Here is a 576716-nt window from a genome sequence, read left to right on the forward strand (position 1 = left end):
TCCTTCTGCCTATGAGCCTGTAAAATCAAAAGCAAGTTACTTCCTTCCTAGATACAATGGAGGTACAGGAATTAGGTAAATACATCCATTCCAAGTGGGAGAAATTGGCCAAAACCAAGGGGCTACAGGCCCCCATGCAAGTCTGAAATCCAATAGGGCAGTCATTAAACCTTAAAGTTAGAAAATGATCTCTTTTGACTCCATGTCTTATATCCAGGTCATGCTGATGCAAGAGGTGGGCTCCCATGGCCTTCGGCAGCTCCCAGCCTCTCTGGGAGAGCCACTCATGTGGCTTTTCAGGATACAACCCCCATTCTTGCTGCTTTCACAGGCTGGCATTGAGTATCTGCAGCTTTTCCAGGTGCACAGTGCGAGCTATTGGTGGATCTACCACTCTGGGGTCTGGAGGGTGGTGGCCCTCTTCTTACAGCTCCAGTAGGCAGTGCTCCAGTGGGGACTCTGTGTGAGGGCTCCAACCCCACATTTCCCTTCTGCACTGCCATAGCAGAAGTTTGCCGTGGGGGTTCTGCTCCTGTAGCACACCTCTGCCTGGACATCCAGGCATTTACATACATCCTCTGAAATCTAGGCGGAGGTTCTCCAACCTTAATTCTTGCCTTCTGTGCACCCACAGGCTCAACACCACATGGAAGCTGCCAAGGCTTGGGGCTTGCACCTTCTGAAGCCATGGGCCAGAGAGGCTGGGATGCAGGGCACCAAGTCCTAAGGCTGCACACAGCAGCCCCTTCCCCACCCCTGGACTCGGCCAGGAAACCATTTTTCCTTCCTAGGACTCTGGGCTTGTGATGGAAGGGGCTGCTGTGAAGGTCTCTGACATGTCCTGGAGGCATTTTCCCCATCATCTTGGGGATTATCATTTGGCTCCTCGTTACTTATGCAAATTTCTGCAGCTGGCTTGAATTTCTCCCCAGACAATGGGTTTTTCTATTGTATTGCATTGTCAGGCTACAAATTTTTCAAACTTTCATTCTTTGCTTCCTTTTGAAACTTTGCCCCTTAGAAATTTCTTCCACCATACACCCTAAATCAAATCATCTCTCTCAAGTTCAAAGTTCCATAGATCTCTAGGGCAGGGGCAAAATTCCACCAGTCTCTTTGCATAGAAAGAGTGATCTTCACTCCAGTTCCCAAAAAGTTCCTCATCTCCATCTGAGACCACCTCAGCCTGGACATTATTGTCCATATCACTATCAGCATTTTGGTCAAAGCCATTCAACAAGTTTCTAGGAAGTTCCAAAGTTTCCCACATTTTTCTATCTTCTTCTGAGCCCCGCAAACCATTCCAACCTTTGCCTGTTACTGAATTATAAAGTTGCTTCCACATTTTTGGGTATCTTTACAGCAGCACCCCACTCTACTAGTGCCAATAGTAGATTGGTATTGGTATTGGTATTAGTCCATTTTCATATTGCTATGAAAAAATACCTAAGACTGAGTAATTTATTAAAAAAAGAGGGTTAACGGATTCACAGTTCCACGTGGCTGGGGAGGCTTCACAATCGTGGAAGGTGAAGGAGGCGCAAAGGCACGAAGGAGGAGCAGGCAAGAGAGCATGTGCAAGGGAACTGCTGTTTATGAAACCATCAAATCTCATGAGACTTATTTACTGTCATGAGAACAGCATGGAAAAAGCCCACCCCCATGATTCAATTACCTCCCACTGGGTCCCTCCCACAACATGTGGGGATTATGGGAACTACAGTTGAAGATGAGATTTGGGTGGGGCGCTGCCAAGCCATATCAATACCCTTTTCTAAATTTTCTTACCTACTTTTGAAAAAATCGTGTGTTTTTAAAAAGTATTTCAATATTCCCTTCTGTTAGCTGGTAAGTTTCTTTTTTGTTATCATTTTTGTTATTACTCTGGAGATTACAACATTAATCTTTGCCTTATCAGAGGCTAATAAAAAATCAGCACTTTTATTACTTTTCAGATAATGCTGAATCCTTATAATATTTTAATTTAATTTACTTCCTCCTTCCTTTTGTGTTATCACTGTCATGAATTTTATTTCTATGCATATTTTAACCCTTGAAAATATTATTTGTGTTTTGATTTTCTCTGAATTTCTTTACTTTTCTTTATTATCTTTCTTCTGCCTGAAGAAATTTATTGAGTATTTCTTCAACGTGGGTCTACCGATAATAGATTCTGTCCTTTTGTGTTTTTATGAACTTTCCATTTTAAGAGACATGTTTCCTGAATCCAGAATTCTACTTTTGCTGATATATTTTCTCAGTATGTTAAAAAAATGCCATTCCATAGTTTTCTGGCTTTCATTATTTCTGTAATAATCATTAATACTGTTGCTACTTTGAAATTAATCTGTCTTTTCTTGTCTTGCTTTTGAGATTTTCTCTTTGGTTTTGGTGTGTAGCAGTTTTACTATAATATACCCTTACTCTAGTATGGTCTTTTTATTTTCCTACTTAAGATTTGTGGCACTTCTTGAGTAAGTGGCTTGATAAACTTTTTCAGTTTTGAAATATTCTTAGCTGTTGTTTCTTCAAACTTGGCTTTTGTCCACTTCTTTCTCTTCCTTCCTTCACTGCATCTCATGTGTCTTCTTCACTCTTTTATGTATTTTCCACCAGTTTTTTTCTCTGCTTCAGTTTGTATAATTTTTGATTATCTTTAATTTCATTAATCTTCTATAATCTGTGCTGAATTTGCTGTTACACTCCTCTTGAGTTCTTTCTCTGTTTGTTTGTTGGTTTGTTTTTTGAGATGGAATCTCATTCCATCGCCCAGGCTGGAGTGCAGTGGCCCTATTTCGACTCACCGCAAACTCCGCCTCATAGGTTCAAGCAATTCTCCTGCCTCAGCCTCCCGAGTAGCTGGGATTACAGGTGCGTACCATCATGCCCAGCTAATTTTTGTATTTTTAGTAGAGACAAAGTTTCACCACATTGTCCAAGCTGGTCTTGATCTCCCGACCTCAAATGATCTACCTGCCTCAGCCTCTCAAAGTGCTGGGATGATAGGCATGAGTCACCATACTTAGTTCTTCTTGAGTTCATAATTCTAGTTATTGAAGTTTCTACATCCAAAATTTGCAACTACTTCAGCCTCCAATTTTCTGTGAAATTCTTCATCTTATGATATATGTTTTTGACTATTAATCATAGTTATTTTAAAGTCTGTGTCTGACAACTTGAAAATTTGGATCACCTGAATCTGTTTCTGTTGATCAAGAGATCATTTTTCCCTTGATCTTATTTGTTGGAATATCAGCTAACTTTTGGTTGAATCTTTCACACTACATATAATTGAATAAAGAAGCCCTGGGTGGTGTTATGTACGTCAAGAAAGGGTTCACCACATCTCTTGACAGGCATGAAGGGTAGAGCAGATCACCTCATTCTAATTACAGCCTGAGAAGACCTTGATCAGGACTGCAGTTGAAGTTATAGTTTATATTCAGCTTATTCTTTCCTTTGGGTCATTTTCACTCTTGGTGTATAGTCCTCCAAGTGTCCAGACTGTGAGCCTGAGGAATTTCTTGGGGCCCTTTTTGTTGGTGGCACTGAACTCCAGTTTTTACTTCTATGCACCATTAGGCTTTGTCTTATTTACCATGAGACTACTAAGCTTTTACTCTGTTTTTTGGCTATTTGTTATTGGCCTTTTAGCCTCTTGCCCTGCACAGCTTAGGTATTTAGCAAATGCACTATGGGAAACACTATTGCTTGTTGGTCTTACTTCTTTGAACCTTTATTCTTTAGGGATCTTGGCTTCTTAAGTTCTGCCTGAATCAGCACCCTAAACTGCAATTTTTGTCCCTTCAACTTTAAAAGACTTCTGAAGTCTCTGATGATTTCATAGTAGCCACTCTCTTCTTGGATTCTCAGTCTCTTCTCATAACAAAGAAAATACATATGTCACAAGGAGAGAAGCTGAACTCAGAACATTGGGTTTATCTTATTGAATTTCTTCTCTCCTGAATTCTGACTTATCAAATTTTCATTTTCTCAGCAGCAATCCAATTCCTTCAAACAATTTACTTTTATATTTCAGCTGAATTTTCATATTGTTCTTAAAAGGAGTGTTGGTCTGCTACATCCAGCATAATCAAAACTGAAAATCAGGCCAGGTCCAGTGGCTCATGCTTGTAATCCCAGCAATTTGGGAGGCTTAGGTGGGCAGATCACTTGAGGTCAAGAGTTCAAGACCAGCCTGGCTAATATGGCGAATCCTCATCTCCAGTAAAAATACAAAAATTAGCCAGGCATGGTGGTAGGCGCCTGTAATCCCAGGTACATGGGAGGCTGAGGCATGAGAATCACTTGAACCTGGGAGGTGGAGATTGCAGTGAGCCAAGATCTCACCACTGCAGTGAGTGATGAAGTGAGATGTCATCTCAAAAAGAGAGAAAAGAAAAAAAAGAAAAGAAAAGAGAAAACGAAAGGAAATAAAAGAAATCAGTGCTCACTTTTTTCCTTTACAATCTATCTAGTTTAATTGATTTTAATTGATATATAATTTACATTCAATTGAATACATAATCTTAAGTGTACAGATCCACAGATTGACAGATCAACTTTTTACTGTGTAACAGAGCACTGTTATTTTATTTTACTGGTGGAATGCCTCAGTTTAGCTCCTGCAAACTCAATTTTTTACAGAAGCATATTTTTTGCTTCATCACATTTATGTAACTGTAAAATATTGTTTTACCTAGAAGCACATGAACCGATTGGTCCTTGTTTTAAGGAGTTTACAACCTGAATGGAGGATTAAGGTTTATAGACATATGTAAATCTTTTGGAACTCATTTTATCTTACTGATTACATTACCCAGGTATTAACTTTCTTTCTTGGACAGGCAGGATAGTGTAATGAAAAAAGCAAAGGCTGAGAAGATTAAACTGACATGGGATTTTGTCTTGTGTCTAACATTTTAAACTGTTCCTAGGGCAAGACAAGTAATGTCAGTTACCCTCAGTTTTTCTACTATACAATTTGAATAATACCTAGACTGCAAGTTCATTGTGAAATTGAGATAATGTGTATAAGGGCCTATTGCAGTGTCTGCCGCATGCTAAGTGATGCATTAATATTAGCCGTTACTCATTTTATTCTCTACGTGGCATTTTTCTCATCAGTTAATATCTGTTGCTTTGCTGCTTCTTCCAACCGCCCTGCCTCCCTCTTTTTTCTTTTCCATGATTAAGTTTTCACAGGTGGTTTTCATTCCCTCACTATCTCACCCATGCCCACATGCATGGAAGACAGTAGCATATTATTGACTACTACTATTAGCCATCATTCTCCTCCTATCAATTTCTGTGAGTTGCTTGGACACAATTTGTGTTGCACATATATAAAAGTGGACTGTGGAGGAGTGTGTTGAGGGCAGATAGGCGCCCTTTGATTGGAGAAATTGTCTCCAGTCATCAAGAACAGTATCTTTTATACAGAGTGTTAATTCTCCATTTTCCTCCATCCCGAACCTCTGAGGTTTTAAACTAGGTCATCTAGCATCTTGTCTTTTTCTTTCTAGTGGAGGCTCTGGTCAAACTTTCTCTGTCTGAGTTCACTCCTGAAGGGTTTGGGGGTTGTTGTAAGACACGCGTTTTTAATTTGGTAAAATTAAGTCTCTTCGGTTAAATCTACTGTGAAATTAAAATCTTGACTCAAACCTGACATTCAATAGATTCCCTTGGAAAGTGTCCTGATTTTATGTGAACTCAAATGGCCACAGTAAGCCTAAGGTCCATTTCAAATTTTTCAGGTTCAGCTGCCTGATGGGAGATGGAAGATTGTTGCAGAGACACAAATACCTTTCCAGGTGTGGACAGAGCAGGCTGAGGGAGATACTCAGAGTAATGTGGGGATAGTCTCTCTTTGTACCTTATTTTAGGGTCCTTTTTTATATAGCTATTGTGTTAGTGACTGGTTACTGAGCTATGTGTGCAATGATTCTTTTACCACTATACCTTTTTTTGCTTAATGGTATTACAGTATTAATGACAGTATTAATAGAAGTGGCATTGAGTCCTTTTAATTTTTCATTTTGGATGCAAGATCATCCATCTAGTGTGAACCACTAGTTAATTACATTTGGTCTGATGTTCTTGGCTGTCTCTAGGTACAGAAGTTTAGTATGCTTAAGGAGATGCTTAATTGGTATTACTTGATTAAGACTGCATTTTCCAGGTAATTTGTTTAAATAAACAGAAGGTTATTTGATTTCCTGCCTTTATAAAATTAAGGCTAAATTTTAAATTCTTGAAAACTTTAAGAAAATGTGTTGTGTGTGTGTGTTTTAAGGCACAGTTCTCTTAATTTCTTAATCAGTAGATTTATTGCAATGTGAAATAAAGAGTATATCTCCATGGTATCAAGACCTGTACCAATATTTTGTTTATAAGGGTCCTTATTCCTTAGCCCTCTTGAGGGTGGAGTTGGAAGCCTTGCATTTATCCTCTTAGGATTTTCCTTGGGACAAAATTACCATAAAAATATGTGGTTAGACTATTGACTTCTTTTAGAAACATTTAATTTTAGAATACTTTTAGGTTCAAAAAAGTTATGATACAGAGAATTCTCATTTTCCTTGTATTTGATTTACTCTAGTATTAATATCTTACATTAACATGGTACATTTGTCACAGTTAATGAATGCTATTAATATATTATTATTAAATGCAGTCCATACTTCATTAAGAATTCTTTAGTTTTCCCTTAATGTCTTTTTTTTTTAAATTCTGGATTCCATCAAGGATAACATGTTACATTTAGTTGTCATTTTCCTTAGGTTCCTCTTGGCTGTGACAATTTCAGACCATTGGCTTTGAGAGTTATGAATGTCTTTTTCCACTTGTGAGATGATACCCAACATTTTCTCTGGCTCTTTCTCTTTACTTGGTCCTTAGATTTCAGCTTTCAGTTTACCACACACACACACACACACACACACACCACACACACACCACCTCTCTCTCTCTCTCTCTGTCCATTCTCCTCTCTTCTTCATTTTCCCTTCTCTCTGTATCAAGTTCTGGCCATATAGAATGAAGATTGCCCTTTATTCTTTCACTGAGGTTTTGTTTGTTCTTCTTACCTGCTTATTTGAGATCTTACCTCCTGTGGTTTTTAGATTTTTTTTCTTTTGAGCTCTGACTTGCATTAGTGTTTCCCTGCATGAACATTTTCTAAGCTAAAGCTTAAGAAACCTCTACTGATATATGTATTTTTCACAGTAGACAGCTTCTTCATGTGTTCTCCTGATTTAATCATTAGTCGGGATCCAGAACAGACACGTATTTGCTTTGTGAATTTAAATAATTAAACTCTCTAAATGGACATCTTCTTATAACAACTACCTCTTGGGATCTCTGTGAGGAGTAAAAAGATTTTGCTTCAAACTATGATGGCACGGTGCTTGTATGGGGTTCCTTTTGTCCTCCATTCCTCCCTTCTGCTCTATAAGGTTGACTAATGGAACTAACAAATAAAAAGATGTTTGGGCTTAACACATGCTTCTGACTATTGACTTTTGATTTTCACTGATGATGGAGTTTTTGTTAGAAGTGGACTAATTTAATTACTTTATGGAAAACAAAACACATGAAAATACCAACACTATGGTTTTAAAAGTATAAAATTCCAAATGAGAATAGCCTATTGTTTACTCAGAGATCCTTCTAAAATTACTGCCTTAAAATGGTTTAGTGGGTTAGTCTGGAACAAAAACTCAGACTCAGAAGAAATCAGACTACAAAAAATCAGATTTTAATTAAAATAGAGAAAACAATTATATGTTATTGCAATGATAGAGCAAGAGATAGAAAGATTTAACCTGTTCTAATGTATTGTGATCCTTCCATACAGTAGTACAAGGTCTGTTTTAAAAGAATTATAGCAAATGGAACCAAAAACGTGATTTTAATTCTATCAAATCTCTCTGAGTCATAGCTCCACTTCCAACTGAAGCAGATTTGGACTTTAGGAAATTAATAATTCATTTCACCATCACTTTCATTTTTCGTCCTCTGCCTTCATCCAGTTGTGTTAACTCTGCTCAAAACCACACAAGGTTGCCTAATCTCCTATCCTATCTCTTCTCCCCACTGAGAATAGTGAAGAAATTTAAAATTTTTTTTAAATTTTGACACTATTTGGCCTCTAATTGATTAAGAATTAGAGCCCAGCCACTCTCTGAGGAGCAGTGTTTATTGCTATCCTTCAGTCACTTCACTTAATACATTTTTTCCCTGTGCAAGTGGCTGACACTCATGCTTTGATTTGATACAGCTTATGGATGATCACTCTTTCAATGAGAGCTGCTTAGTAAAATATGCACACTTACCAAACTTAAAAATTCATGCCTTACAATTATCTAAACGAGATGGGGATATACTGCTACGTAGTTAAAATCTATGGAGGGGAAAAGAAAGGGGGATGAATTTGTTATTTTGCCCTCTTGGGGATTTCTTCCACATTTTGCCATCAATATGCCCTCAACAAAATTCTGTCCAATACCTATAATACAAGTCACAGTATGATTTCGTCTCTGAAAGTCCTTGCTCTCCTTTTCCTTTCTTGGAAGAGACATTAACTTTCTAAATACATCCACAAAACTTTTTGCTTTTCAAATATCCCAGCATCCCTCTAAGAGGGTGAGATGCTTCCCTTTTGCTGTTCATTTGGAATCTAAGTGAAGCCCCATTAATTCCTATTTCCTTGGAAGTTGAGCTGAATCCTATCTTTAATCAGAAATAGAGATAAAAAGAAATTTAAAAAAAAATGGTTTTTAGATTTATATTCATGGCATTTAGAAGTTTATTTTGACATTTATTTCCTTTTAGTTTGTCTAAACATGACTGACTCTGCTAATAGTTTTAATTATAATTTCCACTAATTGAAAACGTACTATAGGTTGTATGTGCACTATCTAATTTAACTCTCACAAAAATCTTATAAAGTAGATACTATTATTATCTTGATATTAATGAAAAACCTGAGGATCAAATAGGTTAAATACGCTTCGCAGGCTCCCGCAACAGTGAGCTTGAAAATTTGAATTGAGATTTCTCTGAGTCATAGCTTCTTATCTTCTACTTTTCTGTTTCTATCATCTCTGTCTCTATCTCCATCTCTATGAAGATTAGACTTTAGAGTTCCTGGGCATTATCTACCCAGAGAAAAAAGACATTCCCTGATTTAATCCAATGGAGGGGAATGAATTCAAATGGCATCTTTATCAGTGCCTTATTGGCTCAAAGAGGAAGTGAGAAAAAACAAAAAAGCCAATATTTAAAAGCACAGCAAACATTGGTAACTTTAGGAAACAAAAGAATTAGACAGGATGAATTAAAAGGAGCTGGTTGAGGTTCTGAGCAAACAGCATGGACCTGCTGATGTGGCATTTTTTTTTTTTTTTTTTTTTTTGAGGTGGCTCAAGTTCAGGAGACACGGAGTGTACTCCACTAAGAAAAAAAGAAAAAGTTTAGAAACAAAACTTAATCACAGTTTTAAATGACTGTGTTGTTTGAACTTGTTAGATATATTTTGTTACATATTCCATTAGATTTGCTTGGTTTATCACATGGACACAAGAAGGGGGGTGGGGGGAGGGGGGAGGGATAGCATTAGGAGATATACCTAATGTTAAATGACGAGTTAATGGGTGCAGCACACCAACATGGCACATGTATACATATGTAACAAACCTGCACGTTGTGCACATGTACCCTAAAACTTAAAGTATAAAAAAAAAGATTTGCTTGGTTATATTTTTTTGAAAGTAAATCTATGTCATCTTTGGCATTTTTTTATCCTTAGGAATTAATGGTAAGTGTGTAGGGTAGAACGTTGCTTGTTTGTTTGGTTTATTTTGTCTGCTGGGCTTTTGACTCTTAGGAGATTCTAATTTCTGTGCTAGCATAGTAAGTGCTAAGTCTGGACTGGTTCGAATGTCATCTTTCCATTCTCCCGCTGAAGGAAATCATGGTCTCTGGCACCTCTGACAAAGATTTTTCAGGCCCCTGTTTTTTTTTTTTTTTTTGGAGCTGGAGTCTCACTCTGTTGCCCAGGCTGGAGTGCAGTGGCCCGATCTCGGCTCACTGCAACCTCAGCCTTGAGGGTTCAAGCGATTCTCCTGCCTCAGCCTCCTGAGTAGCTGGGACTACAGGCATGCACCACCACGCCTGGCTAATTTTTGTATTTTTAGTAGAGATGGGGTTTGACCATATTGGCCAGGCTGGTCTCGAACTCCTGACCTCGTGATCCGCCTGCCTCAGCCTCCCAAAGTGCTGGGATACAGACATGAGCCACCGTGCCCAACCTATCAGGTCTCTGTTTTTGCATCTCTATAGGTGAGAAATTATAGGCAGTCTAGACTCAAACATATCTGGGCTCCAAACTCAGTTCCCCTGTATGTACAACTTATGATTGGGAAATTCGACTTCCCATATGCAACATGTGGATTAAAATCATAAGAATAAAAAATAATAGGCCAGGCACGGTGGCTCACGTCTGTAATCCCAGCACTTTGGGAGGCTGAGCCAGGTGGATCACGAGGTCAACAGATCGAGACCATCCATGCCAACATGGTGAAACCCTGTCTCTATTAAAAATACAAAAATTAGCTGGGCGTGGTGGCGCATGCCTATAATCCCAGCTATGCAGGGGGCTGAGGCAGGAGAATTGTTTGAACCCTGGAGGCAGAGGTTGCAGTGAGCCAAGATCACACCACTGCACTCCAACCTGGCGACACAGCAAGACTCCATCTCAAAATAATAATAATAATAATAATAATAATAATAATAATAATATCTACTGCATAGGGATGTGTGTGCTTATGTGTGTGAAACTGGATAATGTATGTAAGGCAACTTTCAATAACCTGAATATTGCCCTATTCAGGGTATGTGAGCTCTGTTGCCTTTTAGGTGTTATCATGTCATTTTTATGCTGAGTTATAATCTTTATATTTTATCCACTGGTAAACGTTTCATCTGAGTTTATTTTAAAACGAGATTCCTACAAATTAAGAAAAAAAAACGTTTCTTACTATATTGTGCTTCCCTGTGGATGTGCTTCTGCCCAGGGTTTTGGCTTATAAACATCCTAATGTTGTCATACTCTGTTGATTGGCTTTACCTACCCTGGATGTTTGAGCAGTAGATTTGGTAAGTGAACATCCTATATCTGCTTTGTTCAACTGTTTTGCCAGTGATAAAATTTTGCAGCAATCCCCTTGCAATTTCCTCCAAGAGGACACAGGGTTATACACACTTAATTCCTAGCCCTGAGCTCCCATTTCTCTAACTGATCAACTGGATTCTATTAAACAGAAATTGGAGCATCTCCTATGTATTGCTACTGTGCTAGTGTTATGGAAGTTATATGAACAGGAAAGATAGGAGACCTATCCTTTTAAGCTACAATATGGTAGAGATATAAAATAAGAAACCTCAATTCAGCATAAAGTATAAAATGAAAAGTTCCACAAAAGGGCAAAAATTGTGTTACAAAGGTTTCAGAGGAAAAGGAAGATATCTAGGATGAAAGAAAAAGGAAAGAAATTCATAAGGTATATGTAATGCTAAACTTCCAAGATAACATTTTTCAAATAACTGCATGATGAAAGTGAAAAAAATTAAATGCATTATCATTAGAAAAGGTGTGGAAAAATACTTACCTTCATATGCTCTTGTTGTTAAGAGTACATTATTACTTTGGGGACATAATCTGTCTGTATTTTATTAGATTTTAAATGCGCATGTTATTTGAACCAGAATTCACTTCTGGGAATTGATTTAAAAAAAAAACTCAATAAGTTATAAAAATTTACATTCAAAGATGTTTATTTCAGCATTGTTTCTAATTGTTTTAAAAGGGGGTAAACTGAATGCTCATCTAGGGGAATGGTAGAATAAGCTAAGGATCATCTATATTACAGTATATGAGATAATTGTTAATATGTGTGAAGTGGATCTCTATAAATTGCAGTGAAAACATGTGCATGTAAATTACATAAGAAAACCTAGTTGCAGAATATGTATTTATATATTATGTAACATGTGTATCACATGATCTGTTTAAAAGCCAAACTATTTACCAAATATTTATCTTTATGTAACTATTTTTTATATAAGATAAAAAGCAATTATAGAAAGAAGTATACTAAATTATTCCCTTAGGTTGAAAGAACTAGAGAATGAAAAGAAAATCTGTTATAGAAATAATATAATATCTTAGTGATTCAAATAATTGGCAATGAAATATGTAGATATGTTTATATTATGCATATTTTATTATGCATATTATAAACATATCTACATATTTCATTGCCAATTATTTGATGGCAATAGATATATGTCATTTAGTGAGGAGGAAAAAGAATAAGTAGGTTGTTAGTGATCGAAGATGGTTTGGGCATCAGGAATGAGGAACTGGCTACAGGTATGATTCCTGGGTAGAGACTCAGAGACCAGCAGTGGTGCAGAGGTGCAGGCCTGAGTAATGCATGGGTGGGACAAAGTCTGTGAAGGTAGAAGGGACAGATTGCAGGTAGCATGAACAGCTTGTATTTCCTTTGTTAGTTAAGTATTTCCTTTGGGTAGAAAGGGAAACTATTTGAACAGGGGAACTCTAGCTGCGCTTTTAGGGGCTTTTTCCAGCCCTAGGTTTAGGGCGGATTGTACAGGGCAGTGCCTGTAAAGTGGGAGGGCTATCAAGAAGCTATTTGCAGTGGTCTAGGCAAGAGATGATGACCTGTACGAGAGGGCTGGCAGTGGTTTGGAAAGAGAAAAATGAGAGGGATATGTTGGAGGAAGATTGCACAGAGTTGTCAACTTACTGATGTGGATGGTTAGGGAGGAGGAGGAGGAGGAGTAGTCAATGGTGATTGAGAGAATCATGATATCCTTGGCAGAGAGAGAGAGGGATCTGAAGGTGGTTTGGAGATTAAAGGTGATGTGCATGATTTATAGCAGAGTGAGGGACTAGTTGGCAACCAAAAATTGCTACTCGGATTGAGGCTGGAGTTACGGTTTTGTGAAATGTTTGCATGGAGCTGATGGCAGTTTGGAAGGAATGAATGTAATTTACCAAAAAGAGAAGGCAGAGAGAGAAAAGAAAAGGGACAAGATAAGACATTGATGGTTATACTTTGAGTCAGAAGAATTAGGGGAGCCATTGAGAAGGTGTACACAGAGCTGCTGGAGGGAAACCAGAACAGCTTGACAGATGGAGTCCAAGCTGGCGATGCTGGAGTGAGGCCTTTGGAATTGATTTCCATGAAGAAATTATGTGAGGCTGTATCACATTTTGCTAAAATCTGTGTACTTTTATTCTATTTTACTGAAGTAGCTTTTAGTGGATTGAGGCAACCACCATTGGTGGATGCTAAAACCATTAAGCAAAAGGTATAAGAGGAACTTTATAAGGAATGGGACGCTTAAGCCCCCAGATCAATTCCAGCATCACTGAAAGTGCTGCCTCTGACATGTTGTTTCTTCTGATGGGATGTAGCAAGAAGTGTATGGGGCAACCTATGAAATATTCTAGCCAAAAGAAAAAAAATAGTTTGAACCAGAATCAATCGAGTCTTCAGATCTACCATATTTTCCAGGAAACCCAGCAGGTAGAGGAATAAGTTAAAATAATAACACAGAAAGTAATCAGTCAAATGCAGAATCTGAGATACTTTACAGGCTAAATGACCCAGTTTTACCAACATATAATTGGCAGAAAGAAAAGAGGAAAGGTTATTATGGAGTAAAAAATACTAAAATAATAAGAACTTGTTACCCATTACCTCCTACCCACGCTCTGCAAAAAGCCATGAGTGAGAGTGTAAGTTGACTCAGAGCATAATTGACCATACCTGTTCCCCACACCCCCCCCTTTCAAATCCATCACTCAGCCACTAAACTGTGGTGTTTCTGTTGCTTAAATGTCTCTCAATCAGTCCATTCTGCTCCAATAACATTGCATCCCTCACGGTCTGAGCTGCCATTCTCTCTTGCCTGGAGTGTTATCATATTATAATTGGTTTTCTTCTGTCTGCCTTGTTTCCCTCTCTGGTTCCCATGTTGTAGTCTGAATAAGCTTTAGAAATGCAAATCTGGTCATGTGATGTTCCTGCTTAAATCGCCTCATTGGAGAAAGACCCAGATCTATCCCATGACCTGTGAGGTCTTGCTGACCCAGCCCCTGCCTGACTCCCACTGCCCTGCATTTCCTGCCAAAGCTGGCACTTAAGGTTCTTGGATCGGCTGTAGACTTCTCCCCTTCAGAGCCTTTCAACAGAAGTTGGCCTACAAAAAATCTATATAATTCTAAATTTTGATAAAGGCTGTGAAGAAAAAACACAAGAAGCTGAGAAAAAAGGAGACCATGACCTAGACTGGGAACAGTCTGGCCATGTCTGGGGGACAATTTTCTAAACACACACACAAACACACACACACACACACACACACGCACACACACATGCACACACACTGGCTAACTCTGCTTCAGGAAAATTCTCCCTTGAGGGCCCATCATCTAGGTCATGGTCTCCTTTTTTCTCAGCCTCTTGTGTTTTTTCTTCACAGCATTTATCAAAATTTATAATTATATAGTTTTTTTGTAGGCCAACTTCTGTTGATTGGCTTCAGGCTGAGAAAAAGGAGGTCATGACCTAGAGAAGGATATAAGCTCCCTGAGAGCAAATGATGTGTGAGTTTTGTCGAGCACTGTTAACTCCAGTGTCTAGCACAACATCTGCCACGTTATGGTCTATAAGAAATAGTTATTAAATGAATGGCTGATCATTGTGGAATCTTATGGACACTATGTGTATTAGTCAGGTTCTCTAGAGGGACAGAACTAATAGTATAGATGTATATATAAAGGGGAGTTTATTAAGGAGTGTTGACTCACAGGATTACAAGGTGAGGTCCCAAATTAGGCCATCTATAAGCTGAAGAGCTAGGAAGCCAGTTCGAATCCCAAAACCTCAAAAGTAGGGAAGCCAACAGTGTAGCCTTCAGTCTGTGGTTGAAGGTCCAAGAGTCCCAAAGCTGAAGAACTTGGAGTCCGATGTTTGAAGGCAGGAAGCATCCAGCACGGGAGAAAGATGGAGGCCAGAAGACTCAGCCAGTCTAGCCATTCCTCGTTCTTCTGCCTGCTTTTTATTCTGGCCGTGCTGGCAGCTGATTAGATTGTGCCCACCCAGATTGAGGGTAGGTCTGCCTTTCCCAGTTAACTGACTCAAATGTCAATCTCCTTTGGCAACACCCTTCCAGAACCACCAAGGAACAATACTTTGCATCCTTCAATCCAACCAAGTTGACACTCAATATTAACCATCACACTATGGCACTGTCAGTGCAGATTCACACAACTGTCTTCTATTCACATTGGCTTCATGTTCCTTCTCCCAGTATTCCTACCCCTTTTTGTTAGTTTAATGTGTGCTCAGAAAGAGCTCTCAAAATGTCAGTTCTTGGGGTACCTTTTATGTGGCATTGAGATTGTTTAATGCATATAGTCAGATTTTATTTCCAATCTTTCTTCAGGAGTTATTCAATTCTCTTTATGAATCCTTGACTGAAGATGTCCTAATTCTTCTTATTCATGTTTTTAAATCTGCTTTCCTAAAGTCTTCAGCTTATACCTGACTCTGCCTGGTATTTTCTTCCTGTCTGTCACAGATTCCAGGATAATATAGTCAGTTTGGCTCAGGTGTCTTGGGGTTTCCACATGTCCAAGTAGTTCTTTCTTTGTAGTCAGGAATAAGGCTAGAATAGCTCCTTCATTAGTGCTTTCTCTGCCTATGAGTTAAAGTGTCTGCAAGGAAGGGAAAGTATGAAAAATTGGACTTTCTTTCAGGATACACAGACCTAGATGTGATTTGTGGGAATTTACTCAACTTCTCTAATCTTCAGGGGTGTTTTTTAACTGTAAAATGAGACCATATTTATAATGTGCAATTGTTTTGAATAATTAACAAAATAACGTGGAATATCACATTAGAAACTCAATAATTTGTTGTTGATTTAAAAGCTATTGTTAGCCTTTCCCATTTGACGATATTCAAGAACAACTGATTAATTCTAAATAATTTAAATAAGGTAAGACTTTTTCAAAAGATGAATGCTTGTGTTTTGCCCATAAGGCACAGGTGAAATTCTTGATGATGCCACTTTAATTCCAAACCAGTATTGGCATAGGAAACAGTAAGAGCCATGCTTAAAATGGGTTCATGAATTGTATTACTAAAGCCTTTTGGCTTTGTCTAGATACTTACAAATAACCCTTCAACAATGCAGGGGTTGGGGCACTGACTGCCTGTGAAGTTGAAAATCCACAGATAACTTTTTTTCTTTTTCTTTTTCTTTTTTTGAGATGGAGTCTCACTCTGTAGCCCTGGCTGGAGTGTAGTGGCACCATCTTGGCTCACTGCAACCTCTGCCTTCTGGGTTCAAGTGATTCTTGTGTCTCAGCCTTCCAAGTAGCTGGGATTACAAGCACCTGCCACCACACCCAGCTAATTTTTGTATTTTTAGTAGAGACAGGGTTTCACCATGTTGGCCAGGCTGGTCTCAAACTCCTGACCTCAAGTAATCCACACACCTTGGCCTCCCAAAGTGCTGGGATTAGAGACTTGAGCCACTGTGCTGGCTGAAAATCCACAGATAACTCTTGACTCCCCCAAGACTTAATTACTAATACCCTACTGCTGACTAGAAGCCTTCCTGATAATATAAACAGTTGATTAACATATATTTGTATATGTGTTAAATACTGAATTCTTACAATAAAGTAAGCTGGAGAAAAGAAAATGTTATTAAGAAAATCATAAGGAAGAGAAATATATTTACTATTCATTAAGTGGAGGTTGATTATTACGAAGTCATCTTCACTCTGAGTACTGCCTGAGGAGGAGGAAGAGGAGTAGTTGGTCTTGCTGTCTGAGGAATGGCAGAAGAGGAAGAAAATCTGCATATAAATGGATCCATGCAGTTCAAACCCGTGTTGTTAAAGGGCCAAGTCTCATTTTAAAAACTTTGAGAAATGAAACCAGGAGCTGGAATATAATTTTCCTTGTTTGCCCCAAAGCAAACACCACCATATTGAAATTTGGGGAAGGGTCCTTCAAGCTGTAGGAAGTATAAAAAGCTACTTGTGTCTCTGAATGTTCCACAGAAACTGAACCCTGAGGATATTATTTTCCCCTAGGGTTACAATAAAGATGCACACTCCTTCCTTTCTTACTCTGATGTATATCTGTATCTGTTGGAGTCTGGAGAAACTGCCTGACAACTCAACAGCTTTTCTGTGCAGAATAATACTTGAGCCCTTGACTTTTCTGATAAAGAAAAAAGTGAAATTTGATTGTTTAACATACCTCATGAAATGTGCCCCAAAGACATATCATTATTGAATTTGTGTAAGTAATAAACACATTTATAGAACTAACTAATGCCAAACAGACGAAGAATAAAGAGAAGAGATAGACTAGGATACTTTCACTGAAAATGAGGGCAAAAATAAAGAGAATGTGAAAAGACAAGCCAAGTGAAAGAACTATTTGGTTCCAATAGGGATGGTTCTTTGACAAGTAGCGGAAAGGTTTTCAGAAGGAGGACTGGCAGATGATGCATACTGAAGAAGCAAAATCACTAGAAGAAGCAGGCACACTCAAGGTTTAGGGAGTAGAGTAAATTTATGAGGTGTATTAAAATTAGGAAGTGCCATGTGAAGCTTCTGCCTACGATGAGTGGATTATCAAATGCAATCTGTTATCCCACCCAGAGACAGCCTATAAAGTTCCTTAGCCAGGGAATATATAGTTTTAATCAGTCACACAAAACAATTTTCCTCGTGTATCTAGTAATAAAAAGCTTTGTCATTGTGATGGATGAGAAGAGTACAGTGTATGTAACACTTTAGAATATTGGAAAACTTTTACATGCCATTTACTAACGACTCATTTTCTTATGGGTTCCCCATAGAAATGGACATAGTTCTGCTAAATTTCTAGATGAGAAGGATGCTATCTTTTCCCAAGAGAGAATTTTAATATGGGCTACATGTAGCTTAGTCATGGCATTGTGTCTTAACTTTGTGGAGGTATATCTAGGAAGTTTTTGTGGGTGTGTGTGTGTGTGTGTGCGCAAATTCCAAAGGTCTTCAAGTCTCCAACACTTAGGTTTGATATTGAGGGTGAGCCCTGTGGTCTCCTTCTCCCTGCTTCCTAATGTGGAAAGGAACAGCAGAGGAGGAATCTGAGAACAGAACTTCCACAGAAAATATCAACTAAAATCAGTACTGTCTTACTGTCTTATATTTTCCAGTCTTCTACCTACCCCTCTCCTTCTATTCTGATACAAATATTAAAGGTAAAACCATATTAATGGAACGTTTGCCTTATCTGAACAAGGTTTCTACTTCATTGGCTAGTGTTTGAGAAATTTTCTTCCACTGGGAAATTTTGTATGCACAGCTGCTTTGTGGTTTTTAGGTGAAATAATCCTTGACAGACAAATATCAACTATTTTGAGAGAAACTTGAAAATTAGACTCTTTTTCTGGGCCAATGCCAACCTTAGTTGAGACTATAGTCCGCTGAAGCTGAATTTTAATAACATGCATTGTGTTTAGGTGCTGTTATAGATTGAGAATTTGACTCCCCCCAAAATTTATATGTTGAAAACGAATCCCTGATGTGATGGTATTTGAAGGCGGAGCCATTTAGAGGTGATTAGGTCATGAAAATGAAGCCCTTATGGATGGGAATAGTTCCCTCATAAAATAAGTCCCAGGGAGCTCCTTCGCCTCTTCTGCTATATGAGGACACAGCAAGAAGACGGCCATTTGTGAATCAGAGACCAGGACCTCACCAGATGCTAAATCTGCTGGCCCCTTTGTGTTGGACTTTCAAACCTCCAGAACTGTGAGAAATAGATTTCTTTTGTTATAAGCCCCCTAGTCTATGGTACTCTGTTATAACAGCCTGAATGGACTGAGACAGGTGCCAAACTACACTGGCAGCTATTTGGATTCTTTGATGTGACAGGGAAGACTATTTTCCAGTCTTCCTTGAAAATCCACAGATAACCTACAGTTTGGTTTTTATTTATGGAGTTAAATATGCTGCTTTCTCTACTATTTAATTTTTTTAAAGTCATTTCCAATAATCAGTTCAAAATTCCTAATAAGAGCCTTCCTTAGTGGAGCAGAACAGCAATGAGCTTGAGTCTGGGAGTCAAGCACACCAAGATTTGAGACTACTTCCTTTCCATACCACGGCTAGCTGTGTGGACTTGTACAAATTATTTCACTTCTCTGAGCCCAGGTTTCCCCATGTGTAAAATGGGTATGATGATAAGGATGTCTACTTGTTAGGATTGTTATAAGAATTAAATTAGATACAAAGACATTAACCATAGTACCTTGTCTATAGTGATCACCATATATATTAGCTATGTATTACTATTGTTATTATCATTGTTATCATCGTTGTTGTTACTGCTTGGCTATCAAGTGCCTATTCAGTATCTTTAGTGCTGCATTTTTTTCAGTATTTTTGCATCTTGCAAAAATGTGCTATTATAACATTTTTGTTTATAGAGGGGGCCATTCTGTCAATCGAAGTAAAATAAATCATTTGGCTCTGATCATGAACTTTTCTCCTTCTAAATTAAGATAAGACAAACGAGTATGACAGGTTGAGGAATTGACCTCATTTAGATTTTATCATTCCTGGTAAGAATGATTCAGTGTGCTTCATTGCTCATCAGGCCACCCAAGGAGATTGCACCATGACTAGTCGCAATGACAGGTGCCTATCACAGTTGAAACACTGTACTGAAGGCACTGTAAAAGAAGCACACAGTGAAGCCACTGAAGGTGTGGGCTTTGGTGTCAGAGAGACTCAGTCCTGATTTGCCCCTCACAGGTGGTGTGGTCTTGGGCAAGTTGCTAAACTTCTTTGACTTCAGTTTTAATATCTTAAGAGTGGGGATGATAACAGAAGATACTGCACAAGACTTTTTTGAGGAGTTAGAGAGATAGTTTGTATGAAGTGCTTAGTAGAATGATGGACATATGGTAAGTGCTCAGTGCATGGTACCAATCAAATCAGTAACAATAACAACAGTAGCAACAATGACGGTGGATCAGAGGAAAGAGAGGTGATGTCAGAGGAGCTGAAATTTGGATTAGACATTCAGGTAGGATTGGAAAGAAAGGGTGCCACAGACATGATGGAGACTGAAGCTAGAATTTGTAAAGTAGAAGAAAGGCAGTAGTAGAAGTTTCCAGTAGAAGGTAACATTCTTATATTTATGATGACTTCATATGCTAGACTTAGGAGATAAACTTTAATGTTTAAGTTCAGTTTAAACTTTAACCATAAAGATAATCATTCCTGAACCCCATCTCTTGGTTTTCTGAATCCATACATTTGAGGTAGGCTATACGGATCTGCATTTTTTTTTTTTTTTCTGGAGACAGAGTTTCACTTCTGTCACCCAGGCTGGAGTGCAGTGGCATGATCTCAGTTCACTACAACCTCCGCCTCTCAGGTTCAAGTGATTCTCCCACCTCAGCCTCCCGAGCAGTTGGCACTACTGGCCATGGCTAATTTTTGTAATTTTTGTGAAGACAGTGTTTCACCATGTTGCCTGGGCTGGTCTTGAACTCCTGAGCCCAAGTGATCCACCCTCCTTGGCTTCTCAAAGTGCTAAAATTACAGGTGTGAGCTACCATAACTGGCCTGGGATCTGCATTTTTAAAAGGCCCTGGAATGTTCTATTGAAGATGGGTGCAGATAGCTTATAGTTCACAATTTAAGGAACACTGCATTAAGAAATGGTAGATTGTTGTGCCAAACAAGGGGAGAAATTGGCTTCATAATTATGAGCTCTGCCTCACAGATCCTCTTAAATCTGTATCCTTGGTCTGAAGGACATTTTAAGGAATAGGTATGGTACCAAATTACAGGAAATCCAAATGAGGACTATCCTATACAAACACATTTGCAGCTGTAAGTGCTAACAAAAAGGGTAAACCCTTTTACCTGAGGGAGAAATTTGGATGTCAGGATTAAAATCTCTACTTAATGTTGTTACCAAGGTACAATCACAACTAATATATGATTTTTAATACCTCAAATAATTTGAAGTCTAGTGAGTTGATTACATATGATTATGAGTAAGGAGCACTATGCTAGACCTTGGATTAGAATTTTTGGGTTTGAATTCTGGTTCAACAACCGCTGAGCTCTAAGCTGAGGCAGCTGATCTAACTGTCATCAGCCTCAGCTTCCTCAAGTGTCAGAGGAAAGCAAGAATCCCTGCTGTGTGCAAGGGTCTCACGGAGGAGTTGTGAAGAATAGTACTAAAGTATGATTATAAAGCTCTGCATGCATTTAAAATAATGAAATTCCTTTAGTGCCATGAAAAAGGAACAAAATATAGTGAGGGCCCAAAGTGAAGAGGAAACCAAACCTGGAACTGGGGACAGGAAATAAGAACATCTTTATGGAGACAGCAGCATCTGAGTGGATCTTAGAGAGTGGATCCCATGTGATAGGACTTGATGGGATGGTATGAAGGGGAGCATTCAAGGTGGTGGGGGGAACAGCATGAGCAAACAGTTGAAACCCCAAATATGTAGGGACCTTGGAGGTTATTGGGGGTATTTAGCTCTAATAGAATATTAGGTAAAAGTTTGGGGGAAATAGGAAAGGTCCTAAGATTCGGATTTCAATGAATAATGAATGAGGTACATACTGCTCGTACCACTCACGCTCTGTGTACATTTCCTCCTCTCTCACTCTCTCACTGTGTGTGTTGGCATATGAGATTCCTTCTTTCAACCACAAACGCCATTAAAGATAAGACCATTAATTTATTTGAGCATAGCTTTTTCCTTGATAGTGTGAAACAGAAGTACACTACAGCAGTGGGTGCTGTCATATGTAGGGTGACCACTGTCCTAGTTTGCTAGGGTCTGAGGGGTTTCTTGGGACATGGTACTTACAGTGTTTAAACTGAGACAGTCAGTTGCAGGCAAACTTGCATCGTTGGTCAGCCAAATACCCACACAAAACACATGTCCAAAAACCCTTTATTGAGTCCAGTAGGATAATTGCTATTGAAAATTTGGTTCTGATTATACAGCGTAGCATTTGATTTTGGAAGATTTTGAATATCAGGTCAAGGAGATTCTATTTAATTCTGTAGGAACCATGGTGCATGATGCCTCTAAATGTTTTTAAACTTGGGAGTGATGTCATTACAGTGATGTGCTAAAATATTGATTTGGCAGCAATGTGTATGGTCGAATTATAGTAAGAGAGAGAAAAGCCTCTTAGATTTTGTGTAAGTCTCCTGGAAAATCCCAGATGACATAATTACTGAGGCAGGCAGAGTGATCTTTTTGGAGATGCCAAGAAAATTGCTTTAATATGCTATTGTCCAATTGTCAAATTTGGGTATTTTGTATAGGAAGAGTTACAACACTGAAGAAGTAAGATGATTAATTTGGATAGAGCATTTTGGAGAAGAAAATAGAGGAAGAAATATATTTTACTTTTATGCTAGTAATGGAAATCAATCTTGCCTCTTATTTGATGTCTCTGCTGCAAAATGGTTGTTATTTTGCAAAAATCCTGATAACAAGTTAAAATGATTTTCCACTCTTCAGGTTGATTTTTCCCCAGCTGTAGACCGTAAGACGAGGATGTGAATGCAAGTACTTTATTTGGCAGGTGATTCCAGCAGGGGAAGTGAGCAAAAGAAAAGAGTGAAGCCCAGACAGATAACATCAAACAGGTTACTGCTGTGGGTATATAGAGCTCAGTCCTTCTGGGGACACTGAACGTCAATACAGCACATGCCTTGGAGTTATCCTACGTGAATGGCAAGGAAGCTAATGTGTTTAACCTCCAATTCCCCTTGGTTATTGGCTGATAAATGTTCCCCAAAGTATTAACTCCATTCAGTGCCCAAGGTGCCTCACCAATTTGGTGCACATTGTCATGAAATTCAACTGCAACCACTAGCATCTCTTTAGCTGAGGTGTCTCCTCAAGTGGTTTGCAGGAAGTTTCAGGGAATTAAAGCCTTTGCCCCTCCCGGAAGCAGCCCAGCTCCTGGACCCCTATGTGAGATAGCTCCAGGGCATGCGTGCTACTTCATTTCCCAGTACTCTCCTGGAGAATTAAGTTCAAGTTCCCTGAAGTGGCAACTTGCTTGAATAACACGCTTTCATAGACTCCATTCCTGTTCTCTTGTCTCTCACTCCCTGTCTTTTACCTTTGCTTGGTAGGGTCACTTCCAACATTAACCATCTGTAGCAGAATCCTTGCTCAGAACCTACTCCTAGGGACCCCAAGCTAAGATAGATAAAACGTTACTTTTCATTTTTTAATCTAAATAAAAAGTTTTTGAAACTGGTTATAAGAAGATAATATTTCATCCATTTTTTTAGAGGCAATTGTTAAGCACAGAACCAAAAATCATTTGCTGGGGATTGATTCAGGTAGAGTCTGCCTGGGGGAAGCTGGAATGTGCTGATGGTTTCACACGGCATTGCTAAGCCTGGCCTCTACTATTTCATTGTAATGACGGCCACCTCCCAAGTGGGGGCAGTGAAAGAAAGAAACATATACGTTCAAATATAAAAATGATTTCATGGTTTATAACAGGCAGTTAATAGTAAGGCATCCCAATTTATTCTTATTTTATACAAAAAATAATTCAGATCTTGACATCTGAAGATGAATAATTTGTGCTTTAAAGAGAAATATGAAGCTCTGGAGGTTGTATAACTACCTCATCACTCACCTGCTTAATGACTGTAGTTATGATTTCCAAAAGAAAATATATATCCAATTATTTCACTGACTGTTAAAGAACATAGTAGACTACAAAAGAGCTTGTTTGGGGTGGGAAAATGTCAATGTACAATGGCAAAGAACAAATTATAGTTACCAGGTCCTCACTCTATGTTTTAATATTAATATGTTGCTATGTTTTTGGGACACATTGTTTCAGAAAATTAGTCTCAGGTTTCCATATTTTATGAGATGATTTCATTAGCTATGGAATGTCTATTTTTGTTACTGCTAAGGGGAGCTCAAGAACTTCAAATCATAATTGAAATATTCCATTGATGTGGTTGCTTAGCAACAAACTTTTATATAAGTAGACTAATCATTTTACTTACAATTTTGTTACTTTAAACTTTTTGACTTATTTTCAGCAGATCACCTCACTGTGAAATGTGTTTTTTCCTTCACAGCTTTAAATGCATATTTGTATATGAGATGAATGTTTCACAGACCATAGCCAAAATTTGACTTCCTTTGAATTATCTCTATGAACAAGGTTGACTTGGAATCATTGGAATTAAGGAAAATTTTGTGACTAGCAGGACTTTTTTTTTTTTTTAACTCCAAAAACAAACTAAATAATGCTAGGGTTGTTAAGAGCAGTAATTAACTTCGTTGTCTTCGTTGTCAATTCAAAATGACAGGCCATGGATCCCACATGTGCTTTCTTGCCACCTCCTCCTCATTGTCTGAGCCTTTCCACTCCCAATCACTCTCTGTCAGGAAAAAACAACTCTCAAATACTCACCATAATAACAATTATTTTCTTGGCAAGTTTCTAACAGTATAATTGCAAAGTTTTTATACTTTTTTTTAAATCAGTGTGTAATTATTTTCATGTAGGTTTACAAGGAGCTGTTGGGGGGGGTGGTTAGTGGACAGTGTATGAGCTCTGGAGTCATATGGGCTTGCTGTAATGTTTACTCATTGGGTAACCTTAACTAAGTTAGTTAATGCCTCTGAGTCTTAGCTTCATCATTTACACAGGGCCATAGAAATACATCTTATAGGCAGGGCACAGTGGCTCACGCCTGTAATCCCAGCACTTTGGGAAGCCAAGACAGGCGGATCACTTGAAGTCAGGAGTTTGAGACCAGCCCGGCCAAGATGACAAAACCCCATCTCTACTAAAAATACAAAAATTAGTTGGGTGTGGTGGCATGTGCCTGTGATTCCAGCTACTCGGGAGGCTGAGGCAGGAGATTCACTTGAACCCGGGAGGCGGAGGTTGTAGTGAGCCGAGATGGTGCCACTGCACTCTGGTCTGGGTGATAGAGTGAGATTCTGTCTCAAAAAAAACAAAAACAAAAACAAAAAACACGAAAAAGACAAAATACATCTTATAGAGCTATTGTGAGAATTAAGGATGATATACAAGGAATGCCATTTCTAGACGTAGGTGCTCAAGAAAGGGTAGGAATGAAAACATGGCTAAAGTGTTGCTGAGATTATCTAGTTCAAGCTCCTGATAGACTGTTGTCCTGTGGACCAAACATGGCCTATGGATAAATCCATTGCCGTTATACTTCATTTATTGGTCAGTGTATCTTTCCCTACAAATACTTCCTAAACTGTTACTCACCGTTGGTCACCATGGTGTGTTTGGTAGGATACAATTTTGTGTAAGATAACATTCCCTGCTCTAGTGTAGGTGCCTAGTTTTGGAGTAGAAAGGGATATTAAAGAATAAATGTAGTCACAAAAAAATGGACAAAAATATAATTTGTCAATAAAGGGGAGATGAGGAATATTCCTGGAAATAAATATTCACTCTCTTTGATAGAGGAGACAGCATAAATTTTTATTCATTTAATTTATAGCTGCTTGGATGTATATGGTTGTACCATATAGGAAGTTTGTATTTGCACCAAATTCTTAAAGATTCTAGTCACTTCACTCAATCCACATCATTCCTTTGTCTCCTAAACTGTTCTATTCAGTTCCATGGAAGTAAAATAACTCAGCTATTGTTTAATCACATTGAAGGCTCTCTGTAAACATGCCTATTGTCCACTGCTGTGGTGGAAAAAGCTTTGTAGCAAATGATCTTGGTTTGATACACCTTCTATTACTATTTATGAGGGCTCTGACAAGCCACTAACAATCCAATTGGGCCTGATTTTTTTCTTTGACCAAAGGGGTATAATAATACTCTCAATGTTGAAGGGAAAAGTAAAGGAGATAATGTGACAAAAATGCTGAGCACAGTGCTAGGTAAAGAGCAGATGATTACTTATGTCCTCCATCATATATTCATCACATTACAGACTTATATTGAGAAGTTAGTATATGCTAGGTGTCATTTTGGTTGTAGAAATAAGGAAAGCTTATATTCTGTCCTTGACAAACCTATACTTTAATAATGGAAGAACAGCATGTAAAAAAACAAATAATAGTAACAGTACACACTAGTTTTTAAAGCAGAATCTTATGGAGAAAGCAAGAAGAGGACCACATACTTCATGGCAGTCTGGAAAGGGCTCAAGAAAGAGAGAACATTGGGACTGCATATTAGAGGAGAAGCAGGAGTTTGCCATCTAAATAAAGGGATAAATGGGAAGGATTTGAATGATTGAAATTCAGAAGAGAAATACTAGGATTTCATACTCCATATTTCAATTTTTGAATGAAAACCCGTGCATTATTTTTTAACAGATTGTCCTTGTGAAAGGACAAATGAGAGATTTAGTATCCACTTATTAGCCCTGAAATCACACACTTTTAGGCATGGAACTCTATTCCAAGCATTGCTGGGAATGAGGTATTTGATAATATTATGTCAAGAGCATCACATTTATTACCTCCAGGAAATTACAGTGTTAGAGCTGTAGACTTAATGCAGCTAATGTCTATAGAAAGTAAAAAATAATCATCAAATCCATGAATTAGGCACTTTTTATATTTCAATAATAATTTGTTTCAAGTCAGATACTCTGCCGTGTTTAAAGGCATTAATGGCCATTGCAAATTAAACTAGATTTAATTTTCTCTAACAGATATTAATTTCAGACATCTTTATCTTGTGGAGAAATTCAGACTCCATCCTTACTCTTAAGTGCTGACGCAGACTTAAAAATCTTATTTAATAGACAGTTATTACCTACAGTTTTCTATGACTCTACCCCTGACTCATGAATTGCTAAGGCACTGTTTTCTAATATTTACAACTGACTGCTGATTTTGGTGCTTCTCCTGTATGTGGGAGTAGCTGATCAGGAGAAACTATGGTAGTTTGATCATTGCTTTTGTGTTTAAGATGTTAATTGATCTTCTTGGTTAATGTTATCCCAATTCCTGTGCCTGAACTCACACATTTATTATTTTTAGCACCCTTATATTTACATCAAATTACTACCCACATGATGGTTTTTCATTGGGAAGCTTTAGCTTAAGATATAAATTTATCTTTTTCTAGTAGAGTTATCATATAATGCAAATGTTTAAGAAGGGTTGAAGTCTCATGAACGGATGACCTTAGTGTCAAAGATGTTGCTATTATGATCTGGTTTGCTGCAGAACTGAGATTGGGAGGTAGTAACATATTTCACCTTGTTTGGGGACTTACCCAGCTCTGGTGACAATGAGCTATGCAGGGAAGCCCCTTGATTTTCCATTTGCCAATGCTCCTAAGACAATATTTCAGAAAGAGCCTTCTTGAAAATTATCAACACATGTCATGTCACGCAATTTTATGGTGCATAACTTCCCACAATGAATATCCCAGTAGATCACTTTGGTTCTATACTCTGATATGTGTAGTACTTCCAGAAATCTGCTGGTGTAAGACCATTTTGCCAATTGATCCTTTGGTGTTATTTTTTAGTTGATTCTGTTCCTGTTACCTGGAGAACCTAAATTTCTGTCTGAAATCATCCTTAGTGTTTGCAAAGAAAACCCCTTTGGAGTTCTATCACTGTCTGCTCTTCTTTTTTTAATTGACAAACAAAATTGTATAAATTTATTGTGTAGAACATGATGTTTTTATATATGTATATGTTGTGGAATGGTTAAATCAAGCTAAGTAGAATATGCATTACCTCATCTACTTATGTTTTTTTGTGGTAAGAACACTTAAAATCTACTCTGTTAGCAATTTTTAAGTATATAATACTTTGTTATTAACTACAGTCATCATGATATGTTAAAGATCTCTTGAATTTATTCCTCCTATCTAACTGACATTTTGTATCCTTTGATCAACATCTCCCCAGTCTCCCGGACTCTGATAACTACCATTCTAAGCTCTGCTTCTAAGAGCTTGACTTTACTCTTCTGCACATACTCACAATTCCAAAAAGGTAGGGGAAATGATGTCCATTTCTCTTTAACTGTTCCTTTTTCTCAATCTTAGATTATGGTCACCACCACTGTCCCTATTTGCATTCCCATCCCAAGTGAAGTTACTGTTTTCTGTAGCTCTTCCTGGGGGTTCTATCCTGATATAAGACCAAAAACAAGATAAACAAAGGTGATAACTGATGTCAGGATGGTAAATTATAGGTAATCTTTCCTAAGTTCTTTAACATTGTTATTACTTCTATAAAAAAAACAGAAACAAAAACATAAAACCACACACACACACACACACACACACACACAACTCGACACGTCTTGAATTTTTTGCAATACAGTAGGGTGATTAAAGGCAGAGGATTTGAAGTCTGGTTCAAGGTGGAGTCCTAAATATGCTTACTTATTAGTCCCGTGATCTTGGGAATCTCTGTGGTCCTCAGTTTTATCATTTTTCCAGAGCAGATGGAAGAATCAAATAAGATTAACACACTGACTGGTTAAAGCCTAGGTATTGATTAATGGTAGATATTAACCTAATAATATTTCTCTGGTTGACTTGATATGCTTGGCATGTACACAGATTACATTTCAAAAATCCAAAAGGTTTTGAATTCTAAAATACACATGATCTGAAGGATTTCTTAAGAAACCCTAAAATATGGCATCCATGCTGTTATTTCTTTTATTTTACTCAGAAGTTGCTCATTATTCATAATATGGCCCAGGATGCAAACAGAACAAAACAAACAAACAAAAAAACCCCCCAAAAAACCCTTCTGTGGTTTACCCATGGTCTGTTCTTGTATGAGATATTTCTTCTCTGGCACAGTTTTCCCTCACAGAGACCCTGAGGGCATTTGAAGTAAGAATGATCCCCCACTATACTTTTGCTGGCATTCATGTCGTAGGATTTTCACACAAGTCCCTTAACAGAACAAAATAGAATTGCCATGAGTACGAAAAGTGACTTGTTCATGCTGCCAAAATTCTGATTTTTCAGTGTCCTTTGCTTCACTTGTGGTAATTGAATAGACAGAGTGTTTCCTGGTTTCCTTTCTATACGGGCTTCTGCTGGGGGATCTTGTGAATCAGGATTCTTGAACATTCCATTGCTTTCAGCAGTCACAGACAACTGGTGTAATTTCAGCTGCCTTAAAACACGCCATGAAAACCAAATTTCTTTTCTCTAGTTGCTGTTTTTCTCTCCTTCACTGCCTTCTCTGGGTCTTTCTCTTATATGTGTTGTTTCTGGTCTCCTTGGAAATACTTTATTCCGCTCATATGGAGACTTCCTTCTCCCTGGTTCCTTCTGTGTCACATGCTGTCCACCCTTTTTTTTATTTTTATTTCTTTCTTTCTTACTTTTTTTTTTTTTTTTTAAAGACAGGGTCTTGCTCTGTCACCCAGGCTGGAGTGCACTGGGTGGTATGATCACAGCACACTGAAGCCTCAAACTCCTGGGATCAAGCGATCCTCCTGCCTCAGTGTCCTTAATAGCTGAAACTGCAGGGGCATGCTACTGTGCACAGCTAATTTTTTAAAATTTTTGCAGAGACGGGGTCTCACTATGTTGCCCAGGCTGGTCTTGAACTCCTGGGCTCAAGAAATCCTGTCTTGGCCTCCCAAAGTGCTGGGATTACAGGCCTGAGCCACTACATCTGGGCTACCTTTGTTGTTAATGCTATCACTGAGTAGTTACCTTGCCATGTTTTTCTTTTCCCCACCTTTATTGAGGTATGATTGACAAATAAAAATTGCATATATTTAAGATGTCCAATATGATGTTTTGATATACATATACATTGTGAGATGATAACCAGAATCAAGCTAATTAACATATTCATCACTTCACATAGTTACTATTTTGGAGAGTGTTGAGAACACTTCAGGTCCACTCTGTTGGCTAATTTCAAGTAGACAATACATCATTACTAACTATATTTATCATCCTGTACATTAGGTCCCCAGAATTTATGGTATCTTGTAACTAAAAGTTTGTACTTTACCATGTTTTAATATATGTCACGTGTATGGTTAAAAAGTCATTGTCTCCAGTCATATAACCCTAATGGGAAGATGCATTAGTTATCTATTGCTGCATAAAAAATTACTCCAATATTTAGTGACTTAAAATAATAAACCTTGTTGAGTGGTGCTGATTCAGGCTCTCTCATGAGGTTGCAGTCAAGATGTCAAGTGAGTCTGCTGTCATTCGAAGGCTTGACTGAGGCTAGAGTGTCTGCTCCAAGCTCACTCATGTGGCTGTTGGTCAGAGGCCCCAGTTCCTCCCCTTATGGGCCTCTCTGTGTGAGCTCCTTTGGCTTCCCCGCAGCATGGCAACTGGGTTGAAAGGCCAAGCATTCTGAGTGACAGCACCAAACACAAGCCATGTTGTATTTTGCAAGCTATCCTTGCAAGCTGCACTATATCACGTCTATCACATTCTTTTGGTTCAAGGGGATGGAAAGCAGTCTGAATTTTAATGAGGAGTGGCAAGGTTCTGGAAGAGAATGTGGAAATACAAAAATATTGCTGTTGCAAAACTTTTAGAAACTATTATCTGCTACACTGAATTTTCTAAATCATAGAGTACTCAGACCAGATAAGATCTCTAGAGATTCATCTAGGCCAGGACTGGAGCTAGAGAAAAGGGACAGAGTGGAGTAAGGACCAGTATGTAGCTTTTGATCAGCCTCTATGACATAAAGGTAAACAGTTTGGGCTTTCTTTCCAGTTGCATTTTAGCTACCATCTTTCCTAAATTCATTCCCATTTGATTAGGCTGGATGAAGACATAGTAATTCAAAGTCAAGAATTGTATCTTCCTACTTGGTTTTCTTACTTCCCTGACCTCGTTTCTCATCAATTAGAAGTTTGATGTTGAGCTCATCATTCTTTATTACTCAGCTGGACTGGCCCAAAATTTACCTTCAAAAGTGATTTTTGCTGGATAAAGTGATGATTGGAAATGAATGATATGAGATCACACCATATTATTTTTTCCAAATTCTGATTTCTAAGTATTTGCAGAATAGAAGTTCATTACAGAAATAATGTTTATATATAATATATTACATATAAATAATGTATAATTATATTACATATAAATAATGTATAATTATATTACATATAAATCTATCACAAATGTGATACTTAAAAAAAATTATTGAGAGAAATAGCCCCTCTCTAATCTTACTCTTTTCCCCTCAACTTAGAGCTAGATGCAAAGTGTCTTTTAATCAATTCTGTCATGAAATGAAAAGCTCTCTCTTGGGATCATTGGGGTTCTGTGCTTTCAGTGTGCCTGATTAAGTGGAATTCTGGAAGAAGAGGTTTGATTTTTATGTAGAGGACAAGGCAAGTGAAGGACTAGAAAGACTCTATATCCCTGTCCTATTAATCAACCTGTCTCATTAGGCTGTCTATATTGCCAATAATTAATCCTGTCCTTGATTGACAAAAGCTGCACTATCACTTCTTTCTACATTTTTTGCTACCCATCAGATACTTCATTCAAAACTCACAGTAATTTATGCTGTGCATGAGTAATTCACTTTTATATAAAGCATCCCATAACAAGTTACCAATAACCACTTGGGTTTTAAGCTATACAGGGAATGTGTGTAACAAGTTAATGTATACATTATTATATATATTAATATTATATGTAATATATTATATATATAAACATTATTTCTGTAATCAACTTCTGAAAATACTTAGAAATCAGAATTTGGAAAAAATAATATGATGTGATCTCATATCATTCATTTCCAATCATCACTTTATCCAGCAAAAATCACTTTTGAAGGTAAATTTTGGGCCAATCCAGCTGAGTAATAAAGAATGATGAGCTCAACATTGAACTTCTAATTATCTCCCTGAGAAATGAGGTCAGGGAAGTAAGAAAACCAAGTAGGAAGATACAATTCTTGACTTTGAATTACCATGTCTTCATCCAGCCTGGTATATATATTATAGTATATATTTATATGTAATATAATATAATATAATATAATATAATATAACCAGGAAGAAAAACAAATGGGAGGATGAAAGGGAAGATCCCCTCATACAGGAATATTGAAAACTTAGCCATTTAGAAACTTGCTTTTTTTTTTTTTTTTTTTTTTTTTTTTTTTGAGACGGAGTCTGGCTCTGTCACCAGGCTGGAGTGCAGTGGTGCAATCTTGGCTCACTCTGCCTCCAGGGTTCAAGCGATTCTCTTGCCTCAGTCTCCCGAGTAGCTGGGACTATAGGCACAGGCCACCATGCCCAGTTAATTTTTATATTTTTAGTAGAGATGGGGTTTCACCATGTTGGCCAGGATGGTCTTGATCTCTTGACCTCGTGATCTGCCTGCCTTGGCCTCCCAAAGTGCTGGGATTACAGGCATGAGCCACTGTGCCTGGCTGCTAATTTTTTACTAAAGAATACCTAAAAATGTGGTTAAAAAGTCACTCTCCTGAGAGGTTCATTACTTTGGAACATCACTTTCTGTGGCTTGTGTATAATTGCTATTGCTTGATATTGAACCATTCCTCTGCTGCAGCCTGCTCTACAAAGGCTGTCTTCATATTCCTGTCTTTCAAGGGCCCTATGGACATGAAACCACCCTCAACTTTGTGAAACCTAATCTTCACTCAATTCCTGGATCCACCTTCCTTTTGTCCCTTTCAGGATAGTTTCTTCTTTCCATTTCATAGGCTATGTTCTATGCTTTAGCCCACCTTATCTTTTTCTTTATTCTTTGGAGCAATGCAACATTTATTGAGTATATGGCTATGCACCATGACTGACAGAGATGAAAGAAACTGTCTCTGCATTCAAGAAACTAACGTGGTTGAGATAATAAGCTTTCTTTTGAAGAGGCAAGTATCTATGTTTGGGTTACAGAAGAATCAGTTTTTCAAATATTATACATGGTCTTAATCCCATTACTTTCTATATTATCATCATCATGATCATGATCGTCATCATACCCACACCTTACAATTCTATACTACTTTCAGAATTCTGAGAGAAGACTTTTTCCTATTATCTCATTTGATTCTATGCCAGTTGTTTGTTTATATTTTCCTTTCTATATTATAGATTAATAAACTAAAACTTATAAAATATATCACAAAATTGTAACCTGGGAAGTGTATTCTGGAGCTGAGATTAGAATCCATATTCCCTGATGCTTATCTATGTCCTCTTTCCACTAAACCACACTTTTTCACTTAACGATTAGCTAAGATCAGTGCACTAAAATGGAGGAAATTGGTACTGGATAAAGGAGGAAATAATTTTGGATCTTGGCACAACATTAGAGATTGCAACAGTTCTGAGTGGAGGATTCTGTGTTGTTTATGACTGTGTAAGGACAATGGTATCTGGTGGCACAGAGTTAAGGTAATGGGGTCAACTTTATCTATTAAAAATGTTTCTTAGGATCAAGCCTGGGGCTCAAAGGCAAGAAGGAAAGCTTTCTCATTTCTACCTCTTTTTATTTTTTAACTTAACTGTAATGTTTTCTGCTCCTAGATCCTCAATCTTAAGGCCACCACTCTCTGTAGTTCTAATTTTCTTTTATATATAGGTTAAATAAACCCTTGTAGATCAATACAAGAACACAAACGCCATGTGTAATCTTGCTCCTAAGAAAAAAATTCATTTTGAGTTTTCAATGATCCATTCTCAAGGGGAATTTTCTCTCTTTCCTTGGTAAACACATCTTGTTCTTAATTTATGACTCAACTTACACATTCAAGGCAGCCTTTTGAAAAAATTCTTTGTTTGCTGATTGGATTCTTAACTTCTGATATTCTGTCTTTTATTGTGATTCTCCCCCGTAACAGAAAGTTTTAGGCATAAGAAGTAATTATGGTGAGGCTACCAGTGCTCTCCACCAAGTATTTCAGGTTTTCTCCTTGCCCACATTTCAACACTGCACTTCCAAGCTCCTTTGAAGTTTGCTGTGATCACATGATTTATTTAGAACAATGAAACAGGAACTTAAAATACCCAACAAAAAACCCCACAAATAATCCCATTAAAAAGTGGACAAAATAGACTTTACCACTACATAACATATGCATGTAAGAAACCTGCACTTATACCCCCTGAATATATAAAAATTAAAAAAATAAATTAAATAAAACATTATGCTAAGTGAAAGAAGCCAGTCACAAAGGACCATATTGTATAATTCTTTATATGAAATGTTTGGAATAGGCAGATCTATAGAGACAAAAAAAAGATTACTGATTGCCTAAGGATAGGAGGATGGGAGAATTGGGGGGGACAACAATTAAGAATTGGAAGGGAGGTTAATAAAAATGGTCTGAAATTGCCTGTGGCGATGGATACACAATTCTTAATATTTTTAAAGCCATTAAATTGTATACTTTAAATGGGTGAATTGTATGTTATGTGAATTATATCTCAATAAAGTTATTTTTTAAAAAGTGGGTGAAGGACATGAATAGACATTTTTTTTTCAAAAGAAGACATACAAATGGCCAATAAGCACATGAAAATAAGCTCATCATTAATCATCAGAGAAATGCAAATTAAAACCACAGTGAAATATCATTTTATACCAGTCAGAATGGCTATTATTAAAAAGACAAAAAATAACAGATGTTGGTAAGGATGTAGAGGAAAGGGAACCCTTATACACTGTTGGTGGGAATGTAGATTAGTACAATCTCTACGGAAAATGGTATGGAGAATTAAAAATAGAATTACTATTTTTATTTGATCCAGCAATCCCACTAATGGGTATGTGTCTAAAGGAAAAGAAATCATTATACCGAAAAACATAACAGCAGCTTTATGCTTATAACAGCCCTATTCACAATAGCAAAGATATGGAATCAACCTGTGTCCATCAATGAATGATTGGATAAAGAAAAATGTATATTATTATTTGTGACACAATAGAAGACTATTCATAAATAAGAATGAAATCATGTCTTTTTCAGCAGCATGGGTGGAACTGGAGGCCATTGTTCTAAGTGAAACAAGTCAGGCACAAAGACAAATACCATGTGTTCTCATTCATAAGTGGGAATTAAATAAGGTGTACACATGAACGTAGCATGTGGAATGATAGACAATGGAGGGTGTGGAAGGGTGAGAGGGTAGGAGGGGAGTGGATGATGAGAAATTACTGAATGGGTACAATATATGTTACTTGGGTGATGGATACACTAAAAGCCCTAACTTCACCATCATGCAATCTATGGATGCAACAAAATTCCACTTGTATCTTATGAATATAAATAAACAAATAAGTAAATAAGAAAAAAAAAGAAGTCGTGAGTTCTGGGTAGAAGTCTCGAGAGCTCATCTCTGATTCTTCATGCTGTGTTGCTCTGTCAGTCTGACCAACAAAGCTCTGGCTTGATGGCTGCTCCATCAGCCCCCACTGCCAATGTGCAATGGACATGCGACATGAAGAACAGCTCTTGCTGCGTTAAGCCACTGACATGTTTAACTTATTTCTTACTACAACATAAGACAGCTTCTATGTCTTACCTAAATTCTAAAATCAACTAAAGAAGCAATGCTGTATGGTCAGTTAAAAATAGGCAGGAGAGGCTGGGCGTGGTGGCTCACACCTGTAATCCCAGCACTTTGGGAGGCCGAGGCAGGCGGATCACCTGAGGTCAGGAGTTCGAGACCAGCCTGGCCAACATGGTGAAACCCTGTCTCTGCTAAAAATACAGAAATTGGGCCGGGCGCGGTGGCTCACGCCTGTAGTCCCAGCACTTTGGGAGGCCGAGGCAGGTGGATCACGAGGTCAGGAGATCGAGACCATCCTGGCTAACACGGTGAAACCCCATCTCTGCTAAAAACACAAAAAATTAGCCGGGTGTGGTGGTGGGCGCCTGTAATCCCAGCTCCTCGGGAGGCTGAGGCAGGAAAATGGCATGAACCCGGGAGGCGGAGCTTGCAGTGAGCCGAGACTGCGAGATTGCACCACTGCAGTCCGGCCTGGGCAAAAGAGCGAGACTCCTTCTCAAAAAAAAAAAATAAAAAAATATAAAAATTAGCTGGGTGTGGTGGCACACACCTGTAATCTCAGCTACTCTGGAGGCCGAGGTAGGGGAATCGCTTGAACCTGGGAGGCAGAGGTTGCAGTGAGCTGAGATTGTGCCACTACACTCCAGCCTAGGTCTCAAAAAAAAAAAAAAAAAAAAAAGGCAGGAGAAAGGACGACTGCCTTGCTATTTTGTTGTGTATCAATCAACATGAGCACAGATGTGAATGTTTCCCTTTAAAATAATAGTGTAAGAGTGCTTCATTTTGTTTGCAATTTGAAGATATTTTGTCAATTCACCAAACTGCCCTTTCTAGAGACTTTAAAAATTGACTTCCTACAGGGCTCTAATCTCTGTACTGTTAAATACTGGTGTGCTGAATTGGAGTATAGGTAACACTGTGTAATCATACAGAGTTATACTAAGGGATTCCTATCACCCTTCACTTTCCCTCCTTTATTTTTGCTCCCATTTTCTGACCATGCAAACATAAAGGCAGTAATTAGATCAAAGAAAGGAAATCTTGATTAATCACCACAGTTACAGATTCATGACTTCTACATGAATATTAGCCACATCCAATTCCAGTGATTTAAAAGGAGAAAACTCTGTCATTGTCAATCATCAAATGTCAAATGTCTAAAATTACTTTATGTTATGAGTTTTTGAGTTTAATGGGAATCTTTCACCTTTCCTTTAACCTCTATTTTGGGAAGAAGCAATAAAAAAAAATTTAAAAATGAGGACTATATTTACATTGTGGCTTTGCCATTTTCTAGATTTTTTTACTTGGGACAAATTATTTAAACTCTTTGAACCTCAGTGTTCTCATCTGTGCAGATAACACTCACTTCAGAGAAGATGAGGCACATACAACACATTAAACCTAGTGCCGCCACATAGCAGACATGAAAATCACTGTTTCCTCTTTCTTTTCTTCAGCTCAATATTTATTTTGTTATTATTTAGATTACATTTTAGAGTAAAAATATCAAAAAAGTCAAACTATAATGACTATTGATTTTATATTGTTAATATATTTTATACTAATATAGATTTAAAATTTCTTTTACATTTCCAGATTTCAGACTGTGCCGATCTTTTGAGCACAAGGAAAATAGCAAACACCACCAAAGCACATTAAATGTTAGAGGATAAATTGTTTTCCATGCAAAAGTATAATATCAGATAAATGCAAAGTTTTTTTTCCTGTAAGACCCCTTTGTTTTATAACAATTATTCATAAGGCTCTGTGCAATACTGGCAGAGTAATGAGTCCATTTCTGTGGAAATATACTCATTTCTATTCAGCATGCTGTTCCCAAAGGAATTATGAATTGCTTTCCTAGTTTGAAAATACAGTTCATGAATCTCAAGGAAAACACATATAAGGAGTCAATAACTAACAGTTTACCTTTAGATATCTAGACAACTGATAAAATGGTTTGAAAAAAACTTAAAAATGAAATAGAAATGAAAATGGAAATTATTGTTTTTTGTGGCTATCACTGAAATTCCCGCAGTCTCTTAGTAAGAAACCCTTCCTGGGATGGAGATAAAAGTGAAGCTTGGGAGGTTGCTGTGGGAATCTGGAGAACCATTATGAAGCTGCTATTGACCATTCAGGTGTATAGTCTTCATCTTCTGACCAGTCTCATGTTTTCATGGGAAATTAATGACAGGAGTAATTCAGGGGGACCAAAAAGGGAATGCCACTGATTCTGGAGTATTATGTGCAGCCCCAGGGTTTGCAATCTGTTGGCCTGTAGACAGGTTGCACTTCTCAGACTTGTATACATTTTCTCTCTAACTTCTCATTGACTCAATCACTCCTTGTCTTGCACACCATTGCTATTACACTCGCTTAGATTATTTGGCTCAAGGATGGGGTATTTGAGTTGAAAACCCATCTTCTCCTCTTTTCTTCTGTTACAGTGGAGGAGATGTCTCTCTTCTTATGGATGGCCAGCCTCTGCCCTTGTCTTCTGGACCCCACCTCCTCTCTACCACACAAGGCAAGTACTTTGTTCCTGCAGTTATGCCCTCTTTCTCCTGCTTCATCAGTCTCTCATCCTCTATTGGATATTTTCCATCATAAAGACATGTTTTCTGTCATCCCATCTCCATTAAAACAATGCCCATTTGTCCCTTGGCCCCAAATCCTGCTCCTGTATGTGTTTCATTTGGGTGCTTAGTGGCTCCTGCTGGATACTGGGCAGCCCCTGCCAGGAAATTATACAGAGGTTGGCATGTATGACACATAGGCATTAATAGGAGATGAAAGAAAGTCTATTGTTTATACAGTAAACAGAAAAAGGATTCTCCACAGAGAAGGGCTCTTGCCCAGTCTGAAGTGAAGCAAGGTAAAGCAAGGTGAGTGGCTTGGCTGGTATTGGTCAGATGGAGGCTGGAGTGGTGTGTGATGGGGACCTGCCGGTTGCCTGAGGTTTGTGTGCTTTGAACTTTCCCACCAGCACCACGAGAGTGAGCCCATGGCTTTTTTCTCCCCTTGCCCAGAGGCGGGTGGGGTGTGAAAGTGGTTGGGGCTGAAAGCATCGAAAGTGGAGTTTGTCTCTTTGTTCCATAGCCTTTTGCTCTTCCCTTCAATATCAAACTTCTCTACAAAGCCTCCATTTTTTTTTTACCACCACTTACTTTTTAACTCATTTCCATTTAGCATTTTCTTTCCAATATTACACCAAATGCATTCTTGTCCAAGTCACATAGGCCTCCATGTCACCAAATCTAATATCCAGATTTCTGTTCTCATCTTACTAGACCACCCAGCAGTCTTTGACATATCAGACGACCTTATTCTTCTTGATACATTCTCTTCTGTTTTGGTGACACCACACTCTCCAGTTTTCCTCCTATTTCCCTGGTTGCTCTTCTCAGTCACCTTCACTTGATACACTTCTCTCTCTGATATGAAAATTTTGGAGTCATTTAGGACTCTGCCCTCTTTTCTCTTTTATGTTGACCCCAGTGCCACAGCAGATATCGCTGCTATCTGTGGCTTTAAAGATCTATACGCTTGTGAAAGTTTATGTCTCCATATAGATATTTCATATGATTTCCAGGTTTAAAATCTAGGCTAATTCAAATTTCTGTTTGGACATCTCATAGATATCTGAAGCTTAAAATTCCTCAAGGAAAGTTTGATTTCCCTTCCAAAATATGTTCCTCCTATAATCTTCTCTATTTCAGTAAATGAGATCATTAAGCTTCCACAACCAAAGCTAGAAACCTAAAATCATCATGGATTTCTTCCATTCCCTCACCTCCCACATGCAGTCCATCAGCACATTTCATTTTCAACCCCAAAATATAGCTCATCCTGCTCACTCTGTCTAGGACAAGCCATCACCTGCCCTAAGCCATCATCACTCCTTTCCACGTCTACTGTGGTGGCTTCCTAACTCCTCTCCTCATTGCCACTTATTCCCCTCCAATACAGCTCCTCAGAGCAGTCCGAGTGATATTTAAGAAATAAATCAGGTCACACCATTCTCTTGCTTAAACTTCTGTATTGGCTTATAGATACACTCAGAGGAAATTCCAACTCCTCATCCTGTCACACACGGTGTCCTCAGTGTAGCTGACAATTGATTAGGTAATTAGGCTGCACTATACACTATTCCAAATGCTTTCCAGGCATTAATGTATTTAACATTCACACCAACTTTGTGATCTAAATACTATTATTACTCTACTTTGTTGTAGAGGAAATGAACCCCAGATATGTTAAGTAACCTGCCTAAGTGGACACAACCTAAAAACAGTGGAGCCAGTTTTCAAATCGAGGCCACCTGGCTCCAGAGCTCACCTTCTAACCACTACATTTTACTGTTTCTCATGAGAAAAGGCATGGATGAAGAAATGGGAATGATTATTCAGAGAGGCATGAAATAAATGACCATTCAACTATTCCCAAATTAACCTGGAGAAGCAAAGTCCCAGCATCACAGGCCAAGACTAAGAACTTTGGCTGCTCTCCTGGTTGTGGACCTGGGTTTAGCTTGAATGGTAATTGCCTTCTTTCCTTTCAACCCAAGCACACTGTCAGCATGGCAACCATGGATTTCAGCCTGAGAGTGTCGTGCTGCTTGCAGATGGCAGGAGAGGGCAGCAATGCCAAAATGAGACAGAGTGCATTGTAATATGCTACATCATTGCCATGGGCACTTAACAGAATTGAATTCACCTTCCTTGTCAAGGTATAAGGTATTGCCACTGTCCCCCAGCAACAACGTTGTGGCACACCTGCCAATTTCTGTCCTCTGTGACTAATCAATTTCACAGGTCATTCTGATTGGTCCTAAAATAGCAGATCACCAAATCTATCTGCACAACATTGATATTGAGACCTGCTGTGTGCAAGACAACATATAGGATGTAGATTGAATGAGGCCCGGTTCATGCCCTTAAGGCATGAGAAAGAGACACAGGCTTTCACTAAATATAGTAAAAGTCAGTATGTTAGAATGTTATAAAAAGTGTGCAAAATGCTGTCAGAGCACAGAGGAGGAATGGATTAATTCCGAAAGAATAAATGGGAAGGCTTAATGAAGTAGGTGATGGGCATTTATTAATTTAACAAATATATATTGAGTGCCTACTATATTTTGGGCTCTAAATGGGAGCCTCATCAATATTTCACTACATTAATTAACTTAATTCATATAGAAAATAAGAGATAATTCCTTGACTGCTCAAGTGCTTCCCAAGATTTGAAAAATTTTGACCAGTTTAGTAATTTGTCTTCTTTACAATGCCCACCTGTCTTGGTGGGGGAGAAGAGAAATAAGAGAGGAAGATCCAATTATTTCTGCTTTGTTTTGAAGCGAGATGTCCAGGAACATGCTGTTTTCAATCATCAGGTACTAAGACTGCCAGTGTACATGTAGTATTCTGGAAATCATGCTGGACCATGAAATAGTGATTGTTATAGGAAAATCATCCTGTACACCTGCTGAAAAACATTTTGAAAATAGTCTCTTTTGATTATTCTGTTTTAAATTTTTTCTTATTAGATGGCTAACTTGCTTTTCCTCCAAGGTCCTTTCAGTACATTCCATAATTACGTAGTACTTTTGTGTAGTTGAGATGAAAATATCTGCTATGACATGCTCTTGAACTAGACATAATAGCTATTCTGGGAAGAAGTCAGGAGACACAAAAGGAAATAACTGCAAAGACAGTAGGTTGCATGAACAAAGCAACCTGAAGCTGATGTGTGACACAGTTAGAACACCATTCAAATTAAGTTCCTGACCTTCAGTACATATCTAGTTTTTTTGTAGGCTTTTGGATTTTGCTTTGGAGGAGAGGAGATACAGGGAGGAAGTTTGAGGAAAAGAGTCTTATAAATGCCGTTTTTTGAAGGTGATGCCATGGTCGGCACTGTTGCCTCCGTTCATCATTTCTAGGTCCACTATTTCATGAGAGTTCCAGATAGTGATGTTGATTCAGTTCATCTGGCTGGCAAGGAGTTCCCTCCCTCCCTCATTGGCCTCAAAGGTGTATGCTTGGGCACGTGGTTTGCTATCGTTTAGTAACTTTTCAGAAATCTAAACTCTCTAGACTTTGCACTCCTCCTTCTGTATGTAAGTACATTTTGCTCCCACCTCTTACACCTGAATATCTGTGGAATGGTCAGGAATCAAAACACAACACCACCACCAACAACAAAATGTAATTTTGAATGCTATGCATTGGTACAGAACACTTGTGATTCAGAAAGATCTGACTTTCAATCTCTATTAGTGCCCTAATGGGTAGTATGAACTTGGGAAAGTTGCTTAGTATCTCTAAGCCTCAGTTTCTTCACATGCACATCGAGAGACAAGTAAGACCTTATGGTGTTAAGAAGATCAAATGAGATAATTTATGTAGAAGAGTGCTTGGCACATGGTCAACACTTTGCTCAGCAGAGGGTGAAATGTAATGACTCTGAGCCCTAGGGTCACAATTAATCCTGATCATTTCTGCTGATGGTGCTGATTAGCCAGCTGAGTGTGGTAGTGATACCATGTAATGCCACTCAGATCCAACTTAAAGAACCAGGTATTTATTCCTAAGAGATTGGCAGTGTTGGCCGCTGACAGCTCAAGACTACATTCCTTTCTGGGAATTGCCCTCTACTGATGGGTGCTCCCTTCCCAGGGACAGCCCACATTCAATGACTGGTTGCTGTTGGGCGGTACAAAGATCTGGCCCCTTTACTTCAATGACAGACAGCCCTGAAGGGCTTCCCAGCTTTAGAGCTTCCTGAGTGATTGGCAAAGGCCACAGTTGCAACTGTGTCCCAGTTTGGCTTCTGCCTCTGTTTGGTCTTGATTTCCTTGCTCCCTCATAGTAGTTCCTGGGAACATATCCCATTAAACCTCCTTTAGGCACATCTCAGGATCCTAGAGTCTCTTTCCTCAGGAGCCCAAGGAAGATAGCGGGGGATCTCTGTTCGCCCATACCACTCATGGTGCATCTTTTTTGAAGGAAGGGGAACAAGGTACCACAGGTGAAGCTTCCCAGACTCCTGAAAGTCTACGGTGCTAACAACAGTTCATAGACCGAAAACCAGATGACTATTTTGGTGGTGTCATCAAGAGGGTTCTTTCCTTTGCTCTCTAAAATTTCCAGGCTTCTCCAAGCTTTTCTGTATTTTTTGTTCACATAGTCTGATTCAACCCAGACTAATTAAATTCTTTACTTCGTCTACCCTGGTGAGCAGGGTTAAGAGTTGAAGAGAAGACAACTGCTCCTGACGTGAAGTCCACACACTTCTCTCTCTCACTGCTTTTTAAGAGGAAGTGACAGACACTTTACCAGGGCAGCATGAGGAATAGAATGTGAGTTTCAGAAAAGACTGCCTGTCAATCGGACTGTGATTTTGAAGTGACTTAGGTATTACCTAGCAAGGCCATGATAGATTTTTGAAAAAGTCACAGAAGCAAGCTCACATTTTGTTAGAGCTATAACTAGCTTGAAACGATGCCAGATTGCCCAAAGTTAGCTAACTTCTAGGCTGCACCCAAGACTTCTAGCTTAGGAAGATCTCCTTGTTAAGTGAACAGGTTTAGATCAATCATATAAACAAGCCTTGTCCAATACTTACTCACCACATGGAAGACACTTTTTGTCATTTGGGGTCTGTAAAGGATGATCCCTGCCTCTGACAAGGTTAGGGTTTGGCTGGGATCATAAAAGATATTGCATAAAAACTTCAATCAATGACATTAAGTGTTCTGAAGGCAATTCTAAAATCATGATGGTTTTCAAATCATATGCTAGGAAGGCCACCATGACCATTTACTGCCTGTGGCACGCACCTATGTAAGGTGAGCAGATTTCTTGGTATGCCAGCCAGCTCAACTGAGTATTCTTACCCCCAAAAGCAGAAAGCTAGGTTTTTTGTTTGCTTATATTCTTGAATATCCAAATATGTATCTGAGACAATTAAGGGCAAAGTGACTGTAGCGTTCTAGTCAGTGTCTGGTTTGATTTAAAAAATGTCCAGCAACTAAGAACCTCAAATGTCAGGGAAAAACGTTTGTTTTCACATAGCAGTATTTCCTTTGGTAATCTGCCATGCAAGTAGTCAGCAACTATTGGACTCTTAAATCTTTCCAAGTGTTATGTGTTACAGAAAATAAAAAAGTTATTAAATGTATGCCTATAGGGAAATGTGAATCACAAAATTGAATCAACTAGAATGAAAAGCTTCATATTTAATATGATTTATATTTAGATTAGCATCTTAAAAAAATAAATTTATTAAAAGAATAAAACAGTGAGTAAAGTCATCTTCAGGCATTAGAAGGTCTCCTTAGCTTTCAAAATATAGTCTGCCTCCAGAAGCATTGCTAATCGTGCAGGAATGGATTATAAATCTTGTATGGAATTGGGGCCATGTTGATTAACACAAATAGAAACATTTTTTAAAGAAAAATATTTTAGACCGGGCATGGTGGCTCACACCTGTAATCCCAGCACTTTGGGAGGCTGAGGCTGGTGGATCACCTGAGGTCAGCAGTTCAAGACCAGCCTGGCCAACATGGTGAAACCCCGTCTCTACTAAAAATACAAAAAATAGCTGGGTATGGTGGTGGATTCCTGCAATTCCAGCTACTCAGGAGGCTGAGGTGGGAAAATTGCTTGAACTCGGGAGGTGGAGGCTGCAGTGAGCTGAGATTGTGCCACTGCACTCCTGACCAACAGAGCGAGACTCTGTATATAAAAAAAAAGAAAAATATTTTATATTACAGTGTTTTAACAGCTCATTGCTGTTCATTTTGAAGCAGGATTTCTTCTTGTAAAGTAAAACTTTATCTCAAATCCCAATTTACAAAACAAGAAAAAAAATCATGCTTTGGTAAAATACATTTTCTAAAATTTACTTCATAAAATGCATTTGAATATCCTAATTGTAGCTTCTTTGATAACCACAAACATTTAATTCAGTACCTAAATTTTTATTTATTTGTGTTAGCTTCATAATATGGAAAAAATTGACATTCATACAGATTAGCTGAATATAACCTTTTTAAAACAGCATGCAATCACAGTGTACTTTTCAAGTAGGTATGAGAAGAGATGTTATATTTAGAGGTTTCTCACAAAACCTTTTAACCGTGGAATAAGCATTAACATATTAGTTTTCTCTAATGTACTATAATTTGGGATTGATGTGTGTATGTTGTTGCAATAGTTTTTTTTTCTTAAATAGATATGCTTTTTAGAACAGTTTTAGGTTCACAGCCAAGTTGAGAGGAAGGGACAGAAATCCCATATATCCCTTGATCCCACACATGCGTAGCCTCCACCATTATCAACATTCCCCACCAGAGTTGTACATTTATTGCAATTGTTGAATCTACATTGACACTTCATAATCACCTAAAGCCCACAGTTTACATTAGGGTTTACTGCTAGTATTGTACATTTTATGGGTTTGAATTAATGCATAATGGCATGTATTCACCATTATACTATCATACGGAGTATTTTCACTACCTTCAAAATCCTCTGCGCTCTGCCTATTCACTCCTTCCTTGCCTCTAATCCTTGTCAATCACTAATCTTTGTACTGTTTGTGTAGCTTTACTGGAATGTCATATAGTTGGTATTATAGATTATTTAGGCTTTTCAGATTGCCTTCTTTCTCTCAGTAATATGCATTTATGTTTCCTTCATGTTTTTGCATGGCTTGATAACTCATTTTTTTTTTTTAATTTATTTTTTGAGACCGAGTCTCCCTCTGTCGGCCAGGCTAGAGTGCAGTGGTGTGATCTCAGCTCACTGCAACCTCTGCCTCCCAGGTTCAAGTGATTCTCCTGCCTCAGCCTCCCAAGTAGCTGGGATTACAGGCATGTGCCACCACACCTGGCTAATTTTTGTATTTTTAGTAGAGACAGGTTTTCACCATGTTGGCCAGGCTGGTCTCGAACTCCTGACCTCAGGTGATCTGCCCACCTTGGCTTCCCAAAGTGCTCAGATTACAGGCGTAATCAATTACAGCCACTATGCCCAGCCAACTCATTTATTTTTAATGCTGAATAATACTGTCTGGATATACTCCAGTTTATTTGTCTATTCATCTTCTAAAGGACATCGTTGTTGCTTCCAAGTTTTAACAACTAGGATTAAAGCTGCTGTAAACATCTGTGTGCAGATTTTGTGTGGATATGTTTTCAGCTCCTTGGGGAAAATATGAAAAAAATGAGATTGCTGGATTGTATGATAAGAGTATATTTAGTTTTGTAAGAAACTGCCAAACTATTTTGTAATGGTTTTTAAAATTAGTTTAAAAACAAAAATATAAGATTTCAATGACATATTTATAGATTTCTGAAGCACTTCTTTCAAGGATAGGCAAATCTCTGCTATAGTGCATAATAAAAATCAAAGCAGTAAGAATGTGGAGCAACAGAAACTCTCATTTATTCCTGGTGGGAATGCAAAATAGTAGTCACCTTGCAAGACAGTTTGTCAAAAAATAAAAATTAAAAAAAATCAAAACACTGCTACCTACCCCAAGAGACTGAATTAAGATACATATAAAAATATGATGGTTAGATGTAAATTAGATCTTTTGTCAATGATAGTTCTTATTTTATTTATTTAAAAAATCTGACTCTACAAGTTACTTTCAGTGTCATCTAGGACCATTTATTTAACCTAAATAAAATGTATTTTTCCCATTCATAAATTGAAAGTAACAGATGCATAATGAGTTGTCATGAAAAGAGTAAATTAATATATGATATATACTCTCTCCTTTCTTCCTTTCAATTGTAGACTATTATTAATATTAATATTATTATTAACAGAATTATAAACTCTATTAATTATCTGTATCATCCTTCCCCTGCTCCACACAGTGAGCAAGAAAAAAATTTCTTTGTAATGAAAGTCTTTACAGAAGCATCTCGAAGGGGAGCACAGTATATTCTATTGTGTTTCTTACATTTTATCCTGAACATTTATATCTAAATCATTAAAATTTAATTAAATTAATAAAAAATTTTTTTAAATGAAAATTGGATCACCTTTAAGAGAAAGACATGAAACTCAAAAGGCTGTGTTTACAGCTCCCTGCAGCTCTTCTCAGTGTAGATGGCATACAATAGTCTCTGAAAACAAACCCCTTAACCTGGGACGCCCCAGAAGTTCTTTACCCATTACATACAAGGTAAAAGTCTGGCAGTTATATTTGACTTCTCTTTTTTTTACTCTCATATCAATCAATTGCCAAGTCCTGGCAATGTTCATGCTTAATCCCAACGTCTACTACCTAGTTAGGCTTTTATTATGTCCTTCCTGGATTAAACTAATAACCTCCAATTCCATGCTTGCCACCTTCCACTAATCTGAATGAGTACCACCCTCTTTCTGAACACACATCGATGCCTCAGGTGTTGCCTATGGAGTGAAGTCCAAGCTTCCAGAATTTGGCCCTTGCATCTTCTCAGGCTTATTTTTCACTGTTCTTCACATCAAATTTATTCCTGTTCGACACTGAACTGCTTGTAGTTCTGGTACACATCACAGGGTTTCATTTTTATGTCCTTGAATTTCTTCCTTCCTTCATCTGGATAACCCAGCTCAGGCGTAAGTTATTTCCAGAGCTTCTTTTCTGAGTGCGATCCCCTCTCCCTATTCAACCTCTTTCAAAATTAATTTAGGTGCACCTGCTCTAGGTCCTATACATCCCTATTCATTTCTTATCATCTTGCCTAGGATAGGACATTGGGATACTCTCTGTTTAGGTGTCGGTATCCGTCTATCAAGTCCTTGAAGAAAAAGCGAGTGTCTGATTGACTCAGTGTCCAGCATTCTTTTTGGTCCCTAGGGGACAGAGAAAAATGTGTGTTTCACTCATAAGATAAATGAAAGCATGGGTTGCCAATAGTCCCACTCTTTCTCAGTGTAATCAGGAGTTAGTCAATAATGTATTACATCTACCGACACTTGAGGTTTGCTGATTGCTGATTTTTAAGCACAAACTATTCACCTTTTCTTTTGCCCTGAGGTTTGTCTTTATAGGACTCACACAAAAAACAAATTTGGGTAATCACACTCATCCTTTATAGTAGTGGAAGTTTCTGTTTATTGGAACTAAACGATTATGGATGTCTGCATGTGTCCCTGTGCCCCAGTAGGTGGCCTAGTTAATGGGGAAAGCATAAAGTTTAATTGATGGGAATAGTCCATTGTATAATTTGACTTCTTCAGCTAGAATTTTATTGGCAAGCTCAGTAGGACACCCAAGGCCGACCATATCTTTACATTCCTGAACATATACTGAGGACTTCTTGAGACTATGGAAATGTACCAGTATAATTGTGGGAGATGAGTGCATAGGAGATTTACACGAAAGAGGGATTTAAAAGCTTCCTGTTATTCTCCTACCAAACTTTGGTGAATCTGGATACTGTAAGCCTCTGATTATACTGTAATAGGAGTATATATGAACTGGAAAAGGTCAAAAAATGACAACTCAGATTCCTCTAGAAATGAAAAGGTTTACAATAGGTTTGCTTTCCAAGCCAAACAAAACCCATGACTAAGAAATGCTGTCTATGGTTCAAGGAAATGTTTGAAAATAGACATATTTTCTTTTCCTCTTTTTTTTTTTTTTTTTGAGACGGATTCTCATTCTGTTGCCCAGGTTAGAGTGCAGTGGCGCGATCTTGGCACTGCAACCTCCACCTCCCGGGTTCAAGCAATTCTCTGCCTCAGCCCCCCAAGTAGCTGGGATTACAGGTGCATGCCACCATGCCCAGCTAAGTTTTGTATTTTTCATAGAGATGGGGTTTCACCACCTTGGCCAGAATGGTTTTAACCTCCTGACCTCGTGATCCACCCACCTTGGCCTCCCAAAGTGCTGGGATTACAGGCGTGAGCCACCGCACCCGGCCACGTATTTTCTTTTTCGTACCTATTACCATGTAACGTACTATATAATTTACTTTTTATCTTGTTTATATCTGTTTCCTCCTCTGCAATGGAAGCTCCATGAAGCTAAGCGTTTTGTTCTGCCTCATATGCTCTAGTATCCCCAATGCTTAGAATAGTGTGGGTAAAATGATAATTCCTCAATAAATATGTTCTGAATGAATTATTTAATAGGTTAGTAAGATACATTAAAGTGATAGCAAATACTATTGAGAATTGCATAATGGAGAATAGTTAATTCCACATTCTGTGATGCCTGTGGTAGTATAACTATTCACTTTCAAAGTAATTAATTCATTTTACATCTGGAACTTAAGATAATTATCAAATTTGGAAATATTTGAAATAAATTCAAGTATTTGCTGAGCAAAAATACTAAACCAGGCACTGTACCACTGTACTTTTAGAGTCTTCTTATTTCAGTATCACCCTCAGCCTGGACTTGTTCTATTATATATTATCATATCTCCATAAAAATAAGCATTTCCATTTTAAATATTGTAGGCAAGATTTGCTTAAACTATGAATTGAAAATATAATGGAAACTATTTACTAAATCTGAAATCGATTCATATTTCCTTCTTTTCTCAAGCCTCAAATAAAATAAGCAGCTATTGCACTTACATTTATAAAAAACAAAAACACCTAGCAAATTAGTTTAACTAGCAATATCACAATATTCTCAATAGAGTTGTTTAATTTATTGAAAGATTTTATTGGAAAAGGAACTTCTCTAGTTAGGTAATTAATGTAGACCAACATCCTTTTAAGTATTAATTTCCTTAAAGTATATTTCTTTCTTTTTCTATATGATCCTTTTCTATTTTTGAAAGGCTCAAAGTACTATTGTTTCATGTTATACAGATACATGAAACCTTAGTCTGTAAAAATGATTAATCAAGGGAAAAAAGATATTACAATATATTATTGTGCATTAAAGAATTTTAAGGTGCCAGCTCCTCAGGAAGCTGAGGCAGGAGAATTGCTTGAACCCGGGAGGTGGAGGTTGCAGTGAGCCGAGATCATGCCACTGCACTCTAGTCTGGGTGACAGAGCAAGACTCCATCTCGGAAAAAAAAAAAAAAAGAAGAATTTTAGGGCTAACTGAACATAATTACTTTATTCTCTGTGCTTATTTTCTAAATTGCCCAAATAATTACAAAACTTTTCATAGAGTTTCAGTGAAAGAAGAAACTATGAAGGCCATTTAACAGATATGAAATCTGAGGCCCAGAAAGCACTTTGCTTAAAAATATAGAATTAATCACTGCCAAAGCTCAGATCGTAAGAAAGATGTCAGATTTGAAAGATTGTATATTAACAAATAGAACATCATTAGAAATAAACATTCAGGAAAAAAAATCTAACCTATTTAAATAGATGGCTTGAATGTAACAGTGTACTGGCATCATTTTTGGCAAAACCAAATTACATGGCTAAAATATCTCTTTAGCTTCATTAAATTCTAAAAAGCACAAGTAGTTAATATGTGTTAATTGCTGTTCAGTAAGTAAATATTGTTAAGTATTACTAGAAATATATTTTAAGGAAATTAATACTTAAAAGGATGTTGGTCTATACTGATACCTTACTAGGTAAGTTTCTTCTCCAATAAAATCTTTCATTAAATTAAACAGAGATTCTATTGAGAATATTGTGATATTGCTGGTTAAACTGATTTGCTAGGTGTTTTTGTTTTTTACGTATCTGAATGTGATAGCTGATTAATTATTCAGGGCTTGAAAGAAAAAAAGGGCATTTTCCCTTCAATTTTCATTTAGGAAGAAATACCTTTAAAGGAAGAAAGGAAAAGTGTAATGTAATAATATCGTTGTTCTGGGTCAAATGGGCTCAATACGTGGGCTACAATATATTTCTAACTATACATGCAGAATGCTTCAATTGTCTTGTTGCGCAGAGAAGAAAACAAATTTTGCATTATAAATTATGTTTACCGTTTTTGCCCACTTTCTTTTTTAATGCATATATTCATTTTGTGATAGAATCAAATAGTCGACACTATTTGCAGATGGAACAATCATTTTTTTCTTTTCAAAACCAAAAGTAAAAATCCATTTAGCTTTGCTCCCATTAAGCTTATGGAGGCAAACTAATTTTCCTTTTTTTTCTAAAATTGTACTGAGCAAACATGCTGTAGTATATACAAGAGTTATTATTAACATATGTAAAACAACATCAACAATCCAAATGGACTATAGTAAGTATGGTGACTGTGAATAATGGCAATTATGAGAATCCATATGCAATTATTTGTTATATTCCTTCAAAAATTATATAACATGAGTATATTTGATACATTATTTTAAAATCTTGGATTAAGAGTCGGGGGGCTCATGTCTATAATTCCAGCACTTTGGGAGGCCAAGGCAAGCTGATCATTTGAGCCCAGGAGGTTGAGATTAGCCTGGGCAATGTGGTGTAACCTCATCTCTACAAAATGTACAAAAATTAGCCAGGCATGGAGGCACGCCACCAGTCCCATCTACTCGGGAGGCTGACGTGGGAGGATTGCTTGAGCCTGGGAGGTCAAGGCTTCAGTGAGCCATGAATGTACCACTGCACTCCAGCCTGGGCAACAGAGTGAGACCCTGTCTGAAAATAAATAAATAAATAAATAAATAAATAAAACAGGTTTATGTAAAGTAAAAACTAAAAGCTCCCCCATTATATTTGTCCACACAAGTTTACTCCTCAGCCAGAATATGCTAATAACCTTTGGCTATAAGGTTTTGATAAAGGTATTTTCAGACCACTTTTTATTCATTTATATGCCTGTATTTATATATTTGGAGCTTTGGACAATGCTGAATATAAATACTATGCATATTAATGAGCACAAATATTTTCTTTTTGTATTGTTCTTACTCTTGGTTCTTTACTTGAAAATGTCTTGGAGATATTTTTATACATCATTACGTATAGGTTCTCTAGGTTCTTTTACTGGCTCATGCTTGTTCATTGAATGCAATTTATATAGTTTCTAAATATATTTTAAGGATTTCCTTTTTTCTTTCTTCTTGATTTTATGAAACAATGGATGAATTTTCATGACTTCTATTTCCTTTCTATGAATCCAGTTTATGATGTCTGTAACAAGATTATTGAACTTAAAGAAGACTGTATAGGAGATACCGTGCATAAGCTATTATATTTCATGAATTGTGATTTTAGAAAAGTCTCATTTTTCAGTACAGATGAATAACACTTTGTAGAGTTCATATTATTAGGAGTTGTTGAGTAGAGCCCTGGCTGATTTGATTGCCTACCAAATCAGGTTTAAAAGCTTATTAAGTGATGACTGGATTTGAAAGCCTATCAAATAATTATCATACTTTCTGATTATTATTAATATATATTTATTCTGAAAATTTTGGAAAATATAGGAAACATGGTGATTTCACCACTCAGACAGAACTTATGTTATCCTTTTGGTGCATTTTCCCAAAATTGTTCTGTAGGTATATATCACTGTAGACATATAAGCTGAGCTTCTAAAACTAGGCCTCCTGTTCACATCCTAGCTCTGCTACTTGTTAGTTATGTGTTTTTGAGTAACTTCCATAACTGTTCTTAACCTCACTTTCTTCACCGGTAGGATGGGGAGAATAATATAACCTATGTCATACAGTTGTGAGAATCTAATGAAATAAATACATTCAAATAACTAATAATGAATAAATACATTCAAATACTAGCATCTAGCATGTGTTCCATAAATAAATTATTGTGTAAACAATTTGGAACATACTGCATATAATTTGGTACCTTTTCTTCTCATTTAATATGTCCTGAACATTTCTCCAGGTGATTGGTAGTCTTCTTGATTGTTAATTATTTTTAATGACAAAATGGTATACTAGCACGTGAATGTATATTTCATATAACATTGTTTCCAATTTCAATCCATTGTTATTGGACAGTTCAATAAGTTAAAAGTTTTTTATTTTTATTTTTTATTTTTTTATTTTTTATTATTATACTTTAGGTTTTAGGGTACATGTGCACAATGTGCAGGTTTGTTACATATGTATCCATGTGCCATGTTGTTTTGCTGCACCCATTAACTCGTCATTTAGCATTAGGTATATCTCCTAATGCTGTCCCTCCCCCCTCACCCCACCCCACAACAGTCCCCGGAGTGTGATGTTCCGCTTCCTGTGTCCATGAGTTCTCATTGTTCAATTCCCACCTATGAGTGAGAACATGCGGTTTTTGGTTTTTTGTCCTTGCGATAGTTTACTGAGAATGATGTTTTCCAGTTTCATCCATGTCCCTACAAAGGACACGAACTCATCATTTTTTATGGCTGCATAGTATTCCATGGTGTATATGTGCCACATTTTCTTAATCCAGTCTATCGTTGGACATTTGGGTTGGTTCCAAGTCTTTGCTATTGTGAATAGTGCCGCAATAAACATACGTGTGCATGTGTCTTTATAGCAGCATGATTTATATAGTCCTTTGGGTATATACCCAGTAATGGGATGGCTGGGTCAAATGGTATTTCTAGTTCTAGATCCCTGAGGAATCGCCACACTGACTTCCACAATGGTTGAACTAGTTTACAGTCCCACCAACAGTGTCAAAGTGTTCCTATTTCTCCACATCCTCTCCAGCACCTGTTGTTTCCTGACTTTTTAATCATGGCCATTCTAACTGGTGTGAGATGGTATCTCATTGTGGTTTTGATTTGCATTTCTCTGATGGCCAGTGATGATGAGCATTTTTTCATGTGTTTTTTGGCTGCATAAATGTCTTCTTTTGAGAAGTGTCTGTTCATGTCCTTTGCCCACTTTTTGATGGGGTTGTTTGTTTTTTTCTTGTAAATTTGTTTGAGTTCATTGTAGATTCTGGATATTAGCCCTTTGTCAGATGAGTAGGTTCCAAAAATTTTCTCCCATTCTGTAGGTTGCCTGTTCACTCTGATGGTAGTTTCTTTTGCTGTGCAGAAGCTCTTTAGTTTAATTAGATCCCATTTGTCAATTTTGGCTTTTGTTGCCATTGCTTTTGGTGTTTTAGACATGAAGTCCTTGCCCACGCCTATGTCCTGAATGGTATTGCCTAGGTTTTCTTGTAGGATTTTAATGGTTTTAGGTCTAACATGTAAGTCTTTAATCCATCTTGAATTAATTTTTGTATAAGGTGTAAGGAAGGGATCCAGTTTCAGCTTTCTACATATGGCTGGCCAGTTTTCCCAGCACCGTTTATTAAATAGGGAATCCTTTCCCCATTTCTTGTTTTTGTCAGGTTTGTCAAAGATCAGATAGTTGTAGATATGCGGCATCATTTCTGAGGGCTCTGTTCTGTTCCATTGATCTATGTCTCTGTTGTGGTACCAGTACCATGCTGTTTTAGTTACTGTAGCCTTGTAGTATAGTTTGAAGTCAGGTAGCGTGATGCCTCCAGCTTTGTTCTTTTGGCTTAGGATTGACTTGGCGATGCGGGCTCCTTTTTGGTTCCATATGAACTTTAAAGTAGTTTTTTCCAATTCTGTGAAGAAAGTCATTGGTAGCTTGATGGGGATGGCATTGAATCTATAAATTACCTTGGGCAGTATGGCCATTTTCACGATATTGATTCTTCCAACCCATGAGCATGGAATGTTCTTCCATTTGTTTGTATCCTCTTTTATTTCATTGAGCAGTGGTTTGTAGTTCTACTTGAAGAGGTCCTTCACATCCCTTGTAAGTTGGATTCCTAGGTATTTTATTCTCTTTGAAGCAATTGTGAATGGGAGTCCACTCATGATTTGACTCTCTGTCTATGATTGGTGTACAAGAATGCTTTTGATTTTTGTACATTGATTTTGTATCCTGAGACTTTGCTGAAGTTGCTAATCAGCTTAAGGAGATTTTGGGCTGAGACAATGGGGTTTTCTAGATATACGATCATGTCATCTGCAAACAGGGACAATTTGACTTCCTCTTTTCCTAATTGAATACCCTTTATTTCCTTCTCCTGCCTGATTGCTCTGGCCAGAACTTCCAGCACTGTGTTGAATAGGAGTGGTGAGAGAGGGCATCCCTGTTCTTTGCCAGTTTTCAAAGGGAATGCTTCCAGTTTTTGCCCATTCAGTATGATATTGGCTGTGGGTTTGTCATAGATAGCTCTTATTATTTTGAGATATGTCCCATCAATACCTAATTTATTGAGAGTTTTTAGCATGAAGGGTTGTTGAATTTTGTCAAAGGCCTTTTCTGCATCTATTGAGATAATCATGTGGTTTTTGTCTTTGGTTCTGTTTATATGCTGGATTACATTTATTGATTTGCGTATGTTGAACCAGCCTTACATACCAGGGATGAAGCCCACTTGATCATGGTGGATAAGCTTTTTGATGTGCTGCTGGATTCGGTTTGCCAGTATTTTATTGAGGATTTTTGCATCAATGTTCATCAAGGATATTGGTCTGCAATTCTCTTTTTTGGTTATGTCTCTGCCAGGCTTTGGTATCAGGACAATGCTGGCTTCATAAAATGTGTTAGGGAGGATTCCCTCTTTTTCTATCGATTGGAATAGTTTCAGAAGGAATGGTACCAGTTTCTCCTTGTACCTCTGGTAGAATTCGGCTGTGAATCCATCTGGTCCTGGACTCTTTTTGGTTGGTAAGCTATTGATTATTGCCACAATTTCAGAACCTGTTATTGGTCTATTCAGAGATTCAACTTCTTCCTGGTTTAGTCTTGGGAGGGTATATTTGTTGAGGAATTTATCCATTTCTTCTAGATTTTCTAGTTTATTTGCATAGAGGTGTTTGTAGTATTCTCTGATGGTAGATTGTATTTCTGTGGGATCGGTGGTGATATCCCCTTTTTCATTTTTTATTGCATCTATTTGATTCTTCTCTCTTTTCTTCTTTATTAGTCTTGCTAGTGGTCTATCAATTTTGTTGATCTTTTCAAAAAACCAGCTCCTGGATTCATTAATTTTTTGAAGGGTTTTTTGTGTCTCTATTTCCTTCAGTTCTGCTCTGATTTTAGTTATTTCTAGCCTTCTGCTAGCTTTTGAATGTGTTTGCTCTTGCTTTTCTAGTTCTTTTAATTGTGATGTTAGGGTGTCAATTTTGGATCTTTCCTGCTTTCTCTTGTGGGCATTCAGTGCTATAAATTTCCCTCTACACACTGCTTTGAATGTGTCCCAGAGATTCTGGTATGTTGTGTCTTTGTTCTCATTGGTTTCAAAGAACATCTTTATTTCTGCCTTCATTTCATTATGTACCCAGTAGTCATTCAGGAGCAGGTTGTTCAGTTTCCATGTAGTTGAGTGGTTTTGAGTTAGTTTCTTAATCCTGAGCTCTAGTTTGATTGCACTGTGGTCTGAGAGACAGTTTGTTATAATTTCTGTTCTTTTACATTTGCTGAGGAGAGCTTTACTTCCAACTATGTGGTGAATTTTGGAATAGGTGTGGTGTGGTGCTGAAAAAAAATGTATATTCTGTTGATTTGGGGTAGAGAGTTCTGTAGATGTCTATTAGGTCCACTTTGTGCAGAGCTGAGTTCAATTCCTGGATATCCTTGTTAACTTTCTGTCTCATTGATCTGTCTAATGTTGACAGTGGGGTGTTAAAATCTCCCATTATTATTGTGTGGGAGTTTAAGTCCCTTTGTAGGTCACTCAGGACTTGCTATATGAATGTGGGTGCTTCTGTGTTGGGTGCATATATATTTAGGATAGTTAGCTCTTCTTGTTGAATTGATCCCTTTACCATTATGTAATGGCCTTCTTTGTCTCTTTTGATCTTTGTTGGTTTAAAGTCTATTTTATCAGAGACTAGGATTGCAACCCCTGCCTTTTTTTGTTTTCCATTTGCTTGATAGATCTTCCTCCATCCCTTTATTTTGAGTCTATGTGTGTCTCTGCACGTGAGGTGGGTTTCCTGAATACAGCACACTGATGGGTCCTGACTCCTTATCCAGTTTGCCAGTCTGTGTCTTTTAATTGGAGCATTTAGCCCATTTACATTTAAGGTTAATATTGTTATGTGTGAATCTGATCCTGTCATTATGATGTTAGTTGGTTATTTTGCTCGTTAGCTGATGCAGTTTCTTCCTAGCCTCGGTGGTCTTTACAATTTGGCATGTTTTTGCAGGGGCTGGTACCGGTTGTTCCCTTCCATGTTTAGTGCTTCCTTCAGGAGCTCTTTTAGGGCAGGCCTGGTGGTGACAAAATCACTCAGCATTTGCTTGTCTGTAAAGTATTTTATTTCTCCTTCACTTATGAAGCTTAGTTTGGCTGGATGTGAAATTCTGGTGTGAAAATTCTTTTCTTTAAGAATGTTGAATATCGGCCCCTACTCTCTTCTGGCTTGTAGAGTTTCTGCTGAGAGATCAGCTGTAGTCTGATGGGCTTCCCTTTGTGGGTAACCCGACCTTTCTCTCTGGCTGCCCTTAACATTTTTTCCTTCATTTCAACTTTGGTGAATCTGACAATTATGTGTCTTGGAGTTGCTCTTCTCGACGAGTATCTTTGTGGCATTCTCTGTATTTCCTGAATCTGAATGTTGGCCTGCCTTGCCAGATTGGGGAAGTTCTCCTGGATAATATCTTGCAGAGTGTTTTCCAACTTGGTTCCATTCTCCTGGTGATTTTCAGGTACACCAATCAGACGTAGGTTTGGTCTTTTCACATAGTCTCAAATTTCTTGGAGGCTTTGTTCATTTCTTTTTATTCTTTTTTCTCTAAACTTCCCTTCTTGCTTCATTTCATTCATTTCATCTTCCATCACTGATACCCTTTCTTCCAGTTGATCGCATCTGCTACCAAGGCTTCTGCAATCTTCGCATAGTTCTCGAAACTTGGCTTTCAGCTCCATCAGCTCCTTTAAGCCCTTCTCTCCATTGGTTATTCTAGTTATCCATTCTTCTAATTTTTTTTCAAAGTTTTTAACTTCTTTGCTATTGTTTTGAATTTCCTCCCATAGCTCAGAGTAGTTTGATTGTCTGAAGCCTTCTTCTCTCAACTCGTCAAAGTCATCCTCCGTCCAGCTTTGTTCCGTTGCTGGTGAGGAACTGCGTTCCTTTGGAGGAGGAGAGGTGCTCTGCTTTTTAGAGTTTCCAGTTTTTCTGCTCTGTTTTTTCCCCATCTTTCTGGTTTTATCTACTTTTGGTCTTTGATGATGGTGATGTACAGATGGGTTTTTGGTGTGGATGTCCTTTCTGTTTGTTAGTTTTCCTTCTACCAGACAGGACCCTCAGCTGCAGGTCTGTTGGAGTTTACTAGAGGTCCACTCCAGACCCTGTTTGGCTGGGTGTCAGCAGCGGTGGCTGCAGAACAGCGGAGTTTTGTGAGACCACAAATTCAGCTGTCTGATAGTTCCTCTGGAAGTTTTGTCTCAGAGGAGTACCTGGCTGAGTGAGGTGTCAGTCTGTCCCTACTGGGGGGTGCCTCCCAGTTAGGCTGCTCGGGGGTGAGGAACCCACTTTAGGAGGCAGTCTGTCCGCTGTCAGATCTCCAGCTGCGTGCTGGGAGAACCACTACTCTCTTCAAAGCTGTCAGTCAGACAGGGACATTTAAGTCTGCAGAAGTTCCTGCTGAATTTTTGTTTGTCTGTGCCCTGCCCCCAGAGGTGGAGCCTACAGAGGCAGGCAGGCCTCCTTGAGCTGTGGTGGGCTTCACCCAGTTCGAGCTTCCTGGCTGCTTTGTTTACCTAAGCAAGCCTGGGCAATGGCGGGCGCCCCTCCCCCAGCCTCGCTGCCGCCTTGCAGTTTGATCTCAGACTGCTGTGCTAGCAATCAGCGAGACTCCGTGGGCATAGGACCCTCCGAGCCAGGTGGGGGACACAATCTCCTTGTGTGCCGTTTTCCAGGCCCATTGGAAAAGCGCAGTATTAGGGTGGGACTGACCCAATTTTCCAGGTGCCGTCTGTTACCCCTTCCTTTGACTAGGAAAGGGAGCTCCCTGACCCCTTGCGCTTCCGGAGTGAGGCAGTGCCTCGCCCTGCTTAGTCTGATGCACAGTGCGCTTCACCAACTGTCCTGCACCCACTGTTTGGCACTCCCTAGTGAGATGAAACCGGTACCTCAAACAGAAATGCAGAAATCACCCGTCTTCTGTGTCGCTCAGGCTGGGAGCTGTAGACTGGAACTGTTCCTATTCGGCCATCTTGGCTCCACAAGTTAAAAGTTTTATGCTGTTGAAATAACAAACAACATTTGTAGATAGTTTTGTATTATATTCAATATATACAATTCTCTAAAATGAATGGCCAAGGCCAATAATGTGTGCCACATCTTAAGGCTTTTATACCTGTTGTCAAATTGAACAATGGTTTGATGGATTTTAAAATTCTTTCAGTGACTTTAAATAAAAGAATTATATTTGCTCCTGATTTATTTCCTATTAGATAAACATCTTGGCTTAACAGTGTAAGACAATAATAGTCTTCGATTAAATCTGTGGAATAGATGATGTAACATAAGAACTTATGCATCTAAATAAATGTTACTTTTCAAAATAATTATCTTAAAAGAGAGAATATGCATTTGTTAGATCCATGAGTTTATCAAAAATTTTTTGAAATTATTCTTTGGAAATTGCATAAATATATGGACTTTTTATATTATGGTGTATTATGATTTTCTATAACAAAGTATAATTGAACTTTATCTCTTTTTTCATTAAAGTTGACTTAAAATAATTATTTGCAATGTTTCTTATTCAATATCCATCTTCTTATCAACCAGAATCTTTTTTTTTTTTATTCAGTTGGCATGATGACAATGTATTTGGCCTTAGCAATAGATTATGGCTGGCCCAAACCAATTCTCGGGATATCTTACAACTAGAGGTGGCCTTAAGACCTTGTTTTGTCAAGAATACCTACTTGGCAGTCTAGTCAAAAGGTATTTATTAAGGCTTTTGCTTTCCTGATTAAAGGAGATAGTTGTAGCTACCCATCCTTTCTTGTTCTTCACCCTTCTTTCTGCCTTGAATGAAGTCAGGGTAGTTGGGACTGCAAAAGTCGTTTTGTGACTAGAGAGATCACCTCAACCTCACTGAGCTTCTGAGTCAAGTCAATAACTGCGTATCTCCAGACTTTTTATTGTATGAAGGGAAAAAGAGTTCTATTTATTTATGCGACTAATGACTTTTACTTGACTTGAAGGCATTCCTAAACATAAACACTGCTACTTTTACAACTGCTTTTGAGACATACTTTAGAGAGTTCATCAAAATTAATTGTTCTAGAAGTATTTATGAGTTCATTAAAAAAATAGGTTAGTTTTTAAAGGCATCAGTCAAAGAAATTACAGAATTGTTGGAAAGAACTTTAGAAATTGTTGAATTCAGATGTTCTCAGTGGTGGATTTTCATGACAATTATTGTTGGAATTTTAGAGAAATGCACATGTCTGGGCCTCATGCCCAGGCATTGTGGTTCAGTGGATCTCAGGTGGACTCCAGGTATCTTTATTTTTTAAAACTACAGGGTGATTCTAAGTTACTGATCTATATTAGTAATCTTTCTTAAACAATGAACTGTGGACTCACCTGAAATATGTATATCTAGCAACAGATTAGAATTCTTCAGCCTAGATAGATGAAGTAACTTTGTGCAACTGTATTATTAGACAAACTTAAGATGCTGGTAAGCATGGGAAGGAAACAGTCATTGTAAATCAAAGTTAACTATGGATGATTTTTCTTTCTAGAAAATAAAAATATGAGGCTTCATGTTATTATTTTAACTGTCTCATATTCCATGAGAATTTCACCTTTCGTTCCACTGCTCGAAATTGTTTAGATTTCCAGAGCTGACTGAGATTTAGTCCAATGGTGTGGATCTACCTTGTTTGAAAGATTAGGCTAGGTTAATGAATGAAGGCAGCTTGGAGGGGGCTGTTGGCAGAATGTGGTGCTAGTCTTCATTGTGCCCTTTCCATTCCCAACTTCTCTACTACGAGAAAGTGAATTTGCTATGGAAACTGGTAAAAGCACAGTCTGATTGCTTTTATTTCAGTTATATGTGCAATTACTTTATAAATTCTTCCAGACCTCAGTTGACAAGTCAATCAGGTTTCTTTTATTATGTAGTCTCAAATGATTTGGATAATTTATTATTTAATAAATACCCATTCTCCACAATGAGCTCTAGTAATTTTTAGAGATAGAAGGCAAATGTTCAGAAATAGTTATTATTTCCAGGCCTAAACGAATAACTTTCTTTAAATCTCAAATTGTGACTTATTAAAGATAAGTTACACCACTCTCTCAAGCTCTTTCAACTCCAATTTAGCCATTTTCCATTTAAACTAGGATAGTCTTATTTTGTTAATTGTTAGCTCATTCTAGAAAATGTATTTTATATGCACAAATGTTCAAATATACAAATATATACATGTACATTACATATGTCTATATAAATATGCATAATGTATATGTGTGCATATAGTGAAGAGTTATGTTTATTCATGCATATATAATTGTATATACACAGTATATAAGTATGTATGTATATACAGACACACACATTTATTCTAAAGTATATTACATGGTCTCCTAGAAGTATATAGAGAAAATATTTTTGAAGATTTTTTCTATCTTCTCCTATCCTTTCTGCATAAACAAGATCCTGGGCTGCCTGTAGAATTTAAGATATGCTTTAGGGAGTGCTAAATATAAAAAATGCTTCCTATGTAAATGGGTCTCAGTAGCTGTGGTTATCTAGGGCCTTGGATATGTTGTCCTTTTGATTTTATTCTAGGCAGAAATTGGCAGAGAAGACCTAGGGTTCAAGGGGTCTAGACTTCTCTTGGCTATATTATTGTTTGAACCATTTCCAGGCCAGTAACCTGGGGCTTTAGGGGCTTAGGCAGAGTTTGATGAGGTATAAGGCAGCAGGTGCTGTTAGCTGCCTGAACAGAGAAGCAGTGTTGTGTTTTGTTGAAGAGCATAGTCTTCAGAGTTTAATTGCAGCTTTCCCATTTGCAAGCTGCGAGCCTGGCCAAGCTATGTGAGATCTCTAAACTTCACACTTGCTATCTCCAAATTTTTTTTTAAAAAAGGATAAGGATTAAATGTGATAACTCTTAGAACAGCACACAGTGTTAGCTATCGCTGGACCTAGAATGCAGTAAGTGCCCAGCCAATGTTAATTGCCAAATTAATCAAAACTTTTTCATGTACATGGGACAAAAAAAGTAAGTCTTAAACTAACTTGCATAGCATTGGAAATTAACTAGCTCACGTAACACAAAAGTCATATTTTCAAGTTTTCAGGTAGCTTAGTCTTGGCTAGATGTAGGTTTTCAGGAAACAGAGTAAGCTCAGTGTCTTTCATCTCTCAATTATACTTCTACTTTTGCTTCATTTTCAGATAGGTTTTCTCTGTTATTTACAAAGATGACCCCTAGTAGCTTCTACTTACATGGTCCTAAGAGCAGAGATCTCAGAAGGAGAGAGTGTATCTTTCCCAATAGTTCCAAAAAAGTCTCAAAGAAGGTTCTCATTGGCTCAGCTTGGATCATGTGCCAATTATTTATCCAATCAATCTAATCACTTGGGCCAAGGTTTGTATTGCTCTGATTAGATATGCAAGATTACATATCCACCCCAGAGGTGGAGATGAGAACTTGTAATTGTCTCTGTGTGTGTTGGGGGTGCAGTAAACATTATCTGAAACTCATAGACTGAGGGTAGAAATGAACTTGTTTTCCCAAAGACAAATGGGAGTTCTGTTCTGCTGCAAGGGACAAAGAATGTTGGATATAGTAAAAGAAAATCAATAATGACCAGAATATAATCCTCCCAAACTACACATCTACTCCATATGTAATTCTAGCCACATTTGCTTGCTTATTTTTTTATAGCATGAACTCATATTTATGATTAATTTTTCTTTATGAATTGATTCTCCTCCCACTGTTCAGAATGTTTCATGACTTCAGGGATTGAATTTATGTTGTTCACTGCTATCACACCACCTGAGTCTGTAATAGTGTTCTTTTATTCTTAGTTTAATAAATGTTGAATAAATTTTAAAAATAGATATAGTTGATGCACTCTGTTTTTGTTACTCAGTGTGACATGCTAGCAAGGAGATCATCTTCAAATTCCCTCCTTTCTTAAAAGAAAACACATTTTTTCCTACCTTTACTAAGAAATTCTTGTCACCATTGTTATGTTTTCTATGGCTATAATTAAGCCAAGATTTTTATCCATAATTCCTTTAGCCATAATTTCACAGCCTCAGATATGTCAAATTCCACTGCAAACACATGGACACAGTTTTCTAACTGGTCATTTGCAAACAGTTATTATGAGCTTAGACTAGATTGCTGAATAATCTGAGTCTTTGTCATCAAAGATAATGTCTTAGTCTGTTTGTGCTGCTACAACAAAATACCCAAGACTGCGTAATTCAAACAGAATAGAAATTTATTTTCTCACAGTTCTGGAAACTGAGAAGTCAATGATCAAAGTGCTTGCAGATTTGGTTGTCTGGTGAGGGCTGATCTCTTGTTTCCTCACACAGCAGAAGGGCAGGGAACAAGCAAGCAAGCTAGCTGGATGCTGCATGAAGCCTCTTTCATAAAAGCCTTAACCCCCTTAATGATGGAGGAGACTTCATGGCCTAATTAGTTTTCTTTTCTTTTCTCTTTTTTCTTTTCTTTCTTTCTTTTTTTCTTTCTCTTTCTTTCTTTCTTTCTTTCTCTCTCTCTTCTTTTTTTTTAAGAAAGCAATAGATTATTCAGTAAATACATGGAGAACATCAGAATTCAAAAACCATATTTAATCTAAGAATCTGTGGACAAAATTAAAGCACATTACCTGCTGAAGTTCCAGGTAACAAGAATTCACATATTTATTAGCCATCTGCGGAAATCTCCCCAGAAAGTTACACCTTGAAAGAATATACAGTTAATGTAGCTGAGTCCAGGTTACCTACTCAAGTTCATCTAAAACAGCAGTGAATTCCAAAAGTAAGATAAGCACGATCTAATTAATTGTGACATGTTCTACATGAAATGATGATGTAATGACAAACACTTTTTGTGTCTGATAAGTCTATTAATAAAGAAGAGGGAGATGGTTATTCAACTCTTTTATCTATGGAAGAGAAAAACCAATCATAGATATGCTGGTTATAACACAGAATACTTTGGTGGGAATGGTGCACTGGTCTATTAATCCCTTCTTACACTGCTGATAAGAAATATCTGATGTTGGGTGATTTATAAAGGAAAGAGATTCAATGGACTCACTGTTCCACATGGCTGGGGAGGCCTCACAATCATGGCAGAAAGTGAAGGAGGAGCAAAGTCACGTCTTACATGGTGGCAGGCAAGATGGCATGTGCAGGGGAACTGGTCTTAATAAAACCATCAGTTCTCATGAGACTTATTCACTAGCATGAGAACAGCACAGGAAAAACTGGCCCCCATGATTGAATTACCTCACACCAGGTCCCTCCCATGACACATGGGGATTATGGAAGCTACAATTCAAAATGAGTTTTGGGTGGGGACACAGCCAAACTATATCAACTGGGTACCCCAGTTTGACTCTACAGCTCCTTTGTTGTGTTTGTGTACCTGTGATTACTATTACCTCTGATCGTGACAACAATGAAAATCGTTCTGATAATGACATCTCATTTTCTTGAGCACTAAAGGACTCTGCTAATCATTTGAAATTCGTGGTCTCATTTAATACTTGAAACAGAGTATAAATTGGCACAATTATTTTTTTCCTGTTGTTCTTATGAAGGAGAGAGGTTTTGAGAAGTTAGGTCAGTTGCCCAAGATTGTGCAGCCAATGAGTGGTATAGTTGAGACTCCAGTCCAGGTCTGTTTCACTATGGAGTTAAGAGGCTCATAACCACTATAAGCCCTTCTGATGGTTATTTTGATGTCTTTGAAATGATCAATCTACAGTTAAATCTATAAAAGTATCATGTAAGAACTAAACCCAGGACCCATTATCAGCCGACCAAAGCACAGACAGTTCACAAGGCCCACTGTGGAATAGCACAGCTTTAACCACACTTCTCTGCCGTTCACTAACTCTAGTTTGTCTAAGGTAAGCACCGGAGATTGCCTTAATACTGCTTATGTGAATCTTTAAAATCCTATTATTGGTTTCTGAAGGCTTTCATCCATCACCCCCTTGTGATGAATCTCTAACAAGGTGTTTGCGCCTCCTTTCACTTTCAGATTCCCTCATCCTCAATAAATTTCTCTGTGAAGCCACAATTAATCTTGAGTAGCACATTAACCTTGTTCATATCAAAGTAACCCTGCAGGTTTTGCAGTTTTACATGCGATTAGAGGCAGGTACCTCACACGCTGCGAGTCTCCTTTCACCACGGGCAGCAGGGTAAGGATGAACTTTCTGATCTCTTCTCTCATTTATCCCTGTTCCCGTCAGCTTGGCTATCTACAAGGCCCTGCTAGCCTCCCAGCTTTTACACAACTCTGGCTGATCTGTCTGCATTTTTCTCTCTTATCCACTTATCATCTGATGAAACTCCCTTTGCATCTTTCCACATCTTTCCATTTTCTTAAATGCCATTGCTCAATAAATTAGTTTGAATTAAACATTCAAACTTTTCAGGCTATATAGAAAATTTAAACCTTTTATTTAACTGATTTTTAATTTTTTAATTTTTTTGTTTTTTTTTGAGACGGAGTCTTGCTCTGTCCCCCAGGCTGGAGTGCAATGGTGGGATCTCCGCTCATTGCAAGCTCCACCCCCTGGGTTCAGCCATTCTCCTGCCTCAGCCTCCCAAGTAGCTGGGAATACAGGCGCCCGCCACAACGCCCTACTAATTTTTTGTATATTTAGTAGAGACGGGGTTTCACCGTGTTAGCCAGGATGGTCTCGATCTCCTGACCTCGTGATCCACCCGCCTCGGCCTCCCAAAGTGCTAGGATTACAGGCTTGAGCCACCGTGCCCGGCCTTAACTGATTTTTTAAAAAATGCCTGCTTAATGTCTGAGTGACTGGATTCCCCTTCAGAGAGCATTGACTTTTTGCATTCAGAAACTCAGCTAATAACTCATACTCACTATGTCTCCAAAGGTAAGAAGGTTGCTTAGTTCATCAAGATTCCACTAGAGACAGCCCCTTGTGCAGCCTAGTTATCTGGTGACAGTCAGTGATAAGCAGAGACAGCCATGCTTAGGCTCAGAGCAAAAAGCTTTTTACACAGTGTGATCAGAAGATGACATGACCCCCCTTATCACCCATCTATATTTCACTTGCTCATCTGCTTTGAAACTTAACATTCCAACCATTTTAATAATATTTCAAATTTAGACATTAAAGGCCTCTTTAAAGTATAATTAAGTCACATGAGAAGGGTCACCTTTCTAGACGTTAATGGCTATTAACATAAAATTAAGGATTAGTTTTGAGTCACTTTAATGACTCAAGAAGGACAAGAAGAGAATAATAGAATGATATCATAAACTTAGATGTGATGAGGTGTTGGGAATGTTTTACGTCAGGTGGCTGCACATCAGGAGGGCAGGTTTGGATGGGGCATTGCAGTGAAAGGTTCAGGAGAGTCAGAGTGAAGGATGAAGTTTGTCAACATAAATGAGTTGGGGGCGGAGGAATACCTACAAGGGTTGAAGTGGACAGAGAGTCTGGGAAAATGCTAAAGTATATATGTCTATTTTTAAATTTTGTCAGTGGCTCACAGTTGTTTTAAAATGGATAATTTTAACTTAATACTTGTTTCTTCGTTTCTTATAACAGAAATCATAGCAAAGAGCAAAGCAAAGGCATTGCCATATCTGATGAAATTGGTCTGCCAATATGTGTTTCTCATAGTTTCCTAACTGAAGCTCCAGATTTAAAGAAACCGGAAAGATGTACGTGCCTCAAATGGAAAATTTTCAAGTTCCTTTATGGAGAGTGGCATTAAGCAGATCCTTTAGATTCAGTTAACTAGCATATTTCACTAGTTTAAAGCCTCATATTTCACTAGTTTAAAGCCTCATAAAATATAGGTGAGATGAAAAGAGTATGATGTATGGAATTTACAATGCAAAGAAGTACTTTTTAAACACAACATTGAACACTTAAAGGTAAAATCATCAAATAGAGTGTAATCATGGAGGAAAAGGAAGGATAGCCAATCTGCCTATGAGTTCAACACCAGTAGATTCAGTACCTTAAACTGATTATTAGTCCCTAAGTGGGAAACAGTTAAAAAGACCAAATGGCCAAGCATGGGAACATAAAACTCCTATTGCAAAAAGATGAGTTTTGAAAATTAGACAAAAAGGTGGAAGCTATTATTATGGAAAAGAAAAATTTGTAGAACAAAGATCACCAAGGATGACAGCGTCTGGGAAACCAATAGCAACAACTCTGTTTTCTGAGGGTGGCAGACTCAAAGGGCTCCAGAAATAATTAAAGAGAAGAATGAGACAGAACCTGGTGGCCAAGAAACAAACAAACAAACAAAAAAAGGGCTGAGCAACCAGAGATAACCTGAGGGAAATCTCCATCAACAGAGAATCTTAAAAAAAAAAAAAAAAGAAAGTATGGGGGTTTGGAATTACTGTTTTTGGGGAAATCAATTAGAATCCCACTACGAAATAATTGTTTGAGAAAGAACAAATTTCTTTAAAGAACAAATATAGGGACAGGGGCTTATTCTCACAAGATACTAGAACCATAGTCTTTATGAATCTCTTGGACTCTCCTGGGACTTTGTTCTAGTTCTGGAGTCATAGGGGATGTTTCCAAATAGGCAGTCATGGGAGAGTAAGATAAACCTGTTTTATTTTTTAAACTACCTTTAAAATGAAGCCATTTAGTGGATTATCCTTGACAGAGGTAAAGAAAAATTGCAAAACAATGAAAAAAGCCAGGAAAAAAGTGGTTAGGGAAAGAGGTGGTCATATGCAAAGAAAAAAAAAAAAAAGGAGAAGGAACATAATATAAGAGGAAACAAACCTAAGTGTTTGTTTGTTTTTTTGTTTTGTTTTTGTTTTTGGAGACTTTATGAGGTGCCTGGTACTGTAATAGCTCTTTACAGTCTTTAACTCTTTTTGTCATTTCAAAAAGTATTCCCATTTTACAGATAAAATGGAGGCACAGATCTAGGTATTAACACAGCACACATAGCTGCTTGTATCCATAATCAAGTTTGATCTCTGTGACTGTAAATACCATACTTTTCTATGACAGGTTTCATACATTTGGATTTAGAAGACCTAGATTCAGTCTTACAGTCTTGCCCTGTCACATATCAGCTATGATGCTACTTTTTTTTTTTTTTTTTTTTTTTTTTTTGAGATGGAGTCTTGCTCTGTCACCCAGGCTGGAGTGCAGTGGCATGATCTCGGCTCACTGCCTCAGCCTCCGAGTAGCTCCGACTAGCTCTGAGTAGCTGGAATTACAGTCATGCGTCACCACCCCTGGCTAATTTTTGTATTTTTAATGAAGACAGGGTTTCACCATGTTGGCCAGGGTGTTCTTCAACTCCTGAACTCAAGTGATCCACCTGTCTTGGCCTCCCAAAACGCTGGGATTACAGATGTGAGCCACCACGTCCAGCCTGATGTTAAATTAATGCAACTATTTATTTATTAAGTGCTTACTATGTGCCAGTGGTGCTTCTAGATGCCTAGGAATCAGCAATGGATCAAACAGAGAAAAATTCCCACTTTTATACAGCACATATTCTAGTGGGTGTGGGGGCTTGTGGGGGAACCTCAGACGAGTCAATATACTTCTCTCAGTTTGTCTCATTACCTCTAAAATGAGACATTTATAATGCATCATTCACAAGATCTGTTTCCATGACTGAACTTCACAGCTATAAACTGTGATATGCTTTACAAATACTATTCTCTGATCATCTAGAACATGCCTGGCATGCAGTGGTGCTCGGTAACTGCTGCATGAGAGGACAGCAAACAGGAGAGCAAGAGAGGCAAGGGAGGGGCACAGACAGTAGGTGGGAGTGATGCCTGTAGGTGTCCTTCAGGGCTTCTGGTTACAGATGAACTAGTCATATTTCAAGGCAGAAGCAGAGTAGAATATTGGCAGGGATGGATCGTTTCAGTTCAATCCCAGGGAATGTATTACTTGAAAAAATAAAATTACAGTCTATGCAGCTTACAAAGCAAATAGTTTATATTTGGAGTTAGAATGGCAGGATTGATGTAGGGATCAGTAAAGCAATATCTAGGGAGGAATCTCATGGATAGGACTGAGACGTTGACACTCATGGAGCCATGTGTTAATAGTACAATGGATGTTAGAGTTCGTTCTAATTCCCCTGGACTTCTGCCCTTCCCACCTTTTAAGAAAATAAAACGTAATTCTGGCATGGTCGTTCATAAAATATCAATTATGCTTAAGATGGCATCAAATCTCAGGCCTAGACTTGGCATCTCCCACTCTGTCCGTGACAGGACATTACCTTTACTGTCCTTCAGATATTTCTGGCTCATTCAGGTCCCAAGAGTGGTGGGGCTGGTGTTTAACTGGTGTCTGTCATCTTGCAAACATGCGTGAGTCAATGCTTATTCCCCTCTATGTAGTGAGACTCATGTAGGGACAACAGTCATTTGAACTGATTGAAGTATTCAGATGTGCCAGATTTCCTAAAGTCAGAGATGAGATCTCAGAGAACCACACATACAGACACACACATACCCACAACCTAAGGCAAGGTATGTCCACACAACAGATATGAGAGACACTGCAATGTTAGAATTTGTTTTGGAATCCCAGGTACCAAACAGAAATGGAATTAAACTTTGTGCAGGGATTAAAACTTTATTTTCACATAGTAGCACTTATACTAGGTACTTTTTACTCCTTCTGAGCCACGCTGCTTACTTAAAGGGTGCTGTGAGTAGTGGTTGCTCTACAGTCTCCTGACTAACTGTCTTTCCTGCCAGTTTACTTAGCGGCAAACATCACAATGTCACCATGTCCATTTACAGAGAATATGGAACAAAGGAGGAGTTCATGTGATAGTGATCTTTTTGTGATTCCAAATGCCACGTTCTTACTCTACTTCATCTTTCCATCATGTCTTTATTTGGACCAGGCAGTAGCATTTATGGCAAACCAGCTGGCTTCAGGGCAGATAAGAACATTCTGACATTCCCTGAAGGGGCTTGACTTATAAAGGCAGTACGTTCAGCTGTTTCTGTTTGAAGAACTTTTGAACAATTTGAAAATCATAAACTATTTTAAATGTAGCAAAAACCACTTCATCCAAAGTACAGTAACAATTTGGTGACAGCAAGATACTCTCTCATGACTCTGCTCCCACGTCTACTAGAAGTAAATGGAAGGCTCTATCTTCTGACTTGAGAAAACCTGCTATTTATAGAGCATTTATTTATGTCTGAAGCAATTTGAATATAAATTACAATACTTAATGCCTAGTTTTATAACATGTCATTTACAATCCATTAATATTGCACGAATTGTGTAAGAAACAGATTTATAGACCTCAATTATGGTATTAATAAGGGATGATGGAATCTCACTGAAGATGTATTTCCCTTCAGTTTTTACAGAACTTTATTGTTACAGCATGAAGTGAACTAGATTCTTAATGTTTTATTGTAAAAGGACTGGAAACAAGTGTTCTGATAGGCAGAAGGCATAAGAAAAGCATTCATATTCTCTCACTAAAGATTATTGCTTTAAAATCAATGAGGAAAAAATAGGCATATATTGGGTTTTGACAATAGAATATTTTAAATCAAGTTGGAAACTAAGTTTGATTTGATCTCATGATGTATAGTAGTAACCTATTTCTAAAGCGTTTATTTTTTTTTAGATAAGAGCCCCAACTACTCACTGAATGTGGCAGTTCACTTATTTGGGGTCACAGGCTTAAGTGTATTTTGATTATATAAATTTAGAAGAAATTTCAAGGTAACATCTTCAACTTTTATTTACAAAGGGTATGAGGACGGGTCAATGAGTATGAAATAGGCTATATACTTGGATTACCAAGCACACTGCATTCCAATGTCACAACAGTTAGTTAGAGAATTAATAATTAGAAATAAAATGATGCAAAAGACAGAGGACCCAGCCATAAGAGGGTTGAGGTTTCAGAAATAATTCAGGGCTGAATAAAGTGGCACCTGACATAGAACATATAAACTGTGTACCTAGGGGCTTAGGGCCCAGGGAGTGGAGCACAAAGTTGGGCAAACGTCCAGGAGGCAGGGAAACTACTGTCAACTTGCTCTGGATAGGTGAAAAAGAAGGGACTCAGGTGACTGACATTTGAAATAGAAATGTGGAAACACCATAAGTTTTCTGAGTCAAAAAAGAATGCTCTTCCAGTAACAAACATGAACAATGTTAAATATAATGCTATATTTAGCAGTAAGATTACTTAATCTAGATTTTCTGCTAATGTAGTGTCAAGAACCTTAGCTGGCAGAATGGGAGACAATAACTTGTCTGGGATATGATCTAGTTGGCATCCATGTTTCCCAGGTGGAAATTACAAGTAGGTCTCAAAGCTTTGAGGACTCAATGAGCATTAGGAGCGATCTGGTGCCGACTTTTTCCCTGGAAGCATCCAGGGAAACACAACAGCTCTACAATCACTGTTTCTGCACAGACAGTAGCACGTAGAGGTCATAAAACCATCTGGCTCTTTTGCCTGTGTAGGAGCTACGCGTGGGAGAACTCAAAGGACTGATTTCACTGCTGACATATGAGAATTTCAGTCCATTTAAAATAATTGGCTATAATTTCTAAATTGTGATTTGCAACTAGTGGTTAAAGAATCGTCTCCTTTCCCTATATTTGCAAATGGTGTGCATTAATTACAGTCTTATTTCTTTGCTTAAGAGAATCAGTCAGACTGGCTTATAGCAACAGAGTCATTTATATTTGCTTCATACCATTTATTAACACAAGGAATGTCTCTATTGCTATTTTCAGTTATCATTTCCTTTTGCTAAGAGCATTATCAGTTTTATCAGTCATTATTTTTGTTTCTAACGTATTTCCAAGATGCTGATGATAGTATGTCATTATCAACTAAGAAGTTTGTAGCATTTAACTCTTTATATGCAACGCACAGTATAACTGATCCATATAGTAAATTAAAATTATGTAGATAATAATGAAATTTACCCTTGTAAGGAACTTTAAAATTATTTGTTTAAAATTGAAATCCTTATTTTAAATAGAAGATGAAAGCCTGCAAAAACGAAATGACTTGGCGAACATCATACAGTGAATTAATGGCAGTTCTAGGATTAAAATTCAATAGTATGTGTATTCGGTACATATTATGAAATAAACATTATTCTAAGGCTTTACCTATACTAACATAATTCCCATAATTATTGCATGTAGTAGGGCTACTATTATCCTCATCCTAAAGATGAGGTAACCAAAAGTAATCTTCTCAAAATAATCCAGCTGGTGACTAGTAGAGCAAGGAGTAGGAACCAAGGATTCTGTCCCCAGGGTTGCCATATCTTAATCTCAAAGATTCTGATTTCAAGTCCAATGTCTTATATACCTAGAAGCTCATTATTTAAAATATGTTTATGGTCTTGTTTATTTATAAAAACACAGGAAAATGTTTTTGTAACAACCTGAAGGAGATAGAGACTAAGTAGTATCCAATTTTATAGATGAACAAATTAGAGACAGAAATAACACATGTCCAGTTTAGCTTATGAACTGGTGGCAAAACAGAGCGAAACTCTTTTATTGTTACTTATTGCTTAAGTGTTCAGAGCAAATGACTAGTTGGCTTTAATCCTAATGTCAACCCCACCAAATTTCTGGCATCTGTTCTCTTTCTTCCTCAGTTTCCTCAAACCAGGGCTCACCTTCCTGCACAGAGATAGTGTTTCTTCAGTTAAGTCACCCAGCTCCCTGTACACTGCCCACAGTAACATAGGGTTTAGCATTAAATCAGTCAGGGTCATTCTTCTGCTCATCAGGATCCTAATTTGCAGCCTGAGCAACTTTGCTGTTCATTGGACTTAGAGTCAAGCTAGTGTTTCTACTGCATTCTCACAGATTCCAAGATCTATACCTTATCATCCTGTGTTGGGCATTGAATATTCACATTCTAAACTCAAGCAGTCATCTACGCCATAGTCCACATGAGAGGATCTGTCAGGGTCCCTGGTTCTGACGGCCTCTTTGTAATCTGCATAGAATCTTACATACAAGGCAAGGCCTACGTTGTTCTCTTCTATTGTAACATTCAAAGATAAGAAGAGCATGAGATCATGTATGCTACATAAAGACTGTAGCACTGTAAGTATGAGCCAGCAATGTAATCATAATTGTTATTTTAGTTACTTTTAGGGACTGAAAATGACTTTAGAGGACCAGAGCTGGCCCTAGAGTAACCTTCTACCTTTTGCCTTAAATTACAGTGGTACCTCAAGCACTTTCCATTGTCTTTGGGACAATTTTGTTTTCAAATTGAAAATGATATAAAGCTACTTTATATTAAGGTAAAGATACCCTTTAAAGTATATTAATATTTTAACAAAATATAATATTTTAATGTAAATAAATGACTTTTTGGAGGGTAACAATATCAGCAGTTTGTATTTGAGCGTGGGAGACATTTTGTGGAGGGTAAGATGTTTTCAGATCCCCTAATGCTACATTTAATCAGAAATAACCACTTATTAATAAATAATTCCATTCTTGAAGAATAGCCTCTGCATTGTTTGCCTTTTTCCTCTTTCTGTTCCTTTTTATAAAGACAAAAGATATTACCTGAAAAAAAGGACCTTTACTATGCCTATTTACTCTCTGCCCTAGTTATCCTATCTAGAAGAAGTGTGATCTACAAATCCAAGGCTGAGTGAGCCTATATTAAGCTCCACTGGTTTTTTCAACCTCATGACTAGAGGACATAAAAGCAAAAGAGATGCCAACATTTTCACAAAAGTGACAGCACAACAGAGAACTGTCATGTGTGGCAGAGGAAACAGATGAGCAAATCATGAAAAACCCACAGTTCACTTATGGTCCAAATGGGAGCAGAAGATACCCAGGTGGAAGTAGGGAAGTATGAGAATGTACTGGAGCAGTGTTAGAGACAAATGGCATTGGAAATCATTTGAAAGCCTGCAAATGGCCACATGACAGTAGTCATTTGTCCATTGGTGTGGATTTCCAAGCACTACACATCATGATATCTCTATGTTCTATCCAAAATCTTGTTAGAAATACAAGGACACTACTATTAGCTGCTTCTGGTAACCAGGTCTCCGTTACTGTATATATATGTATGTATATTCCTGAGAACATAATTTTGTCAATAAATATATATATCAAATTTCTGATCAAGATAGAACATCACCATTTTAATTAGAGAATAATCGAGAATAAAAAATTTCCTTCCTACTGCACACTGTTAAGCCTTTGTTGAATGCCTGTCTTAGTAACACTGAGTGTTTAGGTTGGAGAAAATCCTGGGACCATGTGCCATATGTCACAGTGACCTCCCTCCCAATATCATGAGTTGATGTTGCAACATTCTAGAGAAGAACACAATTTTGTTTCTCTCTCTCTCTCTGTCTCTATATATAAGATTATATATATAAACTATTTATATATTTAAATATTTATATATAAATATATAAACAGCCATGGTGGTCAAGCCAGGGCTTTTAGGGTATCCATTACCCAAATGATGTACATTGTACCCATTAAGTAATTTCTCATCTTACTAGCTTGAGTAAATTTTTATACTCTCAAAAACTCATATTTCTACCTGAGTAAAATGGGGTTACTAACAGGAGTACTTACCCCAAAGAGTAATATATGAGGTAATGTCATAATACATGTAAAATAGCACATTTTCTGGCACATAATTTGTGTTTCATAAATGTTATTTACTTTGCTATGACTACATTGATCAATGGAGATACCAAAAAGTGAAATAATTTCCCTCCAGTTATCTCTAGTTAACAGTGGAATTGAGACTAAAATCTAATCTTTATGCCTCACCAAGTCCTCTTTCTCCTCCTCCTGGGAATTGTGTTTTGAGAATAAAATATTTCCTTCCTACTACAGTGGCAGCTCACCCTCCTGTTTCAACTCAGAAGACCTTCTCCATTACCATGCCTGTCAAGTGAGGAGCTGCTGTTTCTCCTACTAATGAGCAGAGCAGGTCAGTGGTATTGATAGTATCTACTTCCTCAGGGAATCAGTGGGCCATCCATCACCATTAGTGCTTCCCCAGGGGCCCCCAAGATGTTACAAGGTGGTGTTACAGGTAAAAGAGATTCAGTGCTGCTGGACAAGCAGGGAGCCTGACAGAGCATGTGAAGGTCAAATGGGAGCAGAATTGGGACGTGGGTTTTTACTGCTGCCGATAGGCAGGCTTCTGCTAATGGAAAAAGGACCCTAAACAACAGTAGGATTAGTCCTTCACACTTGTTTGGCTATAGCTGCCTTCCTTCTTAAACACCCTTCAAACAGCTGACTTTTGATTGGTCAAATCATATATATATATATATATATATATATATGCAGAAATCCTATCAAATCAATGAACCAAGATACCCAGAGAAAATCACTCTGTTAAGCCTTTGCTGAATACCTATCTTAGTAACACTGAGTGTTTGGGTTGGAGCAAATCCTGGGGCCATGTGCCATATGTCACAATGATCTCCCAATATCATGATTTGATGTTGCAACATTCAAGAGAAGAACATAATTTTGTCAATAAATATGTATTGAATTTCTGATCAAGATAGAACATCATCATTTTAATTGGAGAATAATCATTATCCATTTAGATTGTGAGTTTAAAATTCAACATAAAAAATTAGGTCTTGGGCTGGTATGTTATTAGGATTGTTCCTAATTATTTTAAGGAGGTAAAGACTTAAAGCCTGAACTCAAAGGTTCGTTTTGAGTCAAAGTTAACTCTTTTGGGGGCAGTTAGCTCCTAAAATATTCATGATGAAATATGAGTATAATAAGTACTTAAGCAAAAAAAAATAATTTCATGGTTGAAAAGCTATTTGTAGTAGTCAAATATGCATTTGCCTCAAACCCAAGTAAACTCATACTATAGTAATTATGAAGCATTGGAATGGTACTCAGAATATATTCAGACTCAGGTAAGCTTCAGAAGAGTGATCTCTACCCCAGAAGTGATTATGTAATGAGAATTTTCTAAAAATAATTTGAAGTTGAATTAATCTAAACCTTAATTTTCTGTATATTTAGAGGAAAGATACATACCCTGAAGTATAATGGCAGAGGGGCTGTGTGCAGTAAATCTTATGAGTTTACTCTTCACTTCATTGACTGAGGGAGATATCTTGAATGGGAATATTGGAATGCATTTGTAAAATTAAAGCCTGTGACCCCACTGGTCTATTCTTACCTTTTGTCTTTCCAAACTGAATCTCCTCTTTCTTAAACCTAACAGGCCTTAGGTCGTCCACTATTGTATTTCTTTGGACATTAGGTTTAGCAAACCTGATTTTAAAAATTGTTTTATGTTTCATACTGACTTTTCAAACACGCAGGCTAAAAGTAAAAATTCTGTCAGCAATACAAACATATCCAAATATCTAGGGATTTTATATTGGGAAGGCATGATAGCTAAGAGCTGACAGCATTTTATAGTTTCCATGGGTTTAAAAATATAACCCTGTTGTGTTTCCCAGTCCTTGAAAATCATTGAAATGAATTAAAAATTTATTTTACTTAATTTTATTTAAGAATTTTTTGGCTGTATGTATTTTACCATGAAAATTATGAAACTGATCAGGTGAATAGTGTGAGTCTGACACTAATTTAATTTAATTACACCAGAATTGTTGCCAGCCAAAATCATGGGCATTAATATTATGAGATGCACCAGGCAATTCATCAGAAAAAAAAATTTGGGAAACTGGGTCTTTGTAACTGCTAGAATCCAGGGAGATCCAAGACTGGGGTCACAGAAGGTGAATAGAGATGATTTGTTAGGACAGATATAAACAGAATGTTCCCCCTGTACCCCGCCCCTGTAGGGCCATGAGAATCAGGGTCCTGCTTCCAAGTTGAAGAGCCCTTTAATCACTTCAGGCAGGTGATTATCTCCTTAAAAGTTCTCATGGAAAAAGATATCCCAATTTCCCTTTAGAGACTGAATGTTGCTATAAAGGAATGTCAATGCTGGGAATTAAGATTTTTGCAAACTGAAAGTGTGGATTTCTCTTCTTTGATCATCTGGTTTGCTTTAATTCTACTAAATGTCAGGCACTGTTTTGAATATTTGGGATAAAGTGGAACAAAGGGGATAAAATACTTGCATATAAACTTCTATTCTAATGGAATAAAAGAGATAGTAAATACCATAAACAACATAATTCTAAATGCTATTAAGTAAAATGGTGGATTGGTGGGGACAGAGATGCTTTAGAGAATTTGATTAGGTATGGCTCTGTTTGGGGGCTGATACATACCTGAATGGAGAGAAGATGAAATGGACAAAATGATATAGTGTATTGGAAAGAATTCCAGACATGTGACATTGGATTAGCTTCTGTGGATGCCGTTTTCTGATTCTATTAGTCAGCATATGTTTTTGGTAATAGATTATCTGCAAATCAAATTTCATGTCTGCCCAAGGTGAGTGCTTCTGAACTGAATTGCCTGACATTTCTGGAGGGATATGGGAATCCTGGTAAACCCTCTGTAGTAAAGATCTCAGAGAACAGCTTGATAGAGAAGGCAGGCCTAGCTTCTCACCCATGATCAATGTTCTACCTACAGCAAATAATACTTTCAAAATCAGGCAGCCTAATGCTTGAAGGCCATATGAAGTTACCGGTATAGACTAAGCAACTTGGATTTCCAAGGATGTGCTTATTTAACCCAACTAGGCTGTGGTTGACAATCTGATCATAGGCTACCTCCCTTTGGACCTATATAGTGTTCGACTGTTATACTCCTTTTTTTCTAAACCACCCACAGTCAGAAAGGGACAGATGGCAATCTCATTTCTTTGCTGAAGCTGGTAACATGGTAAAGATGATAGATATTCACTAGAGGTATAATACAGGCTTGAGTCCTGGCACACAGGGCATCGGAGCCCTAAGATCAGGCTTCTCCATCTAGAGTGAGTGAGAAGTTGGTCACCAGGTTGACTTGGCTTGTGGAATAAAGCGCCTTCAAGGAGTATATTTCTGTACCACATGTACATTCCACTAACTGAGGCTCACTAATCCCACCTGACAGTCTCCTTCTTATTATGGCCTTTTAAAGATGCTTTTTCTATGTTCCGTGGGAATTAAGTCTGAAAGATAAAAATAATGGTTTGAAGAAAAACAAAAGAAGGAGGGGCTCAACTGATGCTAAATGCTGCCTCTTCTTCATTGAGAGGGTAAATGCCCAAGAGAAATCCTGTAATTAAGAAATCTATTTTAGTTTGTTTTACCAGCCAGCCCCAAGCTTAGTTGCCTATGTAAACTTTTTTTCCCTCTCACAGAACATCTATTAGTATCTGGTTGAAAACAGTTTAGAATTTGTTTCAGAGAGAACATTTAAAGGGAAGCATAGTGGAAACCTGACAGTGATGAGAATAGGCTTTTGTTTAGAAGAAGGCAGAGCAAACGTACTGATATTGAAATGGTTTTATCAATGCTTTAATAAGACATTTTCTTACATAGGAGTAGAACTGAGATTAGGAAAGAAACTCTTTTCTATGCAAACCCCTGGTAAGGCCATTTTAGAACGTTTGCCCAGAGTCTCAGAATGACCATGGAATCTTATTAGAACAAAGTGTGCAATTAGAAGCTTATAATTACTAAATCTTTCTCAAGTTTCTTAATTTTAGTGCCAGAATTTGATGACAGGATGGGGTCTCAAAGGAACAGAAACTGCTTCTAGCTTGCTGCTGCTGTATTGGAAAATCAATTCATCCTTAATGGCTTGCAAGTGATTTTGACTTCTAGAATGCTTCAAATTTAGACTTCTAATTTGGAAACTTTATACTGATTTGGAAATCTTTCTACTAGGTGGCAACACAGGAAACTACTCTCCTTTAATTGCAAGGCTAACTGATTCCTATTCTTTTTGGTTTGACTTCCTAAATGAAAATGTGCAATTGGGGAGTAGATACTCAGACTATGATTCAGACTTCTGCAGCCTCCAGCCTCTGCCCTTTTATCTTGTCTTTGTCATTGCTGTCTTGATGCACTTTAAAGCGTGGCTCTGAAATTGGTCCCTGTCATTGCTGTTATCTGTGTGTTCTGAACAGTTACTCTGATAGTCGCCTAGATGCCATTGATCAAAGCCTGTCTGGCTTTCAATATGATTACATTAAGATTGATATTCATCTTAATGAAGAGTAGATCTTAGGGCCATGGGTAGGACTATTTCTTTTTCAGTCTCTTGGTCTTAAGATATGACTTATGAATTTTTTTTTGCCATTGGGTAAAAGCAGTTAGTGGCTGAAGAAATTGGTAAAACTAGGGTGACAGCAGAAAGACTAGGAAGTTAAAATGAATTGCTCCCCATTCACTCAGATTTCAAAACCTGAAGTAGCAGTGTAAAAATATTTAGATCCTCTTGAGCCCCATTTTATCTTTAGCTCAAGTTTCTGCATTTAGCACCTAGGATTAGAGAAGAATAAAACAATATGCAATTACCACATGGAAGTCTTTATGAAGATCTGGTAATACTCTGGAAGGCAGATATGAAAAAGCAAATGGCAGTAATTTTTCCACACTGTTATTTGATATTTGATATTTACTAATATAAAATTTCTCACTTAATATTGATGATCTGTCATTATCCAGTTGTAAAGATTTTTGTAAACAGGAAACTGATTTCTGTCAGCACTTCTGCTATCATCTCTTTCTCTTGTTTATTGCTCTGTCATTCAAAATTACCTTCAGACTCAAAAGAGTCTATTCTGTTTTCTTGCTTTTATTTTCCTGGTCACTTGAAATCTCTACTTCCATACTTCTGGTTTAAGGATAACAGATTCTTTGATTTTCGTTAAATGACTCTGAGGCTCAAACTTGGAATTTTTCAAAGAAGAGTGGCCCTCCCTTCTGCGTTAAAGATTGTGGATCCTGAATGCCTCAGGGGGCTCCTTATGACAGCTCCAAACTTTTTTCATATCTTATGAAAATCAGAAAGATATCCAAGGATAGCTGGGCCCAAAGAAATGAGAAATTGGATTGAGTCATTAGTTCACCATCCAGCCAATAAGTTCTCTTCTCTGAGTTCCTTTAACATCTCTCTTCTTACTGTTTCTAAAGCACTGGTGCCCAGTGAAGGTCCGTGGGTTATTTCTGAAAGGCCATAAAGAACTCTCTGGAGACCTGAAAACATTGGGGCCTCATATAGCACCATGTTGTCTTTACTAAGAATTTCTAAACACTTGAGAACTATTTGCTTTATTTTATTAGTACCTTCTGTAAAGTATGTGTTTTTTTTTTTGTTTGTTTGTTTGTTTTTTTTTTTTTTTACTACAGTGTGCTTTCGTTAGTTGCTCCACAGTGGCTGAAGGACAATATAAGAAACATTTTTGTGACTCTCACTCTTTCCTTTACTGTAAGGATTCTGTTCGGTATGTGGGCCATTACATTGCACAATTACCTACACAGGGAATCTGAGGAGATATTTTTGTCTGACTTCATCTTCCACAATTATGATGGGTCTTGTGAGCAACTGGACAGTTTCCATCTTATAGATAATGGGAATTGTGTAACTGACATGGCATTTCCATTTTAGAGTTGTCTACAGAAAAGCCCAGAGTCAAACTTACGGCTTTTCATAGCACTTGCGTTGGTTTTGCAGTATGAGTTTTTAAAATTAAACTTATTTCGAACTAATTTTTGCACCTTTATTCCTGTTTTGTGTTCTTTTAAAATTTCCATTATGTCGTCTTGTCTCACTCATGTAAGGAGTCTTAAATTCTTTCTGGAACAATATGAGAGTAAACTACTCTACATTCCTGTTCTCCTCTAGTTCAGCATTCATTGTAGTGAAGATTCATTATATTCAGCTATTTTTTTTTCCTTTCATCTTCCACCACTTAGCTGGGTCCCTTAGTACCCAGTCTTTAATCTTTCCCTGCATTGCTCATCATTTTTGAAGCTATAACATTATTAGTATTATTATCATCACTCTAGTTTTCAAAGTCTAATACTAGCAAGAACATAGGATATATTTCCACTAAAAACTGTTCCTGTTCAAAAGAACATGGATAAATATAACTCTTAAGTAAACAAATGGAATCGCTTTATAACTTTTAGAGAGTAAAAAAGCATCATGAATACCATGCCTTCTCAGGGATACAAGGACAAATAACAACATAAAACAGACAGTGTTTTGCAACTATAAATGGCAATGGTCCTCTTACTGATTATTAGATATCAGCAAAACCAGTTGACTTTATTAAGCCCATCTGAATGCATACTTTAAAGTGCTGGAGTTAGGTTTATCAAATTGCATTCTGAGTACTAATATGCCAAGCAATTTATTACAGTGTGTCATGGTGTACATCTTTACCTGACGTTTAAACAAAAAAACCAAACAAACCTCTCAGCTTCACACTGGGATTGATTTTTATGCCAAGGATATTATTCCCAGGTTCTTTAGCTGACAATGGCCAAACAGGCAACAAGACGATAGGGGTGATGTTGGGAGTGCATTTAGACACTGGAGTCAGGGTGGCCCTGACCGTTAAGTAAACCTGTGGGTGAAATGAGCTTTCAGTATCCTTTTCTCTTTATGACAATTGTTAGAGTTATCTTGTTCTTTCAAAGTAGATGTGTCATTCAAAGAGTGAGTGAGCCGCAGAAAATGCAGTAGCAATGAACTCCAAGATGTAATGAGAATTTGGTAAATAGAAATAGCTGATTTCTTGATTACATTAGGTGCCTAATTTTCCAAGCTAGAAGTCTTCAATTATTCTTTATTTTTCCACCTCATTCTCAACCTACAATCACTTTTAAACACTGTCCATTTTGCCTCTTTACATCTCTTAGCTTCTCTGACCTAACAGTCACTCCCTTCAGGAAATAGATTCAAATTGTAGCTCTGTGCTTTGCTTCCACTCCCCACTGTAATCCAGGTGCCTTTCTGGCAAAGCGACTGCTGGGGCTAACAGTAATTGAGTCTTGGCCTCAGGGAATCCAGCCAGGGATAGCCGGAACTGTTTTTTCCTTCATGGGGCAAAGTCAGACAGCTCCAAGAACAGGATCTGAACGTAACAGATCTTAGACCCTTGATAGAAAGTTAATATCGGCTTCATGTGAACTTGTCTGGCTTCTATAGTCCTCAAGAAATCTAGGGGATAGAAGAAAATAGGGGAAATGCTCCTTGATCTTGGTAATGCATTTTTGGATAGGACATCAAAAGCAGAGGCAACCTAAGCAACAATAAACAAGAAAGACACAGCAAAGGAAACAATCAACAAAATGAAACGGCAACTTATGGATTGGGTAAAAATACTTGCAATCCATATATCTGAGGAGGTTTATATCCAAAATATATAAGAAACACACATAACTCATTAGCAAAACAAACAGAACTAATTTTAAAATGGATGAAAAACTGAATAGACATTTTTCCAAAGAAAGCATACAAATTGCCGCAAGATGTGAGAAAGGTACTCAGCATCACTAATGATCAGGGAAATGCAAATAAAAACACAGTGAGATATCACCTCACACCTGCTAGAATGGCTACTATCAAAAAGACAAGAGACAACAAGTGAGGGTGTGAAGAAAAGAAAATCCTTGTACACTGTGGGTAGGAATGTAAATTGATGCAGCTATTATAAAAAACAGTATAAATATTCCTCAAAAAAATTACAAATAGAACTATCACATGACCCAGCAATTTGTCTTCTACGTAGGTACCCAAAGGAAATGTAATCAGCACCTCATAGAGATATCTCCACCTTCATGTTCATTGCATCACTATTCACAATAGCCAAGATATGGAAACAACCTAGATGTCCATTCATCAACAGATGAATGATCAAGGAAATTGTGAGACACACACACACACACACACACACACACACACACACACACACTATAATAGAATATTGGTCAGCCTTAACAAAGAAGGAGATTCTACCATTTGCAACACCATGGATGAACCTGGAGGACACTATGTTAAGTGAAACAAGCCAGACACAGAAAAGAAAATACAACATTGTATTTCTTGTATGTAGAATCTAAAACAAATAGACTACATAGAAAAATAAAATAGAATTGTGATCACTAGAAATGGGGGTAGGGGCAGGTGGGTGAGTAAATGGGGAGATGTAGGTCAAAGGTACAAAATTGGAATTATGTAGGATGAATAAGTCTGGAGCTCAAATGTGTGGTACGAGGACTATAATTAACAAAATTGTATTACATTTTGGAAATTTGCTAAGAGAATAGATTTTATGGGCTCCTAGTATTGAAAAAAGGTACTATATGAGACACGGATATGTTAATTGGCTTGATTGTAATAATCATTTCACGATGCCCTCATGATGAATAGATACTTGGGTTGCACATTAAGAGAATGCAGTAAGTTCTGGGCAAATTGATGAGAAAATATACATACCCGGGCATTAGGTTGGTAAAATTCTGAATTCTAGGAATACAGAGAAACTTCTTAAGCATACATACAGTAAATATCTATGGTGATGTAAGCATTTTTATTTTTCTGCACAGTTAGGTCCTTTTGAAACAAATTTTATTGAAATTTAGGACCTAGGCTGAAAGACCAGCCTGGAAGTTAATTTTTGACTTACTAGATAGAAGTTTAGAGATATTTACTTCTGTTGAAGTAAATGGTATGTATTTACATTTCAAGGGAGATCAGATCCGGAACAAGGGAGAAATCCATAGGTTGTAAAGCTGGTGAGTCTAGTTTTATCTTTCCCTTGGAGAGATTTACTTATATTCCAGAGGGGTAGAGTAAGAACTCAGGTCCTTCCCATTGCTTTCCCAAGGAAACAGTCTCCAAAGGGAAGGATAGACAGCTGCCTCTTTCTCTTAGGTAAATGTAAAAATTTTCAACATTCTTCATGTATAATACAGACACTGTATGTATAAAAGTGACATTTAATTCTGATTGCATTCCTTCAAAAGGGATAAATTGGGGCATGGGGAACTGGCACGTTATTTGATGAGTAAATAATCTGCTCAGGTCTAGAAACCTCTTGTCTGCATTCAGGAAACTATCAGTAGCAGTAGACATTAAAATTTAATAGTATCAACAAAGAAAAATACAGCTGGCCCTTGAACAATGCAGGGACTAGGTGAGCAGTTCCCCCACACAGTCAAAAATCCATTTATAATTTTTAACTCCCCCAAATCTTAACTACTGATAGCCTACTGTTGACCAGAAGCCTTACTCATAACCATCAACATAACCAGTCGATTAACACATATTTTGTATATGTATTTATATAACTGTATTCTTACAATAAAGTAAGCTAGAGAAAATGTTAGTAAGAAAATCATAAGGAAGAGAAAACATATTTCCTACTCATAAAGTGAAAGTGGATCGTCATGGAAATCTTCATCCTCATCTTGTTCAGAGGATGAGGAAGAGGACAAGATGTTCTTGCTATCTCAAGAGTGGCATCAGCAGAAGAAGTGGAAGAGGTGGAAAGGAGGTAGGAGAGACAGGCATACTTGGTATAACTTTTATTCAAAAACAAAATCTGCGTATATGTGGACCTGCGCAATCAAAATCTGTGTTGTTCAAGGGTCAACTTAATTCCACTGGCTTCAGATTATTTATCAGAAACACTGGAAGCCAGAAGATGATAGAATAACTTTTTTTTAAAATCTTAAGAACCTATTATCCAGGAATATATGATTCACTTTTCAGAGTGTAGAAAACTATTTATGAATATATATGATTTGAGAAAACATAATTAATTTGCCCTATCAGAGGAAAATATTTTTATTTTTTATAAAATTAATTTTTATAAATTTTTATAATTTTTAATTTTTATAAAATGTTTATATTTTATAAAATATAAATTTTTATTTTTATAAAATATTTTTATAAAAATGCACAAATTAAATTTTATAAAATTTATATAAAAATGCACAAGTTAAAACAGCAAATTCAAGATAGGGGAAGATGAAGTGTGCAGAAAGTAAGTGATAAGCAATGATATGTTCAATAAACATGCACACACATATAATAAATAATATCTAACTTGATAAAGCTGTACAATTTGTGATATAAATGTTAAATAAGAATTCTTGACATAGAAAAGACCCACTGCAAGGGCAATTCTAGAACTATATTAAAAGTATAAGTGACTTCAGAAAAATCCAGGAGTTGAGCAAAAAGGGAAATGAGGGATGTAAAACTGTTAAAAATTCCTCAGGCACAGATGGGGTAAGAGGTTCAGAGATGGAGAGAATGTAGGTATTCTAAACGTCTCATCTTAAAGTGGTAGGTTAAGCTGAGAAATCTAGAGCTTCTTAGTAGAGGACATGGCCAGTGTCCTGTTTTCAGAGAATGGTTAACAACAACAAAAAAAGGTATTTGGTGCATGGAGCAAGGTAAGAAACCATAAATAAGACGTAACACTATGCTAGAATTACAACCTGACAGAGAAAAAAGCTGGACTGAATAGTTCCTTGAATGAATAACACCCTGATCAAACAAAAAGCAAAAATGAAGAACAAAATAGTAAAACAATATGTTAACAAATGATAAAAATAATCAAATATACAAGTAATTATACTAGAACTTAATGTGCTAAATTCAGATATTAAAAAGCATTTTGGGAAGTTAAATTAAAAAATAAGATAAATATGTAGCAACTGAAGCAAAAAAAGTTGATCAAATCAAAAATAAAAAGATAAAACAAGCAAGATGTAGTTTTAATGTAAAAATGCAAAAAATGGAATCTACTATGTCTACCATTACACTAAATGTGAATGTTCTAAATTATTTTATACAAGAACATTCTATCAGATTGGCTTGAAAGGTAAAACTAGAATAGAAATTAATTGGAGTGAATAGCAACTTAATTAAGTCAAATTAAAAAGATAAGATTGAAGTAGATAATAAACATAAAGATATATAGAAAATAGTCAAACATGTCATAAGTACACTAAATGAGATGAACTGAATTTTTTCATTAAAATATATACTCTGACTTTTTAAGAAAAACAGTTATATACTATTTACAAAAAGTTAAAGCAAAATTATAGAAAAAATAAAAGTAAAGAATAAACAAAGATAAAGATAAATGGATAGAGAAAATGTGGTGTATATATACACAATGGAATATTATCCAGCTATGAAAAAGGACATTCTGTCATTTGAGACAACATGGATGAACCTGTGGGACATTATGTTAAATGAAACAATCCAGGCACGGAAAGAAAAACATTGCATGATCTTATTTATTTGTGGAATCTAAAAGAGTTGAGCTCCTAGAAGCAGAAAAGTAAAATGGCGGTTACTATGAGCTATGGATAAAAAGTGGAGTTGAAGAGATCTTATTTAAAAGGTACAAAGTTTTATTAGATAGAAGAAATAAGTTCAAAAGATCTATTGTACAACATGGTGACTATAGCTGATGACAATGTATTTGTTCTGGGAAATTGTAATGAGAGTAGATTTTAAGTATTTTCATCACAAAAGGTGATAAGTATGTGAGTTAATACATGTATTAGTTAGCTTAATTAAGCCATTGTACAATGTGTATATATTTCAAAACATCATGTTGTATATGATAAATATATACAATTTTTGTCAATTAAAAATTATTTTTAAAAAGAAAGAATAGACAAAGAGATAAAAGAGACTGCAAAGAAGGGGCAACATAACTAAAACATAAGGCTGAAACTTCAAAACATGTTAGAGAGAGACACTTTATAATGATAAAAGGTGCAAATTATAAAAAAGTTAAACTCATGGTAGATCTGCATGCATTAAGCAACATAAAAGCTAAATCAAAAAAAAAGAAAACATTAAAGATACAGGGAGAGCTTGTTAAAAATATTGCTGTAGTGAAACACTTCAATATATCACTTTCAGAATCGGGAAGATTCTGTAGAAATAGAAGTGTAAAGCCTATGGGACATGAAAACCTCAGTCAATAAACTAACTTTAATAGGTATATGTATAGAATCATATTGCCTCTTAAAAAGACCTCAACAAATTTTAAAAAGTAGGAATTTTATAGACCATAATCTCTTTTCATAATCCCATAAAATTGAAAATAAGTAACGTAAAGGCGAACATAAAAACCATAACTACTTGGAAATTAAGGAGAACATTTCAATATGACCTTCGGTTCAAGGAGAAAGTTAAAACTTAACTTACAAACTACTTAGAAAGTAATAAGTCAAATTCTTCATGGTAAAACCTATAAGCACGAAAACAACTATTCTCTGTTGAATACGTGTCATCTTAAGTGTCTCATTTTTAAAGAAGAAAGAAATAACAAAGGAACTTAGTTCTAATCTAATAAAATTACATAAAATGGTTAACAAAAGGAAACAAGACAATAAGAAAGACATTTTTAAAGATAAAATCTCAAGGTAAAAAATATAAAATAATCTTTTCAAATAGTTGAAAAGATGAATTCTACTGCTTTTTTAATTTGTATTTTTTAGAAAAGCAATAAAAAACAAAACCTTTTGGAGCTTGGCTAAGAAAAAGAGAAGGGAGTAAAAATATGCATATGAAGATAGAAATAAGGAATGAGATGTGATCATTGTTATTGAGAAATATTAAAAGAATAGAAAGAAAATGTTATTACAACTCTGACAACAAATTTAAAAATCTAAAGGAAATGTTTCTAGAAAAATTGGTTATCAGGTCTAGGGAAAAATAGGCTGTTAACCTATACCATACGCAAAATCAATTAGCCTTGTGCACACATCTCAACTTTAAAATAGTTAGAAAAAAATGACAATATTTTTATCACTTAAGGAGTGGGCAAAGATGTCTTAAATGATGAAAAAATAGCAAACTTTAAAGGAAAAGATTGTGGAAAAAGCTGACCTATTAAAAATTTAAATTTTGCTTAATTTAAAGACATTGTGGGCCGGGTGGGATGGCTCATGCCTGTAATCCCAGCGCTTTGGGAGGCTGAGGTAGGTGGATCACTTGAGGTCAGGAGTTTGAGACCAGCATGGCCAAATTTTGAAACCCCATCTCTACTGAAAAAAAAATACAAAAGTATTAGTGGTGGTACATGTCTATAATCCCAGGTACTTGGGAGGCTGAGGCGGGAGAATCGTTTGAACCCAGGAGGTGGAGGTTGCAGTGAGCCGAGATCACGCCACTGTACACCAGCCTGGGTGACATCTCTAAATAAATAAATTAATAAATAAATAAGACATTGTGAAAAAGCACCCAAATACAAACCACAGATTTATGTTAATTATTACAAAATTAACACCCTCAATAAAAAACTCCTAAAAATCAGTGAGAATAATATAAGTAACTTAATAGATAAGGCAGCAAATTGCATAATTAAATCAGTGCACTGAAAACCCAAGTGGCTAACAAACATATGAAAAGATGCTTAACCTCCTTAATACTTAGAAAAATTATAACAAAAGCCATAATGAAATACTGTTTCACACTCATCAGATCTGTGATAATATAAAAAATTTAACCATAACAAATGTTTATGGAAGTGTGGAGCAAGAGAAACTCATATAACTAGTGGGAGTGTATACTAGTAAAGGATATCGTTCAGTAATTAGGCAAGAAGTATACAAACCCTAAAGTCTAGTAATTCCATTCCTAAGTATGTAGTATTGAAAATATCTCACACATATTCACAAGGAGATGAATGATTGTGGCAACATTATTTGTAATTATGGAAATTTGCAAACAATCTAAGTGCTTCTCAGCAAGAAAAGGGATAAAGTATGCTAAATCCCTATATTACAGATAAAATGAATAAATTTAAATTGCATGTTTAAATATTGATGAATTTCAAAAACATAGTGCTGTTTAAGAACCTTAAGCTGCAGAAAAATATACATAGTATAATTACATATATATAAAGTTGAAAATCTGAAAAATAATACTTTTTTCTTAAGAATAGATCTAATGATAAAAGCATGAAGAGCTGTATAGAAATGGTAAATGCTGAATATTATACAGTGGTTAATTCTGGGACTGAGGGAAGAAAATGTGATTGGAGATAGGTATATCTCAGGCTTTATATTGTTAATGTGTACTTTATTTTTTAAGGTTGGTGTTATGTTCGTAAGTTTTTACCTTCCTTATTGTTTTAATACTTATATGAATTCTGACAATATTTCATAATCTAATTTTAAAGGATTGACATATTTTACCATGTAACATTTTTAAATTGCTGTATATGGCAAAGACATCATAAGCAAAGTCAATAACCTAGCATTCGATTTGTAAAATTTGCAACACAGATGGCAAAAGATTAACCATATTATATAGAAAGAACTCTTACAAATTGACAAGAAACAAATGATTCAATATCAAAATTAACAAAAATAAATGAACAATCAATTAAAAAGAGCAATTCAGCTAAGCAGCAAACACACAAAAGATGCTCACACTCAAAAGTGATCAGGGAAATACAAGTTAAATAAAAATTAAATGTAATTTTACCCTTATCCAACTGGAAAAAATCAAAAAGAGTAATCATTTGATGGTAGGCATGCAGCAAAAAGTGTACTCTTTTTCTTTTCACTGGTGAAAATAGTAATTGCTATAATCTTTTAGAAAGCAATTTGGGAACATCGGAAGTGTCAAGGCAAAAAAAAAAAAGTTATAAAATAAAAGAGGAAAGAAAAAGCTATTTCTATGTATTACACAAAATAAATTTTATATATGTGTGGATACATATATACATATCACAAAACAAAACAAGTATAATTTATAATTTCTTTTTTTTTTTTTTTTTTTTTAACGAGTCTCGCTCTTCCCCACTAGTGCGTGCGCGTCTCGCTCACTGCAACTCTGCCTCCCGTCACGCCATTCTCCTCCTCCCTCTCCGATAGCTGGCTACCGCCCCCCCCCCCTGTTTTGTATTTTAGTAGACGGTTCACTGTGTCTCGATCTCCTGACCTCTATCCACCCCTCGCCTCCCAAAGTGCTGGATTACAACGTAGCCACCGCCCCTTATAATTTCACTTTTGTACTTATGGAATTTTATCTTTGCATGTATGTATGTGTGTGTATATACATACATGTGTATACACACATATTTGTATGTGTGTGTATATATATATACACACATATACATACAAACCCACACATTTTTATATATATAAATATATTACAAAAACAACAAAGCCAATGAAAACACAAGCACACAATGACAAAACAAATCCCAGTTCTACGATATACTTTCTGGCTTCCTGGATGATATTGGACAATATCTCTAAGTATCATTGCCTCTAGCTAAATATTAGGATGGCAATAAATCTCAGTGGCTTAACAAACACAGGTTTTTATCTTGTTCACACTATTTACTCTTCACTGATTAGCAGGAGGCTCTGCATATCCCAGTCACTAAGGATCCAGGATGATGGAATATCTATTTGAGCAGGTGCTTCCATTGTGGTTAAGAATGAGCACAGGGTGGGGGCAGGGTGTGAGGGAAGGGTTGGGCTAGGGAGGGGATTGGTGGTCTCACACTGTCAGGTACTGTGCTCCAACTCGAATTCGAAAGTGACACATTCCCCTTTCTGCATTGACCAGGACTAGTTACACACAAACGGATGGGAAGTGTAGTACTTTCTGGGGCTTAAACAAGAGGGCAGTTGGCAGTTGGGTAAGGGTGCCCATGAGAAGTTTCTACCAAAGCTTTCATGAAGATTAAATAAGAAGAAGTGCCGAATAGTTTCTTTACTGTGCTTTGTTCTGCAGTTTTTCATTATTGTACTGCCTGTACAATCACATCTTACCTATATTCTTTCATGAAACTAATCTCATCTTTTGTTAGAAGTATTACTCTAAAAGATAGCTTTGCTTATATCATTCCCTTGCACTAAATACTGTTGAATCCCAATGCCTAACTAAGAAAGTTCTCATTACTTGGTATGACATTCTAGACATTTCACAGTCTAATACCTAGGTACAGATAGGGAATATCTGCTATTCATAGCTGCCTCAACTTTCTTGGCAGCCAGTCCACATACTAACAATTTATGCCGTGGATTCTGTCTTCCTAAATATAATTCCAAACAGCCTACCTTTCCCTGTTTCCCATCCAGCCAATTTGAAGGCACACAGACCTGGGTTTCTGATTCTGATCAGATATACTGAGAAGAGGCAATAGTTTGGAAATGATTTATGGGGATTTTTCCCCATTTCCATGGGAAGAATCAGAAACGATGTCTTTCCAACATTGGCAGTTTGCTTTTAGGTGATGTTCCTGAAAATTTTTCCTAGAGACAAACCTATTTTACAAACATCCTATAGGCCAGTGAGTTAATATTCCATAACAAATCCATTTTAACCCCGACTAGGTAGAATGGATTCTGTGGATGGCAACTAAGAATCCTGATGAATGAGCTGCATTTTCAGCATTATCTCCTGATGATCTTCCTCCTGAGTCTTGTATTTATAGGGAGTGGTTATTGGTCTAATTCAAGAGAAAGTCATATTTAAAAAAAAGCATGTTTATGTTTTCCCCTTTGGAAGATTGAAAGAGATCATAAGATTAAGAATTTTATTTCTCACAATTTAGAGTTCAGCAGGTCCATCAGATCCTAGTTGTAAGATCATTTGTGAAATAATTTTTTGAATAAACATCACTGGAACAAACATTACTGAGCATGGAGTAATGTAGTAATTGGAAAAATTTCATTCTTTTTTTAACTTTCATTTTTGGTTTTGGGGTATATGTGCAGGTTTTTTATATAGGTAAACTTGTGTCACAGGGGTTTGTTGTACACATTATTCCATGCCCCAGCTACTAAGCCTAGTACCCAACAGTTATTTTTTCTGCTCTTCTCCCTTCTTCCACTCTCCACCCTCAAGGAGAGCCCAGTGTCTGTTGTTCCCTTCATTGTGTTCATGAGCTGTCATCATTTAGCTCCCTCTTATAAGTGGGAATATGCAGTATTTGGTCTTCTGTTCCTGCTTAAGTTTGCTAAGGATAATGGCCTCTAGCTCCATCCATGTTCCCATGAAAGATTTCATTCTAACAGAAGTTCCGAAGGCTGAGGAACACAGATTGGCATGGGATTGGGGGCCATGATCTTGGTTACACCTCCAGGGGTGTTAGAGTATACAGGAAGATCACATGATTGAGCTCAGGCAAAACATGGAAGCACAGGTCACCTGAGGCAGAAAATCTGTGTGCTGTGCAATGTTGTCTATCCCTTCTACTGTACCAATTATGAGCCAAGTCCCTACTCACTCATGAGTATGATTCAGTTCTTGTGGCAAATATCCATATAACTGAGGTCTATGTGCAAATTAGTATGGTCACTGAACAGAGACTATATGCACTGGGATGGACTAGAAACTGAGGGACTATTGTGAAGAAAAGAGCAGAGTGTCTTGAAAAAGCAAAGAAGGTCTTGGACTCACATAGGCTGTGGAATTTGATTCAAGTTTACCTAAGTTTTTGAGGGCTGGAATCCTCTAGATACATTTGAGTTGTGGCCTTGCCTTCAAAGAAATCTTAGTCAAGTGCAGATCAGGTGGTAAGTGGGAGGGCCAGGGAAGGTCTCACTGGGGTAGTGACACTTGAGCTGGGTTTGGGATATAGTATTTAAAGAGAAATTAAATCATATACTTCTACTTGGGTAAGTTTAATTTTCCCTTATAATATTTTGAAAAGTGGATGATACAAAAGTATGTAATAATCTTTACAAACAATTGAAAGATATTTTGAGCAGGTAAGAATTCGTCATTTTCTTTATGGAATTTATAATCTAATGTGGAAGCTGAGGAATTATATAAATAAGTATAACAGTGTAAAAATAAAGACAGAAATTTTAAGTAACTTGGAAGAGAAAAAATGAGAGTTTAGAAATAGAACTGCGATTTTTATTTTATGAAGAATACAGTTTCTAATTTCTGGGCTCTCTTATAGCATCTTTGAGTGCTGAGCTCTGTCTGACTTCTTGACTTTTCCTCTGGGGATAGGACATTTTCCCTCTGGCTTTCTTATCTGTAAGAAGATCTGAAGCTAGAGGAAGGGGAATGGAAAGGGAATGATTAATGCTTTTGTTTTTGTTTCTGGTTAGACCAGTTTAAATTTGCCTTTTGGAACTGTGTGATTTAGTCTCTGACCTTTTCTAAATTTTTGTATCTTCCTATGAAAAGAAATTCTTTCATCTATGTGTGCCTCAAGAATCATCTTTTCCACTCTCAATTTTAGAATTTAGATTTAAAATATACTAAAATATAGCTTAACACATAAACCCAAGGTCTTCATCATATACCATAGGTTCCAGGTCAGTACTTTTCAAACTTTAACAGGCATTTGGATTGCTTGATAAAGCACAGATTCAATTTTGGTAGGTCAGGAATGGGACTTCAGCCTGTATTTCTTAAACTCCTTGGTGAAGTGAATGTTGCTGGTCTGTGAACTACACTTTGAGTAGCAAGGCACTAGATGACTTTCTGTATGGGTAAAAAAGGTCAGACCAAGATGCTAGAACATGCCCTGAGATTTTAGGGCAGAATCTTTGTTTCCCTATTTTTTTCTCTACTCATCTTTATAAACTCTGAAGTTATACAATTAAACAAAAATTCCCTTTATCTAAAGGCAGAGAGAGAGTTATTAATTTCAGGAGCTCTATCTGTATAGCTATTTTTAGTTGTCCTGGTGTTATAGGGGTCTTTGTTGAAGCAAACAAAATCCAATCATCTCAGAGATGTTTAAGAGCACTTTAATTGATATTAGATTACTGCAGTATCATGGGAGTTGTGATACGTATGTACCACACATCTCAGAAACAGTCACTTCAAGTAAGACTTACATAAGAAAGAGAAAAATCCCCTTTCCTAACTGCACAAATTCCAACTTCAACACATTATATAAGAGAAGAATATTATATGTTGATGGGGTAGTGGGAAGACAATTTTATGAGTTAAGAAGGAAAATCAGCTTGTCCCTGTGAGACTGCCATCAGGTGGAAAAATTTGTCCTGGAGTGTCTTCTCCTACTTACTTCTTGTTAGCACTCACCCCATTTTGCTGCCCATTTTGTAGACAGGGTCTTCTCCTATGTCCAGCATCAATTGGTTGAACAAATACCCACAATTACATAGATTCTCCATGCCACTCATTCAGCCAGCCATCTATTTATTGGGTTCCAGATATGTTCCAGGCAACATGATAAGCAACTGTCTGTCACCAAAACCGACTCTTCTCATGAGTGTTTACAGTCTAGTTGGTGAGACAGAGCTTAAAAATCTTAGCATAAACATTTGATCACAATTGCGATCAACTTTTTATTTTCTCTTCTCTTGTATTTATTACAGTAACTGCTTTAGGTGAGTTTCTTAGAAGGGAATTTGGTAAGGGGAAGAGAAATCTCTTTGTAAGCTAAGACAAATACTAATAACCTAAGCTGATTCACTGAACATCTTTGAAGATGGGTTGATTTTGTAGAAAAGGTTACTGTAGAATCACTGAGCCCTGAGTTTTCCTTCCATGAAACAATGCCTCAGGCAGAACAAGTGAGTCACTGTTGGCATCCTGACCATGATAACCTTGGTAGCTCTCAGGCACACTTGGTCTCTTTAGTTTATAGCCCAAGTCCTATCTTCTGTCAACTTGTGCTTTGTACCTCTGACAGATCCCTCCGAAATTCCTCTCCTGAGCCTTCCCCAAAGAGGAGGTGGCACATCCACATGTTATTCTACGCTTAGTTACTATTGACTTCATTTGCATATGGTGTTTTTATGATTAATATTATGGAGGGCCTTGGTCGGGTATGACGCCTTTACAGTTCAGTCTAGGCTGAACTTTGTGCTTCACGGGCTATTTGTCCTTGGACAACTCGAAGTGTCAAAAATGCAAAAGTCTTTTCCTTAGTTTGTCTGTTCTTTCTCAGTGTCTACTATAAATTCACCATTTCAATTAATTTTTTGTATATAATTTAATTTTCCAATCCAGAAGTTTCTTAACATCTCCTTATTAATCCTATTCTCCCATGTACAAATGTGCTATCATGTGCTATCAGAGGGATATTTAAATGGAGATGTGATAATTAGCATAAGCTGACTGACCAAGGCAATGGTCGGCAGGGAAAGGGGGCTGCATATATTTTCCCAAAGGTGGGAAGGAAAACATTCCATTGAGGAACTCAGAGAAGGATATTTGTGACTGGAGCACAGAGAACCGGGGGCATTTGGGCTGAGATGGGCAGAACAGGCAAGTGAGATCATGAGGTCTCATTAAGGACCTCATTTAATTTAAATTAAAGGACCTCATTTAATTTAAAATTTGTCCTCTTTATAAGCAATGTAAAGACATTAAAGGGCTTAAGACATTTAAGGGTGTAAGGGTGGATTATGTGGAGGAATATTTTTGTATATGTGCAGTAGTGGGGGATGTGTTGCCATATTGAATTTGCATTTCAAATTAGGGAAAAGCCGAAGTTCTCAGAGACACAGCGAGTGCAAGTTGTGATCTGATGGCTCTTTCATAACCACTACAATAGTTTTTACATTGTCTAATCATAGAGAAGATTGTACATGGTGCAATCGTACAGAGAACCAATTCTGATTGAAGCCATCACAACTGAGGAGAATTTGCACGAAGATTCAATGGTTCCTTACATAGCACATCCTTCCCTGGGATAGTTTGGGTGGGGGAAGACAAGCAGTCACTTAAAGTGATGGTGGAGACCAAGGCAAGGAAAAGGGGCTTCACCTACTTCACACATACTGGTGACAACTGGACAGTCTTTCCCTTTATCTGGGAAGCTACATGAAAGGAAGATCATGGTGAACCGGATGCACTCACTAAGCACCCACCATGAGAAAGTACACACATATATGGCTTGGCATCAAGAAGCATTTAGTCCTTGGACACAATAGTTTGATAGATGAAACATAAAAAGAAGCCCATTACTTACTGAACACGTGCTGTTAGGTGACTGCAGGGGGAGTGTTCATCTTGTTGTTCTATCTCAGGATTCATGCCTTTTGGGCCTTGCCTATGTCCCACAAATTGAGACAAAGTGACTGTCCCTTGATGATGTCCTCCCTTTCTCATTCAAGTCACCTTACCAGTCGAATTGGAAACCACAAATCTCCCTCTGTGACAGGGTGATATATATTACCTATCTATTATATTCATAGATTGGTTTCCTTTCCAAAATCAACCCTGTACTGTTTGTATTTTGTAAAGCAAACAAAGGAGATTCGTTCTAGCCTGACATACTTTATGTGTTTATATTCTGAGGAATCAATTACTTTGTTACTAATACTTCATTTATTAGATAAGCTGGCATGGGCCATAAGGTCTTCAGAAGAGCTCTCCCTCATTACCAGTGCTCTGACTGGGTCAGTGAGAAAGCATCCTATAGACATAGCTTATGCCCTTCAGATACCCGAGGGATATATGGTTAGAAAAAGGTTCTAAATATCAAGGATAATCTTGAATGCTTTTAAACTACTTTCTGATTACGGAATGCTAAGCAGTCAGTAAAATTGCCACATTAAAAAAGAAAAAGAAAAATTGCTATCTTTCTGAAACCACTATTTGAGTGTAGTCTTATTGATTTGTGATTTCAAGGAGGACCTGGCCTGGTTTATTTCCAAGGATGAAAACTATAAACCCTCAGTCAATGTTGCCAGAGGAAGCTTCTCAAAGACCAAAGCAACGACACTTGAAGAATGAATCTACTACCAAGGCACTGTCATTCCCCAAGTGTAATGTAACCATGGCAGTTTGAGAAAGTCAGACAAATGAATCCTGGGAATGAACAAATCAGGGAGACTCACTTATGTGCATGTGCTCATTCACATGCTTGTGCACACACACAGCTGTTGTCCTGTAGATACCTAAGATGGAGCAACAAGGTTGCATTTCATTCTAGTACCAGTGTGTCATGGTAATCAAGAAAATTGCTTCTGTTACTTAAGCTGAGGAGAAATTGGACAGATGTCTGGTCTAAGAGAAAAAGAGTCAGAGTGTATGATTCCCTTGAAATCTTGCAGTTTTGATGACACTGTAATCTTTGTCTATGACTTACATTTGACGACCCCATGATATCCATCATGTTGCGATGGCTGCAGAGTATTAGAGTGTCCCAGGTTCTTTATAACTGAGTGTGCCATCTCTCCTTGCTTATCAGCAGTTGAAAGAATAATTACATCACTTGAGCAGTGAATAAGCGGTCATGGAAACTTTGAATGAACAGTTTCCATTTCTATAAAGATAGATCCCCAAATTGGTGAAGTTACTGTTGTCAGGGACTGGAGATCCATGGCCTTTGTATTTTCATTTTTAGCTGCTCTCTATGAATATAGATTCTAACTTATTGACAACTGTGCAGCAATGACAAGAAGTGAAGCTCTCAATGAGAACTTGATAATGCTAAGTCTATACAAGCTGGGTCTCTACTTTCCTCATAAGTATTTTAGTTCTCTTGTAGTTAGCAACTTTTTAGTGGTATGCAATATCCCTCTAATCTATTTGGGATAAATCTGTTTGCTTCTGAAAAATTGATAAAGAGGAAAAATTAGCTATCGGGGGGTAGTGGAATAAATAAAGAAAAAAACCTGGGACAGCAAAAGAAAGCAAGCCTGGTTGCATCTAATATGTATAAATTATATCACATAGAAAGACTGTGTGTTACAACTAACTCTCTTTGATTCCTGGAGTTTATCACATCATTTGTGTATGCCATGATTAATACATTTGGAGAACTGGCAGATGTTCATTTGAAAAGCAGTGAACCTTGACTATAAAAATATTTTAAACAACTAAAAAATTCATAATGAAATCTAAAAAAATTGTATGAAAGGAAGATTATTACTATCAACTTCATTAATTTTGTTTTCTTTTTTAAACCTAAAGATAAAAATAAAGCAATATGAAAATACACCATCTCTCAGGATTACCTTTTGTTCTCCCAGAAAATTAATTTGCAACTGATTGAATTAAAATGGAAAGGCCCCTAGAAAATAGGCTTTTGTGGTAAAATAAGAGATGAAAACCTTACAGGGAGAAAATACATATCTACTAATACCTTTTATTCTTGTTTTCCAAAGCACACTGAAAGTTGATAATAAACCAAAAATTTTGCATATATTTTAAAATAAAATCACTCAACTCTTCAGTTTGTGTCTTAACTACTGATGGATACTATTATATTTTGGTAGACAATATATACAATCAGTGTAGATATATGTGTATATGAGTGTGTGTGTGTGTGTGTATAATCAATAAATGTTATTTCAGTAAATTTTCTTGAGCATCTCTCTAGAAATTTTTCTGGGGTATATTCTGTTGTAATATAGAGTAGGTGAGTATATTTTGCATAATAATTGTCATCCACTTCAGTTTGTCATCTAGAAGGGAAGATAAATATAGTCTCAGATAATAGGAATGAGTGGATGAAAGGGGCTGAATATGAGAGAAGAATTGATCATATTATAGTGACCAGCTTCAAATTTCCAAACTGAAATAATATTATGAGTGAACTGTTTTAAATCCCACCCAGTGATGGTGAAAATAGTATTTTTTTGCAGTAATATTTTTTTTTTAGTAGTAATTTTTTTGTAGAGATGAGGTCTCGCCATCTTGCCCAGGTTAATCTTGAACTTTTGGGCTCAATTGATCCTCCCACCTCTACCCCTCAAAGTGCTGGATTTACAGTCATGAGCCACTGTGTCTGGCCCAGAGAATTTCTTTGTGGTCAAGACAGAAAGGCAAGGAAAGATTCTTCCCTTGGGAAGAAAAAAGAACATGTGAAAGGAAGGCAGGAGACTGTCAGAGAGAGAAAGAGAGAGAGAGAGGGAGAGATTCTGTTTTCCAAGGCTTGCTTCTGAGGCCTGAAGCACTGTAATATTATAAGAAGGGCTATGAAGTTATAAGCCAGGAACCATGGACAAATCTGTACACACACACACATGCACGCATGCACACACACAAACACACACACACACACACATATATATATACACATATATATACAGATATATATGTATATATATACACACATATATATGTATATATATACACATACATTTATGACGGTACTGGTCCTAAAGTTTTTGAAGCAGGGAACTATTTCTTTCAATGCAGTGGATGTGTGGAGAAGGAAAAAGCCCACATTTACCCAAATATGAATTGATTCTAAATTTTTAAAAATATGTTTCTGTAACTGATGTTGTAATTAACATCTAAATTAGGGCCAAAGATGAGAAAGGCAAGACAACATTAATATTGAACAGTTGGTTGATGTTACATCTTTCAAAGAACCAATGGAATGTTGACTTATTAGCAGGGCTTAGGGAGATGCATCATTCTACAAGGTGCTAATAACACCTGGTTTTTCCAAGTACTAATTACTGAGACTAAGAATTCTCACTGATGTGTGAGGTGATAAAAATATTTTGATGTTAGTGAAGTTTGGACTTTAGCCATGACTTGGGCATGCCAACCAGCTTTCCTAAATGTGGAATCTCAGTTAAGACTCAAAGATATTTCAGTGACTTGTGGCGTTAAGGTTTGGACAATTGTCTATCAAATTTTGAGCAGTTCTCTAGGTGAATTTTGGTTGTGTGAGTCAAGACAGAACTCTGATTTGAATTGCATAGTGTAAGTTTTGTATTGTTATGACCAAGGTTCTTGACCAATGATAATTAGGTTTGTACACTTTGCAGATGTGTTTTGCTATTGTTGTGGTTTTTTTAACCATGAATTGATGATCAGGGTTGACCAGGTACGTATTTTGCAGCAAGCTCAGTATGCCTCATGATCTCTCAGCAGAGCTGGCAAGCTCATGAACAAAATTTTACAGCTTCTCCGCTAGCAATAAATGTGGACAAAGTATAATTCCACAGAGCCACAGAAGGTTGCTTTTTTTTTTGAGACGGAGTCTTGCTCTGTCGCCCAGGCTGGAGTGCAGTGGTGCAATCTCGGCTCACTGTAAGCTCCGCCTCCCGGGTTCACGCCATTCTCCTGCCTCAGCCTCTCCGAGTAGCTGGGACTACAGGCGCCCGCCACCACGCCCAGCTAATTTTTTGTATTTTTAGTAGAGATGGGGTTTCACCATGGTCTCGATCTCCTGACCTCGTGATCCGCCCGCCTCAGCCTCCCAAAGTGCTGGGATTACAAGTGTGAGCCATCGTGCCCAGCCAGAATATTGCTTTTTACATAAGGAACATTGACTGCTTACTGTGATGGATGCCTTCATGATTGCAGTTCTCTTCTTTCCATGATGCTGTTTCTTGATCATGTCATGTTCAAACAGGAAATAATTTCAAACCCTCCATGGAGTCAAATATATATCTGAAGATGGTTATTCTTCCTTAAAATCCCTGAATCAAAATGTGACTCTAGGTAAAATTTATAATGAAGTTAAGGTTTTAACTCAGGAGTGGGCAAACCATGGTCTCTGGACCAAATCTAGCCTTTTATAGCCTGCAGACCAAGAATGAGTTCACATTTTCAGTAGTTGAAAAAAATCAAAAGAATAATAATATTTTGTGACATGCAAACGTTTTTTGAAATTCAAATTTTAGTGTCCATAAATAAAGTTTTATTGGAACACAGACAGTCATTTATATGTTGTCTATGGCTGCTTTCACACTGCAATGGCAGAGCTGAGTAGATCTGACAGAGACCATATGGCTTGCAAAGCTTAAAATGTGTACTATCTGGTTCTTTACACCAGAAGTATGCTCACCTTATTCTAATTTAATCACTTCTTACTATGATAAGAGAAAAATAGTAATTTTTTTTAAGGTGAAGTAGAATCAGATGAGAACATATAAAGTCTACTGTGATTATAATACTATATATAAGAACTTGGCTAGTTTAGCAAAATTGTAATAACTATAGGTAGATAAAAATAAATATGCATTATCTACCATGAAGATAATTACCATTACCTAATGAAGCAATCAATTCATTGATTATTCCTAGCATTTTTCTCTTTGATTATTTCCTAGCATTTCTTAGGGGGCATAGATTGCCCCCTAACTGTACAAGAAACATTTGATGAATGACACCTGGTTGGCTGAGAAAATGAATGCACCTCTGAAGAGAGCTTGCAAGAGAAACTGAAAATAAGAGATAATTTCCTTAGTAAAGAAAGGAAGCAGAAAACTTATTTTCTCCCTTATCTATTCACCAGCCTGGACTTCACCTTGATAATGTGCTTATAATTAATCTCTTTCTACAGACCTACATGGGTTTAATTCATTCTCCGTGACTCTTCTTTATATCAGAATCATTACCTTTGTTTATAATTTATAGACTCTAATTTTTGCTTCCTAGATAAATGGTATGGTTCTTCCTGACCTTTATATGTTCCATAAATGCTTTTTGAATCACTCAGTCACAGTATCTACAAGGGGTAAGGTAACTACTTAACAGTGGCAGCAGGATGTTCTCTGAATGAAAATTCCATCTCTCCCCAGCAGTGTGGTACAATGAAAAGAGCATCATTCTCTTCTTTGGGACAATTGAATTCTAGCTCTATCTCTTTCATTGATGTGCTGCGTGTCCTGGGCATATCATTTTACTTTTTCAGGTTTAAATTTCTTTGTCTATAAAATGAAGAGATAAAGTTATATCAGTGTTTTCATGTATTTTAAAATAATATAACCACTTTTATATGAATTTTCATGAACTATATATACATATATATACATAGTTATTATGTTAGTATGAATTTATATTGTAAGCCTAAATTTATAACATTTACTTTCAGTGTCAAAAATTAAAAATAAAATTACAAATGAATACAGTAGTGGTCCCTGAAGTGCTCAGATGTGATTCAAGTACACAATTGAGTGTATATTTTCATGTACAACTTTAAAAATAATTAAAGTATGTTTCAATATATTTAACAGGCACTGTTAGGATCAAGTCTTTGCAGAAGGACAAGCATCTCTGTTGACTTTCTAAAGCCTTCCGTAGACGTCATCTAGACATTTCCTTTGAAAGACAACATGTTTTCAGGCACTTCTGCAAGGAGTGATTTCAGAGGATTAGAGTAATATTGCTTTCAGGGTTCCCTCTTTAAGTGCAATAATGTACTAGAAAAGGGTCTTGAATGTCACTTCATCCACTCTCCTGACTTTTATAATTCTCTCTCTTTTGATGATATTGCTACATGTTTAGCATTATGCTGGGGGCTGGGGATAAAATGGTGGGCAAGGTGCACTCTGGTTTGAAGGGCCTAATGGACTTCCTCTTCCAAAACTGTTACTTCTCGTGTGTTTTTGATTTCACTTAATTCCACTACCTAGTCACACTAGCTGGAAAACTGGGGATCATTTTATACTCCTGTCTCTTCTTTACCCCTATGCAGAACGAAATCCTATTTTCTAATTAATTTTCTTCATTTTTACTATAACTGCTCAATTTTATTTATTTATTTATTTATTTATTTATTTATTTATTTATTTTTTGAGACAGAGTTTTGCTCTTGTTGTCCAGGCTGGAGTGCAGTGGCATGATCTCAGCTCACTGCAATCTCCACCTCCTGGGTTCAAGCAATTCTCCTACCTCAGCTTCCTGAGTAGCTGGGATTACAGGCGCCTGCCACTATGCCCGGTTAATTTTTTGTATTTTTTTTTTTTTTTTTTTTTTTTGATGGCTACGGTTTTTTTTTTATTTTTATTTTATTTTTTTTATTTTTTTATTTTTATTTTTTTATTGTACTTTAGGGTTTTAGGGTACATGTGCACAATGTGCAGGTTTGTTACATATGTATCCATGTGCCATGTTGACTTCCTGCACCCATTAACTCGTCATTTAGCATTAGGTGTATCTCCTAATGCTGTCCCTCCCCCCTCCCCCCATCCCACAACAGTCCCCGGAGTGTGATGTTCCCCTTCCTGTGTCCATGAGTTCTCATTGTTCAATTCCCACCTATGAGAGAGAACATGCGGTGTTTGGTTTTTTGTCCTTGCGATAGTTTACTGAGAATGATGTTTTCCAGTTTCATCCATGTCCCAAAAGTGGGCAGAGGACATGAGCAGACACTTCTCAAAAGAAGACATTTATGCAGCCAGAAAACACATGAAGAAATGCTCATCATCACTGGCCATCAGAGAAATGCAAATCAAAACCACAGTGAGATATCATCTCACACCAGTTAGAATGGCCATCATTAAAAAATCAGGAAACAACAGGTGCTGGAGAGGATGTGGAGAAATAGGAACACTTTTACACTGTTGGTGGGAATGTAAACTAGTTCAACCATTGTGGAAGTCAGTGTGGCGATTCCTCAGGGATCTCGAACTAGAAATACCATTTGACCCAGCCATCCCATTACTGGGTATATACCCAAAGGACTATAAATCATGCTGCTATAAAGACACATGCACACGTATGTTTATTGCGGCACTATTCACAATAGCAAAGAGTTGGAACCAACCCAAATGTCCAACAACAATAGACTGGATTAAGAAAATGTGGCACATATACACCATGGAATACTATGCAGCCATAAAAAATTTTTTGTATTTTTGGTAGAGATGGGGTTTCATCATGTTGGCCAGGCTGGTCTCAAACTCCTGATCTCGGGTGATCCACGCGCCTCATCCCCCCAAATTGCTGGGATTACAGGCATGAGCCACTGTGCCCCGCCCCATAACTGTTCTATTTCAGAGCTTCATTAGTGTTTATTTCGAACTTTGGAAAAAGCCTGTGATTCATCTTGTTTCCTTCTGTTTTGTTCTCTTCCACATTGTTGGTAGAATGATCAATATAAAATCTAAATAGCTAAACCCTTCAAAGGGTGCCTAATATACATAAAATAAAGTCTATATTTTTTACCACGATTTAACAGAGCTACTCTGAGAGACCATCCTAGTTCTGGAATCTCTGTGACTTGGTGGAGTCTGTGCGTTAACTGTATCACAGACAAACCTTTGCTTAACACTGCCTTCCTCATCCCACGTAGATACTGCTTCCAATGAGCACTCTCTCACAAACCTCCATAATACAAACCTCTCCTTCTCTAGGTGAGTCTGTTTTCTGAAAACTCTGATCTGTGACAATAATCTACTGGGGGAGAAAGAGAGGTACTCCACTATACAACATTAACTCCCAATAAAAATAAGATATGGCTTTCAATTAATCACAAATTATACAAGTATAATATTTTACAGTCTCATTTTGAAAAAGAAATATTATAGAGAAGGTTAAAGGCCCTTTGACTGACACCCTAACTACTTTTTCAATCATGGATGCACACACATCCATGTTTAGTTTTAGAGATTAGCTATTATTGTCTTGTGTTTTTTCTTATTAATATAAAGGAAATTTTTTATATGAAATGTTTGGCAATTTTCTTTTACTCAATTTTAGGTGTTTGAACTCCATCTATATCCATATCTACGTATCTGCCACATTATTTTTGGCTGCTATGTGAAAATACCAGAAAGAATTAATTTTAAATGAATGATAGGCAATTTATATGTACATAGACTTTCTTATGCTAGCAAGTATTTATTGCTTGTGAGACAGTGTTATAGGTACTGAATACACAGCGGTAAACATGAAAGATGAAGATTTTATTTCATTCTTGCAAATTATATGTATCGACTTATCTGTGAGCAGTATTTAACAGAATTTTCCAAGGCACCTGGTTTAAACATGATTTTATAAAATCAACATCTCCCCATTCAGCTCCTTGTAAACTTTCAAAAGATCAATATTGAGAAACAAAAATCAGAACTACTTTTGGCAAAACTAAAATTCAAGTGAAACTCTAGACACCAAAATATATGAAATGGATTTGAAAAGCAATGGAGATAGAAGAGATCAGCTGAAATGCAGGACAAAGCAGAGAAACACCGTGCAGTAGCTTTCAGAAAGAGCCAGTAGAATCACAGTTTTACACTGAGTGGTGCACCTGGATAACCATAGCTTAAATCCCATGTTTACTACAGAGAGAGCAAATGGCGCACCAGCCGGTTGCAGAAGCTTTCTTTTATAAAGCTTGGTTCCAAGAAGGGTAGCCCCCAGATGATGATGAAGATCTCTCCACAATGAGGCTACCCTTGGTTATAAAGGAGAGTCTTCTCGAGAGATAACTGACCATTCTTTCACATCCTGAGGGCTGTTATCCCTAAAGTGTTCATTCAATTGGAAAACGTGTTCACGATTTGCTCCTGATTTTAGCTGAAGTGATCAATGTCACCATTTTGGTCCTGGAGGGCACTCATGTTAATCTCAATAAAGTGGTCAGAGTAAGAAGAGATGAAAAGACTTATTAGAAGCTTCCTCCTTGTGAGCCCAGGCGGAGTCTGTGCAATTACTAATACATCCCTGAATTAATGCTTCCTGCCAGGTGGCAAGGTCAACACAGAAAATAGAGGAGAAAGCCATCTGGCATTTTAAGTTTGGTTTATGGGATTTATTGAGCTGTTTGTTTCTAGGACCTCAGGGGGCAAGATATTGCAGGTTAGCCTCACCCTGTGGTTTGGAGTCCTATGATGCCAGCCTCAATTAATTGCTGTAAGAGACACTTCTAAATGATTTGGTCCCAGACACTTTTGGTCAGATTAGACTTGTTGATAGAGGATACTCATGGAAAAATTCTCCAGAAGCCACAATGGTGTAGAGATGAGTGGTAGATATTGATGGTGAATAATCCTCCATGGAGCTATTGTGTTTCTGTATGTCTTGCAAGCAGAGGACTGACTGCCCTTTTTTCTAAACTGCCTTTTTAAGAATTTTTGTACAATGAATGACCTGAGAAGAAAAAGACGGTGTCTCCCTCTGGAGCAAAAGGTGGGCATGCTTGCTATACAATGTAATAAGATGATGTCTCCTTCCAGAGCAAAGGGTACTGAAGCTTATGGCTCATTATAAAATATTACATTTTTTCTATGCTCAGGGATCCTGTCTTATAAAGCAAACTACTATTTGTGCAAGTGTCATCTGGCCCTCTTTGAATAGCCTTGTGAGAATGGGGTCTCAGTTTTCTAGTGCAAAAGTGCTGATACTGGCCACTATTACTGTTGTGTGCATTAAATAGTCCTTTGTTTCTAACACTGGAGTCTCATGTTTTCTACTAGCATCCATGAAACATGGCAGGCTAATGTTTTGCTTGCGAATAGGGTGAAATCTCAGACCATTCAGGGTCCCCTACAACAGTCTGGCTCTATGGCGGCAAAGCAAGGAAGTATCTGCATCGCAGAAGACTCTTATGGAATACATTTATAATCACAAATTTATGTATTAGAAAAAATATATTGATTAAATTGGTTAGTGGAGGAGACAGTGGAGGGCAGAGGTAAAAGAAAGAAATTTTATTGCTCACATAAAGATATGAGTGAATATGATCTAGAGAAATGGAAGATTAAGAGTATTATTTCAAGTAACAAAAGGTGATCATTAGAGCAAAAACACAAACCTTCTCGTACATGAAAAGAAATAAATGCAAAAACAAGCAAACAGACCAAAAAGTAAAAGTAGTTTTTAGATTTGTAAAATATGTCAACTATATCTCAATAAAGCTGGAAAAAATAAAACTATAAAGGATGAAAAATGTAAGATTATATAGGTGCACAATCACTATCCGAAGTCCCTTGGCTCCATTATATTTTGGGCTTTCGAACTGTTCATATTTTGGAAGCTCAAAATGGTGTAGACAACATATACTTTAAACACCCATGGTGAGGTCTGGAGCAGCACTTTATAATATTTTTGTAGCCAAACATTTTGTTTTTAAGGGAAGTAGGCTAAACAAATATTATAATTAGCCTCATAACATTTCAGGTTAGGTTTTGCCATCAAATTAGTTAAATGAATACTATCAATTTTTAAAGACTTTTGGATTTCAAAGTTGTGGATAAGAAAATTTGGACCTCTGTAACACATTAAGACCAGTTTTATCTGTCATATAAAAAATACAAATGGACTATTAAAATAAAGTGACATTCATATTAGATCACAAAACAAAGCCCAAGTCTATGCCTTATAACAAGAAATAAAATAACTTTAAGAAGTAACTAAAGAAATTCACTTAAAAAGATCTTTGTTTCCTACATGTTCTGCAATTTGGACTTAGATTCTCTAACTCAAGAGTTTTTTAGTGAATAAATTGTTTTGTTTTTAAATTATGTCTTTTGGTCTTTTAGTTTGCTTTTCCTAAGGCATTTGAAAATAAAATATATTTCTCCAGTACCAAATTTGATATAAAACTATGTCATATATGCCTATCATATATATCAATTACATATTATTTCAGTTATATATATTAGATATTCTTTTCAGTAACGATATTTGGCTCTTTTATAATCTTATTTTCTTAATTGACTTGATTGTTAATGTACTGAGATGGATGAATTCCAGTATTCCACTAATAGTGTTTTAGATTTCTTATTTCCTTAGTAAAATGGTGCATATTTATACCAGTTATGTATACATTGTGAACTGTACATTTTGTTTATTATACAGTGTAATTTTCATTTAACTTAAGGATTTTTGACCTAAATCAACCTTAGCTAACTTAACATAATAATATTTGCTTAATTTTTTGGTAAGCCTTTGTCCATCTTTTGAAGTTAATTTGATCTTTCCACCTCTGTTGCAGAGTGGCTCACTCTAGTTTCACTTCATCTTTTTTGTTGGGCTGTCCTAGTAGTGTCAAGAAGAAACAGCATCCAGAACATATTTTTTTCTACCATTTCTCCTGAAGCAAAAGCCTTCATCAGCCTCTGGTCATTTCGCTAAGGAACAACAGGCGGCAGGTGCATCAAATGTTTAAAGAGAATCACCAACTCTGCCCAGCTGCAATGCTGGACTCCCCAAATAGCCCATAGCCCTGCCTTCTTCGCCCCTCTCATTTTGTTGTCTTTTTTTTTTTTACTTGCAAAACCCTAAATCCAGGTAACAAATCCTATACTATTAGAGTTATCTGGGGCTCCATGAAACAAAATCCCAGCTAAACATATTATTCCTTACCTAAACAAGAGGAGTCTATTTTGCATATTTTTCTTCCAAGCATGTTTATTCTCCAAATACATATTTTTTGCTCCTGTAACAAAAGTCTGCATGGAGACAGCCCAGGTTTGGGACTCTAGCTTCACAATGCCATCAGTTTCCTGGGCTTTCTGCTTTCCTCTCTGCCATCGTTGGCAGAGCCATCCGTCCTCATGCTGCCACCTCAGTGTCACAATGGCTGTTCCATTTTCAGCAACAGACATTCTTTCTTTGTGAGATTATAGAAACTTTGGTTATCTCTCCCACCCACTCTATGTTAAAAACAAGAAAAGCCAATAAAAAACTAACATTTTCTGATGTGCCATGTACTATGACAGGGACTTCGCATAAATTATAATATTTTATACTTACGAAAGAAAGGCATCTTGAAAGAAATTTCTTTGCCTGAGAAAGAAAAAGAAAAGAAAAGCATTGCTGGTCTTGTTTCCTATTTAGTGAAGTATACACATTTTATTATTTCCTGAAAAACAGTTCTTGTCTTTTTCCATTTTTTTTATTAGAATAGCTAATAATATAGTTTATGAGAACATTTGGGTTTATTTGTTCTATTTTTTATTACCTAATTTATAAATTATGCTTTCATTTTTGTTCCTTCTTTATGCTTTTTTTTCTGTTTTACTTTGTTGCTCTCTAACATTTTAAGTTGAATATTTAGGTCATTTACTATCATTTTTCTTGTCTTTTACTATAAATATTTGATTGTAAATTTTCTCTGAGCAATGCTTGGGATAATTGAAGAAGTTCTGACAGGGAAGGTAGTATTTGCATTATCTACAATGGGTAGTACTGTAGTTATGTTAGAAAAAAAAACCTTTCTCAAAAAATTCAAACAAGCTTTTGATCATATCATGAAGGTCAAACAGTATTAAACAACCAACTCTACTTGTAAGGAGCCTCTAGGAAGACAAGGCTTTTAGCAAGAAACATGGCTAAATACAGGTGTAAGGAAATATGGGCCAGGTCCTGAAGGCAAAAGAAAAAATGCGTATTGAGTTGGAAGTTGGTGGTGTCTGCCACATTCCATCCCCGCCAAAGGACTGGGCATACAAGAAGCACATGTCAGCATTTATGGAACTGAATGGAAGTCCTGAAGGATGATTCCCAAGGCCATGCTTGCATTGAGGAGTAATCAGAGGATAGCTTCAGGCCACTGATGACCCAATGACAAGATAAGTTTATGAAGAAACACATTCTATAGCTTCACTTGTCTTCATGAGTTAGAAAATGAGGAACTTGCAGAGTGGGCAAACCAGGTTGGGGTGTGGAATACCCAGTAGCCTGAACAACTAGTAACTCCAAAAAGCAATGAGCAGAAGTGACAGCTCAGTCAAAGAAAAGAATCTGTGTTAAAGTACAAACATCTTCATGGCTCCTGCCTTCCCTCTGATAGCAGTGGGCTCTCCTCAGAATTAGAACTGGTGCAGTCACATTTCCTGAAAGATAGTGTAGAAGGGATGCTTTGCTTAGCATCTCCCCAAATCCTCACCGCTTATTTTTCCCAGCACTTTTTGGTTATAGTTTAGCTAAGGACACTGCTTGCTGCAGCCTGCTCTCCATTCTGTGCTCGAATCTACCATCTTCCTGCAGTGGCTCCAGTTAACCCCTGCTCCTATTTCTCAGCATGTTTATACTATGCTGCTCTGGTGGTCGTATAAGCAATGTCAGTCTATTTGGACAGTCCCTTGGTAACAATGAAGGCATGGTATAAACAACTGAGTTGGTTAAAAATGGACTGGGTTGAGAATCCTAGTGCCAGGACTCTCATAGTTGTACACACTTGAGCTGATAAGGACTTCTCGTCCCATTACATCTCCTCCTACTGTCTTACTAAAGAGCTACTTAGGAATGTAATGCATTGCGATTTAAGAGATAATTTCCTAAATCTTCCAGATAAGATACTGCCTACATACTTTGCCTATAATTTCATCTAGATCTAGCTTTTTAAAATGTGTGTGTGTGTGTGTGTTTTAAGAACAAACAGTACATTGTCATTTTTGCATTTGATCCTTCCTCCTGGATCCTTCCTCAATCCAATCATATTAAAATACTTCTTATTCTTCAAGTGCACCATTTGCTTTAACCAAGTGACCTTTGCTAATGCTCTTTCCTATGCTTTTGATATCTTCAGCTAGCTTAATAGTCTTTAGCTAGCTAGTGTATATTAGCTATTCATACCAGTTATGTGTTCAGGTGAATTATGCCCTTTGTTTATTTTGCAGTGTCATTTTAGTCTAACTGAAATATTTTGGCATAAAAAATCTTAATTATGTTAAGATCTTTATGCCTGCCTCACTTTTTGGTAATCTAAAGAAAGACAGATACCAGAGCCTGGTTTCTTTAGTATGAAACAGTTTGTTATGTTTAGAGTTAAATTTTAAAAATCATGTCTTTGACAATTTTCAGGAGTTTAATATGTGTCTACACTGTTTGTCTTAGTTTGCAGTTATGCCACTGTGAATAATTGACTTTGCTGATTAATATCAATGCCAAATTTTTTTTGTAAAGGTATTGTCATATCTTCACTTGTTACCTTTTAAGGCTTTATTACAAGTATCCTTGAAAAAACGCATTTTAAGTGTCAAACTGTCATTTTTAAATTTTAATAATTGTAACAATTCATATTCTTATTCTGCAAGTATGCAAGTTATATAAAACATTTACCAAATTTACCAAAAATGTTTGTCCATTAAAACTATTATTAAGTTCGTGAATTCCAATGTTTTTTAGAAAGTGAAGTAATTAGGTCTATCCTTAGTGAGGTATATTCAAGGAATAATAAACCCTAAGGCTGGTTTTGATGTCCTAGTCCTAAGAAGTAGTCTTCCCTGTGGAAGATTGAGAGAAAAGGAGAAGGGAAAAGAAAGGGAAAATGGTAAGAACCTTGAGGCATTGGTCAATATTTTATTTATCCTTGTGTTCCTAATACTTAATACAGTAACTGACATATACACAGTAACCAAAATATTTGTTGAATTAATGAATTTAGTTCTGGCTCAGAAACTTTACTTATTCTGGCTCATTTAAATTGTCACCAAAATCATTTATTTTGTTTACATTTCTGGTTTGGGTAAGACCTTAAGGTGAAATGGTGGATGGTTTGAATAACAAAATATCATAACCAAGCTTTTCTTATCCTTTTTGTTTCTTTTGGAGACATTTCACTACTTAGAAACATAAGCTTGAATGAGCAAAATTATAAACTTTTTTGAAAGGTCAAAGAAACCTGGAATTTTAAAGAGTATGGTATCTCTGCATTTGTTTGATAGACAAATTGATCGATAATAGTAAAGAAAGAAAAAAACTATATTTTTAAAAACTTGTGTTTCCCAGTGAATTTTTCTCTTTATCATCCTTTAGATCTGGAAAGTTATTAAGTTGTCTCCAGAAAAATTGGCTGTATTAAAGATTAAGGTGAATTTTTGTGACTTAAGATTTACATATATATGTAAATATATATTTGTAAATTATAGTTGTCTTTATATTGATATATATTTATATATATATTTGATTCAAAACATAGTCATTGTCTCATCAACTTCAGAGACTATGCAGATTGTTGGGAGCCCAGGCTCAATGGCATTGATTTTTGCTATCACATAGCGAGGTCATGATAAATGGCCAAAAAAAGCTACACCAGGGAAATTCTATGGTAATAAAGTGATCTCAATGTCCTTTCTCCCTAAATATAAATAAGTTCCAAAAACTTTCTGCAAAGATTATTTTCTTCCTTAAAAACTAAAAATGTACAAATTTTACGCTTGCAGAGGCTCTTCAGCTTCCAGTCAGAGCCATGTAACTATTTGAATCTCGTTATTGTAAGTAGAAAATAAATGGTATGTATTAGCTAGCTGAAGACTTATTAAGCCAACTGATGACATCAGAAGCATAGGAAAGAGCATTAGCAAAGGTCATTTGTGTAAAATAATAATGGTGCACATAGAGAATGAGAAGTATTTTAATATGACCAGAACGTAGAAGGGGTCCAAGAACAAGGATCCAATTTAACAATGACAATGTATTGTTTCCTCTTTTTAAAAAACAGAATATCAAAAAATGAACAAATACACAAAATCCAGATCTAGATGAAATCTTAGGCAAAGTCTGTAGGCAGTACCTTATCTAAGAGATAATTTAGGAAGTTATGTCTTAAATTACAGTGCATTACATACCTAAATAGATCTCTAGTAAGACAGTAGGAGGAGATGTAATGAGGTGAGAAGTCCTTATTAGCTTAAGCATGTATGACTGTGAGGGTCCCGGGATTAGGATTCTCAACCCAGTCCATTTTTAACCAACTCAGTTGTTTATACCATGCTTTCATTGTTACCAAGGGACTGTCCAAACAGACTGACATTGTTTGTATGACCACCACAGCAGCATAGCATAAAAAGTGCTGAGAAACAGGAGTAGGGGATAACTGGAGGCACTGTAGGAAGACAGTAGATTCGAGCACAGAATGGAGAGCAGGCTGCAGCAAGCAGTGTCCTTAAAGCTAAACTATAACCAGAGAGAGCGGGGCAAAGTAAGCAGTGAGGATTTGGGGAGATGCTAAGCAAAGCATCCCTTCTGCACTATCTTTCAGGAAATGTGGCTGCACTAATTCTGATTGAGGACAGCCCGCTGCTATTAGAGGGAAGGCAGGAGCCATAAAGAATGTTTGTACTTTAACACAGATTCTTTTCCTTAACTGAGCTGTCGCTTCTGCTCATTGCTTTTTGGAGTTACTAGTTGTTCATGCTACTGGCTATTCCACACCCCAACCTGGTTTGCCTACTTCACAGATTCCTCATTTTCTAACTCATGAAAACAGGTGAAGCTATAGAATGTGTTTTTTCATAAACTTATCTAGTCACTAGGTCATCAATGGCCTGAAGTTATCCTCTGATCATTCGTCCTCAGTGCAAGCATGGCCTTGGGAATCTTCCTTCAGGACTTCCATTCAGTTCCATAAATGCTGACATGTGCTTCTCTCATATCCCAGCCCTGTGGCAGTGATGGAGAGTGGCCGCTACCATAAGTGCAAACCCAATAGCCATTTTCCTTTTGTCTGCATGACATAGCCCATATTTTGTTTGGGGCAGCAGTGTTTCTTGTAAAATGCGTTGTTTTCCTAGAGATTTCTTACAAATAGGGCTGGCCATTTGACCTTTGATATATGATCAAACACCTGCTTGAATTTTCTGAGAAAGGTTTTTTTCTCCTAATATAATTATAGTACTTTCCCTTCCTTCTCCCCCTTTCTTCTTGCTGGAAATGTCACAGCTATCATTACAATGAGGTGGCAGCATGAAGACAGAAGACTCTGCTAATGATGGGAAAGCGGAAAGCAGATCGCCTGGGACACTAATCATATTGTGAAACCAGAGCTCAACCTCTGGACTATCAACATGCAGATCTCTTGTTACATGAGCAAAAATATATGTCTGGAGAATAAATATGTTCAAAATAGGCTTTCAAATAGACACTCATCTCCTTCTATAAACATCATGATAGAGCAAGTAAATCAGAAACTTTTCTTTCTACACCCTGAAGACATGTGGCTTAGTAAAAATATCTTCATTTTGGAGAATAATTTTCAAAATCTAATGATAATAATTCCCCTTTAAAAATTCTCAAATAAAACACAACTGTAATATGCAAAACTCATTTTACATAAAAATAGTTAAGTAACCGTAAAAAAGATAACTGACAGGCTAAATTAATTTAAAAATCAAATTTGTTGAGAAAAAGATTTAATATTGATTCTTTTATTTTTCTGAGACCTCGGGACTGTGGTATTATAAGTGTTAGTGTCCTGCTTTTTTCTAACTTACTGCAATATCTGTCAAACTAGCTAAAGATATGCTTTAGGCATTGCTAAGACATATATGAGAAAAACCATTTTATGTCTTTTTAAAAACATAGTAATGAATAACAATTATATATCAACATTGAGCGGAATTGTCCACAAAAACTTAGATTTTCATTTTGTACACCTGGTTTAGTAGTAATTTTTGCAAACATTCCCCCTGTTCTCCCTCACTTAGCCATCAATAAATCTTATGAGAAAAACAATATTACTGACAATGTAGGGTCTTCATTTCTCAGATGATTCTGGGCCAGAGTGGGTATCAATTTTAATTCACTGTTTTCAGAGCAGCTACAGTAGAATGTATTAGATTAACAGGCATAAATAAATCTTAATTTTGTTGAGATTTATACCTGTCGCACAATAAATACAGATAAATGTTTCTTATCCAACAAGTTGCATCGATTTGGCTTTTACAGAAGTTAAATGTTAGCCTGAAATTAAATTTGTGGTGACAGAGTAAATGTAATCTGAGATAGTGACAGTATAGGTCAGCACATGGCTAGTGGAGACAGCATGGAAAGGAAGAGAATTCTGATAGCCAATAGATTGTTTGCTCAAGTAGGTGATAATTCAAAATGTACATGCATTCATGGAGTTGGAAAAGCAGGAACTCTTTTTAGACTCAGAAAATCGTGTAGCTTTAAGAATTAAAATGTTAGCTAGCATTTTCAATTTATCATGCAACACTGGCCTTTGGAATCAGTAGGATGATTTATCACTCATCATATAATTGGGACTAAATTTTAAAGCTATGTTACTAAGAAATTGTGGTTGCATTTTTGAAAGGGAGCGAAGGGAATGTCCCATGGGGACATTCACAGATGGGAAATGTAGGCAGATATAGGGAACTTTTTTTTTTCAGTTTACCTTTTGTACATTTTGCATTTTGTATCATGATGTCATGTGCATATAACACCCATTCAAGTAAATAGTGGAAAATAGACAAAGATAAAATAAATGAATGCTTCTTGTTTAGAAGGAAATGCTAATGTTAGCTTCAATGTTTATGAAGAATTTTTACGATGATATCTCTTGCTCTGTACTCAGTATGTATTCTTTGTTTTCCTTATTGTTTTATTCAAACTCCTTTACACTCAACATTTCTTTGGGTGCAGTGACTTTTGTCTTCACTATTCTTTGACTTCTTTAGGAGATTTCACAATGTATTGCCTATAGACAGCATTCATTAAGTATCTGAAAAATAACTGAGAAACCTAAACTTCTCAATTTGTCATCACTAGCATTTTAGTGTGGAGCCAAAGTCAATTGCAGCATATTGGGGCTGGTAGATGGGTAAGGCCAACAGTCATCTGATGGATGCTGACTATTTAACAGTTAAGAATTCCAGATAGGGGGTGAAGGAAGGCATGGTTTATGCTGGTTAAAAGAAGTTAGAAAATCCAAAAGCTAGAAGGTCATCAAGGTAGATGACATAAATAGATGTTGAAAATTTGTAACACTCAGGAGTTTGACTGGGTTGTTAGTGGAAGGGACAGCATTAAAGACCAGAAAAAATGAATTTGGATCTTGAAGGAGAGGCTGTTCTGATATCCTGAGATGTCTCCTGACATCTTACTTTTAGCTGAAGTAATAGATTATGTATAGCTCTGCACTGGTGAGAAAATGCATTAGAACTGACTGAAGAAGTAGTAAAATGGAAGAATCATAGGATTATAAAATGAAAGAATATCTGGACTGTAAGGGACCTTAAAGATGACTTAACTCTAGTCTTTCTCATTTTACTGATGAGAAAACTGAGGCCAAGGGAGGTTTAGTAGCCTAGGAATGTACAGGCTATGTGAAGACTAGATTTTCAGGTGCCAAATGGCTCATAGTTTTCAATAACCCGTTATCCTTTCCATTTTTCTGACAATCAGCCATGACCAGGAAGAATTTTTCCTTGAATCATTAAGGGGTACAGAATAGCAACAGCAGGAGCCTGAGGGTGATAATCTTAGGAAGACCTCTTCTGGACTGAATGCTTAAGAGTGTGTCTGGTTTCCACACTAGGTGAAAGTGAGTTGACATTAATTAAAAACTAGGAAGTTGTAATGCCAAAAAGATTCAGGATAATAACATCCAAATAATTATCTCATGTGTTCAGGAGCAATGTCTAAAATGAAAGAATCTTACAAACTTTTTTGGTAGCCATCTATTAGAATGCATTATAGGACATTAATTCAAAAAATAAAACAGCGAAAAAAATTTCTTCACAGAATCATATATCAGATGTGCATGATTCAGAGTAACTGACTATAAGGTTATCTGTTGGTTTTATTTTTCTGCTTTTATTCTTCCTGAATCAACTCATTGGCTATTTGAATTTGCAAAGTTGAACGGTTATATTGTTCATTATTGTGAGCAATAATGTTCCATAAAAGTGGTCATACAAAAGGGATGGGGGTATTTATGAGCACATGACTATTCTATTAATCCCTATATGAAATGATTCATTTCTGCATGCATTCATATTTAACCTTGCAGAGAAATCTGTCATTGTTAGAAGGAAATGTGACTTGAATTACTATGCTCTCCCTGATGGACTCCACTGTGGGAGGCCCTTGGGTGGACTCAGCCTTAAACTTCACCTCTACAAAGCTCAGTCAGTCTGACTGCAATAGGCCAATTGTGTATAGATTAGCTGTCTCCAGCTACCTCTAGGAAATGACCATCAAGAATAAAGCAAGAACCAGAAGCAGCTAGGTTTTTCTGAAAGGCTAGATAATAAAAGTGAAGCATTGGATATTGTCAAGATAAGTGTGGAGAATGTGTAAGCAAGAACGACCAAGAGCACCTCATTGCTGCAGTTTCCTTTCCCAATTTCCTGGAGGGAGGTCTGGGCTGAGTGGAAACCAAAAATCTATCAACAGAACGTCATCAGCCAGTTGAAGGCTAATGTCTATAGAAATGCTGATCTTCAACTTTAGGCCATCCATTGTAATACAGGAACCAGATGAACTTTTACAAGACAACACTGCAATCACATAGCTATCCTCTCAAGACTTTCAGCCTGGAGTTAACACAGTTGAAATATTTGAGATGAACTGCAAGGAAAAATTAATCTATTCAAATCTTCTATGCTTACATTTCTACTATTGTAAGATGTTAGGACTCTGACTTGCCTTTTTTCTTAGTTGATTTGCACACTAGAATGGATTATAAATACTGTAATAATTGTAGGTTATTTCACTGACTCTACTGCAGCGGAACAGCCTAAGGTAGCACCATATATGCTCACGTTCCAGTGGAGATGAATAACTTGTACATTCAGTAGAGGAAAAAAGCAAACACTTCAATTTCCACTGCTTATAAGACTTTGGAAAGACTTGGTATTTTAAGCAATCTTTCTGTGTTTAACTCTATTTTTTCCTAAGGAAGACTCAACAAGAAATTTTAAGCACCTCAGAGGATGCTTTTATGTGAGGTAAGTGATGCTCTCTAAGAGGCAGGTGTTTTCCATCCACAGAGTATTATATGGCCCCCTGAATTTTGTTTCTTACAGCCACAGCATTTACAGCATTTACCACATTATCACTCCACTTGGCAACTATTTTCAGTTTAATAAAATAATGTGCATTATTTTGGGGTGTCCCCAGAAGAAAAAATATTCTTATTACTCAGAGCAGTTTTCAATCATTAAAAATTCTACTAGAGATTCCCCTTATTTCTGCTAGCAGTCTTCTTATCAAAGATACTATTTCAATTTTTATTCTGAAATAGTGGCATTAGGATGTGTAGGGAGAATTAAGTAGAAACACTGGTATCCCAGGAAACAACCACTGTTACTCTGAAAATAATAATAATAAGCCCCTGTTGTATCCTAACAGCAGGCCAAAAAACTTAGTTATATTATTTCTGTTTCTTAAAATGAGTTTTTGAGAAAAACCTTCAAAATTCCTTTATAAAGATGAGCAGAACAAGATAGATTTAGTAGCCCAGCCTGTCAAGTGAATGGTTCACAACTGAAATTCAAGAATGTCTGATTTCAAAGCTACTCCTGTTATGCTACCTCATACTTATGCCAACAGTAAGATTATGTTGCAGGACTTTTCCTTAGTTCAGCTAAAGACAGGGTTCTTTGTCCCACAGCCATGAAAATTCAGACTCACAGACAATTTGAATGGTGGGTAAGACAAAGTTTTATTGGATGAAAAAGGAAGAGAAGGGGAAAACCGGTACTCTTGCTAGGCCAGAGTCCCTGCTAGAGTGCAGCCCTACTGGCTATTTGAATCCAAGGTTCCACACAGGAAGAGGAACCCACTGCAAAGAGTGAACTTCCTGAGGTTCCACTCCAGTGCGCAGGCCAGTTGGAGTTTTTCCGGGGACCCCCTCCCACCTGTCTGTCTCAATTACAGACATGTTAAAAGTTTAGGAACCTTGTGAAAAATTTGGTCTATCTCATTTGCTCTTTCCTCCCTCCCATACCCGATTTAAATAAATAGAAATAAATTAATTGATGTTTATGGAGACTATAGAACAGTGGTTGACATAGAATACAGTAAATGTTCAGTAGATATTCGTTATCATTTTATTGCTTTGAATATCTTATAGAGAAATAAACACAACTTTACACACCAAATAATGAAGGATACTAAGTCCAATTAGTACATACAATTTTGGAGATACTTCTGGAGAGGAAAAATAAAAGGTTCAGAATAGTCATCTAACTTTCAGTAGTATGTTTCATAGACACAGCTGACTAGCTGTGAAATACTGCCATTTCCACTTAATTTTGTTCACTCGTTAATTCAATCCTCCACTTTATTTGATCAGATCTGGAACCAAATCATTTGTATTCATTTTACATTGTGTTTTTGCAGTGTCTCTTGATCGCTTTCACATGCTAATACTGGCTAATTCAATTGGGATTTATTGAGGCAGCCGTTGGAAATTAACCACCTAATTTCTCATGCACAACATAAAAATAGACCTATTTTTCTTCACTTGTCTTTTTGAAGAATATATATTAACATAAAATAAGAGGTCATCTTTTTGGTGCAAAGCACAATGCTCACGGTGTTGGTAGACAGGTTTTAGAGAAAAAATTTTTGTATGAGTTGGTGGACCAATATGGGAATGCAGACTTGACTTACTGAAATATATATATTTTCTGTAGGAGAAATTTTGGCTAGAATAAAGTTGTTCAAGAGAGTCAAGAAAGTTGATCATTTGACTAATATTTGATACCCTAATATTGTGAATGTTGCATTTGCTTAGTTGTATTGGTAACATGGTGAGAATAAAAATTATTAGTGACTTTACAAAGCTTAATGTATGTGGCTATTAGCCCATAATGAGCACCTTCTCTGGTTTTAAAAAAAATCAATCAGTAAATCAATGATTTCAATTTATTGGTCATCTGCCTTTATTTAATCATATTGGAATCTAGTTGTCCTTAAAGGAACAAAACTATGAGCTTCTTCTCTTTCCACTAATCTTACAGTATATAGAATTTTAGTTATGCAAGCCTATATCTCTCCTTCCATGGAACACATGCAGAACTTTCCTATTAGAGCCAGTGAATTCCTTTCCACCCCACCTACACAGTGCATTCAGGTAGTTTCTGATTAGGGCATGATTACAAGCTCCCTATATCCCAGCAAAAGTCAAAGAATCTCTAAAAAGCAGTTTTACCTCATCAGGTACTGGGAAGCAAAATGGTATGATGGTCAAAAGTGAAGACTCTGAAGTCTGATTATTGAGTATGTATTCTGAATTTGTCACTTCTTAGCTGTATGACTTTTTGGTAAATTATCTAATCTCTTGAAGCCTCTCTTTTTTTTTCTTTTTATTATTATTATTATTATACTTTAAGTTTTAGGGTACACGTGCACAATGTGCAGGTTTGTTACATATGTATCCATGTGCCATGTTGGTGTGCTGCACCCATTAACTCGTCATTTAGCATTAGGTATATCTCCTAATGCTGTCCCTCCCCCCTCGCCCCCACCCCACAACAGTCCCCGGAGTGTGATGTTCCCCTTCCTGTGTCCATGTGTTCTCATTGTTCAATTCCCACCTATGAGTGAGAACATGCGGTGTTTGGTCTTTTGTCCTTGCGGTAGTTTACTGAGAATGATGTTTTCCAGTTTCATCCATGTCCCTACAAAGGACATGAACTCATCCTTTTTTATGGCTGCATAGTATTCCGTGGTGTATATGTGCCACATTTTCTTAATCCAGTCTATCGTTGTTGGACATTTGGGTTGGTTCCAAGTCTTTGCTATTGTGAATAGTGCCGCAATAAACATACGTGTGCATGTGTCTTTATAGCAGCATGATTTATAATCCTTTGGGTATATACCCAGTAATGGGATGGCTGGGTCAAATGGTATTTCTAGTTCTAGATCCCTGAGGAATCGCCACACTGACTTCCACAATGGGTGAACTAGTTTACGGTCCCAACAACAGTGTAAAAGTGTTCCTATTTCTCCATATCCTCTCCAGCACCTGTTGTTTCCTTTTTAATGATCGCCATTCTAACTAGTGTGAGATGGTATCTCACTGTGGTTTTGATTTGCATTTCTCTGATGGCCAGTGATGATGAGCATTTTTTCATGTGTTTTTTGGCTGCATAAATGTCTTCTTTTGAGAAGTGTCTGTTCATGTCCTTCGCCCACTTTTTGATGGGGTTGTTTGTTTTTTTCTTGTAAATTTGTTTGAGTTCATTGTAGATTCTGGATATTAGCCCTTTGTCAGATGAGTAGGTTGCGAAAATTTTCTCCCATTCTGTAGGTTGCCTGTTCACTCTGATGGTAGTTTCTTTTGCTGTGCAGAAGCTCTTTAGTTTAATTAGATCCCATTTGTCAATTTTGGCTTTTGTTGCCATTGCTTTTGGTGTTTTAGACATGAAGTCCTTGCCCATGCCTATGTCCTGAATGGTATTGCCTCTCTTTTCTTATCTGTAAAATGGTGCTCACAATGGCAACTGGCCAGGCATGGTGACTCACGCCTATAATCCCAGCACTTTGGGAGGCCTAGCTGGGTGGATTGCTTGAGTGCAGGAGTTTAAGACCAGCCTGGGCAACATGGTGAAACCTCATCTCTACCAAAAATACAAAAAAACAGCAGGGCATGGTGGCACATGCCTGTGGTCCCAGCTATCCCAGAGGCTGGGGTGGGAGGATCTCTTGAGCTGAAAGGTGGAAGTTGCAGTGAGCCAAGATTGTACCATTGCATTCCAGCCTGGGTGACAGAGTGAGACCCCTGTTTGAAAAAAAGAAAAAAAAAAAGACAACTGTTTCATAGATTTGCTGTTAGAATGAAATAATCTGATAGATGTGAAGATAGTTCTTGGCATATCATAAATGTTTAATGAATATTAGCTATAATAATAAATTCACCTTGTTATTATTAATTTTATTTAGGTGGCCACAGTAAAGTCCCCCGTGTCTATATTTTCATTAATTATTCATTCCTCTTCTGGGCTATTCAGGTGGAAAATCAAGACAGCATTTCCTCTTTTTCCTTTTGTAAATCAAATGAAGTGGGGAAAAAACCAGCAAAAAACAGAAATATACAATCCAGCTTCAATTAAACTAGAAAAAAATCCCTCAAATCCAAAATTACAAAATAAATAGATGAGTTATCAAAAGTAAGGAAAATAGAAATTGAAGAGGAAGTTGAAAGGGGAGTCAGATTTCTAAGAAATAAATAGCATGGACTTGTCCAAAGTTAGTTGCAGTCACGCTCTAAAGTAGTAACCCAGTTGGCAGCTGTGAGTTTGGCTGCATGGATTAGTAGACTGAGTTTGTGTTCCAAAAGTAGAGGCCATGGGGCTCAATTACAAAGATAAGGTAGTGGAAGTTATCTGTCAATAAAGCAGGTGTTGGAAAAACATTACACTGTGAGAAGCCCTGAAGCTGCCATTCTTAATCATATATGGAAAATAAAGAGCTTAAAAGGGCTCATAGGCACCAGGCCATAAAGAAAATTTCTGCTATCTTGAAATATAATCTTGGCATCTCTAAAACATGAACATAGAGCAAATATGATCTAAGAAAAATTCATTCCTTTCAATGATGATGAAAATGAAAAAAGCTGCCAATACAAAATATGTAAAAGATACAGAAGAAGAAAGAAATGACAGGAAAAGCAAATGGCAGAATAATAACACAGGAAAAATCATTCCATAGAGCACATAAAAATTATGACTAAATATTTTGTTATGAATTTTAAAAAATGTAGCAATCACCATTTTATAGCAAGAGCTAAAAATATATATATGAGAACTTTGAGTTAAGATAGCAAGATGAGAAAAAGAGATGAAATATGATTTGGTATTGCTTATGAGAATAGTAAAAAATCGGAAATGAAGGCAGAATTGGAAATTGTACAAGAGTGAATGGAAACTACTTAGAGTAAGAAATGAAGGAGACAGAAATCAAAAAATAAGTTAAAAGTACAAAAAATAGATAAAGATAAAATTAGGCAAAGGATATCCAACTACCAAAAGTTAGGGGTTCAAAAGTAGAAAAATGATATAATGGAAGAAAAAAATATTTATAGATATAAGGCAAGAATGTTGTGGGAAGGCAGGGACTCAGAACAGAGGGACTGGCTGGAGCTCAGGCAGAGGAACATAAATTGTGAAGATTTCATGGACATTTGTCACTTCCCCAATCAATACTCTTATAATTTCTTATGCCTGTCTTCACTTTCATCTCTTAATCACATTATCTTCGTAAGCTGAAAATGTATGTCACCTCAGGACCACTATTGTACAAATGGATTGTAAAACATGTGTGTTTGAACAATATGAAATCAGTGCACCCTGAAAAAGAACAGAATAACAGCGATTTTCAGGGAACAAGGGAAGATAACCATAAGGTCTGACTGCCTGCAGGGTCGGGCAGAATAGAGCTGTATTTTTCTTCTTGCAGAAAGCCTATAGACGGATGTGCAAGTAGGAGAAATATCGCTGAATTCTTTTCCAAGCAAGGAACAATCCTGGGGAAGGAATGCATTCCTGGGGGTAGGTCTATAGACGGCCGCTTTGGGAGTGTCTGTCTTATGTGGTTGAGATAAGGACTGAAATATACCTTGGTCTCCTGCAGGACCCTCAGGCTTACTAGGATTGGGAAATTCCAGCCTGGTAAATTCTAGTCAGACCAGTTCTCTGCTCTCAAACCCTGTTTCCTGTTAAGATGTTTATCAAGACAGTGCATGCACAGCAGGACATAGACCCTCATCAGTAATTCTAATTTTGTCTTGCCATGTAATCTTTATTGCCCTTTGAAACATGTGATCTTTGTGACTTACTCCCTGTTCGTACACCCCCTCCCCTTTTAAAATCCCTAATAAAAACTTGCTGGTTTTGCGGCTTGGAGTCATTATCATGGTCCTACCAATATGTGATGACACCCCTGGAGGCCCAGCTGTAAAATTTCTCTCTTTGTACTCTTTCTTTTTATTTCTCAGACCGGCTGACACTTAAGGAAAGTAGAAAGTACCCATGTTGAAATATTGGGGGCTGGTTCTGCCGATACAGGAAAACTTCCTAGAAATAAATAAAGACTCAATTATACAGATTTATAGGGCACCCTAAATCCAAAGAAGCATTGATAAGAATGGTTAAAAGTGAAGGAAAATCTATGAAGCCCTCACAAAAGGGAGTCTAATCTATGAATTTTACCCCCCAGCAAAACTGTTTGTTGTTCAAGGGTAAAGTCACTTACATTATTTAATGTGTAAAATTCAGGATATGGTGGGTCTATGAGCAATTCTTGAAGAAGGTATAGAGAACAAACCATATTCAGCCAATACTTTAAAGTAAAAATTACAGACAAGTAAAAACAAAAAATTAAAAAAGAGAAAATAATGGTTCCAATAAATTTAAAACATAAATTTCTATCATGGATTATAAGTCCCGGCATGTGAAATGATATAAGTAATACAAGTTTGGAGAGGAAAGGGAAGAGACAATAGCAAGTAGTTAAAATATACTGATTTTTCATATTCCCTATGCCCCAGATTAAAAAGATGATAAGTTAAATAATGGTGCTATAAGACTATTTAAGGTACAGTTAATAAAAATAGTATCATTATAAATTCAGACAATGTTTGGAGGGGAAAGAATAAAAGAAGAGAGGGTAAGTAAGGTTATGGATGTTCATATCTTTTATAGCCAGGGATCAGAAGAAATAATTTATAGCTCCATCAAATAATAGAGATATGAGAACATTTAGTAATAAAAATCAAAATAAACATCAAAATAGTACAGTGGGCTGGGCGCGGTGGCCCACGCCTGTAATCTCAGCATTTTGGGAGGCCAAGGCAGGAAGATCACTTGAGGTTAGGAGTTCAAGACCAGCCTGGCCAACATGGTGAAACACCATCTCTACTGAAAATACAAAACACTGGCTGGGCGTGGTGGTGCACCTGCAAATCCAGCTACTTGGGAAGCTGAGACATGAGAATCACTTGAATTCAGAAGGCAGAGGTTGCAGTGAGATTAGATCACATCACTGTACTCCAGCCTAGGTAATGGAGTGAGACTCTATCTCAAAAAAAAAAAAAAAAATAGTACCCACAAACCAAAGTGTTTGATGGAAGACAGTGAGAGAGGATAAGGAGCTGAAGGCACATATTAATTTCATTATTGCTCATAACAGAGTTAATAGGTATAAAATAGATAATTTAGAGCATTACATAAATATATACATATAAATCTAAATACTATAATGAAAAAATGCAAGTTTTACAGTTAGCAGAAGAAATGCAAACCAAAGTAAAGAAAACAAATACTAAACATAATGCCATTAAATTAGAAAATATGACAGCATTAAGGCCAATATGTCTGTCTTATCAAACAATTTAAATAGCTATTCTCACCAATTAAAAGAAAATTTCAGATTATACCAAAAAGAAACCCAAATAGCTTCTGTATATTAGAGATACTCATTAATAAACTGACTCAAAAATTGTTTCTTTTGACCCAGAAAAGTTAAAAAGAGTGACCAAAACAAGACAAATACAAATAACTTAAATACAGATACAAATTTTCATAGCAGACAAGACTGGTTTCAGTACAAAAACATAAAAGGAGACGAAGAAGGAAATGTCATAATAATAAAGAGTGCAATTCACAAAGATTTGGCAGTTATTACAAATGTTACACAAACCTACATAGTACAGGCTACTATACATCTAGGCTATCTGAGATAGCCTATTGCAGCTAGTCTACAAACCTATACATCATGTTACTATGTTGAGTACTTTAGGCAGTTGTAACACAGTGGTATTTATGTATCTAAACATATCTAAAAATATAAAAGGTGAAGTAAAAATGCAGTATTATAATCTTATGAGACCATAATTGTATATGTGGCCTGTCATTGACTGAAAAGTTGACTGCAGTGTTATGTGGTACATGATTATATACTTGTGTAAAGAAAGTTTTAGCCTAGTAACAAAAATATCTCTTCCATCTTTTTTCATGTACACAAATAACTTTCATAAAAATGTTATTAAAATATATTAAATACATCTTAATGAATCTCAAAATTGAGGAATAGTAAAAAGTTTTAAGATTATAATGCAGTAAACTCAAAATTACATATAAACACACTAAAGAATAATTCTTCCTACCATCTAGAAAAAAAATAAATGAAATTAAAAATTTGTCTCTTTTAAAGTCATGAATCAAAAAGGAAGTCATTTCTCCCCCACTTCCTAACCTTCACCCTCCCCTCTCAACTCCTGTACTTCTTCCATTTATATCTTTAATTATCTACTCTAGGCTATATTTCCACCCAAATCTTGGGAACTTTTTTTAGGGAAAAGTGGAGCCCATTTCTTTGTCTGTTCTCTAGAGTTTATTTTCTATATAAAGGTTCTTGTGTAAAAAACACAGCGAAGAGTTTTTTAGGTTCCTATAGCTGGAAGGCAGAAGACACACTGTAGGGAGTTGGAGAGTGGCTCAGAAAAGCACCTGAAACTTGTATCTGAGCAGAAAAATCTTCCCAGTTATGTTGGGAGTGTTATACCCCAACATACAAGTGGGTGAGGCCATTGCAAAACAGTGTACAACTTCTGGAGTACCGCAAGTCCTTGTGGCCTTTACTCCAGCTAGTTCTAATCACAGATATTGACCCTTGGATTCCTCAGGGGGTCTGACTTGCCTAACTTTTGGTCTTTTTTAAAAAAAAAAAAAAAATCCTGGCTTTGTTCTTCTTTTCAGTGGACTCATGTTCTAACTCTGAGTTCCCAACCACCAAAATTGAGGCCTCTCAAACACTTCAAGTGGGCACCAGGTTTAGCGGGTGGGGAGAAGGTTTTCGACTCTCCTAGTTTTCTTATCAAGTTGTAGTATGTTACCTCTCCTACTATATTTAAATTTCAATTATTTGTGATACTTTCAAAATAAACCTTGAATATTTAAATCCACCAGTTATGTATTTAAGGTTGGCCAAAGTCAAAAGTAAGAGTGAAAGTAAGTTTCCCTTTGCTTCATGTCACTCTTTCCAGACATCTTTTACTCATCACTTGTCACACCGAGGTAGGCATTAATCTTCTAATGTTCAAGTTGAGTACACAGAAGGAACAAGGCAAATACTTGACCAGGGAATAAATGAACTTTCTCTTTCAGTCTTAGGTTGACTTATTGTAAGCCAATCAAAATCTGCTATGAGCTCCTGTCAAGTTTGAGAGAAGGTTGACAAATGTATACACATGCACAATGATTGGTAGAGTTTCTATTCACTCCCTCTACCCCTTTATTTATTTTCATTTTGTTTTTGCTTGTAACCTTCCTTACGTTAAACAGAATGAAATTTCTTTCTTTTTTTTTTTTTTTTTTTTTTTTTTTTTTTTTTTTTTTTTCGAGACAGAGTCTTACTCTGTCCCTCAGGCTGGAGGGCTGTGGCATAATCTCAGCTTACTGCAACCTCTGCCTCCCATGTTCAAGTGATTCTTGTGCCTCAGCCTCCCAAGTAGCTGGGATTACAGGCACATAGCACCATGCCGGCTAATTTGTTTGTATTTTCAGTAGAGACGGGGTTTTGCCATGTTGGCCAGGCTGGTCTCGAACTCCTAACCTCAGGTGATCTGCCTGCCTCGGCCTCCCAATGTGCCAGGATTACAGGTGTGAGCCACCGTGCCTGGCCTGGAAATTAGGTATTAAATGGCATAATAGTTATAATCTCTGTAACACTCCTGTTCTTCACCTCATGACTTTTCCTCAGAAAATGCTGCTGATGCATAAGGCTTTGTCCTCTGCCTTGCTCTTTTCAGGTTCCCAAGTCAAAGCTCCCAATGTCTATAACTGTTAGGTAGTAAATTTATTTCTGACAGTCCATCTCTTGGACTTGCTGATAGTATCCCAAATTAGAAATCATTGCAGTTTCCCTTTAATTTGATTATTTGCTATTTTTTAGACAATGGGTGTTTAGATGGGTGGAAATAGATTGATTCCTTAGAGACAGATTGATGTTTTGATCCCTGTGATCTAAGTCTCATTGGAACTTGCCTGGCAAAACAATTGATTTCAAGTAATAGCAGTCACAGAGGAAGAAAAACAGACAAACGTCTCTCTGTGTTGACTGAATAGTGTTCAATCAGGTGACATTGTGGGCAAGCAGGTGAAAGCTTCAATGCTCTTACCCCTCCTGCTTTCTTTCAAGTGACAGTTTCTCAGCCAGACTGTCATGCTTTCAAAACCAGCAGTAAAGAGAAGTTTCACCTGGCATTTTTTTTTTTTTTTTTTTTTTTTGAGACGGAGTCTCCCTCTGTTGCACAGGCTGGAGTGCAGTGGCAGGATCTCGGCTCACTGCAAGCTCTGCCTCCCGGGTTCACGCCATTCTCCTGCCTCAGCCTCCCGAGTTGCTGGAACTACAGGCACCCACCACCACGCCTGGCTAATTTTTCTGTATTATTTAGTAGAGACGGGGTATCACCGTGTTGGCCAGGATGGTCTCGATCTCCTGACCTAATGATCCGCCTGCCTCGGCCTCCCAAAGTGCTGGGATTACAGGCGTAAGCCACCACGCCCGGCCTCACCTGGTATTTTCTAAACTTAAAATTGATTTCCTTATTTGATGGTTGCTATTATACTTATTAGAGATCTAAAACTGTCAGTTTGCTTTGTCATGGCAATTGCTGACTTAGGCAATAAGGAAATGTAAATTCCTTCCTGTGTTAATGAATTTGTTGGTAGGAAGGCTGGTTGAAAGACATATGGGGAAAAAAATGTACTAGACATTTAAATGTTAAAGCAGTATTTTCTACATTGATTTTAAAGAACACTGTCTTAGACCAATTTCTATTGCTATAACTAAATACCATAGACTGGGTAATTTACAAATAAAGGCAATTTATTTCTTACAGTTCTGGAGAGTGGGAAGTTTGAAAGCACAGCACCAGCATTTTGTGAGCACTTTTATGCTGTGTTGTCCAGTGGTGGAAGAGCAGGAGGGCAAGTGAGCACTTGTGAAAGAGTGAGGACCAAGGATGGGAGTTACTTTTATAACAAGTTCCTCTGGCAATAGCTAAGCTGCTCCTACAAAAACTGCATTAATCTACTCAACATGACTCAATCACCTCTAATTAGGCTTCACCTTCCAACACTGGGGATTAAGGAGATTAAGTTTCCAACATGTGAACTTTTGGGAGGATACATTCAAACCATAGCAAACACCAAAGTCAGCACTCTCCTGTTGAAAAATAGTTTTAGTGGTCAAATGTTTCAGAGAAACAAAGTTAAACGGGTTTCTTTTCTTTAGGGCTTCTCTGAGCTGATAATATGATAATGTGCACTATGAATTACCAAGAAGCAAGCTATTATGAAATAGTTTTTTCTAATATTTAACTGCAGAACTTTTGTGTTTCAAAAAGCATCCTCTAACTCCTCTGGGAATTAGTGTTTACATAGACCTATGGACTAAAAAATGCTACATTAAGGCCATGCTTTGACTTCAAAAATATAAATGTCACTGAATTCCTAAAACACTGGGTATGAGGAATCAGAAGCAGTATGTCCAGGGTTTACTAACAATACTTCCCCTAGGCTAGTGTTAAAGAGTTCTCTATTCTGTTCTTTGTGCCTATGCAGGAAATCAGAGAGAGGCAATACTTTGTAACACAGGAAAGATTTGAGTAGTATACATGCTAGTTAAAAGAAAATTTAATGAATAAACTTGTGAAACTCTTTCTGAAAGTAAGACTGTAGTACATTTTTACAAAAACTAAGCATTATTCCCAGAGGTACTGAGTGCCCATTATATTGCTATTCTTTGTTTTCCAAGTCATGTTTGCAATAGTTGTCCGTGTTGCCTGAAAAACATTTTGCAAACTTAAGCAATTCATCTGATTTAAATTTGTTTATAGATATGTCAAGACGTGACATCAAGAAGTGTGGTACTGATTCTTTACTTAGCAACTAGATGAAATTTCAATGCCAGGTTTGTGTATACTTTTGTTTGGATAATAAAATATAATAAGATTTAATTACATTTTCAAAAAATTAAATATGAAACTCGGATTTTTTCAATAATTTTTATTTAAAATTTTAATATTCATTGACTATAATTTATGCTTTGCCTTTTAATATGAATGGATAGTTTTGAATGTTTTACAAAATGAAATATAAAAATACAAACAAAAATAATTTTAATTTAAACTTATAGTTTTATAAATATATATTCAAATTTTGTAGGCTTAGGACACATTTATATTTTTTAATTCTTTAGATTATTATTATTATTTTTTTATTATACTTTAGGTTTTAGGGTACATGTGCACAATGTGCAGGTTTGTTACATATGTATCCATGTGCCATGTTGATTTCCTGCACCCATTAACTCATCATTTAGCATTAGGTATATCTCCTAATGCTGTCCCTCCCGCCTCCCCCCACCCCACAACATTCCCCGGAGTGTGATGTTCCCCTTCCTGTGTCCATGAGTTCTCATTGTTCAATTCCCACCTATGAGTGAGAACATGCGGTGTTTGGTCTTTTGTCCTTGCGGTAGTTTACTGAGAATGATGTTTTCCAGTTTCATCCATGTCCCTACAAAGGACATGAACTCATCCTTTTTTATGGCTGCATAGTATTCCATGGTGTATATGTGCCACATTTTCTTAATCCAGTCTATCGTTGTTGGACATTTGGGTTGGTTCCACGTCTTTGCTATTGTGAATAGTGCTGCAATAAACATATGTGTGCATGTGTCTTCATAGCAGCATGATTTATAGTCCTTTGGGTATATACCCAGTAATGGGATGGCTGGGTCAAATGGTATTTCTAGTTCTAGATCCCTAAGGAATCGCCACACTGACTTCCACAATGGTTGAACTAGTTTACAGTCCCACCAACAGTGTAAAAGTGTTCCTATTTCTCCACATCCTCTCCAGCACCTGTTGTTTCCTGATTTTTTAATGATGGCCATTCTAACTGGTGTGAGATGGTATCTCACTGTGGTTTTGATTTGCATTTCTCTGATGGCCAGTGATGATGAGCATTTCTTCATGTGTTTTTTGGCTGCATAAATGTCTTCTTTTGAGAAGTGTCTGTTCATGTCCTTCACCCACTTGTTGATGGGGTTGTTTTTTTCTTGTAAATTTGTTTGAGTTCATTGTAGATTCTGGATATTAGCCCTTTGTAAGATGAGTAGGTTGCAAAAATTTTCTCCCATTCTGTAGGTTGCCTGTTCACTCTGATGGTAGTTTCTTTTGCTGTGCAGAAGCTCTTTAGTTTAATTAGATCCCATTTGTCAATTTTGGCTTTTGTTGCCATTGCTTTTGGTGTTTTAGACATGAAGTCCTTGCCCACGCCTATGTCCTGAATGATATTGCCTAAGTTTTCTTGTAGGATTTTAATGGTTTTAGGTCTAACATTTAAGTCTTTAATCCATCTTGAATTAATTTTTGTATAAGGTGTAAGGAAGGGATCCAGTTTCAGCTTTCTACATATGGCTAGCCAGTTTTCCCAGCACCATTTATTAAATAGGGAATCCTTTCCCCATTTCTTGTTTTTGTCAGGTTTGTCAAAGATCAGATAGTTATAGATATGCGACATCATTTCTGAGGGCTCTGTTCTGTTCCATTGATCTATGTCTCTGTTGTGGTACCAGTACCATGCTGTTTTGGTTACTGCAGCCTTGTAGTATAGTTTGAAGTCAGGTAGCGTGATGCCTCCAGCTTTGTTCTTTTGGCTTAGGATTGACTTGGCGATGCGGGCTCTTTTTTGGTTCCATATGAACTTTAAAGTAGTTTTTTCCAATTCTGTGAATAAAGTCATTGGTAGCTTGATGGGGATGGCATTGAATCTATAAATTACCTTGAGAAGTATGGCCATTTTCACAATATTGATTCTTCCAACCCATGAGCATGGAATGTTCTTCCATTTGTTTGTATCCTCTTTGATTTCATTGAGCAGTGGTTTGTAGTTCTCCTTGAAGAGGTCCTTCACATCCCTTGTAAGTTGGATTCCTAGGTATTTTATTCTCTTTGAAGCAATTGTGAATGGGAGTTCACTCATGATTTGGCTCTCTGTCTGTGATTGGTGTATAAGAATGCTTGTGATTTTTGTACATTGATTTTGTATCCTGAGACTTTGTTGAAGTTGCTAATCAGCTTAAGGAGATTTTGGGCTGAGACAATGGGGTTTTCTAGATATACAATCATGTCATCTGCAAACAGGGACAGTTTGACTTCCTCTTTTCCTAATTGAATACCCTTTATTTCCTTCTCCTGCCTGATTGCTCTGGCCAGAACTTCCAGCACTATGTTGAATAGGAGTGGTGAGAGAGGGCATCCCTGTCTTGTGCCAGTTTTCAAAAGGAATGCTTCCAGTTTTTGCCCATTCAGTATGATATCTGCTGTGGGTTTCTCATAGATAGCTCTCATTATTTTGAGATATGTCCCATCAATACCTAATTTATTGAGAGTTTTTAGCATGAAGGGTTGTTGAATTTTGTCAAAGGCCTTTTCTGCATCTATTGAGATAATCATGTGGTTTTTGTCTTTGGTTCTGTTTATATGCTGGATTACATTTATTGATTTGCATATGTTGAACCAGCCTTGCATCCCAGGGATGAAGCCCACTTGATCATGGTGTATAAGCTTTTTGATGTGCTGCTGGATTCGGTTTGCCAGCATTTTATTGAGGATTTTTGCATTAATTTTCATCAAGGATAGTGGTCTGAAATTCTCTTTTTTGGTTATGTCTCTGCCAGGCTTTGGTATCAGGATGATGCTGGCTTCATAAAATGTGTTAGGGAGGATTCCCTCTTTTTCTATCGATTGGAATAGTTTCAGAAGGAATGGTACCAGTTCCTCCTTGTACCTCTGGTGGAATTCGGCTGTGAATCCATCAGGTCCTGGACTCTTTTTGGTTGGTAAGCTATTGATTATCGCCACAATTTCAGAACCTGTTATTGGTCTATTCAGAGATTCAACTTCTTCCTGGTTTAGTCTTGGGAGAGTGTATTTGTCGAGGAATTTATCCATTTTTTCTAGATTTTCTAGTTGATTTGCATAGAGGTGTTTGTAGTATTCTCTGATGGTAGATTGTATTTCTGTGGGATCGGTGGTGATATCTCCTTTTTCATTTTTTATTGCATCTATTTGATTCTTCTCTCTTTTCTTCTTTATTAGTCTTGCTAGCGGTCTATCAATTTTGTTGATCATCTCAAAAAACCAGCTCCTTAATTCATTAATTTTTTGAAGGGTTTTTTGTGTCTCTATTTCCTTCAGTTCTGCTCTGATTTTAGTTATTTCTAGCCTTCTGCTAGCTTTTGAATGTGTTTGCTCTTGCTTTTCTAGTTCTTTTAATTGTGATGTTAGGGTGTCAATTTTGGATCTTTCCTGCTTTCTCTTGTGGGCATTTGGTGCTATAAATTTCCCTCTACACACTGCTTTGAATGTGTCCCAGAGATTCTGGTATGTTGTGTCTTTGTTCTTGTTGGTTTCAAAGAACATCTTTATTTCTGCCTTCATTTCATTATGTACCCAATAGTCATTCAGGAGCAGGTTGTTCAGTTTCCATGTAGTTGAGCGGTTTTGAGTGAGTTTCTTAATCTTGAGTTCTAGTTTGATTGCACTGTGGTCTGAGAGACAGTTTGTTATAATTTCTGTTCTTTTACATTTGCTAAGGAGAGCTTTACTTCCAACTATGTGGTCAATTTTGGAATAGGTGTGGTGTGGTGCTGAAAAAAAATGTATATTCTGTTGATTTGGGGTGGAGAGTTCTGTAGATGTCTATTAGGTCCACTTTGTGCAGAGCTGAGTTCAATTCCTGGATGTCCTTGTTAACTTTCTGTCTCGTTGATCTGTCTAATGTTGACAGTGGGGTGTTAAAATCTCCCATTATTATTGTGTGGGAGTTTAAGTCCCTTTGTAGGTCACTCAGGACTTGCTTTATGAATCTGGGTGCTCCTGTGTTGGGTGCATATCTATTTAGGATAGTTAGCTCTTCTTGTTGAATTGATCCCTTTACCATTATGTAATGGCCTTCTTTGTCTCTTTTGATCTTTGTTGGTTTAAAGTCTATTTTATCAGAGACTAGGATTGCAACCCCTGCCTTTTTTTGTTTTCCATTTGCTTGATAGATCTTCCTCCATCCCTTTATTTTGAGTCTATGTGTGTCTCTGCACGTGAGATGGGTTTCCTGAATACAGCACACTGATGGGTCCTGACTCCTTATCCAGTTTGCCAGTCTGTGTCTTTTAATTGGAGCATTTAGCCCATTTACATTTAAAGTTAATATTGTTATGTGTGAATCTGATCCTGTCATTATGATGTTAGTTGGTTATTTTGCTCATTAGTTGATGCAGTTTCTTCCTAGCCTTGATGGTCTTTACAATTTGGCATGTTTTTGCAGGGGCTGGTACCAGTTGTTCCTTTCCATGTTTAGTGCTTCCTTCAGGAGCTCTTTTAGGGCAGGTCTGGTGGTGACAAAATCACTCAGCATTTGCTTGTCTGTAAAGTATTTTATTTCTCCTTCACTTATGAAGCTTAGTTTGGCTGGATAAGAAATTCTGGTTTGAAAATTCTTTTGTTTAAGAATGTTGAATATCGGCCCCCACTCTCTTCTGGCTTGTAGAGTTTCTGCCGAGAGATCAGCTGTTCGTCTGATGGGCTTCCCTTTGTGGGTAACCCGACCTTTCTCTCTGGCTGCCCTTAACATTTTTTCCTTCATTTCAACTTTGGTGAATCTGACAATTATGTGTCTTGGAGTTGCTCTTCTCGAGGAGTATCTTTGTGGCGTTCTCTGTATTTCCTGAATCTGAATGTTGGCCTGTCTTGGTAGATTGGGGAAGTTCTCCTGGATAATATCTTGCAGAGTGTTTTCCAACTTGGTTCCATTCTCCTGGTCATTTTCAGGTACACCAATCAGACGTAGGTTTGGTCTTTTCACATAGTCTCAAATTTCTTGGAGGCTTTGTTCATTTCTTTTTATTCTTTTTTCTCTAAACTTCTCTTCTTGCTTCATTTCATTCATTTCATCTTCCATCAGCGATACCCTTTCTTCCAGTTGATCGCATCTGCTACTGAGGCTTCTGCAATCTTCTCATAGTTCTCGAAACTTGGCTTTCAGCTCCATCAGCTCCTTTAAGCCCTTCTCTCCATTGGTTATTCTAGTTATCCATTCTTCTAATTTTTTTTCAAAGTTTTTAACTTCTTTGCTATTGTTTTCAATTTCCTCCCGTAGCTCAGAGTAGTTTGATCGTCTGAAGCCTTCTTCTCTCAACTCATCAAAGTCATCCTCCGTCCAGCTTTGTTCCATTGCTGCTGAGGAGCTGCGTTCCTTTGGAGGAGGAGAGGTGCTCTGCTTTTTAGAGTTTCCAGTTTTTCTGCTCTGTTTTTTCCCCATCTTTGTGGTTTTATCTACTTTTGGTCTTTGATGATGGTGATGTACAGATGGGTTTTTGGTGTGGATGTCCTTTCTGTTTGTTAGTTTTCCTTCTACCAGACAGGACCCTCAGCTGCAGGTCTGTTGGAGTTTACTAGAGGTCCACTCCAGACCCTGTTTGGCTGGGTGTCAGCAGCAGTGGCTGCAGAACAGCGGATTTTCGTGAGACCACAAATTCAGCTGTCTGATAGTTCCTCTGGAAGTTTTGTCTCAGAGGAGTACCCGGCCGAGTGAGGTGTCAGTCTGTCCCTACTTGGGGTTGCCTCCCAGTTAGGCTGCTCAGGGGTGAGGGACCCACTTTAGGAGGCAGTCTGTCCGTTCTCAGATCTCCAGCTGTGTGCTGGGAGAACCACTACTCTCTTCAAAACTGTCAGCCAGACAGGGACATTTAAGTCTGTGGAGGTTCCTGCTGAATTTTTGTTTGTCTGTGCCCTGCCCCCAGAGGTGGAGCCTACAGAGGCAGGCAGGCCTCCTTGAGCTGTGGTGGGCTTCACCCAGTTCGAGCTTCCTGGCTGCTTTGTTTACCTAAGCAAGCCTGGTCAATGGCGGGCGCCCCGCCCCCAGCCTCGCTGCCGCCTTGCAGCTTGATCTCAGACTGCTGTGCTAGCAATCAGCGAGACTCAGTGGGCATAGAGACCCTCCGAGCCAGGTGCGGGACACAATCTCCTAGTGTGCCGTTTTCCAGGCCCGTTGGAAAAGCGCAGTATTAGGGTGGGACTGAGCCGATATTCCAGGTGCCGTCTGTTACCCCTTTCTTTGACTAGGAAAGGGAACTCCCTGACCCCTTGTGCTTCCCGAGTGAGGCAATGCCTCGCCCTGCTTCGGCTCGCGCACAGTGCGCTTCACCTACTGTCCTGCACCCACTGTTTGGCACTCCCTAGTGAGATGAAACTGGTACCTCAAACAGAAATGCAGAAATCACCTGTCTTCTGTGTCGCTCAGGCTGGGAACTGTAGACCGGAACTGTTCCTATTCGGCCATTTTGGCTCCACCCCCCTCTTTAGATTATTATTGTCAATAACACAAATTATGGGAGAATGTCAGTTGTAACAGCATCATTAGTGGTTTTGTTGATCTGAAAAAAAATATAAATTTTATGGAATAAATACGTAATCATACGGTTGGCCCATCAATAGAACACTAAATCACACATATTACCATGAATTAATTAATAATCTGTCATTTTTTATTCATATAACAAGCAGATTTATGCATGTATATGTGAATCTATGTATGTATATATGTGTCTATATTCTAATTCTGTCATTATGAATATATATTTGTCCAAGTAGGAGGATCATAAAGATTTTATTCAATAGTTTTTAAAACTTGATTTATGACTTTTAAATATATAGGCATGTGGTACATGGGCCTCTATTTGTTCTCCTGTCCTGTACTGCAAATGTCAGTGGTGAGCTTGGCTACCATGACTCCTGATACAGGCTGAACATTCCTAATCCAAAAATCCAAAATCCAAAATTCTAAAAAATCTGAAACATTTGGAGCCACTGACATTTTGCCACAAGTGGAAAGTTCCACACATGACCTCATGTAACAGGTCACACAGTCAAAACAAAGGCATACAACATAGTTAAGCATCCAGGAGAAAAATGATCCTCCCGGCCCTCTTTAGCTGTAATATATCTTTTCTGGATATTCCCAGATTCCCCCATGCAAGTATACCCACAAAGGGTAATAAAATTCCATGTGTGCAGGCCAGACGCACCACCAACGGCAGTAATGAACAAAATACAGTAACCTTTTAACCAAAACACAGCATCATAGCTGGAAACTGAAATCCTGCCATTGCTTGCTGTTACTGTTGTTTACCAGCAGATACAGGTTTTCTGGTTGCTTAGTTACCCCGAAGACATTATTTTTTCACTGCATTAATGGTATGTCTTTTTTTTTTTTTTTTTTACTGTTAAGGACTTACGTGTGGATAAGTGTAAGAAAATAATTGCTTATTGGTAGCATATAAATTCAGAGTCGGGAATGATAGCAATGCCAAACAACCACAAATTGTCCACATGGTGGCTGAGATGATGAAATCTTTGCCTTCTGATGGTTCAATGTACAAAAACATTCTTTCATTTACAGATATAAAATTACCTTTAGTCTGTGTGCACAAGGTATACAGGAAAATCTCCCCCAAAAATATGAAATCTGAGACACTTCTGGTCCCAAGCGTTTTGGATAAGGGATATTCAATCTGCATTTGCCAGCACCGTAAGAGTTATCTTGTGAAGATATGGCAGCATTTCTTCCAAACAGTAACATCTTTCTCTGAAAGACTCTGTACTTCTGTCCAGCTGCCCCTCTTCCACATATAGAGTGGAGAGAGAATCATTCATATAACCACTGGCATAGAACTTCGTTGATTCTACTGACCTCATTTCCAAGAGCTCATGTAGTCATTTCAAGTGATAATAAGAAAAGATGAGTAACTGTTGGTTTTCAGCAATCTGCACCTTGGAGCATAAAACAGAAGTTCAGTCCGGAACTGACAAGCAGTTCTGAATAGACAAGCAATATGGACACACAGTAGAGGATTCTGATCAGATGAGAGCGTGTCCCTCAGCTTCCTTTGCAAGGTGAAATGGAGGACTTATGTCAGAATTTGCTGTTTGACGTTTATAGTTCTCTGAAAGTAAGGAATGTGTTGTGACTCTTATACAATATAGACTGAGTGTTCAGTATCTGATTATTATAACTGTATCCTATTATTATAATTATTATTATAATTTCTGATTCCTAGGATGAGGAAACTAAGGCAAGAAATTCCTATAATAGAATGCTGTCTTAACCTTCTATTTATATATTTATTTATTTATTATGTGATCTGGTAAACTGATTCAATGGTCTTTTCTCAATTCTGCTCTAAGTGAAGGGATACAAAATCTATTTTTTGAAACAAAATTTATATGCATGAAACACAGATTTAAATGATAAGAGATGCCTGATGTGGTGGCTCACTTCTGTAACCCCCAGCACTTTGGGAGGCCAAGGCGGGTGGATCACTTGAGGTCAGGAGTTCGAGACCAGCCTGGCAAACATGGTGAAAACCCGTCTCTACTGAAAATACAAAAATTAGCCGGGTGTGGTGGCGGGCACCTGTAGTTCCAGTGACTCAGGAGGCTGAGGCAGGAGAATGGCTTGAACCCAGGAGGTGGAGGTTGCAGTGAGCTGAGATGGTGCCATTGCACTCCAGCCTGGGTGGCAGAGCGAGACTCCATCTCAAAAAAAAAAAAAAAAGTGTTGATGTATATAAACATTCATTTACCTACCACCAAATGATATAACTTCTTCATAACCCTCAAAATGTATTTTTGTCCTGCTCCAGAAAAACCCCACCTTCCATAGGCAACCACTATTTTCATATCTATGATTATATGCCAGTTTTTGAATTTTATACAAGTAGAACCATATAGTATGTAGTACCTTGTGTCAGGTGGTTTTTTTCGGATGGTAATTTATGTATTCCTTTGTTGATGTTTCTAGTTTTTGCAGTTGTGAAAAAAGAGGCTCTGAACATTTATGTCTAAGTGTTGTTTTTGGATATATATTTTTTCTCTTGGGTAAATACTAAAGAATAGAATTTCTAGATCACATGTAACTGTAATTTACCTTTGCAAGAAACTGTGAGTTTTTCAAAGTGATTTTATAGTTTTATGCTCACAACAGGAATGTATGAGAGTTCCAGTTACTTCCCCTCTTTGATGACACTTACTATCATCATGCTTTTTAGTGTTAGTGATTACAGATGCAATTTGGTAAACTTTTCCATGATTTGATACATGTAAGTTTAATATTTTTATGAGGTATAAGGTCTTTGGAAGGGATATGTGTTATATGATATTAAGGATTTGTCTGCAATTAAAATTATATTACCTTTCTTCTCTACTTAAAATCCTTTAATGTTTTCCATTTGTTTTCAGTCTAAGATCAAACTTCCCATGATGCATACATTTCTTTTTATTTTAGTCCCTGAGTCCTTCTACCCCTATCCCTGCTGCCCAGCTTCGACCCCATGAGGCCTTCTGGCCATGGCAGTGTCTATCTTGTTAATTATTAAGCCTTAGTGCTTAGCACTCTCATTACGTATTTATCGACTGTGCTGACTGACTTAGTAAGATGAGATAGCTTCACACAAGTTCACACAGTTAAAAAGTATAGGAACTTAGACATTTAATTCAAGTCTCTCTAACGCCAAAATCTAGCTCATTAACTTTTAACAGAGTGAATGGTCATTTAAGGTTTATTTAATAGACCTTTGACCTTCAGTCATCATCAAGATTGCTAGGAAGTCCTCAGACACTTCAGAATAATAGCAAGACTCTGAACCAATACTTGTTTTATTCAGGTGGGAAAGAAGGCATTTCTGCAGTTTGTTTACAGCTTTATTATTCAGTGTGGTTAAAATATATTTTATTTCATTATCTTCTGAAGAATGTCAAAAGTAATATTTTATTCACTTCTAAAACTTACATAATGGGGCTGTAATTTTGTAATGTTTATAGTCTGTAAAAGAAAAAATGTTATATTAAAGTGCTTCCTCCTTGTTTTTAAAGATTGCAACCCTGTCTGAGCTTTCTTAGGTGTTCCTCTTGGGCATATTTTAAACTACATGATGTACGTTATATTTATAATATTATTTAGCCTTTACAGGAAATAAATAAATAAAACTATTTTCAGAGGGAATTCAACAAACAGAGCAAATTCTACTGAGACCAATTATTCCAGCTTTGTAGAGTAATGATATAATCTGATAAGCCATAGTTACCCACATTTGAAATAGCTCAAGAATTTTCTGTTGAATAGCTGTCTACTTTTTTATTTGCTTTTCCCTATCTCTGATCACATGCAAAATCAGGGAATAATCAATTGTTTGGAAGAAAAAGGAGGGATGAGAATATTGACTGGAGATAAATTATTTTTCTGTGTTTGTAGTTACTTTCTCTTGCTAAGTCTAGTTTACATGTTCATCATGGGAAAACCAAGAGTGTTTATTTTGAATCTGTATTATTTTAAATGTTGTATAGTTAGCACTGGCTTTCTATATCCAATTAAAACTACAACTAGGTAAAACAAGAGCTCAGTGTTAGAACAAACTTCAAGGTCACCTTCAAGTCTACAGATTTCTGTAGAGAGGATGCTCATCAGAAATACCTGAGCAGCCTCCTGATCTACAGAATGAGAATCACCAGGTCTCAGTTATTAATACATGATTTGAAAGAAAAGCACTCCAGGTATTCTGATTGGAATCCTTAGTTACAAACCATTGATGAAGTCCAGTTTCCCATATGATGTTCAGATCATCCAAGTGGTTTCCTGAGAACAGGGAGCTCTTTACCTTTAGACGCTGCCCTTTTCCTTTTTGAACAGCTATGATTACTGGTACTTCCTTAGAGACAGCTGAAATCTGCCTCTCTTTAGATTGTACCAGTCATCTGTGATCTGACAGGGATGCCACAGAATAGAAAAATACAACTTCTTTTAAAATTTCAGTCGGTCTCCAGATTCACATCCATGATTCCAGGTGTGAAGTGACCATCTAACAGAACCATTATTTCCCTCATTTAAAAAATGTTATTTTATCAATGCAGATTAATGTGAACAAAGGCAAATAGTAGTCTCACCAAAAGTAGGTCCAGTGGTGAGAAGGGCCATATAACCCAGAAGAACCCATGGTATTAGAGGTTTCTGTGGTGAGGAAAGGTGTTGTGTGAGGTTTATGGCAAGCCCCAATCAACAGTCTGTAGTGGAGAATTACATTTTCAATAATAATTCCTGGCATGCTACTAGGCACTGGTAGAGTTGGACTCAGTGCTACTAGGCACTGGTAGAGTTGACTGTGGAACACCATGTGATAGAAATATCCATTATAAAATGGATTCTGTCAGACTCACTATTTCAAAAGGTTTAGTAGACCTAGAATCAATCCATAGTAAGATGGAACTGGTCCATCCAGTATTGAGCAAAAGAAGGGCTACGGGCAAAAATAAGCTGTACAAGCAGGTGGCCAGACCCTCCTTGCTCTGATGCCTTTCTTCCAGCCCACACCTATTGCTGAATTAGCTGTTACTATGATGATTACATAGCAGTGATTTATATATTCATTATTTTTGAAACACTCATAAGTTGTCATTCTGTTATTCTGAAGAACTTTCTCTTCTCTGCCATTATTTATCCATATACTTATTTATATTGGTGCAAACTTATGGATTTCTATTTTATTCAATGATTTGTAATTACTTACTGTCATCATTTTCATGCTCAAATTGGCCCAGATTAGGCCAGTAGGAGCAACTTCAAGATAGCTCCTATGTTTTTTGATACATTCTCATTATTCTCTGTGTAAGAGAATAATGGTCTGGCACCACAAGATGTCTGAGGTTCATCTTCTACTGTCCTTAAACCGAAGTTGGAAAAAGTCATTTCTTTAAGAAGCCCCAGTTTCTTTTAGTGAAGGATGATCATTAGAAGCCAAGATCTGACTACTTAGTGTATTCACTACCTTTTCTAAATACATATGTGTATAAGAACATGTACATGCAAAAACCATGACTTCATATTAAAGCCTCAAATTTTAATCCAAAGTCTTCCTACTCTTTCTCTTTCCATGTTTGTAAATACATTCTTCCACAGTGAAAAACCTAGTTCTCATTATGCACAATATTTGCTTAATCAGTTTATTATTTGCCCAATGCTATCACTCACTCAACTTTGGCAACTGATTCTTCTGTCTGCCATTTAATCCCTCCCACTACCCAATAGTGCCCAGGCACCTTACATCCTTGATTGCCAGTGGACACATTGAAAACATGTCTTCAGAAGGCTCCATGCCCTTCTTCTTTAGTGTTTTGTGTTCTTGAGCACCATAACGAATACTGCTGGTGACCCTTCCCTCCCTTCCCTACCTTCCAACTCCTTTATACCAGGAAGGGAAGGGAATTGTTCATTCTATCTTTTTGTTCTACTTCATGGGAATTTTATCAGATTTGTCTTCCAAACTGTCTATTAAAATATTCACATCTTTACATATACATACACACAGAGTCAAATACAAATATATACATATACACAAAAATACCTTCAAGTACACATTCATATTATTTGTATTTGAAGAAAAAAGCTTGAAAAATATATTTTTTCTTTCATTCCTTTGAAAGTTTTTAAATTTTAAAATGAAATTCTAAATAATTTTAGAAGAGTTCCAAAAAGAGTACACCAAGTTCCTGTATACCTTTCATCCAGTTTATTCTGTTAATATTTTACATAAATGTGATACAACTATTCACACTAAGATACTAATATTTTTCACTTTTTAAAAAAGTAGCATTTGGCCAGGTGTGGTGGCTCAAGCCTGTAATCCTAGCACTTTGGGAGGCCAAGGCAGGTGGATCATGAGGTCAGGAGTTCAAGACCAGCCTGACCAACATCGTGAAACCCCATCTCTACTAAAATTACAAAAATTAGCCGGGCGTGGTGGCATGCACCTGTTATCCCAGCTACATAGAAGGCTGAGGCAAGAGAGTCTCTTGAACCCTGGAGGCAGAGATTGCAGTGAGCCAAGATCATGACATTGCATTCCAGCCTAGGTGACAGAGCAAGACTCCGTCTCAAAAAAAAAAAAAAAAAAAAAAAGAAAAAAAAAGTAGCATTCTATTCTTGTTCAATGTGTACAATCTCACCTATCTCAGAGGATGTTAGTTCTAATTATTTAAAAATGTTTTTCTGTTCCCTGCTTCTTCTCTATATTGGTCCTTCCTCCCATCCTCTCTCCCTCCCTTCCTTCCTTCTTTCCCTTCCTTTTTTACCTCCCTCCCTTTCTCCAAATTATAAGGTAGCTGCTACATTCCAGGTGAGGATGCACACTTTTAGTTTTTGTACATTCATGTTTTACTCATGCTTCTTCTCTCTCTCTACTGCATGACTCTCCATCTTTTTAATGTAATTGATAACCAGTTAAGTCCAATTTCCTCCACGATGCTCTTTTTATTGTTCCAGCTTAAGAATGATTACTTTCTCCATTCTTCTGAACTCCATACATCAACTTCAAGTCTTGGTTATTTTATGCATCTCTTCCCTGATAGGGTAGAGGTTCCCTGACTGTAAGATTCAATTAATCTCTATGTCATCACAGAGCACCTAGATTAAAAGCAGGTATATGGTATTATTATCTACCTGACTATATTTTTATCTCTCCTCACATATTTCAGACTTGGGATTTTGTAATCTGAAAGTAAGTTATTATACCTATTCCCAGGGAAATGTACTTTAGTCATATTTGTTTATTTTTAGAATTTTATTGCCTTTGTAGCACACTTGAGTCTTTGAGACCCACTAACACACTAAAAATGTTCTATGTTTAGCATTTTACTATTGCCTAAGCATTAATGCATTTTCTATGACCAGAAGATTTCCTTAGTCATAGTAAATGTAATTCAGCCTTTCTTTTGGGTAACCTTAACAATATGTAATCTGAAAAGGACTCCTACTGGAACTTTTTTATGAGCTGTAAACTCCTAGGGATGAAGACTAATAAACCAGTGAGGTTTCTGTCAGAGACAATACTAGTTTATCTGTATTCTTCTCTTTTATATGTTCTTTTCATTTCTTTCTGTCAAGAGTTCCTTTTCTAGAACACTGGAATTATTATTATATTTTAATCCTATACTTTTGCCTACCATTTCCATGAAGTCTTTTTAAATCTAGGTCTGTGGAGGGAAAAAAAGCATTTACTCGCTACATCTCAAGATTCTCCTGGGATAATAACTTTGTCTGAAGTTTAGCAAGCCTATGAATTATTAGCCTTAAAAACCTACCTTCTTTTATGGGGCTCTTTTTCTTTCTCTTTAGCTGACAATAGCCTTCAGTGGAACTCTTCAGGGTAATAAATAATTACATTATTTCAGATTACTCTGTTTGCTGATTTGTTGTTGTTAATATCTACTGATGAGAGAACTTGAGCAGTTAAGTGTTAGGAGACAGCCACAGACATGTCTACATGTCACAAAACACTGAGTCATATCAATTGTAAGTAAAATCAAATAAAAACATATTTTAGTCCTTTTTCCTTCCTTGCATACTTCTTCCGACCTCCTTTTGTCAAGTCTGTCCAACACTTCATGGAAATTTGGCCACAAAGTTTAGCATGTAACACTGCAACCTGATACCTGAATGTCTACAGACTTCATTTTAAATGTTTTCTCTAGAAGCTCTGACCTTCTTTACACATTCCTTTCCTCCTTTCCTCCGGTTTCTATTGGAAAAGAACAAAAGGTCCAAATTGTTTTAAAATTAATTTTATTGGATAATTTAAACAGCCCCTTCAGTAATACTGAAGTTGTCAAGGAAAAAGGCAAACTTCAATCTCCCAGATTTCTCAGGTTTCTACCCTGCTTCCTGGATATTCTCTAATAAAGTATGCATATTTGTGTGTTTGTAGGAGAGGGGGCAGCATGAGGAGGTAAGAATTTATACAAACTCATGATAAATAGGGAGAGTCGATGTCTTCAGCCATAGTATTATTGACTCCTGTAGCCTCAAGGACAGTGTCTTTTGTCTGTTTGATGGCTACTTGCCTTGGTGGCTACATGCCTATCTGAGTTTATTAGTGATCTGGATTTTGTCCACTTGGACAGGACTTGATGTTCCTCCCTTGAGGAACATCTCTTCTTATTCCCCTCAGCACTATAGAACCCTGTGAGGTCTGATGTGACTTGTGTTTATTCCTATCTGGGTGATCTGCCCTACTCTCTTCACTAAGGAGGCATCTCTATGGAAACTCCCCAGCAATCGCTTTATTCTTTCAGAGCTCAGTCTATGCTGCCCAGGAACCAACAGGGACTGAGTGAACTAACTCCCAGGGCTCACCAAGCTGTACATTAATGTCACCGTGAGGTAACAGTAGCCAGTCACAAACAGAAAGAGCTCCCTCTGCCCTCCCTCTTAGGTACCTCACATACCTCCTTTCTCTCTAAGGCAGAGGCTCCAAAAGGGAAAGTAGGAGAAATAATTACTCACTCTTCTTTCTTCCAATTTTCTCTTCTTTTGCTTGCTTCTGTACTCTAGTGCTAGGAAAACTGTGGGCTTTTTTGTTTATGCTACATCCTATCCTTATTGAAACATGGATCACTAGAAGGGGAATATCCTGTATGCTAGAAATGCGCTTTATGATCTGAGTCATTCATGCTTATTTGCTGTTATGATAAATGGGGGCGGTTGGTGGAAGGATAAAGAAATATAGAAAATTCTTTTTGTAGACTAGACAGTAAGTTTACATGCCAAAGTCTAAATATTATCTTGCTCTTTTACATTGCATTTTATCTGCAATAGAATCCAATCTTTCCAAAAGCAAATGATTGTCTCCAATGGTCTAGAAAAGGCAAAAGACAAAAATCACATTTAAACTTTCTAAATATTACTGCTCTAATGGAAGAAATGGGTTTGGGCATTGTATTCAGGTAGCTTAATGTCTACTCCTTATTTATACAAAATAGTTGCTTGATTTACTGAATATTTCACTTTTAAATTGGCTGTTTTTGTTAGCCCTACAGAATCTTCTTGTGATTCCTCCACTGTATACCATCTCCATTCTAAGCTTTTCCACATCTCACCAGAGACTAGTGACATGGGAATACTATAATAGTAGGAACAGCCTCTGAATGTCATTTCAGAGCTAATTTAATAGGATATGGATAATTTATATGCCATGGTACATCCCCATGCCTGGAGCTAATCTGTATTGAGAGATGAATAATACAAATATCATTTGATTCTTATAATTTATGTAGTATAATATTGTCTTTTTAAAATCTAGAATAGTGGATGCACATAATAAATATTCAATAATACTTGTTGCCATTTTTACTTGATTTCTTACTTGATAATTACTTATCATTTCAAATTAAGACATAATTAAATGCTGATTAGTTACTAGAGGTTCTAAATATTGATGAATTTTTCATTCTGTATTCTATATTACTTCCCTGAACTTGTTGGGAAGACCTCAGTAACAATGCTTTTTAAAAAGTGTTTTGATAGACCCAGTGATAGGAATACACTCACTGATTTCGGCCTTACTTAGAGATAATTCTTCAAAACTTTAGATTTTTATCTTTTTAAATCTTTGAAATATAGTAAAGAGAGGGCATAATTATTTCATCTTTCACTCTCTACTCAAAACCTCTTATTATTTGACTTCACAATTATTAGTCATCACTTTACACAAATACCTTCCTTAAAAGTTACCAATGACAACTTTATTAAGAAATTCAATTTTCTCTGTGAAGGATAGAGAAATTTCTCTTTTCAGTCTCTATCCTTCATGCTCCTATTTAACCTGTTACAATGTGGACCATTCTTTTTCCTGACTCTACTGTCTAAATTATCTAATACGATATAGTTTTTTTATGACTTTCTTTTGTGTTTTCTTTTTTTTTCTTTAGTAAGTTTTATTTGCTTATTCACCCCACTCCCATCCTGCCCATTAATGATGAAGGCATTCTTTTTTTTTTTTTTTTTTTGATATGGAGTCTCTCTCTGTTGCCCAGGCTGTAGTGCAGTGGCATGATCTCGGCTCACTGCAACCTCTGCCTCCCGAGTTCACACCATTCTTCTGCCTCAGCCTCCTGAGTAGCTGGGATTAAAGGCACCTGCCACCACACCTGGCTAATTTTTGTATTTTTTGTAGAGACAGGGTTTCACCATGTTGGCCAGGATGGCCTCGATCTCCTGACCTCGTGATACACCGGCTCAGCCTCCCAAAGTGCTGGGATTACAGGCATGGGCCACCATGCCTGGCCGGCATTCTTTAATATTTCTTCAGCAGTATAGATTTTAAATTCCTTTTTTTCATTTCTGTGATAGCCAGTTTCCAAAGATATATTGCCATCCCAGTGAACCACACCTTCCAGTACTCACACACGCCCACTGCTTGAATTGGAGCTGGACATGTGATGTGTTAATAACCAATAGAATATGGCAGAGGAGGCACTGGGAAAATTCTGAGGCAAGGTCAGACAGACCTTGTAGCTTCCACCTTGAAGCCTTGCCTGTGCTACCACTTAAGATGCCCCCTACCATGAAATGTCTATGACTGAGAGGCCACTTGAAGGTACTGTGGATGGCAATGCCAGATGAGCACAGCCATCCAATGCAGATGAAGTACCCTTGGGTCTTACAGATAAGTCCATCCGTCAGCTGAAAACTGTTCTATGAATGCCATGTGGAGCAGAAGTATGGCCCAGCAAAGCCTTGGCTGAATTCTTGACCCATAAAGTCATGAGATATAATAACCTAAAATGGTTCTTGTTTAAACCCAATAACTTTTAGGGTAGTTTGTTATGCAGCAATTTTACCCACTTCTATTACTTCATTGATCATCTCTCTAAGGTGAAAACTCAGAAGCGGCTATGTCTTTTTGCCTGATCACTATTGTAGTTGGAGTTTAAATTCTATTCCATTGATCTATTTCTCCATTTCTGTACCAATGCCACACTATTTTAATTATAAAGGGCTTTATGATATGTTTTATATCCATACTTGGTAAGGTAAACCATTTCATTCCCCTTCTCCACCCACAGTTGTCTAGTTTCTATTGAACATTCATACAAACAGTTAACAGATGATAAGAACATCATCTCAATTAATTGGAGAAATTACTTAAAAAACTGGACAATTATTTGGGAAAATATATCTTACACCATACCAAGTGAATTACTGATGATTCAGAAATATAAAAATTGAAACTCTCCAAGAAATAAAAGAAACATGAGTGCATTTCTGGGTATAAAAAAAGTTTCCTTGTCCATGATTTAAAATGAAAGACAAGGAAAAAATCAGCAAGTTGACAAAATAATGCAAAACAAAACAGCATGATAAATAAAGTGAAAAGACAAATGACAGATTGCTAGAAAAATATTTACAGCCTATCTCACAGATAACGGGTAATCTCTCTTATTAGATACAAGTCTCTTAAAATCAATGAAAAAGAAAAAAAATAAAAAACAGAAAACAAGAACCTGATAGAAAAATGGACAAAAGTCATTAACAGACATTCTCACAGACTTAGTATACAAATAGCCATTAAACACATAAAAGATGCTCAACATTACTCTTAAGTTAAAATTTAAGAATATACTGCAATACCATTTCTCATGCATAAAATTCACAAAAAAATTGAAAGTTTGTGCTATTTGGTAGAGCTTTGAGGAAGAAAGACATTTTTGCACATTGCTGGAGGAGGGCAACATTTTTCAACACCTGCTATGTAAAAGAGACTTGTATATAATTAGAGGGTACCCTTTATCTGTTATATATGTTGCAAACCTATTACCTCTCATCTCCAAATCTGCCTTTGCTGCTCTGCTTACCAAACTGGAGCTGGATCTAGTGAACATTTCTCCTTTGTCAACTGGCATGATATTAAGACTCACAAGCAGAGGGCACTAGAAAGAGATGGTAGGAGGGAGATTTCCTGCGAGGTTTCACTGTGCTGTCCTTTTTCCAGCTTCTGTGATGCCTGGCTGGTATGTGGGACACCCAGTGGAGCTCACCTCCAGAGTTTCAGTAGCATCCACACAAGTAGCTTCCAGCTGAGTGTCACAGGGACCCCTGCTGGTTTCTCAGAAAATTCAACATGCCCCATTGAGAGATAATTCCTGTTGGCCTCCTGGCAAGCAATTATTTCAGCTTCCCAGCTTGTTCAACAGCAAATATTTCCTTTCTTCCACAAGAGCCCCCCACCAAGTTTCTTTTGTCATAGTCAGTGGTTTACTGTTTGCCAACTTTGGCCTGAAGCACCTCAGCAAAATTCTCTGCCATCAAGTGGGACATAGCCACTGCCTCTCCAGTGGTTTAAATCTCTGCCTTTTCGTGGGAGGGTGTCTCTCTCACATTTCTTCTTCCTGTGTTACTCTGTTTCAGTTGCAGGGATAGTAGTTATTCCCTATAGCTGATATTCCTCTATTCTTTAGAATTTTATTTATCCCTTAGTAGCCAACCACCTGTCACTCTAGTTACCAATTACCAGTTTGGTAATTTGGGAGGACACTTTCAGTCTGTAGCACATACTGATGTAGCACATATGATGATACATACATATAAGTATATTATGTATATATAAGTATACATACATATAAGTATATATACATGCAAGTATATTTTGATGTTATTGCTAAACTATTTGAAAGTAACTTTTAGCAATAATGACATTCATTTCACTCCTCACAACTTCAATGTTTATCTACTAAGAATTAGGATATTCTCCCAAATAACCACAATAACTGTATCATACCCATAAAATATAAAACTTACAGAAAATACTATCTTATATGCAATCTTTAAACATAAAGCTCATGCAACTATTTAAATTTAATTGCAAATTTAATAACTTTATATTAAATGTTCTATGTTCAAGTTGCTGTGTGATTTTGGTCTCCTGCCTAGATTGTGACTGATGAAACTACCATTTGACTTCACAATTCTGCTTCTCTTTTTTTTTTTTTTTGTTGTTGTTGAGACGGAGTCTCGCTCTGTCACCCAGGCTGGAGTGCAGTGGCACGATCTTGGCTTGCTGCAGCCTCCACCTTCTGGGTTCAAGCGATTCTCCTGCCTCACCCTCCCAGATAGCTGGAATTACAGGCATGCACCACCACACCTGGCTAATTTTTGTATTTTTAGTAGAAATGAGGTTTTGCCATGTTGGCCAGGCTGGTCTCAAACTCCTGGGCTCAGGTGATCCACCTGCCTTGGACTCAGTGCTAGGATTACAGGCATGAGCCACCACACCCAGCCAATTCTGTTTCTTTGAATGTATAAACAAAATACATATAAAGTTTTTACAGTATCATTTTAATAGGTGAACTTTAGAAATATTGTCCATGTTGCCCTATGGAACACTGATAAGACAATACTGGAAGTTTTGAAGTGGGCTTCCTGTGACTGAATTTGGGACATTATGAGCATCCAAAAATTAATTTTATTAATGGATTATAAACCATTGACACAGACAATAATCCATAAGTCCATAATTTAAAATAATAAACTATACGTGGTGGAAACATTCTTTACAAAAGAATATCAGTTAAGAATTATAGAAATTGTTATAGGATTTTAAAAAACACCATTTTATTTTATTTATTTATGTATTTATTTTAATGAGACAGGGTCTCACCACGTTGCCCAGGCTGGTTTTGAACTAATGAGCTCAAACAATCTGCCCACCTCGGCCTCCCAAAGTGCCGAGATTACAGGCATGAGCCACCAAACCTGGCCAAAAATCACCATTTAAAAATGAATAATAAGTTAAAAATTGATTCAGGCATGCATCATTAATGGTCACTTTAGCAACCGTTTGTAAAAGGTTATTGGGGATGGGATAGTCATGTAATCTGAAGTATCAACCCAAAGACTGTTAAATACAAAGAGAGAGAATTACCTCTAAAATCAAGAAAAAAGGCAAACTTTTTCTAAACCAAGTTACCAAATTCAGCATTATTAGAAGCCAGAGAAACTATTATGTGACTTAATGTAATGCAATGGGAAGTACACAACCTCACCAATGCGGTATTTTTGCCTAACAACATTTAACCTGAATCTTCTCATGAAGAAACAGTCAGACACATCTATATTGTGTGGACTGTCCTTCCTGACAACTGGCATGTATTCTTCAAAAATGTCAATAGCTTGAAAGGAAAAATCTAAAAAGGTGCATGTGGTGAGGGAGAGAATGAGGAGGAGAACTTTTCTAGATTAAAGGAAACCAAAGAGACATGATAACTAAATGTATGTGGATCTTTCATTGATTTATCATTTGGCTTTTGTGGCATAACAACCAAGTATGGAGTCTCAGTGACATACAATGATAAGCACTTATTTTGCTCATGGATGTGGGGATCGGCTGGGGTATCTCTCCTGTAGTACAGTTATTTCAGAGCACAATTCCTATGCTAGGAAAGCTCTTTTTTTTTTTTTTTGAGGCAGGATCTTGCTCCGTTGCCCAGGTTGGAGTACAGTGGCATGATCATGGGCATACTGCAGTCTTAACCTCCTGGGTACAAGGGATCCTCCCACCTCAACCTCTCAAGTAGCTGGAACTACAGGCAAGCACAACCATGCCCAGATAATTTTTGTTTTGTTTTGTTTTTTTATAGAGGTGAGGGCTCACTATGTTGCCCAGGCTGGTCTTGAACTCCTGGACTCAAGGGACTGCCTGCCTAGGGCCAACACACCCTGCAGGAAGTTCTTTTCATGGAACTGTGGAAACAAACACACAAGCAAGCACATTTGAAAGCCTTCTAACAGTTCACTGGTTGGAGAGAGTCACATGGCTGGAGCCAAATACAAGAGAAGGGAGAGTGAACAGTTTCGGATATTTACCTAAGGTACCAAAATTGGATCCTGGATCAAAATTTAAAAAATAGTTGCATGAGCTTTATGTTTAAAGACTGCATATAAGACAGTATTTTCTGTAAGTTTTATATTTTATGGGTATGATACAGTTATTGTGGTTATTTGGGAGAATATCCTAATTCTTAGTAGATAAACATTGAAGTTGTGAGGAGTGAAATGAATGTCATTATTGCTAAAAGTTACTTTCAAATAGTTTAGCAATAACATCAAAATATACTTGTATGTATATATACTTATATGTATGTATACTTATATATATGTAATATACTTATATGTATGTATCATCTATGTGTTACAGACTGAAAGTGTCCTCCCAAATTCATATGTTGAAATCCTAGCCCCCAATGCTATAATATTTGTAAGTGAGGCGTTTGGTAGGTAATTTGGTCATGAGAGCAGAGCCCTCATGAATAAGATTAGTGCCCTGAAGAGCTCTCTCACCCCTCCCACCATGAAAGGACACAGCAAGAAAATGGCCATCTATGAATCAGGAAGTGGCCCCTCACCAGATACTGATTCTGCTGAGAATTTGACCTTGGGCTTCCAATTCTCCAGAACGATGAGAAATAAATTTCTGGTGGTTATAAGTCACCCAGTCTCTAGTACTCTATTAAACATATCAAATGGACTAAGACTCTGTATCTGCCTATCTGTGTATCTATGTATCTATCTATCATCTATCATCAAATGCAAATGTGGCACATATTAACACTTGATAGATGTAAGTGAAGGGTACATGTGTACGCCTCTTTTACATGTTTTTGTATGGTTGAAAGTTTTGAAAAAAAGAAAATATGTTTATGTTTGTTTGTTTTTCATCTACTGTTTGTAGATGTGGGTGTGGGAGAAGTGTGGCCACAGAACCAGAAGTCTTGGAGAAAGTTTGTTTTTCTGACAGTCTAGGGCAAAGCTTATTTTCCCACATGAATGAGTGTCCAGTCTTCAGAGAGCATTAGATTCCCATCTTAGAGAAACAGACTGGCCACCCATGGTTCCTTTGGAAGGTTGCACAGCATTATTGGTTCTAGGAAAGCTTAGGGGTGTTGCATTAATGGCCTGAATTACACTCACTCTGGGGTAAGGAACTGTCTGTGTCTCACGTATGCCTGAGAGAATCTGAAAGCCAAGGGTCCTCACAACATCTTTAATTTATGGATCTCAGTTTGACAAACTATTTGCTGCTAGTCCACTTAATAATTTCAGCACTTGCCATTTCACCATTTTCCCAGTCACTTCATCAGCTTGATATAGAGTAAGAAAAAAATGTATTACAAACAATTTGAGGACACTCAGTAATTTGAGGAGGGAGTACAAAGTGGAAGATCCGAAATGTTGGCTCAAGTTGATGGAAAACTAGTCAAATGTATATAAAAGAACATGAAAAAAATAGAAAAAAGTGCAATTTTTTTTAATGGTGGTGAATGAGCTGATTTTGAAATTTCTATGATAGAAAAAAAGGCTGGGAATAGCCAAGATAATTTTTAAAAAGAATAAGAGGATTTGACTCATTAGGTATCAAACGTGTGGTAATTAGGATACTGGAGAATAGTCTCCACTGGCAAATGACTAATGGACCTGAATAAAGAGCACTGAAATAGACTGAAATACATATAAAAATTAGATATATAAAGGAGGTTGAATTGTAGGTTAGAAAGAAAAATAGATGCATTAGGCCATTCTTGCACTGCCATAAATACCTGAGACTGAGTAATTTAAATAAAAGAGATTTAATTGACTCATAGTTCTGCAGGCTGTACAGCATCTGCTTCTGGGGAGTCCTCAGGGAGTGTCTAATCATGGCAGAAGGCAGAGGGAGAGCAGATACATCACATGGCAAGAGCAGGACCAAGAGAAAGAGTGGAGAGATGTCACTTTCGAATGCCCAGATCTCATGAGAACTCACTCACTATTGCAAGGACAGTACCAAGTGGATGGCGTGAAAATATTAATGAGAAATCTGCCCCATGATCCAATCACCTCCCACCAGTTCCAACCTCCAACACTGGGGATTACATTTCATGAGATTTGGGTGGGGACACACATCCAGACTGTGTCATTCTGACCTTGGTACTGCCCAAATCTTGTGTCCTTCTCACATTTCAAAATACAATCATGCCTTCCAAATAATCCCTCTGTCTTAACTCATTCCAGTGTTAACTCAAAAGTCCAAAGTCCAATGTCTGAAGTCTCATCTGAGACAAGGCAAGTTCTTTTCACCTATGAGCCTGTAAAATCAAAAATTAGTTAATTACTTTCAAGATACAATGAGGGTACAACCATTGGGTAAATATTCGCATTTCACAAGTGATAAATCAGCCAAAAGAAAGGGGTTACAGGCCCCATGCACGTCCAAAACCCAGCAGGGCAGTTACTGAATCTTAAAGCTCCAAAATAATCTCCTTTGACTCCATGTCCCACATCCAGGGCACATTGATGCAAGCTGGTGGGCTTCTAAGGCCTTGGGCAGCTCCACCCCTGTGGCTTTGCATGGTTCTGTCCCCAGGGCTGGCCTCAAGGCCTGGAGTTGAGTGCTTGTGGCTTTTTCACGCACAAGGTGCAAGCTGCTGGTGGTTCTATCATTCTGGGGTCTGGAGGAGGATGGTGGCCCTCTTCTCATAGCTCCACTAGGCAGTGCTCCACTGGGGGCTCTGTGTTGGGGTTCCAACCCCACATTCTCCCTCTGTACTGCCCTAGTAGAGGTGCTCTGTGAGGGCTTTGCCCCGCAGCAGGCATCTGCCTGGACACTCAGGCTTTTCTATACATCCTGTGAAATCTAGGTGGCGGCTCCCAAGCCTCAACTCTTGCACTCTGTGTACCTGCAGGCTTAGTACCACATAGAAGCCACTGAGGATTACAGCTTGTATCCTCTGAAGCAGTGGCTTGAGCTGTACCTGGGCCCTTTTAAGCCACAGCTAGAGCTGAAGTTTCCAGGAAGCAGGGAGCAGTGTCTTGAGGCTGCACAGGGCAGCAGGGCCCTGGGCCTGGCCCACAAAACCATTCTGTCTTTCTAGGCCTCAGAGCCTGTGATGGGAGGGGCTGCACCTTAGATAGCTGAAATGACTTTGAAGCCTTTTTCCCATTGTCTTGGCTATCAGCACTTGTCTTCTTTTTAGTTATGAAAATTTCTCTAGCAAGTGGTTGCTCAGCAGCCCACTTGAATTCCTCTCCTAAACACAGGCTTTTCTTTCCTACCACAAGGCCAGGCTGCACATTTTCCAAACTTTTATGCTCTACCTTCCTTTTAAATATAAGTTCCAGTGTATTTCTTTGGTTCTGCATCTGAGTGTAGGCTGTTAGAAGCAGCCATACCACTTCTTGAACACTGCTGCTTAGAAATTTCTTCTGCCAGATATCCCAGGTCATCACTCTCAAGCTCAAACTTGCACAGTTCTTAGGACACGGGCACAATACAGCCAAGTTCCTTGCTATGGCATAATGCTTGTGACCTTTGCTCCAGGTCCCAATAAGTTGCTCACTTCCAACTGAGACTTCAGTAGCCTAGATTTCACTGTCCATATCACTATCATCATTTTGGTCACAACTATTTAACCAGTCTCTAAGAAGTTTCAAATTTTCCCTCATTTTCCTGTTTTCTTCTGAGCACTTTATACTGTTCCAATCTCTGCCTGTTACCCAGTTAAGAAGTTGCTTCCACATTTTCAGGTATCTTTATAGCAATGCCCCCATCCTCAGTACCAATTATCTGTACTAGTCTGTTCTTACACTGCTATAAAGAAATACCCGAGGCTGGGTAATTTATAAGAAAAGAGATTTAATTGGCCCATGATTCTGCAGGCTGTACAGGAAGCACAGTGGCATCTGCTTCTGGGGAAGCCTCAGGTAGCTTCCAAACATGGCATAAGGCAAAAAGGAAGTAGGCACATCATATAGCGAAAATAGGACAAGAGAGAGAGGAGGAAGGTGCCACACGCTTTGAAATGACCAGATTTCATGAGAACTCACTCACTATTGCAAGGAGAGCACCAAGGAGATGGTGCTAAACTATTCATAAGCAATCTGCCCTGTGATCAATCATCTCCTGTTAGATTGGACCTCCAACGTTGAGGATTACATTTCAATATGAGATTTGGGTGGTGACACACATCCAAATTATATCAAGAGACTATATAAAAATTATGCGGAGACACTTTGTTATCTACAAGTGAAGAATAAAACTTAAAGGAGTTTTCTACTGCACGCCATCAGAAAAATAAAACTTTGCTAAAGACATAAATATAAAAAGCAAAATTAAAAACTCTTAAAATGTAGGAGCAAATCTTTATGATCTTGAATAGGAAAAGAATTCTTAAACAACATCAATCCCTGTAAATAAAACATGGTATCATTAATAAATTCAATTACAATAAAAATTTCTTTCTTTTTGTTTTCTTGAGACAGGGTCTCGCTCTGTCACCCAGACTAGAATGCAATGGTGCAGTCATGGCTAACTGCAGTTTCTATCTTCTGGCCTCATGCCATACTCCCACCTCAGTCTCCCAAGTAGCTGGTACTACAGATGTGGACCACCATGCCTGGCTAAGTTTTTAAAAATTATTTACTCTTTGTAGGGATGGGGTACCACTATGTTGCCCAGGCTGGTCTCGAACTCCTGACTACAGTGGTCTCCCCGCCTTGGCTCCCAAAGTGCTTGAATTACAGATGTGAGCCACTGGGCCCAGCCTGACAGTCAAAACTTCTTTGCCTCAAGTGAGACCATTAAAAACTGAAAAGATATGCCACACTCTAGGATAAGATAATTATAAGGTTTAATCTGCAAATAATTAGTGCCCACAATATTTAAAGAATCCTGCATTTCAATATAAGAAATACGAAGAGGTAATTCTTGGCTAATAAGGTAAAGGTATAAACAAAAGGCAAAATAACATCACAGTGAGATATTATTTCATGTACTTCATTTTTATAAAAATTTTTAAAAGTTGGCTTCATTACTAAGTACTGTCTAAGATGTAGCTCGCTTACAATTCTTAACATGGAGGGTGTTACCAACCTGGTGTATAGGAGGTGGAGAGCCAGTCTTCAAGGGCATTCATCAAGATATCCCCATCCCATATATCAAGGACCCAAGTTTCTCTGACCAGGACTTGAAATAACAGACCTGCATTAGCATTCAACCATATTTAAAGGTTTGTAACTCTAAATATTAAATTTCCAGTTTTTTTGTCTTTAGCCGTTTCTACTCTTCCAAGATAGGGAATAAGGGGCTCTTTGTAAGTTACATTAATAGATCCTCTAGCCTGCATACTTTCAATTAGTTGTTAATGGCACAAAGCTTTCATTATCTGTCTGTAGGGCATCTATACAGTTAGTGATAATTAGCCAATTCCACAGTACTTATATGCATTGATTCTGTTACTTCTCAAATGCCAGTGCACCAGCCAGGGTGGTCTCCTACACTACAATACTTTCCCAACTCACCACTGATGAAAGTTTAAGCAATTGGTTCACTATCTTGTGCCATGTGCCCCACATACCATACAGTTATTATTGCCAGTCAAACACAGAGCAATCCAGTCTGAAAACCCCATTGCACTGCCGGCTTCCTCATAATATGTCTGCTACCAACTGTACTAGTTGGGTGCTTTAGGCATCAAATTGAGTTAGGATTATGAGTTTTTTGGAGAGTAATATTTCTAAATGATAAAAGGGAAAGGATCAGGATTGAGCAGAGAAAGACTTCATACCATGATGCTTATCTGACAGTCTGGGACAACCCAGAGGAAATTCCCATGAGTGGAATTGGCTTTGGCAAAAATGGTCTGACCCTGGTAACCTTACTCCATTCAGTCATTCCTTGTAGACTGACCAGGAAGAGTGAGACCTCAGATCAAAAGATGATGTAGGTCCTGAAGGTGCCACCAGCTACAGGCTATCAGTTAACTGTAGTCCTTATGGTTGAATGACAAGTTATTTCTTAAAGGGAGATCTCAGTGGTAAACCTCTTTTGCTGCCAAGTCCTGAAGGGAAATGAATGCTTTTATGTTCACCACAAGACAGATGTTAGGTTAACCATCTTAAACTGCAGATAGTCAACTATTTCTGGCCCCCAAAACTCCAGTATTTATGGTTCATCAATCTAATACTATTTAAATTATACATAATACATATTTAAATTATACATAATAGCTCCAAACTAAAACTAATCCAGATATCCATCAACAGTGAATGGCTTTGCAATGTATATTATATTCACACAGTTTATACTACACTGCACTGATGATTTATGCAGATAGTACGATGTACAATATAGATGAATTCTAAATCACAACATAATGTTGAAGAAAAAAGCCAAATACAGAAGAGTACACATTGTATGGCTTCATTTATATAAAGTTTAAAAGCACATAAAATTAACTAAACACGGAGGCTACTGAAGAGCTGGAAATTTTCTATATCTTGTTCTATATACTGGCTTGTATACATGCGTATAAACAAGTAAAAATTTATTGCACTGAAGACTTAAGATTTGTATATGTTTCTGTGTGTGTGTGTATATATATATATATATATATACACACACACACATATATATACATATGGAAATATAAAAAGGGTATTATTGCAGTGTGTTTATAGTAAAAAATATAGAAACTATATGGTATATTCATATGATGCAACATTATATGGCAGTGAAATATAGAAACTAAAACCAACTTATAAACCTTAAATGATGACTTTAAAAACTACCTTTTGAAGTAATGTTTGGCATATTTCCATTTATGAAAAATTTCAAAATGATTCCAAATCAGATATACTGTTTATAAATAGTAAAACATAAAATATATGGCATAGAAAATAGATATCAAAATCATGACAATTGTTTCTAGGAAAGGAGCAAAAGGATTGAGACTAGAAAAGGGAATAAGGCATACTTTAACCATGTTAATAATATAATGCCTTTTATTGAAGAGACGGTCCTTTTCCTATTGTGTGTTCTTGGCATCTTTGTCAAAAAAAACAATTGACCATAAACTCATGGTTTCATTTCTGGGCTCCTTATTCTGTTCCAAAAATGGCTAATAGATGTAAGAAAAAAATGCTCACTATCACTAATCATTAGGGCAATACAAATTAAAACCACAATAAGATAGCATCCCACATCTGTTAGTGACTATTCAAAAGATAAAATGTAACAGTTGTTGGTGAGGATGTGGAGAAAAGATAACTGTTGTACACTGTTGGTGGAAATGTAAATTAGCACAGCCATTATGGAAAACTGTATGGAGGTTCCTCAAAAAAATAAAAATAGAATTACCATATAATTTAGTAATTCCACTTCTAAGTATGTAGCTAAAGAAATGAAATCAGTATGTCAAAGAGATATCTGCACTCTCATGTTCATTGCAGCACTATTCACAATAGCCAAGTTATGGAAACAAGCTAAATGTCTGTCAGTGAATGAATGGATAGAGAAAATGTGATATATACACAATGGAATATTATTCACCCTTAAAAAAGAAGGAAATTCTATCATTTGCAACAATGTGGATTAAACTGGAGAATATTATGCTAAGTGAAATAAGCCAGACACAGAAAGGCAAATACCACATGTTTTCACATATATGTTAAATTTAAAACAATCAAACTCGCAGAAGCAGAGTGTAGAAAGATGATTACCAGAGGCTGGGGGCTGGGAGGAGTGAGGAGATGTTGATCAAAAGGTATAAAGTTACAGTTAGACATGAGAGTAAATTTTTTGAGATTTGTTGCACAGCAAAGTGACTATAGTTAACACTAATGTATTGCATACATATATCATAGCATCACTTTGTACCACATGAATATAGATGAATATATATATATTTTTTGAGATAGAGTCTTATTCTGTCACACAAGCTGGAGTGCAGTGGTGCAATCTCGGCTCACTGCAACCTTCACCTCTAGGTTCAAACGATTCTCCTGCCTCAGCCTCCTGAGTAGCTGAGATTACAGGCATGTGCCATCACATTAGCATGTTAACTTGGCTAATTTTTGTATTTTTAGTAGAGATGGAATTTTGCAATGTTGGCCAGGCTGGTCTCAAACTCCTGGCCTCAGGTAATCTGCCTGTCTCAGCCTCCCAAAGTGCTGGGATTAAAGGCATGAGCTGCTGTAATTTTTAACTTATAAAAAATACAGCAGAATTGCTGCGGCTTCACTTCCACTTTCCAAAACTCGTGAGTATTTTCTTATGGCCAGTCTTTATCTAGAGTCTAATGGGGAAGAGAATAGAAGGATATGCGTGTCCAGTTTAGCTAAGGTGACAGAGGAAAAAGCCACTATGCACACATCAGTATTTGTCATGTGATCCTTTGTACTTTTGGGGATTTAAATTGTTTCAAACTAGAAAAAGGTCTGTGGTAGTAGTCAACAACTTAATAGGAGAGAATGGGGTTTAAAATTTTTCTTTTTATTTATATTCATTTTCTGATTAAAAACACACACACGTCTTGTAGACTGAAAGTTCATTAGGAATAGTATCATAATTTTAAAACAATCTCACTATTGTATCTCTAGTATCTTATATAACTCTCAATACATATTAGTTAAATAATAATAAAAGAAAAAATTATCAAGTATCTATTACATGCCTAGTTCCTGCTTTGAAGAATCAGGTTCTGATCATTTTCAGACATTCTTCTAGTAGATACAAAATGAATATTGATGTTAACTGTTTTGAAAGAATCCAATTAATACTGCAAATTCTAGAGCATTTCTGTCTGTCTTGGGCTAAGCCACATATAACCAGAGATCTACTGATCTCTGACTTTCTTACATATGTCTGATTCCTCTTTAAAAAATTATCATGTAAGCCTGCCTTATAGCACTATAAATTGTTTGGTTTCTTTTTCTTAGCTTTCATGAGCAGTGTCATGCCAAAAAGTTTTTTTTTTTAATGATGTTAGTGGATTCTCTGAGCCTTGGCAGGCAATTGTAGACCAAGCAAAGACAGATAGAGGTACAGAAGATGGGTAGCTCGATAAGTTCTGTGCCTCCTCTCAGAAAATTTGGTCACTTTCCACATATGAGAATGTACTCCATACTTTGTGAATAGCTGGAGTCAAGTTCTGTGATCAAGTATTAAAGAACTGCCTGAGTAAAATGACTCCTCACAGCCACATTCCTTAACATATTTCACCTGTATTGATACAGAGTTTGCAGTACATTTTGTTAGGTAGAGGAGCTCTGAATATATTGAGTTTTTCTACACAGAGATGAACATGTATTGATTTTTATTAGCTTGCAAGTTTTTCATCATATTATTTAGTCTGGAGGCCAGGAGATCTTATTGATTTGATTCTTTAGTCCTCACAATGGTTCTACAGTTGATTTTTTTTTAAGTTCTCAAATGGCTATTTAGTGTCCTTGCTTCTACCAGGGTGAACTGTTTTTCAAAACTCCAAACATGGGAAACCCACTAAATTTGGTTTCTTTGTAGCAAGTTAAAAAACAAACAAACAATAAAAGATGTCTGAGGTTTTTGCCATAAATAAAACGGCACTGTGCAAGTGTTATAAGGAAGAAAAAAAAACACAAATAATCAATATTTACTCTACAAATTGAAATTTGTATTAATTGAAAGGAATTTTAGAGAGATGTCTATTTATTTAGAGATGGGATCTTGCTCTGTTGCCCAGGCTGGAGTGCAGTGGCATGATCATAACTCACTGCAGCCTCAAACTCTTAGGCTAAAGCCATCCTCCTGTGTCAGCCTTCTGAGTAGCTGAGATTACAGGTCCACCAAGTGCAGCTAATTTTTTAATTTTAATTTTAATCAACTAATTACTTTTTTAGAGACCTGATCTCACTGCATCCTTCATACTGTAGCGCAATGGCACAAGCACAGCTCACTACAACCTTGAACTCCTGGGCCTCCTGCTTTGGAGTTCCTCTTTAGCACTCCTGAGAACTTCTGCCTCAGCCTCTTGAGTAGCTGAGACTACAGGCATGTGCAATTATGCCCAGCTTATGGGGTCTCGCCGTGTTGCCTAGGCTTCTCTCAAACTCCTGGACTCAAATGATCCTCCCACCTCAGTGTCCAGAGTAGCTTGGATTACAGAAGTGAGCCACCACACCAGGCTTAGAGAGAAGTTGAGACTTTACCCCTAATCATTTATGCAGTGTATGATATGTTGGGCTGTGATAGATTATTCCCTGCCACCCCTACCCCTGGCATAATTTATTTATAATTACTTTAAGAACTTTGTTCATGGTCAAGGTGTGGTTGAAATAGAAGACAAATATGATAAAGTCCTTATCTTTGATGTTTAAAAACCACATTTGCAATGTAAGTCAGGAAAATATTTCAAAGAAGCTATCAGGCAGCTTTTTGTTTGTTTGTTTTGACTTATTCCTTTCTCCCTACGAGATAAAAGACCCTTGGTCCTGGGGAGGAGAGAATAGTCTAGAAAGAAGTGTTAGATGGTGTGTGGGAGCTCTGTGCCCTGCCCCTCATTCCAGCCTGATCCAGATCTTGATAGTAGATGTGTGAGAATTTGGGAATCTCTGAGATGTGTAAGGCCTAGGGAAAAGTGAACCTCATAGAACCTCATCATGTTGCCACAGAGAACAGAAATAGTGATGCAGTATGTCTTGGCAAGAGGAGGTTGAAGACTTCCCAGACTGTGATGGGAGGCATCAAAAAGTGCCTGTAGGTCCTTAAGATCATATGGATGTTAGCTGAGAGAAAAAAGCCCCTGAGCAGCCAAGGGGCTGGTGGCCAGGCTATGACAACTAGGGCAGCTTAATTGATCCATCCCACCAGGGATGGGATGATGACATAGCTACATCCTAATAGATTACTAGCATAGTGTAGAGCATGCTTAAGTGTCAGATGGAAAACAAAAAAAACAAACAAAAGAAAACCATCATTTGAATCAAGAGACAAGCAAGAACCAAAAGAAAGCCGACTCCTTCCTGCTGCGGAAGTATAATTAAAAGCAAAATATTCTGACCCAGAAAACCTCTGCACAAAGGTAGTTTAGAAAGAAAACAGTTTTTGTTTTTGAATAGGCATGAAACCAGAATGTGATCCACATTGCAGGCAATCTGCTAAGATATTGCAAAGATGAAAAGAAATCTCACTCTTTTATGTAGCCAAGCAGATACAACCCATTACATACATATTTTCAAGATAAACAATAATTAGTCTTCAAGTAAAAGGACTTGACAGCACCATTTGCCACACATAGTTCATCCTAAATTTATCTGGTAATTGGAGTGAACATCTGTGTTAGATAACTGGCTTTATACAAAGGACAATGCACTTTCCATAACTTTATGACAGAAAGTAGTTTTGCAACTTGGAGCTAAGTGCCTGGAGAAATTAGGTGCCTACCTTCTCATAGAAACTTGAAGATGGGGTGCCGTATCACTTGATATTTACATTTTTAGGGGTTGACTCCTAGGTCCTTGACAAAGACATTTTTGGGTTGCAAAACTGGCAAAAGAGATTTATAAAAAGATTTACATACATTTATATATTACAAGTTTATAAAGGAATTTATGCTCAAAGAAAAGGAAGGGGGATGTCTCCTTTTTTTTTTTTTTTTCGAGATGGAGTCTTGAACTGCCATCGGGGCTGGAGTGCAATGATGCGATCTCGGCTCACTGCAACCTCCACCTCCCAGGTTCAAGTGATTCTCATCCCTCAGCCTCCAAGTAGCTGGATTACAGGTGCCTGCCACCATGCCTGGCTAATTTTTGTATTTTTAGTAGAGACAGGGTTTCACTATGTTGGCCAGGCTGGTTTCAAACTCCTGACCTCGTGATCCGCTCACCTCAGCCTCCCAAAGTGCAGGGATTACAGGTGTGAGCCACCATGCCCTGCCGTCTCTTACCTTGTAAGAGGAAAAATTAAGTCTCTTATTTTAAATTTTTATTTGTTCGTATATACCACTGATGACCCTGCAGCATTTAACCTCCTGAAGTTTAAGTCTCCTCAGCATCAACTTCAGGATGAAGAAGAGACAGGGAGAAAAATCATGAATTTCATTCTTGAGGTATTGTTGAATTTGAGTAAAGTTACTTGGAAACTAGGCAAATGGGACCTGGAGATAGACATTAGAGTCAACCTCAAGTTGTGCGTGGTGACTTGACTTTGCCTCCATCTTATACAGAGTTACATAGGTATGCTTCATTCCTTAAACCTAGAATCAGGTGGGCAGGGCTGGGGTGGCCAGCAGGAGAAGGTTAATCTGCTCCTGGGCAATACCTGCACTTTCTCTGTATATTACAATATGCAAAAGGTTGGAAAACACCAGCTTATTTCCTTTGTCTCTAGGATGAGCAATGTCACTTGGCAAGTTTAGAAATTATGGTATTCAGAGGTTACTACAGTGTTGGAATAGTAGGTTGTGATCTGAGAGACCAAAATAGATGCCTACTTAACAACTAAGACAAGTCCAAATGTTAAAGAAACAAAGTTATGAGTCAAAGTTTCAGGGCCTGGCTGGTGTAGCAAATTCCCAAATTCCTATGGCTAAGCTCCCAGGTCCAACTCTGATTGGACAGATGACTGGCCTTCTATTCTTCTCTGATAAGCTATTGCACACCTTAGGCCCATTTCAGCCAGCTTAAAGAGGCTGCACACAAATTGTCTTTGTGTCCTATAGTTCACTTTTTGACATAAACAGTCAAATTCCCCCGCATTTTAATGCTAAAACCCTGTCCTAAAGTGAACATAGAATATATGTTACATACTTGTGTACCCAATTTTCATGCACTCAGCTCCTCTTGTAAATCTGTATAGCTTTTCCCTAAACCTGCCAGGTATGTATGATGCGAGCCCTGTGAGGCATAAAACACAACCTGTCCTTCCATTCTTTGGAGAACACCTTCAATTTATGCTGGAGACTTTCTCTTTCTGGCTTGTAAAATGATATCACCAACAAAGCTCTCCTTTCTACTATTTAGCCATCCTGTCATCTTTAGGATGACAAAGTGCTCAGTTACTATTGCAGTGTGAATGAATACGAGGATGAGCAACTATTGTACGTGTATGGAAGATCTGATGGAGAGAGTACATCTTTGCGGGGCCAGGTAGGTTTGTACACAGTGTGTTGCAGGCTGGAATTGCCCAAAAGTTTGAAGGCATTAGTTTATATTCTACTCAGGGTGATCATTTAGGGAATCATTTTGCAGACAGACAAAACTAATCAATATTTTTCAAATATCACAAGGTCCCTTGTTTATCCCTCACAATAGAAACGTAAAGTGGTGGCTGGAGATTTGAGAGTCTTATGACCACTTTGTGTATCTGGATCTGATATTTTATTTACTGTTAGCATCTTGATCCCCAAAGCTCTCCTTTTTTATTCATCATGGTCAATTGGCTGTGACAGAGTATAGAAATTTTATAGAGCTATCATTGGTGCAAGGTACATAGTCTGAAATGATCAAGGCTAGATTTTTATTTTAGAATATATGATTAAAAATGTCTTTCAAAGTTAGAAATGATGAAAGCTGTTATTATTGGCATTTTAAGTGTTTCCTAGTGCCCATTTATTCCCACATTCAACAATTTTACTGAATACCTCTCATATGGCAAAGACTATTACAGACACTAGGAATAAGATGATGAGCCAGACATGTTACTTGCCTTCAATGAGCTCATAGCTTTGTAGGTGAAAAAGACCTGTAAATAGATATATTATCATGCAACAAGCAGATAAATATAGGAATATCAAGTAGGAAGGCAGTAGTTAACTTTGCTAAATGTTTGAGAAAAATGAAGAAGATCTGGAGTGCTTCCCATTCCCTGAATGCTTAGGCTATTTCATTCTACTTTATCTGGTGAGTCATAGGTCCCAGTAGAAAAGAAGGCAGAAGAGCTTTGAAATTTGAAGAATTCAGGCTGTTCCTTTCTGACTTCCCTCACTAGCCATATAGTTTTAACAATTCATTCAATTAGTAGTTTTGAGCAAAGGCATGTCAGTTATTTGCATAAACAGACAATCCCTCTAGCAATATATAAAATGCCACTCTCAGATTTTTATTATCTCTGTGTTGTCTTGAGCAGTATTGTAATTAAATTTAATTAAATAGATTTATGGTTTGGAACACTAATGGTCATGAAATAAATACAGGTCCCCTGAAGCTATTTGCTCAATTTGTGTTTTATGTCTTTTAACTTGCTTCAAATATACATATTCAACTTAGGCCTCAATTTATTTATTTGTTTGTTTGTTTAAGGGAGGGAATTCGAACTTGGAACTATATGCTCCTTGGGTAGAAGATTTGATTTTCTTAGAATTGCCCCTTGGTGCCCTTATCCTGCTACTTGTTTTGAATGGGAGACTTGTTGTTACATAGCTTATTACAAAAGAAAATAGCAATATATTTTCTAGGCAAAAGAAACATTTTGCAAAATAAGAAAAAACAAATAGTTAATTTAGAGTTAGATTATACTTAAAAAGGCAGTGAAACAAACAAAAGAAGTACAAATGGCCAATAAACAATTCAAAAAACCTTATTTAACTTCACTAGTAATCAAAGAAAGGCAGATTCAAACTGTTACCGGCAGCGAATGTATAGGGGTTGCAAAATAAGAAAAAACAAATAGTTAATTTAGAGTTAGATTATACTTAAAAAGGCAGTGAAACAAACAAAAGAAATACAAATGGCCAATAAACAATTCAAAAAACCTTATTTAACTTCACTAGTAATCAAAGAAAGGCAGATTCAAACTGTTACCGGCAGCGAATGTATAGGGGTCTGCAACAACCTCAATTCGTGCCTTGTCAGAAGAAACAATTTGACTCAGGGGCATAAGGCAGAAGGAGAGACCCAGGCAAATTTTAGAGCGGGAGTGAAAGTTTACTAAAAAGCTTTACAACAGGAATGAAAGAAAGTAAAGAAAGAAAGAAGAGGGCCAAGCAGCCATCTTGCTTCTGGTGTCTTGCGTCTGTCCCTTCTCCCTGATTCTTCCCTTGGGCATGGGCTGTCCATAGGCACAGGTGCCTGCTGGTATTTGGGAGGGGGGCATGCGCAGTGTGTTTACTGCAGTTGTACATATACTCACTTCAGCCGTTGTTTCCTTTACCAGTCAAAAGCCCTAGGAGGTCATATGCCAGTTAAATGCTAACATTTTGCCTCTTTTTGTTTGTTTGTTTGAGACGGAGTCTCGCTCTGTCATCAGGTTGGAGTGCAGTGGCGTGATCTCAGCTCACTGCAACCTCTGCCTCCCAGGTTCAAGCAATTCTCCTGTCTCAGCCTCCGGAGTAGCTGGGACTACAGCCGCGCACCACCACGCCCAGCTAATTTTTGTATTTTTAGTAGAGACAGGGTTTCACCATGTTGGCCAGGATGGTCTCGATCTCTTGACTTTGTAATCCACCCCCCTTGGCCTCCCAAAGTGCTGGGATTACAGGCGTGAGCCACCGCGCCCGGCCCCATTTTGCCTCTTAATGTGCGTGCTTGAGCCCACTTGCCCAACTCCTGAGATCTTATTGGGAAATTGCTGATCCCTAGTTTCAGGTTTTTCCTATCTACTGAGAGAATGTCTTTCCCTGTTGCAGGTTGGATTAGTTATTATTTTAGAGAGACAGTTAATAACCGCCTGACCATCATCTGATGGTCACCTGAAATTCCTGGTTGGGGAGGGGAGTCCTCTCCTGCCCTGCTCATGCCTGCCTAGCTACCTGTATAACAAAACAATAATCACATGGCATATTTGACTATTAACAAGAAAAAATTTATATATCCAAAGTTTGGCAATTGTGAGCTGAAACAATAGACTGTTGGTAGCAGTTACATTATTAGGCTGGAAACCATTATTATATAATAATAATATAATTAACCATAATAATTAATAATGTAATTATTATGTAATAATCAATATAATTATTATATAATAATTAATGATATAATTAATAATAAACAATTATCTGGTAAACAATTGGTGATTAAATATTAATTATTATACATTATTAATTATTGTTAATACTAATTTATTATTGCCTGGAAAACAATTATTGGTAATAAGTATAAAGCGACATGGGCATTCATATTCTTTAACTTAATAATTACCTTTTAGGCACCTAGTTTAAGTTGCATGTCAAAATTAAGGAAAAAATCTAATATATAAAAATGGTCATCATAGTATTTATGTATTTAATAAAGACTTTATTTTTTAGAGCAGTTTTAGCTTGACAGCACAATTGAGAGGAAAGTACACAGTGTTCCCATATACCCCTGTGCCCACACTTGCATCGCCTCCCCCATTATCAACATCCTCACCAGAAAGGTGTATTTGTTACAATTGATGAGCCTACATTGATGCATCATAATCACCTAAGGTCTGTAGTTTACATTAGGGTTTACTACTGTTTTACTAGTGTACTAGCGTTGTACATCCTATGGGTTTGGAAACACGTATATGAACATGATAGTATTACATAGAGTATTTTACTGCCCTAAAAATCCTCTGTGCTCTGCCTATTCAATCCTCCAATGCCCCACTCTCCTACTGCAACCCCTGGCAACACTGATATTTTTATTGTCTTGGTAGTTTTGGCTTTTCCAGAATGTTATATAGTTGAACTCATATAGCATGTAGCCTTTTCTGATTGGCTTCTTTCATTTAGTGACATGCATTTAAGTTCCCTTCATAACTTTTCATGACTTGATAACTCTCCTTTTCTGCACTGAATAATATTCCATTGACAATATGTAACACAGTTTACTTATCTACTGAAGGACATTATAGTTGCTTCCAAGTTTTGAAAATTATGAATCAAGCTGCTGTAGACATTCATGTGTAGGTTTTTGTGTGGATATTAGTTTTCAACTCCTTTGGATAGTTATCAAGGAGTGAGATTGTTGGAAATTATGAGAAGAGTATGCCAAACTGTCCTCCAAAGTGGCTGTACTGTTTGTATTTCCCCCGGCAATGAATGGTAGTTTCTGTTGCTCCACATCCTCTTCAGCATTTAGTATTGTCAGTGTTCTGAATTTTGGCCATTCTAATAGGTGTGTAGTGGTATCTCATTACTGTTTTCATTTATGCTTCCTGAAAGACATGGTGTGGAGCTTCTTTTCAGATGCTTATTTGCCATCTTTATATTGTCTATGGAGAGATATCTTTAAAGTCTTTGGCCTATTTTTTAAATCTGGTTGTTTTTCACAGTGTTATTTTTAATACCATTTAACTGTACAGCAATAGGATAAGCTTTTATATATTTTTTCCTAGAGGAAGTATGTTATTTTATTTTTTAAATTTTTATTTCAATAGGTGTTTGGGGAACAGATGGCGTTTAGTTACATGGATAAGTTCTTTAGTGCTGATTTCTGAGATTTTGGTGTACCCACCACTCTAGCAGTGTACACTATACCCAAAGTGTAGTCTTTTATTCCTCACCCCCGCCCCCACCCTTTCCCCCAAGTCTCCAAAGTCCACTGTATAACTCTTAAGTCTTTGCCCTCATAGTTTAGCTCCCACTTATGAATGAGAACATATGATATTTGGTTTTCCATTTCTGCATTACTTCACTTAAAATAATGGTCTCCAATTTTATCTAGGTTGCTGTGAATGCCATTATTTTGTTCCTTTTTATGACTGAGCAGTATTCCATGGCATATGCATATATATATATATAAAATATGTATTTTATATATATATAATTTTTTTTCGTTATTCACTCGTTGATTGATGGACATTTGGGCTGGTTCCATATTTTTGCAATTGCAAATTGTGCTGTTATAAACATGTGTGTGCAAGTATCTTTTTCATATGACTTCTTTTCCTCTGGGTAGATACCTACTAGTGGGATTACTGGATCAAGTGGTAGATCTACTTTGAGTTCTTTAAGGAATCTCCACACTGTTTTCCATAGTGGTTGCACTAGTTTACATTCCCACCACCAGTGTAAAAGTGTTTCCTTTTTACCACATCCATGCAAGCATCTATTATTTTTCGAGTATGGCCATTCTTGCAGGAGTAAGGTGGTATTGCATTGCGGTTTTGATCTTCATTTCCCTGATAATTAGTGATGTTGAGCATTTTATTATATGCTTGTTGGCAATTTGTATATCTTCTTTTGAGAATTGTCTATTCATGTCCTTAGCCCACTTTTTGATTGGATTTTTTTTCTTGCTGATGTGTTTGAGTGTCTCATAGATTCTGAATATTACTTTTCTGTTGCATGCATAGTTTGCAAAGATTTTCTCCCACTCTGTGGGTTGTTTGTTTACTCTGCTGATTGTTTCTTTTGCTGTGCAGAAGCTTTTTAGTTTAATGAAGTCCCATCTATTTATCTTTGTTTTTATTGCATTTGCTATTGGGTTCTTGATCGTGAAGTCTTTGCCTAAGCCAATGTCTACAAGAGTTTTTCTGACGTTATCTTCTGGAGTTTTTATGGTTTCAGGTGTTAGACTTAAGTCTTTTCTTCATCTCGAGTTGATTTTTGTATAGGGTGAGAGATGAGGATCCAGTTTCATTCTTCCACATGTGGCTTGCCAATTATCCCAGCACCATTTGTTGAATAGGGTGGCTTTTTCCCACTTTATGTTTGTTTGCTTTGTCGAAGATCAGTTGGTTGTAAGTATCTGGCTTTATTTCTGGGTTCTCTATTGTGTTCCATTGGTCTATTTTTATACCAGTACCATGCTGGTTTGGTGACTACAACCTTATAGCATAGTTTGAAGTTAGATAATGTGATGCCTCCAGATTTGTTTTTTTTGCTTAGTCTTGCTTTGGATATGAGGGCTCTTTTTTGGTTCCATATGATTTTTAGGACAAGCTTTTAAATTAGTGATGGTACATAAATAATTTTAGAATGTTATGATACCATAAAGTTATCTATTAATTTCGTCAGTATCTTTTAAATGCTCATGTGCCAGACAGTGTGAAAGTTCTTGGAAGTAAAGTTTTCGAAGACTGATGAAAGAGACATAGTGGCGTGGAGCACAGATTATGGAGCTTGCTTGGGTTCCGTCTGGTTCTGCCACTTCCTGGCATGTGATTTACTTTTTGTGCCATGGTTTCTTTATCTAGTATAATGGTATTACAAAGGAACCTACTTCATGTTTGTGAAGCTTAAATGAATTTGTATATTTAAAGTACTTACAGCCATTTCTGACATTTAGCAACTGCTATATAATTGTTACTGTTATTCATTTTTATTATTGCTATTATTATGGCAAGTGAAAAAATACTTGACAACAGGAGTTGGATTTTTGTGAACCACCTGCACTCAAAACCAAAGCATCTATAATATTTGAATGGAAAGACATCGAAAAGAATAGAAGAAAACCTTTTCTGAAGGAGTATTGATAACTCCTTCAGTGGGGTAACACTATGTTGTCCAGGCTAGTCTCAAACTTCTGGGCTCAAGCCATCCTCCCACCTTGGCCTCCCAAAGCACTGGGGTCATAGACATGAGCCACTGTGCCCAGCTGCAAAGTTAACAATTTTTTCCTAGGAAAACTTTGTGTTGTTTTGCTTTAATCGTGTTCAATTAAAAAAAACCTATATATTGAATTACTTTCATATAATGAGGATGTTTAAATAAAAGTGTTGTCCTTTTGATATGTCATACTTAGATTAGTTACAATTGAATAAACATAAAAACAATCTATATAGAACATATGCCACTGTTGGCTTCTAGAATTTATAAATATACTTTAAGTTTAAATTTTGGCTATTTATTGAAGGTACTTCATGATTATGTCACTTTTAAATTATTTTTAATATTACAATGTTGCCCATAAGCTTGAAATCATAGGCAAATATACATACATAATGCCATTGATGCCATCTTCAAGCTATAAAAATAAAATTAATATGATCTTTCTCTTTAGATTTTATGGACATCCTGGATAATTGCTGAGGAGCTTACTAAGGTTCTGCTTTCTCTGTTTAGTATATTAAATAGACTTATGATGATAGAAAAATCCTCACTAACATGTTTTTATGTAGTTATGCTTGTCCTTTTTTTTTTTTTGATCCAAAACCATAGACCACTGTTGACATACACATAAGCATGTCTCCACTTACAGCAGACATTGTAAAGGGATGGACCACACAATGTGTTAAAATGGGAAGATGTATTAAAGAAACCCAAATTTCTGACTTCTCGAAAAGACTTCTATAATCTGGTAACCTAGGCTCACATTCCATCACTGGAGCATTGATCTAGAGCCATGAAAGAACTGCTACTTTTAGGAGAATTTCTACAGTCTTTGCCATTTCCTGTCACTTCCCTCAACCTTACTCTCATAGAGGACCTCTGGAAGCCTGTAGGTTGGAATCTTTGAATTTAATGAAAGCATCAACACATATTTCACACTATTGGTTCTTTCATAGCTCAGAAATTCTCAATATGGAAATACCTTCTGACAAGAGGACCAATAGGATAGGAACTGAATAAACTTGGCCTCTCAAAAGTCCATTCAGGATGGACTAAGCCTGCAGTGAAAAGCGAAGCATCCTGTGAAGTGTTCAGATGGTTCCAAATAGTCACATAATAAAAATGAACCCATACTAAGCAACCATAAATGCTACATAAACTCAATTTTTCACAACAGGCAGGAGGTAGTTATGTCCATTTTATAAATAAGGCTCAGAGAAGTTAAGGCCAAAGTTATGAATCCAGTAAGTGGCAGAGCTTGTTCTCAAGCCTAGCTTAGTTTGGTTGCAAAGATTGAGTGCCTCTGTTATATTTATGTAGGCAAATATTGACATTATTGAAATACCTATTTCTGTTCTTAACTAGGAGGTCAAATACTCTGTATAAAAGAGTTTGAATGCAAGGTGTGTGTGTGTGTGTGTGTGTGTGTGTGTGTGTCTAAATCAGTAGGTACGTTTTTCTGAAAAAAGCTATAGTTTTCATTGGATTCTCAAAAGGGAGCAGTGACCCAGAAAAAGCCTAAGAAATATGAATAATTGCATAATGTAGACACTTCTTAGAATTAGAAAAATTTACTAAATTGGCACTAGGAACAAAATATATGCTTCTGATGTAATCTACTTGCCCAGCATAGATGAATCCTTCAGAGTCCCTTTTCCTCACCAGTGAATATAAGATTTGATCATTCTCAGTCAACTACCTCATTTTTAAAAAATGAAAAAAACCCCACAACTTTCTTTTTGATTAATGACATTAAGAACATTTCCACTGTGTAAGGAAAGGTCCATTTATAAGTGATAAGACATCAGGGTAAGAATTCTATAAATTCACTTTCATTAAAATGCCATTATTCCTCTTCCTTTTCCTTTTTTTCTTCTCCTATCTGTTTTTTTTCTTCTTGAGCAATTCAGTCCAAAAGCAATTAGGAGAGGCACAGCAGGGTGGATCTCCACACCTGGGAGGGTTATAAGGGCCCTGAACAGGGTAAGGAGAGTGTCCATGTCGGTAGGTGGTGGCCCAGTATAGGATGCTGAAAAAGGTGCAGAGGGAAGACAGGTATCTGTGTAGGTAGGAAGGCAGCCCAGTGGTGAGGATGTCAGAACTCACGTAAGGTGTCAGGGTGCTACAGGTTGAGTGAGGTGAGCAGGGTGTCCTGGTGAAGGGCTGTTGCCTGGCCCAGGATGTACAGTCCAGGCTGGGGGAAGAGGACTTCCTTGTAGATGGTTGCCTAGCCCAAGGTGTCAGTACCTTTGTTGGGTGAAAAAGGAACCCCTTTAGGGGTCAAAGTCTAAGTAGAACAATGAGGTCACCCACAGGAAGGAAAGCTGCCATGCACTATTGAAACAAGAGAAAGGTGCAAAGAATGTCCCTAGAGTAGGGAAGCCTGGAGTGGGGTATCAGAGTCTCAGTAGGTTGAGGATGGCATTTGTGTAAATGGGCAGCCCAGTGTGAAGTGTTGGATCCCTGAGCCAAGTAATACCTTGAGTGGGGTGATGAGGGCATTCACACAAGGAAGAGTTCGTGGCAACTATGGGAGCTGAGTTACATAAAGGGTGGGTGAAACCAGTAAATATATAAGGATAATCAGAGCAAATTTCTCAATGTTGGAAAACAGAATTACAAATATGGAAAAAAAAACTAGAATACATTCTGGTGTTGAATTAGACTTACAGTATCAATGTGAACTTGTGTTTTCAATGTACGTACATAGAAATCAAAAGACGTTTAGATGTAAATGTTTGTATGTGTGTATATTTGTGTGTGTGTGTGTGTATTCTAGCTATATTCCCCATTTCTGTCCAATGAGAGTCTAGTAGCAACAACACAAGAGCAATGAACAAGCCTAGCTCCTCAGATCTTGTCCTCTAAAGACTATGCCAGAAAGAATCAAGACTCTTTGAAGAACAGCTAATTCCAGACTAGGGCAAGAAAAGTACAAGCCTAGCTTGGAAGATCCTATTGTCAAAGAAAATAGAGAAATGCTCAAAACGTGCTGGGAAATCATAGCCATGTTTAAGGGGTTCACTTTGGTTAATGCAGAACAATTTGAGAATTAATTAAATAAGGATAATAATGAATCATATATCTTAAATAAAATTGGGATCCATGAGTTCATATGGTCACAAACAAATAAAGTAAAATAATTCATTTTGATGAGGCATATAATATTAACACAATCTCAAAATCCTTCCCCACCAAACACTTACTAATTACAAAGGAATAACTTTATAGTGGGAAAACCTGAGATGCTGCTTTCATCCAGTTTACATCCTCAGTAATGTGACAAGTCAAAACCACATAGGGCCTGATATGATGCACGGGGAGAACACAAGAGAGATGCAGTGTTGGCCACAGGCCCAGTCCACAGCTCACAGTCAGGTGGAAGAGACCCACGATCATAATATGGTAACTTGGTAATGTCTGTAAATATAAATAACTGGTAACCCGGGGTGAGTCAGAAAAATCTCAAAAAATAAAGGACTTCTGTGACACTCCTGGCAAAGATGAATAACCTGTATCTAACCATGAAGAAAAGGCTGACGAACCCTAACTGAGGACATTTTACCAAATAACTGTCCTTTAGTTTCACAATTTCAAGATCATGAGTGTCAATGAATATCAAGGAAATACAAGAGGAAGAAATTCCCCTTTTCTGATATCCCAGTAGCAGCTCAGGAAGCAATGACCAAAAAAAAAAAAAAAAAAAAAAAATCATTCATCTTATCTAAAAAAAAGTTATATGGGAACATAATGACTTAAACCCTTTGGTACAGCATTTCATTGCTGAAATTTTGAAAGCATATATCTCCTTTAAAAGTACGTAACTTTTCATAGGACATTTCCAAGGGACATACTTAACCCTCAGAAGAAAAACTTTAATACATAAAAGACAAACAAACTTATTTACCTTTACTAGTAATCAAATAAATGAAACTTAGGACAATGAATATCATTGTTGTCTGTCATACTGGCAAAATATAGGCAAAACAATTAGCATGTTTTGTTGGCAAAAATGAGAAGAAATGAACACTATTTTTTTTTTTTTGGTTGTTTTTTTTTTTTTTTTTTGAGATGGAGTCTCGCTCTGTCACCCAGGCTGGAGTGCAGTGGCGCTATCTTGGCTCACTGCAAGCTCCACCTCCTGGGTTCACACCATTCTCCTGCTGGGACTACAGGCACCTGCCACCACGCCTGGCTAATTTTTTGTATTTTTAGTAGAGACAGGGTTTCACTGTGTCAGCCAGGATGGTCTCGATCTCCTGACCTCGTGATCCACCAGCCTTGGCCTCCCAAAGTGCTGGGATTACAGGCGTGAGCAACCACACCCAGCCTAAATGAACACTATTATATCTTACTGAAGAGTGTTTACACTGACTGGACTTTTCTGAGGAAGAATTAGGCATTATGGCTCAAAAACTTCTTACAAAAGCATATGTACCTTGACTGAGCGATTCTAATGGGAATTTATGTTACGTAATTAAAATTATATGCAAAGATGTTGCCATACTAATACTTATTGGAGTGTGACTTCTAGTTGCAAAATCCCAAATTAATGAAAATAATGTATTGTTTACATAATAAACATAAGTATTAAAAATGATGGTGTGGAAATATGTATATTTATAAAAAGATGTTCATGGCCCAATACTAAATGGAAAAAGTAGGTCACAGTATGAACCTATTTTTTGTTAAAATACATATTTATACAAACAAGTAAATGTAGAGAAAAGAATCTGAAAAAACATCTCCAAAATATAATTATGGTTAACTTGGCATTAAGACTATAGTGATTTTTAAGTTTTTCTCATTCTTTTTGTTTACCTGTATTTTTAAAATTATGCATGAAGAATGTAGTACTTAGGCAATTAAAGTTTTTTAAAGCTCTATTAACTCATATGTATCAGATATTGAATGTCATGACTTGGTAGGTTTAAAATAATTATTGTCATTTTATTGGTGTACATTTTCCCTTAGAGTCAACAGAACCCGATGTTATATTAGTCTTCCTTTCACATTCTCTTGCTCAACTTAGAAAGCCTGTAACTTTCTTAAAGAAAAGCATTCAGCTTGTCTCAAGGCATTTCCGTAAGTTGATTTAATCACGTCAAACCTGTCAGAAACACTTAAGGAGCTGCATTTGTTTATTGCAGCCACACGGTGTTCAAGAAAACTGAAGTCGAAATAAAGCAAATGCCCAAGATAGACAAACATGCCAATATGCCAACATAAAACAGTTCCTGTGGTGACTGTGGTTTTTGAGTGAAAATGCTAAACTCATTAAAAACTGTTAAAATATTTTGACCGAAGAATCTGCAAATCACCTATTATCGATTTAACTACCCATACACACACATGTGTGTGTGCTTTCTTTGGTGAAACCCCCTTTTTTAATTAACAGAAATGAGGTGTTGTTACGTTGCCCAGGCTGGTCTTGAACTCCCGGCCTCAAACGATCCTCCCACCTCAGCCTCCCAAAGTGCTGGGATTACAGACATGAGCCACTGTGCCCAGCTGGAAAAATCTTATGTGATAATTTGTGAGCCAAATTTGTACTTCATTTCCGACTCAGAAATATTGATAGAAGTTTGCCAATTGGTATTCAAAGAAAGAAAAAAAATGAAAGAGGAAGGAAGGAGGGAGGGAGGGAATAAAAAGAGAGAAAGAAAGAGAAAAGAAGAAGAGAGAGAGAGGAAGGAAAGAAGATAAGAAAGGAAACACAGATTCTTATTTTCCGCATATGCAATCAGCAATTTCACATATATTGCCCCTCAGACTTTACACAATCCTTTGTGTTTCCTTTCCTTGTTTCTGCTCTGGAAGATGGACATTTTGCACAGTTCACTAAAGCCTCAAAAATCTAGAGTAGAAGCCCAGAGACCATATGACGTCTGGAAACATTATAGGCATCACAAGGGAAGATAATGTAAATTTCAAAGAAGCATATTATTCAAAAGGGCAAATTGTTTTCTATTCCTGCTCAGACTTGACATTCCTGAGTCTTCTAATCACATGGCTTTTGATACCCAGACTCATTATGTCAGCCATCACCCTGGTTTGTGTTGCTAAGAAATTTCTGAAATTCTAGTAAGAATAGGATGATTCAGTATTATTTGAATTCTGTTCAATTTGTACCTTCATTATAGCTTTGACTCACTTACTTATATGTCAACTAAATTTCCTTCTTTTAAGCCCATTTGACTTGAGTTTGTGTCTTTTGCAACAGGAAGGATATAACAAAGTTATACTAACCAGCTGCTAATTAGCTGTGTGCCTCTTGGAAGTCACAGTCATGAAACAGATAGGGGGTCTCAGTGTCCCATATATAATATAAAATGGTTGAACTAGATGGATGAATTTCATACTTTGGTTTAGGGTATACCTTCTTCCCAAAGGGAATCTTATACTGTATGTCATGCTAGTAGGTGAAACAGATAAAATAAAATGCCTTTACTGAATCAACTGGATTTATGGAAGCCTGCACACATGTCAATAGTTCACAACTTAAAATCACTGGGTGGGCCGGGTGTGGTGGCTCATGCCTGTAATCCCAGCACTTTGGGAGGCCCAGAGGGGGCGGATCACAAGGTCAGGAGTTCGAGACCAGCCTGGCCAGATGGTGAAACCCGGTCTCTACTAAAAATACAAAAAATTAGCCAGGCATGTTGGCGCACGCCTGTAGTCCCAGCTACTCAGGAGGCTGAGGCAGGAGAATAGCTTGAACCCGTGAGGCGGAGGTTGCAGTGAGCTGAGATCAAGCCATTGCACTCCAGCCTGGGCGACAGAGCAAGACTCTGTCTAAAACAAGTAAACAAACAAACAATAAATTAATTAAATAAAATCACTGGATGGTGTATTAGTAAGAGTTCTCTAGAAGGACAGAACAAATAGGATATATGTATGTATGAAAGGGAGTTTATTAAGGAGAATTGACTCATAGGATCACAAGATGAAGTCCCATGATAGGCTGTCTGCAAGCTGAGGTACAAGAGGCCAGTAGTGGCTCAGTCTGAGTCCCAAAGCCTCAAAAGTAGGGAAGTCGACAGTGCAGCTTTCAGTCTGTGGCCGCAGGCATGACAGCCCCTGGCAAACCACTGGTGTTAAGTCCAAGAGTCCAAAGGCCAAAGAATCTGGAATCTGATGTTCAAGGGCAGGGAATATCCGGCATGGGAGAAAGGTGAAAGCTGGAAGACTCAGCAAGCCAGCTTATTCCACCTTCTTCCCCCTGCTTTTTCTAGCTGCCTTGGCAGCCGATTGGATAGCACCCACCCACATTGAGGATGGGTCTTCCTCTCCTAGTCCACTGGCTCAAATGTTAATCTCCTCTGGCAGCACCCTCACAGACACACCCAGAAACAATACTTTGCATCCTTTAAGCCAATCAAATGGACAATATTAACCATCACAGACAGTATGTCCTTTAATATCTTTTCCAATGCTACTTTTCTATAGTTCTGATTTTATGAGGTTTTATTACTATCCAGGTGAATGTTTCAGAATTAAGTTTGTAAAGCTTAAGCAGATGATTTAGCTAATGAGGAGATAGTGAAATAGCCACTGGTACAAGGACATTCTGGAGTTGGGAATATGTTTTTAAGTAAAACCCCACTAATGTACCAACAGCAGGACCAGAATATACACTCTTGGTTGTATTTATTAATTGTGTTTCATTTATAAAACATGATTGACTGAGCAGGGAAATACTTGACATGTCCATTATTTTGTGTGGTTGATTGGTTTTACCAAGAGTTCTGATTGAAATGGTTGGGGACCAGTTCTTTCACTTTGCATGAAAGCAAGACCTTCATTTCTAAAATGGATTAAACCAATATGCTGAGTGATCCATTTGTTCTTTTCACATTGTATTTGGATTTCATTACTGGCGAAGTCAAAAGGCCATTTTCATTTTGGACTCTGGAAAGGTCATTTGTTACTCATGTTTTTATTTCCCTGTTCTTAGTTTTGGTGATGAGGAAGAAAAAAGAGAATGGTAGTAGTGTTTGATTAGTCTCACCGTGAATTTATTATTTTCTGACTATGCCTGCTGGGCTTTAGATTCCAATTGTATCCGTCAACGTGGTAAAAATCATTTTGGATTAAGACCACAGTTGACTGTTTAAGGCTGCCATTTCAGAGACGGAAACTAAGTCTTCGGAAACCTTTCTAAAGCTTAAGACATCAGAAGTCCCATGAAGGACCATAGATACAGTGTAGTAAAGAAAATAATTTCTCGCATAAAAAAAAAGAGAAGAAACAATTTCCATGACTTATTATTTTTATGGATTAACCTTGGCCACAGGTCTAAAAGTGATAATAATAAAAATAGTGCTAATGATTTTAATAACTCAGAAGTTTCATCTACCTAGGCTATCATATTGACTATTTTGATTTCAAATAATGGCAGCAGCATTTTGTTCCAAGAAAATAAGTTAATCTTTCTGCTACTTGTAAACAGTCTTTAAATCCCACTCTTAAAATACCACACCTAGTACAACTGTAGAAAAGTACTTTATAGAAGCTTCTGGTTATTAATATTCAGAGTAGTTTTTGCTCAAACACTTAAACAATAAGCACAGTAGCAGACAGCTGAGTGAAGCCAAAGGATTCTAAAAATGCTTGCTAGAAAACAAAATGTGTAAGAACAGTACAGCTAATCTTCTTCAGGTTTATTCTTGGAACCAGAAAAAAACTACCTAAAAAAGAACAATACAGTAAACTTCTTTTGACATATTGCTTAATTTCAAAACCAGAAAGATTCAAAAGAATATTTATAGGAACTAACAATCTTCTCTTAACTTGTCTATTTTCACCTATCTTTTAACCAAGTTGAGAAAATATAGTCGTTCCTTCTGAAAAGATACTTTTCTTCCTCCCACCCCTCTTGGTACGAAAGCAAAACTGTTATGGTATTTTCTTGCCTTGAAAAGTGCTCTTTTATTTTTGCAACTTATAGTAATATTCTAAGGTCAATATTTAAAATAGATATAAGAATTTTGTCATTTTCCATCTGTGATAAATGTATGTCATTTTGCATATTTAATATTATAAAATAAAACATCTTTAAATGTCATGAAGAATATTTTGTTAGTAGCCAGTTTGCTCATCTTTGTACATTTTATACCTTAAAAAAATTTGACACAGGATATTACATGTTAACCTATCATGAAATACATGTTGCTTCATGAAAACACTTCAAAAGCAGTTCTTTGGTGTTGCCTTATAGTGAAATACAAAATAGACTTATTGAGAGAATAGATGTATGATATATTTTATTATTTTATATGTGATATATTCCTAGTAAACAAACATTTAATATATGCATGTTATATACCAAACATTGATCTACAGTCTGGAAATAAAGCAGTGAACTAAACAAATGTTCTTTTCCCAACAGACCTTATATCCTCGCAGAGGACACAGAAAACAAGCAAACAAGTAAAACATGTAGTATGTCAGAGGAAGAGGAAGGTAAGGGCTATGGAGAAAAAAAGCAAACAGAGTGGTCAAAATTACAAGAGCAGAGTGTGGGAATTGCCATATAAAATGGAATGGTCAAGGAAGGCCTTGTTAGTATGCAGACTAAGAGAGAAAAACATTCCTATGTGCGTGTTATTGTCTTGTCTCCTCTATGAAACCAAAAGCTCCAAAAAAGCAGTGTTCTATCTGTTTTTATGTATTGCAAAATTTTCAAGGTCTGTCACAGTAACAGAAATAGAAGTGCTTAGAATTTGTGTAATGGATGAAAATAACCTCATATAATAAAGTCTAGAATACCCACCTGTGGAAAAAAAGGGCATTATGAAACACGAAGAACAAAAATAATCTATAGGAAGAGTTAATGTAATAAATAAATAGTTAACAAATATTACAGATCAAAATGATTGCAAGAATTTTCAGCAAACTGAAGGGAAGCCAGCCCTCTTTAGTCAAGGATATTATTTAATGTAACAAAAAATTAATGAGGTGTTTTCAGAATAGAATTTCCCAAACTGTGTTATATAGAACACTGTCTTAGACCATTTTGTGTTGCCATAAGAAATAGCTGAGACTGGGCCGGGGCGGTGGCTCAAGCCTGTAATCCCAGCACTTTGGGAGGCCGAGGCAGGCAGATCACAAGGTCAGGAGATCGAGACCATCCTGGCTAACATGGTGAAACCCCGTCTCTACTAAAAAATAAAAAAAAATTAGCCAGGTGTGGTGGTGGGCACCTGTAGTCCCAGCTACAGAAGGCTGAGGCAGGAGAACGGCGTGAACCCGGGAGGCGGAGCTTGCAGTGAGCCGAGATCGCACCACTGCATTCCAGCCTGGGCGACAGAGCGAGACTCCGTCTAAAAAAAAAAAAAAAAAAAAAGAAAGAAAAGAAATAGCTGAGACTGGGTAATTTATAAAGAAAAGAACTTTATTTTGCTCACAATTCTGGAGGCTGGCAAATCCAAGATCAGGCAGCCTATTTGGTGAGGTCTCATGCTTCTTTAACTTGTGACAGAAAGCTTAAAGGGAAGCAGGCATGTGCAAAGACCAAATGTGCGAAGGAAAAATCCTCTTGTGGTCACTAACATAGTTCCACGAGGGTGAAAACTCTTTTCCACCAGAAGACATTAGTCTGTTCATGAGGGATCTGCTCCCATGACCCAAACACCTCCCAGTAGGCCCCACCTCCCAACCCTGTCACATTGGAATCAAATTTCAACATGAGTTTTGGTGAGGATAAAACTCATCCAAACCATAGAAAACACTTAGACATTGTGATATTCCATTAAAACATATTTTCTTTAACTATAAGCTCAATTTAGCAGGTTCTGAGTCCATCATTGACATAAGTGGAGTCACTAAATCTAGGACAGTGTTCTTCATAGCAAACTCTGGATGAATATTTGTCAAACAAGGAAAGAAGAGTAAATTAGTTTCTTTACTGTAAAGCTACTCAGAAACTTATAATATACGTTGTAAATTTCCAAATGGAGAATAGCATTGTAAATTTCCAAGTGGAGAACAGCATTGTAAATTTCCAAATGGAGAATAACCAAATGGAGAATAATATTGTATATTTCCAAATGGAGAATGAAGAATTTTTATATTACATCTTTTTCTATTGCAAGTGAAAGAAAGTCAGTCAACTATGCTTAGACAAAAGAGGAATCTTTTGGCTCACAAGTAAGAAGTTCAGTAATAATTTTGGATTTAGGCTTGGTTTAATGTAAACATGTGTTTAGTAACTCATGTAATTTTATTCAGGCTCTCTCTCTCTCTTTCTCAATTTATTTGTTATGGTCTGTTGCTTACAGATGTTTTCTGAATGATTAACATTGACAAGTTTTGGCTTATTTCATTCACAGTTATTCCAGTAGGAAAGCAAATGTGTTTCTTGTTTACTTGTCAAAGAAAACAAATCTTAAAATTAGCCTTGATTGTCCTGGCTATGAGTGTGTACTAATTCCTAAATCAATCAATATGATAGAGAATGTGTTAATTTTTTTGGCCAGGCCTAGATCCCATGCTGCCCTTGGACACTGGGAGCAGGGTAGTTCTTCAAACAAAAATTAGTACTCTTATCCAAAGAGGAAGAAATCAATGCTGGATGCAAAACACAATCATGTATTAAAATCTGATCATATCACTATTGTGCTTTCTAAATTAAAATCTAATCATATTATACCATGTTTCATTTCATTTTTTGATAATTACCCATTTTTAAAGTCAGAGTTTCTCACACTAAGTAAGCATCCGCAGAAAATTGCAATTCCTCTGTTTATGAAGTAAAAAGAATATTCCTGAGAGATGAACCATCAGCACTCCCAACAATGCTGAAGGTGGTGGAGGATCTGAGTGGTGTTGCACAGCCTCCACTATTAGGCAGCTGTCTATATGTATACGTATGTATGTGTGTGTATATATATATGTGTGTGTGTATGTATGTTTGCATGTGTGTGCCTGTGTATCTGGATATGCATGTGTGTTGGGGGGTGGGGGGAGCATTTTGTTCTACTCCATTTTCATTCTGTTTTCAGGTGAGGACCATAGTCCAGGTGGACAAGAATAAAGAATCAATAATGGCTATCGGCTGCAGAACTGCCCTTCCCTTCCCTCCCTTTCCCTTCCTTTTTTTCCCTGCTGAGAGATCATGAGCATTAAATAAACTAATTACATGTAAAGCCCTTAGAAAAGTATGAACCAAATAGTGTTTCATAAATGTTAATGATGATGATAATGATTATTCATCTAATGCATTTAATTCTTCTTGCATGTTTCATAGAGTGGCTTCTAAAGCTTTTTGTTTAAAAATGTCAGCTTCTAATATAGTCCCAGTGCTATTTAAATGCATGTGTCATTGATATTAAACTGCTAGGGAAACTTCTTGAAAGTCCACACTGAGAAAAATGCAGCAGAAGGCAATGAACACAACAAAGCATCATATACTTATGGGTCAGTCTTTCTTGTATACTTTCTTCTCTCTACCTAGAATGGCACTTTCTCCACATTTTTTTTCTTGTTTCCTTGAAGACCAGCTCAAATACCAGCCTACTGCAGAGGTAAACTGCTTTATATTTGCCTCTGTAACATCTTAACATGACTGGATTATATCTCTAACACTCTTGTGATCATTTGTATATTTTGCATATGTTGCTTCCTTCACTAGTGTGCATGTGATGTGATATGATATGATACCATACATATCTCATATCATATATACATATATGATATACCATACATATATCATATATACATATATGATAATACCATATATGATCTCATCATATATACATATATATCTCATCATATATACATATATGATATGATACCATATATACATATATGATATGATACCATATATGATATGATACCATATATATCTATCATATATGATACCATATATGATGTCTCATATATACATATATGATACCATATATATCTCATATCATATATACATATAGGATATGATACCATATATGATATCTCATATCATATATACATATAGGATATGATACCATATGTAGATATATATGATATCTCATATATATACATATAGGATATACCATATATATCTATATATAGATATATATGATACCATATATATCTATATATATACCATATATATCTATATATATGGTATCATATCCTATATGTATATATAAGACATCATATATGGTATCATATCCTATATGTATATATGAGACATCATATGGTATCATATGTATATATGAGATATCATATATGGTACCATATCATATATGTATATATGAGACATATATGTATATATGAGACATCATATATGGTATCATACCATATATGTATATATGAGATACCATCTATATCTCATATCATATATACATATGATATGATACCATATATATCTCATGTCATTTATACATATGATATATCATATATGATATCTCATATCATTTATACATATATCATATATGATATCATATCATTTATACATATATGATATCATATGTGATCATATCATATATGTATAAATGATGTATCATATATGATATATATGTATATATGAAATATATATGATATATGTATATATGAGATATATATGTATATATCATATATGATATATATGTATATGATATATATGATATATCATATATGATCATATATGTATAAATGAGATATATATATCATGAGATATCATATATGGTATATCATATATGTATATATGAGATATATGGTATATATGGTATATTATACATATATGACATGATACCATATATGCTATCTCATATATACATATATGACATGATATCATATATGCTATCTCATATACATATGAGATAGCATATATGATATCTCATATATACATATATGATATACCACATATGATGTCTCATATATACATATATACCATATATCTCATATATACATATATGATATACCATATATATCTCATGTATACATATATATCATATATACCTCATATATACATATGAGATACCATATATATCTCATATATACATATGAGATACCATATATATCATATATACATATATACTATATATGATATATATACATATATACCATATATACATATATACCATATATACATGTGATACACATATATACATATGTGATATACCATATATATCTCATATCATATATACATATGTGATATACCATATATATCTCATATCATACATACATATATGATACCATATATATCTCATATCATACATATATGATATGATACGATATATCTCATATATACATATATGATATACCATATATCTCATATATACATATATGATATGATACCATATATGATATAGATATATCATTTATACATGTATGATATGATATATATCTCATATCATTTATACATATATGATATATCATATATATACATATATGACTCATATATGTATATATGATATATATACATATATGATATGAGATATATATGTATATATGATATATCATATATATACATATTTAATACATATATCAAATATATACATATTTTTTGTATTAAATGTATTTATCAAATATGTATATATTTGATACATGTATCAAATATGTACATATTTGATACAAGTATCAAATATGATGTACATATTTGAATACATATTTGTATATCAAATTTGTGTATTTGATATACATATTTGATCATACATCTATACATATATGATCAAAATATGTATTCAATAATGTCATGATTAAGTGGTATATTTAATGGAATCTGATATATGTTCAGAGAATATGAATTAAGTAAAAGATAATTAGAAAGATTAAAATCTGTCATCAGTAATCATATGACGCTTTCAAAAGTCATAAAACCTGGCTATCTGTTCTTTTGCATTATCTGTATTACTCCTCTCCCCATTCATGAAATAACTTGGAGTGACTTTAATTATACAGGAGTGAATTACATTCTTCTATGTACATATATTTTAAAAGTTTACAAAAGATTTTCCTATAAGGAATATTATATAGATAGGGTTCCTGCTTTCTAGGATCTTATCATTTTAAAGTGCCATAATTGGAGTAGTCACAGAAAATAAAATTTGTCATAAAAGCAGGTGATAAAGCACACTATAAATATGTATATTTATATTTTTATATGTGTATCTATACATACATGATGGTGATACTTCATTGGGATAAATGATGTGATTAAAAAGATCAAAGTTTTAGAAAATACTGATAATATTTTCTCTATAAAACCTTAATTTATCTTTGAAATTTTGTCTTGACACTATCTACTTTTCTCTATTTCCACTAATGCTGCATATTCAAACGCTTATTTTTTTTATTCTGCACACTGCCACAGCCTTTTCTACCTTGTTATCCCCACTGGATAATTCATCCTTCACTCTGCTGCAAATGACATTTTAAAATAGACATAAGGTCCAGCTTATGATGGAGTAAATTGGACTTGCTTTCCACTGTAAACAAATAGAAAATTGAACAAAATATGTAATAAAACATGTTTTCAGACACCGGGCACTAGGCAGCATAGGACTGCCATCCTGATGGAGGGGAAACAAATAAGACTGCCCTAGATTTCAACTGGAGGTACTTTCCAGAGAGTGGTATAGTAAGACGAATCAAAAGCAAAGCATTAAGTTTTTTATTTACATTTAATTCAAAAGATAACAAAGTTTGAAGAGGTTAAGGAAGAAGTAAATTGTAGGGCAGAATAATAGACAAGATGAAGCTCTAAATAGGAATGTTGCAGAAACCCACATGGGATTTCCTATAGTCATTACTGTTTATCAAACTGCATATGCAGCAGGTGAAACTTTGTGAAGCTGAGCAGGAAACAACTTTGGAAACGAAAGTTTAAAAATTACCAGAACCCACAAGGGCTGAGGGATTTTTGAGTTCAAGTCATTTAAAATGGAGAAGATCTGACCATCTGGTGCATTCAGTAGAGCTCAAATGAGGGTCATAGTTAAGCTGTAGGGTTGAACATGCTCCAGTGAAGATGAAAAACAAGGCTTTAAAAGGGTTAATCTTACCCTTAAGGAAGTTAACTGTCTACCATAAAAAAGGCATCTAACACCTTTTTGAAAAAGAAAAAATAACTCAACACTCAATAATGTAAGATTCACAATATCCAGCATCCAATAAAAATATTAAACATTAGAAGGTTTGATTTATAATGAGAACAATAAATCAATAAAAATAAATCAATCAAAAATAAATCAATAAAAATATTCCCAGAAATAACAGAGATAATAGAACTGGAATGTCAAAGATGTAAAGTAGCTGCTATACGTATTCTAAATATGCTCAGGGATTTGAAGAAAACATGAACATAATGAGAAAAGAAATGAAAGATGTAAAAAAAATGAGACTTGTCAAGACAAAATATTATTTAAAAATGAAAAATTCATGATTATAAGAAGATTAGGTACTGCAAAAAACACACAGAAAAAACCAATAAAAGATCTGTTAACTTTAATCAATACAGTAGTAAAACAACCCAAACTGAAGTATAAGAAGAAGAGAGGCAGAAATAAACATGAACAGATCTTCAGTGACCTGTATGACAATATTAAGCAGTATAACATATGTATAAGTGGGGATACATTAAACTATCTGAAATAATAATGACTGAAAATTTCCTAATTTGATGAAAACAATAAACTCATATATGCAAGAAGTCATATGAATCTGATGTATAATAGTATAAACCCGAAGACAAACTTCTAGACACATCACAATTAAAATTTCTGAAAACAATGCCTTTTGTTGCCTTAAACACAATGGACAGATTTTGTAGAGAAGAAACAGAAAAATGATCACAGATTTCTCTCAGAAACCATGCTAGCCAGTTAATAATGGGATAAGAAAATGAAATATCTAAAATATACACAACACAAAAGAAATAAAAACATGAGAAATCGAGAGACACAGTACAATGGGACATGTAGCAAGTAATAACAAGATGGTAGATTTGAACTCAAAAATATCAATAATTAATTAAAATGTTAACGGTTTAAACACTCTAATCAGAAGGCAAAAATAACCAGATTGGATGAAAAAGCAATATCCAATTATATTCTGTTTACAAGAAACCCACTTTAATATAAAGATACAGATAAGTAAAATAAATGGGTGGAAATGATATACCCTACAAGTACTTAAAAAAACCGTAAAGATTATATTATGATTAGACAAAGTTCCCTGCTATTCACTGGGAAATTTTATCATGAATCAGTGCAGTTTTTCACCAAGGGCTTTTTCTATACCTAAATATGGCCAGTTGATCTCCAACCAAAATGTCAAGGTAGTTCAAAGAGAAAGGTTAGAGTTCTCAACAAATATTGTTAGAAGAACTAGATATTCATATAGAAAAGAATAAACATTTTCCCTTACTTTATGCCATATACAAATTCAAAATGAATCATAGATAAAAATATAAAAGTTAAAATGTTGATGTATTTTTAGGAAAACATAAAAGAAATTATGAAGGGTGAGGTGCCTTGTTCTAATCTGGTGAAAATAAAAGTCTAGGCTCCTCATTTGGCTTTTTCTGTTGTGGATGGAGGTGGGGCCATTGTTTTTTGTTGTGGTGTCTCTGTTGCTTTGGCAGGCGTTTTGGAAGATGTTGTCAGTTTGCACCCATTGGCTTTCTGAGTTGGTAGTTCTACCAACACCCTGTCTAGCATTTATGAGGCAAAAAGAAAATCCAAGGATCTTATCACTGTGTTGTTTCTCACGTCCTGCACTCCGTAGTCAGTCTGATTTCTTCTTTCCATCTTTCACAGTCTTTTCATATTTGTTTTATTTATAATATTCTGACTTTTTGGCTGTATTCAGTAAAAGAAATATGAAAAAATTATGTCCACAACATCTTCCTAGAAGTATACTTCCCACAGATAATATTTTAGTATTTGTGTTCTTTTCTGTAGCCAAAGTTTATAAACTGTTATTTATATATTTACATATCTAAGTAAATTCAGTGCCTGTCACTGGTTCTTATATCCTAGATTTTTCCATTGTTTAGTTGTTTATATTTCTTTCAACAGGTAGTATTTGCATTTCTCCAGTAAGGTTGATGAGCACACTATTTTGGAGGCTTATGTGTATTGCAAATGAATAATCTCTTTATATTTGAAGTGTAATTTTACTCATTTATACAGCCCTCAAGTGACATTTCCTTTCCTTCAGAATTCTGTAGACTTGCTTCATTCGTAAATATTCCTCTGGAATCATTTAAAATTAGTTTGATTTTCTTTGTTCTAACTTGTGTTTCTATCTGGGTGCTAATAGCATTCTTTTAAATATTATTTTTCAACATCACTTTGAGAAGTCTTTGTGTTGATAGTTTTGTTTTAAATTTTCTCTTTTTAGGACTTAATGTGCTATTTCAGTCTAAAGTTTCAGTCTTTTTAAAATTAGAGTAAGTTCCTTGTCTCTTCAAAGTCCCTATCCTTCTTGTTCCTATATTTCCTGTCAACTTTTTCTTTTTCTCCAGGAATACTGGTCATGCATACGTTTGATCTCCTTAGGTATTTCATACCTATCTTATTCTTTTAATTCTTTTATTTTACTTTCAGACTTCACATTTTTTTCCAAGCCTGTCTTTCATCCCGACAATATTTTTGCAATATATATTATTTATAATGAATTTTTTGACTTTAAATTATTTGTCATTTTTTATCTCCTACTTTTGTCTAATGTCTTTTTTCAATAAATATGTTGTTTGACTTTTGTTTATAATCAATGATTTTAACTTTTATAATTTACAGAAAATTTATCCAAATTATCTCATGTTTCCTCCATTTCCTTTTAAGGCAGATATTCCTCATGTGTACTTTTTTTAGTTCTTTCAAATTATTAAATCAAGGAAGGCTTTTCTTCCTGAATAATTCTATGGAGGAGGATATAGGGGAGTGCTGTCTAGATATTAGAATGTTAGAATCAGGTGTGTCTAGATATTAGAATGTTAGAATAAGACCCTCTTACATGTCTGTTATGACTTAAGTCCTGGTAGTTAAACTCAGTCTTTGACTTACAACAGTTAAGTCAGGATGACAGTGAAGAATGAAGAGTCAGGCTTTGTATTGTAAGCTGGGTATCACAACATTTTTCTCTGTCTTTCTCCTCTCTTTACTTATAGCAATCCCCCACAGATGTTTAATATGTGATGATAATCTAGAAACATCAGAAAATAATATTTATATATAATTGCCATTTACAACTTGAAACATAAAAATTGAGAAATTCAGTTGAATTGAAATTGAAATTCAATTGAATAGTCATGTGTTTCAGGGTATTTCAGAATTTGGAAACATAAAGACAGATACCTGGGTGCCTGCTAAAGTTTTTGTCTGAATATTGTATCAACTAGAGTGTGTGGTTCAATAGTCTATTATTTTTCTTAAGAATATATTAAAACTACATTCTTACAAATATATTCTTCACGTTAGGAGCAAGAAGTCAATGTCCTTAAATGTGGGCACTTTGATTAGTATTCTTTTCAGGGTAGTTGAAGAAAATGTATTTATAGCAATTATTATAAGACATAAAAACTATATCTTATTTAGTTTAATCAGCTAGACCAAAGCTTATAAATTTTGTAAAGAGAGGTCATTTTCTCTGCAAGAAATTGAGTCATTCATCAGAGCGGGAGAGGCAGTTCCCATAATATCTGTTAGATTTGTTCAGCTACTAGCTGTTTAAAAAATATAACATCAAGAAATATATCTAACAAACTGTAATATTGTGATTGAAACCACTGAGTTTCTGTTCAATTTGTCTTCCCTGAATACTAGCCTCACTTTTCACAGGTGTAGTCTCCAGGCAGTCATGTTTCATCTGATTTTAGTTTAGTTATCAAGAGTGAAAACCCGATCAAACTTGGCCCAAACAAATGTGCATTCTCAGGATTCTGCAATCAATTTAATATAGATGTGATAGCTGAGGAGCAGCGATACAACTATATACTTTCATGTACAAAGCAGAGCTACAGAGAGACCAGAGATGAGAGGAGGAGAAAAACCATTCCCTGGATTCTTACACTGTTCTTGGCTCGTTTTCCTTTCTGAAGCCCAGACACAGTCTAGACAGGTTACTTGAGTCCAGTATTTCTTTATAATAGGAATATATTTCCTTATAATTGCCTTGTAGAAAATAAACCTCATACTTTTCTATTTATTTTCTTTCTGCCTCCTCCTCCTTCTCCTCTTTCTTCTTTGAACAAGCGGCGGTTGGTTCTGTTATTTTCAACCTGCATCCTAATTAATATAGTGTCCACACATTTTGAAAAAATATAAAATGAACTTGTTACTTTTGCTAAGCAAAGAAGTAACAATTAAAAGCATTATAAAACAGTTTTGAGATTTGCATTTGAGAGTTTCTCTTTGATAAGAACAGATTTGGGCAGAGAAGAGTAGAAAAGTATAACCTAATTATTTTTTACAAGCAGAGATGTGTTTTGCTTATCTAAGTCAGAACCAGCCATTCCAATGGCTTGTATGATTTAAATACATTCATTATTTACAGTAACACTGAGTAATGTGTCATAAGTCCATTTGTTATGCTTTTGCATGTTTTATAATGTCAGTTCTCTCCTCTACCCTCTACCCTTTAACACCAAGATTACTGAAGTTCCTTAAAACCATACTTGGGGAGCCCTCGACTACTGTTTCATGTTGGAGCAGAGGAAGACTTTTCCATTTTTATGGAGGTAAAGAACCATTTTGGTTTTATTCTATTTTCCTCAGATGTTCAGAAATCTATAAGATTTCCTCGAGGGTATTCACATTTACCAGTAAGAATGTGAAGTCCTCAGGGGAAATCTTCTTAATAAGACTCATTTGATATCAGACCTGAAATCCTCCCTTTAAGAATTTCTTCTCAGAGAGACTGGACAAAAGATTTTTGTACTTTTCCATGGATTGAGCCATCGCAATTTTTTTTTTCCTACAGTGGGGAGCGTTACTTTATATTATTTTTCTCTAAGTAGTTAAACATTAGTTTTAGTATCTTTTCCCATTGACCATGCCTCCATTTGTATACAGTAAATTATTATATGCACTGGATCTAATTTATTCTGTTGTATTTTTCTCTCTGTACATTGCAATGCCAGTAGCCATCATAATTCTTTGATGAGTCCCAGTATTGATCCATCAGTTATCACCTTTTTGAGTAGCTGAAAAGAATGTCTTCCATGTGCTCTTTTTGCAGTGTTACTCATTTCAGTGTCTTTCTAGGAAGAGTTTGAAGTTCAGGGGTGAGCCTTTATAACATACTCTAGTCACCTTCTATTTGTTCATTTGTATGGGGCAACTTGAATCTTGTTTACACAAATATTTGGTGATGTCTCATTAGTCACGAAACTATACTTGGAATACAATATCAATGATAATAAGACTTCTCTTTTAACTTTTAATTAACAATATCCAGCACATATATTATGACACTTGCGTTACCAAAAACTTCATACATTCTTTTGATTCTGCAGTCCCTTAATCAGGCTGCCAGTTATCTTTACCTGACATGTTTCCCTTCAGTAAGCTAGAATGTATGTCTGAATTATATGTGAATTCTGTCACTTCAGATTTATTCCCTTTTTCACCTGAATAGTATGTCATGTCTTTTGATAATGTTGAGTTTTCATCTCTTCTTATTTTCTTAAGGAATTTCTATGTTAGGCTTTTTAGTTAAGGTTTTTCCTCCTAGGCTACCTCTATTTCTGTCACTTAACTTCTTGTCTCAAGCAATATGGCTACTGATTTTTTCTCCTTTAGCCCAGCCTATCATTTAAAAAAATCTCAGTATTCTAGGTTGTGGAGATACGTTTTTACCGACTATATTAGTGCTGGGTAATTTCTGTTTTTTTAGTAGCAACAATAACAACAACAACAAAGAACAAAAAAAAAAACTGAAAAAAAGCCTTTCTACTTTTTAGACCACATTAATATCCAACTGCCTCTGGTAAATATTTAATTGGTTAAATTGTCATAGAAAATTATTATTATTTTAATATTAGAATGAGAGAACATTTAGTATTCTCAACCTTCAGTATAGAGAGGCAGAATGCTGCCTTAAACAAGCTTTATTTCGGATTGTCCATGTTACAAATGATACCAGTATATATGTAAAGGCTCAATTGATTTTTGTTAAATAAATGCATGAATGAATATATTTTGAAAACCAGCTGTGATTAATATTTAAAGAAACTGATTAATGAGTTGATTAAAAATACCTGTAACTGGTTTACAGGACCAACTTATAGAGAATTATATTGTATGTTGCACTCTTCAAAATTGGTATTTTTGTTTTTGAACATTTGGTTCGTTTAAACATGTCAGAAAATAAGTTTCTTGTTTAGTTTTCCTCTAATTTTTGAATGAGCTGACTTTGTGATATCATAGCAATTTCCTTTGCATACCTTAGTTCTGCTAGATGATGTTAGATGCAGGCACACTGTATATGAGGTTGGATGGGTTGTGCACTACACAAGTCCATGGGTGCCATGCATCTATACTCTATGTGAATACCTCCTCCCACATGGAAGTGTTCAGTACACAACCAGCATGGTGGTAGATAGTAACCCTGGGCAAAGGCTTAATCAATGGATGATTTTAAGCCATGAAAATAGAGAGGTAGTCATTGACATCACTTAATGATCACAAGCTGTTTTAAATTCATAAATGAATGCTTTGTTTGGATTTTCTATTTCCAATTTCAACTAACTTTGCTGTGTGCTCCTGACAGCAAGTGGTTTTGATAGAAACAGACTGCCACATAGAAAATTCATACACTTTGGTTTCCTGGGAAACCAGGCCAAGAATAGTTTTCTTTGCACATCCTGGTTTCCTCTAATGAGGGCCAGTATAAGAATGTGAGTGTCACAGTGTAACCCATAAATCCCAAGGAATCATTATTTTATGAAACTTTTAATGAACTCTACAGATACTCAGATTAGAAAGCACTTCAGATATTTGCCTGAACTGAATAATTTCTGAGGTCTTTCTGTATGTGTCCTGTATGATTATATGTATCCGACTAAAAAAAAAAAGCACGTATGACAAATGGTATATAGGCTTTGGGCAGCTACCAGGGATTTTAAAAAAAAGTTTTCTTGAGCTAGGTGTGATTGTGTGTGCCTGTAATCCCAGCTGGTCAGGAGGCTGAGGCAGAAGGATTGCTGGAGTCCAGGAGTTCGGCACTGGCCTGGGCAATATAACAAGACCCTGCCAAAAAAAGTTTCGTAAGATATGGAGACTCAAGACTTTCTAGTTAAAGCACATTTTTTAAATAATTAACAAAACAAGTTAATTGTTTCTATACTGCCTGTAGTTGGCATTACAAGGCCTGCAGCATTCAATTCCCTTGTTCGCCCTTTGTCAGATGAGTAGGTTGCGAAAATTTTCTCCCATTTTGTAGGTTGCCTGTTCACTCTGATGGTAGTTTCTTTTGCTGTGCAGAAGCTCTTTAGTTTAATTAGATCCCATTTGTCAATTTTGGCTTTTGTTGCCATTGCTTTTGGTGTTTTAGACATGAAGTCCTTGCCCATGCCTATGTCCTGAATGGTATTGCCTAGGTTTTCTTCTAGGGTTTTTATGGTTTTAGGTCTAACATGTAAGTCTTTAATCCATCTTGAATTAATTTTTGTATAAGGTGTAAGAAAGGGATGCAGTTTCAGCTTTCTACATATGGCTAGCCAGTTTTCCGAGCACCATTTATTAAATAGGGAATCCTTTTCCCATTGCTTGTTTTTGTCAGGTTTGTCAAAGATCAGATGGTTGTAGATATGTGGCATTATTTCTGAGGGTTCTGTTCTGTTCCATTGATCTATGTCTCTGTTGTGGTACCGGTACCATGCTGTTTTGGTTACTGTAGCCTTGTAGTATAGTTTGAAGTCAGGTAGCGTGATGCCTCCAGCTTTGTTCTTTTGGCTTAGGATTGACTTGGCGATGCGGGCTCTTTTCACTGTATTTATATATTATTAATTTGTTTACATTTTTTCACAGATAACTTGACAAGCACTGCTTGGATAGTGAGCATTTGTTTATTATTCAGTAAGAATAGTTTTTGAAGAAAAATTTTCAAATGTAATACATAGTAAGTTGCAGTTTTCTTCATGAACTTTGGAGAATGCATTGTGTTTACTAAAACTTTTCTATATATTATGAATCTCATTTTAATATTTCTTTCATACATTGTCTTACTTTAAGAGGATACATATTTGCAAAGTGCGTGTGAGCCACAGATATTTGTTGAGGGGTCCATATGCATAGGCAGTGGGAAGATGGGATTTGGTCCCCAGAGATTCCCCTTTCAGGACCTTGGCTATTCTGTAAAGTAACTTGCATTACAGACATAATTTATGTTTGTGATTAAAAATGCAGGTTCTGTTATAATATAAAAGCATTATGGGAAAGCTAAGGCATATTATAATTCACTACCTACAATGCAAACAATTTCCAGCATAGTAATAGGAGCACTTATGTCTGGCTAGAACTGGACACAGAGCAATTCAGCATTATCTGTGTAACTGCTTATTGACCATATTGCTTTCGTGTTTTGTTTTTGTTTTTTTTTGTTTTTTTTTTTTGTTGTTTTTTTTTGCCCCAGACCTGGTAATTATGTGGATTTACATGCTATAGAAAGGCAGATCGTATAAGCCAAATAATGTTCAGCCTGGGAAAGTGAGAACAAAGCATAAGCCATTCCTAGGCCATTGTGGCCATAGGCCACAATGTAAAAGAATTTTGTCAGAATTCTAATGCTACTGGAAGAAAGTGGCAAAAATGCATAGATAATATAAAATATTAAAGGTGAGGACTTCTGATAGTTAAAGACAGTGATAGCCAGCTAGGTTCATGTTTCCCAAAGTTTGTTTCCTCCAAAACCAATAGAGAACAACAAGAAAGGAAAAATAAAATTACAAAAAATTCACTTGGCAGAACTTCAATACAGCGAATTCCCAAACTTTAATCAGATAGTAAGTAAAACAGAAAAAATTACCAAATCCCAGTGAATGATCTTACTGTCCTTACCACCCTTTCCCTTCCCCAAGACTCTGTGGCAAGCAAAGGTAGATTCAGAAAAACTGTGAGGAATAGAGAAAGAATCAAATAACAGGTATAAACTTGTCCTAAAAACCACTGTCAGAAAGATTAAGTACAATCTAATTCTGAAAATACAAAAAAAGTGTTCTGATATATCAGAACACAAACCATAGGGAAGACACTTAAAATGCATGCAATGTTTGAAATTTGTAGCTTCTGAGGGGGAAATGCAAAAATGAATGCAAGTAAATACAACTTTTTTTAATCAGTTAGGTGATAAATGGTAAAAGGAAAAAAAAAGATGAATATTTCAGGGTCCTACGAAACAAGAGGGCCCAAAAGCCCCAAAGAGCATACAATCACATCCCCACCATCAAACCAAAAGAACAGAAATCAGCTAGTGTCTGCATTTTGTTATGATGACAGAAGAGGGTGCCATAAAACTAGTCATTTTAGAAAATACCCCAATAGCACAAAAGTGAAGAGAAAAAATATGAATAGATTCATACAGTTTTTATTTTAAAATCAGAAAATGAGATTCAACACAACAGAGGAAAATCCCCTCTCCACATAAACAACCACAAATGAAAAAAATGGCAAAAACAAAACTAAGTGAAAAACAAACCACAAACTCAATTGAATATATCACAAGCATTTGAGGATATGAAAAACTACCATGAATCAGAAATTAAAATCCTAGCACAGAAATGAATAAAATAAGAAATAAATGAAGAGTTGTTTGAACTTAACAAGGGAAGAGAATGGCAAAATTATATCAGTAATAAATTATAACATCCAATGTTTTCAAGAGGGAATATAATAAAAATAAAATAGAAGGCATGGAAGAAAGCATAAAGCAATCAAGAAAATGAATATGAGAGAACAAAAATGTAAGAAGGATCAGAGAGAAAATAGAGGAAGTGAAAAATAGCCTAAGGAAAAAGATTCCTTCTCTGAAAAGGAAAAAGAAAATAATGGGACAGAACTAATATTTAAATCTATAACCCAGGAAAACTTTCTACTAACACTACTACCGGTCCCAAAGGTAAATATTAGAAAGGCTGCCTGAGGGCCAGGTGCGGTGGCTCTTGCCTGTAATCGCAGCACTTTGGGAAACTGAGGCGGGCAGATCACCTGAGGTTAGGAGTTCAAGACCAGCCTGGCCAACATGGCGAAACTCTGTCTCTATGAAAAAAATACAAAAATTAGCTGGGTGTGGTGGTACATGCCTGTAATCCCAGCTACTCAGGAAGCTGAGCCAGGAGAATCACTTAAACCTGGGAGGCAAAGGTCACAGTGAGCTGGGATTGTGCCACTGCACTCCAGAGATAGTAACATTCCTCAGAAAACTACAACAACAACAATAAATAAATAAATAAATAAATAAAAAGGCTGCTTGGGTATTTGGAAAAATTTACCCAAAATGATGAACTCAAAGACATACCCTTGTAAAAATTCTGATTTAAAAAAAATCTTCAAAGCCCCAGGCCAAAAGATAAAATATAATATAGAGGTAAAAAAATTAGAGTGGTATCTGGCTTTATAAATATCATATATAACATATATATAAAATATATAATAAAGATGGAAGTAACTGGCAGAGTACCATAGACTGTTTGTGTCCTCTTGAAATTCCGTATGTTGAAATGCTAACCTTCAGTGTGATGGTATTAGGAGATGGTGCCTTTAGGAGGTAGGTTGTGAGGGTGGAGCTCTCATGAATGGGATTAGTGCCCTTATAAAAGAGAACTCAGAGAGCTCCTTCACGCTTTCTGCCATGTGAGGACAGAGAACAGCTATCTATAAACCAGGAAGCAGTTCCTCACCAGACATTGAATCTGCTAGCATCTTGATCTTAAACTTCTTAGAATCTAGGACTGTGAGCAAAAAATATTTGTTGTTTAATCCATCCAGACTATGGTAATTTGTTATAGCAGCCCAAATAGGCTAAGAGAAAGACTAATGTACAAATGTTTCATTTTTTAGGAAATTTGTGACATTTACTCATATACAATGTCACAAAAATACTAAGTTCCATAAATAGCAATATTATAAACAATAATCTCATATTACAATGAAATAAAATTCTAAATTATTAACAAAACAAAATACAAAGACTCTTGCATCTGGAAATTTCAATTAAGAAATGTTTGGTTGAAGTGAAAATACAAGCTGAAATTACAAAATTTCTTTAAAAAATAAAATACGACATCAGAGATATGATTGAAGTAGTGGTATGAGAAAAATACATTTCATTAAATAATTTTTTCAGTAAAAATAAAATATGAAAATGAATGATTTAATTATTCAGCTAAAAAATTGAGGAAAGAAATAACAGTTAACTAAAAGCTTAAGAAAAGCAGAATTTAGTGAGATAAAAGAAAAAAGTGATAGACCTAATTAACAAGTCAAAAATCTGTTTTGTAATTAGCAAAATGGATAAATTGCTAAATGACTTGACCAAGAAAAATGAAGAATGAACAATTATACAAAGGAGAGATGACAAGGGAGAAATAGACATTGAAACAAAAGAAAGATTTTTTTTTTAAATCGTAATATGCTTCTTTGAAGACTTGAATGAAAATAAATTTGAAAATCTTAATGAGATTGATTATTTTCTAAAACAGTGCAGATTATAAAAGTTGACCCCATTGATCTGGAACTCCTGGCCTTGAGCAATCCTCCCACCTTGGCCTCTTAAAGCCTCTTAAAGGGCTACACGCATGAGCCAGCTGTGAGCCTACTGAAATCAAAGCTCAAATAGTCTAATTTCCATAGAAGTAAGGATAATTATTAAAACCCTGAGGCTGGGTGTGGTGGCTCATGCCTGTAATCCCAGCACTTTGGGAGGCTGAGGCGGGCGGATCACGAGGTCAGGAGATCGAGACCATCCTGGCTAACACGGTGAAACCCCGTCTCTACTAAAATACAAAAAATTAGCCATGCGTGGTGGTGGGCACCTGTAGTCCCAGCTACTTGGGAGGCTGAGGCAGGAGAATGGCGTTAACCTGGGAGTCGGAGCTTTCAGTGAGCCGAGATGGTGCCACTGCACTCCAGCCTGGGCGACAGAGCAAGACTCCGTCTCAAAAAAAAAAAAACCCTGCCATTCTCCCCTCAATTAAAAAGCACTAGACCAGGTAGGATTTAAAGAAGAATTCTATAAATCTATCAAAGACACAATGGCCTCAATACACTCTACATTGTTCCAGATCATTGAAAACGGATGAAAACTTATTTCCTTTTATGGACAAATATAAGTAACATTGATATTTAAGCTGATAAGAACAGTACAAAAAGTAAACCAGTATCAATTCTGAATATCAATATAAACATATTATAACCTTAAGAAATGGAGTCCAGTGCCACATTAAGAAAATAATATATCACAGACAAGTGTTTTTCATTCCAGAAATACAAACGTGGTTAAATATTAGGCAACCTATTAATAGCATATACTATATTAATACATCTAAAAATCATATGATTATTGTTACGGTTTGAATGTTTGTGTTCCCTCCAGAATCATATGTTGAAATCCTATAACCCAAGACAATGATATTAGGAGGTGGGGCTTTGGGGAGGTTATTAGGTCATGAGAACAAAGTCCTCATGAATGTGATTGGTGCGTTATGAAATAGGCCTAAGGTAGCTGGTTTGCCTCTTCCACCATATAATGGTACACCTAGAAGAAGCCATCTATGAATAAGAAATCAAGATCTCACTAGACACCAAATCTGCCAAGATCTTGGTCTTGGACTTTCCAGCTTCCAGCTCTATTAGAAATAAATTTCTGTTGTTTATAAGCCACTCAGTTTATTGTATTTAGCTATAGCAGCCTGAACAGACTAAGACATGTATCTTCATAGATGCTTACAAAAAGCCTTCAACAAAATTCAAAGCCACCTTCTGCTAAAAAATATTCAAGAAAATAGTGATTATGGGGCAGTTTTTAAAGGTGATAATATATGTGTGTACATATATATGTATATGTGTGTGTAAATATAAAATATACAAATATACATTTATATAAACAGATACATATATCAATATCTTTGTCATAAAACTGGTATTTTATGTAATGAAAACATATACTAGGCATTTTCACTAAGTTCAAGAAAGATGCAAATATGTCCACAATCTCTGATAGTATTTAACATTATACTACGTTTATATAAGAGAAATTCATGGAGGCATAAGTAGGGGTAAAGAGAAATAGGAATACCTCTACTTTCACATGATAGGATAGATTCCTGGAAAACCCTGGAGAATCAGTGCTAAAAATAATGTAAACAATAAAATAATTCAGTTAGATGGCATAATATCAAATTTATATACAGAAATCAGTAAGCCTATGCTATAGTTTGAATGTGTTCCCTGAAAAATTCAGGTATTGCCAATGTGATAGAATTAAGAGGTAGGGCCTTTAAGAAGGGATTAGGCCATGAGAGCTTTTCCCTTGTAAATGGGATTAGTTGCCTTTATAAAAGAGCTTGATGAGGAAAGCTTGTCCCTTTTGCATTTCTGCCCTCTGCCATGTGAGGGCACAACATTCCTCACCTCTAAAGGATGCAGGATTACAGTGGCATCTTGGAAGCAGAGAGCAGCTCTCACCAGACACTGAATCTGCCAGCACCTTGACCTTGGACTTCCCAGTCTCTAAAACTGTGAAATAAAATTTGTGTTGTTTATAAATTACTCAGTCTGTGGTATTGTGTTACAGCAGCACAGATGGCTAAGATGCCCTATTTAAAAGGTATTACCTTTACTAAAAATAAAAAAAACATAAAACAAAAAAAATGTTTAAAGCCCTCTTAAAAGCCTTCTTAAAAGACTTGAATAAATGGAATGACATGCACAGTTCTCGGCTAGACCAACTCAGTATTATAAAGATGTCATTGCTATCAAAGTTATGTTTATAAATTTAACACCCAATAAAAATACAAAGAAGCTTTTTATGAAGTTAGACAAAGTAACATTAAATAGAAATTTAAATATGAAAAAGCGACATGCAAAAATAGATAAGAAAACACTATGAAAGAAACACTATGAGAAGGTTTAGCCCTACCAGGCATTTAAGTTCCTTATTAAGGCACAGCAACTAAATCAGGTGGTACTTGTGGATGAAAAGACAAAAAAGCCTGTTTTTTTTTGTGAAATATATTTAATGTCTTGAAATAGACCCAAATGCCTGTGAAAACATAGTAAATGACAAAAGCAGCATCTCTTGTCACTGGGACAAGGATGGGCTATTGACTTAATGGTGGTGGGAAAATGGATAGCCACTGGAAGATGACATAGTTAGATCTATATCTCACATCATTCACAGGAAGAAACTTAAAAAGTTTCAGAGATCTAAATGCAAAACATGTAATTGTACAACTACTGAAAGAAAACATGAGTAACTTGTTTTTTAACTCTCATCTAGGGAAAGACTGTCTCACAATTCAGAGGCAATAAAAGGAAAGATTGATGAATTTGACTACATAACTATAAAATATTTTCATGGCAGAAAAAGTAGAAAATTGCCAAAAGATAACTGACAAACTTATTGAAAATATATTCAACATAATCTAGAAAAATGGCTAATATACTGATATATAAAGAACTCTTCAAAATTGAAGAGACAAAAATCTGAAAACCTGCTGAAAAATGAAAAAAAGATATTACCAGACATTTCATAAAATATATTTCTATAAAAATGTGCAAAGTAAAATACAAACAGTAACCAGAAACTAATAAGGTTGGTTAATTACAGTGGATGTGTAGAAACAGTGTGGAGATATTGGGCGAATAAGAATGAGGCAGAAGAGATGAGAGAGAAGTGACATTTCTATGAATACATATTTTTATAATAGTTTTGATGCTTTAAACCATGGTGATCCTTCACATATCCCAAAATATAAACAATTAAAATTAACCAGAATTTTAACAGGGGGGAAACTGAAGATGAAATATGAAGAGTAACAAATTAAATCAATTACAAATTAATAGCATTACCACAGTAAAGACTGTGGGAAGAAAATAACCTTAAGTCAGCTTGGAAAACAGCATTTTGACTATATATTTTTTAGGTTAAAAACCAAAAGAGCTGCACACAAATATAATACTGTAGTTAGTAAACTTGTTTCTCATAGAAATGTAGATATCAATTATGAAAGCACTTTATACGTATATCAGGACTGAAGAAATAAGCACCTACATGGTAAATAATTAGAGCTGAATTCTCACTCAAAGAAAGGACTTAGAAATAAGTAAAAAGGGAAGATGAACCCACCTACTGTCTCTTCCTCTCATATAAATAATCTACCTATTTATCCACACGCTGTAAACACATGCACACTAAATGAGTTTTAGATGTATATGTTTTCATATGTGTGTCTATTATGTACACATATGTATAATTTTATAGGTTTCCTTATAGAGGGATATGTAACATTTGAACATATGGTATATATGCATACATTTGTATATGTACATATGTATAGATAATACATGTGCATATAAATCTATACATATACATACATATAAATCTATACATATACATACATACATTAACTCCATCAACTGAGTAGACTGGGAAACAATGACAATCCAGTACCAGGAAAATTGTTGAATGAAATTTTACCATGTGCTAGTAATAGCACAGAAATGATCTTGAAATATTTTGTTGTGCTAGAAAACAAAGTGCTCAAAAAATTATGGGAGACTGTTGAAAGGACATAGAAGTTTACATGAAAGACTCCCAAAGGCCAAATCTGAGACACTTTGAGAAAAACAAATTAGAGTGATATAACCCATAGACTAAAATAATTATATATCCATACGAGTCTAAATAATAATTAAATAAATAAATAGAAAAGAAGGGATAGATTTTCTTTATTTTCTTTATGGTAGAATTCTAACTAATTTAAGTAAAAGGAATCTGTCTATTTCCATCAAAAATTGAAAATCACCCTTTGGTAAACATCGCAATAATAATTGTTGCAGGCAAAAATCACAGAAGCATGCTAAAATTAATGAACAAAATTATGAACAGAAAGAGAGTATTTACATGTTCCCAAAGTAACTTTTCCCAAGGTGCTTACTGATTCCAAGAAAAAGTGATATCTTTATAGTGAAGAAAGCTTGTAGACACTGCCTTAATAAAGTGGTAATTTTACAATCATCAGTAATAAATAATATCAACATCCTGTACCTCCTGATATGATGAGTTGTAAAGGGATACAATATCCTTTCTGCAAATAATACTTTTGTTGTGTTCTTGCCAAAAAATGAATGTAATAAAAAAATTCAAACTACAAAACTCTGTTTTTTATAAAATAACAGTACTCCTCAAATGTCAAGGTAATGAAAGATAAAGACTGAGGAACTGTCCTCTGTTGGAACTAGGGAGACATGACAACTGACTTTGTTATGGGATTCTGGATTAGATCACAGACCAGTAAAATGCCATTAGTGAAACAATTGATAAAATGTGAGTAGTCTTTAGGCTAGTTGGCAGAATTGCTTCTATGTTAATGTCTTGGTTTAAATAACTCTATACTATGTCTAGATAAACTGATCTTAGGGGAAGCTGGGTGATGGGTATACTAAAACTCTGAAGCATTTGTGTAACTCTAAAATTATTTCAAAATCAAAAAATTAAAATTAAATACTACAGATTCTTCAAATAATTCATGAGGCTAATCCTTGGGGATGGAGGGAGGGCAAAATTTTGTAAGCTAATACTTCTTAACGCACAATGGCTAGACTGAAGATCACAATTGATTCTCTTAACCCATGTTTAATGAACTCTCCTTAATATTATTAGAAAGATCTATTTATGTTCTAAATTCTCTAAGGATAATAAATAAGTAGTAGAGGAGATCTAAAAACATTATGAAATGAATGCAATATAATGAATGATTATGCTACTCTCTTCCATGTCCAAAATGGAGGCGCCACACCAGACTGGAGAATTTATTTATGAAAAAGATATTTAAAGTCATCCTTACGTTATGTATAATGCAATAGCGCTGCATGCCTATGAGGACTTTTATGTCATGATAAAGACCTTCACAGTATTACTTGGGATGTAGAGCTACTCACTGGAAATGAGGTAGGCATTTTTCCTACTTGGAACCAGGATCCACTGAGGCTTTTTGACAAGAAAGGACCCCTTTGGGGTCCTTTGGACCTCAGTGTCTTTTGACAAGAAGGGGGAAATCACTGTGGGTTTAGACAGAATAAATAACCCAAGTATAGGTGGTAGGACTTGTTTTGCATAATGATGGCTAAGACAAAATGTCACTCCAGATTTAACCTGCCTTTGATAAAAAATGTCTAAATATGAGATTATGAACTAAAAGAGCTACCAGATTAGAGAACTGGAGTGTGACATTAGCAGCGTAGGGAAGAAAAAATAATCTTTTCGATTGTCTGAAGATCTCATCTGGAGGCTCAGGAGTGAGCGGAGTCTTGCTTCATGTTGGTCACCAGAAACCACAGAGAAGAAAAAGTACTTTCTTTTCATTACATGTTGCAAAATTCATGACTAAGATTCTTGTAATAAAAGACAGATTAACAAGAGAAAAGCATACACATTTATTTAATATATGTTTTATATGACCCAGAAGCTTTCAGAAATGAAGACCCAAAGAAATGGGAAGATCTGTGTATTTTTATGGACAGTCACGCAGAAGTATGATTGCAGGACAAAAGGGTACAATCTAATGTTAACAAATTAGGAGGGGTGGATTTAGCAAGATCTTCAGATTTAGCAAGGTCTTCAGTAGTAAAACAAACAAACAAACAAACAAACAAAACTTCTTCAGAGTTATTTTGGATGTCCCTGTATGACATTCCTTTCCTTTGGGTAAAGGGCACATGGAACTCTTCAGGGCAGAAGTGAAAGAGAATGTTAGAGAGAGACCTTCCTAGGTTTTATGGCCTGCTTCCAGGGAGCATGGTGGGAGAAGGTGAGAGAGACCTTCCTGCTTCTGCTGTTTTCTCAAATGCTAAGGTGCCGTATTTGGGGGATAGCATGTCCTGAACTCTGACAGCAGCAGGTGAATCTACAAAGACATCACATTAGCAGTGTGCATGCGGCCCTCCGAATGCATAGATCAAATTTTCAGTAGTTTGACAAGTTATTAGTCCTTCTCTGTAGTTTGAGGGGACTGAAACTACAGTTGGTTTTGTAAACTGAACAAATCTCTTTGGACCTGAGTCAGACCTTAGGTTCTTAGATAATTTAGATGAACGCATCTCAAAAGGGAGAAACTGCGAGGCTGAGGCAGGTGGATCACGAGACCAGGAGATCGAGACCATCCTGGCTAACACGGTGAAACCCCATCTGTACTAAAAATATGAAAAATTAGCCAGGCATGATGGCGTGCACCTGTAGTCCCAGCTACTGGGGAGGCTGAGGCAGGAGAATGGCGTGAACCCAGGAGGCGGAGGTTGCAGTGAGCCGAGATCACACCATTGCACTCCAGCCTGGGCAAGAGTGAGACTCTGTCTCCAAAAAAAAAAAAAAAAAGAAGAGGGGGGTGGAGAAACTGGTATTTCTTCAAATATTGACAGATTTGTATTTGAATAACTGGAAAAATAAGAATTGTATCAGTATTTTCAGGCTTCCTAAAGCAAGTCACAGCAGAACCACATAGGTTGAATTGTATAGTGTATGTAATGGTTTGTGCAATCCTTTATTCTCTGGGTGATGTGCTTGGATAAGGGTTGCTAGGTTAATATTTCTAGACTAGTTCTGATCCTGAAATCTACTTTTTCCTCTCTTGAGTCTTTGGAACCAATGTGTACCTTTGTCACGCTGATCCACAAAGGAAGTGATTGATTGGTTCCTAAAATCTGTGAAGAAATCAACAATAAACTTTCTTTAAAAAATTCTACAGAGTTCATTCTATGTGGCTGAACTGGGCTTTAAGAAATCAGTTTCTATCAAGGTCATTAATATGTGTCTGTTTCTAAATATCTTCCACATGTTCAAGCAATGTCAAACAGTGGAGGAAAAATCATGTCTATACAAAATACAATGTTGTCTCCCCAGGTACTTTCTGAAAGAGTAAGGAGGTATCTGTGAGAGACTGAATGTCTTGAGTGTTGCCTGGAGTACTCTTACTCAGTATATGATAAAAAGAACACAGTCTTTAGAGTCATAAAGAACTGGATTTGAATCTCATCTTTATTACTTAGTAGCTTTGTGACTTTGGGAAAGTTAATTAGCCTCTCTGAACCTCAGTTTTCTAAACTGTAAAATAAGGATAATTATATTTCTCTCACAGGATTGCTGTGAATATTAAATAATAAAATATGTGTGTGGTGGGCAGAATAATTGTCCTCCCAAGATATGCATGTACTAATCCCTGGAACCTGTGAAAATGTTAGGTTACATAGCAAAAAGAAATTAAGGTTGCAGATGAAATTAATATTTCTAATCAGCTGACCTTAAAATGAGGAAACTATCCTAAATTAGGCAGGCTCTTTAAATATGGAAGAAACAGGCAGCTTGAGAAAGACTTGACAAGTCACTGCTGCTTTTGAAGATGGAAACAAACCAAGGAATGTGGGTAGCTTCAACAGTTTAGCAAGCAAGGAAACAGATTTTTCTGTTGAACCTGCAGAAGAAATGCGGGTCAGCCAACGCTACTATTTTAACCCAGTGAGATACATTTTGAACTTCTGACCTCCAGAACTGTAAGATAATGAATTTGTGGTGTTTCAGGCCACCTAGTTTATGGTAACTCATTACAGCAGCAATAGGAAACCAAAACACAGTAAGTGCTTGGTAAATAGAAAACACGTATTTTACTTTTATTTTTGAACTACTTCTCTCAAAGCTTTTGGGTGATCTTCTATTTCACCCTTCAGCAAATACTTCTCTTGCAATATCTGGCCTAGGATACAGCTTAGCCTGGCTACCTGAATTGAGATTTTTCTATTATCATTTGCACAAAGGGAAAGATGCATAAACTCAACTTCACTTTGGCTAGGGTATCTAAAACTTTTTCTTGGTGAAGTGCTAGATAGTATATTTTGGGCCTTGTGGTTCATATGATGTCTGTCTGAAGTACTCATCTCTGCAGGTGTAGCCAGATAGTAGCCATAGGCAATATACAACTAAATGATTGTACCTCTGTTCCAATTAAACTTTATTTACAAAAGCAGGCAGTGGGCCAGATTTAATCTATAATATGGATTATAGATTTGCTGACCCATGATTTGTGCTGTTTCTTATTTATTTATTTATTTTGAGATGGAGTTTCGCTCTTGTCACCCAGCCTGGAGTACAATGGTGCAATCTCGTCTCACTGCAACCTCTGCCTCCTGGGTTCAAGTGATTCTTCTGCCTCAGCCTCCTGAGTAGCTGGGATTACAGGCGCCCGCAACCACACCTGGATAATTGTTGTTATTTTTAGCAGACAGGATTTCACCATGTTGGTCAGGCTGGTCTCAAACTCCTGACCTCAGGTGATCCACCCGCCTTGGCCTCCCAAAGTGCTGGGATTACAGGTATGAGCTACCACACCCGACCTTTGCTGTTTCTCTTACCTCACCTTTACAAAATATAATACTTTTTCAAAGGTTAAAGTGAGGAATAGAGCTGAATCACATTCTCTCCATAAAATCATTCAGAAGACTTTACTTTGTTGTAGCTATTACATCTGTGAGTTGAAAATCCTAATAAGACCAATGACTCCAGTAACTAAAATAGAAATAGTCATCATGTAGTCATTATACTGTAGAGGACAACAGAGAATGGCTTTTGTATATTCTGAAACCCTGCCTAGGCCACTAGGCTGTATGGATTATTTACCTCTGTAGACATAGATGCCTGTACTTTAAAATGAATCACCATTTATCATAAATTTGCTAATTTGAAATCCTGACGGTGCAATCTTCTGATTTTTAAAACTGTAAAAGGCTCTGAATGCCCATCTGAAAGAAAGAGTATGATTAGAAGTTCATTTACAAGATCTTAATTTATTTTCTTCGTATTGAGCACTCTCAATATTTCTGTACCCCTTTGCTTTTTGTCTGTGAGCCATTTCCACATGCTGTGTCATTTGCTTTGAAATGTGACAAAGTGATCTGAGCTCAGGATCCTGCTGCAGGGGGAGGTATTACTGATTTCTTGGAGAGAAGCAAAGAGACTTGCAATGTCACTGTTAAACTTGGCTGGCAGATCACAGCAGCTTGTGACATCTAATTTACTATAATGAAATCATGGGGTTCTCTGGCCCTTGGGCCCAGAGGGGAGGTGAAAGGTCAGGTAAGTGAGAATCCTATGCAGCCAGGTGTGAAGGGCAGTTCCTTCACATAGTTCCATCTCATTCTGTAAAGAAATTAGCTGAATTCACCTGCTCCAAGTCAACCAGATGGTCTTCTAAGCAAATGAAAAAATATAAATGTCTGATCATCACTGTGCTGGTTGAAATTTAATTGCTTGATCAGAAAAACCTTATTTTTGGTTTCATTTTGAAGCCCTACAGATTGTTGTAATTTCACAGCTAGGAATATATTAAAGAGAGAAAATTTTCTTTATGCTTGAGAATGCTTTTAGCCATCTTTTCAATTAGCTGTTAAGTCTCTTCTTTCAATAATCTTCGTTAAGCCATATAGCACTTTGAGAGGTTTTGAAGTCTATTAAACTCAGTTCCTGCTTAACTGATATGCTTCAATAACTGTTTTATTTTCATATTGTGCATAACTTGTACAAGGAAGAAACAAAAGAAAAACAAGTTGATAACGGGATTTTCTTTAGTCTCAGTGACTCTTAGTGTTCCTTCTAGCATCGAATACACATTCAGTTCAATAGCTAATGTTGCCCACATTCTTTCTGAATGGTCTGTGAACCTCTGTTCCTCAGATATATAATGAGTGGGATAAATTTTGATAAGGAATAAGGAGCTTTTTAGCATTACATTATGGTTCCATGTTATATTCCTATACCTGAGAAACTGGTGTCTAATTGGGTCTTTGAGGCACAAAATGATTGCTGGATCATTTAGGACAAGTTGAATAGAATTAAGCATATTTTTTTCATACTACAGGCAGTGGTTCATAAATGCAAAAAAATGGTATGGTCATTCAGAAGAATGCTAGTATAGATGTTTATAAAAATTTTGTTCTATTTTAAACATTGTCATTTTGTCTTCATTTAGAAACTATGACCCTCTTAATTGTCTGTATTTCAGTTTCTTTATCTTTGAAATAGGACTGGTAATACAACAGCCATTCTTGAGTACCTACTTGTTCACAGAAGAAGGCAATTTTACATGTGTTATCTACTTACTCCTGTGGGGAGATATTATCCTCGCAGTTTGCAAATAAGAGCACTGAGGCAGAAAGTAGATGATTTTTGCAAAGTTTTTACAGCTGACAAAAGTAACAATTGGGATTTAAATCCAGATCTTCCAGCTCTAAGCAAAATTTTCTTATTACTGAGTCTCAACTGCTTCCCACAGGGTTTGTTCAAGAAGCAAATTGTAGAGCAAAAAGTATGTTCTGTAAACATGAGGTAAGATTATTAATTATTTATTTTGACAAATATTAATTCTTATGTGGTTACACTTTTTAAAATCCACATATTGTAATTCACACTATAATCACAGATATCTACCTCTTCTTTAGATCAAAGTACTGAGAATTATGAAAACTGCATTAATGAATGACCACACTTAATCCTCCCCTACAAACCTACCAAGTAGGCATGAGTAATCCTCATCTTACATTTGAAGAATCTGAACAACTTGGATTTGAATTCCAAAACTGAATTCCATTTAAAAAAATTTTTCTCCTTTGAAAACTACATATTAGGCTTACCTAAAAACTGAAAATAAACCAAGAAGTCTTGGTTATTTATTAATTTTTAATTGTTTTTCCAATATTCCACAACAAACTATCTCAGATGAAAAGGAGGTTGGAACAGGCAAAGGGAAGAGCTCATTTCTGACTTTTTGTTGCTAAAGCAAGAGATTTGTTGCTGCAAGTTGGATGGGTCTGGGCTGCTCTCTAGGCACTCAGGTAAATTAGAAGAGAAGACACACTCTCCATGGAATTTTGAGGTGGATCGTTGCTGTGAAGCTGTTCTCTCCTGGGTGATCTGTTTGAAGATTTTGTCTCACTTTGGAGTGGTTATGATGGGCCCACTGCAAGGAGTAGCAGTCTTCCGTTCAGCAACTTACTTGTAACAGTTTTGCCTCATGCTTTTACTTGCCATTATTTTAGTTGGTTCATATGTACATGTATATGAATGTATGTAGGTATGTAATTATATATATTTCTATTACAATATGTAGGATTTTTTTGTCGTTAATATGACTTCTTATTTTATATGATTTACACATAAAAATCTGTAATCATGAACAATAATCCTACCTCAGTTCTGAGCTGGAACTGAAGAAGTCATTAGAAAGTATGTACAGATGAATTAAAAGGAGCTCTTTCCACAGACAACTCTCCCTTTTTCTTTTTTTTTTTTTTTTTTTTTTTTTTGAGACGGAGTCTCGCTCTTTCACCCAGGCTGGAGTGCAGTGGTGCAATCTCAGCTCACTGCAGGCTCCACCCCCCAGGGTTCACGCCATTCTCCTGCCTCAGCCTCCCTTGTAGCTGGGACTACAGGCGCCTGCCACCTCGCCCGGCTAATTTTTTGTATTTTTAGTAGAGACGGGGTTTCACCGTGTTAGCCAGGATGGTCTCGATCTCCTGACCTTGTGATCCGCCTGCCTCGGCCTCCCAAAGTGCTGGGATTACAGGCGTGAGCCACCGCGCCCGGCAACTCTCCCTTTTTCACAGGGAAAGTCAGAGGGAATAAGTGATTTTCCTAAACATCACAAAAAATAAAGGATTAGCAAACTTTCACTTCCTACTGTGGCAAAGTAAGTAATTTACACCAATATTCTACTGACCACTGATACAACACCTGGGAATAAATGAAAACATCTGCTAAAATGCATTAAGTTGCTAATAACAGAGCGAAGAATGATCAGGCCAGGATGTGTGAGGGAGAGAAGCCTAGGTCGGTTAGCCCATGTTTCAGGACTGCTTTTCTTCTGTGGGAGAAAGGTGTTTGTTGATTCTTGAGTGAGCAGTAGAGAGACTGTGATGCTGAGGATATCCTTTCCATGCGAGGGAAAATGGATTTGAGTCCCAGGCCCTACAATGCTGTGCCCAGTGCTAAATGTGAACTGGTATTTAAAAGTCCCTGCAAGAGATTGTACTCAGGGTGGGCACAGTGGTTCATGCCTATAACCCCAGCACTTTGGGAGGCTGAGGTGGATGGATCACTTGAGGCCGGGAGTTCGAGACCAGCCTAGCCAACATGGCTAAACCTCGTCCCTACTAAAATACAAAAGTTAGCTAGGTGTGGTGGTCCATGTCTGTAATCCTAGCTACTCAGGAGGCTGAAGCATGAGAATCCCTTGAACCTGGAGGCAAAGTTGCACCACTGAATTCCAGCCTGGGTGACAGAGCAAGACTCTGTCTCAAAAAAGAGAGAGAGAGACTGTACCTTACTTTAATATCATCTCAATCTCTAAAATTGAGTAAAGGTAATCTTTGAGTGATAGTACCCCCAGGTACCTGGCAGAAGGAAAATTATATCTTCTTGGGTGAAGATAATATTATCCTGGCCTCTTTTTTTATTTTTTCCAATTTTATGCAACATGTCTAATAAAATGTTCAGTAAAAAATGAAAATAATGACACAAATGAGGAAGACAATGTGAATAAAGAAGAGCTAAGAAATAAAAATGACAATAAAGGGTTCCATATATTGGTATTATCTGATATAAAATAATATATATATTCAAGGAGATGAGATTGAGAAAATTTACAAAGCATTTTAAACTGTGAAAAAATGCAAGTAGAAATTAAAAAATTAAAAAGTACAATAACCCGGCCGGGCGCGGTGGCTCACGCTTGTAATCCCAGCACTTTGGGAGGCCGAGGCGGGCGGATCAGGAGGTCAGGAGATCGAGACCACGGTGAAACCTCGTCTCTACTAAAAATACAAAAAATTAGCCGGGCGTGGTGGTGGGCGCCTGTAGTCCCAGCTACTCGGAGAGGCTGAGGCAGGAGAATGGCGTGAACCCGGGAGGCGGAGCTTGCAGTGAGCCGAGATTGTGCCACTGCACTCCAGCCTGGGGGACAGAGCGAGACTCCGTCTCAAAAAAAAAAAAAAAAAAAAAAAAAAAAAGTACAATAACCCAATGGTTGGTTTAAAGGCATATAGGATATAGCTGATGAGAGAATTAGTGAACTGAAACCTAGACCAGAAGAAAATATACAGACTTAACAGACAAATGAAATGTTGAAAAATGTTCAGTGTAAATGTAAGAATCATCGAGGATACACCAACAATGCTAATATGCACCAGTGGGTGTCCCAGAATAAGAGGGACAATGGAATGTCACAGAAGTAACATTTGAAGAGATGATAACTAAGTATTTATCACCGTTTCAAGAAGTTTTATGAATCATAAGGATGATAAAAAGAATTCTTCACTAAATCACATCAAACCTTTGTCAATAAACCTCAGAAAAATACAAAGAAAAAATTTTAAAACATCTAAAGAAAAATGATAAATTAACTGCAAAGGAGTAACAATTAGATTGACATCTGAATTATCAATAGAAACAATGAGAAAATAAAATTATTGGTCATTTTTACTCATTAGCATAGATGTAAAAATACTAAATAAAAGATACCCAAACTAGTCCAATAATATTGCAAAAGTATGCTGTATCATAACCATGTTGGCTTTATTCTAGAATGAAAAATTATTTAAGATTGATTTAAATAATCAGTATGATTTACTTTATATACAGAATAAAGGAGAAAAAAGCCTGATTATTTTAATAGAGGTAGAAAAGTATCTGAAAAACTTTAAAATACATTTAATTATATGTAAAGGAAATTGCTTATCTATATGTGAAATCTTAACTATCTTATTTATATGTGAAATCTTAACTATGCAAGGAGCATTTCCTAATCTACATCCACTCCCAAAAAAGGCTTTTAAAGCAACCTACAGGAAACAACTTACATGTTGGTAAAACCATAAAAGGTTTCCTTTTTTTTTTTTTTTATAAGATTTGTTAAGGGAAAGATGACAGCTATACCATTTCTATTTCTATTTGACATTGTTCTGGAGGATTTAGACAGGATGATAAGGAGAAAAAAAGAGAAATGTATAAGAATTAGAAAACAGAAGTAATCCATCATTATTCTCAGATGACATATTTTGTATCTGGAAAGCTCAAAACAATTCACAAATCAATTACCTGATTTAATGAGTAGCTTTACAGGTTTTGTGGATGTAAGATCAATATATATTTCTACCTACCAATAATAATAACAAGACAATATAATTTTAAAAAGATATCACCTACAGTAGTATTAAAAAATCAAATCTTGAGGAATAAATAACTGTACTGAATCCTATACAGAAAATAGGAAATATTGAGAGGAATTTGAAAAACTCCCACATAAACAGAATAATGAACAATGTTCACACATTAGAAGATTCAGTATTGTCAACCTGTCAATATTCCCCAATAGTTTCAATGCAATTCATATCAAATTATGAGTATTTTTTAAATTGTGTGTTTGTATGTAACTTTACATGTTAATTGTAAAATTTATATGGAAATAGAACAAAAGCAAAAACTAGTTAAGACACACCTATGAAGAACAAATGAGACCGATTTGCTTTACAAGATAACAGGCGTTATTTTAAATACATAGTGATTTAAAGAGTATGGTATTTTTACAAGGATAAACTACTGGATTGATAGAATAGAAATGAGAGCTCAGAAAGAGCCCTAAGCGTATTTTGAAACTTGCCTCATAAAAAAGTTGGTACTAAAGAGCTCTGGGGACAAAACAGGCTTTTTGATATTTGAACGTATAAGAAATAAAATGTAATTTGACTCCTGTTTCACAATATACAAGAAAAAAGTCAATCCTAGGATTGTAGACTTAAATGTGCAAAATAAAACAATAAATCCTCAAGAAGATAATACAGGTATGACTTGGGATAGAAAAGGCAAAAGCTTTAATATAAAAAGATTGATAGGCCACACCTGTAATCCCAGCACTTTGGGAGACTGAGACAGGTGGATCACTTGAGGGCAAGAGTTCAAGACCAGCCTGGCCAACATGATGAAACCCCATCTCCACTGAAAATACAAAAATTAGCTGGATGTGTTGGCATTTACCTGTAATCACAGCTACTCGGGAGGCTGAGGCAGGAGAATTGCTTGAACCTGGGAAGCAGAGGTTGCAGTGAGCTGAGATCATGCCATTGCACTCTAGCCTGGGTGACAGAGTGAGACTCCATCTCAAAAACAAAAAAAAAATTGATAAATATGACTTTATGAAATTAACAGCTTTATAAAGGGCAGAAGAGATATTTATAGCACATATAAACAAAAAGAGGTCTTATTCATATTATAAAAGATGTCTTGCAAGCCAACATGGAAAAAAAATCAGAAGACTCAGCAAAAGAGCAGGCATTTAATAGAAAACAATATTCAAATGTCCAGTAGGAGAGAAAATGGTTCAACTATAGCAATTACCAGGGGTATGCTAATTAAAACAACAATTAGATACCTTTATTGCACATGGGAATAACTAAAATGAAAAAGATTGACATTTCCAAGTGTGGACAACGATGTAGAGCCACTGGAAGTTTGTATACTACTGGTCACTGACTGTATGACCTGAAAAGTCAAGTTGAATTGGGATGGGGAAAGGGGCTGGAGGAGAAGTCTTCAAGACAGAACGCACTGGGCACACATATCTAAAGACTGACAAAGATACTCAGAGAGTAATATATGCTATTTTGCTTCCATCCTTTCCCTTCTCTCTCAAATCTCACGCAAGTTCCTCTTTTGGCTAACTCTAAGACAGCACCAGACAGAAGAATTTTCTGGGAAACAGTTCTCAGCTTAACAAACTTGACAATAAAATGGGCAAACAAAGGATGAAAGATAGTTTCACAGAGTTAAAAACACAGGCTTTGGAATCAAGCAATACTAGATTTCAATTGTAATATAGTCTTTTACAATTCATGTGATCTTAGTCAAGTTAGCTAATCCCTCAGAGGCTTCGTTTCCATGCCCATAAAATAAGGAAAATCATATATGTCTCACAGACTTGTTTGAAGGTTAAGTATTATAATGCATATATATGAGAAGTATATATGTGTGTATATATACATATATACATACATATACATACGTATATGTATATATACACACATATACTTCTCATATATATGCATTCTCATATATATGCATATGTATATGTATGTATATATATATACACATATATATTTCTCAAGACAGTGCCTAGTTCATAGTGAGCTTTAATAAATGGTTCCCTTTAACACTACTGCTGATAACTTGCAAAGAGACAGGTGCTAGAATTTCCCGAGGAGCTTTTAAAATAAACTGATACAGACTCTGTCCAGCAACATTGTAATTTATTTGATAAATTTCCCTGTCAATAATGGGATTCATTGAGTCAGGATACTCCACCTTATAAAATGCCTCAGTCATAGACTAAGTCAAACTCTTTATTTGCTTTCTCTGGACCAGCACAATTCCGTGTACAGGTTTTGTTCCAGTCATGTTTCCAGAGGGTACACCTTAGAGTTCATTGGGTTTATAAGTCATCCTGATGACTTTGAGTGACAATATGAGAAATCCTTGAAAAGGACATTAGAAAATATCTTCATTTTAATTAACAATATTTTCGGAAGCTGGTATTGCAGAATATTAAACTCATTTATTTTCTTCAGATTCTTGCCAGTTGTAGCTTCAGTGGATGACCTTTTAATGACCTTTGTACCAAATGGGGGGATGGGATGAATAAGAGAAATTCTTACTGTGACTCCCTCCTCACTGACTACAGAAGGAAATAATGTTATTCCAACCTGAAATGTAAATGTGAGATACTGTGGTGAATTAATTCACGGGTATGCTGAATGCAATATGACTGAAAAGAAGTGAAAATTTGCTTCTTAGAATTCAATGGGAAGGCAACTACTAATCTTCAAATTGTAGATGAGTTCCTTTTGGTTGGCAGGCACTCTTTAATGCTTTAAAAGTTTAATATTCTCTGAAGAGGAGTTAAATGCATTTTTAAGTGCCATTTGTTGTGTGTTCTGGGAAAGTAAAGTAGAAATGGGAACATGGGGGTCATAGTGCATTGCTGCTAAAAATGAACTCCATTTTACCTCTACTTCACAGTATTCATATATTTTTAATACAATGAGTTCATCCATATTTTAAGATTTAAGATCTTACCTTTCAGGTCTGCCCTTCTCTGGTGAGTAGGCTGCTTAGTTTTTGCTTTTTATGGTGCTTTTTGTTTTTGATTTTTTTTTTTTTTCCCTTTTGTGAATTTGTGTACTGGCTGGCAGTTCAATTGCTAGAGTTGTATTTTTTTAAGATCGCCCTGCTAAACTCAAGCTTGTGGTTTCTTGGAACTAAATTGGTGGTATGAATGAATAAGAGAAAAGTGAAGAAAGACACAGGTATTAAAATATTATGGTTAGGGACAAGTGGCACAGTGAAAGCTGGAATAAAGCTGAGAAATGAGCAATTTGGGGAGGTATTCTGAATTTTGCTCTACATAGTGGGAAAAATCCAGTTTCTGTATGTGTTTGTCCAGATTTAGATAAAATCATTTTTTTGAGGTTCTTCATCCACAGTTACAGGGTTTGAAGTGATTTTTCTTCCCTTCACTTTCTCTTCAAATTTTGGCAATAATTAATGGATACATCAAGTATTTATTGAGTGCCTAAAATGTGCTCTAGGCAACAGTGAAAATGCACAGTCCATCTTCTCCCGGGGATTACTATGAACTCATTTTTCCCATTACGGATGTCTACTGCTGGCAAAGTCATCATCCACCACAGGCTCTTTGCAGGCTGCTATCTTTCTTTCAGACATATGCCTTTTGCCCCTGAACCCATATGGAGGAAAAAGGAGAAACCTTGTACCAATTCCTCATTCACTAGACTCTCAAATATTTCCCAGCCATTGTCTGTAGACATAGTAATGGAAAATTTAAAAAAAATCAAGTATTAAAAACAATCTATATTAGGCACTCTCCTAGTTATTTGCATATGTCATTTCGCTTGATCCTGACAATATGCTATGTTGCTTTTGGAGCTCTCGAGTGATCCTACTTAATCAGCTTCCCCAGGACGACTTCTCTCCTTTGGTCAAATTTACCTCATAGATGAGTCTTAAACACCATCTAATGTTCAAGTGGTTTATTCTGGCGGCATTCTTAGAAGACAAATAGCGGGAGCAGGCTGGTGGCAGGGACAAGATTCAGTCAGTGTCAGGTGACCTCCTGACTGGGAATCTCCATCTAGAGACCATTCTCAGAGTTTGGGGGAATTCTTCCGCCTTTCTTCTACTTGTACTCAGTGCACATCAGTTACTAGGTGTTTCTTTCATAAAGGGAGTTCAAGCTATACTTGTAAGGGTACACTTTGAATTAAGGTTTGTGAGAGTTGCATCTATGCTAAAGTGGTCTTGTCTCTTGGAAATCCCCAGGCCAGGGTTGGAAACCACCAGGTCAGGGTGCACTACATGGCATAGTGTCAGCCCTACAAGATGTCTGAGTGGAATTTATGGCTATCATTAACCCTATAGCCACTGTATGTCTCTTATAATATACTATATTGTAGGGAACAGGCCTCCAAATCTGGCCATAAACTGGCCCCAAAATTGGCCATAAACAAAATCTCTGCAGCACTGTGACATGTTCGTGATGGCCATGACGCCCATGCTGGAAGGTTGTCGGTTTACTGGAATGAGGGCAAGGATCACCTGGCCCACCCAGGGCGGAAAACTGCTTAAGAGGTTCCTAAACCACAAACAATAGCATGAGTGATCTGTGCCATAAGGACATGTTCCTGCTGCAGATAACTAGCCAAAGCCCATACCTTTGTTTCCCATAAAGGAATGCTTTTAGTTAATCTATAATCTATAGAAACAATACTTATCACTGGCTTGCTGTCAATAAATATGTGGGTAAAACTCTGTTCGTGGCTCTCAGCTCTGAAGGCTGTCAGCCCCCTAATTTCCTACTCCACGCTCTACTTCGGTGTGTGTGTCTTTAATTTCTGTAGCATCGCTGGGTTAGGGTCTCCACAACTGAGCTGGTCTCGGCACAATATACTGTAGAGACCATTATTTTGCTCATTTTTCTTTGATTAAAAAAAAAGTTTTAAAGAGTGTTAAAAAGAGAGTTTTAAAGCCTTTGTTTAAGGTCACTTGATAAGTAGATGGCTCAACTAGGATTCTAATCCAATTTTAAAAAAACAGCTCTTAACCCTTTTCACAAATAAATGATATTTCTCATACATTTTTGTACTTTTGTTTTTAAAATGTGTACATAGATACTATGATAAATTAAATAACAATTAATTTAAAGAGATTGAATGATTTCATAGTAACTTTGATTATACTTCCTTTTGTAAGAAAGCAACTATTCTGATGTGTGGGATGGCACTCAAAATTATTTGATATTTAGGCCAGATGCAATAGCTTACACCTAAATCCCAGTACTTTGGGAGGCTGAATTGGGAGGATTGCTTGAGGCCAGAAGTTCAACACCAGCCTGGGTAATATAGTAAGAATCTGTCTCCATAAAAAATACAAAATAGCCAGGCATGATGTTGTGTGCCTATAGTCTTAACTACTTGAGAGCATTAGGTGGGAGGATCTCTTGAGTCCAGGAGGTTGAGGTTACAGTTACCCATGATTGTGCCACTGTATTCCCTAGGTGACAGAGTGAGGCCCTGCCTCAAAAGAAAAAAAAAGGTATTTAAAATTAGCCTTTATACTAATAAATAGATAAATGTTGTCAGATACTCTATTATACTCTAAGCTTCTTGAGGGCAAAGGGAATGATCTTGTTCAGCTTTGTATTCCTAGTGCTTAGCTGTGTCTGTCACTTAGGAAGGCAAGAAATTTGTATTAAATGTAAGTGTATAGGTAAATAAATTCTATTGCTAATAAAGTAGGTGGTCCAAATATCTAAAATAAAATAAGAGCTCCATAATAATTGTCTGGTATTTGTGGAATAAGTTTGCATCAGAAAGACAGAGGTAGAGAGGTGACCATACAGTCACTGGTTCATGCAAAGGGAGAAACTTGGAGCCTACCGAGAGCATGATGCTGATGGCAGTAGGAGAGGAATTACTCACCATCTGAACTCACTTGCTGACTGTGGGACACTCAGTCAGACTCTGCATCACTGAGTCCTTTTTTCTTTTGAAATTTCCACATTCATTTATGTAACGTAAATATATGAATACGTCTAATGGGTATGTGTTTGGAAATGCAATGTGCAGAAAATATTGACGTAGTAGACAAAAGAGAACGTGGGAGACAAATGTCAGAACCAAACAAAAAGGCTGGGAAAGTTAAAAAGGGCAAATGCTTTTTTGCATATTCTTCCTACTTTGTTGACTTAAAACTGATGTCCAAAAGACTTGTTTGGAAAGAATAAAATAATTTAATCCATCATTAAAATTTAACTGTTTGTTTGATGTTGGTGTGCATTTGTTTTCCTGAATCCTGTAGCTAGATATAGTTAATTAAATTTCATACGTGAAACTTGAAAAAATATATATATATTCTGTGCTATATTTAGAGAGAGCACATTGAGTATTGGGATCCCAAAAGAATTAATTACTTGTTTTTCTACTTTGTAATTACACCAATGAAGGATACCAATGAAGGATACTGAATATTTTCAAGTATGGAATTTTTATGTTTCTTTTTGTTTTTCTCTTTATAGTTTTTCATTGATTTTAATTAGACAGTCTTCTGTTTATGAGAGAGTAGAGGAAATTTAATATCCCCAAATTAAAGAAAACAAAAGAGAAAAACATTTAGCAAAATTAGTTCCTTGAATTGTATTTTGCATTCTAGCTTGAAGTTTTCCTTTTTTTCCTTGAGACAGATTTGATATAGAAAAAGTGCACCCCAGGAGAGTGCTCTAAGCTTCCACAGCTCTTGTCTGAGGTGAATGGTGTTTCATTAATTTCACGTGCAATCTTCTTATGTGACAGTATAATTATAATATTATACAGCTTAGCTAGATGGCTTGAAATGATGTGCCAGCACAACCCCAGAAACGAAGGGTCATGCAGGGTACAAGGAGTCTTCAAGATTTCATTTTGAAAACTAAGTACTCGTGGCAAGGGACAAAATTGCTGTGTATTTCTGTATTTGAGGTGACTTCCATTGCTTACAAGGTACCTTCCAGTTTGGTGTAATGTCTCTAATTTTTTGAAATGTCAGTCACTTCAATTTATGCCTCTTTTTGCTTAGGTAAGAACCTAGGAAATCTGTACTGATGACAGATAGGAAAGAAGAAACACTTCATGCTTTGCTATGAGATGGGAGTAATGTAGTTCTGGATGTTAGACATCCACTCAAAATAAATTGGAGACTCTTGGGGTGTGAGGTAGGCAAAACTTTTGTCTATTGAAAAGCACGAAAAGCATCTTTCTTTAGTTCATCATGGAGAGCACATTGATATACAAAACTCTCAAGAAGGCTTTATTTGGCTATTTCACTGTTATCCATTTGAATCTATCCACATGCATTAATTACCTAGCATATTAGACCTCCCATTGCTTTTAATGGAGATTATAGGTAAATGAGAACCATAGCATCATATGTACTCTCAGTGCAGTAGAAATCAAATTTCTTATTCCCTGATATATGCTATATAGGTCTCTAATCTGCAGCACAGAGTTCAATTCCCGCCCCCTCCCCTCACCCCTCTTACCCTCCCCACCCCCCTCTTTGCTAGTACTTTTAAGTTCTTAATTCCACTGTAAAGGAAAATAATAAAGAATGCATTAATTATGTATATGTGGGCTATAGAAAGACAATTTTAATCTTCAATTATAAGTCACAGATATAAAGAATCCTTGCCTCATTATCAAAAGATTGGTAAATGAATATGCATTTACATGTTTTAGATGTAAACAAATTAATTTCTACATGTATTCATTTCTGTGATTTCCTGCTTTAATCAATTTTTTACTGACCATATACCTGCTTTAATAATGTCAGAAGTTTTTATTCTATTTTTAAAATATTGTATTTTTAAATATTCATGTGTTTTAAAAATATGGATAATTCAATCTTTATGTTAAATTTTGCATTAAATTCTGATCAAACACCCTTGTATTCTAAGTATTTTTCTATATTATTACAAGCCTTAGGATGATATTCAAAATATTTAACAACCAGTTTGACAGGGGCCAAACCAGCTAAAATAGACTAATGGCCAATTAGAATTTAGGTCAGTTATATGCAACCTGAATGAATAGGTGCATACCAATACACACAGAGTCATTATTTTAATAACTGAATCACTTTTCAAACAGATAGGCCATATTTTACTTCATCACAGCACTATTCTTAGGCTTGAAGATTGTTTTATTTTTCTCTGATATTAATAATTTTGCAACAAATATGCATGCTAATCACTTTCTTTTATGCTTCTGAATAGGAAATTTATTCCTCGTGACAAAAGAAGGAAAAGATGAAGAGAGGAAGATACTATTTATTACCCACTATTGACTAGCTTTCTTGCCTGCTTGCCTGCCTCCTCACTTGTTTAGTTATTTACTGAATTGTTTGCTTCGGAAAGTATTTAAAGCATAGCAAGTGTGAATGATACAAATAAATCTCTTCACTTTATTTCAATTTAATTATATTCTAAAATCTAGGTTCATGCATTAAGCAGCTATACTTTCCAAAATTCTCCAAGTAATTCTTCATACCTCACATTTATTTGACTTTGAAGAATAAGAAAAATGAAGTAAAAGCAATATTATTTTTCCCTAAAATCGAAAGAACATTATTCATATGACTTAATATTCCTGCTTCTGTGCTTAAATTTTTTGTGAAACTAAATATATTCACTTTTGAAAGCACTGATGCTGGCATTATGCCAAAATGTACCTCATGCCAACCCACAGGATTATCTGAAAATTTGGCTTCTGAAAGAACTTAATATTTTGAAATTGATAATCTTCCAGAATGCACCAAAATGCTCTTGATTGCTGTTCAATGCATAAGTAACATTTTAAAACTGCATCCCTAAAACACTTCGATCCTCACGAATTATGAACTGTGTGTGTGTGTGGGGGGGTGTATTTTTCCTCCTAAGCATCCTTAAGGATGCATTAGTCTATTTTAGCTGGTTTGGCCCCTGTCAAACTGGTTGTTAAATATTTTGAATATCATCCTAAGGCTTGTAATAATATAGAAAAATACTTAGAATACAAGGGTGTTTGATCAGAATTTAATGCAAAATTTAACATAAAGATTGAATTATCCATATTTTTAAAACACATGAATATTTAAAAATACAATATTTTAAAAATAGAATAAAAACTTCTGACATTATTAAAGCAGGTATATGGTCAGTAAAAAATTGATTAAAGCAGGAAATCATAGAAATGAATACATGTAGAAATTAATTTGTTTACATCTAAAACATGTAAATGCATATTCATTCACCAATCTTTTGATAATGAGGCAAGGATTCTTTATATCTGTGACTTATAATTGAAGATTAAAATTGTCTTTCTATAGACCACATATACATAATTGATGCATTCTTTATTATTTTCCTTTACAGTGGAATTAAGAACTTAAAAGTACTAGCAAAGAAAGTTGACTGCAGAGTTGGCTGGGTGCAGTGGCTCAGGCCTGTAATCCCAGCACTTTGGGAGGCCGAGGCGGGCGGATCACAAGGTCAAGTGATCAAGACCATCCTGGACAATATGGTGAAACCCAGTCTCTACTAAAAATACAAAAATTAGCTGGGTGTGGTGGTGCACATCTGTAGTCCCAGCTACTCAGGAGGCTGAGGCAGGAGAATTGCTTGAACCCAGGAGGTGGAGGTTGCAGTGAGCCAAGATTGTGCCACTGCACTCCAGCCTGGCAAAAGAGCAAGACTCTGCCTCAAAAAAGAAAAAAAAAGAAAGAAAGTTGACTGCAGAATTCTGCTTTTGGGCCAGGCACGGTGGCCCATGCCTTTAATCCCAGCCCTTTCGGAGGTCCAAGGTGGGTGGATCACTTGAATTCAGGAGTTTGAGACCAGCCTGGGCAACATAGTGAGACTCTGCCTCTACAAAATACAAAAAGTAGCTGGGTGTGGTGGCATGCACCTATTGTCCCAGCTACTTGAGAGGTTGAGGTAGGAGGATCACTGGAGCCCAGAAGGGTGAGGTTGCAGTGAGAGATCACGTCACTGCACTCCAGCCTGGGTAAGAGAGCAAGACCCTGCCTCAAAAAAAAAAAAAAAGAATGCAGTTTTTGTGATTTTTTTTTCCAAATCATTTGAAGACATATTACCATACTTAGTTTTACAGAATTTTTTAGTGATTCATATTTATTGAGCCTTTGCAAAGGATTCAGCTTAATTTTCATAGAAATAACAACTACCTATTATGCCCATACTTCATAAATTTATATACTTATTACATTATATGATTAAATTATTTATTTCATTTACATTACTATGTATATACAAACACAAGCACAACTACTATCATAAAATTTGAGAATGATGAAATAATTTTTGTGTTTACACTGAAATATCTGTAAGTAATAAAATGTGCTGTCAATTTATCTAATTCTATTCATTGCTTTTATTAATAGTCTAAAATTCTGAAAACCAACAAATTGTGAGCTAGCTGGGCACCACTGAAAAATTACCTTAATCTTTTTTCTTCATTTATGAGTCCAGGGAATCCCACTGCAATTGCTGCAACATAGTTTGAATGACTTTTTTTTTTTTTTTTCCTAGCAGTAAGCAACAGGGTCAGATTTGGCTATATCATGTCAGCACTTCCAAATCCTCAGGAATAGGAAGCCCCCTAAGATCTGATGACAAGGAGGCTGAGATTAAAGGGGCTATTATTGCTCCTAGCTGGAAGAAGCATTTTCTCATCCTGAGGATTCTAAAACACTAACAAAAAGATTCTAGAAACATTGTTTAATCAATATAGATAACGAGGAGATATTCATGGTTTCTATGATACTTAAGACAGAGCCCACTGCCAAATAAAATCTTAGAATATTTTACATCATAACGGCTTTCCCTTTACATGGGAATGAGGAAATGTTTTCAGCTAAGACCGAGTTGTGAAGAAAGATTTTCATAAAGATTTTACTTGTGAAAAGCATTTTGAATAAGCTTGCATCAATTCAATTCCATCTTCCAACTCAACAATGTGTCCATGTCTACCCTCAGGGCATAGGGAAAGAAGGGGAAAGGGAAAGATTATTCTCTGTTGGAAAAACAAAACAAAACAAAAACATCCCCCAAAACAACAACAACAGGAAACAAACATCACAACAGCAAAGCAAACAACAAATCCTTTTTTGACCTCACATTCTACTCGAGCCCTGATCTATTTAGCCTTCCTTTATAGCAAACTGCCTAGAGAGAGTTGTTAATGTTTGCTTTTTCTGATTCATTTTCTCCTACTTTCTTTTGAATCCTTCTTAAAACTAGTTTCTCCTCTAATAGTTTGCTGAAACTGTTCCTGTTGTCAATAATTACCTCTACATTGCTAAATCCAGTGGTGAATTCAGTCCACATATCCCTTGACCTATTGGCAGCATATGATTCAGTTATCATGCCTTCTCCTTGGATATACATGCTTTCACCTGGCTTCTGTGACACAGTGAAACCTCTAGTTTAATGTCTCTGTCATTAGCCACTTTATAAATTTACTTTCTTTATTCTCCAACTCTTAAATGTTAGAGTATACCAGGGAACAATTCTCCTTGCACCTATAACTTCCGTAGATCTTACCATTCTCAAGGTTTTCCATATCATTGATATGCTGTTGATGCCTAAATTTTATATCTAGCCTATACCTCTCCCCTAAAATCCAGACTTGGATATCTAATTTCTTATTAAAAACTTGGATGTCTAATAGAAATCCCAAAATCAATGTGTCCCAAATTGAACTCTTGATCTTCCCTCCAAACTTTTCTTCAGCCTTCCCATCTAATAAAATGATTATATTTTCCTTCTTGTTACTCAAATCAATAATTTTGGACCTAACCACAATTTAAGTATATCCTGCATCCTATCTGTTCACAAGTCTTGTCACCTCTGCCTTTAGAATATAACCAGAACTCAAACATGTTTCATTGCTTCCCCTGCTCACCAACCTGCCCTTTTCCTAGGCTTTTGCCAATAATCTCTTAACCTGGTCTCCCTGCCTCCATTCTTCTATCCTACAGTCCATCCACAGGATGCTATAGTGGTTCCTTTAAATGACACATTAGATACTGATAGTCTTCCGCTTGAAATGTCTAGTGGCTCCCCACCTCCTGTAAAGTAAAAGCCAGGGCTCTGAGAAGACCCCGCAAGAGCAAAAGAAAGGCTCTGCTCCCTCTCAGACTCAGCCTGACTACGTGGCTCCAACCAAGCTATCCTTACTCATCTCTGACCAGAATAAACATAATGCCTTGGGTGTTTCGCACTGGCTGGTCTCTCAGCCTGGAATACTTTGCTTCATTTTATGCACGTGAATAACTTTTTCACATTTTCAGGTTTTGCTCAAATAGTATTTTAACACTGAGGCCTTCACTGTCTATCTTGTTTAAAATAGCAATCCCTCCCTCCCCAACATAACATAACAGGACATAAAGGACAGCCTCCCTTTCACCACACCTATATTTAAGGGAAGCATGGCCAGTTAATTTGAAGTGACTGGTTTAGGGAGAGTGCAGCAGAAAGAGGCTTCCTCCCCTCAGCAACTGTACAGTCATCTTGTTGCACTTGAATCATCACAAAATCCTCATCACTGAAATTTCACGTAGTCAACTTGCGACGTATTTGACCAGTGGCCATTAGAATTCAGAAAATGTAGTTCCAGGCATCAATAATACATGTTCATCTTTCCAAAACTAAGTTTTAGATCATTATCGACCATTTATATTTTTGAAAATAACTACAGGCAATTATGGATACTAATAACTACCATTATTGGGAACCCTCTATGAGCTAGAGGATATTTTGCATAAGTGCTTTAAATATGTTATCTATTTAATCTTTTCACCAACACTTCAGTGTAGATATTATTATATCAATTTCTAAGGTGAGAAAACTGAAGCTTGGAGGGTTAAGAAACTTGCTCTATGGTACACTTGGTAAGTGGCAGGTCCTTTTAATAGCCAGCTATGTGTTCTTCCTGTTCATTGTATCTTTTGTATAAAAGAACAATGAAGAGTAATGGATGTGGGGAACACAGTATTTCAAAATGAGTGAAGCAGTTGACGTTTCAAATCTCAAAGCAAACGTTCACATATTTTGGAAATAAAATATTTCCATTTGTATTTTTGTTGTTGGAAAGACATAAACGGTAACATCTAGTGAAATAAAACAAAATAAAGACATAAATAACACTCCCTACCCCACTCCTGCATGTTTTGCAAGCATGACAGACAGATTTATAAGACACATGTCTGAACCTTGAGAAATCATGTACTAGTAAACCCATGACAATAATCATGAGTCACTCTATTAGTCCATTCTTGCACTGCTATGAAGAAATACCTGAGACTGGGTAATTTATAAAGGAAAGAGGTTCAATTAACTCACAGTTCTGCATGGCTGGGGAGGCCTCAGAAAACTTGCAATCATGGTGGAATACAAAGGGGATGCAAGGCACTTTCTTCACAAGTCAGCAGGAAGGAGAAGTGCTGAGTGAAGGAAGAAGAGCTCCTTATGAAACCATCAGATTTCATGAGAACTCATGAACTATCATGAGAACACTGTGGGGAAAACCACCCCCATGCTTCAATTATCTCCACTTGGTGCCTCCCTTGAAATGTGGGGATTATGGAGATTACATTTCCAGATGAGATTTGGGTGAGAACACAAAGCCTAACCATATCATTCTGCCTCTGGCCCCTCCCAAATCTCATGTCCCTTTCACATTTCAAAACCAATTATGTCTTCCCAACACTCCCCCAAAGTAGTCTCATCTGAAACAAGGCAAGTTTCTTCTGCCTAAAAGCCTGTAAAATCAAAAGCAAATTAGTTGCTTCCTAGATACAATGGGGTTACAGGCATTGGGTTAACAGGCCCGTTCCACAAGGGAGAAAATAAAGGGGCTACAGGACCCATGCAAGTGTGAAATCCAGCAGGGCAGTCAAATCTTAAAGTTCTGAAATGATCTCCTTTGACTCCATGCCACCAGGTCATGCTGATGAAAGAAGTGGGTACCAGTGGTCTTGGGAAGCTCCACCCCTGTGTCTTTGCAGGGTACAGCCTCCCTCCTAGCCATTTTCATGGGCTGGCATTGTCTGTGGCTTTTCCAGCTGTGCAGTGCAAGCTGTTGGTGGATCTACCATTCTGGGGTCTGGAGGACAGTGGCCCTCTTCACACAACTCCACTAGGCAGTTCCCCAGTGGGGACTCTGTTTGGGGGCCCTGACCCCACATTTTCCTTCCTCACTGCCCTAGCAGTGGTTCTCCATGAGGGCTCCACCCCTGCAGCAAACTTCTGCCTGGACATCCAGGCATTTAAATACATCCTCCGAAATCTAGGCAGAGGTTCCGAAACCTCATTTCTTAACTTCTGGGAACCTACAGGCTCAACACTACATGGAAGCTGCCAAGGCTTGGGGCTTTCACTCTCTGAAGCAATGGTCCAAGATGTACCTTGCTCCCTTTTAGCCACGGCTGGAGCTGAAGCAGCTGGGGCAGGGCACCATGTCCTGAGGCTGCATAGAGCCAGGGGACCCTGGGCCCAGCTCATGAAATCAGTTTTCCCATCTAAGCCTCCGGGCCTGTGATTGGAGGGGCTGCTGTGAAGGTCTCTGAGGTGCTCTGGAGACATTTTCCTAATTGTCTTGATGATTAACATTCAGCTCCTGTTACTTATGCAAATTTCTGCAGCAGGCTTGAACTTCTCCTTAGAAAATGGGTTTTTCTTTTTTACTGCATTGTCAGGCTGCAAATTTTCCAAACTTTTATGCTCTGTTTCCTCTTGAATGCTTTGCTGCTTAGAAATTTCTTCTACCAGATACCCTAAACCATCTCTTTCATGTTTAAAGTTCCACATATCTCTAAGGCAGGGGAAAATTGCTGCCAGTCTCTTTGCTAAAGCAAAGTCACTTCTGCTCTAGTTCCCAAGAAGTACCTCATCTCCATTTGAGACCACCTCAGCCTGGACTTCATTGTCCATATAACTATCAGCATTTTCGTCAAAACCATTCAACAAGTGTCTAGGAAGTTCCACACTTTCCCACATCTTCCTGTCTTCTTCTGAGCCTTCCAAACTGTTTCAACCTCTGCTGTTACCCAGTTCCAAAGTCACTTCCACATTTTTGGGTATCTTTACAGCAGCACCCCACTGCTGATAACAATTTACTGTATTAGTTTATTCTCACACTGCTATGAAGAAATCCCCAAGACTGGGTAATTTATAAATGAAAGAGGCTTAATTGACTCACAGTTCCATATGGCTGGGGAGGTCTCAGGAAATTTACAGTCATGGCAGAAGGTGAAGGGAAAGCAAGGCACCTTCTTCACAAAATGGCTGGAAGGAGAAGTGCTGGGTGAAGGGGGAAAAACCTCTTATAAAACCATCAGATCTCATGAGAACTCACCAACTATCATGAGAACATATGGGGGAAACTGACCCCATGATTCAATTATCTCCACCTGGCCTCTCCGTGGACACGAGGGGATTATAGGGATTTCAATTCAAGATGAGATTTGGGTGTGGACACAAAGCCTAACCACAACAGTCACCTTCTATTTATCTCCAATTCCCTGTTTACATACCAATCTGATTCATTTACAGGCATATGACATATACATGAATATTTTTATCATCTTCTACTATTTTTAGCTTTATGATCTACATGATGGAAAAGTACAAGAGATTTTTTCTTTTTTTAATCAAATTATTCAGGGTTTTTGTCCAGAGTGAGTGCTTCTCAGTGTATGTTAATTGCTCTGAATATTTAGAGGCAAGAAGGTACTTCATTGGTTATTATGTTGATGAAAAAGATAATCACAAGGCAAGATTACAAGGTGATCTATCAAAATCACCAAATCTTGATAGAGCTTCTAGCAATGCAGGAGACAGAAGCACATTTTTTTTTTAATGCTGAGTCCAAGAACATAGTTTATGAATCCAAATACAATTTCACAAAGTAGTCATATGCAGGAAATGAGAGGAGAAAAAAATCTGAATAAAAAGAATACTGGTTGCAAAAGAGATCCGTGGAATGCAGCATGTGCATAATGATGGCTATATGACAATTGCAGTCACTATAAAACGTTACAGCAGAAAATTGTTATTTTCAAAAAAAGCAAAACGCAGTGATTGAATATGGTGAAATATAGGAGTTGCTTTTAGTAGAGGGATAATTTTCTGCCTCTTCAGACCCTGGTGGTACAGTACAGGAAGAAAGCGTGTATGGATGCCATGCAACAGATGTCAGTGCAAACATGCTGAGATGAGAGAGAGAGCCAGTTTAATTAATCCTAGAAAAGTTCCCTGAATAGATACTTGATATAGTTTTGTTCTGTATATCTTTATCAATGTATGAAAAGGTATGATAATAATTTGGATAAAGTAGGCTTACCATCTTGAAAGTAGTGTGAAACTACTTTCATTTCATTCAGTTTAATTAACTCACTGCCGTAACAGGGCAGTTGAGTTTGCTAGAACAGAAACAGTGGAGTCAGACAGGTCTAAGTTCTACTCTTCAATGGAGAACACTGTTCATTGCTTGATTCTTCAGTATTTCAATCAGTAGAGCACAATAGGGTTGTTGTGAGAATTAGAAGATAAAATATGTTTAAAAAATGGTTAATATATTGCATCCCACATAACAGAACTCAAGGAAATTAAGAAATTATAATCAGTTGTATTTTTATTGGCTTTCCTATCATTTCCCTTTTTTCTTTACTGCTTTCGTTTTTTTTTTTTAAGTAAGAGGATATTTTGCTTACAAATTATCAGTTGCCTTTATTTATGGCAGGTGAAACATTAAATCTCCTTTGGAAGAATGCAAGTTGAGAAATATTTATTAGTTATGCCAATGCATTCTGCAGAAAGAATGCAACTGTATATTTCTTTGGCCTAACAGAGATTGTTTCTCTCTCCCTGTGACCTTTGCAGGGTTCAGATCTGAAATCAGTGAGAAAAAAGTGAACAAATTTGTAGTAGAATTAGGGGACCCTCTGTGAAAAAAACACTCTGACACTTTTATTTAGAAGAATAAGCTTCAACAAAAAAGCTATAACTTTGCAAAATTCCTCTATGTAAATATAAGGAAAGAATGGTTGATTTGGATCACAAAAAGAGTGGTCTCCTTTTCTTTCCAGCAATGATAGCAACAATTGCAATAGGGGACTGGAAAGTTTTTTGGTTCTTCCTTGATGAGGCCTTTGTGTCCATGACTTGCCTCTTGCATTGAGTTATTATGTGGGCATCCAGAACCACCCAGGTATGTAGAGGGAAAGGGGGAAAGAAATAAGAAGGAATTTTTAAATAGTGTATTGGGGGATTATATTTATACTGACAAATATTACAAGAGATGTGATCTTATCTTGAATCCTCATAGTAAATCAGAATATATACAGACATATACAAACACATACATATTTCATGCATATTCATATGTAAGTTATTACATTATGATTATTGTTACTACTATTATACCTGTAATTTTTGGGCACAAATCCAGATATTATGGAGTATGCCAAAATGAAACAGATGTATCCTAACCACAAGGAGTTTATGGTGAATTAGGTGAAATAGACATGTTTACAAATGACTTATTTGTGTTGAAGCTATTGAGTGAGGCTGTGGAAAATACCAGTATCCCTACAAATGGAAATAGTTGAGAAGGCATTCTCAGTGGGCAGGAGGATTATCTTAGGCAGAATGGGAAGTTCAAAAATCAACTGGGATCATGGTGGACAGGAGGCAGGACTAGATTGCAGCTCTCACTTGGATGGACAGAGCAGCATGTGGAGGCTTGCATTGTGAACTTTTGCTCCAGAATGACTCAGGAATAAGTCAGGAAAGCTGAGAGGACCCAAAGACCCTCGGAAGGAAGCAGATTGCTCCTGCAGGACCCGGAAGACACCCCAAATACTGTGTCCTTGGGGAAGCCTGCCAGAGGCACTAGGAAAAGGCCACAGGGAGAAGGGACCTTTGTAACAATTTGAATTGATCAAGAAGTCTCCTGGCCAGAACTTGGGGGAGGGTGTGAATTGGGTGTGCAGACTCCACAGGCAGGGGAGGTGCAAAAGCCCTACTGTTTTTGCAGCTGGGAGGCAGGTAGCCTGGGGCAAGTTTTCAGCTCTGCTTGTCTACTGCCTGGAAACAGACTCAATGCTGTTGGTGGGGGGCACAGTGGGAGTGAGACTGGACTTTTGGATTGCATGTGAACCGGGTGAGGCCTGTGACTGCCGGCTTTCCCTCACTTCCCTGACAATCTGCATGACACAGTAAAGGCAGCCATAATCCTCCTAGGAACATAACTCTATTGACCCAGAAACCACACTGCTATCCCCCACAGCAGCCACAGCAAGACCTGCCCAAGGAGAGTCTGAGCTCAGACATGCCTAGCCCTAGCCCCATCTAATGGTCCATTCCTACCCACCCTGGTAGCTGAAGACAAAGGACATATACTGTTGGGAGTTTTAGGGCCCTGCCTACCACCTGATCCTCTCTGTACTTCCACAGCTGATATACTCTTGAAACTGCTACCTCCTAGAAGGAGGCTAACCAGTACAAAAATAGTCCATTAAACAATGAAAGCTAAGAACCCTCATGGAGTCCATTTCACCCTCTTGCCAGTTCCACTGGAGCAGGTGCTGATATCCATGGCTGAGAGACCCACAGACAGTTTACATCACAGGACTCTGCAGACAACCCCCAGTACCAGCCTGTAGCCCGATAGACTTGCTGGGTGGCTAGATCCAGGAGAGAGATAACAATCACTATAGCTTGGCTCTCAGGAAGCCACATCCCTAGGAAAAGGGAGAGAGTACTACATCAAGGGAACACCCTGTGGGACAAAAAAATCTGAACAACAGCCTTGAGCACTAGACCTTCCTTCTGACAGAGCCTACCCCAAGGAGAAGGAACTAGAAAACCAACTCTGATAATATAACCAAGCAAGGTTCTTTAATGCCCCCAGAAAATCACACCAGCTCACCAGCAATGGATCCAAACCAAGAAGAAATCCCTGATTTACCTGAAAAAGAATTCAGAAGGTCAGTTATTAAGCTCATCAGGGAGGCTTCAGAGAAAGGCAAGCCCAATTTAAGGAAGTCAAAAAAAATGACTAAAGAAATGAGGGGAGAAATTTTCAATGAAATAAATAGCATAAATAAACAATTTAAAAACTTCAGGAAACAATGGACACACTTATAGAAATGCCAAACGTCTGGAAAGTCTCAGCAATAGAAACAAAGAAGCAGAAGAAAGAAATTCAGAGCTCAAAGACAAGGTTTTCAAATTAACCCAATTCAACAAAGACAAAGATAAAAGAACAAAAAAAATGAACAAAGCCTCCAAGAAGTCTGGGATTATGTTAAACGACCATACCTAAGAATAATTTGTGTTCCTGAGGAAGAAGAGAAATCTAAAAATTTGGAAAACATATTTGGGGGAATAATCGAGAAAAACTTCCTCAGCCTTGCTAGAGACCTAGACAGAAGCTCAAAGAACCCCTGGGAAATTCATTGCAAAAAGAAAATCACCTAGGCACACAGTCTTCAGGTTATCTAAAGTTCAGACAAAGGGAAGACTCTTAAGAGCTGTGAGGCAAAAGCACCCGGTAACCTATAAAGGAAACCTATTAGATTAACAGCAGATTTCTCAGCAGAAACCCTACAAGCTAGAAGGGATTAGAGCCCTATCTTCAGCCTCTTTAAACAAAATAATTATTGCCAAGAATTTTGTATCCAGTGAAAATAAGCTGGATAAATGAAGGAAAGATACAATCTTTTTTAGACAAACAAATGCTGAGAGAATTCACCACTACCAAGCCAGCACTACAAGAACTGCTAAAAGGAGCTCTAAATCTTGAAATAAATTCTGGAAACATGTCAGAACAGAACCTCTTTAAAGAATAAATCTCACAGGACCTATGAAACAAAAATACAATTAAAAAAAAGAAAGGTATACAGGCAACAAATAGCGTGATGAATGGAATGATCTCAATACTAACACTGAATGTAAATGGCCTAAATGCTCCACTTAAAAGATACTGAATTGCAGAATGGATAAGAATTCACCAACCAACTATCTGCTGCCTTCAAGAGACTCACCTATCACATAAGGACTTACAGAAACTTAAGGTAATGGGGTGGAAAAAGACATTCAATGCAAATGAACACCAAAAGCAAACAGGAGTAGCTATTCTTACATCAGACAAAACTTTAAAGCAACAGCAGTTTTAAAAAGGACAAAAAGGGACATTATATAATGATAAAAGTCCTTGCACAACAGGAAAATATTCCAATCCTAAATATATATGCAACTAACACTGGAGCTACCAAATTTATAAAATAATTACTAATAGACCTAAGAATTGAGATAGACAGCAACATAATAATAGTGAGGGACTTCAATACTGACGGCACTAGACAGGTCATCAAGACAGCAAGTCAACAAAGAAACAATGGATTTAAACTATATCCTGGGCCAGCTGTGGTGGCTCATGCCTGTAATCCCAGCACTTTGGAAAGCAGACGCAAGCGGATCACCTGAGGTCAGGAGTTCAAGACCAGCCTGGCTAACATGGTGAAACCCCATCACTACTAAAAATGCAAAAATTAGTGGGATGTGGTGGCAGGCACCTGTAATCCCGGCTACTCAGGAAGCTGAGGCAGGAGAATGGCTTGAACCTGGGAGGCAGAGATTGCAGTGAGCTGAGGTTGCACCACTGCACTCCAGCATGAGCAACAGAGTGAGAATCCATCTCGAAACAAACAAACAAACACCTATACCCTGGAACAAATGGATTTAACAGATATTGATATTTACAGAACATTCTACCTAACAACTGCAGAATATACATTTTATTCATCAGTGAAAGGAACTTTCTCCAAGATAGACAATATGATAGGCTACAAAACAAGCCTCAATAAATTTAAGAAAATTGAAATTATATCAAGCACTCTCTCAGACCACAGTGGAATAAAATTGGAAATCAACTCCAAAAGGAACCTTCAATACCATGCAAATACATGGATATTAAATAACCTGCTCCTCAGTGATCATTGGGTCATAAAATCATGATGGAAATTTAAAAAATTTTCAAACTGAATGACAATAGTTACACAACCGAACAAAACCTCTGGGATACACTAAAGGTGATGCGAAAAGGAAAGTTCATAGCCCTAAAGGCCTACGTCAAAAAGTCTGGAAGAGCACAAACAAACAATCTAAGGTCACACCTCAAGGAACTAGAGGAACAAGAAGAAATGAAACCCAAATCCAGCAGAAGAAAAGAAATAACACCAAAGCAGAACAAAATGAAATTGAAACAAACAAACAAAAAAAGATAAATGAAACAAAAAGCTGATTTTTTGAGAAGATAAATAAAATTGATAGACCATTAGCAAGATTAACCAAGAGGAGAGAAAATCCAAATAAGCTCAATTAGAAACAAAATGGGAGATATTACATCTGACACCACAGAAATACAAAGGATCATTCAAGGCTACTATGAACACCTTTACACACATAAACTAGAAAACTTAGAGGAGATGGATAAATTCCTGGAGAGATACAACCCTCCTAGCTTAAATCAGGAAGAATTAGATACCCTGAACAGACCAATAACAAGCAGTGAGATTGAAATGGTAATAAAAAAATTGCCAACAACAAAAAAGTCCAGGACCAGAAGAATTCACAGCAGAATTCTACCAGACATTCAAAGAAGAATTGCTACCATTCCTATTGAAACTATTCCACAAGATAGAGAAAGAGGGAATCCTCCCTAAATCATTCTATGAAGCCAGTATCACCCTAATACCAAAACCAGGAAGGACATAACCAAAAAAGAAAACTACAGACCAATATCCCTGATGAACCTAGATGCAAAAATTCTTAATACCAGATAACCAAATCTAACAACATATCAAAAAGATAATCCACTATGATCAAGTGGGTTTCATACCAGGGATGCAGGGATAGTATAACATACACAAGTCAATAAATGTAATAAACCACATAAATAGAATTAAAAACAAAAATTACATGATAATCTCAATAGATGCAGAAAAAGCATTCAACAAAATCCAGCATTCCTTTAAAACTCTGAGCAAAATTGGCATACAAGGGACATACCTCAATGTAATAAAAGTCATCTATGACAGACCCACAGCCAACATTATATTGAATGGGGAAAAGGTGAAAGCATTCTCTCTGAGAACTGGAACAAGACAAAGATGCCCACTCTGACCAGTTCTCTTCAACATAGTACTGGAAGTTCTAGCCAGAGGAATCAGACAAGAGAAAGAAAGAAAGGGCATCCAAATTGGTAAGGAGGAAGTCAAATTGTTGCTGTTTGCTGATGATATGATTGTTTACCTAGAAAGGTCTAAAGACTCCTCCAGAAAGCTCCTAGAACTGATAAAATAATTCAGCAAAGTTACCTGATACAAAATTAATGCACACAAATCAGTAGCTCTTCTATACACCAGCAGTGACCAAACTGAGAATCAAATCAAGAACTCAACCCCCTTTACAATAGCTGCAAAAAATAAAATAAAATAAAATAAAATAAAATAAAATAAAATAAAATAAAATTAGTTTAGGAATATACCTAACCAAGGAGGTAAAAGACCTCTACAAGGAAAACTACAAAACATTGCTGAAGGAAATCATAGACAACACAAATGGAAACCCATTACTTGCGCATAGATGGGCAAAATCAATATTGTGAAAATGACAATAGTGCCAAAAATAATCTACAAATTCAGTGCAATTCCCAACAAAATACCACCATAATTCTTCACAGAACTAGAAAAAAAATCCTAAAATTCATATGGAACAAAAAAGGAGCTCGCATTGCCAAAGCAAGACTAAGCAAAAAGAACAAATCTGGAGGCATCACATTATCTGGCTTCAAACTATACTATAAGGCCATAGTCATCAAAACAGCATGGTTCTGGTATAAAAATAGGCACATAGACTAATGGAACAGAATGGAGAACCCAGAAATAAAGCCAAATACTTGTAGCCAACTGACCTTCAACAAAGCAAACACAAACATACAGTGGGGAAAGGACACTCTATTCAACAAATGGTGCTGTGATAATTAGCTAGCCACATGTAGAAGAATGAAACTGGATCCTAATCTCTCACCGTATACAAAAATTAACTCAAGATGGATCAAGGACTGAAACTACAAAAATTCTAGAAGATAACATTGGAAAAACTCTTTTGCACATTGGCTTGGGCAAGGATTTCCTGACCAAGAACTCAAAAGCAAATGCAATGGAAACAAATATCTAGCACTTATTTAAAGAGCTCTTGCACGACAAAAGGAACAGTCAGCAGAGTAAACAGACAATCCACAGAGTGGGAGAAAATCTTCACATTCTATATATCTGACAAAGGGCTAATATCCAGAATCCACAATGAAGTCAAACAAATTGGAAAGAAAAAAACAATCTCATCAAAAAGTGGGCTAAGGACATGAATAGACAATTCTCAAAAGAAGATATACAAAGGCCAACAAACATATGAAAATATGCTTAACATCACTAATGATCAGGGAAATGCAAATCAAAACCACAATGCACTGCAAGAATGGCCATAATAAAAAGATAATAAAATAATAGATGTTGGTGTGGATGCAGTGAACAGGGAACATTTCTGTACTGCTGGTGGGAATGTAAACTAGTACAACTACTATGGAAAACAGTGCAGAGATTTTTTTTTTAAAGAACTGAAAGTAAAACTAGCATTTGATCCGGCCATTTCACTATTGGGTATCTATCCAGAGGAAAAGAAGTCATCATAATTTAAAAAAGATACCTGTGCATGCATGTTTATAGCAGCACAATTCATAATTTTAAAAATGTGGAACCAACCCAAATGCTCATCAATCAATAAGTGGATAAATAACTCGTGATATATATATACAATGAAATACTACTCAGCCATAAAAGGGAATTAATTAATGGCATTCACAGCGACCTGGATAAGATTGGACACTATTATTCTAAGTGAAGTCTCAGGAATGGAAAACCAAACATTGTATGTTCTCACTCATAAGTGGGAGCTAAGCTATGAAAATGCAAAGGCATAAGAATAGCACAATGGACGTTGGGGACTCGGGGAATGGGTGAGAAAGGGGTGAAGGCTAAAAGACTACAAATTGTGTGCAGTGTATACTGCTTAGGTGATGGGTGCACCAAAATCTCATAATCAGCACTAAAGAACTTACTCATGTAACCAAACACCACCTTTTCCCCAATAACCTATGGGAAAAAAAAAAATTTAAATCAATTGGGAGAACAGTGAAGAGTTGGGTGTGTCTGGTGCATGGGTGAATTCATCAGGGGTTAAGGCTGGTGAGATAATCTGTAGCCAGATCTTAGAGGACTTTGGGAACTTGGGATTTTACTGTTGATGATAGTGTGTGAGCTGGGAGTGCCGTGATCTGAACTGTGCCTTAGGACAGTTATTCTGTCAGTCAATGTACAAGGACTGAAGAACAAGGGCAGGGGAGTGATTGACAGGAGTTTTAGCAGCCTTCAGTCTATGATTTGCCTACTTCACATGTCTCCATAGTGCTTTAAAAAACTAGAACTCAAAATTTGTCTCTTTAGTATGTAAAAGTATAATTATGTCCTGGGCTGTGCTAGAGTTTTAGGGCCTAGAATTTGATGACCTTGTTTAAATGTCAATGGGTATAGGGGAGGATGCTGCTAGAGGGGAGTGTATAACTTCCTATTTCCCAGACATCATTTCAAACTTATGGGTAAGGACTATGGATAATTTAGTTTGCAGGTCTCCTAACAAATGAAATTGCTATCCAGAAATTAAATGAAGATATAAAAGCAGCTTTCTAATTATCACACTTGGCAGCCTAGCTATAGAATATGACTTTGATTTAAAATATTAATTCACTTAATGTAAAATCCATTGTGGTTAAAAATACAAAAAGAGGGGTTCTAGTAGAAGATTGAGATTTCAAGTACTACACTAAGAGCAGAAATTTAACTACCTTTGTGTTTTCCAATAAAATGAAACTTTTAATCCCATAATAATGGTTTTTCTGTTCATTTAACTTTAAATATTTTCCATGCCATGGATATGGATCACTTTTATATCCCTTTGGGTTCCCAGTCCTCTTACAGAGGCCAGAAATAAGCAGATGATAAAGGTTAGTTTTCAATGCCTTTTGAGTGGAATCCAAAGTGTCTCCTCCCAATATTATGGAGAGATTTGAGGGAATACTTTTCCTGTATCATCCACCAATGGTCATGATCACTCAGGGCCTCTAGGCCTTATCCTGGTCACTACATCATATAATATGATAAAAACAACAGTTATACAGAAAAACTGCTCTTGATGGCTGAAGTCATGGCTACCAATGACACTGAATTTCCTTCAAGGTATAGGATGCAGTTAAAAGCCCCATTCACTGGTCATTATGTCCTTATGACATGTTTTGTGTGTGTGTGTGTGTGTGTGTGTGTGTGTGTGTGTGTGGTGTGTGTAATTATATAGTATTAAATCCGTTAAGTACTGTCAAAAGCTTAGACATATAAGCTTTTAAATGTTTCATAACTAATGTATTAGCTACTGCTAAGTAATGAATTACCCTACCACTTAGAAGTTTCTAACAGCAGTAATTTATTATTGATCACAAGTCAAATGGTCAGCTCGGTGGTTTTGCAGATTTGAGCTGGGCATGGCAGGGCTCTCTTATGGGTCTGTAGTAAACTGTGAGTTTGCTAGGTGGCTTTAGTGATCTTACTTAGTTGGGTTCTCTCACAAATACGAGGCCTCAGCCTGAGACATCTGTGCCAACTTGACTCCCCAAACAATGTCATATTCTAAGAAGCTAGGTCAAGAAAGTTCTAATGGCAAAGGTAGAGGAGGAAAAGAGCATAGAAGCCCACAATATCTCTTTAGACTTAGATTTGGAAAAGACACATTATTCTTTCTGCACATTCTACTAGGCAAAGCAATTTAAAGGATAATCCACACTCAAGGAGAAAACAGACCACCCTTCAGGAAGGGAGGAGTTGCAAAAGCACATTGCAAAGGATGTGCATACAGCACAGGTGGAAGGAATTGGTGTAATTCCTGCAATTAATCTACCACATCTAATCAAGAAAATTATGAAATCAAAGATAACAAATGTTTATAAATGTCTACCAATCAAATATCCTGTCCACTTTAGTACTACTACATTAAATATTAATAATGCTTTCTTTGCATTTGAAACTATCTCATGAGTTAGATATTTTCACAGTACAAGAATTTCTGGAAATAGATGATGCTTGTGAATTATAGTGTGGTTGCCATGAGAATATATCTTGTAAACTCTCATCTACAGTCATTGTAGTTAACCAAAGCCTTCAGCTGCTGTGATTTGAAAGCATTTGCATTGAAGCCATGGATTGCTCCCAATCAATGACTGAGCAAGACAGAGAAAAGCAAACCTGTTTCTGGAAGATATGGCTGACTTTGTCTCAGGAACTCCCTAACAGCTTTGCCAAAATTTCCTTCCTCCATATCACAGTCTAGGAGGTTTCCACCCCCTTTCTCTCCCTCTCTTTTTCAGAGTCAGCCTTGCATCATGACCAGATGCCTCTCATCCTCTCCAGGTGACTGCTGCTTCCCTCCCTCTTTCATTTTTCTTCACACAGGTGTTTTCCCTAATAAATTCCTTGCCCACTCAATCCTGTCTTGGTATCCACAATGGACTTCTCAGAGAACTTTCACTAAGGAACATCATAAATTCAGGAAATTGTAACAGACTTGCAAGTTTTCTTCACAGGTCTATGGAGAGATAGACATAGACATACCCATCTCTGTATGTGTCTCTGTCATTATATCTATCTGCTTATATCTATCTGTATCTGGAATGGTAGGGTGTGTAAAATATATGTATGTTTCATGTTCTGTTGGGTGTAATTTCTAAAAAAGAGTTATTAACATCTGTAAAGTCTGTATTATTCAGTTTTCACACTGCTACAAAAAACTACCTGAGACTAGGTAATTTATAAAGAAAAGAGGTTTAATTGACTTACAGTTTCACATGGCTGGCTAGGGAGGCCTCAGGAAACTTAGAATCATGGTGGAAAGTGAGAGAGAAGCAAGGCACGTCTTATGTGGCAGCAGGAGTAGAGAGAGAGGTGTAGGGGGAAACGCCAAACACTTTTAAACCATCGGATACCATGAGAACTCACTATCAGAAGGGCATGGGGAAAACTACCCCCATGATCCAATCATCTCCCAGCAGGTCCCTCCCTTGACATGTGGGGATTACAATTTGAGATGAGATTAGGGTGGGGACACAGAGCCAAACCATATCAAGGTCTTAAAATGATCTGACTGTGCACACTGGGAAGAATGAAGTAATGTCAATCATTTACTAAATTCCTACCGTTTTCTTGACTCACTTCTACATGTAAAGTATCCAGAAACTAGTATATGCCTATTTTTCTTTCTTATAATGATTTTCCAACACTTTAGAACAGTTAGGCTTTTCTTTTTCCTGTGATTTGTACACTGGGTGCTTCTGTTATTTTTATTGTCTTTCTGCTGACTATCACTCATGTACTGATGTGACAACTGTGTAATTCACCAAACTGTTGGCAGGCCTTAACAATCCAATAAAGCAATACTGCCTAATTGGTCCTGGTCATAAAACCTTTAGGGAGACTGTTGGAAAACTAGCTGTGATTGGAATGAGAGAAAATATTCAACCTGTTGAACATTGGCTAAGGCTATTTGTAATAATAAATGCATGTGTGTGTATAAATTTGAATGTATGTGTGTATATCCAGACACATATTTATATTATGTACACATGCCTCTGTTAAATTCTGAATATTTCAACAACTTTTTTTTTAAACACAGGGTCCTTGACTGGGTAATAGTGGTCCTCTTTAGACATTGCTAATTTCATTGCACAAAGAGAATGAAAGTTGTCTCTACGTGAAAAGTGGAAAAAAAAGATCCTGAGAGTTCTTTAAATTGGAATGTTTTGGTAAAAGTTTTATTGAGATATAATTTATATACCAGGCAATTTGCTCATTTAAACTGTGTAGTTTTATGGCTCTTAATACATTTATAGAGTTGTGCACCCATCACAATTAATTTTAGAACATTTTCCTCAGCTCAAAGAGAAACACCAAATCCATTAGCTGTCACCCCTTTTCCCTATAAATCCATCCCCATAGCATTAAGTGACCACTAATCTACTATGGATCTGCTTATTCTGAACATTTCATAAAAGTGAAATCATTACAGTATTTACAATATTTATTCCATTGCAATTGGCTTCTTCACTTAATGTTTTCAAGATTCATCCTGTTGTAGCATGTATCAATACTTTCTTATTATTGCTGAATGGTATTTCATTGTATGGATATACCATATTTCATTTATCCTTTCATTGATTGATGAACATTTGTGTTATTTCTACTTTTTGGCTATTATGAATAATGCTTCCCTGAATATTCATGTATAATTTTTTGTGTGCAGACAGAGCTTTTCATTTTCTTAGGTATATACTCAGTGGAATTCCTGAATCAGGTTGTAATTCTATGTTTAACTCTTACAGAAAATGCTAGACTATTTTGTAAAGTGGCTGCACCGTTTTACATTCCTACTATCAGTGTGTGAGGTTCCAGTTTCTCCACATTCACATTAACACTTTTATTATCTTTTTCATTCTATTAATCTTAGTGAGTGTAAAGTGGTATCTTATTGTGCTTTTGATTTGCATTTCCCTGATGAAAAATACCTTAGTCTGTTTAGGCTACTGTAACAAAATGCTACAGGATGGGTAATTTATAATCAACAGAAACTTATTTCTCATAGTTCTGGAGTCTGGGAATTCCAATATCAAGGTTCTGGCAGATTTGATGTGTGGTGAGAGCTTGCTCTCTGCTTCCAAGATGCATCCTCACCTGGCAGAAGGAGGAAAAGGGCCAAAAAGGCTTCCTCACGTCCTTTTATAAGGCCACTTACCTCATTCATGAAGACAGTGTTTTCATGATCTAACCACCTTCTAAAGGCCTCATTTTCTGATATGGTTTGGCTGTGTCCCCATCCAAATCTCATCTTGAATTTATTTCCCATAATTCCCATGTGTTGTGGAGGGGCCCGGTAGGAGATAACTGAATCATGGGGGCAGCTTCCCCCATACTGTTCTCATGGTAGTGAATAAGTCTCACAAGATCTGATAGTTTTATAAGGGGTTTTCCCTTTCTCTTGGCTCTCATTCTGTCTTGCCTGACACCATATAAGACATGCCTTTCACTTTCCGCCATAATTGTGAGGCCTCCCCAGCATGTGGAACCGTGAGTTCATTAAACCTCTTTTTCTTTATAAATTACCCAGTCTCGGATATGTCTTTATTAGCAGTGTAAAGACAGATTAATACACGTCCTAATATGATTGCATTGGAGATTAAGTTTCAACATGAAATTTAGAGAGACACTGCATTCAAACCAAAGCAGATAACAATGTCGAACATTTTTTCATATACTTACTAGCCATTTGCATATATTCTTTGGAGAAATATATTCAGATCCTTTGCCAATTTTAAAAATTGTATTATTTGACATTTTATCATTGAGTTTTAATTGTCCTTTTTATAGTGCAAACACATCACTTTCTTGGTCATATTCTTTGAAGCACAAAGATTTTTAATTCTGATGAGAATGAATTCATCTATTTTATGCTTGTATTTTTGTTATGAGACTGCAGCTTTTCAGAGGACCAATCCACATATTTCATCCACATTGGAAATGGGTAGGTTTTCTCACACTTAGCAGTGCCATTATACATAGTAGCTCCCTGGCATGGTGTGTTAAGAATTCTGGAGACTATTCCAGACTTACTGGGAAGCAGAGTAATGTTTTTTCAAGGAAGAGGAACTGATTGTGTTATGTACCCTTTAGCTTATGTTCACATGAGTGTTGATTTGTAAATAATAATAATAATAAGCTGGGTGTGGCAGCTAATATCTGTAATTCTAGCAGTTTGGGAGGCTATGGAGGGAGGATTGCTTGGGCCCAAAAGTCTGAGATCAGTCTAAGCAATATAGCAAGACCTCAATTGCTATAAAAAATGTTTTTAAAAAATCTGGGCATGGTAACACATGCCTGTGGTCCTAACTACTCAGGAGACTGAAGTGGAAGGATTGTTTGAGCCTGGAATTTCAAGGCTGCCATTAGCCATGATCATACCACTGCACTCCAGCCTGGGTCACAGACATTGTCTTAAAAATAAATAAATAAAAATAATTGTAAAGTTAATAATTATAAGTATAAATAATAATATTTTCCCTGAATTGCCAAGAAGAAAAATAATGGCATGTAGTTTGAACAGAGTTTTGATGAGGAGAAAAATGAATCTGGTGGACTTTCTTCCTTTATTTTTTCTTTTCAGTCCTGCCTTCTGCTTAATTGTATTTATTCATTTACTCAGAAAATATTTATAAGGATGTTCCAGACACCCATGATGTATTAAACAAGATAAACATGAGCCCACATGTAGCATACATTAATCAATGATTAATTTTTTTTAATCTCCACCTCTCTTGCATTTTTGGCCTTCTGCCTTTCATTGTCCTTGACCCCTGGATGCCGAACAGTGCTTCTAGAATGAAGATCTTAAAGCTGCATGATCATACTCCCATGCATTGACCCAAACTTATTACTAGGCAAGAAGGCAAAACCTACCACTCCTGACCAGCATCTGATAAAGATAAAATAGAAGTTGAGTATGGTGAACAACAATGCCCCAAGGTATTTTCTCAGAGTAAATGGAGTACAAGTAGAGAATCCAAATGCTAAGAGTTAGTTATCAGACAATAGTTTCAACCCATCACAGACTCTGGTTTGTCGAAACCATGATTGCAGCTATTCTCAAACTCATTCTAACCTTGAAACAGAGCAAAAGAGACTAAGTATGGGCAAATGTTGAATGAGTGCTTTCCGAAGCTCTTTCCAGATTTATACAAGTTAATATCTGACAATTTTTTAAATGGAATTTTAAAATGACCAAATAAAAGTAAAATTGCCTCATGACAAATCTTATCTTTCAAAATCCTTTTTGTGAACTTACATTCAATAAATACTAGTGTTTTCAAGAACTAAGATAACCTGTTTACGTTATTGGATAAAACTATTTGTGTTCAAATCAGAACATACATCTAGACTAGATCTATTTCTAAAAATATCTGATCTCATAAGACTGTGAGACATGACCTTATGCAAGTAACCAAATCAAGTAATTTTAGAAATTTCTAACTCAGTCTGAAGTTTGATAATGAATATTGCATTTAAACTTTTTCTGTACTTAAAATATTCCAGACTTTAATTCATAACTCATTAATAAACCATTTCTTTTTAGCAATGGATTTCAGCACTATCTACATTTTACTAAATCATCAAATAGAAAGTAAAAATTCACCCAATTACCTGGAAATTTTCCTTCTTTCTTTTTGTAAACAGTCATTTTGATATGCTATCACACACGGAGTTTAACCACAGATTTTCCTTTGAATGAAAACCTTTAGATTGTGATGATTCTACCTTAGTAGCTCTTATAAAACTATACCAATTTTTTTATTTTTATTTTTTTCTTTCTACTGGAGATAATAAGATGAGACATAGTTGAACGTTTCATTTTAAATTGTCTGGGTAGCCACAAACTAATAGGCAGATACATAGATACTTGATAGCTTCTATTTGTAATTTACACTTTTACCTACAGGCAGAAAGCTGTACTAGAAAATTGGAGAAGGAAAAGAAGCATTTTTTTCAGCTACTTTTATCATCAGACTAATAGAGAGCTTTTCCCCCTTGTAATGTACTTTCCAGTATTATATCTGATCCCTCCAGGATTCTATTTGACATATGGAATTAAAAATAAGGTAATAACAAGCCTAGTGCTTGGGAAGATTGTTTCTTTTCATTTCTTGCTATTTCATGAGAACATTGAGGATATGTTTTTGATCAAGAGCCAGAGTTATATTTCCTATATTTGTATATGTATCTGAGCCTAATAGCCCCTGAATAGCTCATTTGGCAAATTCATATGCATGCAGAAGTGCATGAGGCTTCAGAGGAAATGAACTCACTGTATCTATTTTTTAAAAAAGACGATAAAACACTATTAGAATTTGTCATCCTGGCTTGGATTTCCTTAGTTATTGTTGCAAGTAAAACTCAGCCTTCGTCACAATTAAGCATACAACGTGAAGTAGTTTTCTAACTTTTAATTGACCTAAACACAATTTTGTTGTTAGTGGTGATTGGCAAAAAAATGGGGAGGGCAATAGCCTAGGTTTTCAATATCAAAAGGAATTTTCAGGAGTTTAAATTGGTGCCAGGTAAACCATAGAAAAATATTAATAGTTCATTGAAAATTTTGGATTGATTTTTTTTGGTTTGATAACTAGTTTATAAATTCCCGATAAACCTTTGTTTAATAAATGCTACTTGGTATCAAGTAAAAAAACAAAAAACTGTCGTTAAGATTCCAACACCTGGGTTCTAGATCTAGTTCAACCATGAATTAGCAAGTCAGGAATGTTTTTGGGGCCTGAGACTTCAAATCTATAAATTGAAGGGTGAGAAATAAAAGAAGTAAGATTAAGGGATCTATCAAATTCCTCTAGCTGGAAATTTCTACATTAGCATACTTTTTTTTTCTAAAATTGCCTTTATCATGTTATTTTATTTCTTTCTTCTAGCTTCCTATATTTATTAGGATATTTCTGAGTTATGCTGAGATTGTTTTAAATTTTCAGTCCAATGTATTAATTTTTACAAGAAAATTAACAAATATAATTTTATTGTAAAGTAACTATTATAACTCTAAATCACAACTATACTTCTCTTTTAAATTCTCTACCCTTAACGTGTCTTGGGGGTTCCTCTTTCTGCCAAGGACATTTGACTACGGATAAAACGTTTTAAATTGATAAACCCTGACTAGAAAATGGAGAAGTGAACAGAGACATTCAGGTGGGTCACACTGTCAAAAAGAAAAGGAATCCATTTGTCCTGTCAATTGATGCCCCTTGGGCTTTTGCAAGACTGGGTTCAGAGTCAGGTGTGATACTATTGATACACTCTCAGTTCCCCTCCTCTGTACCTCCCCCCGCACCGCCCCCCAACACGCGCTGAGAGCAAGGCCATTGAGCAAAGGTGAATCTTTGGAAATGAAGAGAGAGGCTTGGATTGTTTACCAAAATGACATTCTCAGCTTCTAAAACACTGACAGCTGGGTGATTTAGCTTCCCCTTTGGAATTGTTGCCTTCCCTCTCAATGGTCTCTCATCATTCTCCTCCAGCTTTCTCTCCCTAGTACAGATGGTAGTTCCAAAGATGTTCACCTAAGGAAAGAACCCTGGTGCTGTAAAAATAAACAAGACTGTTTCCCCTCTGGGTTTCTTTCACTAATACAACTATTTCCGCTGTCATGTCCTGTTTTTAAAAGGTGAAGAACAGTCAAGGGAATAATGATGATAGAAAAAGTCAATGAATAAGTAATATTGTGAATATAAAAGTTTTTATGTGCCAGAGATGATAACTTTTCTTCTTGCTTTTAAATACAAGTTTAACTTTTCAATTTTAAGACTTTCTTCTTTGAAACATACCCACACACCCACACACCCTCCCACACACTCACACATTATTTAAAAGACATCTTTAGGACTGAAAGCACTTTATTTTAAATCTATTGACATTATTTTTCTCAAAGAAAGTTAATAATACTCAATACATTTTTTCTTTTGTGCTTGTTTTTAACTTTACTTATTTATCATGATTATCAGTGAATCATAGAGAATATGAAGCAGTCCACTAAATGTCCGATAAAGAGTAAACATTATTGGTAGGTTTTTATGTCCCTTCACAAAGATTACAGATTTCAGAGGTATTTTGTAATGTGCTTTAAAATAATATTTTGTAGTGTACTTAAATTAATGAAGGGACAATTAAAAACAAACACACAAATAAAATTATTGCAGGATTGATAGGGCCTAGTTCTGTTTCTTCCACACATTTATTTTACAGAGAATGGGAGAAGAAATTGGAACATTTGTGTTATCATGACACATGGAGGAGGTTCCAATAGGGAGGTTAGGATCAAGGGACCACCATCATGTGCAGAGTTTCAGGGTGCATGAATAGTAGGGAGAATTCAACAGTAAGGATAGAACAAAGGACCCCCTCTTGGCTAAAGGTAGTTAATTTGACTAATATGCCTAATCCAAGAACCATTACTAATAATGAAAAAATCTTTTTTTAAAAAAATCACATCTATTCTTTTACATTTGAAGAAGTTTTAAATTTTTATTTATTTTCCTCATGGTTGCTGGGAAATAGAGTGTATAGTAGAAATAAGATCTTTTAGACTGAGATGAAAGCTGCATTCTAGTTGTGTATCTAAGGAATTTTAAGCATGTCATTTTTTACTTCTCTGTGTCTTATTTTCTGGAATTATAAAACTAGATGAAAATACTTGTGTTGCTTACTTCACAGAGATGATGTGCAATAATGGATGTCAAATTCCTTTGTGAGTTACAAAATTCAATATACATGTGTGGTGTTATTAGTGCTGATTGGTTAGAACATCTTTATCTGTCTCCAGGTTGTAATATTTTAAGTCTCTTGAAGGACATAAAGCAAGATTGCTTTTAATCACAGCATCAATACAATTCATAATGACAATTTTTCCATAATGCTGTGGTGAGAATTGTACATAAAGCTATTGGAAACTTCACAGGGCCCTAGAGGTTTAGCATTAGTAAGAGATCATTTGACTCAAGATTCTCTGACTCATTAGATTTACTTTAAACTAGAGAATTGTAAGAAAACTAGATTTGGTCAAGAAAACTAGATTTCAGCCACTTTCCACTTCTAACATATTTCTATGATAATGGGAATGTTTACTTAGTTCTCTCCAGTCTTTATTTACCACTGGCAAGCATCCTGCTAATGTAGATAGCAAAATTAATTAGCGAATATGCCAGTTGAAAAAAATTGTGTATATGTATAGTCATTTCTTGATATCTGCATGGGGTGAGGCACGGTGGAAAGGATTAGTTCCAGGACGTGTGCAAATACCAATAAGCAAGTCCTTGATATAAAATGGTGTAGTATTTGCATACAACCTATACATGTCCTCCCAAATACTTCATCATCTCTAGATTACTTATAATACCAAATACAATGTAAATGCCTATAAATGCTACAGAAATTATTATACTGCATTGGTTTTTATTTGTATTATTATTGTTTCCTTATATTTTTGATCCATTGTTGTTTGAATTCATGAATGTGGAATCTGTGAAAATGGAGGGCTGACTATATGCCTTCAAGAAAGGAAGAAGTAGTTTGATATGTTATATGTCATATTATAATATCTGAGTTAAATTTCCATCCAAAGCCCTTTTGAAAGCATTGTTGTACTTGGTGATTGTATCTTTGAAAGACTTACCATATATTTTTTAAGGTATAGCCTTACTTGTTACTTAAGACTTTCAGAGAGCAAACCCACTGTGGAAGGAATGGAGGAAGGAAGAAAGGAAACTACTAATTTTTATTGAAACACTTCTATGCTCCAGGATGTTGCATATGATGGGGAATTTAGTCTTAACGCTGTGAGATAAAGTTTTCTTGTTCACATTTTACAGATGAGAAAACTAATGTATAGAAAAATTAAATTAGTTGACAGGGCCATATCACTAATAGTGGCAGAGACAGTATTACAATGAAAGTTTATTAAAGCAGTATGCTTTTTATACATGCTGACGGGACTGATACATGTAATAGGCACCAGTTACAGATTACCTAACATGACTAATCTTTACACAGATCTGTTTATGAGTGAGAAAATGTTTTAAGTGCACTATGTATGTTAACTCATTTGATTCTCTCCACAACCCTATGTTTTAGATAGTATTACCAATCAGGTTTACTGATGAGGCAACTAAGCACAGATGAATCAACTAACTTGCAGAAGATTACTCAGCTAGAAAATATTGGGGCTGGAATTCAAATCCTTGTAGTGTGACTCAGAGTTCACATTCTGGTAAGATGCTTATCCTTCTATATGCTAATTTTTAATCTCCAGGGAAACTCTATAAAGTAAATCTTGTTGTCTCAATTTTTTCAAATGAGGAACCCAAAGGCTCAGTAGCCTTTAAAGCTGGCATACAGTCCAGTTTTACTGTCTCCTGTCTGGAGGTGTTCCAATACATCTTTCAGCTTATTGGGTATGAAAAATATTGGTCTGATTTTTTCCAGTGCAATTCTAAAAGAAAAGAAAATCTAGACTTGTTCATGCTTTATACTTCTAAGGCTTTTTATGAAATGGCAGAAAATTTGAGACAAACGCAGTGATAGGATCATGCTGGTTATGAATGCAGGATTCAGACACAAACAGAACTGGGCTTTCTGTCTTGCTTTCTACCTATTGGTTGTTTATTCTTTGACAGTTACTTAAACTTTCTTAGCCTCTATTTGTTCAACAATAAATGAGAGATCATGGTAGTGTCTATGTCATAGGGTTTTGAGTGACATTTAAATGAGTAACTACTAATAAATTACTTTGCCTAGTACCCATACATTGCAATCATTTAACAACTTTCATTAAAAAGTGTAAAAAACTAAAATGGCCCTAAACTAGTCACATCTTATCAGTGCATTGGTGTCAACTCAACCATGCACTTACTCACTTATTCAACATTTATTGTGCATTACTATGTTCCAGAATTTAGTTCTTCAAAGATAATGAGAATATAGACTCTGAACTTCAGCAATTCCTTATCCACTAAGTAGAGCATTCCAAAAAGTGTGTACTTCACAACCCTAATTCTTCCAAATGTTCCACACAAAAGTGTTTTATGAACAAATAAATTTGGGCATGTTTCTGTATAGTGTCTGCTTATTGAAGATTCACAGCATGCATTGAATATAAAGGCTCTGAGAAGACTGGCATTAGAATGATCTGTTAACTGTTTAACTTAACATTTTTCCAGCGAAACCAAGCTAAACAAATGGCATCTTTTCTAGAATGGGTCCACATGGTGACTACTGATATGGGGAAGGAATTTTTCTCAATGTCCAACTATATAGGCCATAAAAATAGTAAAAAAAAAAAGTAGTTCATGTTTATGTCCTAAAGATAGCTGTACACATTCACTGTCTTGTCTCAGGTTTATGTCAACTACTCTTGGTCACAACATAGTCCAAGGAGACCTTGATCCCCTTTGGGACAATCCATCCGGTTTTGCTGAAGTAATAACTGTGAGTGAGGGAACTCTAGAATGGTTGATAAGGGAGATGATAAATATCAATTTCAGCCTCAAAATGGTTGTTAATTGCATATTTTTGTATTGAGACTTTTCACAATTTGCATCTGATCACTTGCCTCTGTGATGGACTGCAGTAGAGCAGATCTTACCGGTATAAGGTGTGAACTTTATCAGGCATTTTGCATTTCCTGTTTCACATCTTCTCAATTCATCTTTTTATTCCAGGCGCTGCAATAACCAGCTGCATGAGGATGTAGCCATTAATACCTTGCCACATCTGCACCATGAATCTGTTTCTTGCTGCTCCAGTACTTGTCTGCTACTGTGTCAGACACTTGTAGTAGCTCACTCAGCCAATCTAATGCATGCATATTTGAAATTGCAATGAATTTAACACCCTCAGGTGTTAAACTATCAACTGAGAAAGGAGAATTCATGTATAAATATGACTCTCTTTCATGTCATGGTTGAAAAATTCTGAGGATATTCTACACCTTTTTTTAAGAGGGACTGGGGACTAAGCACAGTGATAAACAGTTCATTAATGTACCCTCAAGTTGGCTTTCCTTCCTTACCTGTTCCACTCTTAGTCTCTTCTTAATTTCCTGAAATACTTTTTAAAATAAGCTGTTTAACCAGGTGCAGTGGCATGCCTATAATCCCAGTGCTTTGGGGGTCAAGGCAAGAGGATAGCTTGAGACCAGGAGTTCAAGGTTACAGTGAGCTGTGATCATGCTATTGCACTCCACTCCAGCTTGGAGGGCAGAGCAAGAGCCTGTCTAAATAAATAAATATAAAATAAAGTAAATTATCTGCATGCCAGTCTGCTTAATGGGGTAAACTAAGGTAAAACATAGGTTTATTTGGTGTATGAGAAATGTGCAAGTGCAATGCAATGAAGAAATCAATGAGGCTAGATTAACCAAATATAAATACTGTGTTAGTTCATTCTCACACTGCTGTGAAGACATACCTGAGACTGGGTAATTTATGAAGGAGAGAGGTTTAATTGACTCACATTTCTGCGGCTGTATAGGAAGCATGGCTAGGAGACCTCAGGAAACATAATTAGGGCAGAAGGTGAAGGGCAAGAAAGCACATCTTATCAGGGAAAAAGAGGAGAGAGGGAGAGAGAGTGAAAGAGGACATGCTACATACTTTTAAACAACCAGATCTTGCAGGCCGGGTGTGGTGGCTCATGCCTGTAATCCTGGCACTTTGGGAGGCCTTGTGGATCACGAGGTCAAGAGATCAATACCATCCTGGCCAACATGGTGAAACACCATCTCTACTAAAAATACAAATATTAGCTGGGCATGGTGGTGCGCACCTGTAGTCCCAGCTACTCGGGAGGCTGAGGCAGGAGAATCACTTGAACTCGGGAGGTGGAGCTTGCAGTGAGCCAAGATCGCACCACTGCACTCCAGCCTGGCGACAGAGCGAGACTCTGTCTCAAAACAACAACAATAACAAAAAAGCAAAAAACCAACCAGATCTTGTGAAACCTCCATCATGAGAACAGCAAGGGAGGAGTCCGCCCCCATGATTCAATCACCTCCCACCAGGCCCTCTTTCAACATGTGGGGATTACAATTCAACATGAGATTTGAGTGGGGACACAGAGCCAAACCATATCACTTATGTATGTAAAAAACTTGATCCCACACAGAAAACCAATTTTATTTGGATTATATTGCTAAATAAGAATGGTGGAACAATAACTATTTTAGAAAATAAGGTAGTATCTAAGAAGTTGGGATAGGTAATTTTTTTTTTTTTTTTTTTTTGAGACGGAGTCTCACTCTGTTGCCCAGGCTGGAGTGCAGTGGGGCGATCTCGGCTCACTGCAAGCTCTGCCTCCCGGTTTCACGCCATTCTCCTGCCTCAGCCTCCTGAGGAGCTGGGATTACAAGTGCCTGCCACCACGCCCAGCTAATTTTTTATATTTTTAGTAGAGACAGGGTTTCACCATGTTAGCCAGGATGGTCTTGATCTCCTAACCTCGTGATCCGCCCACCTCAGCTTCCCAAAGTGCTGGAATTACAGGTGTGAGCCACCGTGCCAGGCGGGATAGGTAATTTCTTAATAGAACACAAAAAGCACTGAAACAAGAAGATGAATACTGTTCATGGGGCTTCATTTACCTTCTCCTTGATTTATTCAAAAACAATAAAGAGAATGAAAGTCACAGAATTTGAGAAAATATTTGTAATGCATATACCTGAGAAGAAACCTATAACCAGACTATATAAAGAACTCCTGGTTGGGCACAGTGGCTCATGCCTGTAATTCTAGCACTTTGGGAGGCCGAGGTGGGCGGATCACTTGAGGTCAGGAGTTTGAGACCAGGCTGGCCAACATGGCAAGACCCCATCTCTACTAAAAATACAAAAATTAGCCTGGCATGGTGGTGCATGCCTGTAATCCCAACTACTTGGGAGGCTGAGGCACTAGAATCACTTGAACCTGGGAGGCAGAGGTTGTGGTGAGCCAAAATTGTGCCATTGCACTCCAGCCTGGGTGACAGAGCAAGACTGTCTTAAATAAAAATAAATGAATAAATAACTCCTACAAACTAATAAAAGAAAGACAGCTCAAATTTTTAAATGGACACTTATATAGGCACTTTACAACCAGGTTGGGCTTTGAGTCCTATTAAACTGCAAATATGCTTAAAACTGTTACACTTTTATAATTAATTAATTTCTTAGCGTGAATAATTGTAAGCAAGTATAGGGGGCATTACAGGAGTTCAGCTGAGAAATGGGCACCTAGGAAGAATAAAGGTAGAAAAATATGGAAGGCTAAAGGGACTATTTTTGTACTTCAAAGTTTGCTAATAAACATTTAGGTATCTTTTGAAAGAGCAGTAAATATTTAATTATGCTTGCTTGATGGTTGGGTTGATTGGAGGTGAATGGAAGGAAGAGTCTTTAAGTAGATTATGATTCTCTGGCACATTGTTAGAATATTTGCAACTTGTTTAGATTATTTATTTACTTTATTTAATAATCATTTAATAAGCACATAATATAACCAGGCACTTCGCTAGGTGCTAGGCATAAAGTGGTAAAAAAATCAGACAGGATTTATGTTCTCATGAAGCTTACAGGCGGGTGGGATGGACAGATAGGTTAACAGACATTTGCAATATAATTTGATGAGCAATGTTATGGGGGAAATGTGGAGTTATCTAGGCCCTAAGACCCCTAATTGAATCTGTGTACTTTTTAACACCTTTGACATAAATTCTTATAGTCCTCATATTTTCTGAGTTATTGTTGCTCCCAATTTTCCTCACCTGAGAGACTATCCCATTTTACTTAGCTGGACTTGAGCTTGACTCTAATAAAAGGCAATCAAATCAGTATGCAGTCGTATCTGGGTATCTATGGGGGACTGGTTTCAGGACCCATCCCTCCCCTGACCCATTATAGGGGATGCTCAAGTCCCCCTATATAAAATGGTGTAGTATTTACATATACCCCATGCACATTCTTCCACATACTTCAAATCATCACTAGATCACTTATAATACAGAATACAATGTAAATGCTATGTTAATAGTTGTTATAATGTATTGGTTTTTAAAATTTGTATTATTTTAACTGTTGTTATTTTTAACTGTTTTTTTCCTGAATATTTTTGATCTGCAGTTAGTTGAACCCATGAAGGCAGAACCTACAGATAGTGGAGGGCCAGCTATATAAAATTTCACATTTTAAGCCGTCTAATAGTTCTAGCAGAAATATTTACTATATTTTTAAAGAGAGAGAAGCTGGTAGACTATTTTGTATAGATTATGAGAAAGAAGTAGAATACTGGAAATTAAAACTGAAGAAAAAAGGGCTAGAGAAGAAAAAACATTTTTATTGTAAATAATGCTAACATGTACTCAGTTAAGAGCTAAATGGCTGTATTCACATAGGAAAGAGCTAACCAAGGTATGAATCAGTGCTCAGAATAAAAAATGACAGGTCAAATGGCATGTAATTTATTCTGATTAAATTCAGAAAAATGTTTCTGCGGGTGAAACCATTGGATTATAACATACTTTTCTTGAAGAAAGGCTGGTCTTAACAAGACTTTAAAGATGTGACAGTTTGATGTGTTTAAATAGATCAATTCACCCATGGCAAATGTGTTATTTTCCACAACTGCAAAGAAGATGATTTCAGGGGTAGAAAGGCACGGAGGTATCAACCGTGAGCATTGTGTTCATAAAGTGGAAGTAGAGAAAACACTCTCCAGCCTCCAAACCCTCTCATCCCTGCTCAGAACCCAGAACATACAAAAGGAGAACTGTTTTTGACCATGTCAAGAATGATCAGTTACACTGCCAAACATTCCACAATTAATCTTTTGGTTAGTAGACAGTATCCTTTGGACAAATCTCTTGTGCACAAGACAAAGACACCTGAAGGAGGGAAATTTCATGGAGTTGGGAGTTTAGTCATGAATGGTTAAGTAAAAGACCTTATTCTCAAGCCAGAGAACACCTCAAGGAAAGATTCTGCCGTGAAAGTAATTGTAAAACCAATGAACATGCAGGTCTCCTTTATTTTATCTTTAAATTCTTACCTTACTTTTTGAAAGAGTTTTCAATTTACAGAAAATGTGAGTAAATAACATAGAGAGTTTCTTATATCTGCCCCCAACCTCAACAGTTTTACCAATTTTTAACATGTTACATTAGTGTGGTATATGTGTTATATTAATGAACCAATAATGATACATAATTATTAACTAAATCCACAGTTTACATTAAAGCCCACTATTTGTGTTTTACAGTTCTATGAGTTTTGAAAAATGCAAATTACTATGTTTCCCCCATTATATTAGACAGAACAGTTTTACCATCCTAAAAATTCCCTCATACCACACCTATTCCTCCCTCCTTCCTCCACCTGCCTCTGACCCTCCAACCTCCTAACTACCAACAACCACTGGTCTTCTGCTGTCTCCAGTTTTGTCCTTTTCTAGAATGTCATGTAATTGGAATCATATATTATTTAGTCTTCTAAGACTGACCTCCTTCACTTAGTAATATGCATTTAATATTTTTCCATGTCTTTTTGTGTCTTAATAGCTCATTTCTGTTTATCACTGAATAAGATTTTACTGTATATATGTACCCTGGTTGTTTATTCATTTACCTATTGGAGGACATTTTGGTTGCTTCCAGTTTTTTGGTCATTATGAATAAACTTGATATAAGCATTCATGTGCAGGTTTTCGCATGAACATAATTTTTCAACACAATTAGGTAAATGTCTAGAAGCATGATAGCTAAATCATATGAAAAGACTATGTTAAGCTTTGTAAGAAACTGCCAAATTTTCTTCCAAAGTGGCTGTATCATTTTGCATTCCTACCAGCAATGAATGATGCTTCACTTCCTTTCCAGTAAATATTGTCAGGTTTTTAAAAAATAAATTTTAGCTATTCTAACAGGTATGCATTGGTATCTTATTGTTGCTTCATTTTGCAATTCTGTAGTAACATATGATGTGAAACATCTTTTCATACACTATTTTTAATTTGTATATCTTCTTTGATGACGTGTCCAGATCTTTGGCCCCTTTTTAACTGAGTTGCTTATTTTCTAGTTGCACTTTAAGTGTTCTTTGCATATATTTTTAAAATTTGATTAATTTCATTGATACATATTAGATATACATTTTTCAGGGCGCATGTGATAATTATTTGATATAGTCCTATGATAAAATTAGGATAATTGGGATATCCATTACCTTAAATATTTATATTTTATTTATGCTAGCAACATTCATTTTTTTCTAGCTCTTTCGAAATGAACAATCAATTAATGTGAATCAGTCACCTTACTAAATATCAAACAACAGGACTTGTTCCTTTAATCTAAGTGTATAGTTGTATCTATTAATAAGCCTCCTCCTCCACCTTACCATTCTCAGCCTGCCTCTAGTAACCACCAGTCTACTTTCTGTCTTCATTAGATCCACTCTTTCAGCTCTCACATGTAAGTGAGAATATGCAGTATTTGTCTTTCTGTGTTTGGCTTGTTTCACAGTGTAATATTCTCCAGTTCCATTCATGTTGCTGCAAATTACAGGACTTCATTCTTTTTTATGGCTGAATAATATTCCACTGTATAGATACATAATATTTCATTTATTTATTTCATTATTTTGAGACAGAGTCTCGCTCCATCTCCCAGGCTGAGTGCAATGGTGTGATCTCTGCTCACTGCAACCTCTGCCTCCCGGGTTCAAGCGATTGTCCTGCTTCAGCCTCCTAAGTAGCTGGGATTACAGGTGCCTGCCACCACAACCAGCTAATTTTTTTTTGCATTTTGAGTAGAGACGGGGTTTTGCCATGTTGCTCAGCCTGGTCTCTTAACTCCTGATCTCAGGTGATCCACCTGCCTCGGCCTCCCAAAGTGCTGGGATTACAAGTGTGAGCCACCGCCCCTGCCCCCACCCCCTTTATCCATTTATTTACGCATTTATTTATTTTATTGTTATTGTTATTATTTTCTGGGTCAGGGTCTCACTGTGTCACCCAGGCTGAGCGCAGTGTCTAAATCATGGCTTACTGCAGCCTCAACCTGCCAGGCTCAAGTGATCCTCCTGTCTCAGCCTCCTAAGTAGCTGGAACTGCAGGCATGTACTATCATGCCTGGCTAATTTTTGATTTTTTGTAAGAATGAGGTTTTTTGTTGTTGTTTGTTTTGTTTTGAGAGAGAGTCTCACTCTGTCACCCAGGCTGGAGCGCAGTGGCGTGATCTTGGCTCACTGCAACCTCTGCCTCCTGGACTTAAGCAATTCTCCTGCCTCAGCCTCCCGAGTGTCTGGGATTACAGGCACCAGCCACCATACCTGGCTAATTTTGTATTTTTTTTTTAGTAGAGATGGGGTTTCTCCATGTTGGTCAGGCTGGTCTCAAACTCCAAACCTCAGGTGATCCACCTGACTCAGCCTCCCAAAGTGCTGGGATTACAGGCATGAGCCACCACACCTGGCCAGGATGAGGTCTTTTTATATTGCCCAGGCTGGCCTTGAACTTTTGGACACAACTGATCCTCTGACCTTGACCTCCCAAAGTGCTGGGATTATAGGTGTGAACCACCATACCTGGCCTTCTTTTTCCATTTATCCTTTGACAGGCACATAGATTGATTCCATATTTTGACTATTGTCAATTATGCCACAATAAATATGGGTGCAGATATCTGTTCGATATATTGATTTCCTTTCTTTTGGATATATACTCTGTAGTGGAATTGCTGGACCATATGGTGGTTCTATTTTTTAGTTTTTAGAGAAAGCTCCATGCTGTTCTCCATAGTGGATATACTAATTTGCATTCCCACAAACATTGAACAAATGTTCCCTTTTCTTCACATTCTTGCCAGCATCTGTTATTCTCTGTTTTCATAATAGCCATTCTAACTGGGATGATAATATCTCATTGTGGTTTTGATTTGCATTTCTGTGATGACCAATGATGTCGACTACCTTTTCATGCACCTGTTTTCCATTTGTGTATCTTCCTTTGAGAAACGTCTATTCAGATCTCTGGCCCATTTTAAAATCAGATTATTGAGTTGTTTGAGCTCCTTGTATATTCTGGTTATTAATCTCTTACCAGATGAAGAGTTTGCAAATATTTTCTCCCATTTTCTGGACTGCCTCTTCACTTTGTTAATTGTTTCTCTTGCTGTGCAGAAGTTTTTAGCTTGATTTAATCCCATTTGTCTAGTTTTGCTTTGGTTGCTTGTGCTTTTGAAGTCTTACACAAAAAAATCTTTGTCCAGATTAATATCCTGGAGCATTTTCCCAATGTTTTCTTCTAGTACTTTCATAGTTTCAGGTCTTTGATTTACATCTCCAGTCCATTTTGATTTGATGAGAGATAGGGATGTAGTTTCATCCTTCTGGGGTTATCTAGTTTGCCAAGCCCCATTTATGGAATAAACTGTTCTTTCTCCATCATATGTTCTTGGTGCCTTTGGCAGAAATGGGTTGGCTATAAATATGTGGATTTATACCTGGGTTCTCTATTTTATCCCATTGGTCTCCTGCCTGTTTTAACGCTAGTATCATACTGATTTGGTCACCATAGCTTTGTAGTATGTTTTGAAGTCAGGTAGTGTGATGCTTCCAGCTTTGTTCTTTTTGCTCAGGATGGCTTTGGCTACTTGGGGTCGTTTGTAGTTCCATATACATTTTAGAATTTGTTTCCTATTTCTGTGAAGAACATCATTGATATGTTGATAGGGATTGCACTGTAAATTGCTTTGGGTGGTAATATTAATTCTTTCAATTCATGAGCATGGAATATCCTTCAATATTTTTGTGTGTCCTTTTCAATTTCTTTCATCAGTGTTCTTGCTTTTCCTTGTATAGATTTTTCATCTCTTTGGTTAAGTTCATTCTCATTTCATATCTTGGTAAAGTTCATTCCCAAGAATCAACTTTGCAATAAGTACAAAGAATATTGATTCTTTGTAAGAAAGGGATTGCTTTATTGATGTTCTTTTCAGATTGTTCACTGTTAGCATGTATAAATGATACTGATTTTTGTATGTCAATTTTGTATCCTGTAACTTTACTGAATTTATCACTTATAACAGTTTTACAGTGGACTCTAGGTTTTTCAAACTATAAGACCATGTCATCTGGGTACAAACCTTTCATTTATTTATTTATTTATTATTTATTTAATATATTCCTTTCCCATTTGAATGCACTTTATTTCTTTCTCTTGCTTAATTGCCCTGACCAGGACTTCCAGTATTTTGTTGAACAAAACTGGTGAAAATGGGCTTCCTTGTCTTGTTCCAGATTTTAGAGGATCTTTAATTGTTTTTAGTCTCTTCTGACTGTATATTTTTAAATAGTCTGTATTCAACTTATTTATTCTTTCTTCTGCTTGATCTGTTCTGCTGTTGAGAGATTCTGATGCTTTCTTCAGTATGTCAATTGAATTTCTTAGCTCCAGAGTTTCTGCTTGATTTTTAATAATTATTTCAATGTCTTTGTTAAATTTATCTGATAGGATTCTGAATTCCTTCTCTGTGTTATCTTGGATTTCACTGAACTTCCTCAACACAGGTATTTTAAACTTTGTGTGAAAGGTCACATATCTCTGTCATTCTTGGATTGGTTACTGGTGTCTTACTTAGTTCAGTTGGTGAGGTAATGTATTACTGGATGGTCTCGATACTTATGGATGATCATGTGCGCATTGAAGAGTTCGGTATTTATTGTAATCTTCACAGTCTGAGCTTGTTTGTATCCATCCTTCTTGGGAATGCTTTCCAGTTATTTGTGGGGACTTGGGTGTTGTTATGTAAGTTTTTGGTGACTGCAGTCATACCTGCATTAGGGGACACCCCAAGCCCAATAATCCTTCAGTTTTTGCAGACTACTTCACAGTAACTTAACATACTTTCTTACAGAGTAGTACCAATTCCTCTCTCTTATCTCTTATAATCTTGATTGTCATTTATTTCACTTATCAATATACTGAACTCACCCAATACATTGTTGCTATTATTATTTTAAATAAATATGTATGAGATCAATTAAAAATAATAAAAATGATTTTATTTTACCTGTACTTACTCCTTCCCTAATGTTTTTTTTTTTCTTTACGCATATCTAAGTTTCTGGATATGTATATACACCGAGGCACCGGAGTCCGAGGCACCGGTTCAAGCACAAACCACCCAGCGAGGCAGAGCAGGGGTCGGGGCCCCTGGCCACCCCGTGCCGCACATGTTTGGGGTCCTGGGGTCCCTGGGGTCCGGGGTTCTTTTACTCTGAAAAACTTCTTTTAACATTTCTTGTAAAGCAGGTCTACTGATGATAAATTCACTGTTTTAATTTGTGTGAGAGAGTTGTTGCTTCCCTTCATGTGTAAATGATAATTTTATTAGATAAGGAATTCTAGGTTGGTGATATTTTTGTTTACATAGGGTATGTATTTTAGTCTCTTCCTGCTTGGGTATCTGATGAGAAATGCAATGTAATTCTTAACCTTATTCATCTGTAGATAAGGTATTTGCTTCTCTGACTTCCTTCAAGATTTCTTATTTGTCTTCAGTTTTATACAATTTGAACACCATAGGCCTAGGTATAGATTTTTTTGATATGCATTTTGTTTGGTATTACCTGAGCTTCTTGGATATGTGGTTTAGTTTCTATCATCAATTTTGGAAAATTCTTAGCCATTATTATTCACATATTTATTCAGCGTCTTTCTTCTCCTTCTGGAATTCTAATTATACTATTGTTATGCTTTTTACAATTGTCCTACAGTTCTTGGATATCTGTTCAGTTTTATAACATTCTTTCCCATTGCATTTCTGTTGTCAAAGTTTCTAGTGACATATCTTTAATGTCACTTATTCTTTTCTTGGCTGTGTTCAGTCTACTGATGAGCCTATTAGAGGCATTGTTCATTTGTATCATGTTATTTTCTTTTAATTTTTAGCATTCTCTATGGATCTATTCCTAGAGTTTCCATCTTTTTGCCTACTTTGATCTGTTCTTGCATGTTGCCTTATTTTTCAATTATAATCTTTCACACATTACTTATAGTTATTTTAATTTTTCTATCTGATAATTCCAAAATATGTTTCATATATGAATCTGGTTCTGATCCTTGCCTCATCTTTTCATGCTCTAGTTTTTAAATTTCTTTTATAAAAATTACAAGCCTCTTACCAAGGCTTGTAATTTTTTGTTCTAAACCAAATGTAATATGTTGGGTAATAGGAACTGAGATAATAAGAATTCGTGTGAGGTTTTATGTTAGTGTCCTGAAATGAATGGCTGCTTCCCTCTTCAAATTTATATGTTGAAGCCATTTTCCCCAGTGTGATGGCATTTAGAGGTGAGCCTTTGGGAGGTAATTCAGTTTAGATGGGATCATAAGGGTGGAGTCCTCATGATGGGATTAATGATCTTATAAAAAGAGGAAGAAACATGAGAGCTCTTAATCTTTCATTGTGCACTTATTAAAAAAGGACCGCATGAGGACATAAGAAGATGGCCCATCTGCAAATGAAAAAGAGGGCCCTCATCAGACATTGAATCTGTTGGCACCTTGGTGTCTGCAGACTTCCTAGCCTGCAGAACTGAGAAATAAATGTCTGTTGTTTAGGCCACCTCATCTATGATATTTGCTATAGCAGACCGAACTATTACATCTAGCTGAGAGTTGGGCTTTGTTTAATGTTTGCTGTAGCTGTAGTTGCCAGAAGTTTCAGTTTCTTCTAATTTTTTCTTCCTCTTTTGTCTTTGGGCTTCCCTAAGAACTCTTTCTTAAATAGAGTCTGTGTCTTATAGCTCTCACAGTTGTAATTCAGTTATTATTCTGGTGTCCTGGTGATATGGTGCTAAATTATTGGGTAATAAAAGTGTTCTATAATCTTATAATTAAATCTCAGCTTTTTTAGTTGGCCTGAGTCCCTGGGTTATGACTTCAGAAATTTGTATTAGCCTTTTTTCTCGTCTTCCCTTGACAAGAGGCAGGAAGGTCTCTGGAGTTGATTAGTTGCCTTTCCTTTAGGTTAGATAAGGCTCTGGTAATGCAGTTTTCCTTAGAATGCAGGTGAATATATTTTGGAACATCTGGGCCTATTTCAAAATGGCTAATTTTTCCTTCTCTTTGCCTGAGAGCAGAGGGAACTTTTTACTCTGATATTCTCTGTGAGAATTTGGTGGGGGTTGGAAATAAAACACATGAAATTGTAGGTTCCCTCCTAAGAGTGACCCCCACCAAGAGTTAACTCTTAAACTATCTACCCACAGCATCCAATAATAGATCAAAATTACTATTCAAGTGTTCCTACCAGTTAGTTGCTCCATCAGCTTCTGCTTCAGTTAAACTGAAAATTCGTGTTCTCCATATTCCCGTTTCTCTAGATTTCATAATAATCATTTGTGCTGTGACCTCAGTTCTCTGTTGACTTAAAGGTCACTGATTTTAAGCTAGTCCACTTTTTTCTTGCTGTGAGAATGGGAGCTTTCAGCACTTTGCAATGGTGCAGATGAAATGAGCCTGCTTCTTGGCTTTTTATCTGAAAGTTGCCTGTGCCTTAGGGTCTGAACCTGCACTCCTCTTGATTTCATTCATTTTAATTGTAGTAATTTGTAATTATTATTCTGGAGGTGTAGAAATCTGCTGGAGGACTTTGTATTGTTATAGTGTTTCTTAGCATACTACATTATTCTGTCTCTGGATTCAGATTGGAATTGAAACCACAATGACCTGTCAAGCTTGTTATATTATTATACAATAGAAAACAACATCATTGTGTGTGTTTCTAAGCAATATGAGTAAAGTTTAGAAATTTGTTTTACACATTAGGCTGTCTTACCTTTAGAAATACATCTATAATTTAAACATATAGAATTATATGTTTGACATTAATTTAATGTGTTAATCATGCTTTTCTAATTTTGAATTTGAGTATAAGAAAGGTTATGCCATTTTAAAATTCTGAATTCACCATAGCATTTGAAACAACCTGGGTTTGTTCTTTTGATAAATATTATGCATTCTGTGATTACTAAAAGTATAGTACCAGAGGAAAAAAGTATAGTACCAGAGGAAAAAAGAGGAGACTGATCAGTAGTACTATGCTAATAGGTGTTTGTAAAAGTTAGATTTTATGGAAAAACATATTTGGTAAATACGGATTTAGTTGATATATTCAGACTTGTTTATCACAGAAATTCTTTCAGCCTTACTAATTATGTGTATATTCTTAACCTCTAAAAAAGATGAAAAAGCATTTTTCAGTAGAATTACTATTAGACAGTGTTTCAGAGAACACATATTGGTGAACTCTGCACCAGATAATTATTTTCAGGTAGAGTTTGTCAAGGTTCATTAATTGCTCTTATGTGGCAGAAAGTATTTCTTTATAGTTGGCAACTGGCTTCCTGCAATGATGGACAACCACATTGCTATAGCAACAAGGAAGCAACATGTTTCCAACCAGGGATGCTTCTTTTCATGTAGAAAATCTTGTCACCTGGTTTCTCAAACTAAATTTTTCAGTGGTAGAAAATACACTTAGAAAATATAACTGAAAAGAAAAACATCTTAATTTTATTGAACAAAAGGACATTAGTTTGAAAACTCTGCATTGCAGGCAGTATAGATTATCAATGTTGTGCAAGTTAGCCATTACCATAATTTTATATTATAATACAATGACTTAGGTATACTGTATACAAATAATTTAGAAAAGTTTTTTGTTGGCATTCCTCTAAGTTTGCTCTTTAAGTTGAAAATGTATTTAATTTGGAAGAAAAAAGCATGTATATTAATTTCATAATAAGAATGTAAGCAGAAAAGCCAAATGACTGAAGTAGAATATTTGAGTGGCATACAGAAATTTAGTACCTCCCAACACGATTAATTAAACAGCAAAATAATGAAATATGATGCTAAGAAGATGAGCTAAATGCCATTGATCTTTCTCTTGCTCTAAACCAATCTTTAAAGAGAAGCTATATAAGTGTGTATAAAGAATTTGAAAAGCAATACTCAATATCTCCCCCTATTTGTGTGTTAAAATTCTAATTATAAGTGGCTTAGCTTATAAGTAAATAGCTGCATATTCTTTGATAATGACCCTTTTTCCCTAACCTCAAAGGACCTATGCAATAGGATTGGGTTATTTTTGTGTTGTATATGGAATATCCATTATTAATTTAAGAGCATTTCATAAACATCACCATTATTTCAACATCTTTTGTGTGTAATTATTCTAAGGCCACAGGCTACAATAGGAGAGGAGAGAAAAATAAAGATTATCAAAATTGATCTACATGGTAAGTTGAAATCTAGAAGGAAAAAATGAAAAGGAAAGAGAAATAATAAGAATTCCAATTTCTTGTGGAGCATGAAATATCTCATAAATATATGAACTTGTGGCTGGGCACGGTGGCTCACGCCTGTAATCCCAGCACTTTGGGAGGCCAAGGCGGGCGGATCACAAGGTCAGGAGATTGAGACCATCCTGGCCAACACGGTGAAACCCATTCTCTACTAAAAATACAAAAAAAAACCCCAAAAAAACCAAAAACAAAAAACAAAAAAAACTTGTGAGTGTCATTGAGGTTAATGTGGTACTTAAATAATAAGCATTTGTCATGGAGCAAGCCAATGAAATTAAGTAATTTTTTTTTTGTCTTGCTCAAGACCAAGAAAAGGGAATGGTGAAAAAGTATGGTTTCACATAGACTGGAAATTGGCAAAAAGCTTAAAGAAGAAAAAGCATCCAAAGTGCTCTTTAATAATCACTGATGCAATATCTATTATGTTCCAAAATCTGTGGGTAGCAAGATAAATAAAATGCAGCTCCTGCCCTTCATGCATTGATGATCTGATTGGGGAGAGGTGTAAACAAATGATAACAGTACAAAAAAATGTATGCAGAGTGTCAAGTCTTCATGGACGTTGGAAAAATGTCTCAGGGGAATAGCTTGAGCTTGTGTTCTGTTAAGCCTTAAAATGCAGAAGCATGGGTGAATGTATGGCCTTCATTTGAGCATGACATAGGGAAAAAATGTCATCAGGGAAAAGCAAGACATAATTTGGAATTCTGTTGGTCATGACATTACTTACAGTGTTGAATGAAACTCATGCAATTTTTTGTATGGGACTTTCTGTACATTTGAATTTGTCATGTTTTTCCCTAAAAAGGGAAACGAAGGTCAATCTGACAAATTTAAGGCTCAGCAACTAAATATATTTTGTATGTATGGTGCAGGACAGTTCCACTGCTGTCAGTATAACACAAGTAGAAAAATGTTTTAAGTTTTAGTGTTACTAAAATAATCTTCCTAAAACAGATAAAGTAATTGGACTAAGCAATTAGACCACCTCGCTTGACACTGATTCTTCAGGGAAACGGAGCTAATGAGTAATGAAGTCCCACAGAGCACATATTACTGATGTTCACCCTGACCCCTCTTAAATTCCACCATAAAAACATACCAATCAACCATAAGTGGATCCCAACCCTTTAATATCACATTTCAATCATATTTATTATAATACTGTGTCTAGAACATTACATCATCTGGAAAGAGCTTTTCTTCTGGAATTCTAAGCAAATTTTCTGAAAGCCATTCTGATGATCCTGACCTAATTCAAATGCTTAACTTTGACCAAGCAACCTAGTCTCTGGGATGGATTGCACTAATTGGCTTTCACTAGGCCCATGTGTCCAATTTTTGAGTCAGAGGGTAGACTTATTTCAGAAATAACATAAATCCAACAGTTGGGCTGATTGGAAAGAGAAAATGGATTTGGAGGAGGCTTTCAGCAGTCTGTATTAGGAAGTTTAGAGGCCTTGTATTTTAGATTGGTGCAAAAGTAATTGCAGTTTTTGGCACTGAAAGTGAAAACTTTTGCCTTTGAAAGTTTTTACTTTCAATGGCAATTGCATTTTCTCTCTCTCTCTCTGATTATTTCTCTCTTATTATCTAGGCTGATTTCACCTAGATAATAAGAGCTGTTTTGTCATGAACGTTTTTTTCATCTAACATTAGCCTTGCTTTATTAAATACCTCTTGTAGAGTTTCATACATAACTAAATATTGGGAAACTGAATTTCATGTTTTGAAAAAAAAAGAAAAGAAAGAAAAGAAAAAGAAAAGAAGAGAAAAGGAAAGAAAAGAGAAAAGAAAAAAGAAAAGAAAAGAAGAAAAAAATAGATTTGGCTTCAGACAGAGCCTTTTATTGGCTGTTTCCTTTTTCCATGGCAGGAGAGAAATGAAAGGGGAAGGAGAGACACAGGGAGGCATAGAGGTGGGAACAAATTATTGAAAAACAAAGAAAGACTGTTTTGTGCTAACACTTATTTAGACTTTGTGAGCTCTACAATCGTGTGTTGACTTTCTTCCAGACGAATTTGGCAGAATCAAAGAAGGGTTTTTCCAAAATTCTGCCAACTTAAGTATCATTTTTTATGTAACAAACATTACTCATCTACTCCATTTAGTGTTTAGTGAAAAATTGGTAAGGATTTTATTGAACAAGGGGTTATAGGAATTTAAAAATATAGGTTAATTTTCTTACTTATTTTCGAAATCATGTGACTTGAAAAACAGTTAGCAAATGCATTTACCGATGTCAAAGAACTATTCAATTATTTGCATACTGTTTAGGAGGGAATAATTGCTGTTTATGTGGAACCATGACACCATAAAATTCTGATGTCAACTTTAGTGTTTTCAAATTAGAGAGGCAATATTAGTATATTTATTAAAGATGAGGTAATTAAACCTAGAAAAGTCACTTATCTTATGGATTCCTAAACAGAATATAATGAGGAAAAATATCAACAGTATGTTGATAATGCTGTGTAGTTGGGTTTCCAATAGACTTGCTAACCCAATATGTAGTTGTTTAATTATGGGAGAATTTACGAAGGGTTATGTATTTCAGTGTGTTTATTCTGATAATTTAGATTTCAGATCAACAAACTGCTTAGACCTAGAGGATAAGACATTATTATTCCTTTTCAAATACTTTCTCTAATTCTTTCTTGGTTTCACTCTCCTGCCTTCTGTCAATATCTGGTTAATATTGAGAAAATGCCACATTGTTTTCTTCCTTACCTTTTAGAGACACAGATGCTGAAAGAGTCACAAAGTATTTGTGAAATAGGCAATCTAATTAACTAGTAAGCATGGATGTTACTTATGTTTTTTAAAATTTAGAAGAAATTGACAATTCAAAGATAATTTGACTGAAAATAAATATACAGAATTAAAAAATATATCTAGAGGAATCTATACAAAATATTAATAGTACTTATATCTACCTAGGTGATGGGAATATAAATCACATCCATTTCTCTCCTTTTAATCTATATTTTCTTATACTCCTATTCTACACATGTTCTTTGTCTAACAATAAAAAATAAAGAACAAAAAACCTGGAGTTTGCATGTCATAAATACATAATTAATAAAATTTCCTTAAATAATTTATTGTGTAATTCGTGTGATTTGTGTGTGTGTGTGTGTGTGTGTGTGTGTCACAGAATCTTGCTCTGTCACCCAGGCTGTAGTGCAATGGCATGATCTTGGCTCACTGCAGTCTCCACCTCCCGGGTTCAAGTGATTCTCCTGCCTCAGCCTCCCAAGTAGCTGGGAATTACAGGCACGGGCCACCACGCCTGGCTAATATTTTGTATTTTTAGTAGAGACAGGGCTTCACCATATTGGCCAGGATGGTTTCAAACTCTTGGCCTCAAGTGATCTGCCTCCCTCGGCTTCCCAAAGAGCTAGGATTACAAGCATGATCCACCGCGTGCAATCTCTAATTGGGGAAGGGAGGAGGCTAGAGAAAAGGATGAGTTGGTAGGCATGAGGAGTCATTTTCAGATGCACTGTCACTTAAAATGAAACAAAAACTAGCAGGATAGAAACATAGTAAGAAAGGTAGAAGATAGCATACTTCCTTTTGCAAATCTCTTAGCTACTGTTAAGTTAAATTTTTTGTATAGTACCGGCATTGGTAAGAGGTAACACATTGTCTTACACACAATAAATTATTTAAAATTGGCCTTTACAACATTATTGTGATGAAGCAGATCCATTGATTTATTTGTTGCCCCAAATATTCACTGTAAAGCAACAAATTTTCTAAACTTTTTGGGCTCAATGATTTTTACAAGTCCTTTCATACATATATTCAATTTGAGACTCAGATTACAAGTTAGATAATGAGCTGCTCTGTGTGATCAACAATGATTATTGGCTGCTGTGTCTTCAGAGTTTTGCCACATAACACACACTTGCAAAAGAATCTATTACAGTTCTGAATCAAAACCACTTCCAGGACAGTCTCCACAAGGTGACATTAATTGAGTGAATTTATCACTCTACAAATATGCAGGTTTGGTCATTCCTTACAGTGAGTGGCCCAAAATGGGCTTTACTCAGATGTCAACTTACATTTAAAACAAAGTGAATTTATTACTTGACTGTTAAAAACATAACTGTCACTTGGAGTAGGTTAATCAGGGCATGACCAGTGTTTTCCCTTCTTGTAGCTAGCTGCTTTCATTTTCCTACTTTTGACAGGAACATAATTATAAAAAATATTGTTTTTAAGAAAGTTGATATGAAAATAGTGGAAGGGCAATGATAGTCACTGCTATCAAAATTGCTTCAGTGTGAAGGGTAAAACAAGGAGTAGTAGAGACTGTGTGTAAACCAACACAGGGAGCAGCCCAGTGCTCAGTTCTAGTCAATTCTTGCAAGACATAGACTCCATATTTCCAGATAATCCAATTTTATAAAAGAATCTGTCAATATGAAATAGTATGAAACTTCAAATTATTTATGTCTTATCAGATTCTCCTTCAAAGGTTTTTTACAATTTTTTTTTGTTTTATTTTTAGTTGTTGATACTGTGAAAATTGACATGGTAAATTCAGAATAAAAGAGGAAACATCCCACCTTTAGGCCACTGATTTTCAACCACTAATGCTGCATTTTCTTCATTATCACCAGAATCCAGTCTGCTTGCCCAGACACCTCCCTATGTGGGCATGGCTAGGATGGGCACTGATATTTGTTTCTGCCACTTTTACCTCTCATATTTTCAAGGAAGACACACCCACCATGCCTTCTAATAGTCTTTTTTAGATGCCTTAATGTATTCAAAAGTTATATCAAGTCTTTCGATCTAGGAAGCTATTTTGTTTGAGATATGATAGTCTGACTGAAATTCATTCATTCATTCAACTTATGATCATTTTATAGTTTATTTCTTTAAAGAGAATTTATTTATAACCTTCCTTTTTGCCAGAAACAAGAGACATAAGAGACACTGAATTTTTAGTGCATGTCTACAGGTTTAATCTTTAATATTATCTCTGACTCTCACACTTCCTATCCTCCTATAATACAATATAATATAAATAACCTTGGGGTATCCATTTATTAGGTTAACTGATAATATAAGAGGCTCCCCCCACCTCTCTGTCTCCATATTGATAAAGACATACATATTGTCAGGCCTCTGAGCCCAAGCTAAGCCATCATATCCCCTGTGACCTGCACATATACATCCAGATGGCCTGGAGCAAGTGAAGAGTCACAAAAGAAGTGAAAATGGCCAGTTCCTGCCTTAAGTAATGACAACCATTAAAATCCTACAAGAAAACCTAGGCAATACCATTCAGGACATAGGCGTGGGCAAGGACTTCATGTCTAAAACACCAAAAGCAATGGCAACAAAAGCCAAAATTGACAAATGGGATCTAATTAAACTAAAGAGCTTCTGCACAGCAAAAGAAACTACCATCAGAGTGAACAGGCAACCTACAGAATGGGAGAAAACTTTTGCAACCTACTCATCTGACAAAGGGCTAATATCCAGAATCTACAATGAACTCAAACAAATTTACAAGAAAAAAACAAACAACCCCATCAAAAAGTGGGCAAAGGACATGAACAGACACTTCTCAAAAGAAGACATTTATGCAGCCAAAAAACACATGGAAAAATGCCCATCATCACTGGCCATCAGAGAAATGCAAATCAAAACCACAGTGAGATACCATCTCACATCAGTTAGAATGGCCATCATTAAAAAATCAGGAAACAACAGGTGCTGGAGAGGATATGGAGAAATAGGAACACTTTTACACTGTTGTTGGGACTGTAAACTAGTTCACCCATTGTGGAAGTCAGTGTGGTGATTCCTCAGGGATCTAGAACTAGAAATACCATTTGACCCAGCAATCCCATTACTGGGTATATACCCAAAGGACTATAAATCATGCTGCTATAAAGACACATGCACACGTATGTTTATTGCGGCACTATTCACAATAGCAAAGAGTTGGAACCAACCCAAATGTCCAACAACAATAGACTGGATTAAGAAAATGTGGCACAGATACACCATGGAATACTATGCAGCCATAAAAAAGGATGAGTTCATGTCCTTTGTAGGGACATGGATGAAACTGGAAACCATCATTCTCAGTAAACTATTGCAAGGACAAAAAACCAAACACTGCATGTTCTCACTCATAGGTGGGAATTGAACAATGAGAACTCATGGACACAGGAAGGGGAACATCACACTCCGGGGACTGTTGTGGGGTGGGGGGAGGGAGAGGGACAGCATTAGGAGATATACCTAATGCTAAATGACGAGTTAATGGGTGCAGCACACCAACATGGCACATGGATACATATGTAACAAACCTGCACATTGTGCACATGTACCCTAAAACCTAAAGTATAAAAAAAAAAAAAACCTAATGACATTAGTTTGTGAAATTCCTTCTCCTGGCTCAGAAGCTCCCCCACTGAGCACCTTGTGACCCCCACCCCTGCCCACCAGAGAATAACAACCCCCTTTGACCGTAATTTTCCACTACCTACCCAAATCCTATAAAACGGCCCTACCCCTATCTCCTTTCCCTGACTCTCTTTTCGGACTCAGCCAGTCTGCACCCAGGTGATTAGAAAGCTTTATTGCTGACACAAAGCCTGTTTGTTGGTCTCTTCACAGGGACGCATGTGACAGATATACAAAGCATTTTTATAGTCACATTTTGGTGCTCAATTAAGGCTCCCTGATTACACCTCTGCCATATGGATAGTCAGTTACTTAAGCTTGTAGAGGAGTATATTTAATTCTCCTTTTTGATTCTATAATTTTTAACTGTAGAATCTCAGTTTAGCCTATAGGTTTTCTACCCCTACCGTGGGGTAGGAATAAGTTTCCCAATCAAATTAAAAGATTAACTCTTGGTGATTTTTGCTTAGATTTTAAAACTCTTATTATTGCCTGCAACTCACAATCACAGATACAATTGTGATAAAAACTGTAGTGTACATAGTTCATGTTATGAGTGTAATGGGAAGGGCAGAGGAGAGCACCCCATAAGGGTCACATTTAGAAAGAAATAGATTCTGTGAAAAGTAGAATCATATACTATGCTCAATTTACTATTTTAAATGATTAAAGTTTAAATAATGTTCAACAAATACATTCCACAGTTCCATATATAAAATTTGCAAGATTTACTGTTATATATTTATCTTGTTTGGGTGGAGGTCTATGAAACATATAAACTTCAGATCAGATTTTCACAAGCTGTTGTTTTTGGCAGCTCCACCTCCCTCATCCCACCACATTTGCGTTAAGCAAGAGCAAATCAGACCTTCGATTTTTACTGTTGAGATGGCGGCATCCAAAATTTGAGGTAGCTGAATTTGATGATAATTTAGGGTTGATTAAACCAGTCCTATGAATTGCTTCTTTTCTTGGCAAGTGTTTACAGTGTTCAAGCTTGAGCTCTATTTACAGCAACCCCATTTCACAAGATGCATTATTTGAAGGGGGGCTGTGTGCTGTGTGCATTTTTGGAGCTGACTTTTAGAACGTTCCTACTCCAACCACACATTTGTGTGGTATTTGTGAATTCAGTGCTTGTGCTTAGCATTTGATAAGGTGCAGGGATATTGGTCTGAAGTGGTCTCAATGCTAAGGCCAGAGAGTCTGCTGAAAATTCTTACATGATGAAAAACCTGGCTTGCTAGCAACTGATATTTCCCTCCATCCCAGGGAATAGCACTTCTTATCTTTGTTCCATTATGGTTCCTTATCTTATCCTGGCAGAAATAAGAGACTACCTTCCTGTGAATGAAGGCCTCAGACTGTGCAATTTGCTGTATTTGAAATCCTAGACTTGCTTTGGAGTCATAATGGATTCCAACTGGTCAATATCAGCAAGGTAGTGCTGTCTTTAAATAGCAGGTCCAGGTCAAGGATGCATAACAAGAAGTGTAGAATGTAGAATGGCATGGTGGGCATACATTTTTCCCATCATTTTCATTTATTCGTGGGTCACTTATTAAATAAAAGACTTTAACAACCTCTTGCTGCTTGACAAAAAGCATGCAGGCTCACAAATCTGGCAAAAAACACACAAAACCCTCTTCAGATCCAGTTTAGATGTAAACATAAGACCTCTGAAAAAAAGTTGCTACGACTAAATATTTTAATATATTCTAAATCTGACTCCAAAATAATTGCAACAACAGAAATATAAGTTAGAAAATAAGAGTTTTACATTAAAAAAAATCATTAAGCAAAATTGTAGAAACCCCAGTTTAGGAAGTCTTTAAATTTAGATTTTATTCTAAGTTTTAATGCTGATCTTATCTCCAGTAATAAGTGACCTTGCAAGAACTTTGTTCAATAAGTTGTACTTTTTTTTGAAATGTTTTCAATAAATGTAATCGTATATCTCAGTGTCCAGATGAATCATCTGTTTTTTAACTTGGATAATTTCTGTTCCTACTTTCGTTTTATACAGTTTTAAAGGGTATATATATTTGTTGAAATATTATTTTCCTCTTTCTTAGTTGCTTGTTCTAGTTGCTTGTTTTGGAGAATTTACAGAAACACCTCTGTAGTGGGAAGAATGCTAAGAAGCTAACGAAAATGCTATTTAACTATAAACAAACAAAAATAATGGTAAATCATAATTTTACAACCAAACAACATCTAAAGCCAACTAATTTCCATGAAGAGAAATTATTTCAGCATGTGGTCAAGGGAAATTCAAGTTTCCTGGCAAATTCAAAGAAACAACTAATATGTTGATAATGTGGTTGTCTAAAATCTTTGGTTGATAAGCTAATAAAAAATTATATTAAATGTGATCAAAGCTATATTGTTTAGTATAGCATTATCTGGTTTTATTTTAACTGGTTATTTTGCCATAACACTTTCACCTAATTATACTCTATCATATAAGTTTCCAGGATGCTGAAAAATATAAAAATATTAACCTAAAAAATGAAGATAAAAAAACCAAACATCTTAATTTAAATTATTTATTTGGAACAAGAAGTTCTTTTGCTTATAAAAAGTCATAAATTTTAATTTCCTAAAATTCATGTTAGGATAAAATAAATATGCTGCAAATTATGGTAATGCACATAAGTCCATTTTGGGCAGGTTTGTTAAATTAAACAAGCATTTTCTATACTCATTATATCATTGGTTTAAATTACATTTTATGAAGAAATATTATTTAAAGTATATTTATAGGCTGGACTAAGGACAAAATTAAAATTTCATGCATTTTTGGTTAACTTTGATCCTTTGAATATTTGCACTTATTAAAATTATTTTCTACATTTTTGTTAACTCTTATAAAACTTTTCTGCCTGTTATCCATGTGGATTTAGAGATAACTTTACATACCAGGATGTGTTGTTTTCCCTGAGGAAAGTTTTTATCAAATATTTTTCTAGAAAAATGTATCTATATAGACAACTTTCGGAGATAGGAGGAAAAGGCTGATTTCTGGGTGCTTATCTAAAGATTGAACAGACTGTAACTTTTGTGATACGTTTCTTATTTACCCTTGTGTCTCCAGAACCTAGGAGAACAACTTATACCAATTCATTATATATTTTATTGACTGAACCAAAAATAAGAGAGCTAACAGACTTTTTATGTACTCACTTATTCAAGAAATAACTACTGGGCAAGGCCAACGTGCCAGACATTGGACTAGATACTGTGTACATTCTTAAATTTGCTTTGCTGGAAGTTTTATCACAAATCTTTGGACTTTAAAAACCTTCTCAGGCTATGAATCTAAGCCAAGAATTGATCATAATATCTCACCTTCAGCACCCATACATTTCATTAAATTATTTTCTTCTCGAGGTTTCCAAAATATCATGTTTCCCTCCCTATGTCCATGTGTTCTCATTGTTCAACTCCTACTTATGAGTGAGAACATGCAGTGTTTGGTTTTCTGTTCCTGTGTTAGTTTGCTGTGAATGATGGGCCTGTCGCAGGGTTGGGGCAGGGGTTGGGGAGGGATAGCATTAGGAGAAATACCTAATGTAGATGATGGGTTGATGGGTGCAGCGACTTAAGCAGCAAAGGTCAAGAAGTGACCTTTCTGTAAGGTTATTTTATCTGCAAGTAAGACCAGACCATTTTTCTGAAGGTTTTGTAAGCATTGGCTTCATCGAATCAAACACAGGCCTTTAAAAGTGTCTGGTTATAGAAACATCATTTGACCCAGCGATCCCATTACTGGGTATATACCCAAAGGATTATAAATCATTCTACTATAAAGACACATGTATACATATGTTTATTGCAGCACTCTTCACACTAGCAATGACTTGGAAACAACCCAAATGACCATCAATGATAGACTGGATAAAGAAAATGTGACACATATACACCATGGAATACTATGCAGCCATAAAAAAGAATGAGTTCATGTCCTTTGCAGGAACATGGATGAAGCTGGAAACCATCATTCTCAACAAACTAACACAGGAACAGAAAACCAAACACTGCATGTTCTCGCTCATAAGCGGGAGTTGAACAATGAGAACACATGGACACAGGGAGGGGAAAGTCACACACCAGGGCCTGTCAGGGGGTTGGGGGCTAGGGGATGGATAGCATTAGGAGAAATACCTAATGTAGATGATGGGTTGATGGGTGCAGCAAACAACCATAGCACGTTTATACCTATGTAACTAACCTGCACGTTCTGCACATGTATCCCAGAACTTAAAGTATAATATTAAAAAAGTGTCTGGTTATAATTGATTCAATGAGCATCATTCTCAAATATGATATTCCAGGCAAAGACTTGGTCACATAACCAATCTTTCCATGCATGCTGTTTAAAAGGAGGATAGGTTCTTATTGAACCCATGCATATAACTATGCTGCCAAGAAAATAAGAATACTTAACTCTGAAAAGATCAGACAGGGAGATAAAGATACATATTTCATTTCCTTTAACAAAAGCATAATCTATTAAATTGTTATGAGGTATAGCTAAAGATACAGATAGATGATATCGCTGGAAAAAAGATGATAGAGTTTCTTATATCCCCAAAAGAGAATTATAACACAACAATATTTCAAACAAAAACCAGAATTATTTCTCATCAGTTCATTCAGTCCTGTGTAATTAATTCTTGTTCCACTTGATTATGGGTTAGCAGTCTCATGAACCCATCTGCTTTTCGGCTAGAAATCTGGAAGTCCTGACTCAGTTCACTGGTATGATGTTAAAGTTTTTAAAGCAATATTATAATATCAGAAGATGGTACCCAAGAGAACTTGGCATAGTCATGGGGCTTTAAGACCATCCTTTATTAAAGTCAAAACATTCTGGCTTGTAGCTAGCACTTTTAGAGAAGCATCAAAATTAAACAAAAACACTTTCTGTAGATGACAGAACTTAAAATAACTGTGGTTAATTTATTGCTGATAATTTTCAAGAGGTAAAGACCTGGTAAGAGTTAACTAAGAAAATCATGCAATTGACAAAGAAATGTGTTTTCTGTGGCAGGCAAAGAAAATCAATAAAAACAGTTGATAAAATACCTTAAAATACAATAATTAACCCTGTTTTTAAAGAAGACTTGATGTAACACCTAATTTATAAAAATTGGTACATAATCTTCACAAAGAAAAAAAAACCCTTCAGATATAATCTGTGATAATTCTGAGACTTAGTATAACATGAATATACCAAACATATAGAGTGTACCAAGGATATATCAAGATTTTCAACTAAAGAGATGTAACAGTTCTGGAGTAGGTCCTGAACATCTGCATATTAATAAAACCCCATAAGTAAGTGATGTGAATACCCTTTTGAAAACCACTAGGCTAGAAGATGCTAGATACAAATTAAAGAGGTAAAGTTGTAACAAAGTTAAACTTTAAAACATATCTGAAATTATGGCCAATAGCACTATACTTATTATCTACTATCAGGCAAAGCAATACCAGGACTCTAAAACTTATCTTTGACAGCTAATACATTGAAAAATATCCAGGGACTTTCCATAGAGCATGTAATTCCTGAAATATGTATAACCCTTTGCCCATATGAATTTAACTCAGGGAAGGTTAAGTATCCCTTCTGATTTGGCAGTGGTTCCTACACAACTCAGCAGTAGTAACATATCAAATGGGTCTACTTATCTAGCATCTCTCTTTTTAGAAAGTAAGAGAAAACAATTCTTTGTGGTTTTCCAGGAGCCCTCTAGGAAATCTTGAAGTCAGCTTTAGGTGCAAAAGATGTCATTTAGAATTCAATTTAAGAAAGCAAAATATCAAAAGTTCTTAGGAGAGTTGAATACTTGATTAAGATAAAATCATGGGTCACTGGGAAATAATAGTTGGCTACCTATTGAATCTAAGTAACAATAAAAGATTTTAGAAACATTGGAGGTAATACTGTAAAAATCTTAGCCCTTTCAAGATTGAGAAAACTTTTATTAAATAATCAAGGGCATGATAAAATCAACATACAACAGAGGGAATAATTTTGATAATACACAGAATCCCTGCCTTCTAAGCAGATTACTCAGAAGATAAAAACTGTTTCCAACAAAAACTTTTTATTGACCAATACTCCAAAAAACGTGAAAAACCAAAAAATCTTAAGAAGCACATTATATTTGAAAACATAATAGATAAACCCATTAAACCTTAGCCGAGTTTGACCATAGCAAATAAGATTCTCTTTCCAAAAACCTTCTACAACTTTCTATATCCATTCAAGTTTTGTCCTACACTTTCCTCTTCGTCATTCCAGAGCAATGGGTCATTTTTCTTTAGGACAAAACTATGGTCTTTTCTTCTCTTAACAAAAACACATTCTTCATACCTTGCAGACAAAGTTTTACCTTTACTGCCACTATTGTTTCCTGGTACAACACATGTATTGATTATAATTTTTAACCAAAGTAACTTCTCTTTCACAGTTAAAACTAGGAAATGATTAATTGTACATTGCCTGTCACACACCAGTATTTTTCAGCAGACCAGCAGAGCTCATGAAAACTAATAACTTACTACAGCCATTTTCATTTCTTATAGTACAACAAAGTGACAAAAGTGAACATGTTCACAGACCCAAATATACATAGTCTGTCTGTATAATATACAAATAAGAGACAAAAGTACTAAACTTAAAAATTATGCTTAGGAATTAATGCTTCAGCATTCTTTTACTGATAAATAATCTAGTTATCTAATGTATATCCATTAATTAAGTAAATTTAGTATTAGTTCAATGTTTTACATTACCTAAAATTCTTAGAGACTACCGAGGCGGGAGGATAATGAAGTCAGGAGTTCGAGACCAGCCTGGCCAACATGGTGAAACCCCATCTCTACTAAAAATACAAAAATTAGCCGGGTGTGGTGGCAGGCACCTGTAGTCCCAGCTACTCGGGAGGCTGAGGCAGGAAAATAGCTTGAACCCAGGAGGCAGAGGTTGCAGTGAGCCAAGATCGCACCACTGCACTCTAGCCTGGGTGACAGAGCAAGACTCTGTCTCAAAAAAAAAAAAAAAAAAAAAAAAAAAAATCAAAAACGAAAACAAGAAAAACCTCACATACTACAAAATACACTTTCTATTGAAATAAAGTTTGTTCAAAATAATGATTCAATTTGGTTAAACACATATTTACATTTTTTATCACATTAAACATTTGGCAAACAAAACAGGCTAGCTTATTTGATTGGTAAGCCTATCTAAGTCTAGGAAAGAACCACACAAATGGAATAAAAGCATAAGCTAGTGTTATAGTTAATGCTAAAGACACAGCTTTTTTTTTTTTTTTTTTTTTTTTTTTTTTTTTTTTGAGACAGCATTTCGCTCTGTTGCCTGGCTGGAGTGCAGTGGCACGATCTCGGCTCACTGCAACCTCCACCTCCCGGGTTCAAGCAATTCTCTTGCCTCAGCCTCCCGAGTAGCTGGGACTATAGGCATGTGCCACCATGCCCAGCTAATATTTGTATTTTTAGTAGAGACAAGGATGGTCTCGATCTCTTGACCTCATGATCTGCCCACCTTGGATTCCCAAAGTGCTGGGATTACAGGCGTCAGCTGCCGCGCTCGGCTGACAGCTGTTTTTAGTAAACCAGTAAGATTAAACTAGTCTATTTTGCAAAGATTTACCTCACTTATATGAGCTTGAATTCTTAAGGCATTTGAATTAGTTTTTATATGGTTTATTTAGCACATTGAAAGTATTTAATATTTAAATCCTGATGTTTGCAAATTTTAGGAATATTTAACTTATATAAGCATTTTCTTAAGCGAGTCAGAATAAAGCTTAAGAGATTTTATAATCTTGTTTGGTAATGCTACACAGAGGTAGAAAAATATTCCATACTCACAGACATATAAAAGTAGAGTTGGCCCTTAGTATCCATGGGTTCCACATCTGAAGATTTAATCAACCTGATTAAAAATAATTTAAAAAATTTGAGTACTAAACATGTATAAATTTATTTTTCTTGTCATTATTCCCTAAACAATACAACACTTCATATGGTGTTTACATTGTATTCGGTATTATAAATAATCTAGAGATGATTTAAAGTGTACAGAAGGATATGTGCAGGTCAGATGCAAATACTAGGCCATTTTATATCAGAGACTTGAGCATCTGTAGATTTTGGTATCCATGAGAGGTCCTGGAAGCCATGCCCCACAGATACAGAAGAATGACTGTACACAGAGAGGTTATAGCTTTAATTATTGAATTTTGGTCCTGGGTTAAGAGTAAATACATAATTACAAAATTTGCCAGTCCTTATTAAAGAGATAGTCTCTTCTTAGTGTATATGAATTCTTAATTGATTTGAGCTCAAAATATACAAACAGACAAACATAAATGTCTAGCAAACCAGATGCTTTGTTATGTTTCACCCAAAGAAGAGAAGGTCTCTATGAACCACTTACTCATTTATAGAAATCATCAAATGGTCAGACCATAAAACCAAAAGAAGCCACCACCAACAATTTAGTCAGTACTCAAATGAATCAAAATCCTTACTGTGCTACAGAGGGACAAGAGTCCAGAACAGAGGACCAGGAGAGAGACTCATTGTTGGGTCTTTAGATCACCAGTCAGGAAAGGATAACAGAGGGCTCTCTAAGGGGCTTCATTACATAGGAGGAAATGAGGACCCAAAGGTGAGGTCTGATCCTATCAGTGGCATGGCACCAAATTGTCCAAGACACAATGCACCAGACAACTAAGGAGATGACTTTACATAGGTTATTGCAGGATCCAAAGATTAGAGTTTCTCAACAGACTGGTTTTTCCTTAGACTTTTAGGGGTAGGAACAAACAAGTTGCAGATGGAGTGATTTACAGCTGCGGTAGTTTTGCAAGTAGGAGAAGTCTCTGTCAGTTATCTGAATAGTAAGTGTTTCTATGATTAGCTAGTGCATTAGTTTCCTATTACTGTTGTAACATATTACCATAAATTTAACATATCTAAACAATACACATTTGTTATTTTGCAGTTCTGAAGGTCAGAAATCTGAAAAACATCTCACTGGGCTGAGATCAAGGTGTTGGCAGGTCCAAATTCCTTTTGGAGGCTCTAGCAAATAATCCATTTACTTCTCTTTTTCAGCTTCTAGTGGCCACCTGCCTTCCTTGGATCACAGCCCAGTTCCTCCATGTTTGAAGCCAGCAATGTCAGGCCACATCTCTAGTTCCTCTTTTTTTTCACTCTGACTTCCACATTTAAGGATTTTTGTGATTATATACACCTTGGTAATCTAGAATAATCTCACTATTTTAGGGTTATCTGATCAGCAACCTTTTCTCCATTTGAAAAATAATTCCCCTTTGTATGTAAGCTTACACAGTCACAGATTTTAGGAATTAGGATGTGGACATATTTAGCGGGTCATTATTTTGCCTACCACATTTAGTTTCAGGGGGATAAACAGTTCTCATGTCAGCCAATCAGTTAGAGAGGAGGATGTAGGAAGGCCTGTTAACAGGTTGAAACAAAGGGAGAGAGGGTTATGCTTGGTTTTGTCACAAGTAAACAAGGGAGACATACACAAATCTTACCAATCACAAGAAAGAACATTGTCTTAGTTAAGTTGTATAACCAAGGATGATTTTTTGTGTTAAACTACTTCTTAAAACACAAAACAGTAGGGTTTTAAAAAACTGTTAGTTTTCTGGGAGCTCAGGGCTTCATTTTTTTAAAATAGAAAAAAGAGTAAAGTGTAGTAAGAAAAATTAAGAGGCAGGAGCAACATAAAGATGTTGGGGCTAAGGCTTTAGATCCAGACCACTGGAATTTGAATTCGTGCTCTCCTACTTGCAAAAATTGTATAATCATGGGCAAGAGACTTAAACATTATATGCCTTAAACTCCTTATCTTTAAAGTGAATATGAAATATCTGCTTCATAGCATGGTTGAGAGGATTATGAGATTATATATGTAAAACGCTTATTACAGTGCCAGAAAGACAGTCAAATGTTCAGTTAATGTTATCTATTGTTAATTGATTAATGAATCACTCCAGTGAAATGTCATTGGGTAAGAAAAAATGTGATGTACATTATGCTGAAAGATTTTTCAGTTTTTAATAGTTGTCAAGTTTTCATGAGTCTGGGTATATGATGGAAGAAATAACTTTTTGTTTTCTTCCTCCACTTTCTTTTTATTTTTTGAGATGCAGTCTTGCTCTGTCACCCACCTCAGCCTCCTGAGTATCTGGGATTACAGGCATATGCCACCATGCCTGGCTAATTTTTATATTTTTTAGTAGACATGGGGTTACGCCATGTTGGCCAGGATGGTCTTGAACTCTTAACCTCAGGTGATCCACCTGTCTCAGCCTCCCAAAATGCTGGGATTATAGATGTACGCCACTGTGCCCGGCCCCTCCACTTTCAATAATGCTCCTCACAATAAAGCCCAATCACTGAGATAAGCTTAATTTGTTTTTGATACTTGAATCTTGGAAGATTCTATGTAATACATTGGCATAATAGCCAAATTGCCAAGACTATACTAAGATTAGGAACTGGCAAGATAGAGGACTAGTTATCTGATGAGGGGCCTAGAATGTTCTTGAACTGGATCAGCTACACAGGAACCCTGATGCTGAGTTCCCCATTAGATTTGTCTTGCAGAGATTAACATCTTCTACTAGATAAAATTCATTCACATTACTTTCATATGAAAGTAATGTACAGTTGACTGGTGAACAGCACAGGGGCTAGGGGTGCCAACACCCCTGTAAAGTCAAAAATCCATGTATAACTTTTGACTCCCCTAAAACTTAACTACTAATAGCTTATGTTGACCAGAAGTCTTCCTGATAACATAAACAGTTGATGAACACATATTTTGTATGTTATATGCTGTATTCCTACAATAAAGTAAGCTAGAGGAAAGAAAATGTTATTAAGAGAATCATAGGAAGAGAATATACATTTACAGTATTGTACTGAATCTCTTGATACCATAAGTTTACATCTTCTGTTTAAAAGGTGAGTTAATTGTCTCCTTGAAATTGTACACAACCACAGCTGCAGACTTCAATCTATGGTACGTATGAAACAATTCAATTTTTTCTTGTAGCATCATGACTTTTCTCTGCTTCTTAATAGCACATCTAGGATCATTAGTGGCACTTCATATGGGTTCCATGGTATTGTTGAAACTTTATGGTATTCCATCAAAAACAATGAATAATACTGAAGAACTGGGAGAGATAACTTTTTACTTCAACATGCAATTTACTGGACAGATGGACTGCTCACTGGGAGATTAGTGTCACATGGTGTTCTAAGTGGATCTTGCAACACTTGAGCTCCCACAGTAGCAACAGGAGGTGGCTATGAAATTATTACACTAGTACAGTATGTACTACAGTTGATTTAATGCAGTTACAATTTAATACTGAATCTACATTCGTTTACATTTCTCTCAACAGCAAATGTCATCATGTATTATCTGTTTTTGTATGCATAAGTTTTGATAAATTTTAACTTTTTATAATGGATTTTTGTATATTTTATGGTAATAAATGATAAAGTACACTAGTATCTACATACATTGCATACATTTACGGCATTTTATCTAACATTTTCTGATTTTTTTTTATATTTCTAGGGTGCACAGTTTGTAAGTTTTTTCAAATTGTTGCAGGTCTCCAAAAGTTTTTTTCAATGTATTTATTGCAAAAATCCACAGAAAATTGGACTTGTGCAATTCAAACTTGTGTTGTTCAGGGGCCAACTATAACTGCTTTAACTGGTTGCATTTTTACCAATTTTCTGTAAGTTAACTTCTATGTATATAGAGCTAGCTGTAAACTAGCCTAAGTGAATCACAAATCTCATCATATGTTCCTACCCCCTCTCCCAATAGGATCAGATAATTCCCAGAATGTCTGCTAGATAATGCTGAATCGTCTCTTTTTCCTGTTCCCAAGTCTTGGACAATTTTCCCATCAATTTAAAAACAAGTCAGAATTCAGCAGTACAGTCTGCAAAGAGAAATCAGGCAGGGTCTTGCAAGTGAATATGGAGAGCCCATTATGAATGATTCAGGACGCATTTCAGGACCAGACTACCCCAAAGGTGATCCCAAACATACTTATTTGAAAATATTGGTTGCTTTGACTCCAAACAAAGTCCATTTTTTGAGCTCATGGCATATTTGAGTTTTTATGTACTTCTTTTTTTTTCCATTTAACGTTATTTCTTTGACATTTTAAGTAACAAAATGCATTGTCAGCACATATCCTGAACGATTCTTGGGCCATAAGGTTTCTGTGTCTGAGTCACTTTAGATTCTGCTCTTCTTTCCCGTCATAATATTTGTTTGCTAAAATGTTTCAGATTCTTACTTACCTTAATTGTTTCAGGCAACTAAACAAAAGATCTAAAATATTTTTAAAAAGCTTGAATGCCTTTCAAAACAATTGATAGTAGGGAGAAGAGTCGGCAAAAGTGGGGCCATCCACATAACTGCCTAACCACAGTGTTTAGGCAGATATTTTTCCTTTTAATTATATAAATTAAAAAAAATGCTAGGTAAATTGAAAAACTATAAAGCTGTCTGTGACTATGCATGCTTATCTATATATACACACAATAAGGCAAGACTGACTTTCAAAAGTCAGAAAAATTATGTGGTAGTTTCTCTACTTTAAAGGAAGGTAGCCTTGGGCCTAAGGACTGCAAAGCAGAGATAAGGAACTGCCAAAGAATTCAGAATGAGTCTCTCTCCTGGGTGGTCAGTGGTAAAGCCTCATGTTCATGTGCACATCATGAAATCAATTTTTTCCTTTTATTTTTTTAGAAATTTTTCTTTTATAAGAGAAGCAACATGCCACATAACTACTTAGATCATGGAAAATAGTAAAAGAGAATAAAGAATAATTCGCACTTTAATCATTATCAGTTCAGCTTATATTTCTGTTCAGAAACTTCTGCTCCTTGGAGTTTGATATCCTTTACTCTGGGATCTAGATGTGTTTAACAAATGTTTTGTGGCTATTTAAATCATTTCATGTACATACAGTTGACCTATAAACAACAGGGGTTTGAGTTGTACTGGTCTACTTATATGGGGCTATTTTTCAACCAAATGGGATTGAAAATATGACATTTGTGGGATGTGAAATCTGAGGATACAAAGGGCCAACTTTTTGCATATGTGGCTTTTGCAGGGCTGACAGTGGGACCTGAGTATGTTGATTTTGGTATATGTTGTGGGGGACAGGGAGTCCTGGAACCAGTCCCCCACATATACCAAGGGATGACTGTAGTTTTTTTTCTTTGCCCATCTCTGAGATCCTTTCTGTCTTAACATCACAAAATTAAAGATCCATTTGTTTTACAATCTGACCTTGTTTCAGCTCAAAAGGATCTTATAGCCCATGTACTTATTAAGATATGATTATTATTACCATGAGCATTAAAAATAGCTCTATCTTTTCAAAAAAGAAAAATGTGATAGTGTCAGACATAGGCAGTGGGCAAGGTGGTGTCAGTCTGGTTGAGTGTGTGTGTGTGTGTGTGTGCGTGTGGAACAGAGGGATGGGGATGAAACTTGATGGGAAAGGAGTCATTCTGGGTTAAGCAATTTCTAGAAGCTATCATATTTTTTTGATGAAATACAAAATGTCTTATGGGGAAAACAGAAGAGGATGTGCAGTAAAATGACTTTTTACAGGCTGCAAACCAACCATTTAAGTTAATATACCAGTTTGCATTTCCCTGAAGATATTCTAAATACAAATCAGATATGAAAGGGGGTCCAGTTCATTGGTCACAGATGCTCAGAGGAAACCATTGTCACCTCCCTGTAGCCTAGCTGAGACAGAACTTTCCATTATAACCTCTCTTTTCCTAGAGAAACATCTTTTTCATGCATACTTTTTTTTACTTCAACAAAGCTATTGCCCTTCCAGGGTTTCAGTTCCAGCTCTCCCATCTTGCATGGTCCCCTGAAAGCTCTGGGTTACTGAGCTAGCTAGTTCCTTCAAGGCAGGTTTCTTCAGCACCCATCTTCTACTCTGGTTTGCATCTTCTTCCTTGAATTTTGCTCTTTAAGTCTTTCCTCACTTTCTTATGAGCTCAATGTTTGCTGTATTTTATGCAGCATTTCTTGGTGATCCTTAGTGTGAGGATTTTCAGGAACTTAGTCTACCACACTGTCAGAAATGAAACTGAATGAGTACCTTTCAATCATTATTCTCTACTCAGCAACACTAGATACAGTTGATGTTCTACCAAAAAAGAAAAGGAAAAACAAAAAGAAAAAAAGTCCACCTCTCTATTTCTGAGACTGCATGCTTTCCTAATTTCTTTCTATCTACCTGACTTCTCAATTTCACTTTTCTTTACTGGCTCTTTTTTTTTCCTCTCTCAAATCTTACTATTGGCCTCCTTTCTCCATCTAGACATATTTTCTAGTTTATCTCATTTGCAAGGAGGGTTTTAAATAACATCTAGATGGGATTGTTCCCACATTTATTTCTATTCCTGTTCTCTCTTTTCATCTCCAGGCACACAGACTGAACTGTGTACATGGCATTTCCTTTTGGAGGTCTCTAAGACATCTCTCAGCCCTTCTACCTTCTCTCTTATTGTTACTGCCAGTATTTCCCATCTCAAGAAAAAACATTTCCACCTACCTGGTTTTTCATTTTGTAAAGCCAGTGTGTCCGAAATTGGTGGGTTGTTAGTCTCACTGACTTCGAGAATGAAGCCGCGGACCCTCGCGGTGTGTGTTAACAATTCTTAAGGCGGCGCAGCTGGAGTTGTTTGTTCCTCCGGATGGGCTCGTGGTCTCGCTGGCTTCAGGAGTGAAGCTGCAGACCTTCGTGGTGAGTGTTACAGCTCTTAAGGCTACGCGTCTGGAGTTGTTTGTTCCTCCCAGTGGGCTCGTGGTCTCGGTGGCTTCAGGAGTGAAGCTACAGACCTTTGTGGTGAGTGTTACAGCTCTTAAGGCCGCGCGTCTGGAGTCGTTCGTTCCTGCCGGTGGGCTCCTGGTCTCGCTGGCTTCAGGAGTGAAACTGCAGACCTTCGCGGTGAGTGTTACAGCTCATAAATGCAGTGTGGACCCAAAGAGTGGGCAGTAGCAAGACTTAGTGCAAGGACTGAAAAAACAAAGCTTCCACAACGTTGAAGAGCACCCGCGCGGGTTGCCACTGATGGCGCGGGCTGCCTGCTTTTATTCTCTTATCTGGCCCCACCCACGTCCTGCTGATTGGTAGAGCCCAGTGGTCTGTTTTGACAGGGCGCTGATTGGTGTGTTTACCATCCCTGAGCTAGATATAAAAGTTCTCCACGTCCCCATCAGATCAGTTAGCTGCGGAGTACGGACACAAAGGTTCTCCAAGGCCCCACCAGAACAGCCAGACACAGAGTGTCGCTTGGTGCATCCACAAACCTCGAGCTAGACACAGGGTGCTGATTGGTGTGTTTACAATCCCTGAGCTAGACATAAAGGTTCTCCACGTCTCCACCAGACTCAGGAGCCCAGCTGGCTTCACCCAGTGGATCCCTGACCACGGCTGCAGGTAGAGCTGCCCGCCAGTCCCGCGCCGTGCGCTCGCACTCCTCAGCCCTTGGGTGGTGGAAGGGACTGGGCGCTGTGGAGCAGGGGGTGGCGCTCCTCGGGGAGGTTTGGCGGCACAGGAGCCCACGGAGGGGGTGGGAGGCTCAGGCATGGCGGGCTGCAGGTCCCGAGCCCTGCCCCGCGGGAAGGCAGCTAAGGTCCGGTGAGAAATCAAGCGCAGCGCTGGTGGGGTGGCACTGCTGGGGCACGCAGTACACCCTCCGCAGCTGCTGGCCTGGGTGCTAAGCCCCTCATTGCCCCCGGCCGGCAGGGCCGGCCGGCTGCTCTGAGTGAGGGGCCCGCCAAGACCACGCCCACCCGGAACTCCAGCTGGCCCGCAAGCGCCGCCCGCAGCCGCGGTTCCTGATCGCGCCTCTCCCTCCACACTCCCTGCAAGCTGAGGGAGCCGGCTCCCGCCTTGGCCAGCCCAGAAAGGAGCTCCCACAGTGCAGCGGTGGGCTGAAGGGCTCCTCAAGTGCCACCAAAGTGGGAGCCCAGGCAGAGGAGGTGCCGAGAGCGAGCGAGGGCTGTGAGGACTGCCCTCAGCATGCTGTCACCTCTCACTAGGAGTAATCCTTGACGTTTCTCTCTCCTACCTCCCACTTCAATTCATCATCACCTCTGATCAGCTCTAACTCTTAAGAAATATTATCTAGTCTCTCTCCATGTCTTTCTTATCTCCACTGCCACAGTTTTGGACCAATCCACAATGATCTATCAGATTCCTGGGTCAGTCTTCGCATGTCTTTCACAGTTTCCATTATTTTTCTGTCTGACGTTGTTTACATATTTAATTTTGTTCTGAGTAAAGTACTGTATACTTCAACATTTTCTAATATGTGATAATCTAATATGGTTATGTTCTAAATGTCATATTATTATACTCTTGATCATATGTATAAAGAAGGAATTGTTTAAAGAAATTTTTAAATTTCTAAATCACGGTTTTAAATATAAAATTAATATATTTTACAGGGGGAATTCAAATATTTACGTATGTGTATATAGATATATGTGAAGATATTTCCAGATTTACTCTGGAAAATGAGTCCAGAGTAATTCCTTCTACCCAAAAGACAAACATTTCCAACAGACTTTTAAAAGTATGTTTTCACAAACACACACAATTTTATAATTTGTGGTTTTTGTTTAAAAATATAGTGGCCTTCTACATCATTCTTTTCAATTCTACTTTATAGCTTTTTGGTAAGGGAACATGTCATAATATTTCTACTCTTTGTTTCCATTAAATGTGAAGAACAACAGTAGGGAGAGTAACAGATGCTTTTGGTTGGCTGGTTGGAGCTGTGCCTTATTGAGATTGATCTGATAGTGGTTCAAACTGGACTGGAAGAAAGACTGGGCAGAAAACCCCATTAGGACACGAATACAAGAAAGACTGATGCAGAAGAAACAGAGAGTCCCAGTGAGAACAGAACAAAGTATCTGAAGTGTGAGTTGTAATTAGTGACTGTATATGTGAGGGTGGGAGGCGAATGATGGTATGAGAGGGAGAGGGCAAAGGTGATTTCAGACGTAGGGAGATGTTACCACTAAGAAAATATTCATGGGTTACAAGAAGAAGCAGGGTTGAGGCAGGAGATGATGCAGTAAAAAGCCATGCTGTGCTCTTCCTGGCCTTTCTTTCCCAGTGGAAATGAGTTAAGAAGTGGAGTGTATCTTGTAGTATACTCTAAGAGACAGACAGTGTCTCTTGGATTAGTGATGGCCATAAGGCTCACCCAGACATCTCACACGGCTAACGCTAAGTGTTACTTAGCAATATGATGCAACCTGGCCCAAGTGTTTCCAACCCTGGCTCAGAGATTTCCAGGAGACAAGATTACCTTAGTACTGATGAACTCTCATAAACCTTAAAGCAAAGCTTATCCTTAATAAAAATAGCTTGAACTCCTTTTATGAAATAAACCCCTGGTAGTTGACCCAGACTGACTACAGGTATAAGAAAGGGGGAAGAATCCCCCAAACTCTGAGATAGTCTCTTATCAGGTTGTCATCTGGCCCTGACTGTATCTGACCCATGCTACCGGCCTGCTGTGGCTGTTTATCTTTTAAAAGCATTGCCAGAATAAACTACCTGAACTTCAGATGCTAAGACTCATCTTTGAAGCAAATCAACACTGAAAAGGAGAAGTCACCCCTGGAAAAACAGATCACCTAGGACCACCCAAGTGCCTCAAACACAGTGTCATAATTTGTAGGGCAATGTTTCAGTGAATAAATCATATGTCAATGAAGTTTCCTTATACATTTAAAACAGAGTAGATAAAAGGCACAACACTTTGCCAATTGGGAGTTAGGTTACACATTCCCTTTGAAATAATATTTTATAAATATCAACTTCCTTCCCTGTGTTTCTTAGCATACATGCTCTCTAAAATCACAATGCCGAAAATCACTGTGGTTAATTTAACCAGGACCCATTCTGAAAAAAAGCGTGGACTGTAATATTATAAGGTCACCTAAAATTATACTCAGAGAAAATAATTTCACTTAACATACATACTTGAAATACTTAATTACATACTGATTTAAACACATTTAATGCAGTAACTGTAGTTTATAATTATATGTGGTAGTAAATGTGAAGAAGGAAACGATCACAATTATTTTCTTCATGAAATCATTCAGCAACCTGTTGAGACTTAAAAATCCTTAGATGTGTAGAAATAGAAGAATGGGGTACTATTAATAAATCTGGGTATAATTTATCCTATTTCTCTATTGTTTCACAAGGAGTAAATTTTACACTGTTGACATGGAATCTATGATAAGTATGTAGTTATATTTAAAATAGACATACATATATATTATATAGAAAAATGAAAATATAATTACCTAAATTTTGTAATAATGATTTATCCCCGCAATTACTCTGCATGGAAGAGAGAATGGCACATTGCAGTACCACTGATCCTGAGCTCATAAATATTGAGGTGATGTCCTGAGACTTGATAAATAAGAAAGACATTCTGTATCTCTTTCACCCCATAATATATAATTTCAGTCTCCCATTTAGATATCTGAAGTGATTACATTATCTCATTCTTTCTAAAGTCTACGTTGTTCTCAGTATATTGATTTTATATACTACATACTTTACGTACACTACAAGCTAAATATATACGGCAGATTCTCATTACAAGTTAACTTAGAAATGGCTTAACTCCACCATTTTATGTAACTCACAACACTGTAGGCATCAAGGCAATCAAAACCTAGAATTAAAAGTGAGAGGAGTAAAAACCCTTCAGGCAAGCAGGAATGTTGTAAAATTTTCACCTATTCCTTACACATTGCTTGGCCTTTCTTAGTTATCAGAAAGGCAGAATAGTATAAATGCCTAGGACTGTGTCTACAGACTTCTATTTTGCTCCTTAGAAATTTTGGATCCTGAAAGCTCATATACAAAATGATAACTTTCAAGACTGGAAGCATAAAATCATTCATAGTGCATCTCTGCAGAATCTAAGTGACATTTAGGGGTACCTTTGCTTTGTGTGCTGGGTTTAGAGCTCTGCCTTCATGAAGGACAGATGCCACTGTACTTTTTGACAACTTTTCTCTCAGAAAGTGGAGATCAAAGGGCAGTCTATCTCCCCTCACACTCTTCGCCTTGTAAGGTCAGTTTAAAGAATTTCCCAAATGTGTTCCTCTACCTGAAAGGCAGATTCTGCTGTCAGCAGGTGCTTCTTAGCTCCTGACCTTAGGATGTGGGTTGGAGGCTCTCTATTCAATTTTCCTGCCTTTTTTTGTCCTGGGGCTTCTCTTTACCTTATTTTCCACTATTGACCCAAGTGGCATATTGCCTGAGGCATGAATGGTATTGGAATTTTTTATGCTTAGGGCCATAACAGGAAGCTTTAAAGTTGTAACTAGGTGATTAGACATAAAATAATTTAAAGCAAGCACGTAAGTGTATTGTGCAATTTTAATTTAGCAATTCCCTCCCTTTTTCTGACCTCAAATAGGTATAAATTTTACTCAGAAGAAAAACAAATGTTTGCTTGAACCTGCTGAGTTTCTGCGGCTGCCTTCCTGGGCATCCATCTCTTTCCTTTATAGCAGAACTTCTAGAGTAACTGAGAGTTTTCTGTTATAGCAAAGTAGGGAACAGACCCACACAGGTTCTAAAGTTAGAGCAATTTAACACTCATCTGCAGCTGAGTAAGGGAATTTGGGTAACCCCCTTAATCTTTCTGTGCCTCATTTTTATCTGCCAAATGGAGACTATCAGGACAACTTCCATACGGATTTATTTTTTAGCAGCTTTGTTGAGCTTTATAACAAACATAGAACTGCACATATGTAAAACTACAATTTGATAATTTTGGGCATATGTATATGTGCCTAAAACCATTACCACTTGACAGAGTCTTGCCTCTTCACAGGTTTTATGAATAAAGTATATAAAGCACTGAGAAGAGTCTTACAAAGTGTTAAAAATATTAGTTATAGTTATATTCATTTTTATTTGTCAACACCTCTAAGATTTCTCTTCAATTCTACTGGAATTATTCCTGCAAATGTTATCAATGACCACCTTGCCAAATCCAATGACATTTCTCTGTTTTTATTCTCCTAGAAATTTCTACTCTATTAAAGGTTTCTATGAAGAATTCATCATGGAATTAATATTATAAATACCTAACAGTTTTGGAGTAAAGATTACAACCAATCACTGTGACTATTGAGAATGACATAAAATATTAAGCAGAAAAATTAATTAATTATTGAACAACGCAAGCTTCTGAGATGTGCTAGATACTGGGGATAAAAAGACAAGCAGACCTAGTCCCTGCCTGCTAGCAATTCTGAACAATAAATGAGAAAAATACATTTAAGTACACATTAATGTAATGTAACAAAGGTCATAGTAGATTTATAGGTAAAATAATGGAGGCATTCAAAAAATGGGGCATTATGCCTTGGAGAGTCAAGAAGTCTCCATAGAAGAATGGATATTTAAGTCAGTTCATTAAGGTTGAGTAAAAGTTTATCAGGTGGATAAGTTAGTAAGTTCAATGAGCAGAAAAATAATTAGCCAAGGTATAAGTGTGTTGGAATGCTGCTGGGAGTTTGGTGTAGTTTAAGGGATAGAACATGTGAAGTAGCCTGAAGATGAGGTTGAAAGACTGGGTTGTGACCAGAATTTAATAGCTGTGTGGGCCATTCAAAGTATTTTGAGGGTTTCTTTCTATAAGTACTAGGAAGTTATTGAAGGTTCTGAAGCAAAGGCATAACATGAGTGGCTTTGTATTTGAAAAGTATACTATTGATGCCATGCAGAGGAGAAACTGGGGGTTGGAGAAAATACGGGGGAAGCAGGTGGACATTTACACCACTGCTATGGCTGATTGTTCAATCTTTTGATAAAATGAGACTGAATTAAAGCAAAGGTTGTGGGTAGACAAGTGGAGCAAAAGTATAGCAATAAGATTTAAAGAGAGGGTGAGGAATTTAAGGCATGGGAGAAGATGAAGATGATTTTGAATCTCATTTGGAAATTTGAATTGATGGTAATGTTATTCACCAAAATTGAAAATCAGTGCTACAGTTGATTCACAGAAGTAATAATTAATTTTATCATGAAATACATTCATATTATTCATAACCTATATACTATATATTTTAAGAAATATTTCAGAGATGAAATTTTGCTGTTTTTGTGTGTTGCAAAATTTAAGAACATCAACAAAATAGATTTTCTATATAATATAGCCTCCCATATTTTTCCTAGTGCAAGAAATTTAAATAAATTACACCTTGGTAATATCTTTTTATTTTTAAAATTAGGCATCATTAATACCGAAACATTGTCCTTATGGTTCAAACTCTGCCCTCATCTTATTGGTGAGGCTCATCTTACAAAAATACTGCTGTGCCCACTCCTTAGACTTGCCATGTATTAACTCTACAACAGACTTTGCCTTTGGCTGTCATGCTTGAATTTTCTGTTTCTTTCCTCAAGGCCGTGTACCTTGACTCTGGATGTTCTGTGACAACAGCGTTCACTGATGTCTTGATATTGTGTCAGGTTTTATCAAGAACAAAGGAAAGGCAATGCATGGACTCAACTTCCCTTTGACGTTGCTGTGCTGACTTTACCAGATGCTTCTTAACTGGTGACAATAATAACTGAGGGAGTGGAGGGGTAGTGCTAGGGGGCAGAATGTTTCCTGTCAGAATTCTGCCACGAGTTTAACCTCTGACCTTAAGAGAACTGTTTTGCCTGATCCTCAATTTCATTATCTGTTTTTTTAAAAACATTTCTGCTCTCTCTAAAACTCTAATCTCTAAAGGTCTGGATGGATTGAATTTCTATTTGTTTTGTTTCCAACTGCTTCTAGAACACTGCGTTTAAAAATATCTCAGTTAAGGCCGGGCGCGGTGGCTCACGCCTGTAATCCCAGCACTTTGGGAGGCTGAGGAGGGTGGATCACGAGGTCAGGAGATTGAAACTATCTTGGCTAACATGGTGAAACCCCGCCTCTACTAAAAATACAAGAAAATTAGCCGGGCGTGGTGGCGGTTGCCTGTATTCCCAGCTACTAAGGAGGCTGAGGCAGGAGAATGTTGTGAACCCGGGAGGCGGAGGTTGCAGTGAGCCGAGATGGCGCCACTGCACTCCAGCCTGGGCAACAGAGTGAGACCCTGTCTCACAAAAAACAAAACAAAACAAACAAACAAACAAAAAACTCAGTTAAAAGGCACTATTAGGAGAGAACTAATAATTTGATTGCTACACAGGATATTTTGAATTACTGGAATATACTACTGATATTGTTTGAGTTTGTGTCCCTGCCAAAAATCTCATGTTGAATTGCAATCCCCAGTGTTGGAGGGGGACCTCGTGGAAGGTGATTGAATCCTGGGGGCAGATTTCCCCCTCAGTGCTGTTCTCAGGATAGTGAGTTCTCTTGAGATCTGGTTGTTTGAAAGTGGCCCCCTCCCACCCCACCTTCCTCCTGCTCCAGCCATGTGCGATGTGCCTGCTTATCCTTAGCCTTCCGCCCTTATTTTAAGTTTCCTGAGGGCTCCACAAAAGCAGAAGCCGCTATGCTTCCTGTACAGCCTGCAAAATCATGAGCCAATTAAAGCTCTTTTCTTTATAAATTACCCACTTTCAGGTATTTCGTTACAGCAGTGCCAGAATGGACTAATACAACTACATTTAGAATTTCTAGTAAAAATAAGACTCTTTCATGTGAAGATGAAGATTCATCATGAGCCCAGACTGCTGCATAAAGGGCAACTGGAAGCTGAGCAGTAACAGCCATGTCATTTTGGTAGTGTCCAATTAGGCAAGAGCTGCAGAGCTCATCAGAGGGTAATTTGAAGCAGATGCCTGCATTAAGACACAGATGTGGGACATTTTTCAATAGCAATGGAATGTGTATGGTACAGGATAGCTGATGGCTTCATCATCATTTTTCTTTCCATGGAATTACAATGGTAAAATGCACTAACATTCAGCTGTTTTTAGGCTCTTGTATTATTACTCCAAACAGCAGGTTGTCTGTCCTCCAGGTAGGCATACCTTCAGAGCTGAGGTCATTACATTTTGATTTATTCAATCCTCATGTCCTTTTCACAATCTGATATCTCATATCCCAGATGTGGAAGTAACAATAAATTTCTGAGTGTAGTACCCAGAGTTTTACCACATAGAACCAGAAACAGATGGACAACATTGATAACCTGGGAATCCTGTCTGGCAAAACAGTGCTCTCTCATTGCTGTTGCTGAGAGTTTAAGTGGATAATTTCTGAGCATCAAATGTCAGTACATTTTAAAGCTGGGCTTAGTAGATCTAGCACTTTTCTTTTCACACACACAGATTTGTTTTCTGGTCTTTTTTCTAGTTACTTTGAACAGAAAACTGAAGGTTCACAGTCTCTTCCATGTGAATAGTAGCATTCTTTTTGGATGCTGAACTTTGGAAATATTTCTAAATCATTTTTATCTCCCTAAATGTCTGTCTTTTCACAACCAAACCAAGTTTATGAATGGTATGTGTGTGCTAGATTATGAATTTGGTGAAAGCAGTAAATGTTAGTGTTAGCAGCAGTATAATAAACGTTAACGTGTGCACAACAATTGAATATAATTTCAAAAACAGGATATAATCTAAAGTTCTCTGAGAAAGTTGAGTGCTGATGGAGAGGATTGAAAGAGTTGGCCAGGTGGAGAGAGTTTTTTGAGATGAGTTACATCACAGCAAAGGTTCATAGACAGGATTTAACCTAATTTGTTAGAAAGTTCTGAATTCAAGGGAGAGAAATGGTTGAAGAAGGGTAAGAGATCAGAGTGAAGAGAAAGGAGATGTCATCCTTATTTAATGGAGAATTGTAGAAATCAGACAAAAAATAGACTTACAGTTTCGTCAATAGTGGAGTGGCATACTGAAAGCACTGCAGAGTGATGAAGATCACAGCCTAGGATTCTGAGAGACTAGTGTACAAATCTTGGTGCTGTCACTTCATTGCTTTAAGACCACATGCAATTGACCTGATGTCTCAGTCTTATTTTCCTTATCTGTAAAATGGATACAATGTCAAGTAGCAATGACTTGAACCTGCAGTGGGAATTAAGTCTGATTATGCATCTAAAGTACTTGGTAAATCCTGGCCCAGAGAAAGGATTCAATATATGTTAGTAATAATTCTTATTGTCTGGCAGCCAGAGGCTGATTGTATTGGACTGGGCAGAATGACCTTCTTTCTGAGCCTTTTCAAGGTTTTCCAAATTAAATAGGCTCTGATTCATTTCATGATATTTCTTGCCTTTCCTTAAACTTTAAGGTGTTCTTTTTGTATTGAGAGGGCTCCAATTACCGACAGTAGAATCAAGGTGATTACTAAAGCGTTGAAGGCACTTTCTCTCCTCTGTGTGTGTGTGTGTGTGTGTGTGTGTGTGTGTGTATCTGGTTGAAATGATCCATTATGTTCATTCTCTTGGGAAGGCAATTGGCTTTTTAGCATCAGCATTACAAAGTGATCTCATATACAAGTTATCCAGTATAACCAGACTCTTTTGAAACATTATTTATTTGCAATGGGAGAATGGGTTTCCATTTTATATCTCAGCTGCTGCTGATTTTTCCCCAGGTAACTTATCCTGAAGTGTATGTGTTAAATCTCATCTCATTATATCTGCCAATCTCCCCGAGCTTGTCATTCGGCAATGCAGTCATCTCTCCTATTTACTTTTCTCTTGTTTAGAATTATATTCACATTTCATTGATGTTAGATTTAAATCACCTGATGCTTCAAAGTGATGGTTTATGTTGAACCCACTCTTAGGCAAATTCTAAGGCTATGCCAATGATTGATGCTGATGACTGTCAAACTTGTTTCATGGATTCAGTCCTTCTTATGCATGGCAAGCTTTCCAAATAAAACCAATATACTTGTTAATACATTTCTGAAAACAAAATTCACTCATTTATTCATCATTAGTTCATTATGTATTGCAAAGCAAGCAATTTGCTAGGTCCTGCAAATTCCTCCCATCAAATACTAACATTTTAGTGAGGGAGAAAAGCCTGTAGCAAATAATCGTAATACAGCATGGTAATTATTACAACAGAGGCATAAAGACGTGCTGTACCAAGCCAGGGTGGGCAGAAATTAACTTTTGAGTTACATTTTGAGTTGGGCTTTAAAGACCTGAAAAGAAGAGGAAAATTTATTTTCATAGTCTGTAGTGATATATATTTAACATTGTATATTTAATAATAAATATAATTTCTTAATACATACAAATACATACCCAAACCAGTATATTTCAGCTGCACACACACACATGTGCATTGTGGTTGAGTGAATTTTCTTTTCCCGATATATCAGGACTTATTTTATACACAAGCTTGTCTTAGGATATACAGAAGCCAAGTGATAAATTATACAGTCCACAGCACTAGTCTCCATCTAGAATTTGCACCTTGTTTTCAGTTATCACTTATTCCTCATTAAAGACCCTCCCCCTTCCTGTATTTGCAACATTACACTTACATGGGCACAACAGGAAAAGCCACTGCTTTCTCATTGTAGCTCCTCTTCTTGGTATGAGGCCAGATGTTTCCTGAACCTTTATCCTATGCCTTTTGGACTTGGACTGCCTCTTTAGGGTCCAATCACTGTTTTCCTCTAGCTCTTCTGTTTGGACCACCTTCTAAGGTCTTCTCACAAAGTGGCTTCTTATCTCAGAACAGAAATCAGAAGCAGAGGTTCTATTACTGTACTTTTTATAAGATGCAAAGGGAGTTTAACCTCCAGTCTGCTGAGGCTCTGTTGGGACCTAAGCTGTCTCTATGTAGCCAGATGTCTCAATTATTACAGTATTAAATTACTAATTGGAAAATCAGCTTGCTTTTAAATAACAGTAACAGATTTTTTAAAAATCACATGTATAACAACATTTAAGAACTATCCAAAGACATTAGAAAGATCTGGAGGTGGAGTTGACAACATTTTTTATGGATTCAATGGGCAGTATGTGAGGAAACGAAGAAATCAACATCAGCCCCTTGATTGCTGGCCTGACCAATTGAGTGGTGGGTATTAATGTTAACAGAGGTGATAAAGATGGAGGGAAAAGGCTTTTTGATGGAGAAGGGTGAAATCAAAAGCTTTCTTTCAGATATGTTAATTCGAGGTATCCAATAGATATCCAAAAAGTGATGTTAGATATTGCTCTCTGTCTCTGTCTCTCCCTCTTTCATATCCTTCCTTGACAAATCAAAACATTATTACACTATGCTGGCAAAAACATTAGCTTTAGAGATTAAATCCTGGCTGTCAGTCTCTATTTATGCGATCTAGCACATTTATTTAACCTCTCACAGACTTGGTTTCTTTAGATACAAAATAGAAATAAAAATGCATTATTCATGGGCTTGTTTATGATGATTAATTGACAGTTAGATGAACTAAATTATGTAAAGTACTTGGTACCTAGAATATGTTTAATATTAATGCCCTCCTGACCACCATCCTCCCTCTTCTATGTATCTTTGTAGAAAGATAAATGAAATTTGGGCATAATATCAGATATTCTTCCAATACAAAACTAGAGTTTCTTGAAATACTCAGGTTTAGAAGAAGGTAATGGCATTGACACTCTACAGCTGTGGTATTCATGAAAATGGGAAAAACAAATTAGTATTATGTATTGGAGACATTATTTTATAATAAATCTAGTACTTTTCTCCCAAATAAGCATGGTAGCTTGAAGTATTAGGCCATGTAAGCCCTAAAGAAACAATTTTAGCCTGCTGACTGCCTAGCCTGAACAAATAATGATAACTTAACAAATAGACTAATTTGTGGTCCTGAAATAAGTATTTGCTTCGAGGAAAGGGGTACTAGAATCACAGGCAAATAAATACACATTTCATCAGGTCCTATTTTCAACATCTATTCCAGGACTATGAACCAAAGCCATGGTTATTATCTAACATTAGAGAACAACTTATTGATGATTTTAATTATCCAAGGGGTAATTGAGAAATGGATGGCATAATATATAACAGGAACCCAAGAGATGTTTTTTTCATTTATGTATTTCACTCACATTATTATTTAGACATTAATGATTTCATCTTATGAACTTAAAACTTTTAATAAGTGGACATTATTTTCATAGTTTTATGGTCAAAACACAGTTTCTAAATTATGCCTGTATAGTGGAACAAAAGTGATGAACTCTTCCTATTTTAAATGAAATGTGTTTTAAAGGGATTAGAATTAAATAATCACTTTTAAGATAATATTAGTTTAGGGGGTTGGCAGGTAGGAGAGTACCAGGTTATTAAAAATAATTTGAGCTTGTAACTGCCATTATGTGAGATACTTCTCTAATGGATGTCCAAAATACACAAGGGAGAGTGGTGAGTGAGGTTTTAATATGTTGATGCCTCAAACATTTAATCTAGTTTGGCCATAATTGAAGGCTTTATGAAGCCAGGATTATTTAGACTGGAATTAATAGGTGAGCAGACTTTAAAAAATGAGAAATTTTAAATTATATTATGAAATTGCTAATGGTATGTGGTTGGTATAGAAAATTTGAAAAAAAGAAAACAAACCATAAACCTTTATACTGGACAAAATAAAACATTGTCTATAATTCCATCATCTTAGAGAGCTCACTGTTAACATTTAAACACAGTTATTTTGAATAAAACTTTCCCTTATATACGCATAGAAAATGTATTTTTGTATAATTGTAAACTGTATTACATGTCCAATTTAAAAAATTATTCTAAAATAATGCGTCATTAGTATTATTGTTAAATAGTTTTGTAATGCATTTTGAAAAATTGAGCAATGTGCTGTCAGATAGACTGGTGTCCTATAATTTAATAATCTCCTTATCAACAACTTAAGGTCTTGTGTTTTTATTTTTTATTTTTTAATTTTAATTTTTTTTTTTGAGACGGAGTCTCGCTCTGTGGCCCGGGCTGGAGCGCAGTGGCATGATCTCAGCTCACTGCAAGCTCTGCCTCCTGGGTTCACGCCATTCTCCTGCCTCAGCCTCCTGAGTAGCTGGGACTACAGGCGCCGCCACCACGCCCAGCTAACTTTTTTTGTATTTTTAGTAGAGCCGGGTTTTCACCGTGTTAGCCAGGATGGTCTCGATCTTCTGACCTCATGTTCCGCCCGCCTCAGCCTCCCAAAGTGCTGGGATTACAGGCGTGAGCCACTGCACCTGGCTAGGTCTTGTGTTTAAATGATAATATGTTGTGGTGTTGTGTAAGATTTCTAATTTTTTTAAATTAATCATTTATTTATTTCTTTACGGTAGAGATGAAGTCTCTCTATGTTGCCTAGGCTGGTCGTGAACTCCTGGGCTTATGTGATCCACCTGCTTTGGCCTCCCAAAGTGCTGGGATTATAGGTGTGAGGCATCACACCCAGGCACAAGATTTCTAATTTTAGAAATGGGCCTAGAGTGGAAACAGTTGAGGTAACTACAATTCTTTTTAAAATTGTGGAAATGAGAATGTTCAGTGTATATTTAAGAAGCAACTAATAGATTTGTTTGGGCCGTGATATGTAAGCTTTTGTAGGAATTATTGCTCCTGGGTTGGGGGAGATCCAATGAACCTTACATTTTAGGTTCAGGTGTTTAGGGTCTGGGGAGGCACTGCAGTCTGTGCATAGCGCTGAGACATATTCAGAGCAATGATTCAGGACAACTACCCTGAAAGGAGAGTGTGGGCGTAGATTGGAAGGGGAATCATGAAGGGGAAGAGACAAGAGAGCAGGTTATTTTAACAGTGAAATGCAAGATAATGAGGGTTGGAACCTGGGTGATGGCTGTAGGAAGGGAAAGAAAAAGACAGAGAGAAAGGTTCCTTAGCATTTGCTATAGTGTTCTTTGCTTAATGCAAATTAAATACATTTGGGGGGGCAACTCAGCATGGATATTACTAGCCATTTTCTTACTGAGTGCTGCTAAAACTAGAAAGTGCAATGTAATGGCACTGCTAAAATGAAACTGTTTTCCTTTAATAATGCTGCAGTCTCATTATATGAAATAAGCCAATGTCGTTACAATTCCAATAGTTTAGAATGACCTGCTGAAGTTTTTTTTCTTGTTTTTTTATTTTTTCACATTTCAAAGACTGTTTGATAGACCAGGGATTTTAAATAATCTGTACTGTTGTTTCTGTATAAATAATAGATCGATTGTTTGCAGTTGATGTTTTGCTAGTTCTGTTTTCCTGTCTAATGACTGCCTGAGTGTTTCCGGGCATGTAGTGATTTAAATTGTTTATTAAGATAGGTGAAATCACTGAATGTTGTTCTGTTTGTTTTACTAATAATGCTTATCAAAAATTGTTCCTAGAACCACAATTGTTTAAGAGAAGAAAAGTATAATAATATTGTGGGAGAAGGCTTGGGGTTAGATTCAAGAATGTCATATTTAAGGCTAACTCTGCCACCATTCCTTCTTAGGCAAGGCACTTAACCTCCCTGTCCTAAGTTTCTGTACCTCTAAAGCACCTTCTACTACTAGTTCAGAACCATAGCTGTCACTGTGGTGCTACTCTTACTGTTACTGTTACCGGTGGCAGAGACCCAAATTACCCTGAGTTACCAACGGCGGATTCGTACCAGTCGGCAGCAACTTCAATTCTTGCCTTCTCCGAAGAAAAAATTTGACTGAGGTGCATAAAGCAGAAAAAAGACCGAGGTGAGTTTCAGAGCAGGAGTAAAAGTTTATTAGAAAGGCTTTAGAGCAGGAAAGAACCCTTGGAAGAAATCCAAGTGAGTGCCTGAAAGTCAAAGAGAGAAAAGAGAGGCCTTTAACCTTGATCCTGGGACTTTATAGGCTCGCCTCTTTCCCCTGATTCTTCCCTTAGGGTGGGCTTTTGGCATGCACGATGCTCTCCTTACCCTTGGGAATTGAGCACGCTTAGTGTGTTTAGGGAGTTGCATGCATGCCCATGCCCGTCTGAGGCTTTCCTCCTTTTTCTGGTGGAGTGTACCGGGAAGATCATACTTTGCCATTTTGTCTCTTAGTGTGCATGCCCAGGAAGTTGCTTCTTTCTGGGCCCTGCCTTTAATTAACACTTTAATGTTAACAGGTGTGGACCATCAGGAACTGGCCTCTCCCTGGTGCCAGCTGCCAATTGATCACTTTTAGAGAGGCAATGTGATAATTGCCTAACCATCACCAGATATTTCTAGTGGGTTGGGGGGAAGAGCCCTCTCCTGCCCCACTGATGACCACCTGTAACATTACTACTAATTATGTACCTCCTGATGAGAAGACCAAAATGCAGAGAAATTAAGCAGCTTTCTCAAGGAAAGTGGTGGTTCTGGAAGTTAAACCCATGTCTGTCCACATTGCCCTGGTAAAACTCTAAAAGGAGTTAAGTTGAACCTGCTCTGCAATCAAAGAGCTAAGAGGATCTCAACCTTATGGAGTTCAGAGCAGAGGAGCAGAAACCCTTTTCCCTTCTGATTTTGCAGGTGGGAAAAGACAGCCTGATCTTCGTGGTATCTGGGCTGTGGTGTTTCTAGCTTTTCTACCAAGTCTTTAGATCTTTTGGATCCAATTCTCTATATTTACATTCCTTATTAACATTCACTCTCAAAGATGGAAATGAGAATTTGGGCCTTCATAAATGCTAATAAATTACACAAATTCTGAATGTAATTTCTTCCCATGGTACTATTTTAACATAGGTGACCTCTAATTTGCCTGAGTACCAGGCTAGACTGTATGTTTCCCAAACTGAGGCATCCTGTTTGTCTTGATTTCTATTTTATCCCTCAATAAGTATTTCCTGAATAAATAACTTAATAAATACAGAATATAGACTCTTGAGCTGGTCATTTGATTAATATGTTTGATTAAACCTAAACAATTTTGCTATGAAACTATTGTTCTCCAAACTGGAATAGAAATGCATCAAAGAGGCAAACAGCTAAAAAAAAAACTGAAATGCAATCCAATTTTTATTAGTGTTTTAGAGAAATGGGCTTAAAATGCTGTTAGGCAAATGTATATTACAAATAATAGACAAGAAATTTAAGTTTTGATTCTTGAAGTTTTAAATACCTAAACACATCTGTAGATGTAGCTGTGGGGACACTTTTATGAGACAAGAATATTTGTGCAGTAAAATTAAACATTCTTGTAAAGAAGTTTTTTTTGTGTATAAGACTATATATCATTTCATAATTCAGGTGGTATTTGAATAATTACCTTTGAAAAGTAAAATAAACAACTTTTTAAAGATTCAGACCAAAATTTGAGTGAAAGAAGTGAGAGAATCTTCTAACATCTATTTATTTTCCCCTTTTTAATCCTAATTTTCCTGCACTTCCTTTTCATGATTTTAAAAAATCAACCATTTAGTTGAAATTCCTTGACAATTTAGTTCTTTTTCCAGTTTAGAGTACAATTAAAAACCGTTCTTGGTGTAATCCAAGGCACTGCTTTAATAAATATATAATCACTGTGTCATGAAGCCAGAATAGCAATGTGATCTCTGAACTTAACATGACACAGAAAATTGAGTTTATTGATGCTAAGTCTAGAGGAAACCCTAAGTAATTTTGTAGGAATAGTTTAGCTTTTAAGAAATCTCTCTTTGCTGAAATTTCAAGTAGTGTAGTACTTATACAGGTAATTTCAGGTTAAATTAATGCTATTTCAGGTATAGCAGGTAAAATATATTCTTAATACATGTTTATTCAATAAATGAGGTCTTTGAGTCTGATTTGAAACTCTCAATCTTAAAGGCATCTTTCGTTGTTGTCTAAAGGCGAAGCTCTTTGGCTGAACAATTCTAAGTTATCTGTTTTATTCTTCTCATCCTGACTCAGCTGAGATCATGGATATAATGCTGTTCTCACAAAGCTGCCCCTTGTTCCTCTGTGAAAAGCAGTGGGAACCCCTCCAAGGAGACAGAGGGCATTACTGTTCCCCAAGGAGAAAGATGACTTGACCGATCAGCCCTGGTCAAATCTTTGCCACACAACGTTAGCTGCTTGCTTTAGATGTTTGCCTCTTTGATGGCAATATGAAAATGACTATATGAAACATGACTTTTCTCTCACAAACCTGGTGCACTAAGCTCTACCACTCATCCCAGCCGGACTCAGTGCACAGGGGCTGTAGTACACAAGACTAGCTACAGAGACATTTGAACTTTAAAAAAAGTTCTTTTTCAGGGAAAGTAAATTGGTCTTCTTGGTATGTACATAAGCACTATCAATCATACCATCCTGGCTGGTTGTTTGTTTTCTTTTTCCTTCTTTTTTTTATTTTTGGTTGCTCATTTTTGATCTCTGAATCGCCCACCCATCCTTTGCATTTAAATTAAGACAATGCAGAATTTAGCAGCTTCCTAGATACAGATTGTTTGAAAGACCATAGATTGACAATAAAAGTAACACCTGGAAGATAAATTTGTGAGGGCATCAGAAGAGGAAGGACTTAGGTGGAGTACAATTTCACTTCTTTGTAGGCTATTCAATTAAAATACATATGATGGCTTCAGTATACTTTGGTCAACTTGCCTAAAGTCTGAATCTATAGTTCATCTTATTTCCTTAATCTAAAATCATAGAGACACTGATGACACAAGCTTCCATTTAACTTTACCATTTCTGCCTCATACCATATCTAGCAGCCATTTCCTATGCTATTTTGCCACTGTGGTGGGTACCTTCCATTTGTCCCTCCAGCTTCACAATCCCATTTTCTCTACTCTACTATGTACTCTGTGGGCACCTGACTTTTATGGACTGCCTCAACGTGCTCGCTTGATGCTAGGTGGATTTGGACAATGGAAGGCATAAGCATGAGAGTAAAAGGTGGGAAGCATTAAAGTTGAGATCTGTATTACCTCTGTCTCCCTCTGATAGACCAAGGTTTGGATTTGGCTGCTTTCTTCCATGAAGGCGATAAGTTCTGTCAGACAGCTCTATCTCCATATGGATCTCTCCAGGTACTACTAAGTGTTAACTGTTGAGTTGATGGAAGTGAAATCTGGGAAGAAAAATTCAGTATTAACTATTGCCAGGTATGGACTTCTCATGGTGTGATAGGGCTAAGCCTGTCTTAGAGGATAATTATATTCTTGGAAATACATATTGCTGGGTCCAGTCTGGCTCAAGAAAGGGAAGGCCACTTTACTGTCAGGCCAATTTATGCAGGAGGATATAACCTACCCTGCAGAGAAGGGAGACAGAGAAACATGTATGGAACAAATCCTTACCAGAATTACTCCTGCTCCTGGACAGAGTGAGTGGTTAAAGATGGGATCATAATCCATTGTCTCAATATGTGGCCACTCTGGAACTATTTTCCACTGCGCTCAAAATGTTTACTATAAAAACATTATTGTTATTATCAAAATATTATTGTGTATTTGTTTCCTAGGGTCCTAGGGATGCCACACAAATTACCACAAACTTAGTGGCTTAAAACAACAGATTTATTATCTCCAGCCTGGAGACAAAAAAAAAAAAAAAAAAAAAAAAAAAAAAAAAAAAAAAAAAAAAAAAAAAAAAAAAAAAAAAAAAAAAAACTCCCAGCTCTGGAGACTAGAAGTCCAAAAGCAATGTGTCAGTAGGGCCATGAGGCCTCTGAAGGCTCTAGGAAAGAATTCTTCCTTACCACTTCCTGGCTGCTGAAGGCTTCTAGCAATCCTTGGTCTTCCTTGGCTTATAGCTGCATCATTTCAACTTCTGCCTCTGCCTCTCTCTTCACATGGTCATCTTGTCTAGGTATCTCTGTATGTCTTCTCCTCTTCTTATAATGACCCTAGTCACTGGATTTAGGGTAAACTCTAAATTAGCATGACCTCATTCTAACTTAATTAGATTTGCAAGGGCCCTGTTTCCAAATAAGTTCACATTCTGAGGTTCTAAGAGGACATAAATAGGAACACAATTTAACCTGGTGGAGGTCACTACCCACAGAAGAACTGACCAGGAAGAGAGAGACAGAGCTCTGATGACATTGTTTGTGTCTCTGAATCCAGGTCTACCAAATCTATCCAATCAATTGCATCAGTGAACACATCACCTTTTTTCCTCAGGTGAGTTTGAGATAGGCTTTCATCAAATATGTCTCCATGCCTTCAATATAGTTTCTTTTTTTTTTTTTTTTAGACGGAGTCTCGCTGTCGCCCAGGCTGGAGTGCAGTGGCGCGATTTCGGCTCACTGCAGGCTCCGCCCCCGGGGGTTCACGCCATTCTCCTGCCTCAGCCTCCCGAGTAGCTGGGACTACAGGCGCCCGCCACCTCGCCCGACTAACCTTCAATATAGTTTCTTATTCACTTAATAAAATGTTGACAATTTAAAAATGTGTGTGTATATAAGCACAAACAATTATATTGGTGGAATTGTAAATTGGTATAGCTATTATGAAGAACACTATTGAGGTTCCTTGAAAAACTAAAAATAGAACTACCATATGATCTAGCAATCCCAATTCTAAGTATGTGTCCCCCCTCCAAAAAAAATGAAATCTGTATCTCAAAGAGATCTGCTTCCTTGTCCATTACAGCATCATTCATAGTAGCCAAAATACAGAAACAATCCGTGTCTGTCGACAAATGAATGGATAAAAAAACAAATGTGTGTGTATATATATATGTGTGTGTGTATGCAATATGTGTATACATTTATATACACACACACATACAGTCATGCTCCATATAATGATGTTTCATTCAAGAACAGACTGCATATATGACAGTGGTCCTGTGGATTACAGTACTTGATAATAATAACTATGTTACTAGCTTATAAATATCATGTAGTATAATTTTATTGTTATTTTAGAATATACTCCTACTTAAAAAAAAAAAAAACTGTTAAACAGCTTTAGGCAGGTCCTTCAGGAGGTATTCCCCAGAAGAAGGCATTGTGATCATAGGAAATGGCAGCTCCCTGAGTGTTAGTGTCCCTGAAAACCTCCCAGTGGGACAAGATATGGAGGTAGAAGACAGCAATATTGATGACCCTGACCCTGGGTAGGCCTAGATTTATTGTTTGTGTCTTCATTATTAGTAAAAAATTTAAAAAGTAAAAAAAAAATATAAGGAAACTTATAGAATAAGGATATAAAGAAAGAAAACAATATTTTTGTACAGCTGTACAATGTATGCTTTAAGCTAAGTGTTATTACAAAAGATTCAAAAAGTTACAAAAAATTAAAAAGTTTATAAAGTAAACAAGTTACAAGAACCTAAGGTTAATTTATTATTGAAGAAAAATAACATTAAAAATTGGGTGTAGCCTAAGTGTACAGTTTCTGTAAAGTCTACGGTAGTGTATAGTAATGTCCTAGGCCTCCACATTCACTGAGCACTCACTCACTGACTCACCAAGCACAACTTCTAGTCCTGCAAGCTCCATTCATGGTAAGTGCCTTATGCAGGTGTTCCATTTATAATCTTTTATACTGTATTTTTGCTTTACCTATCCTATGTTTAATATGTGTAGATACACAAACACTTACCATTGTGTTACAGTTGTCAGCTGTATTCAGTACAGTAACATGCTGTATGTGTTCGTAGCCAAGAAGCAATATGCTATACCATGTAGCCTATGTATATAGTAGGCTATACCATTTAGGTTGTTGTGATTACACTCTGTAATGTACATATAAAGATGATATTGCCTAACATTCCATTTCTCAGAACATATCCCTATAGTTAAGTGACACAAAACTATACACACAATGGAATATTTTCAGAGCTAAAAGAAAAGGAAGTCCTGCCATATGCCACAACATAGATGAACTTGGAAAACATTACACTAAATCTAATAAGCCAGACACAGAGAAACAAATACTGCATATAAGTCTCACTTATATACGGACTCTAAAGAACTCAAACTCATAGACAGAGTATAAAAGTGGTTGCTGGGAGCAGGGGTGTGAAGAAAATGGGGGATTTTGGTTAAAGGGTACAAAATTTCAGTTATGAGTAAGTTCTGGAGATCTAATGTACAACATGGTAACTAAATAATAATGTATTGTATACCAGGGCTTTGCTAAGAGAGTAGCACTTAAGTTTTTTCACTACACACACACAAATGCTAACTATGTGAGGTGATGAGTATGCTAATAAGCTTGATTGTGGCAATCACTTCACAGTGTATGTGTATATCAAAACATCACTTTGTACACCTTAAATAGATACAATATTCGTTTGTCAGTGGTATCTCAATAAAACTAGAAAAAAGTAGTTTGATGTATATATGTGGGGTCCTTCTCAATTCCTACTATAAATGTATACTTTCTAATTTCACACCTATGTTTGAAATTTATAGTGATCCAGATCCATTTCCAGATATAAAATTAATATCCTGAACAATAAATTTACTAAAATAGGAATTTATTTCTTTTATACTTGATTTTTTTATCTTGCTCCAGATAATCGCTAGTGTAGTATCATGCATTGGAATAGAAATTATTCAATATGGAACAGATTAACCTGATCCTCTAGGATTCAACCAAAAAGACTTGATGAGAGGAGACTCTTGTCACAGGGAAATAAGATTTGAAGTGAAAGCAAGTAAGAAATAAATCTGCTGTCTTTCTCTAGGCTGTCTCTCTCCAGGCATTTAATAAATATTAATTTTTTTATTCCTTTTTAGGTCCAAAGCAACAATAATGGACTTCTAAACATATTTGTTTCTTATTAAGTATACAGGATTTAATGCTACTAAATTCACATTATAGTCTTTAATGCTTCAACTTTGCTGAAATTCAAGCTATATACAATTTTTTTTGAATAAATGAGAAAATTTATTGCACAATTCCAGTCAGTATATAATGAAGGGGCTACATTATGTGGCAATGGACAAGACTGTAAGAGCTAGAAAAGATGTTGAAAGTTATCTAGTTCAAAGTTCTTTTTCTTTTTTTTTTTTTAATTATACTTTAGGTTTTAGGGTACATGTGCACAATGTGCAGGTTCGTTACATATGTATCCATGTGCCATGTTGATTTCCTGCACCCATTAACTCGTCATTTAGCATTAGGTATATCTCCTAATGCTGTCCCTCCCCACTCCCCCCACCCCACAACAGTCCCCAGAGTGTGATGTTCGCCTTCCTGTGTCCATGAGTTCTCATTGTTCAATTCCCACCTATGAGTGAGAACATGCGGTGTTTGGTTTTTTGTCCTTGCGATAGTTTACTGAGAATGATGTTTTCCAGTTTCATCCATGTCCCTACAAAGGACATGAACTCATCATTTTTTATGACTGCATAGTATTCCATGGTGTATATGTGCCACATTTTCTTAATCCAGTCTATCGTTGTTGGACATTTGGGTTGGTTCCAAGTCTTTGCTATTGTGAATAGTGCCGCAATAAACATGTGTGCATGTGTCTTTATAGCAGCATGATTTATAGTCCTTTGGGTATATACCCAGTAATGGGATGGCTGGGTCAAATGGTATTTCTAGTTCGAGATCCCTGAGGAATCGCCACACTGACTTCCACAATGGTTGAACTAGTTTACAGTCCCACCAACAGTGTAAAAGTGTTCCTATTTCTCCACATCCTCTCCAGCACCTGTTGTTTCCTGATTTTTTAATGATGGCCATTCTAACTGGTGTGAGATGGTATCTCACTGTGGTTTTGATTTGCATTTCTCTGATGGCCAGTGATGATGAGAATTTCTTCATGTGTTTTTTGTGTTTTTTGGCTGCATAAATGTCTTCTTTTGAGAAGTGTCTGTTCATGTCCTTCACCCACTTGTTGATGGGGTTGTTTGTTTTTTTCTTGTAAATTTGTTTGAGTTCATTGTAGATTCTGGATATTAGCCCTTTGTCAGATGAGTAGGTTGCAAAAGTTTTCTCCCATTCTGTAGGTTGTCTGTTCACTCTGATGGTGGTTTCTTTTGCTGTGCAGAAGCTCTTTAGTTTAATTAGATCCCATTTGTCAATTTTGGCTTTTGTTGCCATTGCTTTTGGTGTTTTAGACATGAAGTCCTTGCCCACACCTATGTCCTGAATGGTATTGCCTAGGTTTTATTCTAGGGTTTTTATGGTTTTAGGTCTAACATGTGAGTCTTTAATCCATCTTGAATTAATTTTTGCATAAGGTGTAAGGAAGGGATCCAGTTTCAGCTTTCTACATATGGCTAGCCAGTTTTCCCAGCACCATTTATTAAATAGGGAATCCTTTTCCCATTTCTTGTTTTTGTCAGGTTTGTCAAAGATCAGATAGTTGTAGATATGCGGCATTATTTCTGAGGGCTCTGTTCTGTTCCATTGATCTATGTCTCTGTTGTGGTACCAGTACCATGCTGTTTTAGTTACTGTAGCCTTGTAGTATAGTTTGAAGTCAGGTAGCGTGATGCCTCCAGCTTTGTTCTTTTGGCTTAGGATTGACTTGGCGATGCGGGCTCTTTTTTGGTTCCATATGAACTTTAAAGTAGTTTTTTCCAATTCTGTGAAGAAAGTCATTGGTAGCTTGATGGGGATGGCATTGAATCTATAAATTACCTTGGGCAGTATGGCCATTTTCACGATATTGATTCTTCCAACCCATGAGCATGGAATGTTCTTCCATTTGTTTGTATCCTCTTTTATTTCATTGAGCAGTGGTTTGTGGTTCTCCTTGAAGAGGTCCTTTACATCCCTTGTAAGTTGGATTCCTAGGTATTTTATTCTCTTTGAAGCAATTGTGAATGGGAGTTCACTCATGATTTGGCTCTCTGTTTGTCTGTGATTGGTGTACAAGAATGCTTGTGATTTTTGTACATTGATTTTGTATCCTGAGACTTTGCTGAAGTTGCTAATCAGCTTAAGGAGATTTTGGGCTGAGACGATGGGGTTTTCTAGATATATGATCATGTCATCTGCAAACAGGGACACTTTGACTTCCTCTTTTCCTAATTGAATACCCTTTATTTCCTTCTCCTGCCTGATTGTTCTGGCCAGAACTTCCAGCACTGTGTTGAATAGGAGTGGTGAGAGAGGGCATCCCTGTCTTGTGCCAGTTTTCAAAGGGAATGCTTCCAGTTTTTGCCCATTCAGTATGATATTGGCTGTGGGTTTGTTGTAGATAGCTCTTATTATTTTGAGATACATCCCATCAATACCTAATTTATTGAGAGTTTTTAGCATGAAGGGTTGTTGAATTTTGTCAAAGGCTTTTTCTGCATCTATTGAGATAATCATGTGGTTTTTGTCTTTGGTTCTGTTTATATGCTGGATTACATTTATTGATTTGCGTATGTTGAACCAGCCTTGCATGCCAGGGATGAAGCCCACTTGACTATGGTGGATAAGCTTTTTGATGTGCTGCTGGATTCGGTTTGCCAGTATTTTATTGAGGATTTTTGCAACAATGTTCATCAAGGATATTGGTCTGAAATTCTCTTTTTTGGTTATGTCTCTGCCAGGCTTTGGTATCAGGACGATGCTGGCTTCATAAAATGTGTTAGGGAGGATTCCCTCTTTTTCTATCGATTGGAATAGTTTCAGAAGGAATGGTACCAGTTCCTCCTTGTACCTCTGGTGGAATTCGGCTGTGAATCCATCAGGTCCTGGACTCTTTTTGGTTGGTAAGCTATTGATTATTGCCACAATTTCAGAACCTGTTATTGGTCTATTCAGAGATTCAACTTCTTCCTGATTTAGTCTTGGGAGGGTGTATTTGTCGAGGAATTTATCCATTTCTTCTAGATTTTCTAGTTTATTTGCATAGAGGTGTTTGTAGTATTCTCTGATGGTAGATTGTATTTCTGTGGGATTGGTGATGATATCCCCTTTTTCATTTTTTATTGCATCTATTTGGTTCTTCTCTCTTTTCTTCTTTATTAGTCTTGCTAGCGGTCTATCAATTTTGTTGATCTTTTCAGAAAACCAGCTCCTGGATTCATTAATTTTTTGAAGGGTTTTTTGTCTCTATTTCCTTCAGTTCTGCTCTGATTTTAGTTATTTCTAGCCTTCTGCTAGCTTTTGTATGTGTTTGCTCTTGCTTTTCTAGTTCTTTTAATTGTGATGTCTGGGTGTCAATTTTGGATCTTTCCTGCTTTCTCTTGTGGGCATTTAGTGCTATAAATTTGCCTCTACACACTGCTTTGAACATGTCCCAGAGATTCTGGTATGTTATGTCTTTGTTCTCATTGGTTTCAAAGAACATCTTTATTTCTGCCTTCATTTCATTATGTACCCAATAGTCATTCAGGAGCAGGTTGTTCAGTTTCCATGTAGTTGAGCAGTTTTGAGTGAGTTTCTTAATCCTGAGTTCTAGTTTGATTGCACTGTGGTCTGAGAGACAGTTTGTTATAATTTCTGTTCTTTTACATTTGCTGAGGAGAGCTTTACTTCCAACTCTGTGGTCAATTTTGGAATAGGTGTGGTGTGGTGCTGAAAAAAATGTGTATTCTGTTGATTTGGGGTGGAGAGTTCTGTAGATGTCTATTAGGTCCACTTTGTGTAGAGCTGAGTTCAATTCCTGGATATCCTTGTTAACTTTCTGTCTCGTTGATCTGTCTAATGTTGACAGTGGGGTGTTAAAATCTCCCATTATTATTGTGTGGGAGTTTAAGTCCCTTTGTAGGTCACTCAGGACTTGCTTTATGAATCTGGGTGCTCCTGTGTTGGGTGCATATCTATTTAGGATAGTTAGCTCTTCTTGTTGAATTGATCCCTTTACCATTATGTAATGGCCTTCTTTGTCTCTTTTGATCTTTGTTGGTTTAAAGTCTATTTTATCAGAGACTAGGATTGCAACCCCTGCCTTTTTTTGTTTTCCATTTGCTTGATTGATCTTCCTCCATCCCTTTATTTTGAGTCTATGTGTGTCTCTGCACGTGAGATGGGTTTCCTGAATACAGCACACTGATGGGTCCTAACTCCTTATCCAGTTTGCCAGTCTGTGTCTTTTAGTTGGAGCATTTAGCCCATTTACATTTAAAGTTAATATTGTTATGTGTGAATCTGATCCTGTCATTATGATGTTAGTTGGTTATTTTGCTCGTTAGTTGATGCAGTTTCTTCCTAGCCTCGATGGTCTTCACAATTTGACACGTTTTTGCAGTGGCTGGTACCGGTTGTTCCTCTCCATGTTTAGTGCTTCCTTCAGGAGCTCTTTTAGGGCAGGCCTGGTGGTGACAAAATCACTCAGCGTTTGCTTGTCCGTAAAGTATTTTATTTCTCCTTCACTTATGAAGCTTAGTTTGGCTGGATATAAAATTCTGGTTTGAAAATTCTTTTGTTTAAGAATGTTGAATATCGGCCCCCACTTTCTTCTGGCTTGTAGAGTTTCTGCCGAGAGATCAGCTGTTAGTCTGATGGGCTTCCCTTTGTGGGTAATCCGACCTTTCTCTCTGGCTGCCCTTAACATTTTTTCCTTCATTTCAGCTTTGGTGAATCTGACAATTATGTGTCTTGGAGTTGCTCTTCTCGAGGAGTATCTTTGTGGTGTTCTCTGTATTTCCTGAATCTGAATGTTGGCCTGCCTTGCTAGATTGGGGAAGTTCTCCTGGATAATATCTTGCAGAGTGTTTTCCAACTTGGTTCCATTCTCCTGGTGATTTTCAGGTACACCAATCAGACGTAGGTTTGGTCTTTTCACATAGTCCCAAATTTCTTGGAGGCTTTGTTCATTTCTTTTTATTCTTTTTTCTCTAAAATTCTCTTCTCGCTTCATTTCATTCATTTCATCTTCCATCAGCGATACCCTTTCTTCCAGTTGATCGCATCTGCTACTGAGGCTTCTGCAATCTTCGCATAGTTCTTGAAACTTGGCTTTCAGCTCCATCAGCTCCTTTAAGCCCTTCTCTCCATTGGTTATTCTAGTTATCCATTCTTCTAATTTTTTTTCAAAGTTTTTAACTTCTTTGCTATTGTTTTGAATTTCCTCCCATAGCTCAGAGTAGTTTGATCATCTGAAGCCTTCTTCTCTCAACTCGTCAAAGTCATCCTCCATCTAGCTTTGTTCCGTTGCTGGTGAGGAACTGCATTCCTTTGGAGGAGGAGAGGTGCTCTGCTTTTTAGAGTTTCCAGTTTTTCTGCTCTGTTTTTTCCCCATCTTTGTGGTTTTATCTACTTTTGGTCTTTGATGATGGTGATGTACAGATGGGTTTTTGGTGGATGTCCTTTCTGTTTGTTAGTTTTCCTTCTACCAGACAGGACCCTCAGCTGCAGGTCTGTTGGAGTTTACTAGAGGTCCACTCCAGACCCTGTTTGGCTGGGTGTCAGCAGCGGTGGCTGCAGAACAGCGGATTTTCATGAGACCACGAATTCAGCTGTCTGATAGTTCCTCTGGAAATTTTGTCTCAGAGGAGTACCCGGCCGAGTGAGGTGTCAGTCTGTCCCTACTAGGGGGGTGCCTCCCAGTTAGGCTGCTGGGGGGTGAGGGACCCACTTTAGGAGGCAGTCTGTCCGTTCTCAGATCTCCAGCTGTGTGCTGGGAGAACCACTACTCTCTTCAAAGCTGTCAGTCAGACAGGGACATTTAAGCCTGTGGAGGTTCCTGCTGACTTTTTGTTTGTCTGTGCCCTGCCCCCAGAGGTGGAGCCTATAGAGGCAGGCAGGCCTCCTTGAGCTGTGGTGGGCTCCACCCAGTTTGAGCTTCCTGGTTGCTTTGTTTACCTAAGCAAGCCTGGGCAATGGCGGGCGCCCCTCCCCCAGCCTCGCTGCCGCCTTGCAGCTTGATCTGAGACTGCTGTCCTAGCAATCAGCGAGAATCCATGGGCATGGGACCCTCCGAGCCAGGTGCGGGACACAGTCTCCTAGTGTGCTGTTTTCCAGGCCCGTTGGAAAAGCGCAGTATTAGGGTGGGACTAACCCGATATTCCAGGTGCCGTCTGTTACCCCTTTCTTTGACTAGGAAAGGGAACTCCCTGACCCCTTGCGCTTCCCGAGTGAGGCAATGCCTGGCCCTGCTTTGGCTCGCGCACAGTGCGCTTCACCGACTGGCCTGCACCCACTATTTGGCACTCCCTAGTGAGATGAAACCGGTACCTCAAACAGAAATGCAGAAATCACCCGTCCTCTGTATCGCTCAGGCTGGGAGCTGTTCCTGTTTGGCCATCTTGGCTCCACCCCTATATACAATTGTTGAATTTTCTAAAATGCATTCTTTTATTACAAATTGTAAATTTTAATTTTTGAGCGATTTAGCTTTTGTACACTAAAAATAAATGCAATCTTTGTACTTATTAGAAAAATTATGCTTACATTCAAAAGCGTAATGTATTTTATCAATATAAGTATTTAAGATGACTGTGCCTCAGCTCTGTACTTTGATTCCTTTGTTACAGCATCTTAACAGAAATTAAAAATAAAATGAAAAAATCATAACTTTGTACCAAAAACATAGTGTTATCAAAAGAAATGTTACCAAAGAGTAATTACTGTGTTCCAGTCATGATGTTAGATATATCCTATGCATTATCTTATTTAGTTCCTCCAGTAATAAGATAATTTATTATTCAGATTCTTAAAGATGAGGCTATTGAAACTCAGAGTCAGAAAGGTTAAAAATTGGAATGTGCATAGCTGAAACGTGTAAGGATTGAGATCTGACATGCTTTCTTTGACAACAAGGCCTTCATTTGTAATTATTGTGCTACCGGTTTATTAAGATGATAAAATCGGTATTTCAGAAAGGAGAATGTACTGAGAATATGCAGGATGAATTAAAGATAGACAACCCTTGGCAGTAAGACTTGTGAATTGGTATTTTTGTCATTATGTTTTTGGTTTTTAAACCATGAATCACATCACTGAACTGTTGAATTGATAGGTGGCTCAGCATTTAGTCAAGCAAAGCAAAAATATACAGTACTTCTATGACTCATTAGCAAAAATCAAATAACCCAATTATAAATGAGCAAAAGATCTGAATAAAAATCTCTCTAATGAAGATATGGAAATGGCTAAGGGTATTGAAATGATCCCAGACATCACTAATCATCAGGGAAGTGCAAGTCAAAACCACAGAAATTACCTCAAACCAGTTAGAATGGCCATCAAAAATAGGAAATGTTGGAAAGGCTGTGGAGAGTAGGGAAACCTTGTACATAGTTTGTGGGACTGTAAATTTGTACAGCCACAGTGAAAAAAAGTATGGAGTTTCTCAAAAAAATAAAAATACAACTGTATATGACCCAGTAATCCCGCCTTTTGTGCATACCCAAAAGAATTGCAGTGAAGATCTTAAAGAGATATCAGCACTCCCATGTTAATTGCAGCAGCATTCACAATTGCCAAGATACAGAAACAACCCAACTGCCTATTGAAAGATGAATAAACAAATACACTGTTGTACATATATATATATATGCACACACATATGTACACGTTAACTTATTTTTCAGCTTTCAAAAATAAGGAAATCCTGCCATTTGCTATAGTATAGACAAATTTGGAAGACATTATGTTAAGTGAAATAAGCCTGACACAGACTGACAAATAATACATGACTGACTTGAATGATGACTACCAGTAGCTGGGAGGAGGGGGAATCTGAGAAGTATTAATCAAATAATATATAGTATCTCTTATGCAAGATGAATGAATCCTAGAAATCTAATAGGCTGGGTGTGGTGACTCACGTCTGTAATCCCAGCACTTTGGGAGGTCAAGGTGGATGGATCACTTGAGATCAGGAGTTTGAGACCAGCCTGGCCAACATGGTGAAACCCCATCTCTACTAAAAATACAAAAATTAGCCAGGTGTGGTGGCAGGCACCCGTCATCCCAGCTACTCCGGAGGCTGAGGCAGGAGAATCACTTGAACCTGGGAGGTGGAGGTTGCAGTGAGCCAAGATTGTGCAACAGCACTGCACTTCAGCCTGGGTGACAGAGCGAGACTCCATCTCAAAAAAAAAAAAAAAAAAAAGAAAGAAATCTAATGTACATTGTAGCACACACACACAGTTAACAATATTGGATTGTATCCTGTAAACCAAAAATAAAATTCTAACGCATCTTCTAACGATCTTAAAGAACTCATTCTTCTTGGCCAGGGCATTCCAAAGTTAACCTGAAAGGCTGATTCAGGCCATGATGGGAAGTCAGGGAGGGATTGGACATGCCTCATTATGCTCTCTTCCCTTTTGGAATTCAGGAAAAGCCACCAGCATTTAACATCAATACAGACCTTAAGTCTGATAAGAAACATTGACAGTCTATTCTCTCTGAAGCCTGCTTCCTGGAGACTTCATCTGGATGATAAAAATTTGGTCTCCACAACTTCTTATAGTAACCCAGACATTCCTTTCTATTGATAATAACTCAGTCAATTGCCAATCAGAAAATTTTTAAATCTACCTATATCCTGGAAGCACCCCCATACCCCTTCAAGTTATCCCACATTTCTGGACCAAACCAATGTATATATTAAATGTATTTGATTGATGTCTCATGTCTCCCTAAAATGTATAAAACCAAGCTGTGCCCAGACCACCTTGGGCACATGTTCTCAGGGCTTCCCAAGGGCTGTGTCACAGGCTACGGACCCTCATATTTGGTTCAGAATAAATCTCTTCAAATATTTTACAGAGTTTTGACTCTTTGGTCAATCATGCTTAAAAATGTAAGAGGCTAGATTTTATGTTAAATGTTCTTATCAGGAAAAAAGGGAGAGAGGAGCTTTGAGAGGTGATGGTTAAGTTTTTGATATTGTATATGGTGGTGGTTTCACCATGTATACTTATCTTCAAACACATCAAGAGGTATACACTAAATATGTATTTTTTTGCATGTCAGTCATAACTCATTAGAAAAAATAAGGTATCACAGACTGGAAAAAAGAAGTAATACTATTAAAAAAAAGAAAAGCAACAGGGGCTTAATATTATTGAATAAGACAGACATATAGCTTCTACGTGTGCATATTCTGCAATGCAGTTGTGCACCTTGTGCTAAGTAATCTAGCTCATATGTTCTGTATAAAATTGTAGCATGTAGGTCATTTTTATAAAAAATATAAGTACACAGAATGATATAAAATTGATCATTGCAGCAAATAATCTAGAAGAGCAAATTTAATATGCGTGTTACTAAAGATTTTTAAGCAGATATTTTTTCATACCATACTAAATATAGTACTTTAGTAAATTAAAGTTTATTTGCAGTTTACAAATGCGTTCTTTGCATCTTTGTTTTCTCCTTCCATTGCTAATTTATACTTGAATGTGCTACCACCTTTAATGGGCTTAAAATAATTATTAACTATTTTTTCATATTGTGGTTATGTAGCTGGAAAGCCTCATTCACTTGGAGGTCTAAAGCAAGAAAATTTTTGCCACATTTTTTCTGAGCATACATATATTTTTTGCTAATGCTGTTAGTTTGGGTAATAGAATTAATTAAATCTCAATTACATGTTTTATATATATTTAAATTAAATATTTTAACTGCTCTATTGCAGACATGTACTGATGTGAGAAACTAAATTATATTTATAGTCCCCTGCCAAGTGTTTGGTGGTATTAACATGCAACAAAGAAAAGGGAAAAACAAACAGCAGAAAACGAACATCAGAAAATCACTCTACATGATGCTTAAACACAGAGGGCAAGTGGCCTAAGAGAAAACACCACTTCCTAACTGCATTTCTTTTTCTCTTTCCCTACAGCCAGCCTGTGCTGTCCCTTCCTGGAGACTCAACATAAAGCATTTTTATTAGAGACGGTGATATTCAGTCAACATAATGATGCCATCAGTTTGGCCAAATACCAAAATCAATGCCCTAGCTATTTGTCCAGCATCTGTGCTGCTGAAGACAGGGCCTTCTGTTGACTCCATAAATTAAAGATCAAGTAGCAACAAGGAAGGCTGGAGAAGCTGATTCCCAGGGAGGCAATGAAGCAAAGGTAGAGTTTGTTTGTCTTTTTTTACTCCTGTTGTAGTGGTGAAAGATTTCTGAAGAATCATCATTCATTTCCTTTGTGCCAAATCCATTCAGAGCCGGTGCTCTCATGACCAAGTATGACCATTTGCTAAGAAATAAATGGTCAGTCCATTCTAAGTGCCTCTTGCATGGTGTTTTGGTATATTTTAGCATATTATTCGGGTGATTTGTTGCCCTTTTGTATTTTGTTAATAGCTTCTTCCATGATAATGTTCTTGTGAATGTGATCCATGTTGGACACCACATGACATTACCAATGCTGTGAAGTTGTGCTGATTTCCTATTGTGTATCAGGTGCCTATTTTGTATTATTTAATTCTTGCTGTTGCACAGGCATTGTTTTCCACATTATTTTTAAGTTGAGAGTGTTGAAGCTCAGAGAGCCACTCACTTGTAAATAGAGAACTGGAAGTCAAATGCAGGTCTTCATAGTGCCAAAACTGTGGTTTTCCCATTGCACGGTCCTGACACTTGAAATATTTGTTTTATGTATTGATGCAAATTATGTGTATATTTTTCAGTGCTAAACTAGTGAACAAGAAGAACACAAAGGCTGCATCATGGAGATAATTTCTCTTAGGTTTGATAAAGTAATACCCTGTTTCTATAGCTCCAGGGCCACCATGAATTTGAAGGAGTAAAATCTATTTGGAAAATTGTTTGCCATTCCCATTCACTTTTTCTTTAGTTTGGAGATTCCGGGAATAAGCCCATTAAACTTTGTATTTCTTAATGGCAGGAACTATATTTGATTTATTATTGCATTTTCAGAGCCTAATATGGTGACTGACAGGAACATTTAAAAAGTTCAATAAATATATGAGAGTAAAGAAATGAATATCTCATACTTATTGGGCCTCTTTAGCATCCCCCTACTGGTTCATTTTGACTGTGAAGGTGGAAAGGAGAGATGGTCTTGAATAAGAATTGTTTTCAGCTGTTCTGGATCTCACACGCTAACTCCGATGAGTCAGTAGGGGCTTCCTAGAGAACTTCATGAGATGGATTTGACATCTACATCCATGTTTTTAAAGACTGCATTGATAGATTAGTAAGATCTGCTTCACTGAATCACTGTTAGTTACAGATATTAATTTATCATCACTGCTTACATCTGTGGACAGTATGAGGTAACAGATAGAACTGGGATATTTTAGAATTTCTGTAGATACCTCTGGTGATTTCTCAAAAAATGGATTACTATGACACATTTTCCTATTCTGAACAATGAAATTAATATTGCCAGAAAAATATTCAGTATCAACATTTCTACCTGGTGGCAAAACAGGCCAGAATAGTCTATTCATTGTCCTGATTCCTTTTAGTTCTTTAAATATGTAGAATCTGCTTCTAGACCTTTTGCAGTCCCTGGGAGATTATGGCTGTGGAGTAATAATGCATTATTAGTATGCTATGGTTAGCTCATCTGATGTGTTACTTGAAAGATCCAGGGAAGAACAGCCCCATAAGCAGATTGGCTTTAATTATTAGAGGGAAAGGTACACTAGTGCCAAGGTGTTCCCGTTGGCACCAACATTGATATTTCACAAAATTTTAATTTGCATTCTTAATTTTGAGTCTCTTATTCAGTTCAGCATTTGGCAATGCCCCTGTTATTTGCATATAGTCTCCTTGGGGGCAAATCTTATATTCATCATGATCCTACATCTGTTTTTCAACCTTCCCTTCTCCCTTGGTATTTTCATTCTATTGCACAATAAATTTAATCTGAGTTCTGTCCATCCTTGGAAACCACTTGCCCTTCAGAAGCCAGACCCTTCCTCTGTGCCACAGTATAGAAGTGTAAAATGTAGCAAAGAAAAATGTTTTTCTCTTAACACTCCTTACCAAGTGTAGGTGATAATGCCATTTGTTCATGTTTTAGTTTCAAATTGTTTCCAGAAGAAATCAAAGCTTTTTCTCATCTACTGAGTTAATCTGAACAGAAAATGAAAAGAAATGAATTGTATAAAAGAAATTAAACCTGGACGCAGTGGCTCACTCCTGTAATCCCAGTTCTTTGGGAAGCAGAGGCAGGAGGATTATTTGAGGCAAGGAGTTCGAGGCTGCAGTGACCTATGATCACCCCACTATACTGCAGCCTGGGTGAGAAAGTGAGACCTCATGTCAAAAAGAAAATAAAAGAAAAGAGAATGAAATTAAAGAAAAATTGGAGTTGCTGAAGCTGGAAAGGACCATCAAATTCAAGTAAAACTTTCCTATACTGGATGATTATAGTTGTAAAATTAATACATTGAAATTACAGAAAGTCCACCATATTCTCATTACTTATCATCATATTTAATTCTTCCATTCCTATATTTATTTTCAAGCAGGTTTATTATGGCACAATTGTAAAATGTATTTGTAAACATACTCAGGGCAGGGAAAGCAGAGTTAAAGGGGAGGAGAGGGAAAGGGAGGAATGTTTATTTTCTTGTTTGATATATAATCAAATTTATTTTTTATCTGTGGATGAAAAGACTGTAAGCTCAGGACCAGGTTAAAGGAATGACCATCACTGATGATAACCAAGGCAGGATTAATGAGTAAGACAAGATGATTGAGCCTTTCCAAGAAAAATACAATGTATTTTCTGTAGCATGAGATCAGACCAAGAGGAAGAGACTGAAAGAATCTGTAATAGACAATGCTCTAAACTTGAATTTGACTTACTAGTTAGAATTAATTACTAAGAATGAAAAGAGAGCACTTTAAACTGGAAGTGGGCTGAGTTACCTTTAGAAGAAAATTGCTTTTGCAACATGCTTTTGCAATAGCTGCATAGATACTTTTTTCATCAATATCTGAATTTATTGCGTAGTGTGATGCTGAAGACAGCTTGTAATATGGAAGAAAGACTCCATTTGTTACTGTCACACTGAGCAGCTAGACATGGTTAAATTACTTGAAAGTAATTTTAACACCTTTTCCTCAAACACTTGAGGAAAGAAGATATTAATCAAACTACTTAGAAAGACACCATATAAATTGAGGATTTTAAAAAGGAATATTTTCTTTTTAAAATGTGGAGGTGTTATTTTGTTTTTCATACAAATATTAATGAGCTGTTTTAAATATTTTATGTGATAAACTCAGCATCTTTTTTCTGGTATTTGAAATGGCATCTTCTTGGAAATTTTAGAAATGCTTAATTATAGGATGTGGAGTATAGTGCATGCTATGCCAATAGAATATTGTTTATTGCAGGCATACAAAATATATGTCAGTTGAAAGAATTTCCAAACTACAAAATAAACCTCAACTCTCATCTGGCAGGCAAGAGAGTTTGTGTTTTAGCATTTTCCCACCAATGTATTGAAAACTTCCAAAGAGTTTTCAATACCAGCAGTTGGGCAAGAAGTCAAAGGTACTTCTCTTTTTTAAAAAAATAATGATTTTAATCAAAGACGTGTAAAAAGAATATAAAAAATATGTAAGCAAATTAGGCAGGAGGAAGTATATGTGAAGGGTTAGGGTAAAGAAGGTTGATTACAGTGGGAGAGAAACAGTATCTTCGAATACTTCTTTTCCTGGAATAAAAACAGCTTTTCAGTGTTTATTCCAGGGAAAAACCGGCAGTGGGAGGAGAAAGGGCTCTGGTGATTAACAAGGCTGCCTCTCACTGAGCCCTGGGCTCATTGACCAAAATGCAATTTCCACATACAACTTATTTTTTAAAGGTCAGTTGGGTACCAGCAGCAAATAGCCAAGAGGAGGTTGCTGTCTTGTCAGAGGAAGAGAGAAGTCCCTGCATTCCTTGAGGAGAATTTAAGAATTGCTCTTCTAACCTTGTTTTGTGTAAGGCAAATAGAAAGTAATATTTTGATCATTTGTCATATAGCCCCAGTTTCAGACACTTAAAGTGCCCTCCTTTTGCCTACCCAGGAAATTCCAGCTTTTTTTGTAAGTTCCAGAACCACCTCCCATTGACTTCATAATTGCAACTTGAATAGGAAACCAACCTCTCAAGTGCTGTTCTCATTCATTTATTATGCATTTTCTTCAGCCTTTTTCTTTCTTTTTCTTTTTAATTAAAAAATTCTTTGTTCCTGGGTCCACAGTGGTGAACACCCTCCCCTTCTGGAGCTCACCATGTTCAATATCATTTTCCATCTCTGGGATCCCTTTTCTATCTCCTTCTTCTGTGCTGCCAAGTTCATCCAAGTCAGTCATGTTCTTCATAAATGTCTCTTCCTCATTTTATTAGTTTTTCCACATCCACATGTTTTTTGCTCTTTCTGTTTGTTTGTTTTATTTCTCTACTTGGAGTGTACTTTAATTTATAGTCACATGTTGCTATGTGAGGGTCCCTGGAGATCCCTCAGGTCTGGTTGCCCTACAAAATACATTTCAACTTTTATTTAAAAAAAAAATTTTTTTTTTAGAGACAGAGTCTCACTCTGTCACCCAGGCTGGAGTGCAGTGGCACGATCTCGGCTCACTGCAGCCTCCATCTCTTGTGTTCAGCAATTCTCACATCTCAGCCTCCCAAGTAGCTGGGACTGCTGGTGTGCACCACCGTGCACGGCTAATTTTTGTATTTTTAGTAGAGACTGAGTTTCACCATGTTGGCCAGGCTGATCTTGAACTCTTGACCTCAAATGATCTGCCCACCTAGGCCTCCCAAAGTGCTGGAATTACAGGCGTGAGCCACCTTGCCCGGCCTCAAAAGTTTTGAGGCTCCGATTACAGTGTGCAATTCCAGCTCCTTGTGCCATCGGCATCTAGATCAACACTTCGCTTGCAGTGTGGGAAGAGTAAATGTACCACAGACTCCAACACCAGCAGCGTCCTTACTCCTTCCTAAAAGTTCCTCTATATGACCTTTCTCAGCTTTTTATCCCATCCTTCCAACCCCAGATATTTTAAACCTTAAATTTTTTTCATTTCCTGTAACTTCCCTCACTCTCTGCAGACAACCCCTTTTCTTGCTTCATAAGGAAATAAAAGCTACAAGTGAGAAATTCTCTCTCTCTTAGCTCCAGCAAACTTATCTCCATCCCTACTCTTTTTAAACCTTTCCTCCCAGGAAGGAAGGGTTGGCATGTCTTCTTGGAAGATGTCAATCTTCCTGCTCAAGACAAATTCTACTACTTGCGATCTTGGTTCCAAACTCTCCAGCCTTTTTGAGGACATGTCTTCTTGAATTTTCTCATTATTGTCTTGGGTCATCAGCTTCATTACATAATAACTTTCCTTTTGGTGTAGAAATGTGCATGTTTCCCCAATCTTAATAAGTAATAGAACTTTATCTATCTTATATTCTTTGTAGTCATCTTCTAGAAACCTTTCTCTTCACCTGCTATTTTCACTTGCCCTTCTCCTGTCACTCTCACCTTTTATTGTAATCTGGGTCTATTTAACCACTGCATGACATCTACACATTACATTGACTCCACTGTAACCTACACAATAGTCTATCTCCACACTCCAATTGACACTTCTTTCACCAAGGGCACCTTCTAGTTGCTAAAAGCATAAAATATTGTCTAAGCTTGGTTTTCCTATAGTAATTAACTCTGTTAACAATTCTTTTCTTGAGGATGCTCTTATGTTAATCTATTAAAACCCCTTGTTTTCTAGGTTTTAACTCTTACCTCTCTGCCCATTTTTTACCTCATTCTTCTTTGAATGTTCATCTTCTTTTTCTATTCCATCTCTGTTGACAGTTTTATTTTTGAAAAATTTTCTGTACTTTATTCTCTCCTGTAATTTCCAGCAATAGCCTTTGCTGCCCATTACTATGTCCAAATCTCCAATATGCTCGTTGTGTAAATTTTCGACCCATATAGTCAATTCCTCCTGTATCACTCCACTTGCATATATCACGAGCATCTGAGTATGTCTCCAACAAAATTCATTCTGTTTTCTACCACACAGCTGTTCTTCCCTATTTCAGTTAGTGACATTACCTATTTGGCCCAGCCAGAAAATGAGGAGTCAGTCTTTGTTGTTTTACCCTCTCTTTTAGAACCTGCATCCAACTGACCAATAAGTTCTGAGCATTCATCTTCTTAATAGCTCTAGAATTTGTCTTTTCTTTTCCCTCCTCTGTGACATTATTTAACTAAGACTCTCTTTATTAGGAATTACCTAATTACTTAAGCAGCCTTCTTTGTCAGTAGTTCTCAATCTTGTTTATACACCATAATTAGGAAAAATTCAAAATCCCTGATGCCAGGCCACACTCCAAACCATTACATTAGAATGTATGGAGATGGAATTCAAGCATACCAAGGTGGAATTAAGGTGGAAAACCAATATTCTAAGCAGCATCTCTACTTCCATACTCTTATGACTGTTGTAATGTTGTTAGAATGTTCTTTCTATAAAGCTAATTGTGCTATCCTTATCTTAATCTTAAGACCATTTAATAGCTACCCATTACCTTCAGGTAAGAACTAAATTTCTCAGCATAACTTTAGTGTCTTGTGTATCTCATCAACTCATTTATTGATTTTTAATAGATATTACTTGCACACGATAAATAATTTAAAAAGTGCAAAAGAATGTACCTTGAGAGTGTGGGGGAAACCTTCGCTTGTGCCCTTATCTCAACCCCCAGACTCTCATACCACCTTCACAGGCACCCACTATTCCCAGTACCCCTCACCATATATTCAATGTGTGTGTGTGTATATATATAATATATACACATGTAATATATATAATATTATAATATATAATATATTATTATATATTGTAATATATAATATATGTAATATATGAAATATATTACATGTTACAATATAATATATTGTATATTATATATTACATGTAATATATAATAACGTAATATATAACATATAATATACTACAGGTATATATTATATATTATATATTATATATTTATTACATATATACACATATATACATATATTTTTTCCTTTTTAAAACAAGAATGATAGAACACTGTAACACTCTTTTGCTTCCTGTTACTTTCACTTAACAATATATCTAGGACATACATTCATTCCAATATAGAAAGCTAGATCATATTGTATATAGTCACATAGTGTTCCACCACATGCAAGTAAAATAATTCATTTAGTGAAAACTTGATTTAGGTTGTTCTAATCTTCGCACTCTAATATGGGTGCAATCAATAGCATTCCATATGTCATTTTGTGCATGTGCCAAAACATGTCCATTTTATATTTTGATAGGAATCGCTATGTTACCTTCCACTTAGGCTGTGCCGACCTACATTCCCATCAGCAATACCTGCTCCCCACACCCTTTCCAACACAGTGTATTAATCAATTTTTGATATTTTCCATTGTGTGCTTATCTCAATATGAGTGAGAATGAATATCTTTTGAAATGTTGAAGAGCCATGAGCATTTCTTTCCTTGGAATGGTGTATCCATTCTTTTCTCTGAGCTCTTTGCTATTTCACTGTTTTCTCAAATATTAACTCAAATATTAATTACAAAATTCTAAAAGGTAAGATTGTTAACTTGAACAGAAAGAGTTTGGGGTAGTTCCTATGATTTGAACGTGTCCCCCAAAGTTCATTTGGAAACTGAACCCCAATACAACAGTGTTAGGAGGTGGGGCCTAATAATGAGTCACGGGGGCTCTGTCCTCGTGAATAGATTAATGTTGCTATAGAGGGAGTGGGTTGGTCATTCCAAGTGTGAATTTGTTCTACATGCAGGTTTGGCCTCTTCTTCCTCTCCCACTTTGTACCTTCTTCCATGGGATGATGCAGCTGAAGGCCTTTGCCCCATGAGGGAATCTTGGTCTTAGACTTCCCAGACTCTGGAAATGTACGAAATAAATTTCTTTTCTTTATACATTACCGAGTCTGTGTTACTCTGGTATAGCAGCACAAAACAGACTAAGACTATAGGGGTGGGAGAAAACTTTTAAGTGTATATTTACAAAGCTAGCAAGGACATATGGATAACAGGAAAGAAAAAGCCTCCCAGGCATCTGATTACAACTGATACATTCTACCTTAGCCTTGAATGTCATGAGCAGCAGAGAGAGAAGACATTGAGCAAATGCTTTCTTGCTTGAAGAGCTGCTCTGACCTGTGAATAGCCACTCTGGGATAAATACCTCTAGGAAGAATACACAGTCAAATTTTTATCTGTACACCAAAGAAAGCATAGTTAACTTTTTGAGCCTTGCTTTCTCTACCTGACTACACTGTAATAGAAATCAGACTGAAAATTTTAAACAAGAGAGTTTTTTTAAAGTGCTATTGTTTTCATGTTACCATATAAAGACTAGGCCTAGGGGAATAATTGAAATTATTGAAAAAAAATTCAAAGTGGTTGAATTTATTTTCCCATGAATCTGTAATAAAATGTAGTTATTATGTCTGTGTTATAGAACTAACTTTATAAGCAATTATGAAAATAAAGTATATCATTTGTGAGGAAAATATTTTTAAGCCTTCCACATGTTAATATTCTCATGTAGGGAAATGCTTGCTTAGGGATTCTTAAAACAAAATTAGCCCTAATTAATATTTTATTACATTTCAATTGTTGCTGTGTGTGCAAAAATACCCTCTCCATGTGTTAAACCTATATAGGTAAAAAAAGCACTACGGATGGATTTCTCAGTATTCGTAATGAATATCCTTTTTCCTTTCTTTTTTTTTTTTTGGCCAAAGTGCCTGATGAGGATAAGAGATCTTAGGATTTAGGGTTGGGTGGGGGATAAAAAGTCAGATCTGATGTACCAGCTATCTCTACAAAGAGTGAGATTATAAAGTTATTCTCTGAGTCTTAGTTGAGACTCATTTTTTTTCTCTATAGGATTAACTGGTTTTCCACTCAATTTAACACTCTTTCCTAAATGACCAGTTTACACTTTTCATAAGAGGAGCACAGACCATTAATATCATTTCGCTATTGAAATGTTCAGGAATTTTCTTCATGAAGTTTCAGTCTCTGTAGTGTATACAGCATAATACATAACTTGTTTTCCTCCTTCGTAAGCCAAATTTTATTTTTTGGAAGACAAAAAAGTGCTCGCTTTTGGGTGTTTGTTATTCTATTCTTCCTCCACGTACTTCTTTAATGTGTGCCTTTCTTGGTTTAGATAACAGCTTTTCTCTCACTCTATATTCTTTACTCATGTTACAGGGTCATAAAATTCACTCATACTATACCTCAGATGTGCAGGGAAATTGTGGTTCCCTAGACTCCCATTGGCTGGTTAGAGGGAAATTATATTTTAGTTATATTTGCTTTAAAAGTTGGTGAGACTGAGAAGTGTTAATAGTCTCTAATGTATCACATATTCTAAGAATAAAGAAAACCTCCACACTGTCTCCCAATTTCTTTCTCTTTCACAGTTTATTATACCAGCTGGGGATAGCAACGTGGCTCATGGGACCTCGTGGTAGGGGCATGGGTCACAGTGGGCAGGTGTGCTGTGCCCTGGCTCTCCCTGTTTCTTGTAAATTCTGTTCTCCTTAACACACCAAGGCTCGTTGGTTTTCATGAAGAGTCTCACTGGCACTGCAGGCTTCTCTAAGGGCAGAGACCCTTTGGCTCTGACTGGGTGTTATGTCCTTTGGTCCAAACTTAATTTGTTTTCAGAATATTTGGGGGTGTCCCTTGATTCCTTGGTTCACATTAATTATCTTTAAGGTCCTCCAATTCTGGGACCACCTAGTCCCCCGAAATTCAGTATCTTTGTTGCTTTCACTCAGCTGAATGAGCATGAAGATATTTTCTAGGGCTGAGAGCCCTCTAAACTGAGTTCCACCTCCCCAGTTACAAAAAGTGTTCATTATTTCATGCTCCAAGCACCTCATCAGTGTGCTGCAAAGGGGAAACTCTGGCTCTGAGCTTCTTGCTACTCACAGGTCTTGCATAGCTATGTTTTCTCCCCAGGCTTGGTAATTTACTCCTTTTTCTAGTAGATCCAGCCTCCTTTTCCTCCAATACATCCCTCTCGTCTGCTGTCTTCATCTTAATGACTTCTACATGCAAACTGGTTCTTGACATCTTTGTTTCTATATTAGGCTTTTTAAATGTAACTTGAACAAAAAACAACACTTGATTAATTCTCCCCGACTCCCAACTTTTTCCCAGGTGGCCTGTTCTCCTTCCCTATCCACCCTCAACCCTCAACCAGAATTGCTCATGCCAAAAACCAAGAATTATCTTGTTTCTTTTTTGCCCTCATCTTTCAACCCTGCTCATATTCAGTATATCAGCAAGTATTGACAATTTTACCTCTAAAACCTCATTCTATTTCTCCCACCTCCACTATTACTTTTCATCTTGTTCTAAGTCACCACACTGTCTTGTCTCAATTACTCAGATTGCTCTCTTTTCCCTCACTGGCCCTGTGCATAGTGGAGAGTGGCACAAATCAGTTCATGTTTCTCCCTTACCTATTGTACTCAGGAAAATAATCCCACATTTTTTACCCTGGCCAACTTGACCCTTTACAGTCTTGTTCTTTTGTGTCTTCATCTTAAGTCACTCCACTCCTTGCTTTTTATGTTTCAAAGGCACTGAACATTTTTCTGTTCTTCAAACACACTAGCTCATTCTTGACTCAGTAACTTTGCACTAGCTATTCCCTCCTCCAGGTAAGCTATTTCCCACATTTGGCATGAAGAATTGACTCCATCTTGTAACTTAAAAACCAGCTCCAACATTATCATCTTCTAGAGGGTTTCTCTAATCAATTAAACTAACGTGGCCACGTGGTCATTGGCAATGACTTTAAAAAATGTTTATTCTCTGCATAGCATTCAGAATTGTGATGGTTAATATCGAGTGCCAACTTGATTGGATTGAAAGATGCAAAGTATTGTACCTTTGTGTGCCTGTGAGGGTATTGCCAATGGAGATTAACATTTGAGTCAGTGGACTATGAGAGGCAGACCCACCCTCAATCTGGGTAGGCACCTTCTAATCAGCTGCCAGCGCAGCCAGGATAAAAGCAGGCAGAGGAACATGGAAGGACTAGACTGCCTAAGTCTTCTGGCCTCCATCTTTCTCCCATGCTGGGTATTTCCTGCCCTCCAGTTCTTCAGCTTTTGAACTCTTAGACCTACACCAGTGGTTTGCCAGGGGCTCTCGGGCCTTTGACCACAGACTGAAAGCTGCAGTGTTGGCTTCCCTACTTTTGAGATTTGGGGACCAGGACTGGCTTCTTTGCTTCTCAGCTGCAGACAGCATATTGTGGGACTTCACCTTGTGATCGTGTGAGTAAATACTCCTTAATAAACTCCCTTTCATGTACACATCTATTCTATTAGTCCTTCCCTCTAGAGAACCCTGACTAATACAAGCATCCTCTTACATTCTTCACAGTATTGGTTTATCTGTCTCATGTATTCTATCTTCCACTCCTATTCTATTCTAGACTGGTCATGGCTCATAGCAGGAACTCAAAACACATTGGTGAAAAGAGTAAATCAATGAATGGATGAATATGGGCTTTCACCAGAGAGTTCCTTCAGTTTCTGCTCTGGTACCTAAAATTCTCTTGAGGTTAAGTCCTGTCTATCTTTTTTGGAGGGGAGGGAAGGGAAAAATATGGCACCAATGAATATTGGAATGTTTTCTGTCCTCTATATTATAACTGTATTTAAATAGGTGAAAGAAGATGAAACCATGTGACTTTCACATTCTTAAAGCTCAGTGACCATAAGCAAATCCCTGAACATCTCTGATTCTTATTTTTCCTCATATTTATAACTTGAGTAATAAATCCTGCCTCATAGAGGAGTTTTGGGAGTCAAATGACATTGTACACCTGAAAGTACTTTATAAAGTGTTTAAAATCAAAGCTAACCTTTGCAACATATTACATCAAGTCTTTGCAAGAGTGGGCTACAATAGTTAAAAGATATAGACGCCAAAGACCTATTTTAGGTTGACCAACTATATTGGTCATGGTTCTTCAGAGAAACAGAACAAATAGGAGATATATATATATATCTCCATGTGAAGGACCAGAGTCTGTTTCATATGGAAATGAGAGTCACACAATAGAGTGTGTCTGTGGACAAGATTCAGATAATGAGGGAGTGTGTGTGTGTGTGTGTGTGTGTGTGTGTATTCTTACATTCTTCTCTGTATTTCCAGAGAACAGAAAATAAAACTAATAATCAAAATTAGGAAGATTTCAGCTCAATCTGTGGGAGTAATTTCTAACATTATTTTTCAATAATGAAATGGAATACTGTCTGCTTCTCCTGCATTTAGTGAGGACTGTGTGCCAGACACCCTACTAGGTCATGAGAATATAGAAATGAGAGGAATGGTCTCTGCCTGACCACATCTCTTTAATCCATCTGACTCATCGTTCCTATTTCCACCATATCAGCATAAAGCACAATTATCTTTCATTCACCACCTGGACTACCCTTCTACCTAGATTCCATACATGCAGTGAACAAAGACAGTCTTCACACAGCAGCTATAATGATGTATTTAAAGTGTTAATTTGATCCTTTCACTTCCCTGTTTGATCCTTTTAATTGATGGCATGCATTGCTATTAAAGTTGAATAAAATAGAGAGGATAGACATGATCTGAATTTCTCTGGCTTTTTTGTACCTTGTAGCCTCATCTTTCTTTGTCGCTCCTACTCATTGGATCCGTAGACACTCAGGCCCTTGTTCAGTCCCTCATATGCCACTAACAATTTTCCTTTCTCAGGACTTTTGCATAGCCTTTGTTCATTGTCAGAAATGCTCTCACCACTGCGTCAGCTCATTGCCTGTCCTATGCATAAATCGAATTAGTGCCAACTTAAATGTCACTGCCCATAGATATTGGGGAGACACTGGGGGAGTTTCCTTATTATGCATTCTCACAACAGGCTGAGCTTCTCCTTTATAGCACTGATTTTGACTGTAATTTAATAACTATTTGTGTAATTGTTCAGTTAAAACCAATGGCATACTTTAACTGAAGCATACACTCTAAGCTTCATGAGCACGTCAGTCCTATCTGTCTTTCTTATCTTATGCTGTGTGTTTCTGTACCCCTATCTCCTGCATAATTCTTGGCACATATTATGCATTCAGTAAATGTTTGCTAAATAGCAAATGAATAAATTAATGAATGAATAATAGTCAAAGGATAACTCCTAGGAGCTCAGACTGTATTAGGGAAACTTCATGTAAAAATTGTATGCAAAAATGTTAATACATGACTCTATTTCCTATTAAGCCCCACTAATGAAGGTAAGACAGTTATTATCATGAACTGATAGGAGAAAACTGAAACCCATAAGGGTTAAAGTATTGAGTTCAGGATCACACAAAAACAAGAGTACAGCCTCTGCTAAAACCCAGCTTTTTCTATTTCCAACCCTATGCTTTTCCCTTTGCTTTTTGGAAGAGAAAAAAAGCAAAAGAAAAGCAAACAAATGAACAAAGAACCTTGGGCAACTCTTTAATTGTAGATACACATGAGGTAGTGACCAGGCTACAAATATTTCCATCTACTACACCTAACAATTTGAGAGCTGCTCTTCTAGAAAAAGTGCCTGCTGAGATGTGAGTGCTCATAAGAGGTCATGTACAAATCTGTGAATGAAATATCATTATCCTTGATACTGACAGCAGGCCTCTCTCTACAGTGTGCATGAAATCAGCAAAAACAGGCAATTATCAAACTCACTTGCAAATCTTTAAAGGAGAAATTACTCATGTTTAACTATTCTCCAAATACAGGGGAAAAAAATTTCCAGTGGACCAATGAATTAACACATTTTTTCACATTCTCCAAAAGATTTTGATTATCAGTTTGAGGATTTATTGTATTCACTCATCTGATCATCACAATTTTGTGACTTAAGTTTAGATGCTAAATGAGAAATAGGAAGTGATTTGTCCAAGGTAGTACAACTTGTAAATAATGCAGCAATGGCCCCAAACTCAAGTCATGTGACCTCTAGTAGCTGACGTACTTCTTTATGACACATCTGGTGCTTTTGAAAAGCACTGTTTCTTGCAAAGAAGGACCTTGAAGAAATTTTAATGGGGGTAACTCCAAAAGACAGGTGTTATTTGGGCTAAAATGTTCAATCAAGGCCTGCCATGTGTTAGAAGTTAGTTTAGGAAACCTCCAAAGCAGTGGTCCTCTAACTCCAACATGGGCAAGATTCACTTGGGATCTCACCACTGGAAATTCTGATTAGTAGGACCTTAGGAATCTGCACCTTTAAAAAGTCCCAGAGGTGCTTCTCATGTGCACAGTCAGGCTTTGGTAAATACTGCTTGAAATTGCCTTCCAGCCTCAGATGCTGTGGTTATTATCCCTGGATCATTGGTTCTCAGCCCTTACTGCACATCATAGCTACTTGAAGAATGAAAAAAAATGCTATTGAAGCCACATGCTAAGCAATTCGGATTTAATTTATCTGGGATGAGAACTACTTAACAGTATTTTGGAAAAGACTTTTAGGTGATCCAAATGTGAAGCATAGGCTTTGGAAGATAGATCAATTGTTGGAACCACATGTATTAGCATTGACTCTAGATTAAGACAGGAGGTAAACTGAAGAAATTTAAATTGCCTTTCTGCTTCCTAGGCATAAACAAAATAATAAAGTATTTTACAAAGGATAATAAAGTACTCCATGGCAACAATGTGGTAACAGTTATGTTGTTGAAGATTAACATATAATCCCCTACTTAAGAGCTATTTTTAAATTAATTATGAAGGCCACTTTTAAGAGATGTGAAGAAGCATGCCAGTGCATTGGATTAAACAACTAAGACTAAGGAAAACTGATTTGCAGTTTTCAAATCAGCAGCAATTATATCCATGTGATTGCATTCATAAACGTTACTAATTAGGCTGATTATATTTTAATTAAAAAACATAGAGAAGTGTAGTTGTATAACTATTGGGGGGATAAGATTATTCTTCATGCTATAGATGCCAATAATAGCAATAGCAACCACACACACAAGAAAGCAAACACTTAATTTCAGATCACATGTCATACAATCAGTTCAATTCTTAATATTAAAACAGACTGCTGAGATTCAGTTTGTTGTTGCTTACTTAGTTTTAGTTGGAAAGAAATGCATCTTTCCCAAATTCATACAGAAATTGCTTAAGAGACAATGATTCCTTCTAGAATTTGGTGGCTCTTACAGTTGATGTCTAAAAGTGTAAGCATTTCTTTTCTTTTTTTTTTTTTTTAACTTTAAGTTCTGGGATGCACGTGCTAAACGTGCAGGTTTGTTTCATGGGTATACATGTGCTGTGGTGATTTGCTGCATGTATCAGCCCATCGTCTAGGTTTTAAGCCCTGCATGCCTTAGATATTTGTCCTAATGCTCTCCCTCACCTTTCCTCTCACTCACTGACAGGCCCCAGTGTGTGATGTTTCCCTGTGTCCATGTGTTCTCATTGTTCAACTCCCACTTATGAGTGAGAACATGCAGTGTTTGGTTTTCTGTTCCTGTGCTGGTTTGCTGACAATGATGGTTTCCGGCTTCATCCCTGTCCCTGCAGAGATATGAACTCATTCTTTTTTATAGCTGCATAATATTCCATGTTATATATGTGCCACATTTTCTTTAGTCTATCATTGATGGGCATTTGGGTTGGTTCCAAATCTTTGCTATTGTGAGTAGTGCTGCAATAAACGTAAGTGTGCATGTGTCTTTATAATAGAATGATTTATAATCCTTTGGGTATATACCCAGTAATGGACTTGCTGGGTCAAATGGTATTTCTACTTCTAGATCCTTAAGGAATCGCTACAATGTCTTCCACAATGGTTGAACTAATTTACGCTCCCACTAACAGTGTAAAAGCATTCCTATTTCTCCACATCCTCTCCAGCATCTGTTGTTTCCTGACTTTTTAATGATCATCATTCTAACTGGCATGAGATGGTATCTCACTGTGGTTTTGATTTACATTTCTATAATGACTAGCGATGATGAGCTTTTTTTCAAATTTTTGTTGGCTGCATAAATGTCTTCTTTTGAGAAGTGTCTGTTCATATCCTTTGCCAACTTTTTGGTGGGGTTGTTTTTTTCTTATAAATTTATTTAACTTCCTTGTAGATTCTGGATATTAGAACTTTGTCAGATGGATAGATTGCAAAAATTTTCTCCCATTCTGTAGGTTTCCTGCTCCACTATGAGGATAGTTTCTTTTGCTGAGAAGAAGTTCTTTAGTTTAATTAGGTCCCATTTGTCAATTGTGGCTTTTGTTGCAATTGCTTTTGTTGCAATTGTGGTGTTTTAGTCATGAAGTCTTTGCCCATGCCTTTGTCCTGAATGGTATTGCTTAGGTTTTCTTCTAGGGTTTTTATGGTTTTCCGTTTTACTTTTAAATCTTTAATCCATCTTGAGTTAATTTTTGTATAAGGTGTAACGAAGGGTCCAGTTTCTGTTTTCTGAATTTCGCAGGCCAGTTTTCTCAGCACCATTTATTAAATAGGGAATCCTTTCCTCATTGATTGTTTTTGTTAGTTTTGTTGAAGGTCAGATGATTGTAGATGTGTGGTGCTATTTCTGTGGCCTCTATTCTGTTCTATTGGTCTATATATCTGTTTTGGTACCAGTACCACGCTATTTTGGTTACTGTGGTCTTGTAGTATCATTTGAAGTCAGGTAGCCTGATGCCTCCAGCTTTGTTCTTTATGCTTAGGATTGTTTTGGCTATAGGGGCTCTTTTTTGGTTCCATATGCAATTTAAAGTAGTTTTTTCTAGTTCTGTGAAGAAAGTCAATGGTAGCTTGATAGGAATAGCATTAAATCTATAAATTACTTTGGGCAGTATGGCCATTTTCATGATATTGATTCTTCGTATCCATGAGCAAGGACTGTTTTTCCATTTGTTTGTGTCCTCTCTTATTTCCTTGAACAGTGTTTTGTAGTTCTCCTTGAAGAGGTCCTTCACATCCCTTGTAAGTTGTGTTCCTAGGTATTTTATTTTCTTTGTAGCAATTGTGAATGGGAGTTCACTCATGATTTGGTTCTCTGCTTGTCTATTATTGTTGTATAGGAATGCTTATTTTTGCACATTGATTTTACATCCTGAGACTTTGCTGAAGTTGCTTATCAGATTAAGGGGTTTGGGGGCTGAGATGATGGGGTATTCTAAGTATACAATCACGTCATCTGCAAACAGGGAGAGTTGGACTTCCTTTCTTCCTATCTGAATACATTTATTTCTTTCTTCTGCCTGATTACCCTGGCCAGAACTTCCAATACTATGTTGAAAAGGAGTGATGAGAGAGAGCATCCTTGCCTTGTGCTGGTTTTCAAGGGGAATACATCCAGCTTTTGCCCATTCAGTATGATATTGGCTGTGGGTTTGTCATAAATAGCTCTTATTATTTTGAGATATATTCCATAAATACCTAGTTTATTGAGAGTTTTTAGCATGAAGTGGTGTTGAATTTTACTGAAGGCCTTTACTGCATCTATTGAGATAATCACGTGGTTTTTGTCACAAAAACCGTTCTGTTTATGTGACGGTTTGTGTTTATTGATTTATATATGTTGGACCAGCCTTGCATCTCAGGGATGAAGCCGACTTGATTGGGTTGCATAAGATGTTTGATGTGCTACTGGATTAAGTTTACCAGTATTTTATTGAGGGTTTTTGCATTGATGTTCATCAGGGATATTGGCCTAAAATTTTCTTTTTTCATTGTGTCTCTGCCAGGTTTTGGAATCAGGATGATGCTGGCCTCATAAAATGAGTTAGGGAGGGCCAGGCGTGGTGCCTCACACCTGTCATCCCAGCACTTTGGGAGGCTGAGGCGGGTGGATCACCTGAGGTCAGGAGTTCAAGACCAGCCTGGTCAACATGGCGAAACCCTGTCTCTACTAAAAATACAAAAAGTTAGCTGGGCATTGTGGTGCATGCCTGTAATCCCAGCTACTTGGGAGGCTGAGGCAGGAGAATCACTTAAACTCGGGAAGTGGAAGTTGCAGTGAGCCGAGATCATGCTGTTGCACTCCAGCCTGGGCAACAGAGCGAGACTCCATCTCAAAAAAAAAAAAAAAAAAGAGTTAAGAGTCTCTCTTTCTCTATATTTTGGAATAGTTTCAGAGGGAATGGTACCATCTCCTCTTTGTAACTCTGATAGAATTTGGCTGTGAATCTGTCTGGTCCTGGGCTTTTTTTTCACTGGTGGGCTATTAGTTACTGCCCTGATTTCAGAACTTGTTATTGGTCTATTCAGGAATTCAACTTCTTCCTGGTTTAGTCTTGGGAGGGTGTATATGTCCAGGAATTTATCCATTTCTTCTAGATTTTCTAGTTTATTTGCATAGAGGTATTTATGGTATTCTCTGGTGGTAGTTTGTATTTTTGTGGAATCAGTGGTGATATACCCTTTATCATTTTTTATTGTGTCTATTTGATTCTTCTCTCTTTTATTCTTTATTAGTGTGGCTAGTGGTCTCTCTATTTTGTTAAATTTTTCAAAAAAACAGCTCTTGAATTTATTGATTTTTGAAGTGTTTTTCATATCTCTATCTCCTTCAGTTCTGCTCAGACCTTAGTTATTTCTTGTCTTCCGTTAGCTTTTGAATTTGTTTGCTCTTGCTTCTCTAGTTCCTTTTATTGTGATGTTAGGGTGTCAGTTTTAGATCTTTCTTGCTTTCTGATGTGGGCATTTAGAGCTATAAATTTTCCTCTTAACACTGCTTTAGCTGTGGCCCAGAGATTCTGGTACATTGTGTCTTTGTTCTCATTGGTTTCAAAGAACTTCGTTATTTCTGCCTTAATTTTGGTATTTACCCAGTAGTCATTCAGGAGCAGGTTGTTCAGTTTCCATGTAGTTGTGCAGTTTTGAGTGAGTTACTCAATCGTAAGTTCTAATTTGATTGCACTGTGGTCTGAGAGACTGTTATGATTTTCATTCTTTTGCATTTGCTGAGGAGTGTTTTACTTCCAATTATGTGATCTATTTTAGAATAAATGCTCTGTGGTGCTGAGAAGAATGTACGTTCTGCTGATTTGGAGTGGAGAGTTCTGTAGATATTTATTAGGTCCACTTGGTCCAGAGCTGAGTTCAAGTGCTGAATATTTTTGTTAATTTTCTGTCTGGTTGATCTGTCTAATAGTGACAGTGGGGTGTTAATGTCTCCCACTATTGTGGTGTGAGAGTCTAAATCTCTTTGTAGGTCTCTAAGAACTCGTTTTATGAATCTGGGTGCTCCTGTATGGGTGCATATACATTTAGGATAGTTAGCTCTTCTTGTTGCATTGATCCCTTTACCATTATGTAATGCTCTTCATTGTTTTTTTGATCTTTGTTGGTTTAAAGTCTGTTTTATCAGAGACTAGAATTGCAACCCCTGCTTTTTTCTGCTTTCCATTTGCTTGGTAAATATTCCTTCATTCTTTATTTTGAGCCTATGTGCATCTTTGCACGTGAGATGGGTCTTCTAAATACAGCATACAAATGGGTCTTGACTCTTTATCCAAATTGCCGTCTGTGTCTTTTAATAGGGGCATTTAGCCCATTTACATTTAAGGTTAATATTGTTATTGTGAATTTGATCCTGTCATTATGATGGTAGCTGATTATTTTGCATATTAGTTAATACACTTTCTTCATAGTTTTGTTGATCTTTATGTTTTGGTGTGTTTTTGCAGTGGCTGCTACTGATTTTTCCTTTTCATATTTAGTGACTCCTGCAGGAGCTCTTGTAAGGCATGCCTGGTGGTGTAAAATCCCTCAGTATTGGCTAGTCTGGAAATGATTTTCTTTCTCCTTCACCAATGAAGCTTAGTTAGGCTGGATATAAAATTCTTGGTTGAAAATTCATTTCTTTAAGAATGTTGAATATTGGCCCCCACTCTTTTTTGCCTTGTAGGATTTCTGCAGAGACATCTGTTGTTAGTCTGATGGGCTTCTCTTTTTAGGTAACCTGACCTTTCTCTCTGGCTGCCCTTAACATTTTTTTCTTTGTTTCAACCTTGGAGAATCTGACAATTATGTGTCTTGGGGTTGCTCTTCTCAAGGAGTATCTTAGTGGTATTCTCTGTATTTCCTGAATTTGAATGTTGTCCTGTCTTGCTAGATTGGGGAAGTTCTCCTGGATAATATCCTGAAGTGTGTTTTCCAACTTGATTCCATTCTCTCTGTCACTTTCAGGAACCCCAGTCAATCATAGGTTTGGTCTTTTCACATAGTCCCATATTTCTTGGTTTTGTTTGTTCCTTTTCATTCTTTTTTCTCTAATCTTGTCTTCCTACCTTATTTCAGTAAGTTTATCTTTAATCTCTGATATCCTTTCTTCTGCTTGATCAACTGGACTATTGATACTTGTATATACTTCATGAAGTTCTCATGCTGTGTTTTTCAGCTCCATCAGGTCATTTTTGTTTTTCTCGAAACTAGTTATTCTAGTTAGCAGTTTCTGTAACTTTTTATCAAGGTTCTTAGCTTCCTTGCATTGTGTTAGAACATGCTCCTTTAGCTTAGGGGAGTTTGTTATTACCCACCTTCTGAAGCCTAATTCTGTCAATTCATCAACCTCATTTTCTGTCCAGTTTTGTGCCCTTTCTGGAGTGGAGTTGTGATCATTTGGAGGAGAAGAGGCATTCTGGTTTTTGGAATTTTCAACATTTTTTTGCTGGTTTTTGCTCATCTTCATGGATTTATCTACCTTTGATCTTTGACTCAGATGGCTTTTGGATTGGGTTTTTGTGGGGAGGTCCTTTTTTGTCAATGTTGATGTTACTGCTTTCTGTTTGTTATTTTTCCTTCTAACAGGCCTCTCTTCTGCAGGTCTGTGGCAGTTTGCTGGAGGTCCACTCTAGACCCTTTTTCCTGGATATCACCAGTGGAGGCTGTAAAACAGTAAAGATTTCTGCCTGCTCTTTCCTCTGGAAGGTTCATCTTAGAGGGGCACTGGCCTGATGCCAGCTGGAACTCCCCTGTATGAGGTGTCTGTCAACCCCCGTTGGGAGGTCTCTCCCAGTCAGGAGGCATGGGGGTCAGGGACCCACTTGAGGAGGCAGTCTATCCCTTAGCAGAGCCTGAGCGCTGTGCTGGGAGAAACCTTCTCAGGATCCGCTGCTCTCTTCAGAGCCAGCAGTCAGGAACATTTAAGTCCTCTGAAGCTGTGCCACAGCTGGCCCTTCCCCCAGGTGTTCTGTCCCAGGGAGATGGGAATTTTTCCTATAAGCACCTGACTGGGGCTGCTGTCTTTCTTTCAGAGATGGAAAGCGAAGAGGAATCTAGAGGGGCAGTCTGGCCACAGCCACTTTGCCACATTGTGTTGAGTTTTGCCTAGTCTGAACTTCCAGGCCTCCTTAGCACTGTCAGGGGAAAACTGCCTCCTCAAGCCTCAGTAATGGCAGTCGCTCCTCTTCCTATCAAGCTTGACCATCCCAGATTGACTTCAGACTGCTGTGTTGGCAGCGAGAATGCCAAGCCAGTGGTTCTTAGCTTGCTGGGCTCCGTGGGAGTGAAACCCAATGAGTAAGATCACTTGGCACCCTGGCTTCATCCCCCTTTCCAGGGGTGTGAACGGTTCTGTCTCGCTGGGGTTCCAGGTGCTATTGAAGTATGAAAACAACAACAACAAACAACAACAACAACAACAACAACAACAACTCCTACAGCTAGCTTGATGTCTGCCCAAACATCCAACCAGCTTTTGTGCTTGAAACCCAGGTCCCCGGTGGTGTAGGCACACAAGGGAATGTCCTAGTCTGTGGATTGCAAAAAACCATGGGAAAAGCATAGCATCTGGGCTGGATAGCACAGTCCCTCATGGCTTCCTCTGGCTGGGAAAGGGGCCCCCTGCTTTTTGCACTTCCTGGGTTAGGCGACACCCCACCCTACTTCTGCTCACCCTCCATGGGCTCCACCCACTGCCTAACTAGTTCTGATGAGATGGACAGGGTACCTCAGTTGGAAATACAGAAATCACCCACCTTCTGCGTTGGTCTCTCTGGGAGCTGCAAACTGGAGCTGTTCCTATTCGGCCATCTTGCCAGAATTGAGGTGTTTTTTTTTTGTTTGTTTTTGTTTTTTTGGGGGGTGGTATCTCTCTGTGTTGCACAGGCTGAAGTGCAGTGGTGCCATTTTGGCTCACTGCAACCTCTGCCTCCCAGGCTCAAACAATTCTCCTGCTTCAGCCTCCCAAATAGCTAGGATTACAGGAACGCCACCATGCCCAGCTAATTTTTGTATTTTTAGTAGAGATGGGGTTTTACCATGTTGTCCAGGTTGGTCTCGAGCTCCCCGAACTCAGTTGATCCTCTTGTCTTGACCTTCCAAAGTGCTGGAATTACAGGTGTGAGCCACAGTGCCCAGCCAAGTATAAGCATTTCTAAGGTCTACTATGGAATAGAAACAACTCAAGATTTAAAGCAGTTAGATATTACTACCAAGGAGTTTACAGAAGAGCTGGAGCAACATACTTCACACATAGAAAAATGATCAAGAGCACAGCACCCTCAAAATCAGTAACACTGAAAGTCTTAGTCGTGGACATCTTGATCAAGGTTTCTTATGAAAACACAGAGAACACAATAACACCCCTCCTGACTCCTTTTTAAAAAAAATATAGCATAAGTTATGTGTTTGTGAACACCTTGTAAGGTATAATTAACTCAATCTAAATATGTTCTGTGAAATGTTAGTTGGAGGTCAACTAGATTGGGAAAACAATATATATTTTATTCCCATCTTTGGGATTCACAAGTTTCCTGAGAAATGCAACAGTTAAAAAACTTGTTCAGCTTTGTTTAACCTGTTTCCAAAATGGATTCATCCTTGATTTTAATGTTTGTCAATATGCAGAAATAGGTTCTTCAGAATAAACTGGATAAGTTGACACTTAGAAATCTGTAGGATCCTTGATTAAAAAAGAATAAAATCTTTAGACAAATTAAATTTAAATGTGTTTATTGGAGCAAAGAATGCTTCATGAATTTCACATCTCCCTGCATAAGAAGAGCTCTTCAGAGATCTCTGCTCTGAAGTGTGTGCAGTGAGCTTTTATAGGGTGGATGCAGAAGCAAAGTAAAGAAACTATTTTATTGGCTACAGGTAGGCATCTGCCTTATTTGGACATGGTGTAATAAGTTGGCTACCTTTGATTGGTTGAAACCCAGAAACTGTGATTGGCAGAAACTTGGCTGTTTGTTATACTCTTACTTTAGGTTTTGGTTTATTTGCATATTAAGTTAGGTTGCAGTTTGATACATAGGGACTCAAGGTATGGAGAGGACAACCTCAGGCAACTTTAACTTAATATCATATAAGAAAATATAAAAATATCAACATAAAGTGAAGGAGGGCAAGTCCTGTACATTAGATTGACTAGAGATAGCTTGAAGAGGATGTTGATCTTGAAGTATATTAATTATTTAATACTAAAACTATTTACTCTGTAGTTATAAATATTTACCAAGTATATACAAGATGGAAGAAGGCTTTAGGCATTGTGGGGTTATAGGAATTAATCTCAATAAATTTAGCATCTAGAACGTGAGATGAAACATAAGTATAATACAAAGTGGCAAGGAGAAAATGTGCTAAAATCTTAAAATACAGTGGGAAATCACTTGGTGGAATTCCAGGAGCAGAGTTGCATGTATACACAGGAAATACCAATTTATCCACTAAACTGCCCTGGTAATATTTACTTTACATTAAGCCTACTACTTTTTCCTTTAAATTAGATGTATTAGTTTATCAAACTATGAATGGGACAGTAAGTTTTGGTAATCAACTATATTGCACAAGCATGTTCTATATTTGAAGTACATTCTTATCCGCAGTATCCAATTTCAGAAAAGCACTTGGGAATATCCGTGGAAGATCTGTTTCCCATATTTCCAATTATTATTATTGAGATATTAGAATATTATAGCTATTAGTTATTAAATTTTAGATGATTAAAGCATGTTTCCTCATTTGCTCAGATAACTCTACTTTCTTCATGTATTAATGTAATTTCAATTAATTGAACACATCTAAGATTAAAATGAAGTATAATATAACATCTGTTGTGCGTCTAGAAAATTAGTTTAAAGTAACTTCTTTGGAACACATTTTAGAAGTTAAAATAGTCAGTTGAATCCATATCTCACACTCAGTACACTCCTCCAAGCTCTCTATATCTATTTTTATTCTTAATATCTAATTTTAGGTCTACTTCACAGTAGACAATTACAGATGGAAACAATTTCTAAATTTTTAAACATGGTAAAGATTACCATTATCATTATTATTATTATATCTTATTATACTCTTACAGAAAGCCCTTACTGGGAGATTGTATGATTTTTCCTAACCTTTATACCAGCAGATCTTTCATCTTCCTTTAAAAGTCAAGTCACTGAGAACAACAATCTTTATATATAAAATGTCAATCAGATTGATAGTTGTAGCTCCAGATGCCATTCTTCAGAACTTATTGATCTCCTTGCTGTGCAGGCTGCTGAGTGAATGAGTGCTGGAGCCATGAAGTCAGAACATCTGGGTTCCAACCACAGATACTGATATGGTTTGGCTGTGTCCCCACCCAAATCTCAGCCTGAATTCCCATGTTGTGTGAGAGGGACCTGGTGGGAGGTAATTGAATCATGGGGGCAGGTCTTTCCCATGCTGTTCTCATGATAGTGAATACGTCTTATAAGATCTGATGGTTTTAAAAAGAGGAGTTCTCCTGCACGAGTCTTTTTGCTTGCTGCCATCCATTTAAGACATGACTTATTCCTTCTTCCCTTCCGTGTTATTGTGAGGCTTCCCCAGCCACATGGAACTGTAAGTCCAATTAAACCCCTTTTGTTTTGTAAGTTGCGCAGTCTGGAGTATGTCTTTATCAGCAGCATGAAAACAGGCTAATACAGATACTATGTGAAGTCTAGAATAATAGTTGCACCTGATTAAATTTCTGATTATTCACTCTGGGTCTCCAAGATATGTTCCCTTTCCATACTGACCAAAGTGGAAAGTTTAAAAAGGACATAATAACATAATCATTTATTTTTAAAGCAAAATGGTGACAGTAATCTGTGTTCTTCATAATTGTAGTATTGCTTTAGTGTTATTTTTGATAGGAAACAAAGAAAAATCCAAGGACTTCGACTTGAATATTTGTACTGCAATAGCCTGTTGAGATAATGCCAACTACTATTATAGATACATGGGAAAATCTTACAACTTTACACAGTAAGTTTTCATTTCTCACTCATGGCACACTCTAGTATGGGTATTAGTAATCACATGGCTTTTTTCTAAGAAACTCTAGGACCTGGCCTTTTTCCTCTGTGTGACCTCACTTCCTGTTAGACTTTCAATTCAGCAGGCATTTGGGGAAAGAGAGTAGAAGACTGTGTCAAAGGATTTTATGACTCAGGACTTGAAATAGAATGTTCATATTTTCTTGGCCAAAACTCAGTCACGTGATCAAAATTATCTATAAGAGAAACGCAATCCAGCTCTTACTCAGGGATTAAAGTGAAACTCAAACTAGAAAAATTACCTAGCATAGATTTGGGGCACAAAAATCTTAAATTTCAACTGGCACCAATGTTAGCACAGAAATATTTCAAAAGCTCCTGAAATATCTGGGTTGGGACCTTTCCCTTCCCAAGTAAAAATGAGTCTTGTTATATAGCTATAGGTCCTTTTGAGAAATACAGAACAGAGATTCATCAAATGTCTACATTTTTAGTATGTCACAGCAATTTCTGCATTCTTCCTCAACTTACCTGTCATTTAAGGAGCCCTTGGTCTATAAGCTGACTTAGGTCAAAGACTTTGATGAAGATCTATTGTGGTGGAACCTGCTGCCCAGATCTGGGTGTATGAGAATATAAACCTTTCAGTCCTACTGACCCCATTGTCAATCCACTATAGTGAAGATCCCTGTGAGGGACAGCATTCCATGCTGGTCTTGTTGCTTATTACGGTAGTTATGCCCATTTTATTTCTGGTGATTAAGTGAATCTTTTTTATCTCCAACACCTTTCGATCCTTCTGGCTGAAATTAAGAAAATATTTCAAAATCAGCATTTCCCTCTATAATTTCTAACCCACAAATGGCCATCACCTAAGTACTTTATAATTTCTTTTTTCTTTTTTTTTTTTTTGAGACGGAATTTCACTCTTATTGCCCAGGCTGGAGTGCAATGGTGTGATCTCAGCTCATCGCAACCTCTGCCTCCTGGGTTCAAGCAAGTCTCCTGCCTCAGCCTCTTGAGTAGCTGGGATTAGAGGCATGTGCCACCATGACCGGCTAATTTTGCATTTTTAGTAGAGAGGGAATTTCTCCATGTGGGTCAGGCTGGTTTCGAACTCCAGACCTCAGGTGATCTGCCCACCTCGGCCTCTCAAAGTGCTGGGATTACAGGCGTGAGCCACTGAGCCCAGCCAGTACTTAATAATTTCTAAAGTACTAATGAGGATCTGATGTAGAACAATGTGATTGTAGTTAGAAATACTGTATTGTATACTTGAAATTTGCTAAATGATAGATATTAAATGTTCTTACCACAAAAAGAAAATGGTAACTATGTAAGGTGGTGGATATCTTAATTAGCTTGATTGCAGTGAATATTATACAATGCATACATATCATCAAATTGTACACCATAAATATATATAAATTTTAATTGCCAACCATCCTTCTATAAAACTCAAACAATTTTTTAAATAAAAAAGTACTGAAAATGGTTTTCTTTTGGGGGGAATGATTGAACAGGTATGTGATGGGTGTTTCCTTTTTTATTTGAAAGTCATATATTTGACAAGGGACTTTATCCAGAATATAAAAAGGACACTAACAACACAATAGTAAAAGAAGAAATAACCCAATTAAAAATCAGACAGAGATTTGAATAGACATTTCTTAAAAGAAGACAATAAATGACTAATAAGCTCATGAAAACATTTTCAACATCCTTAGTCATTAGGGAACTAGAAATCAAAGCCACATTTAGGCAATACAGATATTCCCCAAATTATGGTATTTCTTTCATTTCATAATTTTTCAATCTTACTATGGGTTTATTGGGACAAAACACTATTGTTAGTCAAGGAGTTTCTTACAATTTACTATGAGGTTACAGTTTCTACTGAATATGTATGGAATTTGCACCTTCATAAAGTCAAGAATTGTTAAACCATTTTAAGTTGGGGACTATGTGCTGTGCTGCCAGCGTTAAATGCATTTAACAATATTTTCTTCTTATGATGGATTTGTGGTGAGGTAACCCCATTGCAAGTTGAGGAGTGTCTGTATTTCACGCTCACTAGAATGACTGTAATATAAGAAGAGCATGACAGGTGTTGGTGAGGACATGGAAACATTGGAACTTTCTTACATTGCTAGCGGGAGTGTGAAATGGTGTGACCACATTGGAAAACAGTTTCTCAGTTTCCCAAAAAGCCAAACATAAAGTTGTCATATGACCCAGCAATTCTATTCCTAGGTATCCTCCCAAAATAAATAACATATATTCACACAAACATATTTTCATTTGTGTGAATGTTGGTAGCAACAGTATTCATAGTAATCAAAAGGTGAAAAAAACCCAAACGAACATCAGCTGATGACGTAATAAGCAAAATGCAGTATGTCTGTACAATGGAGTAATATTTGGCCACAAAAATGAGCAGAGCACTGATACATGCTACAACACAGGACCTTCAAAATGTAAGCTAAGTAAAAGAAGCCAGTCATAACGGACCACATGTTACACAATTCCATTTCTTTGCAATGTCCAGCATAGGTAAATCTCTAGAGATAGAATGTAGATTAGTGATTGCCTAGGCCCGGAGGAAGTGGCTGTTTATAGGTACAAGGTTCCTTTTAGGGATGATAAAAATGTTCTAAAATTAGAATACAGTGATGTTTGCACAACTTTGTAAATATCCTTAACTATTACATTGTACACCTTAAACAAGTGAACTTAGTGATATATAAACTACACCACTACAAAGTTGTTAAAACACATTATTTGTCTTGATTACTGAGTGTTTTCATGCCCCAAACCCCCCTGCCCCAGCTTTAAATTTTGTCCTTGGGGAAAGTGCTTCACTTGCTTCATGTCCTTGGTTCAGGCCTGGGGAGTTAGACTCCATTATGTTTACTGCAGGGAAACTTTGAAAGGTTTTCAGCAGGGGATGGTCAGGATTGCCTTTGAGACATCTGGCTTGGGCTGCAGTATAGAGGATAGTCAGAGATGGGCAGTGACTGAGGCAGGAATGCTGCTGGGAGGTCATTCTGAGAGCTTCTCTCATAATGAACATGGCGTGAAGGTGGCTGGTTAGAAGGAGAAATGGACAGAGCTTACACTGGGAGGGAAAGGTCTGGGGCACTTCTTAGGCTTCTGGGCTGGGTGACTTGGTGACTCTCAGTACAACTGACAGGGGCACAAGAGATGATGATTACAGTTTTGAACCTGGTTGAGACTTGGCTGCTTGTGAGGCACACAGAAGATTATAAGCCACCATTTCTTTAGTAATTGTCACCACCTGCTTTAACATTGTATGGCAATCTTCCAATCTTAAAATAAACTCCAGTCTCCCTGCTTCGGCCTGCCAGACCCTGTGCTGGACCTCTGCCAACCTCTCCAGCTCCATCTCATTCTCTCTCTCTCTCTCACTCTCTCTTGAGATCTCCATCAACTCAGCCACTCAGGCCCCCTTTTTGGAACCATGCCAAGGAATGTATCTCTGGACCTCAGTACAAGCTCTTTCTTCTACCTGGCATCTTCTCTCAGCTTTTTTAAGGCTGTCTCCTATTGTTTTTAGCATCTTGTTAGACTGTTGTATTTTAGTGAGGCCCCTGAAAAGGTCCTCTGTACTTACTATTGATATCATAACTCTGTGCATTAGTTTTCTATTGCTGTTATAACAAATTACTACAAACTTGGTGGCTGAAAACAATACGAATTTAGTCAGGTGCAGTGGTACATGCCTGTCATCCCAGTGATGTGGCAGGCTGAGGCAGGAGGATCATTTGAGCCTAGGAGTTTGAGACTAGCCTGGGTGACAGAGTAAAACCCTTGTCTCCAAAAAAATAAAAACCTTGGCCTGGGATGCTGAGGCAGAAGGATCACTTGGGCTCAGGAGTTCGAGGCTGCAGTGAACTATGATTGCCTCACTGTACTCCTGCCTGGGAGACAGAGAGAGACATGCTGGGTATTTCTGAGGTGCTGAAACATTCTTTTTCTTGTTCTGGGTGGTGATTACATCACTATATTCTGTTTGGGTTCACCTAGTCCTCATTGCCTGCACCAATTTCTAATGCCTTTATAAGTAATCATTTTGAAATCAGTTCAGCAATTTTTTTTTTTAGCTGTCCAGTGGAGCATTGACCTGCTGTGACCTAGAAAAAGAAAGAGAAGCCCATTCCAATCACTTTTGGTGTATGCGTAGGTATATATAGTTTTTCTTTTCTTTTTTGGTTAGGGTTCTTGGTTGAAAATAGAAGAAATAGACTTTGGATAAGTTAAGTGTAAAGAAAATGCACTGGAAGTGTGATAACTCACAGCATCAGGTGAATGGCTGAAATTGGGTTTGGGCAGTAAACTTGGCAGGTAAGGCATTGCCAACACTCCCACAGGATCATTCTTCTTAGCAGCGTGCTACACCGGATGGACACTTGCCACCGTCTCCTCTGGCATAGCCATCTCTGGACCCCTTACCCCCACAGAGTGGGGGACTCTGCTGTGTTTAGGCTGTAAGCCTCAGGCCACTGGAAGTTTCATTTCTTTTCTGCTCTCATGAGCAAAATTCTAATTGGATCTCTAATGACGCGTCCCCTCCTCAAGGGATGGATTTCTTGTTGGGAGCCTCTGGTCTGCTGTGTCCCACATTCTACATGCCAGACTGGAGAAAGGCCTTAACTATTTAACATGTATAAGTTCTGATGTCATTTCTATTAGGTTCCTGTCTTTTTATTTCATGTCACTGTCACACAATATTTTTGAGTATTGTTCCCCTGACTGAATTTTTCTTGTATCTATATAGATTTTATTATACAATTTTGTATCACACTGTGCTTTTTAGGAATGTTTATTTCACATTATAGTACCATTGGCCATATTATAATTATTCTGTCTCCTGTGTTCTCAGAGTCCTCACACATAGCACTGATTGAGTTCTCAAAAAGCAGAAATTGAGACATAGTTGGGGTGCAACGTGTTTTTAGGGACCAACCCTTTGGAAAAGAAGGAGGAGGAAGCAGAAATGGGCCTAGGAGGAAGCGAAACTGTGGTGCAAGTTCAATGAAGCTTTAGAAGGGAAGCTGGGAAAAGTATTGCTTATTAGTATGTCCCCAGGAGCTGAAATGGCCGGGTCTTTATAGCCCTGCTTTACTCAGTGAAAAGATCTGGTTGTGGTGGTGATGGCAGCAGTGGCCCATCTGGAGTGGCCTCTGCTAAGACGCCAGCTGCAGCCAGGAGGTGCAGCCGGGGCTGCAAGCTCCGCAGAGCCAGTGGGAGTTGGGAATAGGCGGGAGCCTCACCCCGTTCCGAGTTGGTGGTGGGTGGGGAGGCAGGAGCCACACCCTCCCTGGTGCAGCTGCAGCTACCCAGCTGTGGCTGTGGACCCAGACATCTCTGAACTCTTGGGGTCCCCGGGAAGTCCCCTGCTTCAGCAAGGCTCAGAAGTGCTTTCATCCATTGCCTGGCTTTTCCCTGCTCCCAGCACCCACTCTGATTTCGGAGCAAAGTTGAGGCCGGGTCTGGGTGTTGTCACAACCTGACCAGGTGTGTGTGCACTCAGGATGGCGCCAATATGCCACCCCCTGCTGCCTCGGTCTCCTCCAGACATTGGGCACTGACGAGCACGGGAGGGAGGCTGAAGGGGTGCTAAGGCTGGCTCTGCATGGGCCTGTAGGCACTCCTCTGCAGAAACAGCTTGGGCACTATGGACAATATGATTGATGGTAGCAGGAGGCATACAGGCTCCTGGGTGGAAAGGGGTGGGTTCCCAGTGAAGCCCCACCTTCAAGCCAGAGATGGCCTGAAGCCTGGAGGCCAGGCTGTCAGTTCCAGGTAGAGTCCCTGCCCAGAATAAGAACTTATGGTGCTTTTTCTAGGCTGGCCCATGACTGCCCATGGACCATCAGCATGCGCTTCCTCTCTTCTGAAGCCCATAAAAATTCCTGACTCAGCCAGATTCACAGAGACATTGGGACTACCAGCTGTGGGAAGGACCTACCCAGTCCAGGTCTCCTCTCCACTGAGAGCTGAACACTTGTTGGGAAGACCTGCCTGCAGAAAGGAGCTACCCATTCCGGGTCTCCTGAGAGCTGTTCTGCTGCTCAGTGAAGCTCCTCTCCATCTTGCTCACCCTCCAGTTGTCCATGTACCTCAGTCTTTCAGGACGCAAGACTGGGAAGACTTGGGACCCACAGAATAGTGGGACTGAAAGAGCTGCAACAAAAACGGGGCTGAAACACTGCCCCCCCAACCAATTCACCACATTGCAGGTGAAAAGGAGAGAAGAGCTGTGGCCTTTTGGGAAGTCCAGACCTAGGGGCTCCTCAAGCCAGGGCTGTGACACCCTCTTTGGGGATCTGTGGTTCCTGGCATCTCCAAGCTTCTGGGTGTCACCATGTTCCCCTCATCCAGAGGCAGATGCTTACAGTAGAAACGGCATGCAGTACATCTGGTCCAGTAGGAGCCTCACATGGAGCTGGCAGCTGCATTGGCGCCTGGAGCTGCTTGGGCCACCATAGCCGCTGGCATGCCTGGCTGTGTGTAGTGGCCTGACCCCATGCTTGCTCACCCACACACCCCTTGCAGCTCCACACCTGGCTTGCCCTTGGCAGGTATGGGATCCAGACCAGTAGCATAAGCTGAGCACAACCTGCCAAGCAATACTCAGGCAGAAGGCACCACCAGCCACAGAGGTTTATGCCTGGCAAAGCGACACCCCAAGAATCCTGTGACATTGGGAAGGGCATGGGCTTGGGCAAGATGGCTGTCTGCAGTTGAGGCATGTCCCAAAGGAGTTGACAACTGGGGGCTGCCTGACAACCACAGTCCCTACAGTTGAGCTCTAAGGCCTTTCTTGAAGAGGAATATTGCTGAAATATATCATGATATAGACATTTATCTCTTCATCTCATCGTATCTTTTACATTGCTTTAAAAAACTTATTTTTTAAATAATTGTAGACATGCAATATACTACAAAATTGTACAGAAAGAGCCTCGATTGACTTAACTTGCCTTCCCCTGAGGTTACTATCTTATATAACTCCCATACAATGATCAAAATCATGGTCTAAAACACCAAAAGCAACGGCAACAAAAACCAAAATTGACAAATGGGATCTAATTAAACTAAAGAGCTTCCACATAGCAAAAGAAACTACCATCAGAGTTAACAGGCACCCTACAGAATGGGAGAAAATTTTTGCAATCAACCCATCTGACACATGTCTAATATCCAGAATTTACAAAGAACTTAAACAAATTTACAAGAAAAAATCAAACAACCCCATCAAAAAGTGGGCCAAGGATATGAACAGACACTTCTCAAAAGAAGACATTTATGCAGCCAACAGACACATGAAAAAATGCTCATCATCATTGGCCATCAGAGAAATGCAAATCAAAACCACAATGAGATACCATCTCACACCAGTTAGAATGGCCATCATTAAAAAGTCAGGAAACAACAGCTGCTGGAGAGGATGTGAAGAAATAGGAACACTTTTACACTGTTGGTGGGACTGTAAACTAGTTCAACTATTGTGGAAGACAGTGTGGTGATTCCTCAAGGATCTATAACTAGAAATACCATTTGACCCAGCCATCCCATTACTGGGTGTATACCAAAAGGATTATAAATTATGCTGCTATAAAGACACATGCACACGTATGTTTATTGCGTCACTATTCACAACAGCAAAGACTTGGAACCAACCCAAATGTCCATCAATGATAGACTGGATTAAGAAAATGTGGCACATTTACACCATGGAATACTATGCAGCCATAAGAAATGATGAGTTCATGTCCTTTGTAGGGACATGGATGAAGCTGGAAACCATCATTCTCAGCAAACTATCACAAGGACAGAAAACCAAACACCGCATGTTCTCACTCATAGGTGGGAATTGAACAATGAGAACACCTGGACACAGGATGGGGAACATCACACAGCAGGGCCTGTCGTGGGGTGGGGAGAGGGGCAAGGGATAGCATTAGGAGAAATACCTAATGTAAATGACGTGTTAATGGGTGCAACACACCAACATGGCACATGTATACATATGTAACAAACCTGCATGTTGTGCACATGTACCCTAGAACTTAAAGTATAATAAAAAAATTCATGGTATTAACAATGACATAATACTATGAACTAGGCTACATGTCTTAGCCAAATTTCACTTCTTGTTCCACTAATATATTTTTGCCAGAACAAACTTAATTCAAGATTCCATCTTGTGTTTATTCGTTATGAATTATGTTTCATTTTTACATGTATGTACTTCTGTGTGAGATCCTTAAAGGTGAGTACTCCTTACATAAAGTGTTTGGAATATATAATTATTAGGCTAATAATTGTGAAATAAATAAGCCCTGCAAGCTTTTCAAGGGCAAGTCTTTGTTTAAACTTAATTCTTAGTACTATACCCACAATTGTTATTCAGTTTGTTTAGTAATTCATTTAGGAATGAATGACATTGAAATTTGAAGTATATACATTGGGTACATCTAATGGGATAAGTAATACAAATCAAGCAAAAAGGTAGCCAGTTTCTTAAAACAACTTTTTAAAGCCATTATGTTTGAAATAAATAGAGAGCATAAATATAAGAGATAATAAAGCAAAACATAAGAAATAACTTAGGGAGATAATTTTGAATTTTATTTTGAAATGTGTAATTGGCATGGGATTAATAGAGAAGAGAGGGAAGTGAGTTTTGGAGAGGATGTATAAAGCCACAGAAGTACAAGACCAACATATGAGCACAAAATATGATAGTCCAGAAAAGAGGATATTTCTTTCTTTTTTGAAATCAGGCAGATAAAATGTATTAAAGACCATCATCCAGATAAACAAGTAAGGCTTTTGAATGATAAATGTCTTTTCTGACCTCATGTGAATTTTGTATGATTGATAGAAGTTTGCTTTTTGCTTTATTTCATCCACTTATCCATCTATTCATTCACATATATATACATATATATATTTTTGAGACAGAATTTCTGCAATCGTGCCTCACTGCAGCCTCCACCTCTCAGGCTCAAGAAATTCTTATGCCTCAGCCTCCCGAGTAGCTGGGATTATCGGTGTACATCACCACACCCAGATAATTTTTGTATTTTTAGTAGAGACGGGTTTCTCCATGTTGGCCAGGTTGGTCTCAAACTCCTGGTCTCAAGTGATCCACCCACCTCAGCTTCCCAAAGTACTGCGATTACAGGCGTGAGCCATCGTGGCTGGCCTCATTCCTACTTTTGGTATCTCAGAAGTCTGTAATCATACAAACTAATTGCCTACTGGGAGAAGGGAGGTGGATTTGGAAATAATAATTCAGAGTGAAATGCAGATTTTCTTTTTAGTCATGTGGCTACTATAAGATATCATACAAGTCATTTAAAAAATCTCCAGTTTGAAGCACAATGTACCTGGTTAATCAGTGTAATAAAGGGATAGTAATTGCATTCTTCAGTTATTGATTTGTAGAATATATTCTTGATGCGAGTTGTCTTCTGAAGAGGGTGAACAATTGTCAACTACCTTCTTTTTATTCCAAATGCATAGTAATATATTTATTTTTTCATTGGAAGACACAATTTGTTACCTGGCTAAGTGAATATTTTTTGATAACATCAGAATCTTGAATTTTGTTGTAAGTGACTGGAAAGCTTTGCTTTTTCTGGAGTGTGATGGCTCTAATAGAGTGAGATTTTAACTTAAGCTTGGCATTATCTTGGGTGAAAGGAATTAGCACACTTAATGCAGCTACTTTCCTTCTCCTGAGACATTAATTCTTCAAATGATCAGTTGAGAAGGCAGCCTTTAAGGACTAACTGGCATAATATTCAATGTTTTGTTTTTTACCTGAAAACCAACTAGTTGAAAGCCAACTGCATAGCCAGTAAAAAACAGCCAGATAATGTTAGAATGCTTATTGAACTTAAAATATTAAATCAATATTTCTTCATCTTTTAATAATGAAAACACTTTTGGTACTGGAAGACACCTTGAACATGATTTTTTAAAATGATAATATTTATGAGGAGAATTTAGATGCATATGAAGTTGTGTTACAGCTCTGTTTGCTTACATTAAAAAATTGGCAAACCTGTTTGATTTGGGAAGAAGTGTTCTCAGTCACAAGTATCAGTTGTGTGGCCTTTTTACTTAACCATCCATATCTAGTCAGCTGTTAAAATGTATAAACCAAACTCCTCATTATCTCTTGCAACACTGCTTCCTCCTTTCTACATTCTGTGTCTCTATTAATGGCATCATAATCTGTGCAGTTGCTCAGATCAAACTCACAGTGTTGGCTATTTGCATGTGGGGTTATGCTGGACAATTTGTACACTGCACTTGTATCTTCCCTGGCATTGATCACTCTGAAATTTAACGCTTTGTTTAAGAGATGTTTCCTGTAGAAGGTAGCATGTCTGCTTCTTAATTCTAGATCTTAGACCATTTTCTGGCATGAAATAGGCAATACATACCTGAGGAATAATTGCAGGATTAAATGAGTGAATAATGTATTTCCGTCTCTTATATCTAATTAGCCTCCAGGAGCTATTGGTTTTACTTTTGAAATATCTCTCATTATTTTAAGTTCTGTGGTACATGTGTAGGATGTGCAGGTTTGTTCCATAGGTAAATGTGCGCCATGATGATTTGCTGCACCTATCAACCCATCACCTAGGTATTAAGCTCAGCATGCATTAGCTATTTCCTGATGCTCTCCATCCCTGCTCCCCCCACCACAGATCCCACTGTGCGTTGTTCCTTTTCCTGTGTCTATGTGTTCATATTGTTTAGCTCTCACTTATAAGTGAGAACATGCAGTGTTTGGTTTTCTGTTCCTTTGTTAGTTTGCTGAGGATAATGGCTTCCAGCAACGTCCATGTCCCTGCAAAGAACATGATCTCATTCTTTTTTATGGCTGTATAGTATTCCATGGTGTATATGTATCACATTTTCTTTATCCAGTCTATCACTGGTGGACATTTAGGTTGATTCCATGTCTTTGCTATTGTTAATAGTGCTGCAATGAACATACACGTGCATGTATCTTTATAATAGAATAATCTATATTCCTTTGGGTATATATTCAGTAAAAGGATTGCTGGGTCAAATGGTATTTCTAGTTCTAGGTCTTTGAGGAATCACCACACTGCCTTCCACAATGGTTGAACTAATTTACATTCCCACCAACAGTGTAAAAGCATTTCTAATTCTTCGTAGCACCACCAGCATCTGCTGTTTCTCGACTTTTTAATAACTGTCATTCTGACTGGCATGAGATAATATCTTATTGTGGTTTTGATTTGCATTTCTCTAATGACCAGTGATGTTGCGCTTATTTTCATATGTTTGTTGGCCACATGCATGACTTCCTTTGAAAAGTGTCTGTTCATTTCCTTTGCCCACTTTTTAATGGGGTCATTTGTTTTTTCATTTAAATTTGTTTAAGCTCCTTGTAGATGCTGGTTATTAGACCTTTGTCAGATGGATAGATTGCAGAAATTTTCTCCCATTTTATAGGTTGTCTGTTTACTCTGATGATAGTTTCTTTTGCTGTGCAGAAGCTCTTTGGTTAAATTACATTCCATTTGTCAATTGTGGCTTTTGTTGCAATTGCTTTTGATGTTTCTGTCATAAAATATTTGCCCCTGCCTATGTCCTGAATGTTATTGCCTACATTGTCTTCTAGGATTTTTATAGTCTTGGGTTTTACTTTTAAGTCTTTAATCCATCTTGAGTTAATTTTTGTATAAGGTGTAAGGAAGGGGTCCAGTTTCTGTTTTCTGCATATGGCTGGCCAGTTTTCCCAGCACCATTTATTAAATAGGAAAGCCTTTCACCATTTCTTGTTTTTGTCATGTTTGTCAAAGATCAGATGGTTGTAGATGTGTGGTGTTATTTCTGAGGCCTCTGTTCTGTTCCATTGGTCTATGTGTCTGTTTTTGTGTCAGTACCATGCTGTTGTGTTACTGTAGCCTTGTAGTATAGTTTGCAGCCAGGTAGCGTGATGCCTCCAGCTTTGTTCTTTTTGCTTAGGATTGTCTTGGCTATATGAGCTATTTTTTGGTTCCATATGAATTTTTAAAATAGTTTTTTTCTAATTCTGTGAAGAATGTCAATGGTAGTTTAATGGGAATAGCATTGGATCTATCAATTACTTTGGGCACTATGGCCATTTTCATGATATTGATTTTTTCTTTCCATGAACATGGAATGTTTTTCCATTTATTTGTGTCCTCTCGAATTTCCTTGAGCAGTGGTTTGTAGTTCTCCTTGAAGAGGTCCTTCTCTTTCTTCGTTAGCTGTTTTCCTAGGTATTTTATTTTCTTTGTAGCAATTGTGAATGGGAATTTATTCATGATTTCGATCTCTGCTTGTCTGTTATTAGTGTATAGGAATGCTTGTAAGTTTTGCACATTGATTTTGTATCCTGAAACTTGGCCGAAGTTCCTTATCAGATTAAAAAGCTTTTGGGCTGAGATGATGGGGTTTTCTAGATATAGGATCATGTCATCTGCAAATAGAGACAATTTGGCTTCCTCTTTTCCTCTATGAGTACTCTTTATTTCTTTCTCTTGCCTGATTGCCCTGGCCATAACTTCCCATACTATGTTGAATAGGAGTGGTGAGAGAGGGCATTCCTGTCTTGTGCCAGTTCTCAAAGGGAATGCTCCCAGCATTTGCACATTCAGGATGATATTGTCTATGGATTTGTCATAAATGACTCATTATTTTGAGTTATGTTCCTTCGATACCTAGTTTATTGAGAATTTTTAACATGAAGGAATGTTGAATTTTATTGAAGGCCTTTTCTACATCTAGTGAGATAATCATGTGTTTTTTGTCTTTAGTTCTGTTTATGTGATGAATTATGTTTATTGATTTGCATAAGTTAAGCCAGCCTTTCATCCGGGGATGAAGCTGACTTGATCATGGTGGATAAGCTTTTTGATGTGCTGCCAGATTTGATTTGCCAGTATTTTATTGAGGATTTTTACATAGATATTCATCAGGGATACTGGCCCGAAGCTTTCTTATTTTGTTGTATCTGTGCTAGGTTTTGGTATGAGGATGATGCTGGCCTCATAAAATGAGTTAGGGAGGAGTCCCTCCTTTTTAATTGTTTGGAATAGTTTCAGAAGAAATGGTACCAGTTCCTCTTTGTACCTCTGGTAGAATTCAGCTGTAAATCCATCTGGTCCTGGGCTTTTTTTGGTTGGTAGGCTATTTATTACTGCCTCAATTTCAGAACTCGTTATTGGTTTATTCAGGGATTCAACTTCTTCCTGGTCACGCATAGGCTCAAAATAAAGGGATGGAAGAAAATTTACTAAGCAAATGGAAAGCAGAAGAAATCAGAAGTTGCAGTCCCTGTTTCTGATAATACAGACTTTAAACCAACAAAGATAAAAAAAGACAAAGAAGGGCATTACTAATGGTAAAAGATTCAATTCAACAAGAAGTGCTAACTACCCTAAATATATATGCACCCAATGGAGGCACCCAGATTCATATAACAAGTTCTTAGAGACCTACAAAGAGACTGAGACTCCCACACAATAATAGTGGGAGTCTCTAACACCCCACTGTCAGTATTAGACAGATCATCAAGACAGAAAATTAGCAAGGATATTCAGGACTTGAACTCAGCTCTGGACCAAGTAATATCTACAGAACTTTCCACCCCAAAACAATGGAATATACATTCTTCTCATTGCCACATGGTACTTACTCTAAAATTGATCACAGAATTGGAAAGAAAACACTCCAGCAAATGCAAAATAACTGAAGTCATAACAAACAGTCTCTCAGACCACAGCACAGTGGTTTCTTAATTCAAAATTAAGAAACTCACTCAAAACCACACAACTACATGGAAATTGAACAACCTGCTCCTGAATGACACCTGGGTAAATAATGAAATTAAGGCAGAAATCTAGAAGTTCTTTGGAACTAATGAGAACAAAGAGGCAATGTACTAGCATCTCTGGCACACAACTAAACCACTGTTAGGAGGGAAATTTATAGCACTAAATGCCCACATCAAAAAGCTAGAAAGATCTCAAATTGACATCCTAACATCACAACTAAAATAACTAGAAAAAGAAGAGCAAACAAATCACAAAGCTAGCAGAAGACAAGAAATAACCAAGATCAGAGTAGAACTGAAGGAGACAGAGGCACAAACAAGCCTTCAAAAAAACAAATCCAGGAGCTGTTTTTTTGAAGAAAAATATTGATTAAATAGATAGCCTGTGTGCTAGACTAATAAAGAAGAAAAGAGGGAAGAATCAAATAGACAATACAAAATGATAAATGGGATATCACCAGTGACCCCACAGAAATATAAACAACCATCAGAGAATACTATAAACTCCATCAGTTTTTAATGCTATCAGATAATAAATTAACAGTTAAGAAATTTTTTTGTAGATAAGCAATACAGTATTATCCTTCCATATTTCATTTTTTATTTTACTATGTCGAAGTTGTTACTAGAGAGAGAATTTTTATTTTATTTTAGAGTGTAGCAGATAACTCTTTAAATAATTTATGTGATTGTTCAGTCAATTTCAGTTTTTTTTAATTCTTCACTATTCATTCTAGTTTTTGCAGCACCTATAGAATCTATATCCTACTTTTTTATCAGTCAAGTAGGGGATCTTAGGCAACAATAGTTTTGATAGAATAGGGATTGATTGTGAAATTATGAAAGAGGTTTGACTTTCCTGTATAAGATTACAAATCTATGGTGGAAAAGCTTAATATATATTTTACCATTATTTTCTTTCACACCAGTTCCTGGCATATAATACCTACTTTATAAATATTTGTTGCATGCATACATGAATAAATGAATGAATTAAATAAGGGTTTATTATTTCACTCTTTTGCTTCAATGGACTTATGTATTGATGCCAGCATAACCCTTATAGTTAATTGAATGTTTCCAAAATATTTAGGAGATGGGCATTGATTGATTTTATAGCTAAGCTATGGAGCTATGGTACAGAGGGCACGAAGAAATCTCTTGGAAAATGCCAATCGCAAAACTTGGAAGTCTGTCTTAACGGAGTTACTGATCCAGGAGTAGAATTATTGAAAAGCCAAATAGACTGATAGTGGCCAGGCAACCTGGGTATAGGGGCATATTATCGTCAGGTTTGTGTCCATGAGTGTCCGTAACAGAACTTTAGGCCAGACATTATGTTTACATTTTTATTATCATCATATTTTTCTATATACTGCCTTCATTTCTACATTGAGGTCCTCCTAGTTTCCAGTAGTTTGTACTAAATTATTTGATGTGATAAATTTGGTCAATTGCTGAGCCAGTTTTAAAACCCTTATCAAGTCACTTTTTTTCCTAGTGGAGATATTCCTAACGCCTTATTAATTATATGGTGTAGCTTTTGATCCATGTTAATAATAACAGCATGAGTGATAGTGGCTTGCATTTCTGAGTGCTTACTGTATACACCAGATGCTGCTCTAAATATTTTAACATATTAGTTTTCATCTTCATAATGACTCTATAATCAGCTAGTGTTACAATTTTGATTTAAGCTGCTAGGAAACTAAGAGTGAGAGAGGTTAATTCGTTTGCCGAAGTTTTCACAGTTAGTAAATATTGAAGCCAAGCATTAACCCCAGGAAGCATGGTTCAGGGTCAATGTGCTTACTCACTGTTACAACTGCGTATTTGTTATAACATAGGCTTATTGAGATTTGAAAAGAGTGAGAACTTAAGATGCAAATTATGGCTAAATAAAGCAAAGTTTATTAAAGTGATAGGGTTGAGCGAGAAAGAAGAACATAACTGATACATTGAAGGGCTTTCTAAAATAAGAAATATGAGAAACTATATGCGTTTATTCTCAACCCATATTGAACATGTACTGTATTTCAAGCACTGTCCTTGGTGCTGAGATCATATTTCTAACATTGGATAAATTTTTGTAAATGCAATAATCAAGTTTTATATATATTATATTACATATTTTTTTTTTGAAACAAAGCCTAGCTTTGTCACCCAGGATGGAGTGCAGTGGCACAATCTTGGCTCACTGCCACCTCCAACTTCCAGACTCAAACTATCTTCCCAGGTCAACTTCCTGAGTAACTGGGACTACAGGCATGCACCACCATACCCAGCTAAGTTTGGTATTTTTTTTGGAGACAGAGTTTTGCCACGTTGACCATGCTGATCTCAAACTCTGGAGCTCAAGCGATTTGCCTGCCTTGGCCTCCCAAAGTGTTGGGAATAGAGAGTGAGCCACCCTGCCTGGCCTAAAATACATTTTATTGAAAAAAATATTAATCTTCCTAGACAATATTTTTCATAACAAATTTTCTTATGCATGATACAGTTTCAGTTTGAAGATGTAGAACACCTCTTCATGGTGGCCATGGATTTGTGCTACTCAAGTGTCTTCATGATAGCCTGCCATGAAGAGCACAGTTCATTAATAGTCTTTATTTGTAGCACTTTTGGATCTTCCAGCATTCTCGCCAATGATTTGCATTCAGTGGGTTACTCCAGCCAAGGACTGAGCGTGGAGTTACAAGTACCAAGCCACTCTACCAAAGGACAGATGATGCTTGGGAATTCCCTTTCAGTTTGGCCAAGACTTCCTCAGACCTGCATTTCAGTCTGAAACTTTTATACCTCATTTTTCCCTCCCTCCTTTCACAGGTTTTAGAGCTGCATCTTGGTGGGGAGGCTGCTTTTGTCTGCTCCCTCTCTCCTTTAGCTTTTTGGGGCATATCCCTCAATAAATATCAAGGATTTCTGAACCCATTGTGATGTCTGTTTCTCAAAGGCATGCCATGCTATATGAATTCAGAGTCTTTTGCACCAAGAATTTCATGATCTTTTATGCGTACTCTTTATGTGCCACTTAATTCAATCAGAATTCCAATAGCGTATTTGACTGTATAAGATTATTCACCAGGCAAGGCCCGAATACAGGGGCACATTATCATCAGACATTCACGGGGACATTACTTCCTTCAACATTCTCTTTCAAGACAGGAAAGTGCCATACATAACCAAGAAGAAAGTGCCTTTAAACAAGCCTTTTTAATTTTCTACTTTCTTTTGACGCTAAGGTTTTGCCCAGAGATAGTCATAAAAAATTGCAAATATTTCAATTAAGTTTATAAAAATATGATATTCTTCCAAGCATAGCATACATTTAATCTTAATATTAAGTATTAAAATGACAAAAACCACATTACAGAAAATCAGAGTACCACTTGTCTGTCTTCATGATTACAGATTTCTGTCCTTTCACTGTTTCCGTTTTTAAAAAGACCATATTCACCCTCAGCACTTCCTATTTATGTGCCTCACACATAGCCTAATTAAAAACTGATGGAAAAGCACACCTGCAGAGCATCACCATCCCTCTGTGGCTCTTAACCCTCTGTTTCACCTGTTTTGTTATAGGATGCAAAACACAAAACTCTGGCAACCTACAGATGACACAAATAATCACTCTAAAATAAATTTCATGTCATTTTATTTTTTTAATTAGCAAGGATTATTTTCAGCTAATTATTATTGCTCAACTGTGTTTAAGAAGTAGATGCAACTTGTAACGAATCACATTCTTCTAATTTCCTAGTTTTTCCCACTAACAAATCATAAAAGACCTTATCAAGTCTCTCTAGCTATTTTGGGCCTTCAGGTCTGCTGGTTATTCTTACCAGGATTGATTTCTCTTATAAGTATAATCTTCATAAATCCAGACAGAAGAAAATTAGCAGTCTTTGTTTTGCAGAATTGTATGGGATTTTATTGATAAATGGCATTCAAGATGCCACAGGAAGTTGAGAGAGAGAAGAAATTGAAACCTGATTCTATGAAAAAGTCTTATGAGAAAGACTTCATAAGTTCCAAGTTTATATTAATTTCCTAAGCCTCCTCACCAATATAACATGGGAGTCACCCACATCTGTAAGAATATGAAAGACTAGGCCAGGTATGATGGATGATGCCTACAGGCATTTTGAAAGGATGAGGTGGGAAGATCACTGGAGGCCAGGAGTTTGAGATCAGCCTCGCCAACATAGTGAGACTTTGTCTCTAAAAAAAATTAAAAAGAAAATTAGCTGGGTGTGGTGGTGCAGGCCTGTAGTTCCAGGTACTTGGAAGGCTGAGGTGGGAGGATTGCTTAAGCCCAGAAGTTGAAGGCTGCAGTGAGCTGTGATCATGCCATTTAACTTCAGCCTGGCAGCCTGGGCGGCAGCGCGAGATCATGCCTCTGAAAGAACAAACAAACAAACAAAAAAACATGAGGGACTAAAGACAGATAGAGGAAGAGAAAGAGGCTATTCAAACAGGAACAAAACCACTTATGTCACAATACTGGCCAATCATCTTGTTATTTTCACAGTGTTCTATTTTTGCAGATCTCAGCGTATCTAACTTTTGCATACCAGAGGGTCATAAAAAATAATAGGCAAGAAAGATACATAAAATCCTTGGCAAAATCATTAAACAATCAGCTAGAATATTAGAAGAATTAAAAACAATTTAGAGCAAGTGTTGTCATACTATGACTTGCAGACCAAATCTAACCTGCCACCTGTTTCTGTTAAAAAAATGTTATTGGAACACAGACATGCCCATTTATTTCTGTATTACTGATACATATGTATTACTTTCACACTAATGCAGAAGAGTTGAACAGTCGCAACAGAGACCATCTGGCCCTCAAAGCCTGAAGTATTTACTACCTGGCCCTTTAGGGGAAAAGTTTGTTGATCCCTAAAAACATATCTAAGAATGCAATTCAATCATGGCAGGAGGAAGTTTTCCTGACTAATGAAAAATGTATTCAATTAATACCCCACCACCAGTGTGAATATAAACAATATCCTTGATTATGTCTGAATAACATATGTAGAGTTTGTTTCTTTAAGAAAATGTTTATGTAATGTTCATGCAATTTTCAAACTTCTAAGATAAAATAATTTAAATTATCTGGATTATAAACAGGAAACAGTACATATCACTTTTAGTTACGATAATGCAACAAACTCCAAAAAAAAATCTTTTGCCAAGACTTATATAATTGAGACTTTCTGTTTCATAAGCTTGGTGAATAAAGGTTCACTGATTACTGTGGCCTTTTCTCAGAGCGACATGAGCAAAGACAACTAACTTTTCATTTCTCTGCCACTTTCTCTGCTTTTGATAGATTCTGTTAGTCAAGTGAACTGAAAATGATGATGTAATAATATGTAAAATAATGTTCCTGCTGTTAACAAAATTGAAAATTTGTATATGTCTGCAGCTTTATTGATATTTCCTTTTGTTTAAAAGAAAAACAAAACAAAATTATATATACCAAAACCCCACTTACCATTTCTCTTAGCCCTCCCTATATCCTTTAAAGTTGGTGTATATCACTCTAATGTATTTGTAACACTATATTCTGTTGCTTTTTGTGTTTTAAATTTTACATTAATAAAATCATACTGAGAACACGCAACTGGATTTTCTAATGAATATTGTTTTTAGTATTTATCTTTGTTAATATATTTAAATCTAATTCATTCATTTTATCTTGAACTGAAGTAGCCTATGCCCAGAATAGACATTGTTTTAAGAACTTTAGAAATATTAAAACTTTTATTTTGATTAATTTAATGTTGATAAACCTCTTTATGTCTAAGCCACTGCATTTAGTCATTCTACTGAGAAAGAATTAGTTTGTTCCACTTATTATTTATATAAATGGGCACAGTGAATATCTTTATACATCACTTTATTGTACACTTTCTTTGTACAACACTTTCTTGTAAAGAAAACAAGAGTTTCTTTAGTATACTCACTTGTACAGTGTGTGCTTTTTAAAACGACTAAATATCACCAAATTACTCTCTCAAGTTGTTGTCCCACCAGCATGGTCATTCTCAAAAATTTGCATTTTTCTCATTGTTAAAAGAAATAGGTTTTAGTATTGTCCAATTATTTCCTCTTACGTGAATTGACCCTTTACAAACTTTTTCTCTGTTTTTCTGTTGTGTTGTCTCTTTTCAGCTGATGAAAGAAACTCTTCAAAAATTCTCTATATTAATTTATTGTCAGTTATTTATTTATATGGACTTACGTAGAAATGTAGACATTTGACCATTTAAAAACTGCATAATAATCAATATTGTTCAACCTAAGAACCACACATATCTTCTCCAGTCTATGAAGTATCTAGTAACTTTTTATGTGAGACAACTATGTTTAAGCATAGGATGATAGGCCAAGTTTTGAGTGAAGGCGCTTATGAATAAACCCTCTAATTACCCAAGCTCTATGTCAAGGGAAACCTCCTACATGTGGTGCAGAAAGAAAAAGTTCAAACAGAGTATGGTGGCCCTGAGCTGAGAAGGCAGAGATCAGAATCTTGACAGGTAAAGCAGTTGAAATTTGCAATCACTAGAAGGCAGCTGAACAATGAGGATAGAGGGAGAGAGGATGAAGCAGAAGTCTGCACAGAGGCTCTCTACAAGGCCTTGGCTGTGGGTAGTATTATGGTTTCTCCAGAGAAGATTGTGTGAAGTTATCAGCTGCTCTTGGGTTGAGAGGAGAACAAAATAAGTAGAAGTCAATCAATGCGGTAGCAGACATTTGAGTTCTAGCACAGCCTGAGTGGAGAGACCTTGTTAACACGTGGATATTTAATTGACATGGCAGAAAGATCACGCCTTTGACATAAGGCCCACATTACATAATAAGGCCTACTTTAGACTTCCCTAAATCTTAAAACATAGCCAAACCAAAATATATGAGGTAGTAAGAACCAGGAGTTTGAATACTCACAAGTTTGAGGAGGTAAATCCATCCTAACACAACATAAATCTAAGCCCATATATGTTTAAAAAGTTCAGTCAATAGTTGCCTAGAGAAGAAAAATCAACACTATGTAGAGAACGATAACAGAATGCAGAATCTGTATAATATATCAATTATAATATCCAAAATATAATAAAAATACAATTTCTCCAAAGAAACATGAAATTTTGACTCATAGCCAAAAAAATATAGAGAGGTAATAGAAACACACTCCAAGATGGCTCAGATGTGAGATTTAGGAGACAAATCTTAAAACAGCATAAGTGCATTTGAGGACTTCAAGAAAAATATGGTCTCAATGAGTAACTACATAAAGAACCTCAGTAGAGAAATAGAAATTAAAAATGCAACAAAATGGAAATACTAAACAAGTGATGCAAGAACTGCAGTGGAAAGTTTACAGTAGGCTTAATAGTAGATAGGAGTAGATTTTTTTTAAAATGGAAAGTTAAATATAAATCAAAAGGCAGTATTCAATAAGATAACTGGATTGTATAACTCATCAGTTAATTCAATCAGAAGAGTGTAGAAAAAAATTTGAAAACAAAACAAATGAAAGCAAAATAGGGCCATATTGACATATGAGCCCTATTATACCAATCATTACATTAGATATATATGGACTAAACATTTCAATTTTAAGTCAGAAATTGTCAGGCAATTAAAAGACAAAGCACAACTATCAGAGATGTAATCAAGATGTGCTTTAAATATAGAGGTGAAAATAAGAGGAAAAAAAGATATACCATGCAAACACTAAACAAAAGAAAGAAGATATGGCTGTATTAATATCAGCCAAGGTAGGCTTCAAGACAAGAAATGCTATCAGAGGGTATTTCACTTGCTAAAGAAACGATTTATCAAAAAGACCTAAGACTCCTAGATGTAAATGTAAAAGCTCTATAACAATATATATAAAACAAAACATATATGACAACTCCCCAATGAGAGAAAAAGAGACAAATTAATTATCAGGGTTGAGAATTTTAAGCCACTCTTCTCAGTATTTGATAAAATGAGTAACCAAAAAATCAGTAAGGATCTGATCAAAACTGTCAACCAATCTCACTTAACTTTTCATACCATTGGATATAAAAACTACAGAATATGTATTCAAGTGCGTATGGAATATTTATCAAGATAGACCATATGTTGGGCCATAGCACAAATCTTAATATATTTCAAATGATATAAATACAGCAGAGTAGTTCTCTGAAAAGAATGGAATTACATTAAAGATGAAAAATGTAGAACATTCCCCAGTATTTGGAATTATGTAACCTACTCTTATTAAAAGATATAGGGTAAGAAAATTAGAAAATATTTTCAGCTCAAAGTATTTTCAGCTTGACATGTCTTAGCAGGAGTTTTTAATGAAACACAAGTTCGTAAAAAACTTGTGTTAAGATATGTCAAGCTCTCTGAAAATAATAAAATTAAATTAGAAACAAAAAGACTAGACAGTTCCAACATTTGAAAATTATATAACCTACTTGTTTGATTTCAGATGAAGCATTATTGAGATGTATTTAGAGACATAATTTATACAAGTTTCTGCCCAAGGCTTATCTTTGGAGGAAACAGAATAACATCTGTTTATGCATACTCAGAAGAAAGCTCCTTGCTCAGCTTTAAAGTTATTTGGTTATAAATGGTAAGATGAAATATTTCCATACACTGTACATATGTATATATATTTGTAATAATGTTTTTAAACATCATTCAGGTAAAATAATGGTGACAGCTTTGTATTAAGGATACATCTCTAAGTCTGAGAAATAAATTTTAATCAGTATTTTTAAAACGAATATTTCCTTTTAAAATAAACAGTGCTTTTACTGAAACTGACTCTCTCTGTCTCCAAGCCAAGGCAATTTGAAACAATCTGTTTGATAAGTGTCTTCAGTGGAAGAACCCAATTTCCTGACTATGTTGGCTTTCAATGAATAAAAAAAAGTCTCAAAGAAAAGATGATATATTTCTGAAATAGAATAAAAGTCACAAAGAAAAGTTGAATCAATTACTGTAGAAAATCTTAGCAAATTTTCAAAACTAAATTCTTTATAATTAAGTTTTCGAATAGATGCAATATCCAATTTATCCTCTTCCTTTCAAGGGCATATACTTTTTCTCAAACTGCTGTGAATGTATATAGCTGGGATGATTCATTTTGTTAACCTGAGGTAAACATAGTCACATTTTATAACTTTTCTCTCAAGATCTAACCTGCCCATACTAATAAGGAGTCCGGTCTTTCTCTTTTGTATCTATTCCAAGTCTGAAATTCAGGAATGTTCAAGAATCAAGGAACTTTACTCAATCTATCTATTTTATCAATCAATCAAATTGCAATTTTGATATTAATGATATTGATAAGTACTATAATCTTTTCAAGAGGGGGGGTGATACTTTTCCTAGTGAGTATAGGCTATAACTAGGTCTTTTATATTATAAAATACAATTTAATGTGCTGATAAATATACACTTGTAATAAACAGAATGCATTTGGTGAACTTGTCTTCCTGAAAATTTCCCAGAGGAGAGAGCATTTAATTTCATTTATTTGTTCATTTAGTCATTTTTTTCAGTTTAGTCATGCACCCATTCCAAATAACAGGGATTACATGTCTACTGATGACTGAGAACTCAGTTTTACATGACACTTGAAAATTAAAATGATCCTAAAATATATAACATAAAAATCTATCTACTTAACAAGATGTGTAAGAGTTCCAGTTATTAGTATGAGTAATATGTTGGAAATATAAAGTTATCTATACTAACAATGCATTCTTTTTCTTCTTTCTTTTTACTTATTTCTTTCTGTTTTATAGACCTTGATCTCTAATTTAATAAACATGTAACAAAAAGCATCTCACTTATGGCAGATCAAGATTTTTTTTAATTTTATAAATTCATTTGTTGTGATTGTTAATTTTATGTGTTAATTTGATGTGCCATGGGGTGCCTAGATTAAGCACTATTTATTTATTTATTTTTTGAGATGGAGTCTTGCTGTGTTGCCCAGGTTGGAGTGCAGTGGCACCATCTTGGCTCACTGCAACCTCCACCTCCCTGGTTCAAGCCATTCTCCTGCCCCAGTCTCCGGAGTAGATGGAATAACAGGCACCTGCCACCACATCCGACTAATTTTTGTTATTTTTAGTAGAGATGGGGTTTCACCATTGTCGGCGAGGCTGGTCCCAAACTCCTAAGCATTATTTCTGGATACCTTTGTGAGAGTGTTTCTGAGTGAGATTAGCATTTGAATCAGTGAGCTGAACAAAGTAGATTGCCCTTCCCAAGGTGGGTGGACATCACCCAACCTGTTAAAGACCTGAATAGAAAAAAAAGAAGGGAGTAATTTACTTTTTTACTTCTGGCCTATCTGCTTGAGCTGGGACATTGGTCTTTTTTTGCCCTTAGAATGTGATTTGCACCATTGGCTCTTCTAAGAGCTAATGCATACTCAAGAATATGTTCTCAGGCCATTAGACTCAGACTGAAATTATACCACCAGCTCTCTTGGGTCTTCAGCTTACGGAGGGCAGTTCACAGAACTTCTCAGCCTCCATAGCCATGTAAGCCAATGCCTTATAATAAATCTCTCTCTCTGTCTGTACATATATCTATTCATATATAATACATAATTTTACATAGTTCTTAATATGTATTATATATCCTATTTGTTCTATTTTTATGCAGAATTCCGACTAATACACTAAGTATATATTATTAAAAGAAATACTTTCTGGAATAACCAATGTCCAAAACAGTTAAGTGGAAATTCCCTAGTTAATGCAACTTGTAACTCAGTTGACATTTGGTAAAACTAAGAAGTGGTGAAATGTTGTCTTCTATCACTATCAGCAATGTGCAGTCCATAAGAATGATACTTAGCTCTAGGGCTTTAGAACTGACAGTCATTTCTTTGATAATAGAAATTTTAAAATGTACCAGTTCTACACAAGTAAGTTTATTTAGATGAATTTTATTTTATTTTTTTTTTACTGTAGATATTGGGACTTAATGAGGCATGAATTATAAAATTGAAAACAGTTTAAAACCTCTAGTTACAATTCATTCAGCCTATTGAAATTACAGTATTCCTGCTGGGATAGTTATTAAGGTATTGTTTTTCAGCTCTGAACTCACCTTCTATTTGCTTTATGATTCTGCACCTGGGATTCTGAAAACTATATTCTTCCTTTGCCAAAGACTGTTAAAGTATTCCAGTAGGGTGCAATGGAGAGAAAATAAGAAGCAGGAGGTATGAAAAAAAGTGCTGCTTCCATTTTTATTTTTTTTCTTATTAGAGTCATCTCAGTAAAGGACCTTCCTATAAACAATAGCAATTTGTTCTAGTGTTTATTTTTTCCCTCTGCTACTTCCAGATTTGGCCTTTGGAGGGTACAAGCAGCAGTTAGGTGGCGACCTCATCAGATACCTGAGGCCCAGGTCCAGGCCCTCACCTTCACACTTCTAGCTTCTGATAACACCCGATTCCTCCTTTATTGCCCCAGCCTTAGGAGATGGAGCTGCTTTGCGCAGTTCCTATTTATGACTAAAACTTTGTACGCATAGATTTCACAGGTAAGAGAGATTGTGATAACAATACTTGTTATCATTTATCTTTTTGATAATAGCCATCTGAATAGGTGTGATACCTTGTTACGGTTTTGAATGACATTTCCCTGATAATAGTTGTGATAAGCACTTACTGGCCATTTTTATATCTTTGCAAAAATGTTTTTTTAGGTCCTTTGCCCACTTTAAAATTGGGTTATTTCATTTTATTTTTATTTTTACTCTTCAGTTGTTTGAGTTCTTTATATATTTTGGATATTAACCAACATATGTTGGTTTACAAATATTTTCTTCCATTCCATGGGTTGTTTCTTCATTGTGTTGATTGTTTTCTTTGTTGTGCAGAGGATGATTTTTGGTTTGACACTATTCAATTTCTGTAGTTTTGCTTTTGTTGCCTGTGCTTTTGTGGTCATATCCAAAAATTATTTCCCAGAACAATGTCAAGGAGTTTTTCTCTTACTGTTTTCCTCTATTCATTTTATAGTTTCAAGTCTTATGTTTAAGTCTATAATCCATTTTTAGTTGACTTTAGCATATTGAGTGAAATAAGGGTCCAATTTCAGTCATTTGCATGTGTATATTCAGTTTTCCCAAAACCATTTATTAAAGAGAATATCCTTTCCCCATTGTGTATTCTTGGAACTCATGTCAAACATAAGATGACTGTAAATGTCTGAATTTAGTTTTGGGTTTTCTATTCTGTTTCATTAATCTATATGTTAATTTTAAGCCAGTACTTACTCTTTTGATTATTGTAGCCTTGTAATATATATTGTGAAATCAGAAAATTTGGTGCCTCCAGCTTTGTCCTGCTTGCTCAATATTATTTTAGTTGTTCATGTCGTTTTGTGGTTCTATATAAATTTTAGGGTCTTTGATTTTTATTCCTCTGAAAAATACAATTGGGATTTTTAGAGGGATTTCATTGAATCTTTAAGTTGCTTTGTGTAGTATGGACAGTTTAGCAATATTAACTATTCTAATCCATAAACACAGGATATCTTTCCACTTGCGTCTTTTCAATTTCTTTCACCAGTGTTTTATAGTTTTCAGTGTACAGATGTATTTTCTTCTTGGTTAAATTTATTCCTAATTATTTTATTTTTATGCTATACCAAAAGGGATTGTTTTATTGATTTGTTTTTCAGACAATTTGCTGTTAGTGTAACTAAAAACTGTAAATTAGGTTCACTATGCAATAATTACCAAGTTGTCTGAGTCTGGTAAGGCAGAACGTCCACAGGCAACAAGTTACATGAAGATTTGACTTAGTTTGGATGTCTGGGGCAGCCAGGAGAAGAGCAGCTTCCTGCAGCCGTCCCTGCTATGCAAGGCTTGAAGACGGTGCAAAATTCATGCACTTTCTATAATAAGGTAATTTCAATGTAACCCCTTTATAGTGGCGATTTATAGCAAATATAAATTAAAATTTTAGAATTAAAATATATGACTTTAAGATTTTTTTTTTCTTTTGAGACAGCATCTCACTCCCTGGCCCAGGCTGGAGTGCAGTGGCATGATCTCCGCTTACTACAACTGCTACTTCCCGGGTTCAAATGATTCTCCTGCCTCAGCCTCTCGAGTAGCTGGACTACAGGCGGGCGCCACCATGCCCCGCTAGTTTTTGTATTTTTGGTAGAGACAGGGTTTCGCCATGTTGGCCAGGTTGGTCTCTAACTCCTGGCCTTAAGTGATCCACCCGCCCGGCCTCCCAAAGTGCTGGGATTACAGGAGTGAGCTACCGCACCCGGCCAACTTTAAGACTTTAAAGACTCTAGGAAGACATTTTATCCTTAATTTTCTCCGTACATAACTACACTGATCAGGGAATCACGAATATCAAGTACTTCTATTAAAATTTTGCAAATAGCCTTAAGAGTTCTGATTACACAGGAAAATCAAAATCATATTGTGAACTGTGTTTTACCTAAGGGGTCAGCAGCATTCAAAACAAATATTAGAACTTCTACTGAGCGAAGGTTTTTAATTTATCTTATTGCTTTCTTGTTATAAACTTATTTGAAAAATAGATCAACACAGACATTTAAAGTGAAATCTATTTTCTAGAGAATATTTCCATTCACTCTGAAATAGCAGCTCAGCATTTATAGGTGACTGTGCTATTTATCAGTGTACTGTGGTGTTTAGTAAAAATGATAGGTATGCAGAATGCTTTTCTATCTCATAAGAGGCAATTGTGATGTATCTGTATGTAGCTTATTCAGTCTTACTACCATGTATTCTTTCTGAGAATACAGTGAAATGAAAGAATCTGTAATTTTTAAGTGGTGTAATAAGGCTAAAGTTTACTGGATTAATAGAAAATTGTTCATTGCCATCTCCTTGCAAAGAACTTCCTGACCAGATTGGTCAGCCTGTTAAATCCTTTCATAGCTTGTTTAATTTCTTTTTGTGCAGTATTAAATACATGCTTTATTAATTATTTGTTTTTTCTTCCATCTTACCAGGATACAAGCTTTATGAAGTCAGGGACTTTGTTTTGTTCATCATTGTATCCTGGCACAGTGCCTAACACATTTTAAATACTGAAAACCAATGTTTTTTTAATTTTCATAGATTGAGGGGTACAAGTGCAGTTGTGTTACATAGATATATTGCATAGTGATGTAGTCTAGGCTTTTATTGTATCTATTACCCAAATAGAGTACCTTGTACCCAATAGGTAGTATTTCATCCCTCCCTCCCTCCCACAGCCCCCCCCCTTTTGGAGTCCCCAGTGTCTATTATTTCAATCTGTATATCTGTAGGTACCTATTGTTTAGCTCCCACTTATAAGTGGAAGCATGTGGCTTCAAAAACAGTTTTATTTTTAGATTAATGGAGTAAATTTATGTTTCCATTTTATCTCCAGGACTGGCTTATTAGTTATAATTTCTTGGGTTTACAATATACATCGTTAATTTATCTCAGTCTAACTTTAAATATTACATTAGTTGACTTTAGTTGACTTACTGTATAAGGAGAAAATTCCATCTTCTCTATTATATTCTTTACACATTATTATTGTCATATATTTTACTTTTATATGTTAAAAAACTCGTAACACATTATATTTGCTTTAAACAGTTAATTATATTTTAGATTAGTATAGATAAGAAAAATGTATTTTATATTACTGTCATTTTTATTATTTCTGGTGCGTTTTATTTCTTTGTGTTATCCAAAGTTCTATCCAGTATCATATTTCTTCTGTCTGAAAAATTTCTTTTACCATTTATTGTACTTCAGATCTATAGGCAATAATTTTTCTCTGTTTTTCTTTGTCTTTCATTTTTCAAAGACACTTTGCTAGTTCTGGTTGAAAGCTTTTTTTCTTCCAATACTTTAAAAATATTGATACTTTTTATTGTGGTTTGCATATTTTCTGAAAAGAAATCTTATGTAATTTTTGTCTTTCTTGGTTTCTCTGTGTGTATCTTTTTTCTGTAGCTGCCTTAGGGAGTCCTCTTTTTCTTTTCTTTTTAGCAGTTTCATTACGATATATCTAGGTTTTTGTTTTTCTTTTTACTATTTATTCTGTTTGGGGTTTCTTGAGCTTCTTTCATCTGTGGTTCTTGGTCCTTTTTAAATTTTGATGGATTCTCAACCATCACCTCTTCAAATATGTCATTGTTGCAGTTCTTTCATCTCTTCTGGGACTCCAGTGAAACATACCTTAAATTGTTTGATATTGTCCCTCAGCTCTTGAATGTTGTTATACTTCTTTTCTTTACTTTTTCTCTTTGTGTTTCATTTTAAGGAATTTCAATGGACTTATCTTCAAGTCCACCAATTCTTTCCTCAGCTGAGTCTACTCTGCTAATATAACCATTGAGGTCATTCTTCATTGCTGGTATGGTATATATATGTTCAACTTAGCATGGACTGAGATCACTCAATCACCTGTATTTACATGGCTGCTGTACTGAAAAGTCTAACAAAGCTTTATTGATACATTTTGCAGCTCATTTCATTTCCATTTGGCTTCCCTTTTTATCTGGTCTCTCCTAATTCAGTAATAAAGCACAGTTTTCTTTACAGCCTGATGATTGGGATCCCCACAGAGAAAGTAGAACCTGCCAGGTCTCTTACAGGATAGGCCTGGAAGTGGCAGGGCATCACTTCTGCTATAGTTTACTAATAAAGTCAAGTGACAAGGCCAGCCTAGAAAGTAAAGGTGACTCCTGTGACAAAAATAAAATTGACTTACTCCCCTGGTGATAAGGTCTTTGGAAGAATGTCCATCATTACTCCTGAATTTGTTTCCAGCAACATTCTGGAGTCATCGTATTTGAAGAAGTGGTCAACAGAGTAATCAATGAGCTTCAACTGTGGTAGAAAAATAGACACTGTCATGTTCTGTAATTTTGTTTAGAATATAATTAGACCGACCCATTTAGCAGTCTGAGACTTCTCAGCAGCCTATTTGCAAGTAATTTATAACTTGCCGACCAACTAACTCAATTTTTATTAGGACTAATTTAAAGCCCTTATGGTGTTCTATGGGCTTTTAAGTCTATTTCAGAGCTTGAAAGTTTAATGCTTTAATTTGATAAATTATCACCTTAAATTCTATATGTACTATGCACGTTTTGATATTCACAACATATCTAAAAGTATGAGGAGAAACAATACTCTAAAAGCTGACTCATGTAAGGAGTCTTTGCCTATCTACATTTGAGTTGGAGTTGATCATAATCAAAATTTATATTGTTTTGCTTTTTTTTTCCGACTGTGTTCAAAACAGATGTTCACCATTTGCTTGCAGATGGATGGAGACCACTGTGATAATGTTGCTAGGTAATGTTGCAGATGTTTCAAGAGGAGATCTTAAAACTAGATATTCACTTATGATGCTAGAACATGCAATTTTACATGTGATGGTATTAGAAAATTAAACTATATGTGGATCTATAAGCAAGGTTTTTAATGCAAAAAACTAAGTGTTATTTCTCTCATACAACAATTATTTCCTAAATCTATTTAGCATCTTTTAGTGATTGCTTAGGCTATGACTCCATAAATCTCCAGATTATATTGATAATAATCTTAAAAGTTATTTTGTTTTATTTCATTTTATAGTTTTTATAAGGCTTGCATTATCTAAATGTCATCAAATTGGTTCAAATTGCACCTTCAATGAAAAAGATAACTGGGTACATTGGTGTGCTAGCTGGTAGGTTCTCACATTTTAAAAGGACATACAGTTATGCCTGTCTAAAAGTTGAGTACATGACCCATCAGATATTCCCTTTGATTATTATATTTTTTCCTTTTGTTAAGAGCCTGTTTTGATATTTAACAATGTCTCGCACATAATGTGGTCAGTACATGTCAATGAAGTGATTGTTTAAGAAAAAAATACTATATTTTGGTACAGTTACATATTTTGAAATAAAGTGTTAATATCTCTGGCAACATGATTATATAAATCCATTGGATAGTAACCATCTCATGTAAGACATTTTTTTCCTTAGATTTACTTTCAATGCAACCTTACGATCATTGTTAGAATTCTTGAATTTTTTTCATAGTTGTGTAACCAAACACCTCTTTTCCTGACCATCACTTGGCACAGGTTAGAAAGGTGAGGGAGGGGAAGAATGATGAGGGAAAGAATGTTAGAAATTATTGAGAAATTATCTTCTAAGATAATTCTAAGATTCTACAATTCTAAAAACTTTAAAACAAAATGACTATTAACTGGTGCCACAGATGAGACTTATCAGTATCAGCTTATTATATTTTATTTTGGTTTCCATTATAACATAATATATTATATTTTAATATATTTTAAGTAAAATAATACTATTTTACATTATAATAATAATAAACTATAAATTTGTGCTTTTAATGTTATAATACTGAATTTTTTGAAGATTTGAAATTGGATTTAAATTCAAAAATAATGTATATACCACTGTATATTACTTTTTAAATTGAAGCATAATTGTAATTGACATGGGAAAGAGACGATGATTTCACTTTCTAGCTAACATCAAGTTGATTGCATGTGGATATTTTCCAAAAGAGCATGTCTCACCCGAAAATTGCAGGAGGTGGGAAAATGAGGCTTATCGTATTTCATGTAGAAATGCTGAAAAAAGAAAACCGGTTGATCTATGAAAAAATCTTTGTCATCAGATTGTTTTGTTGAAATGCCATTTCAGAGTTTAGATTTTTGATCCTTTCTCCTGTCTTTAGCCACATATAAATGCAAATGAAAGGAACATAAAACCATTTATCTTACTGTTTTCCAATATCAAAATGCAAACTGTTAATTTGAATCCATACACGTTTCTTTTTCAGCTGCCTTAATCTTTCATGAAATTTAAATGGAAAAGCTTCATCTTGAATAATATAGTGTGAGTTTGCATTATTCAAAATTAATTTATATTTCAAAAATTTCTATACATAAACTAGTGCTTGAATTTGTCATCGAAAGTTTCATTTTCAATATTAAATAGTGAACTTAATGTAAACAATCTAGTAAAGGTTGGAAACAAATTTACCTGCAGAGGTGTGCAGTTAAAAGGACTCCTATTATTCTATTTCAGAAAATAACTGTTTGCTATGTAGGTCAGGTGGCATTGAATTGATAAACAGCATTGAAGAAAATGCAGAGGATAGGCCAAGACATTGTTATGGATAAAAATCAGCCACCCTAACCACGGACCACAAAGGGTTTTACCATAACAGTAACAAATCAGTGTATCTCTGCTTCTGACTTGGCAGTCCCTGTAATTGCCCTCTCAAGGCATATGTCCAGTATGATCTTCAAGCTGGTCTTCTGGGAATCAATATGGTATCCACAATTTGTCTACTCTCTTGACCTGGGAAGCTACCTATATCCACAGCTATACAGTCCAAAATTGCTGCCAGTGCTGGTTGCTGGAGGCTACTGACTTCTGGCTTATGGTTACTGATGCCTGTTGCTGGGTGTGCTAATATACAGGCCAAGGATGCTGTACTTCGTGCCCTCAGCTGCTTAAAACAACAATGCCATCCAATGTTGAGAGATTTTTGTGTCTCATTGCTGAAGCCACTGGCACTTAATACTGCTGTCACCTTGACTTTTCAAATTTCCAATTTATTAGTTCAGACATAGTTTTTGAATAATAACTCTGTTGCCTGAGGATTCAGGCATGAGTCCACGAAGCTTGTATTGGAAGATAGAGCAAATGAATGGCACTGCTAGTGTTCAACATCTCCCCTCCCTTTGGACACAAGCCAGTTTTATTTTGCACCAGCTTTCACCTTTTGGCTCTCTTTTTTCATGGGGTGAGATTTTTTTATAGTGGTCTCCTTGATAACTTATGAAAACTGAACATTGAGAAACGCAATCTCGGGTCACCTGAAAATAGTAAGACATATCTGAACTGTAGTGAGAAAATGAGGCACTAATTTTAATTAACATCATACTAATAGAGATTAAATAAATACAGTATTTTCAATACAATTTTGCTTTTTTCCCTATTTTATATTGGGGAGAATATTGGGTGAAGGAGAGGAAGACAGTATTTTACCTTACTAACTGTATTAATCTTCTCTTGGCCCCCAATTATTTTATATTGTAAAAAAGTAAAAAGCCTTAGGAGAAGACTTTCTCTGGAGATATGAATAGACATTGTTGCTGATGCATATCTATTCTGACCTACTTATAGTAGTTTATATACTAGTAGTATATTTGCTAAGAAATGAAAAAAGGCATGTATATTAGCCAGAATTCTCCAGAGAAACAGAACCAATGGATAATCTCTATATAAATAGATACGTGTGTATATATATGTACATGTATGTATATGTGTGTACACATATATGTACACATATGTACACCTATATATACACACGTGTATTATATTTATTATAAGGAATTGGCTCCCATGATTACGGAAGCTGAGAAGTTCCAAAAAAGGTAGTGGCAAGCTGAAGACCTAGGAGAGTGAGTGGTGTAGCTCTAGTTTAAGGCCAAAGGTCTGAGAACAAGGAGAGTCAATGATCTAAATTCTAGTCTAAGTTTATGAGAAGACCCATGTTCCAGTTCAACAGCCAGGCAGGTGAATGAAGTTCCATCTTATTCAGCCTTTTTATTCTACTCAGATCCTCAATTGATTAGGTGAAATCCCACATTAGGGAGGGCCATTTGCTTTACTCAAGTCTATCAATTCAAATGTTAATCTCATCTAGAAATATCCTCAAAGACATACTCAGAATCCTGTTTGACCAAATATCTGGGCACCCTATGCCTAGTCAAATTGGCACAAAAAATTAACCCTCATAACCAGGATCTGTGTCAGTTTGTATAAGCATTGGAGACAATCTGCTAAACACAGAACTGCCTGAGATTTTTTTTCCATAAGAGTGACTATAGAATTCACTTTTTATAAGAGGCTACTCTTTTGTTTGAGAAAGAAAACAACTCCATTGGACCTCTTAGATGCAAGTAATGCCTTGATCTTACTTTGAAATAGAGAACAGTTTAAAAATTTTCCTCCTTATGGGTAGGGTGGCACTTCTGGCAAGATGCTAACTAGGGGAAGAATTCTTTCTTCCTTTATGCAAAGCAATAATTTGGATGGATGGGCTTTGAAAATATTATGCTAAGTGAAAGATGCCAGAAACAAATGGAATGATTCCTTTTATATGAATTATCCAGAATAGGCAAATCCATATATGAGAAAATACATTAATTGTTGTTAGGGGCTCTGGGAAATATGGATTCTTTTTGATGTGATAAAAATGTGATAGAACTAGATATTGGTAATTGTTACAAAATGTCACTGGATTTTACACTTTAAGATGGATAAAATGATAAACTTTACATTATGTTCATTTTGCTACAAAAAAGGACAACAAACAAAATTTTAAAACCAATGAGTTAAGAGTCTAGAACCTTGGACTGTTAGTGTCAAAAGGATTTATTCCTCATAATGGGAAGTAAACCAGCATCTAAATGATGGTGGGGAGAAGTTGGTGCTTAGGCAAGAGAAATCAAGCAGGTGACCCCATATAAAGGGATTTGGCAAATTGGCTCCATCAGAAGTGATATCAAGGACTTTAGATTTCCATGCATAACAAACTTCTCCAAAATGCAGCATGTTAAAACAGTGAGTTATCATTTCTTATGATTCTGTGTGCTAATTGGGTGGTTCTTCTGCTCCAGGAGGTATGGCTGGGATCACTTATCCTGTTATTTAGTTTCTCACAACATCATACCTATGATAACCAATATTAAAACAGGAGTTGTCTGCTCTTAAGAGTTTATGTTCATCCTTTCTATATTTTTAATCTTTATGCAAGAGGTGAGCCAATCTTATTATGAATAAAGGTTACATGTTTAATATTGGCAAAATAATTTTCTGAGTACAAGCACATACTATCAAAAATGATGAAATGTAAACAAAGATGTGCTCAGATTATTTCTCCCTCATAATTACATGTCTACAGTGCTTTCTTGCTAGGCATGTCTGAGTTTTAAGAAAGATATGCAAAATATTTCACAAATCATGGGTACCCACCTAAACAAAAGAAATCCAGCATAAAAAGGTATGCGACCATACTGATGCAAAACAACTGATTATTAGGTCCTTATATTTTCTCTCTAAATAACATGTAACAACAGTCACAGTCTATGCACTACACCATTTGCAACTTCTTTTTATCCGGCTTAATGATATCATGTATAATCCTTAGGAAAGAAAATAATTATTATCTTTGAGGATTAAGTTGGAAAATCAAGGAAGCATAAGAATTTTCCCTCCCTCCTTCCCTCCCTCCCTCCCTCCCTCCCTTCCTTCCTTCCATCTTCCTTCCTTCCTTCCTCTTCCTTCCTTCCTTCCTTCCTTCCTTCCTTCCTTCCTTCTTCCTTCCTCTTCCTTCCTTCCTTCCTTCCTTCCTTCCTTCCTTCCTTCCTTCCTCTTCCTTTGTTTTCATTTAAAGTCTAGGAGTCACCTTTATAATCATCCAATGCAGTTCTTTTAGCACTTCTTTTTTAGCCTTGAAAATTTTTCAAAACTAATTTTTTTCCTGGAACTCCAGTGTATAAAAGAGAGAACTTCAGAGTTATTCTGGCTAGGGAAGGCAAGCAGTGGAGTTCCTGGGACTTCATTCACTCTACCTCCCACTCCTCTATAATGGGTGACAGGAGGAAATACTCAAAACTTTTGAGATCTAGTAAAAAGTCCTCATTTTATGTATGATAAAACTGAAGTCCAGAGTAGAAAAACTTTCTCAAGTGCAATAATATATATTACTGTTTTGTGTAATGTATCAGATTGTATTATAGGATAAAAAGAAATTAATTTTATAAATAACAATCTGATATTTTTTGGCTACAGAGTTTACCACAGTTTAATTATATGAGTACTGACACTTGGAAACCTTTGATATATTACAATAGTATAAATAGAAGCATTAAATCAGTATGAGAATAATACTTTTCAAGACATATGAAGATACAGATGGGGTAAGGAGAGGAAGCTGCAGCATGTTTAGGTTCTGCCAACCATAATAGTGGGATGAGCCACACAGTGAGCTAGAATTTGATTAACGGAGCAGAGCGTCTATGTTTCACAACAATCACTTCATGGGCATCATGATAATGACACTATAGTAAAGCAACCTAAATGCAATGAAATCAAATTCAAATGAAAGAAATACAACAAGTAAGAAACTAAACATGATCTTGTGAAATTCCATTTGATTTTTGACAGCTGAATTGAAGTTTAAGAAGTGTTTCAGTGGCAGATAAAAGTAAAAACTGTGGAGAAAATGGCTTGCATAGGAAATTAAAAAGATATTTTGAGCTTCTGTGCCTGAGATTTTCTTGAACAAGGAATCAGTTTGTCTTCTCTCCTACTCGTGTTGTCTTCAAAACTTAATCTATTTTTCCTAAGAATATTTCCAGGAATAAATCAAGATTTGGACCTATGTATTATTTCTAGGAAAATTTCCTGAAATAAAGACTTGAAACTACATATTCTTCCTGGCAAAACTGTCCTGTGATGGCCAACATTGAGACTTATTCTAGTGAATCTTTTGGTCTTGAAATGAAATTTTTTTTAAAGTATTTTCATTATGCAGAAGAAAAACAACAGAAAAAATATCAGGTCACTTCCAAGGGAGAGAAAAACATATTGATTTCAAACTCTTTGACAGGGATGTTTTATGCTATAAGACAAAGGACTAATATATGTAGGATACTCAAGGAAGGAAAATGTGAGCCAAATGTTTTCTATTCAGGCAAAAATGATTTTCAGCATTAAAGCTGTAGACTAACATGAACATGCAAGAACTCAGGAAATATTGTTCCCATGCAACATACCAGAGAATATATTTTAGATAACCAAAGTCACTGGAAAATCATTGGCACAGAACGAGTGGTGAGCCCTGAATACATATATGACTATAGAACTAGTACTAAAGAATAAGCGTGAGAGGGACGTTAGAGTTGTGACGCTTATACACTATGCAGATTTAGTAAAATTATTAAAGTGGGAGAAAGAGAGAAAAAAAATTGTCTTAACTACAAGATAAGCCATAAATGGAAAAGACGAACTAAAATAGATGATATTATGAAAGGGTAAAACATGAAACTATTATTAGATATAACTGAGGCCAAACTCATCAATCATGTCAAAAACACACATGGCTTAATTTATCAAAACAAATAAAATAATTTTCAGATAGGCTAACAGAACAAAATATAGTAGTATGACATATAATAGGCCTGTGAAACATAAAGTGACTCAGAAAAGTTAAAAACAAAAAAGTGAATCTGATTCTACTGAGTAGAAGCAAGTGAGAAGAAAGCAAGGTTTGCAATCTAGAATCCAGATGACTGACAAAGTGGGAGTTAATTTTTTTTTTTTTAAAGTGGTAAGGGAAGCAACAGATAGTACTTTTCTTTGGTAAAGACTTACAGTTAGTTTAAAGATTTAACATAGTGAACATTTTTATAAAGTAAAAACTGCAAGGGATGTAAGGAAAAATAGAAACTGTTTCAGATTGGGTTAATCAAGAAATGCACTCTGAAACAATGATATGAAGTCAGTTGGGAGATAATCCGAAAAAGCATGTGTACAGTAGCAGGAAGGTGATACAGGAAAAGTTAAGGAAGCCAGGAAAGAATGTGTAATCAGTGATTTTTGCTGTGGGCCACAGAAACTTATCCTTGCTGGGAATGCTGGAAGACAATATAGAACAGAGCTCAGAGTTAGACCACAGCAGGGGCAGGACACCCAGGAAACATTTTCTCCAACTTAACATCTGGTATTGGCCTGAGGGCTTTTCTAGTGTCATTAACTCTCTCATAAAGGCTGAAAAACACCAGAACTTTGGGAGGCTGAGGAGAGTGGATCACGAGGTCAGGAGTTCAAGACCAGCCTGGCCAAGATGGTGAAACCCCATCTCTACTAAAAATACAAAAATTAGCCAGGCGTGGTGGCAGGTGCCTGTCATCCCAGTTACTCAGGAGGCTGAGGCATGAGAATCATCTGAACCTGGGGTGTGGAGGTTGCAGTGAGCTGAGATGGCGCCACTGCACTCCAACCTGGGTGACAGAGTGAGACACTGTTTCAAAAAAAACAAGAAAAAAAAGAATATATACAAATAAGTCAGTAACATGGAATAGAGAAAACAGATTCTGGTAGATTTGAGAATGTAGAATTTTATATACTTATATTTGAGAATATATATATATACATCAGTAAAAAATTTAGTGTATGAGAAAAGTAATATTTCATTTCAGTGGAGGCAATGTAATTTAATAAATGTAGCTGTCACAACTCCATCTAAAAGAAAATAAAATTTTCATCTAACTACATGTATTAATTTGTGATGGTTGCCATAACAAAGTTTCACAAACTGGGTGGCTTAAACAGAAATTTATTGTTCCACAGTTCTTGTGCCTAGAGGTCTGAGATCAGGATGTTGGTTGATTCTTTCTGAGGGCTGAGAGGAAAAACCAGTTCCAGGCCTCTCTCCTAGCTTCTGGTATTTTTGGGCTATCTGTAGCACACTTTGGCTTGTGGATGCATCACCCCCACCTCTTCTTGTTCACATGCATTCTTTCTTGTGCACTTGTCTGTCTCTTCACAGGCCATTCTTTTATAAGGATCCACCCTATGAAAATATGACCCCTTTTGAACTTAACTAATTACATCTGCAACAACCCTGTTTCCAAATAGGATCACATCCAGAGATAGCGGGAGTTAGAACTTCAACATATAAATTTTGGGGGGACATAATTCAAACCATAGTTCAAACACTGTATATTCAAATTTCAATTGTGCTAAATATACACAGCTGAATAGAAAACAAGCAAATATTTTGAAAAGAGAACTATTACAAGGTTAAGTGTTCACATTACCAATAAATACATGATAAAGATCTGTCCTTCCTACTAATTAGGAAAAGGATTATTAAAGTATTATAACATTTTGACATATGCATTACACATATTTCATTGGTAAAAGGAAAAATAAAGTAGACAACGTTGACTGGCAAGGATGTGGAAAAAGGAGTGTTCTCAAACATAGTAGAAAAATTAGTTTTACAGCATATAAAAAGTCACCTAATGACTTCCTTTATCATTTTATGTGCATATCTTCTAATAATGCCATCCCTGCAAATCTATTTCTAGAAGTAAAAGAACTTTTTCTTTTATCATATACCAACATATGCAATTGGATGTTGATGTCTTTGACTGTAGTAGCAAAAAAAGTAGGTAAAATTATTATTTTGTAATAAGAATATACTTAAATATTTTGTAGTTTATTTATATCATGGTATAGTTAAGTCATTATAATGAATGAAATAAATCAATAATAGCTGGCTTGGAGACAGAGTTATAGGAGAAAAGCAAGATGCAGAGAACTACAATATAAAATAATATTTTTGTAAAACAATTGAAACTATGTAATTTTTATGTTTAAATGCACTTTAATATATAGATATATTACAATTAAACCTATTAACCTTATTAATTTCTTTATAAGAATACAAAGTAACATATAAATGAAAGAGTACCAAATTGTGAATATTGAATATGTAACGTGGACAAAGGCTAGATGAAGATGGGCTGAGGGTAGGAGACAGATAAGAATAAGAAAAAAAAAGAGGAGGAAGAGGAAAAGGAAATCAGCTTTATTATTACATATGAAGCTTTATGAAAGTGCATGACTTTTTAACTATGAATTCAACAGTAAAGCCCTTGAAACTAGAAATAGATAAGTAGATTTTTTTTTTTTCCCTAGAGAAAAGGACTGGTTCTGTCTCCCAGGCTAGAGTACAGTGGCATGATCATAGCTCATTGTAACTATGAACTCCTGGGCTCAAGCAAACCTCCCTGGCTAATTTTTTTTTTAATTTTCAGTTCTGTAGAGATGGGGTCTTGGTTATGTTACTCAGGCTGGTCTCAAACTCCCGGCCTCAAGCAATCCTCCCGCCTTGGCCTTCCAGTGCACTGGGATTATAGGCATGAGCCACCACAGCTGGCCCCAAGTAGAGTTTAATCTAACACTAACTTTTCCTTACCCATGCTCCCTAAGATTTTTTTTACCCAAGACCTTAAGGAAGTACAACTGAAAACAGATATGAAGATAGCTTGTATATAATATATTTTAAATTGTTGTGTTGCACCTTGCTGTCGACTCAGCATCACCTCACCCTAATAATCTAAGGCTGAGAACCATGGTTTCCAGAATCCCTTTTTCTATGAGGGAATTAGCATTTGTCAATAAGAGGAACTTGTATGAGAGTTGAGGGAAAAAGAGTGGAGCCATCATTCTCAGGAGGCTGCGTGGATCAGACACAGTTTAATACAGTGGCTGCGTTAAACCATTTACAGACCAAATGAGTAAAGTGGCTTCTCCTTTCCTGACAGATTTCTGGCTGATAGAGTTATACATGAATAGAGAATTTTCATAAAGAAAAGAAAGTTAAATTAAAATAATAGCCATAATAGAAGAAAACACTCATTGAGCAGTAAGCTCAGAGTCACAGGAGCAGCCATCCCAGAGTGAAGCAATAAGGGTGTGCTGCATTGCCTGGAAAGAATTCATATTTTAAAAATCAGCTAAATTGCGTTCCACTTTTTATTATCATAAGACCCACATTTCTATACTGTGTCAGGGATAAAATAATCCTCCCTGCAGGGTGGGACTCTCCCAATGCCCACTCTTCTTGGTCCATCACTGGAATAAAAACAATTAATGCATCAAAACACATACATGCAATGTATCCCAAAAGATATAGAAGCACCTTGGCAGGTGGAACTTGACTGTAAATTGTTTCAATTGAGCTATAATATCTACATAAAACATGCGTCAATTAGAAGTGGTTATTAAGGGTTTGTCAGCAATGGGAACTTAGAAAAAGAGTAGATATAATGACAAATAGTATCTGTGTTCAGGGGTCCTAATTTTTGGACTGTTTTCTCTTTTTTTGGTGACAAGGTTGAATTTAGTGAGGAAGTAGATTCATAGGATTTTAGCAAATGAAGTTTCATTATGAGTGACAGACTAGATTGTGAGAGGAATGGTGAGGTGATTTTAGCATAATGTCAATATATATTCTATTCATCTTACCCTCCTTATTTCATGCTCCACTAGAAACCTACTGATTGGATCTATCTGCCCGAGTAAATTTGCCTAAATGTAGAGAAGACACTGATCATGCACATTTAGAATATTCTTGGACTTGAGGAAGTAATTTCTTATTGTAAATGTAAAAAAAAAACCGTCTTGGTTTCATTTTAGTGAGAACCACTCACTGGGTTTGATTATCTCTGAAAATTTTAAAAGCAAAAGTGTGGAAATTCAGCAATGTAGCCTTACTTTTAAAAACGTTTTTTGCTAGTTTTTGCAGAAAATACCATTCAAGCTAGAAACTAGGCTTGCCAATTATTAATTCTGAACACCTTCTATTACATTGGGTGACTATACATTATCCTGACAAGTGCTGTGGAAAAAATGATTATTGTTAATTTATACCTTGAAATGCAGTTGAGTATTTGCCAAATAATAAGAAAAATGACCAGGTATGTTTTTGGGTGGTGGGGAGGAGAGAATTCCAAATACTTGATTACATTCACTTGCTTCTTTATATTCTTTTAAATTAAAGGCCATATGTGGTTATTTGGCAGGTTTGGCACAATCTTCTGAGTCAATCACCATCTTTGCTGCTGGTTTCAGTGAAGAAGGGAATATAAGTGCAAAGGACCATTAACTGTTTTCATGTCTTCCGTCACTACAAATGCTGAGGAATTCGTTTGAGCATACCAAATTTTAGAATCTAAGTAGAGTTTGACCTGTTCCAAGAAGAATTTTCAGCAGGCTTCCTTTTCAGATTTTCTTTGTCTAGATTTTAATCCTAAAAGTGTTTTTTTCCTTCCCTTTTTGTAGTTTAAGGCTGGGAGTCGTAAAGGAAAGGAAAGTCATAAAGGAAAAGAGACTCAACCAAACTAGCTAGCAAAGTGATTTTTTGTCATAAGAATACAAAAAGAATTCACAGGAATAATCTTCGAATGTTAACTGCAGAGAGATAAGACTCACTGGAATGGAATTTATACAGCCCGATCACCTCTCCCTTATGTTTCTTCTTCTTTTCCAGTTTCTGCTGTCTAATGACTGGCTTCTTATTTCTGCTTTTAAGAGACTGCATGGGCTCTGAAGCTGTTAGATGAAATTAAATGAAAATGATATTTTTAAGCTCAGAAACAGAGAGATATTGTCAATATCATAGCATCCAACTATATGTGAGGCTTAAGATAAAAACCCTCGTGTAAGTGATCTTGAGCAATCTGTGTCCCAGTTTCTTTAGCTGTAAATCAGTTTAATAACAGAACTTAACTAATTTGGTTACTTTATGGGTTATATGAATTTTGATATGTTTAAAGTTCCAAGAACGGTTTTTGAAAAAATAGGCACCACACAGTGTTTGCTTTTATTACATCTGTTACTTGATTTCTCTTTAGTACTGGACATGAATTTTTACCTGGTCAAGGCTTTTACTACAGTTTATCCCTTTTCTTCTTTCTTTTTATATTTATTTATTTATTTATTTGAGACGGAGTGTCACTCTGTCACCCAGGCTGGAGTGCAGTGGTGCGATCTTGGCTCACTGCAACCTCCACCTCCTGGGTTCAAGCAATTCTCCTGCCTCAGCCTCCTTTGTAGCTGGGATTACAAGCACATGCCACCAATCCCAGCTAATTTTTTGTATTTTTAGTAGAGGCGGGGTTTCACCATGTTGGCCAGGCTGGTCTTGAACTCCTGACCTCAGATGATCCATCTGCCTCACCCTCCCAAAGTGCTGGGAGTACAGGCGTAAGCCACCGTGACTGGCCTTTTTTTCTCCATTCTATTACCATTGGCTCTCTTTTTTTCCATTTTCTTCACTTTTCTCCTTACTTGTTTCTCCTAACTTTCTCACTTCCAACCTTAGCTGAGCCTCCTGAAGGTCTATGGATTTGCTGACCTTTCATCCATTGACCATCACTTGTATCGGTTACTAGTAGAGGTGGAGGTGGAAATAAAAGGGATAAGACAGTAGCAAGCATGGTTGTCAAGATAGTAGGTTATGTCAGTGAGCAATTCTCTCAGTAGGGATAAGCAGAGAAGTTAAAAGTTGACAGTATCTATCAAAGGATGGGCATTAATAGAATGAATATCATTTATTTATAGAGGTTGTATGGTTTTAAAAACATACAGGGGTACCTCTGCTTCTAAGAAAGTAGTGTAGATTTACTTTTTCCTATTCCCCCCACTAAGTGTAACAAATTATTTTATATTTTTATATACAATAATTGTATATGTGTGTATATACATATATACACACAGTTGTACATATGTATGTATATTAAACAAATACAAGATTCTGAAAGATGGAGAAAAAAGAGCAGGCTAGCTAGGGGCCTCAGGACCAAAGAAATGACATAGTGGAGTTCCCTGGGTTTTCTTCTTGCCAGCTAACATAGCCCAGCCTGGATACTAGAGATACAAACTGGAAATGTCAACAAATGTGAATAAAAACATAAAACGACAAAGACTCCTCTTTCTAGTCATGAAAGTAGCAATCAGCAAGACAGAAACTTTTTAGACTAAAACCATTCTACTACAATCACGTACCACAGAAAAAGCTGCTGCAACACCCCACCATCAATAGCAAAGGCCAAGTAGAGCCCACATAGCTACCCTTGCCAGACTGTCACAAAGCAGCCAAACCACTGTGCTGAAAGATGTCAGAAAAATCCAACTGGAAGCTGGCTCATAAACCCCCACTAGATTGTAGGGAGCCTCCCCTCCCTCACTGTGGTGTCTGTAGAGACCACATGCAGAGCTAGAAATTCTATGCCCATACTCCAACAATGATGTGTTCTTCTCCCTCCCTGCGAGGGAGGTGTCAGATGGGATGCCTAGTGGAGTCGGATTGTTCACCACCATTCAGTGGTGATAATGCCACCACCCCCATCATATCAGTGGAGGTCACGTGGGGGAACAGTAATGAAGCAACCCTCCTCCTCCTAGCTAGGGAGATACTGAATGAAGCCCTCGTGGATAGCCTGAACCCTCACCTTTAACCAGCAGTAGGAGCCCTTCTCTGCCTAAGTGTTAATGGAGGCCAACTGCTGAACTCGGACTTTCATCTCTACTTGGCAGTAACAACAAGGGAATCTCTGCTTCTGTGGTTATATTGCCTGCTTCTCTTGCATAGTGAAGTGTCCTTTTGCCTCTCTTTTACAAAGATATTTGTGATTATATTTGGGTTTACCTGGATAATCCAGGATAATCCCCCTATTTCAAAATCCTTGACCTAATTACATGTGGAAAGACATGTGTGTGTGTGTGTGTGTGTGTGTGTGTGTGTGTGTGTGATATAAGGTGTTATTTGTAGGCCCCATCGTTAATATGTAGTTATCTTTTGGATCCATTATATAGCCTACCACAGATGCCAACACAGAGAAGATACAGGTGTTAGAATTATTTAACAAAGATTTTAAAACAACCATAATAAAAATGCTTCAATAAGCAATTAAGAGCATGTTTGAAGCATGAAAAAAATAGACAGTCTCAGAAAAGAAATAGAAAATCTCAGCAAAGAAATAGAATATATAAATAAGAACCAAATGGAAATTTTAGAACTAAATTATACAATAACTAAAATAAAAAAAAACTCAATGGGACAAATCAACATAAAATGAAGACAGAAGAATCAAAAGTTAGAATAATGTAAATTATCATTGTCTAATCTGAGCAATAAGGAGAAAATGGACTAAAAATATAAATGAGCAGAATCTCAGGAACATGTGGAACTAAACAAAAAACACATTAAATTCATAATATTGAATCCAGAAGGAGAGGAGAAAAGGGATGAGGTTAAAAATATAAATATGAACATCTCCCAAATTTGGCAAAAATCATAAACCTACAGATTCATAAAGCTAATCATAGACTAATCAGCATAAACCCAAAGAAATCCACATCAAGACACAGCATAGTGAATCTTTTGAAAACTAATGTGAGAAAAAAATCTTAAAAGCAGCAAAAGCAGATCACCATACTTATAGGGAAAATTTTTAAGTAACAGTGGATTTCTCATAAGCAACTGTAAAGGCAGAAAGTAGTATGACATTTTGTTGTTTTGTTTAGATTTATTTTTATTTTCCCTTAATTTAGGCAGAATTTATTTCTAGACCCTAAATTTATGTTTCTTCAGTTTCTTCTGGGATGTCTTTCTCTTCTGTACAACCTGCTTTACTGGTTTGGAAACAATTTATGCTTTTTAGTAAAAATCATCTCAATGTAGCAAAGATAGCTAATGTATGAGTTAACTGAACTGTAAAGTCAGTCAGTATGGTGGTATCTTGAGTGCTTTGTTCAGCTGGATATCTTTGACTAGATAATCTATGTCTAAATTCAGCTAACCCTTAAATTCACCATTAATTTGTGCATTTTTAAGCATGTGTAGCAAAAACTCAGCACTCTTTTTAAGCCATCGACCTTGTGTCCAACTGTATTGTTTCACCTGGGTAAGCCCAACAACTCCACCACTGTAATAATAAAATAATATGCATTTCTTCTTTAAAGGGACATCTTTCAGATTCACAATATTTTGAATATGCATACTCTTGATGTTCTGCACAGTTTTACCGTTATTCTTAAAGTGAATGTGAAGATTTGAACTTCTAGATTTATGGAATTTTGTAAAATTTTCAGGGGAAATGAATAACAAACCATTTTTTCAGAGATCATCTCAGATTGTTTATGGGAAGAGCACATTGTTTTTCAAGTGCTGAAATTAAAAACAACTGTCAACCCAGAATTTTACATCCAGTGACATTATTCTGCAGTAATATAAGGAAAGTAAAGACATTCACAGATGAAGGAAAACTAAGAGAATTTGTTACCAGCTACCTACCCTAAAAGAACGCTAATAGAAATCTTCTAAATAGAAAGGAAATGGCAGTAGAAGAAATTATGGGGATATCAGAAAAGAAGAAAGAACATGGAAGAAGAAAAACTATGTTTAGTACACTAAACTTTCTTTTCCTCTTAAATTTTCTAAGTGGTGTTTGATGGTTTAAGTAATATTATAATACTGTCTGATGCCTAATGTGGTTTTAATGTACGTAGAAGAAATGTTTAACAATTATATTATGAATGAGAGAGGGTAAAGGGACAGAAACAAAGATGGTTTCTATAATATTCTTCATTTGAATTAGTAAAATTGGACACCAGTACATTTCGGTAAATTATGTCTTGTGGTAGGCAGAATAATGGCCTCCAAAGATGTCTATGTCCTTATTCTCATACTTTTTGAATATGGTAGCTTACATGACAAAGGAAATAGAGGTAGCAGATGAAATTAAGGTTGCTCACCAGCTTACCTTAACATAGGAAGATTATTTTGGATTATCCCATGGACCAAAAAACAAAAACAAAACAAAACAAAATCCAAAAAATGAAACAAAGAATGTGAAAGAAGGCAGAAAGGAAGGTCAGAATGCCATGACTTAAAAAGGACTTCATCTATTATTTCTGGCTTTGAAGGTGAAGGAATGGCACCATGAGTCAAGGAATGCAGGTGTGCTTTAGAAATGAGGATGACAAGAAAACAGGTTATATTTAGTGTCTCTAGAAGGGAGTACAGCCTGGCTAACCTTTATTTTTATCCAGTGTAGCCTGTGTCAGACTTCTGAGCTATAAACTTCTAAGATAATAAATTTGCTTTGCCTGAAGCCACTAAGTTTATGTTAATTCATTACGGCACCAACGAAACGCTAATTCAACTGCCAATCTAATTTATATGTTTAGGAAAAACACATATCAAATGTAACCAAACACATTATCAAAAACTGATTAAAAAATTGGAAACAATGGAAGGCAAAAGACAATGAAAGGACACCTCTAAAAGTGGTAAAAGAAAAACAAAACACTGTCAATTCGGGTTTGTAAATCCAGTAAAAAAATATATTTAGAAAAAAATAAGGCAAGACAAACATACAGATAAATGAAAGCTGAGAAATTTGTGTGTGAGACCTGCACTGCAAAAAAAAAAAAAAAAAAAAAATAGCTAAAGGAATATTCGAGGACTAAAAAAAAAAAAAAATGGTATGAGATCTGTAGGAAGAAATGAAGAACACCAGAATTGATACTTATGATAAATATGTAAGACCATTTGTTTCTTCCTTTAATTTTGTTAAATTTTATTTTTATTTTTTGAGATGGAGTCTCTCTCTGTCACCCAGGCTGGAGTGCAATGGCGCAATCTTGGCTCACTGCAACCGCCATCTCCCAGGTTCAAGCAATTCTCTTGCCTCAGCCTCCCGAATAGCTGGGACTACAGGCACCCATCGCCACGCCTGGCTAATTTCTGTATTTTTAGTAGAGATGGGGTTTCACCATATTGGCCAGGTTGGTCTCGAACTCTCGACCTTGTGATCTGCCCGCCTTGGCCTCCCAAAGTGGGATTACAGGCATGAGCCACCGTGCCTGGCCTCTTTTAATTTCTTTAAAAGGCAAACTACTATTTGAATAAAAAATAACATTCCAGTGTTAAGTTTATAACATATGCAGATATAAAACATTTTTAAAAACATACAGGGATCTGAGAGTGGGAAAATAGAATTTTACTGTTGTAAATTTTTTATGTTCTACATAAAGTAAAAGATTGAGTAGAATGTGATAAATTATCATAGACATATACTATAAACATTAAACAATGATATACCAATACATATTCTATGTAAAATATTATATGATGAACTTCTTATGCCAATATATTTGACAAGTTAGGTGAAATTGAAAAAAGTTCCTTTAAAAACCACTATTTGATACTATAAAAAGAAGAAACAGAAAGTTGGAGTAGTCCTGTATTGAATTAATAATTTAAAAATTTCCCCAGATGGTTTAAATCATAAATTCCTATTAAATATTTAGTGATGAAATAGTACCAAAGTTACATAACTCTTTCAAAACACAAAGGAGAAGGGAATATTTCCCAACATATTTTATGAAACTACCATAACCTTCATATCGTGACACTGATATCACAACCCTGATATAAAAAATTTGACAAAAACATTACAAAAATAAAATAGAGGCACATAAAGGCAAAAATACTCAACAAAAATATAGCAAATTAATTCCCACAGTGAACAGAAAATATACCATGTTCAAGTAGGATCTATGTCAGCAATTCAAAGTTAATCACTAGAAAACATTCAGTGTAATTAAATATATTCACAGAATAAAGGGAAAACATTTTAAATATCCCAATAGAGGCATTAAAGTCAGCATACCATATCAATTAATGATATACATTTCAGCAAAATAAAAATGAAAGGGAATTTCCTCTATTCCTAATAAAGGACATATGCAAAAATTACATCATATTCAACACTGAAATAGTAAATACTTTTCCTCCAATACGGGAACCAAGATTAAAAAAAGTTTGTTCTCATCACTTATATTTAATAATGTTCTGGATTTCCTAGTAATAAGCCAGAAAAAAAAAAGAAAAAGAAAAGAATCACATAAAAAAGAAAATGTAATTATTTGCAATTATGTGATTATATATATAAAAAATCCTAAGAAATTTATAGGAGATTCTAAAACCAATAAGTGGAATTAGCAAGATCATAGAATACCAGGTACATAACACAGTATTTTATTCTAGCAAATAAAGGTTTAATACTGTCTATGAAAATATTTTAAAAACACAAAATAAATATTATCAATAATAATAAAGAATTAACAAAGATACATTCATAATGCCGAATGATTTTCAAGAGAAATTAAATAAGAACTAAATAACTTGAATATGTATAATATATATATTTAACGAATTGGTAGACCAATTGTTTTATGTACCTGGTATTATTCTAAGTTATTACTTCATGGTGATGGCTAAAATTCCAAGAGCTTAGAATATCAAACGTTGGCAAGAACAAGAAGTAACTGGACCTCCATCTAGCACATAGTTGATGAGAGTGGAAAGTTATACAACCACTTTGAAAAATGATTTGGCAGATTCTCATAGAGTTAAATATGAATCTATTCTGTGACTCAGTAATTTCACACTTAGGTATCTACCCAAAAGCAATAAAAACTTATGTCCACAGATAGACTTGTATATGGTTTAGCAGTTTTATTCATCATGGTTCCAAACTAGAAACAATCCAGATGTCTATCAGTAAGAAAATGAATTTAAAAAACACTGTGGTATATTTATACAATGAAATATTGCACGCCAATTAAAAGTAAAAAAGGAACTACTGATTCATGCAACCTGCATCAATTTCAAAAACATTATGTAATATCTGTGAGAGAAACAAAGACAAGCTACAGAATACATACTCTTTGACTAAATTTGCATAAAGTTTGAAACAGGTAAAACTGATTTCTGATAAAAATCTGATCAGTGGTTGCCTGTGACTAAAAGAGGTCAGGAAAGAGCTTTCTGGGTGGTGGAAATATTTTCAACTTAACTATGGTATTGATTTCACTGGTACATATCTGTATACTTTAATCAAAGCTCATAGAATTTTATGCTTTGGATTGTACGAACAGTTAATCTTAATAAAACAACAATGAAAATAAGGTTTTATAACACTGCATAACTTTGGTTTTTATATAAGAAATTTAAAAGAACTTAGGAATTGTTCATTCTTCTCTTCAACCTTTCAACCAGATGCACTCACATTTATAGCAGACGTATAATATATACCCACATACATAAAAATTTTACAGATTCGTATTTGGATACTAAGGGAAATTAAAGGACTTTTCTGAGTTCACTGAGCTAGTGATAGAATTAGGATAAGACTCAGGCTTCTAGCTTCTACCCATTCTACTGTATTTGGTTCTCTCTTCACAGTATCATACACCATATATAAAACACTGCACATCCTTTTCACATATTGTAAATAATGAAAACAAGACACAACAAAAATATTAAGGAGAGCCTATAAACCCCTGGATTAGTAACTATTTCAATCTTGATTATGTTACTTTAAAAAAATCTGTAACATGCTTTTTTATCCTAGGTTTCATGGATCTGTAGGTTGTTTATGAATGGACTTTGGAAGGTTTACAAATCTTTTGAAATTGTATGCAAACTTCTGTGTTCATGTAGTATGCTCATTTTTCTGATCAGTAACTCCCACTGATTCTCATAGATTCAGTCACTCCTCCCTCAAGAAAAATCACTGAAAAATTAAGGATTATTTCCCATTTAAAAAGTAAATGTAAATGAACTTTGAACTTTTGTATAAACATGGAGTGATAATGCACCCCAAGCAAGAGTCCAAAAGATGAAACTACAAAAAATATATACATATAATTGACTATGTGACATTTAAAACAAAAAATATACTCAGAAAAACTTGAAGAAAAAAGTAAAACATAAATAAAACATAGTAATCAACGAGTTGACAATTTTTATAACATTTTTAGAACAGTGCCTGTTATAGTGAGAACTATTTTTATTATTATGTATGCAAGATAAAGTTATGATTTGAAAAATTAATAGTATAAAAAATTCTTATAATATATTGGGTTAAAAAATAACCCTAGAATTATAAAAGTGCATATCTCAAGGAAACGACCAAGATGTTAGTCATTGGGTTGTAAAATTACTAATTATTTTTGTTTTTATTTTCATCCTTTCCTGTATAGGCTATCTTTCATAGAAATAGTCTCATAAATCAGCAAAATGAAAAACATCCAAACAGAAAAATTGAGCAAAGCATATGAATATATATTTGAGGAGAAAGAAATGCAAATTATAAAACATATGAAAATATCTTCTTCATCACCAGTAATCAAAATGATAGCAATTTAAACCACAGCAAGATACTCGTTTTCATGTCTCTGATTATTTACATTGAGCATCTAGCTTTTAATTGTACATTCAGAAGAATGCTATACAATGTTAAAGATATAAAAAAAGTGTTGCTGCTGGAAGACATTTTACATTTAAAGTAATTTAAATGCTTTTGTTAAATCTCTCTTATCTGAAGATTATTAATTGTATGAAATTGAATGGTATTGTTTTGATCTGGCACTAATTTATTTTAATAAAATGAAAAAATTAATTTTAATGGCAATTATTTAATCTTATCACATCCCATATATATATATATATTTTTTTTTTCTCCTGCAGCTATTTGAGAAATAAGTTGTTTGGAATAAAAATTAAGCGCCACAGCATCAAGGAACAATTGTGGTTACCCAGAAAAGTATAGAAAATCAAAAGTCTGTCTGGTATGAGATTTTAAGGTTGGTGTTGCAACAAATCAAGCCAAATCAAGCTAAAAAGAAAAAATAAAGCCAACAAGAAAACGTCTGAGCAATAAAGTAAATATAGTAAGGGCTATAATTGAGCAGCTGCAGTTCTCAAGAATTATGTTAAATTTCTTTGCCTGTGCTTTTAAATTTGATCCTCAAAGTATTCATGAATTAAAGAGACTAATATTCTGTTTTATATATTGTGGAATTGAACATTGGAGAATAAAATTACTTACTCAGGGTCGTTTAGTTACTGACAAGCAGAATCTCAACTCAATGCAGGTCGCCTCGTTCTGCTAAAAAGTACGAAATGCTATATATCCGAAGATATCTTTAGCAAGAAATAAACACAAAAATACAAGCACTGTGAGTTGCAGCATCTTTTAAAATAGAGAACAGTATAATTGTACGTGAGATGCATATTCCAGATTTCTCAAGCCTTAACAGCTGGTGGAAATGAGTAAGGTTCAGGAACCAACCATCAAACTGTACTTCGAACCTTAAGACTTGTTTAACTTTCTGTGAACTACTTGTTTCCATTGATTTTTTTCTTCTTATTGATTTGTTTTCCCTCAGGGCCCTGAAAACGGATGTGTATTGAGGTTCACTCAGCCTATGAGAGTAGATTAGAGTTACTGGAATTGCAAATGTGGGCAGAGTTTAATTTCCCATCCAAAACCCCCCAGGGCATTTTAGTTGCCATGTAAGCCAGGTCATTACAATATAACACTGAGAAAGTGGATCTTTTTCTAGAACTGGATTACATATGCACAATGAAAAGTTACAACATGTTATAATGGTTTTGCGTTCTTTGTTACTAAAATAAAAATCGACAAACTTTAAAAAATTTTAGACATCATTTTTATAAATTATAAAACATTGATACTGAGAAAACTGGATAGCTCTAACATTAGGGCATTTAAATTATTGGAAAAGTAAAGATGCCAATTGGCACACTACAGTCATCCTGTAGCCATAGTTTAGTTGAATTATGACTTTTGCATGGAATACTTGATTATCAGCATAAGCAGGCAAAGGTCAGCCTTTAAATGGCTTTTCCTCCTTCTAAACATATTTTCGAGTTTATATTGTCCATCATTAGAGCCCGTGATATATAAGAGATAAATCGCTCTTGAGAGTGAATTAGGAGACCTATATTGTAGTTTATTTGATGTCCAGTTGATTTGACGTTAGACAGTTCACATGATCATTGCCTCCAGTTTTCTCAGCGATGAAGGTCTGGAAATTTGGACACTCCTTACCTTTCAAATCTCATCTCCAGCTAGTCTTACTAACTTTTGGTCACACAGAAATATTTTCAGCTTCAAATATTCTTCCAAACTTTTTCTTGCCTAAAACCTTTGCACACATTGTTGACATGTCTATTCAAAATGCTTTTCCCTAAGTTCTTTACATTGCTGATGGCTTCTTGTCATAGTTTTGATTACATGAGCTCCCTTCAAAGAGGTCTTTGTGTTGAACTCATCTATGTAGGTCCCTCCCTTCTGCCTCATTCCTAGAATTCTGTATTTTAAGATTTTGTAAGACATTAATTTCTTTATTTTTATTATATGCTTGTTTGCTTACATCACTATTCATTTGTTTACCCCTTTATTCCCTTTCTCTACCAACAAAACTCAATTTTCACAGGACAGGATCTAAGATCTTATGTGTGTGGACACACATACTGTGTTCCCTCTAGAATTTCTCTTTATGAAGCAATGGCTTCAGAGAGGGCTGTTCAGGCAGTATGAATGCAGAACTCAAGTCTAAACCCTCAATATCATGTCCTTTGGCTACCATCCAACTTGTTTCCTCATTTATTTATTTGTTTTTTTGACAATATTTTGCCAAGTTACACAGTCCTATCTGAATTTATAATTTACTAGGTTTTTATTTTTTATTTTATTTTTTGCTACTAGTAAACCCTGATATTTTACTGCCTCCAATACAATACAGTCCTGCATCACATAATGACCATGTGGTCAATGATGGACCACATATGTGATGGTGGTCCCGTAACATTATAACAGAGCTGAAAAATTTCTATTGATAGGGACAGGAGGCAGGGAACTTCTTAGCAGAAGAGGGTAGGTCCCTGGCCTTAGCAGAAGAGGATAGGTCCCTTAGCAGAAGAGGTAGGTCCCTCACCCTTAAGCTGAAAAGCCTGATATGGTGGCACAAATTGGGAACTAACATCCCTGTTTTCCTGCTTGAATGTTACCTTTTCTAAAACCACCCATGGCCTGCCCTGCCCCCAATCCTATGCCCATAAAAACCCCAGGCTCAGCTGGCAATGTGAGGAGAAGCAGGTGGACATTAGAGACTATGCTTGGATGTTAAAGAGAAGTGGCTTGACTTCAGAGGGACAGCTTGATGGTATAGCTTTGGAGATGAGTTTGGCCACAGACGGCCGGTCTCCAGGGGAAGATGACCTTCCTGCTCCATCCACTTTTCAGCTCTCCTTCCCACTGAGAGACACTTTCATCAGCAATAAAATCCCCTACATTTGTCATCTGCAATTCGTTCATGCGACCGCATTCCTCCTGGATGCCAGACAAGAACTTGTGTGCCATGACTGTGGGTGCAAAAAGCTGTCACACTGACCCTCCACCGAGCTGTTAACACTTAAGCCATCCATGGATGGTAAACTAAAAGGGCACTGTAACACTTCTTCTGGGGCTTCAGGGATTGCAGGCACCCTTTTCCAGATGCTGCTGCAAGGCTAGCATGGAGTTTGCTGTTGGCGGCACCCAAAGGTGCTTGCCCCAGCTCCTGCACCTGCTCATCTGAGCGCCCCCTCCTGTGAGGGGTGGAGCAGCGATTGATTAGAGTTTTCCCCTGCTGGCACCCAAGCACTCCAGTTCCTGCCAGCAAAAGGATCAGGGAAATATCTTGCTTCACTATTGCCTTATAACAACATAGCAATCACAATGACATAGCCATCATAAAGTCATGGCACAACACATTATTCATGTGTTTGTGGTGATGCTGGTGTAAACAAACTTACTGTGTTGCCAGTCATGTAAGTATAGTACATACAGTTATGTACAGTACACAACACTTGACAATGATAACAAACAACTGGGTGACTGCCTATGTATTTACTATACTATGCTTTTAATAGTTAGAGTGTACTCTTATAAAAAGAAAAGTTAACTGTAGAACAGCCTCAGGCAGGTTTTTCAAGGGGTATTGCAGAAAAAGGAGTTATTATCACAGGAGAGGACAACTCCATGCCTGTTATTGCCCCTGAAGAACTTTCAGTGGGACAAGATGTGGAGGTGAAAGATGATGATATTGATGACCCTGACCCTGTGAAAGCCTAGGCTAAGTGTGTTTGTGTCTTAGTTTTTAACAAAAAAGTTTAAAAATTTTAAAAGAAATAGAAAAAAGCTTATAAATAAGGATACTAAGAAAGAAAATATTTTTGTTAACTGTACAATGTGTTTGTGGTGTAAGTTGTTACTACAAAGGAGTCAAAAAGTTTAAAAAATTAAAAAGATTCTAATATAAAAAAGAGTAAGCTAAGGTTAATTTATTATTAAAAAAAGGAAAACACTGTTTTTACAAATTACCTTGCTCTAAATATTTATATAGTCTACAGTAGTGTATAGTAATGTTCTCAGTCTTCACATTCACTCACCAGTCACTCACTGACTCACCCAGAGCAACTTCAAGCCTTGCACACTTCATTCACAGTCAGTGCCCTAAACAAGTATACCATTTTTATCTTCAAGACCATATTTTTACTGTACCTTTTCCATGTTTAGATATGTCTGTTACACCAACACTTGCCATTGTGTTACAGTTGCCTGTGTTATCCAGGACAGTAACATGCTGCACAGCTTTGTTACCTAGGAGTAACAGGCTATACCATATGGCCTAGGTGTGTAGTAGGCTATACGACCTATATTTGTGTAAGTACACTTTATATCCACACAACAATGAAAGCACCTAATAACACATTTCTCAGAATGTATTCCTGTGCTTAAGCAACACATGACTGTACTTTGTTTTTATGATCATTTTACTTATCACTAAAAATATATTTGTTGAATTAATAACTAATCGATGAATGAGGGAATAGAAAAAGATGATTTCTGTTTTCCAATTCTAATTCTTTTTTTTTCTTGCTTGTTTTTTTTTTCTTCTTTTTAAATGTACTAAGTAGCCAGGTGTGCTTGCACACACCTGTAATCCCAGCTACTCAGGAAGCTGAGGTAGGAGGATCACTTGAGCGTGGGTGTTTGGGGCTGCAGTGAGCCAGGATTGTGCCACTGCACTCCAGCCTTGGTGACAAAGAAAGAACCTGTCTCAACAAAACAAAACAAAACACACAAACAATTAAAGAAAAGAGATGAAAAATACTTTTAAATAATCTCCTTGTTTCTTACCACCCAGACCACAAGTATTCATCTCCCTAACTGCCTAACTTTTACATAAACCAGATTAGTAAATTGAACCCACCAGCTTTATTAGTATTCATTGACTTACTGTAGGCTATAAATTTTTCTTCTATTTGGAATTATAAGATGTTTTTCGACTTGAGATTCTGCCCTTCAATAACTCAACCATCTTGGTAAGTAATTCTTTTTCTTGAAAGCTCCAATTTCATTATTTATAAGTAAGGGATTAATCTCTTCACTTCATGGCTATTTTTAGGACTAAGTAAAAGAGTTTGGGTGAAGAAACCTAACACAGTGCTTAAGATGCAGTGTTACATTTGCTCTTTTAGTATTGTATCCTCTAAGTTATTTTCTCTTTCATAAACAATGCTTTTTTAGCTCTTTAAGTTTCTCCCCAGTAGTTTATTTTTCATTCTTATGTGAGCAATATTCAAATATCACTTTATTCTATTCCTTGTACATTTTCCTTTATGATGGTGTCCTAGTAGAGATGAGATTATATAAAGTCACTTATAAAAGATAGCTTTAAAACCATTTACATTTAAGGCTTCTTTATTCTGGATAACTTCATCATCCTGGTTCGACTAAAATGGAAAATATTGTTTCCCTCTATCCTGTTTGGTGTATGTTATTTTTGTGCATAGATTTAGGGGGAAAAACAAGTATGATGAAAAGAGAGAAGAAACAGAGCAAGTGCTGGCCACAGAACTATTTTGAGAGTCCTAGTACATCAGGAAGAAATATGCGTTTAAAATAGATGTGTTCTCATTCCGTAGTGAGCAGCTTCCTAACAAGCTAACCCACTCCATGACAATCTTCATATTAATTTCATTCGGCTACATTCAACACATTTGACCTGTAAACATTAGATTATCATAAAAGAGGCTTATCTTGTATCAGAATGTGTTTTTGGTTTTCCTAATATTAACCCAGTTATAAAATTAATTTTTGTAATCATGAAAAACACCACTCTGAATTTTCTAATGTGTGAAAAAATAATTGTATACTTTTAAGAAGAGAATGATTTTATACTCTAAATTGATGAAATGCGTCATGGAAGAGGTTCTTTCCAACAACCTGCTGCAATTTTTTCATACTTAAATAGTTATTTTTAGGATTAAGAAAAAGGTGCATATTTTAAGAATAGCTACTCAGGAAGTAATATCTTCAGTTGCATGCAGTGTAAAACTGAGATTTGGAAATGAAGGATTTTTGTCTTTTATTCTGACATATTTTAGGGTTTTTTAAAAAATAAAACCATCAGTCATCAGTAGTAGGTTCTATTATAAATGTGTTCCCTAAAGTAGTTTGGAAAACAGAAGTTAATTTTCACAATAATGAGGATATTACGTTTTACCTAGGCTGTGCTATTCCTACTAATACGAACAGAAGTTGTATTTGGGCAGCAGCAGAATTTCATATTTATATATTTACATATATTAACTATGATGATAGTTACAAATGAATGTTTAGACAGGTATTTTGGAGAAAACAGATGAAATATGTTTGGCACACAACAATGTAATCTTTATATAAAATGATTTATCTTTTTGGATCCAATCTAACGTTCAGACTCTGTAATACTTGATTTACAAATTAAAACTCTTTAAAAAATGATTCGACAGCCACATACAAAGAATAGTAAGTCATTTTATTGCCTTTGGCCATGATTATTTGAATGCATTTTCTATTAAAACTGTGCTGGCATTTTCATCATATACACTCAAATAATGTAACTTATTTTTATTTTTCTTTCAATAGTTGTGGCTGTTTAAGAAATAGGACATTTATAAAGCTGACTCAGACAAAAATAGTGTGTATTGATTATAAATAGGAGATTTGAATAAAGAGGAGTTATGATGAATTTTTTAAGCTAATGTTTTAAATTTGTGGAGGTTAACTATATTCAGTCAACAGAAATAAAGTTATTTGTTTGCAAATTAACATACCCCAGTGTGCTGCAGGGTAAGGTCAAGTTCCACTAATATTTAATTTTTAAAACATATTTGAGGGAAGTACTCCATTAAACTATCTGCAATTATTTAAAAACGACTATGTTATAAATTGCTTATGATAAATGAAATGCTCTTAAGACAATTGGAAAGGAGTAAAGGGTTACAGTTTTAATTAAAGAGTAATCCTTATTATTGTAGGCAAAACAATTTCTGGAGTGACATTGAGGTTAGGGATAAATTGGGGCACTGACTGTGAGTCAGTGATTTGGTTGTCAAGGTAATTCTCCAGATTGGAAAAAGGCACCCAGTGATGTTACACAGAGAAACACAGCAATTGCTCCCTATATTCTTGAAATAAAGCTTGGTGATTTAAGTCGAACTTGCAGATGATCAAACTATTACTTCTGGTAATTAGAAAGTATTATTTACAATGAAAAGGCATATGTTTAATTTTAAGGCATATTTTTACTTTTTAATAAAATCTCTGAGAAGTATCAGATTTTACTGTTTATATCAAGTGCAAAGAGCTCATTTACATGCGTGTTTATTTTTTTGACATCCAAGCATAAATAGTAGAATAGTTTTGCTTATAGACAGAAGTTCCTGCAGTTCATCAATCCATCAAGCAGTAAGGGACAAATGTTGAAATTTGGGGGCTGGGCGTGGCAGCTCGCACCTGTAATCCCAGCACTTTGGGAGGCCAAGGTGGGCGGATCATTTGAGGTCAGGAGTCCCAGACTAGGCTGGCCAACATAGTGAAATCCCGTCTCCACTGAAAATACAAAAAATTAGCTGGGCATGGTGGTGCACCTGTAGTCGCAGCTGCTCTGAGGCTGAGGCAGGAGAATCGCTTGAACCCAGGAGGTAGAGGGTGCAGTGAACTGAGAACATGCCACTGCGCTCCAGCCTGGGTGAGACTCCATCTCAAAAAAAAAAAAAAAAAAAAAAAAAGAAAATAGGAAGAAATTAGTGTGTGTGGTGTGCGTGTTTAACAATAGGGCCTTTATTTTTAACGTAAAAGTAATTTATCAAAGGTACAAAGAATAATACAATGTGCACTTGAGTTCTTCCATTGCCATTAGAAAATAAACATTATTAGCTTCAAACCTGCTATGCACCCTTCCATCTTCCCTCATGGAGATTATTGACATAATCCTTTTATAGTCCTCATATTTCACTTCATTTTAGTTTTACTATATGTAACATTCATAATAAGCTATATTATCTGTTTTTATATTTTTATTTTTATCTGTGTTATTTTTTTCTGAGAATTACTTTTTTGCTCGACATTGCATTTCTGAGATATATCCATGCTGATTTGATAACTAACTTCAGTGTATTTATTCTGAATAATGGGAGAATTTGTTAACTTTCTTTTGAAATCTCGTGAGTATAAAACAATATATTTTGGTTTTGTTTTATTTTTTCTAACTTCTGCCTAGTTTGAGTCTCTATTCACTTTTTATTGGTTATTTCTTCATCCTCTATGAAAAGCCTGTGTTTGTTGTGGCTCATTTATCTAATGGATTGCTTCTGTTTTCCTTTTTGATTTTAATAGTCTTTATATGTTCTAGCCCTCAAGCCATATTTGATCATTTACTTTGTTACATGCTTTTTTCATATACAGAAGTTTTAATTTAAAGTGATCCTAATAGAAGTATTCAGTTATAGCATTAGGTACATGAAAATGTGGAAATTGCATTTTACTTTTAGTAGTCTGTGCAGGATATTATGCCAAACTCCCAATTAGTTTCTGTGGCTGTGTATATTTATTTGATAGGCTAACTATATCAGAAATTATATCATCCAAATCAAAGACCCTTGGGAAAACTTTAATATTGAGTAAAGTTTGCTATGCCATGCTTGTTATAGGTATTTTGTGAATGACTTTTTTATTATTAGGTGAAGGAAAATTTTTTCTATTTTTACTTTGTAGGACATTTTTAAGAAATGGATGTTGGATTATGTTAAGTACTTTTCTACATCTATAGAGATGATCATATTTAAAAAAAATTTTTTAGTCTGTCAAGATAGAGAATAATGTTGGCAAGTTTTCAAATCTTAAATCAACCTTACATTCTTGGTTTATATCACATCCTTGTATATATATTGGCCATGATATATTATCTTGTTTATATGTTGTTGAATTTAATTTGCTAAAATTTTGTTGCAATTTTTATATCCTAGTTTATGAGGGACATCGTGCTATAGTTTTATTTTCTTATAATACCTTTGTCTGCCTTTGGTATCAGGGTTATAATGGTAACCATATAGAATACCTCGGGAAGTACTCTTTCTCTTTTCAGTTTTGGGGAAGCAATTGAATTATTTCTTCCATAACTATTTATATAAATCCCCCTCAAAAACCATCTGAAGTTAGAATTTTCTCTGTGAACAACTGTTTAAACTATAACTACAATTTATTTAATAAATATTGGGCTATTCGGGTTATCTTTTTCTTCCTGAATGAGCTTTGGTAGTTTGCAGCCTTTAAGGAATTTATTTCATCTAAGCTATCAAATTTATTGGCATAAATTTCCTTATAATATTTTCATGTTATCCTTTTAAGATTCATAGAATCTATAGCGGTGTCCCTTCTCTCATTCCTGATATTTATGTTCTGTTCCATTTAAATAAGAGGAAATTATTCCATAAGAATCTCTTAATTTACAATAACTTCAAAATGAAATTGAACAGCATATGTGGCTCAAAGTGCAAGAATTTGCAGCTGGAATCATGGCTGAGGAGAGTGAAGACAGAACACGGGGTATCATAGCTTAGAGCACAGATCCAGTGAAAACTTTATTTTCCCTCCGAAATTTTACCAGTGCAATTTTTCCTAGGCAAATTAGAAAAGCTCATGTAGGAGGGACAAAAAGCAGAGTGATAATCTTGATAATAAATTTTGTTCAAAAATATTCAAGATCCTCTAATCAAGAAACACTAATGGCCTGTCACTGTGTGTGTGTGTACTTTTAATAAATTTTGCTGCATGAAACTATAAAGCCAAACAAAATGAATTCTTTTGATCCTGGTATTTAGTATCTTTGTTCTATGTAGATCACAATTCTGTGTCACCAATAGTACATCTGCCTACTTTTACCTGAGAGTAGGAATAATATTTCTGTACAAAATTGAGATTGGAAATCAACTTGTATTCTAAATTCATGCGAGAGGTATATATTAGGGTACAATAGAGTAAGATAAATACCTGGCATTCACTGTGGCTGGAGTTAGAGATCAGCACATATCCCAACAGCATTTGATTGAATGAAAAGCTTTACTGAGCTTCAAGTCTACAATAAACTGTGATATTGTGTTCACTGATCATCAGTGGGTAGCTTACAGAAAAATGATGATAGTAAAATTATCACTTGTGCTTTAACATGGAGTATAATTATACTATAAACATGGAATTTAAGCAGAGCTAGGGCATTAAATAAACTTTTTTCACCTTGCCTCATGTGGGGAGACACTGCTCAGAATTTTTTATGTGTCACTGAAGTATTTTTACAAATGAGATTTTAAAAAATAAAATGCTTTTGGACATGCAAAATGATTAATAGAGATGAACTCTGTTTAACTCTGTACAGTGAACATTAGTGTAAAATTATCTATTTGAGCCCCTGCTTTCAATGTTTTGGGTATATAAATAGGAGTGGAGTTTCTGGGGCATAGGGTAATTTTATGTTTAGGTTTCTGATGAACTGCCCAACTATTTTCCACAGTGGTTGCACTATCTTACATTCTCATGAGATTCAGCACTGCTGTGCTAGGGAATGGTTGGGGAGAGGGTACATACAACACAATGCTTTGTTATCATTTGGTTCCAACAGTTTCTGCTTGTTTTCATTGTTTCTATGGGGAATGAGAAATTGGAGCAGCCCATGCTTCCACTTTGCTGATGTCACTGTCAAATTCCTTGGTTTACTTGATACATTTAAAACTCCTTTTCTTCACCTAGGGTGATTTAACTACTTTGCCCTCTCTGTTTTCTTGCTACAGCTTTCACACTGCTACATATTATTAATTTAATCAGGTATTTAATTTCCTTTTGATTGTGAACTTCTTGGGGCCAAAGATTGTATCTTACTCTTCCTCTTTACAGTTTTTTGATATTTGTTTAAATGATTTTTTAAAAATTTATTTGTTTATTTAAAGAAAGGATCTTGCTCTGTCATTCAGGCTGGTGTGAAGTGGCATGATCATAGCTCACTGTAACCTCAAACTTCTGGCTTCAAGTGATCCTCCCTCCTTGGCCTCTCAAAGTGCTTAAATTATAGGCTGCTTAATTGAATTAGTTATACTTTTCCTGTTATTTGTGAAAAAAATGAATTGAACTAAAATATTTGGGAACTAATAGGAACTGTTTTAGATAGAAATAGTTCTATTTAGCTCCATTCTTAAAGTGTAGTCCAAGGAAAGAAAATGAGATCAAATTAGGAAAGTCATGTTTTAAGCTTTAAAGCATTAACAAATCCTTGTTCAGGAGTGGCAGCTTAGTTGTCAAGGGGAGAAAACTAAGTTTGCTTTTAGGATACTTGGGAAACTATAAACACATACAATTGCACCTGCCAATTTAAAAAAAAATTAAAATAAAGTAAAACCACTGGTTCTACTCTTGTCTTCAAAAGTCCATGACCTCTGGCCTTCAAGTGTGTGTGTTTGTTTATTTTAACTTTAAAATTAAGAGATTACAGTAGAAATCCCTTGGTAATATCGCATAAAAAGACACATGGGGGAAATGATATACCATAAAAAGATGTGGGAAAAAATATTAACTACATCATAATCTGATACAAGGTGAAAATTTTATTTGCAAATAGTATTACTTAAAACATGAATAATATATCCATCCTATAGAAGACTATCTAAAGATCATAAGTAAACTTGTGCTGAAATGCAGCTAAGTGTATTTTAAATAATTTTTAAGTGTATAATTTGGTGGCATTAAGTGTAATTGTGTCATAGGTACATCGATAATTGTGTCTAAGTGTCACTGTATCATTGGTATGTAGATAATTGTGTCTCCTTAACTATCAAGGATTCTTTCCTTTTGCTAAATTGGATTTTATTTTTACTTGGTGCTCATTTCCCACAAATTTTCCTTTATCTCAGAAATGGTCAAATATTAGTTCAATTATTTCCTGTGAAATTAGCCCTGAGAGCATGCAGAGGTTCCAGAAAATTGTGAATCAGTGGTTTGATTCCTCTAGGTCATGTAACTTCCCTACAGCAGTGTGAAAGACTGAGGGTTTAAAATTGATCAGACAAGCAAATGAACAAGCAAACACACTTTGAACTATGCCTTTTGAGTGAATTCCCTACTAGCCCTGAAGAATAACTACAATACATTTTCATTTCAAAAGATTCTCTTGGTTGCCATAACTTTGACATTTGTTACTCAGTGTATAAAATATGCTTTATTATTCCCCTATTAAAACATGAAAATTAATATGTCACTATCTTCAGCTAGAGTTTCCTCATTTGCCTAAATTGGAAGGTTTGGCTATATCATTTCCATGATCCTATTTATGTTTAATGTACTATAACTATCATTTTAATTTGCTGTTTTACTCATTTTAGATTATTATTAATTGTAACATATCTATCAATTTTCACAGAATTCTAATGAGATATTTTATATGAAAGCACTTTGATTAGTTATACTAAAAAGGTACGGTTATACTTTTCATTTTAAGAAGTTCGAAGTAGAGTAAAACACAAGATCAAGAGACTCAATTTGAACCCGACATTCCCATTTCACAATTTACTTGAAAGTAGATGTAGTGAACTTGGGTCAGGTAGGATACTTGTATGTTTATTTGTAAACATGTATATTTACAGTGTTTTAAACCTATGAAAATTTTGCACACATATCTAGATTTTTAAAAATATGGCAACTTTCAACTTACATTTAGTAAAAATAAGCTGAAGCTGGGGACCAACTGCTTTTTGGTGGGACTCTCACTGACTAGTTTCCCAGAGTTTGCATCATTCTCTACTGAGACCTAAAATCACTCTACCCAGTATCCTGTCTGCTGCAGAATTCTAAGCATGCTAGCCTTGTTTTAAAGGTATTAATCTGGATTGGAGAAACATGGACATCTTGCCATATCCTATTCCTTTCACCTATATAAGATAGAAAAGATAAAATATTTTAAAATTACCTTTTAAATATTTGTATTTGCTGCTTAAAATCATAACACTATATTAATACTGAAGGATAAATAAATAAATATGTAGATATGTTCTATTGCCACTTGTGCATATCTATGTGTATATGGGTGTGTATAGATGTGGATACAGAATACTGGTAAAAGGCTGAAAGATGAAGAAGAATGAAATCTTAACATGGTAAGAAGTTCTTTGTCCAAATCTCCTGATGGCTTCTCAAGACAGGAATTTGGCGTTTGCTCATACATTTCTGTTACTAATACAATGTACAAAGAGCTATATTGTGGAAGGTGCCCCTTTTTGGAAAAATGATGAATCTCATTGTGTGACTGAAATTAATTTTTTTCTTTTTTTCAATGTATCTGCTTAAAACAGTTACAGAATTGCGTATGCAATCAAGATGCTGGTGGTTTGTTAGCTTTCAAAAGATAAGCTGTGTTTGAAATAACTATTTCCCAATTATGTTATTGAAGTTGATTACATTTTAGTTCCTCCTACTCTTTCCATTTTTCTCTTAATTAAAGATATGCCTACTTCCTTTTACAAATCTACATTGAATAGTCTGTGAATACAAACTGTGAACATTAACTCTTTGATTCTTTCCCAGTGTTCCCATGAGGAATCAGAAATATCCTGTAAGAATAATCAAAGGTCTCACTGTGAACAGAATTATTTTAAGTTGTTCAAGCTATGTAATCAACTTTTAAAGAACTTATATTTCATTTAAGATCTGCATGTTCATATGGACGGTTAAGAACAATATTGATAAGTCCACAATTCATGCATTGGATAGTTTCTTATTTTTATATATTATAAATGCATTCTAAAGACATTTCGTCACCCAAGTAAATGCAAGATTATCCTTCCAAGCATAGTAAAAGCACAAAAAAGTATTTTGAGAAATGTGTTTTAAATCTATGAATCTTTCTTTTTTTTCAGAAGACAGGTTTCATGGGCATAGAAATTCCATCATCTCCCCTGTCATTTCATCTCCAATGCCTGGCACATAGTATTTGCTTAAAAAGTATATTTATAGGCCGGGCGCGGTGGCTCACGCCTGTAATCCCAGCACTTTGGGAGGCTGAGGCGGGTGGATCACGAGGGCAGGAGATCGAGACCATCCTGCCTAACACGGTGAAACCCCGTCTCTACTAAAAATACAAAAAATTAGCCGGGCGTGGTGGTGGGCGCCTGTAGTCCCAGCTACTTGGGAGGCTGAGGCAGGAGAATGGCGTGAACCTGGGAGGCAGAGCTTGCAGTGAGCCGAGATTGCGCCACTGCACTCCAGCCTGGGCGACAGAGCAAGACTCTGTCTCAAAAAAAAAAAAAAAAAAAAAAAAGGATATTTGTAAACACTTGTTAATATGAAACTAGTCAATATATAAAAGCATGTTCTTTTTTTCCTTTTCATATGTCCTTGTATAGCTGGAGAGTTTTTAAAAGCCAATTTAATACATTTCCATTTGAAATAGAAAACTGAGAAAACATAACCAATTTATATGTCAAAAAGTAAATATAGCATAAAATGGAGATAGTTTTTATGAATTAATTGAATGAAAAGATGCAAATGAGTAATAAACATGACAAAACAGGTCTGAAGAAAAGATAGATAACTATGTTATGCCTTACTGGGTGACTTTCTAGTTAGGCATGTGTAAAGTTCCATCTTTTATAAGACCTTATTAATTCTTCCCTTGAGAATATAGATTGTTAAAACACAGAAGTTTGGGCTTCAATTGCAAAATAGAATAACTTCTTTATTTGAACTTCCAGAGAGTGTAACTTGCAATTTCTTGCCAGTTAATATGTATCACAATCTGGCTGGTGAGAAATAATATATATGGAGGATTTTCTGATTGATAATCTATCCTATTGATACTCTCTTTTTCTTTGATTAAGCAATAAATTTATGCCATTCATCCATTCAACAAATACTTCTTACTAAATATTTATTAAATACTAAGCATTTACTGAAGCATTTACTAAAGGAATAGTAAATGTTATATACTGTAAGTAAAACAGGTAAATCAAGCTTAACTGTTTTGAGAGTATTCAGACACATAATATAATTGAGCAAATTTAGGGTTTTAATGAAAAAACATACACTCATATGAAACTAAAACATATGCTCAGCTAAAACAAACTGGTGTTTCAGGTAAAACTTCTTGGGAATTATGTTATCTAAAGAAGCAGATCGCCAAAGAATGACAGAGAAAAGTGTTTGAGAAAAGGAAATAATATCAACAAAGGTCTAGAGCGAAATATCATGTTTGACAAACAGAAAATTCAGCATTTTTTCACAATTTTATTTCTAACTAGAAATCATTTATTACATGAGTATTATAGGCATATCTTGTTTTATTCTGTGCCACTTTATTGTGCTTCACAGATATTAAGGGTTTTTTTTTTTTTTTTTTTTTCTGAGGTGGAGTTTCATTCTTGTTGTCCAGGCTGGAGTGCAATGGCACAATCTTGGCTCACTGGAACCTCCACCTCCCAGGTTCAAGTGATTCTCCTGCTTCAGCCTCCCGAGTAGCTGGGATTACAGGTGCGTGCCACCACACTCAGCTAATTTTTGTATTTTTAGTAGAAACGGAGTTTTGCCGTGTTGGCCAGGCTGGTCTCCAACTCCTGACCTCAGGTGATTCACCTGCCTTGGCCTCCCAAAGTGCTGGGATTACAGTTGTGAACCATCATGCATGGCATTTTTTTTTTTTTTTTTTACAAATTGTGGGTTCATGGAAACTGTAGGTCAAGCATGTCTATCATCACCATTTTTCCAGCAGCACATGCTCACTTTGTGTCTCTGTGTGACATTGTGATAATTCTCACAATAATTTAAACTTTTTCATTATTATTATATCTGTTATGGTGATCTTTCATATTACCATTGTAACTGTTTTGGGGTTCTATGAACCATGCCCATATAAGATGGCAAACGTAATTGATGAATGTTGTATGTGGTCGTTTTTTTTTGTTGTTGTTTGTTTGTTTGTTTGTTTGTTTGTTTTGAGACAGAGTCTCGCTCTGTTGCCCAGACTCCTGGAGTGCAGTGGCATGATCTCAGCTCATTGCAACCTCCACCTCCCTGGTTCAAGTGATTCTCCTGCCTCAGCCTCCTGAGTAGCTGGGATTACAGGTGTGTGCCAGCACACCTAGCTAATTTTTAAATATTTTTAGTAGAGACAGGGTTTCACCATATTGGCCAGACTGGTCTCGAATTCCTGACTTCAAGTGATCCACCCATCTCAGCCTCCCACCCAGGTGTGAACCACCGTGCCTGGCCAAATGTTGTATGTGTTCTTACTGCTCCACTTTTCAGTACCCCCATAATTGTCCCTCTCCTTGGGCCTCCATATTCCCTGAGACACAACAATGTTGAAATTAGGTGAATTAATAACCCTACAATGGCATTTAAGAGTTCAAGTGAAAAAAAAAAAGCTGGGTGCCTCTCACTTTAAATCGATAGCTTGAAATGACTAAGTTTTGTGTGGAACTAAGACAGGTTGAAAGCTAAGTCTCTTGTACCAAACAGCCAAGTTTCGAATGCAAAGGGAAAGTTCTTGAAGGAAATTAGAAGCGCTACTCAAGTGAACATTCAAATGATTAGAAAGCAATACAGCCTTATTGCTGATATGGAGAAAGATTTAGTGAACATTCAGAGGAGTTTGGAAGAAGTCGCTGACAATCTTCATGGATGACTTTGAGGGGTTCAAGACTTCAGTGGAGGAACTAACTGCATATGTGGTAGAAATGGCAGGAGAACTAGAGTTAGAAGTGGAGCTGAAAGATGTGACTGAATTGCTGCTGTGTTATAATAAAACTTGAATGAATGAGGAATTGCTTCTTATGGATGAGCAAAGAAAATGGTTTCTTGAAATGGAATCTACCCCTGGTAAAGATGCTGTGAACATTGTCGAAATGACAACAAAATATTATAATACCACATTATAATATAATATAATATTATAACATTATAATATTATCAACTCAAACTGAGTTGATAAAGCAGAAACATAGTTTGAGTGGATTGATTCAAATTTTGAAAGAAGTTCTGTGGGTAAAATGCTGTCAACCAGTATCACATGCTGCAGAGAAATCTTTTGTGAAAGGAATAGACAATTGATGCAACAAAGTTTATTGTTTTCTTCTTTAAAGAAATTGCCGGCCGGGCGTGGTGGCTCACGCCTGTAATCCCAGCACTTTCGGAGGCCAAGGTGGGCGGATCACCTGAGGTCAGGAATTCGAAACCAGCCTGGCCAAGATGGCCAAAGCCTGTCTCTACTAAAAATACAAAAATTAGCTGGGTGTGACAGGCCTGGCGCGGTGGCTCGCGCCTGTAATCCCAGCACTTTGGGAGGCCAAGGTGGGCGGATCACGAGGTCAGGAAATCGAGACCATCCTGGCTAACATGGTGAAACCCCGTCTCTACTAAAAATACAAAAAAATTAACTGGGCGTGGTAGCAGGAGCCTGTAGTCCCAGCTACTCGGGAGGCTGAGGCAGGAGAATGGCATGAACCCGGGAGGCGGAGCTTGCAGTGAGCAGAGATCGCGCCACTGCACTCCAGCCTGGGCGACAGAGCAAGACTCCATCTCAACAACAACAACAACAAAAATAAAATAAGTTAGCTGGGTGTGGTGGTGCATGCCTGTAGTCCCAACTACTTGGGAGGCTGAGGAAGGAGAATAATTTGAACCTGGGGGACGGAGGTTGCAGTGAGCCAAGATCACACCACTGCACTCCAACCTGGGTGACAGAGACTGACTCTGTCTCAAAAAAAAAAACAAAAAAAAAAGAGAAAAGAAATTGCCACAGCCACCCCAGTGTTCAATAATTATGTCCTGATTAGTCAGCAGTCATTAACATCAAGGCAAGACCTTCCACCAGCAAAAGATGATGACTTGCTGAAGCTCAGATAATTTTCATACTTCAGGTATTGAATTTTTAATCCTAGAGCTCCATTTTTTTTCTTTAATTTCTATCTCTATCCCCAAATTACCTGTCTTTACCCATTATATCTACAATTTCCTGTACATTCTTTAAATATATACTATTATTATTTAAATATCTCTTATGGCAATTCTAAGATCTAAATTATCTAATGCTTTATTTTTACTGACTGTATTTTTTATTTAGAATACAATTTCCTGTTTACTCATACCAAATAATATTTGATTTCGTATTAAACAATGTGCATGGTACTTTAAATAGAGTTTGGACCCATGATCTCTCTGTGAAGAGCACAGAGTTTGTTTTAGTAAGGAGTAAAATTAGTGGTGGATCACCTTCATTTTGTAGAAGTTTTAAGCATTATTAATACCATACATGTATGCTTAATCCAGGAACGTGATGCTTACTTCCAGCTTTGGGTTCTTCTTGGTTTTCAGCGAAAAGCCTGCTGTGTTTATTAGATCTCTTTAACTTAGTGGGATTTGATCTCAAACTTTATCACCCAAATGCTAGATAACTACCAAAATCTGCTCAGTTCTTGCAGCCTTCATGGTGGGTTTTGCTGGAGTTTTGGAGGTCTTCCCACTGTGTTTTCAGTTCAGCATCAGCTGAGAATATTAAAAGAATATGTGGATTTTAGGATTTCTCTCCTTGCAGTTTTTTCTCTTCCTTAAAATCAGCATACATTTTCTGCCTCATGGAAGCCTTGAGCTCGATCTTTCACTGCTTAGGCCAGCAGAACTTCTGTTTTCTGCTTGTGCCTTATCTCCCATGCAGTACACAAACTAAAGCATGCCCCAGGATAAAAACTGGATTTATACAGATCTCACTGAATTTATTTCTTTTTTCATAAGGTTGTTTCCTCACAAGGTTCTGTCCACTTTTGGCTATTCTCTAATGCCTTCCAACAGTTTCATTTTTAAAAATATTGCTTTCCTAGACTTTATAAATATTTTTGGCAAGAGGGTTTGTGTGATACATGTTACTCTTCCTTCACTGAAATCCATCTGTGGGTAAGGGGCTAAGAAAAACTTTTCCTTTCTGCATGATAATGTGAGCTTTAGTTAGGTTTCTAGATCTCTTCCCCTAGAAACCTAAAATGGAAGAACATGTTATTAACAACATTGGCTAAAATTAAAATGATCACAGATTGGCAAATAGCATTTATACTGAGAGAAACTCTAAGTGAACAACACATGACTTACTGCAGCACTATACTGTTGGGCTTCCCTAAGGGTGATGATTCTTGTAACTGGGCGTGTGCTTCCACGACCCTCATAAGTTATGCCTATGGGTTGTTACGATAAATTGTTTCCTGTGGAGAATGAGACTTTTAAGCCAGGCTGCCTCTTGAACTTGACAAATGTGAGTTTTTCTCACATCTGAACTATCTCTGTGGGGCTGTGTGGACTGCTATATGGATTGCTATGAGGTCCACTCTCCTTGATGCAGAATGCTCAACACTGCCCTTCCGAGAAGCTGCATGTCCTGTCTTGAATCCTCTTAAGTGAATCTGATGCCAACTACACCCATTTTTTCTTGTGAATGAATGTGAAACAGAACCTAAAAAGATTTCCAGGTCTGCATTGCACCCATTCTTCTATACTGTTTTAAAGTTGATTTTAAATGCTTGTGTATGACCATATACAGCATTTGAAATTGTGAAGATCAGAATCCTAAGATTACTGTGTGTGTTTTAAATTTGAAAGCTATTTTCATTTTTATTTTTTTGTTTTGTTTTCACTACACATAGTAGTGAAAACAAATAAATAATTGCTATAGTCATCCAAGTGTGGCATTTACATAGGATTTTTAGATGAATATCTCTTTAGATAAGGGCTGTATTCTTCACTATAAAATGTCATATTAAACATGCCCCTGTTCTATGAGAATATTTATGTGAAGAGTATTTATATAGATGCAAACATAACATGACTTCTATTTTTTTCTGAGAAATAATTTTAGGAAAAAAAATCTCTCTTATGCTTTGATATAAATACACTTCTATTTATTTCTTGGCATAATTAGAAAGTGTTTATTTTTTCCAGGAAATGAGAGGTTTATTAAAAGATAATCACATTATTCACTAAAGAGAATATATATTTGACTTTTCAAAAGTAAATTTAAAAATTCCTTTTATACATCTATAAACATCTGTGGAAACTTCATCTCCATTTTCTGTTCTATAGTCTCTGGCATATGCTATAAATATGAAACAGCTTCACTCAAATGTACATTTTAATCTGCAATCTAAAATATTAATGTACAAAGACAAGGTGGAAGGTCAGTTACAGTGACTTTGTTTCAGACTTCTGATAATACGAAAATGTGCAGACATTAAATTCAATTATAGTTTGTATTCATAATTAAGATAGTAAGAATTTTATTTAACTCTCTTCAGTGTTTTTCCTGATATGGAAAGGTTTGGGTCATACAATATCTTTAGACACGTGAGCTTTTGGGGCTGAATGGAAAATAAACTTGTTTGCTTAGAGTAGGAGGATGGGCAGGCAAAAAGAAGTTACAGCAATTTCTATTGGCTTACCAATGCTATTCATATATTGTTTTTATTATCTAGTTAGTTTGGGGTGAGTGGATGCTAGAGCACTTAGAAAAGGTCAGCAAATATAGTAAGTGACAACTGTTATTTTAAAAATTGTGCTGTGAAAATAGTCTAACTGTATTGATCATTCAGCTGCAGCAATGGCCATCCAGTGGACCATAAAGAAAAGTGTGTCATATTAAGGGGCGAGGCTTTAGATTTGGGCATTATAGGTATTGGGCAGGGCACTTCATTAAGTATTTGAAAAGAGAATGTTTTCATGGGAAGAGATTTTGTGTCTAGTGATGTTTTGAGTTAGTCATGCGATGTGATTTTCTCAGACAGTGATGCTACATGCAGTATTAAGTATTGAGGCAATGATAAAGACAAATCAGCCATAATCCTCACCACTGAGTGGTTTGCTATTGAAGGAGATACATGCACAAATGAACAAGGCGTTTTCAGAGCACAACTGTGGAGCTGATTACTTCTACTTAATAAGGAGTCTTCTGAGAGGAGGTGGAATCCAGGGTTTATTAATGAAGCATCAGGCAAATAATTAACATGAATTCTAAGCATCATTCCAAGATATACCTGAAAATCTCATACGGCTGTTACTGAGAAGAAAATCTTTTACAACAGCCAACACTTTTAACCCCCATAAAGATCTTTGTAAAGAAAGAAACTCCTTCAGGTATTCATTTTTTCAGCAAATATTTGGTCAACTAATAAGTGCCAGGGACTACTATAAGTATTGGAGATTTAGTCGGGAGCATGATAAGCACTCTGTCCTCATGCAACTTATATTCTAATGGGAGAGACAGATGATAATTGGCAAGAAAGAAAATGAATCATGATATAATTCCAGATTCTGATGAATAAAATGAGTAAGAGAAGGCAGGGTAAATAGTTGAGGTCTACTTTAGCTAGAGTAATCAGGGAACCCCCTTGGAAGAGAAGGGGGTTTGTAAACGAGCCTGAATCAGATGAGGAGACAGTCAAGTGAGTTCATGGGAAAGAGTGTTCCAAGTAGTGTGAACAACACATTTAAGGGTGTACTTACACTGCCTGACTTTCTACTTTTGTGCTGATAGTTTTGAACTTTTAACTTTGGAATCAATTAACCTTAAAACTTTAGATGCTTCTTCTAAAAAGTTTTTCCTAAGGCTTCTTTTCTTTTGGACTGGCAGCTTTTATACAAACAAAGTCATTTGTCGTTTGCACTAATTATTCTCTGTCTCTTAATCACTGACTAATTACCTCTATTTGAAACAGATTTTTTCAGTGTTCATGAAGAAGTCAGTGGGAGTGCTGTATGAATTAAAGGTGCTGTTTCTTAGAGCATAACATAGCAACAGAAGAATTCAAGAAATGTCTGGCTTTCTTTTGTCCAAACTCAGCTATTTTGACAATTTTGCATATTATTATTCATTTTTGACTGATTCCATATTGAAACCACTAGAATAATTACGTTAAAATAATTCACCTTATTTTGAAGCATGAGTTTAATATTGTATTTAAACCTAAAGGTGGTTATCTGTGATTTTCACAAGTTAGAGAACCAACAAGCTGGGAAATAAGAGATCAGATCTATATTATAGGAAAATAAATGGGACTTTGTGAAAGTGGTTTTTTTTCTTATTAGAGGGAGGAATTGAACATTGAAAGTTATACTTTTCAATAAATATATTGTTTATATTTAATCACAGATTTTTTTAAATGTTCAAAGTAAATATGTGAATGTCTTAGATAAACAGATACTTAGCCTATAAATAATTAAACTATGTATCTGAAATATGTAATTAAAATATGTAAGGATTGCTATTCCAACAAAATATTAAGACAAATCAAATATAAGTAAGACACATAGCCATAGTCCTAATCATAAAATTATGAAACCAAAATGTAAGAGTGGGAAAATATGTGGAATCATCTAATAAAAATGTTTTCAATATAATAATTTGTTTTTTTAAAAATTATTATTATACTTTAAGTTTTAGGGTACATGTGCACAATGTGCAGGTTTGTTACATATGTATACATGTGCCATGTTCGTGTGCTGCACCCATCAGCTTGTCATTTAGCATTAGGTATATCTCCCAATGCTATCCCTCCCCCCTCCCCCCACCCCACAACAGTCCCTGGAGTGTGATGTTCCCTTTCCTGTGTCCGTGTGTTCTCATTGTTCAATTCCCACCTATGAGTGAGAACATGCGGTGTTTGTTTTTTTTGTCCTTGTGATAGTTTGCTGAGAATGATGGTTTCCAGCTTCATCCGTGTCCTACAAAGAACAGGAGCTGATCATTTTTTATGGCTGCATAGTGTTCCATGGTGTATATGTGCCACATTTTCTTAATCCAGTCTATCGTTGTTGGACATTTGGGTTGGTTCCAGGTCTTTGCTATTGTGAATAGTGCCGCAATTAACATAAGTGTGCATGTGTCTTTATAGCAGCATGATTTACAATCCTTTGCGTATATACCCAGTAATGGGATGGCTGGGTCAAATGGTATTTCTAGTTCTAGATCCCTGAGGAATCGCCACACTGACTTCCACAATAGTTGAACTAGTTTACAGTCCCACCAACAGTGTAAAAGTGTTCCTATTTCTCCACATCCTCTCCAGCACCTGTTGTTTTCTGACTTTTTAATGATGGCCATTCTAACTGGTGTGAGATGGTATCTCACTGTGGTTTTGATTTGCATTTCTCTGATGGCCAGTGATGATGCGCATTTTTTCATATGTTTTTTGGCTTCATAAATGTCTTCTTTTGAGAATTGTCTGTTCATATCCTTTGCCCATTTTTTGCTGGGGTTGTTTTTTTCTTGTAAATTTGTTTGAGTTCATTGTAGATTCTGGATATTAGCCCTTTGTCAGATGAGTAGGTTGCAAAAATTTTCTCCCATTCTGTAGGTTGCCTATTCACGCTGATGCTTGTTTCTTTTGCTGTGCAGAAGCTCTTTAATTTAATTAGATCCCATTTGTCAATTTTTCTCCCATTTTACCAGTCTTGAAAGACATTTTGGATTTCTCAAAGTGTCTAGGTCAGATCAAGGCTGAAATTCTAATAGGTTGATTTGTGCAGTTATTTAATACCATCCATAAATCCTTTGTGTGTTCAAGGAGACAGGCTAACAATACTACTTCAGGAACTGAAAACTGCTTAAATTAGATGGGAGATTCAGGAGTTGTTAGAACAGCTACCCTATTACATTCCCAGAAATCTTACAGGATGTTTCCTGAACATTGTTCACATTTGCAATTCATTTGTAAAATTATGTTTTGTTTGTTCTATAGAGGTGGGGTCTCACTATGTTGCCCAGGCTGGTCTCGAACTGAGTTCAAGCCATCCACCTGTCTCAGTCTCCCAAAGTGCAGGAATTACAGGTGTGAGACACTGTGCCTGGCCAAAATCTGTTTTTGATGGAAGGGAAATCTCAGAGGAGAGCACTGGTAAGAGAGGCAATTGGAATTTAAAAGCAAATTGCCTCATGTAAGGAAAACAGTACGGCAGACTGGGTCAGGCTTAGCATCATTGCGTGGAAGGTGTTGTCAACACAGGGCAAGAAATTGTGCTCCACTATGACCTCCCTGGCCACTCCAGTAATCATATGATTTAATATGCTCTTGTGCAAGCTGTAAGCCATTTCTATTTTGGGAAAAGGAGGAGTTTCAAGTATAGAGGAACACATTCTGTTATTAAAAGCTCTGCCTGTTAGAGATGCTCTTGGCACTAAACAATAAGAAAATTAGACGAACAAGAAATGAATTAGTCTCAAACAATAAGGAGTCTAGAGTTACATAGTCCAAGACAAATGCAATGGCTCATTGATATGTTTAGGAAGCCAGGATCTTTCCATCTTTTTTGTACTTCCTCCTAAGAATATATCATTTTGTTCTTATGCTTTTGGTCTCATGGTAGCAACAAGACCATTGCACCTCCCGAATTTCATCTAATTTCAAACAAAAAGAATGAAAAAGAGAAAAAAAGCTGAGGGCTGAATTCTTTCCTGAAAGCTCCACCCACTGGGGATGGATTGCAATTTTCTTGTAATCTTTCTTTCCTTAAAGCTCCACCCATTGGAAATTTCAAAGTACATCTATAGGCTCCGAACAGGATCATTTGGTCACAGGAACACCCTTAGCGATAAAGGAGTATTTGGTGTTCAGTTTAGTTGTGTATCTTCCTGTTCTGTTATTAAGGAAAAAATGGAGAAAGGATTTTGGGTAAGCATTGAGTGATATTTTTTGAAATGTGACCAGAAGCTCTACAGTTCTACAGTTCTTTGACAAAGCCAACTTGAGACACAGAAGGAAAGGCATTCCCCCACTGACTGAAGAGAGGTGTATTCAGGCTCAATGCTTTAGAGAAGTTATCAGCAGTATAGGTAATGGCAGTGGCCCAAGGGTTATGATGATTAGCAGAGGTCCAGGGGTCCCAGACTGCAGTCAGACCAGAGATTGACCTTGGATAATACAGTGACAATGAACAGTAGAGTCAAAAGAGGGCATTGACAGTGGACAACAGGGCAGAGAGACAGCAAAGTGGAAGCTAATAACTCATTGGATGTGTGATCTTCCATACCCACTTAGGTATTCTAGAATAAAATCATGCTAACTCAGGTTTCAGAGACTTGTGGGGGTGTAGATTGAACATTCTCTTTTCTGAGAATTTTTAAGAATATCTTAAGAAGTAGATTCTAGGCAAACACTTGTCTTTTAGCTCTTTGAGTGAAAGAAGGCTTGATGTGCTAATATCTGAGGTATTGCTAGAAATGTGGCATATTTGTGTTAATTTACAGGTTAATCCTAGGACATTCTATTTCATCTGTGCATTTTATTAATTTAAAAACTTAGTGTTTTGTTACTTTGCCTTTAATCTTTCATCAGTCATTTTTCCTTCATATCAAAGATGCTGACATTTTACATATATAATGGTTATATTCCTAGAGAAGTAAACAAAACTAATATAATTAAAAAGAGATAAAGAGCCAAGCTCACTACTGTTAATATTAGCTAATATTTGTTGAGGAATTACCATATTCTCTGTATCATGGTAAACACTTTATATGTATTTTTATTTGATCCTTGGAACAACCCTGAGAAGTGTGTTTTATTAGTAACATTGCTTTACAGAGGTAAAACCTTAAGTTTTGAGAGACTAAGTAATATGCCATAGGTATGACTCTGCCAAAATAGGGACTTTGTATTTGAACCTAGGCATTCTGGTCCTGGTTCTCTGCCTCCTGATATGGATGGTTAGCAATATGATTGTAAGTAAGACTTTTCTCCTACTGCTAATACCAGGCCACATCTCCAGCAATTTGTAGCACAGGGCTGTTTGATTCTATTTCTTTGCAATTCTCTAACTCAGAGTCATTACTAGGCTCTCCATAAGCATAGCATTTTATTTTCTCCTCAACAGCTTATTACTGTTATTTAAAATTTTTATTAACTTGGTTAACACAACATCAAGCCATGCCATTTCCTATATTTGACTTACTGGTGTTTACAGCCAGGATAATTACTCAGGAGCAATATGGCTGGATTAAAAATATTTTGCTGAGTTTGAAAGTCAGTGTTTCATATATAATATATACACTGTAACAGTATCTTTTAAAATAATGTTTTTGCTTTGATTGCTATTGAGTTATGAGGGTTTTCTTCACTTTCTTTTTATTAAAAAATAACTTGAACAAATATGAGGAGGACATTAAGTATTGCCTCAATGTAACTGTTATTGGCATATTGGTTTTAGGACTTTTTTAAATATATGGAAGGGATGGGCATTTCATGCATAATAATGTAATACAAAAAATCAGAGTTTCATTATTGGGACTTGATGTATATAACTTTTGTCTGAAATCCCTATTTCTTCCTAGGCCTAAGTCACACACAGAAGCAGTTTTGTGAAATATATTGTGCTTATGATATAGGTGAAGCAGCTAGCACAGTGGATGAGCTAGCAAGTGCTGGGGAGAGAGATCGCCTTCCTTTAATGACTATTCAGCTTTTAATGGTGGTGTCACCTTGGACAAGTTTTGTAACCTCTTGTGTCTTCAACTGAGTTATTTGTAAAAAGGGATAAAAATAGTAACTACCGAAAGGGTTATTGCAAAAGTTAAATTATTTAATCAATGTAGGGCATTTGGAGGAATGTTAGGTACAAAAACTATGCAATAAATTCTACCTATTATTATATCTAGAAAACCCAATTTTGATCTTATAAAAATGGCTAAACTTTCTGCCTGTTGGGCCTTCCTGAAGTCATATCATAAATCAGGAAGAAATGATAGCCTTCGTGCTCCATCCTGGCCTGTATTTCACCATGTATCCTTATGTTTTTCTTCAACTTAATTATTTAGGTAGAATGATACTTATAATCCAAAGTTCTCAAGATCTTGCCTGATATGTGCTTGGATTGCATTACAATAAAAGCATAATGTGTTGAATCAAGATAAAGGAAAAGGTCTCTCAAAGGCAAATTAGATGAAGAGAGTTCAAGAATCTTGACTACAATCCTTAGGTATGGTTCACCTAATCTAAATATCCATCTTGGAGGAATTCTTTAAGTTGTTACTTTCTAAGATAAAATGATTGGATCCACACTCTGGAAAGTTAATATTGTATTGTGACTATAATTACAAGTGACAGAAGTCAATATAAGCTAAGCCAAAGGAAAAAAATAAATTATATAGCATTTTTTGTTATATGAATATATCATCTTGCAGAACCAAACTTTGGCAGGAATGTACCTGGTCCTCACCAGAGACTACTAGGAGGAAGCAGGCAGCTTTCAGGAACTTAAGACACTCTCTCTGTTACTCTCAACTTGTGTTCTGCCCATCTACACCTGCTTAATTCTCCTTCCTCTGCAGACCAGCTTTCTCTGGATTTGAGGACCCACAACAGAGAGGATAGACGATTACCCATGGTTTCCAAATTTGCACACTATATTCTGTACACATAGTGTAACTGTAATTCTGTCTCTTACCTTAATTCCAGGTTCCCAGATGAAGCATTCTGATTGGCACAGCTTGGTCGGAAGCCCAGTGAGGAGGTCAAGGGACAGGGCCATAGTAGAGAGAAAAAAATGTTAAGGCAGTTGTTTCGAATTAAACGAATGGCTCAACAAATTATGTAAAAGTGATCTACTACACATATGCAAAACATTATAAAATTTACCACCGGGTTCTGATACAATAATCTAATGGACCTTTTCATGATGGAATGGTAGAATACTTTAGCTTAAAACAGCTAAGAAAATATTTTGAGTCAGTCTGGATTTTTTGACATTATTCCAGCTTTGCTTATTTCCTGTTTTCCTGTTTGCCTTGGGCTCCTCTTAGTTTTTGCTGGGTTTTTTTTTTTTTTTTTTTTTTTACATCAGGGCTCCTATGATACAAATTGCAGGAAATTAATATTTTTTGTACACATGTTGTTCAAATTTATTTTAAATACCATGTCTTTATCAACAATTATGCTATGGAGATTTTGCTCTAATAAAATTGACAAAATGCCCACCACTAGTTACTTTTCTATAATATTTACAGCTCTCTCCAACTTCTTAATGTCATTCTGAATTCCTGATTTAAATAAAATCTATTTGTATGACTCTGTTCCTTCTGCCTATATCTTGACTCTTAATGTTCTTTGGCAGCTCTTTCTGAATTGAGCCTATGCTTCTACTACAGAAAAAGTATTTGAAAATGTTTGAGAAAAAGAACAACTGCTCTTTTGTTTCTGTAGCAGTCAGGATACAGGCAAGAAGGAGATGACACACTCAAACTAGGTAACTGAAGAAAAATAAAGAGATTATTTACACTGGAAGATGACAACCAGGAATGGTGCAGCATCTGATGGCAAAGAGGGTCAATATCACTTACGGGCTTGAAGTCAAAAGAGGAAGGAAGAGATAGTAGAACCTGGAGAGAAAGCTCTATGAAGAGCTCCACCTAACCCCAGTGACCTGAAAGGAAGGGAGCCAGGGAATAAACAAACAGAACTTTGCTCCCCTCCTGCACTATGATCTTCCCCTAGCACTATGATTTGATCCAATGGAACCCAGGTGGCAGGTGAGTCAGTTGATGCAGTTCATAGTTGCTGACCTTTGTTCGGGGAACAAAACAGTGAAGAGGGGGCAAAGGATCTGGAGGAGCAAGTGAAATATTTCCAGTCCAGGATTGAAATGTAAAACCACTTGCACTCTTTTCCTTGTCATTTCTTCCACCACAATATCTAAATTGTCAGAAACAGAAATCATGTTGCATTTAATATGTTACCTACACAAACAGATATTAGCCTCATTTGATAAATTTTATATACTACAAATGGTAATTATTACTTCATTATGTTGACTTTAGGCATCTGAATCTTCACATCTGAATATAGGTATTTCTAGATACATTACCTGGAAAGATCCTTTAACTTTAGGATACATGCAGTTGGCAAAACATGATGCTAAACCCACATTGTGTGCTCTTTGATAGGCACACAGTGTCATAACTTTGTGTCTCTAAAGTGAAGCCTCTGTGAATGGTCTCTTCTGCTTCAGCCCTAATTTTGCTCAGTCAACATTCTTTGATGAGGTGATAGCAGGATCATTGATAATATTCTTGCTTCTCCCTAGTGGGAAGATTCAGTTTCTTTTTGGAGTTTAGCAGAAAACAAATCTACATTATGCAGCACCATGGAAATTTTTGTGTAGTGTAGAAGGGTGTTGCTATTTAATCAATGGAAGCCCATAGTGTTTCTATATAATGCTATGAAATATCCATCCCCTGCTCTCTCCATCTTAACCAATTAAGGAGTTCACGGGAGGTCCTATTTAATCAGTTATGCTGAACACTATCGGAGCTATGCAAGCTCTTGCAACAGAGCATAAATTCAGGTAGGCAAGGAGATGCATTTTCAGGAGTGTTCTGGTGTTTATTTCTTTGGTTTATTATGGGTCATGACCTGCAGTTATGACCATATTATCACAATAAGAATCATTTCAGGGGCCCCAACTGGGGGTAGATAGTTGGGAATCTCCAGGAATTATGAATAGCATATTCTATTCTGCAGTCTTCTGTTATTTTACTATTAATTGGTGGTTATTGACTTCCTATTGTTAGAAGAAACTCATGCTACATGCTGGTCTTGTTCTCTTAAGAAGAAAGTGAGTGGACTCTTCATCATAAGATCACAGTTCCATTTTTCATGAGCTGCTGGCTACATAAATTATTTTGGGGTGTTTCCCGTGACAGGCACATTTAGTGAATTAATCACATACAAAGGAAAGAAGTAACCTGCAATATTTTTCATAGATATATAAGATAAAGCAGAGAGAAGGTATGGAGATTTCTCCTGTACTCTGTGCCCCCAAACATGTCCGGTCTTTGCTATTTGTGACATCCCTCACCAGAATAGTACATTTGCTACAATCAGTGAACCTACACTGACTTATCATTATTATCCAAAGTCCATAGTTTACCTTAGGGTTCATTGTTGATGGTGTGTATTCTATGGGTTTGGATAGATGTATCATTATATATATTATACATATATAATATATTAATAATTAATATATAATACATATATTATAATACATACCATGATATTATTTAGAATAGGTTTACTGCCCTAAAAACTCTCTGTGCTCCACCTATGCATTCTCTCACCCCCAATCATCTGGCAATCACTAATCTTTTTCCTCTTTCCATAGTTTTGCCTTTTCCAGGATGTTACATAGTTGGGGTCATACATACTTTTCAGACACAAAACACAAAAAAACACTAATCAAAAATCAAAACATTCATACATTGGACTTTACTACCACCACCGAGAGCAACCCCTTTCTGATTTCTATCAGTCTGTGTTTCTTTCTGTTTTAAATATATATGTAAGTTAATTATATAGTATATATTGTCTAGTGTCTGGCTTTTTTTGTTTAAATGTCTATGAAATTTATCTGTATTATCATGTGGCATGCATCTGCCACAATATCTTTTGATATATTTTCCTATTGATGGACATTTGAGTTATTTCCAGTTTGAGGCTATTGTGCCCATATTTATTTGTTAGTATTTTTGCTGTTGAATTGTAAGAATTATTAATATATTCAGTATACAACTGCTTTCTCAGACATATGTAAAGGGAATATTTTTCCCACTGTGTCGTTCTTACATATTGTTTTAATGTGGTTTCTTGAGAAAAGGAGTTTTTAAAGTGAAGTCCAATGTATAGATTTTTACAAATTTTTTATTAGTGTTTTTGTATTTGTTCAAAGAAATCTTTAGGTCAGAATACTTTATTTTCCTCATAGTCCATAAAACTTGTAGTGAGTCACAATATTTTATTTGCTATCAGTTATTTATTTCTTCTCTCTTTTTTGTAACATGATAAATCTCTCTAGAGGTCTATGAATTCTATTAGGTTTATCAAAAACACTACCATTACTTCCATTGATTTTTCTCCATTATTCATCTATTTCTTTGAGTAATGAAATACTTCACTTCTGTCTTTATTGCTTCCTTTCTCCTACTGACTTTGGTTTTAATTTGCTTTTCTCTAGTTTCTTAGGGTGGGAGTTTAGATGGTAAATTTTTACCTCTTTTTTGGTTTCTGAGTATCTGAACTATAAGTATTTTAAAACTATATATGTTCCTCTAAGAAATATGTTCACTGTGTTCTCCACATTTTGTTGCATTTTATAATTCTTCAATTAATATGTTTTCCAATTTCTCACATGATTTATTCTTTTATCCATGAGTTATTTAGAAGACTGTGCTTTATTTTCCAAATATTTGGAATGTCTACATACCTTATTGTTATTGATATCTAATGTAGTTGTGATCAGATAATATGCTCTGTATGATTTCAATTTTTTGATAATTATTGATACCTTTTATAGCTGAATATATACTTTACTTTGGAAAATATTTATGAGCACTTGAAAGAAGTATGCATTATGCAGTTAGTGGTGTGTAGTGATCTGCAAAGACAATTAGGTCTTTTAGTGTTAACTCTTCTTTATTCGTACAGATTTTTAAAAATCCATTTGTCCTATCCATTACTGAAAGATATGTGCTATAATCTCTAACTATAAATGTAGAGTTTTCTACTTCTTTTAATTCAGTCAATTCTTGTATCTTTTGAATTTCTGTTAGTGCATACACATTTAGTCTTGCCATTTGTTCTTGATAGGTTAATTCTTGTGTTATTATATGACACATCTTTCCATGTCTATGTCTTTAAGTCTGTTTTGTCTTACATTAATGTAGCTAAGCCAGTTTTCTTCTACTTAATCTTTGTATTGCATAGGTTTTTCTGCCTTAATTTTTTAACGCGTCAATGTCTAAATTCAAAGTGTCCTTATTTTAAAACATGCTTTCTAATACTTCAAGCACACTTTAAACACACAGTTTGATACTCTTAGATTTTAATTGAAAAGTTTGTTCCATTTACATTCAGCGTAATAATTAATGTATTGGGTTCAAGTCTCCCAACTTGGTATTGATTGCATATTTATCCTATTTGTTTTGTTCATCTGTTCAGGTATTCTATTATTTTCTTCAGTAAATTAAATATTATGAATATATTACTTTATATTCTATATTGATATTTTAACTAAACTTCTTTGTGTTATTTTTTCAGTAGTTGCTTCTGTCTTTAAGTTAGAACATTAAATATTATTATGCTACTGAACAGACATTTAGAAACTTAGTGTAGCATGACTTTATTTACTTTCTTGCTCTATTCCTTCTTACAGAATTGGAGTCCCATCTAGTGCTATTTTTTTCTTCAGACTAAGGTTTTTTTTGTTTTGTGTTGTTTTGTTTTAGTATTTCTTTAGTACAGTTATATAAAGACGCATTCTCTCAACTTTTTTCATTCTTAGGTTGTCTTTATGTTGCTTTAATTTTTGAAAGATATATTCAGTGGATATAAAATTTTAGATGGAAACTTTCTTTTCTCTAGCACTTTGAAGATTTATTTGTATTGTCTTCTTGCCTCCATTATTTTAAGAAAGTCATCATGCATAATACTTTGCCCTTGTGGACAGTGTGCCATTGTCCTCTGGGTGCTTTTAATGTCTATATTTTAACTTTGGCTTTTGGCGTTTTCATTATAATGTGCTTAGGTGTGCTTTTGTTTGTTGTTTTTTTTGGTGGGGCATGTGGGGTCACTATGTTACCCAGGCTGGAGTGCAGTGGCTTTTCACACGTGTGATCATAGCCACTGCAACCTCAAACTCCTGGCCTCAAGTGATTCTCCCATGTCAGCCTTTCCGGTAAAGTGTAGTTTTCTTTTTATTTGATCTGATTGAGGTTAAATAAGACTCTTGGATTTCAGGATTATCAGTGTTTTTAAGTTGGGAGCTCTCTCCGAATATTTCTGCCATACCCTCTTTTTAATTTAGATATTTTAATTAAAATATGTTAGATTATTTGAATTCGTACTACAAATCTCAGATCTGTATTTGGTACAACAAAAAATAGATGACAATAGAGACTAAGATACATTATTTTTACCTTTAGAAAGTCAGACTGCTAAACTGGGAGCAAAAAAAAAAAAACGATGATCTGTAGTTTGCTGGTTTTTTGAAGTTCAAATTTTATTTATTTCAACACTGGCTTCAAATGTTTTGAAAACGGGATCAGGACTTTCTGATACAGGCTTTCGGTTCTAAGCACTGCTGTGATTTCAGAGATCTGCTTGTGCTTCACAGAGAAACTGCCAATTTTTGGAACTGTGGGGTATCTCCATGCATTGTAACTCAGCATCCAGGTTTTTTATTTGCTGAGATGTTCTCTTTGCTCTCCCATCTTGTTCCCTACGTTCCATGCCTCAGACTTCTCTTTAGCACTGTTGTGACTTCATCTAAATTGAGCAGGTAGTGGCCCTGTAGCTTGTAAAAGCCTCGAATGCCTATGTCTTGCCTCACATCCCCTAACCTCTCAGTCTTTGTAGTTGAAAGCCTGAATTTTTTCAAGGAGTTTCACTCTTACCTGCTGTGGGCCTCCCAAAGTTGAGTGCTCAGAATGCCTTTGGTGAATATTCTTGAACTTTCCTCTCCTGTATCCCCTTGCTTCTGAGGGATGCTTGTGCTTGGTGGAACCTCCATGTACTCTGGAAGAGTGTCTCTTGGTTATCAGTCTTAGCCCTCATTTTTAAAAACAGTTTTACTGACATATGAAATGTATGTGACATACACTAAAACACCCATCTTTAAAGTATGTAATTTGATAAGCTTTGATATATGTATACAGTACTACAACCATCACCATCACTACCACCACCAAGACAATGAACATTCTGTTACTCCCAACAGTTTCCTTGTACCCCTTGGTATTTCCTACCTTGTGCCTTTTCTTGCTCCACTATCCCTGTGTCCAAACAACTACTGATCTACTGTTTTTATGTATCACTATAGATTAGCTTATATTTTATAAAAAATTATGTACATGAAATTATACAATATGTACTCTTTTTATTTCATGGAATCTGGCCTCTCACTCAATAAAATTGTTTTAAGATTTATTCATGTTATTCCATATATAAATAGTATTTTCCTTTTAATTGTGATTAGTATTCATTTTATCCATTAAGCTGCTGCTAGACATTCTGTTTTTTTCCAGCTTTTGGTTACCACAATAAATCTGCCCTGAATGTTTTTTTCTAGACATACGGTCATTTTATTGGGTGTGTATATAGGATTGGAATGTCTGAGTCATTTGGTGAGTGCATGTTTACATTTTTAGGAAAGTTCTAAATTATTTTCCAAATTGGTTCTACCATTACATTTCTACCATCAGTGTATGAGAGTCCCTGTTCCTTCACATCCCCAACAACATGTTGTATAGTTGGTCTTTTTAATTTTAGTTAATCTGATGGTTAGTTAAGGTAGTTATATCTCATTGTGGTTTCAATTTGCATTTCTCAGAAGATTAATGATGTTGAACATATTTTCATGTGCTTATTTGCTACCTTTTTATTTTACTTGGTAATTTATCTTTTGTACATTTTGTTATTTTGCTGTTCATTTCTTTTTTTTCTTTTTTTTTTGTGGGGGGGGGACGGAGTCTTGCTCTGTCGCCCAGGCTGGAGTGCAGTGGTGTGATCTTGGCTCACTGCAAGCTCTGCCTCCTGGGTTCACGCCATTCTCCTGCCTCAGCCTCCTGAGTAGCTGGGACTACAGGCACCTGCCACCATGCCCGGCTAATTTTTTGTATTTTTTAGTAGAGACAGGGTTTCACCGTGTTAGCCACGATGATCTCGATCTCCTGACCTTGTGATCCTTCTGCCTCGGCTGTGCTGTTCATTTCTTATTGCTAGGTTTTGAGAGTCTTATATATTCTGAAAAATAGTAATTTAGCAGATAAGTGATTTGAAAACATTTTCTTCAGATGTATGCCTTATTTATTTATTTCCTTAAGAGTGTATTTTAAGAGCAGAAGTTCTTAGTTTTGATGAATTTCAATGCTTCTGTTTTTTTCTTTGTGGAGTGTACTTTTCTTGTCATATACAAGACATCTTGACTTATCCTAAAGTCACAATGATTTTATTTTCTTTTAGAAATTTTATAGTTTGGGGCATTACATTTAGACTGATAATTGATTTTTAATTAACTTTTGTGTCTGGCATGAGATGTGCATTAAAATTTATATTTTAGGAAGGATATTTAATTCTTCCACTACCATATGTTGAAAAGACAACCCTTTCACCCTTCAGTTGCCTTCATACCTATATCAAAGATTATTTGACCATATATGCATGGATCTATCATGGGGCTCTCTGTTCTGTTCCATTTATTTACTTCTCTGCTTTTAGACCAAACCACACTGAGTTGATTACTGCAGCTTAATAAAATCTTGAAATTGAGTGATTTAAGTCTTCCAACTTTGTTTTTTTGGTTTGGTTTTCTTGCAAGTCTGTTTTGGCTATTCAGATATCTTGGCATTTCCATATGAATTTTAGAATTAGCTTCTTAATTCAGAGGAAAAAAACAAATAAAACAAACAAACAAAAAACCCTATGAGAATGTTGAATGGCATTTCATTGTAATCATTTTTTGGAGAACTACATCTAAGCAACATTGAGTATTATGATCTATGAATACATTATCACACTCATTTTCTTTAAGTCTTCTTTAATTTTTCTTGGAAATATTCCCTAATTTTCAGTATACAAGTCTTGCAAATTGTATCAGATTTAACTTTATATATTATTTCTTTGTTTATATTATTTTTATTTAATTGTGACCCTATTGTAAATGGTAATATTTTCCACATTTTATTTCCAATTGTTGATTGTCAGTATATACACATATAGTTGATTTTCATATTTTTATCTTACGTCTTCCCACCTTGCAAAACTCACTGATTATTTTGCATAGCATTTTTTTGTAGATTCTTCAGAGTTTTCTAAGCGTGATAATGTTGTATGACAATAAATTTGGTTTTTACTTCTTTGAATCTCATTGACTTTATTGCTTTTTCTTGGGTGATGGCTTCGGTTAGGAGATTCTTTGCCATGTTGAATATAAGTGGTGGGGGTGGACACTCTTACCTGGTACTTAACTATAGGGGAAGACTTCAGTCATTCCCACTGGAATGTTAGCTATTGTATTAGTCCATTTTTATGCTGCTGATAAAGACATACCTGAGATTGAGCAATTTATTAAAGAAAGAGTTTCTCTTCAATGTATGGATTTCCTTTTTTTTTTTTTTTTGGATACATATCCAGTAGTGGAATAGCTGGATCACATGGTAGTTCTATTCTTAGTTTATTGAGGAACTGTCATACTGTTTTCCCTAGTGGCTGTACTAACATTCTCACCAATCATATACTAGGGTTTCCCTTTCTCCATATCTAAGCCAGCATCCATTATTCCTTGTCTTTTCGATAAAAGAAATTCTAACTGGTTTGAGATAATATTTGACTGTGGTTTTGATTTGAATTTCTCTGATAATAAATGACATTGAGCATTTTTATCTGTTAGCCATTTGCATGTCTTCTTTTGAGAAATGTCTATTCATATATTTTGCCCATTGTTAAATCAATTTTTTTGTTTGTTTTGCTATTGAGTCATTTGCGCTCCTTATATATGGTGGTTATTAATCCCTTGTCAAATGGATAGTTTGTAACTATTTGCTCCCATTTTATGGGTTGTCTCTTCACTTTGTTGATTGTTTCTTTTCCTTTGCAGAAACTTTTTAGTTCAGTGTGATCCCATTTGTCTATTTTTGCATTGATTGCCTGTGCTCTTCAGGTCTTATGCAAAATAATTTTGCTCAGATCAGTGTCCTGAAGTATTTTTTGCAACATTTTCTTCTAGTAGTTTTATAGTTTTGAGTCATTTGTTTAGAACTTTAATCCACTTTGAGTTAATTTTTGCATATGTTTAGAGACAAGGGTCTAGTTTCATTTTTCTGCAGGTGATTATGCAGTTTTTCAAGCACCATTTATAAAGAGACTGTCCTCATTGTGTGTTCTTGGTAACTTTATCAAAAATGAGTTGGCTGTAAATGCTTGGATTTATGTCTGGATCCTCAATTATGTTCCATTGGTCTATGTGTCTATTTTTATGCCAGTACCATGCTGATTTGATTACTATAGCGTTGTGATGTATGTTGAAGTCAGGTAGTGTGATACTTCTAGCTTTGTTTTGCTCAGAATTGTTCTGGCTATTTGGGGCCTTTAGCATTTCCTTATAAATTTTAAAGTTGTTTTTCTACTGTGAAGAATGTCGTGGTATTCTGCAAGGAACTGCATTGAATCTGTAAACTTCTTTAAATGTTATTGTCATATTCCATACAATATTAATTATTTTAATCCATGAGCTTGGAATATACTTCTGATTGTTTTTGTCCCCCTCAATTTCTCTTATCAGTGTTTTCTAGTTTTTCTGGCATAAATCTTTTACATCTTTGAATACATTGATTCATAGGAAGTTTATATTTTTTCTAGCTATTGTAAATGGGGTTGGTTTATTATTTTTAGACTTTTTGCTGTTGATATATGTAAGTGCGACTGATTTTTGTATGTTGACTTTGTATCCTGCAACCTTACTACATCCATTTATCAGTTTTAACTTTTTTTGGTGGAAACTTTAAGTTTTTCAAAATGTAAGATCATGTTATCTGTATACAATGTTGATCTGATCTTCCTTTCTAATTTAGATGGCCTTTATTTTTCTTATGTAATTTCTCTGTCCAGTACTTCCTGTATTTTGCTGAGTAAAAGTGTTGAAGGGTTGGGCATCTTTGTCTTGTAGAGGATCTTGGAAGAAACACTTTCAGTTTGTTCCCTATTCAGTATGCAGTTGGCTATGGATTTGTTATTTATGGCCTTTATTGTTATTATTATTATTATTTTGAGACGGGGTCTTGGTCTGCTACTGTGGCTGGAGTGCAATGGTGTGATCATGGCTCACTGCAGCCTTGACCTTCCAGGCTTAAGTGATCCTCCTGTCTCAGCCTCCCGAGTAGCTGGGACAACAGGTGTTTGCCACCACAAAGTTTTTGTAAAGATGAGGCCTCAGTATGTTGCCCAGGCTAGTGTCAAACTCATAAGCTCAAGCAATTCTCCTACTTCGGCCTCCCAAAGTGTTACAATTACAGGTGAGAGCCACTGTGCCTGTCCTGGCCCTTACTATTTTGAAGTATGTTTCTTATATATCCAGTTTGTTGAGAGTTTTTTCCACAAAAGAACATTGAATTTTATCAAACACATTTTTGGTGACTATTGAAATGATCGTATGTTTTTTGTTCTTAATTATGTTAATGTGATATGTTACATTTATTAATTTGCATATGGTGATTATCCTTGCATTCCTGGGATGAAACCACTTGATCACGGTGAGTAATCTTTTTAATTCAGTTGTTGAATTCAGTTGGCCAGATTTGCTGAGGATTTTTGTATCTATGTTTATCAATGATACTGGCCTTGCCCTTATCTGGTTTTGGTATAAGGGTAATGCTGACCTCAAGGAATTAGTTTAACAGTATTACTTCTCTTCAATTATTCTGAAGAGTAGACTTGGTATTATTAGTTCTTCTTTAAGCATTTAATACAATTTAGCACTGAAGAAATCAGGTCTGGGATTTTCTTTGGTGGAATACTTTTTACAGCTTCAATCTTGATACCCATCATTGCTTCACTGAGGTGTTCCATTTCTTCATGGCTTAATCTTGGTAGGTTGTATGTGTTCAAGAATTTATCTATGTCTTGTAGGTATTCAAATTGGTTGTTATATAGTTGTTCATAATAGTCTGTAATGACCCTTTGTATTTCTGTGGTCTCAATTATGTCCCCTTTTTTGTGTATGAGTCTATTTGAGTCTTCTTCTTTCAGTTTCTTAGTCTATCTAAAGGCTTGTCAATTTTGTTTCTCTTTACAAAAACTTTTCATTTTATTGATTTTCTGTATTTTTTTTGTTCTCATGTATTTCTGCTTTGATCTTCATTAATTTTGTATGTCTTACAGGCAATCTTTAATTTTTTCATTCTTTTTTTCTCCACTGACTGCGTAATTTTAAATAGCCTGTCTGCAAGCACACCAATTCTTTCATCTCTTCATTGATTTGAGAGCCTCCAATGAATTTTTCAGTTCAGCAAATGTATTTCTAAGTTGCAAGATTTGTTTTTTTTTAATTTCAATTGATTTGTTAAATTTCTCTGATAAAGCTTCTAGATTGCTTTTCTGTGTTACCTTGGAGATCTCTGAGTTTCATTAAAACTGCTATTTTGAATTCTTGGTTAGAGTCCTCATGTATTGCCATCTCATTAGGGTCAGTCACTGGTTTCTTAGTTTGTTCATTGTAAGAGGTCATAGTTCCGTGTTTGTTGCCATTTCTTGTGGATGTACATCTATGACTTTGCATTAAAGAATTCATTATTTATTCCAATTGTCTATTTTTGACTTTTTTTTAATTGGATATGTTTTCTTAGAGGTTATTTGTAATTTAACTTTGAATTTCTTACATTTTTCCCCACTAGGCCACTGTCTTCTTTTGGTATTATACAGCACCTTAAGCCAAGGTTTGCCTCCACTCTAGGAACCAATCAGAGTGGTATTAATATGGAATTGGGGAGGTCACAAATGGGATATCAGCCGTGTGGAAAGACTCTCTAGGGGTTTGTGCCCAGGGGATCTGTGGCACATACCTCTTAACAGCATGTTGCTGCTGAATGGCCACACTGATTTGGCATCTCCTTTGGCCAAGGTACAGGGCAGAGTTTCCAGGGCTGGGGATAGTAGTCCCACCTCCCCTCTTTGTTTCTGACCATTGTCAGAGATATATTTGCCTTTAGGCACTTATGATGCTTCCTGATTGGAGGAAGGGGCATCATGGATATGTAAATCTGATTCTCTTACCATCTCCTCAGAGCTTTTAATTTCTGTGTAGCTCTGGAAACTGACTTCCTCATATTTGAGTTTTGGGATATTGCTGGTGATAATCCCAGCACTGTATATTTGTTTTCTGTTTTCTCCTGCTGGGGAGAGGTGAAACCAGCTTGCATCTATGCTGCCATTTTGGAACCAAAAGTCTCCATTGATTGATCTTCAGGTTTTTAACCAACCTTTATTGCCGGAAAAACTCTGCTTTGTCATAAAGTAATATATTTAGATGCTTTTGAATTCCATTTGTTAGTATTTCACTGAGAAATTTTACATTTATTCAGGAGGTGTATGATCTGTTGTTTTATTTTTCTCAATGTCTTCATCTAGTTTTGATATTGTGTTAATTGTGGTCACATAACATTAGTAGGGAGTATTTATTTTATTTCAGTATTCTGTACTCTATTGTGTAGAACTGGTGTTGCTTCTCCCTTAAATATTTGGTAGAATTTGCCAGGGAAGTTATTCTTCTAAAGTTTTCATAGTAGGAGAATTTTCACTTACAAATTCTATTTCTTTCTGGGTTATCTAGTTCTCTAGAGGTATTTAATATTTTTCTCATTTTGGTATTTTTTTACTCATTGCAAGAAATTCCATGGTGGTGTGTCTTGCATGATTTTCTTCATATTACTTATACTTGAGGTTAATTGAACTGCTTGGGTATATGGGTTTATAGTTTCCATCAAATTTGAAAAAAATGAGCTCATTATTACTTGAAAGATTATTTGTCTCTCTCTTTTTTGCTCTTCAGTTAGTCAAATATTATGTCACTTGAAAATTTTATCCCACAGTACATTAAAGAGTTGTTTATTTTAAAATTTTTTCTCTGTTTCATTTTTAGGTGGTTTCATTTGCTATGCCTTCTGACAGCAAGGGACTTTGATAGATGGTATTGCTATTCACCAAGATGAATAAAATAGAGAACTCAGTATGTAAAGTTCTCAACTGTTTCAATCTCTTCAAGAGTGAATGACTGACTATACATTTACTTTTGCTAGGCCCAATTCTATTAGTTCATTTAAATTTAATGAATCAGAAAAGAGGTTTTCACATGAAGGGCCCATTCATTCAACAATTATTTATTGAATGCTATTGTGTTTGATGCATTACACAGGTGATTCATGATACACAAAAACGGGTAATGCATTGTCCTTGTTCTCTAGAAACATATATTTAAGAAGAGATTAAAACAAGATTGCTAAAAATGTTTCAAAATTGTCTAACACTTTGGTGTTAATTGTCAATTGTGAATTTAAGGAATTTCACTCCTATGATTAGGTTATATTACGTGGCAGAGCTGACATTGACATAGGGAGATTATCCAAGTGAGGCTGAGTTAAATCACATGAACCTTTTAAAAGCAGACCGTTTTCTCCAGCTGGTAAAAGAAGATGAATCAGAGTGATTAGAAGAGTGAGATGGATCCACATGGGAGTTCTCTTAGGTGATATCAAGGGGGCTATGGTAACAAGGACCTGGGTACATCCTTGAAGATCTGAGAGTGTTCCTGATTAGTAGCCAGCAACAAAGTAGAAACTTTAGCCCTAAAAATGCAAGGGAGTAAATTTTACCAATAACATAAATGAGCTTGAAAATGGAGCCTAAGCTCCAGATGACACCTTGATTACAGACTGAGCAGAGAAGCCAACAACACTGTTGTGGAATTCTGACCTACAGAACTGTGATTTATAAGTGGATGTTGTTTTGAGCTACTAAATTTATGGCACTTTTTAATGTAGTAATGGAAAACTATGCAAGCAGTATATAATAAACGTCATATGAAACTAGGACTACAATTGCGCAGGGAAAAAAGTTGACTTATGTCTGGCACTAATTGGGGACGGCTTTAGAGTATATATGAAAGTTAGTAGATATTTAAAATTTGCAGTGGATTATAAAACATAAATGGGGCTGGGCACGGTGACTCGTGCCTGTAATCCCAGCACTTTGGGAGGCCGAGGCGAGTGGATCACAGATCAGGAGATCGAGACCATCCTGGCTAACATGGTGAAACCCCGTCTTTACTAAAAATACAAAAAATTAGCCGGGTGTGGTGGCAGGTACCTGTAGTCCTAGCTACTCGGGAGGCTGAGGCAGGAGAATAGTGTGAACCTGGGAGGCAGAGTTTGCAGTGAGCCGAGATCGCGCCACTGCACTCCAGCCTGGGCAACAGAGTGAGACACCGTCACACACACACACACACAAAACATAAATAGTAAAATGTTGGCAATTGGGTTGGCATAGTAACAGAATCAGAAAAATTAAAAAAACCATTTTTGTTAGCTAGACCAAATTGTTCACAAAACTTACCAGTGAGTAAGACTTAGGATTAAGTTTCTCAAAGTATATTCTAGGGCGAGTGGTACTAGAGTTGCTTAAAATATTTGCTAAAGTGTAGATTCTGGTGACTCTCACCAGACCAATTTAATGAGAAATTCTGATTCTGGATTTTTAAAAATATCTCTGTGTAATTCGTATGCTTACTAAAATTTATTTAAGATTAGCAACCTGAAGTATCAGGATGTGAAGTTTGGAAATATTTTTCTTTTTAAGTGTATTCTTTTCTGTTTAAGATTTGTTTTCTTTTTCCATTTCTTATTTTCTTTTATTAATATGTAATATTTTACATATGTATGGGAGTATAGGTGAGTGTTTGCTACATGAATAGAATGTGTGATGATCAATTCAGGGTATCTGCTGTATCCACAGCCTGAGTATTTTTCCCAGTTTTTTTTTTTTTGTTTTTGAGACAGAATCTTACTGTGTCACCCAGACTAGAGTGCAATGGCATGATCACAGCTAACTTCAGCCTCAACTTCCTAGGCTCAGTTGATTCTCCCACCTCAGCCTCCCAGGTAGCTGGGACTAAAGACATGCATCATCTCGCCTGGCTAATTTTTTGTAAAGACAGGGTTTTGCCATGTTCCCCAGGCTGGTCTTGAACTCCTGAGCTCAAGTGATTCACACACCTTGGCTTCTCAAAGTGCTGGGATTACAGGCATGAGCCACCATGCTCAGCTGAGTATTTACCATTCCCATGTTTTGGTATCATTTTAAGTCCTTTCTTCTAGTTACTTTGAAATATAGAAAATATTTCTGCTAAGTATAGTCACCTTAGTTTTCTATCAAACATTAGAGCTTATTTCTTCTATCTACAACTTCTTTTCGTTAGTGTAAGAGTTGATGTGATCAAACAACATTTTAAAAGTTTATCCCAATGATTATATTTCAGACAGTTGGAAGAAGACAATGAACTAGTGAAAAATATAGGCTTCTGTAAGAATAAAGTGAATGAAGTTTAGAATAATGTAAACAAGATAATGTCCTAGTCGGGGTGTAATGGCTCATGCCTGTAATCCCAACACTTTGGGAGGCTGAGGTAGAAAGATCACCTGAAGCCAGGAGTTTGATTCCAACCAGGGCTACAAAGTAAGACCCTGTCTCTACAAAAAATAATTTTTGTAGCATGCACATCTGGTCATGGTGGCTCAGGAGGCTGAGGAGGGAGGATCACTTGAGTCCAGGAGTTCAAGGCTGTAATGAGCTGTGATTGCACCACCGCACTCCAGCCTGGATGACAGAGTAAGACCCTGTCTGTTAAAAAAAAATAATAATAATAGATAATGAGATAGGAGTGTAAAGAAAGACAGGATGCCTCTTACCAAAGTTACAAAAAATATTAATACGTCTTTGTCGCAAATATATGTTTGCCTATGAGCTGAGAAGAGAAAATGAAAAAGTGAAAATAAGATTTCTCAAGGTACAACTTTGATGCAGTTCAGGTCAAACTTAGGTGAGATTTTGATGTAGAATTTGGGAAATAACCATTGTGGCAAGGCTGGAATGCAAATCGATTTTTTGCTGTTACAGAAACAGTAAATAAATTTACGGGATTTTATTTTGATTTAGTTAGCCTTTATATGAGGAGAATTGATCTTTGAGTTAATAATTCTGTTTCCATTCTGTGCTTGTATTTATTAACCCTGATAACCCTGAAACTATTATTCACCTAGTATTTTCTTGGTGTTACCTTCAGAGTTGGAATTCATATGATATATGTTGATTAACTGACAAAAACACTTATTATGACTTAAATTATAGATGGCATCAGTGATCATTTTCACACTAATTATTTGAAAGAAGTATCTCTTAGCTTAAGGTCAACACTTAAACAGTATTGTCTTACATCGATAGAGTGCTAATGATAAAGTTTGTCTTCTATTTGCTTTTATTTAGTTAGGTAACTGGAAAAATAGATGGGGAAATTGTGAGTAAAATTAAAAGTATTCATCTGACATACTAATAGGTTAAGGTATAAATTAACTAGAATTTCAGTGTAATGCATTTCTACTGTTTCATGTAAATTTTTAAATGTTACTTCCTACAACTTTAAGGAGAAACTTTCTCTTACTGCATCACTGCCTCCTAACTAATATAGAAATATATTTTGTTATTTTAGACCCAACTGGTCAGCCACCACTGTGCTTTGATCTAAATCCTGCACCCCAGGAAGCTGATTGAAACAGAGAGTTTTTCTTGCTTCCAAGTGAGATGCATGTCCCAAATGTTTACAGTGTCTAAGAAGCCACCAAAAAAAAAAAAAAATTCAAAAGAAAGAGAGGAAGAAAAGAAAAAAACTTTCATCTGACCAGGCTAGCAGAGAAAAAGCTTCAGAAGCAGGTAGGAAGTCAAAATGGCCTGGTGCTGAAGATTCAATCGGAGTATTTACAAGGCTAATCTTCAGAAGCTTAGGGAGTATGAAAAAAATCTCCTATGCACGTGCAGACTATTTCAGAGAAAACATTTGCAGTGTCACTGAATCAGTCTCCAAATCAAATTACTGTATCACTGAAGTATATACATGTGTGATGTTTATTCAATCAGCTTTAATATTAATGGCCTCTATAAAGAGCTGCATGATACAGAAATTGGTAACAGAGTAAATCCATTGATAAATGTTGGTAAATCATACCAGGCACAGTGGCTCACACCTGTAATCCAAGCACTTTGGGAGGCTTAGGCAGAAGGATAATTAGAGCCTAGGAGTTCAAGACCAGCCTGGGCAACTTGGTGAGACCCTGTCTCTACAAAAAAAATTATCAGAGCTTGGCGCGCACACCAGTAGTCCCAGCTACTCAGGAGGCTGTGGCAGGAGGATCAGTTGAGCCCTGGAGGTTAAGGCTTCAGTGAGCCATGTTCGCACAACTGCACTCCAGCCTGGGTGACAGACTGACATTCTGCCTCTAAAAAAGAAGAAAACTTCACATTTACACACACACAAAAATCAGGGCTTATTATATTCAGCACTGAAGATATTCTGTGAAACATTATTTTACAAGTTGATATGATTACCTGATTAATTTCATGTAATATATTTTTTACTTTTATTTTTCAATATTCTGGCAAAATCTGTCCTCTTTTTTATTTTAGTTTATTCATTTTTTTAAAGAGATGGGGTCCTGCTTTGTCACGCAGGTTGAAGTGAAGCAGCGAGATCATAGCTCAGTGCAGCCTTGGACTCCTGGGCTCAAGCAATCCTCCTGCCTCAGCCTCTCAAAGTGAGAGGATTTACAACAGGCATGAGCCCCCATGCCCAGCTCTCTCTTTTTAATCCTTTCCTTGTCCTTTTACCAAAACCACCTTAGTGTTTTGTCAGTTTTTCTCCCCACTATTGCCTACTATTATTCTTTACCTGGACTTCTTCAATACCTTCCAACACATCTTGCCTTGACTGCTTTCTCCTGATTATGAAGTATTCTCTTCAAAGGAAATATCAGAGCATGGCATTCTTTGCTTCTGACTTTTCAATAGATTCCCATATCCGTTGAGATAAAAAATACAATACAGAATTATTGCATTTTCTTATAAGGAAACTCGTGAATCTCTTCTGAACACTGTTCTTGCATGTTATACCAAACCTTCATTGTCCATTCTCAGTCCAAGTCAGCATTGTTTGTTAGAATCCTTATGCTTTCCCCTGCCGGTGGTCTATCAATGTCCCATCTGGCCTGGAATCCTGCAGTTTTCATTCTGGCCTCATTCCTGTCTCATCCCCCCAAACACGTTCATACACACATACATCTAGTTCTATATTATTTATGCATATTTCATATACCAGGTCCAGTGCTCCTATCACAATTAACCTTCACTGATTCTTCCAAACTAAGTCAGATCCCAATGTGCTGTGTTTATAGTATTCTGTCTTCTGAGTCTTATTACAGTTTTTACATTCTACATTTGTTATCTGATTAATTTTTGTCTGTTCTTCCAGTAAGAGTATATCCCATGTAGAAGGAGAAGATGCTTGCTTTTCCTAATACTTAATTAGCAGCTTGTAACACAAGGTCTAGCATAAGTAATAGTTCATAGATGAATAGATAAGTAATTAATTATGGCAATGGATTACTTTTCAATTATGTAAGTTAGACCTGTCTTAATAAAACAAATGAATCAATGAAAAGTATATACATATAAATAAATATAGGTAATATAATGTTGCCCTACTTTTTAGATTTTATTGTGTCTTTACTGATCTATGAAGCAATTCATTATTTCTGCATTTCTATATTCCAAAATGGAATGAAATTGCTATACTTTTTTTTTTTTTTACAAAGTTTCTTATTTGTATCATGATACACCAGGTTTATTCAACTTTCTGTAAGAAATATGAAGGCATGAATTTTTCATTTTTTGATAGTCCTAATACACTTGGGAGTAAATGTTCTGCAAAAGGATGAAAAAGAAAATGTAATTTGGAAAGAGAAAAAAAGGAAGAACGTGATCAGAAATAATGGTCTCTCTCTGTTGTATTTCCTGGGAATATAGGTTGTAATGGCATTTCGGGAAACTTAGTCTAAAGCAACTGCCTCATTTTACAGATGAATTTATGGAATACAAATTTTAAGTGCCAAGTTTATCCAGTTAAATAGTGCAGAAAGTAACTTTCAGGTTTAATGCTTTTTTCACTCTACCAATTTAACAACCTGAAAATATTAGTAAAAGCACACAAATAGCAAAGACCTAATCCATGAATGAATTCCTCTGTGGTAACCAAACTAATGAATTCTGGAAAAATTGTCAGTTTCATACCTCATCACTGGAAAGGCCTTGGTTTCGTAATATAAGTAACAATATTATAACGAAGAGTTTATCAACCTGTAATTTCTTAGGTGCGTTTCAATAACTTATTATACATTCTTGGGGCTTCATCTTTCTTTTCAAACATTTAGAGTTAATTAATGTACATAAACTAACATTCTGTTCACTATTGAATTGATTTCAAAAAACCTGAGACCTTTTCTCCACACTATAATGGAAACAAAATGAGGATGGTTGTTTTTAGCCATTAACGTCTTTACCTGGTTACACTAGCAATGGCTACCCAAAGTTATGGCTATGATGGAGCATAGATTGAGCCTCAATTATTGAAAATCAATTTTTATGCTTGGAAAAACAATGATCAAAAGTAAACACCTTCGCATATGAGAAACCAGGTGATATCCTGTCATATTTTGAGTAAGAATAGTTGGCAATACAGAAAAGGTAGCTAAGGAACCTGTCAACATAGATTTAGCACCTCCTCTCAACTGCTTAGTAGCCTATAATTCAAAGAGTAAATAAACTGCTCTCTTATATATACACTTTTGTGAGCTCTTACGCTGAGGACTTTAGCTAGATTCTTTAAAACAGATGCCCGTAATTCTAGGACTTTGGGAGGCCGAGGCAGGCGGATCACCTGAGGTCAGGAGTTCGAGACCAGCCTGGCCAACATGGTGAAACCCCATCTCTACTACAAGTACCAAAATTAGCCGGGTGTGGTGGTGGTCGCCTGTAATCCCAGCTACTCAGGAGGCTGAGGCAGGAAAATTGGTTGAACCCAGGAGGCGGAGGTTGCAGAGAGCAGAGGTCGTGCCACTGTACTCCAGCCTGGGCGACAAGAACAAGACTCTGTCTCAAAAAAAAAAAAAAAAAAAGAATTGAAAATACACACTATAAGCATACAAAGACTTAATTCATGCTTTTTGGGTTAATGTTTGTATAAATTGATTCTTTCAGAAAGAGAAAATTTCCTAAATGTTGATGGATTACTTTGTCATTATTGATGTGTTTACAAGTAATAAATTTTATTGAATATTAACTATTAGGCATTGCAGAAAACATTAATTCTTACCATAAGGTTACATGGTAATAAAAACTCTTATTTTTCTACTGTATAATGAGGAGACTGTGTGATGGCAGAGGTCTCAGGTGGCCCCCAATTTATCCTAATAGTATAAAGACACTGAATATTGCTTGGGACTGAGAATATGATGGATTTTACTCCTGTGATTAGGCTATATTATATAATACACTAGGCTTTAAGATAGAGAGATTATCTAAATCCTTCAACTATTGCTGTTATGAAAAAGTTTCTATTCTCATCACCATTTCTTTTGAAATATTTAGATTATTTAACCTCTCCTTATTGCAAACCTACTGTGTTAAGTAATGCCACATATACAGTAGGATAAATACAAAAGATTGCCAATCACAGAGCTATTATTATTAGTGTACTGTAACACTTAACACAACAAACAATTTAATGTGTTGAGCCTCTCCAAGAAGCCTGAATAATTTCACTAATATCTCAAATTTTCCTCTTTGAACTTTTGTTGAACTCCTTACTTTCCTAGAAATTTAACAGTTGTAGTAGAGATATTTTTAATGATTAAGTCATCCAGTGTGATTGCTACCTTATGCATTTTTCACTTTTTATTTATTTATTTACTTTAAATTTCAATAGGCTTTTGGAGAACAGGTGATGTTTGGTTACATGAATGGGTACGGGGTACACTGCTGCGGTGATGGGTGCACCAAAATCTCAGAAATCACTACTAAATCACTACTAAAGTACTTATTCATGTGTAGTCTTTTATCCTTCACCACACCCCCAAGTCCCCAAAATCGAAAGTATTATTATGCCTTTGCGTCCTCATAGCTTAGCTCCCACATATGAGTAAGAACATACAATGTTTGGTTTTCTATTCCTGAACTACTTCACTGAGAATAATATTCTACAATTCCATCCAGGTTGCAGCGAATGCCATTATTTTGTTCCTTTGTATGGTGTATTCCATGGTGTATGTATGTATGTGTATATATACACATACATACATATATACACATAGGTGTATATATACCAAATTTCCTTTGTCCATTTGCTGATTGACGAGCATTTGAGCTGGTCCCATATTTTTGTAGTTGCAAATTGTGCTGCTATAAACATGCATGTGCAAGTATATTTTTTTGTAGAATGACTTCTTTTCCTCTGGGTAGATACCTAGTAGTGGGATTGCTGCATAAAACAGCAGATCTACTTTTAGTTCTTTAAGGAATCTTTGCACTGTTTTCCATATGGCTGTACTAGTTTACATTTCCACCAACAGTGTAAAAGTGTTACCTTTTCACTGCATCCATGCCAACATCTATTATTTTCTGATTTTTTTTGTTATGCCCATTCTTGCAGGAGTGAGATGGTATCACATTGTGGTTTTGATTTGCATTTCCCTGATAATTAGTGAGGTTGAGCATTTTGCCATATGCTTGTTGGCCATTTGTATATCTTCTTTTGAGAATTGTCTATTCATGTCCTTAGCCCAATTTTGGATGGGATAGTTTATTTTTTTCTTGCTGATTTGTTTGAGTTCTTTGTAGATTCTGTATAGTAGTCCTTTGTCAGATGAATAAACTGTGAAGATTTTCTTCCGCTCTATGGGTTGTCTGCTAATTCTGCTGATTATTTATTTTGCCATGCAGAAGATTTTTAGTTTAATTAAGTCCATCTATTTATCTTTGTTTCTGTTGCGTTTGCTTTTGGGCTCTTAGTCACGAAGTCTTTGCCTAAGCCAGTGTCTAGAATGGTTTTCCAATATTATCTTCTAGAATCTTTATAGTTTCAAGTCTTATATTTAAGTCTTTGATCCATCTTGAGTTGATTTTTTATGGGGTGAAACAGGAGGATCCAGTTTCATTCTTCTACATGTGGCTAGCCAATTATCCCAGCACTGTTTGTTGAATAGAGTGTCCTTTCCCCACTTTATGTTTTTGTTTGCTTTGTCGAAGAGCAGTTGGCTTTAAGTATTTGGGTTTATTTCTGGGTCCTCTATTCTGTTTCATTGGTCTATGTGCCTATTTTTATATGAGTACCATGCTGTTTTGGTAACTGTGGCTTAGGGCATAGTTTGAAGTTGAGTAATGTGATACTTCCAGATTTGTTCTTTTTGCTTAGTCTTGCTTTGGCTATGTGGGCCCTTTTTTGGTTCCATATGAATTTTAGGATTGTTTTTTCTAGTTCTGTGAAGAATGATGATAGTATTTTGGTAGGAATTATATTGAATTTTTAGGTTGCTTTTGCAGTATGATCATTTTTGCAACATTGATTCTACCCATTCATGAGCATGGGATGTGTTTCCATTTGTTTGTGTCATCTATGATTTATTTCACAGTGTTTTGTAGTTTTCCTTGCAGAGGTCTTTCATGTCCTTGGTTAGGTATATTCCTAAGTATTTTATTTTATTTGCAGCTATTGTGAAAGGGGTTGCGTTTTTCTGATTCTCAGCTTGGTCACTGTTGGTGTATAGCAGAGCTACTGATTTGGGTACCTTATTTTTGTATCCAGAAACTTTTCTGACTTCATTTACCAATTTTAGGAGCTTTTTAGATGAGTCTTTAGGGTTTTCTAGGTATACCGTCATATCATCAACAAATAGCAACAGGTTGACTTCCTTGTTACAGATTTGGATGCCCTTTATTTCTTTGTCTTGTCTGATTGCTTTGGCTAGGAATTCCAGTACTGTCTTAAATAGAAGTAGTGAAAGTGGGCATTCTTGTCTTGTTCCAGTTCTCAGGGGGAATGCTTTCCACTTTTCCCCATTCAGTATTATGGGTTTGTCATAGATGGCTTTTTTTACCTTAAGGTATGTCGCTTTTATGCTGATTTTGCTGAGGGTTTTAATCTCAAAAGGATGCTGGATTTTGTCAAATGCTTTTTCTGCATCTATTGAGACGGTCATGTGATTTTTGTTTTTAATTGTTTATGGAGTATATCACATTTATTGACTTACATACGTTAAATGATCCCTGAATCCCTGGAATGAAACCCGCTTAATCATGGTGGAATTTTTTTTTTTTTGGTATGCTAATATGATTGGTACCAATACTTCTTTGAATATCTGATAGAATTCAGCTGTGAATCCATCTGATCCTGGACTTTTTTTTTTTGGCAGTTTTTTTTAAATTACCATTTCAATCTTGCTGCTTGTTATTGTCTGTTCAGAAATTCTATACCGTCCTGATTTAATCTAGGAGAGTTGTATATTTCCATGAATTTATTCATCTCCTCTAGGTTTTTCAGTTTATGCATGTAAAGGTGTTTATAGTAGCCTTGAATAATCTTGTGTATTTCTGTAGTATCAGTTGTAATATCTCCTATTTCATTTCTAATTAATCTTATTTGGATCTTGTTTCATTTCCAATTGATCTTATTTAGCTCTTCTCCTTTTCTTGGTTAATCTCACTACTGGTCTATCAATTTTATTTATCTTTTCAAAGAAACAGCTTTTCGTTTCATTTATCTTTTGTATTGTTTTTTGTTGTTGTTGTTTCAATTTCATTTAGTTTTGCTCTGGTCTTCACTATTTCTTTACTTCTGCTGGGTTTGGGTTTGGTTTGTTCTTATTTCTCTAGCTCTAGAGGTGTGACCTTAGATTGTCCATCTGTGTTCTTTTAGACTTTTTGATGTAGGCATTTAATGCTATTGTAAAAAGAAATTAAATTTTGGGACCCCAAAACTCGTTTGGACAAAGAGAAAAGTCAAGCTGGGAACCGGTTCACACAAATCTACCTCCCCTTTAGGTTTCTAAATAAGATGACTACAACATGAAAAGCAACATGCCTCCCCCATATTTTGCCCACAAGGAAATGCTTGGTGAGCTTTAAAACTTCACCATAACAATGCAGATTGATAGCTTATCTTTACAGGTGCAGTCACCCTGGCCCGCCAGACACAAATATATATCCGATTGTTCCCCTACCCCATTTTGTCTGGGTTATCTTATGTAAAATGCAGATTCTCCACATTTTTCCTCTGCTCCTTTTGTTTGTGTGAAAACTGTGTGCTTCTCAATATACCATCCTTTCCCCTTTAAATTTGGAGCCCTCAAAATCATCTTTGGAGAAAGGCATAGACTTTTCTCCCAGGGGCGTCCTTAACTTTGGCAAATAAATTTCCTAAAATGATTGAGGCTTTTCTTGTCATTTTCCTCGACTGACGCTATTAACTTTTCTCTTAGCAACACTTTTCCTGTATCCCAGATGTTTTGATAAGTTGTGTCACTATTACCGTTCAGTTCAAAGAATTTTTTTTTTTTTGAGACAGAGTATTGCTCTGTCGCCCAGGCTGGACTGCAGTGGCACAATTTCAGCTCACCACAACCTCTGCCTCCCGGGTTCAAGTAATTCTTGTGCCTCAGCCTCCCAAGCAGATGGAACTACAGGCATGCACCACCACGCTTGGCTAATTTTTGTATTTTTAGCAGAGATGAGGTTTCACTATGTTGGCCGGGCTGGTCTCGAATTCCTGAGCTCAGGTTATCTGCCCAGCTCAGCCTACAAAAGTGCTGGGATTTCAGGCATGAGCCACTGCACCCGTCCCAGTTCAAATAATTTTTTAATTATCATCTTGATTTCATTATTGACCCAACAATCATTCAGGAGCAGGTTACTTAACTTCATGTATTTACATGATTTTGAGTGTTCCTTTTGGAGTTGATTACCAATTTTATTCCACTGTGGTCTGAGAGAGTACTTGATATAATTTCTATTTTCTTAAACATACTGAGACCAGTTTTGTGGTTTATTATATGGTCTATCTTGGAGAATGTTCCATGTGCTGATGAATAGAATGTATATTCTATAGTTGTTGGGTAGAATGTTCTGTAAATATCAGTTAAGTCCATTTGTTGTACTGTATAGTTTAAGTCCATTGTTTTTTTGTTGACTTTCTGTCATGATGACCTGCCTAGTGCTGTCAGTGGAGTGGTATTAAAGTCCTCCACTATTACTGTGTTGCCATCTATGTTGTTTCTTAGATCTAGTAGTAATTGTTTTATAAATTTGGGAACTCCAGTGTTAGATGCCTATATATTTAGAGTTGTGATATTTTTCTGTTAGACAAGTCTTTTTATCATTATGTGATGTCCCTCTTTGTCTTTTTTAAACAGATGTAGCTTTAAAGTTTGTTTTGTCTGACAAGAATAGCTACTCCTGCTCGCTTTTGGTGTCCATTTGCATGGAATATCTTTTTCCACCCCTTTACCTTAAGTTTATGTGAATCCTTATGTGTTAAGTTAGTCTCCTGAAGACAGCAAAAATTTGTTTGGTGAATTCTTATCCATCTTGCCATTCTGTATCTTTTAAGTGGAGCATATAGGCCGTTTACATGCAACGTTCATATTAAGATGTGAGGTACTATTCTATTCATCATGCTAGTTGTTGCCTGAATACCCCCTTTTTTTTTTTAATTGTGCTATGTCTCATAGGTCCTGTAAGATTTATGGTTTAAGGATGTTCTATTTTGGTGTATTTTCAGGATTTGTTTCAAGATTTAGAGCTCCTTTTAGCAGTTCTTGTAGTGCTGGCTTGGTAGTGGTGAATTATCTCAGCATTTGTTTGTCTGGAAAAGACCATATCTTTCCCTCATTTATGAAGCTTAGAGTCACTGGTTACAAAATTCTTGGCTGATAATTGTTTTGTTTAAGGAGGCTAAGTGTAAGACTCCAATCCCTTCTAGCTTATAGGGTTTCTGCTAAGAAATCTGCTGTTAATCTGATAGGTTTTCCTTTATAGGTTACCGGATGCTTTTGCCTCATAGCTCTTAAGATTCTTTCCTTCATCTTGACTTCAGATAATCTGATGAGTATGTGCCTAGGTGATGATCTTTTTGTGATGAATTTCCCAGGTATATTTTGAGCTTCTTATATTTGGATGTCTAGATATTTAGCAAGGCTGGGGAAGTTTTCCTCAATTATTCCCTCAAATATGTTTCCAAAGTTTTAGATTTCTCTTCTTCCTCTGGAACACCAATTATTCTTAGGTTTGGACATTTAACATAGTCCCAAACTTCTTGAAGGCTTTGCTCATTTTTCAAAATTCTTTTTTCTTTGTCTTTGATGGATTAGGTTAATTTGAAAGCCTTGTCTTCAAGCCCTGAACTTCTTTCTTCTGCTTGTTCAATTCTATTGCTGAGACTTGCTAGTGCATTCTGCATTTCTCTAAGTGTGTCCTTGATTTCCAGAAGTTGTGATTGTTTTTTATTTATGCTCCCTATTTCACTGAAGAATTTTTCTTTCATATCCTTTATCGTGTTTTGGATTTCTTTAAGTTGGACTTTATCTTTTTCTGGTTCCTCCTCGACTAGGTTAATAATTGACCTTCTGAATTCTTTTTCTGGCAATTGAGAGATTTCATTTTGATTTGGATCCATTGCTGGTGAGCTGGTATGATCTTTTGGGATGTTAAAGAACCTTGTTTTGTCATATTACCAGAACTGTCTTTTTGGTTCCTTCTTATTTGCTTAGACTATGTCGGAGGGAGGATCTGAGTTCAAGAGCAGCTGTTCAGATTCTTTCGTCCAATGGGGTGCTCCCTTGATATGGTGCTCTCCCCCTTCCTCTAGGAATGTGGCTTCCTGAGAGCAAAACTTTAGTAATTGTTTTTGCTCTTCTGGGTCTCGCCACCCAGCAGAGCTACCAGTGGAGCTACCAGCTCCAGGCTGGTACTGGGGAGTGTCTGCAAAGAGTCCTGTGACGTGATCCGTCTTTAGGTCTTACAGCCATGGATACCTGCACCTGCTCTAGTGGAGATAGCAGAAGTGAAGTGGACTCTTTAAAGGTCCTTGGTTGTGTTTTTGTATAGTGCACTGGTTTTGTGTTGGTTGGCCTCCAGCCAGGAGCTGGCACTTTCAAGAGTGTATCAACTGCAGTCCTATAGGGAGGATTCCGACATGCACTAGGATTCTCAGGCGGTGGGCAGGGCCATAGAGATCCCAAGAGATTATGACCTTTGTCTTCAGCTACCAGGGCAGGTAGCAAAAGACCACCAGGTGGGGGAAGGGATAGGCGTGTCTGAGCTCTGCTTCTCATTGGGCGGGACTTGCTGCTGCTGCTGTGGGGGATGGGGTGTGGTTCCTAGTCCAATGGAGCTATGTTCCCAGGGGATTATGGCTGCCTCTGCTGAGTCATACAGGTCACCAGGGAAGTGGGGGAAAGCCAGCAGTCATTGGCCTCGCTAGGCTCCTGTGCAGCCAACATTCCTAAAGGCCGGTCTCACTCCCACTGTGACCTGCCACCAGCATCAAGTCTATTTCCAGGCAGCCTGTGACCAGGGCTGAGAACTTGCTCTGGACCATGAGCCTCCCTGTTGAGAAAGCAAGCCAACTCAGTTTTTTGGCAACTCGGGGAGCCTGCAGTGGTGATCCATTTCATTCAAAGGGTCTGTAGATTCTCTCAGCTCTCCTGGTATGTTCCTGTGGTAGTTCTTGTAGCCAAAGTTTACAATGTAAGACTCCACACACTGCTCTGTCCGTCCAAGTGGGAGCTGCAAGCTAGTCCTGCCTCCTATTCTCCATCTTTATCTGGAGTCCTACTTTATGCACTTTTGATCAGATACAAATGTTACTCATGAGATAACTAGATTGATGGTATTCCCTTAGATTATGGTGAAATTACTTAAGAATTGTTGGTTAATACTGAATATTGCCAAATGGCTGTGGGAAATCTAAAGAGGACAAAATAAAATATATGCATATCTATGAATGTTCTCTGTCAAAAGATAAAATGAACAAACAAAATAAAATAAATAAGAATAATTAACAACTTTGAAATTTTTACTTTGCAGAAGGGAGAAATAGCCTGGCTATCATGTGAGGAGATTCATGAATATAATGACAATATTAAAATGAATAATTCTGAACATTTTATATCTTCCTTGAATAAGAACACAAAGAAGAGCTATCTATGTAATTAAAATATAATTAAACCCTTGCCAACTATTATAAAAAATAGGTTAAAGAATACTTGGAATATTTAAGCATATGCAAATTTAAAAAGCAGGATACTCATAGGAAGAAAATCAATAAATTGAGGTTGTCATTTGTAATTGTTTTTGAAAAATTGTGCAGGATTGAATAAATAGTATAAACTTTATTTATTTATTTATTTATTTATTTATTTTAGCCATTTTAGGTGGTAGGAAGTGATAGCCCATTGTGATTTTGACTTTTTATTTTTAAATTTTTTTGAGACAGAGTCTTGCTCTGTCACCCAGGCTGGAGTGCAGTGGTATGATCTTGGCTTACTGCAACCTCCACCTCCAAGGTGATTCTCCTGCTTCAGCCTCCTGAGTAGCTGGGATTACAAGTATGTGCCACCATGCCCTGCTAATTTTTGTATTTTTAGTAGAGATGGCATTTTGCCCTGTTGGCCAGGCTGGTCTTGAAATCCAGACCTCAAGTAATCCACTTGCCTCAGCCTCCCAAAGTGCTGGGATTACAGGCCTGAGCCACCACGTCTGGTCAGAAATAGTATAAACTTTAAATAAAAGGTATCACTGATCCCATAAAAGGTACAAATTGCAATAAAATTATCCTGTTTTTCTGGTAGCAAATGGTCATTAAACACAATTTATGAAACTTATGAAAGAAAATATTTACAAATACAGTAAAAACTTTTAAAATATTGTATAGGATTATTTAAATTATACAGTCATGTGTCACTGATGGGGATGCATTCTGAGAAATGCACATTTCTGAGAAATGCATCATTAACCACTTTTGGCTTTTTTAAACTTTAAAACATCAATTAAAAATGTATGAGGCAATTTTGTTTTGTAAATATCATAGAAAGTACTTACACAACTCTAGATGTTATAACCTACTACACTCCTAGGCTATATGATATAGCCTATTGCTCCTAGGTTACAAATCTATACAGCATGTTACTGTATTGAATGCCATAGGCAATTGTAACACAATGGTAAGTATTTATGTATCTGAACATATGTAAACATGGAAAAGGTACAGTGAAAATATGGGATGATAACTTACTGGCACCACCACTGAATACGCAGTGTGTTGACTAAAATCTCATTATAAGTGTATACATGACGGTATATCCATTTTATGAGTTACTTATGTCACATTTGATTTTTAACTTTAGTCATATCCAATTAAGAAGACAAAATTTGGCATATGATTCAGCTGATAAATTGATTGAATACAATTATAATGATATCAATATGATGTCTATAAATTAATGTCTATTTGGATCACCTGTATAATTTTCTCATTCATTAAGTCTTAACTGAATGATTTAAGATGTCTAAATTTCTTATGTTTATTTAATAATTATTTTTATCACCAAAATATTACTAATGGAAAATAAAAACAAATATCTTGTTCAATTTTACATATATGGCACTTTTACCTGAGACAATGACTAATAGTATGTTAAATTTGACCAGTGTCTGTTTAAGCAGAGTAAATTTCACTTATCCAAAGATCTTAACAAATACTGACCATGAGAATAAAATCTTTTAATTTCTTTTTCTTTTCATTTTTTTTTTTTTGAGATGGAGTCTTTAAGATATGAATTCCTTTAGACAAAGCCCTGGAATTTGACCTTGTATATATCCCAAGTCTTAGTTAGTCAGTCATGGCGATTATCCAATAATCCAGTAATAAGGTGAAAAATATGCTAAATAGTATAACATTATTTTAGTGCAAATGATTTTAATATAGGAAAATGAATAAAGACTCTCAAGGAGAGAGATTTCAGATATAAACAAATGTATATACTAAAATGTATATATTAAAAACCAGAAAGAACTTATTAAAATAGTGTGAATGAATGCATTAGCTGAGAAATTCACTGTCGACAACAATGCTGTCACAAATGATAAAAACAAATCCCTCTTAAAGACAATGGAAGAAGCCTGGTTTGTGATTTAAAACACATGGATGTCAGAAGACAAACGGGACTGTCTAAAATACTCATGAATATAATTTTCTTTATGAACTTGCTTCTGCTGGAAAATGTGGGTGGGGCAGTTGTCACAGATGCCAGATGTCAGCCTTTTGCTGTTGGCCCCATTTGCACTGACACCTACTATTACATGGTACAGGATCAGCTATCATTTGTAATGCATAATACTTCTTGTCTGCATAGCCTGTCTTGAAGTCACAGGAAGCTCTGTGTTGTTCCCCCTAAGTCAAGTTTTATTCCTTCCATAAAATGTATGTATTCACTCTTAACAGAAGTTCCCTCCAAAGAATACATTAAAATGGCTGTGGCCAGTCGGTGAATAATTAGTTTCCGAGTATTATACTTGTTTGGTTGACTCCCTTTGTCTTTCTCGTTATGTTTTGACTTTTGTTAGAAAAGCTAAAGATAATGAGATCCACAGAAGTTGCACCACCCGCCGTCTTTAGGCTAAGGCTTACTGACAGAAGAGCTGAATATTAAAACATTGAGAAAAAATGTTAGTGGGAAGAAAATTGGAGGATTTTGTGGTGATGATAAATGATATACAGTGCCTTCCTATACCCAAATGATTTAGTCTATGAGCCAGAGTTCCATTTCAGCATATCTATTGGAAAGATGATAGTGTAAATATGGGGTCAGTCTCAATTGTGTGAAGAATTGGAAAGAAAATAACAGATGGATAGTTATTTTAAGTGAAGTAGAACTAAAAGTAATACAAAATCCTTCTAAGGGCTAGAAATAAACCTTTAAATGCTGCTCTTATTTTTATGTTAGCAAGTAGCCCCAATTTACTTTCTATTTGGTGCTTTTATAATATTTAAACAGTACAATAATTATTCTCCTTAATCTTTTAGAAAACAATTGAGCAATTATTTAATTTACCACAGCTTTGTAAACATTTTTAAAAAGATACAAACAAATTACTGACTGAGTAAAGAGCTCACAATAATATGTTTCAGGAAAGTTGGAAAAATTCAAGGACAAAAATCATTGATGTTCTTGTATTATTTCACATATGCATGTTGCAGAAGTCATAGAGACTCTTTTAATAATATTCTCGGATTATTTGTTTGCCTCCAGCCATCTTCAATTGTCAACCTTTTCCTCAAACAGTAGTGCATTGAAAACTTTTATTTTTAAAAAAATTTGGAAGTGTTAACTGATTAAACTAATTTTCTGCTTGAGGATAATCCATGAAGCTAAAATAATACTGCTTTGATTGATTGCAAAAGAAAAATAAGACAATTGAATATTTTGTCTTCTTTCTAGATCAAACATCAAACTGCCAAAGACAGAAAATTATTTATTGATGAATATTATTTGACAAACTATTAAAAGGTACCTTTGATAGTATTTATTTATTTAAGCTACTTTTGTATGTTCAAACAAAGGTGTGCTTATGAATCTTAATGTTCCAAATTCACTTATGTTTAAAAAAAGCTTATGATTAAAAGGTAATAGGGCATAGTCATCAGAATCCTGGGCTTTGGGTTGGACCTGAGATCTAATTTTGTCATACCACTCACTAACATGAGTTTCAGAGTAACTCATGTAATCTTTTCAAACCTATTTTTCTTATCTATAAAATGGCAGTGTTGTGAGATTTGCATTGGATATCAAAGTTAAAGCACATAGCTTTACAAATATTTGCAAATGTTATTAAACATATACAGAAAATACTAATATGTGTAAATAGTAAGCATTAGATTAGATATTAGAATAATGTTTACTATTTTTATTCAATAATTATATGTTTAATGATGAAAGAAACACATCATCTGTCTGGACAAAAAATACTTTGATGGGCAGAAAGGACATTTGAAATAGTTCTTTAAAAGTGTCTGAGCCTGGGCTGCTACAGAAAATACTATGGACTGGGTTACTTAAATAATAAACATTTATTTTTCACAGTCCAGGGTTTGGGAAGTCTGAAATCAGGGTGCCAGCATGATTAGGTTCTTGGCAAAAACTATTTCTGGTTTACCAATCAAACTGGGTCATTTTTGACTGTGAAAGAGTGAGCAATTAAAATTTATATCAGAATTGTTTAGGACAAACAATATGGTCTCATCAGTTAGAATGCAATGTTTTGATACAAACTGCTAACTATATGGTTGTCTAAAATAGATATCTTTATCTTGGATAACTCTTCCAAGATAGACATGTTTTTTCCAGAGTTTATAGGACATTTGTCCTAGGAGTCTGACAGATGTGTATAGATTTATAAAACAAAACCTAAAACTCTTCATTTACTTCACTTCTACTCCCACACTAGGATAAACTAGCTCTTCTTCTTTTATTTCTGATTTCGGGAATGACCACACTATTTATGCAGTTTTAAGCAGACAAGGAGAGTCTCCAGGGACTATACGAATTAATCAACTTGAGCAATCAGCCTGTTTTACAGCTTCCTGCCTTGTAGACTACTTTTCCCAAAACTCTGTGTGGGATGTGGTCACCTAGTTGGTTGGAACCAGCTCCTGACAGACCCCAGCAACTGACAGATGAACCTGAGTGAACTTTCCTCATTATCATGCTAAAGTCTCCATCCCGAGAGGAACTATAGCTTCATTACCAGAACATGCGACCTTTGTGCTGGCATAAAGACTCACTGCATCTAAAGCAACTGGGACCCGTCCCGTACATGTGATGATGCACACTTTCCTCTCTCCATAGCTCCATAAAATCTCTCAGGGAGACACTGCTTTGAGGAATGCTTCCTTACTTGTGCCAAGTAATAAAACTCCTATTGATTAAAATCTGCATTCTTGTGGATTCGTTTGTTACTGGACAAGTGAGTGAATTCATTTTTTTTCAGGTTACTCAGTCATCAAAATAAACTTTGTGGATATGATTGTACGTTACTTATTCTTTTATTCTCATACCTCCATTTATATTCATGTTCTGTTAATTCTACATTCCTAAAGAATTAAACTTTCTCTTCCAAACGATCTATTATGGCCTTTATACAATATCTTTATAATTTTCTATGAGAACTATTGAACTAGCTGCCTAATTAATATCTCCGTCTTGGGTTTGTAACCTTTTTGTTCATTTTCCAGTCTTCTATCAAAGTAATCTTTCTCAAATATAAATCTGGTCATATTTGTTCCATGCTTACATCTCTTTGATTACTTCCCATTATCTACTAAAAAATGTTCAAATGTCTGGCTCGAGAAACATGATCTTCTTGATGATTTTGCTGGCCTTTTCATCTTCATTTTCTACTTGTGATCCCTTGAATCCAACAAACCAGTTATAATAAAGCATGCTTTTCTTCATCATTTGCTACCTTTTCATGGAATATCTTATCCTTAGCCCTCAATTTCCCTTATATCTTCTCTTTGTAGATCAAGTTCAAGCAATATGTTCTTTGTGAAGTTTTTCCTGACTAGTCCTAATGCAACCACCTCTCAAAGTATGTTAATAGCACAACTTCCCTTTACATAACTCCACGCTATACAGACCTCTGTTATATTACCTACAGTATATTTTCATGTTTTTTAAATCTTACTAGCCTGTAAGACCTCTAAGACTATTACTCACTTTTGTAATATCAAAAGTGCAAGTTATGTCTGGTATATAATGAGTGATTAAAACATTTGTTGAACGATTTTACATGTGTGTCTAAAATGCAACGTTGGTTCCTGGACATTTCAAATACTCGATTGAACATTTTCTAGTTTATAGGCATAATTTAGTAAGTATAAGACTATATAATTCAATGTATTAGTAAACTAGTCATCATTGTGAGCAATCATGTATTTGTTCATCAAATACTTATTAAGCATCTACTATTGTATTTTGCAGGTACCACATTATATTTGCATAATTTATATTTAAAAATTGCATAGTCTTCACTCTTAGAAAGTATTGGATATGACTAACTTAATGATTCTATTTTCATGCCATATGTGATAAAATGAAGCGTAGGGTGTTGTATGTGTATATAAGTAGAACATCCAAATTAAACTGGGTGAATCTTGAGTTAAATGTTGAAGGAGTTAGATAGATGAAGAAGGGGAGATAAAACTACAATACCTTACGAATGTGTTCGGGGAAAGTATGTTCCATACCTTTTAAGTCTATATGCCAAATATACCGATATGCATTTTAAGTGAAAACAAGTGGCAATTCCATTTTACAACATTTTAAATTCATGATTTCATGAGATGTAGTAGAGTTTCATGTAAGCCAATGAAGCCCAATGTACAATCCATGTAAAAATGATGTCCATTCTGCTTAAGGAACTACTAGCCAGAAATAAATCACTTTTCAGTATAGTCTTCTTTGGGTAGTTAACAGGTGAAAGTATGGATTCTCCTCAGAATTGATGAACTGATTAGTATTTTCAGGAAGAAGAAGCAATAAAAGTAGTACATAAAAGATAAATAAGCCTGTCAGAAAAACAAAAAGAAACCATGTCAAGGTGTTATCTTTAGCCTCTCCCTAATCAGAAAATGACAGGACATGCCTAAAAAAGTCTGTCTCCCTTTATTGGGTATTGTATTTTCCACATATTGAGAGTAATCTGAGCTACTCAGAGATGAAACAGGGTTTTATGTCTGGGATAGGATGCTTCTTATAAAAACTGGTCCAAAATCTAATCTGTTACCGTATTCCCAGAATTTTATAGCTGGTTGAGATTTTAACAGTCCTGTCATTTCTCAACGTAATTTCCCAAACATGCCTAGTCATAAAAAATTATCTGGGTTACTCATTACAGTTACCATTACAAGATGTCTTCTCTGGAGTTTAAGTAATCAAATTTGGGTTGGTGCCCAGAAGTTTTTATTTTTAAAACAACCTAGGTTAGTGTTTCCCAAATTTTAGTAGTGATGAAATTATCTTAGAATCTTGTTAGTTATGCAAATACCCAGGAACCATGAGACTCATTAGATCAGAACCTGCAAGGAAGGGCCTGTAAAATTGTATGTTTAACAAGCTTCCTAGATGTATCTAATCATCAGGGAAGCTTGGGCAACACTGATTAATTTAATCACCTTATTTTATAAACTGAGTAAATTGACAAGTTTACGGTAACATAATGAGGAAGCAGGAGAAAATGACATTTTTTTGTGAGGTAGATATTTTGATTTTCATGATTTTTTGTGGGAAAGAAAGAAAAACTCAAGCATTCAAGGCTTGCCAGAATAAAGAAACTAGAAAATAATAGACCGAGAAATTGTACCCATTTTTTCTGATCTTGTAGGACTTATTCTTTCATAATATAGCTTCCCATGACTTAACAGGCATATGTTACAAAAATTTTGTTACTGTTGATGCAGTGTTAAAGTAGTATTGAATTACTATTAAAGCAACATTAATGCAATATTGAATTATTGTAATACTCTCACTACCAACCAATGATAAGATTCTTAAGTGGGAGATAAAGGGGGTAGAGTCAGAACTAGCAGACAGGAAATTCTGCATAGGAATCCTATTAGCATGTGTTGGAAAGGTAGAAGGAAAATAGATTCTCTCACGTTTGGATCTCTGCCTATAAAGTGCATTTCTTTCTATGTTTGCACCATTTTCCATTCTTCATTCAACACTTACTAATTCATTTTCTAGTTAGGAGATGTGGTCAATGTAGTTGGTCAGAGTTAGAGACATTCTTTGAGCCACTTTTCATGATTGTATTTCTGTAAGGAATGAGCTGCAAATGTGGGGCTTGATATCTCTTCCAGCTCTCTTGGCCTGTTGCTAATTGGTAAATTAGATCTGATATTCTGCCCCAGAAACACAGACTTTTTAGTCTAAAAGGAAGGAGCAGGACAACTTCCTAAGTAGTTTTATATGCACCGGAGCTACTCAACTGGGTCATATATGCATCCTATGCAAGGGTATGCAGATAAAGCCATATATTTGATGTATACTATAATTTTCTATAAGTGCATTACAGGAAAAATTTGTGTTTGAATATACCCAGTAATAGAAGAGTATTGCTTCAAGAGATTGCAATTCATTTTTTAGAGAGCTTTGACTGTTAAAAAAAAATGTCTTTCTGTAACATGCTAATATCTGCCTTGGCTTCCAAATTGGATACTAGTTTTATTCTCTGGAACTTCTGTCAATTATATCCCTCCAGTTATTAAAGTTATTGAAGCTATTAAATTGTAGCCCTCCTCACATCTTACTCCAATCCTCATATCTTACTCCAATCCTCATAACACCCTTCAGTGGATTACTTATGTCAAGTTTTAATTCCAGACAAGTATACACAGAGAGATGAAGAGATTTTATTTTATTATAGTTTTTAAATGCTAGATTTAATTCTAAAACCCAGGCTAAAGTTCTGTTCATTGAAATATGGCTAAACTTATTTTTCTACAGATTTTTCTCTTGGGATTAAACAAATGTGCCTTAAAAGACTAAATTAAATATATACATATTAAAATGTTAAATAGTCTGACATGGCTATCAAAGACAAATGGTTGTTGTCTCGCTCTACAAATATATAAATTTATAATATATATACCTATATAATCATATATTATAATATATAAAGCAAACACTTGTCTACATACTATCTACTGTAGTATATAGTATATACTTTACACTAAACTATATACACTGTATACACACATGAAGTATTTAGATATTGATATATACACGCACACATACATATATAGAAGCAATGTAAATTGGGGAAAATGGGAAAAAGTAATATGGTCACCATATGGCTTGGTTATTCAAGTAAGAATATTAACAGTTAAACATGTATATCTATGTTTATGGTTTTATGGAAGTATTAAATATCAAACAAAAGGCCATATCTGTCTATTAGTAAAGATGAGACATCTTGTGGTAGTTTTTCCTTGGTACTTTTAAACTTCATAAAGACAAGCATATCTGTTCAGAACTTATCAAAAGTGATATCATTAGCCAAATAGAATTTCTAGCAGATGAAAGAAGTCAGAGAAGAAACAAGTAAATGGAAAAATATTCCATGCTCATGGATTGAAAGAATCAATAACATAAAAATGGCTATAACACCCAAAGCAATGAACAGATTCAGTGCTATCCCTATCAAAATACCAATATCATTTTTCACAGAATTAGAAATATCTATTCTAAAATTTATTTGGAACAAAAAAACAGCCTGAATAGCCAGAACAATCAAACAAACAAAAAACACAAAGCTGGAGACACACATTTCCTGATTTCAGATTATACTATAATGCTATACTACCCAAAACAGCCTGGTATTGGAGCAAAAACAGATATGTATCAGTGGAACAGAATAGAGAACCCAAAAACAAAGCTGCACATCTACAATCATCTGATCTTTGACAAAAATAGGCAGTGAGGAAAGGACTCCCTATTCAATAAACGGTGCTGGGATAACTGGCTAGCCATATGCAAAAGAATGAAACTGGACCCCTACCTCTCACCATATATAAAAACTAACTCAAGATGGGTTAAAGATTTAAATGTAAGACCTCATACTAATAAGAAAAGTCCTAGAAGAAAACCTAGAAAATACCCTTCTCCACCTAGGCTTTGGCAAAGTATTTATGGCTAAGTCCCCAAAAGAAATTGCAACAAAACCAAAAATTGGCAAGTAGGACCTAATGAAACTAAAGAGATTCTGCACAGCAAAAAACAAAACAAACAAACAAAAAACCAACACAGTAAACAGAGGGCCTACAGAATGGGAATAAATATTCAAAAACTGCAACCAATGGGTCTGATATCCAGAATCTACAAGGAACTTAAAGAAATCGACAAACAAAAAATCCAATTAAAAGATGGGCAAAGGATATGAATAGACATTTCTCAAAACACACAAGCAGCCAACAAACATGAAAAAATTCTCAGTATCACTAATCATCAGAGAAACGCACATCAAAACCACAGGGAGATACTATCTCACACCAATCAGGATGTCTATTATAAAAAAAGTCAAAAAATAACAGATGCTGGTGAAGCTGAGGGCAAAAGGAAACACTTATACACTGTTGGTGGGAATGCAAACTAGTTCAGCCACTGTGGAAAGCAGTTTGGAGATTTGTCAAAGAACTTAAAATGGAACTATCATCTGACCCAGCAACCCCACTACTGAGTATATACCCAATGGAAAGTAATTCATTCTATCAAAAAAGACACATGTACTCGTATGTTCATTGCAGCACTATTCACAATAGAAAAGGCAGGAAATCAACCTAGGTGCCCATCATCACTGGGTTTGAGTTTAAAAATGTGCTTCATATACACCATGGAATACTATGCAGCCATTAAAAAAACAAAAACAAAATTATGTCCTTTGCAGCAACATGGATGGAGCTGGAGGCTCCTAAGCCTCCTAAGTCAGGCTTATCCTAAGCAAACTAACACAAGAATAGAAAACCAAATACTGCATGTTCTTACTGATAAATGAGAGCCAAACACTGAATACACATGAATGTAAAGATGAGTACAATAAATACTGGGGACTACTAGAAAGAGGAGGACGGGAGTAGGGCATGGGCTAAAGAACTGCCTTTGGGTACCATGCTTACTGCCTGGGTGATGGGATCATTAAGACCCCAAGCCTCAGCGTCATGCAATACGCTGCACATGTACCCTTTAATCTATAATAAAAGTTGAAATTATAAAAGAAAGAATTTCTAGCAGATACAGAAAGTAGATGCCCTATCATTGCTTTATTCATTTCTAAAAATTAAATTTGGTATCTCTTCTGAATGAGAGAATATTCATTATCTATTTTTGCTTGAATTACTAATGTCCTCGCCTCATTTTTCTTCACCACTTCTATCTTATTCCAAGTAATTTTTACCAGACTTGAAGCCCCTACTATAATCCCATAGGCATAGTGTCTGTGTCTATGTATAAGGCAACTTTAAATTTTCCAGAGAGGAGTCAATAAAATGTTTACTTGGTTAACAACTTGAATATTAAAACGCTTGGGATATCGATGGGATTGTTAAATTTCTAACATTGATAAAATTAGTTATTAATATTCAAGCATACATAATACAAAGTAATATATTAATATATGACACTATTGTGTTGCAATCGTGTATTTCATGAATAGGTTTGTTCAACCAATTTACAAAACTAATGTGCACCATTTCATTCTTGCATTACTATAAAGGAAAACCTGAGGCTGGAACATTTACAAGAAAAGAGGTTGGCTTACAGTTCTGCAGGCTGTACAAGCATGGCACCAACATCTGCTCAGCTTCAGGTGAGGAACTCAGGAAGCTTACAAGAAGTGGGCATAGGCATGTCACATGGTGAGAGTGGGAACAACAAGGTGGGGGCGAGGAGGGGGGTCTCAGACTTCTAAACAACCAGATCTACAGTGAACTGAGTGAGAACTCACTTATCACCAAAGTCATAGCGCAAAACCATTCATGAGAGATCTGCCCCATGATTCAGTTACCTCCCACCAGGCCCCACCTCCAACATTGGAAATCACATTTCAATGTGAGATTTGGAGGAGACAAACATCCAAACAAAATCACAGTGCTTTCAGAGTTAATGTATGCTGGAGTCTCTGAAAATTTGGCCTTAAGGCACAGAAATGTATTTGTATTTCTACGTACAGTTTTTGTCCTTTCTTTTATAGGTTTCTATTTATACCCCATAAAAAATAACCACTTATTTCACTGCTTTATAAAATAAGCAGTTGATCTACAAAACACTATGCCTGCAATTTTGAAATACCTCTGAAATAATGAGTAAATCTGTGTTTAATTTCTTTTGCTTTTTAAAAACTAGTGTGTTTGATGACCTTTTAATTATCCCAAATTCACATTGTTTTAAGGTATATCTCTCTCAAGCAGTACTTTGATGTTCAAAATTAAGAAGTTCAAAAGGAGCTTTGTAGTTCTACAGTGTTTTAAGAAGTCATACATATGTAACTTTCTCAGGGGTGATTCTGAGAAGAAACCTCCTTAAAAGTGGACATATTTTATTTCACTATTGTAACAAATTAGCCTAGTGATTTCAGAATTGTAATTTTATTTATCATAGCCTTAATATATGAAGAATATTCCATGTAATATGTGAGACAAGATGGTAGTACTTATTTCTTAGTAAAATATACTAGTGTCCAATATTCTTATTTTTGATGTCTCTGACAATCATTAACCTCTTTTTATAGAGTTTTGTATATTCAGAAAAATTATTCCTGGCATTATTTTGTTCATTTACATATAGTCATGGATATTATTATTTTATAAGCATAGAGTTTTTTCCATTAGTCACTTATTCTTTATTTTACCTTTTAGAAATCCTATACTTTAAAACTGTGGGTATAAACTTACATAACATGATTGACATCCTTATCACTATCCCTAAGTTGGGTAGTAACCCCAAAACCCTGTGGATGTTCTTTTATATTACCAACTATTGTTAATCCTCTCTTGTCTTGTATATGGGTATTTTCTTTGGAACAATAAAAATGTTCTATTGTCAGTATCCAGAATTAGCCCAAAAGAAATAATAGGCTCTAATCTTCATTTCAGGTAATGTCTCCCAATGGCAAAATAAAATTATGAAGTGATTTTTTTTTAATTGCAGCTCCTTCTGTTGAATTACTGTTACTTAGAATATCAGTACTGACTTATGATTTTCTAACATAGTTAAAACTAATTTTTCTGGTGCTTACATGCAGATATATGTCTTACCTGGACTCACAAGTAGAAAGAAAGGCCAATGGAATAAATTTGTAGCAGAGAAGAAAATTGAAATATCTGAAAACATCATAGGGCACACGTAAACACGTGCATACACAATTTGCTACTGGCAGTTAGTGTATTTCAGTGTCTTCTGTTTTTTCTTTTAATTTAGAAAGCACTTCAAAAAATTTTTTTGTCTAGTGTAATTACAATTCTGTGTGTGTGTGTGTGTGTGTGTGTGTGTGATTGCTACTATGTTACTTAAGAAATATTTCGAGCATTTATTAAACAAAAAGAAGATATTTTGACATAAAAATTAAAAATATTATTTTCAATTTTCCTTTTTCAGTCCTTGTCAATTCAACAAGTTTATGTAGGACTTAATCTCAAAATTATTCTATTTGCTAGAAAACATACAATGCACTTTCACATATTTGGCATGGGCTGGAGAGATGACTTTATAAGACTGAGGTTTAAGAATATGGAATTTTGGAACTAAGATTTAAAATTCAATCCCTTTATTTTAAAGAAAAAAAATCTAAGCCATAGAAAGGTGAAGAGAATTGTTCATGTCTAGTGAAGGTTATGTAGTGATTAAGGCTTAAGCTCCATTTCAGAGAAGGACTGAATTTAATGACACTAAGGAAAAAAAATATTTCAGAGGCAGGGAAGCCTCTGAGTAAAGGGCAATGAGTATAATGTTTTTTGCTGGTGCCAATGGGGATAACTATAGGTAAAGGTTATAGGAAAGAGACTTTGAATGTAAGCCAAATAATTTGTATAATTACAGCACCCACAAAAAAAACTTAATATAAATTAATGTAGATTGGGAAAATATCATTTGGGGGCCCCCTTCGTTTGAAGTTTAGAAAATATTGCTTTTAAACACCACCCCTTCCTCCTGCCTATTTATTGCTATGGGGAAGCCCAGAGTTCACAGAGGTCTAATATGCAGTCTACAAAGAACTTACACAAAATTACAAGAAAAAAAAACCGTTAAAAAGTTGGCTAAGGACATGAAAGGACACTTTTCAAAAAAAGTCACACATGTGGTCAACAAACATGAAAAAAAGCTCAACATCAAAACAAAATCACAATGAATAGCATCTCATGCCAGTCAGAGTGGCAATTATTTAAAAAGTCAAAAATCAACAGATGCTGGTGAGGTTGTGGAGAAAAAGGAATGCTTTTACATTGTTGGTGGGAGTGTAAATTAGTTCAACTATTTTGGAAGACAGTGTGGCGATTGCTCAGAGATCTAGAGGCAGAAATACCATTTGACCCAGCAATCACATTACTGTATATACCCCAAGTAATAGAAATCATTCTATTATAAAGATACATGCACATGTATGGTCAATGTAGCACTATTCACAATAGCAAAGATGTGGAATCAACCCAAATGCTCATTGGTGATACACTGAATAAAGAAAATGTGGTATATATATGCCATGGAATACTATGCAGCCATAAAAATGAATTAGATCATGTTCTTTCCAGAAACATGGATGGAGCTGGAAGCTGTTATCCTCAGCAAACTAACACAGGAACAGAAAACCAGAGACAGCGTGTTCTCACTTATAAGGGGGAGCTGAATGATGAGAACACATGGACACGTGGTGGGGAAACAACACACACTGGGTTCTGTCAGGGAGGGTGTCAGAGGGAGGGAGAGCATCAGAAAGAATAGCTAATGCATGCTGGGCTTAATATCTGGGTGATGGTATGATCTGTGCAGCAAACCACCATGGCACTCATTTACCTATGTAACAAACCTGCACATCCTGCACGTGTACCCCTGAGCTTGCAGTAAAAATTGAAGGAAAAAAACACAACAAAACCAAACAAAAACCAAACAAAACAAACCAAAAAAGAAACATATTCCTAGTACCTGGCATACAGTACTTGGAAGCTAAGAGGTGCTAAATAAATAGTTCTAATTTTTTTTTTTCATGATGCAATCTACGCCATCTTCTTTGTTTTCTATTTCCTTAATTTCTCTTTTACCTTATAAGCCCTTTCTTCTTGTTTCTTTTATTTTATCATGTTTCAAACTTATTGGGCTTAATATTTAATCAATTTATTTTTCAATCCTAAAAAAATTTCTAATAAAGGCATTTAAGGTAAAAAAAAATTTCTGCACATTCCTTAACAGCTGAACTTCATCTCTTTGTATGGTTATTTTCTCAATTTCCACATACCCATAGACACACATGCACGCATCATGCACATGTACATCAAATTCTCATAAGTATGTCAATTTATGTGTTATTTTATTATTTACTGCAAAAGCATCAGGTTTTATAAGTAGTTCTGCATCTTGAAAATTTCCCTAAATAATCTACAAGAAAAGCATTTTGTTGTCAGTAAACACCAAGCCACTTCATTAGAAACATGTAGCTCAATTTATTTGCTGGGATTCCATTGTTGGGCGAGGGCTTTCCTTTGTATTTACGTGTCTGAGTCTAGTGGCATTCTTGCTTTTTCTTTTTCCTTAGCAAACTTGTCATTGTGTCTTTAAGGTATTTACATTACCAACGTGATGCTTATTCAAAAAGACCATTTTATATTTTGACAACACGATGTCTTCTGGAAAATTTGCACTAATATTTTAGCACACCAAATGCATATGAATATGAATGCCCATTTACATACCTCATTGATGGAATAGAGCATCATCTAATCTCTTAGATAAAAAATAATATGTAATTGGCCATTTGTATTTCTTTTTCTATATACTATTCCTCTTGTTCTTTGCCTGTTTCTTAATTTGTCTATGTGTTTCTAATTAATTTTTATCCGTTTTTGCACATTAGAAATGTAACCGTATCTCTGTAATATTATTTAAAAATGTTTCTCCGGCCGGGCGCGGTGGCTAATACCTGTAGTCCCAGCACTTTGGGAGGCCGAGGCGGGCGAATCACGAGGTCAGGAAATCGAGACCATCCTGGCTAACACAATGAAACTCCGTCTCTACTAAAAATACAAAAAATTAGCCTGGTATGGTGGCGGGCGCCTGTAGTCCCAGCTACTTGGGAGGCTGAGGCAGGAGAATGGCGTGAACCCGGGAGGCAGAGCTTGCAGTGAACCGAGATTGCACCACTGCACTCCAGCCTGGGCGAAAGAGCCGGACTCTGTCTCAAAAAAAAAAAAAAATGTTTTTCCAATCTAGCTCTTACATTTAGGTCTTTGATACACTTTAAGTTAACTGGTGCAACCATTACTTATTTTTAATCTAGTTGATTTCTCATTGGCTGACAGTGATAATGTACATTTTAGTACTATTTGTTTCCTGTTATATTAAGTTATTCTTGCACTTCTGGAAGTTTTGGTTTATGAATTGTATTGATTACATTTTCTGATGTTTATATATTTATGACAGTTATACATATTATGGAATGAATCTTTTTTGCTATAAAGTGAAACATTTTGTGTAGTTTATACAAATTAAGGTATGATATTAATATTATAACTATCTAAAATCTGTTAATATTTGTCTGGAAAGTCTCTTTCCAGTATTTATTTTCCTCAGCCACCTGAGTTTATTTTTTCTCAGTCACCTGTTCTATTCATGTCTCTTATAGCAAATAGATGCATTTTATTTTCTTTTTGTTTAGATTTCTTTTTTCAAATATCTGTTACTACATTAGGTAAGAATATTTAATAATTTTTATTGTTATATTAGATGATAATTCTATTCCTGAAAAAGACAACTATGTGAGGTGATGAATATGTTAATTAGCTTAATTGTGGTAATCATTTTCACAATGTATGTATATATCAAAACATCATATTTCACACCATAAATATACACAATTTCTGTCAACTATATCTCAATAAAACTGCAAAAATGTTTAACAAAAATTAAAAATCATTATTTGGTTAATATACTTTTGACTTTAAATTATATAGTTAAATCTGTTTCTTGGTTATCCACCTTCATCTTAAGAGGGAGGATTAATGTTTCATGGTTGTGGGAGAGGTTTGCTCTGACTTTGCTGTCAAATGTGATGGGGGAACTGGTACAGGACTTGAATCACTCATAGGTGCTTACTTACAATAACAAGCATAAGTAAACTTAAGTCAAAACTGGAGAATATAGAATCTGGATTTCCTTCCCAGTATTCATCCCACCTCCTTCATTTCCTCACACCTGCTGCCTTCCTAACAGATCTCTGTTTTGTACAACTATATACCTTTGCTCCACACAGCAGTATGACCCTGGGGATGCTGTGTCTGAACTCAGGCACTGACCTTCTTAGTCTGTCTATGTCAGTCAGCAAATGCTATTACTTCTGATGGCAGCTATTAGTCTAATAGTGAGTAGGGAGATATGTCACCTCAATCTCATTGCAAGGAAGGAATAATGTTTCATAGTTATGGCAGTGGTTTGCTCTGACTTTAATGTCAAATGTGAAGGGGGACAAGGTACATGATTTGGATCACTTCTAGGTGCATACTTATGAAAATAAGCAGAGGGTAAGTCAATGCTGAGAATTATAGAAAAAAGTCAAAAAGGTCTCGGGTCTTTGATGACATCATTGAGGTACAGATTGCTCACTGTGTGGAGGTCTCACTAACTGAAATTGTAGGTATGTGGGACAATGAGTATCACAATTGTTTAATCCAGTTTAGATAAGACTTTGTGAAGGTCAATACAAGCCTATTAGGATTAAATTATTTTTATTTACATTATGCCTTTACCTTTACCTCTCCATTTATATTACATTTTAATCTTTACATTATCAAATGTAAAACTTCAAATCTCAGTATGTTTCTTATTTCTCATAATTGTTTAACATACCTTTTCTTCCACATGGACTTGATGTGTATTCCTTGACTTTCTGCTGAGATTCCCCTTTTAATTTGGCTAATGAAGTTGTTTCCTTGAGTGATTTTTTTGATATGAAGAAATGCTTATAATTGCTATACTCCTGAGAATTTATGCCACCTTTATATTTGAACAGGTATTTATCAGAAAATTTCTGTTTTCATCAGCACTAGATACTCATTCATTCACTATCTTCTGGAGCACCTTTGGGCTTCAAATGTTCCTCAAATACAGCAACATCCCTCAAACAGACGCGACTTGAATTCTCATCATCTTTCCTCTGTTCCAGTGGGACCTCCCATTTTCTGAAAGAAAAAGGAAACATGCATGAAAGTTCCATTGGTGCTTATGTTAAGTAAAAGCTGACAGGTTAAGGATGTTCACCAGGAACCCTCAGCATGCCTCTTTTTCTGCTTCCCACTTGCCTTAGTTACTTTCTCATTAGTTTTCAGTGTGGCTGTATTTCTCTTTAGCATTGAGGAAAATGAGCTCTGGGTGTTAATGGTCCTTCTGTTTTTCATCTCCTGCTGTCTTCTATGCAGGGAATTCCCAATATATCAAACATTAGCATTTTACTTATTATTTTTTACAATGGGGCTGCTTCTTACGTTAAAATTCCAGTTTGTTCTCTTAGGGCTGCACTTCGCATGGTTTTTCAAGAAAGAAATTACCGGTCAAGTTTCCAGGATTTGTGTATTCTACATTTTAGGTTTTTTAATGAAAAAATTATATAGTGCTATGTTGAGCTGTAAGACATAGTGCTTTGTCAATCCCAGAAAATCTCAGAAAACTATTTTATTTACTTATTAACAAATTATCTTTTAACCTTGATTCTTTTTAAAAATCCTTTTTAACCTTTTATTTTAAAATCAGTTTACATTTGCAATAAGTGCAAAAATTGTTCAAAGAGCTCCTTTATAGTCTTCATTCAATTGTTAACATTTCTGAATCATCTGAGAGTAAGTTGCAGATATGATGTTCCTTACTGCTTCACAGGTCAGCAAGCACTTCCTAAAGACAAGGACACTCCCCTGTATAACCACAGCACAATCTCAACTCAGGAAAATAACACTGATGTTTTGGAATCTATCTAATCCATAAAATCTATTGAAATTATAGTGATTATGCCATTAATGTCATTTGTAGGTTTGAATTCCACTCAAGATCACCTGTTGCACTTAGTTATCTCCTCTCTTTAGTCTCTTTCAGTCTGGAACAATCTTTACTTTCATAATTTTGACATTTTTGAAAAGTACAAGTCAGTTATTTGGACTTTCCCTCAATTTGCATTTGTCTGGTGTTTCCTTATGACTTATACATTTATGCATAAGAAGTGATGCGGTATTCTTCTCAGTATATGATATCAGGAGAAAACACAAGGTTAATTTGCCTTGTTACTGGTTTTTATTTAGGTAAAATGTAACCAATTGATTTAGATGGTATCTCCCAGGTATTGTAGTTTGCAAAGTTAATTTAAAAGTGTATTGTGTTTATTAATTAATAATATATTGATGAATATTAATTTAGTATTTTTAGGATATACTTTGAGATTATGTTAATATCCCATTTCTTGTCAAACTTTTAGGATCCATTGATGATTCTTGGTCAATAATGATGGTGATGATGATTGTCAAATGGTGATTTTCTTTTTTTAAAATTATTTTTAGCTTTCTCAATGTATAATTGACACATAGGAATTGTGTATATTTAAGGTATACAACTTGGTGTTTTGATATATGTACAAATTGTGAAATGATCACCATAACCAGGCTAAATAACAATATCAGAATTTTGTAGAGACACAAATGCTTTTTTTAAAATAACTGTGCTTACTCTGTAGGAAAAGATGCATAATATTTGCAGTCATGCTAAAGAGTATGCAGTAGAGTCTGGTAGAAATGTTTTGTTCATTTTCTCTAAAAAATTGTGTCAATACTCAGCTGAAAATGGCTGAGAAATACTAATTGTTCTTATCTTTTCTGGATTTATTTCTTTTTATGTTTTTCAAGAAAGGGGAAATCTTAAATACATCATGAATCCATTTTTTATGCTGGCTTTTTTAGGATTATCTACTTCCTCATTTTTATTTTATATCACTAATGTCACAGTAACTTTGAAACAGAAACAAAATAACCAAGCACCATATGTAATTTATCTAGAGTTTTTAGATAATCATATCCACAATAACTAAATTTTAGTGTTTAATATTTATCAGATACTATGTTTAGTGATTTGCCTCTATTATATCTTATAGTCTTCACAAAACCTCTATAAGTTGCAAGTATCAGTGTTTCTATTCCTATCATGCAGGACAAGGACTAGCAGGTTGGGACTTTGTCTAAGGAACACAAAGACAGTTTAATGGGAGAGTAATGGTTTAACATTAAGACCATGTGATTAAACCCAAACAAACAAAAAACAAGAGCTGGGTATACTTTAAAGGAGAGTACAAAAAAATAGTGATTATCAGTAAATGAATACAAATCCTTTATCCTGCTAGCATTTTATATAGGTATAAATAATGTGTTTGCCTCAGGTGGAGAATAGGTTGAAAAACTGAAAAGTCTTCCTGTAAAACTGAGGGTGGCCTATGGGACTTTAAGAAGAGGGAGCATATGACTTGATGAGATTGAGAGGATTTTTTTCTTCCCATTACCAAGACCAAATATATGCTTTTCTTGGGGATCAGCCTAGGGGAAGGAACAAGCTTCTGACACTAATGAGATTTGGTGTGAGTCTGGGAGAAGATGGAAATCAGCCTATGCATGACATTCTGGGAAAACTTGAAGGTTGTATGGAAAAATAAGCACATCTAAAAGATGCTTGGAAGCTCCCAAAGGAAGGAAGCATCTGTGTTTGGGTGAAGCTAATGGATTATGCAGCTCAGGCTTCTGCGCCACTATGTATTCTATACCCACAACATTTAATATTTGTGTTAATAATTTTTTAGGTTCATTAAACTTCTTAATATAAATGTTATATAAATTTATTCTATAAATCAGATGTTTTAAAGAATACCAATTTAAAAGTGGTGAAAATATACCACACATTATTAATTCACAAAACTAATTACCTGGACAAATTGTGTAAATGAATGTATTCAGCTGAGTGCTGTGTAACTATTAGTAAAAAGTACTTAACTGCTGCCTCTGCAAATGCCCCAGATCCCTACTTGAAATTTAGCTATTGCCAATTCATTTTAAAAGGGTCTGTCTCCTTCTAATATGTTTGGCACATGCTGGCTGCCTGCATTACTTATGCATCCAGGAAAGAATATGCTTCTATACTTAGACGTTGCATTAACCACGTTTCATTCTTCTGCAAACTTGATGCTTTACTGTCTGCCCTGCATGCACATGCTGGACATTCCTTGTTTTGAACAACTTGTTACTATGTCTGAGTCACCTACCCTTGGCCTCTTTCCACCTCATCACTCCTCCCCTCTGACCACACTTAATGGAGTCCTCCTCCTAGGGGTGCCCTTTTCAAATATAAGCCAAGTAATCCAGAACCTATACACCAACCACTTAATTTATCTAGATCTCACTGGGCCACTATCTTCCTGCCCTGATTACCCCAAGGTTGGGTACCAGGCAACTAAGGACAGCCACCATGCCCTAGAGCCTGTTGAAATTATTCCAGCTAGCCATTCCTAAACCTGCTTCCTCTGCCTCTCCAGTTTCTTCTTGCAGAAACCACAAAACAGGCTCTTGCTCATAGTTACTTGCTCTCCTTCTACCTTCTCCTGACTGGCTTTGGTGCTTCCCATGTGCCCTATACTCCCTCCCACTCCCCCACCTTGGTCACATGCCATGTCCTCCTGGGAACTGTGAGTAACAAACTGTTTTTTCTTTCTTTTTTTTTTTTTTTTTTTTTTTTTTTTTGAGACGGAGTCTCGCTCTGTCGCCCAGACTGGAGTGCAGTGGTGCAATCTCGGCTCACTGCAAGCTCTGCCTCCCAGGTTCACGCCATTCTCCTGCCTCAGCCTCTCCGAGTAGCTGGGACTACAGGCGCCCGCCACCGCGCCCGGCTAATTTTTTGTATTTTTAGTAGAGACGGGGTTTCACCGTGGTCTCGATCTCCTGACCTCGTGATCCGCCCGCCTCGGCCTCCCAAAGTGCTGGGATTACAAGCGTGAGCCACCGCGCCCGGCCACAAACTGTTTTTTCAATAGGAGTGTTTCTTGATCTGTTGTCTTTAAGATACCTCACATTTTCTATGAATACACTGTATTTTAAAATAGCTATGTAATCGTTTTTCCTCTAGACTGTCCATCATTCTTTATTTATTTTTGCATTCTCTGTCTCATTCACATTTTTCTGATGTATTGTGGTGAAGGGTAGGACAGGCAAAACTCCATTTTTGGGAAAAGTTCACATTTTGAGTTGAAAATTTCATTTAGAGAATTGTAGGATTACATGAACTTGTGAGGAATAATACAGTGACATCAGTGAACTCATTATCCAGTTTCCCTCAATGCTAACACTTGCAAAACTAGAGTACACGATCACAAACAGCATATAGACTTTCATACAGTCCCCGATCTTACTTTCTTTTTGTAAAAATGTAGTTGTTGATAAAAGCAGATATCCCAGTATGGAAGATAGGTCACTTCCTGTGAAAACAGCTACTTCCTTCTCCTCTCTTCTCATGACAATTTTTATAGCAGATCAGATATATTTGTTTTTAACACTTTTTAGGTTTAGTATCTCGACCAACATGCATTTCTGCAATTATAGCAACTCACGTTGTTAGTATAAAATCATTGTTGTATGATTACAAGAGAACGTACTTAGTGAAACCGTAACTTGGACATTTATGCTTTAGTCTCTAGATTACAAGGTCTTCACATTCCTGAATATTCAGTATATGATGTTATCAAAGCAATTTTGGAATCTTTATCCCAGTAGTAAAAATATGATGTCAGACATTTACACACCACTTTATCTTTGCTAGGTGTCATCCAGCAAGGTTTATGTATAACAACTTACCGTTATACATAAACCTCTTATTGACTTTCCACAAGGCCCTACATGAGTTAGTTACTATTGACTTTCCACAAAACCCTATATGAGTTAGTTACTATTATTTTTCAAACTTTGCAGGTAAGTAAATTGAAGCAGACAGACATTAATTAAATGTTTCCAAGGTTACAGTATTATAGCTAGTACATAAAGAACCAGGATTTGAATCCAGGCAGTTTAGTTCCAGTGTCTGTGTTTATAACAGTTATTCTAAATTGCCTTTCCCATCATAGGGAAGATTTTCATATTGTGACCCTGAACTAGCTACTCTTCTTTGCTTACATTTAACTAATTAGTCCCCTCAACAATCCTAGAAGATGTGTATTTTATTATTATTATCTTCATTTTATAGATGGGGAAAGCGAGGCACAGAGAAGTTAAGTAACTGGGTTATAGCCATATAGCTGGCAAATGATACAGCGAGGATTTGAATTTGGTGGTTGTTTCTAGACTTCCTATGCTTAACCACTGTTACAAATTAGTACTACCATATCAGAGAGTGTCTAGCAGGCATGACTTTGGTATGAAAGCCTTTACTATAAATTTGGATGATTAGAGATCCTTAACCTGATTCCCTTTAGTCACCAGATAATAAGACAATACCAAGTTAATTGTTAATTTTATTTGTACAGAATCTATTAAGTGTCCAAGAGTAGCTTACATTTCATATCACATTCATTAATGAATAAGAGAGACTTGAACAATGCAGTTCTTCTGCATAGCCTTATTCTGAAGTAAATTTTGTAATAGAAGATTATTTCCATCTAATAGGTCCTTCTTATGGGGTTATGTATATGGAAATCTAATGGTTACAGAACAATCTTTGGTTATAATCTTTAGAGGTATAATCCTAGCATTTGAGTTTAACTGACAGCATGCAAGATTCCTCATCTTGTAGGGTGGAGTTTAGAGAAAGCTTCACATCTAACAGAGGAGACTGAGACATACTACTTTCTTGGTCTATGCAGTTGGTTATGTAACTATTGATAATTAGCCTTATAGGATTAAATGGTGAATATGTGAATTGAACTACTATGTAGAAAGACTAAATTTTCAAAACTATATTCAGGCATATTTTAAATTAATGTATTGACATTGACTGGAGACCAATTTCAACTTTAGGTATTTGTCCCCACCTTCTCAAGTGACTTTTTAGGAAGTGTTTTGGGATCTTGAGTACATATCTGATTGAATCTAAACATAGTGCTGCCTTTGCTGCCTGGAATTCCAGGAGGAGAGGGAGAAGAAAACTGATATTAATTTTGTAACCCAAACTATACTCAGAATTTAGCATTCAAAACAAATTTCTCAGCCAGGTGTGGTGGCTCACAGCTGTAATCCCAGCACTTTGGGAGGCTGAGGTGGGTGGATGACTCGAGGCCAGGGGTTCAAGACCAGCCCTGCCAACATGGCAAAACCCTGTCTCTACTAAAAATACGAAAATTAGCTGGCATGGTTGTGCATGCCTATAGTCTCAGCTACTAGGGAGGGTGAGGCAGGATAATGGCTTAAACTCTGGAGGCGGAGGCTGCAGTGAGTCAAGATCATGCCTCTGCACTCCAGCCTGGGTGAAAGAGTGAGACTCTGTTTCAAAAACAACAGTAACAACAACAACAGCAACAACAACAAATGTCTATCTCCTTAGGGACTTTGTTATCAGTATTGTACCCTTATATTTTGCTTCTTTTCTTATTTGTCTACTCACACCATAGTTGACATATTTGGTGTCACGGATTTAGGAAAATAGAAAGAATCTTCACCTTAGTAAATTTTTTTCCTCTTTGGCTTGATGTAAGCTATAACAATATTAGGAAAAATGCAAACATAAAAGCTGAAAATTCCTCCTTATCAGTTTTTGAAGAATGCTTACTGAAAATGAGTTTTTCTTTTGTTTTGTATGAAACTAACACAGGACTGTCCACACTGATATTACAATACTTCCAAAATCTGTCATAATTGCGTTATTTTCTATACTGAATGCCAAATAAAAAGCCATGTAAATGATTTTTTTCCTTGTGAGTTTCTGAATATCCATTTTCGAATAAAAGTAGAAATGGAATATATATGATTTTAGTGAGCTGAAAATAAGTGTATTTTTTTTGGAAGTCTAAAGTACTTATAATAATACTCAAAAGCTAGATCAAAGGTTTCTTTTTTAATACTATCTTTGAACAGAATTGATTGTTAGCATTGTTTGATGTAAAGGAAACAGTATCTTTGGGAGAAGCAAATGAAGGTTGGTAGCTAACATTTTTTGCTCTTCAAAGTAAATAAGTATCCTGGGAAATATTCTGTTCCTAGAATGCTATAAACATCAGATGGAGCCAGGTTTCAGGTGGTTACTTCCTCTGAGTCCAATCTATAATCTCATTACAGTTGCCTGGTTTTGCTATTTGTGTTTTTAGCCTTCTTTTGGCATAAATAGAAAAAGCATTAATAAAATCTACGCATCAAACCTGGACCTACTTTTAATGTGGCTTACAGTTATTACTCCTCATCCAAAGACACTTCCCTACAAATCTGAATAGTGTATGTTTAATTTAGCAATTGAAAGCAATTTAATTGAAATGTTTTCTTAGACACATTGGTTGTCCAAAGATTTTATATTACATCTATACTGCAAATTTTATACTTTAATTCTCATTTATATGCCATATTTATGCCAATAAAATTATTTTTCAATTAGATGGTTAGAGTAATGTGTTCTATTCATTTTCATTTAAATTAAGAAAATAAAAGAACCAACTACGCAGAAATTTTCTAGCTGCTACACTAGACTTCTCTATGCCAGCCATATCTTTTGAAGTTAATGAGCTCCTACATATTAGTAGTTAGTTAAATTTTTTTCATGGCTAGAATATTTTGCCTAGCACTGAAAATGCCATTAAGCCACTTAGTGCTTTAAATGGAGTCATCCTAATGGATGCCTTTCAAAATATTAAAACAATATCCCTGCTTTTATAAAAGCCTGGGTGGGAGAGCACAGTTGAGCTGAGTTGTTCCAATCGTTTTAAAAGTCATTGAACATGGATCATTTTGGCAGACAGGACAGCTTGAACTGATGCAAAATAAATTCCTGTTACTTGAAGACAAGATGTTTGGTAAGTATGAGAGAAATCCTTTGTCCTAGATAAAAAGAAAGCTATATCTACCACTGAAAGTATGCTTTCCATTTAGTTTATTTCAAAAAAGGATAAATGGATTTAAATAGACCAAAGTATTGAATACTTTTAGAGAAGACTGCAGAGATCATGCTGATCTAATTAGCAAAATTGCATGCTTTTTATACGCTAGCTTCCTTTTTATTAGCCAATTGGAAATAATATATTATCAAAGGGAAACCCACTTTTCTTTTTTATGTAGTACTCGTGCCCTATGTTCACTGGTTCTACTGTCACAGTTCTATAGTAGGCTTTTTGAATATGGACGAGTCCCTTAATTCTTTGCTCCAGTTCACTTCTCTGGATAAAGGAGACAGCACCCCACCCTACAATTTAATAAATTACTACTCTGAGAGACTGAATGCCACCCTAGAGTATTAAACCTCAAAGACTTAATGCACTTTCCAAGAACTAACTGAGAGTTATTTGCACACTGGAACCTTCAGGCAAGCTGAGAAAAAGATAACTGATGAAAGTGTTCATAACGCACTTAGTACTGTAAAGTATCAGGATACTTTTATGCAGTGTTGAATGATACACTCAGAGCACCTCGGGTAATTTTATTTAAACAGAAATTTCTAAACAGTTATCTAAACCCATTTCATTTTGACCCCTTGTTTTGGGGCACTGTTCAGTACTATTGATGAGCCATCTGTGTTGTGAGCTCTGCAGGTCCACTGCAAGTCATACTGATGAGATTTAACTGGTCCCTGGTGATAAGATTTAACTGGCTTTCCTTACTTTTTTTTTCTCCAGACAGTCCATTCAAAATTTCCACAGTTAACTGTACTAAAACTTCTCTTACTCCCTTCCTAAATAACGCTTATGAGAAAATGAGCTCATTATCTGCATTACTGAGTATAGTCATTAGTATAACCTATTTCAAGTATCCTTTTTTTTTCTCTTATAAAACTATTTGTAGATTCTCACACAGCCTTTCTTACTTTGTTTCTCTCTTTAAAGTATTCTGACTTCTTTTAAAGACAAACTCCTCCCCCTCTGGTCTTCATTAAGTCTTTACTCCACCCAGTATCCACTTTAAACAAAATTGGACATTCTTTACAATGTCTCTCATATGAATTTTTCTCTTCTGAATATAATACTCTTACCAAACCATTCCACAAATTACACTTAATCATTCTGGCTATTCTTGTTAATGCACTATTAAAGTTGCTGTCTCCACTATGTCACCAGCAAATAAAGAGGCAAACAATCAATATGGAATTTGTATCAGGTTTTAGATACATATATACTCCCAATAGTGACTTAATTTAAACAGACATTTCTAAACAGTTATCTAAACCCATTCTCATTTAAATCACATTAAGCTATGACAAATTCCCATTACTGGATTTTATTAGTGAGAAGTTGTTGAATAGATAAACAAATGAATCAATGTAAAATAAACAGGGCTTAATGTCATAAGATCTGATCTTGTGTCAGGACCATATCAAGAGAGAAAGTTTTGGTGAATGTTCAAACCCAGAAGAGGAAGATAGGTGCAGAGAGGATTTTGTTTTTTTTGTTGTGGTTTTTGTTCTTTTGGTTTTGGTTAATCATATTTTGTGACGTAACTTGCTTATAAGGATGTAGCAGAGATACTGGGTATATTCATTTCTCTATCATTGCAAAAATTTTCAAATATCACTACATAGGTCTCCCAGCGGACCTATGCAAGACCTATCCTTGTACAAGGTGCTACTTGGAAGGGAATCTGGGATCATGTATCGACGAGCCTATAGTTCAGATACTATTTTCAGAACAACTTTGCCTCAAATGCAAACAGAACCTTGGAAAGTCTATCTCTACTCCTCCTAATTTTAGGTAGCAGAAGTCCAAGGGCAGAAAGAGGAACTCCAAGACTCACCCATTTTGTAGACTGATTACAAAAAATAGCCCCAAATCTTTACCTCTTCTTCTATCTAAACCTCTTTCCATATGGCCCTGCAGATATGCTAATCAAGAGGTAGAATCCATTACCCCACTCTGAATTGGTGATTTTTTTGACCAATAGAATTTGGCAGAAGTGACGATGTACTTGCTATGGACTAGCCTCAAGATGCCTTGCACATTTTTGTTCATTCTCAAAATCCTGCCACTGCCATGTGAACAACTCCAGCTAGCCAGTGCCATTCTTGCCTAGCCTGTAGACTACAAATTTGGTGGATGATTCTTATATTCAATGAGTGTATTTATGAGGCTCAGTGGTATTGTCTCTAAAATTGCATTAATAATGATCTCAAAAATTACTCTGGTTATTAAGTGAGAAAATAAGTATAAGCATCAGCCACTTAGTGGCTGTTAAAATAGTTTTTATTTTCCATTTTGCCTCTGAATATTTTACTTTTCTAGTTTGTTATTCAGTTCTGCTAAACTCATGTATATTGAATTTTATTGCCTGGATCTGGGCTGAGTCCAGAGGTACATAGTATATAAAACTCATGCTTAAGAATCTTACCATCTTTAATACAAACTATTAATTAGGCCACTCTATTGGCTACATCACCAGTGATCTCTCAATTTTATTGCCAGCTATGTTCTCTATATTGTCATTAAGTTATTTTATTTCATAACATATTTCACCGTATTCCTTCTCTAATAATAATAATAATAATAATAATATAACCAAAAAGGCCACATTGATATCTTTTTTGTTCCATATTTCCAGAGATTAGTCTCCAAATTTCTTAGAGCACACAAGGTCTTTCCCAATTTTCTAAACTATTCTCTACCTTCTCTAAACTTTGGGTCTTCATCAGTAAAACAAACATAAAATCTTCTCCTTATGTTTGATAATTAAACATTATAAAACATATAATTCAATTGAGTGTCTTCCATAAGTGTTCAATAAATGGTAGCTATTTATACTGCTTCTGTTCTAATATTATTATATTTATGTAGTTACTTATTTTACCATCACTGATATTTGTACACTTTGGCTGCTTTTATCTCTATTATATGTTAACGGTGCCTTACTTTTCCCATAAAAGTGAACTTGCTATAATCTTGACAAATTAGGCTATTTATTTTTAAAGAATTTTCACATGATATTTCTTCTGAATTCTTTTTCCAATCCTCTTTTTGTGTTGTGATTTTCATTCATCTTCAAGTCAGTTCAGATATTACTTCCTCCAAAATGAGAAGAGTTTCTCATTCTGGAGGCGGAGCTAGATATTCTAATACTAAAACCCCACAGTGTTTTTCCTTCTATCTCTATAACGTCATTTAAGATGTTCTACTGCAATTTATTTATGTTCATATGTTAGTTTATGTATATTTTAAGTGTATATACTTTTTCTCAATTTTATTTTCCCATTTTTTATAACATAATATTTGTTCAACAAATATTGTAAGAATAATTAAGAACACTTAAGAATTATTATATAAATTGCACCAATATTCCCTACTAGTATTTAATTTTTAAAAAAATTTTGCTACTTTTTCCTAATTGTACGTTGCATTTTCACAACTCTCTCACTCTTTCTTAGGTCTCCTCCATGTTAAGGAGAAATAAGCTCATTAAATAATTTCAAGATTCTATAATATTTCTGCTTTCTCATTGTTCAAACAAAAAACATTCACAGTCCAGTTAGGAATAATTTTATTTACATTTTAAGAGCTTAAAGTGACACATTCAATTTGTTTTTTTTATAATAATTATTGTCTTTTTTTGTTAATGTGAAAGAATTTATTGCTATAATTATAAAACTTCCATATTTTTAATGAAAAGTATAAACAAATATGTTTATATAAGTGGAGAATTTTGCTGAGATAAATATCTGCTTTGGTTTTAAGAGTTTTTTAGAGCCTTTAACAAAAATATGTTTAATATTCCCTTCAGCTTGACCAAGCTTTAGACAATTCTTCCGACTGTAAGTTCCTAAAAAAATTGATGTAATTTTTTCATTGGCAGCATTTGACATAGTATAAAAAAGGAAGGTTTTTGATTTTTAATTCATACTGTGGGTGTATTAGTTTCCTATTGCTACTGTAACACATTCTGACAAAGTTATTGGTTTAAAACAATACGAATTTATTCTCATACACTTTTGAAGGATAGAAGTCTAAAATCAGATTTATCGAATTAAAGGCAAGGTGTTGGCATGGATGGTTCCTGCCAGAAGTTCTGAAGGGAGAATCTTCTTTTTAAACATTAGACTGGTTTTATTTATGTTTGCCCCATTAAGAAGTGGGCAGAGAACATGAACAAACACTTCTCAAAAGAAGACATACATGCAGCCAGCAAGCATAGGAAAAAACATTCAACCTCACTAATTATTAGAGAAATGCAAATCAAAATTACAGTGAGATACTATCTCACACCAGGCACAATGGCTATTATCAAAAAGTAAAAAAATAACAGGTGCTGGTGAGGTTGTGGAGGAAAGGGAATGCTTGTACACTGCTGGTGGGAATGTAAGTTAGTTCAGCCACAATGGAAAGTAGTTTGGCAATTTCACAAAGTATTCAAAGCAGAATTATCATTTGACCCAGCAATCCCATTATTAGGTATATACCCAAAGAAACATAAGTTGTTGTACCATGAAAGGAGAATCTTCTTCCTTCCCTTTCCCAGCTTCTAGAGATGCATTCCCTACATTCCTTGGCTCATGGTCTCTTCCTCCATCTTCAGAATCAGTAGCATAGCGTCTTCAAATCTTAATCTCTTTCCATCATTACTTGACCTTATCCTCTCTGATCTCCTGCTTCCCTCTTACAAGTTCTTTGTGATTACATCGGACCCACCTGGACAATTTATCATAGTCTCTCCATCTCACAATCCTTAACTCGATTACATCTGTAAAGTCCTTTTATCCTGTAAGCTAACATTCACAGGTTTAGACCTTAGCATGTGGATATCCAGATGGACATTATTAACCTAACACAGTGGGTTAAACAGTCCTTAAGACTATACAAATAAACTCAAATCTGAAAATTATTTCATATCTAATTTACAAAAGGATTAAGTTTAACATATATTTTCTGAGTACTTCTGAAAAAACTCATTATATAAGTGAGAAGACCAATGAGTAGTATTAAGAATTCAAACTTTGCTTTGCATGTTAGTCAAACATTTATTTCTCTTTGTAACTAAAACACAAATGCACAGATGCAAGTTGTTTCATGTCACCTAGGATTTTGCAATTTGGAAAATTAGCTTTTAGGTTATTTACCAACTAGGGCTTATATGACTTTTAGGATAAGATCACTTTCTTTTTACATGACATTGTTTAGAAATATTGATAAGAGTAGTGATCAAATTGCAGAAATACAATAATATTTTTAATTGTTTCCATCTTAATACTTGCTAAGTGTATTAATATTATTTTAATAGAGATTGGGCTTGACAGAGCTCAGTAATTAAGTTATAACTAAATGCTCAACAAAGGGAATCAAATCTTTCTAAATGAAAAGAGAATTTGCAGATCAGTCTTTTATAATGTAAGCTTGGTAATGTCAAGTCCTGTATGACAACATTTCAGGGGCTCCCCATCTACCTCAGAATAAAAAGGCAAAGTACTGAAAATGGCTTTCCAGGGTTTCTGTGATCTGTGCACTAGCTGCTCCAAGCCACACCACTCTCTTCTTTCACCTACGTGTCAGGCATGTTCCTGCCTTGGGACATTTGATCTTGCTATCTCTGCCAGAACACTCTTTTTCCAGATAGCCTCATGGCTCACTGATTCTTCACCATCAAGTGTTTGTCAAAACGTCATTTTCTTCATGAGATCTTCCTAGACCAGATCACATTATTTAAAAATTCATCTCTATAGTTTCATATATCTGTTAGCTCCTATTTATTGCTGATAAGTATTGCATTATATAATTATACCACAGTTTAATTATTCATTCTTCAGTTGATGAAGTTATGGGGTATTTCCAGCTTAAAACAACTTTTAATAAAGCTGCTAAAAACACGTTTGTGTATTCTGTTTGTAGACATAGGTTTTTATTTCTCCTACGTAAATATCTATACCAATTAGGATTCTCCAGAGGGAGAGATCCAACATGATGTATGTGTGTGTGTGTGTGTGTGTGTGTGTGTGTGTGAGAGAGAGAGAGAGAGAGAGAGAGATTTTGAGGGATTGGTTTATGACTTGTGGAGGTTAGGTAAGCTCAAAATAGGTTTTGGGTTAGGTCAGAAGGCTACAGACTCAGGAAAGAGTTGCAGTTCAAGATCAAGGGGAGTCTGCTGGAAGAATTTTTTCTTGTCCAGGGAAATTTAGTCTTTGTTCTATTAACACATTCAAGGGATCGGATAAGGCCCACTCACATTATGGATGGTGATAGACTTTACTCATAGTCCACTGATTTAAATGTTAATCTCTTCCAAAAAACCACCTCCACAGAAATATCCAGAATGTTTGATCAAATGTCTGGGCACTGTGGCCCAGCCAAGTCAACACACAAAATTAACCATCACAAGCAGTTTTATTTTTTTCTTCTCAATCTTTATAACTTTTTTGGGGGTTATTTAATTACATTAGTCATAGCCATCAGCCTAATACTGAATGGAAGAAGTAAAATCAGACATCCATACACCCTTCCTATCTTATAGGGAAAAATAGTCAATATTTTGCATCGCATATTACGTTAGCAATACATATTTATAGATACCCTTTATTGTATTATGAATGTTCTCTTATATTCCTAACTTGCTGAGGCTCTTTTATTTAAATAAGCAATGGGTGCTAAATTTTGCCAAACTTTTTTTTCCATCTAGTGAGATGATTATATAACTTTTTCTTTATTCTTTGAATGCATAAATTGCTTTGATTGTTTTTAAACATTAAAAGAACTTTGCATACCTGAGATAAACTTCAGTTGAACATGAGGTACTATGTTATTTTTCATATATTGCTAAACTTCATCTGTTCATAGATGTAGCATCTATGTTCATATAGGACATTGCTTTGGAACTTTATTATTATTATTTTATTATAATGCCTTTGAATTGGGCAACGTTTTCCCCTCCTTTATTTTTCCGGGGTGAGTCATTTGTGATCCTGTGCACCCCTCATAATCCCCCTGTCTTGGTGAAGGAACTGAGCCAAGATGGGAACATTGGGGTCACCTCCATAGGAATATGAAATTGAGCCTCAGAGAAGACTGTCAGGCTCTTCAGTAAGTGCTGGAAACTTCAAGAATCTTGGTTTGAACCATTGGGGAATCCACCCATCAGAAATGTTGATATGCGGCTCATATTAGTGATAAGTGACCCCGAAGCATAGAGAAAGAGAAACAGAGAGAGTCCCCCAGAATGCTCTCTAGTTTCAAGGTCCAGTTCCTTCCGAGGAACTGCCCTTTCTCTCCTCAAGGTTCAGTTTTGCCTGAAACTAACTGTACTTTATCTTCTTGTTTCATAAAATTTCCCTGAAGTTTATAATAATCGCTCATTTTGGGGGAAGAAATATATGCAATACATTAGTTTTTACTAGGGCTACCAAGAGAGGCTGATTTAAGAGAAATTGTATTCTAATGCAAGGTATTTAATAGCCATACATGTATCTTTTCAAATGTAGTTCAGATTATGAAACTATTTGCTAAATTAAGAACATTTTAGAATTTTTTATGGTTATCAAAATCTCAATTAACTACAATTATTGCATGATCACTCTACTATATGAATCTATAGTAGTCATTTATAAATTTGTTTATATGTCTTTTTTAAAGTTTGATTTGAAATTTGTAAAAATAATTTAGAGGTATGAAAAATTCTGGGAAGAAGGAATTAGAAATAATGAGGCTGACAACCATTCTAGCAGCTTGTGCAAATTTATTAATATTCCATTTCTTTAATCAAATAGCTGACTGATATGAAATGATTAGGAAAGCCTGGTTAAATTTTATTCACATCACTATATTATGGGCCGAGTATGCTTTATTATATTATATGTATAAATTCAATGTGTAACCTTTGTATTTCATAAGTATATTTTTATCCCTAATGGAATCTTGTAACAAAATGCTTTAAGGTGCTGTGAGACTTCAGGTTACTCAAACGGCTTTAGATTTAAATTAACTTAGGAATTGATTTCCACTTCAAGCAGTGTTTTACTAAACACAAAAATATAGATTGGACTACTTCCTCAAGAAAGAATCTTCAAATTGATAGGTCTAACTTTTACCCTTGAACACTGTTTCAGCTTACACTGTTTATACACGGAAAGCTCCAGGGCACCTAATTTAGTGGCAAATGCAAATACACAGACCTCTACGGTAATTTCTTCTCCAGCTAACAGGCAAATAGTAAAAACTCTCTCTTACTCTAGTGGCTGTTATCCACCTTCAGCATTGAAATGGGTGAGGATTCGTAAAAGAAGAGAGATTTTCTCTTTCATGTACCAGGAGAACACTCTGAAAGAAGAGTTAAAAAACAAAAACCTGAATTTGGGGTATTTATATCTTCGAATCACGGTGGGTTTATTTACATGGAAACATTTTTAACTGTGATTTTATAAATAATGACATTATTAGCATTGATTCAGTAGATACTTTTTTCTAGGTCTATTCCTTTTAATATTCTATATGTTCTTTCTAATTTTATATTCTCCAATGGCATTAATAGCCTCTGTTATTGTAAGAACTATCTGACTGATTAGTTTTGGAGTTAAAAAAAACTATCTGGAGATTTTTTAAAAATTATCTTTGTAAGCTAGTATTTCTTATACTCAATGTTTCAAAAATTCTACCTATTAGTGTAAAATATATGTGAAATAATAGTCAACTTTCTTTTTATGATTTACTTTTTTAAAAACTGGATTAAAAAAAAGATTTCCCATGGATATTTCCTAAAGAAATTTAATTCATTTTCCCCATTGAATTTAAATATACACTGAATATTATTATCAAAATCTTTTAGATTTTCCTTAAAATTCTTCCTCATCCATATTTGAGCTCGTTCTTTTAGAAGTTGGTTTGGGAGAGGGGCTGGTTAATGGGAGTCTGGCTAGAGGGGCTGTGGGGATTTGGGACTTCAATTCCTCTTATTTCAAAGTCAAGCAAAGGTCTGCTGTTTTATGTGGTCAGAATAGAATGGGAGATGAATGGTTGCTTGTACTTTTTACTGGGGTCTCAGGCACCAAAGTGACTGCTTCATACACATTAAAGAAAAAGACCCCAGCTTACTGAGAATTTATCATAGAGGTGTTACTTGGAATGTTTCTGGTTGTGGAATCTCTGGGAAGCCTAGAGACAGATAATACATAGTTTGTGAAGGGACCTTTGGGAAAAGAGAAGTGCAATGAAACAATGACAGAGGATTGCAGGAAGACATATATATGGTCTTTATTTGAACTCTGGTTAATTTTCTATCTGGAATGATGACTCTGCTCAGGTTTCTACTTCAGCCTCCATGACATAAGTAATGTGAGCTTCCCAAATTGTCAGAAAACAAAAATTTCACATATAGCAATTATTAAATTTCTTTCATTAGATAATCTATCCTTAAAAGCAGTTCTAAATAGATTTCACATGTAAAAAGTATAGATTTCAGTTCTTTGCACACCACACAAATATTCCATGGCAGTTTGATTATTTTTTGGAAAACATTTTTTTAATTGAGTTTTGACTTACAGAAAAGTTGCAAACAGTGTACAGAGAGTTTCTATTTACTGCTTATCTAAAATCCATTAATGTTAACATTATATAACTGTAGTGCAATTATAACTTCAGGAAATTAACATCCCTTATTCAAATTTTACTAGTTTTCCCACTAATGTCTTTTTTTTTCTTCCATTCCAAGAGCCTATCTAGGATCCTGTGTTGCCTTTAGTTCTTATTTCTCCTTAGCCTCCTCCAATTTTCAATAGTTCCTCAATATTTCTTTTTCTTTCATAATATTAACACTTTTGGAGAATTATCAGTTATTTTGTAGAATGTCCCTTAATTTTGGATTTGTCTGATATTTTCTTGTGATCAGAATGAGAAGAGTTTATGCAGTTTAGGCAAGAATAACACACAAAAAAATGTATATCCTTTAGGTGGATCTTACCAAACAGTTCATGAGGTTGATGTATCTTATTTGGGATATTAATCTTGACCAATTGGTTATGATAGTGTGTACTGGGGTTCTCAACGGTAAGCTACTAAATTAACCTGTGTAGAACAGAAAGATATCTTGCGGGAGCTACTTTGAGACTATTCAATCGTGTTTCTCTACCAACTTTCACCTAATTTTAATACCTGTAGGTGGATCTATGAGTTAAAACACAATATTGTCAGTATTTTGTTGAACAAATTGTTTAAGCTTTGGCCCATTGTGAAATCCTGTTTTTTAAAATTATCTTTTTACTTTTTGGTAGCCCTACTTGTTCTGGGCTCATTTTGTGTCTTCCCTCTCCCAGTCCTGGAATCAATAATTTCTCCAAAGTGGCATGCCTCCTGCTGTTGGAGAATGATATTTAGAAACCAACATTTGGGCACTCAGTATTCTCACTACTGGGGTGTCACTGTTGCTAAGTACTCTCACTGCTCAGAACTAGAAAATATGTGTATGTATACTGATCCTTACATATACATACATCTGTATCTATGTCTATCATCTATCTGTCCATCCATCTATTTACCTACCTCCCTTCTAATTATCTGTGTGTATATTAAATACCATGAGATGATACTAATACCCATGATCCAATTCAACAGAGTTCATTTTAGTCTTCCTTTCTCCATATTAGTGAAAATTTGGAAGATAGACTGAACTTGGGAATGACAAATAAGTCTTTGTAGTTCTGAGCAATTATATAAATTTAACTTACTCTTTTTATGTTTTCGCTGGTGGAAATGTTGGGGTGGAAAAGATTGAGAATTGGAAATCTATTTTTGGACATTGGCATGTTTCATGTTAGCTGACTATTTTATGTCCAAGTAGAATTGTGAGGCAGGGAGTAGGCTATTAATCAAATTCTCAGGGGGAGACATTAAGGCTGCATATAAATTTTGGAATTTGCAGAATATAAATGGTACTAATTGTAGGACTAGATGGCATTACTTAGGGAGGAAGAGCTGATAGACAAAAAGAAAACAAAGTTTAGATTAGGCCCTTGGAAACCCAACATTTAAGGACTAGGGAGAGTAAGAAAAAAAAAAAATGCTGGGAAAGAATTGCCAGTGAAGTAGGGATGAAATAAAGTATGTCTGATGTACCAGAGTAAAAGGAAGAAAGGCTTTCAAGAGGATATTATTAGTCTTTTGTCAAATGCAGCTGAAATGCCCAGCAAAATGAAGATCAAGAAAAGTCCACTAGATTTAACCAGATGGTGTTCATTGACTAAGAAAATACACTGTAGAGCTGATTCCAATTTACTTTTTCCTCTTTATTCTACCATTCTGATGGCTTTGCTTTTTGCAAAGATAGTATATCTTCATATCTTCTCTTTTAACATATTTTCTCCTCCACTCCACGGTTTCCAGGATGTTCAGGGATATGCTGATAAGAAACCCACAGTCATAGCTCACTGGGATGAGAGGTTTGGCTTCGTGAAAGGTACTATCTACTTTTGACAAATATATGTGTTCTAAAACTTTGCAAGTCATGTGTCTGCTCTTGAACTTGTCCATGAACCAGGCCTGATTTTCCTGCATTGGACGACCATGTTTGCATAGATTTTACTTTGCTTGTTTCTATTTCATACTTTCACTAAAAATGTAGTTCCTTTTCTATTTATTTTTCTTTTCTATCTTTTTTTAAATTTTTAAGTAGTTTTCAAAGAGAAAAGAAAAACAGACGCATCTTTCATTCGTTGTGTCTCTAACTACTTGAAATACAGTCATATTAAAACACAGATCTGTTTTGTTTTGTTCCTTATTGTAATATATTACCAGCAACAAGACTTGGAACTTAGAAGTAAAACTCAAAAAATATTCATTAAATAAATGAAATGATACTTTACTGAAATTTCAATTAATTTTAAATCACATTTTAAAATTCTATGATCTGTATTCTTTTCTCCAGATGTGATATTCTCTTAAATATCTGGAGTTATTAATATTTTTAATTTTTTAAAATTCTGTTTGTTCTATAAAATCTTTTATTTGGTGCTGGTTTTTCTGTTTCAATTTGGTACATTTCTTTCAACATCTTGGTTTTCAACATCTTGAATCTTTGGTGATTCAAGGCTATCTGTTAATTTTCACATTTGAGTTGTCCTAATAATCTATCTCCATTGTTTATTGTATCCTATCTAGAGATTATGAGATAGAGGAAGATATAATAACTGGATGGATTTTCTGGTTGCTTTTCTCCTGGAATATTTGTGTGATGGTCTATCCAAATCATCTATAAATCCTCTTATTCCTTAGTTACAGAGCCAATATTTGATTATTTAATCTAAAAGCAAATACCCTTGCTTCCAGTTAACCCAAATGAAGAATGTGATACTAGTCAACACTCCACATTGATCTGTCTTGATTAATTAATCCGTTTGATGAACACCCTCAGGCCATTTAGTGTAGGCATGAAGCTTTATTGAACTGCTTTGAATTTTCTGCTCTGTTCTATAAGTGGAATTTCTACACTCATTATGCTTTCTCTATCTTCCAGATGGATACTATACATTCTCTTATAGGTGTCAATATCAAGTGGAAATATTTTTTATAGCTAGTTACAAATATTAGAAACAACAGTGGCCTAAATAAAGTAGAGGTTGGAAACCTCTCACAGAGTCCAGTGTCCAGCAATCACCACTGGGGTTTCATAAAGTTTTCAGTTTCAGGCTCCTCCCATCTTTTTTTTTTTTTTTTTTTTGAGAAAGAGTCTCACTCTGTCTCCCAGGCTGGAGCCAGTGGCACCATCTCAGCTCACTGCAAACTCTGCCTCCTGGGTTCAAGTGATTCTCCTACCTCAGCCTCCCAAGTAGCTGGTATTACAGGTGCATGCCACCACGCCTGGCTATTTTGTATTTTTAGTAGAGATGGGGTTTCAGCATGTTGGCCAGGTTGGTCTCAAACTCCTGACCTCAAGAGATTCACCCACCTTGGCCTCTCAAAGTGCTGGGATTATAGGAGTAAAATACCACACCCGTCCTCCCATCTTTCTGATCCGTTATACAATAGTCCCCACTTTCCCATTGTTTAACTTTTTGCAGTTTCAATTAACCATGATCAATTATGGTACAAAAGCATTACATAGAAAATTCCAAAAATAAATAATTCATAATTTTAAAGGGCATGCCATTCTGAGTAGCATGACGAAATCTCACACCATCCCCCTCCATCTCACCCATGGTGCAGATTATAGCTTTGTCCAGGGTATCCACATTGCGCAGGCTATCCTTTAGTCATCTAGTAAGTGTCTTGGTTAACAGATTGACTGGTGTGGTATCACAGTACTTGTGTCCAATAGCTCTTATTCTTAACAATGGCCCTAAAGCTCAGGAGTAGTGATGTTGGCATATTGTTATTATTGTTCTATTTTATTATTAGCTATTGTTGTTAATCTCTTACTGTGCCTCATTTGTAAATTAAACTTTATCATAGGTATGAATGAATAGGAAAAATCATAGTACAGGCAAACCTCATGATATTGCACCTCACTTTATAGCACTTCTCATATATTTCATTTTTTTTTTTTGAAATTGATGTTTTGTGGCAACCCCACACCCAGCAAGTCTTTCAGTGCCATTTTTCCAACAGCACGTGCTAACTTTGTGTCTCTGGGTCACATTTTATTAATTCTCACAATATTTCCAACTTTTTCATTACTATTATATCTGTTGCGGTGAACTGTGACCAGTGACCTTTGATGTTACAATTGCAATTGTTTTGGGGTACCAGGAACCTTTCCTAAACAAGATGGTGAACTTAATCAATCAATGTTGTGTGTTCTGACTGCTCCACCAGCTAGCCATTCCTCTTTCTCTCTCCCTTTCCTCAGGTCTGCCTATTACTTGAGACACAACAGTATTTAATTAGGTCAGTTAGTAACCCTGCAATGGCCTCTAAGTATTCAAATGAAAGGAAGAGTCACATGCCTCTCATTTTAAATCAAAAGTTGGAAATGGTTAAGCTTAGTGAAGAAGGCATATCAAAGACTGATACAAGCCAAAATCTAGATCTTTTGTGCCAGTTAACCAAACTGTGAATGCAAAGGAAAAATTCTTGAAGAAGATTAAAAGTGCTACTCCAGTAAATGCATGAATGATTACTGATTACAAATGCAAAACAGCCTCATTGCTGAGATGGGGAAAATCTTAGTGGCCTTGATAGAAGACAAAACCAGCCACTACATTCCCTTAAACCAAAGCCTGATCCAGAGCAAGGCCCGAACTCTTTTTCATTTTATGCAGGCTTAGAGAGGTGAAGAAGAGGCAGAAGAAAAGTTTAAGCTAGCAGAGGTGGGTTCGTGAGGTTTAAGGAAAAACCCATCTCTATAATATGAAAGTATAAGCTGAAGCAACAAGTGTTCTTGTAGAAGCTGCAGCAAGTTATCCAGAAGATCTGGCTAAGATAATTAATGATGATGTCTGCACTAAACAGTAAATTTTAAATGTAGACAAAGCCTTTTATTGGAAGACAATGCCATCTTCTACATGAGAGAGAGAAGTCATAACTAGACAGAAGTCATATCTAGAGAGAAGTAAATGCCTCCCTTCAAAGCTTCTAAAGACATGCTGATTCTCTTGTTAAGGGCTAATGCAGCTGGTAATTTAAGCTGAAGCCAGTGCTCATTTGCCATTCAAAAAATCCTAGGGTCCCGAAAAATTATACTAAATCTACTACACCTGTGCTCTATAAGTGAAACAACAAAGCCTGGATGACAGCACGTCTGTTTACAGCATGGCTTGCTGAATATTTTCAGTCCACGCTTGAGATCTACTGCTCAGAAAAAATATAATAATTCCTTTCAAAATATTACTGCTCTTTGACAATGTACTTGGTCACCTAAGAGTTCTGATGGATTATACAAGCAGATGAATGTTGTTTATATGCCTGCTAACACATCATTCATTCTGCAGCCCATGGATGAAGTAATTTCAAATTTCAAGTTTTATTATTTAAGGAATACATTTTGTAAGGATATAGCTGCCATAGATAGTGATTCCTATGATGCATCTGTACATTCATGATTCATTGAAAGAGGTCAAAATGGTAATATTCACAGGCATTTGGAAGAAGTTGCTTGCAACCTTCATGGATGACTTTGAGGGATTCAAGACTTCAGTGAATGAAGTAACTACAGATGTGGTGGAAATAGCATGAGAACTAAGTGGGGCCTAAAGATGTGATGGAATTGCTGCAATTTCATCATAAAACTTGAATGAATGAGGAGTTACTTTTCATGAATAAGCAAAGAAAGTGGTTTCTTGAGATGAAATCTATGCCTGGTGAAGAAGTTATGAACTTTGTTAAAATGACAAAAGATTTAGAATATAACATAAACTTACTTAATAAAGCAGTGGCAGAATTTGAGAAGATTGAGTCCAATTTTGAACTAAGTTCTGCTGTGGGTAAAATGCTATCAAACAGCATCACATGCTACAGAGAAATATTTTGTGAAAGCAAGAGTCAATCCATGTAACAAGCTTCATTGTCTTATTCTAAGAAATTGGCACAGCCACACCAATATTCCGCAACCATCACTCTGATCAGTCATTAGCCAACAACATCAAAGCAAGATCTTCCACCAGTAAAAAGATCATGACTAGCTGAAAGCTCAGATGATCATTAGGATTTTTAACAATAAAGCATTTTATTATAAATTAGGGTATGCACATTAGTTTTTTAGACATAATGTTATTGCATGCTTAATAGACTACAGTATAGTAAATGTAACTTTGAGAAGGATTTGGGAAACTTAAAAATTCATGTGACTCTCTTTATTACAACATTTTCTCTATTGCAATGGTCTAGAGCCAAATCCGCAGTATCTCTGAGGTGTGCCTATATATATAGGGTTCAGTACTAGCCATGGTTTCAGGCATCTGCTGGAGGTCTTATTATCCATGGATATGAAGGGACTGTCATGCTTAGCTTCTCTTCTTAAGATACAGTGGTACAATGGGACTCCAGTCTTCAAGCCCCTACCTTTCAGGTAAGAATTTGGAAATGGGGGTAGCAAGAGGAACACACACCAGCTGTTTATACTTTTCTTGAAGAATTGCCTCTAAAGTCCCACTTTCTAACTTTCCTCATACTTCACTGACCACAGCTGGCTGGAGGAGGTTGAGAAATGGAATTACAGATGTTCCTTTACTTATGATGAGATTATGTCCTGATAAACCCTTTATTCTGATAAATTCTGGCCCTTTACCTAGCATAAAATCATAAAATCTGGATTCTCCGACTAATGAAAAGGCAGAGAATAGATATTGGGAAGGGAACTAGCCTTATCTGCCACAGCGATGTTCTCTATGAGGCTTTTAACATAGGCTAGACAGCACAGGCTGCAGGTGTGGGAAAAGAGACCATCACCACCTGGAAACATTTCCATTAGCAGCTACTCTGGGACTTCATAATTTATTTCCAGCCTTTCCCAAGAAGATTTACTTGGGAAATATCTAGATTTCTGGTTTGGGAAGATGCAAAGAGGTAAACATCAGCTATATTCTATCAAATTTTATTAAATAACAGAGTATTTTATTTTATTTTATTTTTTGAGACAGTGTCTTGCTCTGTCACCCGGGTTGGAGTGCAGTGGTGTGATCTCGGCTCACTGCAACCTCTGCCTCCTGTGTTCAAGTGATTCTCCTGCCTCAGCCTCCTGAGTAGCTGGGACTACAGGCATGCGCCACCGCACCTGACTAATTTTTGTATTTTTAGTAGAGAGGGGGTTTCACCATGTTGGCCAGGCTGGTCTAGAATTCCTGACCTCAAGTGATCCACCTACCTCGGCCTCCCAAACTGCTGGGATTACAGGTGTGAGCCACTGTGCTGGGCCCCAATAGACCTTATAATACAGAAAGATATGGGATGAAGTTAATACATTTAGAAATAGAATTTAAAAATTTAAAAAGAGCTTTGGATAAGAACTCATTACAGCTTCATATAGTGTTTTCTGAGAGTTTTATAACATCAGAAAATCATAGCTATGTGTGGTAAGGCATATGTTAACTAGACAGATCAAATAATTCTACAGTGTATATGTACTTCAGAACATCATGTTGCACGCAATAAATACATACATTTGACATTATTATTTTTTAAATCTGTCAAATTAAAAAATAATAATAAATATATTTTTAGAAAGACAAATTTTAACAATTATGTTTTCCAAATATGGTTTAGAGTAACTGTGTATAATGAAGTGGAAATAAAAGACCAGTTTCAATGCTGAATAAATGGCTTAAGGTCAATCTGTAATAGAATCATGCCTTTTTTGTATATTTAAGAATGCCCTTTGTGATCTTCTAGTTAGAAAAAGTCATCCTCACAGCTTGGAGTGCTGAGCTCAGAGAGAAAGCTCCAAGCTCCAAGCAGAGGAGTGGCTCCAGGTTTCTGTACTCAGAATGAGGGAGGAAGAAAGCATGAGTTGTTTTCCTCCTGAGGTAAAACTACCTTAAAAGTTGTAGATAACCAAAGAATTGTACAGAGGTGCAAGATAAATAGAGAGGCAGAAGGAGAGTTATGGGATAAGAAAGGCATTAGGAAGGCCAGAAAAAGTAGTGTAGCAAAGTAGAAACCTTGTGGTTCTCTCAATGGCTTCAAAAAATGAAACGTGCAGCTGGGAGATGTACAGGAAGGACAGTAGGATCCCATCACCTCTCTCTTCCCTTCTTGTTAAACATCCAGTTACCTTGAAGGCTGCTCAGATGGATTCTTTTTATAGCTTGGCCTCTCCCCAGCACTCTTTGTTTAGTGTACCTGACTGCACATGACCCTCCTTTATTCAGAGTTCTTTAATATTTCATTTTCTGCTGATTTCTACTCTCCCTCTTTGGGCTTCTGCTAACACATATCATGTCTTTTTCAAGGTGCTTCTAAAATGGTGGAAACATAATTCAGACAATAGGTAGTAAATGTCTTCCAACCAAAAACACCTTTTTAAAAAATATTTTTGGAGGGACATAAAAAATATTAGGAGTAACAAAACTCAGTAGTTTCTCTGTTGTAGAAATTACAATATTTGGTTGTGCTCTGAGAAACTTTTCTTAAAGCTGTGAAGTGCAACATAACAGAGTTTCAGTCCTGTTACTTACTACACAGTTTTTGGATCTGTAGAACGGGTATTACAATAAAACCCTGTCACCCAGGCTGTAGTGCAGTGGTGTGATCTTGGCTCATTGCAGCCTCTGCCTCCCAGGTTCAAGTGATTCTCCTGCCTCAGCCTCCCAAGTAGCTGGGATTATAGGAGCACACCACCAAGCCCTGCTAATTTTTTTGTTGTTGTTTTTTGGTTTTTTTTTGGAAGAAGTGATGTTTTGCCATGTTTGCCAGACTGGTCTGAAACTCCTGACCTCAGGTGATCTGCCTGCCTCAGCCTCCTGAAGTGCTGAGATTACAAGTGTGAGCCACCATGCTCGGCCTCAGTTCAACTTCTTTAACATTAGATGCACACCCTATGCCAGGTTGAAAATGATGTAGAAGACATGCCCATTGGCCACAGGCACCAGCAAGTCCTGTTTCACTCTCCTTGAGCAAACAGTGGACACTGTTGACTCCAAAACAAAAAGGAAGAGAATCAGTTCATTGTTGCGGGAAGTCAGGGACCCCAAACAGAGGGACCAGCTGAAGCCATGGCAGAAGAACGTGGATTGTGAAGATTTCATGGACATTTATTAGTTCCCCAAATTAATAATTTTATAATTTCTTATGCCTGTCTTTACGGCAATCTCTAAACATAAATTGTGAAGACTTCATGGACACTTATCACTTCCCCAATCAATACCTTTGTGATTTCCTATGCCTGTCTCAACTTTAATCTCTTAATCCCGTCAGCTGAGGAGGATGTATGTCGTCTCAGGACCCTGTGATAACTGCATTAACTGCACAATTTGTAGAGCATGTGTGTTTGAACAATATGAAATCTGGGCACCTTGAAAAAAGAACAGGGTAACAGCAATGTTCAGGGAATAAGAGAGATAACCTTAAACTCTGACTGCTGGTGAGCCGGGTGGAACAGAGCCATATTTCTTTTCTTTCAAAAGCAAATAGGAGAAATAGCGCTGAATTCTTTTTCTCAGCAAGGAACATCCCTGAGAAACAGAATGTGCCCCTGAGGGTGGGCCTCTAAAATGGCCCCCTTGGGTGTGGCCGCCTTCTATGGTCGAGACTGTAGGGATGAAATAAGCCCCAGTCTCCCATAGCGCTCCCAGGCTTATTAGGATGAGGAAATTCCCACCTAATAAATTTTTGGTCAGACTGGTTGTCTGCTCTCAAACCCTGTCTCCTGATAAGATGTTATCAATGACAATGGTGCCCAAAACTTCATTAGCAATTTTAATTTCGCCCCAGTCCTGTGGTCTTGTGATCTCACCCTGCCTCCGTTTGCCTTGTGACATTCTATTACCTTGTGAAGCATGTGATCTCTGTGACCCACACCCTATTCGTACACTCCCTCCCCTTTGAAAATCACTAATAAAAACTTGCTGATTTTGCAGCTTTTGGGGCATCACGGAACCTACTGACATGTGATGTCTCCCCCTGACACCCAGCTTTAAAATTTCTCTATTTTGTACTCTGTCCTTTTATTTCTCAAACTGGCTGACGCTTAGGGGAAATAGAAAAGAAACTACATGAAATATCGGGGATGAATTTTGCCCAATATCTGGCTGAATTTCCCCCGATAGCTCATTATGATAGTAATCCTTGTTTGCCAGTATAACCTGATCCAACAAGTTTGGGGACTTCTAACTCCAAATGGTGAAAAAGCAATTCAAGGTAAACTTGCCCTTCCCTGTTCTTAATCTCCATATTATATTTTTTATGCATGAGTCTATGTTAGGAGTTAATGGCAGTGACTCTTACCAGGCTATGCTGACCTTAATGGCAACAATGGTGTTGCAGCCTTGTTTATGAAAACCAATGGATCCCTCTGGAACTAATCAAGAAACAGAAAGTTGTAGCTCGAGGCCTAAACTGAGTTGTTGGAGAATTGGGAGTTCTGAACTGCTAGATGTGTGCTGGGGCTTAGTGTTCCTCTCTCAGTTTTACTATAATCAGGGTCACCAGTGGAACTAAATGTCCTGTATGATATTTATCTAAGCCCTGTGCTATCCCAGGATAAGTGTTGACTGAGGGCCAAAGGAGCATTTCCTATGGCACAGTGCATCTAAATCAAATGAGAGAGGAGCAGAAAACAAGTTTTTAACACCATACGCCTTGTCCTGAGGCTCCAGTGCTAATTGCCCCCAAAGGGACTTCCCAACCAATACTGAAAAGCCCCCTGGGGCCTACAAACCGGGCAGACATAGATTTGAATAAAATATTTTGAATGAGTGATGACTCTGCCATTTAGTAAGGATGCTACTTCAAGCAAGTTAATTAACTTCTGACAGTCTCAGGTTTCTGATCTGTAAAATGGGGATAGTGTTACCTGTCTCATACGGCTGTTGTAAGGATTACATTAAATTAGGTAACACATATAAAGTGCCTAGTACATACCCTTGACATATCAGAGGTGCTTAAGAAATGTTGGTAGGCAGAAAAGTTAAGTACACAAACAATGACATATAAATGATGACATGAGGTTAATGTGGTGAACTGTGCAGAAGTGGCAATATAAGGTTTGACAGGAAAAGGAGAGAAAAAAACTTATTGAACACTTGGCACTTGACCTGCTTCTGAAATAATCAGTAGCATTTCAATGGTCAGAGGTTGAGGAAGGGTATTTTCTGATAGAGGCAGGAGGTTGAGGAAGGTCCACAGTTAGAAAAGGCAAATGATCCTAGGAATTGAGAGGAGACCAGTTGGCTGAAGTGTAGACTAGTATGAGGCACAAAAATGATAAGGGTTGGAATTTGCAGTAGATGTGGTATACAAAAATGATCAGGTCGGAAAGTTAGAAACCACCATGTAGAGAATCCCTGAAGGATTTCTGGCACAGAGGCACAGATAGCAGCCTGATCAGAGGGGATTAACAAGAATATGAAGTAAACATGGTTGAGGTAGGCCGAAAGTTGAGAGCAGAAAGATGAGGTGAGGATGGGATGCTGGTTCAGTAGATTAGACTGAGGTCAAGTAGGTTAACGAAGGGAATGCACGAGGATGATGGCAGTGGGATAAGTGGAAAGGTGTGGATATGAAAAACATTCTGGAGGTAGGGATTAGAGATTTCAGGAAATATTTTTTACAGAAGTATATGATTTAAAGTGATTCCTTTGGTTTGGAACCATTGAGGTTGGATGTTTAAACCAGAGAAAAAAATTAAAATTCTCCATTGATCATGAAGTACTTATAGGATAGTAATGTGTGTTGTTTTTGTTTGATATTAGAGGGGGCTAAAGAAAATACATTCCTGGGATGAGGAGACACTGAAAAAGTCATTTTGTTTATTCTCCTGTCTCAAGGTAAGAGTATACTAAAAACAAACTAAGCTGATATTTATTTGACTTATTAAAACAACTTTAAAAATTACAAAAGTGACATATTTCATTAACAGACAAAATATAGGGAAATAAGAAGATAAAATCATCTATAATTTCACTACTCAAACTATTATTTTTATGTATATATGTGAGAGAGGCAGCAGAAAGGTACAGAGTGTGGGGTCTGGATAAAACTAACTGGGCTGGTTTCAATTCCAGCTTCTTCACTCAGTAACTGTATGACTTGGAGAAGTTATTTAACTTGGAGAAGTATAGTTAACATTGTCTTATAGGAGTAAAAAGTTATTAAGAATTTAGGAGTGAGAGAAGTGGGTTAAAGGAGTAGCTGTGAAACATATTCTGAGGAAAAGCCTGATAAGACTTGGCAAAGAGAGTCAGGAGTTGAGTCTGGTGTTGTGCTGTCTGTTGAGGATTTGATGTGTGGCCAGTGCAGTTGAAGAAATAAATTTTTAATTTCATTTAATTTGAATTAAATTGTAGTTACAGTTAAACATTCAATTCAATTTTTGAAAACCTTTTCAGAAAAATTTAGGGATATGAATCTTCTTTCTTTTCCTTCCTCCCTCCCTCCCTCCCTTCTTTCTTTTTCTTTTTTTTTTTTTTTTGACAGAGTCTCAATCTGTCACCAGGCTGGAGTGCAGTGGTGCGATCTCAGCTCACTGCAACCTCCACTTCCTGGATTCAAGCGATTCTCCTTCCTCAGCCTCTCTAGTAGCTGGGACTACAGGTGCGCTCCACCACGCCCAGCTAATTTTTGTTATTTTTAGTAGTGACAGGGTTTCACCATGTTGGCCAGGATGGTATCCATCTCCTGACCTCGTGATCTGCCTGCCTCAGCCTCCGAAAGTGCTGGTTTTAAAGGTATGAGCCACCGTGCCTGGCTGAATCTACTTTCTTAATGTAAATTTTATAAAATCTAAATAGAAATCAAGTATTTCTGATGCAAATTTAGTGTCTGAATTGACATGGCTGTAAAGTGTAAAATTCATGCCAAATTTGGAAGACTTAGTACCCCCAAAATGTAAAATATCTTAATAATATTTTGTACTGATCATGTGTTGAAATGATAATGTTTTAGAAATTATCTAAATAAAATATGTTATTAAGTTAAAAGAAGTTGGACAACTCAAAATTCAGATTGTAGAATATCAACATTTAGTCCCATTGTAGCCATGTTCTCTTTGGCCCTGATTTCAAGAATGAGGTTATAATACTATATCTAGTTATATATTATATAGCTCTCTATATAAATATAACATATACAATAAATTTATTATATAATATTATATATAATATAACCTGTTCTTAAAAACCGAATAATCCAGGGCCAATTTTTCTATTCTATTGTGATAACTCAAGTGTGCATTTTCAGTTAGTCACCACCTATGATTCATTGTAAAGCATACTCAATTTTAAAACACATCCTGTCCTGAAGAAACTTGCTTTGTCAGTGTCATAGGTTTGTGCTCGGAATCTATTTCTTGAAGTGGATTTTAGCACTAGAAGAGCAATCATAACTATTGAAGGTAAGAACTCTGTAAGTGTAGCAGGAGGAGCCACAGGCAAAATCCCTCAGACACCAGGTTAAAGAAGGAAGATGCTTTATCCAGCCAGGAGCATCTGCAGACTTGGGTCTCAAGAACTGAGCTCCTGGCGGGTGCAGTGGCTCACGCCTGTAATCCCAGCACTTTGGGAGGCTGAGGCGGGTGGATCACAAGGTCAGGAGATCAAGACCATCCTGTCTAACACGGTGAAACCCCGTCTCTACTAAAAATACAAAAAAATTAGCCGGGTGTGGCGGCGTGCACCTGTAGTCGCAGGTGCTGGGGAGGCTGAGGCAGGAGAATGGTGTGAACCCGTGAGGTGGAGCTTGCAGTGAGCCAAGATTGCGCCACTGCACTCCAGCCTGGGTGACAGAGCGAGATCTCTGACCCAAAAAAAAAAAAAAAAAAAGAACCGAGCTCCCTGAAGAAAGAGTTCCTGGCCCTTTTAAAGGCTTACAACTCTAAGGGGTCCACATGAAAGGGTCGTGTGATAGATTGTGCAAGCATGGGGTACGTGACTAGGTGGGGGTGGTGAGCAAGGCAAGTATTTCTCCATACCATTGTCTGTGATCTATAGATAGCACAAGTGGTTAGGGTGGTGGTTAATCTTTAACTTACAGGCCTGGCCAGTGGTGCCGATCAGTCTGTTATTTTTCAGTTTTTACTTCCTCCTTTTCCTTGGAGACGGGGGACAGTAGTAGGAATGGCCTCTCTCCTCATTAGAATATCCTATTCCATGTGACCTGCAACTAGCCCCTATGGTGCTGGGATGCAAGGAAGTGGTATGTGCATGCATAAACTTAAAGTTAAAGGAAGGTGAAATCCAAATATTCAGGGCTTAGAAATGTAGCTCCATTATCACAGAAGACAAATGTATATAGTGTTAGTATAGGTAGTTAGATAGGGATGAGTGAGGCGGGAGAGGGCTCTTCCCCCACCCACTAGGAATGTCAGGTGATGGTTCAACAATTATCACACTGCCTCGCTAAAAATGACAACTCAGTAGGGAGTGCTAGGGCACCAGAGAGAGACAATCTCCTGATGAGCCACAGCTATTAACATTAAAGTGTTAACTGAATAGGGATGCCAGGGAGAAGAAACTTCCAGGGCATGCATGTTAACATACAAAATGGCGAAGTATTATCTTCCAGGGACACTTCACCAGAAAAGGGAAGAAAGCCTCAGATGGGCATACGTGCAAATTCCTAAACACACTACCGCATGCTCAGTTCCAAGGGTAAAGAGGGGACTGCGCATGCGGGAAGCCCACCCTAAGGGAAGAATCATGGAAAAGAGGTGAGCCAAAAAGTCCTAGGAGATCAAGGTTAAATGCCCTTCAGTCGCCTTTTTGGATCTCTTCCAAGTGAACTTTCCTTTCTTTCCTGTTCTACAGCCTTTAAAAAAAAACTTCCACTCTTGCTCTGAAACTCATTTCGGTCTTGTTCTGCCTTGTGCTCCTCAGTAGAGTTCTTTCTTCTGAGGAGGCAAAAATTGAAGTTTCTGCAGACTCATTAAGATACCCTGCTGATAACTTGGGGTAACTCCGATACCAGCCACCAGTAACATATAGTATGGGAAAATATAGTGGTCAAAGAGCATGACCTCTGACAACACATTGCACAGTCCTTTGATATCCTGGGTTCACTTGACAGCTGAGTTGAAGAATTTACTTCTTTCTGTTCTGTTGTTCTTCTCTCTTCTCTTGGTGACAATTAAAAGTGGATTCAGAATAGACATTGTTTATAGTGTAGCTGAGGGAATGATAAAGAAATCAAAACGAAGTTGCACATAAAACTTTATCATGTTCATCCTCTGCCTGATATTTTTCCAAGTTTCTTACTACCTATAGCTACCTGATATACTGCACGAAGTGACAGATCATATCATTTGGTAGTGACATGTTCTTTTATTTATAAACCTACCTGATAGGGAAAAGCAGCACTCACATTCTACTTTCTATTATATTTGCCTCGAATTTAGTTGACATGCTTGTGTGATTATTTTTCCGGAAGAATGTTAAAATAAAATTTTTAGTTTTAAAGCAAAATATATCAGTAAGTGCTGGGTTTTAAGGAAGTTTAACAAATAGCATTCCTGATGGGGACAACACATTTAAGCAGATGGTAATGAGAGGTGACAGTGTGTTGGCAGTCCTCACAGCCCTCGCTCACTCTCAGCGCCTCCTCTGCCTGGGCTCCCACTTTGGTGGCCCTTGAGGAACCCTTCAGCCCACCGCTGCACTGTGGGAGCCCCTTTCTGGGCTGGCCAAGGCGGGAGCCGGCTCCCTCAGCTTGCAGGGAGGTGTGGAGGGAGAGGCGCGAGCAGGAACTGGGGCTGTGTGCGGTGCTTGCGGGCCAGCTGGAGTTCCAGGTGGGCGTGGGCTTGGCTGGCCCCGCACTCGGAGCAGCCGGCGGGCCCTGCCAGACCCGGGCAATGAGGGGCTTAGCACCCGGGCCAGCGGCTGCAGAGGGTGTACTGGGTCCCCCAGCAGTGCCAGCCCACTGGTGCTGCAGTCGATTTCTCACCGGGCCTTAGCTGCCTTCCCGCAGGGCAGGCCTCGGGACCTGCAGCCCGCCATGCCTGAGCCTCCCACCCCCTAAATGGGCTCCTGTGCGGCCCGAGCCTCCCTGACGAGCGCCACCCCCTGCTCCATGGGGCCCAGTCCCATTGACCACCCAAGGGCTGAGGAGTGCAAGCGCATGGTGCGGGACTGGCAGGCAGCTCCACCTGGTGCAGGATCCACTGGGTGAAGCCAGCTGGGCTCCTGAGTCTGGTGGAGATGTGGAGAACCTTTATGTCTAGCTCAAGGATTGTAAATACACGAATTGGCACTCTGTATCTAGCTCAAGGTTTGTAAACACACCAATCAGCACCCTGTGTCTAGCTCGAGGTTTGTGAATGCACCAATCAACACTCTGTATCTAGCTGCTCTGGTGGGGCCTTGGAGAACCTTTATGTCCATACTGTGTATCTAACTGATCTGATGGGGACGTGGAGAACCTTTATGTCTAGCTCAGGGATTGTAAATGCACCAATCAGCGCCCTGTCAAAACAGACTACTCGGCTCTACCAATCAGCAGGACGTGGGTGGGGCCAGATAAGAGAATAAAAGCAGGCTGCCCCAGCCAGCGGTGGCAACCTGCTTGGGTCCCCTTCCACACTGTGGAAGCTTTGTTCTTTCGCTCTTTGCAATAAATCTTGCTACTGCTCGCTTTTTGGGTCCACGCTGCTTTTATGAGCTGTAACACCGCGAAGGTTTGCAGCTTCACTCCTGAAGCCAGCGAGACCACGAGCCCACTGGGAGGAACGAACAACTCCAGATGCGCCGCCCTAAGAGCCGTAACACTCACCACGAAGGTCTGCAGCTTCACTCCTGAGCCAGCGAGACCACAAACCCACCGAGACCACGAACCCACCAGAAGGAAGAAACTCCGAACACATCTGAACATCAGAAGGAACGAACAACTCCAGACGTGCCACCTTGGAAGCTGTAACACTCACTGCGAGGGTCCGCGGCTTCATTCTTGAAGTCAGTGAGACCAAGAACCCACCAATTCTGGACACAGTAATAAATAATATCATCCTTGCTATGCATGGTAGCTCACACCTGCAATCCCAGCACTTTGGGAGGCCAAGACAGGAGGATTGCTTGAGCCCAGGAGTTGGAGACCAGCCTGGGCAACTTAGTGAGAAATCATCTCTACTTAGAAAAGAAGAAAAAGAAAATGAAAAAATTATATGGCCATGGTAGTGCACACATGTAGTCCTAGCTACTCTACTACTCAGGAGACTGAGGTGGGAGGATATCTCTTGAGCCCAGGAGGTCAAGGCTGCAATGAGCCATGATTGCACCACTGCACTCTGGCCTGGGCAACAGAGTGAGACTCTCTCAAAAAAAAAAAAAAATCGCCTATATTGCAAGCAAAGGTCAGATGAAAAACCCTGGGTTAGATGTTATAAAATAAAGAGTTTTCTAAAACTAGATCCCATAATTAGACATACCTAGCCAGTTACTGACATTGCTGGAAAACCATAGGTGTCTGGAAGCATAGCCAATTTGCTGTTGAGTTTATTGAAGATAACATGCCATATATTATGATAAACAGCATAGATAAACAGATGCCAAACAGAGAGAAAGGGGAGATGTGGGGGTCACTTATGCCTATTTTGTTAGCCAAAATTCACCCCTCAAACAATATACTCTTCCTTCCATGGGTAAGTGAGGTGGCCAATAGATGGCAGGCATGTGACACTAATGAATATTCCCTCCATATTTGAGGACAAAAGAGCAGAGCTATGGTTTCTCTTTCAACAGTTGAAAAATAAAATAAATATACATTGTACTTATGTTTAAATTTTGAGTGCCTTTAAATACTTATGTCTTTTTTACCAATAAAATAAAATTGTATCTCTAAATTAAGTCAGGTTACATGACCTTAAAAATTAGTTAAAATATGTTTGTTAAACCATTTAGGCCTGCCACTTATATTGAGTGTCACTTTTATCAAATTTTGAGTCTTTATGGTTCATGATAGTTTAGGTCTTCTTTTTATTCCTCTTGAATCATTTGTAATTTATGTTTTCCTAAATATTACCACACCATCTTGATCATAAAATTTATTGGCATAGAGTTGTACATAATACTCTTCCACAATTCTTTTAATCTCTTCATATCTCTGGTCCCTTGTTCACATTTTTATCTTGACTTACACTTATTTACAAATTCTATAAACTAAATGCCATTTACCTTATTCTTCTGTGTATTCTCAGTGTCTAGACCTTGGTGCATGGTAGGGACTTAATACATATTTGTTGACTATATTTGTTTTCAAAACTATATTCTAGCATCAGTTAAAAAAGATGAGACAAGTTTGTTCTGTATGCTTTGGCATTGGCAAGGCTCTCATAAAAGAAACATAAGATTTCACACTGATTATTCACCCTACGTTGTATACCTGCCAAGTACTATTGTTAAAGGCAAAAATAATTCTAGCAATAGGGATATTGTATAAGAAAATGGATTTGATGGTAAAATATTTATGAAACCACTACAATTGTGACAATACAAATAATTTATTTTGTTGTCTGCTTCATGTATTGGTGTTGAGAATAGAGCTGGCATACATGTGGAACATTTTTCTTTCTACCTTTCATTGAGAATGTTAAAATGAAAGTCACCCAATGTTTTATCTCAAATATGCAAGTTGTCTTGTGGAATCATAGTCTGAATACACTAGGTATGTTTTTCATATTTCCCTTCTCCGTGTTTTTCTTGTTGATACCATTTTCTTACTATCCACTCTTTCCTTTAAACCATAATTTGGGATTCCAGTTGGTAAAAAAAATTAGGATAGGAAGGTGTTGTCGTTAATCTACTAGAGTGATGGGAAGTAGAAAGAAAGAAAAAAGGAAAAATTGAGTTAAAAATCCCGGATCACTTAAAATTGAGTGCTAAGTGTCTCCCATAGACACGCAGGTGTATAAAAGGCTGATCCTAAAGTGCTGCAGATCAGGAACTGTAGGTGAGATCCATAATTAATTTTATTGTGGTATGAGTTATTTGTTATTATGTCTGAGATCCGAACTCACCTTCCATTCTCTACTTTTTGAAGTTGGAGCTGGGGCTCTTCACTTTACATTTCTGCATTATTCCATGGCTCTGTGTAAGACCCTCTAGAAGAGCAGCCAGGCAGAGACAGCAAGGCTGGTGGAAGGAGATGAGACTTGCTTTTTCCTCTCAGTTTCTTGTGGAATTCCTGTCTGTCTCATGTGGAATTCCTGTCAGTCTGTGGTCTCTGTTCACGCATCAGCAGCGCTTCTTCGTTGCAGTAGCTGAATCCAATTTGCAGTTTTTCTAACATCTTCAAAAACAGACTCATTTTTCTCCATTCCATATAAACCAGCACCAGCCAAACAATGGCTTCTCTGTAAGCTGTAAGGGGCCCCATATAAATATACATTTTAGTAATTCCAATCTCTTTCCTTTATTCCCTCTACCCTAGGAGTGGTTTCTACTTCGTATAGTTGCTACCTTCGTGATACTTTACATTTCTCTTAGATACCTAAATAACAACTTTATACAAACTTTAAAAGTTTTTTCATACTAAATTCTCCCTATTAAACATAAGCAGGAAAATAGAAATTCCTTGTAACATAAAATATAAAAAATTAAATTATCTCTGTTTATATGATTGTTATGATTTCTTTTTCTTCTTAATGTACCCTGACTAATAGAAACACCAGTACAGCTGTTAAGGGAATTTGTCTATCACTTTATTTGTTTTAATTATATCATGAGCCATCTTGTTGTGATGAATATGTGGATTTCAGCGTCAGATAAATCAGGCTCCACTAATTCCATGGAGTGAGAGTTTGGGAGGGTTATCTTAACCTGCCTGAGTTTCAGTCTCCTCAACTGAAAATAACATCTACCTCATAGGTGTATGAGGATTAAGTAGGATGATGTTTGCAAATCATGCAGGATGCACTCAGTAAATGGTATAGATAATCTTAGTGATGACGATTGTGATCAAAGAACAGTGGTAAGTTTCAAATAATCAGAAGTGAAACTTGTTTTTAACTTTTATTTTAGGTTCAGGGGTTGATATGGTTTTGCTGTGTCTCCACCCATGTCTCATCTTGAATTGTAACTCCCACAATTCCCACATGCTGTGGGAGGAACCCAGTGAGAGGTGATTGAATTATGGGGCGGGTCTTTTCTGTGCTGTTCTTGTGATAGCAAATGAATCTCATGAGATCTGTTGGTTTTAAAAACAGGAGTCTCCCTGCACGAGCTCTTACTTTGCCTGCCATCCACTTAATCTGTGACTTGCTCCTTCTTGCCTTTTGCCATGATTCCGAAGCCTCCCCAGCCATGTGGAACTGTAAGTCCAATTAAACTTCTTTCTCTTGTAAATTGCCCAGTCTTGGGTGTGTTTTTATCAGCAGCATGAAAACGAACTAAAACATGGGTACATGTGCAGGTTTGTATATAGGCAAATTGTATGTCATGGGGATTTGATATACAAATTATTTCATCACTCAGGTAATAAGCATTGTACCTGATAGGTAATTTTTCAATCCTCACTTTACTCCCACCCTTTACCCTCAAATAGGCCCTGGTATCTTTTGTTCCCTACTTTGGTCCATGTGTATTCAATGTTTAGCTCCCATTGTAAGTGAGAACATGTGGTATATGGTTTTCTATTCCTGTGTTAGTTTGCTTAAGATAATGACCTACAGCCTACAAGCTTCATCCTTGTTGCTACAAAGAAAATGATCTCTCACACTTTTTAATAGCTGTATAGTATTCCATAGTGTACCAGATTTAAGCTTTTGAATCTAGTTTAATAGCTGTAAGGCCTAAAATTCTAAAATCTGGAGGTGTTAAGTGATATATCAAAGTTACAAAATTAGTGACAAACCTCAGACTCCTGATTATACCTAGAAATTTTGATCATACTTGTCCACCAGAATCTCCCCAGTAACATGTCATTTCATTCAAGTTTATTATTCCATAGTGGAACCCTGACAGATAACACCAAGTTAAACATTGATTGAGTTAATTTTCAAGGATTGCAATGCTGTATAGGGAAGTAAAAGTAAATCATGAAATTTATAAAAATAAAAACAAATTAGTTTAATGATAAAAATAATTTTCCAAGGGGGAGTTTGCATTTACACATTATGTGCAGATAATTTCTTTTTCAGAGAAGTATTTCAGGAGTATTTTGTTTAGATAATAAACTTGGCATCAGACTGCTTGGGCTCAAATCTAGACAATACCCTTGCTAGCTCTGTAAACTTGGGTGATTTACATAACTTTACCATGTCTCAGTTCTCTAATTTATAAAATGATGATAGGCAGTTTCTAACATGTGGTTTTAAGAGGGTTATTACAAAGAAATCAGTTAGAACATTACTTGTCATATTGAAGAAAATGTGTTCTCTTTTGTATCAAATTCAACATTCTTTCACATAGCAAGAGGTCCTGAAAATATTTCATGTTCTTGTCGTTTTCGCACTAAAAAATACATAGCTTTAGTTTTCAAGAAACTTCAAGTAACTACTTTTTTAAAAATTACTTTCACTACTTGTAATTTATAAAACACCAGGCTAGCACCTGAAATACAACTGCCACTTTTCTGCCATCTCCTAGCACCACACTGTAATAACTCTGAATTATATAGGATTGGAATTATATATGAAGTGTTCCTCAATAACTAAACTTTGTCCTGTAATTAAAACAGACATTCAGGTGAATTGGAGCGTGAAGAATTGTCTGCTCCCTTAAATTAGCCTGGTGCTATCTGTTTCTTATCCTCTTTACTTGAAATTTTCTATGTGATACCCCTTGACTAAGAAATAATCATTCCTAGTAAGAGGAAATTGATCACAAATATGTTCTACTTGTGAGGAAAACAATAGAAACAAAAACTCAGTTAATAGTGAGCTACATCTTGGGGAAAATACATTCAATTGCTTTGACCACCATAAAAGAATCTGGATGGAATTCTGACTTATCTTTGGAAAGATGGTTGATCTTAGCGGAATCACAAAAAGGAAGACAGTGATAAAAGAGTTGGGGGAATGCTGAAATGAGTTTTTCCAGAGCACAGAAGTAGGTAAAGTTGATTGATAGCTAGTGCTACTCTCAGTGTAAGATTCCATCAATATAATTAAATTAAAAGTGAAGAGTTGGTTTGGAATTTTCTCATCACTTCTCAAAATCACAAGGGCATCTGTTAACAAAGCTGCTTTTTTACACACAAGAAAATTCAAGGGAATTGAAACAAATAAGACCAGAATTATGAGACTATAGGACTCTTTTGTCTTCATTGTATTTCATCAAGTCTCTGTTTTAAAGCATGGAAGTAACAATAAAAGGGTTACATTTCAGATGAGTAAGCACTCTGAGGGTTTTTATCTGATTTTGGATTTAACCAAACAACTTAAAAGTCATTTAGAAACTAAATTCCTTCCATTCATTCAAAAAACATTAATTAAGCACCCATTATGTTTCAGGCTAGGTGCTGTGGATACAGAATAAGAAAACATTTAGAAAATTTTTATTGATATTTGAGAAAGATATAAGATGTAATTTCTTAGAAATATGTGAGTTTCTGTCATTGAGTACAATAAAACATAAAACTCTCTCTACAAGAACAAAATGAGAGAATAAAGCAAAATAGCAATATATGAGAGAAAATTACAGGTATTCATTGACTATCACTTTGCTGTAAGTTAATGGTGGGGTGAAGTTACTTAAAATTTAATATGATTTTAGAGCGAGTTAGGTTGTCAGTAGCAGCTTCCTGGTGGTCTAGTGGTTAGGATTTGGTGATCTCACTGCTATACCCCAGGTTAGATTCCAAGTCAAGGAAATCTTTCTTGGAAAGAAGTCAAGAGCATATTGTAATAGTTTTCTCCTTGTTTAGATTACACTGTGGGATGAAAACACATCTAAGTAATTCATTTGATTCTATGTTTTCTACTTTAAGAAGAATCATGTCAATATATGAGTCTAACATTGCAACTACTGTAACGGAGCAAAACTTAAGAGACTTGTGAAAGGTAAAAATGTGTGCCCTAATATTTTCGCCCTATGTGAAAGAGTGATTGAACTTCATTGACTCTTGAGGGCGGACAAGAAATAATGAGAGAAATTTATAGCAGTAGCTAATGTTGAGCTTAGCTACTTTTTTTTTTTTTTTTTTTTTTTTTTCAGAATTGAGGAAACACTTCAGCTGCTGGGAATGATCTTCTGCAAGGACCTTCTGTTCCTTTGTAATCTTCCTAAGCTGAATACAGTCTCTTCACCCAAGAGTAAGTCCCCTCCCTGGGGATAGCTCAGGTCTAATGGTCGGTTGGTAAGGTAAGTAGAACCCTCCCATGTTCTTTTGCTCAAGGCAGGGCAACTTGAAAGGCCTATTTTAGCTCCAGATGTCCATAACAGAGGCCTCTTGCAACCACAGCTGAACTCCTGCCACTGCCCAGTCCTATTTCCTTCACTCCCCTAGACGTGTTGATGTAGGGGTTACCTTTCAATGAACCTGTATGCAAACCTCCGTCTCAGAGTCTATTTCTGGGAATCTAGCTTAAGACATAGTAAGATTTGAGTTCAGCATTAGGAGAAACTTTCTTACAAGTAGAATTGTCTCAATGGTATGAACTCCATCTAGAGATTGTGATTCTCCATTTTTGGATGTCATCAAGCAGAAGCTAGTGACCATGACTTGAGGTTGGTGAAGAGAGAATTCTTATTTCATTAGAAGTTGGATTGAATGATTTTATGATTTTAAAAGCTTCAAAGGCTTTAACTCTGATTCTATACTGTATTTATAAAATAATGCAGCCACTGTCTTTGTAAAATCTATCTCTGTGATGTTTCTTTCACCTAAGCCTAGGTTACTTATTAGAGAAAATAATTCTTTGTACATCTTGGGCCCATACTCAACTCCTGAAAAGGTGTATAACCTATAGCCTGGCTGAAGATTCCCAAAACTAACAACAAAAGACTACAGAAAGAAGATTAATTAAATATACAAAGGCAAAACATTTGGTTTTCCTAATCTTTTGAGTTATATTCCAGGTTGTACAGGATCAACAACCTGGGAAGCCCATCAGACTTCTTGTGTTATCTCTAGATCATGTTGACTGTGTCAAGGCCACCTTTAATACTGAATACTCTAGAGGAAAAACATTTTTTTTTTTTTTGGCTGCCCGGCATCCTTCCCTTTTCTCATGTATTGTGATGATAAACTTACAAGGTAGAGTTTGACTCTCACTGTTAAAATCCCAGATACTTGCTTCTTCAATCTCTCTTGTAGTAAAAGCATAAGAATTTGTTTCAGATACCACCAACCAAATTCACCTACCCCAGACTATAATCCAGAAATTATTTCTGGATCTGTTTAAAATATGGATCGTGGTAGCACCAGAAGTTGTGTGTAGTTTCCAGGGAGAGTAGTGTCATTGGTGTTAGTGGCTCTCTAGTATTAGTGGAGCTTAAATCACAAGCTACATCTAGTATTCAGAAATGATACAGAACCTTTTCTGGTTGAGTATCCTCTCAGCCTAATGCTCTACCTCTTGAGGGCATTCTGTGAGTTAACAAAAATATTTTTAAGAAACATATTTTTCTGCTTTAGCCACTCAGAGTGAATCTGGATTGGTTACAGGAGCTTGCTAGATTTGAAGACAGTGAAAATCTAGCTAGTGATATCAGATAAAATTCTGGGTGTTCATAGCACAGACTTAAAAAAATAACTAATAAAAATAACACTGGTGATAACCTGGAGAAAAAGTGCCTTTGAGAATCACAGGGACTACTGCCATGGAACTCTGTGAAAAAGATAAATGATATAAGAATTGCGAGGTTTGGTGGTTGTTTCTAGTGATAATCCACACCTTAAAGAAAGGAGTAGACAAGCTGGATATCTTAAAATCTAAATTCAAAACTTGGCCTGAAAATCATGGGCATCCTGTGATAGCGCTGTCAATGCTTAATAACAGGTATTCTCACTCAACTTCAAATTCACTTCTCTGTTCTTTGCTTTGAGAGTTAGAGTTTAACACTCAGCAAACCACCTTTCTGCTTTGCCAGTTCGCTCCCAGGTAGGCTATGTTAGTAGTGAACACTTAAGAAAATGGGAAGGCTGGAGGAGAAAGAAGATACTTGTTTCTTTCTGTTTGTTTCTCATTTCTGTCAACATCACTCAGCCCCACTTTTTCATCCTTGCTATGGTTTGAATGTCTCCCACAAAAGTTCATGTGTTAGAAACTTAATAGCCAATGTAATCATATTAAGAGATAAGATAAGATGATTGAATCATGGATTAAGTTATTACCCTCGGAATTAAAGTTAGTTCTCCAGAAAGTGGATTGTTATAAAAGTGAGCTGGGCTTGCTCTTGCAGCCTCTTTTACATGCATTTGCTTGTCTTTCTGCTTTTTCACCATGTTATGACACAATATGAAAGTCCTACCCAGATGCTACTACCATGCCTTTGGACTTCTCAGTCTTCAAAATCTTGAGCCAAATGAACTTTTATTTATGAATTACTCAGTCTCAGATATTCTGTTATAACAATAGAAAACAAACTAAGACAGAAAATTGGTACCAAAAATTGGGGTTGTTGCTATAACAGATACCTTAAAAGGTGGAAGCAGCTTTGGATCTGGGTAATGAGTAGGGGCTGGAAGGGATTGGAGGATCAGCCTAGAGAAAATCTGTATTGCTGTAAACAGAACATTAAGGACTATTTTGGTGAGGAATTAGAAGAAGACTAGACCAGTGTGCTCAGGATGCAGAAAAAGCAGTCAGAGGAAATTATTTTCCAGCTTTAAGACTAAACATTGTTTTGTCTGTTGGGTTTTAGACTTACTTGGCCTGTTACTCCTTTCTTCTTACCTATTTCTCCCTTTTGGAATGGGAATGCCTATCCTATGCCTGTCCCACCATAGTATTTTAAAAGTAGGTAACTTGTTTACATGTATAGGCTAACAGCTGGAAGGAATTTGCCTCAAGGTGAGTCATGCCTTGGGTTTCACCCATATCTGATTCAATGAGACTCTGGAATTTGGACTTTTGAGTTTTTTCTGGAAGAAGTTGAGACTTTTTGGGCTATTGGAATGGAATGAATGTATTTTACACTGTGAGAAGGACATAAATTTGGGGAGCCAGAGGTAGAATGCTATGATTTAATGTGTCCCCCAAAAGCTTATGTGTTGGAAACTTAATTGCCAATTTAACAGTATTAAGAGGTGAGCACTTTAAAAGGTGATTGGGTCATGAGGGCAGAGCTTTTCTGGATGGATTTATGTCATTATCTTGGGTGTAATTTAGTTCTTGTGGAAGTAGTGAATTACTTTTTGTGAGAGTAAGTTAACTCTTGAGAGAGTTGGTTATTTTAAAAGCAAGTTCAGCTTGCTGTTTTAGTTTTCTTTGCAAGTGCTTTCTTGTGCTTTTGCTTTTGTGTATGTTATGAAAAAGTACAACACAAACGGTCTTAGGATACGCTTCTGCCATGAACTTGGACTTGCCAGTCCCTAGAATCATAAGCCAAATAAACTTTTTAAAAGTACATGAGTCTCATGAATTCTGTTATAGCAAAGGACTAAGATAATTCCAGCAATTCTCATTTATTCCTGTATCAGCAGTTTAATCCAATTTGCAGATTTTCAACATCTGCAGAACTGACCTATTGTACTTTCTCATAAACACAGGAGGAGCCAGCCAAAATGCCTATGGAAAACAGTTCTATCAAAAAACTAATTCTCCTTAGCCTTACTCAAATCCATTTTGCTGTTTCCTGCTCTAGAACTAGAAACAGATTCCAGGTTAGAGTATATTCCAAGAAGGCACTTATATAAGCCAAGTTAGAAAGAGTAATATTTCCCCTCCCCAAGTTAACGAGATTTTGCTAATCTAAAATACAGAAAAATGTAAAGAATACTTTGTGAATGAATTCTGATGTGTTAGATCAAGGAAGTAGCAAACTGAAAAGTGAGTACATTTATCAAAAATTTTGGATTCAATGTGTTAGCTCAGGTATCTTCAAGGGGTTCCTACTATTTCATCAGTTGGATTTTCTAAACCATGGACATGATTGCCCATACAAAATAAATCTGAAATATAAAAAAGTAATCTTAATATGATATCAAAAGTCTTTCTTTTATTGATCACATTAATTAGCTGGTGGTTTCAGTCAAGGCTTCTGATCAAGGTAGGGACTCAGGTATCTGATACTATACATGCATAGCATAAGATCAGAAGTAATTTTTTAGATTTTCCAAAGATGATTTCATTAATGAGGATTCTAGAGTTGATGGGAATGTTAATATGTCTAGCCTGAAGCAAAATTCAAGCTGCAATATGTTATAATAGCTACTGAAATAGAACTACCTCCCTTAGTGGGGACCTTAAATACTAGAGGCCCCACATAACAATTTGGGATTGTGGTTTTAACTTGCTGTTAACTGACCTGAATGCCTGTGTGAGACCCAGCAAAAGAAGGTTCTACAGGTGGTCTAGTGTGTAGCACAAGCTCCTCTACTGCTTGGCTTTTAGAATATAACTGATTCAAAAGTAGTCACAATGTTTGTGGCAGATCTGGGTGCTATACTGGGTCTTTTCACAGAATCACTGCAGTGATTGTAAATTGGGATAATGTCACAGCCATGCTATTTTTGCTCAACTATTTTTCACTATTGCTATTACCCATATTAAAGACCAAAATACGGGACATATTATAGATCAACAGGCAACAAAGATATTCTCTATTTGCCCCACTAAATCCTAAAGTTAAACATTCCTAGACAGGTCCACCATGAAATGTGAGTGGTCTTTGGGAGATTAAGACCCTGTACATCCTAAGAATACAAGTAAACTGCAATACTAGGTGGTTTACACTACTAACGCATTTATATCTTACTTACATTAAAGCCTCAGGAGTTCCTTCTGACGAGCTGTCTGAGGAGAAAAATATTGAACCTTCATTTACACCCATGTCTATACATTTTGGCACCAGGTCAGGAAGGGAGTAGAAAAACATTTAAACCACACACAATGGTAGCCTTGAAGAATGGCGGGGAAGGAAAATTCCACCTTAGATAAGAACTTGAAATGGTTCTATTTTGTCTGAAAGGGGATTTGGCTCATATTATGGGTCTACAATATTTTGTGTGCAGTTGTGAAAATAAAGAAGAAACATTTGTGTTACTTTTTTGTTGTTTTATATGTATGCATTTTTGTTCCTTATCTTTTATGTGAAGTATGTTGGTGGTTGTGAAATTTATATTTTGGCTCACATATCAGAGCTTATTAATGAGAGGTTTTTGTATTCTTGGGTGAGGTCATGAAATTACTGAGTGATCCCGAATTTGGAGATAGATATAATTGCTGATTGGATTTTGGGAAGAAGGTAAGAGTATTTTTCAGCTGCATTATGTTAATTTTTTTATGTTTAATTTTTATAGGTACACATTAGTTGTATATATTTACTGGGTACATGAAATATTTTGATACAGACATACAATATATATAATTACATTAGGGTAAATGGAGTATCCATCACCTCAAGCATTTATAATTTCTTTGTTTTATGAACATTCCAATTATACTATTTTAATTATTTTTAAATATACAATCAATTATTGTTGACTGTAGACACCCAGTTTTTCTACCAAATACTAGCCCTTATTAATTCTATCTAATTATATTTTTGTACCCATTAACCATTCCCACTGCCCCACACTAGCCTTGCCAGCCCTCTGGTAACCATTATTCTACTCTGTATCTCCATGAGGTTGATTGTTTTAATTTTTAGCTCCCACATGAGTGAGAACATGCTAAGTTTGTTTTTCTGTATCTGGCTTATTTCACTTAACACAATGTCCCCCAGTCCATCTATGTTGTTGCAAATGACAGGCTTTCATTCTTTTTTAAGGTTGGCTAATACTCCATTGTGTATATGTGTAATCAGTCAATGGATTCTTCCTGGGAAGTGTGGGAATCCTTGGTTTTTATTTACCTTGGAAGAAATAATTCAGCTAAGAGATGTATAGTAAGGGTTAAGTAGTAGAGTTTATTGAAGGAGGATAAAGTACATCCTACAGAGGAGTAGAAAACAGCTCTGGGCTGGTTCACCTGAAAAAATAGCAGTGTTTATTTAAGGAGACAGTACACTCTGAAAGATGAGACAGAGTGGACAGCTTGAGAGAATGAGCCAGGAGTAGCTAGTGCTGGGGGCTGTCTTTATGAGAAATCTACATTATTATTCACATAGGGGCATGAGGGAGTGTCACTTGCAAGCATGTTTAGGGAGATTCCTTTGGGAATGCATGTTCTGTGGTTGTGCATGCTAGTACACATATTGTATGTCTCATTAGCTTAAAATCTCCACCCAAGGGTGTGTTTTTTACAATTATAATGAGCAGAAGACTACTCTAGGATGAGTTTTTGGAGGATCACGCATACTTGTTAGTGGGGAAAACCTCTAGCATGGTTATCTCCAGCTACGACCTGAGAAGTCCCCTTCAGGGATAGAAGAAGCTAACTGCAAGGCCAGATGTAGCTACTGTAACCATTGTCCTTTTTTCTGACTGTCAGTGGGCAGCATCTCCAGGACTTATTTTCCCAGAGGGCTCCCTTTCCCGCTCATTTTTGGCTACCTGCCTACTCTAACAACACCACATGGGAGATAAAGTTATTACTCAAATCAATTTCCCTGAAGGTTCAGAGGTTAGGGGTTTTTGAGAATAGTTAGGTGGGCAAAGGACATGGAATGGGTGCCGCTAATTGGTTGGGGATGAAATCATAGGGATGTGGAAAGTAGTCATCCTGCACTGAGTCAGTCTCTGGGTGGGGAGGGGGTGTTCACTATTAGGACATGAGTCACAAGTCCAGGTGGAATTAGACAGTCTTCAGAAATGCAAAAGTCTGAAAAGATATCCAAAAGGCAAATCTTAGGTTCCACGATAGTGATGTTATCTAACATTTGGCGTCATTAGAGAAGGTACAAATCTTGTGATTTCTGGAACAATGGCCGGTTGTCATTTGCTTACACCTAGATCTCGGCAGAATTCAGGTCCCTCTCATAATTCTAACTTTGTGACCTTTCATTGGCTCTTTTTTCTTTTTCTTTCTTTCTTTTTTTTTTTTTTTTTTCTGAGACAGAGTTTCACTCTTGTCCAGGCTGGAGGGCAATGGCACGATTTCAGCTCACTGCAACCTCCTCCTCCTGGGGTCAAGTGATTCTCCTGCCTCAGCTTCCTGAGCGGCTGGGATCACAGGTGCCTGTCACCACGCCTGGATAATTTTTGTATTTTTAGTAGAGACGAGGTTTCATCATGTTGGCCAGGCTGGTCTCAAACTCCTGACCTCAGGTGATCTGCCCATCTTGGCCTCCCAAAGTGCTGGGATTACAGGTGTGAGCCACCGTGCCTGGCTGGCCTTTCATTAATTTTACAAAGAAGTTTAGTTTTGGGGAGGGCTATTAGCATCCTTGCTTTAAGGTTAAACTATAAACTAAATTTCTCCCAGAATCAGCTTGACCTATGCCCAGGAATGACCAAGGAGAGCTTGGAGGTTAGAAGCAAGATGGAGTAATCTATGTCAGATTTCTCTTACTGTCATAATTTTGTAAAGGCAGTTTCATATGTGCGACATTTTCTTTGTTCATTTTTCTGTTGATAGACTCTTAGGTTGCTTCTTGGCTGTTGTGAATAGTGCTGCAATAAATATTGGAGTGCAGATATCTCTTCAGTATACTGATTTTCTTTCTTTTGGGTATATACTTAGCAGTAGGATTGCTACATCATATGGTAGTTCTATTTTAGTTTTTGAAGAACCTTCACACTGTTCTCCATAGTGGCTATGCTAATTTACATTACCACCAACAATATACAAGGGTTTCCTTTTTGCCACATACTCACCAGCATTTGCTATTGCCTGTATTTTGGATAAAAGCCATTTTAACTTGGGTGAGATGGTATCTCATTGTAGTTTTGATTTGCATTCCTCTGATGGTTAATGATGTTGAGCACCTTTTAATATGCTTGTTTGCCATCTATATGTCTTGTTTTGAGAAATGCCTATTCAGATCTTTTGCCTATTTTTTAATTGGATTATATTTTTTCCTGATGAGTTGTTGGAGCTCGTTATATTATTTTGGTTATTAATCCTTTGTCAGATGGATAGTTTACAAGTGTTTTCTCCCATTCTGTGGAGTATCTATTCACTTTGTTGATTATTATTATTATTATCATTTTTCTGTGCAGAAGCTTTTTAACTTTGTATGGCTGTATTTGTCCACTGTTGCTCTGACTGTCTGTGCTTGTGGGATTATTACTCAATAAATCTTTGCCAAGTCCAATGTCCTGAAGAGTTCCCCAATGTTTTATTTTAGTATTTTCATAGTTCAAAGTCTTAAATATTTGTCTCAAATATTTAATTTAATAATTAAATATTTAATCCATTTCGATTTGATTTTTGTGTATGACAAGAGATAGGGGTCTAAATTCATTCTTCTGCATATAGACATCTAGTTTTCCCAGCAGCATTTATTGAAGATACTGTCCCTTCCCCAGTGTATGCTCTTGGCACCTTTGTCAAGTGTTCACTTGACATGAGTGAACTTGAATGAGCTCACTGCAGATGTATGGATTTCACTCTATTCCATTCCATTGGTTTATGTGTCTGTTTTTATGCCAATATAATGCTGCTTTGTTTACTATAGCTGTGTAGTACAATTTGAAGTCAGGTAACATTATGTCAGAGAGTTAAATCATGCTAGGTAGAAATGTTTTTAAGTCTAAAGATGAAAAAAATTGAGTACTAGGAAATCAAAATTGTGAAAAGCATGAAATTCATCTGTTTTTGTTTGTTTGTTTTTCAGCTCTAACCTTTATTTGGGGCTATTCTCACCTTTAAACATGCAGTCTACTTTCTCCCATATAGCTGACATACCAAATGTCTACTTTCTCAATCCAGCTTGAAATTATGATGATCCAGGCAGGCAACCAAGTTTCTAATAATCAGATCCACTTACATAGATTCTATCTGGGGAGATATTGAGGAGATAAAATAAGTTCCTTGAGGAATTCATTTTGGGTAGAGAATGATGGCAGAGCTTGCAGCTATATTGAATTAGATAAGCAATAGTGACAGTGCCCATCACAGGACCCTGTGTCCACATGGTAGAATGTGTGGTGCAGCTTGAAGTTTCTGCTCACTAGTGGTCCTGATGATCATATCTTTAGTGGACAACCTCCAAAATGAGGGAGGGCTAAGGCAACTGTTTTGCCCATGTAAACTTCACACTTGTTTATCTGGCCCTCCAAATAAATTTATCCTACATATATACAGCTTATATTTCCCAGAGTTTGTTTCAGTTGTTTTCAACTTAGATCCCTTACTAGTATTTCACTGAATATTTGGACCATATCTATAGGCATAATCTGGAGGTCATCATTAGCCTATGTTATGATGAGTGAGGCAGGTCATGTGAAAACTCTAACTCACTACTGTCAGATGAATCCAGGAAAATATACTAAGGCATATTCTCTCTTCTTCTTGTCTGATTCCTTTCCAGAACTAGTAATTCTACAAAGATGCACAGGTCTTTCATCTGAATAAGTACTTTCCATTTGCCAGTAAGGGAGACCAACACTGCTGTCACCTTCTTAGGGATGAATCCCTGATTCTCTATCTCTCTAACTAGAAGATATCCTTTTGTTACATGTTTCCTTGAAAACTACATTTTTCTTTCCTAATTATACTTGGAGCTGATTTTTTAGAAATTGTGTCTTTATCCACTAGAATTTACAACACATGAGGACAGGTATCTTATCTGTGGTGTCTTTAGTGTCTAAAACAAAGCCATGCACAAAGTAGGTATAAAATAAATAGCTGTTGAGTGAATGAATAAGATGAATGCCTATTTGAGTTAATGCAGCTCTGTTAAATGAAAGCATATCAGAAAGGATGAGGATAAGACTAATGATGGGGTGAGTCCAAAAATAAATGATTTAAAAAATACCAGGAAAAAATAGAAGTGTATAAAAAATATTCTCAAAAGTACCAGATGTCATGGGAGTTGATGTTATGGACTCTAAATTCTCAATTCCAGCGTCTGTCTGCTCTTGAAATAACTTCTAGTCTAGTTCTGTGTAGATAGTAAAAGTAGTTGCACTGGCTTTTACAAGAAATTGTTTTTATATCCAATTCTTATAATAAAAAAGATAGAGTAGATATATGAGGAAATAGATGTGGTTGGTTATGAATATAGACATGTTATCTTGTAATTACTCAAATCTGTGGATGGACTGCATATAAGAAATGTAATTGCAATGAGATACACAGGGTGATATTACTTATTTCTTGCTCAGTATTGCCTTTGAAGGTATGTAGAGTTGCTGACAAATGACTGACTCTGGACCTGAACAATGAAAGCCAGAGAATGAATGACATATCCAAGCAAGTCATGCTGATCAGATACAGTTATTTGGTTTTCTTTTGATCACTCTATTGTGCAATTAACGGATAGGGCTCCTAAAGCATGGAACATAGAAACAGGAAATATTTTCCTTGTTTCCTAGCTTTACATCGTTTCTCCCTTTTCAGAAAACTGAAGACAAAACAAAATAAAATGCCCCATGCAGATTTTATAACTTAGTTAAAGCAGTCGAATTGATTTTCAGAAAAAAATCATTTGATTCCACAATACATTGTTGTTTGGCAAATGACTAAAGTTTTCACATTTCTCAGATAATCATTAAAATTGGGGCTGTAACTGTCATATGATCGCCATATACTGGAAGAAATAAACCCAGCAATTGTGATGGGAACAATAAGATCCAGGAATATTCTTCTACCCCTTCATCCAGAGTGCTGTCCGGGGATACATACTCAAATCTAAGATGGATCTCTATTAACACTTCCTATGCATCTAGCTGTATGAGATATTTTAAAGCTGTGAAAATTATATCTGCCACCGTACCCACTCAACCACCCCAATATCATTAGAAAGTGCTCAAGACTGACCTGGTATGACACTCTCCCAGTTGTTAGATCTCTTTGTCACGTATCTGCATTCAGTGACATACTTGAAATACCAAATTTCCTTATACAGACAAAAGAAGAAAAATTCACTGATGTTTAAGATGTCACTAGGCAAATATCATTCATATATTTTCCAAATTAGAGAAGATAAAATAACATTTTTATTTTTCAGAACAATGTTTTAAATTAGTTCTGTAGTTGTTTTTAGTTATAAGACAAGCAAAAGACCCTGTGCTTTTTGCTTGAATGGGTTGACTCTGTGAGGAGGACTTGACAGTGCCCTTTTTCAAGAGGCAATGTTTGCAGTACTATTTATGGAGATGAAATCATACTTGCTAATTTCTATTTGAAGACATTCTTGAATTGCAAGTGCAGAGAAATGGATGCTTAGTTCTGTGTTTCTCAAGGATAGGTTATACTTGTAGGGGCCAAGGGAAAATCTCCCTTCACCCTCTGAAGGCTTACGGAAAAATCGACTCACAAAAGGCAGGTTAATTGGAGAAAAGGCAAACAAATCTGTTCATGGAAAAAAAAAAAAAGAAGCTGAACCCTGTGAAATATCTGAAAGAAGCTATTTATTTATTTATTTATTTATTTTGAGATGGAGTCTTGTTCTATCACCCAGGCTGAAGTGCAGAGGCATGATCCCGGCCCGCTGCAGTTTCTGCCTCCCGGGTTCAAGTGATTCTCATGCCTCAGCCTCCTGAGTAGCTGGGATTACAGGTGTGTACTACCACACCTATTTTTTTTTTTTTTTTTTTAGTCTTGCTCTGTCACTCAGGCTGGAGTGCAGTGGCGCAATCTTGGCACACTGTAACCTCTGCCTCCCAGGTTCAACCTCTGATTCTCCTGCCTTAGCCTCTTAAGTAGATGGGATTACAGGCACCCGCCACAATGCCCAGCTAGTTTTTGTATTTTTAGTAGAGACGGGGTTTCACCACATTGGCCAGGTTGGTCTCAAACTCCTGACCTCAATGATTTCCCCCGACCTTGGCCTCCAAAGTGCTGCGATTACAGGCATGAGTCACTGCACCCAGCCAGAAGAGTTTTATTCTGAGCTAAATACGAGTAACTATGGCCAGAGGCATAGTCTCAAGAAGTCGTGAGAACATGTGCCCAAGGTGGTTGGGTTACAGCTTGATTGTTTTACATTTGAGGAAGACTTAAGACATAAATCAATATGTGTGAGGTTTACATTGGCTTAGTCTGGAAAGGTGGGACAGCTCAAAGTGGTTTGCATAAAGGTCATAGACTCATTCAAAGATTTTCTGATTGGCAGTTGATTGAAAGAGTTTAATTATTATCTAAAGACCTAGAATCAATAAAGAGGATTGGATGGGTTAAGATAAGGGGTGTAGAGCTGAAGATTCTTATTATGTAGATGAAGTCTCATAGCTGGCTGCCCTTACAGACAATAGATGGCAAATATTTCCTATTCCGGCCTTTAAAAAGTGTTAGACTCTCAATTAATCTATTTAGGATTGGGAGGGCCTGGAAAGATCTAGTTATGTTAATAGAGATTCTTTACAGATGCAAATTTTCTCCTAAAAAAGGCAGCATTGCAGGACCATTTCAAAAAATGGCAAAGAAACTCATATTTGAGGGTAAAATACTTTGCTTTCCTTCTTTATCTGTCATGTGATGTTATACTAGAGTCAGGTTCAAATTTGGTATCTTATTACTACAAAGAACTTATTTTGTTTTAATGTTAATGCTGGTTAGTTGTGCCTGAACTCTGAAGGGCGGAGGTTATAATGAGGCATATCTTATCCCGCCTTCCCATCATGACCTGAAATAGTGTTTTAGGTTTCCTTGGGTTCCCTTGGCCAAAATGGGTGTCCATTCAGTCAGTTGGATGGCTTAGGAATTTTAATTTTGGTGTATAAACCTATTAACGTACACATGGCAAAGAACCACAGAATGATTACCCTTTTCCCCACTGGGATTAAGAAGCTCATATGCTATGTTGAGTTTACAGAAAGAATGGAGGCTTGGATCCTCACAAAAGAGGTTATGGTTGGAAACATTTTATGGGAAGGGGGAGAAGAAGAATTCTGTTGAGGGCAATGAATGATTACTAGGGAGAATGAATGGATAGGGAACAGAGGGTAACTTGTAAATAGTGCTCGTGGAATTTGAAATATCCTCAGAGACAAAAATTATCTTATGAAAGAATCTGTTCAGGTGTGGTTACATTCTTGATGTTCTTTTCTGCAATATGTAATAAAACAAGAGAGAGCAAAAGAAAAATAGTTGTTCTGTTTGTTAGGTCCGGACTTTAGGGAGACAAAGGAAATTTAGAGAAGAACTTCCTCCTGTGCTTCAGGACAGACAGAGGATTGAGGGACAATAGTTGGGAGAGCGGGTGGTGAGGCCAGAGAGATTATGAGCCTCCTTCCTTAGTTCAGCATGTCAAAATGCCATATTTTGGGGTATTAGTCTCTTATTCCCGACATAGGTTATCTTATTTTAGTTTCTGAAATTGAGATATTTTTAATCAGTATATACATCAAATGTGGTAGAAATAGTTTTTCTCTAAAAAAAGCTTATTAAATTGATAGTGTATTTTATAATCCAAAGTGTTTTAGAATCGAGGAAATAGGGTATGTAGATAGCAGTCAAAGATACTCGTCAAGTAATTGAATTATTAAACTTACAGATGCTTTTATCAATTTAACCATTTTTATTTCTATGTTAAAGACCAATAATAATGTGGAAAGTAGGCAGGAAGAGTCAGGAAATTTCTGATAATTTCACTTTCTGTCCTGCTTGTGGATGAATCTGATGGGAAACCAACTGGGCATTAAAGTTTTTCCACTTGTCAAAAACCATCCTGCCTCTCCCCATTCTTTTCCTAACACATCCCTCCCTCCAGTCCCAAATACATCCTCATTCAATTCTAATTTTATTTCAGACCTTCTTATGATCTGGCTCTTTTTCATGTTGTCTAAACTAATGACTTTGTGACATTAGTCTTGAACAAATACTTCTAACTTCTTAAATTACTAGTATATTTGCTCTCCCTGATATCTGGACATCAACTTTTCCAAAGTACTACCAATGTGGCTTATTAGAAAACTTTTAGAATCTGCAACTGTGCTTGGTAAAAATGGCTTACAATGCAATATTTGCATTTTTTTCATTAAGGCAAGCCTAATCCTTCTCGGATTTAGGCTGATGTAAGCATATATTTAAATAAGTTTAATAATAACAACTGTTGAAAGCCCCTAAATTTATTACCTTACTAGGATTTCAAATGCTTTCAGCTGAATATATACTCGCTCTCTCTCTGCACCCGCAACAAGCAAAAGGTTGAAAAAAAAACTTCATTCAGGAACCTGATCAGTCTTCTAAAAAAGACTTGAGGAACTAGCGATTAAGGATTTCTCAATGAGATGGACCAACCAGGTTCTGTTAGAATGAAGTTTATAGGTATAACTGGAGCCAATCGGAAATTTATAAGGAATGAATAGCCAATGATTACTGGCTAGCTAAGGAAAACATCTAACATAAAAATCAGAGACCTAAGCAAAGAAAGAGGAAAAAAATAGCTGATGGAAAAAGTGATTTCCACAAACCGCATGTTTGTACTCCCCTAAAATTTATATATTGAAACCTAACCCTCTGTGTGATTGATGGTGTTTGGAGGAGGGGCCTTTGGGAAGTCAGTAGTGTCTTTTTAAAAGAACCTCCAGGGAGATCCCTCACCTCTTCTTCCATTTGGGCATGTAGTCAGAAGATTGCTATCTATGAACCAGGAATTAGGCTTTTACCAGGCATTGTGTATGCGGGTACCTTAATCTTGTACTTCACAGCCTCTCAAACTGTGGGAAACAAATTTCTATTGTTTATAAGCCACCTAGTTTATGATATTTATGATATTCTATTATAGCAGTCCACATGGACTAAGACACACATTGGTGCTAGGAAGTGAGGGTGCTGTTAAACAGCTAAAAATGTTGAAGCAGATTTAGAATAAAGTAATGGATAGAGGCTGAAAAGTTGTAAAGTGCATGTTAGAAAAAGCCTGTTTTGCTATGAATGGACCATTAAGGGATATTCAGGTGAAAGCTCGGGAGAGGAGGTGAGCTGTGGACAATGCTTCAGTCTTCTTAGATAATACCTAAGTGATTCTGAACAGAATATTGGTAAAAACATAGACAGCAGAGGTCATTCTAATGAGGTCTAAGAATGGAAATCAGGAATATGTTATCAGACAATGGAGGAAAGACAATCTTAGTTATAAAGCAGCGAAGACTGGTTGTGTTCATGTTCTATTGCTTTGTGAAAGATAAATGTGTAATCAATAACCCTGGATATTTGGCTGAGGAAATAAGTAAGGAAATTGTTGAAATAGTAGCCTGGTTCCTTTTGATTGCTTATACTAAAATTTGGAAAGAGGAGAGTGAGACCGGGTGAGGTGGCTCACACCTGTAATCCCAGTACTTTGGGAGGCTGAGGCAGGTGGATCACGAGGTTGGGAGTTTGAGATCAGCCTGGTCAACATAGTGAAACCCTGTCTCTACTAAAAATACAAAAAAAAAAAAATTACCTGGGCATGGTGGCGGGCTCCTGTAGTCCCAGCTACTTGGGAGGCTGAGGCAGGAGAATCACTTGAACCTGGGAGGCAGAGGTTGAAGTGAACCCAAATCACACCACTGCACTCCAGCCCCGGTGACAGTGCAAGACTCCATCTCAAAAAAAAAAAAAAAAAAAGAAAGAAAGAAAAGAAAAGAAATTATTAATTAGAAAGAAGAATTTTTAAAGATTTAGAAAATTCTCACACTATCCATATTGAAATGAATGAGAAAAACCTGCTTAGGAAAACACAAAGGTGTGTCCAAATGACTGTTTGATAAGGAGATTAGTCAGCCATCTAAGACAGCCTCTTATGCACTTTTCCCAGGATGCAAATGGGGAATGTTCCTCATCAAAAGTTGAAATAACCCAGATGGAGGGACTCATGCAATTCAGGAAATGGAATTCAACACTAGAAAAGGGTGTGATGACATGTTTCTAGCCCAAGGTGAAAAGTGATTAGCCTGCTTGCAGGGAAGGTTAGCCAGAGTGGAACAAGTCAGGTAGCGCCATGAGGGATTTCATCAAAAGATACGGAAATGATTGAAGAGACAATTTGGTAACACTAAGAGGAGTTTTATAATATTGAGGGGGCATTAGTATAGAATTGCTACTAAGAACATGAAAAATAAAACCAACATGTAAAACTAGAAAATGATTATCTCTAAGGAAAACAAAATGTGGGGGAAAGAAAAAGCAATCGCAACATAATGCATTACTAAAGTTCACCCTAGAAAAACATGGGGGTTAGTGGCACTTACCCCTGCAAAGTCAAAAATCCACATATAACTTTTGACTTCCCCCAAACTTGACTACTAAAAATAGCCTACTATTTATCAGAAGCCTTACTGTTAACATACATAGTCAATTAACACATATTTTGTATGTTATATGTACTACATACTGTATTCTTACAATAAAGTAAGCTAGAGAAAAGAAAATGGCATTAGGAAACTGATAAGAAAGAGAAAACATATTTACTATTTATTAGGTGGAAATAGATCATCATCTTCACATTGAGTAGGCTGAGGAGGAGGTAAAGGAGGAATTGTTCTTGCTGTCTCAGGAGTGGTATAGGCAGAAGAATATCCATGTATAAATAGACCTGCTCAGTTTAAATCTGTGTTACTCAGGCTCAACTGTATATAGTTTAGTTGTAACTAGCATTGACAAAGCCATAACAATGTGAACATTAAATATTGATCTAACCAAATTTAAGATATAAATGCATCAGATAATTCAAATGTGTCCATAAAATTATTGGGGCAAGAAGGTGAAAGAGAGCTAGACTGTCATCTACCAAAATGACAAGTCAAAATATCAGAGCTAACTTATGATGGGTGTGGAGGGTCAATATACTCATGCTATTTATAAGTGCTATTTATAAAAAATTAAATAATTTACTAGAGAAATGTAAAAGTTGTTACCTCTATGAAGTATCAAATGGAGAGAGCTATGAAATGTCTTCATTTTCTTTTCTCTGTTTTCACAAGCTTTGTAGAACACAATCTCTAAACTAACTGTAGATACCATACTATATATGGTGTATTAGTCCTTTCTCACACTGCTATGAAGATATGAGCCAAGACTGAGTAAATAATAAAGAAAAGAGGTTTAGTTGATTCACAGTTCTGCCTGGCTGGAGAGGCCTCAGGAAACTTACATTCATGGCAGAAGGGGAAGAGGAAGCAAGGACCTTCTTCACATGGTGGCAGGAGAGAGAAGTGCAAGCAGGGCAAATGCCAGATGCTTATAAAACCATCAGATCCCATGAGTGCTCACTCCCTATCACAAGAACAGAGTAGGGGAAACTGCCCCCATGATCCAATTACCTCCCACCTGGTCCATCCGTTGACATGTGTGGATTACTGGGATTACAATTTAAGATGAGATTTGGGTGGGGACACAGTCAAACCATATTATATGGCATAGTATAATAGTTGAAAGTATAGTTGAAAGTGCATATATAGGTGTATATACACACACTCACACACACATACACACAATGTATCATGGTAAATATAAAATTAAATTAAACGGTAATTAAGTCTATAATAAAATTTTAATACTATATATTTACCTTTTTGTTGTTGCTGTTAGGGTCCTCTCTACCCATCCTATTTTTATTTAATAATCATAGTTTTATACTCTGCTTTGAATTCGTGCAGTTAGGCTTACTTTTACTTAAATGTGACAGGACAATCCAAAGTCATCATTACTTAATAAAACATAGACATTACTTTTTTTATGTAAACCAAATTCAGACACCAAATTAAGTGTCTTTATACTGTTAGAGATTCAGTCTTCTATTATCTAGCTACTAGGCCATACTTAGCCTATGACTCCATGGCCCAGAGCTGTGAGAGTCCCAGCCATCACTTTGGTAGTCAGCCACCATGAAAGAAGAAAGAGAAAAAAAAAAGTAGCAAAGGATTTGTGCCAGCTTATCTTTATGTTTTTCACAAAAGTAATGCACATTTGCTTAAGTTGTATTCCCTAGCACTTATTCACATGGTCTCACCAAGCTGGAAGGAAGGCTAACAAATGGGTTTTGTTTGCTTATTACACTCTGTGCTGAATAAAACTTGGGTTATTTTACTAAAGAAAAATAATGGATAACAAGCAGTCTCTGTCACACACTATATTCGCCCTTTTGAGTTATTTTGATCCTCTCTCCTGTAAACTCAATATTTTGTATGCTTTTTGTATAAAAGTGATAAACCCAACTTTAGTATAATTGATATTTTATTCTTCAAAATCCTGAAGCCCAAACATTGAATCATCAGTGTGTGATGAAAGTTATATTTTATTTAGCAGATTTGTCCTGGCCTCCCATGAGACAAGGGTAAAATAGCAAATTTATTTTGTAGTTGCTATAGTGCCTTTCAAACAGGTTAAGAAAGTAAGTTCTCACAGAATAAGCCAGTAATAAGTTACTGGCACTATTCTTCTACTTTACTTAACAAACTTCCAATTAAATGAAACTATACTCCAATATAATATCATACTAATTTTATTTCATATAATAAGACATAATACTCACCTCCCATCCCCCAGTTTACTCACAATAAATTCTGCTGTTCCAGAAAGGAATTACTGGCTAAAATATATCTCACAAACACCGTTTAGGTACATTAACTCATCCCCAAATTATTTCCTTAAATGAATATATTTATATTATTTGAACAGTTGTTCTGTTGCACATAACTTGATACATGTACTTACAATTTTCCTCATTTTTAAATATAGATAAAATAAAAATATTTTATTTTTTTAAAAATCTTTTTATAAATAAAAAGATTTTATTTCAGGAAGGCAGATTATGTGAACTGGTGGCAATACTGATCATTGTGGTTTAAGAGTTCAAGATTATTGAAAATTCCTGAAATGGAGTATGAGAAGAAGCAACCACAACAATTTTTGTTTAAATTGTGGTAAAACACACACAACATGAAATTTTCCATCTTAACAATTTTCAAAGCTGTAGAGTTCCATAGTGTTAAGTATATTCACATTATTTTGTAACCAACCTCCAGAATGTTTTCATCTTGCAAAAATGAAACTATATCTATTAAACAACTGCTCCCTTTTCCCCACCCCAGGTGTGGCAACCACCATTCTACTTTCTGTCCATCTGATTAGTCTAGCACAGTGTCCTCCAGGTTCATCCATTGTTTTCACTGTTAGAATTGGGGCTTTATTATGACTTTTCTGGTTTTGTTTTTGCTCACATACTTTATCTGAGAAAATAATTTTATACTTAAATTAAGTTTCTGGTAGTGGCTATTCTCAGCAATTATTTATGGTGACACTCTGTTTGGTAAGCTCAGTATAGTATAGTTTTCCTATTTCTCTCTCTCTCTTTTTTCTTATTTACGGCATTTATTTGTTTGCAATGATAAAACAGCTTTTCTAAGAAACAAACATTCCATTTAAGGCGCTATCACCTCAAATCCTCTTTTAGCTAGACAATGAAAGAAATTGGGATAAAAATACATTTCAAAAGTAAAATTAAATATAGTCCCTTTATTCCATGGTGTATATGTGCCACATTTTCTTTATCCAGTCTAACATTGATGGGCATTTGTGTTGGTTCCAAGTCTTTGCTATTGTGAAGAGTGCTGCAATAAACTAACATGTGCATGTGTCTTTATAGTAGAATGATTTATAATCCTTTGGGTATATACTCAATAATGGGATGGCTGGGTCAAATGGTATTTCTAGTTCTAGATCCTTGAGGAATTGCCCCACTGTCTTCCACAATGGTTGAACTAATTTACACTCCCACCAACAGTGTAAACGTGTTCCTATTTCTCCACATCCTCTCCAGCATCTGTTGTTTCTTGACTTTTTAATGATTACCATTCTAACTGGTATGAGATGGTATCTCATTGTGGTTTTGATTTGCATTTCTCTAATGCCCAGTGATGATGAGCTTTTTTTTTTCATGTTTGTTGGCCACATAAATGTCTTTGGATTACTAAGCAGCCATAAAAAAGAATGAGTTCATGTCCTCTGCAGGGACATGGATGAAACTGGAAACCATCATTCTCAGCAAACTAACACAGGAGCAGAAAACCAAACACTGCGTGTTCTCACTCATAGGTGGGAGTTGAACAGTGAGAACATATGGGCACAGGGAGGGGAATATCACACACCAGGGCCTGTCAGAGGTAGGGGGCAAGAGGAGGGATAGCATTAGGAAAAATACCTAATGTAGATGACAGGTTGGTGGGTGCAGCAAACCGCCATGGCACATGTATACCTATGTAACAAACCTGAACGTTCTGCACATGTATCCTAGAACTTAAGGTATAATAAAAAATAAATTTAAAAAAGTCCCTTTAGATTTGAAATAGTTCTAACTATGCTATAGTTTAATGTTAAAAAAAAAAAAACAGGTAGCCTAGAGACTGTCTCTTTCAATGTACTCTCTTCCTTAAACTTATATTTTAATGTTGAGGATTTTTTTAGGCACTGCTAATTGCTGTCCAATAATGTATGGGAAGTATAAGAAGTAGGGTTATTATTGTAGAACAGCTTAACTTTGAAATCACTGGGAAGGCCTTGTTTTCTGGAAAGAGAAGAAAATGGAAGAATTGAGTACAAAATGTATTTGGTACAAGGTAAGTATTCCCATAGCTTCGGGAAGTAGTATGGTGCAGAGGCAAGTTCATGGGCTTTGAAGTATGCCAGATTTGGATGTGAATTCCATCTGTGAAAATTACCAGCTGGGTACTGGGGGCTGCATTGCCGCTACTCAATGTGATAGGAGGAATGATGCCTATGTGAGTTGGTTGTCACAGGCCTGTAATAAGAACAAAAATTGAGCAGTGTACATTTTAACACTATTGATCAAATTGTCATTTCTATGTCATCCCACTTACGATCAGTGGATTTGTCTCACTAAACAGAGTGCAGACTAGACCAAGTGTTGCTCAACTAGCCTGATAAGTCATAAGAGGCAAGAGCTGCATTTTCATTATACGCAGGAGGACCAAGGGATGACATGATGTTTTAAGGTTGGTTTGTGAGGTGTAATTCAGTAAAAATAAGATAAAATGTGTGTGCGCATTTATTTTACGGAAATTTTAAAGTTTATCAGATATATTTTAAATGTATAGCTTACCGTTATTAGCTATTTAAGTAATCAAAATTTTAACCCTAATATGGAGATAGTAAAGAAGATTTACAATAATTTTTTTGTAAAGACATGACACATTTTTTTGTTCAGTAGTAGTGTATGAAATTGCAATAATGGAAGTTATTTCAAAGAAGGGCTAAAAATTTTTAGTGCTAGTTTACGTATGATAAAAGAAGATTAACTGGATATTTTTTGTCAAAAAATGACACATCTTTTATTTCAGTAGTATATTAAATAGTGATAATGGAAGTTTTTTTTAAAAGTAAAGACCAAAAAAAGGTCAAACTAATTTTACTCGGAAGTATTATCTCTCGTATATTGATTTCATTTTGTAGCTGTAATTGGTGATGAAGTGATTAAAAAGAAGTATGTTATTTGTGGAGATGAATTGGCTGCTGAAACGATTAAACCATCAAACTTAAGGCCAATTATATACACAACATAGAGACGCATTCAAAACCACAGAACCATATGAAAGAAAATGTATTAAAATAGAAAGCTGACAACAGATGTTCAATATTTTGAATACAAACATTACTGCTTGGCAGAACTTATATAATGTGGCACTTCAGTTTCCCAAGAATAAAAACACCATGTACAATTATTGAGAAACTAATGAATGTTTGTAGCAAAGGGGTTTGTCTAGAAATGTTTCTGTAGCAAAGTAGTTGACTCAAGTACCACTCTCCAACACTATACCTTGACACATTCAAGAATTAACTGATATAGAAGACTAATAGAAAAAATGAAGTTACCATAGTATTTTTTTATTGTAACCTGATAAATTCATAGCCCAACAAGGTAATGATTTTAGAACTTACACAACTTAAACATAATATTGATATGATAAACTCTGGCTCTAAATGCTAGCTCTAAATTGTGTAAAACTATAAAAAATAATATTGTCAATAAATGTGACTTCACATGCAAGGTTTATGTAGATCTATGTTCTGTGGAATAGTCACTTAGTCACACTGCTTCCTCACACACACACAAAAATCGTGCCAAAAAATTAAAAAAAAAAAAGAGCTCGTCAGCTCTCAACTGTTAAGTTGGCTTAGATGTGAGTTATGCGAAGGTTAACATTTTAATTTTATGATAATATGGAAAATAACTATGAGTGAGTGGTATTGCATGTAGAAGTATGATGTTTAATTGAAAAAAATATTGGATTTAGAGTGCTTGAAATACGGAACAAACTCTAAGTGATTCTTAAATATAAATTGTTTTTGTCATAGTTTTTTTAAGGAAGTGAAATGGACAGCCAAAATTGCTTATTAATCTGCTATGCTTGGTATTTTTAATTATCTTATTACTTTCATGCAATAAAGAAATGTAATGTATATCAAGAGCAGATAAAATCGAGGGCACACACAAAACTTAAAAATTTGAAAGAAACAGTGTTTACAGATCGTAATGACATGTTCTATAATTTAACACCAATTGTAAATGATGTGAATGATAATCTTGATATTGCATATTTGCAAAAAGTTTGTCAATGAACATTTTGTTCATTTAATAAATCACCTTGGTTTTATTTCTACCAAAAGGAAAGCTATACATAGGAAACTCATGATGCAGAATTCATGTCTTTCATAAAAAACTAATTTTAATTCATGAGATAAATTTTATGAGATGAATTGGAACTGACTACTGATGAAGACCTGAGTGAATTTTGAAAATACAACATCACTTGCTTCATTCTGGATAAAAATTAAAAACAAAAGTTTTGGTCTTGCTAAAATTTTTTCCAAAAGTTTCTTCTTCTGTTTCTGTCAACATACTTTTGTGAGACTGGTTTCTCTACTGTGAGCACTGTTCTAACAAAACATAGATATACTTAAAAATATATTATCCTGTACAAACAGTGTTGTCATGATCCAACCTAAATTAAAATTTAAAGATTAAAAATTAACATGCAAAATGCCTTTGTCATGTTAAAACCTTTAAACATTGGTATACACAGTGTCCATTCAAAGTGTGTATAGGCAGTTATTGTGAAGAATTTTTAAATTCAAACTTTTTGTTTAGTTTTTGTTTGTTTTTAATTTCTTAGTTTACTTTAAGTCTTTACAACTTACAAACCCACACACATTCTGCAAAGAAAAACTTACCCGATCCTTGGGTGATTTTTTCCATCACTGGGAAACTCCCTCTATCAGAAAACTCTTGTCTCTGATCAATCAGGGCTTCCTTCATTATTTTGAAACCATACAACCACAGTGGGCTTAATGCCAAAGTACACAGTGAACCCAGGGCCATAATCTTTTGCTAGCATGGTTTTGGATTTGCTGAGGTTCTTACTATTTAACTGTAGAATATTTCCAAGAAATAGGAAAGAAGTGAGGTCATGTGGGAGCTTCCCTTTGACACAGAATCACAGGGGAAGGAGAAGGGGAGGAAAGACACTTTATTCTACTGAACAGTTTGCAAACCAGGGAGATGGGGCCTTGGAATCTTATAACCTGTAACACAAAATGAAGAAGTGTTCCAGAGAACAAAGACAGTGTTAGGGTTTTGTAGCAAAAGTTCTTGCCCAAGTTCCCAATCATGTTTGTTTATGCAAATGAAGGATTGAAACTTGCTTAGTTTTGGATTGGTCAGCACAGCTGGGTTTTGATTGGTTGATATGGCTCTGATTAGATGGGGTAGTGAACTCTGGTGGGTTTGTTCAGGTGATCTCTGATTGGTTGGCTTCCAGGCTCCAAACCAGAAATTTCTGGCAGATATTTCTTTCAAACTACTGGTGGGGGCTTATGGGGGTGTGAGGCAGGGGCCATCTTTCTGGCCACAGTTTGTCTTAATCCAGACAACAGGAACTGGATTGGCTTGAATGTAGAAAGGGAAGTCCTGTGATATTTTTACAATATCTTTCTGAGAACAAAGAGTATGTGACTGTTCCCTCACTCCAGCCATGACAACTGTATTCTGTTTTAACCTTGAGCACCTCAGATAGCCACAGGGAGTCCACTTTGCCTGTTGGCCACAGGCATACTTTAACAAGATTGTTTTTTACTGTCATGCCACTTACCCAGTGTGATAAAGATCCATGTTAAGCCTTGGAATGTCAGTATTTTTGCAGTTTCCCACCATAATTTCCGAAAAAAATCAGAACAGCATTTTCAATAATAATTATAATCTTATTTTAGGAAATTGAAGCTTCAAGTAATTGAATCTAAGGTCATTCAATTACTGAGTAGCAAAACTATAGCTAGGGAGCAGGTTTACATAAGTACACTTAATTCTTTAATTCATTTGCATTTCAGTTAACTGGAAGGCATAATATGGTTTGCAGAAACTGACAAATATTTAGATTAAATATATATACCCTTCTAAATAGAACCTGAACCAACTATTTCCTAAGCGGCTTGTTTATTTTCATTTAAAAACCCTGTCAAGTCCTTAATAACAAAACTGAATAAAATAAAAACAAAATCACCTGTAGGTGCAAGTAAAAAATCAAAACATTAACTAAAAGGAAAACATCAAAATTTGTATTAATTGAAAATACCAGGCCGGGTGCATGTAGTGGCTCAAGCCTGTAACCCCAACACTTTAGGAGGCCAAGGCAGGTGGATCACTTGAGGTCAGGAGTTCCAGACCAGACTGGCCAACATGGTGAAATCCCGTCTCTACTCATAATACAAAAATTAGCTGGGCATGGTGGTGCGTACCTGTAATCTCAGCTACTTAAGAGGCTGAGGCAGGAGAATTGCTTGAACCTGGGAGGCGGAGGTTGCAGTGAGCGAGATCATGCCACTGCACTCCAGCCTGGGTGACAAGAGAGAAACTCCCTCTCAAACAAGAAAAAAAAAGAAAGAAAGAAAATACATGTTTCTAGCTTCCTCTCACTCCCAAAAGATTTGTTGTAAGCATTGGAATATTTTATTTCTACTATTAGTAGAGAGGGGCAGCCCTCAGTTTAAAAAATAGACCTTAACTATTATTATCTCAGGTTTTTAGATTTTTTGGGAAGGCTTTGTTTTTCTTTTTTCTTTTTTGTTTTTAAAGAGCTAATTAACATTGAATGCCGATTCATTTATTTTGGCTAAATTAAGATGCTAAAAATATTTTAAAAATCTCTCTCCTATCATTGTAATTATTTAAAAGACACTTCTACCACACATGCAAAGAGTCAAATAAATGCAAAGCACTACTGAAGTAATGAATGATATTAGGGATAATTTACTGCAGTTTGAAAATTTATGTGACTTGAATGCAAGAATTTAGTGCTTAATTCATTTGAAAGGTAGGAGGTTTTCTTTTCTATTCTGTTTAAAATAAGATTGAATGTGACCTTTCTTGTTGAGGGCAACAACCTACACCAGTGCTATAGCTGGGAGTGTAATTGTTAGGAAATCAATGCAATGAGACAAAAACATCCACTTGATAAACATGGGAAGACAAGACTTTATTTTTCTCTAGTGGGTAGGTGTACAAGAAATATAAAGTCACTGTGAGAGTAATAAAATGAATCCAAATTATAGCATCATTTATTATGTTATGGAATAATTTGTACATTATTTTAAATAAGTTTAATGATTGATAAAAATTATCACAACAAAGTGTCAAGAAAATACATCCTTAATTTTAACTTAAAATCTCTAACTCTGTAGGTGATTTAAATTTGTGATTTTTATATTTAAATCTTTCTAAATTTATAAAAAGCATTAAACCATTTAAGAAAACCTAATTAGCTTACTTTTAAGTTTAATGTAATTAACTTACAAGACTTTAGTGCTTGGGAAGAGGTAGTTTGGTAGTCAAACTATTTAAATAATTAAAAAGAAATTCAATACATTGAATTTATAACTTTATTTTAAAATGTTAATTGAGTTTAGTTAATTATCAGAATGGGACCAAACATTTGAATATTAAAATTCCCTGGATGCAGAAGTAGAGTAATTCAATTTCTAAGTTAAACATTTCACAAAATTATTAGATTAAAATTTTAAATTACAGATAGAATGGAATTTTAGAGTACACATCCAACTACTCTTCTCTGTGCACAAAACCTACTTCGAGTACATAAGACAACACACATTGACCTCATTTACAGCAGCTGTGGTTGTAGCAGTTTCCTTGCCCCCACTAGTCTCAATCCAAGGCAGATCATTTTGCCTATTCAACATTCTCCATAAGAAATTCAGTCAAATTCAGCCTAGTGATTTTAGTAACAAAAATAGATCTTATTGTTTACTGTTCTGCCTTTTGTTTTTCTTCTACTCCTCACTAGTTTTTTTTTTTTTTTTTTTTTTGAGACGGAGTCTTGCTCTGTCGCCCAGGCTGGAGTGCAGTGGCGCAATCTCAGCTCACTGCAAGCTCTGCCTCCTCGGTTCATGCCATTCTCCTGCCTCAGCCTCTCCGAGTAGCTGGGACTATAGGCGCCCGCCACCACGCCTGGCTAATGTTTTGTATTTTTAGTAGAGATGGGGTTTCACCGTGGTCTCGATCTCCTGACCTCGTGATCCGCCCGCCTCGGCCTCCCAAAGTGCTGGGATTACAAGCGTGAGCCACCGTGCCCGGCCTCCTCACTAGTTTTATGGTCTTTATTTGGTTGTTTCTCTGGCCGATACCACTGTCCCATCACCTTCCTGTCATACACATGATGCTGACAATCAAAAACCTTGTATTCTATCATGGATATTTTTACATTGGCATTATTTTGTTTGTTTTTAAAATTTTTATTGATACATACTAGTTGAATGGCATTACTTGTATTGGCTCACTACATGGATCACTAAGATGTTAGTAATTTGATGACTCATAATATTTCATTTTATGTTGGGAACATGGAGCAGAAGTTTGCATTAATCATACTTCTCACTTTGAGGCAAATTACCATCACTGGTCCTTGCAAGGTCCCTTCTTGGTTTGGTTTGTTAGCTCAGTTTTCTTTTATTCATTTATTTGGTTTTATCCCTGTTTCCCACTCCCTTCCTCTCACCACCACCTTAGCTATAGACAAATATTATATATTCTAAGATGTCTTGTATTGTTTGTATATGCTATTGTAAAATGCATATTAGTGTTATAAATGCATATGCATATGATTTATATATCTATAATATAGTGAGTTATAGTAATGTATGTATGTGTGTATGTGTATATATATATATATATATCCAAAAATAGGTCATTCTGTTTCTTACTTTTCTCACTAAGCCTTAGGTTTGAAAGTCCAACCAAGTTGTTATGTATTATTCTGCGTATATACATATACCTTTTGCTTCTGACTACTGCATAATGTTTCAATGTGCGCATGCAGCCCATTTTGCCTACCCCTTCACCTACTGATAGACATCCATGTTGCCTGCAATTTCCCACTTCCATAGATACTACAATAAGGACCACCTTCATGTGTGTCCCTTATAAAACGTTGGTAAGAATTTCTTTGGGCTACATATACCTTGGAACAGAATTTCTGGGCCATAGAAAAGCGTATAATAAACTTGACTAAATATACCAAATTGCTGTGCAGAATGACTCAACGAGTCCATACTCCCCAAAACAGTGTCAGTACATGAGCGTTCCTACATTAGCAAATACCAACTAATGTCTGACATTATAAAGTGTTCTATTTTTGATAGACAAATAGGCACAGAGTAGTATTTCAGTAATTTCATTTGCATTTTACTGTGTATTAATTTTTTGAGGATCACATTATGTCATCTTTAGTTTTCTGAGTTTCCTTTTTTGAAGAATAATTGTTCATAAAATTTGCAAATATGCTTTTTTCATTCATTCATCTGTTGACTTTAAGAGGCTTTTCAATGAACAAAAATATTTCTTATGTCATCACATTTATTGATATCACTTGGAATTCAAACTTTTAATGCTTTATTTAAGAATCCTTTTTCTGTGTTTGAATAAAATATTGTTTTTTTTTCAATTATGTGTTAGGTTTATCTTTCATATTTATACTTTTAATCTAATAAGACATTAACATTTTGTAATGTTACGGAAAGATCCAATTTTATCTTACTAAGTGTAACACTTTCCAATACTATTTATATGCCATCTATCATTTCCAATGATATGTGATGTAGTTTTTATCATATGTTAAATCCTGTGTTTACTTGGTTCTGTTTCTGATCTCTCATTTTGTTGGTTTAATTTTTTTATCTTCTTGTGGCTATTCCAAATTATTTTTTATTACTAATGGTGGTTTTGTTGTAGCATATTTTAATATTCAAAAAAAAGGAATAACCCCTCTTTGCTCTTTTTTCCTAGGGTTGATTTAGCTATTCATAAAATTTTTCTGCACATAAATTTAGAATATATTTCCCCCCTCAAAAAAATAAACTGAAATATTGGTTTCGGCTTTAATTTTGTTTAGATATTGACTTGAGGAGAAATAGCAGCTACATTATTAAATATTATATTATAATTACCTCTCTATTCTAATCATTCTCTACATCTTTCTTTCTTTTTTTTTTTTTTTTTTGTTTTTTTTTTTTTTTGAGACGGAGTTTCGCTCTTGTTGCCCAGGCAACGTGCAATGGCACGATCTTGGCTCACTGCAACCTCTGCCTCCCAGGTTCAAGTGATTCTTCCTCCTCGGCCTCCCAAGTAGCTGGGATTACAGGCACCGCCATCATGCACGGCTAATTTTTTTTTCTTTTTTGTATTTTTGTAGAGATGGGGTTTCACCATGTTGGCCAGGCTGGTCTTGAACTCCTGACCTCAGGTGATCCGCCTGCCTCGGCCTCCCAAAGTGCTGGGATTACAGGCATGAGCCACCGTGCCAGGCCAACATCTTTCATTTTCGTATTAAAAGTTTATCCATAGCCCAGTCAACTTGGAAATCTTATTTGGATTATTTTATAAATTGGTTGATAATATAAATAAAATATTATTTTTAAAATACATATTCTAGATGGATTGTTGGTGGTACTAACATATGTAATGATTTAATGAAGTTTTTTGGTCTATCTTGTGTCTGGAAAAATTGTCTTTTATTTCATAATAGTTCCTATGTTGATCCTACTAGCTTTTCCAGACAGATGATTTTATCATCTGCACATAATGGCAGTTTTAGCTGGTTCTGTTTCTTACTCTTGTTTTTATTCTATTATTGTGTTGGCCAGAGCCAACTGCATCTGTAGATATAAAGACAGTACAGAACTATATTAAATTACAGCATCCTTATCTGGTCACTATCTTAAAAAGAATGCATTTAACGATTTCAGTATGAGATTGTGGATTTCATGCCATGGTTTCTAGTGAAGGAGCATGAGAAACTAAAAAAGATACGTCATGCCAGTGAAGAGAAGGGAGGGGCTGGTGGTGCAAAGAGCCATTAAATTACAAAGTTGGGGCATTGCAGGAATTTGAAAAAGTTGCTGTTTTGAAAAAATGGTAGAACAAAAGAATGTTATACAGAACAATGGTGCTGCTTTAGCTCCTTGACATAGGGTTTAAAGTGATAGTCTTATTTTAGTACTCAAGTAGATATTTTCTGGACTTGTATTACTCACTTTGTTAATTATCAACCTGGATCTTTAAAGTTATTCATTTAATGACATCTTAGAATATTTGCAAGGTTCTTAACAACATATATGACATCCATCTGATAATAAAAACATAAATGTATTGTAGAATAATTAGAAAAATAGATATATATTTCAAATCTCCCCAATCTTATTGTTGAAACAGAACCACATTAATCAGCAATTTTCTAGTTCCAGGTGACAGAAACCTGTCACCAAGAAGTTGAACTTAAAGAAGAAAAAAGAAATATGTGTTCTCATTAACAGGCTGGTGATAACTTTAGACATTGCCTGACCTAAGATTTCAAAGTCTTTCTTTAGTGAACTGATTGTTTTTCTCCATTTCTAACATCTAATTCAGTGTGGGCTGAATCTTGTAGCCTTTCGTTAGTCCTACAAAGACAATTTCAGTCCCCAAACAAAGAGGAAGTCAGTTTTACAAAGGGGCTGTTATCATCATTGCTTCAAAGCTAAGTAGAAGCTAAATTATTCCCATGGTTAGCTTGGCCTATGCCCAGGAGTGAGTGATGCTGGAAGCAAGATGGAGTCAGCCATGCTAGATTTCCCTCACTGTCATAATCTTTGCAAAGGTAAATTCTTGCATGGTTATCTTCACATGTCATGAACCATACATATATTGTGGCCCTCAGTCCATATATGATACATAGATATGTACCCATTTTTTCACTAAGTGTTGGGTCCTGTAAGAAATACTTAGTGACTGAGGGCAGAAAGGAGAGCTGGATTAGGTTCACATAAACCGCAGAGAATGGAGTTCCTTTAGGTCATGAAGATTCTATCATTAGACAAAGGTTGAGAAAGAGTACCAGAAAGATGGAGAAAAAATTTGATATTAAATTGTTTTAGCATCTTGTTGCATTTCTTTTTGAAAATGTATATTATGTGTGTTAAATAGAATTATTTTAATTTTAATGTTTGCATTTTTGTAGCTTCTTTGTGATATCTTCATTTTTTTATATATATATATATTCCTGGAGATTGTAATTTTCTGCTGCTAGACTTGTATGGGCCCTTTATAATAGGGGTCTCAACCCCGGGGCCATGCAGACCCGTACCAGTCTGTGGCCTGTTAGGAACCAGGCCACACAGCAGGCGGTGAGCAGTGAGCATGGAAGCATTACCATCTGAGCTCCGCCTCCTGTCAGATTAGTGGCTACATTAGATTCTTATAGGAGTGCAGACCCTATTGTGAACTGCACATGCAAGGGATTTAGGGGATTTAGGTTGCTCTCCTTACAAGATTCTAATGCCTGATGATCTGAGGTGGAACAGTTTCATCCCCAGACCTTTCCCCCCGCCCCACCCCTGTCTGAGGAAAAATTGTCTTTCACGAAACCGGTCCCTGGTGCCAAAAAAGTTTGGGGCCTGCTGCTTTATAAGACTAATCTTGTGAGACTAACCCAGTGAGTTCATCTTGCCCACCGCCCAGAAAAGCCAATTCAATGAGAACAGTAGGTTTTTGCAACAAAGAAAGAGTTTAATAATTGCAGGACTGGCCAATTGGAAGGAGGGGAGTTAATTCTCAAGAGCTTGGAGGCTAGAGTTTTTAAGGATAATTTGGTGGGCAAGCAGATGGGGAATGGGCACTTCTGACTGGTTGGGTATGAAATTGTAGAAGTGTCCAAACTGTCTTTGAGTGTTGAGTTTGTATCTGGGTGGGAATCAGAGGTTGAGTCAGTTCTTTGGTATGATTTACATGTTCAGGTGGAGTCAGTAGGTCGTCAGAATGCAAAAGTCTGAAAAATATCCCAAAGACCAATCTTAAGTTTTGACAATAGTGATGTCATCTGTAGGAGAAATTAGAGAAGTTATAAATCTTCTTTATAAATGATCTCTAGCTTCATGACTCCTGAGCAGTGAAAGCTGATAGAAAAGCAAGCTAGAGAACAATGGCTGTTTACCTTTAACTAGGCCTACATCAAGCAGAATTCAAGCCTCTCCCAAAATCCCAGTGTTGTGGCCTTTCATTAATCTTCCAAAGACAGAAGAGGGGTCAGTTTTACAGAGGGGCTATTAGCATCATTGCTTCGAAGTTAAACTAGAAACTAAATTATTCCCATGTTTAGCTTGGCCTATGCCCAGGAGTGAATGAAGATAGCAAGCCTGTGAGGCTAGAAGCAAGATGGAGTCAGCCGTGCTAGATTTCCACCATTGTCATAATCTTTGTAACGGTGGTTTCAACATTGTTAAATCTCACTCAGATATCTGAAAAAGTGCTTGAATATGCTCTTACTCATTTCTTTATAAACTATCTTTTATTAAACATTCATAGGTAGAACATTCTAGGCATGTAAATGACCATAAAATACATATTCAAAAAACAATATTCCACCAAATACTTTATATTTTCTTGATTTATGATGGGTCTACATGTTTCAACTCTACCATTGTCCTTCAAAATTATTAAAATTCCTTTCACTAAATAATACTAATGTGATGTCCTTGTCTTTGTAGTACAAAATTCAAATTTGAACATTGGTCAGCTTTGAGGTAATTTGCTAATTGAGTCTATAAGGTTGATGTTGTGCAGTACCTGGCTATGGGAATCTTATCATAGTTTGATGTATCCAAGTTTTATAAACCATGGAAAGAGTAAATGGCATTTTTAGAAGCCCAAGTACTTAAAAAACTTAGAAAATATTAGGCAATTTAATGTCATTAACTTTCAATTTGAATTTTTGATGTTATAAAAAACTTCATCTTGTTAAAATTACTTGGCTATCCTCTTGATTTTTACATCTCATATTTCCTCAGTGTTGTTAAGATAATTACATAGTTACAGATAAATGTATACAATGCTCATAGCATACTAAACTTGTGCTAATATTTTATAAGACCAGTAGTTGATTTTTGCTATGTCATATAATTATACTTACAGGACTGTGGGTAAAATAAAGAGGTAGAAATTAAAGATGGTAGAATCACATGCCATCTTTGAAAAATATGAGTGCATTTTAAAGTGGTTACAGAAATCAGAAAATATAAAAACCTCTTCCGATTTGTCTTCTAGATCTTCTGATTTAACCTCTTTAGATTTCTGTCATTAAACTATTCAAGTAAACAAACCTCTGACACTGGTGGCAGTAAGGAAGCAGTACACTGAATGAGCTTATATAGTTATTTCATCAGAAATAGGCACAGATTAAAAAAAAATGATGAGTATATTTTGAATTTTTCTTCTATAACATATTTTATGTTACTAATATTTGCTTTTTCTAATATATTGAACATTGATTAGGTGTATATACTCTAAGTGTATTATTATGTATGGAATTAATTAGAAGGCTTTATTATGAGAGACATTTATTACTCTTTTTCTTTACTAAATTAATGGCTTATATTAGATTGTTTTGCTGCCTAGACCAGCTAATAGATTTTAGCTTAATATTGCTCACAGAAATCTTATGATTCTAAGCAGTAATACTTAGATTCTACTATGTCAGTGGTAGTTCACTATCTCTTCATTTTCATTCTAAAAAATAAATTATTAATTGGAAGGTTTTAGCAATCTGAGCTTAATTTGAACAAATGAATAAATTTGTTTTGCCTATAAGGATAAACAAGGAGGAGAATTTATTGGAAGGACTGCACTAACTCCCAGAAATGCAGGAAAACCTTTAGATATGACTGCATTTCTAGAGATCACAGGACTAAAAACTCAGCAATTAATGACTGCTAAAACAGTGTCTCTATTACAAGCCCTGTTTGCAGCTAATTTATATGCTCCTATGGTTATTGTTGCTTACATTTCTTGATTTGCTACCTCCTTCCCCTCTTCTCATTGGATTATGAAATCTCTCTGATCACAGATGTTTTCCATCTCAACTATAGACATAATAATTTGGATGTATAGTTGAGTCAAATAGTATAGAACTTACCTCATTCTTAGTTGTGATGTTGTAAAATGCATTTCTTATTATGATAGACGTAATAATAGAAGTGTCAAAATGTAGCTTAAGAATTTTATAATTCTAATGACTCCAAATCTTTAAGCTAATTAGTTTGTTGCCAGAAACAAGCAAACAAACAGCAAGTCAAGCTGCAATTAGTTGAAAATATCTCTATTGGTATCTGTAGCTGCGCTGCAACTGTGTGCTCAACTATAACTTAAGGCCAACCATTTCTCTCCCTGAAGTCATCATACCACCCTTTTGTAGAATATAAGGTTGTCTTTCTTTTTGTTGTCTCAGTACCTGTTCTTAAGCATTTCCAAGTAAGAAAATGTCTTTAATAAACCACTATTTCATTAATAAGTATATTCATTCACCTCTACTAAATATTGCACCTGCTAAATTAAAATGCTTTTATCTCGTATTCAATTTATCACATTTTCTTATCGCCAGTGAATGCTCAGTTTATTATGGTGATAAATATGAATATTGGAGATACAAGAGAAGTTTTGCTTTTTTTTATCTAGAGGAATTTTCTAGAAGGTGGGGAGATGTCATAAGTTGATTTAACATAAACTAGAGAATGTGTGTATATTTGGCTTTCTTCCTTCCTTTATTTGCAGTAAAATTCTGAAATTTTTTCCTATGTCACTATATTAAGAGGATAAAAACAAAATAATTTTTCAAAATCATCGTTAGATTCAAAAGGAAAAAAGGGAGCAGAGTTTGAGGAGAGGTTATTTAGAGTGTGGTGGTGGCAGTGAGAATCAGCATAAGAGAAATCCATGGAGAAGAGAGAAATTCCAGAGATGTGAAAACCACATGAAAAGCTATTTTCTTCTCACTAGCCTTTCACATGAAAGCTCTTGTCTATTCTGGAATCTTTTCTTATATATTTTTTCCTAGCTGACTTGTGTCCCCACATTGGTAGGTATTAGCAATTTTTAAATATTCCTTAATACAGATTACTCGATTTACATGATAATTTGCTATCTTTCTCCAATATATCCACCATTGGTTAGCCAAGGATCCTTTGGGTCTCACAACTGGGCTATCCTTTGCCTTTTTTTTTTTTTTTTTTTTTTTTTGATACAGGCTCTCACTCGGTGACACAGGCTAGATAGCAGTGACATAAAAATGGCTCACTGCAGCCTTGACCTCCTGGATCAAGAAATCCTCTCACTCCAGCCTCCCAAGTAGCTAGGACTACAGACACGCACCACCACACCTGGCTGATTTTTAAATTTTTTTGTAGAGACAGGAGTCTCACTTTATTGTTCAGGCTGGTCTCAAACTCCTGGGCTCAAGTGATCCTCCAGCCTTGGCCTCCCAAAGTGCTGGGATTACAGGTATGAGCCACTGCACCCAGCTCCTTTGACTTTTGAAGGCTTCTGTGGGTTATGATTATCTGGTAGGGAGTGAGCATTGTATGAGGATGCAAGAGATAGCTTACAATCACAAGCACATTACTGTAATAATGATTCAATCTACTTTATTATTTACTGCTAAAGTTTCTTTGATTTATTGTAAGAGAGAGAATGGACCTTTGAATGCAAAATATAATATTTAAGAAGAATTTTACAGATCAGCTAAAGTCCATATTACAGATGAAGAGTTTGAGGCTGAAAGACTCAATGTCTTGCCTAAGATGGTACGGTGAAGTAGGAAGAGAACCAACATTATCCAGTTCTAAATTTCAGATCACCTAATTATATATTCATGGCTCTTTTTATAACTGCCTCCCACTGTTAGTCTTATAAATAATGCCAGAAATGGGGAGACAGAATTTTTGATTCCCAGAGGTAACAGGAAACTTGAGGAGAGTTGTATAAGAGAGAACTGAAATTCTGACAGACGTTCTTGTTTGAAATTACCCATAACTTTTATTAAATAGATTATCAGTAGGATTCTTCTCCAAAACACATTATTTAAAAGAAGGAGGAGGAGTGCTGTTCAAATAACCTTTGCTTACTGCATGGTGAAGCAGTGACTTAACCCAAATTAAATTTTTACATCCTTGACAGGTATTTAGAAATGGGAAGAAATATTTAAAGATTATTGGAACTAAGTGAATTGTGTGCCTTTTATTGTTGCTATTTTTCTGATAATTTTCAAACAAAGTCTACCTTGCCTATTCTAGGAGCCTTATTTTGAGAATAGTTCACATAATATTGAGTATACAGGAAAAAAAAAGGTGAGCAAAAGGTCATGCAAAAATTGAGTTTCTTTTCTATATCGTCTTATTTGTGGGTGAGATGCACATGAGAGGTCACCAAAACAGAGTCAAGATCAGTAAGTTTGTAAATTTTAATTGCTTTTTTTTATATTGCCAAAGAATTTTGTTTGTATAGTCATTTGAAGTTAAAAGTATAAACTGTACATTTTTAGGAAGGTAATAACTTGTCTTTACCTAGAATTTTTTTGCCAAAACCTTTTTGTTTTTAACATATTGAGTTTAGTAATGTGATAAGTTAAACTTATTTCTAATTGCAGTAACATGATATGCATGTAGTTGGACCTTATTTTTCATTAGCAAGAAATAAAATGAGCATATTTCTTGATTAAAGATGGCAAATACAGTCTCATCAACATTTTCTTTATTTTTCTATATTTTGTGCTATTCCTTATAAATTCTACTCTGTGCCTATAAATATTTTTATTTAATATACGGAGACTCTGCTTCTTTGACTTTTGGTCAAGTCCAAAATATTTACTTAAGAAGAGCTTCAGAGATTTTGTTAGAAAATTCTGAAGACGAGTAAGAAACTAACAATTTTGTTTTAAAGCAAGAATATGGCCAGGATTTTCCTAGATTCTTTATATACAGTATTTCAACAAATTAAAAATAAAACTCCCTGGGAAGGATCTACCTTCATTTGTAGGAATTCAACAAATGACAGATCCTTGGTAGTAAGTAGCTATGCTGGAATGTAAATGCACGTATATGTGTGATCACAAGGTCTATAATACTCTCATTTTAGAATTATCTAGTGTGTAACTAACATGTAATACATTTAACATAGAAAATGAGTTTTCATATTCCAATAAGATTGAGTTAGAATTATCAAAGTTATAGGAGTCTCTTTACTGCAGGCCTTCTCAGAGTATTTACTACACTTATGGTCCAAGCTAATGTATTTTCAGGCTCCAGGTGTGCACTATTTTCTAAATGTATTTTTCCTCCAGAACTCTAGTGGGGAATGTTTTATAATATATTTTAGAAAATACACTTGAAAAACTATAGAAGAGAACAAGTTGCCCCAGTGATTATGGACACTGAAGCAATGAGAGTTTTCTCAATGGTTGTTTAGAAATTGCAAATCTCATGTGCTGTGCATTTGTGTACATAACCATGTATTATGGAACATTCGTCTTAAAAACTTGTTTTCAAGCTATGGGGAAAAGTTGCGCTAAACCTACTTGTTTTCTTCTTAGATACAATGAGCTATATTTGATGGCATAGGCTAAAGAAGGAAGCAATCATTTTAAAATTATTGACCAAGGTCATCATATTATGTCTTGTCTTAAACTAAGATAATAAAGTCTAGCCAAAAGTCATAGATCTAACGAATATGGGGTTAAAAAGTAGTCGTAATACTAAAATCAAAATTATAAATGTTAATTCCAGCAAGGAATAATCATTAAAAGAAAATCTCCACTCATTATTATCTATGGCATTGCCTTATATGTGCTCAGATGTGTGTATTTCATGTTCTTCAACTAAAATTGTTTTATTCTACATCTCCATGAATGCTTCTGGTATTGCTGCATATAATGATGCTTATGAGGATGCTCTTGGGCACAGATGTTCTCATCCTCTGGTAATACTTCACACATCCTCAGAGTCCCTTATAGACTAGCTCTCTGGGTAAGTCTCAGACTACCTTTATGGTACATGCCAGCTGGACTCTAAGCAACAGGTTGCTAGACTTATTTCCACATTTAAATATCAGTACAAAAAAGAGTATATCCCCTTTTTCCTAGATGGATGTTGCCTACACCATCTTCATTTACTGCCTCAGATTGTCCACTTGCCAATTGACAGTGAAAGCATCTCTTCATCTGAGATATTACATGTGGTATTGTGTCCGGAATTGGTTCCCCATCTTCTGGGAGAAAATGGCAGGGTTGAGGGCCATGCACGTACATATTTGAAGCACCGGTCCCTCAAGGAGTAGTGTCTGGTATCTAAGTAGGCAATTGTCTGATAGCCATAAACTTCCTTTGGCACCTAGTATGCCATTTACATCATGAGTAATCCAGGCAGTGAGATCCTTTCCTTATATTATTTCGATAGCCTCTGACACTAAGACGGCCACCACCGCAACTACCCTTAAACAGTGAGGCTAGCCTTTTGCTACTACATCAATTTCCTTACTTAGGTATGCCACTGGTTGTGGGGTTGTCCCATGAGTCTGAGTGAGGACCCCAAGAGCTATCCCTGCTCTCTTGGTGATGTATAAAGGGAAGTTTTTCCTGTGGGAAGGCTTAAAGCTGGAGCTTATACTAGGGCCTGCTTTAAGATTTTGAAGGCTGTTTCTGCCCCTGGTTCCCATTCCACTAGATGAGTATTTGCCCTCTGGGTTTCCGTGATTAGAGTATAGAGGGGTCTGGCTATCTCGCTATATCTGGGGATCCATAGTTGGCAAAAGCCGGTGATTCCAAGGAACCCTGCAACTGTTTTAATGTCTTAGGGTGAGGATAAGCCAGTACAGGCTGTATTCATCCCTTGCTGAGGGCCCTGGTCCCTCTGGCTAAGATTAGGCCTAGATATTTGACCTGCTATAGGCAAAGCTGGGCCTTCAACCTAGACGCCTTGTACTCTTGATTAGCTAGAAAGTTCAAGAGATCTAGAGTAGCCTGCTGGCATGAGGCTTCCAAACTGGTAGCCAAAAGTAAATCATCCACATACTGAAGGACCAGAGTGCCTGGACTTGAGAAGTGGCCTAGATCTTGGGCCAGTGCCTGACCAAACAGATGAGGGCTACCCCTAAACCCTTGGGGCAAGACCATCCACGTAAGTTGGGACGTGTGGTCTGTGGGATCCTCAAAGGCAAAGAGAAACTGGGAGTCAGAATGCAGGGGATACAGAAGAAGACACCCTTGAGGTCCAGAACCATGAACCATTCTGCTTCCTCTGGTATTTGGGAGAGGAGGGTATAGGGGTTGGGTACAACTGGATATAGAGGAATTACTGCCTCACTGATGAGTCTAAGATCTTGCACTAGTCTCCACTGACCGCTTGTGTTTTGTACTCTTAGAATTGGGGTTTTGCAGGGACTGTGCATTTCCTTACTAAGCCTTGAGCTTTCAAATGTTTAACAATATCCTGTAATCCTTTATGAGCTTCAGGCCTTAAGGGATATGGCCTTTGATAAGGAAAAGTGTTGGGGTCTTTTAGCCTGATTTGAACTGGGTGGGCATTTTTTGCCCTTCCAAATTGTCCTTCCAATGCCCAGACTTCAGGATTGATTTCCTCAAGTAGGGGACAACAAATGGGTAACTTGTTCCCCATATTCATGTAAATAATAGCTCCAGCTTTGGCTAACATATCCATCCCTAATAAGGGTGTGGGACTTTCAGGCATACCAAGAAAGGCGTGTGAAAAGAGCAAAATCTCCCAATTACAACTGAGGAGGTGAGAGAAATACCTGGTTACAGGCTGTCCCAGGATTCCTTGGATGGTAACAGACCTTGAGGACAGTCGTCCGGGACAGGAGATTAACACTGAGAAGGCTGCTCCAGTGTCCAGGAGGAAGTCAATTTCCTGGCCCTCAATGGTTAAATGTACGTGGAGCTCAGTGAGGGTGATGACGTGAGCTGGCACTTGCCCTGGGCACCCTCAGTTCTGTTGTTGGATCATCTGGTTGGGTCTTCTGGCCCAGAGAACCTTTGTCCTCTAGGGCAGTGTGCCTTCCAGTGATTACCTCAAGATAGTGGACATGCACAAGGGGGCAGCTTGTTTCTCACTGGACAATCTTTTTTAAAGTGTCATTGTAAACCATACTGATAACAAGCCCTACAGGGTGACTGGCCTGCTCCATTTTCTGTCCTCTCTGAACCACCAATGTTTGCTTGTCTGAGAGCCATGACTAAGGTTGCAGCCTTTCTCTGATCTTGGTTTTCCTTTTGGGCCTGTTCCTCTTGGTCCCTATTGTAGAACACTGAGGTTGCCAGGTTTAATAATGCCTCCAGATTTTGTTCAGGACCCAGATCTCGCTTTTGGAGCTTTCTCCTAATATCAGCACTGGATTGAGTAATAAACTTATCTTTTAGGATAAATTGACCTTCAAGTGAGTTGGGTGACAAGGGAGTATATTTTCTTAAGGCCTCCCGTAGCCACTTGAGGAAGGCAGAAGGATTTTCTTCCTTTCCCTGAGTTATGGTGGTCATCATTGAATAATTCATGGACTTTTTCCTAATTCTCCTTAGTCCTTCTAGAAAACAGGTCAACAGATGTTTTCAACTCCAGTCCCCATGATCTGAGTCAGGGTCCCGGTGGGGATCCATATTGAGGATGGCTTGCTGACCAGTAGGGAATGTGTCCCTTTCTTTGGCTGTCATTCTATCATTTACTTGACTAAGATACCAGGTATCTCCAAACTCTTGGGCTGCAGCTAAAGCCACATTCTTTTCACTAAAGGCAAGGGTTTGATCTAACAATAGCATGACATCTCTCCAAGTGAGATCGAAGGTTTGCCCTAGACCCTCTAGGACATCTATGTACCTATCAGGATCATCTGAAAACTTCCCCAGGTCTGCCTTGATCTGCTTTAAATCAGAGAGTGAGAAGGGGACATGTACCCGAGTTGGGCCAAATTCCCCTCCCCCTACAGCTTGAAGGGGACATAACTGATAGTCCAGGGGTTTTTGTGGTCCTTTGGAGATTTCTTTGCTTGTTTCCTTCTGGGCAGGGGAGATTAGAGGAGGCTTATCATTAATAGGAAGGGGAGCTAGCTATAGGGAGGCTAGGATATCAGGGTAAGCTGAGAGGTCCTCCTGTGGGATGTAAATTGCAAGCTTTGCATAGATGTGTATTCTCCTTCAATGAAAAGAAATCTTGGACATAAGGTATTTCACTCCATTTGCCTTCCCTCTTACAGAAAAGGTCACACTGCAGGATAGTATTCTAATTTATACTTCCCTCAGGTGGCCATTTTTTCCCATCAGAGAGAGAATATTGGGGCCAGGCCATAGTGCAGAAAAAATGAGCCACCTCTTTTTTAGGGTTTGCAGGTCAAATTGGTCCCAATGGCTTAGGATGCATTTCAAGTGTGAGCCTGTTGGTGCCTGAGTGTTTCCCTTCTGAAAGACAAAAGCGCCCATGGTTTTGGTTTGTTTCCCCCACACCCAAGAACCTGCAATGGTCCCTGGACCCTGCCAACTGGAATAGTTGCACTCACCGACTCAGAAGCAGAAACACCTCTTGCTCAATAACCTGCAACAGTGCCTGGACCCTGCTGATTGGAATAGTTGTGCTCACCGACGCAGCAGTGGAAACACTAGTTTTCCTCCTAGACCACAAGGAGGACCAAGGAATGTCAGATTTAGTGGCCCTTATCAATGCATTCTTGAAAACCTGCACCCTTGCCTGTCCTCCTAGACCACAAGGAGGATCGAGAAAAATCAGATTTAGTGGCCCTTACCGATCAATTCTTGAAAACCTGTCAGAATCCTAAGCATTCTCCTGTTTGTATTGGGACTTTACCCATGTCCTGTTAAGATGTTATGCCCCAAAAGTGAAGTGGAGAGCCATACCCTGAGGGAGGGGAGGGATCTCCAGAGTTGGAAGAGTGATGCCTTTTGTCCTCACTTGAATAGGAAGGATATCATTTCTGAAGCTCCCTATATCCTAGCTTCAGGAATAACTTTTGTTAGGCCTGCTAGTCTGAGGAGGGATCCTAAAATTCCAGATAGGCCCCCCACTTAATGGGGCTTTGGGCAAAAATTTTATGTCTTTCTGATTGGTGAGCCTGGGTGCCTAAAGAAGTTAACAGAATCCTGAAGTTTATACTAGAAATCATTCTTACAGGAGAAACTAGAAAAGCACCAGAGACAGGGAGTGGTTTTTAGAAGCAGGACTAGCCTTGGAGAAGAGAGGCAGGAGGAAGTTTGTCTGACAGGCATTAGGACCCAAGAGGCAAGGGTCAGGTTAGATAGGATAGATGGGCGAATCTTGCTTGGGTGACATGACTTTGAGAGTTCCACTCATGGCTGCAGGGTCAACCAACTTGTTGTTGGGACCCCAGAGCTGAATGGCTTTCCTCTCTGTTGACCCTCAGCTCAGCTCGGAAGTACAGGAAAAGTGGAAGTTGGTGCCAGGCAAACCAATGCTCCCAACTCTGAAGAGTCGGGGGTTGTTAGAGAGCCCTTTCCCAGAAAGCCTGACACCTGTGTCTTTAGTCCAGTGTCCGTGCTAGTCGCTTTTAACTGGCCGACAGGTGCCGGGTATTTAGCCCCCAAATTCTAAGGAAAATTAGGACAGAATAGCAAGTGAAAGGGGTCCGATGGTACTCACCACTTGGTGACAGTCTCTTCATGGTCACCAAAATGTGTCCAGAATTGGTTCCTTCTGGTGGGTTCTCGGTCTTGCTGACTTCAAGAATTAAGCCGTGGACCCTCGCGGTGAGTGTTACAGTTCTTAAAGATGGTGTGTCTGGAGTTTGTTCTTTCAGATGTTCAGATGTGTCTGGAGTTTCTTCCTTCTGATGGGTTCGTGGTCTTGCTGACTTTAGGAGTGAAGCTGCAGACCTTCGCAGTGAGTGTTACAGCTCTTAAAGCTGGTGTGTCCAGAGTTGTTCGTTCCTCCTGGTGGGTACGTGGTTTCGCTGACTTCAGGAGTGAAGCCACAGACCTTCACAGTGAGTGTTACAGCTCTTAAAGGTGGCATGTCCAGAGTTTTTTGTTCCTCCTGGTGGGTTTCTGGTCTTGCTGACTTCAAGAGTGAAGCTGCAGATCTTTGCAGTGAGTGTTATGGCTCATAAAGGTAGTGCAGACCCAAAGAGTGAGCAGCAGCAAGATTTATTGCAAAGAGTGAAAGAACAAACACAGCATGGAAGGGGACCCAAGAGTGCTGCCGCTGCTGGCTCGGGTGGCCAGCTTTTATTCCCTTATTTGGCCTCGCCCACATCCTGCTGATTGGTCTGTTTTACAGAGTGCTGATTGGTGCATTTTTACAGAGTGCTGATTGGTGTGTTTACAAACCTTTAGCTAGACACAGAGCGCTGATTGGTGCGTTTTTACAGAGTGCTGATTGGTGAGTTTACAAACCTTTAGCTAGACACAGAGTGCCAATTGGTGTGTTTTTACAGAGTGCTAATTGGTGAGTTTACAAACCTTTAGCTAGACACAGAGCGCTGATTGGTGCGTTTTTACAGAGTGCTGATTGGTGCATTTACAAACCTTTAGCTAGACACAGAGTGCTGATTGGTGCATTTACAATCCTTTAGCTAGACAGAAAGGTTCTCCAAGTCCCCACCTGACCCAGAAGCCCAGCTGGCTTCATCTCTCAGTATTGCTCTATTGATAAGGACAGGAGGTAGGGATATTATGGGCAGAAAAAGGAGGTTCCCATGCAAGGGCTTCACCCTCAAGCAGAAAAGCCTGCTACTGTGGCCCAAGGTGAGCACTTACATTCCTGTTTTCCCACCCACATGTTGCCTTTTCCAAAACTATCCATGGCCCACCCCACCCCCCATCATGTGCCCATAAAAACCCTAGGCTCAGCTGGCAGAGAGAGGAGAAGTAGCTAGATGTCAGAGACTGCAGCTGGATATCAGAGAGAAGTGGCTTGACTTCAGAGGGACAGCTTGACAGCATAATTTCAGAGAATAATTTGGCTGGAGATGGCTGGACACCAGGGGAAGATTACCTTCCCACCCCATCCTCTTTTCAGCTCCCCTTCCCACTGAGAGCCACTTCCATTGGCAATAAAATCTCCTGCATTTACCATCCTCCAATTTGTTTGTGTGACCTCATTTCTCCTGGACACCAGACAAGAGCTCAGGTGCCACGAATGCAGATGCAAAAGGCCATCACACTGACTCTTTGCCTTCACTGGCAGAAAGCAGCTGCCTCACATGGAAAGGCAGAGGGCCCACTGAGCTGTTAATACTTAAGCCATGTGCAGATGGCCGAGCTGAAAGAACACTGTAACATCCTCTGGGGCTTCAGGGATTGTGGGTGTCCACCCCCAGATGCTACTGCAGGGCCAGTATGAAAATTGCTTCCATTGGCACCCAAAAGCACCCACCTCAGCTCCTGCACTCACTCAGTGTATGCTCCCCCGGCAAGGGGTGGAACAAAGTGGCTCCTCACCTGCAAGAGGTGGGACACAGCCAGTTCCAGTGAGTGGAGTTTGTCCCTGTTGGTGCCAGAGCAGCTGGCTGACTCTGGCGCTCAGGCACTCCTGTTCCCATCCATGAAGTGGGTCAGGGAAATATCCTGCTTCACTATGAACCCACAAAGGCAATCAAAATAAACTAGTTTCTGGACCTCTGCAACATTAATGTCATTTAGTGTTACGTAACATCACATGTAGGATATTAACAGTGTGATTCAGATAAGAAATCATCAACACCACTACAAGGTAGTTCCATTTCTTTAGTAGTTTCTCTTTCATTGTGAACAGAAGTTATTGGTTGTACATTTCTTTCCCGTAGTGTTAAGGGTGTCTGTTCATAAACTTCAGTGCGTAAGTGCTGAAATCAGTTGCTGAAATCATAGCACATGCATACGTAAACACACTCACAACTACTCAAGGGGTAGCACTAACATAAAGCACAGGAATATCTTACACTATTCACAGGGGGGAGAAAAGAAAAAAAAACAAAGCTGAGTTTGAATTCACCCTCATGTGCTTAAGAAACACTTATCTTTTTAATTAAATAATGCAAATTCCTGGTCCCACCTCCAGGAATTCCGATTTAGTAAGCATGAAGTGAGACTCAGGAATCTACATTTTCAACAATTATCAACAAGTGACTCTGAAACTGGAGATCCAGAAATTAAGATCTAGAAAAGATAGTTTTAACAATAAAATCAGTTCCTGGAGTGCTGAAATATGCACTCAACTAACATTAAGAAGGAGATCATGTAACATTTTAATCTGAAACATCTCTATTTAGATTACTTTGCTACATTTAGACATTCTCCACAAAGAATGTATCAGTATTGTTTCATGTTGGCGTAACCAGAAGTGCCTATTCTACTGTTTCTACAGTTTGTCCATTTTCAAAACAATTAACTAATATAAAAAATGCTCTTCTTAGAAACACACAAAAATCATCGTTAGAAAAATGAATGCAATGATGTAATTAGACCACTGCAATAGTGTCTTCGTTGCTATGACAACCTCACTTCTGTTTCTCATCTAGTCCATACTAAACATATTGGTGTCAGCTACCCACTTCAGTCTTTTCATTGGCTTCCTCCATCTCAGAAATTCTTAGTGAAGCAGTGTCCCACCATTAAAAACAGTCTTCAGTGTAGCATGTATAAAATATCCAACATTAGTTATCACTCTTCTCTTAACATGAACAATTGACTTTAGCCAAATTTCTACTAAATTTCCCTTTAACATTTCACATTTATTTCTAAACATATGCATTTTCTCTCGCAAATTTTTGCTTCAAAGGCATTTTCTTTAATCTACATTCAACTTTTATGCAAAAATCATTTAAATAAGTCTCAATATTTCTGTCCGAATACCTATAGCCCCACAAAGTGCTGGGATTATAGGCATAAGCCACCATGTATAGTTTATATCATATATTCTAAATGTACATATATTTTTCATTTTCATTTATTTATTTCATTTTTTGAGACAGAGTCTCACTCTGTCACCCAGTCGGGACTGCAGTGGCATGATCTTGGTTCACTGCAACCTCCACCTACTGGGTTCAAGAGTTCTGCCTCAGCCTCCCGAGTAGCTTGGATTACAGGTGTCTGCCACCATGTCTGGCTATTTTTTTTTTTTTTTTTTTGTATTTTCAGTAGAGACGGAGTTTCACCATGTTGGCTAGGCTGGTTTCGAACTCCTGACGTCAAGTGATCTGCCCACCTCAGCTTCACAAAGTGCTCAGAATACAGGGGTGAGCCACCACACCCAGCCAATTCTTTGCTTTTATATTCCATCTCTTTATTTGGGGGTAGAGCCATGCCCTTTATCATCTCTTCTTACTCATTTTGCAACCCTAGTACCTGGTGCAGAGTAGACAAAAAATAAATATGTAATGAAAAAATAAACATATTAATATACAATTATAATGATATGTAAAGGGATATGTTTTTCCTTAAATTTATTATTTATATAACATAGCTCTCTATGGAAAAATAACATATTCTTACTTGGATGAGACATGACTGATGATTGTTTGTAAAATCAACAAAATTGTCAGTATCTTCACAGCCCAGTTGGGGATTTATGAAGGAGCTATTTGTTTCAACAGCAAATGTTTTCCACTTCAGAAGCGTTAGCAAATCCTGAGGCATAAACATACACATTGGAGCATGGAAGAAGTTTGTCTGCAGTTTGTGTGTTAGAATTGTGGGAGTTGTTATGGCAGATGACACTTTTGCTCAACAAAAGCTGTTAAATTTGCTTGGATTCACTGAAAAATTTGGATGTGTATACGATTCATTTAAGACAAGTGTACCAGAACAAATAGGGACATTACATACAGATATAAAGGTCAAATCATGAGGAAGAATTAACAGTTATAAATGTGTTTGCATCTAATAACAAGACCCAAGATATATGAAGCAAAATTGAGGAAACCAAAGGCAAAAGCATGCAAGTTTATTATCTCTCACTAATTGATAAAACAAGTCTAAAAAAGGCTGATAATAATATAAAAATGTGACCAATACTATTAATCATCTTGAATAAATTGCTATTTATAGAATATTACACAAAATAACAAAATATTTGTTCTTTGAAATTCATAGGAAATGTTCACAAAGTTTGATCAAATGTTTCTTGAATTTCTAACAGTTCAAATATTATATACAATATGCACTGTAAGAGTGCTCAATTATAAATTAGAAAAAAATACTAAATAAATAAAAATAAGATATCAAAAAGTCCCAAATATGTGAAAATTAAACGACACAATTCTAAAGAACTTTATTTGTCACAGAGAAATTTTCCCCAAATTAAAAAACATTCTGAAGTGATGATCATGAAAACTGAATATCTGGGAGATGCAGTTAAAGCGTTATTTAGAGAGAAAGTTATTGCCTTACATGGATATGCTACTTCTTTCAAAGGAAAACAGGTTTGCATGTATGTTTCACTTTATGAATCTAGATAAAGAAGAGCAAATGAACCACTAAATAAATAGAAGAACAGAAATAATAATAAGAGTAGAAATAAGTAAAAAAGAAAGAAAATGAGACAAATTTGGTTTTTTAAATAATGAACAATGTTAACTAACTCCTAGCAAGACTGATCAAGAAATACAATTGTGAAATAACGTACAAAAATTTGGCTGTGTGAATGTTGAGCACATAAAAGCTGAAGACTACCTATTACAAAAACATTGCGGTTGATAAACCATAAAGTATTTTATCTAATTTTCATTAACTTAAAAATAAACACGGAACAATTTTCCATGTCACTGAAGGGTTTTCCCTATCACCATTTAAAAAGGATTGCATAGAATTTGTTATACAACTCAATCAAAAGTATTTTTAATTAGTTTCATAGAATGAGGCATAATTTCCTATAATTTCTTATAATTATAATAAACACATGTGATATGCACTTTTCTTTCTGTGTCTGTGTACACATTCTTAATTTTTCCCTTGAGTGAAATTACTAAAAGCTAATGCACTGATTTAAGGACTCACGTGCAGATTGCCAAATTGCCACTGAAAGAAGATTGTAACTCTTTAAGTTGTGTTAACAGTGTATGAGCATGCTCATTTCCATTACGAAATATTAACTTTGTATTTCATTATTTAAGAAATCCAGCCAACTTGATACATTGGTAGTCTTAGATTTAATTTTGCCATTCTTTGATCATAAAAGAGGTTAAGAAACAAATGTAACATGATCACAGTAGAAACACTACAAAAAGCATAATAATAATAATAATGCATAAAAATAATGCATTTTTAAAATAAAATTTTACTTTCCATATTAGGATTTTGGTGTAGGCATTCCCAGATATTTGCCACAAAAGTGACGACCGTATTTGCATTATTTGAACTACTTGAGATTCACCTTCTCCCCACTCCGCCAACTCACCTCCCGCTCTCCAACCAAACCAAAGTAAATACCCAAATAAACTGTGACAAACATCTCTCTCCCAACAATTAAAAAGTAGTGCTCAGCAATGAACTTTAGAACTGGGGCGGGGGAGAGGGGAGTGGGAAGAGGTGTTCCCTTAAGTGCATCAGGAAGCAGAGAAATTGCGTTTATAAGGAAAGAATAATAATGCAACAGTAAAAGAGAAATACAGACTAGTAGACTAATTGCAAAGAGGGAACAATGAAATCAACTTGCTTGTAGAGTCTGTAGCCACAAAAACTAAGGTTAGATCAAGTTAAGAGTGTCCTTGGAGCTGAGGTTGATCAGTCTTCACAGGCAGCAATAGGGCTATGCTAGTATAGCAGTAGCAAGGCTTAGTGAAGTTAGTTACATGACCACGCAGCATCTCCAGTCTAACAATTCACCCGCACATAGTAATTGGTTCTATAATGAGTCTCATCAAATCTGCCCAGAGAGGAATTGTTCTAGTATTATATCTAGCTCAAATTATCTACTTCCACTGAATTTCCCATCAGGATTAGTTAAGGGAATCTTTTTTAAAAATAACAAATTTGATCGATACTTTTATATTCAACCATATTTTTTAAATGTGGACTGTAAAAACAAATGTTTTTGTTTAAGCACAAATAGAAAAATAATTAAAGGTATACTGCTTGAGTCATGATGTCTACAGAGGAAATAATCCAGTTTGGTACAGAATCATTGAAGACATTTATACAAAAGAGCTTTTACTTGAGTTATTTGTAGTTTCCTATATGCATGTATACAAGTGTGTGTGCTTTTATGTTACAAAATGATACATAGAACTAAATAATATAGATGAATTTGTTATCTTACCACAAGTTAATGTTTTGGTAAATCATATTAAAAAATAACCATATAAATAACAAATACATTATTATTTATTAAAAGTTAATCTGCGATTAACTTTTCCAAGTTTATGTCAATGAACTCTTGTTTAAGGAATTTAAAAGAAAAATGTATATTTCCATATTCACAATACTTTTTTTTCCATATTGGAGTTTTAGTAGATAGATTTGGAAGTCATGTGGGAGAGAATACATTTATTAATGTTAATGTGCTAAATCTGAATAGGAAAATGTGACTTACAATTCTAGCCAGAAGCAGTCTTTCCGTGCTGCTCTATGTACTCACCCAAGTCTGGAGCTTTGGATCTGCCTATAAGGGAGATTGCATTTACAGAGCAGATAACACTTGCCTAACTAATCCATTGAGACATTCCGCCTTTCTCTATGGGACACGTTTAAGGAGACAGAAAGAGTTGAGTCTGTAGATGCATTTCTCAGAAGGCAGTTATTTGCTCAGAAGATAGGCATAGGCACTTATGTATTGGAACTGGACTTAATAAGGTATCCAGTTTTCAGCTTTCCCGGAAAAGGAGAAAATGGCAGGGTTTCTGAGAATAATAATACTGTAACACCTTAACTCTGTTACAGAGGAGCATGAATCAATGTATGTTAGATTATTGCCATTCCATCAATGAATAACTTACACATAGAAAATAGTGTGTAGGGGATGGAAAGAATTGGAGGTTTCTCGTAAGAAGCATCATGGAAATAGTAAGATAACTGAAGAAAGAATCTTAAAAAAAAACTAAGTTATCAAAATTATCTCCTCTTCTTTCATAATAGCTTATGTAAATTCAAGGCAACACAATGCCAAACAGTAACTTACTAGATGACGCTTATGAGAAAGTGGCCTGTTCATTTAGATTGCATTCAGCCTTTTATATAACATGTCTTATCAGTTAAGCCTAATTACTGGGGATGAGGTGAAAAACCCAGTAAATCTATGGGATGAATAAAGCTAGTAAGTTTAGCATTCATTAGATTCAAATTTGTGTATGTAAATTAATGTGAGAACCAGATTGGAACCCAGTTGTCCAGGGCTTTAAGTTCCTTTCAGTACACTTCATTCTATTCTATTCTATTACATTACTACTTTATATTGTTCTCAATTCAAAATTGTGTTATTGCTTCAATGTATTCAGACCTTGGCTGATCTAAAAGAGTTAATGCCTCTTCCATACACCCTCTTTAAAAACACCTAGATACTATGAGAAACCGGGTCTTCCTGAGTAAAGTACTTTACTTACTTTGGTGGTTTTATAGGTAATTTATTCCTTGTTAGAGATGGCAGAGACCTTGAGTCTTTCTGTCATCAGTTGATTTAAAGAAAGCATGAGTATTTTTGGAGAAGTCTGAAGTTCAGTAAAGGCTGAAGTCAGTTTGAAGGACTCAGATGTTAAAATATGTACTTTTAAGTCATGTGTAGAATTTTTTCATAACATATCACCTCCAAATAACAGAGAATATAAATGTAGGGTCTGGGTAACAATGTTATATTTTGAATTATTTCTTTGGCTTTGGCCACAATTCAGAGAAAAATAAAAGATCCATACTTACATTGGAGGAAAAACATTAAAATGTTTGGAACATGTGATATATCTCATAATGCTGCATTCTTGGAAAAGATTTTTCTTCTTTAGATCCACTTAGAAATGAGTTATGTTCTTTTTGCATAAAAATCTAAAATTACAATTAATGTAAAATATCATATCAAATTATTTTATTTTGCATGAAATCTTAATTCAAGGAATAAAAATTCAAGGATGTAAAATTATTATACATATAAAATATAAAATTATTTTGCATAAAATTTTTAATTCAAGGATTATTATTAAGCTTATTACAACTGCATAAATGAATGTCACTAAGTGATAAGGGTCTATGTTAAGCACATAAAGACAAATTGCTCTCTAGATGAGTCATTTAGTCCCCAGATTGACCTTTGTAAATTTTCTGCTGGTGATGATGACAGTATGTTTTGATGTAAAAGGTGTCACCTTAATGATAACCATATAATCTCTAGTAGGTTTTCTTTAGCCTATAGCACGTTACTATTGTTTAAAATTATTATTATCTTCCTTATGTCAAAAAGAACCCAAGTATAAAACTGATGTAAAACAAATTAGCATGGCATTTTTAATATTGTAGATTTGAAAACTGAATTTATTATTCTCATTTTATATTTTTATTTGTTATTAGTAAATTAATAATGTATGCAGGTAATAATTTATAGGGAACCCACCCACTATGAAAAAACAAAAGAAAAAATGTGAACAAAATAAAGACAAAAAATGTACAGGACAAAGAGATAGTATAATTTGTTGAGGTTCCTTGAGCATGTATTTAAATGTACGAAAACACCCAGCAAGATAGTAATAAAAAGTTTAGTGAGAGTAACACAGTGCCTGAGAAAGGAAAAATGTAAGAAGATATTAACGTATTTAAGGAAAAATAAGTAAGAAAAGGACTTGTAGTTTTAGTTTCAACATGGAAATAACTTAGAAGTTGCTAAGCCTATGCTTACAATTTGAAAATCTAAATGAACTAAAAACCAATGACTTTCATTTACTGAACAGAAAACTGAAGTTGCAGAGCAAACTCCCATTCTGAAGTCTGGAAGAGAAGCCACTGGGGCCATCAGCTGTTGAAGCACTTACATGATCACTTTGACCAGTTTTTAGAGGGTAAGTGTACACTGGCATGGTAGTGAGAAATGCATGGGGCCATAGTCTTAGTGGGAGCTCACTCTATCTTGGGTTCTCCCCCAATAGTCCTACCCAGTTCTTATAGTGAAGATCCAGGAGACAACCCCCCTTGTGGCTCTGACGATGGCAAAAGAAGAATAATCACCATAAAATTTACCCATGGAGTGCTCCATATCAAATGCCTTGCTGCATTTTGGATGTTTGTCCCCTAAACCTCATGTTGAAACCTAATCCCCAATGTTGGAGGTGGGGCCTAATGGGAGATGTTTGGCTCATGGGAGCAGATCCTCCATAAATAGACTAATCCCCTCCCTGGTGGAGGGGGAAGATATGAGTGAATTCTCACTCTGTTAGTTCCCATGAGAGCTGTTAAAAAGAGCTTGGCACCTTCTTCCTTCTCTCTGTCTTGCTTCTTTCACCATATGTTTTCTGCATAGCTGGCTCTTCTGCCATGAGTGGTAGCTCCCTGAAGCCCTCACCAGAAGCAATGCTGGTGCCATGCTTTTTGTACAGTCTTCAGAACCATGCACCAAGTAAACCACTTTTCTTTATGAATTACCCAGCCTAATCTACTCCTTTATGGCAACACAAACAGACTAAGACAGGTCTGCACTCCAAGGAAAACATTTTGCCAGACTATATGCCACATGATTCCAGTTACATGATATTCTGGAAAGACAAAACTATAGCAAGGATAACAAGTGATTTCCAGGTGCTGAAGGAGGGAAGAAGGTTAAATAGATAAAACATAGGGAAACTTTTAGGGTTGTGAAACTATTCTGTATGATAGTTAAGTTGTAGATCCATTACACTGTGCATTTGTGAAAACCTATAGAATATTGCAGCAAGAATAATGAACCTTAGTGTACACAAATTAAACAAATCATTTAGGAAGGATCCTAGTATGGAATGCAAACTTTGATATAACTGTATGATAAGTTTATAAAATAACCTCACTGAAGGGGTGGGGGTGGAGGGAAATGTCAACCAAAAAAACTTTAGAAATGAGCAGAGTTTGTAAGACTTAAGACAAGAGACACTGCATGTAAGTAATCTACTCCAATGAGGAAGCTGTTTCCTAAGGGGGCAGAGAGAAGAGTAACGTTACAGTTGAACACCTAAAAATAACTACCATAGCCAGGTGATCAACAGTGATAAGTCATCTTAATGCTATGTACCTTTGGTATGATGTGATAAAAATGACACTTTACTTTTGTGGTATTCTTAAAACTACACACTCTTAGTCTAATCATAAGAAAAACATCAGACAAATCCAAATTAAAGGACGTTTTATAAAATAGCTGCCTAATGCTCCTCAAAATTGTGAAGGTCATCAAAATTAAGGAAAATCTGAGACACTGTGATAAGCAAGGGACCATAGAGGCACACGACAACTCAATCCACCATGGTACCCTGGAGAAGATGCTGGAACAACAACAAAAGGCATTTAAAAAATCTAGGCCAGGTGCACTGGCTCATGCCTGTAATCCCAGCACTTTGGAAGGCCGAGGTGGGTGGATCACCTGAGGTCAGGAGCTCGAGACCAGCCTGGCTGAAATGGTGAAACCCCCATCTCTACTAAAAAATACAAAAATTAGTTGGGCTTGGTGGTACATGCCCATAATCCCAGCTACTAGGGAGGCTGAGGCAGGAGAGTCACTTGAACCCAGAAGGTGGAGGTTGCAGTGAGCTGAGACAATGCCATTGCACTCCAGCCTGAGCAGCAGAGTGAAACTCTGTCTCAAAAAAAAAAAAAAAAACCAAAAAAATCTAAATTAAGTATGGATTTAGTTAATTATAATATATCAATGATGTATCAATATTAGTTCCTTAATTGTGAAAAATATACCATACCAATATAAGATGTTAACACTGGAGGAAATGGAGCATAGGCTACATGGGAACTCTGCACTATTTTCTCAATTTTTCTGTAAATCTAAAACTACTTGAAGGAAAAATGTATTTTAAAAAAATAAATGAAATATTGGGATGATTCCTAAAATGCCAATATTGACAGTAATGTAGACAAGCCATATAGCTGATATAAGATTTTTTTAAAGGGCTCTTTTCATCCTAGATATTTATTTCAGTTTTTATCACATAGAGGCAACCTTTTTTATATCTACAGTGGCTTAGCAATATGAATTCATTCTCCTAACACTGTATCTCTTCTCACAAATCATTACCAAGGTTTTGCAGTGGGTCAACTTGTATTTCAAATATTATCATCATTACCAAAAGACATAATGCATGTTTTTCAAAGGGTAACATACTTCATACATGATCCAATCTCTATTTATTTTTCTGACCTTATAGTCTCCCTATTTTTACTACATTCTAGTTCTGTAGAATTCATCTAAAACATGCCAAGGTCATTTTTTTTTCCTAAGAGTATTTCACTTGTTTTTTCTTTTGCTTTGAATGCTTTTCCCACAGATTTTGCTTGGCTGGCACTTTCTCATAAGCCGGGTTTCAATTCAATCGTCATTTCTTACGACAGGCTTTTTATCTGACCAACTACTCAAAAGAACAACTTTATCTAGTCGTTTTAGCTGTTGTCACTATCTGCAATTATTTTATTTGTTCCTTTTTAGTACATTCTGTCTATTACTAAAATGAAAGCTACGTGAATGCAGGGATTGTGTTATCTGGTTTACCAATGTGTTCAATAAATATTTGTCAAATGCATGAAGGATTGTCATTGTCCCACGATTTAAGGACATATCTGTAAACTCCAATCTCATCTTTGAAAGTTCTATAACTGAAAAAACACATGCAAACAACAAAAAAGTATCTGGCCTGCCATCCACCCAGAAATTATCTGATCCTCAGAATGACTTTGTGAGATATTATCCCGATTCGACTATTCCCCATATTTGGCTCTCAGGATAACATAGGAAAGATGAAAAAACCCTCTTTTCTCAAGAGCAAAAACAGCAAAGTAATGGAGAAAAATAATCTAATAACTTCAGGCCAAAAGATGAGTTGTCTCCCCAGAATGGATATCCATAGGTCTCTGGCTTAGGTGATTTCACTAGTTTTGGTGAAACCTCTCGTATCTCTGCCTGAAAAGGGCTCACGTATAACTATCTCAGCATTCTGGGGAGCTCACAGACTTCAACATCTTTCTGAAGTCCATCTGTGTGCTCTCTGTAGCGGCAGGATATTTGGACATCCGATCTCTTCTCAGCCAAAGAGGAGGGGCCAGAGGTGCTAAACTACAGATGGAGATTTTTTTGTTTGTTTGCTTTCACTCTTTTCATGTACGTAGTGCAAACAAAACAGGATTTCTGAGCACTTCTGAGATTTAACATCTACAAATTCCCACAGAAATTAGCTACATGCTCAAGAAAAGGTAAATAATGCCATTTTAGTATGTCTGGCAGATGGGTTCTGTAAAGCAAGTTTGCCCATGATTTCCATGCTTATTTTCTGTGCATGTATTTCATACTTGATATAGGTGTGAAATATAATTTTCTGTTAATTAAACTTCTTAGCATACTGTTGAGGCAAGAATACTTGCTCTAAATTTAAGATAGTCCCAGGAGTGGTGTCAAGATGGGGTTGGAGAGTGAAAGGATTTTTTTTTTTTTTATTTCTAGTGGCATTCCATTTAACTAAGTAGAGGAAATCAGAAAAGATTATGCAGATTATGATGCTTTTAATACAACACAGTTCTGACTCTTAAGAATCTTACTCATTCTGCTCAGTTTTAGCTAATATAGACCAAATTAATAAAACACTATCCTTTTCCTGGTGATATGGTTTGGGCATGTCCCCACTCAGATCTTACCTTGAATTGTAATAATCCCCACATGTCAAGGGCGGGACCGGGTGAAGATAATTGAATCATGGAGGCAGTTTCCCCCCATACTGTTCTCATGGTAGTGAATAAGTCTCATGAAATCTGATGGTTTTATAAATGGGAGATCCCCTGAACAAGCTCTCTTGCCTGCCACCATGATTTTATTCCTCATTCACCTTCCACCATGATCATGAAGCCTCCCCAGCCATGTGGAACTGTGAGTCAATTAAACTTCTTTTCTTTATAAATTACCCAGTCTTGGGTATGTCTTTATTAGCAGTGTGAGAACAGACTAATACACCTGGTATTCCCTATGGATGTATACTTGCTTGAGAACAAAACATATTATTTGAAGTCAAATTGTGAATGATACCCCATGATTATACTTTTTTGTTTGTTTGTTTCTTGAGACAGGGTCTCACCCTGTCAACCAAGCTGGAGTGCAGTGGTGTGATTATAGCTCACTGCAGCCTTAACCTCCTGGGCTCAAGTGATCCTCCCACCTCAGTCTCATGAGTAGTTGGAACTAAAGGCACGTGCCACAATGCCCGGCTATTTTATTTTATGTTTTCTTTTTCAGAGATGAGGTCTCCCTAAGTTGCCCAGGCTGGTCTAAAACTCTTGGGCTCAAAAGATTTTCCTGACTTAGCCTCCGAACGTGCCTCAGATTACAGGTGTGAGCCACTGTGACTAACCTGACTATAGTTTTTTGAAACACAAGAAATAAATGAAGAAAACTTATTTTTACTGTACATTTATAACCTAATTTATATCATTGAATTTTTTTCCCATTTATATGTGAGTTTCTCAAAAAAGTTTGTTATACATTCTCTCTGTATTTTCCTCCTTTTTTTTTTTTTTTTTTAATCCACTCTAATCAGAGTTTTGTTCTGGACATGCCTCTGAAATAGCACTGGCAAAATAACTATATGACTTTAAACTGCCAAATACAACATTGAATTATCCAGCTATTGCCAAATTAATGCTGCATAACAACTTCAGAATCTCAGTGGGTTACAAAAACATTTATTTTCAGGGCTGTGTGTTGCAGGTTGAGTATAGTTGGACTAATTTAGGAGGCATAGATAAGTGGCTTTACTTTAGGTGGCTTGTTTATTTGGATTGGATTCATGCTGACCATTTCTCTCATCATCCCTAGTCCAGCTGCTATCCAGAGCATATTTTTTTCATAGTGAATGATGACATGTTTTTGTCAGAATAAGTGGCAAGAGCCTAAGAGATTGAACCAAATTGTGCAAATCTTTATGGCATATTTTTATATTGCATTTGCTAACATTCCATTGGCTGAAGCAAGTAATGTCCGTGAGCCCTGTATTAACAGTGTTAGGAAAAGAAATTCCACTCACTGTAGGAGTGTACTGTTAAGTTATGCTGCATAGGATAGGAGAAGTATAATTCCAATTCAGAGACAGTGTGGAAGGTTGCAAATAATAATCCAATCTATCACTAAGAGTCAAATCTCAGTCTTCATCTAATTGTTCTTAGTTTTCTGCACTTGACTTCTGGCATCCCACTCTCATTATTCTCTTTCTAACTCAATAGCTGATCCTCTTTATTCTCCTTTGGTACTTTCTTTATATCTTTCTTTCTTCTGGATGACCTCAGAACTAAGTTCTTGAACCTCTTCTATGTGATCTCACCCAATTTCATATTTCTAAATATTGTCAATATGATTAAAAACCTCTCCAAGTTAAATCTCGAACCTGCAAGTCTCTCTTAAACTTTGAACTTGTATAGCCAACAGCCAACTCAATATTTACCATTATAAATCCAAGTGAGCACACTTTTCGATGCATAGTGGTCTTCTTTTCTCTGTGTCCTCACATAGTAAAAGGGGTAAGGGAGTTATCGGGAGCCTCTTTTATAGGGGCACAAATTTTATTCATGAGGGCTTCACCCTCAAAATCTAATCACCTGTGAAAGACACCACCACCACCTAATACCATCATATTGGTAGTTAGGATTTCAACATATGAATTGGGGGTGGGGACAGCAAATATTCAGTCTATAGCATTTTGCCTCTGGTCCCCCAAAGTGCATGCTATTCCCACAGGCAAAATGCATTCATTATATCTCAACAGCCCCTAAAGTCTTAATTTGTTCTATCATCAACTCTAAAGTCTAAAATCCAAGGTCTCATCTAAATATCATCTAAATTAGATGTGGGTGAGATTTAAAGTACAGTTAATCCTGGCCGGGCACGGTGGCTCACACCTGTAATCCCAGCACTTTGGGAGGCCGAGACAGGTGGATCACAAGGTCAGGAGATCAAACCATCCTGGCTAACACGGTGAAATCCCATCTCTACTAAAAATACAAAAGAATTAGCCAGGCGTGGTGGCAGGAGCCTGTAGTCCCAGCTGATGGGGAGGCTGATGCAGGAGAATGGCATGAACCCGGGAGGCAGAGCTTGCAGTGAGCCGAGATCATGCCACTGCACTCCAGCCTGGGCAACAGAGTGAGACTCTGTCTCAAAAAGTAAATAAACAAATAAATAAATGAATGAAATAAAGTACAGTTAATCCTGAGGCAAACTGCTCTCCAGCTGTGACATTGTGAAACCAAACAACTCATGTGTTTCCAAAATGCAATCATGGGACAGGCATAGAATACACATTTCCATTCCAAAAGAGAGAAATCAGGAAAAAAGAAAGGGGTAACAGATTCCAAGTAAGTACAAAGTACAAAGCAAACTCCATGAGATTTTAAGACTTCAGAATAATCCTCTCTGGCTCAATGTTGTGCCTTTTAGATACACAGTGACAGAAGTCCTACATTTCTGGCCCACTGGAGTGACAATCCTGCCTCTGAAACCACTGGGGCAGTGGTCCCACCTCCACAGCTATGGAGAATTGTTAGGCTGTTGAAAGGTGATGGTATCCCCTTTTGAAACCAAGGAGGCAGCCTTAATGATCTCTGAATTGCCTTTGAGGTCATTCTTCTCTGGTTTTGAAGAATAGTGCACATTTGAAGCTGAATAGCTCTATAGTTCTGTCCTATGAAATACAGAAAGTAGGACAGTCTTCCTTTATTCCTTTTTGTATCCTTTTTCTTCAGGTCAAACTGGCAGTTTTCCTGCTCTGGTGGCTGAGTAAGTCCATGGTTCACATCTATATGAATCTCCTTATCTCGGCCACGCCCTTGATGTTCTTCCACGAAAATGTCTCTCTTTTTCTTTCCATATGAATAAGCTGAAAATGTTCAAATCTTTAAGTTCTGCCTCCTTGTTGCTTAATAATTCCATCTTTAAACCATTTATCCTTCTTTCAGCTTACTATAAGCAGTCAGAGACAATTAAGCCTCCAAAACTTTGCTTAGAAATAACTTCAGCCAAATGGCTTCCAATAAACACTAGAGCACAAATACAATTCAGCAAAGCTCTTTGCCACTTTATAACAAAGATTTTTTTTTATCTGTTGTCAACTGACATGCTCATGTCCATTTGATACTTCATCAGAATGGCCTCTACTGTCCATATTTCTTCTAACATTCTGATGATTCAAATCCTAGTCCAAGTCTGAGTGCCAGAAAACCAGGAGCAAAATTTACAAGGGCAGAAGAAGATGAATGTCTCAACTCAAGCAGAGAGCAAGCTTGCTGTTCTTCCTCCTTTTGCTCTATTCAGGCCCTCAACAGGTTGGGTGGTGTCCATCAGCATTGGTGAGGGCAATCTTCCACATTCGGCCTACAGATTCAATAATGATTTCTTCTGAAAACATTCTCACAGACACACCCTGAAACAATATTTTGCCGTATATTGGGTCATCCCTTAGCATAGTCAAATTGACACCTAAAATTAATCATCACAATCCTACCCTTTATCAACTTGGCATTCATAAATCTCTTCTTAAATACTAAATACCTAAATAAAGACAATAACAAGGTCCTAATTCCAACTAATGTGATACATCTATCCTGCACATCGGTCCGTTTTCCAGTAGAGAAGATAAAGTCCGTGAGTGATGTTTTCTCTTCTCCTGGCAACCCATTCTTAAATACTATTATGTAAAATTAATAATACTAAAATGGTGATATAAACTCAGTACATTTTATGTTATATAATTGAAAAAAAAGAGAGAAAACAAAGATATTGGCTTAATATATGTATGTATATAAATACATACACACAGATGTATTTGTGTGTATATATATGTGTACATATCAAATGCATATATGTTTGTGTATATATATCAAAATAAGAAGAAAACACTCATGACAGTTTGAGTCCTTGTTTCTGTAACTAGTCATATGATTGTAGCTGGTATTTATAACTATCTTCTTCTACTACTCATTCTGTGTTTCCTTTGCTTTCAGCAAGTATCTTAGCTAATTGTGTTTCTTTACCTGGTAGGGTGACCCAAACCTTCATTCCTGAAGAGTCTCACTTATTAGTAGTCCTGTTTGAATTGGGTTGTAGTTTTCCATTGACCTTAATCACAGGGCTTGGTAACACTGAGAGACACTTTAAGGGATCTCCTGTATCCCAGACATATTCTTCTTTGCCTCCATTTTGGAGTAGTAGTTCAATTTCCCCTTGGTAATCAGGATTAATCACCCTAGCTAACACCATAACTCCCTTCTTTACCTGTTGATTCAGTGAGACGAGGAGCCCAAGGTGGCCAGGTACTTGTCTTAAAAATCCCAATTCAGTGAAACCATTGTTGTGCCTCCTGGTAGAAACATTCTTCCTTCTTGAACAAGACCTCTAGGCCAGCAGAACAGAATGTCATGGGAACAGGAAGTAAACATTGGAAAACTGCTGACAAAGAAGCATGGGGAAGAGATACATGAATATACATCTCTAAAAGAAAAAAAAATGTTAAAATATGTGTGTCCCACATGAATGCTCACCAAGAGGTGACCTCAGCAATGAGGGGGGGGGGGGCGGGGGGGTTTGAAATCAAGTGGACAGAGTAACCCATTCTGTGAATACCAGTCAGCCTCTTTCCCCAACCACCCCACATATGACTGAGAACATGAAGTGTTTGGTTTTCTGTTCCTGTGTTAGTTTGCTGAGAATGATGGTTTCCAGCTTCATTCTTATCCCTGCAAAGGACATGAACTCATTCTTTTTTATGGCTGCATAGTATTCCATGGTGTATATGTGCCACATTTTCTTTATCCAGTCTATCACTGATGGGCATTTGGGTTGGTCCCAAGTCTTTGCTATTGTGAATAACGCTGCAATACACATACGTGTGCATGTGTCTTTGTAATAGAATGATTTATGATCCTTTGGGTTTATACCCAGTAATGGAATTGCTGGGTCAAATCTGGTTCTAGATCTTTGAGGAATCACCACACTGTCTTCCTCAATGGTTGAACTAATTTACACTCCCACCAACAGTGTAAAAGCATTCCTATTTCTCCACATCCTCTCCAGAATCTGTTGTTTCCTGACTTTTTAATGATTGCTATTCTAACTGGCATGAGATGGTATCTCACTGTGGTTTTGATTTGCATTTCTCTAATGACCAGTGATGATGAGCTTTTTTTCAAATGTTTTTTGGCCGCGTAAATGTCTTCTTTTGAGAAGTGTCTGTTCATATCCTTCACCCACTTTTTGATGGGGTCTTTTTTTTCTTTAAATTTGTTTCAGTTCATTGTAGATTCTATATATTAGCCCTTTGTCAGAGGGATAGATTGCAAAAATTTTCTCCTATTATGTAGGTTGCCTGTCCACTCTGAAGATAGTTTCTTTTGCTGTGCAGAAGCTTTCTAATTAGATCCTATTTGTCAATTTTGGCTTTCGTTGCAATTGCTTTTGGTGTTCTAGTCATGAAGGCTTTGCCCATGCCTATGTCCTGAATGGTATTGTCTAGATTTTCTTCTAAGGTTTTTATGGTTTTAGGTCTTACATTTAAGTCTTTAATCCATCTTGATTTAATTTTTGTATAAGGTGTAAGAAAGGGATCCAATTTCAGTTTTCTGCATATGGCTAGCCAGTTTTCCCAACAGCATTTATTAAATAGGGAATCCTTTCCCCATTGCTTGTTTTTGTCAGGTTTGTCAAAGATCAGATGGTTGTAGATATGTGGTGTTATTTCTGAGGCCTCTGTTCTGTCCCATTGGTCTATATATCTGTTTTGGTACCAGTACCATGCTGTTTTGGTTACTATTTTGGTTACTGTAGCCTTGTAGTATAGTTTGAATTCAGGTAGCATGATGCCTCCGGCTTTGTTCTTTTTGCTTAGCAGCAGTTTGTAGTTCTCCTTGAAGAGGTCCTTCGCATCCTTTGTAAGTTGTATTCCTAGGTATTTTATTCTCTTTGTAATTATTTAAATTATTAAACTTATTTGTAATAAATAAGTTCAAGTTCTCTTTGAACTTACTTACTTCTGCCTTAGTTTTGTTATTTACCCAGTTGCCATTCAGGAGCAGGTTCGTTCAATCGTGAATGGGAGTTCACTCATGATTTGGCTTTGTTTGTCTATTACTGGTGTATAGTAATGCTTGTGATTGTTGCACATTGATTTTGTATCCTGAGACATTGCTAAATTTGCTTATCAGCTTAAGGAGATTTTGGGCTGAGACGATGGGGTTTTCTAAATACACAATCATGTCATCTGCAAACAAAGACAATTCGACTTCCTCTCTTCCTATTTGAATATGCTTTATTTCTTTCTCTTGCCTGATTGCCCTGGCCAGAACTTCCAACACTATGTTGAATTGGAGTAGTGAGAGAGGGCATCCTTGTCTTGTGACGGTTTTCAAAGGGAATTCTTCCAGGTTTTGCCCATTCAGTATGATATTGGCTGTGGGTTTGTCATAAGTAGTTCTCATTATTTTGAGAAACATTCAATCAGTGCCTAGTTTATTGAGTATTTTTAGCAATGAAGGGGTGTTGATTTTATTGAAGGCCTTTTCTGGATCTATTGAGATAATCATGTGTTTTTTGCCATTGGTTCTGTTTATTTGATGGATTACATTTGTTGTTTCACGTATGTTGAACCAGCTTTGCATCCCAGGGATGAAGCCAACTTGATCTTGGTGGGTGAACTTTTTGATGTGCTGCTGGATTCAGTTTGCCTATTATTTATTTATTATTTATTGAGGATTTTCTTATCAATGTTCATCAAGGATATTGGCCTGAAATTATCTTTTTTTGTTGTGTCTCTGCCAGGTTTTGGTATCAGGATGATGCTGGCCTCATAAAATGAGTTAGGGAGGAGTCCCTCTTTTTCTGTTGTTTGGAATAGTTTCTGAAGGAATGGTACCAGCTCCTCTTTGTATCTCTGGTCTAATTCTGCTGTGAATCCATCTGGTCCTGGGCTATTGTTGTTTGGTATGCTGTTAGTTGCTGCCTCAATTTCAGAACTTGTTATTGGTCTATTCAAGGATTCGACTTCTTCCTGGTTTAGTCTTGGGAGGGTGTATGTGTCCCGAAGTTTATCCATTTCCTCTATATTTTTTAGTTTATTTCCATAGAGTTGTTTATAGTATTGTCTGGTGGTAGTTTGCATTTATGTGTGATCAGTGGTGATATCCCCTTTATCATTTTTTATTGTGTGTATTTGATTCTTCTCTCTTTTGTTCTCTATTAGTCTGGCTAGTGGCCTATCTATTTTGTTAATCTTTTAGAAGAAGCAGCTCCTGGATTCACTGATTTTTTTCAAGGGTTTTTTGTCTCTATCTCCTTCAGTTCTGCTCTGATCTTAGTTATTTTGTGTCTTCTGCTAGCATTTGAATTTGTTTGCTCTTGCTTCTCTAGTTCTTTTAATTTGATGTTAGGATATGGATTTTAGATCTTTCCCACTTTCTCATGTGGGCCTTTAGTGCTATAAATTTCCCTCTAAACATTACTTTAGCTATGTCCCAGAGATTCTGGTACATTTTGTCTTTCTTCTCATTAGATTCAAAGAACTTATTTATTTCTGCCTTAGTTTTCTTATTTACCCAGATGCCATTCAGGAGTAGGTTGTTCAGTTTCCATATAGTTGTGTGGTTTTGAGTGAGTTTCTTAATTCTGAGTTCTAATTTGATTGCACTGTGGTCTGAGAGACTGTTACAATTTATATTCTTTGGCATTTGCAGAGGAGTGTTTTACTTCCAATTATGTGTTCAATTTTAGACTGAGTGCTATGTGGTGCTGAGAAGAATGTATATTCTGTTGATTTGGGGTGGAGAGTTCTGTGGATGTCTATTAGGTCCACTTGGTCCAGAGCTGAGTTCAAGTCCTGAATATCCTTGTCTAATATTGACAATATTGTCTAATATTGATCTGTCTAATATTGACAATGGGGTGTTAAAGTCTCCCACTATTATTGTGTGGGAGTCTAAGTCTCTTTGTAGGTCTCTAAGAACTTGTGTTATTAATCTGGGTGCTGCTGTATTGAAAGCATATATATTTAGGATAGTTAGCTCTTTTTGTTGCAGTGATCCCTTTACCATTATGTAATGCCCTTCTTTGTCTTTTTTGATCTTTATTGGTTTAATGTCTGTTTTAGCAGAGAATAGGATTGCATCCCATGCCTTTTTTTGCTTTCCATTTGCTTTTTAAATATTCTTCCATCCCTTTATTTTGAACCTATGTGTGTCTTTGCATGTGAGATGGGTCTACTGAACACAGCACACCAATGGTTCTTGACTATTTATCCAATTCTCCAGTCTGTGTCTTTTAATTAGGGAATTTAGACCATTTATATTTAAAGTTAATATTGTTATATGTGAATTTGATCCTGTCATTATGATGCTAGCTGGTTATTTTGCACATTAGTTAATGCAGTTTCTTCACAGTGTTGATGGTCTTTACATTTTGGTATGTTTTGCAGTGGCTGGTACCACTTTTCCCTTTACCTATTTAGTGCTTCCTTCAGGAACTCTTGTAAGGCAGGCCTAGTGGTGACAAAATTCCTCAACATTTGCTAGCCTGGAAATGATTTTATTTCTCCTTCATTTATGAAGCTTAGTTTGGCTGGATATGAAATTCTGGGTTGAAGATTCTTTTCTTTAATAATGTTGAATATTGGCCCCCACTCTCTTCTGGCTTGTAGGGTTTCTGAAGAGAGATCCACTGTTAGTTTGATGGGCTTCCCTTTATGGGTCACCCGACCTTTCTTTCTGGCTGCCTTAACATTTTTTCCTTTTTTTCAACCTTGGTGAATCTGACGATTATGTGTCTTGGGATTGCTCTTCTCGAGTACTATCTTTGTGGTGTTCTCTGTATTTCCTGAATTTGAATGTTGGCCTGTCTTGCTATGTTGGGGAAGTTCTCCAGGATAATTTCCTGAAGGGTGTTTTCCACCTTGGTTTCATTCTCCCTGTCACTTTCAGCCAAATCAATCAAATGTAGATTTGGTCTTTTCACATAGTCCCATATTTTTTGGAGGCTTTGTTCATTTCTTTTCATTCTTTTTTTCTCTAATCTTGTCTTCACCTTTATTTCATTAAGTTGATCTTCAATCTCTGATATCCTTTCTTCTGCTTGATCGATTCAGCTTGTATACTTGTATATGCTTCACAAAGTTTTCGTGCTGTGTTTTTTGGCTCCATCAGGTCATTTATGTTCTTCTCTAAACTGGTTATTCTAGTTGGCAGTTCCTCTAACTTTTTGTCAAGTTTCTTAGCTTCCTTGCATTGGGTTAGAACATGCTCCTTTAGCATGTAGGAGTTTGTTATTACCCACCTTCTGGAGCCTACTTCTGTCAATTCATCAATCTCATTCTCTGTCCAGTTTTTTCCCTTGCAGGTGAAGAGTTGTGATCCTTTGCAGAAGAAGAGGCATTCTTTTTTTGGAACTTTCAGCATTTTTGTGCTATGTTTTACCTCATCTTCATGGATTTTTCTACCTTTGATCTTTGATGTTGGTGACCTTCGGATGGGGTTTTGTGTGGAGGCATCCTTTTTGTTGATGTTGATGTTATTGCTTTCTGTTTCTTAGTTTTCCTTTTAATAGTCAGGGCCCTCTGCTGCAGGTCTGCTGGGGTTTGCTGGAAGTCCACTCCAGACCCTATTTGCCTGAGTATCACCAGTGGAGGCTGCAGAACAGCAAAGATTGCTGACTGCTCCTTCCTCTGGAAGCTTCATCTCAGAGGGGCATCTGCCAGATGCCAGCCAGAGCTCTACTGTATGAGGTGTCTATTGACCCCTGCTGAGAGGTGTCTCCCAGTCAGCAGGCACAGAGGTCAGGGGACCTGCTTGAGGAGGCAGTCTGATCCTTAGCAGAGTTCGAGTGCTGCGCTGGGAGATCCGCTGCTCTCTTCAGAGTTGACAGGCAGGAACGTTTAAGTCTGCTAAAGCTGGGTCCACAGCCACCCCTTTCCCCAGGTTCTTTGACCCAGGGAGATGGAAGTTTTATCTATAAGCCACTAATTGGGGCTGCTGTATTTCTTTCAGAGATGCCCTGGCCAGAGAGGAGGAATCTAGAGAGGCAGTCTGGATACAGTGGCTTTGTCTTGCTCTGGTGGGCTCCACCTAGTTCGAACTTCCGGGCGACTTTGTTTACACTGTGAGGGGAAAACTGCTGACTCAAGCCTCAGCAATGGCCGACGCCCCTCCCCCAACAAAGCTTGAGTGACCCGGATCGACTTCAGACTGCTGTGCTGGCAGTGAGAATTTCAAGCCAGTGGATCTTAGCTTGCTGGGCTCCGTGGGAGTAGGATCCACTGAGCAAGACCACTTGGCTCCCTGGCTTCGGCCCCCTTTCCAGGGCAGTGAACGGTTCTGTCTCTCTGGTGTTCCAGGCGCCACTGAGGTATGGAAAAAAAAAGCTCCTGCAGCTAGCTTGATGTCTGCCCAAATGGCCACCCAGTTTTGTGCTTGAAACCCAGGGCCCTGGTGGTGTAGGCACCTGAGGGAATCTCTTGGTCTGCGGGTTGCAAAGACCATGGGAAAAGTGTAGCATCTAGGCTGGATAACATGGTCCCTTATGGCACAGTCCCTCAAGGCTTCTCTTGGCTAGGGGAGGGAGTTCCTTGACCCCTTGTGCTTTCTGGGTGAGGTGATGACCCACCATGCTCTGCTTGCCCTCCGTGGGCTACACTCACTTTCTAACAAGTCCCAGTGAGATGAACCGGGTACCTCAGCTGGAAATGCAGAAATCACCTGCCTTTTGCGTTGGTCTTGCTGTCAGCTGCAGACCAGAGCTGTTCCTATTTGGACATCTTGCCAGCCCTTGGTACATGATTAATATACACAGTTTTTATTTGCCAATTAAAAAATACATACGTTTTAAAAAAAGAATAGTGTTACTATTTCACTTGTAAGTGCATCACGATTAAACTAGCTAATTCCGTAGGTCTGGGCAAGTCAGACTATCCTGATTGCTGCTTTCTCCCTGCTGCCCATTACAGTAACCAAGCCCAGCCTGCCTTTGGTGGTTGAGTTCCACCACTTGGTCTCTGATACCCCAGGAACCAGTTACTCCCATTGCATTTAGATTTTCCAACTCAGTGACTGCAGTTCCCACTTTGAAGTGTGACATACAGAAAGAGTGAACCCAGAGTTCTTCAAAGATCCTGGGGTTTCTTTCACAAATTTATTTCTCATAGAGTGATGGAAGGTATATCTTCTGTACCCTCCCAGTGTGGGTGGGTAGTTACTAAATCGTAAATTCATTCTAATATTCTAACCTCCTAAGCCTTTGAATCTCTTTCTCTACAATAAACCAAGGTACATCCAGCATTTCCAATTTGCTCACAGTGGACCATCCTTTGGTCCTTGTTCTAACCAGGCAACCAAACCGTAGAACCCTTTCTATCCCCAGAAGCTACAACATTAAATGCAGAATTTCTGCTAAATGAGCACATATCAATAAATATGGCCTGATCCTACATTATCTTTCTGCCACCATTACCCCATACTGTTAGTATCATCCCCACACACATTCTCTGGATTCTGTCTTATAAATTAGAAAACTCAAGAAGTGCTTTGTGAGTGTAGCTTACATCCTCATGGGTCATATTTTACACCTCACTTTTAGAAGTCTACTGAAACTTGAGTCCAATTATAGGTCTGGAAGCAAAGATGAGAGATAAGGGATGTCCTGAGGAAAATCAGCTTCGAATTACGTGGCAACTGCCTTAGGGGAGTCCATTACTGTTTTCATTGCTCAAGGAAGGCAGGGTCAATCCCCTCAGATGGATACAAAGGCCCAGACTATTGTGAGTACAGACAGAGGCAGATACCACTGAGGGTTGAGAGACTGCTACCCTTGGGAGTAGTGATGTCATTGTCACTGTATCACTGGGGGTGGGGAGACCAATATCTCTGGGGGTGGTGTTGCCATTGTCACCAGAGGTGAAGAGACCAGTGCCACTAGGATTTAGAAGGCCACTTCCATTGGGGGTGAGAAAACTTCTTCCATTGATATGGAAGACTTACCAGAATTTAGGGGTGAATGTATCTAGTTTCATCAAGATCGTTCCACACATTCCCACTGCAATATATATATAGGATCCCATTTTTTTTCCAGTCAATACCCTCACCCTAAGAGTAGAAGTCATTCAAAGATGAGAGTTCAACTTGCACTGTAATTTAACCAGTTGCAGGATGAGGTTTTGTGTTTAATTTTTAGCAATTTCAGCCCTTCAGCTACAGGAAACACACAGATGCTCCTTCAGGACACACACAGATGCTCTTACATCATTTATTTGGTACTTGAGCTAGAAATTTGAATCCTAGAGCTCATTCTTTTCTTTACCAATTCATCCAGTGACATTTTCAGGTGAGATTGGGTGTGTTCAGGGTGGTAGGGCCATAGACATATCCGATGACATTAGAAGCAACCAACAAACATAATTATATTCACTAGTTTTCCAAAAATGTTTGAAAGTATCATATACAGAGTCACCTAGCTCCTTGCTTCTGACACATGGTTGATTTGAAATGTACAATGCAGATATGTTGCATATTTTTTATAAACAGTTCATGCCATGGACTATCAGTGTTCTCTTTACTAACAAAAGAAAGTCATCATTGTCTTTAATCAGATTAGGGAATCAGTTCTAGATACCCCAGAAACAATTCAGAAAACTCATCCTTAAAATTTTCTTTTCCTAGAACTACTCTAAACACTAAAATCTGTATTAGCCAGAGTTCTCCAAAGAAGTTAAGAAGGCTGAGAAGTCTCATAATCTGCTGTCTGCAAGCTGGAAGCCCAGGGATGCCAAAGTGCTACTTTGGATAGTTCCAGCTTAAATCTGGTGGCCTGGGAACCATGGAAACCAGTAGTGTAATTCCCAGTTCAAGTGCAAAGTCCTGAGAACTGAGGTGTCAATGATGTAAGTTCTGGTCCAAATTGAAGGTTCAAGAACCAGAAGCCCTGATGTCCAAGGGCAGGAAAATATCAATATTCTGTCTCAAGCAGAGAGCACATTTGCCCTTCTTCTGCCATTGGATGATGTCCACTCAAATTGGGGAGATCTTTGCTCATATTTTTACTCAGTCTATAGATTCAAATGTTAATCTCTTCCAGAAACACCCTCACAGATGTACCGTCTTTCTGAGTATTCCTTAGCCCAAATTGACACCTAAAATTAACCATCACCATATCCAATACTGAACTTATAATTTCAAAATCCACACTGACTTGCATCACCTAAACATTTTTCCCTTCATGGGAAGTCATTGATCTGTTCTTTTGATTTCTCAGGTCAAAAATGTTAGATAACCTTTTTTTTTCCTTTTTAACAAATGTCACTCTTTCCACCCTGACTACCAGAGTCTAGTATTACTAGAACAATCAAGTTGGTCAGATAGTATCAGTTCTCTGCTTTAAAGACTCATAGCTTACTATCTCACGTGGCTTGAGAAATCCAAAGCCCTAGGAATAGCCTGTGGTTACTTATCTCTTGTAAGTCTCTAGCTCGCTTGCTTTGCTCCAACCACACTGACCTCTTTGCTTTCTCTATAAAATGTCAGACATGATCCTTCCTTAAGACTCTTGTACTTGCTAATCAATTTGCCTCTAGCATTCTTTCCCCCAGATAACCACTTGGTTCATTCCAATACTTTCTTAAGTCATTCTTACATCAAATTGCCAGTGACACCTTCTCTAACCACTATATAAAAAAGAAGACTCCCATCCCAGACACACCCATACACTCACAGACACCCCTCTCTGATACTCACTTTCTTTTCATCTATCTATAAATTAAATAAATGAAACTGTCTATCTATCTATCTATCTATCTACCTATCTAATCTATTCATCATGAT

This window comes from Nomascus leucogenys, chromosome 18 (genome assembly GCF_006542625.1).
Source record: "Nomascus leucogenys isolate Asia chromosome 18, Asia_NLE_v1, whole genome shotgun sequence".
Classification (NCBI taxonomy): Eukaryota; Metazoa; Chordata; class Mammalia; order Primates; family Hylobatidae; genus Nomascus; species Nomascus leucogenys.